The sequence below is a fragment of the Ranitomeya imitator genome, chromosome 3 (genome assembly GCF_032444005.1).
Source record: "Ranitomeya imitator isolate aRanImi1 chromosome 3, aRanImi1.pri, whole genome shotgun sequence".
In the NCBI taxonomy this organism is placed as follows: domain Eukaryota; kingdom Metazoa; phylum Chordata; class Amphibia; order Anura; family Dendrobatidae; genus Ranitomeya; species Ranitomeya imitator.
Window position 1 is genome coordinate 615,079,669 of NC_091284.1, and position 494,670 is coordinate 615,574,338.

Genomic DNA, 494,670 nt, shown 5'->3' on the forward strand with positions numbered 1-494,670 from the left:
AGCTCCAAACTGACAATGATAGCTGAGTGATGCACCCTTCTGCTGCTGCTCCCAAGTATTCTGTTTTGGTCATTTAAAAAAAAAACAAAAAAACGCCATACGGTTCCAGAGTTATGAAGCTTTTTATTGAGTGCTACATATATAATAAGCTGTCCGCTTTTGACCTAGTGACAGGTCCTCTATAAATAGTTGTGTGGTCTAAAATTCCCTTCCATATGTGGTATTTGGGAAAATGGGGGTCTTGTGCTGGTAGACCTGGTGAGTCCATGTACTACATAAAACACCATCTGAATGTAAATGGCTGCACATACAACTCCATCTGCTCAATAGCATCTGTAGGTTAGGGAGGTGGCACATTAGGGGGTATAGTAGAAATGGATTTCATTCTCTAGCATGCAACACCTACATTATGGAAGCAATGGCAGTGTTTCTATACAGATTGACTGTGTTAATCAAATACTTATAGAAGTTAGGAAACCTGAAAACAAATGGACACTAGAGCTAACTAAACATAATATAAACTTTAATTGTAAATATTTAAAAAAAAACACAATAACATTTTTTGGTAATAGATGCAACAAAAAAAGTGATAGAGAACAACTTAGTACCGCATCAGAGAAACAGGAAACATGAATAGCCTAGAGAAATGGCAGCATACTCAAAATATCCTACAAGTAATCTCATCAATATAGCTTCATGAATTAGGCCATTTCGACTTCTTTTTGATAAAATCATTTGATTCTCTGTATAAGTCGTTTGTCATTACCCTGTGGCCTTTGTCAGTGCTATTCGTGTTTCCTGTTTCTCAGATGCTGTACTAGGTTGTTCTCTATCACTTTTTTTGTTGCATCTATTACCAAAATTTTTTATTGTATTTTTTTAAATATTTACAATTAAAGTTTATATTATGTTTAATTAGCCCTAGTGTCCATTTGTTTTCTGTATTGTACATGGCAAAGTGTGGATACTTGTTATGCCCCTTGTTTGGATTATAGAAGTTAGGGTATGTTTACATGGTCAGGAATCACACAAATCATATAAGAAAAAAAGCACCAATAAATACCAAATATAAAAGCAACAAAGTTTATTAAATATATTTAGAGTAAGAACACAAAATAAACAAAAAAGGGGAATATGACAGGGTGAGCCAGAAGCAGGTGGCACCAAACAGAGACAGGTTCCCTCAGGTATGTACATACACATGCACCGGGGACGGTGGCACCTCAGAGCTCCAGTGTTCACCTAGGTACGTACTTTCATTACTTGATCCTTTTGTGGGTCTCTTTTCGCTCTTGGTGTACAGGTGGTATACAGCCCCCCACACTCTCTTTGTGCATATATGTATCTCTGCACATTGTATCGGTTTATCTAGTCCTGAGCATAATCTACTGCATGTGTATGTACATACCTGAGGGAACCTGTCTCGGTTTGGTGCCACCTGCTTCTGGCTCACCCTGTCATATTCCTCTTTTTTGTTTATTTTGTGTTCTTACTCTAAATATATTTAATAAACTTTGTTGCTTTTATATTTGGTATTTATTGGTGCTTTTTTTCTTATATGATTTGTGTTATCAGTGGCACTTACCTCTATACCTTTGCACCATTCTTGACGTGGTAGTGGGTGCAGACCTTATCTTTTTTGCTCTATGGTCAGGAATCAGTAGCGCTTTAGACGCAGCACATGTCCGCTCCGTCCAAAGCGCTGTAGGCTTTTGAACACAGGCGATTCCGTATGTGTTAATTGAACTGTGCGGAATCACCACGCCCAATACATTGTACAGGAACATTTATCTTGCGGAGATTGAGTGTCTCCACAAGATAAATTGACATGCTGCGGTCTGGAAAGACGCGCTGCATGTGCGTCTCTGCAGGGAAGCTACGGGTGCAGATGCATGCATAGCAGACATGGGATTTCTTCAAATCCCATCCACTATGTTGTAACATCTGGCCACTGCCGATGTACGCAACGTCCAACCCGCAGCATTTACTGACCGTGGGAACATACCATAAAAAGCTGCTTGGCATTCACGTAGGATGTAGGCTGAATAATCATTGGCCATAACTGATGATTGTCAATTTCTCAATTTGTTTTTTTAAGATTATCATGGGTTCAAACCCAACTAGATTGATTCAAGATTTCCCCTTGGGACATTCTGGCTGCCCCTATAAACATAAAATTGCCACAATTTTCAAGATCTGATAGAAAAATATTATTTTGCACAAGACATCACTGGTTATCCAGAAATGAAATATGATAATCAGTACATCAGGTGGATTGGGCATTTTGCAGATTAGGGACTGAATAGTTTGCCAACTCCTGGTGACTAATACATTTTACTACCCATGATAACTCATTATCCTGAGGGTTTACTTTAGAGTATCCTATTGAAATGCTAAATCAGGCTTTTACTGTGAAGGCTAACTGTCCTGCAGTGTGTTTAGATAGGCCTGTTGAGGAACAAAGCTGTCCCAGACATGTCCTGCTGCTAATAAACACCATTCTTGTTTAGCCACTTTCCAAAAATGAGAGCACCTCAGGAACAGATTAGTGTTAAATCCTTCAGGTGATATGAGCTGGATTACAAGGTTGCCACATTGATTTTGTTTTCTTTTTTTGGACAGTTAACAAAAAAATTCTACACTGTCAATATTTTTTTACGGGCACATTGGAAAACCATGTCAAATTATTAAGTCTATAAGTGCTTCTCACAAAAGTACAATATCATCAAAAAGTTCAATTTAGTTCAGTTCTTCAATACAAAACGTGAAACTCATACATTATATTAGATAGAGTCATTACAAACAGAGTGATCTATTTCAAGTGTTTATTTCTGTTAATGTTGATGATTATGACTTACAGCCAATGAAAACCCAAAAGTCATTGTCTCAGTAAATTAGAATACTTTATAACACCAGCTTGAAAAATGATTTTAAAATCTGAAATGTTGGCCTACTGAAATGTATGTTCAGTAAATGCACTCAATACTTGGTCAGGGCTCCTTTTGCATCAATTTCTGAATCAATGCGGTATCGCATGGAGGCGATCAGCCTGTGGAATTGCTGAGGTGTTATGGAAGCCCAGGTTGCGTTGATAGCAGCCTTCAGCTCCTCTGCATTGTTGGGTCTGGTGTCTCATCTTCCTCTTGACAATACCTCAGGTTCTCTATGGGGTTAAGGTCAGGCGAGTTTGCTGACCAATCAAGCATAGTGATACTGTTGTTTTTAAAGCAGGTATTGGTACTGCCGTGTTTTATCAAGACCAAAGTCAGTGCAGCCTTCTACCAGGAAATTTTAGAGCACTTCATGCTTCCCTCTGCCAACAAGCTTTTTGGAGATGGAAATTTCATTCTCCAGCAGGACTTGTCACCTGTCCACACTGCCAAAAGTACCAATACCTGCTTTAAAAACAACAGTATCACTGTGCTTGATTGGTCAGCAAACTTGCCTGACCTTAACCCCATAGAGAATCTGAGGTATTGTCAAGAGGAACATGAGAGACACCAGACCCAACAATGCAGATGAGCTGAAGGCTGCTATCAAAGCAACCTGGGCTTCCATAACACCTCAGCAATGCCACAGGCTGATCGCCTCCATGCGATACCGCATTGATTCAGAAATTGATGCAAAAGTAGCACCGACCAAGTATTGAGTGCATTTACTGAACATACATTTCAGTAGGCCAACATTTCAGATTTTAAAATCATTTTTTCAAGCCGATGTTATAAAGTATTCTAATTTACTGAGACAATGACTTTTGGGTTTTCATTGGCTATAAGCCATAATCATCAACATTAACAGAAATAAACACTTGAAATAGATCACTCCGTTTGTAACGACTCTATATAATATATAAGCTTCACTTTTTTATATTTCAGAACTGAAATAAATTAACTTTTTGATGAAATTAGTGAGAAGCACCTGTAGCTATAGATCCTGATATGAAGACATCGGCTGCATTCACCGTGAACTGCAAAATAATGAGAATTACACTCATAATAATCATTATAAATTTGCTCAGCTTCACAAAATAATCATGGAAGCATCAATCATTTTTTTTACAGACAAAAGAGTGACTTATTTTTATAGACTGTGCAGGAGTGTCTGCATGTTTGGCAACCCTACTGGATTACCTTCCCCTTCCAATAATTAATCTTAGTTGCTCAAAATGATGTATTCTAGCACCATACCCATAAGTATATTTTATTAATAAATTGTTAATACATTTATAAGACCTGTGAAACACCATACTATTCTGGCAGGTTGAAAATCTGGAGGCAACTAGATCAGAGGAGACTGTAGGAGACCTGATAAGAGACATCTACAATCACTGGAGGCTATAACTCTGCCCGAGGCCCCATTTAGTCTGAATACATGCATACTGAAGTATGCACAGGTTTCGTTATGTTCAGTATGTAATGATTACAGATAAAGCTGTAGGAAAAAGGCTGCAAGCAGCAATATAAGCATGTTTATATAAATGCCCTCTAACAAGCAGTAAATTGAAGATAGGTTTCACGTGGGGCAAGTTTTTGTGCAATAAGTCACATCTAATGATTTTATGAATATATGATCCTGTCTTTCTTTAACTGGGGAAACATTGATTTGAATTGAAAAAGTGTAGTGTTTCATCCAGCAAAAAATATTTATAGGAATAGGTACAGTAAAGTCTAACAAGGAGACCACCATTTATCTAGAACTCATTTCTGACGTCAGTTACATCATAAAGACCACTCCTCATGAAGACCATTTTTCAATGCTACTTCAGGTGGTCATCTTAAAAAGGTTTAATTTAGGCCCACTGGCACTCCATTTGTTATATGCCAAGAAAAGTTATCAATGCACACCTCCATTGTATCCCCCTGCATGGGCACAACATGTGACAACTCAGGTCTAGTTAGCTCATGGAATGACTATGTTCAGGGTAAAATGATTGACACAGAAAGAAATCTCAATCCAACACAGTGAATTACAGTTTTATCTGGTCTTAACCAGATTTATCTCCTTGTTATACAGCAGAACAATTCACTTCCCAATACAAAACAGCTCGGACTTCTGACCAACTGAACATTACTCAGGTTTTCCTCACCTACAAGTCAAACAATGTCACACAAGGTGGTTCAGAGTAGCCTTGCAAGTCCACAAGACTTTCTTAGTTTATTGACCAATTCAACAATAGATGCAAAATCTTTATAGCCAAATAATGAGCACAGCTGCTTCATACTTTCTATCCTTAAAGGGTGTCCACATTTGCATTATTATTCACAAAGCATAGTACATTTTCTTTCTTGTATATTTGTGTCTTTTTTCATCTCCATTTGCAATTCTGTGATTCCACCTTCACATAACTGAATGGGCGGTTCTATTTTTTGCACTACTAAAACTACATTTCCTTGCAGCACACTACCTTCCCCCAGTGCTGCAGGCACCTCACTCTTCTGCGTGTATGTGACAAAACCCCATCTATATGAGTTGATGGTTCAGAGCTGTGCTGGAGGCAGGATGACTGATGAATGTGTAAGGCTGGTTTCACACTTGCATTTTAAAACGCAGTGTTTTAAACGCAAACGCATTTGGTGCAAAAACGCGTTTAAACGCAGCGTTTTTTGAGCGCATGTTTTTTTCGTTTAAACGCGTTTTGACGCGTTTAAACGCTTTTTTTTCCTGCGTTTGCGTTTTGGAAACGCATGATGAGAAGTGTGTGACAGCTGCCAATCATCAAAATCAACTAGAAAACCCACTATAAACATAAATACTTAGGGCTAGGATCCCTAGTAACCCTAGGGATCCTAACGCTAACCCAAACCCTAACCCTAACACAAACCCTAACCCTAGGGATCCTAACCCTAACACAAACCCTAACCCTAGAGATCCTAACCCTAACACAAACTCTAACCCTAACACAAACCCTAACCCTAGGGATCCTAACCCTAACACAAACCCTAACCCTAGGGATCCTAACCCTAACCCTAGAGATCCTAACCCTAACACAAACTCTAACCCTAACCCAAACTCTAAACCAAACTGTAAGACAAACTCTAACCCAAACTCTAACACAAACTCTAGCACAAACCCTAACACAAACCCTAACCCAAAATCTAACCCTAGGGATCCTAACCCTAGGGATCCTAACCCTAACACAAACCCTAACCCTAGGGATCCTAACCCTAGAGATCCTAACCCTAACACAAACTCTAACCCTAACCCTAACACAAACCCTAACCCTAAGGATCCTAACCCTAACACAAACCCTAACCCTAACCCTAACACAAACTCTAACCCTAACCCAAACTCTAACCCAAACTGTAAGACAAACTCTAACCCAAACTCTAACCCAAACTCTAGCACAAAACCTAACACAAACCCTAACCCTAACCCAAACTCTAACCCTAACCCTAGGGATCCTAACCCTAACACAAACCCTAACCCTAGGGATCCTAACACAAACCCTAACCCTAGGGATCCTAACCCTAACACAAACTCTAACCCTAACACAAACATAAACCCTAACCCTAGGGATCCTAACCCTAACACAAACCCTAACCCTAGAGATCCTAACCCTAACCCTAAAACACAAACTCTAACCCTAGGGATCCTAACCCTAACACAAACCCTAACCCTAGGGATCCTAACCCTAACACAAACTCTAACCCTAACACAAACCCTAACCCTAGGGATGCTAACCCTAATACAAACCCTAAACCTAACACAAACTCTAACCCTAACACAAACCCTAACCCTAGGGATCCTAACCCTAACACAAACCCTAACCCTAGGGATCCTAACCCTAACACAAACTCTAACCCTAACACAAACCCTAACGCTAGGGATCCTAACCCTAATACAAACCCTAACCCTAACACAAACTCTAACCCTAACCCTAAAACACAAACTCTAACCCTAGGGATCCTAACCCTAACACAAACCCTAACTCTAACCGTAACCCTAAGGGATCCTAACCCTAACCCTAAGGGTTAGGATCCCTAGGGTTAGGATCCCTAGGGTTAGGGCTACAGTTTGGGTTAGGGTTTGTGTTAGGGTTTGTGTTAGAGTTTGTGTTACAGTTTGTGTTTTAGGGTTAGGGTTTGTGTTAGGGTTAGGATCCCTAGGGTTAGGGTTTGTGTTAGGGTTAGGATCCCTAGGGTTAGAGTTTGTGTTACAGTTTGTGTTACAGTTTGTGTTTTAGGGTTAGGGTTTGTGTTAGGGTTAGGATTAGGATCCCTAGGGTTAGGGTTAGGGGTTGTGTAAGGGTTAGGATCCCTAGGGTTAGGGTTTGTGTTAGGGTTAGAATCCCTAGGGTTAGAGTTTGTGTTACAGTTAGTGTTGAGCGATACCTTCCGATATCGGAAAGTATCGGTATCGGATAGGATCGGCCGATATTCAAAAAATATCGGATATCGCCGATACCGATCCCCGATCCCAATGCAAGTCAATGGGACCAAAATATCGGAATTAAAATAAACCCTTTCTTGCCTTGTAGGTTCATTCTACATGAAGGAAAACAACTAAGAATAATGCCGGATGTATTTGGGGAGGTGGCGGAGACATTAAAGTCATAGAGGTTTATCCCAATCAAATAGAATAGCATGTTTTTTGTTTTTTTTTAAGACGTTCGGAGTGACAAAGATATTGACTATGTAAATTTTTTTTTTTATTTTGTCAGATATTGATGTTTCACTATTCCACGCCCTTCCCCTTCTTTTTTTTCTTTTTTCTTTTCCCACACTTTCATCTTCATCATCATCAGCATCTTTGACATCAACTTCTTCTTCACCTTATTCATCTTCTTCTTCATCCTTTACCTTTTTTTTTTTTTTTTTATTACATTCTTCATATTCATTTTATTCAACTATTATTATTCTTCCTATTCTACATATTCTTTTTATTCCACTGTTATTATTCTTCCTATTCTACTTCTTCATCATATTCTCATTTGTGACAGGCATTCCCGTAGTTGTTATCTATAAAAGTTGGAAGATTACACCTTCCGTTCTGCCAGTCAGAAAAGTTACATTTGTCCGCGTTCAGTTTGGCCTGCAGCATCAGGCTTTATCCAGGGGCACCACGAGGAGGAACGGACTCACCCCCATACACTGCTTAGTCTTCTTCTGCATATAATTTAGATAATATCTTTTGCTCTGATATTAAGTCTTATGCTTAATGTTCTTCTGCTCTTTGTTCTGCAGCCTCTTGTTCTTCTGCTTCTCGGTCTTCCATGTCGTCGTCTCCAGGGTCGTCGTCTCCAGTGTCGTCATCTCCGCCGTCGTCATCTCAGCCGTCGTCGTCTCCGCCGTCGTCGTCTCCGCCGTCGTCGTCGTCGTCATCGGGGTGGTCTTCCGGGCCGTCGTCGTCATCGGGGTGGTCTTCCGGGTCGTCGACTTTAGGGTCTTCAACTTGGAAATGTAGCAGAAGGTACAAGAAGGCTGAGAAAATGCCAAGAACCAGCTGATGGAACTGGAACTCGGATGGCTACCCGAAGGTTCAAGAGCCTATGGAACTACCGAGGACCAGCTGACGTTACTGGAACCCGGTTACTAAGCAGGAGGTACCCGTGCTAAAAAGCAATACCAAGGACCGCCTGACGTTGGCGGAACTCGGATACCCAGAAGGAGGCACCTAAGCCAAAGGCTCTGCCGGAACCAGCTGACGGTACTGGAACCAGGATGGGGAGCAGAAGGTACAAGAGCAAAAGACACTGCCGAGAACCAGCTGACGGTACTGGAACCCGGATGGGTAGCCGAAGGTCCAAGAGCCAATGGAACTACCGAGGACCAGCTGACGTTACTGGAACCCGGTTACTAAGCAGGAGGTACCCGTGCCCGAAAGCACTACCAAGGACCACCTGACGTTGGTGGAACTTGGATACCCAGAAGGAGGCACCTAAGCCAAAGGCTCTGCCCGGAACCAGCTGACGGTACTGGAACCAGGATGGGGAGCAGAAGGTACAAGAGCAAAAGACACTGCCGAGAACCAGCTGACGGTGCTGGAACCAGGTGGTGGACCTGAAGGTCCACAGGAGAGGAGAGAACAGCTAGGCCGCGAGGCAGCCGCAGTTACCGAACCCCAACAGTCTTACAGGGGGAGCTGGGCCTACTGGCACTACAGAACCAGCCTTGACTACCAGTTCACGCAGCCCACATAGGAAGCTCCTAAACTGGAGGCACCCTGGAGTTGGCTAACCCGACCGCACCACGACGGGGCAAGCATAGGCGTCTCAGTGAGCTTGACACAACCCGGAAACAGCTGACGGTGCTGAAACCAGGCTTGGCACGAGGGAGTACCTGTGTCAAGAACACTGCCGAGAACCAGCTGGCGGTGCTGGAACCCAGATGCGTTGCCCCAGTGTGCAAGAGCCAATGGCACGACCGAGGACCAGCTGGCGGTGATGGAACCCGGTTACTAAGCTGTAGGTGCCCGCGCTTAAAAGCACTACCAAGGACCGCCTGACGTTGGCGGAACTCGGATACCCAGGAGGAGGCACCTAAGCCAAAGGCTCGGCCCGGAACCAGCTGACGGTGCTGGAACCAGGTGGTGGACCCGAAGGCCCACAGGAGAGGAGAGAACAGCTAGGCCGCGAGGCAGCCGCAGTTACCGAACCCCAACAGTCTTACAGGGGGAGCTGGGCCTACTGGCACTACAGAACCAGCCTTGACTACCAGTTCACGCAGCCCACATAGGAAGCTCCTAAACTGGAGGCACCCTGGAGTTGGCTAACCCGACCGCACCACGACGGGGCAAGCATAGGCGTCTCAGTGAGCTTGACACAACCCGGAAACAGCTGACGGTGCTGAAACCAGGCTTGGCACGAGGGAGTACCTGTGTCAAGAACACTGCCGAGAACCAGCTGGCGGTGCTGGAACCCAGATGCGTTGACCCAGTGTGCAAGAGCCAATGGCACGACCGAGGACCAGCTGGCGGTGCTGGAACCCGGTTACTAAGCTGTAGGTGCCCGCGCTTAAAAGCACTACCAAGGACCGCCTGACGTTGGCGGAACTCGGATACCCAGGAGGAGGCACCTAAGCCAAAGGCTCGGCCTGGAACCAGCTGACCGTGCTGGAACCAGGTGGTGGACCCGAAGGCCCACAGGAGAGGAGAGAACAGCTAGGCCGCGAGGCAGCCGCAGTTACCGAACCCCAACAGTCCTACAGGGGGAGCTGGGCCTACTGGCACTACAGAACCAGCCTTGACTACCAGTTCACGCAGCCCACATAGGAAGCTCCTAAACTGGAGGCACCCTGGAGTTGGCTAACCCGACCGCACCACGACGGGGCAAGCATAGGCGTCTCAGCGAGCTTGACACAACCCGGAAACAGCTGACGGTGCTGAAACCAGGCTTGGCACGAGGGAGTACCTGTGTCAAGAACACTGCCGAGAACCAGCTGGCGGTGCTGGAACCCAGATGCGTTGCCCCAGTGTGCAAGAGCCAATGGCACGACCAAGGACCAGCTGGCGGTGCTGGAACCCGGTTACTAAGCTGTAGGTGCCCGCACTTAAAAGCACTACCAAGGACCGCCTGACGTTGGCGGAACTCGGATACCCAGGAGGAGGAACCTAAGCCAAAGGCTCGGCCCGGAACCAGCTGACGGTGCTGGAACCAGGTGGTGGACCCGAAGGCCCACAGGAGAGGAGAGAACAGCTAGGCCGCGAGGCAGCCGCAGTTACCGAACGCCAACAGTCCTACAGGGGGAGCTGGGCCTACTGGCACTACAGAACCAGCCTTGACTACCAATTCATGCAGCCCACATAGGAAGCTCCTAAACTGGAGGCACCCTGGAGTTGGCTAACCCGACCGCAACACGACGGGGCAAGCATAGGCGTCTCAGCGAGTTTGACACAACCCGGAAACAGCTGACGGTGCTGAAACCAGGTTTGGCACGAGGGAGTACCTGTGACAAAAACACTGCCGAGAACCAGCTGGCGGTGCTGGAACCCAGATGCGTTGCCCCAGTGTGCAAGAGCCAATGGCACGACCGAGGACCAGCTGACGGTGCTGGAACCCGGTTACTAAGCTGTAGGTGCCCGCGCTTAAAAGCACTACCAAGGACCGCCTGACGTTGGCGGAACTCGGATACCCAGGAGGAGGCACCTAAGCCAAAGGCTCGGCCCGGAACCAGCTGACGGTGCTGGAACCAGGTGGTGGACCCCAAGGGCCACAGGAGAGGAGAGAACAGCTAGGCCGCGAGGCAGCCGCAGTTACCGAACCCCAACAGTCCTACAGGGGGAGCTGGGCCTACTGGCACTACAGAACCAGCCTTGACTACCAGTTCACGCAGCCCACATAGGAAGCTCCTAAACTGGAGGCACCCTGGAGTTGGCTAACCCGACCGCACCACGACGGGGCAAGCATAGGCGTCTCAGTGAGCTTGACACAACCCGGAAACAGCTGACGGTGCTGAAACCAGGCTTGGCACGAGGGAGTACCTGTGTCAAGAACACTGCCGAGAACCAGCTGGCGGTGCTGGAACCCAGATGCGTTGCCCCAGTGTGCAAGAGCCAATGGCACGACCGAGGACCAGCTGACGGTGCTGGAACCCGGTTACTAAGCTGTAGGTGCCCGCGCTTAAAAGCACTACCAAGGACCGCCTGACGTTGGCGGAACTCGGATACCCAGGAGGAGGCACCTAAGCTAAAGGCTCGGCCCAGAACCAGCTGACGGTGCTGGAACCAGGTGGTGGACCCCAAGGCCCACAGGAGAGGAGAGAACAGCTAGGCCACGAGGCAGCCGCAGTTACCGAACCCCAACAGTCCTACAGGGGGAGCTGGGCCTACTGGCACTACAGAACCAGCCTTGACTACCAGTTCATGCAGCCCACATAGGAAGCTCCTAAACTGGAGGCACCCTGGAGTTGGCTAACCCGACCGCACCACGACGGGGCAAGCATAGGCGTCTCAGTGAGCTTGACACTACCCGGAAACAGATGACGGTGCTGGAACCAGGTTTGGCACGAGGGAGTACCAGTGACAAAAACACTGCCGAGAACCAGCTGGCGGTGCTGGAACCCAGATGCATTGCCTATTAAAGATTGTCTTCCTAGAGCCCCAACTAGCGGTGCTGGAGCAAAGGGTAAGCACGGGGAGCAGAGTGTAGGCCGAAGCCTGCACTGGAGGCAGCTTTGTGTCAGCGTTGCGTTTGCAGGACACTTTGCCGGCTACACAGTGTGGGAACAGCTGGCGTTGCTGAACCCCACTAACACAATGGCGGGTGTTTTTCTCTGTGCAGCTAGCACTTGCGGGCAAAAACTAGCGATGTTAGAGCCCGTGGTGAAGCAGGAGGAGGAGGAGAGGAGCAGAGTGTAGGCCGAAGCCTAGTTGAACCAATTTCAAAGGAAACCTTTAACCCCCCCTCAGGTGTTACAAAGTACAAGAGACACACCTTGTGCAGTATTAATGCTGCACAAGTGAAAGGTTGCTCTATTAATTTGTCTACTTGCACACGCTGAATGAAAGACGTACACAATTTAGCCCATTCTACATTCAAACTGTAGTGGATGCGTGACTTGGCTTTTTAAGGAGACGCAGCACAGGTGTCCCAAATAACGCCTTGGTGCTTGGCGCAGCTTCCTGAGCGTTGTTATTTGCTGTACAGGAGTCTGCACTCTTGTGTTATCCCTTGGCAATGCCCTGTTAGAGCTGCCCGTCTTATGACCTCATTTCATGTTGGCCGGTGCGGTTAACGATGGCCATAAATCCCAGACCCACAGTGCCTTTTCCTAAAGTCACACTGCGGTGCTGGGATTCGTGGCCTTGTGCAGTAAATATGTTCGCCACTCACACATGTCCTTACACCTGCTTCAGACTGGGCGGCCTCAGCTGATCCCTTATCGCATGCCGCGGCCATGAGGCCGCACAGTCAGAAGAAGGCGGAAGGAGGGGAGTGAAGACAGGGGAACATATGCACTGCTCGTGCCCATCAATCACACCCTCGCAGTCAAAATATATGAGACAACGAGGGGCGTTGTGTCGGGCAGGGCGGACGCACAGGCACAGCCAGCCAACCAATGATGTCAGAAGACGGGCAGCGCTAACAATGGGGGTGCTGCGTGTCATTAGAAAGGAAAGTCACACCTCAGGGACAGTGGAATGGTCTCTAATGAGACACATTTTGTACGTGTTGAGTTCCACGTGGGCAAGGAGAAAAAAGTTAGCCACCTTGTACAAATGCAGCAGTACTGCTGTACAAGGTGGCTGTTATACATAGAAACACCTGGGGGTGGGGGGCAGGCTCCCTTCAATTTCAGTTCATGTGCCTGCGTGGCGTTTGCAGGACACGTTGCCGGCTACACAGCAGGGGAACAGCTGGCGGTGCTGAACCCCACTAACACATTGGCTGGTGTTTTTCTCTGTGCAGCTAGCACTTCCGGGCAGAAACTGGAGGTGTTTGAGCCCAGGGTCAGCAGGAGGAGGAGAGGAGCAGAGTGTAGGCCGAAGCCTGCACTGGTGGCAGCTTTTGGTCAGTTGTGCCAGCGTGGCTTGTGCTGGACACGATGCCGACTACACAGCAGGGGAACAGCTGGCGGTGCTGAACCCCACTAACACATTGACTGGTGTTTTTCTCTGTGCAGCTAGCAGTTCCGGGCAAAAACTAGCGGTGTTTGAGCCCAGGGTCAGCAGGAGAGGAGCAGAGTGTAGGCCGAAGCCTAGTTGAACCAATTTCAAAGGTTACCTTTAACCCCCCCTCAGGTGTTGCAAGGTACAAGAGCCACACCTTGTGCAGCATTAATGCTGCACAAGTAAAAGGTTGCTCTATTTAATTTGCTCCTTGCACACGCTGAATAAAACACGTACACTATTTAGCCCACTATACTGTCAAACAGTAGTGGAGGCGTGACTTGTCTTTTTAAGGAGATGCAGCACAGGTGTCAAAATTTACACCTAGCTGCTGGGCGCAGATTCCTGAGCGTTGTTATTTGCTGTACAGGAGTCTGCGCTATTGTGATCCCTTGGTCATGCGCTGTGAGCGCTTCCTGTCTTCTGACCTCATTTCATGTCGGCCGTTGCGGTTAGCGATGGACATGAATCCCAGACCCACAGTGTGTTTTCAAAAAATCACACTGCGTGGCTGGGATTCGTGGCCTTGTGCAGTAAATATGTTTGACACTCACACATGTCCTTACACCAGCTTCAGACTGGGCGGCCTCATCTGATCCCTTATCGCCTGCCGCGGCCATGAGGACACCCAGTCTGAAGAAGGCGGAAGGAGATGAGTGAACGCAGGCAAACATATGCACTGCACATGCCCATCAATCACACCCTCGCTGTCCAAAAAAATAAGACACCGAGGGGCGTTGTTTCGAGCAGGGCAGCCGCACAGGCACAGCCAGCTAACCAATGATGTCAAAAGACGGGCAGCGCTAACAAGGGTGGTGCTGCGTATCATTAGAAAGGAAAGTCACACCTCAGGGACAGTGGAATGGTCTCAATGAGACACATTTTGTACGTGTTGAGTTCCACGTGGGCAAGGAGAAAAAGTCAGCCACCTTGTACAAATGCAGCAGTACTGCTGTACAAGGTGGCTGTTATACATAGAAACACCTGGGGGTGGGGGGCAGGCTCCCTTCAATTTCAGTTCATGTGCCTGCGTGGCGTTTGCAGGTCACGTTGCAAGCTACACAGCAGGGGAACAGCTGGCGTTGCTGAACCCCACTGACACATTGACTGGTGTTTTTCTCTGTGCAGCTCGCATGTCCGGGCAAAAACTGGCGGTGTTAGAGCCCAGGGTCAGCAGGAGGAGGAGAGGAGCAATGTGTAGGCCGAAGCCTGCACTGGTGGCAGCTTTTGGTCGGTTGTGCCAGCGTGGCTTGTGCTGGACACGATGCAAGCTACACAGCAGGGGAACAGCTGGCGTTGCTGAACCCCACTGACACATTGACTGGTGTTTTTCTCTGTGCAGCTCGCATGTCCGGGCAAAAACTGGCGGTGTTAGAGCCCAGGGTCAGCAGGAGGAGGAGAGGAGCAATGTGTAGGCCGAAGCCTGCACTGGTGGCAGCTTTTGGTCGGTTGTGCCAGCGTGGCTTGTGCTGGACACGATGCAAGCTACACAGCAGGGGAACAGCTGGCGTTGCTGAACCCCACTGACACATTGACTGGTGTTTTTCTCTGTGCAGATCGCATGTCCGGGCAAAAACTGGCGGTGTTAGAGCCCAGGGTCAGCAGGAGGAGGAGAGGAGCAGAGTGTAGGCCGAAGCCTAGCTGAACCAATTTCAAAGGTTACCTTTAACCCCCCCTCAGGTGTTGCAAGGTACAAGAGCCACACCTTGTGCAGCATTAATGCTGCACAAGTAAAAGGTTGCTCTATTTAGTTTGCTCCTTGCACACGCTGAATAAAACACGTACACTATTTAGCTATTATACTGTCAAACAGTTGTGGAGGCGTGACTTGTCTTTTTAAGGAGACGCAGCACAGGTGTCAAAATTTGCACCTAGGTACTGGGCGCAGATTCCTGAGCGTTGTTATTTGCTGTACAGGAGTCTGCGCTATTGTGATCCCTTGGCCATGCGCTGTGAGCGCTTCCTGTCTTCTGACCTCATTTCATGTCGGCTGTTGCGGTTAGCGATGGACATGAATCCCAGACCCACAGTGTGTTTTCAAAAAATCACACTGCGTGGCTGGGATTCATGGCCTTGTGCAGTAAATAGGTTTGCCGCTCACACATGTCCTTACACCTGCTTCAGACTGGGCGGCCTCAGCTGATCCCTTATCGCCTACCACGGCCAGGAGGCCGCACAGTCTGAAGAAGGCGGAAGGAGATGAGTTAAGACAGGCGAACATATGCACTGCTCGTGCCCATAAACCACACCCTCGCTGACAAAATAAATATGACAACGAGGGGCGTTGTTTCTAGCAGGGCGGATGCACAGGCGCAGCCAGCTAACCATGATGACAAAAGACGGGAAACGCTACCAAGGGGGGTGCTGCGTATCATTAGAAAGGAAAGTCACACCTCAGGGACAGTGGAATGGTCTCAATGAGACACATTTTGTACGTGTTGAGTTCCACGTGGGCAAGGAGAAAAAGTCAGCCACCTTGTACAAATGCAGCAGTACTGCTGTACTAGGTGGCTGTTATACATAGAAACACCTGGGGTGGTGGGGCCAGGTTCCCTTTAATTTCAGTTCATGTGCCTGCGTGGCGTTTGCAGGTCACGTTGCCGGCTACACAGCAGGGGAACAGCTGGCGTTGCTGAACCCCACTAACACATTGGCTGGTGTTTTTCTCTGTGCAGCTAGCACTTCCGGGCAAAAACTAGCGGTGTTTGAGCCCAGGGTCAGCAGGAGGAGGAGAGGAGCAGAGTGTAGGCCGAAGCCTGCACTGGTGGCAGCTTTTGTTCTGTTGTGCCAGCGTGGCTTGTGCTGGACACGTTGCCGACTACACAGCAGGGGAACAGCTGGCGGTGCTGAACCCCACTGACACATCACCTAGTGTTTTTCCTGTGTAGACAACACTTCCAGGTGGCAACTGACAGTGTTGAAACCCAGGGAATCAAAGAGGAGCAGAGTGTAGGCCGAAGCCTGCAGTGGAGCAAGTTGAAAGGGAACCTTTAACCCCCCCCCAGGCATTTGTTGCTGAAAGAGCCATCTTGTACAGCAGTAATACTGCACATGGAAAATGGTGGCTCCGAAAATTATGCTCCTTGCAAACGCTGAAGTACACACTCATATAATGTGTCCCCTCACACCGTCAAACCATCCCGGAAGTGGGACTTTCCTTTGTAATGTGACACAGCACAGCCGTCATTCCAACCCCCTTGGTGCCGGGCGCCACCTCCTCAACGTTGTTTGGTTCTGTCACGGAGCCCGCGCTGTAATGTTATCCCTTGGCCATGCACAGTTAGCGGTGCCCGTCTTCTGACATCATGTAGGTGTCAGGCTGGCAGTGCCTGTGCGTCCAAGCTGCCCGAGATCCAACCTTGCAGTGTCATCTAATGTAGTCCCACTGCGGGCCAGGGATCCATAGGCATGCGCAGTGCATATCATCGCCTCTCACTCACCTCCTTCATGCTTCTTCAGACTGTGCGGCGTCACGGCCGTGGCATGCTATTAGGGATCAGCTGACGCCGCCTAGTCTGAAGAAGCGTGAAGAAGGGGAGTGAGAGGCTAGTAGATGCACTGCGCATGGCCATGGATACCAGGCCCACTGTGGGATCACATTAGACGACACTGCGAGGTGTGATTTCGGGCAGCGTGGACGCACAGGCGCAGCCAGGACGACAACAAATGATGTCAGAGGACGGGCAGCGCAAACTGTGCATGGCCAAGGGATAACATAACAGCGCAGGGGCCATGACGGAATCAAACAACGCTAAGGAGGCAGCGCACGGTGCCAAGGGGGTAGCAATGACGGCTGTGCTGCGTCACATTACAAAGGAAAGTCCCACCTCCGGGACGGTTGGACGGTGTGAGGGGACACATTACATGAGTGTGTAGTTCAGCGTTTGCAAGGAGCATAATTTCAAGAGCGACCTTTCCCTTGTGCAGTATTAGTGCTGCACATGGTGGCTCTTTCAGTAACAAACGCCTAGGGGGGGGGAACAGGTCCCCTTACATTTTAGTTGTGCCAGCGTGGCGGTCGCATGACACGTTGCCGGATACACAGCTGGGGATCAGCTGACGTTACTGAACCCCAATAACAGAGGAGCGACTGTTGACTGTGCACACAGCACTTCCAGGCACCAACTGGCGGTGTTAGAGCCCAGGGACAGCAGGAGGAGCAGATTGGAGGTATTGCCACACACACAGCTGGGGATCAGCTGACGTTACTGAACCCCAATAACAGAGGAGCGACTGTTGACTGTGCACACAGCACTTCCAGGCACCAACTGGCGGTGTTAGAGCCCAGGGACAGCAGGAGGAGCAGATTGGAGGTATTGCCGCACACACAGCTGGGGATCAGCTGACGTTACTGAACCCCAATAACAGAGGAGCGACTGTTGACTGTGCACACAGCACTTCCAGGCACCAACTGGCGGTGTTAGAGCCCAGGGACAGCAGGAGGAGCAGATTGGAGGTATTGCCGCACACACAGCTGGGGATCAGCTGACGGTACTGAACCCCAATAACAGAGGAGCGACTGTTGACTGTGCACACAGCACTTCCAGGCACCAACTGGCGGTGTTAGAGCCCAGGGACAACAGGAGGAGCAGATTGGAGGTATTGCCGCACACACAGCTGGGGATCAGCTGACGTTACTGAACCCCAATAACAGAGGAGCGACTGTTGACTGTGCACACAGCACTTCCAGGCACCAACTGGCGGTGTTAGAGCCCAGGGACAGCAGGAGGAGCAGATTGGAGGTATTGCCGCACACACAGCTGGGGATCAGCTGACGTTACTGAACCCCAATAACAGAGGAGCGACTGTTGACTGTGCACACAGCACCTCCAGGCACCAACTGGCGGTGTTAGAGCCCAGGGACAGCAGGAGGAGCAGAGGAACAGAGTGTAGGCTGAAGCCTGATTGGAGCAAGTTGAAAGGGAACCTTTAACCCCCCCCCAAGACGTTTGTAGCTGAAAGAGCCATCTTGTGCAGCACTAACGATGCAAAAGGAAAAGGTGGTTCTTTTAATTATGCTCCTTGCAAACACCAAAGTAAACACTAAAAATGTGTCCCCTTATACCGTTAAACCGTCCCGGAGGTGCGAATTTCCTTCGTAATGGGACACAGCACAGCTGTCATTCCTATCCCCTTGGTGCCGTGCGCTGCCTTCTCAGCGTTGTTTTAAGCTGTCACGGAGCCTGCGCTGTTCTGTTAGCCCTTGGCCATGCCCAATTAGCGCTGCCTGTCTTCTGACATAATTTGGTGTCAGGCTGTCACTGCCTGTGCGTCCACGCTGCTCCAGATCCCACCTCGCAGTCTCGTCCAACGTAATCCCACTGCGGGCCTTGGAACCATGGACATGCACAGTGCATATCCTCGACTCTCACTCCCCTCCTTCCCTCTTCTTCAGACTGTGCGGTGTCACGGCCGTGGCATGCTATTAGGGATCAGCTGACGGCGCACAGTCTAAAGAAGGCGGAGGGAAATGAGCGAGAGCCCGAGGGGAAGATATGCACTGCGCATGCCCATGGATCCCAGGCCCGCAGTGTGACTCAATCAGAAGACACAGCGAGGCGGGATCTCCGGCAGCGCGGCCGCACAGGCGCAGCCAGCCTGACACCAAATTATGTCAGAAGACAGGCAGCGCAAATAGGGCATGCCCAAGGGATAACAGAACAGCGCAGGCTCCGTGACAGCTTAAAACAACGCTGAGGAGGCAGCGCATGGCACCAAGGGGGTAGGAATGACGGCTGTGCTGCGTCACATTGCGAAGGAAAGTCCCAGCTCCGGGACAGTATAACGGTATCAGTGAACACATTTTATAAGTGTGAAGTTCTGCGTGTGCAAGGAGCTAAAAAAAAGAGCTACCTTTTCCTTGTGCAGCATTACTGCTGCACAAGATGGCTCTTTCAGTAACAAACGATGGGGGGGGGGGACAGGTTCCCTTACATTTAGGTTGCTGTGCCAGCGTGGCGGTCGCAGGACACATTGCCGGCTACACAGCTGGGGATCAGCTGACGTTACTGAAACCCAATAACACTGGGTCGTATGTTTTTACTGTGCAGCCTGCACTTCTGAGCCGCAACTGGCGGTGTTGGAGCCCAGGAATAGCAGTTCAGGTGGTAGAAAGATGAATACAGCAGGAGACCTGGATGACACCCAATTACTTAATCAGGCAGAGGAGTGGCAAATTCCTGCGAGATCCAGGCCTGGTTCATTTTCAGGAAAGTAAGCCGGTCAACGTTATCGGAGGATAGTCGCATGCGACGGTCTGTTAGTACACCACCTGCGGCACTAAAGACACGTTCCGATAAGACACTAGCCGCAGGGCAAGCCAGCACCTCCAATGCATACTGGCTTAGCTCTGGCCATGTATCCAGCTTAGAGACCCAAAACTTGAACGGGGAAGAGCCGTCTGGGAGTACAGTAAGAGGGCAAGCCATGTAGTCTGTCACCATCTGACGGAACCGTTGCCTCCTGCTGACTGGAGCCGCCGGTGATGGTGTAGACATTTGGGGCGGGCACACAAAAGTGTGCCAGAGTTGTGCCATACTGGGCTTGCCTTGGGCAGAGGCACTGCTTCTGCTCCCTCTTTGGGCAGAGCCTCCCCCACTGCCTCGACGCACTGAGCTGCTTTGTAAAGCACTAGCAGCACTCCTCTCAGTTGGACAGGAGAAGATGATGGAATTCACCAGTGTGTCGTGGTACTCCCGCAATTTACGCTCCCGGGTCAACGCAGGGATGAGGTTTTGGACATTGTCCCGGTAGCGAGGATCGAGGAGGGTGAACACCCAATAATCAGGCATGTTGAGAATGTGGTCGATGCGGCGGTCGTTTCTCAGGCACTGCAGCATGAAATCCACCATGTGCTGCACAGTGCCAACTGGCCCAGAAACGCTGTCCCCTGCTTGAGACATGATCTCTGCCCGCTCATCATCACCCCACCCTCGCTGTACACACTGACCACTGGACAATTGTGTCGCTCCCTCCTCTGGACGGAGCTCTTCCTCCTCCATTGACTCCTCCTCATCCTCCTCACAAATTGGCCCCTGCGTACCCCTTTGTGAGGAACCACGTGGCGCTGACTCTCCAGAAGCTGATGGAAAAGGTGACTCCTCATCCTCCACCTCTTCCACAACATCATCCCTTAACCCTTGCAAAGTTTGCTGAAGCAGGCAGATAAGGGGGACAGTCATGCTGACTAGTGCATCATCTGCACTTGCCATCCGCGTGGAATAATCAAAAGGACGCAAAACCTGGCAGACGTCCTTCATAGTGGCCCACTCTGTGGTTGTGAAGTCTGATCGGTGCTGACTGCGACTTCTTTGCGCCTGATGCAGCTGGTACTCCATAACTGCTTGCTGCTGCTCACACAACCGCTCCAACATATGTAACGTGGAATTCCACCGGGTAGGTAGGTCACATATGATGCGGTGTTCCGGAAGGCGGAATCGGCGCTGCAGAGCAGCAATGCGGGATCTGGCCAAGCTGGAACGCCGCAAGTGAGCACACTCTAGGCGGACCTTGTGCAGCAGGGCATCAAGATCCGGATAGTCCCTCAGAAAACTCTGCACAACCAAATTGAGCACATGTGCCAGACATGGGATGTGAGTGAGGTTGCCAAGGGCCAAAGCTGCCACCAGATTTCGGCCATTGTCACACACTACCATGCCTGGCTGGAGATTCGCTGGCAGTAACCACACATCGCTCTCCTGCTTGATGGCATTCCAGAGCTCCTGCGCTGTGTGGCTTCGATGCCCCAATGAAACTAGTTTCAAGACGGCCTGCTGACGTTTGGCCACGGCTGTGCTCATGTCGGTCATAGGTAAACGTTCACGGGTCCATGTGGAGGTGGACTGTGACGGATCCTGCAGAGAGGAATCTGAGGAACTGGTGTAAGAGGAGGAGTCGATGCGTACAGACTGGATTCCTGCAATCCTTGGCGTGGGCAGGACACGTCCTGCGCCACTCGCACGATCTGTACCTGGCTCAACAACATTAACCCAATGGGCAGTGAGGGAAACATATCGCCCCTGTCCATGCTGACTGGTCCACGCATCGGTGGTGAGGTGGACCTTGCTACTGACGTCGTTCAGTAGCGCATGTTTTATGTTTGCCTCAACATGCCTGTGCAGGGCAGGGACAGCCTGCCTGCTGAAGTAAAAGCGGCTGGGCACCTTGTACTGTGGGACTGCCAATGCCATCAAGTCACGGAAGCTGTCAGTCTCCACCAGCCTGAACGAGAGCATTTCCAGGGACAACAGTTTGGCAATGCCTGCATTCAGAGCCTGTGCTCGGGGGTGGTTGGCCGAGAATGCCCGCCTTTTCTCCCATGCCTGTACTACCGATGGCTGTGGAGTAGACTGGGAGTGTGAGGATGACTGGGAAGGTGGTGCTGTGGGTGGAATTACACTAGGTCTCTGGACAACAGTGGAGGAAGAGGCAACACGAGATGAAGAGGTGGTAGCTGCCGCTGTTGGTTGGCCTACGTCTTCACTGTGTTTCTGTAACTCCACCGCGTGCCTGGTCCGCACATGTTTCCACATATTTGTGGTATTGAGGTTGCTGACATTTTTCCCTCTTTTTACTTTCTGATGACACAGCTTGCATTTGACAAAACAAATGTCATCTGCAACTGTGTCAAAAAAGGACCAGGCACTGCATGTCTTGGGAGCGCCCTTTTTGGCTTTGGAAAGAGACAGGCTCCTAACGGGTGCCAAAGTGGAGGCTACAGGCTCCGCAGTCTTCCCCCTCCCTCTCCCTCTTTGGCCCGTAAGGGGAAGCTCTTCCTCAGAGCTGCTCCCACCACCTTCCTGTTCCTCACGCCACGATGGGTCAAGGACCTCATCATCTCCACTACCCTCTGCCACCAACTGCTCCTCCTGGGTAGTCTCGGCAGCACAGTACGCATCAGAAAGCGGCACCTGAGTTTCATCATCAGATGCGTACTGCGCTGTGGTCACCGGAGGCACTGGCCCACCTGCCTCTTCAGAGTCAGAGAGAAAAAGCTGTTGGGCATCACTGCACACTGCCTCTTCTTCCATTTCTCCAATGCTGCTTGGCTGGCCCCCTGTTTCCAAGCCAAGAGATTCAGAGAACAGAAGTAGAGACGGCTCCTGTCCTGGGCTCTCTGACTGCCTGGCCAATTTGGCAGGTGGTGAAGAGACAGATGGCTGCTCTCCAGTGCTCTGTGCCTGAGAGGATGTGGCACTAACTGAAGTCGATGCCGAGGCGTTAGCTGCCATCCACCCGACAACGGCTTCAATTTGGTCTTCACGCAGCAGCGGTGCACGGCGCTCTCCGACAAAGCTGCGCATGAAGGACTGTTCCCTGCTGAAACTGAGTGACGACGAGTCACCGGCGCCCGCAGCAGGCACAGAATCACCACGTCCTCTCCCTGCTCCGCGCCCACGTGCCTTACTCCCTGCCCTCTTCATCTTGGTTGACAGATAAAGATAAGCAGAAAAGTACTAAGGCCTTAGCGTGCTTATTCCTGAAATGCTCCTCCTAACAGGTGTAAGAAACACTAATGTTGTAAAGTGTGGACTAAACTTTATTATTTTTCAAATGTGGCCTACACAAGTGTTAAGTTGTGTTTGGTGAACTTAACTTTTTTTTTGGTGCAGATCGGGCTACAGAGCTAGTTTAAATCACACGGAGACCGTGCAGACAGCCGTAAACGGCGCTGCAAGGCCAAAAAACCCTCCTCTAGGTTATCCTATGTAGTGTTTTTCCACTATTTAGCTGGAGACGGGTGGAAAAACACCAATAGGAATTTTTTTTTTTAAATTTTAAACAGGCTGCACTATTTGAAAAAAAGGAAATTGTTTTTCAAGGTATGAGGCAGTAACGCACCCTGAGCTGAATCCAACCGGCTATAGCTGCACACAGACTACAGGGCGAGCTGCGCTCACACAGAGACCGTGCAGACAGCCGTAAACGGCGCTGCAAGGCCAAAAAACCCTCCTCTAGGTTATCCTATGTAGTATTTTTCCACTATTTAGCTGGAGACGGGTGGAAAGACACTAATAGGAATTTTTTTTTTTTTAATTTTAAACAGGCTGCACTATTTGAAAAAAAGGAAATTGTTTTTCAAGGTATGAGGCAGTAACGCACCCTGAGCTGAATCCAACCGGCTATAGCTGCACACAGACTACAGGGCGAGCTGCGCTCACACAGAGACCGTGCAGACAGCCGTAAACGGCGCTGCAAGGCCCAATAAACCCCCTCTAGGTTATCCTATGTAGTGTTTTTCCACTATTTAGCTGGAGACGGGTGGAAAAACACTAATAGGGAATTTTTTTTTAAATTTTTAAACAGGCTGCACTATTTGAAAAAAAGGAAAATTTTTCTCAAGGTATGAGCCAGTAACGAAAGCTGAGCTGAATCCAACCGGCTATGGCTACACACAGACTACAGGGCGAGCTGGGCTCACACGGAGACCGTGCAGACAGCCGTAAACGGCGCTGCAAGGCCCAAAAACCCCCCTCTAGGTTATCCTATGTAGTGTTTTTCCACAATTTAGCTGGAGACGGGTGGAAAAACACTAATAGGGAATTTTTTTTAAAATTTTTAAACAGGCTGCACTATTTGAAAGAAAGGAAAATTTTTCTCAAGGTATGAGCCAGTAACGAACCCTGAGCTGAATCCAACCGGCTATGGCTGCACACAGACTACAGGGCGAGCTGGGCTCACACGGAGACCGTGCAGACAGCCGTAAACGGCGCTGCAAGGCCCAAAAACCCCCCTCTAGGTTATCCTATGTAGTGTTTTTCCACAATTTAGCTGGAGACGGGTGGAAAAACACTAATAGGAAATTTGAGAAAAAATGTGCAGCAGGCTGCACTATGAGCAAAAAAGGACAACTGTGTGAGGCAGTGTGAACCCCCCCTGAGCTGAATACAACCGGGTATATGGCTGCACACAGACTACAGAGTGAGCTGCACACACACACACAGAGACCTTGCAGAACGCTGTTAAAACAGCGCTGCAAGGCAAGAGCAAGGTGAACAGTGAAGAACACACAGCGTTTTGCTAAATTAGCCTTTGGAAAGGAAAATAAAGCAATTAGCTAGCTCAACTGGCCCTCAGTTAGAACACAGCGTCCTGTCCCTAACTGAAATCACAGCAGAGTGAGCGCAAAATGGCGGCAGCGTTTTTTATAGTGCAGAGTGACATCATTTCAGCAGCCAATCACAGCCTTGCCAGTACTTACATGCCCACCATGCTAAACAGGATGTGCCCACACTTCCAATCATTCCTCATTGGCTGCTGCGTGCAGTTTGAATTCTGGGAACTTCCGATTCCGGTATCCGATACGCGGGAAATATCGGAATTCGGTATCGGAATGCTCAACACTAGTTACAGTTTGTGTTTTAGGGTTAGGGTTTGTGTTAGGATTAGGATCCCTAGGGTTAGGGTTTGTGTAAGGGTTAGGATCCCTAGGGTTAGGGTTTGTGTTAGAGTTTGTGTTTTAGGGTTAGTGTTAGGATCCCTAGGGTTAGGGTTTGTGTTAGGGTTAGAATCCCTAGGGTTAGGGTTAGAGTTTGTGTTACAGTTTGTGTTAGAGTTTGTGTTACAGTTTGGGTTAGAGTTTGTGTTTTAGGGTTAGGGTTGGGGGATGGCTTATAAGTGTGTATTCTTGTGTTTTTCTATAAAAACGCATGCTATCGCATGTGCTTAAAAACGCATGCGTTTACATAGACATCAATGTTTTTTTTTACCGCGAAAAAACGCATGCGCTTTTTTCGCGGCAAAAAAAGCCGCTAAATGCTGCTAAAATTACTACATGTTGCATTTCTGCAACAAAACGCATGCAGTGAAAAAACGCATGCGTTGCAAAAACGCGTCAAAACGCATGCAAAAAAACGCATGCGTTTTTAATGTTAAGTTTACAGCAAAAACGCAAAAAAAAAACCACAAATGTGAAACAACCCTAATACAGCACCAGCTTCCAGCACAGCAATGCTGTGTTCAGCTCAGCTGTGTCTCCAGCACAGATATGTGGCACATCATCAAACTAATCGATGTTTAGAAAGCACTGTTTCTGTATACTGTATGGTTCTGTAAAAAAACTCTGCCAGACTGTTTTTATCTTCTATAACCAACAAAATAGCTGCATGTATGTTTTTATTGATCATCATTGATCTGTTAGCTGTTTTTCAGCAGAGATCAACAGTTCTACACTCTGGTCTGCTTCCAAAGTGGAGCTTGAAATAACCAGCATAAAGCTACTTTCACACATCAGGTTTTTGCCGTCAGGCAGGATCTGGCAAATTTGTTAAAAAAACGGATCCGTTGCAAATTGTGAAAAACTGATGCAACGGATCGTTTTTTGCTGGATCCGTTTTTTTTTGTAATGAAATTTTGCATGATTGTATGGAGAATGCATGGAAAACCGGATTCGGAGGCCGGATTCATCATTTCACATGTCAGTTTCATCCGTTTATCACTGGAACCGTCGCTTGGCGTTTTTTTTTCGATGGACAGAAAAAATGTTCCTATGAACGTTTTCTCTGGCCGCCGGAAAACTAATTTTAGACGGATCCGGCAAAAAACGGATGAAACATGTGGCCATCAGACGCAATCCGGCACTAATACCACTCTATGAGAAAAAAAAACGGATCCATTTTTTTCAAAACTCGCCGGATTGTGCCTGACAGTAGAAACCTGATGTGTGAAAGTAGCCTAACTGAGCTGTGTTTGACGTCTGCTGCAACCTGATCAATTAACCAAAACTGCAAATGCCAGTATGTTGATAATCCTCTGCCATATGCATCAACAGTGTGTCATTTGCATTTTCACCACAGATTTGTTGAATAACCACATTTTGCCAATGACTGGTGAAATCTAATTATAATTTTGGAACAATCCAAAGCTACAGATCTTATAGATTCAGTAACTTACATACAATGTAAACAACTAGGATTATATAAAGATGGGATTGAGCAATTTGCTTTGAGTGATGATTGTAAACTATTGTGCAAAGTTTTCTTTGCAGTTTTTTTTTAGATGGGACACAAATTCTAACATCGCTTTTTTTTTAAAATGAAATATTGTGGCAGAATTCATTGCTATAACGATTATTGGATTTGAAGGCAATCAGACAAGCGGATTCATGCTCGCCAAACCTCGGGTAACATGAATCAGAGTCTATCGCTGACATTCCAGGCATGTTATACAGTGGAAATCTGCGTTGTTTCAGAGAAACGCTGTCCGGGCGTCGTGTTGCTCAGGAGACTGGCCAAAGTGGCTGGTCCCTGGCAGCTTTTCCCCGCCTTGCTTCTGATGACTGACAGTTCTCTCCCTATGTGCGTGTATAGTAGGAGCCATATTACTCAAGTGGAATTTGGTGGAGACATCCTATGGGGAATGGCAACTTGAAGAGTCCAGCAATATGATAGAACCCTGGGTAATTTCACATGTTCAGTGGTTGGGAAGCTTTACTGTAGACAAAGAGCTAGAACACCTTTTTATAGCCAAATTCCTTCAAAATCAGATTCACACATGCAGTCTTTAAGCCAAACAAAGGCATAGTCATAAATGAGAGAAGACTTGTAAATCTTTCCTTTATACTTTTCCTTATACATAATATAAATACAGAACATTGTACTAATGTCTACAATCTGTCACTTAGGAATGGCATTGTTTCCTGGTTCATATAGTGAGATTGAGAAACTTGTCCAGATAATGTGATACTCTGCTTATTCACTATGTGATAAACTGCTCGCTCACAGGGAAGTCATGCTTGTATAGTATTATTTCCTTTTAGATATTACGTGCTAGACACAGTGTGTAGGAGAGCTTTACTATATAAGCGAACAATATTATTTCCTACCAAAAATGTAGATAATACAATTTCAAATCCAAACTCTACTCATTCCATCTTCTTAGAATAAAAACATGAATCTCAACACAATTTCCCCTGCAAATTTAGTACAATTCAGGTACCATGAAATGCCTAATATAAAAATAGCATTTGCAAGGGAAGATTTATGGTATTTCCTGAGAGTAGAAAAGTGCCTCAATCAGGATCCCACTAACGAATCACAGCCAAGAACCACAGTAGGGTTTACTTGGACATCTCGCAAAGCTTCATTTGATTGCACCACTTGCTGAGCAGTTCTCCGTTATCTAAAATGTCATAGCAACATTTCAATAAATTAATTATAATATAATTTAAACCCTTTAAGGACTGGACAATTTCCGTTCTTCATAAAAAAAGTGCTCTTTTTTAAAGCTATTTAATTTTTTATATTGACAACTTTTTTTTCATTTTTCAGTTGCCTTTTTTGCAGGACGAGTTAATTGTTGCCATTTTGGGCTACATATAAATGATTGATTTTCTTTTTTTATTTAATTTCATAATTAAAGGGACACTGTCACCTGAATTTGGAGGGAACAATCTTCAGCCAGGCATGTACTACGGAGGACAGAGAATGAACTTCAATCCAATATTGCAGCCAGCATGCAGCCAGCGGGTAAGGAAAGGGTGAATCAAAAACCCAAAAACCCCGCCTCCATGGCTGAAGATTGTTCCCTCCAAATTCAGGTGACAGTGTCCTTTTAAAATATTTTCATTTTATTAACCTTAATTGATCTTAATTTTACTTTTTGTGTCCCATCAGAAGACCTGAAGCTGTAATCATTAGACTGTTAGTATAATGATTTGCAATACTAAAGGTACCTTCACACATAACGATATTGTTAACGATATCGTTGCTTTTTGTGACGTAGCAACGATATCGTTAATAAAATCGTTATGTGTGACAGCGACCAACGATCAGGCCCCTGCTGGGAGATCGTTGGTCGCTGAATAAAGTCCAGAACTTTATTTCGTCGCTGGATCTCCCGTGGACATCGCTGGATAGGCGTGTGTGACACCGATCCAGCGATGTCTTCACTGGTAACCAGGGTAACCAGGCAGGACCGCGCTTAGTAACCCGATGTTTACCCTGGTTACCATCCTAAAAGTAAAAAAAACAAACAGTACATACTTACCTAACGCTGTCTGTCCTCCAGCGCTGTGCTCTGCACTCCTCCTGTACTGTCTGTGTGAGCGTCGGTCAGCCGGAAAGCAGAGCGGTGACGTCACCGCTCTGCTTTCCGGCCGCTGTGCTCACACAGACAGTACAGGAGGAGTGCAGAGCACAGCGCTGGAGGACAGACAGCGGTAGGTAAGTATGTACTGTTTTTTTTTTTACTTTTAGGATGGTAACCAGGGTAAACATCGGGTTACCAAGCGCGGCCCTGCGCTTAGTTACCCGATGTTTACCCTGGTTACCGGCATCGTTGGTCGCTGGAGAGCGGTCTGTGTGACAGCTCTCCAGCGACCAAACAGCGACGCTGCAGCGATCCGGATCGTTGTCGGTATCGCTGCAGCGTCGCTTAATGTGAAGGGGCCTTAAGCCTGAAGATGCGTAGTATTCCTCAGCAATATTGCCTCTCAGTGTATCACAGTCATGCAATCAATTAGGCCAGAGATGAGGCAACTAATTTTCCCAAGGGGCCACATAAGAGACCGTAACTGTTGTGGAGAGCCAAACCAATAGGCTGCAAATAATTCTGCCCAATATTAATATATTAATAATTATTTTAAATTACTTGTATTGTAATATTGCACAGAATTAAGTATGCTGACATCCCAGTATATACGAGACCCACAGAGCACCTCTATATGCGGTATGAGCCCACACACAGCCCCGATATACCAGAAGAGCCCACACTATATACAGTGTGAGAATTCATACAGCTCCTCTACTGTATATACACTATGAGCCCCCACATAGCTCCGCTATATACGGTATGAGTCGGCACATAGCCTTCTATATACATTATGAGCCCCCACATAGCCCTCTGTATAGTGTGAGCACTCATAGCCGCTCTATATACAATATGAGCCCCACATAACCCCTATATACATTATGAGCGGACACAGCCTCTCTATACACAGTATGAGCCCCCACATAGCCCCCTGTATACAGTGTGAACACACTCATAGGCGCTCTATATACAATATGAGCCCCACATAACCCCTATATACAGTATGAGCGGACACAGCCTCTCTATACACAGTATGAGCCCCCACATAGCCCCCTGTATACAGTGTGAGCACACTCATAGCCGCTCTATATACAATATGAGCCCCACATAACCCCTATATACAGTATGAGCAGACACAGCCTCTCTATACACAGTATGAGCCCCCATGTAGCCCCTATATACGAGTCCCCACATAGCACCCAATATACGGTAAATGCAATCATCCCATACCCATAAAACAAAGAAAAAAACAACACATACTAACCTCACTCCAAGTCCCCGCAGTGCTCTGCTCCTGTGCATTGAACCTCTTCAAAGCAGATGCAATGAAGTGGTGTCATTGCATCTGCTGTCTCAGTAGCATGCACTGCCTACTCCATCATTGTATTCACCACTATCTCCATCACAAGAATGCGGACAGCGGTGACAGCAGGTGGTGGTGGATGGGAGGAGGGCATGGTGCAGCCCGTGGGCCACTATTTCAGCCCATCGGCTGTCTCGGTTCCTTGGCTGGACTGGAACACCTAGCAAGCTCGCGGGCCGCAATTTGCCTAGGTCTGCATTAGGCTGAAGCTTACTTGTCTCAATCTTCTTAGATACCATAGTTGCTATTCACAACGGAACCTAAGGGGTGAAATATGCAGGATGACTCCAGCCACTGCAGTAGGATGTCTGCGGAATATTACTGATAGCACATGCAGATTTTGGCCCCTTTTTGGCTCCTAGTGCTTGTAACATCCACTTTACATCCTAGTGCAGTTAGAACATTGCATTTAGTATTTAATGGAACATCTTTTTGCAGAAAGGGGTAAAACCTCTACCTGCCATTATTGAAGAAACTTTCTCATCTATTCATAGTTTTCAATATAACTGGAGCTCAGGATTGGGGAAGGATTTGTGGCCATGCTCTCTTTATCTCACAGGGGATGGCCCACGGCTTCTGACACTGTATTCAATGAAATTCCAGAGTTTGATGAACATCTTTTTTTATTAATAAAGCCCAAGTGTGTCCTCAATATCTTGCGTTCATACATGTAGGTGTAATTGCATATTAAGCTCAAAATCCATTTCTGATATTTAAAATCACCTAGAGAAATGTTTGCTATCCATGATTTTTGGATGTGCTGATATTTTGGCCAGATTATTGACCCCGTTAGCTGGCGTCAACAATGTTTGGCATGTAGTGCTGATGCTTATACTTCACACCTTATAATACGTTTTTAGCTTTGCTAGAAGTGGATCAGGAGTAGTTTTAAGATCTATGAATATAAAAAAATAAAATAAAGTTTCACTGACTGTAAAAAGACTGTGAACCACAAAATATATTAGATTACAACTTATATTGTGATCATACTTTATTCAGACTCGATAATCTCATTTTCTGATGTTTCCTCTGAATGTTAACAGCAGATCTCAAAAAATCAAAAGCGCCCCCATCACCCTTGTGACCAACTTGCTGTTGGGAAACTACAATATGAGAACACGTATTCCAAGTCATAACCCTTTTAAGAAGACAGGTAACATGTACATACCTAGACATTAGTCCAACTGCCCCCCGGCAATAACTGCATTGGTTTTTTGGTTTCTCAGGTGTTGGCTTTCGCAATCACTCAGTCACATTTAGTATTCAGTTCATGGCTGATTTGGGCAAGCGTTAAATGAATTTTTAGGGTATGTTCATACATTGCATATTTGTAGTGGATTTACGTGTAAAAATATGCACAGAGACACAGAACCAAGGATTAAGAGGCGATGCAAGAACATACCATTATCAAAGGCAAAAGTTAACATACGTAGAAATTAGTGGCAGAAAAGCATGCGTGTTCATAGCAAGAATAGAAAATTTTCAAATATATGGAATTTATTAATTCACACCATTGCTGGCACCATTTTAATGCAAACTTCATAATTAATAGAAAATGTGGGCAGAAGTCTTAACCCAAGATGAAACTAGTGACTACTAATCTAAGATACTAATGAATGAGTTACTGATGAGTAATTTATCCAACGAAAATCTGTGTTGACAAGGTTCAACATATCACTAAGCCATGAACCATAACTTCTATTTACAATGCTGTTTTATCTAGTCAGATAACATGGCTGCTACCACGCAGAATTGCCAGATTTGAGTATTTTTAAATCCTAATGTGAGATTCCAGGATTATATTTTGGCAGTCACCATTCATAATTGTCTAATAATATCCCTGGTTCCCCAGCAAACTTTGTGAAATGTAGACAAAATGATCCTAAAAGCTACTAATGGATAGTCACAACATGATCTGCTGAGAACTTCACTTACATAACTCCACAAATGGAAGAGGAAAGGAAGTGAAGATTTATGAAGCCCTTCCTGTGGAACTTCCTCTTGCAGCCAACCACTTTTTACATAGGTTTGAGGAAACTAAGGAAACCACAGTTCTGACCTTAGTGCTCTATAATTTGGAAAAAAAAGACTGGCTAACGTAGATAAAATAAATACAATTCCATGATAAAATGAGACAATTGTAATTCACTACCACTGAAATGAGAATCCCAGTAACAATAGATCAGGTGTGGGGAAAAGTAGGTAAAAAACATGTTCTGCTTTAGGTCACTACTTTAATAAGTTTAAACTGAATATGGTCTGTCTTATAGGGAATGTACGATCAGAAAATGAGTTTTCTTATGTGGAACACACACACACCTACCGTGCAGTATTCTTGCTTCACAACGAACATAAAACGGCTGACATTCCCTGCTTTTTTTGAAGATCACTTTTAAGCTTTGCTGTGTAGACTGAGTCAGAGTGGGCACAGGGCTGGAAACTTTATGACATTTCTGCTGCACTGTGTAGGGCTAAACAAGGCAGGATAGCGGCACCAAACAAGTTTTCAACTATGCGGACCACAGAATTATGTGTATCCTGCGACTCCTTACCGATAAGTGTATTTGTTAATACTCATACCGATAAGCGTATTTGTATTCTGTCATTAAACTCTTGGCTTCTATTTAACATAAAAGAAATCTGGGAGCAGAAAAACTAAATGTACCTGCAGACATAGTGGCAATTTGCAAGTAAATTCCATTTTAAACATGTTTAACTGTCTAAATGGAAGAGAAGGGTGAAAATAAAATCAGATTCTCTCTGCAGCTGCTGACTTCCAGTTTTTGGGACAGTGCAGGGAACTATTAAGAGTCAACCATTACCTTACAGTGAGCGCAGAGGTGTCACCCTAACTGCATGATTTCTGACGCTTATTGCTCTGCAGAGCTAGATGTCAGTCAAGGAGGAGGGGGATGATTACAGCTCGCTTTGTACAGACAGTTACAGCCCACTGTTATGCTGCTCCAATAAAGGAAGCAGCTGCAGAGAGAATATAACTTTTTTCCCTGTAGCTGCTCTTCCAATTAGACAGCTGTATATGATTTACAATGTGCTTACCTGCAGATTACCACTATGTCTGCAGGTATGTACTGTCTTTTTTTGCAAACAGGTTCCTAATAAGAAAAGATGGTGGCTGAGCATTGAGATCCACATTATTCAGTCAGCAAAACTGGGAGTGTTCTCAAGAACTGCTGACGGATATCCTCACAATGCATCTCCTCATCCTTTTCAGATGAATACAGGGAGAGTAAACATACTCCATAACAACTGTCCTTTCCATCCACACAAATGCATTTCAAGACACTTGCCACAATAAGATAGGATTTATTACATTCATAGCAGCTTCAAATACGAAATAGTAAAAAAATAAGTATCACATGATTAAATAAAACAAAAATAAAAGTCTTCAGTGGATAGACTGGTCTTCCTCATCGTTTGTACCATTCTGGAGCTTCCTTCTTTGTCTGCAGTAATAAAAATACACGTGATTATTACGTGATATTATGCTATTTGGCATATCTACCACTAGGATACTGGTACCATAGCCTTCTTACATCTGCCATATGTGCACTTTTCTCCCTTGATGACACTGATAGTAAGAAACGTGTCAGAGGGCACACGGGAAGTGTAGGGAGGCACGTTGGGAACGTGTAGGGCATTTAGCACAAAGGGCCAGAAGTGGGCTGACCTTGTCAGGGCAGGAGCGTTGGGATGACCAGGGCCAGTACAGTGTTATTTGTGCCCAAAAGGGTATCTTCCAAGCCCCACTGAAAAGGATGGATAGGCCGATGCAAGATTGATGCTTGCACAAGGACCTCATCCCCTGGACATTAACAAATGGGTGAGATGGTTCTGTATTTTACTATTTCAGATGTGCAATCACTTGTGATGAGTTAATAGTATTGTTGCTCGGGGCTCCCCGAGCACACTTGGGTGATCTCCGAGTATTTGTTAGTGCTCGGAGATTTAGTTTTCGTCGCCTCAGCTGTATGATTTACGGCTGCTGTACAGTCTGAATACATGTGGGAATTCCCTAACAAACAGGCATTCCTCACATGTACTCAGCCTGTCTAGCAGCCGTAAATCATGCAGCTGCGTCGACAAAAACTAAATCTCCGAGCACTAACAAATACTCGGAGACCACCCGAGCGTTCTCAGGAAAACCTGAGCAACGAGTATACTCACTCATCACTAGTAATCACTGATAAGACTAATGAACATATGTATCTGACCACTGTTAGTATACCTTAACCAAACTTTTCAGTCTGACTTTAGTGATAGCAATCGTCATATTTCCACTGATCATCATGGAGTGGATATTGTTTTTTTCACCTGTTTAGCTACAGGTAATTTTATCAAATGTGTGGTTGTGTATCTTAATACTTTCTTTAATTAAAAGGTCTGTTTAAGAATTTACTCACAGCCTGCTTATATACATTATCGACAGTGAGTCAGTTAGGAGAATATTGGATTTCTTGGCTGACTTGTTTTGAAATCTCTAATAGCTTGTGTACTGTATATTGATAGACTTAAATATATAACTTGTCTGTATGTAAGATGACTACTAGAAACTTCAGACTATACTTTATCTCTATTAGGAGAACTAGTTTTTAGACCAGGATCTTTTGGAATGATAAACATTGGCATTGCCCAATATTAGGTGCAATGTGAGAACTGAAGATTCTCTAAACCAGTTTGAACAGTTTGGCTAAATGTTTCAGAGGTAAAGTGTCAGTTAGGTGCATAATAATGCTCTGCTCAAAACACACTGGATATTCTCTGTGAAGACCCAGCCAGGGAGTTTGTAAAAGAAATGGTACAATACAGAAACACTGCAGGCAAAACAGTGTTATATGTAGGCAGTGACTGACAGCCTCTCTCCTTGGGGTCTTTGACGCCCTACATCATGCCCTGTCCTAGGCATTACGCAGGAGATGCGCTTTGACTGCGGAGTTCCGAATAAAACTATTGATCAGAACATTGAAATTGAATCTGGCCAAACATCTGTGCGTGTTTAGTAAAGAAGCAAATCAATTAAACCTAGCTGACTGCATGGATGTACTGATATTAATTAACCTGTGCGTGCAATGTCTAATGTTATAGATGTGTACAGCTGAAAGATGATCAGTTGGATTTAGGTTAGGCTTGTCTGGGACGCTACACAACCTGCACTAATTTATTGACTTTGCACCATATAAACAGATTAATTTAATGCTTTGTGTCATTATCACTTGGTAAATCCATCCTTGCGTCACTCTGTCAATGTTATAAAGCACCATGGCCTCCCATATGATAATATACAACATATCTTCTTTTATTTTGCTGTTGACAGCCTTTAGAAATTGATGCTAGACTAAGGTGAGCAGGTATAGACTATCGCAGGGGGTACATCATCTATCGGCCCCTGACATGTTGAATATAAAAATATATACCAGTATATATGTGTTGTAAGTCAGTTTACACTTTCATTGGAACTTAAGCCTTTTAATTTTTTTAGTGATTCATGTTTCCAAAGGAACATGTCCAATGTCTCAGGTCAAATTCGGTAGTCCAGTGACTCGCCTGAACACCCCATAATTAGTTGGGTGATTACTATTAGCTTTAGGTCTCTTCATATTAAATAAAATGGTTTTACTTACTAAAATGTCAGGGACAGTGGAAATGAAACCTTCAAATAAAGTCATAAAATATTGCAGATAAACAAAGCATTCTCAATCTACAACTTTATGGCGGCTATAAACTGTCACATGCAACAAATGGCGGTTTACGATTAACTACAAGCGGCATTAAAGCAAATATGAAACACTTACAAACACGGTTGGTTGAGGTATAAATACGTTCACGTCCTGGCGAGATTGCAATGCAGCTTCTGATGACGCAGATTTCCCCTTAGTAATGTGCTTTTTTGCGTGGTCTTTAGATCGAGGTAAAACTTCCACTGGTTGCTTATTCCTAAGACCAAGTATGACTTGCTTCATTTCAGCCAACTCCTGCAAAGAAATCACAGAAAAAAAATAGTTTCGGAGACATGGTTTACTAAAGCATTATCTGGCCTAACAAGACTGCACAGTATGAGTTGGAAAGTTTCAACTTATATGGAAATAAAAGAGCAAAAGTCTCATCTAAAAAGGCAGGAGATGTGGCTTCTTATCAATTGGCAACTAAGAGGGTGCAGAGGTTTCTCCAATGGCAAAAAAAAAAAGATCTGAGAATAGTAATGTTTGCCCACCGTGCCTGATTGGCTGCTGCTCAGTGCCCCCTACCATGCTGCTGCTGAAATTCCCAATGTTCAGTTCAAGCTGCAGCTTGTCAATCAGGTGAGGCGGGTGTATACTTGTGAAAACTCTTCCCCAATCTTTCAAAAAGAAATCCATTCTTACCAGGATTTTGAAAGCACATACACCAGACTCATGTGGTGTAAGATCTATTTAATAATGCATGCATTCAAGCCCTTGCATTCATTTTAATATATTACATTACATTGCCTGAATGATGAAACATTGCTTTATAACTCTATTTAATTGTAACTGGATAATTATAATAAATAATTGATTTGATTTCTAGTAAACAGAAGCAAATAAGAGAAGTACAAGTAAATAAAAGTAAAAAAAATTGACTTACGGTAACTTGTTTTCACTAAACAGCCCCTTTATCACCTACTCACCGGATAGGTGATAACTCGATGATCAGTGGGTTGGAGGTCTGACCTCTCAAATCCACACCAATCAGCAGAATGGGGAACTTTTAAGGCCCCGTTACACATAGCGACACTTAAGCGATCCCGACAACGATACGACCTGTCAGGGATCGTTGCTGCGTCGCTATGTGGTCGCTGGTGAGATGTCAAACAGTGAGATCTCCCCAACGACGCAGCAGCGATGCGGCGACCTGTACAACGATGCTATTTCATGACGATTCAATGGGACGTCCTGTTAACGAGGTCGTTGGTAAGGTGTCAAACACAGCGATGTGTGCTACCCAGCGGGACCTCAACGATCAAAAAATGGTCCAGGCCATTCCGACACGACCAGCGATCTCACAGCAGGGGCCTGGTCGCTGCTACGTGTCACACATAGCGAGATCGTTACTGAGGTCGCTGTTGCGTCACAAAACTTGTGACTCAGCAGCGATCTCGCTAGCGATCTCGCTATGTGTGACGGGGGCTTTACCCCCATTAGAATGGAGCAGAAGTTAGATCGTGCAACCTGAGCTCAATTCATCAGGGGACACCCACTGATCAGCAGGTTATCACCTATTCCCTGGATTGGATGATTATTTGTTTTCACTGGACAACCCCTCTAAGTAAGGAAAGGTTCTGAATAAAAAGCCATCTATAATATATCCATCACATGTACACATGTCCATATTAGAAACCATGTTTTATTGCTCCAAAATAAGAAAAAATAGCAGCAATTTTTTTAAATAGTCTGTATTAAAAACCGTCCTATCAAGACCCAGCATTTATATTCTCTCTGGGACTGACTGATCATTCGCTAGAACGTATTATATTGACCCAGAATAATGAGCCTTTATTCAATAACCCAGGCCTTCTTCCAAACTGTAATCTAGGAAACATGGTTTAACCAGGTGGTGACTTTGGGATCTGAACTGCTTAAGCACCCCATGCACATTGGATTGAAGCGAACCTGTCATCAAGATTTAGCTCAATAAACTACAGACAGTGTCAGGTTGGCGCCATTATACTGATTAAAATGATACCTGGGGCGAAGAAATCTGTCTTGTGGTTCTTGTGTAATTGTTCAGTTAATGAGATGCTCGTGCTCCGAGGCGGCCTGTGGGCAGTTCTTTTCCGTGCTCTGGCCTCATCATCATTGTGGCTTAAATAACAGGTCATTGAACCTTCAGTGACCTGCCTCCTATTACTGAGCTTGTGCAGTTAATATCATGGTCTTTAAAAAATGTTTTTTTTTTATTTTAAACTCCAGCAAAACGGTGCCGGCACAGTAGCTTGCCGATAGATGCTACTGCACATGCACAGCCACTATTGTACTGTAACAAAATTTATTTTTTGCTCCAATAAAATATCGGTGGCGCATGTGCAGTAGCATCTATAGACAAGCAATGATCTCCATCTGCGCAAGCGCCAGATTGTGTCATTATATTATGATACAAAGGTTAGGACTGGGTATGCCAAACCGAGTTTCTGTGTACACACCGGGATGCTTTCCAGACTGGGCCCCTTTTCTTTCGTCGAGTCCTTCTTCTTTTGAGATAACAGCGTGTACACATAGCACCTTACCCACTCATACTTCCCTTTCCCCTTTTTTCTTCCATCCCTCTTTTGCTTTACTACTTTTTTACAATAACGACATCTCACTTTCTTCGCGTCATACAGTACAGACCAAAAGTTTGGACACACCTTCTCATTTAAAGATTTTTCTGTATTTTCATGACTATGAAAATTGTAAATTCACACTGAAGGCATCAAAGCTATGAATTAACACATGTGGAATTATATACTTAACAAAAAAATGTGAAACAACTGAAATTATGTCTTATATTCTAGGGTCTTTAAAGTAGCCACCTTTTGCTTTGCTGACTGCTTTGCACACTCTTGGCATTCTCTTGATGAGCTTCAAGAGGTAGTCACCAGAAATGGTCTTCCAACAATCTTGAAGGAGTTCCCAGAGATGCTTAGCACTTGTTGGCCCTTTTGCCTTCACTCGGCGGTCCAGCTCACCCCAAACCATCTCGATTGGGTTCAGGTCTGGTGACTGTGGAGGGCAGGTCATCTGGCATAGCACCCCATCACTCTCCTTCTTGGTCAAATAGCCCTTATACATACTGGAGGTGTCTTTGGAGTCATTGTACTGTTGAAAAATAAATGATGGTCCAACTAAACGCAAATCGGATGGAATAGCATGCCGCTGCGAGATGTTGTGGTAGCCATGCTGGTTCAGTATGCCTTCAATATTGAATAAATCCCCAACAGTGTCACCAGCAAAGCACCCCTACACCATCACACCTCCTCCTCACGGTGGGAACCAGGCATGTAGAGTGTTATGAACAGGTAATTCAGAACCACAATGGACCTTGAAGTTCAGAGCACACAAGGTGACCTGACATTTACCAAAAACATAGGACGAGCTCTGAGATGTGGAAACTCTGCTGACCGCAATCCCTAATCCTATCACACCACACTAGAGGTAGCCGTGGATTGCGCCTAACGCTCCCTATGCAACTCGGCACAGCCTGAGAAACTAACTAGCCCTGAAGATAGAAAAATAAGCCTACCTTGCCTCAGAGAAATTCCCCAAAGGAAAAGGCAGCCCCCCACATATAATGACTGTGAGTAAAGATGAAATACAAACACAGAGATGAAATAGATTTAGCAAAGTGAGGCCCGACTTACTGAATAGACCGAGGATAGGAAAGATAGCTTTGCGGTCAACACAAAACCCTACAAACAACCACGCAGAGGGGCAAAAAGACCCTCCGCACCGACTAACGGTACGGAGGTGCTCCCTCTTCGTCTCAGAGCTTCCAGCAAGCAAGCAATATAGCAAGCTGGACAGAAAATATAGCAAACAAAAATAACACAAGCAGAACTTAGCTTATGCAGGATAGACAGGCCACAGGAACGATCCAGGAGGAAGCAAGACCAATACTAGAACATTGACTGGAGGCCAGGATCAAAGCACCAGGTGGAGTTAAATAGAGCAGCACCTAACGACTTAACCTCATCACTTGAGGAAGGAAACTCAGAAGCCGCAGTACCACTCTCATCCACCAAAGGAAGCTTATAGACAGAACCAGCCGCAGTACCACTCACGACCACAGGAGGGAGCTTGGCCACAGAATTGACCCCCTGACGAAGGAATAATCCGAAACAAGCGTTGGGGTGCGTTACCACTGGATTCAGCCACCTAAGGTATTTACCGACATCAATATTAGAGTTGATCCCCCTTTGTTGTGCACTTTGTATGCACCTACTGCTTTTGATGCATTGAAGCACTTTTAGGAGCACACACGATCCCTCACACATAGCACCTTATTGTGGGATATTTGAGACATTCTCAGCTGGATAAAATTAACACCCAGCACTTATATAATTAAGTGATCCTCGCACGTGGGTGCACACTAGCATTTATTGGTATGCTTGCTATTTATTCATCTATGCACATAGCACTTTTCTGATGTATTAGGCTTTTTACTGATATGCATTTGTATAGCACTTAACACTTTTTTCTGTAATGAGTTAGCACTTTTGGAGCATATGTATTTTATATAATTAACTTTTTTGGCACATAGCACTCTGTAAGCTGGCCTCTTTTTGCCTATTTTCTGCTATTCAGATTTGTATATTTTTTCTTGTAAATACAATCTTTATAAAATCTTACACCTCATTGTGTGCAAAATTATGAAATAGCTATTGCACATGTTCTATCTTGATGGGGATCAACTGATGTAATAAAGGGTGTGCTGTAATGTCATTTTTTTTTAATATATATATATATATTTTATTTATAATTGTCTAGTGGTACGCATTAATTAGTTTTTATACTTATATAACATAAAAATTTTTTAACATTTTTTGTTGCCACTTTGATTGTGTAATAAAGGCAGATCTTTAAAATTTGAATTCTTGTATGGTGCTTATCCCTGGTGTGTCTGTGATCTGGGTTTTGGGATTGTTCACAGAATTCACAACAGTAGAGTCCATCCGTTCACCTTTTCTGCGTCACACAAAGACACGGTGGTTGGAACCAAAGATCTCAAATTTGGACTCATCAGAGTAAAGCACAGATTTCCACTGGTTTAATGCCCATTCCTTGTGTTCTTTAGCCCAAACAAGTCTCTTCTGCTTGTTGCCTGTCCTTAGCAGTGGTTTCCTAGCAGCTATTTTACCATTAAGGCCTGCTGCACAAAGTCTCCTCTTAACAGTTGTTGTAGAGATGTGTCTGCTGCTAGAACTCTGTGTGGCATTGACCCAGTCTCTAATCTGAGCTGCTGCTAACCTGCGATTTCTGAGGCTGGTGACTCGGATAAACTTATCCTCAGAAGCAGCGGTGACTCTTGGTCTTCCTTTCCTGCGGCGATCCTCATGTGAGCCAGTTTCTTTGTAGCGCTTGATGGTTTTTGCAACTGCACTTGGGGACACTTTCAAAGTTTTCCCAATTTTTCGGACTGACTGACCTTCATTTCTTAAAGTAACAATGGCCACTCGTTTTTCTTTACTTAGCTGCTTTTTTCCTGCCATAATACAAATTCTAACAGTCTATTCAGTAGGACTATCAGCTGTGTACCCACCAGACTTCTGCTCAACACAACTGATGGTCCCAACCCCATTTATAAGGCAAGAAATCCCACTTATTAAACCTGACAGGGAACACCTATGAAGTGAAAACCATTCCCGGTGACTACCTCTTGAAGCTCATCAAGAGAATGCCAAGAGTGTGCAAAGCAGTCATCAAAGCAAAAGGTGGCTACTTTGAAGAACCTAGAATATAAGACATATTTTCAGTTGCTTCACACTTTATTGTTAAATATATAATTCCACATGTGTTAATTCATAGTTTTGATGCCTTCCGTGTGAATTTACAATTTTCATAGTCATGAAAATACAGAAAAATCTTTAAATGAGAAGGTGTGTCCAAACTTTTGGTCTGTACTGTATGTTGCATTATAAGCTTAGAATGCACTTGATAAACAAAGAATATTCGCTGCAAAGATTATTTAATTGTGTAAATATCTGAACTATTAATTAAAGACCGTCCAATCCCCCTCACACAGGCCAAAAGACTCCCATTGTGCTCGGGGTTTGGACTTTACCACTTGCTATTGATTTTCCTGCACACACACAGAAAATACAATTACACCTGCAAGATTCTTAATGTAGCATGATTTTTTCTTTTCGTTGTTGTTGTACAACTTCAATAGAAACCAGTTTTAAGAAAAAAAAAACATTGTGTGTACACGCCACTTCTATGCAGACCTATATAATTCCATGGTGCAGACTACTTTTTCATTTCTTATATCAATAATATTTACAAAGACTCCCTTTTATTTAAGGAGTTTGGGAACAATAAAAAAACATGCATAGGTGTACTAACTTTACTGAACCACTTAAAGAACCTTTCTAAGGATATGTTCACGAGTTGCATTTTTGCTCCGGTTTTTTCAGCAGGCAAAACTTGCTTTCTTGTTCCTGTGGTGTCTGCACCAAGAAAGCAGCAAAACCTGATACCGGAATTTTTGCACTTATTACTTTCTATGGGTGAAAAAACTCTGACAAAAAACTGACAGAAGTGACATGCTGCTATTTTAAAAAACGCTCCAGTTTTCCAATTCAGCCAGGCAAAAAAACAATATGTGTGTATAAGATTTCTCTAAAATGCAGCTTTTAAATTGCATTAAAAAAACGCAACGTGTGAATGTAGCCTAAGACTTGTAAGCTGCAAGAGTAGTGGTGTAAGGCTTGCTCATCAGATACATTTATCCCCCCCATCCCGTATACACGTGCATGTTAGTAAGCACTAAAGCCTGCAGCGCTGGGGTCCTGGTTCAAATCCCAATAAGAACATCTACAAGGAGTTTCTATGTTCCCCGTGTTTGTGTGGGTTTCCTCCCACCCTCCAAAGACATACTGATAGGGGATTTAGTCTGTGATCCCCAATGGGGACAGTGATAATAATGTCTGTAAAACGCTGTGGAAACCTACACCTTCCACTATTTATGTCAAGCACCGTCTATGATGCAGTGCAAAATAGCTCGGGTATAAGCAAAAAAATAACTAAAAACAAATCACCAGTCCAAAACTGAGATTTTGTAAAAAGGCTTAAAGTGGTGCTATCAGATTAAAAAAATGGTCTGCTTGTTATCAAAAACAGCGCCACTCCTGCCCACAGGCTATGTCTGGTACTGCAGCTCAGTCCCATTTGAGTGAAACAGATGGTTTTTCTGATTTCATACAATCTCAAAAATGACATCTAAAGCCTTGTCGAGTCTGGGATCAGAATCAATAACACAATAATTTTTTGCAAGTTTTACTCATGTGCCCCAATCCTATTGATCACTTAAGCACACATCTGTTGTCCCCGAAGTGTTAACAAGATGGAGAGTGTGCGCCAAGGTATTTGCCATGAGCATGAGTGAGCCATGTGCAGCGGCATGTTAGAACATCTCAACTGCACAGCAGCTGTTTAAGAAGACGGCATAGCTGATGCCAACACGCTGCTCCGCGTCGTAAACTCTGCAGTCATGTTGCCAGGGGGATACATACACTGAATTGCTTGATGAAAATAGCTCAGACAACTATATTGGTCGCTACATGCTCCATCATTACAGATAAAATCAGGCTGTGTTTTGACATTAACAAGTGGTCTGTGTATTCATGTAAAAAGATCATAGGCAAGAAGAACCTCACCAATAATCAAAAGATTACTGTGAAATGCAGAACCCCTCATCTTAGAGGATTTGTTCTAGCACATACCGTAGGTAGGACGTCAGGAAATTGTGTTTTACTTAATTCACACGGACGCAATACAAGTCATTTCCATGTATCTTTCACATGAGCAACAATGGGTGAACTTCCTCACTTTAAATACAGGTTTCCCTGGAGGGATTCCACAGTGATGATGAGTTGACGTGAAGTGATGAGATGCCGACAATGACCTAAGTTTCTGTACATGGGAAACTATTTGCATTCGATTACACATGTGATGATTACACACAGCTCAACATGACACTATGGAATCAAAGCCGGTAAGCGCTGATCCTTCCGTTAGTGCAAATTAACTTTTATTTTTTATTTCATTCACACAGTTTTGTAAATGATTAAAAGTCCAAAAGCCTCAGGATCAGGCACCCACGTCATTTAGTGACAACCCCTCTGCTCAACCACCATGAAGGGTGAGCTGTCCAGTTTTTATCACGGCTTCTGCTGTCACAAATCTACTCTTGCCATGGTCAGGCACAGATTTGATTAATAGAGTTCTGAAGCTGCCAAGTGCCCGCACTGATGTGCTACCTGGAAGAATTGAACTTTATTCCTTCCGACAGCATTGGGCTTTCAGTCTTAGAGGTTCAGCTTCAGTCACTGCTCAGTACGTATTGAGTGGCGGCTGTAACCACACCCTGGCACTGACTGAAAGGCAGATCTACAGTGCATCAGTGCTGCGTAGGCTGTCAGTCAGTGTCAGGCGTGGTTACAGCCGCCGCTCTCTATGTACTGAGCAGTGACTGAAGCGGAGCCTCTATGACTGAAAGCCCAATGCGGTTGGAAGGAATAAAGTTCATTTCTTCCAAGTAGCTTGGCAGCTTCAGAACGCTATTAACCTGGAGATTAAACAATCAAATCTGTGCCTGACCATGGCAAGAGTAGATTTTAATTTCTGTCATAACGACAGCCAAAGATGCCCTTAAGAGGTGTGAGCTTCAGTAGTGCCAACAGAATAGAGTGAAAATGATAGACATGGGAAATTGTTAATAATTAGGAATGAGTGAACGTGCTCGGTGATACTCTGCTATCACTCGAATATCTGGGTGCTCGGCACTCTTCGAGCATTAGCTGATGCTCAAATTGAAGCTCAAATCCCTGCCCTGCATGTTTGGCGCCTGTTACACAGCCAATAAGCCTGCAGGGATTGCCTGCGAGCCACTTTAATGCCGCTACCATCTTGGTAGCGGCTTTACTGTGATTGGCTGGCCGTATGACATCATCAGGGGTTATGAATGGACAAGCGCTGCCAGGCTTGGCACACTGATGCCATTGCACAGCTCAGGGATAGAGCTTATTGGAGGGAGGCTGTATGTGCACAGTTGAACGGATCAGAGTCCTCTAGTGTTAATACTGGTGCTGATTCTGATCCACTATACTAACAGCCCTTGTAAGGGTTAAATCTGTGCTTTCCTGTTTGTATGATACATTCTGCACTTAGACTAGGGATGGACATTTGCAGGAGCAGGGAGAGTGGCAGAATACAGTCTCTAAGCAATTAGTCATCCATAGAGTATTACGTTCTTAGTGGGCGACAGAGATTTATGTGGTGATTTCCACATTTTATATAAAGTTACATCATATGAAGCAACAATGTATACATGACCTCCAATTTATACAATTCCTCCTCACAAAAGTTGTCACTTTTCAGAAAATTTAGCCCCACATACTCAAATTCTTCTAAAAAACAAACTGTACTTTACTCACCCTCCCTGGGTCTAGCACTGTGACACAGCACTGGACTCCCTGGGGATGAGTAAAAAGGGTTTGTTTTTTTAGAATAAACTAAACATATGGGGAAATCCTTTCTGAAAGAGGACAATGCCTTTAACTTGAATGCACAGTACAGACCAAAAGTTTGGACACCTTCTCAGTTAAAGATTTTTCTGTATTTTCATGACTATGAAAATTGTACATTCACACTGTAGGCATTAAAACTATGAATTAACACATGTGGAATTATATATATGTCGCCGCGTCCATGGGCAACAACACAGACTTATCCCAATTAATAGATAATCCGGAAAAAGCCCCAAATTTTGTAATGCTGTTCATAACAGCCCACAGAGATTCTTGCGCATCTTCCAAGAACAGTAACACGTCGTCTGCGTACAGGGTAATCTTTTCTTCATAGTTTCCGTATCTAACTCTCTTTATGTCCCTATCCCTCCGTATCGCCGCCACCAAGGGCTCAACAGCAATTGCAAACAAGAGAGGAGACACGGGGCACCCCTGCCGCGTTCTCCTATATAAAGGGAAATCCCCCGACAAGAGCCCATTTACCCGTATCCTTGCTCTTGGAGACGCATATAACAATTGCACCCAACTTATAAATATCTCACCAAAACCCATAGCCTTTATAACCGCCCACAAATACCGCCATTCTACAATAAAAAAGTGTGAAACTGAAATTATGTCTTATATTGTAGGTTCTACAAAGTAGCCACCTTTTGCTTTGATGACTGCTTTGCACACTCTTGGCATTCTCTTGATGAGCTTCAAGAGGTAGTCACCGGGAATGGTCTACCAACAATCTTGAAGGAGTTCCCAGAGATGCTTAGCACTTGTTGGCCCTTTTGCCTTCACTCTGCGGTCCAGTTCACCCTAAACCATCTCGATTGGGTTCAGGTCTGGTGACTGTGGAGGCCAGGTCATCTGGCGTAGCACCCCATCACTCTCCTTCTTGGTCAAATAGCCCTTACACAGCCTGGAGATGTGTTTGGGGTCATTGTCCTGTAGAAAAATAAATGATGGTCCAACTCAACGCAAACCTGATGGAATAGCATGCCACTGCAAGATGCTGTGGAAGCTATGCTGGTTCAGTATGCCTTCAATTTTGAGTAGTGGTTTCTTAGCAGCTATTTTACCATGAAGGCCTGCTGCACAAAGTCTCCTCTTAACAGTTGTTGTAGAGATGTGTCTGCTGCTAGAACTCTGTGTGGCATTGACCTGGTCTCTAATCTGAGCTGCTGTTAACCTGCGATTTCTGAGGCTGGTGACTCGGATAAACTTATCCTCAGAAGCAGAGGTGACTCTTAGTCTTCCTTTCTTGGGGCGGTCCTCATGTGAGCCAGGTTCTTTGATGGTTTTTGCCACTGCACTTGGGGACACTTTCAAAGTTTTCCCAATTTTTCAGACTGACTGACCTTCATTTCTTAAACTAATGATGGCTATTCGTTTTTCTTTACTTAGCTGCTTTTTCTTGCCATAATACAAATTCTAACAGTCTATTCAGTAGGACTATCAGCTGTGTATCCACCAGACTTCTGCACAACACAACTGATGGTCCCAACCCAATTTATAAGGCAAGAAATCCCACTTGACAGGGCACACGTGTGAAGTGAAAACCATTCCTGGTGACTACCTCTTGAAGCTCATCAAGAGAGTGTGCAAAGCAGCCATCAAAGCAAAAGGTGGCTACTTTGAGGAACCTAGAATATAAGACATAATTTCAGTTGTTTCACACTTTTTTGTTAAGTATATAATTCCACATGTGTTAATTCATAGTTTTGATGCCTTCAGCGTGAATGTACAATTTTCATAGTCATGAAAATACAGAAAAAAATCTTTAAATGAGAAGGTCTGTCCAAACTTTTGGTCTGTACTGTATCTAAGTAGAAAAAAAGGGGACTGGGTCCTACATACCAGTGAATGTGGGAGCTTCTGCAATCTATTATCACCTATCCTGTAGACAGGCAAGATAGCAAACAGCCATAATATTTATACAACCTGCCAAATATTGTGTAGGACCCCATTGCTGTCAAAACAGCTGTGATCCGTCAATACATGGACTAGATGGAAAGTGCATCAGCCAATCAGTGAGGCTCTGAGCGGAGCAATCTAGTGTAGACAGAATACCCATAACTCCCAACCATCCCGGATCTAGAAGGACAGTCTCGCTGTTGAGACTCTGTCCTGGCAGGGATCCTCCTTTTACCGCTTGGCCTCAGACCAAATGTACCGCTGCTTCTTTAAACTGCTAGCGTGATCGCTAGCTGTGTCGGATTGGAGCAGATATTGCTCCTTGCTCCGACACTGACTGGCAGAGGAGACACGGAGAGGCGTCTTTATCAGTGGCCTACCGAAGCTGCTGCCATGTGAGCAGTCAGTGGCGCGGCTGGATGACATCATTCAGCGCCTTGGGAGAGGAAGCTGCCAGCTGCTGCGTGGGAGCATGGTGCGAGGTGTGTGTGTGTGTAGGTGTGTCTGTAGGTGTGTGTGGTGATGGAAAAGGCAATGATGGGGATGTGAGGGCAATGATGGAGTTGTGGTCATTATGTGTGGCCTTTATACTGTACACAGCATCATGTGGGGCCATTATACTGTACGTAGCATCAAGTGCGGCCATTATACTCTACCGAGCATCATGTAGGGTCATTATACTGTACGCAGCATCATGTGGGGCCATTATACAGTATGCAGCATAATGTGGGGCCATTATACAGTACACAACATCATATGGGGCCATTATACTGTATGGAGCATGTGAGGCCATTATACAGTACGCAGAATCATGTGGGGCCATTATACTGTACACAGCATCATGTGGGGCCAATATACAGTATTTAGCACTGTGTGACCATTATACAGTATGGAGCACTGTGTGGCCATATTTTTTTGTTTATAATTATTGTTTATGAAACAGTGTGATCAGCAGTGCTAAATGGGTGTAGTTGGGGCGTGGATATGAGTGTGACTAGTTGTGAAATGGCTGTGGTCAGGGGCATGGTCTAAAATTTGTCGTGGCGTAATGCAACCTTTGTCCCTCTTTGCCTTCTTCAAAAATTGGGAGGTATGAGAATACCCACTCATCGGCTCTGAGTATTATGTCTGAATCGGAGCTCAGAGCTGCTGAGCTTACTGATTGGGTGCCATGCTCTCAAATTGACGTCAGCACAGTAGCCAAAGCCACATAGTAGGGGCGAGCAATGAAGACTGTACCGATGGACCCGGAGAATGTGAGTATAGGTGAATTGTGTATGTGAGGGATGAATTAAATTTGAAAGGGAACAATCCATTTAATTCATGTAAGTTATAAATTGGGTCACCAGAGATCAGACTGTTTTTTCCAATATAAGGACAGATGCCTAGCTACAAGTTCATGAGCAATTTTTGCAGTGTGGCACGGCATAATTTCCTGCTGAAAGAGGCCACAACAATTAGGAAACACAGCTGCCATGGAGGGGAGTACTTGGTCAGCAACTATGTTCAGGAAGGAGATACTTGTCAAAGTAACATTCATATGGATGCCAGGACCCAAAGTTTCCTAGCAGAACATTGCCCAGAGCTTCAAACTACCACCATGACCTCTCCTGGCACGAACCCGGCCACAGTTAAGAGACACACATGCACCAATGTCAAATAAAATGTGACTTGAAAAGACCAGATCACCTCTTTTCTTAGCTTCAATAATCGAGGTCTGATGCTAACATATCCATTGTTAGCACTTCTGCTGATAGCACTTCATGCAGCCGCACACTCTGGTCCCGAGTGCCGGGTATTGATGCGCGAGTTTTTCGCATTGAACTCGCAAGTGTGACCCCGGTCTAGTTACCATATTTTCTCCCATATCAAAGTTGCTAAGATTGCTTGCACATTTTTCTATTTCTAACACATCATTTTTCAGAATTGTCCACTTGCTGCCTAATTTATTCCTCCTCTTGACAAGTGTCATTGTCACAAGATAATCAACGTTCACTTGTCTATTTTAATGTTATGGCTGATCATATCATTTCAGTATAGCAAACGTTGTTGAATGTACATCTTTCAATGCAACGACTATGCGATATCTCAAAAAGTCCAGACGGACTGTAAAATTTGTGTTTAGTGCCAAAGGATTCTACACCCTTTCTTCACAGCCGACAGGATAGTTTCCCAGGTGACTGGAGTGATTCTGGTGGCCACAGATTCTAGATTCTTTTTCTCTACAGCTACTGGAAAACGAATTCCTCGGGAAACGACATCTGAACCAGGACACACAGGTGACTTCAGAAATGACTCAATTATTTCTTGGCACAAAACAACTGTGTTGGCCATCAGCACAGAGAATTTCTTGAGAAATTCTTTTTAAGTGTATTTGCTTTCTTTTTGCAAAAATACAGCACTTTAGGAAAGGATGTATGACTTTACTAACACGGATCTAGACAAATAGGAAAATGGCAGCAGCAAATGTGTGCAGAATGCTAGAGGTAAATATATGCGCCAAACAATACCATTTCCATTAAATGCACCACATACATTTCTCATTACATAAAGTGCATATTACACAATGAATGATAGTTATAGGAAAATTGAAATAAAAGTCCTAAAGGGAACCTGTCACCTGATTCATACTGCCCAAACGGCATAAGTCTGAGCCTGGCTGCATGGGAGAATGCAAGTACGGTATATTATTCCGAGATGCATCTGCCTCTAAAGATCCAGCACCGATGTATGAGATTGACAGGTCTCTCCCATAGCGAGGGAGCTGTCAATCACCTAGATCCTAGCTGGGTGAAGGCTCTGTTGTTTGGGCACAATCGGAACTGAAAAAGTCAAGGAAGCCTTGGAATGAAAGGCTTTAGGCCATACAATATAACCCAATTATATAAAGGGCAGGGACTCCGAATATCAAATATAGTCCCCCTGAGGAAGCCCACACAAAATGAGCGTTGGGGTGGTACACACGTGGGATTTGCACAGGGTGTAATGGTTACGGCACAGTCCTCTGGCCATATACTGTTCCTTTGAATTCTTGTACTACTCTTTACACTTAATGAGCATTGTTCATTTTTGTCCTTTTTTCTGCTGTGTTTATTGCCATGGGTTTATTCTTTGCTATGGACTTATATTAGGTTTATCTGTTGCTTTTGCTCCTCCATATATTATGCAATTTAACATGGTGTTCTTGCTTGAATCTTCACCTTTGATTCAGATTTTATTACTACTCAGCTTATTATTGATCCTTTTGCTATCCTAATAAGATGTGTCATTTTATATAGTTGGTGGATGATCGTGCTTTGGGCAGCATGAACCAAGTGACAGGTTCCCTCTAAGATAAGTTTCAGGCCCTGTTTACAGAAGCAATTTGGCTTCTGTTTTTAGAGAAGTTGTGATGGATGAAAATGGATCGGTTTTCTAACGGATCCCATTGAACTATAATGGGTTTATCAAGTTACCATGGAAACCCAGTGGAAAAGTAACTATACAAGTATGAACAACGGACTAATTTTTTGCTGTGAAATCTCACAATGATTATCGTTTTCTAATCTTGACACAATCACAATAGGTTAAAAAAAGCACATTTTAAACATCAGGCAAAGGTTCACAAGCTGAAAGACTACATTATTAGGCCGGAAAGAACAACTGTGAACAGTGGAGAACCATTTTCTAGCAAGTAGTCCCTTATCTTTACAATGTGTATGCACTGGACATGTTATCATATTCCCACAAAGCACAAATCCTATACTGCCATGAGCAATATAACATATACTTTAGACTTTTAAAAGTGCTTAGACATGTTAAACCCCAATGACAAATTTTAGCTTTATGATGTCAGTATACACCTGCGTGCCTGTCATTAAGAGCACAAGGTGCCCCTTACATTCATTGCTAATTAGATTTTTCCAAACTTGGATTGATCTTTCACTCTTGGGTTCAGGGGTAAAATCTGTCTTCAGTCCATACAGGCTCTCCCCATTACTGAGATGGGAGATGACAGTTGGTGCTCTTAAAATTCTATGGAGAAGTGAAGGGGTGGGCTGAGCAACTACAGGCGGACACAAACATTCTGCAGCAAGTTCTCCTGAATCCCCATAAAACTTTATGAGCATCTCCTATCTCAGTAATGGAAAAAACTCCATATTCACTTAAGACAAATTTTACCCGAAAATTGAGAATTTTGAAAATGAATGATCAGTTCAGGAGAAGAAGGAAGCAGATTACTCCAAGATAAGTTACCAAGTTTCCTATATTAAAGTGTACTGTTTACTGAAAGGAAAGAACAAAAATGGCTACATTGTAAGCAGCCGGTTACTCCCACCCTTAAAAACTTTATTAATATCGGCCTATAAGAGGTTTTCAAAAAACACTATTTCCTGCTGACTATCTAGCAATACCTCCCGTAATGGGGTTGTCCGGCCCCAGAAGAAAAGTCTGCAGTCACCCTATGTGAGCTCAAATAAGAAAAGGTGTAGATATCCATGTATGGTGTAAGTAAAAATAACTTTCATTAATATATAATAAAAATACAGAGACATACAACTAGCCAATATAGTGGCTCACAATTACGGTAAGTAAATCACAGTAACATGATAATAATAAATTGTGGAGCCAAGTACCACTACGCAGGAAGAAGGCTAATATGCTGAAACGTGCGTAGGGGTACCTGGCTCCAAAATACTCTATAGGTAAATCTATTGTACTTATATCTACTTGATATATCATATGAATTGTATGTACTATTGATCTATGAGAGTTCCTACAGGGACCATATACCGTTTTTGTGTTTTACTATTTTCCATGTTATTCATTGTTCCTGTTACTCTCAATGTACTTTCCAATGATTTAATCATGTTACTCTGATTTACTTAATCGTGAGCCACTATATTGGCTAGTTGTATTTCTTCATATTTTTATTACATATTAATAAAAGTTGTTTTTATTTACATCAAGTATACTCGTTACTCGAGATTTCTGAGCATGCTCGGGTGGTCTCCGAGTATTTTGGCGTGCTTGAAGATTTAGATTCTGTCTCCATAGCTGCATGATTTGCGGCTGCTAGACAGCCTGAATACATGTGAGGAATCCCTAACAAACAGGCAATCACTACATGTGTTCAGTTTGTCTAACAGCCGCAAATCATGCAGCTACTGAGACAGAAACTCATGTGGCCACATTTAGGAAATTAGTACAGTAGTGTTCACATGCTGACTCATTTCACTTCTATTGAGAAGCCGGGTGAGACTAGCCAGCACATGATCACATGGATACACTGGCCACTCACACAGGGAAATCATAACAGTGTGCACACCTCACACTGGCACGATTCTGGAATCTGCAGTCACATCTCTTCTCATGGACAACCTCTTTAATTTAACCATTTTTAGAGATTTAGTTGCCAGAAGGGCTCAATGCTCCAAATCCCTCTCTGTGTGCCAGAATGGAAGAGAAGCTTCCTCTCTGGTGGACTCAAGCTGTAGTGTATGGGTAGCCAGAAATAAGAATAGTAAGAAATATCTCTTTATTGCAGTAGCTTCCACTGCCAATAATCAGCTGTTTGCTGGATATGATGGGAGCTGCCGCATCTTCCATAACCCCCTTACACTCACATACACGGTACGGACAAATTTCATAGGAAGCCTCATAACATATCAGAATATTTTAGGATTTTTCGGAGATACATTAAAAAAGTAGCCATGAGTAGGGCTAGTAAAGCGAAAATGGGTAGGTTTTTGTGCCACTGTATGGACCGCCACCGGTTTTATATGTACCTAACAAAAAGTGAATTTTATTTTTACTTACTTGCTGCCTCGCTGGAATTCTTTTTCTCGTACATTAAAATCTTACGCCCTAATTCATCATTGTCGTTTCCCCATTTGTCTGGAGTAGTTTGCTCCTAATTAGTGACTATTATTTGTGCCTTATTCTCGACACGTTTTGCTTCACTTTTTAAGTTGTCTTCTTCAAGTCGCGGCCCTTTTTCATTTTTGCGTTTTCGTTTTTCGCTCCCCTCCTTCCCTGAGCCATAACTTTTTTATTTTTCCGTCAATATGGTCATGTGAGGGCTTATTTTTTGCGGGACAAGTTGTACTTTTGAAAGACACCATTGGTTTTACCATGTCTTTTACTAGAAAACGGGAAAAAAATTCCAAGTGCGGTGAAATTGCAAAAAAAGTGCAATCCCACACTTGTTTTTTGTTTGGCTTTTTTGCTAGGTTTACTAAATGCTAAAACTAATCTGCCATTATGATTATCTAGGTCATTACGGGTTCATAGACACCTAACATGACTAGGTTATTTTTTATCTAAGTGGTGAAAAAAAATTCCAAACTTTGCTAAAAAAAAAAAAAAGTGCCATTTTTCGATACCCGTAGCGTCTCCATTTTTCGTGATCTAGGGTCGGGTGAGGGCTTATTTTTTGCGTGCCGAGCTGATGTTTTTAATGATACCATTTTTGCGCAGATACGTTCTTTTGCTCGCCCGTTATTGCATTTTAATGCAATGTCGCGGCGACCAAAAAACGTAATTCTGGCATTTCGGATTTTTTTCTCGCTAGGCCGTTTAGCGATCAGGTTAATGCTTTTTTTTAATTGATAGATCGGGCGGTTCTGAACACGGCAATACCAAATACGTGTAGGTTTGGTTTTTTTTTTAATTGTTTTATTTAGGATGGGGCGAAAGGGTGGTGATTTAAACTTTTATATTTTTTATATTTTTTTCATATTTTTAAAAACATTTTTTTTTTACTTGTGCCATGCTTCAATAGCCTCCATGGGAGGCTAGAAGCTGGCATAGCCTGATCGGCTCTGCTACATAGCAGCGATCATCAGATCGCTGCTATGTAGCAGAAATGCAGGTGTGCTGTGAGCGCCGACCACAGGGGGGCGCTCACAGCAGACCTGCATCAGTAACCATAGAGGTCTCAAGGACCTCTATGGTTACCTTCCTGATGCATCGCCGACCCCTGATCATGTGACGGGGGTCGGCGATGACGTCATATCCGGCCGCCCGGCCGGATGCGGTAGTTAAATGCCGCTGTCTGTGTTTGACAGCGGCATTTAACAGGTTAATAGCGGCGGGTGAATAGCGATTTCACCCGCCGCTATTGCGCGCACATGTCAGCTGTACAAAACAGCTGACATGTCGCGACTTTGATGTGGGCTCACCGCCGGAGCCCACATCAAAGGGGGAGACACGATATGAGCAGTACATGTACTGCTCATGTCATGAAGGGGTTAAATCAGATTCATATAATGCAATTTTTACCAAATGTTGCATTTTTTTGGAGCATCCCACTTCAGTCTCTGGAGGTTCCTGGAGGATTTTTCAATGTGAACAATATTTTATACAATTTATCATATGTGGAGAAAAAGTGAAAATGTGGCACTCACCAAGTAGTGTTGCGATAAAAGTCCTTTATTTTCCCATATCACGGGGAGAGGACATTATAACAGGATGGCAGGTACAATTGAGGCTGCACAGTGATAGAGTAGGACGACGGCCGTTTCGCGCCGACTACTTGGTGAGTGCCACATTTTCACTTTTTCTCTGCATGTGATAAATACTTCATGACACATTTTTGTTGAGCACCACTCAAAAAGAGTGTGTACTACCACCAATTGGCAGCAAAATAGACGACTTATACAAGATATATAATTTCCCATATAAACCTGGTGCCGTTCTACTTTGTTTCTCTTTTAAAGCAATATTTTAGACAATGTGTGACTTTTTAAAGGTTTTGTGACTTTTGGTGCGTAAAAATTATGAAAAACTGTCAAAGAGACAAAAATAAAAACCATGGGGGCAATTCATCAAGAACGGCGATTCTCTCACCAGTCTTGATAAGAGGGCGTTTCTAGCAGATGCTCCTGATTCATTAAGAGGCCCACGTCTCTTCATGAATCAGGTTGTGCCGCTATTTGCACCTAACCATAAACCTTAATCTAGGCCATGTTGGAGTAAGATTTGTGGCATAGCAAACGCTGCTGCTAGTCATGAATTTGATGATTTGGGGTAACCATGCCCCAGTTGTACCCACTTTGTCGGAGCTGGGGGTGAGAATGGAGAGAAGACGTCAGAATTCTTGTTTTATTTTGGCTCAACCTGCCACTTTTCAAGGCTCTTTTTTTCAGGAATCAGTAAAAAAAAAGGTTTAACGAATTTTGAAGAAGTGCCGTAAAAAAAAATTCACAGAAAAGACATGACAAAAGATAAGACAAAAGATAAGTGACCTCAAGAGCTGATGTATTGGAGGTTTGCTAAGGAAAACGTTTACAGCCAATTTAATGAGTTCCTTTTGAACCTTCTGATGTTCTGTACGAAGTTTGAGCAGCAGAGTTCAGCCTTTAATAAGCTCACCAATAAAGCATTTACTACCATCTTTCCTACCCGCATGCGGCCTGTTTACTCACATTTCCTATGTAACTTGGACTTGGACCAGGAAGAGGCCGACTCAGACAACCATGCCATCTGCCATTACAAGATTACCTTGCTAAGTTTGTTAGTGTACTTAAAAAATTCTTTTATTCTGAAATAATAGCACGGAGGATTCCCAAAGCTTTGCTAATACATTATATCCTTATCAGTGTTTACATCAAGAAGCACTCCTGTGCAGAATGACTTCAGAGTTTACACAGCTGCAACTCTATAAAATGTCGTTTAACTCCCTGATACTCTGCCAGGCTGGCCTATATGACTTCATAGGGTGAGAGGCTTCCAATCTCCGACCACCTATTGAGGGCGACACTCCTCGCTGGTAATGGGAGCTGAAGCCCCAGCAGAGCACTTACATCCGCTAATCCAAACAATCCACTGAAAAGGGTTTCACAACTTTTTTTTATTTTTTTAAAGTGGCATAATCATTTTTTCTTTCCAATGTCGTATCTGTACTGAGCTCTCAGAAATAATATTCTTTGCTGTCATGAGACTAAATGCATTTAGATGTAGGTAAATACTTCAGCTGGAAACTCCTCTGCAAAACGTCCAATGATGATATCAATTCCTATAATTTTCACATGGCGCTAACATATTCCGCACCAATTTATGTTCTTCACATACACACCAACACATTGAAATTGTAACAGCAAGAAGCAAAAGTTGTGGAATTACGAAAATCACAGGTTGGATAGAAATTATGAAAAAATTATGAAAAAATGGAAACTAAATTTCCAAAACATTTTGACTTATTAAGTATGAGTGCCACCCACGCTCTTATATACACAAGCGCATTGGCATTTTATGCACAGCGGCACACAAATCATCAAGATCCACTCCTGGCAGATACCTTTGAAACTGTCTACCAATAATGTCAGCTCGATTAGAGACAAGTCTAGAGGCGATACATGCCATGGTAACACATTTGGGCCTCACAAGAGTAGTACAAGCAACATGCGGCCTGATTTGTTGTTGATAAACGATTCCTGGGACACTTTGGAGATATCGCTGTATCACTGGTTCTACAACCAAATCAATGTAACGCCGACCTGTTAGTGTACCTGGAATGAAGACTAGAGGGGTCCGTCCATACATTATGCCACCTTTGTGTCAAGTATATTTCATCTTTGTGAACTAACATGTAGGCTGATGTAATTAACTTGTCTTGGCCAACTATGAAAGCAACCAAGGGCTATCTTGACTCTGTTCTAGTCACATTCTTAATGCTCTAGACAAGTAACCTGTGTCAGTCAACGTGATAATAAGTACCGGTAAATGGAAACCTGACCATTAAAAGTCAATAAGACCCAAAAAATCCAATACAAAACAAATCCATTATGCACAAGTCTATTATGCAGGCTTCAGACTCGCTAACCACTATGACCAACCACAGTTGTGCGGCCTAGTCCGTTTGCAATTTTAGCTAATTCTGAGAATGAATCTGGCTACTGAAGTGTTCGACTGATAATTATCACCATTCAGAGGCTTCTGGCAGCAGAGGTATTTCCCAGAAAAAAACAAAAGATCTCTTTTCCCAGAAATCTGCCTTTAGGGGGAGAGACAAGAAATCAGCGGACTTTTCTCTACTTGTATGGCCAGCTTTAGCATCTGATTAATGGAAATGTAGATGTCTCCGTCGCATAACAGACAACATTAGTTTACAGCCCTGAGGCAGCTGGAGGGAAGAATTACTGCCGAGATAGCTCACAATGTGCCTTAGATATTTTCGTTTTTATCTCTTATCTTCCTCTGATTGCTGTCTATTAAACTTTATTTACTAGATCCAGGAAAGCCTCATATCTAAGGGGTAAATGTTCTTGTATTGACAATGTGGTCTACTGTATGGAGACGCTTTATGTGCAAAGCTCACTGAATCCTTCATATTAATACTATGAGGTGGGGGATGACTAACTAAACTGAACCTAAGAGCCAAAATTCTAGAGTACTTGCCATGTGTCACATTTTTTAAGATTTTAGACACTTTTTCCACCTAATAAGACACTTTTATAAAGTGTCTTGAAAAGAAGGTGTTGCCAAGAGTGGTTATAAAATACGGCAAATTTACTAAGGTTATGCTCCAGCTTTTTTGGGCTTAAAATGTGGTTTAAAGACCACAAATAGGTGGTGCGACCTTGGACTAGACAGTATGAATGAACTACCTCTTGCGGTAGAGAATGCCACAATCTGAGTGCTCTAACTGTAAAGCACACTTCCCTTCACATATAATGAATGTTCCCTGGTCCTCAGTAAGGAATAAATCATATGCAAGACCTTTGTATTGGCCACACATGTATTTACACATAGGCTACGTTCACATTAGCGTTGTGCGGTGCAGCGTCGGCGACGCAACGCACAACGCAAATGTGAACGCATGCACAACGCAGCATTTTGTGACGCATGCGTTCATTTTTTCATGGTTTTTGGCGCAGAAAAAACTGCATTATGCAGCGTCCTCTGCGCCCTGACAGTTGTGCCATAGGGACGCATGTGTCACAAAACGCAAGAGCAACGCATGTCCATGCGCCCCCCATGTTAAATATAGGGGCGCATGACGCATGCGTCGCCGCGGCTGCCCCCGACGCAACGCTAATGTGAACGTAGCCATATACGGTACATCAGATTGCGTCTGAGGTGTCTTTTTTTCTAAGCTAAACAATAAAGGTGAAGAAAGCTACATTTAACCCCATCCCCACTAGACTTTCTGTACATTGTCTATTGACAGAAAGCTGCTAATCACTGCTGGGGGCGTGGATAGTCTAGCAGGCACTGGAAACTTAGTGGGGCACTGATAATACCAAGCTGATAAAACACTCATTGTTATGAAACAACAGTACGCAGCCTAACAGGTGATACATTCTTGAAATCAGTGTCACAGGCTCTTCCTCATGCTGTTCTCAGATTACACAGCAAAAACCTGCTGTCAGGTTCCCTTTTAACAGTTTTTGTAAAGGCATACTATCCATCTAGTTTTATAAAATAAGAGAAACAAAAACTAATGTTTCCTATAACTGACTTTTTCTGGTTGGATAACATGGACAGCTGTCTTTTCACACAAATAATTTCCATTCCACTTTTAGCCCGTTGGCTGCATCATACACATTGCACCATTTTACCAAAGCCAAGTCTGTTCTGGACTCGCTTCCCCTGTGGCAGGGGCGATTTCCTTTTCCCCTACTCATACTGTCTGGACATAGAGCATTTTCCAGAATATTTCACACCACAATGTAATGTTATTCTATTCCTGCCTAAACACAATTAGCTAATGACCATCATTTCTTCCACCTTCCATTAGCTGCCATTATGGCATTTTCACTTTCACATTCTCCATGGCTCGTCTTTGCATACTAAAGATAACTGATTATTTTGCTCACTTTCTCCAAGTCCCTATGTGACCCCTTCCAGTGTACCCGTTGGCTATATTGTACAGACAGCCGTGCTTAATGAGTAATGATGTGCCGTCTAGCAAATCAAGTTGCAAAAGCGTTTTTTCGATTTGTTTTTTTCTAACACACCACTAATCATGGACTCGTATATGAAAGGCTTGGTACTTGTAACTAGATTTAAAATGATGCGATCTTGTATTAATTTATCAGCATATTTCTAATGATATCCAAAATAGTTTTTGTTTTCAGTTCTTGTATTCCCATCTCCGACATGTATGGTATATCCATAGGACATATCAATCTTATAGATGAGGGTCCTGCAGTGTGCTCGCCAATTTTTGGAATTACCATACAAATCAAGAGAGAGTTGTGTATGAGCAGCCACCTCTTCACTGACGGAGACTTGTGAGTGGCCGTTCCAGATACATCCCATGAATATATGATAGATAGTGTTGAGTAGTGTTGAGCGATACCTTCCGATATCAAGAAGTATCGGTATCGGATTGGATTGGCCAATATCCAAAAAATATCGGATATCGCCGATACCCGATACCAATGCAAGTCAATGGGACACAAATATCGGAATAAAAATAAGCCCTTTCTGTCCTTCTACATCCTGTTCCGGAGGGGGGAAGAGTGTGGGCGGTGTGTGGGCGGACACTGTGCCTGTCTGTGTGCGGGTGGGGTCTGTGCGGGCCTGCCGGGGATCTGTACGGGCATCTCGGGGGTCTGTGCGGCCTGCCGGGGCTCTGTGCGTGCCTGCCGGGGCTCTGTGCGTGCCTGCCGGGGATCTGTGCGGCCTGACGAGGATCTGTGCGGCCTGCCGGGGATCTGTGAGGGCTTGCCAGGGCTCTGTGCGGGCTTGCCGGGGCTCTGTGCGGTCTGCCGGGGCTCTGTGCATTCATCGTCCGATGGGACTACAAGTCCCATCGGACGATGCCTGCAACAGTGACAGTGATTGACACATTAGCCAATGATGGGACAGTAGTAGTCCCATCATCCGGCTAATGAGTTGAATGTAAAAACAAAAAAACAAACATACATACAACATACATACTACATACAGTGGGGCAAAAAAGTATTTAGCCAGTCAGCAATAGTGCAAGTTCCACACTTAAAAAGATGAGAGGCGTCTGTAATTTACATCATAGGTAGACCTCAACTATGGGAGACAAACTGAGAAAAAAAAATCCAGAAAATCACATTGTCTGTTTTTTTAACAATTTATTTGCATATTATGGTGGAAAAAAAGTATTTGGTCAGAAACAAACAATCAAGATTTCTGGCTCTCACAGACCTGTAACTTCTTCTTTAAGAGTCTCCTCTTTCCTCCACTCATTACCTGTAGTAATGGCACCTGTTTAAACTTGTTATCAGTATAAAAAGACACCTGTGCACACCCTCAAACAGTCTGACTCCAAACTCCACTATGGTGAAGACCAAAGAGCTGTCAAAGGACACCAGAAACAAAATTGTAGCCCTGCACCAGGCTGCGAAGACTGAATCTGCAATAGCCAACCAGCTTGGAGTGAAGAAATCAACAGTGGGAGCAATAATTAGAAAATGGAAGACATACAAGACCACTGATAATCTCCCTCGATCTGGGGCTCCACGCAAAATCCCACCCCGTGGGGTCAGAATGATCACAGGAACGGTGAGCAAAAATCCCAGAACCACGCGGGGGGACCTAGTGAATGAACTGCAGAGAGCTGGGACCAATGTAACAAGGCCTACCATAAGTAACACACTACGCCACCATGGACTCAGATCCTGCAGTGCCAGACGTGTACCACTGCTTAAGCCAGTACATGTCCGGGCCCGTCTGAAGTGTGCTAGAGAGCATTTGGATGATCCAGAGGAGTTTTGGGAGAATGTCCTATGGTCTGATGAAACCAAACTGGAACTGTTTGGTAGAAACACAACTTGTCGTGTTTGGAGGAAAAAGAATACTGAGTTGCATCCATCAAACACCATACCTACTGTAAAGCATGGTGGTGGAAACATCATGCTTTGGGGCTGTTTCTCTGCAAAGGGGCCAGGACGACTGATCCGGGTGCATGAAAGAATGAATGGGGCCATGTATCGTGAGATTTTGAGTGCAAACCTCCTTCCGTCAGCAAGGGCATTGAAGATGAAACGTGGCTGGGTCTTTCAACATGACAATGATCCAAAGCACACCGCCAGGGCAACGAAGGAGTGGCTTCGTAAGAAGCATTTCAAGGTCCTGGAGTGGCCTAGCCAGTCTCCAGATCTCAACCCTATAGAAAACCTTTGGAGGGAGTTGAAAGTCCGTGTTGCCAAGCGAAAAGCCAAAAACATCACTGCTCTAGAGGAGATCTGCATGGAGGAATGGGCCAACATACCAACAACAGTGTGTGGCAACCTTGTGAAGACTTACAGAAAACGATTGACCTCTGTCATTGCCAACAAAGGATATATTACAAAGTATTGAGATGAAATTTTGTTTCTGACCAAATACTTATTTTCCACCATAATATGCAAATAAATTGTTAAAAAAACAGACAATGTGATTTTCTGGATTTTTTTTTCTCAGTTTGTCTCCCATAGTTGAGGTCTACCTATGATGTAAATTACAGACGCCTCTCATCTTTTTAAGTGGTGGAACTTGCACTATTGCTGACTGACTAAATACTTTTTTGCCCCACTGTACATTACAATCATACATTACATACAATACATACATACAGGCATACAGTACATATAACATGAGTACATACTCACCATTACTTGTCATTTTGATCCCCGTAGTCAGTGTCACCTGTAAAAAATATTAAAATAACAAACAACCAATATTTTCCCACGCAGCAATTGCCATAAAGAGAGACTTTGTCCTAAGGTAACCTCTCAGTGATGCACTGCAGGAGCCATTGTCTCCTGTCAGTGTGTCACTGAAGGTCCTATAGAGCAGTGATATCACCCGATGTCACTGTTCTATAGGGGAGATCGTCGTGGGACACTCGTTATTAATTGGACTATGGTGGACAGGTAGTATACGGTTTATTATTTTACGTTTTTTGCAGGCGCTGAAGTATGGCAAGTATGGTTAAATGAAGAATATTAAAATACTTTTTTTCCGAATGTGTGCGTGTTTTATTAACCCTTTCTTACTATTGGATTAATAATGGATAGGCGTCTTATTGACGCCTCTCCGTTACTAACCCGGCTTAATGTCACCTTACAATAGCAAGGTGACATTAACCCCTTATTACCCCATATCCCAATGCTACACGGGAGTAGGAAGAGAGGGGCTAAGTGCCGGAATTGGCGCATCATATAGATGCGCCATTTCTGGGGTGGCTGCGGGCTGATATTCATAGCAGGCTACAAATATTGGCCCCCGACCGTCGGCTTTCCCCCTCTCGTGCAGAAAATTGCACAGGAGCGCATGCCGTTTTTTTCTTTTTTTAAATTCAACCCTCATTAAGGAATCTTTCACATTTGCGTCGGTACGGGTCCGTCGCTATGCGTCGGGCCGACTCACCGACGCACATTGTGAAATTTGGGCACGATGTGGGCAGCGGATGCAGTTTTTCAACGCATCCACTGCCCATTCTGAAGTCCGGGGAGGAGGGGGCGGAGTTTCGGCCAAGCATGTGCGGTACAAAATGGCGGATGCGACGGACAAAAAAGTTCACTTGAATGTTTTTTTTGTGCCGACGGTCCGCCAAAACACGACGGATCCGTTGCACGACGGACACGACGTGTGGCCATCCGTCGCTAATACAAGTCTATGGGTAAAAAACGCATCCTGCGAGCACATTTGCAGGATCCGTGTTTTTCCCAAAATGACGGATTGCTAAAAACGCAAGTGTGAAAGTAGCCTTAGAAACATCGGCCTTTCTATTATAGGATATATCTATCTATAGATATATTTATAGATAGATATATCTATAGATACATAGATGTATCTATCCATATATCTGGCTGCTTTAACACATCAGGGTTATGCCGTCAGGCACAATCCGACGAGTTTGGAAAAAAACGGATCCAGCGGAAAAAAACGGATCCTGCGTAAAAACCGGATCCAGTGGAAAAAAAAACAGATCCTGTGGAAAAAACCGGATCCGGCAGAAAAAACCGGATCTGGTGGAAAAAGCGGACCCAGCGGAAAAAAACAGATTTGTTTTTTTCAAAACTCGCCGGATTGTGCCTGACGGGCAAAAACCTGGTGTGAAAGCAGCCAGATATATGGATAGATACATCTATGTATCTATAGATATACAGTTAGGGCCAGAAATATTTGGACAGTGACACAATTTTCGCGAGTTGGGCTCTGCATGCCACCACATTGGATTTGAAATGAAACCTCTACAACAGAATTCAAGTGCAGATTGTAACGTTTAATTTGAAGGGTTGAACAAAAATATCTGATAGAAAATGTAGGAATTGTACACATTTCTTTACAAACACTCCACATTTTAGGAGGTCAAAAGTAATTGGACAAATAAACATAACCCAAACAAAATATTTTTATTTTCAATATTTTGTTGCAAATCCTTTGGAGGCAATCACTGCCTTAAGTCTGGAACCCATGGACATCACCAAACGCTGGGTTTCCTCCTTCTTAATGCTTTGCCAGGCCTTTACAGCCGCAGCCTTCAGGTCTTGCTTGTTTGTGGGTCTTTCCGTCTTAAGTCTGGATTTGAGCAAGTGAAATGCATGCTCAATTGGTTTAGATCTGGAGATTGACTTGGCCATTGCAGAATGTTCCACTTTTTGGCACTCATGAACTCCTGGGTAGCTTTGGCTGTGTGCTTGGGGTCATTGTCCATCTGTACTATGAAGCGCCGTCCAATCAACTTTGCAGCATTTGGCTGAATCTGGGCTGAAAGTATATCCCGGTACACTTCAGAATTCATCCGGCTACTCTTGTCTGCTCTTATGTCATCAATAAACACAAGTGACCCAGTGCCATTGAAAGCCATGCATGCCCATGCCATCACGTTGCCTCCACCATGTTTTACAGAGGATGTGGTGTGCCTTGGATCATGTGCCATTCCCTTTCTTCTCCAAACTTTTTTCTTCCCATCATTCTGGTACAGGTTGATCTTTGTCTCATCTGTCCATAGAATACTTTTCCAGAACTGAGCTGGCTTCTTGAGGTGTTTTTCTGCAAATTTAACTCTGGCCTGTCTATTTTTGGTATTGATGAATGGTTTGCATCTAGTTGTGAACCCTTTGTATTTACTGTCATGGAGTCTTCTCTTTACTGTTGACTTAGAGACAGATACACCTACTTCACTGAGAGTGTTCTGGACTTCAGTTGATGTTGTGAACGGGTTCTTCTTCACCAAATTAAGTATGCGGCGATCATCCACCACTGTTGTCATCCGTGGACGCCCAGGCCTTTTTGAGTTCCCAAGCTCACCAGTCAATTCCTTTTTTCTCAGAATGTACCCAACTGTTGATTTTGCTACTCCAAGCATGTCTGCTATCTCTCTGATGGATTTTTTCTTTTTTTTCAGCCTCAGGATGTTCTGCTTCACCTCAATTGAGAGTTCCTTTGACCGCATGTTGTCTGCTCACAGCAACAGCTTCCAAATGCAAAACCACACACCTAGAATCCACCCCTGACCTTTTAACTACTTCATTGATTACAGGTTAACGAGGGAGACGCCTTCAGAGTTAATTGCAGTCCTTAGAGTCCATTGTCCAATTACTTTTGGTCCCTTGAAAAAGAGGACGCTATGCATTACAGAGCTATGATTCCTAAACCCTTTCTCCGATTTGGATGTGGAAACTATCATATTGCAGCTGGGAGTGTGCACTTTCAGCCCATATTATATATATAATTGTATTTCTGAACATGTTTTTGTAAACAGCTAAAATAACAAAACTTGTGTCACTGTCCAAATATTTCTGGCCCTAACTGTATCTATCTATAAATATATCTATAGATAGAGAGATATATCCATAGATATATAATAGAAAGGCCGATGTTTCTAAGGCTACTTTCACACTTGCGTTTTTAGCAATCCGTCATTTAGGGGAAAAAAACGGATCCTGCAAATGTGTTCACAGGATGCCTTTTTTATCCATACTTGTATTAGCGACGGATGGCCACACGTCGCGTCCGTCGTGCAACGGATCCGTCGTGTTTTGGTGGGCCGTCGGCACGAAAAAACATTCAAGTGAACATTTTTTTGTCCGTCGCGTCCGTCATTTTCTACCGCGCATGCGTGGCCGAAACTCCGCCCCCTCCTTCCCGGACTTCAGAATGGGCAGTGGATGCGTTGAAAAACTGCATCCGCTGCCCTCGTCGTGCACAAATTTCACAACGTGCGTCAGTACGTCGGCCCGACGCATAGCGACGGACCCGTACTGATGCAAGTGTGAAAGAGGCCTTAATGAGCGTTGAATTAAAAAAAAAAAAGGAAAAAAACTGCGTATGCTACCGCGCAATTTTCTGCGCCAGAGGGGGAAAGCCGACGGCCAATATTTGTAGCCTGCTATGAATATCAGCCTGCAGCTGTCTGCGTAGCCTTTACTGGCTATTAAAATAGGGAGACCTCCCAAAAATGACGTGGGGTCCCCCTATATTTTATTGCCAGAAAGGTTGCGCAGACAGCTGCGGGCTGATATTCATAGCCTAGAGAGGGGCCATGGATATTGGCCTCCCGGCTACAAATACCAGTCCGCAGCCACCCCAGAAATGGCGCATCTGTAAGATGCGCCAATTCCAGCACTTAGCCCCTCTCTTCCCACTCCCGTGTAGCAGTGGGATATGGGGTAATAAGGGGTTAATGTCACCTTGCTACTGTAAGGTGACATTAAGCCGGGTTAATAACGGAGAGGCGTCAATAAGACGGCTATCCATTATTAATCCAATAGTAATAAAGGGTTAATAAAACACACACACGTTAGGAAAAAGGTATTTTAATATTCTTCATTTAACCATACTTACCATACTTCAGCGCCTGCAAAAAACGTAAATAATAAACCGTATACTACCTGTCTGCCGTAGTCCAATTAATAACGAGTGTCCCACGATGATCTCCCCTATAGAACAGTGACATCGGGTGATGTCACTGCTCTATAGGACCCTCATTGACACACTGACAGGAGACAATGGCTCCTGCAGTGCATCATTGAGAGGTTACCTTAGGACAAAGTCTCACTTTATGGCAATTGCTGCGTTGGAAAATTTCTCACACAGCAATGCCAAAAGTGAGACTAGGGACTATTTTTTTTAGAGCGGCGGAGGAATACAGTGCGGAAGGATACCTTCCTCCCGTCATTGTATTCCTGGAGCCCCTAGAGAGCGGTCGCATCAGCTGATGCTGCCGTTCTCCACGGGAGATTGCCGTGGGACACTCGTGGATTTCTGCGGACAGGGAGTATATTGGTTGTTTGTTATTTTAATATTTTTTACAGATGACACTGGCTTCGGGGAACAAAGTGACAAGTAATGGTGAGAATCTACTCTATGTTATATGTACAGTATGTCTGTATGTATGTATTGTATGTAATTTATGAATGTATTGTACAGTATGTAATGTATGAATGTATTGTATGTAATGTATGTATGTAGTATGTACGTAGTATGTATGTAGTATATATGTATGTATGTAGTATGCATGTAGTATGCATGTAGCATGCATGTAGTATGTATGTAGTATGTATGTAGTATGTATGTATGCATGTAGTATTTTTTTTTTACATTCAACACATTAGCCAGATGATGGGACTACTACTGTCCCATCATTGGCTAATGTGTCAATCACTGTCACTTTTGCAGGCATCGTCTGATGGGACTTGTAGTCTCATCGGACGATGCCTGCACAGAGCCCCGGCAGGCCGCACAGAGCCCCTGCAGGCCGCACAGAGCCCCAGCAGGCAATGCACAGAGCCCCGGTGGGCACGCACAGAGCCCCGGTGGGCACGCACAGAGCCCCCACGGTCACGCACAGACCCCGCCTGCACACACGCAGTTTCCGCCCACACTTCATTATAGTGCATCATTGCACTATGGAAAATTCCAATTCCGGTATCCGATATTGCAAAAATATTGGAACTCCGTATCGGAATTCCGATACAGCGAATATCGGCCGATACCCGATATTTGCAGATTCGGAATGCTCAACACTAATGATAGATAAATTAACCTATCACACATTTTTGACATAGACTATTGCCTGGGCCATCCTAAAGGGACAATTTCATTCTCAATTTACAGTAAAATAGTTGAATATCTACTGGTGCCTGGCAGCAGCCATTGTGGGCTAAGGAGAGAAGGAAAAAGTCTTCCCCACTAACATTGCAGTCAGCTTTCATGGTCACTTCTTCATGTCACATATCTCTAGTTCTAAAGAGAACCAGAAACATATGATCACAGGATAGCAGGAGGTCATCCTTTAGGTGTCAGCTATCTTGGGTGATTTCAGATTTTAGCCAGCCATAATACACATTAAATGGCTGCCGACTAAACAATATTTTGGCCGATCATTCGTCAGACAGCTATCTCGACCTGCTCTCCCAGACACACGGCTGCTCGTTCTGCTAGGCACTCTTGTGTTCTCTATGAGAAAGCCTCCCCAGATATGTCTGTAAGAGGCTTATCTCCGGGAGAAAAAAAGCGACTGGCATTAAGAAATCGGACATAAGTTTGGCATAACAGGGGTACTTAGAAATTATCTAACGGCCCTATATAAGAACCCACAAGCCAGAATACACACACCTGGTTATACGCTATACAAACTAAATTTCCTGCATCTGATAGACAAAATAATAAGAAAATTAGAAAAATGGAGAGAGCTCAGTTATCACCATTTGGGAGGGCACATTTATTAAAAATGATTACCTTCTCTCGTATTCTATAGTCCATACAAACAATACCTATACTACTGAAACATTTAGATGTACAGAGGCTGCAGTCAGCATTTACCGGTTTCTTGTGGCAAGGGAAAAGACCAAGAATTTCATACAAAAAAATGGCCTTGTCTAAAATAGAGGGGCAAATCTCATCTACTATATAATTGTCTAAGGGTCACTTCTGTCTTTCTTTCTGTCTGTCGCGGATATTCATTGGTCTTGGGCAGCCAGTGGGCGTAGACAAAAGAGCAGGGGAGGCCAGGAAGTATGCAGAGCGAGTCCCCGCCCACTCCGTACAGGCCCGGCCAGAAGCGCTGCAAAGGGGGCGGAGTCGCCATAAGGAGGGCGGAGCCGGCCGGGACCATGGGTGCTGTTGGGCCTACCGCGCACAAAAGTCAGGGACTAAATTAGCGGCTGCGGGTCGCGGCCAGCCAGTGAGCGGAGACAAAAGGGCAGGGGAGGCCAGGAAGTATGCAGAGCGAGACCTCGCCCACTCCGTACAGGCCCAGTCAGAAGCGCTGCAAAGAGGGCGGAGTCGCCATGAGGAAAGTGTAGCCGGCCGGGACCATGGGTGCTGTTGGGCCTACCGCGCCCAAAAGCCGGGGACTAAATTAGCGGCCGCGGTCAGTGATGACGGCTGCAGTCAGTGATGACAGCCGCGATAGCAGGAAACAGCGCAGCACATGTGGCGGTGACAGCTGCGGACGGAAGGGGAGTATATACTACGTGGCTGTGCAATATACTCCGTGGCCTGTGCTATATATTCCGTGGGCTGTGCAATATACTCTGTGGCCTGTGCTATATACTATGTGGCTGGGCAATATACTCCGCGGCCTGTGCTATATACTACGTGGGCTGTGCAATATACTACGTGGCTGTGCAATATACTACGTGGCTGTGCAATATATTACGTGGCTGTGCAATATACTACGTGGCTGTGCAATATACTATGTGGCTGTGTAATATACTACGTGGCTGTGCTATAGACTACGTGGTCATGCATATTCTAGAATACCCGATGCGTTAGAATTGGGCCACCATCTAGTTGCCTTATAATCTGGCTGTATTAACGAGACACATTAGAGACTGGATTCATGGAACAAGTTGTTTCTCAAACACTCTGTTGGAGAGGGAATTAGCGGCCCCAAATAACCTGCAGATGCTCTTACATTTCAGATTCGGGGAATTGCCATCTCATGTCAAACATAGTGTCATTCTTCCCATAGGCAAGAAATCGGGGATCTACTGAATATCAATGAGGGAAGGATACTTACTTGGCAAGAATTCTCAGAGAAGTATAACATGAGAGATCAGCAATATTGTAAATTCTATGTTGTCAATGCAATATTGTTACTATAGCTCAGTGGTAAAGGTTTTTGGGAGAGCGGAAAGGAAAGGGGATTTTGATTCCTTGATAGGATATGGCCTAGGAGTATAATGTTTATCCACATTGCACCAAAAAAAAAAATCGAACACAAACTCTTTCTTCGACGACTCCCGAGTTATTTATCCATTGGAATAAAACGCTGAGACTGAGACGAGGGGTAAAATTCTGGCAGGATGGGATAAAGTCATTGAAGCAATGATCAGCGAACAACTGAGAGAAATGCAGTATAAATTGATGCATAACGCTATACAGTGGGTACAGAAAGTATTCAGACCTCTTTAAATTTTTCAGTCTATTTCATTGCAGCCATTTGGTAAATTCAAAAAAGTTCATTTTTTTTCTCATTAATGTACACTCTGCACCCCATCTTGACTGAAAAAAAAACCGAAATGTAGAAATTTTGGCAAATTTATTAAAAAAGAAAAACTGAAATATCACATGGTCATAAGTCTTTCAGCCACTTTGCTCAGAATTGATTAGAAGCACCCTTTTGAGCTAGTAAAGCCATGAGTCTTCTTGGGAATGTGTTGTGAATTCTGTGGCAGAGCTCCCTCCTGTGGTCACAAGTGGTACTTCGGCTGATTCTCTCTGGGAGCTTCCGTTTGTGGAGGAAAGTGGTACTGCGGCTTCTGAGTTTCCTCCCTCAGGTGATCTGGTGAGGTCGTTAGGTGCTTCTCTACTTAACTCCACCTAATGCTTTGATCCATGCTTCCTGTCAATGTTCCAGTGTTGGACTTGTTTTTCCCTGGATCATTCCTGTGGCCTGCTGCTCTGCATAGCTAAGTTCTTCTTTGCTATTTGTTTGCTATTTTTTCTGTCCAGCTTGTCTAATTGTTTTGCTGGAAGCTCTGGGACGCGAAGGGTGTACCTCCGTGCCGTTAGTTCGGTACGGAGGGTCTTTTTGCCCCCTTTGCGTGGTTTTCTTTAGGGTTTTGTGTAGACCACAAAGTTATCTTTCCTATCCTCGCTCTGTTAAGAAAGTCGGGCCTCACTTTGCTGAATCTATTTCATCCCTACGTTTGTGTTTTCATCTTAACTCACAGTCATTATATGTGGGGGGCTGCCTTTTCCTTTGGGGTATTTCTCTGAGGCAAGGTAGGCTTATTTTCTATCTTCAGGCTAGTTAGTTTCTCAGGCTGTGCCTAATTGCATAGGCAGAGTTAGGCGCAATCCACGGCTGCCTCTAGTGTTGTTTGGAGAGGATTAGGGATTGCGGTCTGCAGAGTTCCCACGTCTCAGAGCTCGTTCTATTATTTTGGGTTATTGTCAGATCACTGTATGTGCTCTGACCGCTATGTCCATTGTGATACTGAATTGCCTATCACAACAGTACAGGAAGCCCAAAGTGCTAATGATTCTCAATAGAGGGAAAAAAGAAGTTCTGAGACCATTTTTTTTTCTTTGCACTGTGTTTTGCCTTTTTTTCCCCTAGACATTTGGGTGGTTCAGGACACAGGTGTAGCAATGGACATTAAAGGTCTGTCTTCATGTGTGGATCAGCTCACGGCAAGAGTTCAAAATATTCAAGATTTTGTGGTTCAGAATTCTTTGTTAGAACCGAGAATTCCTTTTCCAGATTTGTTTTTTGGAGATAGAACTAAATTTCTGAGTTTCAAAAATAATTGTAAACTATTTCTGGCTTTGAAACCTCGCTCCTCTGGTGACCCAGTTCAACAGGTTAGGATCGTCATTTCTTTTTTGCGTGGCGACCCTCAGGACTGGGCATTTTCTCTTGCGTCAGGAGATCCTGCATTAAGTAATATCGATGCGTTTTTCCTGGCGCTTGGATTGCTGTACGATGAGCCTAATTCAGTGGATCAGGCAGAAAAAAATTTGCTGGCTCTTGGTCAGGCTCAGGATGAGATAGAGGTATATTGTCAGAAATTTAGAAAGTGGTCCGTGCTCACTCAATGGAATGAATCTGCGCTGGCAGCTATATTCAGAAAGGGTCTCTCTGAAGCCCTTAAGGATGTCATGGTGGGATTTCCTATGCCTGCTGGTTTGAATGAGTCTATGTCTTTGGCCATTCAGATCGGTCGACGCTTGCGTGAGCGTAAATCTGTGCACCATTTGGCGGTATTACCTGAGATTAAGGAATTAAAACATAACCTTTATTAGGTACGAAGTAAAATACTCAAAAACAACAAATAATGTCACCCCAAAACAAACGAAAATATAATGGTATTAAATGATGTAACCTGTCAGGTAAGACATCACTTATGGGTGATACCAATATAGACTAATAGTGAGGACAGTCATAATAAATTGTAAAATATACTGCCCCACATTCTCAAGATACCTCTAGTGAATGACAAAAGCACGTAAATGCAAAAAATGTTCAGCCAGGTAACCTTGTGTGTATAGGTATTGGCAGGTATCAGAAAAATAAATGCGCGGGAGGGGGGTAAGACAAATACGGTAGAAATCATATACAGTACCAATATTTAAAACAGGAATGATCTCACCAATTGCCGTGACTCAGGTCAGTGTAGCCCATGGTTCGCTGAGAAGGAAAAATCCATGAAGCAGCGATGTAAGGAGACAATACCCTGTCGATCCCTAAGAGGGCTAACCAAAAGCCTATATCCCCAAACTCCCGCCCTTACAAGGGCAGTCCACAGCTACCCCTGAGCAAAAATCATGCCCTGCACTCTCCCTGTAAGAATGTCCCGACGCGTTTCTTCGCAGGCCGTATCATCAGGGGACTTGCCTGCCTGGGAGCTAAAGTGCACGAGTGCTATGATAGAGGACAAAGGAACCTGCCACCCTCCATGTTACTCTGAGTAACTCGTGCACTTTAGCTCCCAGGCAGGCAAGTCCCCTGATGATACGGCCTGCGAAGAAACGCGTCGGGACATTCTTACAGGGAGAGTGCAGGGCATGATTTTTGCTCAGGGGTAGCTGTGGACTGCCCTTGTAAGGGCGGGAGTTTGGGGATATAGGCTTTTGGTTAGCCCTCTTAGGGATCGACAGGGTATTGTCTCCTTACATCGCTGCTTCATGGATTTTTCCTTCTCAGCGAACCATGGGCTACACTGACCTGAGTCACGGCAATTGGTGAGATCATTCCTGTTTTAAATATTGGTACTGTATATGATTTCTACCGTATTTGTCTTACCCCCCTCCCGCGCATTTATTTTTCTGATACCTGCCAATACCTATACACACAAGGTTACCTGGCTGAACATTTTTTGCATTTACGTGCTTTTGTCATTCACTAGAGGTATCTTGAGAATGTGGGGCAGTATATTTTACAATTTATTATGACTGTCCTCACTATTAGTCTATATTGGTATCACCCATAAGTGATGTCTTACCTGACAGGTTACATCATTTAATACCATTATATTTTCGTTTGTTTTGGGGTGACATTATTTGTTGTTTTTGAGTATTTTACTTCGTACCTAATAAAGGTTATGTTTTAATTCCTACTATAGCTGTGTTCCTATTACATTGGTGGGATTCTGTCGGATTTTTCCAAATAGACTGATTTAGTTTTGCTTTTTTCACATTACCTGAGATTAAACCTGAGCCTATGCAGTGCGATAGGACTATGACCAGAGTTGAACGGCAAGAACACAGACGTCTGAATGGGCTGTGTTTCTACTGCGGTGATTCCACTCATGCTATCTCTGATTGTCCTAAGCGCACTAAGCGGTTCGCTAGGTCTGCCACCATTGGTACAGTACAGTCAAAATTTCTTCTATCCGTTACCTTGATCTGCTCTTTGTCATCGTATTCTGTCATGGCGTTTGTGGATTCAGGCGCTGCCCTGAATTTGATGGACTTGGAATATGCTAAGCGTTGTGGGTTTTTCTTGGAGCCCTTGCAGTGTCCTATTCCATTGAGAGGAATTGATGCTACGCCTTTGGCCAAGAATAAGCCTCAATACTGGACCCAGCGGACCATGTGCATGGCTCCTGCACATCAGGAGGTTATTCGCTTTCTGGTGTTGCATAATCTGCATGATGTGGTCGTGTTGGGGTTGCCATGGCTACAAGCCCATAATCCAGTATTGGATTGGAAATCCATGTCGGTGTCCAGCTGGGGTTGTCAGGGGGTACATGGTGATGTTCCATTTCTGTCAATTTCGTCATCCACCCCTTCTGAGGTTCCAGAGTTCTTGTCTGATTACCAGGATGTATTTGATGAGCCCAAGTCCGATGCCCTACCTCCGCACAGGGATTGTGATTGTGCTATCAATTTGATTCCTGGTAGTAAATTCCCAAAAGGTCAACTGTTTAATTTATCCGTGCCTGAGCACACCGCTATGCGCAGTTATGTGAAGGAATCCCTGGAGAAGGGGCATATTTGCCCGTCATTGTCGCCATTAGGAGCAGGGTTCTTTTTTGTAGCCAAGAAGGATGGTTCGCTGAGACCTTGTATAGATTACCGCCTTCTTAATAAGATCACTGTTAAATTTCAGTACCCCTTGCCATTGTTATCTGATTTGTTTGCTCGGATTAAGGGGGCTAGTTGGTTCACCAAGATAGATCTTCGTGGTGCGTATAATCTGGTGCGAATCAGGCAAGGCGATGAATGGAAAACTGCATTTAATACGACCGAGGGTCATTTTGAGTATCTGGTGATGCCATTTGGACTTGCCAATGCTCCATCAGTGTTTCAGTCCTTTATGCATGACATCTTCCGAGAGTACCTGGATAAATTCCTGATTGTGTACTTGGATGACATTTTGATCTTCTCGGATGATTGGGAGTCTCATGTGAAGCAGGTCAGAACGGTTTTTCAGGTCCTGCGTGCTAATTCTTTGTTTGTGAAGGGATCAAAGTGTCTCTTTGGTGTGCAGAAGGTTTCATTTTTGGGGTTCATCTTTTCCCCTTCTACTATCGAGATGGATCCGGTTAAGGTCCAAGCCATCTATGATTGGACTCAGCCGACATCTCTGAAAAGTCTGCAAAAGTTCCTGGGCTTTGCTAATTTTTATCGTCACTTCATCTGCAATTTTTCTAGTATTGCCAAACCATTGACCGATTTGACCAAGAAGGGTGCTGATTTGGTCAATTGGTCTTCTGCTGCTGTGGAAGCTTTTCAAGAGTTGAAGCGTCGTTTTTCTTCTGCCCCTGTGTTGTGTCAACCAGATGTTTCTCTTCCGTTCCAGGTCGAGGTTGATACTTCTGAGATTGGAGCAGGGGCTGTTTTGTCGCAGAGAGGTTCTGATTGCTCAGTGATGAAACCATGCACTTTTTTTTCCAGGAAGTTTTCGCCTGCTGAGCGAAATTATGATGTGGGCAACCGAGAGTTGCTGGCCATGAAGTGGGCATTCGAGGAGTGGCGTCATTGGCTTGAAGGAGCTAAGCATCGCGTGGTGGTATTGACTGATCATAAGAACTTGACTTATCTCGAGTCTGCTAAGCGTTTGAATCCTAGACAGGCTCGTTGGTCGCTGTTTTTTGCCCGTTTTGACTTTGTGATTTCGTACCTTCCGGGCTCTAAAAATGTGAAGGAGGATGCTCTGTCTAGGAGTTTTGTGCCCGACTCTCCGGGTTTATCTGAGCCGGCGGGTATCCCCAAGGAAGGAGTAATTGTGTCTGCCATCTCCCCTGATTTGCGGCGGGTGCTGCAAAAATTTCAGGCTAATAAACCTGATTGTTGTCCAGCGGAGAAACTGTTTGTCCCTGATAGGTGGACGAATAAAGTTATCTCTGAGGTTCATTGTTCGGTGTTGGCTGGTCATCCTGGAATCTTTGGTACCAGAGAGTTAGTGGCTAGATCCTTTTGGTGGCCATCTCTGTCGCGGGATGTGCGTGTTTTTGTGCAGTCCTGTGGGATTTGTGCTCGGGCTAAGCCCTGCTGTTCTCGTGCCAGTGGGTTGCTTTTGCCCTTGCCGATCCCGAAGAGGCCTTGGACACATATCTCTATGGATTTTATTTCAGATCTTCCCGTTTCTTAAAAGATTTCAGTCATTTGGGTGGTCTGTGATCACTTTTCTAAGATGGTCCATCTGGTACCCTTGTCTAAATTGCCTTCCTCCTCTGATTTGGTGCCATTGTTCTTCCAGCATGTGGTTCGTTTGCATGGCATTCCAGAGAATATCGTTTCTGACAGAGGTTCCCAGTTTGTTTCGAGGTTTTGGCGAGCCTTTTGTGGTAGGCTGGGCATTGACTTGTCTTTTTCCTCGGCTTTCCATCCTCAGACTAATGGCCAGACCGAACGAACCAATCAGACCTTGGAAACATATCTGAGATGCTTTGTTTCTGCTGATCAGGATGACTGGGTGTCCTTTTTGCCTTTGGCTGAGTTCGCCCTTAATAATCGGGCCAGCTCGGCTACCTTGGTTTCGCCATTTTTCTGCAATTCTGGGTTCCATCCTCGTTTCTCTTCAGGACAGGTTGAGTCTTCGGACTGTCCTGGTGTGGATACTGTGGTGGACAGGTTGCAGCAGATTTGGACTCATGTAGTGGACAATTTGACCTTGTCCCAGGAGAAGGCTCAACGTTTCGCTAATCGTAGACGCCGTGTGGGTCCCCGACTTCGTGTTGGGGATCTGGTTTGGTTATCTTCTCGTCATATTCCTATGAAGGTTTCCTCTCCTAAGTTTAAACCTCGTTTCATTGGTCCGTATAGGATTTCTGAGGTTCTTAATCCTGTGTCTTTTCGTCTGACCCTCCCAGATTCTTTTTCCATACATAACGTATTCCATAGGTCATTGTTGCGGAGATACGTGGCACCTATGGTTCCATCTGTTGACCCTCCTGCCCCGGTTTTGGTGGAGGGGGAATTGGAGTATATTGTGGAGAAGATTTTGGATTCTCGTGTTTCAAGACGGAAACTCCAGTATCTGGTTAAATGGAAGGGTTATGCTCAGGAAGATAATTCCTGGGTTTTTGCCTCTGATGTCCATGCTCCCGATCTTGTTCGTGCCTTTCATGTGGCTCATCCTGGTCGGCCTGGGGGCTCTGGTGAGGGTTCGGTGACCCCTCCTCAAGGGGGGGGTACTTTTGTGAATTCTGTGGCAGAGCTCCCTCCTGTGGTCACAAGTGGTACTTCGGCTGATTCTCTCTGGGAGCTTCCGTTTGTGGAGGAAAGTGGTACTGCGGCTTCTGAGTTTCCTCGCTCAGGTGATCTGGTGAGGTCGTTAGGTGCTTCTCTACTTAACTCCACCTAATGCTTTGATCCATGCTTCCTGTCAATGTTCCAGTGTTGGACTTGTTTTTCCCTGGATCATTCCTGTGGCCTGCTGCTCTGCATAGCTAAGTTCTTCTTTGCTATTTGTTTGCTATTTTTTCTGTCCAGTTTGTCTAATTGTTTTGCTGGAAGCTCTGGGACGCGAAGGGTGTACCTCCGTGCCGTTAGTTCGGTACGGAGGGTCTTTTTGCCCCCTTTGCGTGGTTTTCTTTAGGGTTTTGTGTAGACCGCAAAGTTATCTTTCCTATCCTCGCTCTGTTAAGAAAGTCTTGCCTCACTTTGCTGAATCTATTTCATCCCTACGTTTGTGTTTTCATCTTAACTCACAGTCATTATATGTGGGGGGCTGCCTTTTCCTTTGGGGTATTTCTCTGAGGTAAGGTAGGCTTATTTTCTATCTTCAGGCTAGTTAGTTTCTCAGGCTGTGCCGAGTTGCATAGGCAGAGTTAGGCGCAATCCACGGCTGCCTCTAGTGTTGTTTGGAGAGGATTAGGGATTGCGGTCTGCAGAGTTCCCACGTCTCAGAGCTCGTTCTATTATTTTGGGTTATTGTCAGATCACTGTATGTGCTCTGACCGCTATGTCCATTGTGATACTGAATTGCCTATCACAACAGGAATGATACAAGTTTTTCACACCTGGATTTGGGGATCCTCTGCCATTCTTCCTTGCAGATCCTCTCCAGTTCCATCAGGTCGGATGGTGAACGTTGGTGGACAGCCATTGTCAGGTCTCTTCAGAGATGCTCAATTGGGTTTAGGTCAGGGCTCTGGCTGGGCCAGTCAAGAATGGTCACAGAGTTGTTCTGAAGCCACTCTTTTGTTATTTTAGCTGTGTGCTTAGGGTCATTGTCTTCTTGGAAGGTGAACCTTCGACCAAGTCTGAGGTCCAGAGCACTCTGGAAGAGGTTTTCATCCAAGATATATCTCTTTACTTGGCCGTATTCCTTCAAAGGCAACCAGTCGTCCTGTCCCTGCAGCTGAAAAACACCCCCATAGCATGATGCTGCCACCACCATGTTTCACTGTTGGGATTGTATTGGGCAGGTAATGAGCAATGCCTTGTTTTCTCCACACATACCACTTAAAATTATCACAAAAAACATCTATGTTCATATCATCAGACCAGATAATCTTATTTCTCATAGTCTGGGAGTCCTTCATGTGTTTTTTAGAAACCTCTATGTGGGCTTTTATATGTCTTGCACTGAGGAGAGGCTTCCGTCGGGCCACTCTGCCATAAAGGCCCGACTGGTGGAGGGCTGCAGTGATAGTTGACTTTGTGGAACTTTCTCCCAACTACCTACTGCATCTCTGGAGCTCAGCCACGGTGATCTTGTTTACGTCTCACCAAAGCTCTTCTCCCACGATTGCTCAGTTTGGCTGGACGGCCAGGTCTAGGAAGACTTCTGATGGTCCCAAACTTCTTCCATTTAAAGATTATGGAGGCCATTGTGCTCTTAGGAACCTTGAGTACTGTAGAAATTCTGTTGTAACCTTGGCCAGATCTGTGCCTTGCCACAATTCTGTCTCTGAGCTCCTTGGCCAGTTCCTTTGACCTCATGATTCTCATTTGGTCTGACATGCACTGTGAGCTGTGAGGTCTTATATAGACAAGTGTGTGCCTTTCCAAATCAAGTCCTATCAGTTTAATTAAACACAGTTGGCCTCCAATGAAGAAGTAGAACCATCTCAAGGAGGATCACAAGGAAATGGACAGCATGTGACTTAAATATAAGTGTCTGAGCAAAGGGTCTGAATACTTATGACCATGTGATATTTCAGTTTTTCTTTAATAAATTTGCAAAAAATTCTACATTTCTGAGGTTTTTTTTAGTCGAGATGGGGTGCAGAGTGTACATTAATGGGATAAAATGAACTTTTTTGAATTTACCAAATCGCTGCAATGAAACAAAGAGTGAAAAATTTAAAGGGGTCTGAATACTTAACGTACCCACTGTATATGCCTTTAATTTCTCATACAAAGAAGCTCCAGCACACTATTTAAGGAAATGCCCTAAATGCAATTTACTTAAAGCAAATCTATTCCACGGTATTTGGGAATGTCCATTTATCCAAGTGGTTTGCGAAAAGTCTCTTTTATATATAGACAAAGTATGGAAAATAAAATCCCCAAATCCCCCCAGGCATGTCTATTCCATTACAATGAAACAGAACAGCGAGAAGGCAGTGACAGAATACTATCTATCCAGATAATACATGTAGCTCTATTGGTGGTCAAAAAATAATACTTAGAAACCGGCTGAAGAAAGAGACACCCCTTCTATCCGATTTAACCAGTACCTTAAAGACGTTATTAATGTATGATAAACTTGAGACAGAAAGACACAAAGAAAAGTCAACAAATAAATTCTTTAACAAATGGAGAACTTTCACTGGGTATAGCTATACACCGCTAGAAATGTCATCACACCTCATGGAATAACATGGAGGAAATCAAAGGTACAATTGGTATACTAAAAATATAATGGTCAGACACAAGCATATATTAACCCTTGCACAGACCCATGTGGGATATTTTGATTAAACATGCGTAAATATATAAAAAAAAAATTGCTGTTTCTTTTCCCTCACCTGCTATGGTTATAATGAGTTAAAGATTGGAAAATTTAATAGGTTAAACTTAATTGTTATGGCAAGAAAGAAAATGATGGGAGGTTTTTGACATTTATGTATAATGATGTGGATTGGTGTACTGGTTGCATTAGTGCATGTCTTGAAACACGTATGAACATAACTTGTTTGATTTGTCAAATTTGTCATCAAATAAAGATTGTTATATAAAAAAAAGGAATTTGAACATGCCCAAGCCACATGGCCCTTGATGAGGAGTTGTCGCGGCCCCCATACAAATTAGACTGTCAGAACACGTTGATATCGGCAGTGTCTGTCGACATTAGGCTAATGCCACAGTTGCTTCTCAAGGTGTACATACTACAGTGTCAGCTGTAGCAGAAGACGGCCACACATACGCACAGTACAATTTCTGACTCTTGCAGGACCTTACTTTTTGCCTCCTATCTGCACATTTTGTACTAAAGGTTCACATAACTATAATGTAAAGGTGATGAAAAGAATGAAGTAAAACAAAATAACAGCTCTAGGGCTGAAATCAATAAAATAAATGCCAAATATGTTCAGAGGATCTCATGTTCATAAAATATTTCCATTGGGCGGTGATCTGACAAGGTTTAGTAGCACTTGTTTACATGTAAAAGAAGAAAACGCTACCAATTCAAATACCCCAGTGATAACAGAAAGTCGACTTGTGACGCAGTAACTTCTTACATTTTCTAAGGGATCACCGCCAATAGCATTCTTGTTTCTTAAAATTAAAGGGACACACAATTTTGTTAAATCTTTGATGGGCCATTTCAGAAGGCAACTCCAGTCAAAATGCATAATCCAGGATTCCAATATCTTGTCCTAGTTTTACACTTGTTTTATAACTTTAGACTTGATATCTCATGTTCTTTAATGGGTGAAATTGCAAAGTGTAATGGTAAATAGATATGCAATTTACTTCCTATTATAAATCCTCATTAATGGAAAGATATTTAATACTATGTACTGCCCCCTGCTAGTTATCGTCACAGTTTATCAGTGGCGGGCAGTATTCCTAGGAAAGGTGGGCAACACTTACAATCACTTTGCTATGGAGCTGTAAGCGTTACTCTGAAGCTGGATGCTGCCACTGTGCTCTTAAAATGTGTTCATATATAAATGGTAGATCCACAACAGAAAACCTGAAAATGTAGGTACCAGGTACTTTAACTGTACGAGTTATGTTACACTTTTATGGTGAACCTGAGGGTAGATTTAAAGGGAACCTGTCACCCCCAAAATGGAAGTTGAGCTAAGCCCACCGCCATCAGGGGCTTATCTACAGCATTCTGTAATGCTGTAGATAAGCCCCCAATGTAACCTGAAAGATGAGAAAAAGAGATTAGTTTATACTCACCTGGGCGAGCGGTCCGATCCGATGGGCGTCGCAGTCCAGTCCGGGGTCTCCCATCTTCACACGATGACGTCCTCTTCTTGTCTTCACGCTGCGACTCCGGCACAGGTGTACTTTGTCTGCCCTGTTGAGGGCAGAGCAAAGTACTGCAGTGCGCAGGTGCCGGGAAAGGGGGTGACAGGTTCCCTATAAATGGCTTGTCCGGGCCTATTATATTGATGGACTATCCTTAGGATAGGTCATCAATATCTAATCTACCGGACACTCCTGCCGATCAGCTGTTCCCGATGCTGGTGGCGGCCGGATGTGCTGAGTTGCGGAGCTGCACAACACAGCTCCATCACTGGAATAGTGGCCGCAGCCAGGTACTGCACATTCGATCCCTATTCGAATCACCCGTGATGGAGCTATGCAGTTATGCAACTCAGCAGGCACTGGAAGGAGGTGACTGACAGATATGCCAGGTGTCGGATCAAATATTGATGACCAATCCTAAGGATAGGCCATTAATATAAAAGCCTCGAACAAACCCTTTACAGTATTTGTACTTCATTAACTCAAAATTTGTACCTAAAATTCATTTAAATCAACATACTGTATATCTAAAGTAGCATTTACCTAATTTATATCATGGAAACAACCTGATTTTTTCCCAAAATAATTGAGAGACTATTGAAAGTTCAATCATATTCCTAACATCATTAAATAGAATATTTATGTGGTATATGTAAAAGTTCGCTGTACTTTCAGAATATATCATCTCCATTGACAATGTGATAACCCACAAAGAACTGTATTTCAAAGTGAAATTGTCTTAACCCTGAGTAGCCACTCTAGTGTATGCACCATAGGTCCCCATATACCTCGCTGTCCACTGCCTGTTGTCAAATCCGTTCCTAGCAGTGAAGATACTGAGACTGAGCACAAAAAGTAGCGATGGATCTATGTCGTTTTGCCTTTGCAGAGAGGCACACTTTTGGTCCAGAGCAGGCAATACAGGATGGAAAGGGAGGTAAAGGAGGAGCCAGCTCCTATGGTGCTGACAGAATGCTGATGATAAAGAATCACTCACTCAAAACAAGTAAATGGCAAATTACAAAGCATGAGAATCTCCCTGGACATATTAGATTGGTATGTGGTATTAGACGCAGTCTTAGTGTACAAGGACATGTACATTTCATCGATGCATACAAAAGCAATGTAATTCTAGTAATAGTGAACCCCCCAATGTATTTTCTCCAATGAACATCAAACTTCTAATAAGGTTTACCATATAAACCTGAAAAATAGAAAAATACCAGTAACTAAATCTTGCAAAAGGGTTTACTATAGGCACCCTTTTACGTTAGGTACATGAAGTACCATCATTGTTCTTTAAAGGGGTCATTAATATATTGCGGTCTTACTGAACTACAGTGAACAGTAATATAGTCAGAATTATTTTTTACAAGTTCCAAAATCGTTTACTAATTTCACACTATAAAGCTTGAAGTGTAGAAGAACAGTGGATTTGGAGACTATTGTATTCATATTTTTAGGGCTGAAGAAACCTAAGCTCCATACTACACAAGAAGAACCTAAAATTCCAGACAGGTACAGCATGTTGTCAGATGTGTTTTATGACCGTATGTCCATAGCATGAAGCCCATGAGGTGACCTGTGCATCCACAGCCAGCTTCATCAGGGAAACAGGAACAAGAGGCAAAGGTGATATCTACTGCTACAATCACAGTTTTATCTGATCTCTATCTTCAGCATAATAAACAGTGATGGGAAGATTTAGTGGGAAGGGATGGGAAGGTAGTGGCATCAGTCACTACCGACATAGTGACGGATTGACGGATCCGTCACAATTGTTGAGAAAACGGTTCTAACGGATCCGTTTTTTTGACGGATCCGTTACTTGGGGGTTGTCTGGGAAAAGTATCTACTTTTTGGAGCATGCGCAATTGAAAAAACGGATTGGGGCGACGGATCCGCTGAAAAAACGGTTGCGGCGGATCCATCGCCCATAGGCGGCCATTCTATGGAATGGCGGACGCAACAGATCCGTCGCGATCCGCCATTTCGGCGTTGACAAAAAACGTTTCAATGTCCGTCTATTTTCAGAAAACGTCCGCCAAATCTCGACGGATCCGTCGCATGGCGGATGGAACGGACGACCATCCGCCACAATCCGTCGCTAATGCAAAAAAAAAAAAAATGGCGGATCCGCTATTTGAGGAAAATGGCGGTTTTTGACTGACGCCAAAAGACTGAAGAGTGAAAGAGGCCTTAGTTGTCATTTGAGAACATGTGAAATTCAGGCCAGCAAAATCTATTTTCAGTTACTACATGCATAAAAAGGCTACAACCCCGGCAGGTAATATATTGATAATATTAGTGTCTCTGGAAATCAAAGAGTTAAAAGCCGAATCAGATAAAAATGTCATGAGTAAGAAAGATCTTTTTTAAAGATGTTTTGTAAATATCAGCTATGGGATTGCACAAGCGATCTATAGCTAAAGTTGAGACTGTTACACAATGACTGTTGCTTGATGGAAGATTGTATTGTGCTTCATTTCCATCACATATGACCTCAATCAGAAGAACTCAACAGAGGTGTGAATGGGCAGCACAGGCAAAAATATATTACTGTAAAAAGCATAAAATATACCTCTTGATGATTGAGAAGTTGCTCCAAATCTGCCGCCATTTGGTTTTTGACACGAAGTAGAGAAGATTTTTCTCTATTTATCTTACTGAAAAACAGAAGAAACCATATAAGCATTGAATCACCGAAGCGTTGGACCATATAAGCGTTGGACCACAGAAGCGTTGGACCATAGAAAGGTTGGACCATATAAGCGTTGGACCATATAAGCGTTGGACCACAGAAGTGTTGGACCATACAAGCGTTGGACCATACAAGCGCTGGACCATACAAGCGCTGGACCATACAAGCGCTGGACCATAGAAGCGCTGGACCATAGAAGAGTTGGACCATAGAAGAGTTGGTCCATAGAAGAGTTGGACCATAGAAGAGTTGGTCCATAGAAGAGTTGGACCATAGAAGAGTTGGACCATAGAAGAGTTGGTCCATAGAAGAGTTGGACCATAGAAGAGTTGGACCATAGAAGAGTTGGCCATATATAAACGTTGGACCATAGAAGCGTTGGCCATAGAAGTGTTGGACCAGAGAAGCGTTGGACCATAGAAGTGTTTCAAGTCTTGTATTTTGAGGATTGCATTAATTTGCATCAATGCAACATAAATGATAGCTGGAAAGAATGCAAACATTTTATCACTTAGCTATGAAGGGTGGGTGATTTTTGATATTTCTAATCAATAAGAAATAAACTTATTAGTCAGTGATTGCTGAAATTCTGCTATGTTTTGACTTCATCATTTGTATTCTACTCACTGGTAAAATTAGATAATGACTGAAGGGTAAAGATTGAAGAGATAATACAAAAGAGAAAAATGAATGACACTCACAAAATGCGGTCAAACATTTGTCACTTTCTTGACCTATGAATTGTTGGTTAGTAGAAGTGTGAAAATGTTATTACTAATGCTTTGAAATTCAATGAAAAAGAAAGCGGTCACTAGGGAGCGCTGTGAGGGTCACAGTAAGGCTGTGTGCACATGATGCAGATTTGGTGCAGAATTTTCTGCATAAAATCTGCACTAAATCTGCATCTCCTGGCAGAATCCGCAGGTGCGTTTTTTATGCAGATTTTACCAATGGATTTCTATTATGGAGGGGTGCAGAAACGCTGCAGAACTGCACAAAAGAAGTGACATGCACTTCTTTGAAATCTGCAGCGTTTCTGCGCAGATTTTTCTGCACAGCTTTTTTTTTTTCACATTGATTTACATTGTACTGTAAATCACAGTGCAGTTCTGCAGCGTTTCTGCTGCAGAAAAATCTGCTGCAGTTCTGCACTAAATCTGCATCGTGTGCACATACCCTTAAAATTGAAAGCAAAAGGTCCACCGCAGCTCCAGCCGTTAACCTTCTGGGAGGATACAAAATGCAGTAAAGAATAGTAAAAACGGTCCTAGGAGCGCTGGAAATGAGACCAAAACAAGGATTTTAGTGTTGAACCACAACGCGTTTCAACGGTTAAACCGTCTTCATCAGGTGGAAGTTTATTAACCCCTTCAAGTCGCGGCCCTTTTTCGTTTTTGCGTTTTCATTTTTCACTTCCCTCCTTCCCAGAGCCATAACTTTTTTATTTTTCCGTCAATATGGTCATGTGAGGGCTTATTTTTTGCGGGACGAGTTGTACTTTTGAACGACATCATTGGTTTTACCATGTCTTTTACTGGAAAACGGGGAAAAAATTCCAAGTGCGGTGAAATTGCAAAAAAAGTGCAATCCCACACTTGTTTTTTGTTTGGCTTTTTTGCTAGGTTCATTAAATGGTAAAACTGACCTGCCATTGTGATTCTCTAGGTCATTACAAGTTCATAGACATGGAACATGTTTAGGTTATTTTTTATCCAAGTGGTGAAAAAAAATTCAAAACTTTGCTTAAAAAAAAAAAAAAAAAAAAAAGTGCCATTTTCCGATACCTGAAGCGTCTTCATTTTTCGTGATCTGGGGTCAGGTGAGGGCTTATTTTTTGCGTGCCGAGCTGACGTTTTTAATGATACCATTTCGGTGCAGATACGTTCTTTTGATCGCCCGTTATTGCATTTTAATGCAATGTCGCGGCGACCAAAAAAATGTAATTCTGGCGTTTCGGATTTTTTTCTCGCTACGCTGTTTAGCGATCAGGTTAATGCTTTTTTTTTTATTGATAGATCGGGCGATTCTGAACGCGGCGATACCAAATACGTGTAGTTTTTTTTTTTTTTTAATTGTTTTATTTAGGATGGGGCGAAAGGGGGGTGATTTAAACTTTCATATTTTTTTTATATTTTTTTCATATTTTTAAAAACATTTTTTTTTTTTACTTGTGCCATGCTTCAATAGCCTCCATAGGAGGCTAGCAGCTGGCATAGCCTGATCGCTGCTATGTAGCTGAAATGCAGGTGTGCTGTGAGCGCCGACCACGGGGGGCGCTCACAGCAGGCCGGCATCAGTAACCATAGAGGTCTCAAGGACCTCTATGGTTACCTTCCTGATGCATCGCCGACCCCCGATCATGTGACGGGGTCGGCGATGACATCATTTCCGGCCGCCCGGCCGCAAGCGCCGGTTAAATGCCGCTGTCTGCGTTTGACAGTGGCATTTAACAGGTTAATAGTGGCGGGTGAATAGCGATTTCACCTGCCGCTATTGCGCGCACATGTCAGCTGTGCAAAACAGCTGACATGTCGCGACTTTGATGTGGGCTCACCGCCGGAGCCCACATCAAAGGGGGAGACACGACATGCGCCGTACTAGTACGGGGCATGTCGTGAAGGGGTTAAAGGAGAGCAGGAAGGGGTATTTAAACAAATGGCAACCAATAAAATTCACAGTCAGCAGGTCACATGATAAGAACAAGTCACATGATAAAATAGTAAGGTCACATGGTAAAAACACAATGGGAACAAAACTATGTACGGTATATATAAAAAAAATTAAATAAAGCCCCTAGACCTGATTAAAATATAAAACATGGTAAAAAGCAGAAATAAGACAACATATAATAAAATGACACAATAAAAACGATTAAAAACAGAGAGATCACTCGTTAACCCTTTCAATAGTAAGATTTAACCCTTCAGGCGCCAGAGTCCCCAACTTAAAAATCCAGAAACTTTCCCTATTAATCAAGTTCCCATTCCGATCAGATACATTTTCTGGTATAAAATCTATAATCGTTAGTTTAAGAGATTCTACATTTTTTTGGTGCTGGGTTAAAAAAATGCTTTGAGGCTATGCAACATAAAACCATTCCTAATATTTTGGCGATGCTTGTTCAGTCTTGCGTGCATGGTCTGTATAGTCCGTCCAACATATTGGAGCCCACATCCGCATTCTATTAGATATACTACAAATGAGGATTGACAGTTAACATGGTAGTTGATTCTGTAATTAATATTAGTAGTATTGGATGTGAATTCTTTAACACCATTTTTGATGGAGTTACAACACAGACATTTTGCAGATCTGCAAGCAAAACAGCCGGGATTTTTTGTTAGCTGGGTTGCGGATGTGGCACTGGGGCTAATAATTGTATTGCTGGGTGCAACTTGGTTGCGGAGTGTGCGATTCCGCCTATAAATTATTCTGGGGGTGGGTAGGGATGTGACCTGAGAATATCGGGTCACCTTCCAATATGAACCAATATTTTTTCAAAAGTCTTTGGATAGTAGCATGAGATTGATTAAAAGTTGTAACCAGGCTCCACTTGGCAAATTCAGAGGTCACGGATTTAGCACCCCTACTAGTTTTACTTTTAGTTTTCTGTATACATTCATATTGGGACAATATTCCTGTTTTAGAAAGGGCGTCTTGAACCAGTTTTTTAGGGTAGCCTTTTTGTAAAAAACGTTGCTCTAAGACTTTGGCCTCTTCAAAAAAATCCTTGTCTCTTGTGCAATTTTTTCTTATGCGCCAATACTGCCCATACAGGATGTTACGAATCCATTTGGGAAGGTGTCCACTATTAAAATTCAAGTAACTATTCACATCCACCTTTTTAAAGTGTGTAGTGGTGGAGAAACAGCCCTCAGTGTCAACAAGTACCATTAGATCTAAAAATTGAATTGAGGAGCGTGAGAAATTAGCTGTGAACGTAAGACCCCAAGAATTAGAGTTGAGACTGTGAACAAATTCAAGGGCTTCCAATTCAGTGCCTGTCCAAATTAAAAAGAGATCGTCTATGAAGCGACGATAAAAAACAAGCTTACCAGCAGCCAGACGGGACTGCGCGATGAGGACAGACTCAAAAGCCCCCATAAACAGATTTGCGTAACTAGGGGAGAATCTCGTCCCCATCGCGCAGCCCTTTATCTAGCTCTTAGCCCTACCAGCCAGGAACAGATCTCTTAGCTCTATCACCCAGGGACAGTGCTTTTAGCCCTACTACCCAGGGACATCGCTCTTTGCCCTACTACCCAGAGACAGCGCTCTTAGCTTTACTACCCAGAGACAGCGTTCTTAGCCCTACTACCCAGGGACAGCGCCCTTAGCCCTAGTACCCAGGGACAGCGCTCTTAGCGTGCACAATGGGCGTGCGCTAGCGATGTGCCGTCATTTGAGTGACGGACCCGAGACGCTGGCTGCAGCGTTTCCGGGTCCATCACTGCTAGCGCAGATGGAGCTAGCAGACACTTGCGCTAGCAGCAGCCAGTTAGCGTATGTGCTGAACGGGCTGCTGCTAACGCAATGTGACCCTAGCCTTAGCCCTACTACCCAGAGACAGCACTCTTAACCCTACTACCCAGGGACAGCGTGTGCTTAGCCCTACTACCAAGGGACATCACTCTTATCCCTACTACCCATGGACCTCGCTCTTAGCCCTACTACCCAGAAACAGCGATCTTAACCTTCCTACCAGGGACAGCGCTCTACTACCCAGGGACAGCGCTCTCAACTCTACTACCCAGAGACAGCACTCTTAGCTCTACTACCCAGGGACAGCGCTCTTAACTCTACTACCCAGAGACAGCGCTCTTAGCTCTACTACCCAGGGACAGTGCTCTTAGCTCTACTACTCATGGAAAGCGATCTTAGCTCTACTACCCAGGGACAGCGCTCTTAGCTCTACTACCCAGGGACAGCGCTCTTAGCTCTACTACCCAGGGAAAGCGCTCTTAGCTCTACTTCCCAGGGACAGCGCTCTTAGCTCTACTACCCAGGGACAGCGCTCTTAACTCTACTACCCAGGGACAGCGCTCTTAGCTCTACTACCCAGGGACAGCGCTCTTAGCTCTACTACCCAGGGACAGCGCTCTTAGCTCTACTACCCAGGGACAGCGCTCTTAGCTCTACTACCCAGGGACAGCGCTCTTAGCTCTACTACCCAGGGACAGCGTGTGCTTAGCCCTACTACCAAGGGACAGCGCTCTTAGTCCTACTACACAGGGACAGAGCTCTTATCCCTACTACCCAGGGACATGACTTTTATCCCTACTACCCATGGACATCGTTCTTAGCCCTACTACCCAGAAACAGTGCTCTTTACCCTACTACCCTGGGACAGCGTGTGCTTACCCTACTACCCAGGGACATCACTCTTATCCCTACTACCCAGGGAAAGCGCTTTTAGCCCTACTACCCAGAGAAAGTGCTATTAACTCTACTACCCATGGACCTCGCTCTTAGCCCTACTACCCAGAGACAGCGTTCTTAACCGTACTACCCAGGGGCAGCGCTCTTAGCTCTACTACCCAGGGACAGCGCTCTTAGCTCTACTACCAAGAGACAGCTCTCTTAGCTCTACTACCCAGGGACAGCACTCTTAACCCAACTACCCAGGGACAGCACTCTTAGTCGTTCTACACAGGGACAGAGCTCTTATCCCTACTACCCATGGACATCGTTCTTAGCCCTACTACCCAGAAACAGCGCTCTTAACCCTACTACCCAGGGACAGCGTATGCTTAGCCCTACTACCCAGGGACAGCGCTCTTAGCTCTACTACCCAGGGACAGCGCTCTTAGCTCTACTACCCAGGGACAGTGCTCTTAGCTCTACTACCCATGGACCTCGCTCTTAGCCCTACTACCCAGACAGCGCTCTTAAACCTACTACCCAGGGACAGCGCTCTTAGCTCTACTACCCATGGACAGCGCTCTTAGCTCTACTACCCAGAGACAGCGCTCTTAGCTCTACTACCCAGGGACAGTGCTCTTAGCTCTACTACCCAGGGAAAGCGGTCTTAGCTCTACTACCCAGGGACAGCGCTCTTACCTCTACTACCCAGGGACAGCGCTCTTACCTCTACTACCCAGGGACAGCACTCTTAGCTCTACTACCCAGGGACAGTGCTCTTAGCTCTACTACCCAGGGACAGCGCTCTTAGCTCTACTACCCAGGGACAGCGCTCTTAGCTCTACTACCCAGGGACAGCGCTTTTAGACCTACTACCCAGAGTCAGTGCTCTTAACCCTACTACCCAGGGACCTCGCTCTTAGCCCTAATACCCAGAGACAGTGCTCTTAACCCTACTACCCAAGGACAGCACTCTTAGCTCTACTACCCAAGGACAGCGCTCTTAGCCCAACTACTCAGAGACAGCGCTCTTAACCCTACTACCCAGGGACAGCACTCTTAGGGTATGTGTCCACGTTCAGGATTGCATCAGGATTTGGTCAGGATTTTTCATCAGTATTTGGAAGCCAAAACCAGGAGTGGAACAATTAGAGGAAAAATATAATAGAAACACGTCACCACTTCTGTATTTATCACCCACTCCTGGTTTTGGCTTACAAATACTGATGAAAAATCCTGACCAAATCCTGATGCAATCCTGAACGTGGACACATACCCTTAGGGTACCGTCACACTATATGATTTACCTACGATCACGACCAGCGATACAACCTGGCCGTGATCGTAGGTAAGTCGTAGTGTGGTCGCTGGGGAGCTGTCACACAGACAGCTCTCCAGCGACCAACGATGCCGAGGTCCCCGGGTAACCAGGGTAAACATCGGGTTACTAAGCGCAGGGCCGCGCTTAGTAACCCGATGTTTACCCTGGTTACCAGCGTAAAAAAAACCAAACAGCACATACTTACATTCCGGTGTCTGTCCCTTGCCGTCTGCTTCCCGCACTCACTGACTGCCGGCCGTAAAGTGAAAGCACAGCACAGCGGTGACATCACCGCTGTGCTCTGCTTTCACTTTACGGCCGGCAGTCACTGAGTGCGGGAAGCAGACGGCAAGGGACCTGACGGACACCGGAATGTAAGTATGTACTGTTTGTTTTTTTTTTACATTTACGCTGGTAACCAGGGTAAACATCGGGTTGCTAAGCGCGGTCCTGCGCTTAGTAACCTGATGTTTACCCTGGTTACCAGCGAACGCATCGCTAGATCGGTGTCACGCACACCGATCTAGCGATGATAGCGGGAGATCCAGCGACGAAAGAAAGTTCCAAACGATCTGCTACGACGTACGATTCGCAGCAGGATCCCTGATCGCTGCTTCGTGTCAGACACAGCGATATCGTATGGATATCGCTGGAACGTCACGAATCGTACCGTCGTAGCGATCGAAATGGCACTGTGTGACGGTACCCTTAGTCCTACTACTCAGGGACAGCGCTTTTAGCCCTACTACACAGGGACAGCGCTTTTAGCCCTACTACCCAGGGACAGCGCTTTTAGCCCTACTACCCAGGGACAGCGCTTTTAGCCCTACTACCCAGGGACATCGCTCTTATCCCTACTACCCAGGGACAGTGCTCTTATCCCTACTACCCAGGGACAGTGCTCTAAGCCCTACTACTCAGGGATAGTGCTTTTAGAGCTGTAGGTGGTCCTACATAGTGAATGCAGCCAATAACTGAGACCAGCATCTCAGCTCATCTCAGGCAGTGAAGCTATTGGCTGCTGAGCTGTCAATGTGATATTAGCGCTACAGACAATCACATACAGCTTGAGCAGTGGCAGACACTAGGTGCTGGACCCGGGGAAGGTGAGCTAAGCAGAGATTGTTTTCCGAAACTGGAAACCCGCTATAAACCATATAGGGTTATAAATGAACTAGATGGTAGCCCGATTCTAACGCATCGGGTATTCTACAATATGTATGTAGTTTATTTATGAAGATTTTAGAAAAATTCATTGAATTCACAGGATGCGGCAAACCGCGACCAATTAGCGAAGCGTGCTTCAAATCCCGCGCCAATTCGCGGCCGGACTGCGCCTGTTGCTGATTGTTCGCGGCCGGCCACGTAGTATATAACAGCCAACATAGTAAATAGCACAGCCACGTAGTATATTGCACAGCCACGTAGTATATAGCACAGCCCATGGAGTATATAGCACAGACACAAAGTATATAACACAGCCCACGGAGTGTATAACAGCCCACATAGCATATAACACAGCCACGTATTTTATAACAGCCTACGTAGCATATATAACAGCTCACGTAGTATATAACAGCCCACACACGCAGTATATAACACAGCCCACGTAGTGTATAACACAGCCCACATAGTGTATAACACAGCCCACGTAGTGTATAACAGCCAACGTAGTGTATAACACAGCCCACGTAGTATATAGCACAGCCCACGTAGTATATAGCACAGCCCACGTAGTATATAGCACAGCCCACGTAGTATATAGCACAGCCCATGTAGTATATAGCACAGCCCACGTAGTATATAACAGCCCACGTAGTATATAACAGCCCATGTAGTGTATAACACAGCCACATAGTATATAGCACAGCCCACATAGTATGTTGCACAGCCCACGTAGTATATTGCACAGCCCACGTAGTATATTGCACAGCCCACGTAGTATATTGCACAGCCCACGTAGTATATTGCACAGCCCACGTAGTATATTGCACAGCCCACGTAGTATATTGCACAGCCCACGTAGTATATTGCACAGCCCACGTAGTATATTGCATAGCCCACAAAGTATATTGCACAGCCCACGTAGTATATTGCACAGCCCACGTAGTATATAGCAATGTGAGCATTATATCCCTGTTAAAAAAAAAAAGAATTAAAATAAAAATAGTGATATACTCACCTTCCGTCGGCCCCTCGGATCCAGAACAGGCCTTTCCCGCTCCTCGCGACACCCCGGTGACCGCTCCATGCATTGCGGTCTCGCGAGATGATGACGTAGATCATCTCCCGAAATCTCAATGCATGGAGCGGTCACCGGGGCGTCGCGAGGAGTGGGAAAGGCCTGTTCTCGATCTGAGGGGCCGACGGAGGGTGAGTATATAAGTATTTTTTTACTTTTTTAAAATTATTTTTAACATTAGATCTTTTTACTATTGATGCTGCATAGGCAGCATCAATAGTAAAAAGTTAGTCACACAGGGTTAATGGCAGCGTTAACGGAGTGCGTTACACCGTGGCCCGTTAACGCTGCCATTAACTCTGTGTGAGCCTGGCAGCCGCGACCGGTCAGCGACGCGGGATTTCCGGGACAGACAAACAGACGGAAGTGACCCTTAGACAATTATATAGTAGATGACAGAAGGTTATACTGATTTTTTCCCTCACAAAATTACGGTGTATTTCAGTCTGCTCAGCTACAATTGCTCTGTAACATTGCCTACTGATTAGACACCATGATCAACATGTCAGGTTTTCTAGAAAGCAGTAAGTGTAACACTGTAAAAAAAAAAAAAACATCTTACATAGTAACATAGTTAGTAAGGCCGAAAAAAGACATTTGTCCATCCAGTTCAGCCTATATTCCATCATAATAAATCCCCAGATCTACATCCTTCTACAGAACCTAATAATTGTATGATACAATATTGTTCTGCTCCAGGAAGACATCCAGGCCTCTCTTGAACCCCTCGACTGAGTTCGCCATCACCACCTCCTCAGGCAAGCAATTCCAGATTCTCACTGCCCTAACAGTAAAGAATCCTCTTCTATGTTGGTGGAAAAACCTTCTCTCCTCCAGACGCAAAGAATGCCCCCTTGTGCCCGTCACCTTCCTTGGTATAAACAGATCCTCAGCGAGATATTTGTATTGTCCCCTTATATACTTATACATGGTTATTAGATCGCCCCTCAGTCGTCTTTTTTCTAGACTAAATAATCCTAATTTCGCTAATCTATCTGGGTATTGTAGTTCTCCCATCCCCTTTATTAATTTTGTTGCCCTCCTTTGTACTCTCTCTAGTTCCATTATATCCTTCATGAGCACCGGTGCCCAAAACTGGACACAGTACTCCATGTGCGGTCTAACTAGGGATTTGTACAGAGGCAGTATAATGCTCTCATCATGTGTATCCAGACCTCTTTTAATGCACCCCATGATCCTGTTTGCCTTGGCAGCTGCTGCCTGGCACTGGCTGCTCCAGGTAAGTTTATCATTAACTAGGATCCCCAAGTCCTTCTCCCTGTCAGATTTACCCAGTGGTTTCCCATTCAGTGTGTAATGGTGATATTGATTCCTTCTTCCCATGTGTATAACCTTACATTTATCATTGTTAAACCTCATCTGCCACCTTTCAGCCCAAGTTTCCAACTTATCCAGATCCATCTGTAGCAGAATACTATCTTCTCTTGTATTAACTGCTTTACATAGTTTTGTATCATCTGCAAATATCGATATTTTACTGTGTAAACCTTCTACCAGATCATTAATGAATATGTTGAAGAGAACAGGTCCCAATACCGACCCCTGCGGTACCCCACTGGTCACAGCGACCCAGTTAGAGACTATACCATTTATAACCACCCTCTGCTTTCTATCACTAAGACAGTTACTAACCCATTTACACACATTTCCCCCCAGACCAAGCATTCTCATTTTGTGTACCAACCTCTTGTGCGGCACGGTATCAAACGCTTTGGAAAAATCGAGATATACCCCATCCAATGACTCACCGTGGTCCAGCCTATAGCTTACCTCTTCATAAAAACTGATTAGATTGGTTTGACAGGAGCGATTTCTCATAAACCCATGCTGATATGGAGTTAAACAGTTAGGCTATGTTCACACCTTGCGTCGGGTCCCTGCGGGTTCTCCCGCAGCGGATTTGATAAATCTGCAGGGCAAAACAACTGCGGTTCTCCCTGCAGATTTATCGCGGTTTGTTCCGCGTTTTCCGCTGCGGGTTTCCGCCTATACTATTGATGCTGCATATGCAGCAATATGCAGCATCAATAGTAATGTTAAAAATAATAAAAATTGGTTATACTCACCCTCTGATGTCCGGATCTCCTGGGCGCTGCACCCGGCGGTCCGGTTCCTAAGATGCTGTGGGAGAAGGACCCTTCGTGACGTCACGGTCATGTGACCGCGACGTCACCGCAGGTCCTGGTCGCACAGCAACTCTGACCGGACGGCCGCGTGCAGCGCCCAGGAGCTCCGGACATCAGAGGGTGAGTATAACCAGATTTTTTATTTTTTAATCCCAAATATGGTTCCCAGGGCCTGGAGGAGAGTCTCCTCTCCTCCACCCCGGGTACCACCCGCACATTATCTGCTTACTTCCCGCAACGTGGGCACAGCACCATGCGGGAAGTAAGCGGTTCAATGTATTCCTATGGGTGCAGAATCGCAGCGATTCTGCACAAAGAAGTGACATGCTGCGGGTTGTAAACCGCTGCGTTCCCGCGCGGTTTTTCCCGCAGCATGTGCACAGCGGTTTGCGGTTTCCATAGGGTTTACATGTTACTGTAAACGCTATGGAAACTGCTGCGGACCCGCAGCATCAAAATCGCGGCGGTTCCGCGGTAAAAACCGCTAAGTGTGAATATAGCCTTATTCTCATTGAGATAATCCAGAATAACATCCCTCAGAAACCCTTCAAATATTTTACCAACAATAGAGGTTAGACTTACTGGCCTATAATTTCCAGGTTCACTTTTAGAGCCCTTTTTGAATATTGGCACCACATTTGCTATGCGCCAGTCCTGCGGAACAGATCCTGTCGATATATATAAACATTTTTTATTCTGTAATGCTAAGTAGAGGTTTTTTCCACAAGGTGCTGACGTGTACTTTTACATGCACATGCCAAATAGAGATGAGTGACTCGTATAAAGAGAAAACGAACAGACGTTTTATGACTAAAAGTAGCAAACTCAAGTTTCTGTTTCTGGGAAAGACAATTTCCTACCTTGTCAGGTAAAAATAACAATGCTTGTTTGGCTGTCATGGCAACAGCTATTTGTTGTGCCATATATTTCCTCAGGTGCTGAGTTTTCTGACGTATCTCACATATGAAGACATGAAAAGTTAAAATCACAGAATAATCTGTAGAGAGAGCCATCTACGCAACACCTGAATTCCAGATCGGGAGGAACAATAAAAAGTGCAAACGTAAAGGGGAAAAAAAAGTGGTGACATATACGTGTAGTCTTTCTTTTACGTTTTTAGCAAATTTGTATTCCAAGAAAACAAGACATTGTGAGTCCAGTGCACAAATACAACCCCTGGCAAAAATTATGGAATCACCGGCCTTGGAGGATGTTCATTCAGTTTAGTTTTGTAGAAAAAAAGCAGATCACAGACATGGCACAAAACTAAAGTCATTTCAAATTGCAACTTTCTGGCTTTAAGAAACACTAAAAGAAATCAAGAACAAAAAATGTGGTAGTCAGTAATGGTTACTTTTTTTAACCCCTTTACCCCCAAGGGTGGTTTGCACGTTAATGACCAGGCCAATTTTTACAATTCTGACCACTGTCCCTTTATGAGGTTATAACTCCGAAACGCTTCAACGGATCCTGGTGATTCTGACATTGTTTTCTCGTGACATATTGTACTTCATGATAGTGGTAAAATTTCTTTGATAGTACCTGCGTTTATTTGTGAAAAAAACGGAAATTTGGCGAAAATTTTGAAAATTTCGCAATTTTCAAACTTTGAATTTTTATGCAATTAAATCACAGAGATATGTCACACAAAATACTTAATAAGTAACATTTCCCACATGTCTCCTTTACATCAGCATAATTTTGGAACCAATTTTTTTTTTTGTTAGGGAGTTATAAGGGTTAAAAGTTGACCAGCAATTTCTCATTTTTACAACACCATTTTTTTTTTAGGGACCACGTCTCATTTGAAGTCATTTTGAGGGGGTCTATATGATAGAAAATGCCCAAGTGTGACACCATTCTAAAAACTGCACCCCTCAAGGTGCTCAAAACCACATTCAAGAAGTTTATTAACCCTTCAGGTGTTTAATAGGAATTTTTGGAATGTTTAAATAAAAATGAACATTTAACTTTTTTACACAAAAAATTTACTTCAGCTCCAATTTGTTTTATTTTACCAAGGGTAACAGGAGAAATTGGACCCAAAAAGTTGTTGTCCAATTTGTCCTGAGTACGCTGATACCCCATATGTGGCAGTAAACCACTGTTTGGGCGCATGGGAGAGCTCGGAAGGGAAGGAGCGCTATTTGACTTTTCAATGCAAAATTGACAGGAATTGAGATGGGACGCCATGTTGCGTTTGGAGAGCCACTGATGTGCCTAAACATTGAAACCCCCCACAAGTGACACCATTTTGGAAAGTAGACCCCCTAAGGAACTTATCTGGATGTGTGGTGAGCACTTTGACCCACCAAGTGCTTCACAGAAGTTTATAATGCAGAACCGTAAAAATAAAAAATCATATTTTTTCACAAAAATTATATTTTTGCCCCCAATTTTTTATTTTTCCAAGGGTAAGAGAAGAAATTGGACCTCAAAAGTTGTTGTCCAATTTGTCCTGAGTACGCTGATACCCCATATGTGGCAGTAAACCACTGTTTGGGCGCATGGGAGAGCTCGGAAGGGAAGGAGCGCAGTTTGACTTTTCAATGCAAAATTGACAGAAATTGAGATGGGACGCCATGTTGCGTTTGGAGAGCCACTGATGTGCCTAAACATTGAAACCCCCACAAGTGACACCATTTTGGAAAGTAGACCCCCTAAGGAACTTATCTAGAGGTGTGGTGAGCACTTTGACCCACCAAGTGCTTCACAGAAGTTTATAATGCAGAACCGTAAAAATAAAAAATCATATTTTTTCACAAAAATTATATTTTTGCCCCCAATTTTTTATTTTTCCAAGGGTAAGAGAAGAAATTGGACCTCAAAAGTTGTTGTCCAATTTGTCCCGAGTACGCTAATACCCCATATGTGGCAGTAAACCACTGTTTGGGCGCATGGGAGAGCTCGGAAGGGAAGGAGCGCCGTTTGACTTTTCAATGCAAAATTGACAGGAATTGAGATGGGACGCCATGTTGCGTTTGGAGAGCCACTGATGTGCCTAAACATTGAAACCCCCCACAAGTGACACTATTTTGGAAAGTAGACCCCCTAAGGAACTTATCTGGATGTGTGGTGAGCACTTTGACCCACCAAGGGCTTCACAGAAGTTTATAATGCAGAGCCATAAAAATAAAACAAAATTTTTTTCCCACAAAAATTATTTTTTAGCCCCCAGTTTTGTATTTTCCCTAGGGTAACAGGAGAAATTGGACCCCAAAAGTTGTCCAATTTGTCCTGAGTACGCTGATACCCCATATGTGGGGGGGAACCACCGTTTGGGCGCATGGGAGGGTTCGGAAGGGAAGGAGCGCCATTTGGAATGCAGACTTAGATAGAATGGTCTGCAGGCGTCACATTGCGTTTGCAGAGCCCCTAATGTACCTAAACAGTAGAAACCCCCCACAAGTGACACCATTTTGGAAAGTAGACCCCCTAAGGAACTCATCTTGATGTGTTGTGAGAGCTTTGAACCCCCAAGTATTTCACTACAGTTTATAACGCAGAGCCATGCAAATAAAAAATATTTTTTTTTCCACAAAAATTATATTTTAGCCCCCAGTTTTGTATTTTTCCAAGGTTAGCAGGAGAAATTGGACCCTAAATGTTGTTGTCCAATTTGTCCTGAGTACGCTGATACCCGATATGTGGGAGGGAACCACCGTTTGGGCGCATGGGAGGGCTCGGAAGGGAAGGAGCATCATTTGGAATGCAGACTTAGATGGATTGGTCTGCAGGCGTCACATTGCGTTTGCAGAGCCCCTAATGTACCTAAACAGTAGAAACCCCCCACAAGTGACCCCATATTGGAAACTAGACCCCTCAATGAACTTATCTAGATGTGTTGTGAGAACTTTGAACCCCCAAGTGTTTCACTACAGTTTATAACGCAGAGCCGTGAAAATAAAAAATCTTTTTGTTTTCCCACAAAAATTATTTTTTAGCCCCCAGTTTTGTATTTTCCCAAGGGTAACAGGAGAAATTGGTCCACAAAAGTTGTTGTCCAATTTGTCCTGAGTACGCTGATACCCCATATGTTGGGGTAAACCCCTGTTTGGGCACACAGGAGAGCTCGGAAGGGAAGGAGCACTGTTTTACTTTTTCAACGCAGAATTGGCTGGAATTGAGATCGGACGCCATGTCGTGTTTGGAGAGCCCCTGATGTGCCGAAACAGTGGAAACCCCCCAATTATAACTGAAACCCTAATCTAAACACACCCCTAACCCTAATTCCAACGGTAACCCTAACCACACCTCTAACCCTGACACACCCCTAACCCTAATCCCAACCCTATTCCCAACTGTAAATGTAATCTAAACCCTAACCCTAACTTTAGCCCCAACCCTAACTGTAGCCCCAACCCTAACCCTAACCCTAGCCCTAACCCTAGCCCTAACCCTAGCCCTAACCCTAGCCCTAACCCTAGCCCTAACCCTAGCCCTAACCCTAGCCCTAGCCCTAGCCCTAACCCTAGCCCTAACCCTAGCCCTAACCCTAGCCCTAATGGGAAAATGGAAATAAATACATTTTTTTTTATTTTTCCCTAACTAAGGGGGTGATGAAGGGGGGTTTGATTTACTTTTATAGCGAGTTTTTTAGCGGATTTTTATGATTGGCAGCCGTCACACACTGAAAGACCCTTTTTATTGCAAAAAATATTTTTTGCAATACCACATTTTGAGAGCTATAATTTTTCCATATTTTGGTCCACAGAGTCATGTGAGGTCTTGTTTTTTGCGGGACGAGTTGACGTTTTTATTGAAAACATTTTTGGGCACGTGACATTTTTTGATCGCTTTTTATTCCGATTTTTGTGAGGAAGAATGACCAAAAGCCAGCTATTCATGAATTTCTATTGGGGGAGGCGTTTATACCGTTCCGCGTTTGGTAAAATTGATAAATCAGTTTTATTCTTCGGGTCAGTACGATTACAGCGATACCTCATTTATATCATTTTTTTATGGTTTGGTGCTTTTATACGATAAAAACTATTTTACAGAAAAAATAATTATTTTTGCATCGCTTTATTCTCAGGACTATAACTTTTTTATTTTTTTGCTGATGATGCTGTATGGCGGCTCTTTTTTTGCGGGACAATATGACGCTTTCAGCGGTACCATGGTTATTTATATCTGTCCTTTTGATCGCGTGTTATTCCACTTTTTGTTCGGCGGTATGATAATAAAGCGTTGTTTTTTGCCTCGTTTTTTTTTTTTTTTTCTTACGGTGTTTACTGAAGGGGTTAACTAGTGGGACAGTTTTATAGGTCGGGTCGTTACGGACGCGGCGATACTAAATATGTGTACTTTTATTGTTTTTTTTTTTTTTATTTAGATGGAGAAATGTATTTATGGGAATAATATATATATATTTTTTTTCATTATTTTGGAATATTTTTTTTTATTTTTTTTTACACATTTGGAAATTTTTTTTTTAACTTTTTTACTTTGTCCCAGGGGGGGACATCACAGATCAGTGATCTGACAGTTTGCACAGCACTCTGTCAGATCACTGATCTGACATGCAGCGCTGCAGCCTTCACAGTGCCTGCTCTAAGCAGGCTCTGTGAAGCCACCTCCCTCCCTGCAGGACCCGGATCCGCGGCCATCTTGGATCCAGGGCTCGAGCAGGGAGGGAGGTGAGGAGACCCTCGCAGCAACGCGATCACATCGCGTTGCTGCGGGGGGCTCAGGGAAGCCCGCAGGGAGCCCCCTCCCTGCACGGTGCTTCCCTGCACCGCCGGCACATCGCGATCATCTTTGATCGCGGTGTGCCAGGGGTTAATGTGCCGGGGGCGGTCCGTGACCGCTCCTGGCACATAGTGCCGGATGTCAGCTGCGATAAGCAGCTGACACCCGGCCGCGATCGGCCGCGCTCCCCCCGTGAGCGCGGCCGATCGGCTATGACGTACTATCCCGTCCAGGGTCAGATAAGCCCAGGGCACCTCGACGGGATAGTACGTCTAAGGTCACAGAGGGGTTAACCAAACATAGAGGAAAAATTATGAAATCACTCAATTCTGAGGAAAAAATTATGGAATCACCCTGTAAAACCACATTCAAGAAGTTTATTAACCCTTTACGTGCTTCACAGGAACTGAAACAATGTGGAAGGAAAAAAATGAACATTTAACTTTTTTTTGCAAACAGAACCATTTTTTTTTATTTTCACATGTGTAAAAACAGAAATGTAACCATAAATTTTGTTATGCAATTTCTCCTGAATATGCCAATACCCCATATGTGGGGGTAAACCACTTTTTGGGCGCACTGCAGAGCTTGGAAGTGAAGGAGCGCCGTTTTACTTTTTCAATGTAGAATTGGCTGGAATTGAGATTGGATGCCATGTCGCGTTTGGAGAGCCCCTGATGTACCTAAACAGTGGAAACCCCCCACAAGTGACCCCATTTTGTAAACTAGACCCCTTAAGGAACTTATCTAGATGTGTGGTGAGCACTTTAAACCCCCAAGTGCTTCACAGAAGTTTATAACGTAGAGTCGTGAAAATAAAAAAATCGCATTTGTTTACACAAAAATGATCTTTTCGCCCACAAATTCTTATTTTCACAAGGGTAACAGGAGAAATTAGACCACAAAAGTTGTGCAATTTCTCCTGAGTACGTCAATACCCCATATGTGGGGGTAAACCACTGTTTGGGCGCACCGCAGAACTTGGAAGAGAAGGAGTGCCATTTTACTTTTTCAATGTAGAATTGGCTGGAATTGAGATCGGACGCCATGTCGCGTTTGGAGAGCCCCTGGTGTGCCTAAACAGTAGAAACCCTCAACAAGTGACCCCATTTTGGAAACTAGACCCCCCATGGAACTTATCTAGATGTGTGGTGAGAACCTTGAATGCCCAAGTGCTTCACAGAAGTTTAGAATGCAGAGTCATGAAAATAAAAAATATTTTTTTTTTCCACAAAAAAGATTTTGTAGCCCTTTAGCCCTTAAGTTTTTATTTTCACAAGGGTAACAGGAGAAATTGGACCACTAAAGTTGTTGTCCAATTTATCCCGAGTACGCTGATGCCCCATATGTGGGTGTAAACCACTGTTTGGGCGCACGGCAGAGCTCAGAAGGGAGGGAGCACCATTTGACTTTTTGAGCGCAAAATTGGCTGTCGTGTTTGGAGACCCCCTGATGTACCTAAACAGTGGAAACCCCCCAATTCTAACTCCAACCCTAACCCCAACACACCCCTAACCCTAATCCCAATCCGATCCATAATCCTAATCACAACCCTAACGATAATCACAACCCTTACCCCAAAACAACCCTAATGTCAACCCTAACCATAACCCTAATCAAACCCCTAAATCCAACACACCCCTAATCCTAATCTCAACCCTAACCTCAAACCTAACCCTAATCCCAACCCTAACCTTAACCCTAATCCCAAACCTTTCCCTAATCCCAAGCGTAACCCTAATGCCAACCCTAATCCAAACCCTAACACTAATTCCAACTCTAACCCTAACTTTAGCCGCAACCCTAGCCCTAACTTTAGCTGCAACCCTAGCCCTAACTTTAGCCCCAACACTAGCCCTAACCCTAAATTTAGCCCCAACCCTAACCCTAACTTTAGCTCCAACCCTAACCTTAGCCCTAACTTTAGCCCCAACCCTAACCCTAGCCCTAAGGCTACTTTCACACTTGCATCGTTTGGCATCCGTCGCAATCCGTCGTTTTGGACAAAAAACGGATCCTGCAAATGTGCCCGTAGGATGCGTTTTTTGCCCATAGACTTGTATTGCCGACGGATCACGACGTGCACTGGATCAGTTGTGTTTTGGCGGACCGTCGGCACAAAAAATCGTTCAATGTAACGTTTTTTTGTACGTCGCGTCCGCCATTTCCGACCGCGCATGCGTGGCCGTAACTCTGCTCCCTCCTCCCCAGGACATAGATTGGGCAGCGGATGCGTTGAAAAACTGCATCCGCTGCCCACGTTGTGCACAATTTTCACAACGTGCGTCGGTATGTCGGGCCGACGCATTGCGACGGCCCCGTACCGACGCAAGTGTGAAAGAAGCCTAACCCTAAATTTAGCCCGAAACCTAACCCTATATTTAGCCCCAACCCTAAATCTAGCCCTAACCTTAACCCTAGCCCTAACACTAGCCCTAACCCTAGTTCCAACTGCTTTCTCCTGCCGGCTGGCAGATGGCGACAGATGGCGGGCGCACTGCGCATGCGCCCGCCATTTTGTTTCCCAAAGAAGACGCCGGCGGGCAGGAGAGGACGCAGAGGACCCAGGGACACCGGTAAGTATAATAGGGTCCCCGAATCCCCCTATTTCTGTGTCCTCTGATGTGCGATCACATCAGAGGACAAAGAATTACACACCACTTTTTTTTTTTGCGATCGTCGGTAAACAGTTAATTACCGGCGATCGCAAAACAGGGGTCGGTATAACCGACCCCGATCATGTTCTTTGGGGTCTCGGCTACCCCCGGCAGCCGAGACCCCAAAGATCCTGCCGGTGTCGGCCGGTGGGCGCACTGCGCCCGCCATTTTTTTGCCGGAAAAAGATGGCGGCGCCCATCGGGAGCCACGAGGAGCAGCGGGGGAGACAGCCGAGACCCCCGAATCATGTTTTCTGGGGTCTCGGCTACCCCCGGCAGCCGAGACCCAGGAGAAAATTGGACTCTGGGGGGCGCTATTTACTTTTTCCACAGCGCCGTTAATTAACGGTGCTGTGGTTTAAGTACCCTTAACTGCCGCCGTTAAAAGGCGTATCGGCGGTCGTTAAGGGGTTAAAGCACTATGTCTCCAAAACAGGAAATGAACAACAAAACAAATGAGGATCGAATGGGTGGAAACTGGAGTCAACGTCTGTGACCGAACTGTAAGAAACCGCCTAAAGGAAATGGGATTTACATACAGAAAAGCTAAGCGCAAGCCATCATGAACACCTAAACAGAAAAAGACAAGGTTACAATGGGCTAGGGAAAAGCAATCGTGGACTGTGGATGACTGGATGAAAGTCATATTCAGTGATGAATCGCGAATCTGCATTGGGCAAGGCTTTTTGGAAGTGCATTGAACAGCAAGGTGAATTGCTGCTGAGGGGAAGAAAAAAAAATCTCTTTAAATCTTCAGCTTAGCGAATGAGCTGAGTGTGACCTGAGAGTAAAGGTACCGTCACACTGGACGATATCGCTAGCGATCCGTGACGTTGCAGCATCCTGGCTAGCGATATCGTCCAGTGTGACAGGCAGCAGCGATCAGGCCCCTGCTGTGATGTCGCTGGTCGGGGAAGAAAGGCCAGAACTTTATTTCGTCAATGGCTCTCCCGCTGACATCGCTGAATCGGCGTGTGTGACGCCGATTCAGCGATGTCTTCGCTGGTAACCAGGATAAACATCGGGTTACTAAGCGCAGGGCCGCGCTTAGTAACCCGATGTTTACCCTGGTTACCATCGTTAAAGTAAAAAAACAACCACTACATACTTACCTACCGCTGTCTGTCCCCGGCGCTCTGCTTCTCTGCACTCCTCCTGCACTGGCTGTGAGCGCCGGGCAGCCGGAAAGCAGAGCGGTGACGTCACCGCTCTGCTTTCCGGCCGCTATGCTCACAGCCAGAGCAGAGAAGTAGAGCGCCGAGGACAGACAGCGGTAGCTAAGTATGTAGTGGTTGTTTTTTTACTTTAATGATGGTAACCAGGGTAAACATCGGGTTACTAAGCGCGGCCCTGCGCTTAGTAACCCGATGTTTACCCTGGTTACCGGCATCGTTGGTCGCTGGAGAGCTGTCTGTGTGACAGCTCTCCAGCGACCAAACAGCGACGCTGCAGCGATCCGGATCGTTGTCGGTATCGCTGCAGCGTCGCTTAGTGTGACGGTACCTTTAGTGTGAACGGCGGTAAGTGTGACTTGTGATTCAGTGAAGAGGTATTTGGAAAACCTTTAACAAATACCTGTGTGAATTGGTGTGAGTTAATGAATTGGGAATAGCTATATTCACAAGGGGTTAATTTAGGGTGGGGGCTCATAATTAAGGGTTTATAAGGGGCAGCTGGTTGGGGCTCAAGTTCTTTTTGGAAGTGCATTAAACAGCAAGGTGGATTGCTGCTGAGGGGAAGAAAAAAATTCTCTTTAAATCTTCAGCTTAGCGAGTGTGAACGAGCTGAGTGTGACCTGAGTGTAAGTGTGAACGGCGGTAAGTGTGACTTGTACTTCAGTGACTTTGGATTCAGGGAGTTTCCAAGGGAGGAATTACTGAATTGCTGTCTGTATTTTATTGATACTTTGCATTTATTTTTTATTTTAACTTTTCTGTCTGGTGCAAGCCCCATTAGGAAATGTGCTCCACTATTGTTAATGCCATCCAGTGCACATCTTGCCACATGTATGCAGTCCTTGATCAGCCGATCAAGGGTGCATACTGCTGTGCAAGATGTGAGCACGTTGTGCATTTGGAAGCCCAGATTCTGAATCTAAATGTGCAGCTAGCAACACTGAGATCCACTGACAACATGGAAAGGAGTCTTCTCCTCACTGAGCAGACGGTCAATGGGATAGATGAGGGGGGGGGGGATGGTAGGATGGAGCTGCAGGACAGTGGAGCAGCAAGCTGGGTGACAGTTAGGAGGCCTGGTAGAGGGAAGAGTGCCAGGGAGGCTAGTCCTCATCTGGCACACCCCGATAAGTTTACTAAGTTGGCAGCTGAGGGCGGTGCCAGTACAGGGGTAGCAATGCTGCAGCCAGGCATGTACTCTGAAAGCCGGAGGAGTGACTGCTCCAGTAAGGAGGGAAGTAGGAGAGCAGGGCAGGCCAGACTGGTGCTGGTAGTGGGGGACTCAATTATTAGGGGAACAGATAGAGCAATCTGTCAAAAAGACAGGGATCGTCGAACGGTGTGCTGCCTACCTGGCGCTCGAGTCCGACACATCGCTGATCGGGTGGACAGATTACTGGGAGGGGCTGGTGAGGACCCAGCGGTCATGGTGCACATTGGCACAAATGACAAAGTTAGAGGTAGGTGGAAGGTCCATAAAGATGATTTCAGGGAATTAGGCTGCAAGCTGAAAGCAAGGACCTCCAACGTGGTATTTTCCGAAATACTGCCTGTACCACTTGCCACGCCAGAGAGGCAACGGGAGATTAGGGAGGTTACTAAGTGGCTCAAGAATTGGTGTAGGAAGGAGGGGTTTGGGTTCCTGCAGAACTGGGCCGACTTCTCAGTTGGCTACAGGTTCTACGCTAGGGACGGGCTGCACCTCAACGGGGAAGGTGCAGCTGTGCTGGGGGAGAAAATGGCTAGAAGGTTGGAGGAGTGTTTAAACTAGGGAATGGGGGGAGGGTATTCATTTTATAGGAGAGGAAGGTAGTGCAGATAGAGACCTGGGCACAAATAAGGAAGTTGGGGGTGGCGGTGGCATGGGGGTGGGGTTAGAACAGTTAATAATTTAAGAAAGAATAGAGGTACAGAGAGATACAAAAAGTGCATGTATACTAATGCCAGAAGCCTCGCCAACAAAATGGACGAAATAGAATTAATGTTGTTAGAACATAATTATGACATGTTGGGGATATCTGAGACATGGCTGGATGAGAGCCATGACTGGGCTGTTAACTTGCAGGGCTATAGGTGAATCTAATGAAAATGTAGAGTCCCTGTGGGTGGCGATAAGGGGAGTGGGAAAACATAATAAATTATTGATAGGGATTAGTTATAAGTCTCCAAAAATAATGGAAGCAACGGAGAATATCCTCATAAAGCAAATAGATGAAGCTGTGACTCATGGAGAAGTCATTATTATGGGGGACTTCAACTACCCTGAAATAGATTGGGGAACAGAAACCTGCAGTTCCAGCAAAGGTAATCAGTTTTTGACAACTATGAGAGACAATTAACTTTCACAATTGGTTCAGGACCCAACAAGAAGTGGGGCACTGCTAGACCTAATATTAACCAACAGGCCAGTCCGCATATCAAATATAAGGGTTGGGGAATAGTAATCACAAAATAATAAGATTTCATGTATTCTTTAATAAGATGTGTAGTAGAGAAGTTACAAGGACACTAAACTTCAGGGGGGCACATTTCCAACGGATGAGAGATGATCTTAGTGCAATTAACTGGGACGATATTCTGAGACATAAAAATACACAAAGAAAATGGGAGACATTAGCATCCTGGATAGGACCTGTGCACAGTATATACCGTATGGGAATAAATATACTAGAAATAGGAGGAAACCAATATGGCTAAATAGAGCTGTAAGAGGCGCAATAAGTGACGAAAAGAAAGCATTTAGAGAATTAAAGCACGTAGGTAGTGATGAGGCATTAAATACAGAAAATTAAATAAATTCTGTTAAAAGAAAATCAAGGCAGCAAAAATTGAGACAGAGAGACTCATTGCCAGAGAGAGTAAAAATAATCCCAAAATATTCTTTAACTACGTAAATAGTAAGAAACTAAAAAATCATAGTGTTGGCCCCCTTAACCCCTTTCTGTTATTGGACGTACTATTCCGTCCATGTGGGGTGGGCCTAAATTCCCAAGGACGGAATAGTACGTCCAGGGCGATCGGCCACGCTCACGGGGGGAGCGCGGCCGATTGCAGCCGGGTGTCAGCTGACATCCGGCGCTATGTGCCAGGAGCGGTCACAGACCGCCCCCGTAACATTAACCCCCGGCACACCACGATCAAACATGATCGCGATGTGTCGGTGGTGCAGGGAAGCATCGCGCAGGGAGGGGTCTCACTGCGGGTTTCCCTGAGACCCCCGCAACAACGCGATGTGATCGCGCGTTGCTGCGAGGGTCTCTTACCTCCCTACCTGTAGCAGGTCCGGATCCAAGATGACCGCGGCATCCGGGTCCTGCAGGGAGGGAGGTGGCTTAAAAATTTCCACATGTGTAAAAAAAAATAAATAAATAAATTCATTCCTAAATAAAGAAAAAAATATATATTATTCCCATAAATACATTTCTTTATCTAAAAAAAAACAAACAATAGAAGTACACATATTTAGTATCGCCGCGTCCGTAATGACCTAACCTATAAAACTGTCCCACTAGTTAACCCCTTCAGTAAACACCGTAAGAAAAAAAAAAAAAAAACGAGGCAAAAAACAACGCTTTATTATCATACTGCCGAACAAAAAGTGGAATAACACGCGATCAAAAAGACAGATATAAATAACCATGGTACCGCTGAAAGCTTCATCTTGTCCCGCAAAAAACGAGCCACCATACAGCATCATCAGCAAAAAAATAAAAAAGTTTGTCCTCAGAATAAAGCGATGCAAAAATTATTATTTTTTCCATAAAATAGTTTTTATCGTATAAAAGCGCCAAAACATAAGAAAATGATATAAGTCTACGTTCACATTAGCGTCGCGTCGGCGACGCAGCGGCGACGCGCCCCTATGTTTAACATAGGGGACGCGTGCGTTTTTTTGCACGCGTTTTCCGACACGTGCGTCGTTTTAGACGCTAGCGTCGGACGCAAGAAAACGCTACAAGTTGCATTTTTCTTGCGTCCGATTTCGGCAAAAAACGACGCACGCGTCGCAAAACGCGCGCGTTTTTGCGCGCGTTTTTCCGTGCGTCGCCGCTGCGTCGCCGACGCAACAGCGACGCAACCCTAATGTGGACGTAGCCTAAATGAGGTATCGCTGTAATCGTACTGACCCGAAGAATAAACTGCTTTATCAATTTTACCAAACACGGAACGGTATAAACGCCTCCCCCAAAAGAAATTCATGAATAGCTGGTTTTTGGTCATTCTGCCTCACAAAAATCGGAATAAAAAGCGATGAAAAAATGTGACGCGCCCGAAAATGTTACCAATAAAAACGTCAACTCGTCCCAGAAAAAACAAGACGTCACATGACTCTGTGGACTCAAATATGGAAAAATTATAGCTCTCAAAATGTGGTAACGCAAAAAATATTTTTTGCAATAAAAAGCGTCTTTCAGTGTGTGACGGCTGCCAATCATAAAAATCCGCTAAAAAACCCGCTATAAAAGTAAATCAAACCCCCTTCATCACCCCCTTAGTTAGGGAAAAATTAAAAAATTTTAAAAATGTATTTATTTCCATTTTCCCATTAGGGTTAGGGCTAGGGCTAAGGCTACAGTTAGTGTTGGGGCTAAAGTTAGGGGTTAGGGTTTGGATTACATTTACGGTTGGGAATAGGGTTAGGGGTGTGTCTGGGTTAGAGGTGTGGTTAGGGTTACCGTTGGGATTAGGGTTAGGGGTGTGTTTGAATTAGGGTTTCAGTTATAATTGGAGGGTTTCCACTGTTTAGTCACATCAGGGGCTCTCCAAACGCGACATGGCATCCGATCTCAATTCCAGCCAATTCTGCGTTGAAAAAGTAAAACAGTGCTCCTTTCCTTCCGAGCTCTCCCTTGTGCCTAAACAGGAGTTTACCCCAACATATGGGGTATCAGCGTACTCAGGACAAATTGGACAACAACTTTTGGGGTCCAATTTCTCCTGTTACCCTTGGGAAAATACAAAACTGGGGGCTTAAAATATTTTTTGTGGGAAAAAAAAAAAGATTTTTTATTTTCACGGCTCTGCATTATAAACTGTAGTGAAACACTTGGGGGCTCAAAGTTCTCACAACACATCTAGATAAGTTCGTGGGGGGTCTAGTTTCCAATATGGGGTCACTTGTGGGGGGTTTCTACTGTTTAGGTACATTAGGGGCTCTGCAAACGCAATGTGACGCCTGCAGACCATTTCATCTAAGTCTGCATTCCAAATGGCGCTCCTTCCCTTCCGGGCCCTCCCATGCGCCCAAACGGTGGTGCCCCCCCCCCACATATGGGGTATCAGCGCACTCAGGACAAATTGGACAACAACTTTTGGGGTCCAATGTCTCCTGTTACCCTCGGGAAAATACAAAAGTGGGGGCTAAAAAATAATTTTGGGGGGAAATTTTTTTTTAAATTTTCACGGCTCTGCGTTATAAACGGTAGTGAAACACTTGGGGGCTCAAAGTTCTCACAACACATCTAGATAAGTTCCTTGGGGGGTCTAGTTTCCAATATGAGGTCATTTGTGGGGGGTTTCTACTGTTTAGGTACATTAGGGGCTCTGCCAATGCAATGTGACGCCTGCAGACCATTCCTTCTAAGTCTGCATTCCAAATGGCGCTCCTTCCCTTCCGAGCCCTCCCATGCGCCCAAACGGTGGTTCCCCCCCACATATGGGGCATCAGCGCACTCAGGACAAATTGGACAACTTTTGGGGCCCAATTTCTCCTGTTATCCTCAGAAAAATACAAAACTGGGGGCTAAAATATAATTTTTGTGGGAAAAAAGAGCAGGCACTTGGTAAGCCACCTCCCTCCCTGCAGGACCCGGATCCGCGGCCATCTTGGATCCGGGACTTGCTGCAGGGAGGAAGGTAGGAGACCCCCGCAGCAACACGATCACATCGCGTTGCTGCGGGGGTCTCAGGGAAGCCCGCAGGGAGCCCCCTCCATGCGCGATGCTTCCCTGTACCGCCGGCACATCGCGATCATGTTTGATCGCGGTGTGCCGGGGGTTAATGTGCCGGGGGCGGTCCGTGACGGCTCCTGGCACATAGTGCCGGATGTCAGCTGCGATAAGCAGCTGACACCTGGCTGCAATCGGCCGCGCTCCCCCCGTGAGCGCGGCCGATCGTCTATGACGTACTATTCCGTCCTTGGGAAGTAGGGCCCACCCCACATGGACGGAATAGTACGTCTAATGGCAGAAAGGGGTTAAAAACTCTATAATAACAGGGTCTGTACCAATGGACTGGCGTATAGCAAATGTGGTGCCATTGTTCAAAAAGGGGACAAAAACTGAACTTGGAAATTATAGGCCAGTAAGCTTAACCTCTACTGTGGGTAAAATCCTGGAGGGCATTCTAATGGATGCTATGCTGGAGTATCTGAAGAGGAATAACCTCATGACCCAATACCAACATGGGTTTACTAGGGACCGTTCCTGTCAGACAAATCTGATCAATTTCTATGAAGAGGTAAGTTCCGGACTGGACCAAGGAAACCCAGTGGATGTAGTGTATATGGACTTTTCAAAAGCTTTTTATATGGTGCCACACAAAAGGTTGATACATAAAATGAGAATAATGGGGATAGGGGAAAGTATGTGTAAGTGGGTTAAGACCTGGCACAGAGATAGGAAACAAAGGGTGGTTATTAATGGAGCACACTCAGACTGGGTCGCGGTTAGCAGTGGGGTAGCACAGGGGTCAGTATTGGGCCCTCTTCTTTTTAACATTTATTAATGATCTCGTAGGGGGCATACAGAGTGGAATTTCAATATTTGCAGATGACACTAAACTATGCAGGGTAATCAATACAGAGGAGGACAATTTTATATTACAGGATGACTTATGTAAACTAGAAGCTTGGGCTGACAAATGGCAAATGAGCTTTAATGGGGATACATGTAAGGTCATGCACTTGGGTAGAAGTAATAAGATGTATAACTATGTGCTTAATTCTAAAACTCTGGGCAAAACCGTCAATGAAAAAGACCTGGGTGTATGGGTGGATGACAAACTCATATTTAGTGGCCAGTGTCAGGCAGCTGCTACAAAGGCAAATAAAATAATGGGATGCATTAAAAGAGGCATAGATGCACATGAGGAGAACATAATTTTACCTCTATACAAGTCACTAGTTCGACCACACTTAGAATACTGTGCACAGTTCTGGTCTCCGGTGTATAAGAAAGACATAGCTGAACTGGAGCGGGTGCAGAGAAGAGCAACCAAGGTTATTAGAGGACTGGGGGGTCTGCAATACCAAGATAGGTTATTACACTTGGGGCTATTTAGTTTGGAAAAACAAAGACTAAGGGGTGATCATATTTTAATGTATAAATATATGAGGGGACAATACAAAGACCTTTCTGAAGATCTTTTTAACCCCTTAGCGACCGCTGATACGCCTTATAACGGCGGCCGCTAAGGGTACTTAAACCACAGCGCCGTTAATTAACGGCGCTGTGGAAAAAGTCCATAGCGCCCCCCAGAGGCCGATTTTCTCCGGGGTCTCGGCTGCCGAGGGTAGCCGAGACCCCAGAGAACATGATTCGGGGTTTTTTTAACCCACCCCGCATTTGCGATCGCCGGTAATTAACCGTTTACCGGCGATCGCAAAAAAAAAAAAAAAAAAACGCGATCTCTTTTTAATTTCTCTGTCCTCCGATGTGATCGCACATCGGAGGACAGAGAAAAGGGGTCCCAGGTGGCCCCCCAATACTCACCTAGCTCCCCCGATGCTCCTCGTGTCTCCCGGTGGGCGCCGCCATCTTCAAAATGGCGGGCGCATGCGCAGTACGCCCGCCGGCCGGCACCGGGAGAATCTTTGGGGTCTCGGCTGCCGGGGGTAGCCGAGACCCCAAAGAGCATGATCGGGGTCGGTATTACCGACCCCTGTTTTGCGATCGCCGGTAATTAACTGTTTACCGGCGACCGCAAAAAAAAAAAAGTAAAGTGTAATTCTCTGTCCTCTGATGTGATCGCACATCAGAGGACAGAGAAATAGGGGGATTCGGGGACCCTAGCATACTCACCTAGGTCCCTGGATCCTCTTGCTGCTCCTCCTGGCCGCCGGCAGAAGAACATGGCGGACGCATGCCCAGTGCGCCCGCCATCTGTCTCCATCTGCCGGCCGGCAGGAGAACAGCAGTTGGGGCTAAAATTAGGGTTAGGGGTAGGGTTAGGGGTAGGCTTAGGGCTAGGGGTAGGGTTAGGGCCAGCGTTAGGGCTAGGGTTGGGGCTAAATTTAGGGTTAGGGTTGGGGCTAAATTTAGGGTTAGGGTTGGGGCTAAATTTAGGGTTAGGCTTCTTTCACACTTACGTCGGTACGGGGCCGTCGCAATGCGTCGGCCCAACATACCGACGCACGTTGTGAAAATTGTGCACAACGTGGGCAGCAGCTGTAGTTTTTCAACGCATCCGCTGCCCAATCTATGTCCTGGGGAGGAGGGGGCGGAGTTACGGCCACGCATGCGCGGTCAGAAATGGCGGATGCGACGTATAAAAAAACGTTTCATTGAACGTTTTTTTGTGCCGACGCTCCACCAAAACACAACTGATCCAGTGCACGACGGACGCGACGTGTGGCCATCCGTCATGATCCGTCGGCAATACAAGTCTATGGGCAAAAAACGCATCCTGCGGGCACATTTGCAGGATCCGTTTCTTGTCCAAAACGACGGATTGCGACGGAATGCCAAACGACGCAAGTGTGAAAGTAGCCTTAGGGCTAGGGTTGGGGCTAAAGTTAGGGCTAGGGTTGGGGCTAAAGTTAGGGTTAGAGCTGGGATTAGGGTTAGGGTTTGGATTAGGGTTGGTATTAGGGTTAGGGTTGGCATTAGGGTTACGCTTGGGATTAGGGTTAGGTTTGGGATTAGGGTTAAGGTTAGGGTTGTGATTAGGGGTGTATTGGGATTAGGGTTAGGTTTGAGATTAGGATTAGGGGTGTGTTGGATTTAGGGGTTTGATTAGGGTTATGGTTAGGGTTGACATTAGGGTTGTTTTGGGGTAAGGGTTGTGATTATGGTTAGGGTTAGTGATTAGGATTATGGATCAGGTTGGGATTAGGGTTAGGGGTGTGTTGGGGTTAGGGTTGGAGCTAGAATTGGGGGGTTTCCACTGTTTAGGTACATCAGGGGGTCTCCAAACACGACAGCCAATTTTGCGCTCAAAAAGTCAAATGGTGCTCCCTCCCTTCTGAGCTCTGCCGTGCGCCCAAACAGTGGGTTACCCCCACATATGGCGCATCAGCGTACTCGGGATAAATTGGACAACAACTATTCCAGTCCAATTTCTCCTGTTACCCTTGTGAAAATAAAAACTTGGGGGCTACAATATCTTTTTTGTGGAAAAAAAAAATATTTTTTATTTTCACGACTCTGCATTCTAAACTTCTGTGAAGCACTTGGGCATTCAAAGTTCTCACCACACATCTAGATAAGTTCCTTGGGGGGTCTAGTTTCCAAAATGGGGTCACTTGTGGAGGGTTTCTACTGGTTAGGTACATCAGGGGCTCTGCAAACGCAACATAATACCCGCAGACCATTCTATCAAAGTCTGCATTCCAAAACGGCGCTCCTTCCTTCCGAGCTCTGCCGTGCGCCCAAACAGTGGTTTACCCCCACATATGGGGTACCAGCATACTCAGGACAAATTGGACAACAACTTTTGGGGTCCAATTTCTCTTGTTACCCTTGTGAAAATAAAAACTTGGGGGCTAAAAAATCTTTTTTGTGGAAAAAAAAAATATTTTTTATTTTCACGGCTCTGCATTATAAACTTCTGTGAAGCACTTGGGCATTCAAGGTTCTCACCACACATTTAGATAAGTTCCATGGAAGGGTCTAGTTTCCAAAATGGGGTCACTTGTGGGGGATTTCTACTGTTTAGGCACATCAGGGGCTCTCCAAACGCGACATGGCGTCCGATCTCAATTCCAGCCAATTCTACATTGAAAAAGTAAAACGGCACTCCTTCACTTCTAAGTTCTGCGGTGCGCCCAAACAGTGGTTTACCCCCACATATGGGGTATTGGCGTATTCAGGAGAAATTGCATAACAAAATTTATGGTTACATTTCTGTTTTTACACTTGTGAAAATAAAAAAAATGGTTCTGAATTAAGATGTTTGCAAAAAAAAGTTAAATGTTCATTTTTTCCTTCCACATTGTTTCAGTTCCTGTGAAGCACGTAAAGGGTTAATAAACTTCTTGAATGTGGTTTTGAGAACCTTGAGGGGTGTAGTTTTTAGAATGGTGTCACACTTCATTATTTTCTATCATATAGACCCCTCAAAATGACTTCAAATGTGATGTGGTCCCTAAAAAAAAATGGTGTTGTAAAAATGAGAAATTGCTGGTCAACTTTTAACCCTTATAACTCCCTAACAAAAAAAAATTTTGTTTCCAAAATTGTGCTGATGTAAAGTAGACATGTGGGAAATGTTATTTATTAACTATTTTTCGTGACATATCTATCTGATTTAAGGGCATAAAAATACAAATTTTGAAAATTGCAAAATTTTAAAAATTTTCGCCATATTTCCGTTTTTTTTCATACATAATCGCAAGTAATATCGAAGAAACGTTACCACTAACATGAAGTACAATATGTCACGAAAAAACAATCTCAGAATCAGCGGGATCCGTTGAAGCGTTCCAGAGTTATAACCTCATAAAGTGACAGTGGTCAGAATTGCAAAAATTGGCCTGGTCATTAAGTACCAAATTGGCTCTGTCACTAAGGGGTTAATCATAGACCTGAGACAGGGACAAGAGGGCATGCTTTAAGTTTGGAGGAAAAAAGGTTTAAGCATAATAACAGACATGAATTCTTTACTGTAAGAGCAGTGAGACTATGGAACTCTCTGCCGTATGATGTTGCAATGAGTGATTCATTACTTAAGTTTAAGAGTGGACTGGATGCCTTTCTTGAAAAGTATAATGTTACAGGGTATATATACTAGATTCCTTGTTAGGGCGTTGATCCAGGGAACTAGTCTGATTGCCGTATGCGGAGACGGGAAGGAATTTTTTTCCCCAATGTGGAGCTTACTCTTTGCCACGTGTTTTTTTTATGCCTTCCTCTGGATCAATATGTTAGGTGTCATGATTCCAATGGCAGGGAATCACAAAAGGACAAGCACCAACGAGCTCTAGGGTGATGGAACCTGAGCTGACCGCGACCCTAAACCTGAACACACAAATAACAATAGCCGGGGAACGTGCCTACGTTGATCCTAGACGTCTCGCACCAGCCGAAGATCTAACTTCCCCTATTAGAAGAAACACAGACCTCTCTTGCCTCCAGAGAAACACCCCACAGAAATAGCAGCCCCCCACATATAATGACGGTGAAATGAGAGGAAGGCACATACACAGTATGAAAACAGATTCAGCAAAATGAGGCCCGCTAAAACTAGATAGCAGAGGATACAAAAGTAAACTGCGCGGTCAGCAAAAAACCCTTCAAAAAACCATCCTGTAATTACTTGAACTCATGTTCCAACTCATGGAACATGAGGAGCAATTACAGCCCACTAGAGCAACCAGCAGCAAAGAAACAATTATATGCAAGCTGGACAAGACAAAAATAAAGCAAAACGTGGAACAAGAAAATAAAAAACTTAGCTTGTCCTGAAGATTACTGAAGCCAGAAGCTGAGGTAACAAAACACTCTGATAACCTTGATAGCCGGCGGGGAAATGACAAGAAAGCCCGGTTAAATAGGAAACTCCCAAATCCTAATAGAACAGGTGGACACCAGAGACAGCAGAACACAAATCACCCAGTACCATCAGTAACCACCAGAGGGAGCCCAAAAACAGAACTCACAACAGTATCCCCCCCTTGAGGAGGGGTCACCGAACCCTCACGAGAACCACCAGGGCGACCAGGATGAGCCCTATGAAAAGCGCGGACCAAATCATCAGCATGAACATCAGAGGCAACCACCCAAGAATTATCCTCCTGACCATAACCCTTCCACTTGACCAAATATTGGAGTTTCCATCTGGAAACACGAGAATCCAAGATCTTCTCCACAACATACTCCAATTCTCCCTCCACCAGCACCGGAGCAGGATGCTCAAGCGAAGGAACAACAGGTACCTCATACCTCCGCAACAACGACCGATGGAACACATTATGAATAGCAAACGATGCCGGGAGATCCAAACGAAACGACACAGGGTTAAGAATTTCCAAGATCCTATAAGGACCGATGAACCGAGGCTTGAACTTAGGAGAAGAGACCTTCATAGGAACAAAACGAGAAGACAACCACACCAAGTCCCCAACACGAAGTCGAGGACCCACGCGGCGACGGCGATTAGCAAACTGCTGAGCCTTCTCCTGGGACAACTTCAAATTGTCCACCACATGACTCCAAATCTGATGCAACCTATCCACCACCATGTCCACTCCAGGACAATCAGAAGGCTCCACCTGACCAGAGGAAAAACGAGGATGAAACCCCGAATTACAAAAGAAAGGAGAAACCAAGGTAGCAGAACTAGCCCGATTATTAAGGGCAAACTCGGCCAGCGGCAAAAAGGTAACCCAGTCATCCTGATCAGCAGAAACAAAACACCTCAAATAAGTTTCCAAGGTCTGATTAGTTCGCTCCGTCTGGCCATTCGTCTGAGGGTGGAATGCAGACGAAAAGGACAAATCAATGCCCATCTTAGCACAGAACGTCCGCCAAAATATATAGACACAAACTGGGATCCCCTGTCAGAAACGATGTTCTCCGGAATCCCATGCAAACGAACCACGTTCTGGAAAAACAGAGGGACCAACTCAGAGGAGGAAGGTAACTTAGGCAAGGGTACAAGATGAACCATTTTAGAAAAGCGGTCACACACAACCCAGATGACGGACATTTTTTGAGAGACAGGGAGATCCGAAATAAAGTCCATGGAAATGTGCGTCCAAGGCCTCTTCGGGATAGGCAAAGGTGACAACAATCCACTGGCTCGAGAACAGCAAGGCTTAGCCCGAGCACAAACCTCACAAGACTGCACAAAAGAACGCACATCCCTCGACAAGGAAGGCCACCAAAAAGACCTGGCCACCAAGTCTCTAGTACCAAATATTCCAGGATGACCTGCCAACGCAGAAGAATGGACCTCGGAGATGACTCTACTAGTCCAACTATCCGGAACAAACAGTCTCTCAGGCGGACAACGATCAGGTTTACCCGCCTGAAACTCCTGCAAAGCATGTCGCAAGTCTGGGAAGACGGCCGACAAAATCACCCCATCCCTAAGGATACCAGTGGGCTCAGAATTTCCAGGGGAGTCAGGCACAAAACTCCTAGAAAGAGCATCCGCCTTCACATTCTTTGAACCTGGCAGGTATGAAACCACAAAATTGAAACGAGAGAAAAACAGTGACCAACGAGCCTGTGTAGGATTCAGACGCCTGGCAGACTCAAGGTAAATCAGATTTTTGTGATCAGTCACGACCACCACACGATGTCTAGCACCCTCCAGCCAATGACGCCACTCCTCAAATGCCCACTTCATGGCCAAAAGTTCCCGATTACCCACATCATAATTCCGCTCAGCGGGCGAAAATTTTCTAGAAAAGAACGCACATGGCTTCATCACCGAGCAATCGGAGCTTCTCTGTGACAAAACCGCCCCCGCTCCAATCTCGGAAGCATCAACCTCAACTTGGAAAGGAAGCGAAACATCAGGCTGACGCAACACAGGAGCAGAAGAAAACCGGCGTTTAAGTTCCTGAAAGGCCTCCACAGCCGCAGGAGACCAATCAGCAACATCAGCACCCTTCTTAGTCAAATCCGTCAAAGGCTTAACAACACTAGAAAAATTAGTTATAAAACGACGATAGAAATTAGCAAAGCCCAAGAACTTCTGCAAACTCTTAAGAGATGCAGGCTGCGTCCAGTCACAAATAGCCCAAACCTTGACGGGATCCATCTCAATAGTAGAAGGGGAAAAAATATACCCCAAGAAAGAAATCTTCTGGACTCCAAAGAGACACTTTGAGCCCTTTACAAACAAGGAATTAGCCCGCAGGACCTGAAACACCTTCCTGACCTGCTGAACATGAGACTCCCAGTCATCAGAAAAAAACAAAATATCATCCAAATACACAATCATAAATTTATCCAGATATTCACGGAAAATATCGTGCATAAAGGACTGGAAGACAGAAGGAGCATTAGAAAGTCCGAAAGGCATTACCAAATACTCAAAATGGCCCTCAGGCGTATTAAATGCGGTTTTCCACTCATCACCTTGCTTTATTCAAATAAGATTATACGCACCCCGGAGATCAATCTTAGTGAACCATTTAGCCCCCTTAATGCGAGCAAACAAATCAGTCAACAAAGGCAAAGGATACTGATATTTTACGGTAATCTTATTCAAAAGACGGTAATCTATACAAGGCCTCAAGGACCCATCTTTCTTGGCCACGAAAAAAAAACCTGCTCCCAAAGGGGACGAAGATGGACGGATATGTCCCTTTTCCAAGGACTCCTTAACATAATCCCGCATAGCAGTATGCTCTGGCACTGACAGATTGAACAAACGACCTTTAGGAAATTTACTACCAGGAATTAAATCTATAGCACAATCGCAATCCCTGTGAGGGGGAAGCGAACTGAGCTTAGGCTCCTCAAAAACATCCCGATAATCCGACAAAAATACAGGAACCTCAGAAGGAGTAGATGAAGCGATAGAAATCGGAGGTGCATCATCATGAACCCCCTGACATCCCCAGCTTAACACAGACATTGTTTTCCAGTCAAGGACTGGATTATGAGTTTGTAACCATGGCAGACCAAGTACTAGAACATCATATAAATTATACAATACCAGGAAGCGAATCACCTCCTGATGAACGGGAGTCATACGCATGGTCACTTGTGTCCAGTACTGAGGTTTATTCATAGCTAAAGGTGTAGAGTCAATTCCCTTCAAAGGAATAGGGACTTCCAGAGGCTCAAGACTAAACCCACATCGCTTGGCAAATGACCAATCCATAAGACTCAGGGCAGCGCCTGAATCTACATAGGCATCGACGGAAATGGATGATAATGAGCAAATCAGAGTCACAGACAGAATGAACTTAGACTGTAACGTACTAATGGCAACAGACTTATCAACCTTTTTTGTGCGTTTAGAGCATGCTGATATAACATGAGCTCGCAAACGCCAGAAGCCTGACAAACAAGATGGAAGAACTAGAAGCAGAAATATCTACAGGTAACTTTGACATAGTGGGAATAACCGAGACATGGTTAGATGAAAGCTATGACTGGGCAGTTAACTTACAGGGTTACAGTCTGTTTAGAAAGGATCGTAAAAATCGGAGAGGAGGAGGGGTTTGTCTCTATGTAAAGTCTTGTCTAAAGTCCACTTTAAGGGAGGATATTAGCGAAGGGAATGAGGATGTCGAGTCCATATGGGTTGAAATTCATGGAGGGAAAAATGGTAACAAAATTCTCATTGGGGTCTGTTACAAACCCCCAAATATAACAGAAAGCATGGAAAGTCTACTTCTAAAGCAGATAGATGAAGCTGCAACCCATAATGAGGTCCTGGTTATGGGGGACTTTAACTACCCGGATATTAACTGGGAAACAGAAACCTGTGAAACCCATAAAGGCAACAGGTTTCTGCTAATAACCAAGAAAAATTATCTTTCACAATTGGTGCAGAATCCAACCAGAGGAGCAGCACTTTTAGACCTAATACTATCTAATAGACCTGACAGAATAACAAATCTGCAGGTGGTCGGGCATTTAGGAAATAGCGACCACAATATTGTGCAGTTTCACCTGTCTTTCACTAGGGGGACTTGTCAGGGAGTCACAAAAACATTGAACTTTAGGAAGGCAAAGTTTGAACAGCTTAGAGATGCCCTTAATCTGGTAGACTGGGACAATATCCTCAGAAATAAGAATACAGATAATAAATGGGAAATGTTTAAGAACATCCTAAATAGGCAGTGTAAGCGGTTTATACCTTGTGGGAATAAAAGGACTAGAAATAGGAAAAACCCAATGTGGCTAAACAAAGAAGTAAGACAGGCAATTAACAGTAAAAAGAAAGCATTTGCACTACTAAAGCAGGATGGCAGCATTGAAGCTCTAAAAAACTATAGGGAGAAAAATACTTTATCTAAAAAACTAATTAAAGCTGCCAAAAAGGAAACAGAGAAGCACATTGCTAAGGAGAGTAAAACTAATCCCAAACTGTTCTTCAACTATATCAATAGTAAAAGAATAAAAACTGAAAATGTAGGCCCCTTAAAAAATAGTGAGGAAAGAATGGTTGTAGATGACGAGGAAAAAGCTAACATATTAAACACCTTCTTCTCCACGGTATTCACGGTGGAAAATGAAATGCTAGGTGAAATCCCAAGAAACAATGAAAACCCTATATTAAGGGTCACCAATCTAACCCAAGAAGAGGTGCGAAACCGGCTAAATAAGATTAAAATAGATAAATCTCCGGGTCCGGATGGCATACACCCACGAGTACTAAGAGAACTAAGTAATGTAATAGATAAACCATTATTTCTTATTTTTAGTGACTCTATAGCGACAGGGTCTGTTCCGCAGGACTGGCGCATAGCAAATGTGGTGCCAATATTCAAAAAGGGCTCTAAAAGTGAACCTGGAAATTATAGGCCAGTAAGTCTAACCTCTATTGTTGGTAAAATATTTGAAGGGTTTCTGAGGGATGTTATTCTGGATTATCTCAATGAGAATAACTGTTTAACTCCATATCAGCATGGGTTTATGAGAAATCGCTCCTGTCAAACCAATCTAATCAGTTTTTATGAAGAGGTAAGCTATAGACTGGACCACGGTGAGTCATTGGACGTGGTATATCTCGATTTTTCCAAAGCGTTTGATACCGTGCCGCACAAGAGGTTGGTACACAAAATGAGAATGCTTGGTCTGGGGGAAAATGTGTGTAAATGGGTTAGTAACTGGCTTAGTGATAGAAAGCAGAGGGTGGTTATAAATGGTATAGTCTCTAACTGGGTCGCTGTGACCAGTGGGGTACCGCAGGGGTCAGTATTGGGACCTGTTCTCTTCAACATATTCATTAATGATCTGGTAGAAGGTTTACACAGTAAAATATCGATATTTGCAGATGATACAAAACTATGTAAAGCAGTTAATACAAGAGAAGATAGTATTCTGCTACAGATGGATCTGGATAAGTTGGAAACTTGGGCTGAAAGGTGGCAGATGAGGTTTAACAATGATAAATGTAAGGTTATACACATGGGAAGAGGGAATCAATATCACCATTACACACTGAACGGGAAACCACTGGGTAAATCTGACAGGGAGAAGGACTTGGGGATCCTAGTTAATGATAAACTTACCTGGAGCAGCCAGTGCCAGGCAGCAGCTGCCAAGGCAAACAGGATCATGGGGTGCATTAAAAGAGGTCTGGATACACATGATGAGAGCATTATACTGCCTCTGTACAAATCCCTAGTTAGACCGCACATGGAGTACTGTGTCCAGTTTTGGGCACCGGTGCTCAGGAAGGATATAATGGAACTAGAGAGAGTACAAAGGAGGGCAACAAAATTAATAAAGGGGATGGGAGAACTACAATACCCAGATAGATTAGCGAAATTAGGATTATTTAGTCTAGAAAAAAGACGACTGAGGGGCGATCTAATAACCATGTATAAGTATATAAGGGGACAATACAAATATCTCGCTGAGGATCTGTTTATACCAAGGAAGGTGACGGGCACAAGGGGGCATTCTTTGCGTCTGGAGGAGAGAAGGTTTTTCCACCAACATAGAAGAGGATTCTTTACTGTTAGGGCAGTGAGAATCTGGAATTGCTTGCCTGAGGAGGTGGTGATGGCGAACTCAGTCGAGGGGTTCAAGAGAGGCCTGGATGTCTTCCTGGAGCAGAACAATATTGTATCATACAATTATTAGGTTCTGTAGAAGGACGTAGATCTGGGTATTTATTATGATGGAATATAGGCTGAACTGGATGGACAAATGTCTTTTTTCGGCCTTACTAACTATGTTACTATGTTACTATGTTACTATGTAATCACCACAATAAAAGCACAACCCATTTTTCCGCCTATAGTTTTGCCGTTCACTTCTAGACAGAACTCTATCACATTGCATTGTCTCAAGTGCCTGTTCAGAAGACACTGCCAAATGGTGCACAGGTTTGCGCTCCTGTAAACGCCGATCAATCTGAATAGCCATAGTCATAGACTCATTCAGACCCGTAGGCGCAGGGAACCCCACCATAACATCTTTAATGGCCTCAGAAAGGCCATCTCTGAACTTTGCAGCCAGGGCGCACTCATTCCACTGAGTAAGCACTGACCATTTCCGAAATTTTTGACAATATATTTCTGCTTCATCTTGCCCCTGAGAGAGAGCTAATAAAGCTTTTTCAGCCTGAATCTCTTGGTTAGGTTCCTCATAGAGCAAACCCAATGCCAGAAAAAACGCATCCACATTAAGCAACGCAGGATCCCCTGGTGCCAATGCAAATGCCCAATTTTGAGGGTCACCCCGCAGGAAAGATATAATAATCTTAACCTGCTGAGCAGGGTCTCCAGAAGAGCGAGATTTCAAAGAAAGGAACAGCTTGCAATTGTTCCTAAAATTCAGAAAACTAGATCTATCTCCAGCAAAGAACTCTGGAATAGGAATTCTAGGTTCAGACATAGGAGCATGTACAACAAAATCTTGTATATTTTGAACCTTAGCAGCAAGATTATTCAAGCTGGAAGCTAAACTCTGGACGTCCATGATAAACAGCTACGGTCAGAGCCATTCAAGGATTAACCCCTTTACCCCCAAGGGTGGTTTGCACGTTAATGACCGGGCCAATTTTTACAATTCTGACCACTGTCCCTTTATGAGGTTATAACTCTGGAACGCTTCAATGGATCCTGGTGATTCTGACATTGTTTTCTCGTGACATATTGTACTTCATGACAATGGTAAAAATTATTTGATAGTACCTGCGTTTATTTGTGAAAAAAACGGAAATTTGGCGAAAATTATGAAAATTTCGCAATTTTCCAACTTTGAATTTTTATGCAATTAAATCACAGAGATATGTCACACAAAATACTTAATAAGTAACATTTCCCACATGTCTACTTTACATCAGCACAATTTTGGAACCAAAATTTTTTTTTGTTAGGGAGTTATAAGGGTTAAAAGTTGACCAGCAATTTCTCATTTCTACAACACCATTTTATTTTAGGGACCACATCTCATTTGAAGTCATTTTGAGGGGTCTATATGATAGAAAATACCCAAGTGTGACACCATTCTAAAAACTACACCCCTCAAGGTGCTCAAAACCATATTCAAGAAGTTTATTAACCCTTCTGGTGCTTCACAGGAATTTTTTGAATGTTTAAATAAAAATGAACATTTAACTTTTTTTCACAAAAAATGTAATTCAGCTCCAATTTGTTTTATTTTACCAAGGGTAACAGGAGAAAATGGACCCCAAACATTGTTGTACAATTTGTCCTGAGTATGCCAATACCCCACATGTGGGGGTAAACCACTGTTTGGGCGCATGGCAGAGCTCGGAAGCGAAGTAGTGCCATTTGACTTTTCAATGCAAAATTGACTGGAATTGAGATGGGACGCCATGTTTCGTTTGGAGAGCCCCTGATGTGGCTAAACATTGAAACCCCCCACAAGTGACACCATTTTGGAAAGTAGACCCCCTAAGGAACTTATCTAGAGGTGTGGTGAGCACTTTGACCCAACAAGTGCTTCACAGAAGTTTATAATGTAGAACCGTAAAAATAAAAAATCATATTTTTTCACAAAAATTATCTTTTCGCCCCCAATTTTTTATTTTCCCAAGGGTAAGAGAAGAAATTGGACCCCAAAAGTTGTTGTACAATTTGTCCTGAGTACGCTGATAGCCCATATGTGGGGGTAAACCACTGTTTGGGCGGATGGGAGAGCTCGGAAGGGAAGGAGCGCCGTTTGACTTTTCAATGCAAAATTGACAGGAATTGAGATGGGACGTCATGTTGCGTTTGAAGAGCCACTGATGTGCCTAAACATTGAAACCCCCCACAAGTGACACCATTTTGGAAAGTAGACCCCCTAAGGAACTTATCTAGAGGTGTGGTGAGCACTTTGACCCAACAAGTGCTTCACAGAAGTTTATAATGTAGAACCGTAAAAATAAAAAATCATATTTTTTCACAAAAATTATCTTTTTGCCCCCAATTTTTTATTTTCCCAAGGGTAAGAGAAGAAATTGGACCCCAAAAGTTGTTGTACAATTTGTCCTGAGTACGCGGATACCCCATATGTGGGGGTAAACCACTGTTTGGGTGGATGGGAGAGCTCGGAAGGGAAGGAGCGCCGTTTGACTTTTCAAAGCAAAATTGACAGGAATTGAGATGGGACGCCATGTTGCGTTTGAAGAGCCACTGATGTGCCTAAACATTGAAACCCCCCACAAATGACACCATTTTGGAAAGTAGACCCCCTAAGGAACTTATCTAGAGGTGTGGTGAGCACTTTGACCCACCAAGTGCTTCACAGAAGTTTATAATGCAGAGCCGTAAAAATAAAACAAAATTTTTTTCCCACAAAAATTATTTTTTTAGCCCCCAGTTTTGTATTTTCCTGAGGGTAACAGGAGAAATTGGACCCCAAAATTTGTTGCCCAATTTGTCCTGAGTGCGATGATACACCATATGTGGGGGGAACCACTGTTTGGGCACATGGGAGGGCTCAGAAGGGAAGGAGTGCCATTTGAATGCAGACTTAGATGGAATGGTCTGCAGGTGTCACATTGCGTTTGCAGAGCCCCTAATGTACCTAAACAGTAGAAACCCCCCACAAGTGACACCATTTTGGAAAGTAGACCCCCTTAGGAACTTATCTAGATGTGTGCTGAGCGCTTTGACCCACCAAGGGCTTCACAGAAGTTTATAATGGAGAGCCGTAAAAATAAAACAAAAATTTTTCCCCACAAAAATTATTTTTTAGCCCCCAGTTTTGTGTTTTTCCGAGGGTAAAAGGAGAAATTCGACCCCACAATTTGTTGTCCAATTTGTCCTGAGTGCGCTGATACCCCATATGTGGGGGGGAACCACTGTTTGGGCGCATGGGAGGGCTCGGAAGGGAAGGAGCTCCATTTGGAATGAGGACTTAGATGGAATGGTCTGCAGGTGTCACATTACATTTGCAGAGCCCCTAATGTACCTAAACAGTAGAAACCTCCCACAAGTGACACCATTTTGGAAACTAGACCCCCTAAGGAACTCATCTAGATGTGTTGTGATAGCTTTGAACCCCCAAGTGTTTCACTACAGTTTGTAACGCAGAGCCGTGAAAATTAAAAAAAAAAATCTTTCCCCCCAAAATTATTTTTTAGCCCCCAGTTTTGTATTTTCCCGAGGGTAAGAGGAGAAATTCGACCCCAAAAGTTGTTGTCCAATTCGTCCTGAGTACGCTGATACCCCGTATGTTGGGGGAAACCAACGTTTGAGCGCATGGCAGAGCTCGGAAGGGAAGGAGCGCCATTTGGAATGCAGACTTAGATGGAATGGTCTGCAGACGTCACATTGCGTTTGCAGAACCCCTAATGTACCTAAAAAGTAGAAACCCCCCACAAGTGACCCCATATTGGAAACTAGACCCCCCAGGGAACTAATCTAGATGTGTTGTGAGAACTTTGAACCCCCAAGTGTTTCACTACAGTTTATAACGCAGAGCCGTGAAAATAAAAAATCTTTTTTTTTCCCACAAAAAATATGTTTTAGCCCCGAGTTTTGTATTTTCCCAAGGGTAGCAGGAGAAATTGGACCCCAAAAGTTGTTGTCCTATTTGTCCTGAGTACGCTGATACCCCATATGTTGGGGTAAACCCCTGTTTGGGCACACGGGAGAGCTCGGAAGGGAAGAAGCATTGTTTTACTTTTTCAACGCAGAATTGGCTGGAATTGAGATCGGACGCCATGTCGCGTTTGGAGAGCCCCTGATGTGCCTAAACAGTGGAAACCCCCCAATTATAACTGAAACCCTAATCCAAACACATCCCTAACCCTAATCCCAACAGTAACCCTAACCACACCTCTAACCCTGACACACCCCTAACCCTAATCCCAACCCTATTCCCAACCGTAAATGTAATCTAAACCCTAACTGTAACTTTAGCCCCAACCCAAACTGTAGCCCTAGCCCGAACCCTAGCCCTAGCCCTAACCCTAGCCCTAACCCTAACCCTAGCCCTAACCCTAGCCCTAGCCCTAACCCTAACCCTAGCCCTAACCCTAGCCCTAACCCTAACCCTAGCCCTAACCCTAGCCCTAACCCTAGCCCTAACCCTAGCCCTAACCCTAGCCCTAACTCTAACCCTAGCCCTAATGGGAAAATGGAAATAAATACATTTTTTTAATTTTTCCCTAACTAAGGGGGTGATGAAGGGGGGTTTGATTTACTTTTATAGCGGGTTTTTTAGCGGATTTTTATGATTGGCAGCCGTCACACACTGAAAGACGCTTTTTATTGCAAAAAATATTTTTTGCGTTACCACATTTTGAGAGCTATAATTTTTCTATATTCTGGTCCACAGAGTCATGTGAGGTCTTGGTTTTTGCGGGACGAGTTGATGTTTTTATTGGTAACATTTTCGGGCACGTGACATTTTTTGATCGCTTTTTATTCCGATTTTTGTGAGGCAGAATGACCAAAAACCAGCTATTCATGAATTTCTTTTGGGGGAGGCGTTTATACCGTTCCGCGTTTGGTAAAATTGATGAAGCAGTTTTATTCTTCGGGTCAGTACGATTACAGCGACACCTCATTTATATCATTTTTTTATGTTTTGGCGCTTTTATACGATAAAAACTATTTTATAGAAAAAATAATTATTTTTGCATCGCTTTATTCTCAGGACTATAACTTTTTTATTTTTTTGCTGATGATGCTGTATGGCGGCTCGTATTTTGCGGGACAAGATGACGTTTTCAGCGGTACCATGGTTAGTTATATCTGTCTTTTTGATCGCGTGTTATTCCACTTTTTGTTCGGCGGTATGATTATCAAGCGTTGTTTTTTGCCTCGTTTTTTTTTTTTTTTTCTTACGGTGTTTACTGAAGGGGTTAACTAGTGGGCCAGTTTTATAGGTCGGGCCGTTACGGACGCGGCGATACTAAATATGTGTACTTTTATTGTTTTTTTTTTTTTATTTAGATAAAGAAATGTATTTATGGGAATAATATTTTTATTTTTTTTTTCATTATTTTGGAATATTTTTTTTTACACATTTGAAATTTTTTTTTTTTACTTTTTTTACTTTGTCCCAGGGGGGGACATCACAGATCAGTGATCTGACAGTTTGCACAGCACTCTGTCAGATCACTGATCTGATAGGAGTGCAGGCTGCTTCACAGTGCCTGCTCTGAGCAGGCTCTGTGAAGCCACCTCCCTCCCTGCAGGACCCGGATCCGCGGCCATCTTGGATCCGGGGCTGGAGGGAGCAGGGAGGGAGGTGAGACCCTCGCAGCAACGCGATCACATCGCGTTGCTGCGGGGGGCTCAGGGAAGCCCGCAGGGAGCCCCCTCCCTGCGCGGTGCTTCCCTGTACCGCTGGCACATCGCGATCATCTTTGATCGCGGTGTGCCGGGGGTTAATGTGCCGGGGGCGGTCCGTGACCGCTCCTGGCACATAGTGCCGGATGTCAGCTGCGATAAACAGCTGACACCCGGCCGCGATCGGCGGCGCTCCCCCCGTGAGCGCTGCCGATCGCATATGACGTACTATTGCGTCCTTGGGAAGTAAAGCCCACCCCACATGGACGCAATAGTACGTCTAATGGCAGAAAGGGGTTAAGAGGAGGAAAAAAAAAAAAAAAATCAGCCAGGCTGCAATTAGGGCTAGGCAGCAACCTCAGAGGAGAAAAAAAAAAAAAAACTTCCTCAGACTACTTTTCCTCCTACTTCAGCCCAAACATTTTTGGGCCGGCTATACTGTCATGATTCCAATGGCAGGGAATCACAAAAGGACAAGCACCAACGAGCTCTAGGGTGATGGAACCTGAGCTGACCGCGACCCTAAACCTGAACACACAAATAACAATAGCCGGGGAACGTGCCTAGGTTGATCCTAGACGTCTCGCACCAGCCGAAGATCTAACTTCCCCTATTAGAAGAAACACAGACCTCTCTTGCCTCCAGAGAAATACCCCACAGAAATAGCAGCCCCCCACATATAATGACGGTGAAATGAGAGGAAGGCACATACACAGTATGAAAACAGATTCAGCAAAATGAGGCCCGCTAAAACTAGATAGCAGAGGATACAAAAGTAAACTGCGCGGTCAGCAAAAAACCCTTCAAAAAACCATCCTGTAATTACTTGAACTCATGTTCCAACTCATGGAACATGAGGAGCAATTACAGCCCACTAGAGCAACCAGCAGCAAAGAAACAATTATATGCAAGCTGGACAAGACAAAAATAAAGCAAAACGTGGAACAAGAAAATAAAAAACTTAGCTTGTCCTGAAGATTACTGAAGCCAGAAGCTGAGGTAACAAAACACTCTGATAACCTTGATAGCCGGCGGGGAAATGACAAGAAAGCCCGGTTAAATAGGAAACTCCCAAATCCTAATAGAACAGGTGGACACCAGAGACAGCAGAACACAAATCACCCAGTACCATCAGTAACCACCAGAGGGAGCCCAAAAACAGAACTCACAACAGTTAGGGCATGTTAGGTTAGGCTATGGGTTGAAGTAGATGGACTTAAAGTCTTCCTTCAACCTTAATAACTATGTATCTTACTATGATGCTGGAACTTTTGTTTGGTGCCGTTCCAATGAAATTTATAAAGATGACTGCCTGAAGAGAACATGCAAATTTCCACAGTCATTGATGATATGGGGCTGTATGTCAGGTAAAGGTACTGGGGAGATGGCTGTCATTACATCTTCCACAAATGCACAAGTTTATGTTGATATTTTGGACAATTTTCTTATCCCATCATTTGAAAGGATGTTTGGGGATGATGAAATCATTTTTCAAGATGATAATGCATCCTGCCATAGAGCAAAATATTCCTTGAAAAAAGACACAATGTCAATGTCATGGCTTGCAAATAGTCCGGATCTCAATCCAATCGAAAATCTTTGGTGGAAGTTGAAGAAAATGGTCCATGACGAGGCTCCAACCTGCAAAGCTGATCTGGCAACAGCAATCAGGGAAAGTTGGAGCCAGATTGATGAAGAGTACTGTTTGACACTCATTAAGTCCATGCCTCAGAGACTGCAAGCTGTTATAAAAGCCAGAGGTGGTGCAACAAAATACTAGTAATTAGGGTTGAGCGACCTTGACTTTTTTAGGGTCGAGCCGGGTTTCGCGAAACCCGACTATCTCAAAAGTCGAGTCGAGTGAAATCGGCCGATTATGGCGAAAAGTCGAGGATCGACCGAAACACGAAACCCAATGCAAAGCCAATGGGATTTTTTTTTCTCTCTCTCTCTCTCTCTCTCTCCTCCGTCCGTCCCTGAACTGAAAAGCTGGTGTTACACAGTGCAAATCGCTACAGCGCACAAGCGACAACATGGCGATAGGTCTTAGGGGCGTGGACGCCTATGTCATCACTCTGCCCACGCCCCTTCATTGGCTGAAAAAAATGGCGCCAAGCGCGTCATACGAAACGCGACTTTGGCGCGAAAGTCGCGTACCGCATGGCCGACCCCACACAGGGATCGGGTCGGGTTTCATGAAACCCGACTTTGCCAAAAGTCGGCGACTTTTGAAAATGAACGATCCGTTTCGCTCAACCCTACTAGTAATGTGTTGGAGTGTTTTTGTGTTTGTTTTTCATGATTCCATAATTTTTTCCTCAGAATTGAGTGATTCCATAATTGGTTAAAAAAGTAACCATTACTGACTACCACATTTTTTTGTTCTAGATTTCTTTTAGTGTTTCTCAAAGCCATAAAGTTGCCATTTGAAATTACTTTAGTTTTGTGCCATATCTGTGATCTGCTTTTTTTCTACAAAATTAAACAACTGAATGAACATTCTCCAAGGCCGGTGATTCCATAATTTTTGCCAGGGGTTATATATAATTATGATGTGGCCTATACGGTAAACATCATTTATAGGGAATATGTCAGCAGGTTTTGCTATGTAATATGAGAGCATCAAGAAGTAGGGACAGAGATCCTGATTCCAGTCATATGTCACTTACTAGGCTGTTTCACTATTTTAATACAAATCAGTTGTATCGGGAGGTTATCAGTACAGGACTAGGTGTCTTGTGCCTCCTAGTTAACTGCTCTGTGTAGCCCCGCCTTATCACCTTTTTGTCAATGGACAGTGTACACAGAAAGCTGCCAATCAGAGATGTGGGTGGGGTTACACAGGCATCAGAATTACTAGAGCTCCAGCAGAGAAAATTGTGATTGTTTCAAAATGACAACATAAAGACCAGAAAGAAAAACATCGCTGGAATCAAGGTCTCTGAACCTACATAATGTTGGCCTGAGAAGTGATGGGAATGTGCTGTAAACATGCTGCTCTAGAATCCAATATGAAATAATGAGTATATGGAATGTACTACATAAGATTTAGAAATCTGTCCAGGAGAAGGAGGCACTTTGTTTTGTGTGTGCTCATGTGTTTTTTTCGCTTCTTTTGTTTTCCACTTTGTGTGTTTACTGTAACGATTCCAGATATTTTCGGTCAATTCACCAGTTAGGACTTTTTAAAAAGTCTCAAAATTTGGCACAACTCCACTCCGATTTCCCCTGGTATATTTTTGAACACCAATATATTTTTTAATCATTTTGCTAAACGTGTGACTTTTGGAGTCAAAAAGCACAAAAACAGTAAAAACCGAAAAAAAGGATTATTTCTGACATTGACAAACTCATTTATGACTTGCGACATTTTGAAGATTTTGGCGCCAAAAACGTCAGCTATTCCACAAGACAAAAAATAGAATTATTCTTACCGTTAATTCGGTTTCTGGGAACCTTCCACTACGGCATATGGAGGTTGTCTCTTTGCCCTAATGGGGAACAGGAAACAGAGAGGTTTAAAAGGACCTCCCACCTGCCAGTGACTTACACCTGAGACCATAGCACCGGTTTACCTTCTGAATCCCAGAACTAGTTCAGGAATATGTATCGGGTGGGAAATTAGTGCCGTCGTGGAAGGTTCCTAGAGACCGAATTAACGGTAAGAATAATTCTATTTTCTCTAGTCACCTTCCACGACGGCATATGGAGGAATACCAACTAATTTGGCACTAGGTAGGGACAACGGCCTGGAGAACTTTACGGCCGAAGACTAAGTCCTTATTGGACAATACATCTAATCTATAATGCTTAGAGAAGGTATGGAGTGAAGACCACGTTGCTGCCCTGCAGATCTGCTCAGGAGATGCACCTGCTCTTTCTGCCCAAGAAACTGACGTAGATCTTGTTGAATGGGCCTTGATCCCTACTGGAGGTATTTTGTTTTGAGTAAGGTAGGCTTCCGTTATGGCTTTTTTGATCCATGCAGCAATGGTACTTTTAGCTACTTTTTTCCCCTTATTTTGCCCTGAGAGATGGACAAAGAGGTTACGATCGATTCTGAGAGCACGGGTCTGATCTAAGTATTGCAGCAGAATACGTCGGACATCCAGAGTGTTGAATCTTCTTTCTTCCAAGTTTGCAGGTTTATGGCAAAAGGTCGGTAGAACAATCTCTTGGGAACGATGAAATTCAGAAACTACCTTCGGAAGAAAAGAAGGATCCAGACGAAGTACTATTGAATCATCTCTCACTAGAAGATATGGCTCTCTTATAGATAAGGCCTGCAGTTCACCCACTCTTCTAGCCGAAGTTATGGCTACTAAAAACACAGTTTTATAGGCAAGATTTTGAGGAGAGCAGGAGGACAAAGGTTCAAAAGGCGGGCCTGTAAGACCTTGGAGCACCACATTGAGATCCCATGGGGGAACTATGATCTGTTTTCTAGGATTCATCCTAGTTGCTGATGTTAAGAACCTTTTGATCCAGCGATTACCTGCTAGATCTTGATCAAAAAAAGAGCTAAGCGCAGAGACCTGGACTTTGAGAGTACTGGGTCTAAGACCCATCTCCAAGCTTTTTTGTAAAAAATCTATTATATTAGGTATATTTGGCTTGAGAGGGTCTGGAAGGTTAGGCAGACAAAATGACGAAAACTTTTTCCAGATTTTGTTGTAGATGGCGTTGTTTACTGGCTTTCTCGATTTTTGTAGAGTAGCTATGACAGGGTCCGATAACCCTTTTGCTTTCAAAACCTGGGCTTCAGTAACCACGCCGCTAAGTTCCATTTCTGAGGGTCTGCGTGGAGAATGGGACCGTGAGAGAGAAGATTGTCTTTTAGTGGTAACATTACCGGCCCATCCACTTGTACTTGGATGATCAAGTTGAACCAACTTCTTTTGGGCCAAAAAGGAGCTATCAGGATAGTCGGAGTCCCTTCTATCCGTATCTGCCGTAGAACCTTTGCAATAATTGGGATTGGTGGAAATGCGTAGGCTAGCTGGAAATGCCAATCTTGGACTAGGGCATCCACTCCTCTGGGATTGCCTCTTGGGTTCAAGAAAAAAAGGTTTCGACTTTTGCGTTCTGGTGAGAGGCAAAGAGGTCGACATCTGGAAGACCCCACTTTTGTACTAGCATATTGAACGTTTGAAGATCCATGCTCCATTCGCCAGGATGAATGTCCTGGCGACTCAGGTAATCTGCCTGAATATTTGCAGCCCCCTTTAGGTGAATGGCCGTCAGGGACAGTAAGTGTTTTTCGGCCCAATAAAAAATTCGAGCAGAGATCTTTTTCAAACTGAGGAATTTTGTACTGCCCTGATGCTTGATGTGAGCCACCGTGGTCATATTGTCTGAATAAATCTGGACATGTTGACCAGAAATCTGACAGCTTGCTGCTAACAGGGCCTCTTCCACAGCTTTGAGCTCTCTGAAATTTGACGATTTCTCGCTGATCGACTGGTTCCAAAGACCTTGGTAAGGAACATGGTTTATTATGGCTCCCCAGCCCCTCTTGCTGGCATCTGTCTTGATCGTGGTTAGTGGAAGCTGAATCCAGCTCACGCCCTTCAGGAGGTTTCTGGAATTCATCCACCATGTTAAGGATGCTTTCACTCGCCCGGGTGTGTGGATCCTTTTTGTTAGAGTGCCAGGTCAACCAACCCACTTGTCTAGAATGTGGGTTTGGAGAATTCTTGAGTGAGCTTTAGCCCAAGCCACCGATTGTATTCAGGCTGTCATGGAGCCTAAGAGAGACATTCCTTCTCAAATAGTAGGAAATCTCATCTCTTTGAATCTTCTGATTTTTGCTACTAATGGTAGCCTGTGACTGTCTGGGAGAAAGGACATCTGTCTTGCCGAGTCCAGAACCACACCCAAGAACTTCCTGGTTTTTGAGGGTTGAAGCTGATATTTCTTCATATTTGGAACCCAACCCAGAGACCTTTTGTGAATTCTGTGGTCAAGCTCCCTCTTGTGGTCATGAGTGGTACTTCGGCTGGTTCTGTCCATGAGCTTCCTCTGGTGGATGTGAGTGGGGCTGCGGCTTCTGAGTTTCCTTCCTCAGGTGACGAGGTTAAGTCGTTAGGTGCTGCTCTATTTAACTCCACCTAGTTCTTTGTTCCTAGCCTCCAGTCAATGTTCCAGTATTGGTCTTGCTCTATCCTGGATCGTTCTTGTGGCCTGTCTGCCCTGCATAAGCTAAGTTCTGCTTGTGTTACTTTTGTTTGCTATTTTTTCTGTCCAGCTTGCTATATTGGTTTGTCTTGCTTGCTGGAAGCTCTGGGACGCAGAGGGAGCACCTCCGTACCGTTAGTCGGTGCGGAGGGTCTTTTTGCGCCCTCTGTGTGGTTGTTTGTAGGTTTTTGTGCTGACCGCAAAGCTATCTTTCCTATCCTCGGTCTATTCAGTAAGTCGGGCCTCACTTTGCTAAAATCTATTTAATCTCTGTGTTTGTATTTTCATCTTTACTCACAGTCATTATATGTGGGGGGCTGCCTTTTCCTTTGGGGAATTTCTCTGAGGCAGGGTAGGCTTATTTTTCTATCTTCAGGGCTAGCTAGTTTCTCAGGCTGTGCCCGAGGCGCCTAGGTCTGGTCAGGAGCGCTCCACGGCTACCTCTAGTGTGGTGTGATAGGATTAGGGATTGCGGTCAGCAGAGTTCCCACGTCTCAGAGCTCGTCCTATGTTATTAGTAACTATCAGGTCATTTTCAGTGCTCTTAACCACCAGGTCCATCGTGGTTCTAAATCACCAGTTCATAACAGAGACCTCAATATCTCCAAAGTGGTTGACACATGGGACATCAGGGTCATCTCGGTGGGAGCTACTATCAGGAGATCGTCCAGATAGGGCACTATACAGACACCTTGTTTCTGGATAAATGACACCGCCTCTGCCATGATTTTTGAGAACACCCTCGGTGCTGAGGAAATGCCGAAGGGAAGGACTCCAAACTGATAGTGCTCCACACGATGACTCCCCTGTATTGCATACCTGAGATATTTTCTGTGTCTCGGGTGGATAGGAATGTGAAAATATGCGTCCTTTAGGTCGATGGTTGCCATAAAGGAGTGATGTGCTATCAGAGGAATTGCAGATTTTACAGACTCCATCTTGAACTTGCGATATTTCACATGTTGATTTAGACCTTTTAGGTTTATAATAATACGTACATCCCCTGAGGGTTTGGGTACCAAAAACAGCCGGGAATAATGTACTTTTCCCTGTTCCGATTGTGGAACTGGGGAGATCACATTTGATTTCACAAGATCTCTGAGACCCAATGTCAACAAACTGTGATCTCTTGATGTCGGAAGGGTAGTAACTTTTAGACCCTGAGGGGGGGGAGAAGAAATAAACTCTATCAATAGGCCTTCCTTGATTACATTGAGGACCCAGTGGGAACTGGTGATATTTTCCCACTGACCCACATATTTTGAGAGTCTTCCCCCCACCGGGTTGGAGTCATTGCTTGTCCTGTTGGAACTGCTGCTGCTGCTGTGGGATAAAAATATTTTTCCCTCTACCCTTTGCGTAACTCCACCTGCCGGTTTTGCCTTTACCTCTCGCTTGAGAGGGCTGAGACTGTGGGGCACGAAAAAAACGTTTCCTAGGTTGTTTTTGCTCCGGGAGTGCCTTTTTCTTGTCGGTAGCCTTGTCAAGAATGTCATCTGAGGCCATGTTCACACATTCCTGATTTCCCTGCTGTTTTTTCTGCACTAAAAACTGCAGCTCTTGGCAGAAAACGCAGGTGCGTTTTTTGGTGCGTTTTTGGTGCGTTTTCTGATGCGGTTTTTAGTGCGTTTTTTTATGCAGTTTTCTCTGCAGAGTCTGTGTGTTTTCTAGGAAGTTTTTTTAGGGTTAAAATGGCTGAAAATACCCTAACCCTACCCCTAACCCTAGTTCTAACTGTAGTGGGGAAAAAAAATAAATAAATTCTTTATTTTATTATTGTTACCACCTATGGGGGTGATAAAGGGGGGGGGGGGTCATTTACTTTTTTTTTATTTTGATTACTGTGAGGTTATCACAGTGATCAAAATGTGCCTGGAACGAATCTGCCGGCCGGCAGATTCGGCGGGCGCACTGCGCATGCGCCAGCCATTTTGGAAGATGGCGGCGCCCAGGGAGAAGACGGACGGACGGACACCGGGAGGCCCGGTAAGTATAAGGGGGGGAGATGAGGGCACGGTGGGGGCGTCAGAGCACGGGGGGTGGCATCGGAGCATGGGGGGGTGGGATTGGGGCACGGGGGGACAGCCACACTCCACCCACGCACTTCCTGCTGCAGCGGTTCTGCACCACAAACCGCAGAAAACCCGCAGATATATTTTTCGTCTGCGGGTTTTACTGCGGGTTTGACCTCACAATGGAGGTCTATGGGTGCAGAACCGCTGCAGTTCCGCACAAAGAAGTGACATGGTCCTTCTTTTTTACCGCAGCTATTCAGCGCGGCTTTTTTAGTGAATTTCCGCATCATGTGCACAGCGGTTCCTGTTTTCCATAGGGTACATTGTACTGTACCCTGCATGGAAAACAGCTGCGGACCCGCAGCGGCAAAATCGCAGCGGTTCCGCAGTAAAAAACGCATTGTGTGAACATGGCCTAAGGCCGGACCGAACACATAATCTCCCTTAAAGGGTATGGCACACAACTTGGCTTTAGAGGTGATATCACCGCTCCATACTTTAAGCCAGAGGGCTCTTCTGGCAGAGTTGGAAAGCACCAGAGATCTGGCGGCCACTCTAACAGATTCTAGAGAAGCGTCAGCCAGAAACCCAGTAGCTTTATGCAGAATGGGGAGTGAGTCTAATATCTCGCCTCTTGAGGTACCTTGAGACTCTAATTTTTCTAGCCAGCAGGAGAGGGGCCTGGCAACACAAGTAGAAGCGACGTTAGCCTTAAGGACAGACGTAGAAGTTTCCCAAGATTTTTTTAGGAGACTTTCAATCTTCCTGTCCATAGGATCCTTTAATTGCGAAGAATCCTCAAAAGGGAGTGCTGTTCTTTTGGCGACTCTAGCCACCTGCACGTCAACCTTTGGAATGTCCAATTTGATAATTTCACCCTCTAGAGGATATCTATGCTTCATTTCTGAAGGGGTACTGAGGCGTTTCTCAGGCTGTTCCCATTCCTGATCAATCATACTAACAATGTTAACGTGCACTGGGAACCCCACTCTCTTCTCCGATCTGAGCCCACCAAACATCTGATCCTGTATGGACTGAGGTTCAGGTTCCTCTTCTAGGCCCATAGTATTACTGACAGCAGATACTAGATCCTCAATGTAATCTGAGGAAAAGAGGTATTTCCTGACCTCAGCTTTAGGCGATACTGGATCTTCCCAGCCCACAGATGAAGTATGAGAGAGGTCTGAATCAGAATCAGATTCAACGACCTGAATTTTTCTCTTTTTAGCTGGGGAATGTGGTGGCAGTGGCGGAGGTGGAGGAGTAAAAGCTGCTAATGAAGATTGCACCTCCTGTTCCGCGAGGGAGCGAATTTCATCCAACAGAGATGGTTGCTCGGCTTTTACAATCCTGTCAGTACATGGCTGGCAGAGCTTTTTATCCAAGTTAAGAGGGAATTTAGCAGAACAGACTGGGCACTACTTTTTATTAGCGGCTCTAGGGGCAGACTTTTCTCCCTGAAACAGAAAGGGAGAGAGGAGTAAGGACAACAAAACCCCCTAAGGTACTACCTCCCGGATCCTATCCCTGCAAACACTCACTGTAGCAGGCGTAGCGCTGGGCTCCGCAGACGCAGGGCACAAAGAACCATCCATAATGGGGAAATAGCCTTACCTCAGTGGTGGTTCAGCAGGGTTTAAGAACGCCGTCCGCACCTGCCTCCAGCAATCAAAAAGTTCCCCATCCCCCTCCAGGAGCCATGTGAGGGGATGCCATCAGCCCGACACGCAGGCCGGCGAACCCGGAAGTACCGGCTTCCAGATGATATGAAAAACCGGAAGTGATGCGCGCGCGACTGCTGACGTCACTTCCGGAACACCGAGCCGACCGAATGGAGGGGGAGAACGCTGGGAAGCTCATGGAGGAACCCGGCGAGGGATCCCAGGCCTGCTTTGCCCTCGTGGGGGCGCGGGAAGGCCGGGAGAGGGTCCTGAGGCACCTGCAAGCAGGACGACGGGAGCAGCAAAGGAGGAGGCGGAACGCGACCATCAGCTGCCCGGCTTAAACAGGCAAAGCCTGTACAAGGTACTGCAGTCGCCGGCCACTACAGCACATGGAGACCTCTCCCTGTCCCATGGGGAACAGCAAAGACACTGGCAGGTGGGAGGTCCTTTTAAACCTCTCTGTTTTTCCTGTTCCCCATTAGGGCAAAGAGACAACCTCCATATGCCGTCGTGGAAGGTGACTAGAGAAAAGGGACTTAAAAAAACCCTTACAAGTGATCAATCAAGACATTGACGAAAATACAGCAAATTGCACCAACTCCTACACATATGAATCTATATAGTCTCTGATTGTCCTAGATTGTGGTTACAAGCTCGTCTGTGAATGTTCTGCTTTTATGAAAAGCATTTGTGGAAGGTGTCGGCGAAGCAATTTCACCTCTGTAACGTCAGACCTGAAGGCAGTTATGCCATTACATGGGCTGTTAGCATATTCTCACTAAAATGGAAATAAGACAGAAACGTTCATGAAGTCTGACTAATATATGAACTTGGTCCCATTTCTCAGCTGGCTCAAGCTGCGCCTCTGTAATCCTAATAAGAAAGCTGCAATCTCACTTGGCCCAGACATAAGAAACACCCTGATGTAAAACAATCAACAAGCCCCAAGATTTCACACCATCACGGCCTGTTTGAATGATTTTTAAAGGGAGTTTGTCACAAGATTGCCATTTCTCCTCCAAGTGAATTACCCAATTTTGACCTTAATGACCGTGCTCCAATTTTCTGACATGTGTCACTTTCTGTAGTAATAACTATGGAATGACTCAACATATCCCAGTGATTGTGGTAGTGTTTTTCAGGAGATATTGTACTTTACTGGCTCTAATGCCGAGCTGGCTGTCAGTCAGTGCCCCTATGACTGAAAGCCTGAGGTTGCCGGGAAGAATAAAGTTCATTGCCTCCTGGTAGTCGGGCATCAGAACGCTATTAACCCCATATCTGCAGGTTACTAGCGTTTTCTCTTACTTGACAGGCTCCCATTAAGATATATATATAGATATATATATATATATATATATATATATATATACACAGTATATATATATATATATATATATATATATATTTTATAAAAAGGCAAAACCTATCTGAAATGTCACTTTTTTTAAAAATTAGCAATTTTCAAACATTGAATGCTTATTTCCTTAAATCAGATAAGAAACTGTTAGAAAATAATATTTCCTATATTTCTACTTTACATCAGCGTCATTTCCAAACATCCTCTTATTTAGTTAGCATTTTAGAAAGGTTACAATTAGACAATAATTTATTTCAAGGAAATTTACAATTCAGTTTTGGAGTAACACTGAGGGGCCTATAGCATTTGAGAAAAACAAAAAAAACAAAACAAACAAAAACACAAAATGAATTCCATTTTAAAAAGTAAACCCCTCAAATTATTTAAAGCTATTATCTGGAAATGTGTTAACCCTTTAGATTCTACACAAATTACTGTAAAATAGAATGAAAAATTACACTTTTTCCAGAGTATTTCGATTTTGGCACAAATATGTCATTTTCACAATGTGCAATTGGAGAAAATGGACCCCATCATTTGTTAAGCAATTTCTCTTACAATATGTTGTTGGACACTACTGTTTGGCCACATGGCAGGACTCACTTGGCTTGTGGAATATAGATTTTGGTGGAATAATGTCCGGGTTTCATTTACACAACCCATTAGGTACCAGAACAGCAAAATACTTTCCCATTCTAACAACTAGATCCCTCAATAAATCTATGGGTGCAGTGACTATTTTAGCACCACAAGTGTTTTCCAGAAAAGGTGTGCAATGGATGTTGCAGAGTGAAAATTGCATATATGTCCGCTTATTGTCAAAACACTTCAACCAGATTTTTGCTTCTGGAGACATGAGCGGACATTAATGCGGAAAACTCTGATTTTCCCATGGATAGACGATGGACCAGAGTGTGGGTTTGTTTTACCGTGGGATGATTTGACGCTTTTAACCCCTTCATGACCGGAGGTATTTTCGCTTTTTGTTTCCTTTCTCCCCAGAGCTATAACTTTTTAATTTTTCGGTCAATATGGTCATGTGAGGGCTTGTTTTTTGCGGGACAAGTTGTACTTTTGAATGATACCATTGGTTTTAACATATCGTGTACTGAAAACAAGAAAAAAAATTTAAAGTGCGGTGAAATTGCAAAAAAAGTGCAATCCCACAGTTGTTTTTGTTTGGCTTTTTTACTGGGTTCACTAAATGCTATTGTGATTCTCCAGGTCATTACGAGTTCATAGACACCTAACATGTCTAGGTTCTTTTTTATCCAAGTGGTGAAAAAAACTCCAAACTTTGTTAAAAAAAAACCCCAAAACATTGCGCCATTTTCCGATACCCGTAGCGTCTCTATTTTTCGTGATCTCATGTTCGGTGAGGGTTTATTTTTTGCGTGCCAAGCTGACGTTTTTAATTATACCATTTCAGTGCAGATACAATCTTTTAATCGCCCGTTATTGCATTTTAAAAAAGTAATTCTGGCATTTTTACTTTTTTTTCCTCACTATGCCGTTTAGCGATCAGGTTAATCCTTTTTTTTATTGATAGATCTTTTAAAAACTTTTTTTTTTTTTTTTTTTTTTTACTTTTGGCATGCTTCAATAGTCTCCATGGGAAACTAGCTGCCACAACCTGATCGGCTCTGCTACATACAGGCAATGATCAGATCGCCTGTATGTAGCTGAATTACTCACTCACTATAAGCGCCAACCACCAGGTGGCGCTCAAAGCAAGCCAGCAGTGACAACCATAGAGGTCTGTTGGAGACTTCGGATTGACATGCCAACCCACCGGTGACCCGCGATTACGTGACGGGGTCACCGATGGGTGTATTTCAGCACGATTGCTGTAAGTTTATCTTAAATGTTGCTGTCCGTGTTATACAGCGGCATTTAACGGGTTAATAGCTGCAGGTGGATCGCAATTCCAACAGCGGCTGCTCTGGGCACGTCAGCTGTTCAAAACAGCTGACATGTTCCGGGAAAGATGTGGGCTTACCGCCGGAGCCCACATCAAAGGGAGGGTGTCCGACATCGGCATATTATGATTGATGTCGGAAAGGGGTTAAATCCTGTTAAATCCAATGACGCTATTAGCCTGCAGTTTAGTAGCATATGGAGGTGCCCGGGCACAGTACTGAAACTGCTAGACCTGGGAGAAAATGTCATAGAGGCATGCCCGACACTGACTGGCAGCTCTTTCAGCAGTGCATCACAGCAGAGCCAGCTGCCAGTCAGTGCCAGGGCATGCATACCGCTGCTACTCTCGGGCTATGAGCAGTGACTGTTATTGCAGAAATCAGGAAGAGGTGTTTGTTTTTTCCAGAATAACTGATGAAAAGCATAAACACAAGTTTGTGGATTAGGCCTTATATCTGGCTAATAGGCTTCCGTTCATAGCATAGCCGGACAGCATATCTTGGCAACCCATCGGCAGTCCATTGTTATGCTACCTTCTCTGTATCTAACCACATATATGCTGCCTTATCGAGGGAATTAAATGAATGGGATAAGAGTCATCTCTAATCCTGTCACTAGAAAAAAAAACAAAAAAAAAAGGCTGTATAATACAGCTGGCACATACACGTGAACAGTACACTGCCTATTCTACCTACACTCAAAAGCTGGAGGATATTTTGATTTCTTAGTGAATAGGATTTAGAAAACTATGAGATTTTCAAAGATTTTTTTTTTAATTTCTTAAAAAGGGAGTGTGATTTTTTTTTAACTTGCCTGTATAAGGTTTTAGTAAGGCCTTATTCAGACATTCGTGTTTCACATACATGGTCTATCCGTGATAGAAAATATAGCCTTTATAGCCTATGGGGCTGTTCGCACGTCCATGTTGTGGATTATCTTTCCATGCAAAAAAACATGCAGACAAGTCAGTTGTATGGAGCTGTTAAAATCACAGCCAGCACAGGGATGGCTTCGCTGTACCCTCCATATGCGGTCCGTAATTTACAATGCAATGTATAGGAGAAATTCTGCACTTTATTCATATGTGAAAGTCACTGATGAAACATTGATGAATCAGATCCAAAACCTTAATGAGACCAGTACCATTTTTTTTGTGTATGTGAAAAATAACAGGAGTTTGAATGAGGACTTGAAGTGTCGAAAACTTCAGAGGACGCAGAAAGAACAGCAGTGAATGGTAACGGATTTGACAACATCTTATTTGCATGTATAATGTTAGACACATTAGGGAGACTTGTATCTATATGCATTGTAATGTACAAGAATAACTGTTTTATCTTTATGATTTTATGTCTGTATTCAATGCATAGAATAATTGACGAGTCATGACGCATTTCAAGTCCTTCCTGTATGTGTAGGCAATTAGTCAATGAAATATATTTTGTTGAATACATACATTTCACAATAGCAGAAACTGCCTTTTTGCTATTAAGTGTACTTGGGCATGATTCACTAAACAAGCAACCTGAAAGCTTTGGTAAAAGTCACGTGGATCAAGTACACGGTGTTAGGCTTCGTTCTTTTGTTGCCTAATGACACATCAGCATACACTATACTGGCTTATTGTGTCAAACATAGGAATGAACACATTTCAGGTGGGAAGTCGTAAAAAATGCTTAGAGGAACTGTACATTGTTAGTGAGTTTGTATACTTTTATAAGGTTGATAGGAATATGTACACATCTATAAGCAATATAATGCACCAGAGGCTCCTTTGATATACCATACATGGTACCCCTGATGCCATAAAGGGGCACATCTGAAATTGCCAAATGTGCGCATTCTGCTACATCATGCTCATTTCTGAAAGATTAGATATCTTTCTACTGGACACAGGGACTCTAGAACCCTTGTTCTCGGTACCAGTTTATTTGACAAAAGAGGGTAATCAGAGTGGATTCCCTTCTATAATACATAGTTACATAGTTATTAAGGTTGAAGGAAGACTTTAAGTCCATCTAGTTCAACCCATAGCCTAACCTAACATGCCCTAACATGTTGATCCAGAGGAAGGCAAAAAAAAAAAAAACATGTGGCAAAGAGTAAGCTCCACATTGGGGAAAAAAATTCCTTCCCGACTCCACATATGGAAATCAGACTAGTTCCCTGGATCAACGCCCTATCAAGGAATCTAGTATATATACCCTGTAACATTATACTTTTCCAGAAAGGCATCCAGTCCCCTCTTAAATTTAAGTAATGAATCACTCATTGCAACATCATACGGCAGAGAATTCCATAGTCTCACTGCTCTTACAGTAAAGAATCTGTGTCTGTTATTATGCTTAAACCATCATTCCTCCAGACGCAGAGGATGCCCCCTTGTCCCTGTCTCAGGTCTATGATTAAAAAGATCATCAGAAATATCTTTGTACTGTCCCCTCATATTTATACATTAACATAAGATCACCTCTTAGCCTTCGTTTTTTCCAAACTAAATAGCCCCAAATGTAATAACCTATCTTGGTATTGCAGACCCCCCAGTCCTCTAATAACCTTGGTCGCTCTTCTCTGCACCCACTCTAGTTCAGCTATGTCTTTCTTATACACCGGAGACCAGAACTGTGCACAGTATTCTAAGTGTGGTCGAACTAGTGACTTGTATAGAGGTAAAATTATGTTGTCCTCATGAGCATCTATGCCTCTTTTAATGCATCCCATTATTTTATTTGCCTTTGTAGCAGCTGCCTGACACTGGCCACTAAATGTGAGTATGTCATCCACCCATACACCCAGGTCTTTTTCATTGACTGTTTTGCCCAGGGTTTTAGAATTAAGCACATAATTATACATCGTATTACTTCTACCCAAGTGCATGACCTTACATTTATGCCCATTAAAGCTCATTTTCCATTAATCAGCCCAAGATTCTACTTTACATAAATCATCAAGTAATAGAAAATTGTCCTCCTCTGTATTGATTACCCTGCAGAGTTTAGTGTCATCTGCAAATATTGAAATTCCACTCTGTATGCCCCCTACAAGATCATTAATAAATATGGTAAAAAGAAGAGGGCCCAATACTGACCCCTGTGGTACCCCACTGCTAACCGTGACCCAGTCCGAGTGTGCTCCATTAACAACCACCATTTGTTTCCTATCCCTGAGCCAGCTCTTAACCCACTTACACATATTTTCCCCTATCCCCATTATTCTCATTTTATGTATCAACTTTTTGTGTGGCACCATATCAAAAGCTTTTTAAAAGTTCATATTCACTACGTCCACTGGGTTCCCTTCGTCCAGTCCGGAACTTACGTCTTCACAGAAATTGATCAGATTAGTCTGACAGGAACAGTCCCTGGTAAACCCATGTTGGTATTGGGTCATGAGGTTATTCCTCTTCACATACTCCAGCATAGCATCCCTTGAATGCCCTCCAGGATTTTACCTACAGTAGAGGTTAAGCTTACTGGCCTATAATTTCCGAGTTCAGTTTTTGTTCCCTTTTTGAATATTGGCACCACATTTGCTATACGCCAGTCCTGTGATTCAGACCCTGTTATTATGGAGTCTTTAAAGATTAAAAATAATGGTCTATCAATGACTGTACTTAATTCCTGCAGTTCTCGGGGTGTATCCCATCCGGGCCCGGAGATTTGTCAATTTTAGTGATTTTTAGACCCCGCCGTACTTCCTGCTGGGTTAAGCAGGTGACACTTAATGGGGAATTTTTGCTATCACTGATCATATTGTCTGCCATGGAATTTTCTTGTGTAAATACTGATGAAAAAAAGTCACTTAGCATATTGGCTTTTTCCTCATCCTCATCCACCATTTCACCCAGACTATTTTTAAGGGGGCTAACACTATCATTTTTTTGTTTCTTACTATTTATGTAGTTAAAGAATATTTTGGGATTATTTTTACTCTCTCTGGCAATGAGTCTCCCTGTCTCAATCTTAGCTGCCTTGATTTGCTTTTTACTGATTTTATTTAATGCCTCATCACTACCAACTTCCTTTAATTCTCTAAATGCTTTCTTTTTGTCACTTATTGCGCCCCTTACAGCTCTATTTAGCCATATTGGTTTCCTCCTATTTCTAGTATGTTTATTCCCATACGGTATATACTGTGCAGAGGTCCTATCCAGGATGCTAATAAACGTCTCCTATTTTCTATGTGTATTTTTATGTCTCAGGATATCATCCCAGTTAATTGCACTAAGATAATCTCTCATCCGTTGGAAATGTGCCCCCCTGAAGTTTAGTGTCCTTGTAACCCCTCTACTACACATCTTATTAAAGGATACATGAAAACTTATTATTTTGTGATCACTATTCCCCAAGTGACCCTCAACCTTTATATTTGATATGCGGTCTGGCCTGTTGGTTAATATTAGGTCTAGCAGTGCCCCCCTTCTTGTTGGGTCCTGAACCAATTGTGAAAGGTAATTGTCTCTCATAGTTGTCAAAAACCGATTACCTTTGCTGGAACTGCAGATTTCCGTTCCCTAATGTATTTCAGGGTAGTTGAAGTCCCCCATAATAATGACTTCTCCTTGAGTCGCAGCTTCATCTATTTGCTTTATGAGCATACTCTCCGTTGATTCCTTTATATTTGGAGACTTATAACTAACCCCTATCAGTAATTTATTATTTTTTCCCCCTCCCTTTATCTCCACCCACAGGGACTCTACATTTTCATTAGATTCACCTATATTATCACGCAGGATGGGTTTTAAGGATGATTTTACATATAGACACACACCTCCCCCTCGCTTAGGCTACTTTCACACTAGCGTCGGGCCGACGCATCCTGTGACAACGCAGCACAACGGGGGCAGCGGATGCATTATTACAGCACATCTCCTGCCCCATTGTGAGTTGCGGGGAGGAGGGGGCGGAGTTCTGGCCGCACATGCGAGGTCAGAAATGGCAGACACGACGCACAAAAAACATGTAACGTTTTTTTGTTCTGACGGTCCGCCACAACACGACGCAACCGTCGCACGACGGTAAAAACGCATCCTGCATCCAACTTTGCAGGATGCGTTTTTTCACCAAAACGACACATTGCGACGTGCGTCTTACGAGTGTGAAAGTAGCCTTATCTGTTCGGTCATTTCTGAACAGACTATAACCCTGCAAGTTAACAGCCCAGTCATGGCTCTCATCCAGCCACGTTTCAGATAACCCCACCATGTCATAATTATGCTCCAACACCATTAATTCTAATTCGTCCATTTTGTTGGCGAGGCTTCTGGCATTAGTATACATACATTTTATGCATCTTTCTGCACCTCTATTGTTTCTTAAATTATTAACTGTTCTAACCCCACCCCCCATGCCACCCCCACCTTCCTTATTTGTGCCCAGGTCTCAATCTGTACTATCTTCCCCTCCTATAAAATGAATACCCTCCCCCATTCCCTAGTTTAAACACTCCTCCAACCTTCTAGCCATTTTCTCCCCCAGCACAGCTGCACCTTCCCCATTGAGGTGCAGCACGTCCCTAGCATAGAACCTGTAGCCAACTGAGAAGTCGGCCCAGTTCTGCAGGAACCCAAACCCCTCCTTCCTACACCAATTCTTGAGCCACTTATTAACCTCCCTAATCTCCCGTTGCCTCTCTGGCGTGGCAAGTGGTACAGGCAGTATTTCGGAAAATACCACGTTGGAGGTCCTTGCTTTCAGCTTGCAGCCTAATTCCCTGAAATCATCTTTATGGACCTTCCACCTACCTCTAACTTTGTCATTTGTGCCAATGTGCACCACGACCGCTGGGTCCTCACCAGCCCCTCCCAGTAATCTGTCCACCCGATCAGCGATGTGTCGGACTCGAGCGGCATGTAGGCAGCACACCGTTCGACGATCCCTGTCTTTGTGACAGATTGCTCTATCTGTTCCCCTAATAATTGAGTCCCCCACTACCAGCACCTCTCTCGCCTGCCCTGCTCTCCTATTTCCCTCCTTACTAGAGCAGTCACTCCTCCGGCTTTCAGAGGACATGCCTTGATGCAGCTGTGCTACCAGTCTTTATGGCCCCAATTTATAAAAAATTTTTTGCCAGAATTCTGCCCTAAAGTGCTTTGAAAAGTTGCAAAATTTTGTCAGAACTCAGAGTTGCACACAAATGTTGCAACTTTTCACAATTTCACTGTAATGTTTCTCTTAGCTCTGCCAAAATGGGTGATGGGGAATGACGGGGACGCGGCAGGACTTGACACCATAGCTGGTTTATTCATGATAAGCTCTGGCATTTCTTACACCAGAGATCTTGCTCTAGTCTGGGAGCGATTCTGTAGTTTCTGACAACCATTTGTGGTAGGAAACTACAGTTTGAGCAAGCGGAAGGGCTGAGAAAGGAAGGAGCGTCGTTTGACTTGAGTAGAATTTTTGCTAAAATAGATGTAGACAGTTTTTGACATTAGGAGAGCCATTGTGATGGAAAAAAAGCAGAAACCTCCCTCTTTTGAGTTTATTTGGGAAGATACACCTCTCAAGGACCTTATCTAGGGGTACATAATGAACATGTTAAACCCAGGTGCAATTGAGAGAATTGTACAATATTGAACTGTGGAAATGAAAAGTGTAATTATTTCCACTAAGATGTTGTTTTAGCTTCAAGTTTTTAATTTTCTAAAAGGCTAATAAAAGAAAATGGACCATAGTTACTCTATTTCTCCCAAGTAAACCGATAGAAAAAAATGTGGATGGAAACTATTTTTCATTCACAGTTCAAAGTGCAGAAAGTAAGGAGTCCAATAATGGAGTGCAAGTTTTGCTGTAGTGGTTTATGGATGCCATATCACAGTAGCAAAGCCCCTGAGAACACAAGAATTCCCCATAAGTAACCATATTTTACAAACTACACCCTCCAATGAATGCAGCTAGGGGTGCAGTGAATATATTGACACCACAGGTGTTAACAGAATTTTATATCATTGGGCGGTGAAGAAAATAATAATTTGATTTTTACAACTAAATTGTTGTTTTAGCCAAAGGTTTTCCATTTTCAAAAAGGAAAGTAGCTAAAAAAAAGGTCCATTAATTTGTTACACAATTTCTCATGATCATGGCAATACCACTTTATTTCCATTAAAAGATGACGTACCTGAGAATGTACGGTACTTGTTTTTTTGTGGATTGAGTTGAAGCTTATATTGGTACCATTTTGAGGTACCTAACACTTTTTGGTACCATTTTGAGGTACCTAACACTGTGGATAACTTTTAAGGCTCAATTCAGGGCTTCAGGGCTCATAGAAGGCCACGTCAGAATAGTCTAATGCTTTGCTCTTATTATTGGATGTTTTTAACTATGTGCTTTGGGTCTTTATCCTGATGGAGGACCCATGACCTGCAACTCAGACCAAACTTTCAGACACTGGGCAGCATATTTTGATCCAGAATGTCTTGATAGACTTGAGATTTCCATTTGCCATACACACATTAAAGACAACCTATGCCACATGCAGTAAAGCAGACCCAAAACACAACTGACCCTCCAACATGTTTCACAGTAGGTACATTGTTCTTTTCTTTGCAAGCTTCATTTTTGCGTCTGAGCCCATAGAGCTGATGTGACTTGTCTAAAAGCTCCAGTTTTGTCTCATTGGTCCAAAGAGCATTCTCCCAGTAGCTTTGTGGCTTGTCAATATGAATTTTGGTAAAATCCAGACTCATTATATTTTATTTGCTTTCAACAATGGTTTCCTATTTGGTCTCCTTCAGGAAGTCCACTTTGACACAGACAGTGGTGCAATCTGACATGGATATACCTTCACCTTGAAGTTCACCTCTAATATTTTTGGAAGTTGCTCTAGGCTTTTTGGTTGCTATTTGTATCTACAATTTGTCATCAATTTTCCTCTTGTGACCACGACCAAGGAGGCTGGTTATAGTCCAATAAACCTTGAACTTCGGAATAATATCTGAAACTGCAGTAACAAGAACAATAAGCTGTTTGGAGGTGGGCTTACAGGCTGTACCTTTAATATGTTTGTCTATAATTTTCTTTCTAATCTCCTGAGAGAACTCTCACCTTATCTTTCTTTGAGCGTGGTACACACCATGATACCAGACACCACAGTGACTACTTTTCACCTTTTAAATCAGGGTGGAGAACCTCAGGCCTGCGTGCAGCTTACGTCCCTCAATGACCTTTTATCCGGCCCCAGGGCAGATTCCCGGGGACTGCAGCGCTTTGGCTGGCAGCTGTATTTTGATGGCTGCTTGCCCATTAATTCCTTCTTGCTCTGTGAACACGAGCACAAAGTGTTCACCACCGAACACTGAGGCATGTGCAATGAAAGATAGCCGGCTGACACCAGTGCCAGAACATACATTGTTGGTGGAGTTAGCGAGCAATTTGTACGGCCCCCAAAGGATGGCAAAAATATACAAATGACCCTAGTCAAAAAAAGATTCCGCACCCCTGCTTTAAATAGACAGACTGACTGATTACAAGTTTGTAGACACCCGTGATGCTAATGACATGACATACTATAACTTAGTTGAACATGTTCCTATTGTCAGTTTATTTTGGCAATTATTTTAAAATGTCCCAACTGTCAATATTTTCTAAAGGCACCGTGACTTTTGTCCAGGACATTTTCATTTTTTTCTGTTATTTCTGTTGAAGCACAATTCAAAAGCAATTCGTGGTGTTCATTAGTTGATATTCAGTAAATTAAGATTGAAAATTACTCAACAGTTTCAAGTTATTTCAGTGAACATTGTGGGTTTTTCTTACTTTAACAGACGTACAATTTTCTCCACGTTGTACATAGCTTTTTTATACCCTCAAATGTTTTCTTAATCATCATATTTTAAGAGCTATAATTTTTCTGCCGACAGTCACGTGAGGGCTTCTTTTTTACAAGATAAGATTTTTTTTTTCTATTAGTACCATTTTGGAGTATATAACATTTTTTATGGCTTTCTATATCTACTTTTGAAAGCAGAATGAACACAAAACAGCAATAGAGGATTTTTTTCCTACGCCATTCACCATGTGGTAAAATCTTTATTCTTTGGGTGAGAGCAATTACAGTGATAACACATTTATATATTTGTATATGTTTTGCTGCTTTAACACTATAAAAACAATTTTATAGAAAAAAAATGTTTTATCATAGCCAAATTCTGAGATACAGCTTTTTTCTGTTGATGAAGCTGAATTTGGGTTTACTTTTTTGCGAGACAAGATGACACGATTTGAAGAAATATGTTTTTTTTTTACATATGATTTTTTTTATCGCGCTTTATTCCACGTCTTATGCAGCGGTAGGATGAAAAAACAGTGTGATGGTTTTATAGATCAGCTTGTTTCGGAAGTGGCAATACGAAATATGTATGCTTTCTTTTATTTATTTTTGTGTTTACATAAATATTCGTATATATTGGCGTAATATTTTTTTTCATTCTTTGTGTTTTTTTTGTATAGTAGAACAATTTTTTTTTTCTTTAACTTTTTTTTGTACTTAGTCCGTCCCCTCTGATGGACTTGAACTTTTTTTTTTGTTTCACCATGGCAGAACGCCTGTTAAGTACTTCCATAAGCGGAGTCTAACAGGCTACTGTACCTGAAAGACCCGGAGATCATTAACTGACACTGTCTGTCATGACAAGCATCAGCTCACCACAAAAGCATCAAAGGGTTTCAGTGGAGTGAGAGGAGGACTCTCTCCTAGCTTAAAAAATGCAGTAATTAATATAAATCACAGCATTAGGCAAAATAGCCAGCTGAAAGTTGAAGATGAATGATCTGTAAAAGGCTTAAAGTTAAAGATGACACATCTTTGTACTTTAGGCAAAAATATATATAAAATTGTCATATTTTACATTTTAAAAAATACAAAAATGAAAATGGGCTTATGCAATAGTTTGGGCACCCTGCATGGTTGGTACCTAGTAGCACCCCCTTTTGAAAGTATCACTGCTTGTAAACACTTTTCATCCATTCTTCTTTGGAAAATTCTCTTAGTTCTGTGAGATTCTTGGATCGTCTTGCATGCACTGCTATTTTGAGGTCTAGCCACAGACTTTCAATGATGTTCAGATCAGGGGGCTGCGAGGGCCATTGCAAAATCCTCAGCTTGCATCTTTTGAGGTAGTCTATTGTGGACTTTGACATATGTTTAGGAGAGGCGAGCTTCTGTTCCCATTCGCTTTGGCATCCTATAGACATCTCGTGTCTCAGCCCCGGTGTGCTGCTGTGTATAAGGTGCATCACACTTACTTTAGGGCTGGAGGCCTCTTCTTCTTCTTCGGAGTCTAGGTATCCCTCTTCTGAAACCAAGGCAGCAAATAATCCAGGACACACGAGGTTCATAAAACAACCAAACATTTACTTGGTGTATAGCTGTATTTACTGGTAGATGTAGAGGATTTAACTTCTGCCCTGGTTCTCTGTATAATCTCACTGGCTTCTCTAGCCCTAGGGAGCATTCTCCACCACTAGCAGTATATTCGCATTGCAATACCTTCCGCCCCATGTAGCCTGAGTCCATCTTTCCCTGTGACTTCACAGGCTGAGTTCGCTCTATGCGTCCGACGTCCATCTTGAGGTTGCTCCAGGCCATAAGATGGAATCACACGGAAGGGTATTTTCGGCGATCCACAGCCCCAAGTAATAGGCTCATGCTGTCCCTATGCCAAAAGGAGAGTAATTCAGAGCAATGATTTATAAAACAAACTTTAATTGACATAAATACAAAAACATATATCAAAATATTACATTATCTAATGACTAGAGCACAGGATGAATGTCCCAGGAATGCTGGAAAAGCGCCCATCCCCCCACTCCCCCAGATGTAAATACCCTTGTAATGGTATGCATAAGAAAAAGCACCTACACTATCCAACCAAGGTCACCCCAAAGCAGTGGGATTCTATAGTAATGCCATTAAGTATGGTGGTGGAAAAAAGGTGCTAGCACTTACCACTACACAGAGGTAGGGGGGGGGGGGGGTGGCGGTCAGGCCACCTGAGGAAGTGGCACTGGTGGCCACGAAACGTGCGTTGGGGACCATCGCCCGACCGCCCCCCCCCCCTACCTCTGTGTAGTGGTAAGTGCTAGCACCTTTTTTCCACCACCATACTTAATGGCATTACTATAGAATCCCACTGCTTTGGGGTGACCTTGGTTGGATAGTGTAGGTGCTTTTTCTTATGCATACCATTACAAGGGTATTTACATCTGGGGGAGTGGGGGGATGGGCGCTTTTCCAGCATTCCTGGGACATTCATCCTGTCCTCTAGTCATTAGATAATGTAATATTTTGATATATGTTTTTGTATTTATGTCAATTAAAGTTTGTTTTATAAATCATTGCTCTGAATTGCTCTCCTTTTGGCATGGTTTGTTTTGAGCTGATTTGGTGAGGTCGGGGTCTTTTGGCATATTTACTGCCAGACCTCGTGCGCTCACAATATGTATCTGGGAGTTTTGTATTCATGCTGTCCCTAGCAGCCTACTACAACTTCACTCACTGCTGTCCACACACTGACTGTTCCCCTTCCCAATCTGGGCCAGCCATTACAGTTAACCCTGTCTCAGCTAACTGCAGCCCAAGTGGGTATCATCCTTTTATATTATACATGATCAAATGCATTTAACATTTGGAATGTCTGGAAACAATCCATCAACCCACACCACTGCTTCATTTGCATCAAAAATTTGTTGAAATTTCATTGAATCCATTCTTCCCTCTACCCGTGAAATGTTCCCCGTGCCATTGGCTGCAACAAAATCCCAAAGCATGATTGATCCACCCCCATGCTTAACGGTTGGCAAGATATTCATTTCCTGAAATTATGCGCCCTTTTTTCTCCACACATACTTTTGATCATTGTGCCCATAAAGTTCTATTTTAACCTCATTGGTCCACAGGACTTGTTTCGAAAATGCATCTGGCTTATCTAGATGTTCTTTTGCATACTTCTGAATTTTATGGTGAGGACGCAGGAGAAGTTTTCTTCTGATAACTCTTCCACGAAGGCCATATTTGTGCAGATGTCTCTGAAAAGTATAACAATGTACCACAACTACAGAATCTGCTAAATCTTTCTGGAGGTTTTTTTTCAGTCAAGCCGGGGTTCTGATATGCCTCTCTAGCAATCATACAAGTAGCTCTCACAGAAATTTTTCTTTGTCTTCCAGACCTTATTTTGACATCCACTGTTCCTGTTAAAGGGAATCTGTCACCACCTGGGACGTATATGACCTATTAAGATGGGTATACAGGTAATAGAAGTGTAAAGGCCCCTTCACATTAAGCGACGCTGCAGCGATACCGACAACGATCCGGATCGCTGCAGCGTCGCTGTTTGGTCGCTGGAGAGCTGTCACACAGACAGCTCTCCAGCGACCAACGATGCCGGTAACCAGGGTAAACATCGGGTAACTAAGCGCAGGGCCGCGCTTAGTAACCCGATGTTTACCCTGGATACCATGCTAAAAGTTAAAAAAAACAAACACTAGATACTTACCTACCGCTGTCTGTCCTCCAGCGCTGCGCTCTGCTTCTCTGCTCTCCTCCTGTACTGTCTGGGAGCCGGAAAGCAGAGCGGTGACGTCACCGCTCTGCTTTCCGGCTCACAGCCAGTACAGGAGGAGAGCAGAGCACAGCGCTGGAGGACAGACAGCGGTAGGTAAGTATGTAGTGTTTGTTTTTTTTAACTTTTAGCATGATATCCAGGGTAAACATCGGGTTACTAAGCGCGGCCCTGCGCTTAGTTACCCGATGTTTACCCTGGTTACCAGTGAAGACATCGCTGGATCGGTGTCACACACGCCGATCCAGCGATGTCTCCAGGGAGTCCAGCGACGAAATAAAGTTCTGGACTTTGTTCAGCGACCAACGATCTCCCAGCAGGGGCCTGATCGTTGGTCGCTGTCACACAGAACGATTTCATTAACGATATCGTTGCTACGTCACAAATAGCAACGATATCGTTAACAATATCGTTATGTGTGAAGGTACCTTTAGACTAGTCCTACCTGTATGCTTCATATTAACGGTCTTGTTTTTGAGAAATGTTATACTCTTGCCTCCTATCCTGATAATAATACAACCCATTCCCATGCATGTCAGTTCTGGCACTAGAATCCTGCTCCTGAGTCCTGTACTTCCTCCACAATCCATACCTTTTCATCCCCTCTATGGGCACTAAATTCAGGGATCTTCTGTGGAGGCGCCGGCGATTTCCATTCCAGTGACCTCCGGCATTGTGCAACGATAAGGTGCTCTCCCTGCACAGTCATCGCTATGTACGAAAGGTTCCTAGTAATGACTATGAAGGGAGAAAATGGGGAAAGCACCTTATCGTCGTGCTCGCCATAGGTCAGTGACTTGCCAGCACCTGCGTAGAATGCAGTGCCCATAGAAGGGAGGAGAAGATAAGTATTGTGAAGGGAGTGCAAGGCGCAGGATTCCAGCACCAGAACTAACGTGTATGGGAGGGGGTAGCATTATAATGAAGACAGGAGGCAGGGATTTCATCCAGGCGCCGCAAGCCCTGGAGCCTGGAAGAAATCATTAGCATGAGGAAAGAATATAACATTTCTCAACAAGACAGCTAATATGAGGCATACATGTAGGACGAGTTTAACATTTCTATTACCTGTATGCCCATATTAATAGGTCATATATGTCACAGGGGGGTGACAAATTCCCTTTAACTGCCATTTCCTAATTACATTTCAAATTGAGGAAAGGGCAACTTGAAAACACTTCTTATAGCCTTCTTCTGCTTTGTGGGCTTCTGCCATTTTGATATTGCTAGGCAGCTGCTTAGAAGAATCCATGGCTGCATTTTTTTGGCACAAGGTTAGGGGAGGCTGGGTTTTTATAGAGCTGGGAAATATGCATCATCTGGCCTCTTCTAACAATGTTAGTTTAGAACCCATAACCCTAACAGGCTAATTAAGGCATGAAACCTTGGCCAAAGTTATTCTGAGCACACAAATCTCCAAGGGTGCAAAAACTTTTGAATCAGCACATTTTATTTTTTGCAATTTTTAAAATGTAAAAGATGAAAATATATATTTTTTTGCTAAAATACAAAGGAAATGTGTCATCTTTAACTTTATGCCCTTTTGACATCATTTCATCTTCAAGTTGCTTAACTGTTCATAATATCAGTAATTTTGACCACGGGTGCCCAAAGTTTTACATGTCACTAAGTCAGTACCTATTAGGGATGCTCATTTGCTGAACAAGCAGTGTTAACTTATTTTGTAATAATGGAAGTTCCAAATTTAAGTTTTTTTAAATTACTTTTGTATGATAAATATTCTGAAAAAAAAAATTGTTTTTGTGTCGACATAATCTAACCTGAGAACCATAAATTAAATACTTTTCGGTCAACTGAACTACAGGATGACTTATTTTTACCAGGGTAAGCAGTAGTTTTTACGTGTTCTATACTGTACACATGATTTTTATATGATTGTACACATGCCCAGCTGTTTATTGCTTCAGCACTTTTTGCACAACTTCCTGTTCTCTAGCAAGGAATTTAATTGAAAAATTCACAACATGTGTTTGATACATGAATCACCCAATACATTTTGGGGTTCAATTAGAATTGGTGTTTAAACTGTCCTCCTTATCATGCTGTTCATATTTTGACATCATAAGACCAAGACAACACCTAAAAATTGGTAAACAGTACTTCGCCATTGCGAGGCTTCAAGCAGGATGTTCTCAGACGGAACTGGCCACTGAGTTTAGAGTGTCACAGGTTGCAACAGAGATACAGAGAGACTGGAAGAGTCACAAAAAAGTAGAGAAGTGGACGTCCTTTGGTTACATCAGTCACTGATGATGGCTTCTTGATGAACAATGTCCTTTGGAACCGGATGATGAATGCCACATAACTCCAGGCACGTTTAAGGGGGGTGACAGGCACCCAAGTGTCCCATCAGACCATTCGAAACAGTTTACATCAGCATGGTGTGCGTGCCAGACGACCTGCAAGGGTATCTGACCACACCACCAGGCACAATCGTTATCGTCTCCCATGGGCAAGGGAGCATCTACGCTGGATTAGGGATCAGTGGGCCTCATTGCTGTTCACTGATGAAAGTCGATTCATGCTCAGCAGAAATGATGGCTGCCAAGATGTTGTTGACGTCAAGGAGAGCGTTATGCGTCAGCCACTGTTGTCACCAGATGAGCCTTTGGTGGTGGTGTTACAGTGTGGGCAGATCTGTACGAACAACACAGGCCTAATTTCATCTTTATGGACGACATTGCTCCAGCTAGAGGTTGCATCATTCGGGAATAGCTGCGGGAGACTGGGGTACCTCAAATGGAATGGCCTACACATTCTCCAAACTTGAATTCCATAGAAAACCGGTGAGTTCAGCTGAGTCATCGTGTACATGATCTGAGTGCCGCTGTACAAGAAGAGTGGGATGCCTTGCCTCAGCAGACAATAACTCTACTTTTGAACAGCAGGATTCGTTTTTGTCAGCTGAAATTGATGCCCAAGTTATTGAGAAATTGACATTTATTGTTGGGGTATACGCACCACTGTTGTTGGCTTTTGTTTCAATAAATTTTTTGAGATGAGGACATCATTATTGAAAGCTTCTACTTAAATGCCCTACTCTCTTGACAATATATCACTGTAGTGTGAACGTTTTAGGTTTACCATAAATTTCACCCGAAAGCCAAAAATCACTAACTTTTTTTGTGTATGAGATGTAATTTTAAACACCTAAACGGAACCTGTCTGGCTGCCTTACTTGAGTGGCGACTAAAATAAAAGATAAATACATTTTCTCTTCATGCTGTGACTACAGTCAATCTCACTGTGAAGTAAAAGTTGACTTAATTGTATAAAAGAAAAAAAACAGACAAAAGAAGTCAAAAAGAATAAATGTAAAAGACTTGTGCATATATTTTGTCATTTGTCAACTTTTTTATTTTTTTTAACTGCTATAGACTTTAAAAATTGTGAATCAACTAAATCATGTCACCGACCCATTCTTCTGGAAGGTTCTGCTTGGAAACCATCACTATTGTATACATAGAATGCTAAAAAAAGAAGACTACAACGGCAACAATGCCACAAAAGATGACCAGAAGGGCGTTAGAATAGACAGTATTTTCCTTATTACATCCTTATTCAGATGTAGGTATGAACCTAAAAGACGCCATGTGAACATGCCCCAACGCCTCTCTGCAGGACCCCGGTGACTGGATGCGAGATACTACAGGGTGAATAGAACTTCTATTTCACCATGCTGCCATTGTTTGAATGCTATTTACCTGCTGACTATACCTATAATATCAGGCACAAGGAATTCCTGGCAGTGACAGGCTACATTTAAAAGCATTGTGTTTTTTACAATATTTACCAGTCTCACAAGGTAAACAACTTGAACATGAAATTCTTTAACAGTATAGATAATTACTGCACAATAAATGTAGTATTCTGCATTGTCCTGCACGTAATGCTATTTTGACAGGCAGCCTAATAGATTATGCCTGTAATCAATAAGGCTTTGATCTATTGGAGACCAGAGGCCACTGTTAGGCCTCAGGTTGTCATAGAAACTATATGGGCTTCCTATTGTGTTAATGATGAGCCGATGGAGTGACAGAGGGACCCCATCCACCTCTCTCAATCTTCATAAAATTGTGGTCACTATTCACCTTAGCAAAAAAGGGTTTAGCTTAGCAGCTGAAGAGCGCACGTTCACCACTGCCTGTGCTAGCGATGGAGAGTATTAGTAGGCAGAGGAGGCCCTGGGATCACATGTTCCTCAGGTGAAAATTCTCTGTCTGCATTTTCATAACAAAATGGAAAGAGGCAGAGTTTATTAGACTGTGGAAAGGCAGCGTTCTGATGGGATGTGGTTAATATAACATATTTAGTCTTAAGATGTGTAAGATCTCTAGATGCAAAAGGGTGTTATATTAAGGGTCAGAGGTTAGCACTGTTGCTTTGCAGGACTGGGGTCCAACGTCCAAGTCCCACCAAGGACAACATCTGACACCAGGAGTTTATATGTTCTCCCGGTCTTTGGGTGGATTCCCTCTGTATTCTCTGATTTCCCCCCACAGCCAAAGACATACTGATAAGAAATTTAGATTGTGAGCCCCCCATGGGGACAGTGATTACCATGTCTGTAAAGCACTGTTGACTTAATGGGGCTATATATGTGAGCAGAGGCAAACATATCATTAGCGCAACTTCACAGCCCCTTGATGTGGGCCCCAGAGGCCAGGGGTCCACATCAAGCTCCAAGGCAGGTGGAATTTTGCATTCTGATGAATTATTGGACTGCAAAGGGCCCATACACTGTTCCTGCACAGGGGCCTATTCCATCTGTGAGGGCCTGAATATGTGAGTAAAAGAATTATAATAACATTGTAATTATATCTATATCTTATGGAGAAGTTGAGGGACGAAAGGCCAATTTTGTTATTTTTACATATGGCAAGCCTTTGAAATAAAAAAAAAACATGAGAAAGGTCAAGAACATCTTTAGGTTGAGGAAAAAAAAATATTGGCTTGCTATTCTACCTGCCATAAAGTTGTTCATTTATGGGCTAACTAGCTTAATAAATCATTCCAAATTGCCCTAATAACAGCGAAAGGCAGTGAAAAAACTGTTACAAATAGGAGAGAACATACAGTTCACTAATTAGCCAGCAATCTGTTAGATCAATACATTATCAGTCCTGTGATCTTATTGTTGTGTCAATGCATTTCTTCCAAAGTATAGCCTGTGGGGACAATAATAGACAGACATGAAGTGATTGTCCCAGAGAATGAATGGTAGACTTTTGCAGCCATGCTGAGGAGATGCACGCGGTAGCTGGGACACAGAATAATAATAATAATAATAATCCAAATCTCATCCCACCCCATGACATATCAGTGTGCTAATTTCCAAATGTCTACTCAATAGCCTATCAGTTAGGACTCGTTCAGACAAGATTACTTTTGGTCCAAATGCTGTTTCCAAGTGCCAAACGGACTGCAAGTACGGTAAATCAGATAGTTCAGACGACATGCATGTAAAAAAACAAAGCCAAAAAACACAGCAAATAAAAATCACAACATGCACTAATCTGATCTGTTTTTGGATCACATTAGCCCAAATGCCTTGGCCGACATTCATAAGAGATTGTGATTCTTGCTATACATAGCAGGGCTGATGAGTTGGGCTGAAGTCCGGGTAGGTGTAGCACAGACAATCGGATGAGTGCAGATTCAAGTCTCCAAAGAGGACTAATGAAGCCAGCGAAAAAAAAAACAACAAACCCAGCAGAAAACTTCAAATCACTCCCTTTTGCCGAATTAAAAATAAAACAAACAAAAAAAAAACACATTGGCATCGATGCGTCAGATCTATTAAAAAATAAAATAAATTAATCAGATTGGTAAAAGGCGTAACCCCCCCCCCCCAAATTGCCAAGATTACGTTTATTTTTTGTTGCTGCAACACTGCAATAAAATGCAATAACTAGCGATCAAAACATCATATCTTCCTCAAAACGTTATTAATAAAATGGTCAGCTTGGGGCGCAAGAAATAAGCTACCATTCAGCTCTGGATTACGAAAAATGGAGATGCTACAGTTCCCGGAAAATAGCAACATGAGCTAATTCTATTTTTCCATCACTTAAATAAAAATAACCTATACACGTTTGGTATCTGCGTACTTGTACTGACCTGGGGAATCATATTACCAGGTCAGTTGCAGCATTTAGGGAACATGGTAAATAAAAAACGCAGAAAACAATATTGCATTTTTTTTTTTGCACTTTTTCTGCACTTGGAATTTTTTCCCCAATTTTCCTGCACGCTATATGGTAAAATCAATTATGTCATTCAAAAGTACAACTCGTCCATAAAAAGAAATCCCTTGGACCACTGAGCAACAGTCCCGTTCTTTTTTTCCTTGGCCCAGACATTTCTGGCGTTGTCTATTGGTCATGAGTGGCCTGACACAAGGAATGCGACACTTGTAGCCCATGTCCTGGATACATGTGTGTGTGGTGGCTCTTGAAGCAATAACTTCAGCAGCAGTCCACTCCTTGTGAATCTCCCCCCAATTTTTGAATGGTCTTTTCTTAGCAATCCTTTCAAGGCTGCACTTATCCCGGTTGCTTGTGCACCTTTTTCTACCACACTTTTTCCTTCCAGTCAACTTTCCATTAATATGCTTGGTTACAGCACTCTGTGAATAGCCAGCTTCTTTAGCAATGACCGTTTGTGGCTTACCCTTCTTGTGGAGTGTGTCAGTGACTGCCTTCTGGACATCTGTCAAGTTAGCAGTCTTCCCCATGATTGTGGAGCCTACTGAAACAGACTAAGGGACCTTTTTTAAAAGCTTAGGAAACCTTTGCAGGTGTTTTTTTGTTAATTATTCTAATTTACTGAGATAATGACTTTTGTTTTTTTATTGGCTGTAAGCCATAATCATGAAGATTAGCAGAAACAAACACTTGAAATAGTTCAGTGTTTGTAATAACTCTATATAATACATGAGTTTCACTTTTTGTATTGAAGAAATGAAATAAATTAACTTTTTGATGATATTCTAATTTAGTGAGAAGCACCTGTAGATACATGTAAGGTCATCCACTAAAGCTGAGGAAACAAAATGTACACTGTTTGAGAAGGGCACAGATGAACTAGAGAAAGTGCAGATATGAGCGACCGACAATATACAAACAATGGTTAAACGTTTTGGGTTTAGGGAAAATATAATACTTCAGGTTATGTGTGCTAGATTTTGGATGTTCATTGGATATTGATGCTTGGAGCTAGTCTAATTGCCATAAGTAGAGTAGAGAGACAAATTTTCCCCTAATGTGTAGTAATTAGCATCTGCTCCGTGGGGGGAAGGGATATTTGCCTTCCTCTGAAACACACATGTCAAACTCTGGGCCAAATCTGGCCCGCAGGGTTAGTATATTTGGCCTGTTGGCCTGCAAAGCCACATGGGGCCATTATTCTGTATGGAGGAGTACGTGGGGACATTACACTGTATAGAAGGCAATACATAGCCCATTATATGGAATAAAGCACTATGTGGGGCCATTATTCTGTATAGAGAAGTATGTGGGGTCATTACACAGTATAGAGCACTACGTGGGGCCATCATACTGTATGGAAGGCAATGCAGGGCTCATGAAACTGTATGGAGCACTATGTGGTGCCCATTATATTGTAATAGACTTTGTGGGGTCTATTATACTGTGTGGGAATTACAGTTGGGGAATCATACTGTGATGGGGTCACCATATTTTGCCAGGTGGGTTGGAGGGTGGTGTAAACTGGGGTCATCATTCTGTGCATGCGGAGGGTACTGTAGCGGTGTCTTACTATTTTGATGGGGCACTTTGGTTGCCATCATACTTTATTATCTTATTATCTGCAATTACTCAAGGTTTTTTACCCTTTACATAACATATATTATTCCAATATTAAATTCTAAGATCTCTTAATTATATTATTCCATTATATTATTCCAGTATGCCAAGATCTATTATTTAAAATATACTTTGTTCGTGGGAAATCCCCTTTAAGTTTGTTTCCATATGAAAAGTTCATCGTTATTCTTGATTATAAGGAAAAACTCCCTCAATTGTAGACATTTAAAAAAAAATATCAAGGTTGGCTGCGACTTTATCCAAGCATTTAATTTTGTCGCTCTGTGTATTTGAGTTTGACATCCCTGCTCTAGAACAAAAGGTTAGTTTACAGGTTGAACCCGATCATCTTCTTTCATCCTTAAAACTATGAACTCCAAATGCCACTACAAGTGTAAATAGCTATTGCAATTCTTAAAGGGAATTCTGAATGGGACAAGAAAACAAGTCAGGTGCAAAGGTTTTTATTAGACTAGAATGTGAAAATACAATATCCTAAAAGAAAAATAGAGCTCCCTTTGATAGTAAGTCGACCCAGTGAACATATAACAAAGCAAACATCCGCTAAAATTGTGTCAATGGTAGGACTAACGTATGTATTGGATTTCCCCACAGGATAACTGTATGTACACTCACACTACTCATTGTTAGATTAAAAACCCACAGAAAAAACAAAAGCTGGGGCTTACAATCGCAAGAAACGCTGTTTTCTCAAGATTTTCTATAGTTGTACCGTCATCTGTTATGCCTGCACTGTGTGCAAGCATTTTATCTTCACAACTGTACGTGTTAGGGAAGCATGCCATTTATATTGTTTCTTTATTGGAGCTATGATAACATGTCACTGTAATCCTTAGCATACTGACAAAAGTGCTCTATTGTGCCTCTCATACCTCCAGAAAAAAAAATCTGAATAAAAAAATATTTTGAAAGAAAATAGCACGTCCATCACAAGTTATCGGTAACCAGGCATACATACAGTAAATAAATCATGTCTGCACAGAGTGTCCCGCAAGGAAGGTGATAAATATTTTCTTTTCTTTTCACAGAGCAGATCCTGTGGAGAGATTGTCTACACTGCGATGAATAATCAATTTATCACACTGTACACAGGATTGTTACAGTAATGTATGGTAACATATTCCGCAGGATAAAACAGCAAGTCCAACTACAAATAAGCCTCCGAAGACTTGAAAGTGCAGTCGTGGGACAGTCAACTGCAAGTCTACTGCGAAAAAAATCTCATGGTGCATTTTGGCCACATTTTTTGGGCCATCATTTTGGCAAGATTGATTTTTGTGGCCAAGGATAAAAAATAAATGTAGGAAAATTGGTTTCAAATCAGTTAGAAATGTTATAAAGGTTGTCCGGTTAAAATCTTGTCTTGGTTTTTCATTCCATTTACTTCTTGTCCCCCCCCCCCTTCCAAAAAAAAATACTGCTTCACTGCTCTAGTGTCAGCTGACTGCTGCTGCATTTTGTTTGTGTTGGTATGAGTAGAGCAGTGATGTCACATCACAATCATGAGACTATAGTAGCCAATCATTGAGCTTGGTGGGAATGCCTATGCAGATGGCACCCACATTGCTGAGGCCAGTGATTGGCTGCAGCAGATTGTAGCTGTGGAAGAGCCGTTGCTGGAGTGGCAGTCGTAAGAACACCTGAATATTTTTTTTGTACAAGAAGCCAATAGAACTAAAGAAAAATTTAATTCAGACAACACCTTTTTTGCCATGTAAATCTAAATGTATTGGGGAGAAAAAGAAACATTATGTTGAGAGCAATCATCATCCATTGCATCACACACGGAGCATGTAAAAGTAGAGTACAATCACTCAAAAATGGTTTACCTGTAGTAAATCTTTGTTCACAATGGATTTTTTCTTGCTTTTTTTTATTATAAGAAAAGTCATTACTTTTAACAGAAAGGTTAGCATAGTCTGTGCTATCAGATAAAACAGTGCTCTCTTAACCCCACTGTAATTGAAATGTTTCCATCAGTATGAGTTCGGCTCCATCAGGTTCTATAGCTAAATTCTATACATAAAATGATAATATGTTAACGTTCCAGAGGTTTTTTTTTTTCCTGCTTACCTTTTTTTAATATAGTACAAATGTTTCATAATGCTGAACACTATAATATAAATGGGTCCCTAATGACTACCTACTGACCATTACTGATACAGATAAGATGCTATTCCTACGCTAATAAAAGTGATTGGTTCCGAAAAACGGTCTAACAAGTTCGATCTGTGCTATACATTAGATTGTACTGAATGGGATGCTAAAGGTACCTTCACACTAAACAACTTCACAACGATATCGCTAGCGATCCATGACGATGCAGCGTCCTGGATAGCGATATCGTTGTGTTTGACACGCAGCAGCGATCAGGCCCCTGCTGTGCCATCGTTGGTCGCTGCAGAAAGTCCAGAACTTTATTTCGTCGCTTTATTTCGTCCAGAACCTATCACAGTGATCAAATGTCTGGAACCAAAAGGAAAATTCCCTGCTGTTGTCAACTGCTGGCCAGCAGATCCCAGAGGGGCACTGCGCCCGTCATTTTTCTTCATAAACAGGAAGCGGAGGGCCGGTAGCCAAGACCCAGGAGATTTTCAGACTCTGGGGGGTGCTACAGGCTTATTCACGAACGCCGTTTTAATACGGCGATGAGGGAATAAGGCCCCTTAGCAACGGTCGTTAAGGGGTTAATTCTATCATTACACTGTATTTTGCTAAAATTGAAAGTTATCCTCTATATCTGTAGAATAAGGAATAACTGACTGATTGCTGGGAGAATGGGCTCTACAGAGCCAGGTCTGAAAAAAATCAAAGGTTGGCATATGCACCTGCATCCAAGTCTTTATTTAAAGGACTGACAAAATTAATGGAGTGAAGGTGCGCACCTTCAATCCATTCAGATGGGGCTCTGGAATGGACCCCCTACTGGAATCGCAACTCTTAAATGCCGCTGTCAGAAATTGGGCAGCAGATGCTGGCTTTATACCACAGCCAGCATCTGTACCCGACGTATGACATACATGAACCTCCCATCTGAGGAAGAGGTTTAGCACCAAAGCCACCATTATGAGGCTAATTCATGTGAGCACTGACACGATGGGAACAGGTGACTATCATTTCTAATTAATTAAAGGTGATTCTGATATGGACTTTTATTTCAAACTATATGAAAGATGCTATTAGCTGTGTCCTGGCATTACTTTTAACTTTGTAGCCTTTTGTTTTTAAATGTACATTTTTTGTTGTTGTTATTTTTGTGTCTTGTGCGCTTTTGGATCAAACATATGAGTTTATTTATCTTTATAGCAGCAATAGAAGAGAGGCGTTCCAGCTCCATAAAATGGGATACTTTATTAATTTGTAAAATCTTTGCAATTCAGTAAATCCTTGCGTACATGCGAATGCCCAAGTGTGGAGAAATATGCGACGCATTTCGATCGATGCCGATCTTAGTCAATGCATAGTTGAATGAGGGACACAATGCTTCTTTTCTAATGTTCCTGGACCAATCCTAGTAGCGGCTCAGGTCATCTGACAGGAGCCGCAGGTCCTGAACCAAAAATTCCTTCCTTAACATACAGTCATGGCCAAAAGTATTGACACCCCTGCAATTCTGTCAGATAATATTCATTTTCTTCCTGAAAATGACTGCAAACACAAATTATTTGGTATTATTATCTTCATTTAATTTGTCTTAAATGAAAAAACACAAAAGAGAATGAAGCAAAAAGCAAAACATTGATCATTTCACACAAAACTCCAAAAATGGGCAAGACAAAAGTATTGGCACCCTCTGCCTAATACTTGGTTGCATAACCTTTAGCCAAAATAACTGCGACCAACCACTTCCAGTAACCATCAATGAGTTTTTTACAATGCTCTGCTGGAATTTTAGACCATTCTTCTTTGGCAAACTGCTCCAGGTCCCTGATATTTGAAGGGTGCCTTCTCCAAACTGCCATTTTTAGATCTCTCCACAGGTGTTCTATGGGATTCAGGTCTGGACTCATTGCTGGCCACCTTAGAAGTCTCCAGTGCTTTCTCTCAAACCATTTTCTAGTGCTTTTTGAAGTGTGTTTTGGGTCATTGTCCTGCTGGAAGACCCATGACCTCTGAGGGAGACCCAGCTTTCTCACACTGGGCCCTACATTATGCTGCAAAATTTGTTGGTAGTCTTCAGACTTCATAATGCCATGCACACGGTCAAGCAGTCCAGTGCCAGAGGCAGCAAAGCAACCCCAAAACATCAGGGAACCTCCGCCATGTTTGACTGTAGGGACCGTGTTCTTTTCTTTGAATGCCTCTTTTTTTCTCCTGTAAACTCTATGTTGATGCCTTTGCCCAAAAAGCTCTACTTTTGTCTCATCTGACCAGAGAACATTCTTCCAAAACGTTTTAGGCTTTTTCAGGTACGTTTTGGCAAACTCCAGCCTGGCATTTTTATGTCTCGGGGTAAGAAGTGGGTTCTTCCTGGGTCTCTTACCATACAGTCCCTTTTCATTCAGACGCCAACGGATAGTACGGGTTGACACTTTGTACCCTCGGACTGCAGGGCAGCTTGAACTTGTTTGGATGTTAGTCGAGGTTCTTTATCCAACATCTGCACAATCTTGCCTTGAAATCTCTTGTCAATTTTTCTTTTCCGTCCACATCTAGGGAGGTTAGCCACAGTGCGATGGGCTTTAAACTTCTTGATGACACTGCGCACGGTAGACACAGGAACATTCAGGTCTTTGGAGATGGACTTGTAGCCTTGAGATTGCTCATGCTTCCTCACAATTTGGTTTCTCAAGTCCTCAGACAGTTCTTTGGTCTTCTTTCTTTTCTCCATGCTCAATGTGGTACACACAAGGACACAGGACAGAGTTTGAGTCAACTTTAATCCATGTTAACTGGCTGCAAGTGTGATTTAGTTATTGCCAACACCTGTTAGGTGCCACAGGTAAGTTACAGGTGCTGATAATTACACTATTTAGAGACGCATCACATGATTTTTCGAACAGTGCCAATACTTTTGTCCACCCCCTTTTTTATGTTTGGTGTGGAATTATATCCAATTTGGCTTTAGGACAATTCTTTTTGTGTTTTTTCATTTAAGATAAAATAAATGAAGATAATAATACCAAATAATTTGTATTTGCAATCATTTTCAGGAAGAAAATGAGTATTATCTGACAGAATTGCAGGGGTGTCAATACTTTTGGCCATGACTGTATACCACAGCATTACATATCGGTAAGTAAATATTAAAACAAATTGAATGACAATTAAAATACAAAAACACAGTGCAATTGATAGATATTTCAACAATAGTGATACATGATTTCATTTTTGCGGTTAAGACCAAACGGATATCTTGTTTGCAGGTTGTATATCCAAAAGGCTTCCCTAGTGAGAAGCCGTCTTTTGACATCCCCTCCCCGCTGAGACATTTTAATATGTTCGATGCCCTGAATCCTCATATTGGACATATTCCCTGCATGGTGTGTAACAAAATGTCTTGCAACTGCTGACATATAAAAAAAAAGATCATATAAGCAGACAAAACACGGAAGAGACGGAGTGGAAGAAAACATAAGAAATACGCCAAGAGTGTCCATCAGATACAAGGGGAAACAGAAAAAATAACAGAGTGCAATGTGATTAATCTATCTTCACAAGAGCTAACCAATGATCATTTGAATGTTTTATCTTTGGGACTAAATTTTGTTCGGGACACTGATTTTGATTTATTTATGACAATTATGGATGTGAACAAATTTGTTCGCAACCTAACTATAAAGAAGCATTTTGCAAAAAAGGAGGAAGATTTGGCTCAAGTGCATGATGATTATGGGGGAAATGAATACGAGAAATTAGACTTCAAGGAACAATTGGCGCTTTTGTGTTTACAAGATTTATCTACACAAGGTGCGGCAGGGGACATGCAGGATAATCAGTCGGTTTTGTTCAATACTAAGAATCCTTACTTCCACCCTATACAATCAAGGGTGGAGTGTATGGATAAATTCCAAGAGATGATAGAAAAAGATCTAAAATTGTTAAAAGATGGCAAAATTAACTCAAATTATAAAAAGAAATGTAATAATCTCTCATATAGACAAAGAAAAGCCCTCAGGGAATTGAAGGAAATTAAACAGGGATTTTTGTGTTACTCACCGTAAAATCCTTTTCTCCGAGTCGTTCATTGGGGGACACAGGACTGTGGGGTGTATGCTATTGCCGCCAGGAGGCTGACACTAAGTAGACAAAAAAAAAAGTTAGCTCCTCCTCCATAGTATACACCTTGCCACTGGCCCTGACAGCTCCAGTTTGGTGCACAAGCAGTAGGAGATAGAGAAAACAAAACAGCATTAGAGCAAAGACAACATGTCTAGAATAACACTACAGTCTGAACAACTCCGTAGAAAAATAACAAGAAGAAATAGGGAGGGCGCTGTGTCCCCCAATGAACGACTCGGAGAAAAGGATTTTACGGTGAGTAACACAAAAATCCCTGTTTCTCCATCGTCTCATTGGGGGACACAGGACTGTGGGATGTCCCAAAGCAGTCCCAGGGTGGGAAAAAAGACTTACTGGAACAAACTCTTAGGCACTTACCGCCAATAGGTGCGATACCGCAGCCTGAAGAATTTTTCTTCCCAAACTTGCATCAGCAGAGGCCTGAGTGTGGATATTATAATGCTTAGAGAAGGTGTGCAGGCTGGACCAAGTTGCCGCTTTGCAAACCTGTTCTGCTGAAGCTTGGTGCCGAAGTGCCCAGGAAGCCCCTACTGCTCGAGTAGAGTGTGCCCTGATCCCAGCCGGGATGGCTGCACCCTTGATGCGGTAGGCCTCCTGAATGGTGGCTCGTATCCATCTGGCTAAGGTCGACCTAGAGGCTGCGAATCCCTTCCTGTGACCCACAGGAAGAACGGACAGGACATCCGTCTGACGAAAAGAAGCGGTCCGAGAAACATATCTTCTCAGCGCTCTCACTAGGTCCAGAGTATGGAGAGCTTTTTCCACACGGTGTGAAGGAGCAGGACAAAAAGAAGGCAAGACTATGTCCTCATTGATGTGAAACGAGGAAACTACCTTTGGTAGAAAAGAGGGAATTGGTCTTAATACTACCTTATCTTGATGAAATTGCAGAAAAGGCGACTGGCAGGACAAGGTCGCCAATTTCGACACCCGCCTAATGGAGGTTATGGCTACCAAAAACAAAACCTTCCAAGAAAGATATGTTAAAGAAACTTCTTGGAGGGGCTCAAATGGGGCTTCCTGAAGAGCGCTCAAGACCAGAGTAAGGTCCCAAGCTTCTAGCGGGGCTCTGTAAGGGGGGACCATGTGAGAGACTCCCTGCAAAAAAGTCTTGACCTGTGAAATGGTAGCAATCCTGCGCTGGAAAAAAAACGATAAGGCTGATATTTGCCTCCTAAGGGTACTTGGAGCGAGGCCTGAGTCTAAACCAGCTTGGAGAAAGGCTAAAATATTAGGAACGGAGAACCGTAAAGGAGGAAGACTCTTCTTCCTGCACCACAAGAGAAAAACTTTCCAGGTGTGGTGGTAAATGCATGCAGAAACCGTCTTTCGAGCATTAATCATAGTAGAAGCTACCTTTTGAGAAAAACCGGCCTGGGTCAGAATCCAAGATTCACCAGCCAAGCCGTCAAACGCAGGGCCCCTAAGTTCTGGTGGAATATCGGCCCCTGCGACAGAAGATCTGGCCGCATTGGAAGCTGCCAAGGAACCCCGGCAATCAGCTGAACGAGGTCCGCATACCATGACCTCCGAGGCCAATCTGGGGCGACTAGAATTGCCGGAGCTCCCTCTATCTTGATCTTCCTGACTACCCTTGGGAGGAGCGCCAGAGGAGGAAACAGATATGGAAGACGAAACTGGTTCCAAGGAAGGACCAGTGCGTCTACGGCGAGAGCTCTTGGATCCCGATAACGAGCTACGAACCTGGGGACCTTGGCATTCCACCCGGATGCCATTAGATCCACGTCCGGGATACCCCAGCGTTGGCAAATCTGCCGAAAAACGTCGGGGTGAAGAGACCATTCCCCGGACGCAAGACCCTGACGGCTCAGAAAGTCCGCTGCCCAGTTCTCCTTGCCCGGGATGTAAACTGCCGAGATCACGGAGTGGTTGTTCTCGGCCCAGCGGAGGATTTGCCATTTTGCATGGCTGACCTGCTGCGGGTGCCCCCTTGATGATTTACGTAAGCCACAGCCGTGGCATTGTCCGATTGGATCCGGACCGGGTGACCCGCCAGAAGATAGTGAAAGTGCTGCAGAGCCAGCCAAATTGCCCTTATCTCCAACAGATTGATTGGAAGAGTTGACTCCCCTGGAGACCAAAAACCTTGTGCTGTGTGTTGGTGAAACACTGCTCCCCAACCGAGAAGACTGGCGTCTGTAGAGACTACCAGCCAATGGACTGGAGAAAAGGCTTTCCCCTGCCGCAGAGAGGAGCTCCTCATCCACCATATGAGAGATTGCCTGACCCGGGGAGACAGACGGCACCGGAGGTTGAGAGAAGCATGACTCCTGTTCCAGGCTGACAAAATTGCCTGCTGGAGAGGGCGAAGATGAAATTGGGCGAACGGTACTGCTTCCATGGCCGCCACCATTCTGCCCAAGACCCTCATGCAAAACCGGATTGAGTGAAAACTCGGCTGCTGCAGTATTTTCACTTCCTGCCGAAGGCAGAGTACCTTGTCCTGGGGTAGGAAAGTCAGACCCCGAGAAGTATCGAAGATCATTCCTAAAAAAGAAATCTTTCGAGATGGGACTAGAGATGACTTTTTTAGATTGGCCAGCCACCCTAGTCGGGACAGAGTGTCCAAAGTGATGCTGACGCTTTCTTTGCATGCTTGAAAAGTTGGCCCCTTGACCAAGAGATCGTCCAAGTATGGCAAAATGACTATGCCCCGGGAGTGCAGGATGGACACAACTGTTGACATCACCTTTGTGAACACCCTGGGAGCAGAGGCGAGACCGAAAGGTAATGCTGTGAATTGGAAGTGACGTTCGCCTATGGAAAACCGTAGAAACCTTTGATGCGGAAGAAATATGGGAACATGCAGATAGGCATCTTGGATATCTATGGAAGCTAGGAATTCTCCCTTTTCCATAGTCGCAATAACCGAGCGGAGCGACTCCATACGGAAGTGACGAGTGCTGACGAACTTGTTCAAACACTTTAGGTCCAGAATGGGTCTTACAGTCCTGTCTTTTTTGGGGACCGTAAACAGATTGGAATAGAATCCTTGAAACCTTTCTACCCCTGGAACGGGAACAATGACCCCGTTGGACTGAAGAGACTCGACTGCTTTGAATAAAGCCCTTAGACGGGATCTTGAACTGGGAAGACTGGACGGAAAAAAACCGGCTTGGAGGGAGAGAGAGAAAATCTATTTTGTACGCTGAAACCACCAGTTCTCTCACCCATCTGTCGGACACGACTGACAGCCAGGACTGATGGAACAGAAGTAGGCGACTGCCTACTCTGTTGAAGACGACATGAGGCTGCCTCCAGTCATTTAGCCGAAGACCGAGGATATCTAGATCCCCTAGATCTTGATGGTTGATATCGCATTCTTGCCAATGGATTGGCTCTATATGAGACCTGGTGCTCCCCGTCTTGGTTAGACCGACTTGGAGGACATGAGCTTGGTGCTGCAGACCACCGGGTGTTACGAAAGGATTTAAACCTTGCTTGAAATTGGCGACGAAAAGGTTGCTTAACCCTTTGTTGTGGAAGGAAATTACTCTTTCCCCCTGTGGTATCAGATATAAGTTGATCCAACTTTGCGCCAAATAATCGGCCACCTTGATAAGGAAGGGATGTAAGGGACTTTTTTGAAGTAGAGTCCGCCCGCCAATTTCTCAGCCATAGAGCCCTTCTGATAGCGATAGCATTTGCAGCTGCCAATGCTGAACAATTTGCCGCATCCAAAGATGCATTAATCAAATAATTCCCAGCCAAGGATATCTGATTAGACATCTCTATCACTTCTACAGGAAACTCCCTATCCTGAAGAGCCTTAGTGACGGACTCTGACCAAGCTATCATAGCTTTGGAAACCCATGTCGCCGCAAAAGACGGCGCGAGGGCTGACCCTGAAGCCTCAAACACCGACCGAGCTAGACTCTCTAAGAGCCGATCAGTTGGATCTTTAATAGCAGACCCATTAGGAAGAGACAGCAGTGTGTTAGAGGCCAAACGGGACACGGGAGGATCCACAGAAGGAGATTCTGCCCATTTTTTACAAATCTCGGGAACGAAAAGATACCTGGTACCCAGGGCCTTCTGGCCTAAGAAACGTTTATCCGGTCGCTCCATGTGAAGTTGAACTAGATCCTCAAACTCAGGATGAGAAGAAAACACCTTATGAGGTTGCTTGAATCTTTTAAAAGACACCTTATGACCTGAAGGTAAGGTGGCTTCATCCTCTACTCCCAAAGACTGGTTAACGGCCTCAATGAGACTGTCAACTGATTCCTGATAATCAGGAGCTTCTAAATCAAAAGACCCTTCAGAGTCAACGTCTGAACCATGTTCACTCACTCCCACAGGTGAGGGAGACCGAGAGACGGAATTCACAGATGCACCCGACGGACCGGGAGACGCTGTATGGGTACGCTTCCCCTGCGTCTGCCTAGAGGGAGTACGGCCCCTGCAGGCCGGAGGGTCCTGAGAATCGGAGAATCTTTCCGAAGCAGATGGATGAACGTCCCCGACAGGGGCTTGAAGGGACTCAACCGCCTTCGTTAGAGACGCCATAGATTGCGTTAAGGATACAACCCACTCAGGGGGAGATGCCGCAGTCTCAGATACAGGCATACCCGGCAGAATAGCAGGCGGGGTAGCAGGCGGGGGCTCCTAAACGCGTTCGGAATCACAAGCTTCACAGAAATGGCTAGTTTGCGCATGCGGAAAAGAAGCCCGGCAAGTAATGCATGAGGAGTTGCTGCTATGAAATGCCTTATGAGCTACTGTGTCTAGAACAAAAGACTGCTGTCAGGCTGAGGGAAGTAGCACTTACCCCAGTCCTGTGTCCCCGTCGGTTCTGAGCACCACACTAACCGAGCTCTGAGCAGAGAAAACCTCCCTTATGAAGATCATGAAAGGGGGAGGAGCCGCCATAAGGACTGTGCAAAAGGCCAAAGCAGGGGACTTGATTTTCCCCATACCTGCGCTCTCCTAGAAACGCTGGGAGCGCGAAACTGGAAGTACGCGCCGCCGAAGGGGACGGAACTTCCGCCCACAACCCTGCATGAAACTACAGCGACCATGATGCAGCGGGCCGCCGGAGGAAAGTTGCTAGGGGCGGAACTTCCGCCCATGATCCTGCAGGAAACTACAGCGACCATGATGCAGCGGGCCGCCGGAAGAAAGATGCTAGGGGCGGGACTTCCGCCCGTGCTTTAGCTATGGAGAGAAGACCTGGAACTGGCACTGCACTGAGTGCAGCATGGCGTTTTACCACCTGAGACCGAGCGATGAAGCAGGAGCCCCCCCCCGCAGCCTCTGACAACACACAAGGTTAGAAAAGAGGCATACACGTAAATCCCATATAAATATATATATATACATAGATACATATGGGAAAAGACGGTGCAGGCACCCTAACTCCTTCACCCTTCAGAAGGTGAGGAGAGGGACCGTCTGCCTCCTTTAAGCACCGTAGTCCAATGCATTGGTGATTGAAGTGGAGGCTGCACGGACAATGCATGAATGCCTGTACAACCTAGGGTTTCGTTACCTCAGGGTGGTCAGGTTTTAAGTCCGGCAATCCCACGTCGCGGGAAAGGATACATGGAGGCGACACTCACACGTGCTCGCCCGTTGTTGGTTTGGGGAGATCGGACCCCTTCAAAAAGGTCCGTCGCCCCTGTCTTATCCTCAAGGTAGAATGAATCTGGGAAAACCCAGAGATGTGCCTCCTACGGACACTAAGCATAAACTGGAGCTGTCAGGGCCAGTGGCAAGGTGTATACTATGGAGGAGGAGCTAACTTTTTTTTTTGTCTACTTAGTGTCAGCCTCCTGGCGACAATAGCATACACCCCACAGTCCTGTGTCCCCCAATGAGACGATGGAGAAAAACATTATCATTAAAAAAAGTGATAAGGGGGCATGATAGTAGTCATAGACATGAGGGATTATAGAGATAAAATGTTGGAATTATTATCGGATGATAAGACATATGGAAAATTAAGAGGAAACCCTACGAGAAAATATAATGAGGAAATTTTTATATTGTGAATGAGGGGTTAAGTCTCGGTGTTCTGAGTAAAAAGCAGGCTGATTACCTGTATGTCCCTTGTCCTAAATTGCCAATACTGTATGGACTGCCAAAGGTGCACAAAGGGGAGGGCCTGCCAGCTATGAGACCCATAGTGTCGGGAATTGGCTCAATGAATGAGCACTTGTGTGAGTGGGTGGATTCCATCTTACAGCCGCTTGTAGCCAAATTGCCGGGCTACATTAAAGACTCTAGGGAAGTGTTAAAAACTTTTTCGGACAAAATATGGCAAAGCAACTTCTCATGGCTGTGTTGCGATGCTATATCGCTATACACTTGTATACCACACACCCTAGCAATGGAAGCATTACAATACCATCTAGAAAATGATAATTCATGTACGCAGGATCTCATTAATTTTGTTCTACAGGTAACCTTTTTTCTTTTAAAGCACAATATCTTCTCTTTTGAAAGTGTGGTATACGAACAGAAAACGGGCGTTCCCATGGGGGCCAAATATTCCCCTTCGCTGGCCAATTTAACGATGGCATACTGGGAACGAAAATACATTTACTGTGTGAATAACCCCTATATGGAGGCAATTGTCTGGTATGGTAGATACATAGATGATACCCTAATCATTTGGGGGGGGCGATGTATCTGCCGTACCAGACTTTATCGAATATATTAATGCTAATGACTATGGAATTAAATTTACCCACAGATGGGATGTCAGTCAAGTATCATTTCTGGATTTAGATTTGGTAGGGGTAACCAATCAGGTTATTGCGAGTAAGACACACGTTAAACCCCTAAGTGGAAACACTATCTTGCACGCTAGAAGTAGCCACCCAGGACACACCATTAAATCTATCCCGGTGGGAGAATACACAAGGCTTAAAAGAAACTGCAGTGGGGAAATAAGTAGAGCTAGGGAATATCAGCAGTTAGGGACCAAACTAAAGAAAAGAGAGTATCCTAGCTGGACTTTGGAGAGAGCCCGTAAAATAGTAGAAGGTAAATCTAGAGATAGTCTTTTGAGCTCCGGTACAACAAATAGAGAGGATAAAGAAAAAAAGAAAAAGAAACCATATGTCTGTTTTCAGTACAGCACTCAATTTCGTGAAATTAAAAATATAATTCTTAAGAGGTTACCCATTTTGCAGGAGGATAATATTCTCCGAAATTTTGAAAGATGGATTAAACATAGTGGCAAGGAGAGCGCCAACGATTGGCAATGTATTGTCCCCTAGTGTGTCTGTTCCTCAGCCGAAAACAAGAACCTGGCTAGAATGTAAAGGTTTTTTCAAATGTGGCGTTAACGCATGCAGTACCTGTCGAAATGCCGTAACAAGAAACACTTTCCAAAATAGGGAGGGTTCCAAATCCTATTACATTAAGGATTTTATCAATTACCACACCAGTAATGTGGTATACAAAATTGATTGCATCTCTTGCAATGTCTCCTACATAGGTTGCACCACCAGAAAGTTAAAGGTGAGAATATCGGAGCATATAAGGGATGTGGGCAGCACTAATGCTGGGAATCGAAATATGTCAGCAGTTGCAAGACATTTTGTTACACACCATGCAGGGAATATGTCCAATATGAGGATTCAGGGCATCGAACAGGTTAAAATGTCTCAGCGGGGAGGGGATGTCAAAAGACGGCTTCTCACTAGGGAAGACTTTTGGATATACAACCTGCAAACAAGATATCCGTTTGGTCTTAACCGCAAAAATGAAATCATGTATCACTATTGTTGAAATATCTATCAATTGCACTGTGTTTTTGTATTTTAATTGTCATTCAATTTGTTTTAATATTTACTTACCGATATGTAATACTGTGGTATATGTTAAGGAAGGAATTTTTGGTTCAGGACCTGCGGCTCAGATCAGATGACCTGAGCCGCTACTAGGATTGGTCCAGGAACATTAGAAAAGAAGGGTTGTGTCCCTCATTCAACTATGCATTGACTAAGATCGGCATCGATCGAAACACGTCGCATATTTCTCCACACTTGGGGATTCGCATGTACGCAAGGATTTACTGAATTGCAAAGATTTTACAAATTAATAAAGTATCCCGTTTTATGGAGCTGGAACGCCTCTCTTCTATTGCTGCTATTACGACTCGTCCTGGTCTCTGACGAAGTTCCGAGCACCTGCGTCTGATCGGTGAGCTGGCTGCGGTCTCACAAACCGCATATTGTTTTATTCACTGCTTATTCTTTATCTTTATACCCAAGTAGTCTGGCTCTGATTCATCAAGGACGACTGGATGAGGAGGCGTGTTGGAGTCAGATGATCAAGTTCCATTAAAAGTGGCATACGCCATAGCACAAATCTTCAGGGACTGGAGTAAGATTTCCTGCATAACATACACCACAGCTCGTTATGAATTAGATGAGCACAACCCCGTCCAGTCCCACTTTCGGCCACTGTGATAACTGGGCAAAACTAGTGTGAAAATGCCAAACGGCGCAACATTTTTGTTCAAGTCCGAGTTGCACAGAAATTTTACCTATGAAGCACAGTTACAGGCTAAGCTCAACAGGAGAACCATAATTTAACTACATACTACAATACTGTGGTAATGAAGCATATAGTATAAGCTATCGAATGACTGAGGCTATAAGTCCCATAAGGGGACTAAAAAATATATAAAGAAAGTGAAAAGTATATATATAAAAAAAACAAATCACCCCACATTTCCCTCTGTTTAAAAAAAACAACAACAAAAAAATTGGTAATTTGGTATTATTGTGTCCCTAAAAATCCAATCAATATATAAAATAATTGAAACCATAGGCTAAAAGTAAAAAAAAAAAAACATCTGAATTGGTTTTATTTCCAGTAGCTCCACTCACATCTTTCCTTTCTTGAAAAAAGTACAATGAAAAGAAATGAAAACTTGGAATGTACCCCATAGTGGTATCAATAAAATTGTCATCTAAGTGGGCATAAAAACGCTCTCCTATAGATAGTATTATCGTTTTAACATTTTTTAAAAAGTTGAGTCTGAGAAAATAGTGCCTGAAAAATTATTTTCACTAACATAACTAAATCTGGACAAGTTTGATATCACTGTAATCAAACTGACCTGAAGAATCATGCTGCTAAGTTATTTTACTGCACAATGAACAGAGTAAAAACAGAACCCCAAAAACAATAGTAGAATTGTGTTTTTTTCCCGATTTCACTGCACTTGGAATCTTTTTCTAATTTTTCAGTAAATGATGTGGTAAAATTATTGGTGACATTCAAACCCACAAGACATCCCGCAAAAAGTAAGCTTGGAAAAAGAAAAATGTTCTGCCTCTTGGAAGAAGGGGAGAAAAAAGCGAAAGCTTAAAAAGGAAAAATTCTTGGGGCATTAAAGGGTTACAATTCAGTAGACAGGTCAACTATTTTGTTGAACATATTGGGACATGTAATTAAAACATCCTAATGATATACAGTTGTTACATATACACATATTTTTGAAATATTGTTGCATATTTATGATACTAAATGAGCCAACCCCCCCCCATCTTTCATGAATTGCACCATATTTATGATGTGTTTTAGATACTTTTTAAGACTTGTCCAACTAAGGAACGTGGCCTTGCTGAAAAGAAGCGTGGCTTAACACGTGACACAATGCACCAAAATTGTGGTGCACATTGCTGGCACAAAATAAACCAATTAATGGGTGCTAGCATAAAGCTTTAGTCACACTAAACGACTTACCAACGATCACGACCAGCGATACGACCTGGCCGTGATCGTTGGTAAGTCGTTGTGTGGTCGCTGGGGAGCTGTCACACAGACGGCTCTTTCCAGCGACCAATGATCAGGGGAACGACTTCGGCATCGTTGAAACTGTCTTCAACGATGCCGAAGTCCCTGGGTAACCAGGGTAAACATCGGGTTACTAAGTGCAGGGCCGCGCTTAGTAACCCGAAATTTACCCTGGTTACCATTGTAAAAGTAAAAAAAAAAAGCAGTTTTAATCCTGTGGACGCCGGGGGACGTGACAGACATCAGAATGTAAGTACTGTTTTTTTTTTAACTTTTACAATGGTAACCAGGGTAAATATCGGGTTACTAAACGCGGCCCTGCGCTTAGTAACCCGATATTTACCCTGGTTACAAGTGAACACATCGCTGGATCGGCCTGATCATTCCCCAACGACCAACGATCTCCCAGCAGGGGCCTGATCATTGGTCGCTGTCACACATAACGAGATCGTTGGCGGGATCGTTGCTACGTCACCAAAAGCGTGACGTTGCAACGATATCGTTAACGATATCGTTATGTGTGACTCCCCCTTAAGCCACGTTGAAAAGACGCATAATGTTACTGGAGTCCTTGACTGGCCTATCATTTCTTGGGCAGTGCTCTGAGGCCACATCACTAAGAAGATGTGATGAATTCATTAAGTGGCCTGCTCCTCCTAATGAATCTGGTATATGTTATTACTGTACTCTCATCATTAAGACTGGTGTACGGTATATCAATCGTCATGAATCGGGTCTAATATAAGTTTGTATTGTCTAAGAATTAACCAATTTTTATAAATCCGCCCCATTGTTTTCTTCTTTTTTTATATAATAAACATTCAACAATGCTGACAACAGTATGATAGAAACCTCCATCAGATTTATCTTCAACATCTAATGGTACAATAAATGGTAAATCTGCTTACCTGACATCTTTTTCAAGTGTTGAAATCTGGTCTTTGAGAGAGTCTATTTGGGTGTCTCTCTGACGCACAGATTCGATGAGATATTGGCGCGGTTGGTGAACTTGACTTAGGAGGGAGTTTGTTCTTTCCAACTACAAGATACGTAAATAAAGATGAAAATTGTCGTTATCCCGTTAATTCCTAATTCTCACGAGACTATACTCACTAAGTTAATGAGCTACATTGTGTCACTATTGATAACTACTATTAATACATTCATGCTATTAAAGGGGTTATCCAGACTTTGAAATGAGTGGCCCATTGTTAGACTAGGCCATCTATATTAAATCAGTGCTTCTCAGATGAAGTGACTGGGCTGCTGGGTAAGGCTACTTTCACACTTGCACCAATGCAATGCATCGGGCCGACGTACCGACGCACGTGGTGAAAGAAATGAACAACGGGGCAGCGGATGCAGTTTTTCAACGCATCCGCTGCCTCATTGTGATGTGCGGGGAGGAGGGGGCGGAGTTCCGGCCGCGCATGTGCGGTCGGAAATGGCGGACACGACGCACAAAAAAAGTTACATGTAACTTTTTTTGTGCCGACGGTCCGCCAAAACACGACGCATCCGTCGCACGACGGATGTGACGTGTGGCCATACGTCGCAATGCGTCGGCTAATGCAAGTCTATGGAGAAAAAAACACAACCTGCGGGCAAATTTGCAGGATGCGTTTTTTCTCCAAAACGACGCATTGCGACGTACGTCACACAACGCAAGTGTGAAAGTAGCCTAAGAATGCAATCTCTTCAATGCTTAGTGAAATGGTCATGTTTTGCCAGCTCACCGTTATCACCATGAACCCTCCCCTTCAACTTGAGCTTTTGGTTCCAGGAGTGGAATTTGGAATTTAAGTAACAAAGTCCAGCACTCCAATGCCAGACAATAAAAGCTAGCGCTTATTGCAGAAAAACATAAAACAGCAATCTTCGTCATTAAAATCCAACGCGTTTCCACCTGACTCTTCACTGCTTACTTTGGGCTTCATACTGATCCATAAGGACACATGAAAAACCAAGAGGCTGCAGGACTTTCCTGAGCACAGCATTCCCGTCAAGCAGCTGCTCAGTGGGGTGTTGAGAGTCGGAAATCCTAACAATATAGTGTTTAAAGACCTTGATAACCCCTTTAATGTTGAGTGAAAGATTCTGAAAAGTACAGTGGAAAATTACATGTGGAATATTGCAATCATGTGGTTGGAAAAATTACCCATTAAATAATTAATGACACATTTTAAGAGTAATATAGCACACTGTTACCAAGTCTGACAGACGTTTGAGGGTTTATAACTATTCCTTCCATGATTTTTCATGTTTCTCTTACATTCAGTTCAAGCCCAGGTCAAATGTATTTAACAGACCCTCTGAAAATATCCTGAAGAGGTCACCCAAATTAAATATTCAACATCACTCAAGTGCTTTTCTCCGTATGAAAAGGATCAACAGATACTAGAGGAGTTGATGATTGATTTACTTAAGATTTCTGAAAATAACTTTCTCTTGGAGCATAAACCAAAAAAGAAAACCTAAAATAAAAAATAATAATTATATATATATATATATATATATATATATATATATATATATATATATAAATGTGCAACACGTACTGAATGGGGACCAATTAACCAGTGATTACTCCCATCTTACGTGCCATGAACATGAAGTATGAGGAGACTTTTAGTTGCAGGTCACCGTTAACGAACAGCTATGCGGGTGATGTAGGCAGTTGTGATCAACCGCTTCTTTGGTAGTTAGTCTGGGAAGGGGGTTTACAAGTAAAATGATAGTCCTAGGGTTCAATGATGTTTCTTATCATGACTATTCAGCATATATAGTAATCCATACTAGACAGCAATGGACAAAACATTAACAGATCTTATCTTACATTTCACTGAAAGAAATAAGAAAAATAAGTTCAGATAAGTTTTGACAGTTGTGACTTAATTAAATGTTTCCAAGGTATTGTAACTTAAAAGAAAACAAATAGTAATGGGACAAAGGAGCTTGGAAACACTGACCATGCCAGTAGAACAAACATTGTGAATGTGTGTGCAGCATTCACTATTCATTGACACATTGTTATTTAAAGGTCTGAAATGTGCACATGCTGTTCCATGTATACATACACAAGCTAGGACATTCAACAATCAGTTAAAATTTGGGGGGGGGGGGGGGACCTGACAGGAAATGTTTAATTCCCTAAACACATAAGAATATACATTATACAGGACCAACTGGTATAGAACTCATTAGCCAACTCCTGCGCTGTAATTAAATAATTAAAAAAAAAACAAAAACGGCGTGGGTTTATTTTTGATAACCAGCCAGGCAAAGTTCACAACTGGGGGCTGCAACCCTCAGCTGTCAGCTTCAACAAGGTTGGTTATCACGAATAGAGGGGCCTCACACCGTATTTTTTATTTATTTAAAAAAATAATGTTAAAAAACGGTGTGGGGTCCCCCCCCCCCATTTTTGACAACCAGCCTTGCTAAAGCAGACAGCTAGGGGCTGGTATTCTCTGGTAAAGCCTCCCCAGCCTAAAAATAGCAGCCTGCAGCTGCCCAAAAAAGACACATCTATTAGATGCGCCAATTCTGGCGCTTTGCCTGGCTCTTCCCACTTGCCCTGTAGCGGTGGCAAGTGGGGTTCATATTTGTTGGGTTGATGTCACCTTTGTAGTGACCGGACGTAACCTCAATGACGTCACCCCCAGTCACTGAGTCTGCACTGGCAGCAGCTAATTCACCAGTGGTTCTCAGCCTGGACACATCTTGGTACAGTCCTGGTTGAAAACTGTTTTTCCCCCAGACTTGGATTACGGCGTGGGACAGAACGACAGATAGGTGAGGGATATTGTTGTTTTTTATTTTTGTTTTATTACAGGAGAACGAGGGCTTAGGTGGAATAGGTGTTTGGTGAGTATAACTGCGTTTGTCATTTTTAAATAAAAAAAGTTAAAGTGTGTTTTGTTTTATTTCTAATAAAAGACTTTATTCTGGCTGTATCTTTATTTACAATACAATTATAGGATTAGTAATGGATAGGTGTCTTAAAGACGCCTCTCCATTACTTAGCCGTGGGCTTGATGTCACCTGACAATACAACAGTTACATCAACCCCCAAAATATGAACCCCACTTGCCACCGCTACAGGGCAAATGGGAATTTAATAGATGTGCCTTTTCTGAGCAACTGCAGGCTGCTATTTTTAGGCTGGGGGAACCAATATCCATGGCCTCTTACCAGCCTGAGAATACCATCCCTCAGCTGTCTGCATTAGCAAGGTTGGTTGTCAAAAATGGGGGGGACCCCCACACCGTTTTTTAAAATTATTTATTTAAATAATTAAAAAATACGGCGTGGGGACCCCTCTATTTTTGATAACCAGCCTTGTTGAAGCTGACAGCTGAGGGTTGCAGCCCCCATCTGTGAGTTTTGCCTGGCTAGTTATAAAAACTACAAGGAAACCCACGGCAGTTTTTTTTTTGTTTATTTACAGTGCAGGAGCTGGCTTTGGAATACACCCATGAGCGGCTCCTGCTCTCACTGTTATTAGCGGCAGCAGATGTCGTATGATGGGAGCTGTAGTCCCTTCCACTGACACCAGTGACCGGAGGTAAACTTTATACCTCCGATCATAGCTGACCGCTCACGCCGTCTTTTGACAATGTGGGAACCACGGCTCTCTGACTGGTGGGAATGATTCACCACCGATCAGAAGTGGTGTTTGCCGCACTGTCAAGCACATGACAGCATGGCAAACACTGGAAGTTCAGACCCCTCATTCAAGAGAATGAGGTCTGGGCTCCGGTACTGTTCTGGTACCTGAACTTTTTGTAACTGTTCGGCCGAACCCACTGGACCCGAACATCCAAGTGTCCACCCATCTCTACTAATAAGGGTCTAGAATAAATACCAGGAATATGAAATTAGGGTGCAATTAGACAAGCCGACAATCGTTCTTATAACAATTTGTTCCTGATCATTGCCCCGTGTAAACATGTTGGTGATCAACCACTGAATGACTAAAAAGCTTGCTCATTGGGTAAATGGATCAATTAGGCCAGCCTAAAAATCATAGTTCATGCAGATAACGTCATGGAGTATAGGGACAGACAGTCACAGGTCTCTAACATCAACATACAGCCCAGCTACATCAACACACACAGTTTAGCTACATCAACACATACACTGTGCATAAACCACATTTTGACATTCCTACCAGGCATATGACTGATGACTTGACCTTAAAGGGCTTTCAGCTAGTCAGGATCTGCAGCATTTTTGATGCTTTAGTGATGCAGGTCCAGTAAGCTTCCTCTCCTGTACCGATCAGAGTCGAGCAAAAGAAGAAAACGGTCTTGCTGCATAGTATTCTCATTTATTTGGAAGGACACTGTCAGTATTATCCTCAATCATTGGCAGATGGCTCTGGACCATAAAAACACATTTATTTTAGCAAGATTTTTTTCTTGCTATAAAGCATAAAGCATCTAATAGTCCAAAATATGGTAGCTATATTCGGACTATAGGTAGCTCTTCAAAGGTTCCAATCCTGTTGACAGAGATTCAGCTGGTGTCGAGAGTTTTATAGACAATGCTCATTAGTAAAATATATACAAATGGGCACTGTGGACTACAAGAACTAAAGGTACCGTCACATTAAGCAACGCTGCAGCGATATAGACAACGATGCCGATTGCTGCACTGCAGCGTCGCTGTTTAGTCGTTGTGTGGTCGCTGGAGAGCTGTCACACAGACAGCTCTCCAGCGACCAACGATGCCGAAGTCCCCGGGTAACCAGGGTAAACATCGGGTTACTAAGCGCAGGGCCGCGCTTAGTAACCTGATGTTTACCCTGGTTACCATTGTAAATGTAAAAAAAAAAAAAACAATACATACTTACATTCCGGTGTCTGTCGCGTCCCCCGGCGTCAGCTTCCCTGCACTGTGTAAGCGCCGGCCGTAAAGCAGAGCGGTGACGTCACCGCTGTGCTCTGCTTTACGGCCGGCCGGCGCTGACACAGTGCAGGGAAGCTGACGCCGGGGGAAGCGACAGACACCGGAATGTAAGTATGTAGTGTTTTTTTTTTTTACATTTACAATGGTAACCAGGGTAAATATTGGGTTACTAAGCGCGGCCCTGCGCTTAGTAACCCGATGTTTACCCTGGTTACAAGTGAACACATCGCTGGATCGGCGTCACACACGCCGATTCAGCGATGTCAGCGGGTGATCCAGCGACGAAATAAAGTTCTGGCCTTCTAGCTCCGACCAACGATGTCATAGCAGGATCCTGATCGCTGCTGCGTGTTAAACACAACGATATCGCTATCCAGGATGCTGCAACGTCACGGATCGCTATCGTTATCGTTCTAAAGTCGCTCAGTGTGAAGGTACCTTAAGAGATGTGCAAGGCGCTTGGTTATTTTCTCACCACTCATATCGCCATTGGGCTCCTCTTCTTTGTTACTGGATAAAACGCCGGATAACAACGTATAATTATATGATGTACAATATTAGGTGGGGTAACATGCCATTATTTGTCATCACCCAAAATATGTTGATATGCAGTGGAACAATTTCTTATTTTAATACATAGACCTGCTTTTAACTTAATGGCAACAACACAAAAATCTTTCCAAAGAAATATGTGTGCAAGTTTTGTATCTGTGCCAATTATTCGTTAAATATGGTATGAAAACTGCAATACATAAGTCACAAATCATACATGACAACAGTAAGAGAGGCATGTCCACATTACATACTGCTCAATATATAACTGGTTAATCAGGAATGTCACATTGATGCCTAAAAACTAAATATGACTTGATTCCAGAGGGTAATTTTTCTTTTGATCTGAAATATATTTCCATTACAAACAACATACAGTGGAGAATTTCTGACAGGTAAATGTATGTCATCTTCAAAGCTGGGCATCCAGGTTAGGCAGACACTTAGTTTTACTTACTTCCATTGAAACTTTTGTAGTTTGCTCCTTCTGGTGCTCTAAATCTTTGATCAGTAAGGAATTTTGCCTCTCTAGCTGCAAAAGTCGTCTTGCTAGGTGAACACTTTAAAGACAAAAAAGAAAATAATTACAAGAACGCGTTATGTTTTCTGCGTATCAAAGTCGTAAGGATAAGCCATTAATGTTAAAAGGCTAGATAACCCTTTTAAATTCTGATCAGGTGCCCTCTATACTACGTTTTCCACATTTTTGTGTAGTGATCTTAAATGGCATCTTCTCCATTGAGTTAATTTCTTACAGAGGATCCTGAAGTCCCCATATACATTACAGTCCCCACCAATGTTGGCCAACCATGTGGTTCATATGTGGGCTCTCCTGATGATGCTGCTAGAACGTGATGTTGGGGCAGAGATGGATTTAGCATGTTAAATTACAAAGCCCCACTAGCGGCTTACTCCACTTTTTCTATTGAAACACATGCCCACTCAGCCAAGTGTGCTTGTGTAGAGTAGTTAAGACATATAGATGTGATCCAAACAAGCAGCTGATCGTCAACTATTTAAAGTTTTTGGGCACATGTAATTGTCATGTCTGGAAGCAGAATGAAAGTAACCCTATTTCACTTCCAACAGTAACAGAGTTTTGAAATCAACCATGCATAGTAATGATCTGTCATACAGAAACAAAATTCAGAATAAAATAGTAAATTATTTTCCAAGTTAATTTTACCTTTTATCCACACTAAGACTTCTACTGAAATCTACTGGACTAACCAGGGCTGTGGAGTCGGAGTCATGGAAATTGAGGAGTCAGAGGTTTGACTTACCGACTCCACAGCCCTGGGACTAACTTAACACTGGACATATCAAAGTGGTGTGGATTTTGCTCTGAATTTTACCCTTTGAAATGCAGCATTAAATTATATGGTCGGTCAATTTACATTTAGGACTTTCTACACTTCCTAACATTTAATCCATAATGCAGATTTATTTTATCCTGAAAATTCAGGCTGAAAACCTGCTGAATATACAACTCAAGTAAGCATACCCTAACAGGGTGAAAAACTGTGTACAAAATTGCTTGATTTTGCCTTGTGCTCTAATGTGGGTGAAAAAAGAGTGGTAGTACTAGAGAGAGATTCTATGTCTACCAACCAAGGGTTAATTTGTACATACATACAGAATGCCTTAAAAGGACCTAATACTAATAATCAGCCAGGGAGGGAGCATAAAGTGATACACTCGTGGATTTTTCAATAAAAAAAGTGTTGGCTGTACTCGAGAGCACAATTATTGACATCAGCTAGATATGTGGTTATGTAACGCAGGAGGGAAATCTTTACAAGCTCCCACTACAATAATAACAAAATAAGAATACATCACAGTAATTACACAATACGGAGAAATCACACAGTAATAATAACATGTGGCTTTAATGATTTTTATACTCTCCCCAAACTAAAGGATATTTATCAGACAAAATAAAGACAATTTTATTCAAAACCAACTTAATGAATGTTGTTCCTATGAACTTTATCGTGAAAAGTTAGTTACCAAGTTATTATTTTAGAAAACTGCACTGTACCAACTTCATCTAAATGCTTTGAACTGACAGAAAACCTCACTTTTTTATGTAAATAACTAGATGGTGGCCCGATTCTAACGCATCGGGTATTCTAGAATATGCATGTCCACATAGTAAATTGCCCAGCCACATAGTATATTGCCCAGCCACGTAGTATATTGCCCAGGCTCATAGTATATTGCCCAGTGACGTAGAATATTGCCGAGTGACGTAGTATACAGCACAGAGCCACGTAGTACATTGCACAGCGACGTAGTATACAGCACAGAGCCATGTAGTATATTGGCCAGTCACGTAGTATATTGCCCAGCTACGTAGTATATTGCCCAGCCACGTATGTCACAGGTTAAAAAATAAAAAATAAACATATACTCACCTTCCGAGGGCCCCTTGTAGTTCAGTCACATGACCGTGACGTCATGGCAGGTCCTTCTCGAGCAAGCGCGCAAGGCCTGTGATGACGTCGCGGTCACATGACCGTGACGTCATGGCAGGTCGTTCTCCCATACACGGCACCGGAACCTGCCGCTTGCATGGAGCGGTCACCGGAGCATCGCGAAAGGTGAGTATATAATGATTTTTTATTTTTTTTAAATTATTTTTAACATTAGATGTTTTTACTATTGATGCTGCATAGGCAGCATTAATAGCAAAAACTTGGTCACACAGGGTTAGTAGCGGCGGTAACGGAGTGAGTTATCCGCGGCATAAAGCGGTCCGTTACCGCTGGCATTAACCCTGTGTGAGCGGTGACTGCGGGGAGTATGGAGGGGGCGCCAGGCACTGACTGCAGGGGAGTAGGGAGGGACTAATCGGACTGTGGCCGTTGCTGATTGGTAGCGGCAGCCATGACAGGCAGCTGGCGAGACCAATCAGCGACTTGGATTCCATGACAGAGGCCGCGACCAATGAATATCCGTGACAGACAGAAGGACAGACAGACAGAAAGACCGAAGTGACCCTTAGACAATTATATAGTAGATTTTAAATATACTTTATAATATTCAACTTCTAAATCAGTTTTGATACAGAATCGGCCAAGGCCGTGATCTTGTCTACTTGTGTGTACGCTCAACTTAAACACTAACAAGAGGGACAATAACTGAAGCTTTACCATGCGATAACTAGAAGAATAGGCAGACAGCTTGATATATGTACTATGTATTCTGCTCTTTAGATGTAAATGACCAGGTGTCTAGGCTAACTGATAGGAAAAACTGGTTTTTAAAAGTCCATTTTTAGTAGCCTAAAGAGTCCAGAGCTGTAAATATCTAAAATACAAACACGTGAACAGGAAGACAGACATTGTAAGACACGTAATATTGAGCCTGCACATATTTGACAAGCTTTAACCCCTTAGTGACAGAGCCAATTTGGTACTTAATGACAGAGCCAATTTTTGCAATTCTGACCACTGTCACTTTATGAGGTTATAACTCTGGAACGCTTCAACGGATCCCGCTGATTCTGAGATTGTTTTTTCGTGACATATTGTACTTCATGTTAGTGGTAACATTTCTTCGATATTACTTGCGATTATTTATGAAAAAAACGGAAATATGGCGACAATTTTTAAAATTTAGCAATTTTCAAACTTTGCATTTTTATGCCCTTAAATCAGAGAGATGTGTCACAAAAAATAGTTAATAAATAACATTTCCCACATGTCTACTTTACATCAGCACAATTTTGGAAACAAATATTTTTTTTTGTTAGGGAGTTATAAGGGTTAAAAGTTGACCAGCAATTTCTCATTTTTACAACACCTTTTTTTTAGGGACCACATCACATTTGAAGTCATTTTGAGGGGTCTATATGATAGAAAATAACCAAGTGTGACACCATTCTAAATACTGCACCCCTCAAGGTTCTCAAAACCACATTCAAGAAGTTTATTAACCCTTTACGTGCTTCACAGGAACTGAAACAATGTGGAAGGAAAAAAATGAACATGTAACTTTTTTTTTCAAACATTTTAATTCAGAACCATTTTTTTTATTTTCACAAGTGTAAAAACAGAAATGTAACCATAAATTTTGTTATGCAATTTCTCCTGAATACGCCAATACCCCATATGTGGGGGTAAACCACTGTTTGGGCGCACCGCAGAACTTGGTAGTGAAGGAGCGCCGTTTGACTTTTTCAATGCAGAATTGGCTGGAATTGAGATCGGACGCCATGTCACGTTTAGAGAGCCCCTGATGTGCCTAAACAGTGGAAACCCCCCACAAGTGACACCATTTTGGAAACTAGACCCCTTAAGGAACTTATCTAGATGTGTGGTGAGCACTTTGAACCCCCAAGAGCTTCACAGAAGTTTATAACGTAGAGCCGTGAAAATAAAAAATAGCATTTGTTTACACAAAAATGATCTTTTCTTATTTTCACAAGGGTAACAGGAGAAATTAAGGTACCTTCACACTAAACGACGCTGCAGCGATCCAGACAACGATCCGGATCGCTGCAGCGTCGCTGTTTGGTCGCTGGAGAGCTGTCACACAGACAGCTCTCCAGCGACCAACGATGCCGGTAACCAGGGTAAACATCGGGTTACTAAGCGCAGGGCCGCGCTTAGTAACCCGATGTTTACCCTGGTTACCATCCTAAAAGTAAAAAAAACAAACGCGTCATACTTACCTTCCGCTGTCTGTCCCCGGCGCTCTGCTTCTCTGTACTGGCTGTGAGCACAGCGGCCGGAAAGCAGAGCGGTGACGTCACCGCTCTGCTTTCCGGCCGCTGTGCTCACAGTGAGTGCAGGAAAGCACAACGCCGGGGACAGACAGCGGAAGGTAAGTATGAAGCGTTTGTTTTTTTTAATTTTAGGATGGTAACCAGGGTAAACATCGGGTTACTAAGCGCGGCCCTGCGCTTATTAACCCGATGTTTACCCTGATTACCAGAGAAGACATCGCTGAATCTGTGTCACACACGCCGATTCAGTGATGTCAGCGGGAGAGCCAGCGACCAAATAAAGTTCTGGCCTTCTAGCCCCGACCAACGACATCACAGCAGGATTCTGATCGCTGCTGCGTGTCAAACTGAACAATATCACTAGCCAGGACGCTGCAACATCACGGATCGCTAGCGATATCGTTTAGTGTGAAGGTACCTTTAGACCACAAAAGTTCTTGTGAGATTTCTCCTGAATACGTTGATACCCCATATGTGGGGGTAAACCACTGTTTGGGCGTACCGCAGAGCTTGGAAGTGAAGGAGCGCCGTTTTACTTTTTCAATGTATAATTGGCAGAAATTGAGATTGGACGCCATGTCGCGTTTGGAGAGCCCCTGATGTGCCTAAACAGTGGGAACCCCCACAAGTGACACCATTTTGGAAACTAGACCCCTTAAGGAACTTATCTAGATGTGTGCTGAGCACTTTGAACCCCCATGTGCTTCACAGAAGTTTATAACGTTGAGCCGTGAAAATAAAAAATCGCATTTTTTCTACAAAAATGATCTTTTTGCCCCCAAATTTTAATTTTCACAAGGGTAACAGGAGAAATTAGACCACAAAAGTTGTAGTGCAATTTCTCCTGAGTACGTCGATACCCAATATGTGGGGGTAAACCACTGTTTGGGCGCACCGCAGAGCTTGGAAGAGAAGGAGTGCCGTTTTACTTTTTCAATGTAGAATTGTCTGGAATTGAGATTGGACGCCATGTCGCGTTTGGAGAGCCCCTGATGTGCCTAAACAGTGGAAACCCCCCACAAGTGACACCATTTTGGAAACTAGACCCCCCATGGAACTTATCTAGATGTGTGGTGAGAACTTTGAATGCCCAAGTGCTTCACAAAAGTTTAGAATGCAGAGTCGTGAAAATAAAAAAATATATTTTTTTCCACAAAAAAGATTTTGTAGCCCCCAAGTTTTTATTTTCACAAGGGTAACAGGAGAAATTGGACCCCAAAAGTTGTTGTCCAATTTATCCCGAGAATGCTGATGCCCCATATGTGGGGGTAAACCACTGTTTGGGCGCACGGCAGAGCTCGGAAGGGAAGGAGCGCCGTTTTGGAATGCAGACTTAGATAGAATGGTCTGTGGGCGTTATGTTGCGTTTGCAGAGCCCCTGATGTACCTAAACAGTAGTAACCCCCCACAAGTGACCCCATTTTGGAAACTAGACCCCCCAAGGAACTTATCTAGATGTGTGGTGAGAACTTTGAATGCCCAAGTGCTTCACAGAAGTTTAGAATGCAGAGTCGTGAAAATAAAAAAATATATTTTTTTCCACAAAAAAGATTTTGTAGCCCCCAAGTTTTTATTTTCACAAGGGTAACAGGAGAAATTGGACCCCAAAAGTTGTTGTCCAATTTATCTCGAGTACGCTGATGCCCCATATGTGGGGGTAACCCACTGTTTGGGCGCACGGCAGAGCTCAGAAGGGAGGGAGCACCATTTGACTTTTTGAGTGCAAAATTGGCTGTCGTGTTTGGAGACCCCCTGATGTAACTAAACAGTGGAAACCCCCTAATTCTAGCTCCAACCCTAACCCCAACACACCCCTAACTCTAATCCCAACCCAATCCATAATCCTAATCACTAACCCTAACGATAATCACAACCCTTACCCCAAAATAACCCTAATGTCAACCCTAACCATAACCCTAATCAAAACCCTAAATCCAACACAACCCTAATCCTAATCTCAACCCTAACCTCAAACCTAACCCTAACCCCAATACACCCCTAATCACAACCCTAACCTTAACCCTAATCCCAAACCTAACCCTAATCCCAAGAGTAACCCTAATGCCAACCCTAACCCTAATACCAACTCTAATCCAAACCCTAACCCTAATCCCAAATCTAACCCTAACTTTAGCCCCAACCCTAGCCCTAACTTTAGCCCCAACCCTAAAGCTACTTTCACACTTGCGTCGTTTGGCATCCGTCGCAATCCGTCGTTTTGGACAAAAAACGGATCCTCCAAATGTGCCCGCAGAATGCATTTTTTGCCCATAGACTTGTATTGCCGACGGATCGTGACGGATGGCCACACGTCGCGTCCGTCGTGCACTGGATCAGTTGTTTTGGCGGACCGTCGGCACAAAAAACGTTCAATATAACGTTTTTTTGTATGTCGCGTCCGCCATTTCTGACCGCACATGCGTGGCCGTAACTCCGCCCCCTCCTCCCCAGGACATAGATTGGGCAGCGGATGCGTTGAAAAACTACATCCGCTGCCCACGTTGTGCACAATTTTCACAACGTGCGTCGGTATGTCGGGCCGATGCATTGCGACGGCCCCGTACCGACGTAAGTGTGAAAGAACCCAAACCCTGAATTTAGCCCCAACCCTAACCCTAGCCCTAACCCTAGCCCCAACTGCTGTTCTCCTGCCGGCCGGCAGATGGAGACAGATGCGCCCGCCATTTTCTTTTGCCGGCGGCCAGGAGGAGCAGCAGGAGGACCCAGGGACAAAGGTGAGTATGGCAGGGTCCCGAATCCCCCTATTTCTCTGTCCTCTGATGTGTGATCACATCAGAGGACAGGGAATTACACTTTGACTTGTTTTTTTTTTTTGCGGTCGCCGGTAAACAGTTAATTACCGGCGATTGCAAAACAGGGGTCGGTAAAACCGACCCCGATCATGTTCTTTGGGGTCTCGGCAACCCCCGGCAGCCGAGACCCCAAAGATTCTCCCGGGGCCGGCTGGCGGGCGCACTGCGCCCGCCATTTTGAAGATGGCGGCGAACACCGGGAGCCACGAGGAGCACCGGGGGAGATAGGTGAGTATCGGGGGGCTATCTGGGACCCCCTTTCTCTGTCCTCTGATGTGCGATCACATCGGAGGACAGAGAAATTAAAAAGAGATCGCGGTTTTTTGTTTTTTTTGCGATCGCCGGTAAACGGTTAATTACCGGCGATCGCAAATGCGGGGTCGGTACAAAACCCCCCGAATCATGTTCTCTGGGGTCTCGGCTACCCCCGGCAGCCGAGACCCCGGAGAAAATCCAACTCTGGGGGGCGCTATTCACTTTTTCCACAGCGCCGTTAATTAACGGCGCTGTGGTTTAAGTACCCTTAGCGGCCGCCGTTAAAAGGCGTATCGGCGGTCGCTAAGGGGTTAAGGCAGAGAAACATATACCTGTATAACTCCCACTATGTGCTCCGGAGAAAATGTCATTAAAAAATAACCAGCACTTTTCAATGGGATCAAATACATTCTGCCACAGTCAGCACCTTCACCTGCAAGCCCTCGGTATGGTTATTATATTCAATACGACTTATCAAGTTCAGTAGAAGGGGTTCTCTGGAACATAAACATTGACGGTTTCTCAAGACCCTCAAACACAGACTAATGTTAGCCAAACCTGCCGATGGGTTTGGCTACCAATCTAATGTGTATGGGTGCACTGGCCAACTGATGGCTGGAGGAGATGTTGATCGGGTGTGTCCGCCCACCAATTTCAAACTGCTGATACTTGAAAAAGGGGCCCTTGAGCTCAGAAATGCGTTGTGTACTGATATTTTAATAAAGACATTTTTAATCACCTTGGGCCAGGTCTGTTTTGGAGTTTAGTTGGGAATTACCCAACAAACACTAGGATCCATCATTGTCACCACTTGGCTTGGTTCCTTGGCAAGTTCACTCATGGATGCAACACAGAGGCCACATCGTGTTTTAAATATCAGTGGAGTTGTGCTCACCTGGCACAACCTCTCAAAGTGAGCACGCCTAATTTATGGGGATCTCCTTTGTTATCAGTATTTATGCGCCATGTATGCGTGCTCCTTTATTTACCTATGTCTACTAATGTGTATCGGGGCTTTTAGTGTGCCCATATACTTTAGATTGCAGTCGGCTGACAGGTATCTCCCAATTCTGCCCCCATTAGTGAGTGTAGTAAGTTTATCTCAGACAAATAAGGCAGTGACAGGAGAAACAAACGAATTAAGGGTAGTAATTCAACACGACTACTCCTTCTCTCCAGAACATCTTATGTGGCTGCAACTTTTAATCACATTTTTATTGGTTTTATAATAAAAAGGTAATGGGAAAGTGATACAGAAAGGTAGGGAGTCATACAAAATGGGACATTATAATTATTACATTTACAACAATGGGAAATAATAAATACCCCAATATAATAATAAAGAGTAAAAATAAATGGATGGACTGATAGAGAGGGCAAGGGAAAGAGAGGATGGGGAATGAAAAATAAACTAGGGTATAAAACATACAGGTTCTAATAATAAATCCTTAGGAATTACTATAATATCTAAACAAAGATTTGGAGAAGTTTTAAACACAAATTAAGCCATAGGCTCAGAATTGTTTACTTGGTATTCTAAATGTTTTAGGATTGGCTTGGATATCAGAAGGTTATTTTTGAGTTCTTTCTTGTGCGGCTTCACTATTTCTAATATTAAATCACCTTAACTATTGAATTATTTTCTATTCACTGATTTCAATGGAATAATTAATTTAAGGACTGAATCTGGTATATCTGAAATGTTATCTACTCCTGAAATGTTCTTACATTTATTTTGTATAAGTTTCCAAGTTGTAATTGTTACATCTGCAGTGGGAGATAAGGGTCTATGGCGGTAACTTCCTTCTATGCCAGTGAATAGGACTGAGCGGCAGTCACCCAGCCATATTACTGGTGTAAGCAATACAAGGTGTACAGTGCTTCTGCATTGTGCTGATCACGGCCTGGACCCTCACTGACTAAATATTTATGGGCAAAGGACTGACCATGAATGGCACGTTCCTAGAACGCCCTTGTGTAGAATGAAAATCACCTATCCTGGCAATGTATTTGCCTTAATCAAGAACTATATTAAAAATCAACATCAGTAATCTTGCAATTATCACATTGGCCTCTTCAAATATTTTAGACTCTTAATTTCTGTCCTTTTAAGTATAGTTTACAGCAGTTTCCTGATCATTAGAGGCAGGATTATAATGAATGTTTTTGTGCTAATGGTAAAGGGAATCTGTCAGCAGGTTTTTGCTATATAACATGAGGACACTGAGGTAGGCACTGAGACACTAATTTCAGCAATGTGTCACCTATTAAGCTGTGTGCTTTTGCTTCAATACAAATAGTGCTTTATGAGCAGGAGATTATCATTGTTGGACTAGCTCTCCACATATGCCTCCTGGTCCAATCACAACCCCAGCACTGATGACAAGCTGTCAAAATACAATATACACAAAGCTGTTATCAGTGAGGTTGGAGGGGGTCAGCTTTCTGATCTACTGCAGAAAACTCTGATTGTACCCCGATTGCTGCACCCGGTAAACTAAGTGATACATGACATGGCTGGAATCAAGGATTCTCTCTCTACATTATGCTGCTCTCAGATGAGGTAGCAAAAACCAAGTGACCGATTCACTTTCATGCCCGGTGAGGCGTGGAACTAAGGCTAGTTTAACACTAGCGTTTTGCTGATGTGCGGAGGGCCGCGGACTTCCTCAGTGAAGCCCCGCCCTTGGTCGCACCTCCGCCTACTTCTGCATGCAGCATGCATGCGGCCTGCGTACCTATCTTTAACATTAGGTACGCAGGTCGTGCCGCTGTATGCGGATGCTTCCGCATGCGTCGTTTTGACGATGTGGCGACCAGCGTAGGACGCACGACCTGCGTACCTAATGTTAAAGAGAGGTACGCAGGCCGCATGCAGAAGTAGGCGGATAGCGGCGGAGGTGCGGCCGAGGGCGGGGCTTTACGAAGGAAGTCCGTAGCCCTCCGCAGATCAGCAAAACGCTAGTGTGAAACTAGCCTAAATCAGTAGAGTGTTGGTGACATTTATGCACCATCTGCCTTGGCACTAAGGCCTCTTTCACACTTCAGTCTTTCGGCGTCAGTCAAAAACCGCCATTTTCGTGAAATGGCGGATCCGCCATTTTTTTTTGGCGGATCCGCTATTTTCCCATTGACTTGCATTAGAGACGGATTGTGGCGGATGGCCGTCCGTTCCATCCGCCATGCGACGGATCCGTCGATATTTGGCGGACGTTGTCTAGACATTGACGGACTTTGTAACGTTTTTTGGCGCCGCCGAAAAGGCGGACCGCGGCGGATCCGTCGTGTCCGCCTTTTTTTAGAATGGGCGCCTATGGGCGACGGATCCGTCGCGATCCGCTTTTTGGCGGATCCGTCGCCTCAATCCGCTTTTTTTGATTGAGCATGCTCCAAAAAGTGGATACTTTGCCCAGACAACCCAAAAACTATATAAAGAGGACAGGTCATTCCCAAATGTACTAGCAAGACAGACCCTTCAATGCAAGAGAGACCCAGCCAGACCCTGCCAGCAAGACCTTGCCAGCCAGCCAGAGAGGCCCTGCCAGCTAGCCAGAGAGGCCCTGCCAGCCAGAGAGGCCCTGCCAGCCAGAGACACACTGCCAGACCCTGCAAGCAAGACCTTGCCAGCCAGGCCCTGCCAGCCAGCCAGAGAGGCCCTGCCAGCCAGCCAGAGAGGCCCTGCCAGCCAGCCAGAGAGGCCGTGCCAGCCAGACCCTGCCTGAGACAGCCATGTGAGTACTGACATCCAGCGTGCATGTGTGTGTGTGTGTGTGTGTGTGTGTGTGTGTGTGTGCGCATTTGTGTATGACGTACTGAGTACAGCAAGAGCTTTTAAAACCTGAATCCAACCTGAGGCCTGCCGTCGTCCTGCAACAGCCAGTGCCCTGCTACAGTCCAGATCCACCCCGAGGCCTGCCACTGTGAAGACATCAAGCTCCAGCCGGAGGACTGATGGCCGTGTGTGTGTGTATTTTTGTACTGCTGTGTGCTTTTGTATGTATGTGTTCATGTGCCTGCACCTTATTATGCCTTCGTCAATATTACGCCTGTTCATGTGTTATGCTTGCGTTATGACTCTGCTTGCAGGTATGTTTGTGTGCATCTTGTTGGTTGCATGTGCATTTGTCAATGCCATATTGGTTAATGTTGATTTTTGATGTATTTACTAAAGGTACCGTCACACGCTGCAGCGATACCGACAACGATCCGGATCGCTGCAGCGTCGCTGTTTGGTTGCTGGAGAGCTGTCACACAGACAGCTCTCCAGCGACCAACGATGCCGGTAACCAGAGTAAACATCGGGTTACTAACTGCAGAGCCGCGCTTAGTAACCCGATGTTTACCCTGGTTACCAGTGTAAAAGTAAAAAAAAAAAGGTAAATTCCGCTGTCTGTCCCCGTGCTGTGCTTCTCTGCATTGTGAGCGCCAGCCAGCCATAAAGCAGAGCACAGCGGTGACGTCACCACTCTGCTTTCTGGCCGCTGTGCTTACACAGGGCAGAGAAGCAGAGTGCCGAGGGACAGACAGAAGGTGGCTGTGTGTGCGTGCGTGCGTGTGCCTGCCTGCCCTGTTTATATGTTTTTCATACTATGCTGGTATTTTGAATAGCTGTGGTGTAAAATTTGTTTTGTGTGTGTGTATAAATGATGTGTGATGTGTTCTGCATCTTTGTTGTTTTCCATAATGTACTTGTATTTCAAATAAAGAGCAGTGTAGCTCCTACTGTACCCTAAAAAAAAGAAAATTTTAAAAAATATAGTAATAAAAATTTCACAAAACTGTCAGTAGTCTCATTTCAAGATAAATATAATATTGGGTAAACATGCAGTAAAGGTTATATATACAAATGTGTAATGCAAATCTTTGCTATAGAATATGTTATCTGGTTTTAGAAAATACAAACTGTAGGGTAATCATAATTAACAATTTTGGGGATTGGTATTTTAATTTCGAATGAGGAACATTTTTTATAAGGTTAAACTTTGTTTAGGTGGGTTTTACCAGCATGCGCATTGCGCATATCAAGTTCTAAGTAGTTTTGGTGTTGTTTTAAAGGGATTTTTTGGGGTTTTTTTTGTGGGGAAACAGGAGGTAGAGGGTTTGGCAGCTTGTGCATCAAGTTTGACGGTAGAATTTTTTTTTTCTTTTGTGGTGGGGGAAATCAAAAATAAGTTGGCACTGTAGGTACTGTAGTAGGTACTGACCCAAGACGTACACAAGCAGGCTCCCCATTTTTTTTTTAAAGTTGTAAGTGTAAAGTCCCTACAGCTGCATCTATCCTTTTGTATAGTAGCTTAGAACTCTCTTTATGCTTGCAGATTCTAGGGACCAAGAGGACCCAAGCAAGGGACCGACCGACCCAAGCTATACGCAAGCCCCAAGTTTTGGAAACAGATGTAAGTGTAAAGTCCTGAAAGCTGCATCTATCTATCTATCCTTTTGTATAGTAGCTTAGAACTCCCTTTATGCTTACAGATTCTAGGGACCAAGAGGACCCAAGCAAGGGACCGACCAACCCAAGATAGACGCAAGATCATAATGTCTTCTTCTGAGAGCCCCCCAGCACATCATCAGCAAACTGAGGTGTTAATTTTTTTTCTTCATAAATTTTTTATTTTGGTGCAACAATGGCAATTGTATTTTAAGCCTTTATGTGTTTATTATGTATTCACAGGAATATGAAGCAGAGGGGCTAACAGAAGGAGACGGACAGGGTGGAGAAATACAAGGAGCGGGAGCGCATAGTGTAAGTTTTGAACAGACCGATCCTCACATACAATGCACTACACCCAACACAAACATTCAGCACAGCACACAATACATATGCCTCGATCAAAGAACATTATTAATTTTATTTTTTTTTTTAAATTAGTCTTCACAATCCGGGGCTCGACGTAGAGTTCCTCAAAGCACCTCCCATAGTCGTCGGAATGATAATCGCGGCGGTCGCCGAAGAGTAAGTTCCTTTTTGGTTTGGTGTTTAGTAAAATGTAAAATTCATGTGTTGTAATCTTTCCCTTTTTATTCTTATCTTTTTGTTAGGCTTCACAGCGTGCTCCCGAACAAGATGATGAAGAGGAGGGCATCGATGTGAACACCCTCATCGAAGCAGTACAAAGTCGGGAGCCGCTGTGGAACATGTCGGACCGCCGCCATGCTGACCAGTTAATCACCCGACGGTTATGGGAGGAAGTGTGCAGTGCTGTTATGGATAACTGGGAGGAACTCGATGCTGGGGCCCAGGATCTAGCGCGTAAGTATTCACACTTCATAACCTTATGTTAGCATGATTTAATGTGGTGTATAGTAACCAATTTTTGCTTTCTCTTTCCAGGTAACAGGATTATCGTGCGGTGGCGGTCACTCAGGGATCGCTTCAAGAGGGAGTTTAATAAGGAGATGCAGGCCCCGAGTGGATCTAGAGGACGCAGGAGCAGATACAAACATGCCAGAGCCCTGTCGTTCCTCGGGTCGACGCTGCTGAGCAGAAGGTAAATATTCAACACCACATATTTTCAGTCAAACTGTAAAAATGTGTAACCTTCAATTTTTTTTGCAGCAAGGGCAATTGTAATATCCAGATACTAATTTTTTTTTTCTTCTTTAACAGCACTTTCTGCAGCACTCGGGAGCCTGCATCAGAGTTGCACCCCTCTGGAGCGATCCCTCAAGAGTCCGCCACCGGGGACCACGTCGACCCCTCTGTTTCTGCACCTTCCCTTTCGTTTGATCCCTCAGCCTCATCCACCAGCGCTGGAGCAGCAGGGCGGACTTCGTCACTTGAAGCTGCAGGTGATGAGTTAGAGTTCCCTTTACCCCACCCCTCTGCCACTGCCGCAACATCTAGACCAACTTTGTGGTCAGGACGGCAGCGCCAGAGAGGTCAGGAAAGGAGCTATGCGCCTGACTTTTTGCAGCTGAATGCATCCTTTCACAGTGCCATCAAGCTTTTGAGTGAGCAAACGTCTGCTGGGTACAATATGCTTAACAAAAGCATACTTGAACTCAGCAGTCGTCTTGATAGGATGCAATCAGATGCAAATCAGTCACCAAGGCACTGTTTTTTTCAGTCGGTCCTCAGGCACATGGAAAATCTAACTCCTGACCTGCAGATGCATGTGATGCAAGGCTGCCACACTGCTCTAGCGCAGGCGATGTCCCATGCCCCTCCACCTACCCTTCATGTGTCAACACCTTTCCCCTCTCAATCCACCGTCTATCCTCCCGTCCGTCCTCCTCCTGTCCGTCCTCCTCCCGTCCATTCTACTCCTTCGTCATTTGTTCCTTCCCCCCTTAGTCTTTCCCAGTTTTTACCGTCCCCCTTCCATTCTTCCCCTTTAACTTCTCCGTTCCCAATCCCACCAACACCTTCATACCTCCCACACACCACATCTGCACCTCAACTCTCTACACAACCTCATGTTTTCACCACCCATTCTACTTCTGTTCCTCCCCGTGATGTCCTGTCCCCCACTCTTGACGTGGTCCGCCCTGTCAGCCCCTCCGCTACTATCTCCACCCCAAACTATGAGAATCTGTAAATAAATAAACAGTTTTTTGGTTTAAAAACAATTTTATTGTCTTTCTCTTTTTTTTTGTAAAGTTTTTAAATCACCAAGGTTATGGCAATAGTAACAATAACAGTGTTTAAAGGGTACCGTTGCAAAACATACAATGCTGCATTAAAGTACAAAGATTTTGTAAGCAAACAAAAAATGGTATTTTTACAAGTGTAAAAAGAAAAAAATTTTTACACCATTTCATACTGCCAGTCAACTGATCCTGCAGGAGACATGAAGTAGTCTGCAAAACTGTCCCGCATTCTGGAGACTGCTACTGGACTGCGAAAAGTGGGGTTTTGGTAATCCCGTAAGGTGCTTTCAGAAACATTATCCTCCAGGGAAACTTGTTCTTTTGATAAAACAAAATTGTGCAGGACAACGCACGCTTTGACCACATCATCGACAGTTTCAGTCTGCAGTTTAATTGCAGTTAGCAGGACTCTCCATTTGGCAGTTAAGATGCCAAAAGCACATTCCACTACTCTTCGTGCTCTGGTTAAGCGGTAATTGTAAATTTTTTTCCTCTGGGTCAGTCCACTACTTCCAAAGGGTTTCAGCAAGTGTGGGGAAAGCTGGAAGGCATCATCTCCAACACAAACAAATGGTAATGGTGGACCAGTGGTTCCAGGGAGAGGTCTAGGGGGCGGAAAATCAAATGTCTCTCCATATAAACGGCGCCCCATTGGTGAATTTTTAAAGATTTGTGAATCATTTGCGCGTCCATACGCACCGATATCAACAGCGATGAACTTGCATTGTGCATCGGCTATGGCCATCAACACAATAGAGAAGTACTTCTTATAGTTATAAAACTGTGATCCAGAGCCTGAAGGTTTGACGATCCGTATGTGCTTTCCATCAACTGCTCCAACACAATTTGGAAACTGGCAAATTTGATGAAAAGTTTGGGCGATCTCCAGCCACCTCTCCTGTGATGGCTCTGGGATGTATTCCACTTGTAGGCACTCCCACAATGCCCGGCAGGTATCTCTGATGATCCCCGAGATGGTGGATATCCCAAGTCGATACTGAAAATGGAGGGATGAGAACGACTCTCCAGTTGCAAGGAATCTGTTAACAAAACGAAAAGACAATAATTAATAAAAAAAATTCAAAAAACAACATTACAGTTATAAGTCTGATGAATGAGAATCATTTAAAAAAAAAAAAATTACTTACCGAATAGTCACCATGAGACGCTCTGCTGGTGATATTGAGAATCGCATCTGGGTGTCTCGTCTACGTATACAGTCTTCCACATAGCCCAATAAAAACTCGAAATTTTCAGCTCTCATCCTCACATAATTGAAGAACTTTTGAGGGTTTTCCCTTAGTTCCATGTAAAGCGTGGAATAAACACCACGGGTCATACGTTGAGCTGTGATGGGATGGATCCACAGCCTTCTCTTCCGCCGCTGCCGTAGGATGCGCAGTCTTTGTTCCTCCCTCTCTCGAACGCTGACTGCCAACTGATTTGCCTCAAAAGTAAAATCCGCATAGATCTTTGCAATGTTCGCCAGGACTCCTTCCATTTCTGCCACTTTCTCTACAACCTTTCAAAGATGTGGTGTAAATACACGCTATATATAGTTTTGCAGTAGTATCCAGTAGCCAATCACATTGAAATCCTCCCCTTTTAAAAAACGGATCCGTCAAAAAACGGTTACAACGGATGTAAAAACGGTCGCAACGGTTCTAACGGATCCGTTTTTTAAACGGATCGGGGCAGCTGATCCGTCAAAAAAACGGATCCGTTAGAACCGTTTTTCCACCAAATTTGACGGATCCGTCAATCCGCCACGATGTCGGACCTAACTGACGCCACACAACTGAAGTGTGAAAGAACTCTAAGCGACTCCACTTTAACTTTACGTGGTCTGCTTTGTGGCTGAGTTCCTCTGCTTCCTAAATGCTTCCATTTCTCAATTATATAACTTCAAGTTGATTGTGTAATATGTAGGAGAAAAGACATTTCAAGAAGTAACTTAGTAGACTGGCATCATCCTACTGCAGTGCCATTATCTAACTCAGCGAGCTCTTCACAACGAGCGATTCTTTCCCAAATGTTAGTAGAGGCAGACGTCATGGCTAGGGGCTGGATTTTGTACGCCTGTGACAATCGGACTGAATCAAACCCTTAATTTAAGTATAAAGATGTGGGTCGCAATGCTTTCGTCTACATTGTGTATATCACAGAGAAATGTACCAACGCTGAACATTGCAAATCGTGATCCACAGAAGTGACCAAGTAGATGTATTCGTCAATGACAGGTATCACTTATAGCACTAAATGGTACGACCTGTACCCATCAGCTGTCCGTGTACGGACCAATGTGCACACACACGCACATGATTCAAAAATACGCTTTTCTGAACTTATTCTTAAGTTTAGTTCTCGGCGAGTCAGAAGCAAGGACTGAGCTGGCTGTTGTGAAGTCCAAGGTTTAATATGAAATCTCAATGAGGTGGATCTCTGTAGTAGAGAGATAACTAATTATATATTATTGTATTACATTTATACACATGCAATTAAGAGAAGGTTTCTGAAAACAGAAAATAGAATGCATTTTTATGTTATTTTGTGTAAAAAGCTTTGAATAGTCACAAAATGCTGGCGCAATGCGAGGCTGCAAAACAATTTTGCGACCATTGATGTTCTTGTGCCATTTTTGACCAGCTACGACAGAGTGGGTAAAGCTGGGGCAGGACGAAGCAGCAGGATAACCCCGCTAATCAAATTATGGCATTCCGTACACTAGAAGTATTACTCCAGTCCAGGATTTGTGGCAAGGCGCACATGGAGGTCGTCCTAACTAATTAAGCCAGGAGTGTAGGACTTCAGCACACCGCCTTATGAAGACTAGCCCTGCTCACCCTTCTCCTTTAACAGATGATAGTATGGAACAGGGATCACTTTATACACCTGTGTCAGAGGGGAGGTCTGAAACAAACATTGCTTTAATCCGAAATGTCTTTCTATGTCATGTAATAATCTAATCGCTTTTCGCTTTTCTAATATACTTTGATTAAAAGGTCCCCATTCTATTTTAGGAAGCCTTATCTGAGATAATTTGTGCCCAAGTGCATTCAGCATGGCAGAACTTTCCTCAAACATCAAAATATACCCTCACTGATAGCCGCCAAGACGTGTAAGTGCATGCATTCTTACACTTGATACTCATACTCGACACTTAAAAAAATCGGGACATTTTGAACATTTTTTATCCATTTTTTCATCATCTGCATACCAACAAAAATTCTAACCATCCTGCAAGTTCTATATTTCCACAACTTTTTTCTTTTGTTGTTGCAATTACAATGCTGAGGAGTATAAGTGTGTGTATATATATTATGCACACACACACACACACACACACACACACACATGTCCATTAATTGTGTATTATATAATAATAGTAAATCTTTGGATTTCTGTAAGAAAGTAGAGTGCAAAGCTCGCTGTGAGTCTCTATGTGACGACTTTCTTTTCAACTGACTACACAAAACCTTTGCAAAGCAAACACATTCACCACTATTATAAAGGTGTACAAAGCAAGCAAAGAAAAAAGGCTTAAATCTAAACCATTATGTCAAGAATTGAGAGTTAAGCACAATGTGTATCTTCACTTCATTTGCTTTGAAAAGCTTAATAATGAATGCTAATGACAGGAGGTGAAATGTCAGGACAAGAAATGTACAACCTGAAAATCTTGTTTTTTTCCTTTCAAGATGAGCCTTGAGTGAAATAAAAATATTATGCTGATACTTTTCAAGTTTCATCAAGTCTCTGTAATGTTCAAATTAAAGTGATTAAGTCCAACCTGTCCTCAACTTCCTATAAAGAAATGGAGAAAACACAGAAACCTACACCAGCAATGGAAACTTAAAAACTAAAACATGCAATAAAAAGAAAATGAAATAAACACAGTAAGTTCACCACTAAAGATGTCTTCAGAAAAACTGCTGAACAGAAACTAGAGCTTTCATTAAGTAAAGAACCACAATTTCTAAGCAAAATTAGTAAGATTACTGCCACCCTGAACCAAACTTTTGCAATCATGTCACCTTTACAAATACAAAAACATCCCAACATCTCTTAAAAAAAACAAACAAACCTCACTTAGTCTAGAAAGTAATTTTAGATGGTGTCTGTCACATGGGTTAAACTAACAACAAGACCAAGTAGAAGACTTGTTGAAATCTAACTTTGTGGTCTCACATAGACTTGGCATTGGAGAGTAAAAAAAAAAAATCCTTGATTGCCTTTACAAATGGGCTAGGAAGTGACCCAGGGTGGTCCAAAGCCGGTCAAGTGCTCCAATTCTCCATAAACTCTGCCCAATTCCTCAGTCTTGGCTTTGATTGATGGCTCCAGTGTTTAAATGCTACTGTGGCCACAAATATATACTTGTTTAGTGGCCACTTATCAACTAACTTCCTTAACTAGTTACTGTTTATGGAGTGGATAGGTAAAAGAACACTTGGTAAAGACTTGTTTCAAGGTCCATTTAGATGGGCCCATTTGGCTCAGTTAATAAGCCACCTTTAAAGTGAGTTTTTCAGCACAGAATGACTGTTCAAACCAAGTACAGGCACTTGGTGTGATCAAACATTTCAAGTTCACCTTCCCACCTACTTGTTTACTACCTATTTCTGTCTCTATAACGCCAGAGCTGTCAATCAAAAAAGAGGTAGGGTGGTGATAGGAGGAAAACAACTAGGTGGGAAGGTGCACAACTGTTTGGCGACACCAAGGGAGCTCCGAGCACGTGTACTTCTGAACAGTTATTCAGTGCTAACAGCCTCCCTTCAACTATACACAAGGCTTTGCAGTGCTCGTGTACTAGTCCATTCACACATGCTGACAAATCTGTATAAGTAGGAACAATTATTAATATGATCGTTCATTCCCATATAGCATCAGTTGTCAGCTTCACACTACCGGTTTACATGGGATGATGTGCCAACGACATGATTTCTTTGCTAGCAAAAATAATCTTATCATAGGATCAAGCACTTGGTTGTTACTCAGCTGACCTGTAACATGTTTATATGGGGCAATAATGGGGAATGAGCATTTAATTTATATTAGGTCTAATAAGGGTTAACATTTGTCCTTGTGGAGAGTGACATAGCGGGTCTGGCTTGTCAAGGTAAGGAGGCTTATTCACTGCGTAATGCTCCTCTGGGAAATTTAATATGCAAATTGCATCTTGAGAGAAAAAGAGGGCTTGAACTCTAAAACGCCACCTGTTGGAAGCAGCGAACCTACAAGTCACCATTGACCCTTGAAATGTGACTTAGGACAAATGCCAAATCAGAATCTCAATTTGCAAACACAGTGTTTCGGGGTTTGGCCCCTCGTCAGTGCTGAGTATAAGAACTACTTTGGCTAGGTGAGAGGCTCTAGGCCTCAGTCCAGTCACCTAGCCAAATCAGTTTTATACTTCCAAGGGGAAATAATCCGAAACACCATGTCTGCAAATTGAGATTCTGATTTGGCTTTTCTCCTGTCACATTTCAAGGCTCGTTAAAAGGTCAATAGTGACTTGTAGGATTGCTGCTTCCAACAGGTGGCGCTATAGAGTTCAAGTCCTTTGCAATTTATATTAAAAATGTCATGCTAATTCTCTAGCTTGCTTTATTTCTGTATCATCCCACCGATCCATGCCAAGCAATACTCCCTGATTTAGGAAGGGCACCTATCGTTCTTGAAGGGATTGTCCACACTGGATGTATATTGTATATTGTATAATGTATATTGTGTGATGGATACCTGTATAATGTATATTGTGTGATGGATACCTGTGTAATGTATATTGTGTGATTGATACCTGTGTAATGTATATTGTGTGATGGATTACATTATACATTATACAGGTATCCATAACACAATATACATTATACAGGTATGCATCACACAATATACATTACACAGGTATCAATCACACAATATACACTATACAGGTATGCATCACACAATATACATTACACAGGTATCCATCACACAATATACATTACACAGGTATCCATCACACAATATACATTATACAGGTATCCATCACACAATATACATTATACAGGTATCCATCACACAATATACATTATACAGGTATCCATCACACAATATACATTATACAGGTATCCATCACACAATATACAGTTAGGGCCAGAAATATTTGGACAGTGACACAATTTTCGCGAGTTGGACTCTGCATGCCACCACATTGGATTTGAAATGAAACCTCTACAACAGAATTCAAGTGCAGATTGTAACGTTTAATTTGAAGGGTTGAACAAAAATATCTGATAGAAAATGTAGGAATTGTACACATTTCTTTACAAACACTCCACATTTTAGGAGGTCAAAAGTAATTGGACAAATAAACATAACCCAAACAAAATATTTTTATTTTCAATATTTTGTTGCAAATCCTTTGGAGGCAATCACTGCCTTAAGTCTGGAACCCATGGACATCACCAAACGCTGGGTTTCCTCCTTCTTAATGCTTTGCCAGGTCTTTACAGCCGCAGCCTTCAGGTCTTGCTTGTTTGTGGGTCTTTCCGTCTTAAGTCTGGATTTGAGCAAGTGAAATGCATGCTCAATTGGGTTTAGATCTGGAGATTGACTTGGCCATTGCAGAATGTTCCACTTTTTGGCACTCATGAACTCCTGGGTAGCTTTGGCTGTATGCTTGGGGTCATTGTCCATCTGTACTATGAAGCGCCGTCCAATCAACTTTGCAGCATTTGGCTGAATCTGGGCTGAAAGTATATCCCGGTACACTTCAGAATTCATCCGGCTACTCTTGTCTGTTCTTATGTCATCAATAAACACAAGTGACCCAGTGCCATTGAAAGCCATGCATGCCCATGCCATCACGTTGCCTCCACCATGTTTTACAGAGGATGTGGTGTGCCTTGGATCATGTGCCGTTCCCTTTCTTCTCCAAACTTTTTTCTTCCCATCATTCTGGTACAGGTTGATCTTTGTCTCATCTGTCCATAGAATACTTTTCCAGAACTGAGCTGGCTTCTTGAGGTGTTTTTCTGCAAATTTAACTCTGGCCTGTCTATTTTTGGTATTGATGAATGGTTTGCATCTAGATGTGAACCCTTTGTATTTACTGTCATGGAGTCTTCTCTTTACTGTTGACTTAGAGACAGATACACCTACTTCACTGAGAGTGTTCTGGACTTCAGTTGATGTTGTGAACGGGTTCTTCTTCACCAAATTAAGTATGCGGCGATCATCCACCACTGTTGTCATCCGTGGACGCCCAGGCCTTTTTGAGTTCCCAAGCTCACCAGTCAATTCCTTTTTTCTCAGAATGTACCCAACTGTTGATTTTGCTACTCCAAGCATGTCTGCTATCTCTCTGATGGATTTTTTCTTTTTTTTCAGCCTCAGGATGTTCTGCTTCACCTCAATTGAGAGTTCCTTTGACCGCATGTTGTCTGCTCACAGCAACAGCTTCCAAATGCAAAACCACACACCTGGAATCCACCCCTGACCTTTTAACTACTTCATTGATTACAGGTTAACGAGGGAGACGCCTTCAGAGTTAATTGCAGCCCTTAGAGTCCATTGTCCAATTACTTTTGGTCCCTTGAAAATGAGGACGCTATGCATTACAGAGCTATGATTCCTAAACCCTTTCTCCGATTTGGATGTGGAAACTATCATATTGCAGCTGGGAGTGTGTACTTTCAGCCCATATTATATATATAATTGTATTTCTGAACATGTTTTTGTAAACAGCTAAAATAACAAAACTTGTGTCACTGTCCAAATATTTCTGGCCCTAACTGTACATTACACAGGTATCCATCAAACAATATGCATTACCCAGGTATCAATTTGTATCAACAAGCTTTCTGATAGGCTACCTTCACTTAAAAGGGTTATCCACTACTAGGACAACCCCATCTTGATCAAAATGTTTGGCCCCCATAATATAATAAAGCTTATACTTACGTCCCCTGCTGGCATCATTCCTACGGTGTCGGTACTCCTGGGACTCCCGTGCGGTTACACGTGACGCCGGCGCCCAATAAGCACTGGCGTTCCTGTCCCCGCCTTCGGACAAATCAAACATGAAGAGGAAGTCCGGCCTGCAGCTGATCTCGGATCTTCTCTTCACGCTCAGTTTGACAGGAGGTGGGGACAGTGACGCTGGCGCAGATTGGGTGCCGGCGCCACGTGTCACAAAAACAGCACGGGAGCCCTAGGACAGCGAGTGGCGACATGGCACTAGAACAGTAGATGAGTATAAGCGGTATTGCGCCAAGCGAGAGGTATGACAAGAAGTTGTCTCAGCAGTGGGCAACTTCTTTAAAAATCACAGAGGGATTTGTCTCCTGCATAATATGCCAGGACGCCCACACAGAATTCCAATTTATGAACAATTTGCACTTTTGTGTTAGTGTACAGAGGCTATAAGAACAATTTGTATGCAGGATATTGTGTATTCTTGGTGATGGCTACGGATGGAGACAAATGCCCTTTTTTCACGTCACACTGTGGTTTAATAAATATGACTTCTGCAGATGTCTGACAGAATCCTGTGGCTTAGTATTCTACAAGGTTGTGCTTCCTGGGCATAAACCAACACATTGCCAGATGCTGACTCATGGCACCAGCACCAGCCAAAGGTTTTCCTGCAGCAACAAGACAGGACACAAAGGAAACCATGTTTTATATAGCTGATAAAGTACTAAAAGGGACATGCTAAGGTAGATGTAAATAGACAAAAATAAACTGAGAACATCATAAGGGGAGTGCTGGAGAAGCACAGGGTAATCGGTATATACACTATAACGGCAAGATAGGCATGGAAACACAGTGCCTTGCGAAAGTATTCGGCCCCCTGGAACTTTTCAACCTTTTCCCACATATCATGCTTCAAACATAAAGATACCAAATGTAAATTTTTGGTGAAGAATCAACAACAAGTGGAACACGATTGTGAAGTTGAACGAAATTTATTGGTTATTTTAATTTTTTTTTTTGAAATTCCAAAACTGAAAAGGGGGGCGGGGGGGGGGGTTTGGCATGCAATATTATTCGGCCCCTTTACTTTCAGTGTAGCAAACTCACTCCAGAAGTTCATTGTGGATCTCTGAATGATCCAATGTTGTCCTAAATGCCTAATAATAATAATAATCTTTATTTATATAACGCCAACATATTCCGCAGCGCTTTACAGTTTAACAGCATCAAACACAACAGACATAAGTAACAACGTTAACAATACAATAATTAAAGCGAAATAAAACGACCCTGCTCATGAGAGCTTACAATCTACAATCAGGTATGGGAGATACAAAGCACAGGTGTGTATTTACAATGATGCATTTACAATGATGGTCCAGCCATCTTCAGGGAGTGGGGATAGGTGGAGATAGTGAATGGGCTACACACACACAAACATAAAATGAGTTTGATTAGTGACTGTGGTAGGCCGCTCTGAACAAATCTGTTTTGAGCGAGCGCCTAAAACTATGCAAATTGTGGATGGTCCTAATATCTTGGGTTAGAGCATTCCAGAGGATTGGCGCAGCACGGGAGAAGTCTTGGAGTCGGGAGTGGGAGGTACGGATTAGCGCAGAGGTTAGTCGCAAGTCATTTGTAGAGCGCAGCGGTCGGTTAGGCCGAAATGAGCGAGGAGATGTATGGGGGTGCCACACTGTAAAGAGCTTTGTGGGTGAGAAGAAGTACTTTGAATTGTATCCTGTAATGAATGGGCAGCCAGTGTAATGACTGGCGAAGAGCGGACGTGTCCGAGTAACAATTAGCCAGATGGATAATGATAAATATAATCCACCTGTGTGTAATCAAGTCTCCGTATAAATGCACCTGCTCTGTGATAGTCTCAGGGTTCTGTTTGAAGCACAGAAAGCATCATGAAGAACAAGGAACACAACAGGCAGGTCCGTGATACTGTTGTGGAGAAGTTTAAAGCCGGATTTGGATACAAAATGATTTCCAAAACTTTAAACATCCCAAAGAGCACTGTGCAAGCGATCATATTACATAGTAACATAGTTAGTAAGGCCGAAAAAAGACATTTGTCCATCCAGTTCAGCCTATATTCCATCATAATAAATCCCCAGATCTACGTCCTTCTACAGAACCTAATAATTGTATGATACAATATTGTTCTGCTCCAGGAAGACATCCAGGCCTCTCTTGAACCCCTCGACTGAGTTCGCCATCACCACCTCCTCAGGCAAGCAATTCCAGATTCTCACTGCCCTAACAGTAAAGAATCCTCTTCTATGTTGGTGGAAAAACCTTCTCTCCTCCAGACGCAAAGAATGCCCCCTTGTGCCCGTCACCTTCCTTGGTATAAACAGATCCTCAGCGAGATATTTGTATTGTCCCCTTATATACTTATACATGGTTATTAGATCGCCCCTCAGTCGTCTTTTTTCTAGACTAAATAATCCTAATTTCGCTAATCTATCTGGGTATTGTAGTTCTCCCATCCCCTTTAATAATTTTGTTGCCCTCCTTTGTACTCTCTCTTGTTCCATTATATCCTTCCTGAGCACCAGTGCCCAAAACTGGACACAGTACTCCATGTGCGGTCTAACTAGGGATTTGTACAGAGGCAGTATAATGCTCTCATCATGTGTATCCAGACCTCTCTTAATGCACCCCATGATCCTGTTTGCCTTGGCAGCTGCTGCCTGGCACTGGCTGCTCCAGGTAAGTTTATCATTAACTAGGATCCCAAAGTCCTTCTCCCTGTCAGATTTACCCAGTGGTTTCCCGTTCAGTGTGTAATGGTGATATTGATTCCTTCTTCCCATGTGTATAACCTTACATTTATCATTGTTAAACCTCATCTGCCACCTTTCAGCCCAAGTTCCCAACTTATCCAGATCCATCTGTAGCAGAATACTATCTTCTCTTGTATTAACTGCTTTACAGTTTTGTATCATCTGCAAATATCGATATTTTACTGTGTAAACCTTCTACCAGATCATTAATGAATATGTTGAAGAGAACAGGTCCCAATACCGACCCCTGCGGTACTCCACTGGTCACAGCGACCCAGTTAGAGACTATACCATATTGAAATGGAGGGAGTATCATACCACTGCAAATCTACCAAGACCGGGCTGTCCTTCTAAACTTACATCTCAAACAAGGAGAAGACTGATCAGACATGCAGCCAAGACGCCCATGATCACTGTGGATGAACTGCAGAGATCTACAGCTGAGGTGGGACAGTCTGCCCATAGGACAACAATCAGTCGTGCACAAATCTGGCCTTTATGGAAGAGTGGCAAGAAGAAAGCCATTTCTCAAAGGTATCCATAAAAAGTGTCATTTAAAGTTTGCAACAAGCCACCTGGGAGACACACCAAACATGTGGAAGAAGGTGCTCTGGTCAGATGAATCCAAAATCGAACTTTTTGGCAACAATGCCAAACGATATGTTTGGCGTAAAGGCAATACAGCTCATTACCCTAAACACACCATCCCCCCTGTCAAACATGGTGGTGGCAGCATCATGGTTTGGGCCTGCTTTTCCTCAGCAGGGATAGGGAAGATGGTTAAAATTGATGGGAAGATGGATGGAGCCAAATACAGGACCATTCTTGAATAAAACCTTGGAGTCTGCAAAAGATCTGAGACTGGGATGGAGATTTGACTTCCAAAAGACAATAATCCCAAACATAGCAAAATCTACAATGGAATGGTTCACAAATAAACGTATCCAAGTGTTAGAATGGCCAAGTCAAAGTCCAAACCTCAATCCAATCGAGAATCTGTGGAAAGAGCTGAAAACTGCTGTTCACAAAGATCTCCATCAAACCTCACTGAGCTCGAGCTGTTTGACAAGGAAGAATGGGCAAGAATTTCAGTCTCTCGATGTACAAAACCGATAGAAACATATCCCAAGCGACTTGCAGCTGTAATCGCAGCAAAAGGTGGCACAACAAAGTATTAGGTTAAAGGGGCCGAATAATATTGCACGCCCACTTTTCTTTTTTTGAATTTCCACAAAAATTTAAAATAACTAGTGATGAGCAAATATACTCGTTACTCGAGATTTCTCGAGCACGCTCAGGGGTCCTCCGAGTATTTTTTAGTGCTCATAGATTTAGTTTTTCTTGCCGCAGCTGAATGATTTATTTCTGTTAGCCAGCATAAGTACATGGGGGACTCCGTAGCAACCAGGCAACCGCCACATGTACTTATGCAGGCTAACAGATATAAATCATTCAGCTGCGGCAAGAAAAACGAAATCTTCGAGCACTAAAAAATACACGGAGGACCCCCGAGCATGCACGGGAAATCTCGATTAACGAGTATATTCACTCATCACTAAAAATAACCAATACATACATTTCGATCAACTTCACAATTGTGTTCCACTTTTTGTTGATTCTTCACCAAAAATATGGTATCTTTATGTTGGACGCATGATATGTGGGAAAAATTCCAGGGAGCCAAATACTTTCGCAAGGCACTGTATATATACTGTATGATCTGTAGCAAAGGCCAAGTATCTTCAAAATGGACAACCTTCAACAGTAGACATATATAGCATGTAAATCAGGAATTCTTAGTCCTTATGTGAGACTATTATGAACACCCTTTATCGCATATAAAATATTTTGGAGCAATGCTTATCCAACAGCACATACCAAAATGTAATCACCCTACAGAGACACACTTAAACGGGGGAAGGCCAAATCACATGCACCACTACTATCAGCAAGTTAAAAGTAGTCCATAATTTATAATCAAAGGGCATGACGAAATAGTGCTACTGAGAACATATAACTTCATTGGATGGGCTTTTGCAATTGGGGCATGTTAAGATTGCAGTTGTTTGGTCTAGGTTGGTCTTCCCACTTATATCCCCTACATTTAAACGTATAATGCGCCTCTCACTCCAGTGACTAATTTGCAACATACACCTGTACTTTGAGGAGGCCATGGAGGACAGAGAGTGTGTGCTCTACAAGAAATGCTACCTGGCACCATTTTTTTTAACAATTTCTAAATCAGCTGAGCACAAAGGTGGGGATTGACAAATGGAGAAGATGAGAGGTCACCAGACCAAACAGGTTTTGTAAAAACAAGAAAGCCAGTATGGCTGCAACAAAGCAAACAAGTGACAAAAGTTCTGAGGCTCAGATTGACAAGCCCATTAGCAGCATTAAGGCTGAAAAGTGTCTACACAATAAGAATAGAGGTTCACTGGGAAACTCGGATACAAATGTTTTTTTATTTTTTATGTATTTAGTCTGATCAGTAAGAGATGAAGAATTTCAATCAATCAATCAATCAATCAATCATTAAAGGGAACCAGTCATGTAAAAAAACACTTTTAACCTGCAGGTATTTGGTTAGTCTGCAGGGCAATAGCGTTCTGCAGCTGCCTTGTCCCCAAACTTAGAGCCCACTGCTGGGAGGAAATTAAATTTATTGGGCTTTCAGCAGGGGTGTAACTACAACAGGTGCAAGGGTTGCAATTGCACCTGAGCCCTGGAGCCTAGGGGGGCCCTAAAAGTCCCTTTGGCCTTTAGAAAAAGACTACTGCGAATAAAGATTTAAAATATTTGGGGGCCCCGTTGGTGCTTTCGCATCGGGGCCCATGCGTTTCAAGTTACATCACTGGCTTTCAGTCCTAGGATGGTGGCTGGCATGGCTTCAGTCTTCGCTCAGAACATAGTGAGCGGCGGCTGTAACCACAACCTGAAACAGCAAACTCTAATGCCAAGCAGGCTGTCAGTCAGCACTATGCAATGAGCGGTGACTGAAGCTGCGCTAGCCACACACCCCTATGACTGAAAGCCCGAGGCTGCCAGGAGGAATTCAGTTTGTTTCCTCCCAGCAGCGAGGCTCTCAATGCAGGTGCCAGACAGCTTCAGAAAGCTATTAACCTTAAGATTAACCCCATATCTGGAGGTTAATAGCATTTTTTCATGACTGGTTCCCATTAATGATTCATTTATTGAAATTCTTCATCTCTTACTGATCAGACCAATTGACAGCTTTCTCCTGTTACAAAGTATAGAAAATAAGCTTGTAATCAGTGGCAGGAATCGCCTGAAGATCATGAAAAGTTGTGTGACAGCAGTAGACATGTGCTGCTTGTCAAAAATAATGATTTTATGAAAACTATTGCAAGACTAAGCTGATTCAGCCCCAGCGAGTGCTAACTTACAAGTACAGAAGGAGAACGGACCTTGCCTGTGATGGCCTGAAATCTAGGGTCTCTTAGGGTCTCTCCCTAAGGTGGCTAGCATATATGTATCGCTTGCTCACCGAGCCCCACTCCATACAGCCAACCAATTCCAGCCCTGTGCTGATGAGGGCCTAAAGCCCGAAACACGTGTCCACAGGTAGGAATTGGTTGGCTGTGTAAATTGAGAAACTAATCCGCAGCACTGCACACTTGGCGGTTCCAAGCGCTGTGGATTAGACTGGGGTGGAAAGAGATGATTTGCATAGCTCCGCCTACTGCAAAGGATTCTGGGTAAACCTGCTATTCTTTGTATTATGCTGCTTGCAAGTACTTTCCGTTTCAGGAAAGCATCCACTAGGCCTGAAATCTACAAATTAATGTACAAAACCGCTCCACATACGGTCCTGTAGATGGGTACTGTACACTGTAGAGGCTGGTGTTCAGGATACTTTAGAAGATTTAGATGGTGGTCGAGAGACTGAAGTGCTGGGGTAGCAAGTTCCAGAGTATAGGTGATACATGGGAAAAAAACATGGAACTGGTGTGAAAAAAGCAGAGAAAAAAGATATTGTGAGGCTCAGAAAATACGTGTGGGGAAATATCGGGAGATTACGTCAGAAATGTATGGACGGGATAGGATATGGGCAGCCTTTGCATGTCGTTAATATTTTAATCTGAATTCAATGAGCAATTAGCAGCTAGATCGAGAAATTTGGGTTTTGCTAAACACAACTGAGTTCAATTGTCATTTCATTCAAAATTTGGGGACAAATGTCCTAAATAGGGTGATCAGAAACATGAGTACAATGCCAACTCGTAACATCCACAAAGAAAACTCCATGTTGTATGCTCAATATATATGTCCCTCTAAAAAAAAGTCATTCGTCATGTTGTCATAATGATATGTCAGGCATGCAAAGCCATATTTTAGAATGTGGTAATAGACTACAAGTAATGAAGAAACGTCTCATTGTACTGGATGACAGGCTTCAAAAACAGTCCTTAAATTACAGTAAAAAAGTGTAAAATCAACACTTATCGGTACATAATGAAGGAATTCATCTCGTTTTACAGCTTTCTGTGGAGGTATTGCCCATTGCAAATGAACAGACAAAAAATGTCTGGAACCTTCTCAAGATCACAAGAGTTCAGACTGATGCCCCAAAGCTTCAGTCACATGCAAGAGAGGTGTAATAAATCTGTCTCGTATATTAGGTCTTGTAGATAAACAGACAATAATTAATATGACAAACAAGACAGAAAACAGCAATCCTACTGTTCCGACAAGAAATAAATAACAAAGAGCAAGAATTGAAGAATACAAACATTACAAAAATAAGTTTTATACTGGTAAAAATACATTTTTAAGCCTTTTACTGTCGTTGATCTTTCTTGCGTAGGTTTACTTTTTATTAGCATGTTCAGTATGGACTAGCAGCTCATACTTACATTATATATAGTGCTCGTAAAATATCAAAGACACCTTGTCTGATCTGTGCAGACAAATCTTTGGTTACAACAAACACATCTTTTTCTCTTTTTAGATGCCTAGAAAATTGCAGAATACACAACATTTCTCTTAAATTCTTTTTCTTTTACCTTTGCTTCAGCCTACGCTTAGCTGTAGTAGGGACATTGGCTCCATATCCATATGAGAATAAAACTCTTTCAGCTTCAGCTTCATCTTCCACTGTAACAGAGAGGAAAAATAATCAATTTCCAAATATTCACAAAAATAAGCCATGTACAAGTTGCATAAAATATTACAAATCAGTTTTATTCAATTGTGCTATCTGCAAGGGTATAGTTCACTTGCAGAAAGGTCACTACATAGATGAGATACCTAAATGAAAATTTCTATTATCACAGTGACTTGCCAAAGTATTCACCTCCTTGGCTTTTTGACATATTTTGTTACATTTTAACCTGTGCTTAAATGTTTGTAATCCGATCTGTGCGTGATGCATCAGCACTAACTAGTCTAAGGCTAGTTTCACACTAGCGTTTTGAGGAGCTGCGGACTTCCTCTGTGAAGCCCCGCCCTCGCCCGCTGGCTCCGACTACTTCTGAATGCGGCCGCCATGCGGCCTGCGTACCCATCTTTAACATTAGGTACGCAGGTCGTGCCGCTGTATGCGGATGCTTCCACATGCGTCGTTTTGACGATGCGGAGAAAAAAAATTGCTACAAGCTGCATCCTACGCTGGTCGCCGCATCGTCAAAACGACACATGCGGAAGCATCCGCATACAGCGGCACGACCTGCATACCTAATGTTAAAGATAGGTACGCAGGCCGCATGCAGAAGTAGGTGGAGCTAACGGCGGAGGTGCGGCCGAGGGCAGGGCTTCACGGAGGAAGTCCGCAGCCGTCCGCAGCTCCTCAAAACGCTAATGTGAAACCGGCCTAAGCTGGTGAAGTGAGGTGAGAAAAATATAGGCATAAATTAAATTTATAGGATCAAATAACAAAAAATTTGCATGTGCATATGTAATCAGCCCTTATGCTATAAATCCCCTAAAAATCTCTGGTGACAGCAATTATTTTCATAAGTCACATGCTTAGTGAAAGGAAGCCACACCATTAGGAAAGAGGCACCACTAACCAAACAAATCCGCGAAAACCAAGGAGAGCTCCAAACAAGTCAAGGACAAAGTTGTTGAGAAGTACAAGTCAGGGTTGGGTTATAAAAAAAATATCCTAATCTAGCATTATGCCTTGGAGCACCATCAAATGGAAAGAACATGGTACCACAACAAAGCTGCCAATAGAGGGCTGCCCACCAAAACTCTCAGCCCTTGCAAGGAGGGCATTAATCAGAAAGGCAGCACAGAGACCAAAGGTAACCCTGAAGGAGCTGCAGAGTTCCCAAGCAAAGACTGGAGTATCTGTTCACAGCCCACAATAAGCCATACACCCCACAGAGGTGGCCTTTATGGAAGAGTGGCCAGAAAAAAGCCTTCAATTACACAGAAAAATGGTAAGACTCATTATGAGTTTGCCAAAAGACACGTCGGAGACTGTAAGGAGCACTATCTGTGGTTATTATACTGTATGGAGCTTTATATGGGGGCAATATACTGTATAGAGCACTATAAGTGGCCATCATACTGTATAGAGCAGTATGTGGTGTCAATGTACTGTATGGAAGACAATGCAGGGCCCTGTTATACTGTATGGAGGACTATGTGGGGCCCATTTTACTGTACGGAGCTCTTTTTGTAGCCATTATACTGTATGGAGGGCTGTTTGGGGATTACAGTTATAGAATCATACTGTTATGAGGTCACCATTCTTTGTCAGAAAGATTGACGGAGAAGGCTACAGTAGGGTCATCATATTATGGGTGTGGGGGGGTACTGTGGAGGAATTCACTGTGGGGACATCTTACCATGTTTGGAACGCAATTTTGTTTTCAACATACTTTATTATTTGTATTATTCAAGTTTTTATCCTTTGCTATTACTTATTTAAATTAGGCCATTGAGCCTTATGTTTTTACTGCTCTTACACAACATATATTATTCCAATATTTTATTCTAAGATCTATTAATTAAATGTACTTTGTTAGTGGTACAACCCTTTTAAGTTTGTTTCCATATGAAAAAGTTAATTGTTAGATTTGACGATAAAGAAAAACTTCCTCAATTGTAGACTTTAAAAAAAAAAAAAAATATCAAGATTGGCCGGCGACGTTGTCCAAGCTTTTAATTTTAGCCCTCTGTATATTCTAGTATGACATCCCTGTGCTAAAGCAACACTCAAGTGTTTGAAGGGGAAACGTGGAAATGTTTTGGAGCAGCTTAGTCAAAACCCACACCTTAATCCAACTTTGAATCAGTGGTCAGACTTGAAGATTGCTGATAACCAGAGGAAACCATCTAACTTGAAGGAGCTGGAGCAGGTTTGCCTTGAGGAATTGGCAAATATCCCAGTGGCAAGTTCATAGAGACTTCCACAAAACGACTTGCGGCTATAATTGCCACAAAAGGAGGGTCAACACAATAATGTCTTGGGGGGGGGAATTGTTGTGCACACTGAAGTCTTCAGTTATTATGTCCTATTTTGTTGTTTGCTTCACAATAAAAATAAAAGTTCACGGTTGTAGGCATGTTCTTTACGTGAACTGATGTAAACCCTCAAAAAATCAAGTGAACTTTCAGTTTGTGAAAACACAAAAAATGCTGCCAATTGAGCTGAATACCTTCCCAAGCTACTGTATATTCATGCAGATGTCTACTTATATATATAGCCTGGTTTATTAACAATTTTTCCAACTCCAACCTGCCCCTAAGTCATTGGAAATCAGTGGCTTTATAAAACAGAAAGAAATACATGCACATCATTTTATTTAATCCCATTATGATGGGCTATTTTATGTTTTTTTGTTTCTTTTTTTTGCACTGGTAAGCGGGGGAAAAATCTAAGTGCGTTGAAACCACAAAATAATGAATTCCAAGATTGTTCTTTGGATTTTTTAGTTACCATGTTCACTATATAGTAAAACTAACTGGGCAGTTTGATTCATAAGGTCAGTACGATTACGCAGATACCAAGCATGTATATTTTTTTTTTTATTTAACTGGTGAAAAGAAATTTGTAAAATTAAAAATTATTTTAATATTTTCTGAGAGGTCTAATGTTTTCAATTTTCAGGATACGGGGCTGTGTGAGGGCTCAATTTTGTGAGTGGAGTGGAAGTTTTTACTGGTATCACTTTGGGATAGATACAGTGTTTTGATTGCCTCTTATTGCATTTTATAGAAAAGTTGTGGTGGCCAAAAATAGAAGGCATTAGTCCTACCGGTAATTGGGTGTCCAGGAGTTCATCATGACGGCACCATCAGACGGTAGTCCTTCATATCTTTGATAGGGACTGGAACACACAAGAGGTTAAAAAAGACCCCTCTCTGTACCAACCGTGATTTTCCAAGTACCACATCAGGATGGATGCAACTATATTTTATTGAGATTAATTCTATATATATTACCTTCACATAGCGGACAGTGTTGTGAATTCTGTGGCAGAGCTCCCTCCTGTGGTCACAAGTGGTACTTCGGCTGGTTCTCTCTGTGAGCTTCCGTTGGTGGAGGAAAGTGGTACTGCGGCTTCTGAGTTTCCTTCCTCAGGTGATGTGGTGAAGTCGTTAGGTGCTGCTCTATTTAACTCCACCTAGTGCTTTGATCCTGGCCTCCAGTCAATGTTCTAGTATTGGACCTGTTTCCTCCTGGATCGTTCCTGTGGCCTGCTGCTCTGCATAGCTAAGTTCCTCTTTGCTATTTGTTTGCTGTTTTTTTCTGTCCAGCTTGTCAATTTGTTTTTTTCTGCTTGCTGGAAGCTCTGGGACGCAGAGGGTGTACCTCCGAGCCGTTAGTTCGGTACGGAGGGTCTTTTTGCCCCCTTTGCGTGGTTTTTGTAGGGTTTTGTGTTGACCGCAAAGTTACCTTTCCTATCCTCGCTCTGTTCAGAAAGTTGGGCCTCACTTTGCTAAATCTATTTCATCTCTACGTTTGTCTTTTCATCTTAACTCACAGTCATTATATGTGGGGGCTGCCTTTTCCTTTGGGGTATTTCTCTGAGGCAAGGTAGGCTTATTTTCTATCTTCAGGCTAGCTAGTTTCTCAGGCCGTGCCGAGTTGCATAGTGAGCGTTAGGCGCAATCCACGGCTGCCTTTAGTGTGGTTGGAGAGGATTAGGGATTGCGGTCAACAGAGTTCCCACGTCTCAGAGCTCGTTCTTGTTTTTTGGGTTATTGCCAGGTCACTGTATGTGCGCTGACCTCTATGTCCATTGTAGTACTGAATTACCTCTCATAACAGGACAGGAAATTTAAGGGAGGGAATGTGATGGGTGCTGTCATGATGGACTCCTGGAAACCGAATTACTGGTAGGACTAATTCCTTCTCTCCAGGACGTCCCTCCAGAACATCAGGAAAATATAATACATTCAGGGCGGGACTACTGCTTGGAGGACTTTCCTAACAAAGGCCGTCTTTTCGCCTTACAAATCGTCCAGCTTATAATAATGACTGCAAAAGGTGTTCTGACTTGTCCACGTTGCTGCTGTGCAGGTTTGGTCCACATAGTCCCCAGCTTATTCTGCTCATAGATTGTAGATATTGCCCTAGCTTGAATACGCTGTGGTGTTCTCCGGAGGTGCTCTTCATTCTGCAGAATAAGTCAGACTGATTAAGGACTTAATTCATCTTGCTAAGGTCGCTTTTGACGTTTTTTTCCCATTATTCTTCCCTGCGAACTGAACAAACAGATTTGAATCTATCCACCAACTCTTTGTGGCCTCTAGGTATTGAAGGACTGTTCTTCTGACATCTAGAGAATGGAATGTGAGTTCCCTAATATCTTTATGGTTTTGGCAAAAGGAAGTCAAGACGATTTCTTGGCTCATATGGAATGCCATTACTACTTTAGGTAATAAGGTCAGATCTAACTTTAATATAATGCAGTCCTCTAGGCTCCATAGATATAGATCTTTGATGGAGAAGGCATGTTATGTCCCCTACTCGTCTTGCAGTAGTTATGGCAACCAAAAAGGTTGTTTTTAAGGAGAGAGAGGAGTCTTCTAGAGGCTCATATGGTCTACATAGGCCGTTCAACACTAAATTCAGGTTTCATGGAGGGAAGTCCTTAATTGTGGGTCTAAACTTACCTTTGGCCTTGATCAATTTCTCAATCCAGGGTTGGCTTGCAAACGAATAATCCAAAAATGCACTTAGAGCTGAATTTGTACCTTCAACATGCTTGGTCTTAGACCTTTAGCAAACCCCGATTAGAGAATCTAGTATCTTTGATATATTAGATCTTGAGATATTTTGTGAGCACAATTTCTTCCAAGCCATTGTGTATATCGTTGACGTTACTAGCTTCCTACTTCCCTGTATAGTGCATATGACAGAATCTGAAAGTCTTCTGGATCTCAAGATCTGCCTTTCAGGATCCAGGAAGATAAATGCAGGAACTTCACATTGGGATGAAACATTGGCTCTTGGAAAAGAATATAATGCCTTATCGGAAGAAATATGGGGTCCCCTAGAGCCATCTTTGTAACAGGGGAAACCAGCTTCTCTTAGGCCAAAATGGTATTGTCACAATTACCTTAGCCTGATGCTCCTGGATTTTCCTCAGTACAGCAGCAATTAGCCGAAAGGGTGGAAAGGCATATGTCAAGTTCCATGTTCCTTATTTGGGACAAGGCTTCTATTCCTGTCGGGTTGTCCCTTTGATTTAGGGAAAACATTTTTTTAGCTTTTTTTTTTCCCCTTGTGGCAAACAGGTCTAGTTGAGGAATACCCTAGTGATAGATTAAGAGATGGAATTCCTCCTAGTGTAGATCACATTCTGAAAGTCAACAACCAGATTCTGAGATCTCTTTAGGTGCATTGCTGGCACTGAAAGGGCTGTTTTTTTTAGCCCAACAGGAATTTTTGGTGGCCAAAGCCTGAAGATCGTGATGTTCTGGACCACCTTGATGTCGGAGGAAGGCTACTGTGGTGACACTATCCAATAGAATTCTGCTGTGTTGATTTTCAAATTTAACTGGCATCTCTTCCACATCTCCCAGACCACTTGGAGCTTTCTGAGAATTGACGATGGATGTGAGATGGCCAGGTGCCCTGTAGGTACTGACCTTGGACATGGGCCCCCTATCCGCTGTTGCTTACATATGTGGTGATGGCTACAAATGGGGATAGACTCCACATACTCCCTTTCTGAAGGTTGCTCATAGAGGTCCACCAAATCAATTACTTTTTGTTGTCATGGACAATCTTGTTTTCTTGTCCAATCCATCCTCTCAACTGTTCCAGGATGCTAGGATCTGCTGTTGTAACTGCCTTCAGTGAAATTGGCTCCACCGTACGCATGGTATAGAGGCTGCCATCAATCCTAGGATCTTTATACTTTCCCTGTTAGATACTCGAGTTCTCTTTTTGAGGGCGAGAACTCTGACTTTGAGTTTGTTTGGCTTCCTTTCTGGTAGGAAGGATTTCTGTTGTTACAAATCAAAGAGGACTCAACAAAAATCTTTTGTTTCCGTGGGACAAGAAATGATTTTTTTCTGTTTATGACCCATTCTAGGTGCTTCATTCAGGACTAAGATGGTTGATGCTCTGCTATTAGGAGAAAATCGTTCAGGTACTGAACAACGATTATCCCTTCTTCCTTCATAATTTCTGCTAGTAGTTTGGTGAAAATGCATGGGGCTGAGGAAAGACCAAACGGGAAGACAACGGAATTGGCAATGCTGAATTGCTTCCCTTTCTTTTACAGCGAATCTCAGATATCTTTAACTGCGAGGATGAATTGGCACATGGTAATAGGCTTCTTTGATATCTAGCATAGACATTACCATATCTTTCCTGATTAGAGGAATCGATGATCTTTTTGATTCCATTAGATTGTGAGTGCCATTGCAGAAAAGCAAAAATAATGAATGTAAAGCGCTGCGGAATATGATTGCGCTATATAAGCAATGCCTAATAAATAATAATAATAAATTCCATTTTTTATTTTTTGGATACATCTCATTTGTTTAGGGATTTTAGATTTATAATAGTGAGAAAGTCGCACCTGGACTTCTTTATTGAGAATAGATTCGAGTAGTATCTGAGGAACCATTCTGCTCCCGGTATTAGTATTACTACTCCTGAAGCCACCAACTTTTTTATATCTCTTAGTAACATAGTTTTAAAGGTTGAAGGAAGACTTTAAGGCCATGTTCACACAGTGCGTTTTTTACTGCGGAACCGCAGCGGTTTTGCCGCTGCGGTTCCGCAGCTGTTTTCCATGCAGGGTACATAACAATGTAACCCTATGGAAAACAGTCACTGCTGTGCACATGATCCGGAATTTCGTTTAAAAAGCCGCGCAGAATAGCTGCGGCAAAAAAGAAGGAGCATGTCACTTCTTTTTCCTGAACCGCAGCGGTTCTGCACCCATAGACCTCCATTGTGAGGTCAAAACCGCAGTAAAACCCGCAGATCAAAAATATATCTGCGGGTTTTACTGCGATTTGATGTGCAGAACCGCTGCAGCAGGAAGTGCGGGGAAGCGGGCGGAAGTGCGTGGGCGGAGTGTGGCTGCCCCCCCGTGCTCCGATCCCGCCCCCGTGCTCCGATGCCCCCACCCAGTGCTCCGATGCCCCTCCCCCAGTGCTCCGATGCCCCCCCCCCGTGCCCTAATCTCCCCCCCTTATACTTACCCGGCGTCCCGGTGTCCGTCCGGCCGTCTTCTCCCTGGGCGCCGCCATCTTGCAAAATGCCGGGCGCATGCGCAGTGCGCCCGCCGAATCTGCCGGCTGGCAGATTCGCTCCAAAGTGCATTTTGATCACTGAGATATAACCTATCTCAGTGATCAAAATAAAAAAATAGTAAATGACACCCCCCCACTTTGTCACCCCCATTGGTAGGGACAATAAAAAAATTAAGAATTTTTTTTTTTTTTTCACTAAGGTTAGAATAGGGGTAGGGGTAGGGTTAGGGTTAGGGTTAGGGTTAGAAAACTGCATTAAAAAAAAGGATCAAAAAACGCATCAAAAAACGCATCAAAAAAGGACAAAAAAGGACCAAAAAAAGGACCTGCGTTTTCTGCCAAGAGCTGCAGTTTTTTAAAAAAACAGTCCTGAAAAAAAAAGGATGGAAATCCTGAACGTGTGAACATACCCCAAGTCTGTCTAGTCCAACCCATATCTTAACCTAACATGCCCTAACATGTTGATCCAGAGGAAGGCGAAAAAACCCCATGTGGCAAACAGTAGCTCCACAATGGGAAAAAAAATTAATTCCTGACTCCACATACGGCAATCAGACTAGTTCCCTGGATCAACGCCCTATCAAGGAATCTAGTGCAAATAACCTGTAACATTATACTTTTCAAGAAAGGCATCCAGTTCCCTCTTAAATTTAAGCAATGAATCACTCATTACAACATCATACCATAGTCTCACTGCTCTTACAGTAAAGAATCCGCGTCTGTTATTATGCTTAAACCTTCTTTCCTCCAGATGTAGAGGATGCCCCCTTGTCCCTGACTCAGGTCTATGATTAAAAAGATCATCAGAAAGGTCTTTGTACTGTCCCCTCATATATTTATACATTAACATAAGATCACCCCTTAGCCTTCATTTTTCCAAACTAAATAGCCCCAAGTGTAATAACCTATCTTGGTATTGCAGACCCCCCAGTCCTCTAATAACCTTGGTCGCTCTTCTCTGCACCCGCTCTAGTTCAGCTATGTCTTTCTTATACACCGGAGACCAGAACTGTGCACAGTATTCTAAGTGTGGTCGAACTAGTGACTTGTATAGAGGTAAAATAATGTTCTCCTCATGTGCATCTATGCCTCTTTTAATGCATTCCATTATTTTATTTGCCTTTGTAGCAGCTGCCAGACACTGGCCACTAAATGTCAGTTTGTCATCCACCCATACTCCCAGGTCTTTTTCATTGAGGGTTTTGCCCAGAGTTTTAGAATTAAGCACATAGTTATACATTGTATTTCTGCTACCCAAGTGAGTGACCTTACATTTAACCCTATTAATGCTCATTTGCCATTTAGCAGCCCAAGCTTCAAGTTTACATAAATCATCCTGTAATATAAAATTGTCCTCCTCTGATTTGATTACACTGCAGAGTTAAGTGTCATCTGCAAAAATTGAAATTCTACTCTGTATGCCCCCTACAAGGTCATTAACCCCTTTACCCCCAAGGGTGGTTTGCACGTTAATGACTGGGCCAATTTTTACATTTCTGTCCCTTTATGAGGTTTTAACTCTGGAACGCTTCAACAGATCCCGGTGATTCTGACAATGTTTTCTCGTGACATATTGTACTTCATGATAGTGGTAAAAATTCTTTGATATTACCTGCGTTTATTTGTGAAAAAAACGGAAATTTGGCGAAAATTTTGCAATTTTCCAAATTTGAATTTTTATGCCCTTAAATCACAGAGATAGGTCACACAAAATACTTAATAAGTAACATTTCCCACATGTCTACTTTACATCAGCAAAATTTTGGAACCAAATTTCTTTTTGTTAGGGAGTTATAAGGGTTAAAAGTTGACCAGCAATTTATCATTTTTACAACACCATTTTTTTTTAAGGGACCACATCACATTTAAAGTCATTTTGAGGGGTCTATATGATAGAAAATAACCAAGTGTGACACCATTCTAAAAACTGCACCCCTCAAGGTGCTCAAAACCACATTCAAGAAGTTTATTAACTCTTCAGCTGTTTCACAGGAATTTTTGGAATGTTTAAATAAAAATGAACATTTAACTTTTTTTTCACAAAAGATTTACTTCAGCTCAAATTTGTTTTATTTTACCAACGGTAACAGGAGAAATTGGACCCCAAAGTTCTTGTATAATTTGTCCTGAGTACGCCAATACCCCATATGTGGGGGTAAACCACTATTTGGGCGCATGGCAGAGCTCGGAAGGGAAGGAGTGCCGTTTGACTTTTTCAATGCAAAATTGACTGGAATTGAGATGGGACGCCATGTTGCGTTTGGAGAGCCACTGATGTGCCTAAACATTGAAACCCCCCACAAGTGACACCATTTTGGAAACTAGACCCCCTAAGGAACTTATCTAGATGTGTGGTGAGCACTTTGACCCACCAAGTGCTTCACAGAAGTTTATAATGCAGAGCCGTAAAAATAAAAAAATCATATTTTTTCACAAAAATGATCTTTTCGCCCCCAATTTTTTATTTTCCCAAGGGTAAGAGAAGAAATTGGACCCCAAAAGTTTTTGTACAATTTGTCCTGAGTACGCTGATACCCCATATGTGGGGGTAAACCACTGTTTGGGCTCGGAAGGGAAGGAGCACCGTTTGACTTTTCAATGCAAAATTGACTGGAATTGAGATGGGACACCATGTTGCGTTTGGAGAGCCCCTGATGTGCCTAAACAGTGGAAATCCCCAATTATAACTGAAACCTTAACCCAAACACACCCCTAACCCTAATCCCAACCACAACCCTAACCCCAAACCACACCCCTAACACTAATCCCAACCCTAACCATACCCCAACCCTAATCCTAACCATAACCCTAACCACACCTTTAACCTTGACACACTCCTAACTCTAATCCCAACCGTAAATGCAATCCAAACCCTAACCCTAGCCCCAACCCTAGCCCTAACCCTAATGGGAAAATGGAAATAAATACATTTTTTACATATTTTAATTTTTCCTTAACTAAGGGGGTGATGAAGGGGGGTTTGATTTACTATTTATAGCGGGTTTTCGATCATATTTTTAGGATTGGCAGCCATCACACATTGGGGCGGGGGCATCATGTTATAGTGTAAGATCGCTGATCCGACACTTTGCAGAGCACTGTGTCAGATCAGAGATCTGACGTGCACTGCAGAGAGGCTTCCCGGAGCCTGCTCTGAGCAGGCGCTGGTAAGCCGCCTCCCTGCAGGATCCGGATGCAGCCCTGCGGCCATTTTGGATCCGGGGCCTGCAGGAAGGAGATGCTCGGTACAACGCGAGCACATCACGTTGTACCAAGGGTCTCAGGGATGCCCGCAGGGAGCCCCCTCCCTGCGCGATGCTTCCCTATGCCTCCGGAACACTGTGATCATGTTTGATCGCAGTGTTTTGGGAGTTAATGTGCCAGGAGCGGTCCGTGACCGCTCCTGGCACATACTGCCGGATGTCAGCTGCGATAGTCAGCTGACACCCGGCCGCACTCTCTCCAAGAGCGTGGCCGATCGCTATGACGTACTATCCCGTCGGTGGGCATACGGGCCCACCCCACCTCGACGGGATAGTGCGTCACATGTCAGAAAGGGGTTAATAAATATGTTAAAAAGAAGCAGGCCTAATAGTGACCCCTGTGGTACCTCATTGTTAACTGTGATCCAGTCCGAGTGTGCTCCATAACCACCTTTTGTTTCCTATCCCTGAGCCAGCTCTTAACCCACTTACACATATTTCCCCTATCCCCATTATTCTCATTTTATGCATCAACCCTCTGTGTGGCACAGTATCAAAAGCTTTTGAAAAGTCCATATACACTACGTCCACTGGGTTCCCTTGGTCCAGTCCGGAACTAACCTCTCCATAGAAGCTGATCGGATTAGTCTGACATGAACAGTCCCTAGTAAACCCGTGCTGATACTGGGTCATGAGATTATTCCTCTTCAGATACTCCAGTATAGCATCCCTTAGAATACCCTCCAGGATTTTACCCACAGTAGAGGTTAAGCTTACTGGCCTATAATTACCGAGTTCAGTTTTTGTCCCTTTTTTGAATATTGGCACCACATTTGCTATACGCCAGTCCTGTGGTACAGACCCTGTTATTATGGAGTCTTTAAAGATTAAAAATAATGGTCTATCAATGACTGTACTTAATTCCTGCAGTACTCGGGGGTGGATCCCATCGGGGCCAGGAGATTTGTCAATTTTAGTGATTTTTAGACGCCGCCGTACTTCCTGCTGGATTAAGCAGGTGACAGTTGTTACAGAACCCCCAGCACCAAGAATATGTTATGCAGTATATGTATGTATAATATAGTTTCCATGTGAAATGCATCAGTCCACAGGCTGTGCCCCTGGACAAGATATTCTCTTTCTGACCTCCCCCACCTTTGTAATTCCCACAGTAAATACCAGCAGGCTCCGGCCCCCTGCGACTATTGTAATGTATGTCTGGCCTGCTGTTTTCCTATTGGCCGGCCCTGTGTATTTGGGTTATATATTCTGTTTGCTGTGAATAAAGTGGGTTCTTTAGACTGGAAATACGTGTAGAAGCAGTCAGCTTTTATATGCTCTCATGTAATCAAGAAATTCTAGCCAGCGTCCTTCATTCAGAATCTGCAAAAGCAGAGTGGACCTCCTGAAACACGGGGGGAGGGGGGGTGCTGAACGAGGTACTACAGCCCAGTAGACCCCGTTACAACATTTAATGGGGAATTTTTGTTATCACTGATCTTACTGTCTGTCACGGGATTTTCTTGTGTAAATACTGTTGAAATAGGAATTTTTGTGTACTCACCGTAAAATCCTTTTCTCCGAGCCATTCATTGGGGGACACAGACCGTGGGTGTATGCTGCTGCCAATAGGAGGCTGACACTAAGTGATACAAAAAAAGTTAGCTCCTCCCCTGCAGTATAAACCCTCCTGCTGGCTCTCAGCTAACCAGTTCGGTGCAAAAGCAGTAGGAGATCAATAACAATATATGAGCGTATAGCATGTCATATTATATATGAGAGTATAGCATGCCAGATTATAAAAAACAATCATAAGCTAATAACAGGGTGGGAGCTGTGTCCCCCAATGAATGGCTCGGAGAAAAGGATTTTACGGTGAGTACACAAAAATCCCTATTTCTCCTTCGCCTCATTGGGGGACACAGACCGTGGGACGTCCCAAAGCAGTCCCTGGGTGGGGACAACAACAAATCAGGCCCTGTGTAACCGCTACTTACAAGTGCGCCACCGCGGCCTCCAGAGTCCGCCTGCCCAGACTCACATCTGTGGAAGTGTGGGAATTATAGTGCTTCAAGAATGCATGCGGACTGGACGAATCCACAAGCTTGCAGGCGTGCCTTGCTGACGCCTGGTGCCTAGAACCCTTGATAGACAGGGAGATAGGCTGACATCTAGCACGGAAGGACTCCTGGATGGTGAAAAGAATTCACCATGTTATCATGGTCGATGAAACGGCTAAACCCTTCCTGAAAATGTCAGGAAGCCTTCCTCTACCGTCAGGAAGCCCAAATAAAACGTCCAACCTTCAGAAGGACGCCGTCCTCAAGACGTACCTACTCAGAGCACTCACTTCGTCCAGAATATGGGGGATCTTATTCATTTTGTGGACTGGAGCCAAAACAGATGAGGGAAGAACTATGCCCTCATAACAGTGGTAATACAGTACCACCTTGGTAACAAGGGATGGAGATGGCCTGAGGACAACCTTGCCTCGAAGGAAATAAGGGAAAAAAGTCTGAAAGAGCAGAGAAGCTAGCTCCGAAGACTCGTCAGAGTGAGAATATCGCAGAGGAGAACGGGACGACTTTCCCTGATAGTAAAGTCTGCCCGGATGAAAAAGGAGCCTACTGTAAGGCTCCTAGGAATAATAAGGTCCCAATGATCTAACGGTATGCGATAGGGAAGAACTACATGTGAAAACTCCCTGTGAGAAAGTCCCTACTTGCATTTGTGCTGCGATAAGGCGAGAAGATACTAGCTCCGCAAACAAAAAAAAACAAAAACAAAAAAAACGGACGTGGTCAGTGCGGATCTTTGAGGATCACTGGGGCCCCTTTCTGCTTCTGAAAGGCTTTCGGAAGCAGTGGAAGGGGAGTTATGGAAACTGGTACCACGGCAGAACCAGAGCATGGAGAGCGATGGCTCTTGGATCTCAAGGCCGAACCACGAACTCGAGTACATTGGCCTTCAGTCTGGATGTCATCCCACCAACAACTGGAGAGCTCCAGTAAGGACAGATCTGATGGAAGACTTCGGGGTGAAGTTCCCACTGACTTGAGGCGGAACCCTGACGGCTGAATTTGTTTGCTGTTCAGAGTTCTACTTCTGGGATATATACTGCCGAGATCACCGAATAATAGACTTCGGCCCATCAGAGAAAGTGAGGTACCTCGGTCATGGCGCCTGACCGTGGGTACCTGCTAGATGACTGACGTAAGGCACCGCCGTGGCATTAACCAATTGAATTCGGATAGGGAGACCCGCCAGAAGGCAGTGGACCTGCTTTAAGACTACTGTTCGGATCTCCAGAACAATGATGGGGAGAAGAAGACTGGCATTGGAAGTTACTAATAACCATTGAGCCGGGAGAAAGGCCCTGGATGAAGAAGGAGCTCAGAGACAATTGTCTGAAAGTCTGCTTGACTTGCTGAAAAACGAGCGGAGCGAAGGAAACCGCTTCCATTGTCGTCACCATTTTTGCTCAGAACTCTCTTAGCAAATCGAATGAAATGAGGGGGTGAGTATCAAGTCCTCAGAACTCTCCTTGCGCGAGCTCCCTGTTGAAGGGCCATGACCTTGTCTCGAGGAAGAATTACCATCCTTCTAGAAGTGTGCAGGATCATCCTCAAAAAGGATATCTGCTGGGCTGGAAATGAGGAGAACTTGTCTAAGTGTAGCTGCCAGCCCAAGAGAGAAGGTATCGCAAGAGATATAGACGACTCAGCGTAGTCCTGGAAGGGTGGCTAGACAGACCAAACAGGGCAGGACGAGCACGCCTCTAGAGTGCAAGAGAAACATGACATCCGCCATGACCCGAGCCAACTCTCGGTGCGGAAGCAAGGCCGAAGGACAAGGTTGTGACTTGAAAATGCTGTTGACGAATGGAAAGGCTAAGGAATTTTTGCAGAGGGCAAGCAACCCGAATGTCGATGGATGCCGGAAACTGCACCTTTTTCTGTTGAAGTAATGGCTGAGCGGAGGGACTCCATCCAAAGAAGGAGGACCATGTCAAAGGTTGTTAGAAGTTTGAGGTCCAGGGTCAATCTTACTTTTCGTTCCCCTGTTTGGAACCAAGATCCCTTAGATCTAGACTGTGCTGGACAATCCTTATACAATCCTTTGTCAGTCTCCCGCTCAAAAGATTTGATTGGCCAGTTGTTGCTGGTGTGAATCAAGGTAGTTAAGGTCTCCAGCCAGGAGACCATTGCTCTAGCAATCCATGCGGCCGCTAGGGAGGATAGAGCGCTGGACCCGAAGCCGCAAGACGGAACGAACCAGATTTGCTATCTGACAGTCCGTGGTATTTTTAATTGATGACTCATCAGGTAGGGATACTGGTAGGTATACCACAGGAGATTCTACCCGGTTAAACTGCCCCATGGCAGAATGTGCGGCTGCATCCAGCAGGTCATAGTCTCTTGCCATCTCCTCTTTTCACGGTGCAGAGATAAAAATTAGGAACCCTCGATCCATCAACCTCTTAACAGGGAAGTGGAGAGGAATTGTCCGCCCTCTTGCATCATCCACTAAATAGTGGTGATGCAGAGGGGGGAGCTCGTACGCCAAAAAGGGTGCCTCTATATGTCCACAGAGTTCAGGTCTCCAGGTGGACAGGACAGGTAGTCTGGCGTTAGGCCTGGATGCAGAAGAGGAAACATGGAGACGACACTCCGTGTGCTCGTCTGTTGATGGTGTGGGGAGATCGGTGCCCTTTAAAGGACCCGTCGCCCTTAAAAAACAGGCCAGGCATGGCATCCCACGTAAAGGCTTCTGTCCAGTGAATCGCTTATCCGAATTGAATGGCAAATGCTCTCGAGGGAGTTTAGTCTCTGAAGCTCTGGCAAGCTCAGGCAATATCCAATCCATATTCAGAGCCTTGTTGTCATCAAATCATTGGTGAGGGAGCAGGAAACGAAAAACTTCCGTTTTCTAGATGCCTGTATGTTTCTAGACGCCTGCACGTTTCTAGAATACTTGCGGCCCTTGCTAGCCGATGGCTCCCATGTAGGATAGGGACCATGTATATTGGTCATGCGAGCACTCCAAACACAGAGGGTACACAGAGGGATTCAATCTCTTGGTCCGAGAACCATGGATTGGTCAGTGAAGAAGTCCACTGAGGGGAACTAGAGGATAAAGCTGGGGTCGGCGGCGGAGGGCTCCTCGGACTGATCAAGCGCCTTTAAGACCAGGGAATACTGGTCATGCACCTTTAAGACCACGAAATACTGGTCATACGCCTTTAAGACCAGGGAATACTGGTCATGCGCCTTTAAGACCAGGAAATACTGGTCATGCACCTTTAAGACCAGGGAATACTGGTCATGCGCCTTTAAGAACAGAGAATACTGGTCATGCACCTTTAAGACCACGAAATACTGGTCATACGCCTTTAAGACCAGGGAATACTGGTCATGAACCTTTAAGACCACGAAATACTGGTCATACGCCTTTAAGACCAGGGAATACTGGTCATGCGCCTTTAAGACCAGGAAATACTGGTCATGCACCTTTAAGACCAGGGAATACTGGTCATGCGCCTTTAAGAACAGAGAATACTGGTCATGCACCTTTAAGAGCAGGGAATAATGGTCATGCACCTTTAAGAGCAGGGAATACTGGTCATGCACCTTTAAGTCCAGGGAATACTGGTCATGCACCTTTAAGACCAGAGAATACTGGTCATGCACCTTTAAGACCAGAGAATACTGGTCATGCACCTTTAAGACCAGAGAATACTGGTCATGCACCTTTAAGACCAGAGAATACTGGTCATGCACCTTTAAGACCAGAGAATACTGGTCATGCACCTTTAAGACCAGAGAATACTGGACATGCACCTTTAAGACCAGAGAATACTGGACATGCACCTTTAAGACCAGAGAATACTGGTCATGCACCTTTAAGACCAGAGAATACTGGACATGCACCTTTAAGACCAGAGAATACTGGACATGCACCTTTAAGACCAGAGAATACTGGTCATGCACCTTTAAGACCAGAGAATACTGGTCATGCACCTTTAAGACCAGAGAATACTGGACATGCACCTTTAAGACCAGAGAATACTGGTCATGCGCCTTTAAGACCAGAGAATACTGGTCATGCACCTTTAAGACCAGAGAATACTGGTCATGCGCCTTTAAGACCAGAGAATACTGGTCATGCACCTTTAAGACAAGAGAATACTGGTCATGCACCTTTAAGACCAGAGAATACTGGTCATGCGCCTTTAAGACCAGAGAATACTGGTCATGCGCCTTTAAGACCAGAGAATACTGGTCATGCACCTTTAAGACCAGAGAATACTGGTCATGCACCTTTAAGACCAGAGAATACTGGACATGCACCTTTAAGACCAGAGAATACTGGTCATGCGCCTTTAAGACCAGAGAATACTGGTCATGCACCTTTAAGACCAGAGAATACTGGTCATGCACCTTTAAGACCAGAGAATACTGGTCATGCGCCTTTAAGACCAGAGAATACTGGTCATGGCTTTTAAGACCAGGAAATACTGGTCATGCACCTTTAAGACCAGAGAATACTGGTCATGCGCCTTTAAGACCAGAGAATACTGGTCATGTGCCTTTAAGACAAGAGAATACTGGTCATGCACCTTTAAGACAAGAGAATACTGGTCATGCACCTTTAAGACCAGAGAATACTGGTCATGCACCTTTAAGACCAGAGAATACTGGTCATGCACCTTTAAGACCAGAGAATACTGGTCATGGCTTTTAAGACCAGGAAATACTGGTCATGTGCCTTTAAGACAAGAGAATACTGGTCATGCACCTTTAAGACAAGAGAATACTGGTCATGCACCTTTAAGACCAGAGAATACTGGTCATGCACCTTTAAGACCAGAGAATACTGGTCATGCACCTTTAAGACCAGAGAATACTGGTCATGGCTTTTAAGACCAGGAAATACTGGTCATGTGCCTTTAAGACCAGGTACTTCCTTACCCGGGTACTGATGTAGAGTCGATGTGCCCCTTTAATGCAAAAATACTGTCACCCCAGTGTGAGCTGGCCGGGTGGACCAAGATGGCCACCGGGAGCTGCAGAGTTGATAAAATCTCGCAGAGAGCGAGAAGCGCCAATTTGGGGGGCGGAGCCACAGACACGATGTTGAATAGGCCTAAGCCGGGGCCTAAATTTCTGTAGCCGGCGGAAGTCACCAGTGGGTCGTTCCAGGCAAGACTTCCAGGATGCGGCCTACAAATCGTCCGAAGCCGGGGGCTAAATTTTTGCAGCCATCCAGAGCGTTACCTCAGAGAGGTGGGCCACAGGGAAGTGGCTGAGGCTGCCTGTCAGCATGTGAATATCCCACTGAAGATGGATCCACTCACCATTGATGCGCGTCCCGGCATGGAGCCGCCGCGGATGTGGGTTTCAGCGCTGTTCTGTGCAGCGTGGACGGTGCAGGGATAAACCTCAATCCATCATCCGTTTGTTAGGGAGGTGGAGAGGAACCGTCCGCCTCCTTGTGCCATCCGCTTTCACAGTGGTGGGACAGTGGGGGCTGCTCGGACGCCATAGAGAGGGGCCTCTGTACAGCCACGGAGTTCAGTCCGGGTGGACAGGGCCAGTTGTCCGGCATTAGGCCTGGCTCCAGGAGAGGATACATGGAGGCGACACTCCATGTGGTCACCTGCTGCTGGTGTGGGGAGATCGGGACCATGAAAGGAACCGTCACCCCTGAAGTGAGCTCAGGCATGGCTTCCCACGTCGCAGGAGAGGGTACGGGGAGGTATACTCGCCGTGCTCGCCTGTTGATGATTCGGGGGAGATCGGAACCTTGAAAGGAACCGTCGCCCTCTTCACTCCGTTAATTAAAAAATAAAAATTTACAGATAAGTAAAATAAAAACGTTGGGGTCTGAAACAGACCCATGTGCCTCCTACAGACACTAAGCAAGAATTGGTTAGCTGAGAGCCAGCAGGAGGGTATATACTGCAGGGGAGGAGCTGAGAGCCAGCAGGTGGGTGTATACTGCAGGGGAGGAGCCGAGAGCCAGCAGGAGGATGTATACTGCAGGGGAGGAGCTGAGAGCCAGCAGGAGGGTATATACTGCAGGGGAGGAGCTGAGAGCCAGCAGGAGGGTATATACTGCAGGGGAGGAGCCGAGAGCCAGCAGGAGGGTGTATACTGCAGGGGAGGAGCTGAGAGCCAGCAGGGGGGTGTATACTGCAGGGGAGGAGCTGAGAGCCAGCAGGAGGGTGTATACTGCAGGGGAGGAGCTGAGAGCCAGCAGGAGGGTGTATACTGCAGGAGAGGAGCCGAGAGCCAGCAGGAGGGTGTATACTGCAGGAGAGGAGCCGAGAGCCAGCAGGAGGGTGTATACTGCAGGAGAGGAGCCGAGAGCCAGCAGGAGGGTGTATACTGCAGGGGAGGAGCTGAGAGCCAGCAGGTGGGTGTATACTGCAGGGGAGGAGCTGAGAGCCAGCAGGAGGGTGTATACTGCAGAGGAGGAGCTGAGAGCCAGCAGGAGGGTGTATACTGCAGGGGAGGAGCCGAGAGCCAGCAGGAGGGTGTATACTGCAGGGGAGGAGCCGAGAGCCAGCAGGAGGGTGTATACTGCAGGGGAGGAGCCGAGAGCCAGCAGGAGGGTGTATACTGCAGGGGAGGAGCCGAGAGCCAGCAGGAGGGCGTATACTGCAGTGAGGGAGCTGAGAGCCAGCAGGAGGGTGTATACTGCAGGGGAGGAGCTGAGAGCCAGCAGGAGGGTGTATACTGCAGGGGAGGAGCCGAGAGCCAGCAGGAGGGTGTATACTGCAGGGGAGGAGCTGAGAGCCAGCAGGAGGGTGTATACTGCAGGGGAGGAGCTGAGAGCCAGCAGGAGAGTGTATACTGCAGGGGAGGAGCTGAGAGCCAGCAGGAGGGTGTATACTGCAGGAGAGGAGCCGAGAGCCAGCAGGAGGGTGTATACTGCAGGAGAGGAGCCGAGAGCCAGCAGGAGGGTGTATACTGCAGGGGAGGAGCTGAGAGCCAGCAGGTGGGTGTATACTGCAGGGGAGGAGCTGAGAGCCAGCAGGAGGGTGTATACTGCAGGGGAGGAGCCGAGAGCCAGCAGGAGGGTGTATACTGCAGGGGAGGAGCTGAGAGCCAGCAGGAGGGTGTATACTGCAGGGGAGGAGCCGAGAGCCAGCAGGAGGGTGTATACTGCAGGGGAGGAGCCGAGAGCCAGCAGGAGGGTGTATACTGCAGGGGAGGAGCTGAGAGCCAGCAGGAGGGTGTATACTGCAGGGGAGGAGCTGAGAGCCAGCAGGAGAGTGTATACTGCAGGGGAGGAGCTGAGAGCCAGCAGGAGGGTGTATACTGCAGGAGAGGAGCCGAGAGCCAGCAGGAGGGTGTATACTGCAGGAGAGGAGCCGAGAGCCAGCAGGAGGGTGTATACTGCAGGGGAGGAGCTGAGAGCCAGCAGGTGGGTGTATACTGCAGGGGAGGAGCTGAGAGCCAGCAGGAGGGTGTATACTGCAGAGGAGGAGCTGAGAGCCAGCAGGAGGGTGTATACTGCAGGAGAGGAGCTAACTTTTTTTGTATCACTTAGTGTCAGCCTCCTATTGGCAGCAGCATACACCCACGGTCTGTGTCCCCCAATGAGGCGAAGGAGAAAAAAAGTCATTTAGCATATTGGCTTCTTCCTCATCCACCATTTCACCCAGACTATTTTTAAGGGGGCCAACACTATCATTTTTTAGTTTCTTACTATTTATGTAGTTAACCCCTTCATGACCCAGCTTATTTTGACCTTAAAGACCTTGCCGTTTTTTGCAATTCTGACCAGTGTCCCTTTATGAGGTAATAACTCAGGAACGCTTCAATGGATCCTAGCGGTTCTGAGACTGTTTTTTCGTGACATATTGGGCTTCATGTTAGTGGTAAATTTAGGTCAATAAATTCTGTGTTTATTTGTGATAAAAACGGAAATTTGGCGAAAATTTTGAAAATTTCGCAATTTTCACATTTTGAATTTTTATTCTGTTAAACCAGAGAGTTATGTGACACAAAATAGTTAATAAATAACATTTCCCACATGTCTACTTTACATCAGCACAATTTTGAAAACAAAATTTTTTTTTGCTAGGAAGTTATAAGGGTTAAAATTTGACCAGCGATTTCTCATTTTTACAACGAAATTTACAAAACCATTTTTTTTAGGGACCACCTCACATTTGAAGTCAGTTTGAGGGGTCTATATGGCTGAAAATACCCAAAAGTGACACCATTCTAAAAACTGCACCCCTCAAGGTGCACAAAACCACATTCAAGAAGTTTATTAACCCTTCAGGTGCTTCACAGCAGCAGAAGCAAAATGGAAGGAAAAAATGAACATTTAACTTTTTAGTCACAAAAATGATTTTTCAGCAACAATTTTTTTATTTTCCCAATGGTAAAAGGAGAAACTGAACCACGAAAGTTGTTGTCCAATTTGTCCTGAGTACGCTGATACCTCATATGTGGGGGTAAACCACTGTTTGGGCGCACGGCAGGGCTTGGAAGGGAAGGAGCGCCATTTGACTTTTTGAATGAAAAATTGGCTGCACTCTTTAGCGGACACCATGTCACGTTTGGAGAGCCCCCGTGTGCCTAAAAATTGGAGCTCCCCCACAAGTGACCCCATTTTGGAAACTAGACGCCCCAAGGAACTTATCTACATGCACAGTGAGCCCTTTAAACCCCCAGGTGCTTCACAAATTGATCCGTAAAAATGAAAAAGTACTTTTTTTTCACAAAAAAATTCTTTTACCCTCAATTTTTTCATTTTCACATGGACAACAGGATAAAATGGATCCTAAAATTTGTTGGGCAATTTCTCCTGAGTACATTGATACCTCACATGTGGAGGTAAACCACTGTTTGGGCACATGGTAAGGCTCGGAAGGGAAGGAGCGCCATTTGACTTTTTGAATGAAAAATTATCTCCATCGTTAGCGGACACCATGTCGCATTTGGAGAGACCCTGTGTGCCTAAACATTGGAGCTCCCCCACAAGTGACCCCATTTTGGAAACTGGACCCCCCAAGGAACTTATCTAGATGCCTAGTGAGCACTTTAAACCCTCAGGTGCTTCACAAATTGATCCGTAAAAATGAAAAAGTACTTTTTTTTCACAAAAAATTTATTTTCGCCTCAATTTTTTCATTTTCACATGGGCAACAGGATAAAATGGATCCTAAAATTTGTTGATCAATTTCTCCCGAGTACGCTGATACCTCATATGTGGGGGTAAACCACTCTTTGGGCACACGGCAGGGCTCGGAAGGGAAGGCGCGCCTTTTGACTTTTTGAATGGAAAATTAGCTCCAATTGTTAGCGGACACCATGTCGCGTTTGGAGAGCCCCTGTGTGCCTATGCATTGGAGCTCCCCCACAAGTGACCCCATTTTGGAAACTAGACCCCCCAAGGAACTTATCTAGATGCATACTGAGCACTTTAAACCCCCAGGTGCTTCACAGAAGTTTATAATGCAGAGCCATGAAAATAAAAAAATTTTCTTTTCTCAAAAATGATTTTTTAGCCTGGAATTTCCTATTTTGCCAATGGTAATAGGAGAAATTGGACCACAAATGTTGTTGTCCAGTTTGTCCTGAGTACGCAGATACCCCATATGTGGGGGTAAACCACTGTTTGGGCGCACGGCAGGGCTCAGAAGGGAAGGCACGCCATTTGGCTTTTTAAATGGAAAATTAGCTCCAATCATTAGCGGACACCATGTCGCGTTTGGAGAGCCCCTGTGTGCCTAAACATTGGAGATCCCCCACAAATGACCCCATTTTGGAAACTAGACCCCCAAAGGAACTAATCTAGATGTGTGGTGAGCACTTTGAACCCTCAAGTGCTTCACAGAAGTTTATAACGCAGAGCCATGAAAATTTAAAAAAAATGATTTTTTAGCCCGCTATTTTTTATTTTCCTAAGGGTAACAGGAGAAATTTGACCCCAAAAGTTGTTGTCCAGTTTCTCCTGAGTACGCGGATACCCCATATGTGGGGGTAATCCACTGTTTAGGCACATGCTGGGGCTCGGAAGTGAAGTAGTGACGTTTTGAAATGCAGACTTTGATGGAATGCTCTGCGGGCGTCACGTTGCGTTTGCAGAGCCCCTGATGTGGCTAAACAGTAGAAACCCCCCACAAGTGACCCCATTTTGGAAACTAGACCCCGAAAGGAACTTATCTAGATGTGAGGTGAGCACTTTGAACCCCCAAGTGCTTCACAGAAGTTCATAACACAGAGCAGTGAAAATAATAAATACGTTTTCTTTCCTCAAAAATAATTATTTAGCCCAGAATTTTTTATTTTCCCAAGGGTTACAGGAGAAATTGGACCACAAAAGTTGTTGTCCAGTTTGTCCTGAGTACGCTGATACCCCATGTGTGGGGGTAAACCACTGTTTGGGCACACGTCGGGGCTCCGAAGGGAAGTAGTGACTTTTGAAATGCAGACTTTGATGGGATGGTCTGCGGGCGTCACGTTGCGTTTGCAGAGCCCCTAGTGTGCCTAAACAGTAGAAACCCCCCACAAATGACCCCATTTTGGAAACTAGACCCCCAAAGGAACTTATCTAGATATGTGGTGAGCACTTTCAACCCCCAAGTGCTTTACAGAAGTTTATAACACAGAGCCGTGAAAATAATAAATACGTTTTCTTTCCTCAAAAATAATTTTTTAGCCCAGAATTTTTTATTTTCCCAAGGGTTACAGGAGAAATTGGACCCTAATAATTGTTGTGCAGTTTGTCCTGAGTATTCTGGTACCCCATATGTGGGGGTAAACCACTGTTTGGGCGCACGTCGGGGCTCGGAAATGAGGGAGCACCATTTGACTTTATGAATACAAGATTGGCTGGAATCAATGGTGGCGCCATGTTGCGTTTGGAGACCCCTGATGTGCCTAAACAGTGGAAACCCCCTCAATTCTAACTCCAACACTAACCCCAACCCACCCCTAACCCTAATCCCAACTGTAGCCATAACACTAATCACAACCCTAACCACAACCCTAATTCCAACCCTAACCCTAAGGCTATGTGCCCACGTTGCGGATTCGTGTGAGATTTTTCAGCATCATTTTTGAAAAATCCGCGGGTAAAGGGCACTGCGTTTTACCTGCGGATTTACCATGGATTTCCAGTGTTTTTTGTGCGGATTTCACCTGTGGATTCCTATTGAGGAACAGGTGTAAAACGCTGCGGAATCCGCACAAAGAATTGACATGCTGCGGAAAATACAACGCAGCATTTCCGCGTGGTATTTTCCGCACCATGGGCACAGCGGATTTGGTTTTCCATATGTTTACATGGAACTGCAAACCTGATGGAACACTGCTGCGAATCCGCAGCGGCCAATCCGCTGCAGATCCGCAGCAAAATCCGCACCGTGTGCCTAATTCTAAAGGTATGTGCACACGCTGCGGAAAACGCTGCGGATCCGCAGCAGTTTCCCATGAGTTTACAGTTCAATGTAAACCTATGGGAAACAAAAATCGCTGTACACATGCTGCGGAAAAACTGCACGGAAACGCAGCGGTTTACATTCCACAGCATGTCACTTCTTTCTGCGGATTCCGCAGCGGTTTTACAACTGCTCCAATAGAAAATCGCAGTTGTAAAACCGCAGTGAAATGCGCAGAAAAACCGCGGTAAATCCGCGATAAATCCACAGCGGTTTAGCACTGCGGATTTATCAAATCCGCAGCGAAAAAATCCGCAGAGGAACAGAATACGTGTGCACATACCGAAACCCTAACCCTAACCCTAGCCCTACCCCTACCCCTAACCCTATTCTAACCTTAGTGTAAAAAAAAAAAAAAAATTCTTTATTTTTTTATTGTCCCTACCTATGGGGGTGACAAAGGGGGGGGGTCATTTACTATTTTCTTTTATTTTGATCACTGAGATATAACCTATCTCAGTGATCAAAAATCACTTTGGAACGAATCTGCCGGCCGGCAGCTTCGGCGGGCGCACTGCACATGCGCCCGCCATTTTGGAAGATGGCGGCGCCCAGGAAAGAAGACGGACGGATCCCGGGAGGTAAGTATAAGGGGGGGGGGGGGGGGATCAGGGCACGGGGGGAGCGTCGGAGCACGGGGGGGGGGGGGGGGGGTACATCGGAGCATGGGGGGGTGGATTGGAGCACGGGGTGGGGGATCGCTGTGCAGGGGGGTGGATCGGAGCACGGGGGGAATCGGAGCACGGGGGGGATCGCTGTGCGGGGGGGTGATCGGAGTGCGGGGGGGTTTGATTGGAGCACGGGGGGTGTGATTGGAGCACGGGGGGAGCGGACAGGAGGACGGGGGAGCGGAGCACAGGACGGAGGGGAGCGGACCACAGATCGGGGGGCGGGGGGGGGGGGGCACATCAGTGTTTCCAGCCATGGCCGATGATATTGCAGCATCGGCCATGGCTGGATTGTAATATTTCACCAGTTTTTTAGGTGAAATATTACAAATCGCTCTGATTGGCAGTTTCACTTTCAACAGCCAATCAGAGCGATCGTAGCCACGGGGGGGTGAAGCCACCCCCCCTGGGCTAAACTACCACTCCCCCTGTCCCTGCAGGCCGGGTGAAATTGGAGTTAACCCTTTCACCCGGCCTGCAGGGACGCGATCTTTCTGTGACACAGCATATGCGTCACAGGTCGGATTGGCACCAACTTTCATGACGCATACGCTGTGTCACAGGTCGGGAAGGGGTTAAAGAATATTTTTGGACTATTTTTACTCTCCCTGGCAATGAGTCTCTCTGTCTCAATCTTTGCTGCCTTGATTTGCTTTTTACAGAATGTATTTAATTTTCTGTATTTATTTAATGCCTCATCACTACCTACTTCCTTTAATTCTCTAAATGCTTTCTTTTTGTCACTTATTGCACCCCTTACAGCTCTATTCAGCCATATCGGTTTCCTCCTATTTCTAGTATGTTTATTCTCATACGGTATATACTGTGAACAGGTCCTATCCAGGATGTTAATAAACGTCTCCCATTTTCTTTCCGTACTTTTATGTCACAGGATATTGTCCCAGTTAATTGCACTAAGATCATCTCTCATCCGTTGGAAATTTGCCTTCCTGAAGTTTAGTGTCCTTGTAACCCCTCTACTACAGATCTTATTAAAGGATACATGAAAATGTATTATTTTGTGATCACTATTACCCAAGTGACCCCCAACACTTACATATGATATGCGGTCTAGACTATTGGTTAATATTAGGTCTAGCAGTGCCCCCCTTCTTGTTGGGTCCTGAACCAGTTGTGAAAGGTAGTTGACTCTCATAGTTGTTAAAAACAGGGGTGTCAAACTGCATTCCTCGAGGGCTGCAAACAGGTCATGTTTTCAGGATTTCCTTGTACTGCACAGGTGATAATTTAATCACCTACACAAATAATGAGTTGGTGATTAAATTATCACCTGTGCAGTACAAGGAAATCCGGAAAACATGACCTGTTTGCAGCCCTCGAGGAATGCAGTTTGACACCCCTGGTTAAAAACCAATTACCGTACCTTTGCTGGAACTGCAGATTTCCGTTCCCCAATCTATGGGTAGTTGAAGTCCCCATAATAATGACTTCTCCTTGAGTCGCAGCTTCATCTATTTGCTTTATGAGGATATTCTCTGTTGCTTCCATTATTTTTGGAGACTTATAACAAACCCCTAACAGTAATTTATTATTTTCCCCCTCCCCTTATCTCCACCAACTGGGACTCTACATTTTCATTAGACTCACATATCACGAAGGATGGGTTTAAAGATGATTTTACATATAAACACCCCCCCCCCCCCCCTCACTTATTTGTACGGTCATTTCTGTACAGACTATAGCCCTGTAAGGTAACAGCCCAGTCATGGCTCTCATCCAGCCACGTCTCAGATATCCCCATCATGTCATAATTATGTTCCATCAAAATTAATTCGAATTCCTCCATTTTGTTGGTGAGGCTCCTGGCATTAGTATACATACACTTTATTTATCTCTCTGTACCTCTATTCTTTCTTAAATTTTTAACTGTTCTAATCCCACCCCTCATACCACCACCAATTTCTTTATTTGTGCCCAGGTCACTATCTACACTATCTTCCCCTCCCTCCTATAAAATGAATACCCTCCCCCTCCATCCCTAGTTAATCACTCCTCCAACCTTCTAGCCATTTTCTCCCCAGCACAGCTGCACCCTTCCCGTTGAGGTTCAGCCCGTCCATAGCGTAGAACCTGTAGCGAACTGAGACGTAGGCCCAGTTCTCCAGCAGCCTTCTATAGACTTGCAGGGACTGGGAAGTTGTGAGATGGAATATTGATATTGTCTGAAGTATCCATGGATGCTGGGATACTTCCGTCCAGGCCTTCTGAAAGTATTGGAATCAGCCCCCCCACTTTCTTGGCGTCATTGTCTTCCTGTGTTAGTTGTCGGATTGAGAAAGGTTAATTCCTTCCCCTGTCTAACTCGGAGTAGCTCCATCAACCTGCTTTCTTTTTACCTCTATAATCCAGTTTCTGATGGGATCAGGACCTCTGAAAGGACGATATCCTTTTTGTTTTCTTCTCTAAAAATCCCTTTTTCTTGTCTGAGGTTCTCTCTAGTGTGTCCAATACTGGGCAAAATACTCGGGAGATCGGAAAAGGCAATGGAACACAGCTTGTTTTTTTGAGTGGCTATCCCCTGACTATGTCTTAAGCCATATAGCCCGTCTTACAGTATTAGAGAGCACCACATTCCTTGCTGCAAATCGTATTGATTCCGTCGAGGCATCGGCCATAAACCCTGTTGCCATTTTGACCAAGGGAAGGGATTCCAGCATCTCATCCCTGGATGTCTTCTTTCTAAGCTCATCTACCCACAGGTTCATGCTTCTTGGTACAGAAGTAGCAACTATATTAGCTTTGATAATTGCTGATGAATAGTGATGAGAGGTTGTGCTCTGATAAGGTGTTATCCGAGCACACTCGTGTGCTAATAGAGTATCTTTGGCGTGCTCGAATACTATGTTTGGGTCACCGTGGCTGCATGTCTCACGGATGTTCGACAACCGCAACACATGCAGGGATTGCCTGTTTGGTAGGCAATCCCAGCATGTGTTTCGGCTGTTGAAGAGCCGCGAGGCATGCAGCCATAGCGACTCAAACCTAGTATTCGAGCACGCCAAAGATACTCTATTAGCACACGAGTGTGCTCGGATAACACCGTATGCGAGCATGTTCGCTCATCACTACTGACAAAGTCTTCCAAGTTCTCTTGAGTAGCCTATCTGCCTATTTTTCCATAGGATCCCTCAAACATGATGAATCCTTGAAAGGAATAGATGTCTTTTTGGCTATTCTGGCTATGGGGATGCCGATCTTAGGGACTTCTTCCCATAATTTAATCTCTGGAAAATTAGATCTGAAACTACTTGGTATAATTAGTCTCTTTTCAAAGTACTCCTATTCCTCTAGGATCATAGCCTTTATGTGTTTATTGACAGGGAATGTGCTATTCTTTCGGGACCTTAACCCCCAAACATTTCATCCTGTATTGAGGGGGATTGGTGGGTCTCCTCAACTTTCATCGTATTCCTCACTGCTTGCCGGAGCGTATCAGTATCTTCCCAAAAGAAAAGGTATTTCTTTTTCGCCTCTGGTAAGGTTGGGGCTAACCCTTCACTTTCCTCCTGTTCAGGGTCAGTATAACTTAATAATTCGTCCTCCAATAAACTCGACTCCATATCCCATCACATCATTTTTGGCGGAGATGAATACTGGAAGGACTCAGGAGGAACTAGTTCCATTACAGAATTTTGCATCTCTTCTCTGATCATGGCCCTCATATCGGTCATGAAGAAGGAATGTTCTTACTTTACCACCTTAGCAAAACACTCTGAATATAATTGTTTCCCATATGTGTCAGGACGTTTCCTTTTGCATATAGCATATTTTTTGTTTTCATGTTGCGTGTGGCTCAACTGACAAGTAACTTAAGTCACAAGCGCTCCTCCTATGCGTCTGTCAGTGAAAGGGACAGGAAAAACACTTGTGGGTGGCAGAGGGAGGGGTCTTTTAACCTCTTGTCTTTTCCTGTCCCTATCAAGGATATGAAGGACTACTTCATATCCTTGAAGTACTATGGACTATGGTGCTGTCAGGAGGGACGTTCTCGAAAACAGTGATTCTGGCATTTCTTTTTCTTTCTTATTGCACCGTTTAACGAACAGATTAATTTTATATTTTGATAGATTGGACTTTTATGAACGCAGAGACACCAAATAAGTGTATTTTTATTTAATCGTTTTATTTTTAATGGGGCAAAAGGGCAGTGATTTGGACTTTTATTTTTGTTTCATATTATAATTTTTTTTCTTTTTACTGCATTTGTTAGTCCCCTTCAGAGACTTGAAGCTGTGATCACCTGATTGCTTGTACTATACATAACGGGGCATCAGTATTCTGTCATTTTCACTACATAAAAGGTACAGTTCACCGATTTAATTTATGAAGCTAATTTTTTTTTTGTGACAGCCTTCAATGATATTTACAAATAAAAAGACAGAAGTGTTCCCATATCCCTATTGTGTGTGTGTGTATATATATTGTAGCGTGGCTAAAGGGTATCTAATCGATGGGAGATATGTGTCTTATAGATGGCTTGCTGCTGTGATGTAACCATAGCTACCTATATGTGTTTCAGGACCTGTGGTGATGTCACAACCACATGTCTGGTCATGTGATGGGTTCTGGGTGTGGTTAGACATATAATAGAAAGCCTAATGCTTAACACAAGTAGATATGTGTGGAGGTGAAACCCTCCTGAGTGTGTTACGGCTTCAGGACTGAGCCGGATGAACCGGACACTTGTTTTTCTTTGCCTGAACCAAAGGCTATTTGCTTTCTGTTGTTTTGCCATATGGTTTATGGAGCAATAAACCCAGTGAACTTTAAAGGAACCTGCCTCCTGAGTGTCAGCCGTCGCAGCTGAGAACCAGAACCAGAACCAGCAGCAGATGCAACAGAACCAGCAGGAGCAACGGCAGCAGATGCAGCTTCTGGCAACTGCCATCCAGGGCAAGACGAGCGCCCCAACCCCAGGTCTGGCTGATGACACCCACGTTCGGAAGACGGTAAGACGCGCGTTGCAAAAAATGACTCCCGGGGATGATGTTGAGGCCTTCCTGACGGTGTTTGAGAGGGTCGCTGAGCGGGAAAAACTTCCGCCAGAGCAGTGGGCAGAGGTACTGGCGCCATACCTGACGGGAGAACCCCAGAAGGCATACTATGATTTGACCTTGCAGGATTCCAAAGAGTATCACAAATTGAAAGCCGAGATTCTCGCACGTTTGGGGGTGACACTGACTGTCAGGGCACAGCGAGTTCACTGCTGGGCCTATCACCGGGAGAAACCACCTCGTTCCCAAATGTTTGATCTGTTGCACCTGGTCCAGAAATGGCTGCAGCCAGAGTCATCTACACCTGCACAGATGGTAGAACGGGTGATGATGGATCGGTTTGTCCATTCCCTCCCAAGGCCTATACAGTCTTGGGTTGCCCAGGGTGATCCCCAGAATGCCGACGAGCTGATCGGACTGGTTGAGAGATACCAAGGGTTGGAAGGCTCCTTCGGGAGGCAGCCCATGCCGTACTGGGGGTCCCAGAAGGGAGCCGAGTCCCAAAAAGGGGTGGTGCGTCCAAGGTTACAAAGGGCGGGGGAGGTGGTGCCCAAGGTCCCTACGGGTGATATTATTTGTTGGAGGTGCCACGGGCCAGGACATATAGCTGCCCGTTGTTCCCAGACCACTGAGCAGATGGACTGCAGCATGGGACGCCGTTGTTCATACTATGCGTATCCAGCCTGCAGTGTGAACTCTCCGCCCAACGAGGGACCTCAAGCGTGTCCCGTAAAGGTGAACGGTCGAGCAGTAACGGCATTGTTAGACTCGGGGAGCCTAGTGACCCTGGTGAGGGCCACTTTTCCTCTCCACCTGCTCCCGGGAAAGAAGGTCGGAGTGCGGTGCATACATGGTGATGCAAAGGACTACCCTGTGGCCAGTGTGAACATTGAAACGACATGTGGCACGGAGTCCCACATAGTCGGCGTCGTTCAGGACTTGTTGCACCCTATAATTATTGGCCGGGATTTCTGTTTGTTTTGGGATTTGTGGGGGAAAGGTTCTGAGCTCCCTAGCAAGAGTAGGGAACCAATGAACCCTGGAAGGGTGTCGCCACACCCAGAGGCAGACAGATTTCCTTTTTGTGTTCTGGTTGGGGATGAGGAGGAAGTGTCCCCTGCATCTGAAATTCTGAAGTTAGAGGTATCCGGTGAAAATTTTGGGACTGCCCAACATAGGGACCCCACTCTGAGGGAAGCCTTTAATAACGTCACAGTTATTGACGGGGTGGTACAGGAGCCGGGGGCAGACACAAGATTTCCCCATTTTCTAATGAGCAGGGAGTTGTTGTACTGGGTCACGAAAATAAGGGAGGAGTTGGTAGAGCAGTTGGTAGTGCCGGGTCCATATAGACGGAAGGTGTTGGACATGGCCCATTCACACATCTTGGGTGGACACCTAGGGGTGGAAAAAACGCAGGAACGGGTTGTGCAGAGGTTCTATTGGCCTGGGTGTCACCGGGAAATAGTGAACTATTGCAGGTCCTGCCCTACATGTCAGCTAACTGCTCCCACTCCTCATTTCCGGAACCCCCTTGTGTCACTGCCCATTATTGAGGTGCCATTCGAGAGAATTGCCATGGACTTGGTCGGTCCCTTAGTTAAATCAGCCCGGGGCCATCAGTATATATTAGTCATCCTGGACTATGCCACACGCTATCCTGAGGCAATTCCCTTGAGAAATTCTTCTTCAAAGAGTATAGCTCGCGAGTTGGTCCATGTCTTTTCCCGGACAGGTCTGCCGAAGGAGATTCTGACTGACCAGGGGACACCTTTCATGAGCAAGGTGATGAGGGAACTATGCAAAGCCCTGAAAATCTCCCAGTTGAGGACCTCGGTGTACCATCCCCAGTCAGATGGCCTTGTTGAGAGATTTAACAAGACACTGAAGAGCATGCTGAGAAAAGCTATAGAGAAAGACGGTAGAGACTGGGATTGTCTCTTACCCTATTTGATGTTTTCCATTCGTGAAGTTCCACAGGCCTCCACAGGTTTCTCACCGTTTGAGCTTCTGTATGGCCGACATCCACGAGGACTCCTGGATATAGCCAAGGAAACCTGGGAAGCCGAAGTCACGCCCCACAGAAGCGTCATTTAGCATGTGGCCCTGATGCAGCAGAGGATTGCAAAGGTGATGCCTATCGTGAAAGAACACCTTCTCCAAGCACAAGAAGCTCAGGCCAGGGTCTACAACCGGTCTGCAAGAGTGAGGCAATTCAATCCGGGAGACCGAGTTCTTGTGTTAGTTCCGACAGTGGAAAGCAAGTTCTTGGCCAAATGGCAAGGGCCATATGAGGTTGTCGAGAAACTTGGTGAAGTAAACTATAAAATTCACCAACCAGGAAGACGGAAACCATTCCAAGTATACCATGTCAACCTCATCAAGCCCTGGCAAGATAGAGAGCCGACAGTAACTCCATCGTTGTTAAGCAACCCAGAAGATGAGGTTGGAGCGGTTACTATAGCGGAGACGCTATCGGAGTCCCAGAAACAGCAATGCCGGGAGTTACTCCAGAAAAACAGGGACCTGTTTTCCGAGTTGCCTGGGTACACGAAGGTCATAGAGCATGAGGTCCTGACAGAGCCCCATGTGCGCGTGAACGTGAAGCCCTATAGAATTCCTGAGGCCCGTCGAGAAATAGTCTCCAAGGAAGTGGAGCGTATGTTGAAGCTTGGAGTCATTGAGGAATCCAAGAGCGGTTGGTCGAGCCCAATTGTCCTGGTCCCAAAACCTGATGGGGAGTGGAGATTTTGCAACGACTATAGGAAGTTGAATGAGGTCTCCAAGTTCGACGCATATCCCATGCCCCGCGTTGATGAGCTCATCGAAAGGCTTGGGTCCGCCAGGTACATAACCACCTTGGATTTGACGAAGGGGTATTGGCAGATCCCCATGGCACAGGAAGCCAAGGAGAAGACGGCGTTTTCTACACCAGATGGATGCTTCCAGTAAGTCCGGATGCCATTTGGCCTACAGGGAGCTCCGGCCACCTTCAAAAGGGCTATGGATAGAGTCCTTGCACCCCACAAGGCATACGCTGCTGCGTACCTAGATGATATCGTCATCTTTAGCCCGGACTGGGAGAGTCATCTGGAGAAAGTCCAAGCGGTGTTTGATGCTATAAGAGAGGCCGGATTTACAATAAACCCGAAGAAGTGTGCATTGGGTAAAGAAGAAGCTAAGTACCTTGGATACATAGTGGGTCATGGAGAAATAAAACCCCAAATCAGTAAAGTGGAGGCAATTCAAACATGGCCAAAACCAGTTTCCAAGAAGCAAGTTAAAGCCTTCCTGGGAATCGTGGGATATTACAGGAGGTTCATCCCAAACTTCGCCACAATGGCGGCGCCTCTGACTGACCTGCTAAAAGGGACAAAATCAGTAATGGTTAAGTGGTCCGAAGAAACAGATTCAGCCTTCCAAGAAATGAAAGAGGCTTTATGTAAGCAACCCGTTCTGATGGCCCCAAACTTCAAGAAAGAGTTTATTCTTCAGACAGATGCCTCAGATGTTGGGGTGGGAGCAGTCCTTTCCCAAGAACTACATGGGGAGGAGCATCCTGTTCTCTATCTGAGTAGGAAGCTGTCCTCGTCTGAAAAGAACTACTCAGTCGTTGAAAAGGAGTGCTTGGCCATAAAATGGGCAGTCGACACATTACGGTACTATTTGCTGGGACGTAAATTTAGACTGATATCCGACCATGCCCCACTTAGGTGGATGAGGGAAACGAAGGGTAGAAATGCTAGGGTCACCCGTTGGTTCTTAGCCCTGCAGGACTTCTGTTTCCATGTGGAACATAGGGCCGGAAAGCTGCACGGTAATGCTGATGCCCTGTCAAGAATCCCTTGTCTAGTGGGGGAAAGTGCCAAGCCCCACGGCTTTAGGCAGAGGGGGGAGGTATGTAGCGTGGCTAAAGGGTATCTAATCGATGGGAGATATGTGTCTTATAGATGGCTTGCTGCTGTGATGTAACCATAGCTACCTATATGTGTTTCAGGACCTGTGGTGATGTCACAACCACATGTCTGGTCATGTGATGGGTTCTGGATGTGGTTAGACATATAAAAGAAAGCCTAATGCTTATCACAAGTAGATATGTGTGGAGGTGAAACCCTCCTGAGTGTGTTACGGCTTCAGGACTGAGCCGGATGAACCGGACACTTGTTTTTCTTTGCCTGAACCAAAGGCTATTTGCTTTCTGTTGTTTTGCCATATGGTTTATGGAGCAATAAACCCGGTGAACTTTAAAGGAACCTGCCTCCTGAGTGTCAGCCGTCGCAGCTGAGTGAGTGGAACCCCTACAATATATATATATATATATATATATATATATATATATATATATATATGTATGTATATATATATATATATATATATATATATATATAAATGCATGTGTGAATGAAAAAAATAAAATATAAAAAACTTGCTTTGTGCAGACTGAATTATGACATCATCCAATTCCTTTTCCAACTTTTCATATGTCTCCAGTCTTGCCCGCTGTTCAGAGTTCTGAGTTTGTACCTCTGTAACTCGCTTTTCTGTGGATGACTGCAGAGCGTAAAATTCCTTTATTAAAACCTGGGAGAGAGCAATGCAGAATTTTAACAAACAAATTTCATATTAAGAACAAAATCATAAGGTAAAACGGGCGAAGTGGAGGGGACTGGAGAAAGATTTCTGGTGTTGGGACACTAAAGTGCACGCCACTCGTCAGATGCTCAATATTCAAGAAGAGGCGTTTGGCTCCACCACGCAAAAAAGGAAGAAAATCACTGGTCTTTATGAATCGGGGCCTTAGACTACAATTATAGCAAAGAAATGGATACAGCTTTTATCCTGATCCAATACCTAAACAAAAGAAGCATCTACAGCGATCTAGAGCCAGAAGAGGAAGGCCGGCGTCAGCACCCGGCCAAGTGCCGGGGCCCTGAGCAGGCAGGGGGCCCACACACCATCGGGGACACTGGCGCGCTATAGTGCCGGCCCCTGCGAGTGGACCCCCCCGCCTGCTCCGGGCCCCGGCACTTGCGATACTCACCTCTCCTGGTTCCAGCGCTGCAGCGTCTTCCATCCTCTGACTGTGACGTTCAGGTCAGAGGGCGCGATGACGTCACTAGTGCGTGGCCTCTGCATGAGCAGTCGCACCACAGAGCGCAGGAAGACGCCGACGGTGAGGAATCCAGAGCAGAGCAGCGTCAAGCAACGAGAGGTATTTCATTTTTTTTTTAAATATTTGGAGCAATATCTGGGGACCATCAGAAGGGGCCCATATATGGAGCATTATATGGGGCTAATTCTATATGGAGTATCTTATGGGGCCAATAATATAGGGAGCATGTTATGAAGCCAATTCTATAGGGAGCATTATATGGGGCCAATTTATTATGGATCAGTATATGGGGCCAATTACATATGGAGCAGTATATGGGGCCAATAATATATGAAGCATCTTATGGGACTAATTATATATGGAGCATTTTATATGGCCAATTATATATGGATCATTATATGGGGCCCATTATACATGGAGCATCTTATGGGGCCAATTATTTTTGGAGCATTATATAGGATCCATTCTGTATGGAGCATCATATGGAGCCCATTCTGTATGGAGCAATATATGGGACTCAGTATACTGTATGGGGCCGAACATATACTGTATGGAGCATTATGAGACCCATTATATATGGAGCAAAAGATGGGTCCATCATATACTGTATGGAGAATTATATGTGGCTCACTATACTGTATGGAGCATTATATGGGGTCAATTCCGTATGGAGCAATATATGCAGCTCATTCTGTATGGAGAACTCTGTGGTGCCCATTATACTGTATGGAGCATTATATGAGGCTCATTATTCTGTATGGAGCATAATAATGGGCTCATTATTCTGTATAGAGGACTATGTGGTGCCAATTATACTGTATGGAGCACTCTGTGGTGCTCATTATACTGTATGGAGCATTATATGGTGCTCATTATTCTGTTTGGAGCAATATATGGGGCTCATTTTTCTGTATAGAGGACTATACTGTCCGGTTTCTGAGCTAATGTAGAATGCACAATAGATATCACTCATGTAATGTAAGAAGAAGGTGAAATCCTCGGCATTGTACTATACCTATATTTCTCTGCCGTATCCGTGCATTATGAATTGTGATATGTGTTAAAGGGGCCCACCAGGACTCTTTTGCCCAGGGCCCATGAAAACCTGGAGCCGGCCCTGCAGAAGAGCATTAGAAAAGTGCCTGTGCTCTGACAACTTATGTTTCCAGGCAATCAATATCACATATATTAAAAGTCCAGCAATCCAAAATTTGGTCTGTCTAGAAAATCTTTGGCTTTATTCAAAACAGCTTAAAAAGATTAGAAAGAAACTATCTATGACTGGCTATGTCTCCCTTATTAGATATATTTTATTTTAGTATTTCATGCTATTTTTTACATGATAATAAATTAGGAGAAAGATCTCAATTTTGACCATTTCAGACTGTATTTTAAATGAACAGTTAACAATTTTTGTGTTTCAAACTAGGTTATTGTCAAGATTTGTTTTATTTCCATGATCTATTTGTAATAAGCAATGAAACATGCAGCTAAGAATTAGCTTTACAGAACTCAGTTTTATCACTTATTTCTTTCTGTGGAACTGTAGAATAAAAAGTATATTACTAGAGATAAGTAGCATACAAAATAATGAATATTCTTTTGAAAGGTACATGTAAAGTTTGATGGAAATTACATGGTTAAACTACATGTCTTAACATACGCTGACATGCTTGGAACATTTGCAGAGGATTTTTGTGGCCTGTCAGCAGAATTGCCAAGAAATAAAATTAAGCAATAAATGCTCCAAATCAAGAAAGACAAGGCTCAAAGAGGTGAAGCAAGGACAGAATTCAGAGATGACAAAGCACAGAGGTGCGCTGGATGTCTCAGGTATAAGAACATAAAGTCTTATCCTCTTGTGAAAATGATAGAGAGGAGAACATGGAAAGTATGTAACAAGATTTACAGATAAATATTCTACATTACACTGTCCATACCTCTAGCTTTTTCTGATACTTCTCACACTCTTGTTGGCACTTCTGCAGGTTGTCCGTGGTCTCCTCCAACACCATGTGGGCACGTTCTGCCTCAAAAGATTTCATTTTCGCTTGATGGAGAAGCTCAGACATTCTGCCCTCTGTACCCAGCTGCAGCTGTCTATACCTACAAATGATGGGGCACAAGGATTGTCATTTTCAAAAATTTGCCCAATCATCACCTATCCAATTGGTTAGAACATTGTTCTAATGCTCCCCACTGTGGCTGGCTGCATATTACATGACTGTCACAATGAGGAATCGAATTGGACCATCAACTAATTTATGTTTACATAATACTATCATTTTAACCCCTTTATCCCAATGCCGGTTTTCACCTTCCTAACCAGGCTATTTTTTTCAATTCTGACCTGACTTTATGAGGTAATAACTCTGGAACGCTGCAACGAATCTTACTGATTCTGAGACTGTTTTTTTGTGACTTATTGTACTTCATGATAGTGGTAAAAGCTCAATATGACTTGATTATATTTGTGAAAAAATCTGAAATTTGGCAAAAATGTTGAACATTTTTAAATTTTCAAAATTTGTATGCCCTTAAGTCAAAGAGGTATGTCACACAAAATAGTTAATAAATAACATTTCCCACATGTCTACTTTACATCACCACAACAGTTTTTTTTTTGTTAGGAATTTATAAGTGTTAAAAGTTGACCAGTGATTTCTCATTTTTTCCAACAAAATTTACAAAACCATTTATTTTAGGAAACACCTTACATTTAAAGTGATTTTGAGGGGCCAATATGACAAGTGACACCATTCTAAAAACTGCACCCCTCAAGGTGCTCAAAACCACATTTAAGGCATTTATTAACCCTTTTAAACACAAAATTGTCTGGAATTGAGAGCGGACGCAATGTCGCATTTGGAGAGTCATTGATGTGCCTAAACACTGAAAATACCCCAACAAGTAACCCTATTTTGGAAACTAGACCCCTCAAGGAACATATCTAGATGTGTGGTGAGCATCTCTACCCCCACGTGTTTCATAGAAGTTTATAACGTAGAGCTGTGAAAATAAAAAACAATTTTTTTTCAAACAAAACGTTCTTTTATCTCCATTTTTTATTTTCAGAAGGGTAACAGGAGAAAATGGATTGTTGGTTTGTTGTGCAATTTCTCCTGAGTACACCATGCCCCATATGTGGGGGTAAATACTGTTTGGGCACACTGTAGGTCTCGGAAGGAAGTCTGCTAGCATCATGTCACGTTTGGAGAGCCCATGATATGCCTAAACAGTGGAAACCCCGCACATGTGACTATTTTGAAAATAGACAACCCCCCAGGGAATTTATCTAGATGTATGTTGAGCACTCAACCTCCAGGTGCTTAACAAAAATGTATAACGTTGAGCCGTGAAAATAAAAATAAAAAAAAAATGATTTTTTTTCCAGACAAATGTGTTTTAGCCCCAATATTTTTTTCACAAGTGTAACAGGAAAAAACAAACCCCAAAATGCATTTTGCAATTTTTTTCTGAGTATGCTGATACCCCATATATGGGGGGGGAAACTATCGTTTGGGTGCATGGCAGGTCTCAGAAGGAAAGGTGTGACAGTTTGGAGTGCAGACTTTGATGGAAGGCGTTTGGAGAGACCTGATGTCCCTAAAGAGTGGAAATCCCTCACAATTGACCCAATTTTGGAAACTACACCCCTCAAGGAATTTATCCAGAGGCATAGTTACAGTAATGATAATGATGCTTTTGGCTTTACTGATGTATAAATGGATGTGTGGTACTCTTTGAAGCAACCCTTAATGCAAAGGTCAGGTTTCTCAGGGCAGGATTCACAATGGTAAATTGTGTTTTTTCGAATTCTCGTTTTGGAGCATACTCTGCACCTTTTTTGTGTTGTTCCCTTCATCGCTGTTTGGGGAACCTCTGCTGGACGATGTTGAACTGGGATGATACGTGCACTATCAGTTTCAGAAGTAAGGGGCCCCTCAACTTTCTAAGTGCCAAACATTAGGGCCTTGATGACTACCTCCTAAAACTGAAGGAAGGTCCAAATATTGTCTACAGATCGAATCAGAACAAAAGCATTGTACAGTGACATCTGCACAATGTGGACGGCCAATTTTTGCCACAAGTTAGCTTTTTACAGGGCACTATATGGTTTGAGGACCTGATCTGAGAGATCTACATCCCCCATGTACCTATAACGCAACATACAATGTGGCTTTGCGACTTGTGTTGTGGTACCTTGGACAGTGACAAGGGAGCTGATGTCACGGTGTATGCTGGTCAAGAATAGGACATCCCTCCTGTCCTTACACTTGACCACCAGCATGTTGTCGCTGCATTGGGCTCTGCCCTTTCACAGTTAGGGAGGCCTTTCTGATTTTTTCACCATTAAATCCCAACTATACTTGCTGGAATGCAGCTACAAACTTGCAAAGACTCTCTACTGGATCCCAAATTACCTCGACCATCATCTGTCATTGGCTCCATACACATTAGATTGTTGGCTGCACCTATTGATATTGGCAGGTTTGGCTAAATGTAGTTTAATGGTATGGGAACCTTAAGATGCCTTGGCCAACCACTGCACATACAGTTCTCAACATTGCCAATTTCTTTGTGTCGTGCTTATTGAAAGGAGATTCAAAACCACGTCTAGAAACTTCATTCTTCTTTGAAATCTTTGCACGGGAGAGACCTTGCTGATGCAGTATAACCATCTTTTACCTTGTTGCTGAGCTTAAAATTTCCAGTGAATTTTAACTGTCTTCTACAGCCTCGCCTTTGCGGTTCCAAATGTTTTTTTTTTATTCCCCCTCCACAGCTTTTTTTTTTTTTTTTAAATCTCAGTTAGTGACTGTGTGACTGTCAACCTACATATGAAAATGATGAGCATTATCATCTGTTTGATTTAATTGGTTATTCATACAATGGACTATAATCCTACAAAAACTCTGACTTTGTGAAAGTGTACATAGAAGAACTGGTGCAGTTTTGAAGGCAAAGTGTGGTCACACCAAACACTCATTTGATTTAGATTTCTCTTTTAGCATTCACCTTGTATTTTGAAAACTGATGTACATAAGCTAAAACTTTTATTTTTGAAAGTATTTGGACACTACTACACATCTATATATAATCACACATCTATATATAATCACACATCTATATATATATATATATATATATATATATATATATATATATATATATATATATATATATATATATATATATATATATATATATATACACACACACACACACACTTCAACATTGAAAATGCAAAACCAAGAATAAGACGTTGTGGAATTAAGTAAATCACAGGATTAAAAGACATGTTGATTATATGCAAATGACAAAAAAATGGAAATAAAATTCTATATGGCATTGCCCATGTGGTCTCCAGAACAATCTATGGCTATCCTTGTGTTTAAGATAATAGTCGGACTTTTTGATAAGGAGGATAGACCTCCATTACAGCCATTGGTCTCTTATTTGGAGACAGCATAGGCAACATGATAAAGAGGCCTTTATGAGGGAACTGTTATGCTTGCTAATGACAGGTGTTATGAAGGCAATCCAGAAACACAGTGTGCTTAGCGATCAGAGCGCACACTGTGATCTGACAAATACCCAAAAATACAAGAACGAGCTCTGAGACGTGGAAACTCTGTAGACTGCACACCTGATCCTATCCTAAACACAACTAAAAGCGGCTGTGGATTGCGCCTAACAACTACCTAGGCAACTCGGCACAGCCTAAGAAACTAGCTAGCCTGAAGATAGAAAAATAGGCCTGACTTGCCCCAGAGAAATTCCCCAAAGGAAAAGGCAGCCCCCCACATATAATGACTGTGAGTAAGATGAAAAGACAAAACGTAGGGATGAAATAGATTCAGCAAAGTGGGGCCCGATATTCTAGGACAGAGCGAGGACAGTAAAGCGAACTTTGCAGTCTACAAAAAACCCTAAAGCAAAACCACGCAAAGGGGGCAAAAAAAACCCACCGTGCCGAACTAACGGCACGGCGGTACACCCTTTGCGTCTCAGAGCTTCCAGCAAAAACAAAAGACAAGCTGGACAGAAAAAAAGCAACAAAAAAGCAAAAAGCACTTAGCTATACAGAGCAGCAGGTCACAGGAACAATCAGGAGAAGCTCAGATCCAACACTGAAACATTGACAAGGAGCAAGGATAGCAGCATCAGGCGGAGTTAAGTAATGAAGCAGTTAACGAGCTCACCAGAACACTTGAGGGAGGAAGCTCAGAAGCTGCAGTACCACTTGTGACCACAGGAGTGAATTCAGCCACAGAATTCACAACAGTACCCCCCCCCTGAGGAGGGGTCACCGAACCCTCACCAGAGCCCCCAGGCCGACCAGGATGAGCCGCATGAAAGGCACGAACAAGATCGGAAGCATGAACATCAGAGGCAAAAACCCAGGAATTATCTTCCTGAGCATAACCCTTCCACTTAACCAGATACTGGAGTTTCCGTCTAGAAACACGAGAATCCAAAATCTTCTCCACAATATACTCCAATTCCCCCTCCACCAAAACCGGGGCAGGAGGCTCAACAGATGGAACCATAGGTGCCACGTATCTCCGCAACAACGACCTATGGAATACATTATGTATGGAAAAGGAGTCTGGGAGGGTCAAACGTAAAGACACAGGATTGAGAACCTCAGAAATCCTATACGGACCAATAAAACGAGGTTTAAATTTAGGAGAGGAAACCTTCATAGGAATATGACGAGAAGGCAACCAAACCAGATCCCCAACACGAAGTCGGGGACCCACACGGCGTCTGCGATTAGCGAAAAGTTGAGCTTTCTCCTGGGACCAGATCAAATTGTCCACTACCTGAGTCCAGATCTGCTGCAACCTATCCACCACAGAATCCACACCAGGACAGTCCGAAGACTCAACCTGTCCTGAAGAGAAACGAGGATGGAACCCAGAATTGCAAAAAAAATGGAGAAACCAAGGTAGCCGAGCTGGCCCGATTATTAAGGGTGAACTCAGCCAACGGCAAAAAGGACACCCAATCATCCTGGTCTGCAGAAACAAAACATCTCAGATATGTTTCCAAGGTCTGATTGGTTCGTTCGGTCTGGCCATTAGTCTGAGGATGGAAAGCCGAGGAAAAGGATAGGTCAATGCCCATCCTACCACAAAAGGCTCGCCAGAACCTTGAAACAAACTGGGAACCTCTGTCAGAAACAATATTCTCAGGAATGCCATGCAACCGAACCACATGCTGAAAGAACAAAGGTACCAAATCAGAGGAGGAAGGCAATTTAGCCAAGGGCACCAGATGGACCATTTTAGAAAAGCGATGACAGACCACCCAAATGACTGACATCTTTTGAGAAACGGGAAGGTCAGAAATGAAATCCATCGAAATATGTGTCCAAGGCCTCTTTGGGACCGGCAAGGGCAAAAGCAACCCACTGGCACGAGAACAGCAGGGCTTAGCCCTAGCACAAATCCCACAGGACTGCACAAAAGTACGTACATCCCGTGACAGAGATGGCCACCAGAAGGATCTAGCCACTAACTCTCTGGTACCAAAGATTCCAGGATGACCAGCCAACACCGAACAATGAAGTTCAGAGATAAGTTTATTAGTCCACCTATCAGGGACGAACAGTTTCTCTGCTGGACAACGATCAGGTTTATTCGCCTGAAATTTTTGCAGCACCCGCCGCAAATCAGGGGAGATGGCAGACACAATGACTCCTTCCTTGAGGATACCCGCTGGCTCAGATAAACCCGGAGAGTCGGGCACAAAACTCCTAGACAGAGCATCCGCCTTCACATTTTTAGAGCCCGGAAGGTACGAAATCACAAAGTCGAAGCGGGCAAAAAATAACGACCAACGGGCCTGTCTAGGATTCAAGCGCTTGGCAGACTCGAGATAAGTCAAGTTCTTATGATCAGTCAATACCACCACGCGATGCTTAGCTCCTTCAAGCCAATGACGCCACTCCTCGAATGCCCACTTCATGGCCAGCAACTCTCGATTGCCCACATCATAATTACGCTCAGCGGGCGAAAACTTCCTGGAAAAGAAAGCACATGGTTTCATCACTGAGCAATCAGAACCTCTCTGTGACAAAACCGCCCCTGCTCCAATCTCAGAAGCATCAACCTCGACCTGGAACGGAAGAGAAACATCTGGCTGACACAACACAGGGGCAGAACAAAAACGACGCTTCAACTCCTGAAAAGCTTCCACAGCAGCAGAAGACCAATTAACCAAATCAGCACCCTTCTTGGTCAAATCGGTCAATGGTTTGGCAATGCTAGAAAAATTACAGATGAAGCGACGATAAAAATTAGCAAAGCCCAGGAACTTTTGCAGACTTTTCAGAGATGTCGGCTGAATCCAATCCTGGATGGCTTGGACCTTAACTGGATCCATCTCGATAGTAGAAGGGGTAAAGATGAACCCCAAAAATGAAACTTTCTGCACACCGAAGAGACACTTTGATCCCTTCACAAACAAAGAGTTAGCACGCAGGACCTGAAAAACCATTCTGACCTGCTTCACATGAGACTCCCAATCATCTGAGAAGATCAAAATGTCATCCAAGTAAACAATCAGGAATTTATCCAGATACTCACGGAAGATGTCATGCATAAAAGACTGAAACACAGATGGAGCATTGGCAAGTCCGAACGGCATCACTAGATACTCAAAATGACCCTCGGGCGTATTGAATGCAGTTTTCCATTCATCTCCTTGCCTGATTCTCACCAGATTATACGCACCACGAAGATCTATCTTAGTGAACCAACTAGCCCCCTTAATCCGAGCAAACAAGTCAGATAACAATGGCAAGGGATACTGAAATTTAACAGTGATCTTATTAAGAAGGCGGTAATCAATACACGGTCTCAGCGAACCATCCTTCTTGGCTACAAAGAAGAACCCTGCTCCCAGTGGTGATGACGATGGGCGAATATGTCCCTTCTCCAGGGATTCCTTCACATAACTGCGCATAGCGGCGTGTTCGGGCACGGATAAATTAAATAATCGACCTTTAGGGAATTTACTACCAGGAATCAAATTGATAGCACAATCACAATCCCTATGCGGAGGTAGAGCATCGGACTTGGGCTCTTCAAATACATCCTGATAATCAGACAAGAACTCTGGGACCTCAGAAGGGGTGGATGACGAAATCGACAAAAATGGAACATCACCATGTACCCCCTGACAACCCCAGCTGGATACCGACATGGAATTCCAATCCAATACTGGATTATGGGTTTGTAGCCATGGCAACCCCAACACGACCACATCATGCAGATTATGCAACACCAGAAAGCGAATAACTTCCTGATGTGCAGGAGCCATGCACATGGTCAGCTGGGCCCAGTATTGAGGTTTATTCTTGGCCAAAGCTGTAGCATCAATTCCTCTCAATGGAATAGGACACCGCAAAGGCTCCAAGAAAAACCCACAACGTTTAGCATAATCCAAATCCATCAGATTCAGGGCGGCGCCCGAATCCACAAACGCCATGACAGAAAACGACGACAAAGAGCATATCAAGGTAATGGACAGAAGGAATTTGGACTGTACAGTACCAATGACGGCAGACCTAGCGGACCGCTTAGTGCGCTTAGGACAATCAGAAATAGCATGAGTGGAATCACCACAGTAGAAATACAGACCATTCAGACGTCTGTATTCCTGCCGTTCAACTCTAGTCATAGTCCTATCGCACTGCATAGGCTCAGGTTTAACCTCAGGCAGTACCGCCAAATGGTGCACAGATTTACGCTCGCGCAAGCGTCGACCGATCTGAATGGCCAAAGACAAAGACTCATTCAAACCAGCAGGCATAGGAAATCCCACCATGACATCCTTAAGAGCCTCAGAGAGACCCTTTCTGAACAAAGCTGCCAGCGCAGATTCATTCCACTGAGTGAGTACTGACCATTTCCTAAATTTCTGACAATATACTTCTATATCATCCTGACCCTGGCACAAAGCCAGCAAATTTTTCTCAGCCTGATCCACTGAATTAGGCTCATCGTACAGCAATCCGAGCGCCAGGAAAAACGCATCGACACTACTCAATGCAGGGTCTCCTGGCGCAAGAGAAAATGCCCAGTCTTGAGGGTCGCCGCGCAAAAAAGAAATAATAATCAAAACCTGTTGAATAGGATTACCAGAAGAATGAGGTTTCAAGGCCAGAAATAGCTTACAATTATTTTTGAAACTTAGAAACTTAGTTCTATCTCCAAAAAACAAATCAGGAATAGGAATTCTTGGTTCTAACATAGATTTCTGATCAATAGTATCTTGAATTTTTTGTACATTTATAACGAGATTATCCATTGAAGAGCACAGACCCTGAATATCCATGTCCACACCTGTGTCCAGAATCACCCAAATGTCTAGGGGGAAAAAAAAAATGATGTCAGAACTTTTTCTTTCCCTCTATTGAGAATCATTAGTTTGGCTCCTTGTACTGTTATGTTTGCTAATGACAGGTGTTATGAAGGCAATCCAGAAACACAGTGTGCTTAGCGATCAGAGCGCACACAGTGATCTGACAAATACCCAAAAATACAAGAACGAGCTCTGAGACGTGGAAACTCTGTAGACTGCACACCTGATCCTATCCTAAACACAACTAAAAGCGGCTGTGGATTGCGCCTAACAACTACCTAGGCAACTCGGCACAGCCTAAGAAACTAGCTAGCCTGAAGATAGAAAAATAGGCCTGACTTGCCCCAGAGAAATTCCCCAAAGGAAAAGGCAGCCCCCCACATATAATGACTGTGAGTAAGATGAAAAGACAAAACGTAGGGATGAAATAGATTCAGCAAAGTGGGGCCCGATATTCTAGGACAGAGCGAGGACAGTAAAGCGAACTTTGCAGTCTACAAAAAACCCTAAAGCAAAACCACGCAAAGGGGGCAAAAAAAACCCACCGTGCCGGACTAACGGCACGGCGGTACACCCTTTGCGTCTCAGAGCTTCCAGCAAAAACAAAAGACAAGCTGGACAGAAAAAAAGCAACAAAAAAGCAAAAAGCACTTAGCTATACAGAGCAGCAGGTTACAGGAACAATCAGGAGAAGCTCAGATCCAACACTGAAACATTGACAAGGAGCAAGGATAGCAGCATCAGGCGGAGTCAAGTAATGAAGCAGTTAACGAGCTCACCAGAACACCTGAGGGAGGAAGCTCAGAAGCTGCAGTACCACTTGTGACCACAGGAGTGAATTCAGCCACAGAATTCACAACAGGGAACATTGCACTAGTGCTATTCCTTGGATTTTGTGGGGTGGCGTAATGTACGGTTGGCGGACCTGTCTAGTCTTCATTCCAGGTATACTAACAGCTCAGCATTACATTGATTTGGTGGTAGAACCAGTGGTGTGGCCATTTCTCCAAATTGTCCCAAGAGCTGATTTTTCAACACGAGAATGCCAGGCTGCACACGTTGCTCTTCTATTATATAAATGTCTAAGGGTCACTTCCGTCTTTCTGTCTGTCTTTCTGTCTGTCACGGATATTCATTGGTCGCGGCCTCTGTCTGTCATGGAAATCCAAGTCGCTGATTGGTCATGGCAAAATGCCCATGACCAATCAGCGATGGGCATAGTCTGGCAGCGAAATGGCCGCTGCTTTACTGCCCTGCAGTCAGCGCTGAGCGCTCACACAGGGTTAATGCCAGTGTTAACGGACTGCAGTGTAATGCACTCCGTTAACGCAGCTATTAACCCTGTGTGACCAACTTTTTACTATTGATGCTGTATATGCAGCATCAATAGTAAAAAGATCTAATGGTACAAATAATAATAATAAAAAAAGGTTATTCTCACCTTCCGACGTCGCGCGCTGTCCTCGGCAGTGCAAGCGGCAGGTTCCGCTGCCAAGGATGCTATGCGAGGACCTGCCATGATGTCATGGTCATGTGACCGCGACGTCATCACAGGCCCTGTGCTCATACCAACCCTGGGACCGGAAGCTGCCGCGTGCACTGCACACATGCGCCAGGACTTCAAAGGGCCTTCGGAAGGTGAGTATATGTATATTTTTTATTAGAAGTCTTTTTTAACCACGCATATAGTGCCAACATTGCTATATACTACGTGGGCTGTGTTACATACTGCGTGGGCTCTGTTATATACTACATCTCTGTGCTATATACTATGTAGCTGGGCAATATAAAACGTGACTGTGCAATATACAACGTGACTGTCCAATATACTATGTGGCTATGCAATATACTACGTGCCCTGTGTTATATACTACGTAGCTGTGCGATATACTATGTGGCTGTGTCGGTTCTGTTATATACTATGTCGACTGTGCAATATACTACGTGGCTCTGTTATATACTACGTGGCTGTGCAATATACTACGTGCCTCTACAATATACTACGTGGCTCTGCTATATACTACGTCACTGACCAATATACTAAATAGCTGTGCATTACACTACGTAGCTGTGCAATACACTACGTGACTGTGTTATATACTAGGTGGCTGTGCAATATACTACGTGCCTGTGCACTATACTACGTGACTCTACAAAATACTACGTGGCTATGTTATATACTACGTGGCTCTGCTATATACTACGTGGCAGACCAATATACTACATACCTGTGCAATACACTACATGGCTATGTTATATACTACGTGGCTGTGTTATATACTACGTAGCTCTGCTATATACTACGTACGCTGTGTTACATACTACGTAGCTATGTTATATACTACATCGGTTGTGTTATATACTACGTCAATGTGCAATATAGTACGTAGCCTGTGCTATATACTACCTACATATTCTAGAATACCCGATACGTTAGAATCGGGCCACCATCTAGTACTAAAGGGAACCTGTCACCCCGTTTTTTCAATACGAGCTAAAAATAGCATTAAATAGGGCCTGAGCTGTGTGAATTACAATAGTGTCTTTATTGTCCCCTGATTCACCACCTTTGCTGCCAAAATACCTTAGTAAAGTCGCCGTTTTCACCTGTCAATCATGCTGGTCCGGTCAAATGGGCGTTGTGCAATCACCGTTTCTCCCCCCCGCTCCTCGGCGTGTCTGACGTAACGCGTTCTGTGAATAGCACAGACCGCGCTCTTTTTTTGCAGTTGCGCAGTGCATTCCGCTCTTGCGCATACGCAGTATGTATTGCCCAACAGTGGGCAAAGCATACAATACATCATTGCGCATGCGCCAGTTTTTTTTACTGTAACCTCTGTGCCCCGGAAGTCACGGTATGCAAATTTGCATATCCAGATTTCCGGGGCACACAGGTTACAGTGAAGAGCCGTGCATGCGCAATGATGTGCTGTATGCTATGCCCACAGTTGGTCAAAGCATAATGCGCAGGTACGAGAGCGGAATGCACTGCGCAGGTGCGAAACACTATGCCAACGTCGGGAAGAAATTTCTTAGGGACAAGCAAGAGGTGGGGGAGAAACAGCGATTTCACAACGTCCATTTGACCGGACCAGCGTGATTGACAGGCGAAAACGGCGACTTTACTAAGGTATTTTGGCAGCAAAGGTGGGGAATCAGGGGACAATAAAAACACTATTGTAAAGCACAGCTCAGGCCCTATTTAACGCTATTTTTAGCTCATATTGAAAAAACGGGGTGACACGTTCCCTTTAATATAAGCAGCCTGCAAAGCCCAAATGTGGTTCAAGCACATCACACGCTGACAGCTCCTCAACATGCACAGGATTTATTTTATTCAGTGGAGTTGGATTTTTTTTTCTTCTGCTGTTTCATTATGTCCTGGTTTAGCCACCCCTATATGATCCAGATACTTGAAAGATTTATTGCGGTGAGCTGTTTTTTTCTTTTGTTTTTATCTCATCTAGTTATAGCCTGCAGTGCTAGGATTTAACCCAGTCTTACCTGACTATGCTACAATATACAGTGCGGAAAATAAATATTTGATACACTACCGATTTTGCAAGTTTTCACACCTACAAAGAACTGTGAGAGACGGAATTTAAAAATAAAAACCAGAAAATCACATTGTATGATTTTTACATAATTTAATTACTTTTTTGCATGAAATAAGTATTTGATTACCTACCAACCAGAAAGTATTCTGGCTCTCACAGACCTATTAGTTTTTCTTTAGAAGCCCTTCTACTCTGCAGTCATTACCTGTAATAATTGCACCTATTTTAACTTGTTACCTGTATAAAAGACACCTGGCCACACACTCAATCAATCACACTCCAACCTCTCCACCAAATAGATGTCTAAGGACAAAAGGGACAAAATTGTAGACCAGCACAAGGTTGGGATGAGCTACAGGACAATAGGCAAGCAGCTTGGTGAGAAGGCAATAACTATTAGCACAATTATTAGAAAATGGAAGAAACACAAAATGAGTGTCAATTTTGCTCGGTCTCGAGCTCCATGCAAGATCTCGCCTCGTGGGGTAAGGATGATTCTGACACCTGGTCAATGACCTGAAGAGAGCTGGGACCAGAGTCTAAAACATTACAGTTAGTAACACAATACGCCGTCGTGGATAAAAATTCTGCAGTGCACGCAAGGTCCACCTGCTAATGCCAGCACATGCCCAAGCCCATTTGAAGTTTGCCAATTACTATCTGGAAGAGGAAGAGGGGGCATGGGAGGTCATGTGGCCAGATGACACCAAAATAGAACTTTCTGGTATCAACTCCACTCGCCGTGTTTGGAGGAAGAAGGATGAGTACAACCCCAAGAACCCCATGCCAACAGTGAGACATGGTGGGGGAAACATCACACTTTTAGGGTGCTTTTCTGCAAAGGGTACAAGATGACATCACAGTATTGAAGGGAGGATGGATGAGGTTATGTATTGTGAGATTTTGGCCAACAACCTCCTTCCATCAGTGAGAGCATTGAAGATGGGTCGTGGCTGTGTCTTCCAGAATGACAATGACCCAAAACAGACAAACAAGGCAACTAATAAGTGGCTCAGTAAGAAGCATTCCCAGGTCCTGAAGTGGCTTAGCCTGTCTCCAGACCTGAACCCAATAGAAAATCTTTGGAGGGAGTTGCAACTCAATGTTGCCCTGTGACAGCCCTGAACCTGAAAAATCTGGAGAAGATCTGTATGGAGCAGCGGGGCAAAATCCCTGCAGCAGTGTGTGCAAACTTGGTCAATAACTACTAGAAATGTCTGACCTTTGTAATTGCAAACAAATGTTTCTGTGCCAAATATTGAGCTCTGTTTTTCTATTGCATGAAATACTTATTTCATGCAATAAAATGCAAATTAATTAAGTAAAAATCAAACTTTGATTTTCTGGATTTTTTTTTAAGATTCTGTCTATCACAGTTGAAGCGCACCTACTATGAAAATTACAGACCTCTCCATTGTTTGTAGGCAGGAAACTTGCAAAATCGTCAGTGTATCAAATGTTTACCCACTGTATACACATGCAGTATAGCTTTAACAAAACCACATAATAATCGGTCAAATATATAACCCTAAATGCAATGTGCACTGAGAAAAAAGGCATATGCATACCTAATACTGATTTATTGCAAAATCACACCAAACACAACACTAGTTTTGGAAAAAACAGTTTCACATCTGTTGCACAACTTTTGTTTTTATTCCACAATTTTGCAATTTCCAATTTTGACAACTGATAAAAGTAACTCTTTAGACATATGTCCTGTTCATTGTAGATGATAAAGCAATGGGTATTTCAAATGAAAATCAATACTTGCCCTTATGAGATTATAACCTGGTAGCATCTCAAGGCAAAATAGATATTTCTCATTTTTGTGTTTGTTTCCTTGTACAAAGGGTCCTGTTGTGTATTCCCCCATTTGATATCACAGGTGTCAGCTATGATGAAATCCCTGATGGAGGTATATAAAAGGTACAGGTATCCAGTGATGGTTACACCTATTTAGATGACGAGGCCAAAAAGGTAATCAATTATCAGGAAAGCAAATAGTATGACATTCAAAGCCATAAAGTAGATCATTAGAAATACATAGTACAAAGACCTTTCTAAGGCTACGTTCACATTTGCGTTGTGCGCCGCTGCGTCGGCGACGCAACGCACATCGCAAATAAAAACGCACCAAAACGCACGCAAAAACGCTGCGTTTTGCGACGCATGCGTCCTTTTTTGCTGAAATTTGGACGCAAAAAAAATGCAATTTGTTGCGGTTTCTGCGCCCAACGCTTGCGGCAAAAAAAACACATGCGTCGCACAACGCAGCACAACGCATGTCCATGCGTCCCCCATGTTAAATATAGGGGCGCATGACGCATACGTCGCCGCAGCATTTCCCGACGCTGCGTCGGGAAACGCTAATGTGAACGTTACCTAATGATGTTTTTACTCTTAGGCTAGGTTCACACTTGAGTTGTGCAGTCCGTTCAACACATCCGTTAAACGGACTGCACTAATGCAAGTGCCGACTTTGGCACTGCGCTAGCATAGATGGAGCATCTGCTAGCTCCATCTGTGCTAGCAGTGCGCTAGCAGTGCCGGACCCAGAAACGCTGCAGCCTGCGTCTCGGGTCCGTCACTCAATGACGGAACATCGCTAGCGCACGCCCATAGTGGGCGTGCGCCAGCGATGTGTCCGCCATTGAAAGTAATGGTGGCGTTAACAGACTGCGCTACACCACGTTATGCCGCGGTGTAACGTAGTCCATTAAACGGGTCACACTAGCGCAGTGTGAACCCAGCCTTAGACCTAAGATGGGAACAAGGGGGCATCTTCTACGTCTGGAGGAAAGGTTTAAAGGGAACCTGTCCCCCCAAAATCGAAGGTGAGCTAAGCCCACCCGATGTATCCTAAATGATGAGAAAAAGAGGTTAGATTATACTCACCCAGGAGCGGTCCCGGTACGATGGGCGTCGCGGTCTGGGACCTCCCATCTTCTTACGATGACGCCCTCTTCTTGTCTTCACGTTGCGGCTCCGGCGTACTTTGTCTGCCCTGTTGAGGGCAGAGTAAAGTACTGCGGTGCCGGGAATAGTCAGAAGGACCTGGTGCCTGTGCACTGCAGTACTTTGCTCAGCCCTCAACAGGGCAAAGTACGCTTGCGCCGGAGCTGCAGCGTGAAGACAAGAAGAGAACGTCATCTGATGAAGATAGGAGGCGCCGGACGGGACCGAGACACCCATTGGACCGGACCGCCCCGGGTGAGTATAATATAACCTCTTTTTCTCATCTTTTAGGATACATCGGGGGCTTATCTACAGAATTCCAGAATGCTGGAGATAGGCCCCTGATGCTGGTGCCCTTTAATCATAATCACAGACACGGATTCTTTACTGTAAGAGCAGTGAGACTATGGAACTCTCTGCTGTATGATGTTGTAATGAGTGATTCATTACTAAAATTTTAGAAGGGACAGGATGCCTTTCTTGAAAAGTCTAATGTTACAAGTTATATGTACAAGATTCCTTGATAGGGCGTTGATCCAGAGAACCAGTCTGATTTCCGTATGTGGAGTCGGGAAGGATTTTTATCCCAATGTGGAGCTTAGTATTTGCCACATGGGTTTTTTTTGTCTTCCTCTGGATCAACATGTTAGGCTATGGGTTGAACTAGATGGACTTAAAGTCTTCCTTCAACCTTAAATACTATGTTACCTTGCTGCATGTTTGAAGGGGCTGTCCACTACAACTTATTAAAGCTCACATGGGGGTCACTGGGGTGGTAAAAAGCAAATGACACAACTGCCGAACTGGCACTAATCCTCCGTACTGTGTCCCCCTTTCCTGGTTTCCTCTTCCTGTGGGGTTTGGAAGGTGAACACTGCAGCCAGTCAGCTGCAGGAATCCTGTTTTGTTGGAGTCAGAAGTGTTTTTACCAGCTTGGAAGATAAGCGAACACTGCAGTCAGTCAATAGCTGCAGTGGTCACTTTATTAGCATTTACACCCGTCTCTACCAAAACACACACACTCACAGCTATAAGAGGAAGATGGGAGATCGGCAAAGGAGACACAGAACAGAATAGTGGACAACCCAGTTTTTTTTTTTTTTTTTTAAACAGGCCTTTCATTGAGCATTTTTTACTTGGATCCTGAATAGATCCACATGACGGGAACCAACATGCACTTCATTAGTGGTTATGAGTGTAGATCAGGATTAGAGATTGGCAATAATATGTAAAGGTTGGAGAGTAGGGACAGGTTTAGAATGATGAATTCTACATAGATATATGTTCACATTAGAGGGAAACTGTCAGCAGGATTGTGCACCGTCGCCTACAGACAGTGTCAGGTCGGCAATTAAAATTATACTTTGGTTGATGAAATCCGTCTTGTGGTTGTTTAATATTTAATTTCAGTTAATGAGATTCTCGTGCTCCAGGGCTGCCTGTGGGGGGGTCTTCATGTGGTGCTCTGCTTACATATTCATCTGTGTGGCTTCTGACAGGTCACTGATCCATCAGTGACCCGCCCCTTAATTTACATACTGCATAGAATATTGTTTAGAGAAAAAATATAATCACAGCACCTGCGCTGTAGCATGATAGGTGGATAATATGCCTGTTTTCCTTTTTTAGATATATAGTTTTGTTTGGTGGCAGCTGGCGGCTGCGAAGTAGCATCTATTGCGTTCTGAACTTGCTCTAAAATGATTGAAATGTAGATCGACTAAAAGCTTTAGCGACAAACTTATCATATTTATGTTAATACTTCTACATTTATATTTGCATGGTGTGTGTTTTTCTGTGACTATCCATATTAAAATAAATACTGCAGTTTTCACATTGGTTGTTCAAGCATACGCAAGAGGTTAACTTTCCTCCACTCATTTGTGTGTAGTCTGGGCCAGGGTCAGCAGAGGAGGTCACCATGACAGCTCTACTGTAATAGTAGAGGCCCAGACAAGGCAGGGTAGACATAATACATACAGGTAAGGATCGGCATGCGTATTCCCGGTCTTTGGGAAATGAGACTAGTCCATCACTTAATAATAATCTTTATTTTTATATAGCGCTAACATATTCCGCAGCGCTTTACAGTTTGCACACATTAACAACGCTGTCCCCAATGGGGCTCACAATCTAAATTCCCTATCAGTATGTCTTGGGAATGTGGGAGGAAACCAGAGAACCAGGAGAAAACCCACGCAAACACGGAGAGAACATACAAACTCCTTGCAGATGTTGTCCTTGGTGGGGTTTGAATCCAGGACTCCAGCGCTGCAATGCTAACCACTGAGCCACCGTGCTGCACTTTCTAGACTATCAGTCTACAAAACATATTCTAAAGGACATTACCAAGTTATGTACCTAAAAGTGACATCCAGACAGAAAAAAAGCATTTTAATGGGTATGAAAATATATAAAGTTACTAACATACTTTCCGTATCACATCAGGCCCAATGTGCCAATTTAACCACCCACATCCGGTTCTACTGCACTTCTTAAGGTACCGTCACACTAGACGATATCGCTAGCGATCCGTGACGTTGCAGCGTCCTCGCTAGCGATATCGTCCAGTGTGACAGGCAGCAGCGATCAGGCCCCTGCTGTGCTGTCGCTGGTCGGGGAAAGTCCAGAACTTTGTTTCGTCGCTGGACTCCCCGTAGACATCGCTGAATCTGCGTGTGTGACACCGATTCAGCGATGTCTTCGCTGGTAACCAGGGTAAACATCGGGTAACTAAGCGCAGGGCCGCGCTTAGTAACCCGATTTTTACCCTGGTTACCATTGTTAAAGTAAAAAAAACAAACGCTACATACTTACCTTCCGCTGTCTGTCCCCGGCGCTCTGCTTCTCTGGTCTGGCTGTGAGCACAGCGGCCGGAAAGCAGAGCGGTGACGTCACCGCTCTGCTTTCCGGCTGCCCGGCGCTCACAGCCAGACCAGAGAAGCAGAGCGCCGAGGACAGACAGCGGTAGGTAAGTATGTAGCGTTTTTTTTTTTTTACTTTAACGATGGTAACCAGGGTAAACATCGGGTTACTAAGCGCGGCCCTGCGCTTAGTAACCCGATGTTTACCCTGGTTACCGGGGACCTCGGGATCGTTGGTCGCTGGAGAGCTGTCTGTGTGACAGCTCTCCAGCGATCAAACAGCGACGCTGCAGCGATCCGGATCGTTGTCGGTATCGCTGCAGCGTCGCTTAGTGTGACGGTACCTTTAGTCTGTCCACAAAAAGGCTACCCCACCTCCTCGCATCAACACACGACCAATAACGTGCTTAAAAGGGGGCTGACTTTCAGGCTCAATGTAATAACTAAACCAGCCCCCTCTTTTTTGTCCTTTCACCAACTGTGTCAAACAGCCAGCCCTTCAGGCACATTACTAGCCACATTTTTTGCATCAATACCAATCACAGGGCGAAATGAACCCAAAAGTGCACAGAGTCTGGCTGTGAAATTGGGACATTGAGGTCGATATCATATTAACAGAAAATTAGTAAATTCTAGAAATTAGAATTTCAACAATTTTTTTTCTGGCTTGAGAAGTCTCTCAAATCCGGGAGTCTAAACTAAAATGAAATCCATGGAACATTCTTCTTATTGAATTCCTATTTATAGAACTATCAGTACTTAGTGTAATGGCTTCGAAGAGATGACAAGTCTGGAAAGATTAATAAATAATCAGATTTATATCATTACACAAGCTATAAAAAAGTCAGAAAAATGAATAGATTGGTGCGAAAATAATCAACAGAGTAGAAATTGTCAAGGGAACCAGTAATGAATATGAACTCCATGACCTGTTCATGTCTGTACATAAGTATTGCTTCACACGTTATTCATGATAAACCCCTTTAGGTATAATATGAAAAATGTACATGTGCTTTACTCACACACATACCTCTGGTGAGATAACTTTGGAATATTTTATCTAAAGGACACATGGCCATGTTGGTCTTTTCAGATCCAATTTATTGAAGATTACTATGAGACCTGCATGTGAATCATCTGAATCTTGGCAGTAACTCAATAAGGTGTATTAATAAAAAATCAACAGATTTTTTTTTAAAGTGTTTGTGAACTTTAACAGAAAAGCTGACAAGTATGGATCCGAAGCAAAAATTCAGTAAAGAAATGTCCTTTTTCAGGCTAAAGTTAAAGGTTCAGTCTGTAGCCTTAAAAGATAGCCAGCCAACAAAAATTGTAGCGCAAGGACCAGAAAACTGAGAACATTCCTATTCTGACTGGCGATCCAAAAAATTTAGAAGGAAGAAATATCAGTAATCATCTCTAAGTGAACTGACTGGCAATTTCACACGCATTGCTATGGACAATAGTAATTAAAAGAGGTGTGTTAAGATAAAAGTTCTTCAAACCCACACATATTGGCAGATCATCTATTGATTATGGGGGTCTCTTGACTCTCTTTGGCGTACACAATCACCCAAACCTTTCCCTCTTTTGGCAAATGAGCCGCCAGCAGTGATTTAATCTGTACTCCTCATAGAGAAAACATGGGATTCACAGGAAAGCTCGGCTGTACGGAGCGTTCCAATGCGTGTGGACGTTGGGAGCGTGCTGCCGGCCAAATCATTGCTCAGCTGACAGTTATCTAAGGCTAGGTTCACATTGCGTTAGTGCAATCCGTTTAGCGGATATGCTAACGGATTGCGCTAACGCAATGTCCAAAAAGGGATTGCGCTTGGCAATCCCGCTAGCGCAGATGCCCGATCTGCGCTAGCGAAAAACGGACCCTGAACGCTGCAAGCAGCGTTCGAGGTCCGTCCGAAATTAACGGCACATCGCTGACGCATGCCAAAAATGGCATACGTTAGCGATGCGTTAGCACATTGCAGTCAATGGGTGCACTAACGGATCCGTTACACAGCGTTAATTGCGCCAATTTCGCCATGTAACGGATTCCGTTAGAGGACACCCACTAATGCAATGTGAACCTAGCCTAATACATATGGCCCACTTAAAGTGCACCATACACATTAGATGAAAATCGACTGAACCCTCTTATTTCTTACAAAGCGACCAACGATCTCATGTGTATAGGGGCTTTTAGTTATGAGAAACTTCACCAGTAAACTAAAAATAAAAGGACAGAGCAAAAAACAAACAGATGCAAACAAGACCAAGCAAGAAAACCAACTTCATTCCACAACACCACTGACATTCATATTTTAGAGCTTGGCATTCATGTAATGTTCTCAGACACATGAACATATTGATCTATAAAATGATGCAATAATATAAATTATGAGTCAGCCCAACCAAAGAAATACAATACCTCACACGCATTCATGTAGAACTGGAACATATTTCAGAAATGACAAAGACTATTCTGGTTCAATGAAACCAATAAGGACATCTCACAGTTTCACTAGCTGATATGACAACTTGCTAGAACTTTCTTTTACTTTACGTTGTTTTATGTTTCATTGCACATGGACTATTAAATAGTATGCATGCATGATCTGATATATCAATAGCTATAAACATTTTTTTTTAATACATAAGTATAGCCAGTGTTTCATAAGGTAATTTTTGGACAAATGCTGAAGTCTGTGTTCACACACCAGTCTTGTTAATGGTTTTTTTAAAATAAATAATTAAAAAAATATATCTGTTCATGTATTTCGTCGGCGTAGGTTGGAGTCCATCACGCATCACAGCAGGTGAATGTGACCTAAGCCGACAAAACATGTACAGGTATCCTTGAAAAAGGCGTAATGCATGAACCGTAAGATGTTATACCTGCCATTCCCATGTGTCGGTTGTCAGTAAAACTTAAGTTTGAATCTACCTTATAAAAAGCTGCATTATCTTCAGTGCCGAAAAGTACGAAAATTCTAACTCTCTGGAATACATCCAATATCATTAAGAATAATTTAGCATTTTTTAAATTGATTAAAATAAACTAGCACTTATATTTTTGAAAGAATTTGAAAAATGAGTTTAGAAACATACACTGATACACACGTGCCTGCACTAATTTGAGTAAAACTGAAGATTTTGTAATAAAGTTTGCATTTAACCTTACTTTAATGTTATGTGTCAAAAAATGTTCTATGAAACTCAGTCTTCTTAAAATTTTGAAAATTGCTTGAGTTCAGAGATATGTTTAATTAAAATCTTACTTTTCAAAGGGGGTGTACTCATTTATGCTTAGTTCTGTAATCAGGAATACAATTATTGGAAATCTCAAATAGCCATATTTTATTCCCAACAGAACGTGCAATGCATATCAGAAGTTTAAAGTTAGATATTTTTTTCAAATGAAATGGAAAAATTACTATTTTAGAAGGTTGGAAAAGTGATCCTAATAGAAAAACATCTGGATGGAAAATTTTGATATAAGTCACATTACATGGTCAGATTTTCATCAATCTGTGCCTAAAAAGTGAGGAACAATTTAAAAAAAATGATCTTCAATGTAAAATTACAAAACCTTTGTATATTATTATTATTATTATTATACATTTTTATAGCGCCATTTATTCCATGGCGCTTTACATGTGAATACGGGGCAAATATAGACAAATACATTAAACATGAGCAGATAACAAGGCACACGAGTACATAAGGAGGGAGGACCCTGCCCGCGAGGGCTCACAGTCTGCAGGGGGTGGGTGAGGATACACTAGGAGAGGGAAGAGCTGGCTGTGCGGCTGTTCAGTAGGTTGAGGATCACTGCAGGCTGTAGGCTTGTCGGAAGAGATGAGTCTTCAGGTTCTTTTTGAAGGTTTCTATGGTAGGCGCAAGTCTGATGTGTTGGGGTAGAGAGTTCCAGAGTATGGGGGAAGCACGGGAGAAGTCTTGGATGCGGTTATGGGAAGAAGAGATGAGAGGGGAGTAGAGAAGGAGGTCTTGGGAGGACCGGAGGTCGCGTGTAGGTAGGTACCGGGAGACCATGTCACAGATGTATGGAGGAGACAGGTTGTGGATGGCTTTGTATGTCAGTGTGAGGGTTTTGAACTGGAGTCTCTGGGCGATAGGAAGCCAGTGAAGGGCTTGACACAGGGGAGAGGCTGGGGAATAGCGGGGGGACAGGTGGATTAGTCGGGCAGCAGAGTGTAGGATGGATTGGAGTGGTGCCAGAGTGCTAGAGGGGAGTCCAGAGAGTAGGAGGTTGCAGTAGTCGAGGCGGGAGATGATAAGGGCATGCACTAGCGTTTTTGCAGTGTTGCGGTCAAGGAAAGCACGGATCCGGGAAATATTTTTGAGTTTGAGACGACAGGAGGAGGCAAGGGCTTGGATATGTGGCTTGAAAGAGAGGGCAGAGTCGAGGATCACCCCGAGGCACCGGGCGTGTGGGACTGGGGATAGTGAGCAGCCATTGACATTGATGGATAGGTCTGGTGGAGGGGTAGAGTGAGATGGGGGAAAGATGATGAATTCTGTTTTGTCCATGTTCAGTTGTAGAAAGCGAGCAGAAAAGAAGGCTGAAATGGCAGACAGACAGTGCGGGATTTTGGTAAGCAAGGAGGAGAGGTCAGGTCCGGAGAGGTAGATCTGCGTGTCGTCAGCGTAGAGATGGTACTGCATACCGTGGGATTCTATGAGCTGTCCCAGGCCGAAAGTGTAGATGGAGAAGAGTAGGGGTCCTAGAACAGAGCCTTGAGGAACACCGACTGACAAGGGGTGAAGTGAGGAGGTGGTGTGGGGGAGGGAGACACTGAATGTTCGGTCTGTCAGATATGACGAGATCCAGGAAAGGGCCAAGTCTGTGATGCCAAGGGATGAGAGGATTTGTAGCAAAAGGGAGTGGTCTACAGTGTCAAAGGCAGAAGACAAGTCCAGGAGAAGGAGGACAGAGTAGTGTCGCTTGCTCCTGGCAGTTAGTAGGTCATTGGTGACTTTAGTTAGGGCAGTTTCAGTTGAGTGATGGGAACGGAAGCCTGATTGTAACCGATCAAAGAGGGAGCAGGAGGAGAAGTGGGAGGACAGTTCAAGATGGACGTGTTGCTCCAGCAATTTGGAGGCATAAGGGAGAAGAGATATCGGGCGATAGCTAGACACAGAGGATGGGTCGAGGGAGGGCTTTTTGAGGATGGGTGTGATCTTGGCATGCTTGAAGGATGAGGGAAAGACACCTGTTGTGAGTGAGAGGTTGAAGAGGTGCGTTAGGGTTGGGATGAAGACCGTGGAAAGGTTAGGGATGAGGTGGGATGGGAGCGGGTCAAGCGTGCAGGTGGTGAGGTGTGATCTTGACAGGAGGGTGGAGAGCTGATCTTCTGTCATGGTGGAGAAGCTGGTTTTGGAGGAGCAGGGTTGAGCAGCTAAGAGGGGCAGTGGGCGCTGTGGGCCAAAGCTTTCTCTGATCGTATCGATCTTCTGTTTAAAGAAAGAGGCGAAGTCATCAGCAGAAATGAGGGGGGAAGGAGGTATATTCCTCCATTTACAAAAAATAATATCAGATATGAACAGATTCAGAATAGTGATGAGCGAATATACTCGTTAATCGAGATTTCTCGAGCACGCTCGGGTGTCCTCCAAGTATTTTTTAGTGCTCAGACATTTAGTTTTTCTTGCTGTAGCTGAATGATTTACATCTGTTAGCCAGCATAAGTACATGTGGGGATTCCGTAGCAACCAGGCAACCCCCACATGTACTTATGCTGGCTAACAGATGTAAATCATTCAGCTGCGGCAAGAAAAACTAAATCTCCGAGAACTAAAAAATACTCGGGGGACCCCCGAGCATGCACGAGAAATCTCGAGTAACGAGTATATTCGCTCATCACTAATTCAGAAATTCTTTAGAAATCCTTGTGGACAAGGGACAATATTGGATGATCATGATCAATGGACCCTTAGGTGACACAGCATTAAAAAAACAGGCATGATTTGGTCCTGAAAATCACTGCATGGGCTCAGGAATACCTCCAGAAATCATTGTCCGTGAACAGTGCAATCCACAAATGTAAGAAAAAACCCTATCATGCAAAGAAGAAAACCTATATCAACACAATACAGAAATGCCGCTGTCTTGTCTGGATCAAAAATAATTTAAAATGGACTAAGGCAGAATGGAAAACTGTTGTGTGCACAGAGGAATCAAAGTTTGAAATCCTTCATGGAAACCACATACGTTGTGTACTATGGACTCCAGAGAAGAGGGACCATCCAGCTTGTTATCAGTGCACAGTTCAAAAGCCTGCATCGCTGATGGTATGGGGTTGCATTAGTGGCTTACACAATGTAAAAGGCAATGCTGAGCATTATACAGAGGTTTTATAAGAATTCATGGTCCCATCTAGACAAGGTCTATTTTAAGGAAGGCCATGCATATTAACCACTTCACGACATTAACCCCTTAAGGACCAAGCAACTTTATAGGTTAATAACAAGGCCTTAATTTTGAAATCTGACCACTGCCACTTTATGTGGTTATAACTCTGGAGCGCTTTAACGGATCCCGCTGATTCTCAGATTGTTTTTCGTCATATATTGCACTTTATAATAGTAGCAAAATTTCTTCAAAATTTCTTGTGTTTATTTGTGGAAAAAAAATTGTAAATTTTAAAACTTTTAATTTTTATGCCCCTAAATCAGAGCGTTATGTCACACAAAACAGTTAATAAATAACATTTCCCACATGTCTACTTTATATTAGCACAATTCTTGAAACATATTTTTTTTTGTTACGAAATTATAAGGATTAAAATTTGACCAGCGATTTCTCATTTATTCCAACAAAATCATTTTTTTTTTTAAGGGACCACCTCACATTTGAAGTGACTTTGCCTGGAAAGTGAAAACAGGCTTGGCGGGTGAAGGGGTAAGGCTGCTTTCACACATCAGATTTTTGCCGTCAGGTTCAACCTGGCGAATTTTGAAAAAATGGATCCAGCGAATTATGCCGCTGGATCCTTTTTTTTTTTTTCCCATAGACTTGTATTAGGGACGGTTGCCACACGTTTCATCCGTCGTTCGCCAGAATGAAAATTGTTGATCCGGCGGCGGGAAAAATGTACAAAGTTACGTTTTTTGTCTGCGGCAAAAAAACGGACAGCGCCACATCCGACAGCATTTGCTTCAATGGAATCTTATGGCGCCAGATCTGTCAAATGACGGATCCAGCTACGGATTCCGTTTTTTTAAACTGAGCATGCTCCAATTTTTTTGGGATCCCATCAGCTGGACTAGCTAGTCGGATCCGTTGAAAAAGCGAATCCGTTGCATCCGTTTTTCACAATTTGCGACGGATCCGTTTTTTCAACTTTCGACGGATTGTGCCTGACGGCAAAAAAATGATGTGTGAAAGCAGCCTTAAAGCAAGACAATGCTAATCCACATACTGCATCCATCACAACAGAATGGTTTCACAGAAGAATAATTTGGGTGATGAACTGGATGAGTGTGTTATGAAATGAAAAATTCCGCAAAAAAGACACAGGGCTGAAAACTATTTGGAATCCTACACCAGACAAGAAAGGGACAACATTCCTCTTACAAAACTCCATTAATTTGTCTTCTCACTTCCCAGACGTTTACACTGTTGGGATGCTACACAATGGCAGACATGGCCCTGTCCCAACTATTTTGAAATGTGTTGATGCCATCAATTTCTAAAGGCGTTATTTTTTTTAATTTTTTTAGTGAAATGGAAAATTGTCTAACTTTTACCTTCTGATGAACGTTCTATGTTCTGTTGTGAAATTTACAAATCATTGTATTCTTGTTTTCTTTCCATTTTACACATTGCCCAAACTTTTTTCAAATTGGTGTTCTAGTGTGGAGACCAGACTGAACCAAAGGATCCATTTTGTCTCCCAGATGAAATCTGCTTCTGCACAGCAAACTTGACATTTCCTTTTATAGAAGTAATCACGCGCGCATTTCTCCTTGATATTGTAGCCTTTCACCCACATACCAGATATTGTAACTTTTCACTAGTATAGATTTGCTTTGTAAGTGATTATGAAATATGAGCGCTTGTGCGCATGTCTGTAAATGCCTAACTTCTTACTATATAAAGAAGGGGCAGCGCCCAGTGAGGCAGGCGTGCTCCGGGGCTACCCCTGTTTATGAATACACAACCTTTGTGCTGCGTGTCATTTACTTGGATTCCTCAATCCAGGAAGCCAGGGACGGAAGAGGACTCAACATTTCTTGGCGCCCGAAACAGGGACCCGAGGCGAGAGTGTCTACTCGAGATTCACCTACGGATACGGACAACGGAGATCTGGGATAATGGACGGCAAATGAATTGAAAAACCTGGCCAGGTAAGAGACATTATTAGTTCTCTTTTATCTGCCCTGTATTATCCGAAAGATCTCTACGAGCCGTGTCACGCTGGGTTAGTCTAGTAGTGAGTAGATACCTATAACACTCGGGTTACCATATTGTATAGATTTATGAGTCCTGTCCCTGGCAGTGTGTGAACAAGTGTGAAGGTTGTGGCATGTTATGAAAGAAGGATAAAAGTACGTAGAACAATAAGCCGAAATTGTTAGGACAAGTCTTATTAGTGAAGTCAGCCTAACTGGGTCATGTGGTTGCGTCCTTTCGGGGAGACCTCCGCCCATGCTTGACTCTCTTTGAGAAACTTGTTCCTTCATTTTTGGATAAGAGTTTGATAGAATGAGCCCAGGACACGAGTCCATGAGCCTGGGACAAGTATGATAACAGAGACGGAGAGTTTGGTGATCTGTTTGGTGTTGCTGATCCTGTTTGCGTGCATTGTAGGAATCAAGTTTATTCTGCACATTAGAAAGAACGGAGCAAATCAGCCCTTCAATGTCTTAGCTCCCTAGGAGAGAAGGCAACGAGACATCACTCCAGAGAGGTGATTGTCCAAACGTCACCTAGGGTAGATACAGCTATTATTGAAAAGAAAAATGGGAAATAAACAGACAAAATCCGTCTTAGGACAAGTAGAAGCAAAAGATATCATACAGGAAAGATGTGGAAAGACAGTCAGAAGGCAGATCAGAAGGGTAAAGAGAAAAATTGGGAATTTCAGAAGCACTTATGTTTAGCACTGAATGGGAAAGACTGAGTAAAGAACGAGGTGGAATTATCAAAGACAATGGGTGGGAAGAAATCATACACTGTATGATAAAGGTCTCAAAAACAGCTAAAGAGGAGAATTGGAAGTATGATCCAGACACTTCCAAATGGAGTATGGGTACGGGAAAATGTTGTGCCACGACTCATTCAGTTCCTCCTCCTTACCTAGATCCGAATGTTCAACCATTTGTACCTTCTGAAGGAGGACAAACCAAACCAAATTTATATCCTGGGTTAAATGGGGTGGAAGGATGGGTGTGCAAAAATTGTGGCCAGCAGAATCCAGACTGGAGAACTGAATGTTCTGCCTGTGGGGCCCCCAGAGGTCATCAATTGTTAGCTCCTGTTAGGATAGTACCGAAACCCTTCAGAGAAACTGGTGTAGATGGAGCAATGGCAACTAGATATCACCAAACCCGACAATACTTCCCTTGGTCCCCCGCTGAAGGAATGTCTCTTCTACATAATGCACCAGATCCTACCCAGTACCCAGTTAGATTCGCACAGTATATACAGCAAATTATGCAGACTCATGCAGGAGTCTGGGCAGATGGAGAGGAATTATGTAGAATGAAAATGACTCCTGGTCTCTTCCAGGAACTGCTAACACATCTACAGGGACACAGGCCACAGGTGGGACAGGAGCTACAAGAGGGACAAGCGGGACAAGGTGCCTTACAAACGATAGAATCAGGAACACAATTTGTAGACCATTTAATAGTTTTCATGAGGCAGAAACAGAGGCAGAGAGGAACAACGGGAGTGGTGGCTCAGAGACCTGGACAATCGGTAGATGAATATTATCTAGGGGTAGAGAATAATTTTAGAGATGAAGGAATAGATCTAACCGCTCCAGGAATGATGAGGTTAATTACAAAAACCTTTATAGATGGATTGTCTCCAAAAGTAAAGGAAAAACTTAAGGCTGCAACTCCTGATTGGAGAACCTTGGAAGACCCACACTTGGCCAGGCAAAAAGCCGTAGGGATAGAGTTGGATTTAAGAGAAAATCATAAGCCTGTCAGAATAGCGCAAGCAAACACAACAGGTGGAAGGGCAAGACATAATTTTCCCTGTCATTACTGCAAGAAACCAGGACATTTCCAGAGACAATGTAGAAAGAAGCAGGCAGACATAAAATCAGGAAAATTTGTACCAAAGAATAAGCCCTCAGACATCCAACAGACATCCATAGTGGATGGTCCCATACCAGATTCAGATTGACTCAATGTGTTACAAACTTCCCTACCAGCTAGAAGACCTATAATACAGGTGAATGTAGGGGGGAGAGAGATTCCATTCTTGATAGATACAGGTGCAACTTCCTCAATTTTGAATCAAGATTTTCTTCCAAACCCGGAAGATATTTCACAACAAACAACTTTTGCTGAGGGTTATGATGGGGTAATTCGAACACTACCATATACTGTGCCCCTAGAGGTCTCATTAGGACCTAAATGTTTTGCATCCAGATTTTTGTATGCCAGAGGTGCCCCAACATGTTTGTTGGGAACTGATGTCTTGAAGAAATTAGAAGCTAACATCAATTTTAGGGAAGATGGCACAGTCATGCTGACTATCCCTGATGATGCAGAAACATTAGAACAATATGTCAGAATTCAGGCTTTTGAGGATTATACTGAAGAAAAAGAGTACACCACAGATCTAGACCTCTCAACGGTCCCAGAAACACTGTGGGCACAGGGTGACACTGATGTGGGATTATTGCATATCTCTCCTGTAAAACTATCTGTGCAACCAGGAACTGTTCTCCCACAGCTCAGACAATACCCTGTGAGTGCCCAGCAGGAACTAGCGATTACAAAACAGATAGAGGGATATAGAGAGAAAGGGGTTTTGGTAGAGATACAATCACCTGCTAACACTCCTCTGTATCCAGTCAAGAAGAGAACTCTTGATAAAGGTTCTATGCCCAAATATCGTATGGTACATGATCTAAGAGAAATAAACAAAGTTCTAGATCCAATCACCCCAGTTGTACCCAATCCTCATACGTTACTATCACAGATACCAGCCAGTTCTCAAGTGTTTACTGTAATAGATCTTTCAAATGCATTTTTCTCGGTTCCTTTACACCAAGACAGTTGGCATTTGTTTGCATTTACATTTAAGGGCAAACAGTTGGCGTGGACACGCCTTCCACAGGGAATGATACACTCCCCTACTCTTTATTCAAATGCCCTACAAACAGTCCTTCAGAGGTTTGAACCCGAACCACAGGTAGTAATTTTGCAGTATGTGGATGACCTACTACTTTGCTGCCCAGATCTAGAAACTGCAGAAAGGTCCACTGTGAGTTTACTATGTTTCCTAGAAAAAGAAGGGTGTAAAGTGAATAGACAAAAGCTACAAGTTTGTCAGACCAAAGTGGTCTTTCTAGGTCATTGCATTTCTCAAGGTAAAAAGCATCTTACACCTCAAAGAACTGAAGCAATAAGACAGATGAATGAGCCTAGAAATCATAAACAGCTACGAGCATTTTTAGGAATAGTGTCTCATTGTAGACAATGGATTATACATGCCAGTCAACTAATGCAACCACTGTATGACTGTGTAAAAAGTGAACCTTATTTGTTGACAAAAGAAGGTCAGATTTCGTTCCAACAATTAAAAGATGCCCTTGTTTCAGCTCCAGCGTTAGGGCTACCAGACTACACCAAACCATTTCAGCTTATGGCTGCAGAAGTTGATTCCCATGCTACAGGAGTTCTTACCCAGAAGCATGCAGGGAAACAAAGACCAATTGCATATCTTTCAGCAAGGTTAGATCCCGTAGCTAGAGCAGCGCCAACCTGTGTACGTGTAGTTGTTGCTGTCTCACTATTGTTGGACAAAGCATCAGAAATTGTCCTAGAGCATCCACTCACAGTTCAAACTACACATGATGTTTATGGGATATTAAACCAGGTCCAACCAAAACACATTTCCATGGCCAGACATTTGCGGCTGCAGTGTTCTTTGCTGCTCCCCTCTACTATCACATTTGCAAGGCTTCAGACTCTCAATTTAGCTACACTGCTACCTCTCGAGTCTAAAGGGGGGAATAAGGACACTGATCCACACGCAATTTTTTTCCCTACAGATACACATGATTGTACAGAGCTCATTTTACAAGAAACGGTAGGCTTACCCAATGTATCCGAAACACCACTTCAAAATCCAGATTTAGAGCTGTTTATAGATGGTAGTAGGTTTGCAGATGACACAGGTAACTTCCATACAGGGTATGCAGTTGTGTCAGAATCTGAAACTCTCAAAGCAGAACCGCTTCCACCGAAACAATCTGCACAAGAAGCAGAACTAACAGCATTGATTGAAGCTCTAAAAATAGCTGAGAATCAGACAGCTAATATATACAATGATTCTAGGTATGCACATGGTATTATGTTTGATTTTGGAGTAATCTGGAGAGCTAGAGGTTACATGACAGCGTCAGGACAACCTGTAAAACATGCTTCTCTGATCAAACAGATCTTAGAGGCTGCACAAGAAACAAAAGAAGTAGCAGTAATCAAGGTACCTGCACATGTGAGACTCGACACTAGGGAATCTAGGGGAAATGATAGGGCTGATAAAGCAGCCAAAGCAGCAGCAGTCAAACCCTTACAACAGGTCCATACTGTAAACCTCACAGAAAATACTGAAGATAGACTGAGGCAAGCACAGGAAGATGCAGGAGAAGAGGAGAGGGACAGGTGGAAAAAGGAAGGGGCAGAAGAACAAGAGGGAATTTGGAAGAAAAATGGACTAATATGTCTACCTAGAGCCTGGTACCCGATAGTAGTTGGTGGATTACATCACCCTACGCATGTGTCTGCAAATGCAATGACACTACTGGCAAAGCAAGTCTGGTTGGCTCCAGGTTTTGGCAACTACGCAAGAGACTATTGTGCTGCATGCGCTATATGCCTGACACATAATCCCGGACAGACAGCAAAGACCCCTATGAAGCACCACGTCCGACCTCTCTACCCGTTTCAACGGTTGCAGATAGACTTTATCCAGCTGCCAAAGAGTAATGGGTATGAGTATGTGTTGGTGTGTGTGGACATGTTCTCGGGGTGGCCAGAGGCCTATCCAGTTCGGAAGGCTTCAGCTAAAAACACTGCTGTAAAGCTAGTTACCGAACTGGTGCCCCGTTATGGTCTCCCTGAAGTGATCGAGTCAGATAGGGGTACTCATTTCACTGGAGAAATATTTCAAAATGTACTAAAAATGTTGGGTGTTGAAAGTCAGTTACACACTCCGTATCATCCTCAAAGTTCTGGTAAGGTAGAACGCATGAATGGAACTTTAAAATTAAAAATACAGAAAGCCATGGCTGAAACAGGAAAGCCTTGGACAGAATGCCTTCCACTGGCCCTTTACTCAATACGCAATACCCCAAGGGGTAAGACTAAACTGTCTCCATATGAAATTTTGTTTGGCAGGACTGCCAATTTAGGATGTTATTTTCCACAGCAACTTGTGTTAAATATTGAATCACTGACTTCCTATGTGCAAAATCTTCAGAAACAATTAACTAAGGTGCATGCACAAGTTTTTGCTTCCCTTCCAGATCCTGACAACACTGAAGGAAGTCACAAGTTGGAACCAGGTGATCAAGTCTATATAAAAAGACACACCAGAAAGGCTCTTGAACCAAGATTTGACGGACCCTTCCAAGTCCTGTTGACAACACCTACATCAGTCAAGCTTGAAGGAAAGGCATCATGGATACATGCAAGCCATTGCAAAAAAGCAGTATAAAACTCATGATATTGATGTTAATAATGTTAACCACAACGAAGGCATGGGAAAGACTAAATTCTTTAGCCCCTTTGAACAATAGATTCGTACAACATCATAGAAAATTAGTGCACGACTTGTTAAACAATACACAAACCCTGACTGATTGTTGGATCTGTACCCATTCGCCGGTATCAGCCACAAGTATACCTTTTCTAGCAGTTCCCGTATCAGCAGAAGAAATATTCGCTTGGCCTAATTGTTCAGACAACCTGGCCAACAACCAAACTGGTAATACTAGGCTATGGAATACTACAATCGCTATACCAATTGTGGGATGGGTAGAATTTCCTTGGTGGCAAGGTAATCTCTCAGGGAGTAGTACACATCTACAATATTTGGCCTATAAGGGTGGAGCCTGGGTCCCTAGGAATAAGACTGGATTAACTAATTTAGGACAGGTCCCCACAGAAAATTTACAGCTCAGTTTCAGTACAACCGCCCCTCCCTCTGATGCTTTCAAACCTGTAGTATTGGAAAGATACATACATAATAGAAAATGGGAACATTCTGAGTTGTTCCCCCAAGGTGATGATAACAGTTGTACAAGTAAGCCGGGGAACCTGGTTTGTAATGAATCTGATGAGTATGTCAACGGAATGCATGTATGTGGTAATCCCGCAGCCGGGTACTGTAGCCCCTTGGGACAAAAACCCTCTTGGTGTATGCTTCAAAATGTATCTAGTTTTGTGGATTTGGCTCACAGATTGGTATTGCAGCACTCAGCTCTATGGGATCTGCCTGAAGGTACATTTTGGATATGCGGAGAAGGAGCATATAAATGGCTTCCCGTAGGTATAAAGGGTACTTGTACATTAGGACGCCTAACCCCAGCTACTTTCATAATTTCAAATAAACAAGTGAATATGCAAGCCGTACCCAAGCACACACTATATAAAAGAGCTGCAGATAACTCACCACGTCCCTCGGGGAGGCCACATATAGTACAAATGGGAATTCCCAACAAAATTGCTAGTACCATTTTTATTTATCCTATGTTAACACAAATGTGGGATAAATTAGTTAGAGCCACGGATTATCTAGATGATCAGATCTGGGATATATTGGATATACTAAACACTAGTGTAGCTGTACAGAATCAGCTTATAATAGTCGTCAACCAACATACCCTGGTATTGGATTACCTAACTGCCTCACAAGGGGGTATGTGTCAAATCATCGGACCCACCTGCTGTCATTATATAGACCCGAATAGTACTATGAGTATGACATTCAAATTAAAGGACGTACAACGACTCAGAGATCAGTATGACAAAGACAATGACCAGAATAAGGATAGCTGGTGGTCAGATACCTTTTCTTTTCTTAACCCAGCCAACTGGTTCAGAGGGATCGGTGGGTGGGTTGCCGGGATTATGCAGAGCCTAATACATATAGTTATGATTATTGTAATCATATATGTGTTATTCAAGATTGTACTCAAGGGTATCTCAGTATGCACAAATAAATTTTGTGTAAGAGTATAAAGTTTATTATTGCCGTACTAATTTTCTTTTATATTTTAGTATACTGCCGCATAAAGAAGAAAATGCACAAGCTTCATGCAAAAATTTATGACAAATTATAAAAGAATATGTCAAAGGGGGGAATTGTGGAGACCAGACTGAACCAAAGGATCCATTTGGTCTCCCAGATGAAATCTGCTTCTGCACAGCAAACTTGACATTTCCTTTTATAGAAGTAATCACGCGCGCATTTCTCCTTGATATTGTAGCCTTTCACCCACATACCAGATATTGTAACTTTTCACTAGTATAGATTTGCTTTGTAAGTGATTATGAAATATGAGCGCTTGTGCGCATGTCTGTAAATGCCTAACTTCTTACTATATAAAGAAGGGGCAGCGCCCAGTGAGGCAGGCGTGCTCCGGGGCTACCCCTGTTTATGAACACACAACCTTTGTGCTGCGTGTCATTTACTTGGATTCCTCAATCCAGGAAGCCAGGGACGGAAGAGGACTCAACATCTAGGTACAAATCAGAATAAATCCTGCAGAATCGGCAAGTGTCATATAGAATTGATATCTACATGTGCGGTGAATTGCGCAGTGGCAGAGCGGAGTCTGTAGGTTATTCATTTCCAGTGCCGGATTACCTCCTTCGCTATTACGGGTGATCTAGCTTCTCTCACACTGACACACAAGTCACTTAGTTGACAGATGAATAGCTTCTTTACTTTTGTGAAACTCCAGGATATTCTTGCTAAGTGGAACTTCTTTAATTAGCACAGGCAAAATTTAATTTAGCACATTTTTGCAACATGATAACATTCTTTCCTGTATTTCTATTGATACTACATACCAGCCCGATATATCTAATACACTTGTAACGCAAACATGGGAATAATTTGTCATGTGTTACATATTCTATATATAAATGTGGAATTTCAAGCCTTTTGCTGCTTAGAGCTTGTTCCTACCGTCCCTTCCGTGAACCATCCTTATTTTCTGCACGGCTATCACTTACAAGATGCGTGGGCTGAGGAATTGTAACCACCACAGTGCGATACATGCAACAATGTCAAAAGGTACCAAGCCAGAGCTCGTTTAGAAGCAGTTATATGTATTATTTGAGAAAGCAGCACTGCTATTAGGATGTCTTTACCATATGTAAAAGGCAGTCAGCAGTCTGTTGTACCGTCCTGATGAAACTGCTGGCTGAGGGACTGCATGGACTTCCCGATTTCAGCTGTAATATAGCATCTGTCGTTCTTGGCTTAGTGCAGCACACTCGAATGAATGCGAGCAATCTTCCTCTGCTTGGCAGAAATACGCTGGGCATGTTCAACAACTGTAGTAGGGATCTACAGACATCTAAAACATGTCTTAGTATGACAGAGGGCATCCTTTTCATAGCATGATCAAATACGGCAAATGAATGAAATAACAGACATTACTCCCAGTCATCAGGAAAACGCAACAGAATAAAACTTTTACAATAGATTACTGTCATTATGTATTACTGTCATTATGTATAAGCCAAACTATGGAAGTAGAACCGCACTGGTCTATATCTCAAACAAGATAAGGCTAGGTAAGCAGTATAAAAATATTGCAAACGCAGCAATAGAAAAAAAAAAAAAAAAAAGATGATGCAATAACAACAGTTGTCAAAAATTAGGTGTAAAAACGCTGGAAAAATATAATTAAAAAAATGAGATGAAAAGAATAAAATAAAAAAGTGTGACATTACAAACCCAAATAAAATAAAAACAACAACAAATAATTAGAATAAAAAAAAATGCAAGCTTTAGTTATTAGTGATGAGCGAAGATGTTATCCGAGTATCTTGGGGCGTGCTCAGATAATATATTTGAGTCCCCGCGGCTGCATGTTTTGCAACGGTAGATATCCACAACACATGCAGCCACGGCGACTCAAACATATTCAAGTACGCCAAAAATACTCTATAAGGCTACTTTCACACTGGCGTTTTTTGCCAGACGTCGCAATGCGTCGTTTATGGCAAAAAACCCATCCTGCAAAGTTGTTTGCAGGATGCGTTTCTGCACCATAGATTATCATTAGCGACGCATTGCGACGCTTTGCCACACGTCGCAACCGTCGTGCGACGGTTGCGCCGTGTTGTGGCGGACCGCCGGGAGCAAAAAACGTTACATGTAACGTTTTTGCTCCTGACGGACCGCTTTTTCCGACCGCGCATGCGCGGCCGGAACTCCACCCCCACCTCCCTGCACCTTACAATGGGGCAGCGGATGCGCCGGAGAAATGCATCCGCTGCACCCGTTGTGCAGTGCGTCAAACGCTAGCGTCGGAATCTCTGCCTGATGCATTGTGACGGGGAGATTCTGACGCTAGTGTGAAAGTAGCCTTAGCACATGAGCGTGCTCGGATAACACCTTATCCAAGCACCATGGCTCATCACTACTTACTATATATTAGTGTTAAGTTATGTTTCCACTGGCCGGATTCCTTCAGTATTTGCTGCGGATTGGACGCTGCGTACAGCCGCAGCGTCCAATCCACAGCGTCCATATGTTACAGCATAGCGGAGGAGATTTCATGAAATCCCATCTCCACTATGCGTGCAGGGCCGGATCCGGCGGCCCTGTGTAACCGTATATGCGGCGCATCTTTCCAGAGATCACCATATCTATTTATTTTGTGGGGACGCTCAGTGTCCGCAAGATAAATAACCCAGTCTATGAATATGATGCAGTGATTCCGGATGTGTTCAATGAACACATCCGAAATTATCGCGCGTACAACAGGGGGCAGCGCATTGGGCAGAATGGGGTATCCGCTGCGTCCAAACTGCAGGGATTCCTGACGATGGAAACATAGCCTTACTATTTTATGGTACCTTAGACACTGAATATTGCTTTGGATAAACCATTCTTTGGGTAATAAGGCAACCAGGTGACTGGATACATTTCTGGAAAAGTATAATGTTACAGGGTATATACACTAGATTCCTTGATAGGGCGTTGATCCAGGGAACTAGTCTGATTGCCGCATATGGAGTCGGGAAGGAATTTTTTTCCCCAAAGTGGAGCTTACTATTTGCCACATGGGTTTTTTTTTGCCTTCCTCTGGATCAACATGTTAGGGCATGTTAGGTTAGGCTATGGGTTGAACTAGATGGACTTATAGTCTTCCTTCAACCTTAACTACCGGTATGTAACTATGTAACCAATAATTTAATTTATTATAGGAAATCCCAGTGTCAAAATGCCCCGTGACTTGTTATCAGCACCAGATAAAACGGCTATTTAATGTTTATTTTGTAAGTTATGTTATTAGGATACCAAGCTTTAATATGTAGCCATAGCTTCACATAAAATTTGTAGTTGGGAATATCAGATTTTATGTGAATGTAAACACATTTGGCAAATATTCACATGTCCAGGTAGCCAATTCCATTTTTAGATACGTTTTGGGATGGCAAAAAATGTAAATAAAATGATGCAGTACAGAATCTATTCATTTGAATGGGGACAGAAATGTCCAAAAAGTCTTCCACTAGACTGCAACCTAGCCACTAGCTGATATTTGCTGGATCAATTAACATAGTTTGCGGAACTCTTCTCTCCAATCAGACAAAGGAAAAAAAGAAACGGATGGCAACTAGATCTGTTATTTTTTAACATGGATCTATGAGACATGGATCAGAATGGATGGTCACCTTTTAACACTAGAGATGTTCAGAGACCCTTGTAGTAAAAACGTATGTTTCAAACGGAACGAAACTGAAATCAAAGTGTGTATCCGTATTTGCTCCGGTTGTAACAGATCCAGCTTTTCTTAAAGAGGGATAGGACATCAATCCCTGATTGTGGGGGTGCAACACCCGCCATCTCTGAGGATCAGCTGTTACCAACGCTGGCTGGAAGTTCATGGATGCAGCTGGAGCACAGCAGCTCCGTCACTTACCGTATATAGCGGCTAACTCTGGGTACTGCAAGTCCACTCCTTATCCAAATGAATAGGGTGAGGATCTGAAGTGCCTGGCCACAGCCACTATATAGTATTGATAGAGCTGAGGTAAACCAGCAGCATCCGAGAACACCTGACAGATGAAGGTGCCGTTTGTAGCATCCCGCCAATCAAATATTGATGGCCTATACTCAAGATAGGCCATCAATAAAATCCTCTTTAATACTTGATCCATTACAAATGGATGACAACTAGACATGCTAAGGTAGCCTCAGATGGTCTTTTCTTTCCACAATGTCATTCACACATATACAGTAAAACCAAGTGACTTCCTCACACGTTTATGGCATAAATGATCTAACGCATCTACTCAGATAAATCACATGCTCATACAATGTCTCATGTCAGCTGAGATATTTTGAAACCGCGCTATCTTGTATGTCATCAGGATGGCTATGATGACCACAAAGCCACACGGCAAATGTTGAAATCTCTGCAGGTTATACACTGTACAAGTTGTATGAATAATATAAAAAAGAAAATAAAAACAAAAACACCCAAAGAAGCCGCATGAAAAGATTAAGGTTATGTAACTCCATATTAGAACATGAAGATTGCAATCAGTTGTATTGTTGAAAGCTGAACTCCTCCGGCAGAATGGCTTTTCCGTAATCTAATACTTTACAACATGGCATCGTGCATTTCTAACTTCTTTACCCCAGATGTCAATGACTCCCAATTTCAGTGATAACTCCGGTTGTACAAAGTATAATCACATCATCAGTAGTACTTAGTACAGCACAGACGACTACGTACAAGACGAGAACGAGCAACAAAATGGGATTCTGCCAAGCAAAGGGCAGATGTGTCAAGTTGGTAAACTAAAGGAAACGTTGCAAAAAAAAAAAAAGCAGCTCCTAACAGACTGAAGCAAGTGTGAACAAGTGCCAGCTGCTATGACTGCAAAATAACCAAAGAATACAGCAGTTCACTTTATACCAAGATATATGCAAGCATTAAATATGTGAATTACGGTATTTAAAAATGGCATTAATGCAAACTAAACTAAGCTTATAAAATGGAGGTAGAGCACAAATTGGCCAATTCATGTATGCCCACCAGCCATGACAAGGCGACCTTTCTTTGATGGGATCCTAAAATTCTTTTTTATCAAACATACTTCTCTTGGGTCAAAAGCCTACAAATCTATAAGGCAGATAGGAAGTAGCATTAATTGGAAAAAGCCTTAGACTAAAGGGAGTAGTGTTCCAAATATGGAGGCAGTCACCACCTCCAAACTTATAAAGTCATAAAGGTTTGTGAAGACACAACCAGAAAGAATTAACCTTGTCTAATAATCGTGCTAGTATGTTGACTTAACCCCGTCCCGACATGACCAACTTCTATTTTAGCTTGTTCCTTCCCTTCTTCCAAAAGGCATAACTCTTGAATGACACTATTTATTTTACCACACATTGTACTGGAAAATGGGAAAAATAATTCCCAAGGCCGGTTTCACACGTCAGTGCCTCCGGTACGTGTAGTGACAGTTTTCTCATGTACCGGAGACACTGACACACTGTTGATCCATTCAAATGAATGGGTCTATGCAGATGTCAGCGGGTTTTCATGGTCCGTGTGTCCGTGGGCAAAACACGCTGCATGTCTGTTTTTGTGCAGCTGCACGGATCACACGGACCCATACAAGTCAATGGGTCCGTGTAAACACGTAACGCGCGGATATCGTCTGTGCGCTTTTTTTTAAGTCATAGGGTTAAAATTGAAACAAATTGTTTCAATACATGGAGACGGACACACGGATAGCGCACAGACAGCACTCGGACAGCAGACGGATGCCACATGGATATGACAAATGGACACACAGACACATATCTCCGGTACTGGAAATATCAGGAAGCGTGAAACCGGCCTAATATGTTGAGAGTGTGAAAGAAAAACCAAAAACCTGCAATTCTGACATTGTTTTTTTGTGAATTATTTTTATGGCCTTCATTTAGTGGTAAAAATTACAATTATTAAAAGTACAATTACAGCAATATCAAATTTGTCCTGTTTTTATTTTAGTTGTGTTGGTAAACAAAAAAAGTTTTTGATTTTGTCACTATTTTCCAAGACCTATAGTGTTTTCATTTTTCTGTGGATGGAGCTGTGTGACGTCTTGTTTTCTGTGGGGGGAGACGACATTTTTATTGATACCATTCTGGAATAGATGTGACATTTTGATGGCTTCCTGCATCTTTTTTGCAGAGTTGTGACAAAAAAAAAACAAAACAGCAATTTTAGCACTTTGAATTTTTCCCATTACAGAGTTTTCTGATCGGGTTAATTAATTTAATATTTTGATAGTTCAGACTTTTATGCACACGGTTATATTATATGTATATTTTTTATATCTTTATTTTTAATGTGGGAAAAGAGGGGGTGGGTCAAATTTTCATAAGTTTTTACATAAAAAAAATAAAACTTTTTTATTTCACTTTTTAGTGTATTTGTCAGTCTGCTTGAAGGGGGCTTGAACCTGCGATCATCTGATTGCTCTTACTATTCACAGTAATATTTCAGTATTGCTGTACATAATAAAAATCATGGTCTTCTTTAACCCCTTAATGACCGCCAATACGTCTTTTAACTGACCTGAGATATAAGAGAATAGCCTCCCCATACAGATGACAATCCAGCATCTGTTGGTTGTACATTATAGCTGACAACTTGCTGTATCAGCCACGATCAGTATTTGCACCTTCTAAATCTGTTTAACCCCTTAGATGCTGCTGTCAATTGTGACTACATCATTATAAATGGTTAACAGAGTGTGGGGGCTTCTTCTTTATCCCAATTGGTGCCCTCAGATCATGATTTTGTTGTCCTGATGTTTGCGATGGCAGTTCATGACCAAATAGCGGCCTTAGAGTCTGACAGCTGTAGTAATCTGTTTAGAAGTTAGCAACATTTAGGTGGTAAAAATACACATTTTCATTTCTGTCATGCCACTTTGCATTAATTCCTGTAAAGCACCTGAAGGGTTAATAAACTACCTGACAGCAGTTTTCAATATGTTTAGGGGTGCTGTTTTTAAAATGGTATCACGTTTGGGGGTTTCCCGATATATGGGACCCCTAAAGTCACTTCAAACATGGATAAGTCCCTAAAAAAATAAATGTGCTAAATTTCTTTGAAAAAATGAAAAATTGCTGCTACATTTTGAAACCTCCTAAAATGCTAACAAAATAAAATAACATTTTATAATTGATGCTGATGTAAAGCAGACATGTGGGAAATGTTATTTATTAATGGTTTGCTGTTGTATGACTATCTGGATTAAAGGGATAATCATTCAAATTTAGAAAATTGCTAATTTTTTAACATTTTTCTCAAATTTTTTATATTTTTTATAACACAAAAAATGTTGAACTAAATTTACCATTATCATAAAGTATAATGTGTCACGAAAAAACAATCTCAAAATCACTGGGATTTGTTGAAGCGTTGCAGAGTTATTACCACATAAAGTGACACTGGTCAGATTTAAAAAATTTGGCTCGGTCACTAAGGGGTTAAAGCCCATCCACAGGCTGGATTTCAGCAGAGCTTTGTAATGATAGGTATGTGGGTCTTCATCCCATAGTTATAGCAATCCATGAGTGACTTGTAATCACGACACAGGGCATATCCCACGGGTGCATAGAATGACATGCCCCATGCTGTTAATGCGGCAGTCAGAGAATGACAGAAGCATTTAACACGTTAACACTCACAGCTGTCAGAGGCAGATCCTGACTGTGATACCAGCCAGATAAAGGGTGGGCTCAGCCTATGGGCCTGATTCATACACCCGCTCCCAACTTGCACCATACATGATATACGGCAGATGTGGGGAAGTGGTAAAAATGTATTTAATTACTAAAATAGAGCCCTTTTAATAACGAACACTAAAAGACGCATATAAGGCAAAATTGCACTTATTCACAGATTGTTCCCATCTGGGACTTTCATGGCAAATCAATAAGAGTTGCCATGAAAGTCCAATAAAAGCAAGTCCAGTCTAGCTCAAAAAGGAGGTACTCAATTGGTAAAATTTGGAGAACTTATAGAAGTGAATGGAGACATGCATGTCCACCATTTCTGGCAGTCCGCAGGTGTCAGAAAAGGTCAAAGAGCACCGGCGCATGCGCACTGCACTATGCTCCTCTGCCCTGAACAGAGAAGTACGCCTGCGCAAGAGTATGATGCCGAGCAGACTGTGTGGATGACACAGGGACGTCACCCACACGAAGCAAGAAGGAGGACGGCGATCAACCCACACAAGCGGCTCAGGTAGTGCAGCTCATCCAGGATGGCACATCAATGCGACCTGTGGCAAGAAGGTTTGCTGCGTCTGTCAGTGTAGTGTCGAGAGGCTGGAGGAGACAGGCCAGTACACCAGGAGGGGGCCGTAGGAGGGCAACAACCCAGCAGCAGGAGCGCTACCTCAGCCTTTGTGCAAGGAGGAACAGGAGGAGCACTGCCAGAGCCCTGAAAAATGACCTCCAGCAGGCCACAAATGTGCATGTGTCTGCACAAACGGTTATAAAAAACTCCATGAGGATGGTCTGAGTGCTCGACGTCCACAGATGGGGGTTGTGCTCACAGCCCAACACTTTGCAGGACGCTTGGTATTTGCCACAGAACACCAGGATTAAGGAGCACTGCCAGAGTCCTGCAAAATGACCTCCAGCAGGCCACAAATGTGCATGAGTAGTGAGTGTGACCTCCACGTGCCTGTATGACCTCCCTACAACGCCTGGGCATGCTCCTGATGAGGCGGCGGATGGTCTCCTGAGGGATCTCCTCCCAGACCTGGACTAAAGCATCTGCCAACTCCTGGACAGTCTGTGGTGCAACATGACAGTGGTGGATGGTGCGAGACATGATGTACCAGATATGTTCAATCGGATTCAGGTCTGGGGAATGGGCGGGCCAGTCCACAGCTTCAATGCCTTCGTCTTGCAGGAACTGCTGACATACTCCTGCCACATGAGGACTGGCATTGTCCTGCAGTAGGAGGAATCCATGGCCAACCGCACCAGCATATGGTCTCACAAGGGGTCTGAGGATCTCATCTCGGTACCTAATGGCAGTCAGGCTACCTTTGGCGAGCACATGGAGGGCTGTGCGGCCCTCCAAAGAAATGCCACCCCATACCATTACTGACCCACTGCCAAATCGGTCATGCTGAAGGATGTTGCAGGCAGCAGATCGCTCTCCACGGTGTCTCCAGGCTCTGTCACATGTGCTCAGTGTGTACCTGCTTTCATCTGTGAAGATCACAGAGCACCAGTGGCGAATTTGCCATTCCTGGTGTTCTGTGGCACATGCCAAGCATCCTGTACGGTGTTGGGCTGTGAGCACAACCCCCATCTGTGGACATCGGGCACTCAGACCATCCTCATGGAGTCGGTTTCTAACCGTTTGTGCAGACACATGCACATTTGTGGCCTGCTGGAGGTCATTTTGCAGGGCTCTGGCAGTGCTCCTCCTGTTCCTCTTTGCACAAAGGCTGAGGTAGTGGTCCTGCTGCTGGGTCGGTGCCCTTCTACGGCCCCCTCCATGTTTCCTGGTGTACTGGTCTGTCTTCTGGTAGCACCTCCAGCCTCTGGATACTACGCTGACAGACACAGCAAACCTGGACAGTTGGATTTCACAGAAGTTTGAATTACTTGGAGTTATATTCTGTTGTTTAAGTGTTCCCTTTATGTATACACATACATATATTTAGCAGATATATTTTCTTTCTCTGAAACCAATTGAGAGTTTCCTTGGCTGTGTTTGGGATCATTGTATTGCTGAAATATCTAATCTTGTTTCATCTTCATCATCCTGTTAGATGGCAGCAGATTTTTATCAATAATATCTTTGTACATTAATCCATTCATCTTTCCTTCAATCACTTTAAATTTGCAAGTGTCGTATGCTGAAAAACAGCCCCAGAACATGATGTTCCCATCTCCAAATCCCACTGTAGGCATGGTGATTTTGGCGTGCCTTTTGGCTTCCAAACATGATGTGTATTATGGCATCCAAAGAGTTTAGTTTTGGTCTCATCTGACCAGACTATATTTTCCCAATATTTCGCAGACTTGTCTAAATGTTGGTGAAGAAACTTTAAACAATCTTGAACATACTTTTAGTTTAGCAATGAAGTCTTCTGTGTGAGCGTGCAAACTGGCCATGAAGCTTCAATGCAATACTTACAATTTTCTTTGAAACAATATTACCTGCTGATTCTATGTTTCTCTATAACTCTCCACAGGTGGTCCTTGGCTCTTGGACAGCTCTTCTGATAATTATTGTCGAGAAGCACCTAGTCGTGGCAGCTTTATGGTGAATAGATGTTCTTTGCACTTCCAGATTATAGCCCCAAGAGTGTTCACTGGAATCTTAAATAGTTTAGAAATTCTTCTGTAACCAATGCTATCAGTATGTTTTACAACAATAAGACAGAGAAGGTCTTGAGAAAGCTCACGGGTTTTACCGATCATGAGATATTTGGTGTGGCATCTAGGTAATGAGACACCTTTTTATAGGCCATCAGGTGAACCATCTGATTTTATTTTTGATGATGGTGCTATGACTTTATTCATGCGTTCAATCCTTTTTATCTGTGTAATTTCTCGTTATTACATATAACTCAATTTATGAAACATCTCTGGTTTGATTTCTTTGCCAGTGTGAACTGGATGTGATGTTACCGACATCTGGTGAGAATTTCGTGTCAATAGCATGTTTAGAAATATATTTACTTAGAAAATTGGTGAATTGTTCTATACCGATTTCACCCACTATATGTAAGTATGTATGTACAGTATATATACAGAGTGGGCCATGTATATGGATACACTTGGGTGGGCCAAGTGTATGGATACACCTAAATAAAATGGGAATAATATGGGAGGGTGAAAACTTTTCAAGATGGGTGGTGACCATGGCGGCAATTTTGTAGTTGGCCATTTGGGATCTAACATTATAAATGGCCCACCCTATACACACACACACACATACATATATACAGGGTGGGCCATGTATATGGCTTCAAATTAGTGTTTACAAGTGCAATAAAAGAACACTGTGCATGTTCAGCCACCGTGATTAACATCAGTAGTCCGTAACCAAGACAACGTTAAGAAGAGAAAGGTGTACTATCTTAGGAACAGTTAAAAATTGCAATATTCAGTAGATTCCAACAGTGCTTGTTTTAACATGCACTATCCAACAAAATCCATCTATGATCGGAGTAACCCTTTACTATATCAGTGTGCACCCCGTGGAACACACCTGATGAACTTGTCCTGTTTATGTATTTCTGTCTAATTAAGAATTAATTACAAAAAGCCATTTCAATGAAAGCAAAAGAAAAGTGCATCTCTAAAAGTAAAACACAGTAACAAAATTATTTTTTTTTTTAGTTGCAAGGAAAGATAATTACCTCACTTGTCTGAGTCGGACTAAATTATGCTTATAACAAAATCACAAGAGTGCCATCATTATCCAGTTAGTAGTTTGCGGTTTTACTGTTTACCAGCAAATACAATTACATTAATGAAATATCCTCAGAAAATCTTCAAGAGGCACTTTTTACATGTGTAACTTTCATTTAACATTTCTGATGAAAACATGAAAGTTATTTAAAGCAAAAATATTTCAGGACCTTGCACTCGCTCAACTACGACATTTACAATAAATCTAACCTCATATAACAAGTACGGTATATAAGGCTGGTTTCACATTTGCGTTTTTTGCCGCTGCGTTTTAACGCAAAAAAAATTCCTATATTTAACATTAAAAACGCATGAGTTTTTTTTGTATGCGTTTTGCCACTGTGCGCTGTGGGGATTCAATGGTTTCTGAGTTTGGACCGGAGAGTATGTATGCATTATACAAACCCCCGGACCCAGCCCGTCCAGTGGGCGAGGCCTCAATCCATACATTTGTATGGAGCGAGGTTGCACCTCGACTAGCGACAAGGCTGCCCAGTGGGTGTAGCCAACTAAAGAGCGTGGTCTCGCTCCATACAAGTGTATGGAGTGAGGCCACCCCCCTGGATGGGCTCTGGCCGAGAGTTTGTATAACGCATATAAGTGTATGGAATGAGGCTGCACCCACTGGAGGGCTCTGGTTGGAAATATGTATAACACATACATACCTTACAGTCTCAGCTCAGAAACTCGCGATTTCCCGTAGCGCACTGGGGGATTCATAAGTCTGCAGCCCTACAAAGTGACTGCAGACTTATTGATTTGGACCAGATAACCACTTTAAGTCTCTTCTTAGCCTGCTTTTGGCAAGCTAAACATTGTCAGATCCTTTAACCGCTCCTCGTAGGACTTAGATTGCAGTCTGCTCACCATCCTGGTCACTCTTCTCTGAACTTGCTTTAGTTTTTTTTTATGTCATTTTTAAAATGATATTTATTATAATTAATTCACATGATTTACACTCTATGCTTCTCTTAAGGCTACTTTCACACTGGCGTTTTTTTTAATACGTCACAATGCGTCGTTTAGGGGGAAAAACGCATCCTGCAAAGTTGTTTGCAGGATGCGTTTTTGCCCCATAGAGTTACATCACCGACGCATTGCGACGTATTGACACACCTCGCAACCGTCTTGCGATGTTTGCGCCGTGTTGTGGCGGACCGCCGGGAGCAAAAAAACGTTAAATGTAACGTTTTTTGCAGCCGACGGACCGCTTTTTCCGACCGCGCATGCGGGGCCGGAACTCCGCTCCCACCTCCCCGCACCTTACAATGGGGCAGCGGATGCGCCGGAGAAATGCATCCGCTGCACCTGTTGTGCGGCACAACAAATGCTAGCGTCGGAATCTCGGCCCGACGCAATGCGACGGGCCAAATCCGACGCTAGTGTGAAAGTAGCCTTATACATACTAGAACGGTGTTTGCTTATTCTTCTGCTGCATCATGCTGCTGCATGACTCATGTGCAGCTTGTGATCTATTAGCATACCCAAGTATTTTCAAATGTGCTATATCTTAGTTCTATTCCGCCCACGTAATTTTCGTTTTTCTTGCCCAGATGTAGAATGTTTCATTTATCCCGGTTTAATACCATTCTATTAGTTTCTACCCATTGTTCAAGTTTATCTAGATCCTTCTGAATCCTTTCTCTGTCTTCTCTAGTGTTAGCTATTAGTGATGAGCGAGTATACTCGTTGCTTGGGTTTTCCAGAGCACGCTCGGGTGATCTCCGAGTATTTGTAAGTGCTCGGAGATTTAGTTTTCGCTGCCTCAGCTGAATGATTTAAGGCTGTTAGACAGCTTGAATACATGAGGGGATTACCTAGCAACCAGGCAACTCCCACATGTACTCAGGTTGGCTAGCAGCTGTAAATCATGCAGCTGCGTCAGCAAAAAATAAATCTCCGAGCAGTTACAAATACTCGGAGACCCCCCCGAGCGTGCTCGGGAAAACCCGAGCCACGAGTACACTCGCTCATCACTACTAGCTATCCCTCCTAGATTTGCATTGTCTGCAAATTTGATTATTCATGAGAGTGGAAAGGATTTTTGATAAGAGGTGTTTTTACAAGCACTCTGCAATTTTACCAATTTAATACAATGATAAAATCAATTTAAAATCTGTGTACCTGGTATATTTCTAGTCACATTTACCCAATACGAAATACAAGGTTATCTAATGGAAGGACTAAAGGAATGGCTATAGAGTAGCAGGGTCATAGGCTGGAAGGTGTATAGCAGTAATAAGATGGAGAAGCCAAAATATTAAAGGGAATCAGTCAGCTGGATTTTCCGATTTAATCTGACAGATGCATAATATAGGGCACGAGACCCTGATTCCAAAGATGCGTCAATTATTAGGCTGTGTGTTGTATTTTCAATACAAACCGTGTTTTATCAGCTGCAAGACTAGAGCTCACGTGACCAGCAGTCAGGCTAATCTGTGTAGCAGCTTGCTGACAATGCACAATGTACACAAGAAGCTGTCAGTCATTGGTCTGAGTGGGATTATACACAGAGCAGAAGACTTGGCTCTGTTACATCTACATCATACAAAACAGTTATGTGCTTGGATTATGTAGCAAAAAACTGCTGACGGATTCCCTTTATAAGGCCTCTACAATCCCAATGGTCACTAAAACATGAATCTATAGTACTCTTCCAACCAAAGAGGGCTTGAGAGAAGCCCTGGTGGCCGGAGTGTCACTGATATGTTATTTATTGCATATATAATTAAGTATAACAGCATACCTAATTTCTCAGCAACACTAGAATATAAAGGGATGAGTGTACCACAGGGAACAATCCTGGCAGAATTAGAGGATGTATGTCAATTAAGATTTAAGATGCTTAAGACCCCCCCCCCCCTTCAAATGCAGAAGGCCACTCTTTTGGGCATTGCAGGGAGAAGTAGTCACCCGAGGTGAATCCCGCCACTTGGTAGCTACACCTCTGGGCAGACATTCCCTGAACCCATGGCAAGCCTTTGCATTCTGTTCAATAGAAGTGTCTCTGAGTAAAAGTTCTTGCATTTCTTCTATTTTTTTCAGTTTGTCAATGCTAATTGCGTTTAGTTTATTTTTTCCTCTGCCCTTTCAAATGAAGGTTTAACATATAAGGAGGGATTATGCAAGCAGCGAGGGGGTGTAATATTTTTATCATGAATAAAATAGAGGCTCCTACATTACTTATGAAGTGGACTCAAAGGTCTGAACGCTTGGGATCCACTTCAGATCTTCAATGTCATACAGTAAAAACAGAAAAGTTTCAAAATTGAAAAAGCTATGGAATGCCGTCCATCCAGACGAAGGTAAAAAAAACCCTGTGGCAAAGCCCGTTTCATTAGTCTCATATACAGGCATGACATTTGCAATGCTATCATGTCTATATTCCAGGAATTTGTCACATTTAGCACTAAATACTCCTGATGGCCAAGCTGTGCTGACAGTCCGGGGTAAGGTGTAAGAAATTACGGTACACCATTTAAGGTGAATTTGTCTCCATCCATGGTCAGTCCTTGGTGTACTCAGTGCACACAACATCCCATTGGCATTCTCAGTGTTTTGAACGCTTAGTAAGGCTCACTATCATGTGGCATTTCAATCTAGTTTGCAAGCGAAGAAATGTTGCACTAAGAAATGAGTGCCCTGAAGCTAAAGCCCCCCATACATATTAGACTGATGTTGGCCACACCGACAGATATCGACAGGTTCAGATAACACTCTAATATGTACAGGAGCACGGCCAACTGATTGTCGGAGGAAATATCAATCGGTCATGTCCAATTTCAGACTGCGGATTATGTTGTTCTCCTGGAGCTAAGTTGTCAGTAGAGAAGTCAGTTGGCGGCTTTGTTGTAGACAACACAGGAGCACTGGGCTGAAGAAAAGCTACTATGTATGGTCGAATGGTTGTCGGTTGAACGATCGATCGCAGCATTGTTTAGGTGATAGAAATTTAATGTGTATGGGGACGAATGACAAACAACTATCAGGAAAGACCAAATCAAATCCCTAAGATCTGGAGCATTGTTCTCTCAAGGCCTCCACATACATTAGAGCAGGGGTCCCCAACCTGTAGCTCGGGAGCCACATGTGGCTGGCGGTCCCATGAATTGTGGCTCGCGGCTGTCTGTCAGCTTGGTGCATTAGCTCCAGTTGTAGCAAACAGTTATGAAGAGCACATCTAAAAATGGGGAATTTTGTGAGTAGCCCTGCACAGAAGAGTAGATCTGGATGCACATATACTGGTCTTGGGGGTTTTGAGATGATTTAAGTATGTTACGCTGGGGACAAGATAACACCACCTGTCAGAAGAGGTGTTTGAAGCTGGATGTGACAGTGTCTTGGGAGTGCTTTGTAGGAGAAAACTGAATGGGGGGTATTGTATGAACCCATGGATCTTTGTATACTGCTTTGGGGTGATTGATTTTTGTGGAAAAGTTTTGGTTACCATTATTGTGAGGGGGCGGGAGCTAAATGTGGCTCGCGACCCTCTCTCAAGTCTGGATGTGGCTCGCGACTCTCTCTCAGAGCTGAATGTGGCTCTCAAGGTCAGAAACGTTGGGGACCTCTGCATTAGGCTAATGTTGTCTGAACTTGCCTATGTTGACATATTTGGACGACACTATAATGTGTATTCGGTGCCACCAGACTTGGCCTGGGAAGATGTTGATCGTGCATGTCCAATTTTGGACATCTAATATGTGTGAATAGCTCTGCTGTCCCAACAAATCTAATGGCTAAAATAAATGCCCTCTATATGGGAAGACAATCAGCTGAATAAGGATATGAACAGGTGCTTATTCACAATTATTGGCCTGAGCACATATGGCAGGCATATTTTGAAGAATGGGCAAATGTGACAGTGTAAAAAATAATCACATGTCCCCTTGTAACCAGGGAATGTGCCGTCAACCATATACAAACTGCAAGGGCATCGAACAATCATACTAAGAATGGTTCATCCTCATGCAGTTTGCATCGGCCAAGGTTAAAGGAAAGTAAAAATAGTTCCAATTGACTTGTAATATTGGCACTCAATTGCAATAGGATGTGTTTACTACCATGAAGTTTAGTATTTAAGCTCTTCAAGACGCAGCCCTTTTTCGTTTTTGCGTTTTCGTTTTTTACTCCCCTCCTTCCCATAGCCATATCTTTTTTATTATTCCGTCAATAAGGCCATGTGAGGGCTTATTTTTTGCGGGACGAGTTGTACTTTTGAACGACACCATTGGTTTTGCCATGTCTTGTACTAGAAAACATGAAAAAAATTCCAAGTGTGGTGAAATTGCAAAAAAAGTGCAATCCCACACTTGTTTTTTGTTTGGCTTTTTTGCTAGGTTCAGTAAATGCTAAAACTGACCTGCCATTGTGATTCTCCAGGTCATTACGGGTTCATAGACACCAAACATGTCTAGGTTATTTTTTATCTAAGTGGTGAAAAAAAATTTCTAAACTTTGCTAAAAAAAAAAAATTGCGCCATTTTCCGATACCCGTAGCGATTCCATTTTTCGTGATCTCGGGTCGGGTTAGGGCTTATTTTTCGCGTGCTGAGCTGACGTTTTTAATTAAACCACTTTGTGCAGATACGTTCTTTTGATCGCCCGTTATTGCATTTTAATGCAATGTCGCGGTGACCCAAAAAACTAATTCTGGCGTTTTGAATTTTTTTCTCGCTACGCCGTTTAGCGATCAGGTTAATTCTTTTTTTTAATTAATAGATCAGATGATTCTGAACTCGGCGATACCAAATATGTGTATGCTTGATTTTTTTTATTGTTTTATTTTGAATGGGGCGAAAAGGGGGCGATTTAAACTTTTATATTTTTTTCATATTTTTTAAAAAAAAATTTTTTACTTTTGCCATGCTTCAATAGCCTCCATGGGAGGCTAGAAGCTGGCATAGTCTGATCGGCTCTGCTACATAGCAGCGATCATCAGATCGCTCTTATGTAGCTGAATTGCAGGCTTGCTGTGAGCGCTGACCGCAGAGTGGCGCTCACAGCAAGCCGGCATCAACAACCATAGAGGTCTCAAAGAGACCTCAGGTTGTCATGTCGACGCATCGCTGATCCCTGACCATGTGACGAGGGTCGGCGATGAGCGCATTTCTGGCCCGATGGCCGGAAGTGGTAGTTAAATGCCGCTGTCTGCATTTGACACCGGCATTTAGTTAATAGCAGCAGGTGGATCTCGATTCCACCTGTCGCTATTGTGCGCACATGTAAGCTGTACAAAACAGCTGACATGTCGCGACTTTGATGTGGGCTCAGCGCCGGAGCCCACATCAAAGGGGGAGAGACAACATGTGCAGTACTAGTACGGCGCATGTCGTGAAGGGGTTAAAGCTGATAGAAGAGCTCATAAAAAGGTATCATCATACAGGGAATCTGTCAGTAGGACCAAACGTAATAAGACATTGATATGGGCATAAAGGTCATAGGAAGCTGAATAAAATGATATCTCGATATCGGAGATCCAATATCTTATTCCACAGAAATCCATGGTTTTCTTAAGCAAAGGAGCTGTTAAGATCTCTGGGTGGGACATAGATCTCCCTGAGAATCTGCCTCCAGAGCTTATTTTGAATGAAAGAGGGCATTACCAGTGTGAGACATGTAGCTCAGGAAAGCAGACTGTTAATCATTACATGTCTCACATTGGTAGCGCCCCCATTCATTTATAATAAGCTCTAGATCTAGCTCAAATTCTCAGGCAGATCTATGTCCCATACATAGATACTAACAGCTCATTTACTTATTAATAGAAATGTGTATGGTAATTCTCTCTCTGGAACAAGACATTAGATTGTAGATATCAAGGCACCAGTTTATTCAGCTTCCTATACCTTAAGGCCCCGTCACACTTAGCGACGCTAAAGCGATCCCGACAACGATACGACCTGTCAGGGATCGTTGCTGCGTCGCTATGTGGTCGCTGGTGAGATGTCAAACTGTGAGATCTCCCCAACGACGCAGCAGCGATGCGGCGACCTGTACAACGATGTCACATGGCAGCTATTTCATGACGATTAACAGACCTCAATGAGGGACGTCCTGTCATGAGGTCGTTGGTAAGGTGTCAAACACAGCGATGTGTGCTACCCAGCGGGACCTCAACGATCAAAAAAAGGTCCAGGCCATTCCGACACGACCAGCGATCTCACAGCAGGGGCCTGGTCGCTGCTACGTGTCACACATAGCGAGATCGCTACTGAGGTCGCTGTTCCATCACAAAACTTGTGACTCAGCAGCGATCTCGCTATGTGTGACAGGGGCTTTACATGCCAATAAAGACCGCTAAGAAGGTTTGATCCTACTGACAGACTCCCTTTAATGGTACCTTCACACATAACGATTTCGTTAATGATATCGTTGCTTTTTGTGACATAGCAACGATATCGTTAATGAAATCGTTATGCGTGACAGCGACCAACGATCAGGCCCCTGCTGGGAGATCGTTGGTCGCTGGGAATGATCAGGACCTTTTTTTTGGTCGCTGATCACCCCGCTGTCATCGCTGGATTGGCGTGTGTGACGCCGATCCAGCGATGTGTTCACTGGTAACCAGGGTAAATATCGGGTTACTAAGCGCAGAGCCACGCTTAGTAACCCGATGTTTACCCTGGTTACCATTGTAAAAGTTAAAAAAACAAACAGTACATACTCACATTCCGGTGTCTGTCACGTCCCCCGGCGTCAGCTTCCCGCACTGACTGTGTCAGCGCCGGCCGGCCGTAAAGCAGAGCACAGCGTCGTCACCGCTGTGCTCTGCTTTACGGCCGGCCGGCGCTGACACAGTGCAGGGAAGCTGACGCCGGGGGACGTGACAGACAACGGAATGTAAGTATGTACTGTTTTTTTTTTTTAACTTTTACAATGGTAACCAGGGTAAACATCGGGTTACTAAGCGCAGCCCTGCGCTTAGTAACCAGATGTTTACCCTGGTAACCCGGGGACTTCGCCATCGTTGGTCGCTGGAGAGCTGTCTGTGTGACAGCTCTCAGCGACCACACAACGACCTAAACAGCGACGCTGCAGCGATCGGCATCGTTGTCTAGATCACTGCAGCGTCGCTAAATGTGATGGTACCTTAACTAAAGGGTAACAAATTAGTAAGAGGATTGTAAGTTAAATCAGATTACCGTAGATAAAAGAGAAATGAAAGAACAACCTATTTAGAAGTGAGAACTTATCTTTCTACAAAAGTCACTGTGCCAAAGAATACAAAACAAATACCCAAAAAGAAGTATCCACACGGTTGCATGAGGTTCGACTGTTCCCTAATAACGCACTCTAATGCATGTTTCACATAGCCTTCTACACTCCGCAGAGAGTGACGGGGGATCTATGGAGCCTCATTACGTAACAAGGTCTGTATACTATCCATTTGGGTTTAACTATATCACTTTTTTCTCTTTTTCTTATAGGAACTTTCATATGAAGTTATTTACTGGGCTTGTGCATTATAATTATTCAATCGCTATTCATTATTTTGCATACATACAGCCAAATTGTTTTGACCTTTTTAATATGTCGATCAATATAGCTAATAATCACCCAGGTGGGCACAATACAGTATTACGGTATATAAAACAGTGTACATCTTTATTGCCTACTTCACTGACTTTTTCTATTGATCAACAGCCAACAAGCGTCCCTGTTAGCTTAGTGTATTATTATATAGGATTACGAACTTGGCTTCGTCTGTTCCCCCCAATACTCCCTGTTTTAATCTGCCTGGAGTGTTTTAAATTTTAACATTTTAGCCTTTTTATTCAAATGATTAATTTGGTTATTTAAATACATGATTGCCTTGTTGGATAATAATAATAATAATAATCTTTATTTTTACAGCGCCAACATATTCCGCAGCGCTTTACAGTTTAACAGTTTCAAACACAACAGTCATAAGTAACAAAGTTAACAATACAATAAGTAAAGCAAAATAAGACGACCCTGCTCGTGAGAGCTTACAATCTACAATGAGGTGGGGGAAATACAAAGCACAGGTGTGTATTTACAATGATGTATTTATAATGGTGGTCCAGCCATCTTCAGGGGGTGGGGGATAGATGGAGATAGTGAATGGGCTACACACACACACAAACATAAAATGACTGATTAGTGAACGTGATAGGCCGCTCTGAACAAATATGTTTTGAGCGAGCGCCTAAAACTATGCAAATTGTGGATGGTCCTAATATCTTGGGGTAGAGCATTCCAGAGGATTGGTGCAGCACGGGAGAAGTCTTGCAGTCGGGAGTGGGATGTACGGATTAGTGCAGAGGTTAGTCGAAAGTCATTTGCAGAGCGCAGCGGTCGGCTAGGCCGATAGACAGAAATGAGGAAGATGTAAGGGGGTGCCGCACTGTGGAGAGCTTTGTGGGTGAGAACAAGTACTTTGAATTGTATCCTGTAATGAACGGGCAGCCAGTGTAATGACTGGCGAAGAGCGGATGCATCTGAGTAATGACTAGCCAGATGGACGACCGTGGCTGCTGCATTAAGGATTGACTGGAGAGGGGAAAGTCAAGTAAGGGGGCGGCCAATTAGTAGAGCATTACAGTAGTCCAGGCGGGAGTGGATCAGGGCAACAATGAGGGTTTTTGTTGTTTCCATGGTGAGAAAAGGGCAGATTCTAGAGATGTTCTTTAGGTGTAAGCGGCACGAGTGGGCAAGAGATTGTATATGGGAGGTGAAGGAGAGATCGGAGTCAAACATAACACCCAGACAGCGCGCCTGCTGCCAGGATGTTATTATGTTGCCACCCACGGAGAGGGAAATGTTAGATTAAGAAGGTTAGTAGATGGCGGGATCAGAAGAAGTTCAGTTTTGGAGAGGTTGAGTTTCAGATAGAGCGCAGACATGATGTTGGAGACTGCAGACAGTCAGTGGTGTTCTGTAGTACAGCAGGGGTAAGGTCAGGGGAGGATGTGTATAGTTGTGTGTCATCGGCATAAAGATGGTACTGAAAGCCGAATCTGCTGATGGTCTGTCCAATTGGGGCCGTGTAGAGAGAGAAGAGAAGGGGGCCAAGGACTGAGCCCTGAGGTACCCCGACAGTGAGAGGAAGAGGAGATGAAGTGGAGCCAGAGAACAGAACACTGAAGGAGCGGTCAGAAAGATAGGAGGAGAACCAGGAGAGAGCAGTGTCCTTAATGCCTAGTGACTGGAGCCTAGAGAGTAGGAGAGAGTAGTCAACAGTGTCGAAAGCTGCAGAAAGGTCGAGAAGAATGAGCAGAGAGTGGTCACAGTTACGTTTTGCTGTTAGAAGGTCATTGGTCACTTTGATGAGTGCAGTTTCTGTCGAATGTAGGGGGCGCAAACCGGACTATGAAGGGTCTAGGAGGGAGTGAGTGGAGAGGTAACGGGTAAGGTGGGAGTATATCAGGCGCTCCAAGAGTTTAGAGATGAAGGGGAGATTGGAGACTGGTCTGTAGTTGTTTGTGCAGGATGGGTCGAGGGTGGGTTTCTTTAGTAATGGAGTAATGATAGAGATTTTGAAGGAGGAGGGGAAAATGCCAGAGGAGAGGGAGAGATTAAAGATTGTAGTTAGGTGAGTTGTGACGACTGGGGAGACAGATACCTCTTTTTAAGTACCGTATATACTCGAGTATAAGCCGAGATTTTCAGCCCATTTTCTTGGGCTGAAAGTCCCCCTCTCGGCTTATACTCGAGTCATACCCGGGGGTCAGCACGGGAGGGGGAGCGGGGGGATGTGCAATTATACTTACCTGCTCCCGGCGTGGTCCCTGGACGTCCCTGCTTCTTCCAGCGCTGCAGCTTTTTCCTGCACTGAGCGGTCACATGGCACCGCTCATTACAGAAATGAATATGCGGCTCCACCTCCCATAGAGGTGGAGCCGCATATTCATTACTGTATATGAGCGGTAACGCTGCCCGCTCAATACAGGAAGAAGATGCAGCGCTGGGGAATAAGCAAGGATGCAGCGCCAGGACCAGGTAAGTATACGGGGACGGGGAGCGCTGTGCTGCGCGATAGTCACCTGCTCCTCGGTCCGGGTGTCGCTCGGTCTTCAGCAGTGACGCTCAGGTTAGAGGGCACGATGACGTAGTCAGTGCGTGCCCTCTGCTGAACGTCAGTGCCAAAGATGGAGCCGCACGAGGAGCAAGTAAAAGTGCCGGGGTCCTGAGCGATGAAGAGGTGAGTATGTGATTTATTTTTTTTTATGGAAGCAAAAGCAAATGGGGCAAGTGACTGTGCGGAGCATCTTATGGGGCCATACTTGTGCAGCACTATATGGGGCAAGTGGCTGTGCGGAGCATCTGTATGGGGCCATAACGCTTGTGCAGCACTATATGGGGCAAGTGGCTGTACGGAGCACTATAATGGGGCCAAAACACTTGTGCAGCACTATATGGGGCAAGTGGCTGTGCGGAGCATCTGTATGGGGCCATAACACTTGTGCAGCACTATATGGGGCAAATGGCTGTGCGGAGCATCTGTATGGGGCCATAACACTTGTGCAGCACTACATGGGGCAAGTGGCTGTGCGGAGCATCTGTATGGGGCCATAACACTTGTGCAGCACTATATGGGGCAAGTGGCTGTGCGGAGCATCTGTATGGGGCCATAACACTTGTGCAGCACTATATGGGGCAAGTGGCTGTGCGGAGCATCTGTATGGGGCCATAACACTTGTGCAGCATAATATGGGGCAAGTGGCTGTGCGGAGCATCTGTATGGGGCCATAACACTTGTGCAGCACTATAAGGGGCAAGTGGCTGTGCAGAGCATCTGTATGGGGCCATAACACTTGTGCAGCACTATATGGGGCAAATGGCTGTGCGGAGCATCTGTATGGGGCCATAACACTTGTGCAGCACTATATGGGGCAAGTGACTGTACGGAGCATCTTATGGGGCCATAACGCTTGTGCAGCACTATATAGGGCAAATATCTCTATGGAGCATCTTATGAGGCCCTTATTACCCTTTATGCAGCATTATATGGGGCATATTTTAATATGGAGCATCTAATGGGGCCCATTAAACTTTATGGAGCATTATATGGGGCTCCTGATTCAATATGGATATTCAAAAACACCTAACCTACTGATGTCTCACTTAATTTTACTTTTATTGGTATCTAAATTCCCTACCAGAAAGTGTTTGTATGTTCTCTCCATGTATCCTTCCACAGTATAAAACTCCATGAAGATTTGTCTTTGGTCAGATTTGATCCCAGAGCTGTAAAGGAACTGTGCGTACCGCTAAACCATCGTGCTACCGTCATAAAGCCAAGTAGACACTGCACTTAGCCTACAGAATACACCAGAACTTTTCCTGGCTTCTACTATTACATTTCCATAGGACTAGGAAACCAAAGTGTGTTCTTTAGGCCTGTCTGGCAGGTATGTGTCTGCATGCCATTTTACTGTATAGGAAAGTTCAGAAGACTGCACTTTTCTATACAGAGAAGCATCACACATAATATATACCTGGAGGTTTTTTGTTTTTTTTTGCCCAATAGCAGTGTATGGGAAAATGGATGGACAATAAGGCCTTCATCCAGACTGTGCCAACTCTACAGCTGTATACCCTTGACAGTAGTGACAAGTCCAGCGTATATCTAACCTAAGGGCCACCATATGTATTAGACTAGCATCACCAGAGCCAGTCAAAATTGTGTATTGGCCTCCTGTCAGATGATGAGTGAAGGATCCAGTCAGATTTCCACAACTGATCATTTTGTTCTCTGCTATCAGTGGAGTCTGACAGCAGCTTCTACACAGAGAAAACAGGAGGCCTTGGCAAGCCAAGCTTTCCTGTGCATGGAGATATTAGGAGACAAAGCTAGTCAGCCGACAACTACAGAACGTTTATTGAGGTCTTAAAGAGGTTGTCCACTACTTTTACATTGGTGGGGACGAGACATCAGGCACTCTGGCCCATAAGCTTTTCTTGGTGCTGACAGAAAGAAGTGCTTAGTTATGGAGCTGCTCAGTCTATGGATAGTAGATGTGCAGTACCTGGCTGCAGCCACTATTAATAGATGGAGCAGCTCCCTAACTGAACATTTCCAGCCGCCGGCACCAAGAGCAGCTGATGTCACACCCCGCTCCAATCAGACATCCTAAGGATAGGTCATCAATCTAAAAGTAGTGGACAACCTCTTTAAAGGTGATCAGCATCTACAATGTGGCACATTCCAAAGTTACAGTGGAGCTTTCGCATCACTTACTGTTCTAGTATCTGGTCATATTTAGCCAGGGCTTCTCTCTCGGCGGTGACTGCTCGTTCTTTCTCAGAAACAGCGTTGTCCTTTGCTTCCCTTAAATTCCTAAAATGAAGCAAAAAAAACAAAGTAACTATAAAATAATTAAGCATTTATTAGCCTGCTTAATTACATAGTCTGAGGAGATGATTATTATTTATACAGACAAACAGTAAGCTGTAGACATTTCGTTCTCTGCTAGCCATGGCCGACTACTCTCAGTACAATATACAGGCTTTCAAAAGAACACCCATCACCTACATACATGCCAGTCGGTGTAGTGACCGGAGCTCCGGTCATTAGCAGAACAGATATACATTCACTGGTAAACACTGTCTGCAGATCCTAATGATTGGGGTACTGTATAAGTAAGTGGAGCTCAGACTGTTACCGACTAACAACTGTCAGGTACTCAGCATTCACTGCAATACTTGCATGCACTATTTAGCAGAATGTGGTAGAATTGGGTGAGTAACCTCTGCCAGACACCTCTTGGGGAGCTAAAATCCAACTGGACCATTCTTGTGTCTCCCTACTGCTGCCATTGGGGGAGAGCCCCATGCATAATAGATGGAGGGCCGGTCCGACTGATATACATCCAGGGAGTATGGCCAGCTAGTTATTAAGCATTCCAGGTATTTCTCCCAGTGTACGACCACATGTTACTTCATTGAAATGATCAGGACTAGCAACGCAAAATCAGCGGAGGAATGGGAGAAATCTGCAGTGAAAATCTGAGACATGTTTGTTTTTCTGTGCGGAAAATTAGAGCTACGTGTGAATAGCCTTTTATAAACTGTATCCATGTGTATTGTACAGCAATTTGCTGTAGATTAAAAGTGCAGAATTCAGACTGCCAATCCGCCACGTCTAAACATACCCTCGTAGCCTGTGGTGTCCAAGATGTATCCCTGGAGATGTTGTCCCTCTCTCTTCGTCTACATTAATAATTAAGCTTGAAAGCAGATAGAAACTGAAGAGTTTCTATCTCATGCTTATTATGAGATTATTAACTTGATAGACTGTTACCTGTGAATAGACGGAATTATCTAAAGCCTGTAATTAAGAGCAGTCGTCTACTTCCTCGACATGTTGTGGGCTGCTCAGTCCTGTACTGCCTATTGTCAAGTGCGGCTCATTGTTAATTCTATTAAATGTTGGTTGCGCTGATGTAATACCAGATTCGACACATTCTTAAAAAGACACTGCAAATGTCAAAACTTCTCCCAACAAGTCAAAGTGATGAGCTCAATGGGACGCACCCAGAATAATAATAATAATAATAATCTTTATTTTTATATAGCGCTAACATATTCCGCAGCGCTTTACAGTTTTTGCACACATTATCATCACTGTCCCCGATAGGGCTCACAATCTAGAATCCCTATCAGTATGTCTTTTGAATGTGGGAGGAAACCGGAGTGCCCGGAGGAAACCCACGCAAACACGGAGAGAACATACAAACTCTTTGCAGATGTTGTCCTGGGTGGGATTAGAACCCAGGACCCCAGCGCTGCAAGGCTGCTGTGCTAACCACTGCGCCACCGTGCTGCCCAATGGCTTCACAACCAGCTAAATGGTGGCGAGAAGCAGCGATTTCACGAGTTTCTTCTGCAACGGGATTTTATGTAAAGACGTGAAGGGCATCTCTAAAACTTACATAAAACAATGATGTAACAACAGAAAAGACAAGATACAAACACGAAAAGTGCTTAGCAAGATGCTAAATACAGCAACAAGCAAGGAGAAACACAGGGATATAGCAGGGATATCAAACGTAAATACACAGAAGGACAACATTAAAGATTCAGACAAAGTCAAGGGCAAACCTTGATATTTATAAAAAAAGGTCTACAATTGAGGATGTGTTTATCATTCCTTACAGGAGATTGCCTGGCATATCATAAGCCCATAATGAGCCCATCCTGTTATGGCTGTACATAGGTAGTGGTGGACAATCTCTTTATAAGTGTGCACATTAGAGGTTCATTTACACAATGTGGAGACATTGGGGGGTTTTCAATGTTCACTCAAATTTGCTGCAAGAATATCATATGAATGCTCCACGCGAATAAATGGCAAGAAAAGCTGTACAAATACCTATAGCAAAACAAGAGAAAAACATATAGGGTAGTAATAGTCTTAGGCTATGTTCACGCATTAAAAGCTGCTTTTTACAGTACCAGTGAAAGCTATGAGAGAACAGAAATCTCATGCACACGCTTGTTTTTTTTTCCTAACTGAATTGGAAAACTGCTTCTTTTTGAAAACTGCCGCAGGTGACTTTCCAAGTTTTTCACCCATAGAAAGTAATGAATAAGAGCAAAAACGCAGAAAAAAAAAACATCGTCGTTAGTTTTTGCAGTGTTTTTAGTGAAATATATCAGGTACAGCAGGAAAGGAAACCCATTTATTTTTGTGATTTTCCCATGTTTAAACCAAAATGTCTTGGTCTTCTCACATAAGTATGACAATTAGGATTAGCAGTGTAATTAAATTAGTGATATGTGTTAAAGTAAATAAATCCTGACCAACTGAATTCCAGACCAATGGGTGAAAGGATTCAATGCCAGACCAATGTGTGAAAGTAATGGCCAACCAATGTGTGAAAGTACACAATATCTGACCAATGTGTAAAAGTACGCAATGCCTGTCCAACTGCATGGCCTGACTATTGTGTCAAAGTAAACAATGCCCAGCCAATGTCTTAAGGTACCTTCACACTGATCAACTTCCCAACGATCACGACCAGCGATACGACCTGGCCGTGATCGTTGGAAAGTCGTTGTGTGGTCACTGGGGAGCTGTCACACAGACAGCTCTCCAGCGACCAACGATGCAGAAGTCCCCGGGTAACCAGGGTAAACATCGGGTTACTAAGCTCTGCTTTACGGCCGGCTCTCCCAGTCAGTGCGGGAAGCTGACGGCGGGGGACGTGACAGACACCGGAATGTGAGTATGTACTGGTTTTTTTTTTTTACTTTTACAATGGTAACCAGGGTAAATATCGGGTTGCTAAGCGCAGCCCTGAGCTTAGTAACCCGATGTTTACCCTGGTTACCAGTGAACACATCGCTGGATCGGCGTCACACACGCCGATCCCGCGATGACAGCGGGTGATCAGCGACCAAAAAAAAAAGGTCCTGATCATTCCCCAACGACCTCCCAGCAGGGGCCTGATCGTTGGTCGCTGTCACACATAATGATTTCGTTAACGATATTGTTGCAACGTCACAAAAAGCAACAATATCGTTAAAGAAATCGTTATGTTTGACGGTATCTTTAGGTAAGCTATGCCTGACTAATTCAACTTCCCCTGCTGTTTTTAAATTTTTGCAATTGTGTCTTTTCTCATGAACTAATATGAAGTTTTTGTTCAGAATAGTCACTATTATTTTCAGGTATAAAAATATTTTTCCACCAAATAATTTTTTTGTTTTTCAAAAAACGTTTTATGGCTTCACATATGTCTTGCATTGGTGGCCTAACACCTTGCGTTGTTCATGATTATATGGTGAAAGCAAATCTCAAGTTTGGGATACTTAAAATCGCAATAAAAAAGCCAGCAAAACCTGATTTTTGTTTTCTGCAGCTTTTTCTGTTTTACTGCCAAGAGTTCATGGGTTGGCTGCAGAAAAAAAGCATCAAAAAAGCAATGTGTGAACATAGTTTGCCATTAAAGCATAAGTCTATCAATAGGTTTTTACTATCATCCAAGAACCTCATAATGTAAGGGCAGAAATCCTAGGAATGTGTGACCTATTAGGCTGTGTGCTGCAGTTTCAACATAATCAGTGCTTTATCATCAGAAGATTATCACTACAGGACTACATGTCAAGTGGCAGTTTTTCCACACGGAACCTTTATTGAGTTGTACATATTGTATATAATTTTGTTCATTATTATATTTTTGTACATATTGTTTATTTATACGTCTTTTTTCGTCTTTCAGCACTACTCTGTGATCAAGGCCACTGTGTGGCCGAAACGTTAGAAGTTGAACTGTTGCCTTGTTACGTCCTTGAACTTTCGTTTTGCACTATTGAATAAAAAATCTTCACTTCAGCAAAAATTGACTTATTCTGACGTGTGCAGTGATTCATTCTTCTTCAAGTATTGGGGGTCATCTGACTCCGTTCACTTGCACCGTCCACACCCCAGCTATAGTCGAGTGCTAGCTCTTTGTTTATTCTACTAAAGTGGCAGGCAGTCAGGCTTATTTATCTGTGTAACCCAGGACCCACCACTGATTGGCAGTTTCCTGACAATTCAGTGTACACAGAAAGCCGTCAGTCAGGGGTGTGCGTGGGCTTATGCAGCGTCCCAGGGTCCTGGTCGTTGCAGTAATGTCATTCTTCCACCAGGGGGAGTGATGTTACGTCTGAAGGCAATAAAGGAGATCACTTTACCAGGTATCACAAACCACACGACACACTTCACACTCCAGTCTGCCAGGGGGAGCTATGCTCCTATCTATTAGGGCTCTCCTCACAATCAGGTAAAACTGGTGGGCTGGACAGGAAGTGAGACAGAATCGAGCTGGGTTTCACCCAGGCAGCACCAGTCTGGTGGATGCTGGCTGGGCTACACTCAGTAAGCTGCTATCTGAGCTCCACTCAGGTAGTTGGTCCCTGACAGGGGTGGGATCCTGTTGGAGGCCTGGACGGAAGGACACGGAGCTGCACCTGCTTACCAATGCGGCAGCATCCAAAGAAAGAGACATTGAAGGGAATTGCGTTGCTGAGAGTGAGAAAAGAAATCATAGCAAAAGGAGAGGAAAACAAAATGAGTTCTGCCCTGTAAAAGGCTGCCTCCTTTCTGAGGCGCAGAAGTCGGTAGCCAGAACACCGAGGGAGTCATCGTCTCCAAGCCTGGCTCCAGAGACCGGCAGGACAGCTAGTTCCATATTAGTTGCCTGACCTTATACCCAGGAGGCACGGTGGCAACTGTGGGGGCCGGGGCGTGATAGTGTCCCTGTAAAAAGCCTCAGGCCATCAGTCATACGGGTTTGTCCTATCCTATCCATCCGGGGGACAGAGAGAGAAAGACATAACATCCAGAACGGTTCTGAGGACCTTACTGAGACGCACAGCAGGGAGGTACTACAACACTCAGGCACTAGAGGAAGGCTACTGATTTTCACCTGGATAAGGGGACTCTGGATTTGCCTTCAGACCGGTCGGACTCTGCCTCCCCTGTGATCTGGTGCTCTGGACTGTGGATGCTGAAGCCTTCAGTAAAAAGGGAAAGAGACTGCAACCTTGAGTCCTCGTTCTTTACTGCGCCTCACACCATCCAACATCTACACACTGGGAAGCCCTGGGGACATACTTCACCTGTGGGAAGGTATACCACCTAGCTGCCATCACATCACCCCAGCGGACCTCTAAGCAGCGTCGGTCATCCTGACCGAATACCACAGGTGGCGTCACGAACATTACCCCTTTAAAGACCTATCCCCCATTTTTCCAACGGACGCCCCTAGGGCCACGGACAGGGTCAGCCACCGTGACATCCCCCTTGAGACCCGAAGGGCCCGGCTCCGAGTACCCCCACTGCCCTAACGGGGGCGCTCCACTTACACACAGCTCAGAAGTTTTTGCTCTGCTACATCTACATCAGGATTATATCAAAGCTACACCAAGCAGCCCAGTAAGTGACACTTTGCTGGAATCAGGGTCTGCATTATGTTGATATAAGATACCATAGCAAAAGCCTGCTGACAGGCTCCCTTTAATAGGTTTTTAATTAAAATTGTAATGCAAACCATTACCTGTTTTCCCGCTCATACATTTCTTTTGATGCTCCACGAAGTTGTTCAATTTCTTGATTCGTCTTCAATCTAATTTGTTCCAATTCATTTCGCAGTTTGTTTTCATATTCGGTTTTATAATGGTCTCTGCAATGAAAGGTATATACACGAGTGATAATGAAAAATACAGTGCATACTGATTCACACACGGTTCTCATTTTGGATTTGCAGGGGCCCCTTTGGGAAATGCGTGGTTGCTTCCGCCACTTGGATGCCCTGACTGCCACTACACCTATAGTCACCGACAGACTTGAATTTAGTAACTAGTACCGTATTTTGCTGCATATAACATGACTTTTTAACCCCTGAAAATCATCTCAAAAGTTGGGGGTCGTCTTATACGCCGGGTACGGCGTGTGCAGGGAGCGGTCCTGGATGGTTCCCAGGGTCTGGAAGAGAGGAGACTCTCCTTCAGGCCCTGGGATCCATATTCATGTAAAAAAAAAAAAAAAAGAATAAAAATAAAAAATATGAATATACTTACCCTCCGACAGCCCCCGGCTCTCAGCGGTGCTAGCGGCGGCCTCCGTTCCCAAGGATGCATTGCGCGAAGGACGGAAATGACATCCCGGTCGCGTGACCGACGTCATCTCTGGCCCTTCGCGCAATGCATCCTTGGGAACGGAGGTCGCCGCTCGCACCGCTGAGAGCCGGGGGCCGTCGGACGGTAAGTATACCCATATTTTTTATTTTTATTCTTTTTTTTACATGAATATGGATCCCAGGGCCTGAAGGAGAGTCTCCTCTCCTCCAGACCCTGGGAACCATTTGGACCACACACACCATATAAGACGACACCCGGCGTATAAGATGACCCCCGTCTTATACGGCGAGTATATCCCAAACTCCATATTTTATATGGAAAAGTTGGGGGTCCTCTTATACGCCCAGTCGTCTTATACACCAGAAAATACGGTACTTTAAAGCGTTTCTATATGACCCATACTTGCATTTATCTAACAGAAGAAATTAAGAAAATTACATAGCATTAACCCCTCTGTGACCTTAGACGTACTATCCCGTCGAGGTGCCCTGGGCTTATCTGACCCTGGACGGGATAGTACGTCATAGCCGATCGGCCGCGCTCACGGGGGGAGCGCGGCCGATCGCAGCTGACATCCGGCACTATGTGCCAGGAGCGGTCACGGACCGTCCCCGGCACATTAACCCCTGGCACACCGCGATCAAAGATGATCGCGATGTGCCGGCGGTGCAGGGAAGCACCGCGCAGGGAGGGGGCTCCGTGCGGGCTTCCCTGAGACCCCCGGAGCAACGCGATGCGATCGCGTTGCTGCGAGGGTCTCACCTCCCTCCCTGCTCCCTCCAGCCCCGGATCCAAGATGGCCGCGGATCCGGGTCCTGCAGGGAGGGAGGTGGCTTCACAGAGCCTGCTCAGAGCAGGCACTGTGAAGCCTGCAGCGCTGCTAGTAAGATCAGTGATCTGACAGAGTGCTGTGCAAACTGTCAGATCACTGATCTGTGATGTCCCCCCCTGGGACAAAGTAAAAAAGTAAAAAAAAATTTTTCCAAATGTGTAAAAAAAAAAAAAAAAAAATATTCCAAAATAATGAAAAAAAAAAAAAAAATATTATTCCCATAAATACATTTCTTCATCTAAATAAAAAAAAAACCAATAAAAGTACACATATTTAGTATCGCCGCGTCCGTAACGACCCGACCTATAAAACTGTCCCACTAGTTAACCCCTTCAGTAAACACCGTAAGAAAAAAAAAAAAAAAACGAGGCAAAAAACAACGCTTTATTATCATACCGCCGAACAAAAAGTGGAATAACACGCGATCAAAAGGACATATATAAATAACCATGGTACCGCTGAAAGCGTCATATTGTCCCGCAAAAAAAGAGCCGCCATACAGCATCATCAGCAAAAAAATAAAAAAGTTATAGTCCTGAGAATAAAGCGATGCAAAAATAATTATTTTTTCTGTAAAATAGTTTTTATCGTATAAAAGCGCCAAACCATAAAAAAATGATATAAATGAGGTATCGCTGTAATCGTACTGACCCGAAGAATAAAACTGATTTATCAATTTTACCAAACGCGGAACGGTATAAACGCCTCCCCCAATAGAAATTCATGAATAGCTGGCTTTTGGTCATTCTTCCTCACAAAAATCGGAATAAAAAGCGATCAAAAAATGTCACATGCCCAAAAATGTTTTCAATAAAAACGTCAACTCGTCCCGCAAAAAACAAGACCTCACATGACTCTGTGGACCAAAATATGGAAAAATTATAGCTCTCAAAATGTGGTATTGCAAAAAATATTTTTTGCAATAAAAAGGGTCTTTCAGTGTGTGACGGCTGCCAATCATAAAAATCCGCTAAAAAACCCGCTATAAAAGTAAATCAAACCCCCCTTCATCACCCCCTTAGTTAGGGAAAAATAAAAAAAAATGTATTTATTTCCATTTTCCCATTAGGGCTAGGGTTAGGGCTAGGGTTAGGGCTAGGGCTAGGTTTAGGGCTAGGGTTAGGGCTAGGGTTAGGGCTAGGGTTAGGGCTAGGGTTAGGGTTAGGGCTAGGTTTAGGGCTAGGGTTAGGGCTAGGGTTAGGGCTAGGGTTAGGGCTAGGGTTAGGGCTAGGGTTAGGGCTAGGGTTAGGGCTAGGGTTAGGGCTAGGGTTAGGGTTAGGGCTAGGGTTAGGGCTAGGGTTAGGGTTAGGGTTGGGGCTACAGTTAGGGTTGGGGCTAAAGTTAGGGTTAGGGTTTAGATTACATTTACAGTTGGGAATAGGGTTGGGATTAGGGTTAGGGGTGTGTCAGGGTTAGAGGTGTGGTTAGGGTTACCGTTGGAATTAGGGTTAGGGGTGTGTTTAGATTAGGGTTTCAGTTATAATTGGGGGGTTTCCACTGTTTCGGCACATCAGGGGCTCTCCAAACACGACATGGCGTCCGATCTCAATTCCAGCCAATTCTGCGTTGAAAAAGTAAAACAGTGCTCCTTCCCTTCCGAGCTCTCCTGTGTGCCCAAACAGGGGTTTACCCCAACATATGGGGTATCAGCGTACTCAGGACAAATTGGACAACAACTTTTGTGGACCAATTTCTCCTGTTACCCTTGGGAAAATACAAAACTGGGGGCTAAAAAATAATTTTTGTGGGAAAACAAAAAGATTTTTTATTTTCACGGCTCTGCGTTATAAACTGTAGTGAAACACTTGGGGGTTCAAAGTTCTCACAACACATCTAGATAAGTTCATTGAGGGGTCTAGTTTCCAATATGGGGTCACTTGTGGGGGGTTTCTACTGTTTAGGTACATTAGGGGCTCTGCAAACGCAATGTGACGCCTGCAGACCAATCCATCTAAGTCTGCATTCCAAATGATGCTCCTTCCCTTCCGAGCCCTCCCATGCGCCCAAACGGTGGTTCCCCCCCACATATCGGGTATCAGCGTACTCAGGACAAATTGGACAACAACTTTTGGGGTCCAATTTCTCCTGTTACCCTAGGGAAAATACAAAACTGGGGGCTAAAAAATAATTTTTGTGGGAAAAAAATTTTGTTTTATTTTTATGGCTCTGCATTATAAACTTCTGTGAAGCACTTGGTGGGTCAAAGTGCTCACCACACCTCTAGATAAGTTCCTTGTGGGGGGTTTCAATGTTTAGGCACATCAGTGGCTCTCCAAACGCAACATGGCGTCCCATCTCAATTCCTGTCAATTTTGCATTGAAAAGTCAAATAGCGCTCCTTCCCTTCCGAGCTCTCCCATGCGCCCAAACAGTGGTTTACTGCCACATATGGGGTATCAGCGTACTCAGGACAAATTGGACAACAACTTTTTGGGTCCAATTTCTCCTGTTACCCTTGGTAAAATAAAACAAATTGGAGCTGAAGTAAATTTTTTGTGTAAAAAAGTTAAATGTTCATTTTTATTTAAACATTCCAAAAATTCCTATTAAACACCTGAAGGGTTAATAAACTTCTTGAATGTGGTTTTGAGCACCTTGAGGGGTGCAGTTTTTAGAATGGTGTCACACTTGGGCATTTTCTATCATATAGACCCCTCAAAATGACTTCAAATGAGACGTGGTCCCTAAAAAAAAATGGTGTTGTAAAAATGAGAAATTGCTGGTCAACTTTTAGGCTATATTCACACTTAGCGGTTTTTACCGCGGAACCGCCGCGATTTTGATGCTGCGGGTCCGCAGCAGTTTCCATAGCGTTTACAGTAACATGTAAACCCTATGGAAACCGCAAACCGCTGTGCACATGCTGCGGGAAAAACCGCGCGGGAACGCAGCGGTTTACAACCCGCAGCATGTCACTTCTTTGTGCAGAATCGCTGCGATTCTGCACCCATAGGAATACATTGAACCGCTTACTTCCCGCATGGGGCTGTGCCCACGTTGCGGGAAGTAAGCGGATAATGTGCGGGTGGTACCCGGGGTGGAAGAGAGGAGACTCTCCTCCAGGCCCTGGGAACCATATTTGGGGTTAAAAAATAAAAAATCTGGTTATACTCACCCTCTGATGTCCGGAGCTCCTGGGCGCTGCACGCGGCTGTCCGGTCAGAGTTGCTGTGCGACCAGGACCTGCGGTGACGTCGCGGTCACATGACCGTGACGTCACGAAGGGTCCTTCTCCCACAGCATCTTAGGAACCGGACCGCCGGGTGCAGCGCCCAGGAGATCCGGACATCAGAGGGTGAGTATAACCAATTTTTATTATTTTTAACATTACTATTGATGCTGCATATTGCTGCATATGCAGCATCAATAGTATAGGCGGAAACCCGCAGCGGAAAACGCGGAACAAACCGCGATAAATCTGCAGGGAGAACCGCAGTTGTTTTGCCCTGCAGATTTATCAAATCCGCTGCGGGAGAACCCGCAGGGACCCGACGCAAGGTGTGAACATAGCCTTAACCCTTATAACTCCCTAACAACAAAAAAAATTGGTTCCAAAATTATGCTGATGTAAAGGAGACATGTGGGAAATGTTACTTATTAAGTATTTTGTGTGACATATCTCTGTGATTTAATTGCATAAAAATTCAAAGTTTGAAAATTGCGAAATTTTCAAAATTTTCGCCAAATTTCCGTTTTTTTTCACAAATAAACGCAGGTACTATCAAAGAAATTTTACCACTATCATGAAGTACAATATGTCACGAGAAAACAATGTCAGAATCACCAGGATCCGTTGAAGCGTTTCGGAGTTATAACCTCATAAAGGGACAGTGGTCAGAATTGTAAAAATTGGCCTGGTCATTGACGTGCAAACCACCCTTGGGGGTAAAGGGGTTAAATATGGAAGTAAGAACAACTTTTATGCTTGTTAAAAAATTAATTGGAAGCGAAAAAGAACAAAAGGCGGTAGCTGAAAATGACAAAGTACTCACCTGGAAACAACATATTTTTCATACATCTCCTCTCTTGCTTTTTTGGCATCTTCAAGCTGGCTCTGAAGCCTCTCCATGCGGTCCTCTTCATGGCTGCAGCGAATATTCAGTTCCATGTTCTGTCGGTTTAGAAACTCTTTATCTTTTTGGAGCAGGGATACAGACTGTCGTAATGTGCTGACCTGTACAGTGGACAGAAATGCATTTACCTACAGGAAAATAAGCTGAATTTCGGTTTTTAACCAAATACTAAAAAGGTTAGCTTATTGATAAGTGACAAATCACATATAAAATGCCTGGAGACAAAGTTTCCTCAATAACTGTTCATGTGAACGGACAAGTGTGCATGGGAAACAAGCGACAAGCATGGTGGAGAAGCCTCTGGGTGGCTGTTGGCTGAAAGCTTATTGGGAGTTGCTCATTTCCCATATATATGAATACCGGGCTCAGCCGAATGTAACCATGTCCATCATCGGGAAGAGGTGAATTAACAACTGTGACAGCATATCTCCCAAGAGACAGGGCATTCTCACATGGTCAAGCCTTCTTACCCTTTAACATCTGCACATCCCATGTTAGTCAATCATTGGGTTCAACTAACAATCATCTAATGGATATGGTCACCAATAGACATCAGATATGTCTTTTCTGTGGGGTTTTTAGCTCGATCTACTAATGTCTGCATTTTGCATAAACCAGCTAATAGACATTAAACGCTAAAATGTCCCTTTAATTTAGCTCTGCCTATTTCAAAAGTTTGCAGGGAATGCACGTCAAGAGTTAGAAGAGCTACAGCCAGTAATGAAGTAAGGTTTGCAAGGGAGACAAAAAGCAATAAAAAAGGATTTTGGAGATATGTCAAAAGTAAAAGAAAAGTCAAAGATGCTATAGGATTCTAACAGGATGAAAAGTGGTCAAAAATGATGTTGAGAATGTCAAACTTTTAAATTCTTGTTTTGCATCTGTGGAAATTGCCAGACCATTAGCCAAAATCTTTGAAAAATCCTGGAGAACAGGAGAAGTCCCAGAAGATTGGAGAAGAGAAAATGTCCCAATCTTAAAAAAAGGAAAAAAGATGGAGCCAGGAAATTACAGACCAGTGAGCCTTACTTCAATACCAGGAAAGATCTTTGAACAAATTGATAATCAGCATGTATGTAAATACTTGAATAAGAATACAGTAATTAACCCGAGACAGCAAGGGGTTATAGCAAACAAGTCATGCCAAGCTAATCTAATTTCCTTCTATGATGGAATTACTGACTGAGTGGAACAGGGAAATGCAGTAGACATAGTATATCTCGACTTCAGCAAAGCAATTGATAAAGTATCTCATACTATCCTTATTGAAAATATTACCAAATGTGAGATTGACAAGGTTACGGTTAGGTGGATTCATAACTGGCTCAGTGATGATTGTACTCAAAGAGTGGTAATAAATGGTTGCATGTCCTATTGGAAAAAAAGTTTTTCAAGTGGGGTACCACAAGGCTCTGTCCGCACCCCAGTGTTGTTCTGCATTTTTATAAATGATCTAGATAAGAGAACTGAAGGTAAATTACCGTAATCAAATTTGCAGACGATGCAAAGCCAGGAGGGATAGCTAACACTGGATAAGCTTGGACAATGGGCAGTGACTAATAGAATGGTATTTAAAAGGGAGAAATGCAAAATTCTACATCTGGGGAAGAAAAAAACTAAAATTACATCTATAGAATGGGAAGAATAGAACTAAGCAACAGCACAATACTTGGGTATACTAATAGATCATAGACTCAACAGTGTTATGCAGCACCAAAAAAGGCAAACACAGTTCTAGGATGTGTTAAGAGAAGCATAGAGTCTATATCACGTGAAGTAATTATCCCCATCTACTCCTCCTGTGTCAGGCTCATCTGGAATACTGTGCCCAGTTCTGGGCACCACATTCTAAAAAAGACATTGAGAAACTGGAGCAAGTTCAGAGAAGAGCTACAAGGATGGCAAGCAGACTGCAAAGTATGTCCTACAAGGAACGGTTAAAGGATCTGGAAATGTATAACTTGCAAAAAAGAAGACTGGGAGGAGACTTAATAGCTGTCTACAAATATCTGAAGGGATGTCACAGTGCAGAGAGATCATCATTATTCTCATTTGCACTGGAAACACGAAAAGCAATGGTATGAAACTGAAAGGGAGAAGATACAGATTAGATATTAGAAAAAAAAACTTTTTTACAGTGAGGGTGATCAATGAGTAGAACAGGCTGCCATGAGAGGTGGCGAGTTCTCCTTCAATGGAAGTCTTCAAAGAGAGGATGGACAGACATCTGTCTGAGATGGTTTAGTGATTCCTGCACAAAACGCACTGGAGGAACCCTCAATGGGACTTGCTATTTTAGGTAAGAATATCTCTCTATGGAAAGAAGCTGATAAAGCCAGCATAAATGTTAGATATGAAGTACCAGCATAAATGGAAGCAGGTGGAACAGTACCGCAATATTAATATTGAATAAAAGGTCGGACCAATGGCCAAATTCTTAAGAGAACAACTATTGTTAACAAGATACAGGCATCCACATGGCACCAAAAAGCCTGAATGATGGTATCAATAAAGGCATATAAGAGAGGCAGATGGTAAAAAACTAGTTTTATCTACTATATAATTGACTAAGGGTCACTTCCGTCTGTCTGTCCTTCTGTCTGTCACAGTTATTCATTCGCTGATTGGTCTCGCCAGCTGCCTGTCATGGCTGCCGCGATCAATCAGCGACGGGCACAGTCCGGAAGAAAATGGCCGCTCCTTAATCCCCGCAGTCAGTGCCTGTCGCCCGCATACTCCCCTCCGGTCACTGCTAACACAGGGCTAATGCCGGTGGCAACGGACCGCGTTATACCGCGGGTAACGCACTCCGTTACCGCCGCTATTAACCCTGTGTGTACCCAACTTTTTACTATTGATGCTGCCTATGCGGCATCAATAGTAAAAAATGTAATGTTAAAAATAATAATAAAAAAAAAAAACCTGCTATACTCACCCTCAGTAATCACTCGCACCGGCCGCCATCTTCCGTTGCAGGTTCCGGTGGCAAAGATGGTATGGGAGAAGGACCTGCCATGATGTCATGGTCATGTGACCGCGACGTCATCACAGGCCCTGCGCTCATACCAACCCTGGGACCGGAAGCTGCCGTGGACTACAAGGGGCCCCCGGAAAGGTGAGTATATGTTTATTTTTTAACCTGTGACAAACCTGGCTGGGCAATATACTACGTAGCTGGGCAATATACTACGTGACTGGCCAATATACTACGTGGCTCTGTGCTGTATACTACGTCACTGGGCAATATACTACGTAACTGGGCAATATATTACATAACTGGCCAATATACTATGTGGCTCTGTGCTGTATACTACGTCGCCGTGCAATATACTACGTGGCTCTGTGCTGTATACGTCACTGGGCAATATACTACGTCACTGGGCAATATACTACGTCACTGGGCAATATACTACGTGGCTGAGCAATATACTACGTCACTAGGCAATATACTACGTGGTTGGGCAATATACTATGTTGCTGGGCAATATACTACGTGGTTGGGCAATATACTACGTGACTGTGCAATATACTACGTGGCTGCGCAATATACTACGTCACTAGGCAATATACTACGTGGCTGGGCAATATACTACGTGGCTGGGCAATATACTACGTGGCTGGGCAATATACTACGTGGCTGGGCAATATACTACGTGGACATGCATATTCTAGAATACCCGATGCGTTAGAATCGGGCCACCATCTAGTAATATATAAAGTGCAAAAAGGACAAATATAAAAACATTAAAAAAGAGGGGGAAGGTAGAAGAGTCTGAGGGAAACAACGACTCAACTACCTATACAAAGTCCATATAATAATAATAATAATAATAATAATAATAAATGGACATAAGAATCTCCCAAAAAAGATTCAACAATATCGAAAATGTATATAGCAACATACAATAGATATATATAAATGCACTGTGCAGCATGTACATGTATTACTCTACCCATAATTACGACACATCACTCAGGAACAGTCTAGTGCCCGATGACAAACATGTCCAACAAAAGTAAAAAGTACTTAGCAAAGATGAAATATGTGTGAGCTATCCCACGTTGTAGACTTGTGATTAAAGTCAGATCAAGGAACTGATAACCTGAGGAAAAAAACGCTCGGCAGTGCCATAAATGGGGATAAGGGGGAGAGTACCAAGCCCCACATGTTAAACCACAACTGGTGGGTTCATAAGGGGACTCAGTTGTTTGAAGTATTAGGGTATGTTCACACATTCCGCTTTTGCAGGGTTTTTGTTGCACCAAAGAAAAAAACATGAGAGTGAATAATAGAATCTTAGAGTTGGAAGAGACCTCCAGGGTCATCGTGCCCAACCCTCTGTTCAATGCTGGATTCACTAAACCATCTCAGACAGATGTCTGTCCAGCCTCTGCTTGAAGACTTCCATTGAAGGAGAACTCATCACCTCTCCTGGCAGCTGTTCCACTCATTGATCACCCTATCTGTCAAAAAGTTTTTCCTAATATCTAATCTGCATCTTCTCCCTTTCAGCTTCATTCCATTGCTTCTCATGTTTCCATGTGCAAATGAGAATAAGGATGATCCCTCTTATACTGTGACATCACTTCAGATATTTGTAGACAGCTATTAAGTTTCCTTAAAGCCTTCTTTTTTGCAAGCTACACATTGCCAGATCCTTTAGCTGTTCCTCATTTTTTTTACATATTTTTTTAAAATGTGATGCCCAGAACTGGACACATTATTCCAGATGAGGCCTGAACAAGTAGAAGTAAAGGGGGGTAACTACTTCACGTGATCTAGACCCTATGCTTCTCTTAATATATCCTAGAAGTGTGTTTGCCTTTTTTGCTGCATCATACTTACTCATGTGCAGTCTGTGATCTATTAGTATACACAAGTCTTTTTCACACGTGCTGTTGCTTAGTTCAATTCTTCGCATTCTGTAGAGTGGTGGCAGGAAACATGCCGCATACTATATGCGTGTTTTTGTCATGTTTTTGCAGCACTTTCACCCAATCGTTTTAATGGATGAGAAGTGGTGCAAAAATGCAGAAAAAATTGACATGCTGCAGTGTGATTCCTATAAGTGTGTCCTAGAAGTGTGAAGATTATGTAGAATTAAAACCATATAGATGTATACAGACTGTGCCCTGCTACCTGCCACCATCGCACTCTAACAATCATCTCTATTCTTCCGTCAGGTATGTTCATCCACCCAGCTCTCCTGCTGTCTGTCTATGAAGTGCACATAGTACATCACCCAGCTTTGCACATAGACTTGCCTCTGCACCTAGCATTCACATGGTGTGTTCATAGACAGACAGCAGGAGAGCTGGGTGGATGAAGTGCACATAGTACATCACCCAGCTTACCCAGTGCTATTTATGACCTTGTTTACTCAATGCTTGATTGTATGCATCTGGTCCACCCTTAGTTCTCTGACCAAGATGAACAGAGACCACTCCTCTCTGCTTCACACCTGAATGCACTTAGTTGTACATATATTGCATAGTACAAGTCTACATAGACTTTAGTCTGCTTTGTGATTCCTCTAAGTGTGTCTTAGAAGTGTGAAGATTATGTAGAATTAAAACAAGAATGGAACTGAAGGTAACTGGCCAGTCACTGTAAACGATGTTTCTGTTTGTTTTCACTTTCACCCCTATAATCCTTCACTTTCTGCTAACTCCCCTGATCCCTACACCAAGTAAGGAACTGTTCATCTCTTCTTCAATCCTCCCCATCCATCTCACCTCCTCCTCAAAACTGTTCCTTAACATACAATCCTCTATCTCCAAACACAGACAGCCCCCTCATGCCCTTTCCTGCTCCCACCTGCAAACACTTTCTCTGCTCCTTCTCACTGCTGGTGATATCTCTCCAAATCCTGGTCCTCCTCACCACATCCCCACAGTCAGTTCTACCTCCCATCCACGCTCTATCACAACCTTCCGTAACCTCTCTAACCTTATACCCATTCGCCCAGCCCCCGCTTCCCCAGTCCCACTAACAGGAGCTCTGTGGAACGCTCGCTCTGTCTGCAACAAGCTTTCCTCCATCCATGATCTTTTTGTTACTACTAAACTTTCCTTCCTCGCCATCACCGAAACCTGGCTCACCCCTTCTGACACAGCCTCTCCTGCTTCACTTTCGTATGGCGGCTTCCACCTTTCTCACACCCCTCGCCCCAGCAGCAAACATGGCGGAGGAGTTGGTTTTCTCCTATCAGATACCTGCTCCTTCTCCCCAATCCCACTGCCACCCTCTGTTACCCTCCCTTCCTTTGAGGTGCACTCTGTGCGCATCTACTCCCCCTCCAATCTCCAACCGGCTGTCATCTACCGCCACCCAGGGCCAGCCACCACCTTCTTTGACCACTTCACCACCTGGCTACTTCATTTCCTTTCCGCGGACATCACTACTATCATCATGGGCGACTTCAACATCCCCATTGACACTTTCCTCTCAGCTGCCACTAAACGTCTATCTCTCACTTTCTCCTTCGGCCTCACTCAATGGTCTTCTACAGCCACCCACAAAGATGGCCACACACTGGACCTCATCTTCAACGGCCTCTGCTCCCTATCTAACCTCTCTAACTCACCTCTTCCTCTCTCTGACCACAACCTTCTCACATTCTCTTCCCTCTCCACTCCATGTCAACAATCCCCCCCACAAACTTTCACACCCTTTTACCTGTTGTATTACCCTCTGAATCCCTCCTCCCTCTCACAGATATAAGTTCCTTACACAATGCGGATGACGCTGCTGCTCTATGTAACACCACAATAGCTGTAGCTTTGGAATCTGTTGCCCCACTTACACATACCAAAGCTCGCAAAATCAACAGACAACCCTGGAACACCAGCCTGACCAAAAAACTGAGGTGAGCTTCCAGGGCTGCTGAGCGCAGATGGAAAAGATCCCACTCCAACGAGCACTTCATCACATTCAAACAGTCCCTCACTACTTTCAAGACCACACTCGCCACAGCTAAACAAACATACTTGTCATTTCTCATATCCTCCCTGTCTCACAACCCTGAACAGTTATTCAACACCTTCAATTCTCTCCTTCGTCCCCCAGCACCTCCTCCTTCCCCACTCATCTCAGCTGAAGACTGCCTCATTTTTCAAGCAGTAGATTGAGAACATCAGAGATAGTTTTGGTTAACAACCCCCAGAGCCCTTCCTCCCGACTTCCCAGCCCTCCACCTCCAAAACCAACTTCACCATTACAGAAGATCGACTCTCCACTCTACTTTCAAGATCACATCTCACCACCTGTGCACTTGACCCGATCCCATCCCACTTCATCCCAAACCTCACCACAGTCTTCATCCCAACCCTAACCCATCTCTTCAACCTATCACTAACAACTGGTGTTTTCCCCTCAAGCTTTAAACATGCCTCAATCACACCTATCCTCAAAAAGCCCTCTCTTGACCCATCCTCTGTATCTAGCTATCGCCCTATATCACTTCTCCCCTATGCCTCCAAGCTACTCGAACAACACGTCTACCTTGAACTGTCCTCCCATTTCTCTTCTTGCTCCCTCTTCGACCGCTTACAATCTGGCTTCCGGTCACACCACTCCACTGAAACTGTCCTAACTAAGGTCACCAATGACCTCTTAACCGCCAAGAGAAAGCGACACTACTCTGTCCTCCTCCTCCTCCTCCTGGATCTGTCGGCTGCCTTTGACACAGTGGACCATTCCCTATTATTACAGACCCTCTCATCCCTTGGCATCACAGAATTCGCCCTATCCTGGATCTCATCATACCTAACAGACCGGACATTCAGCGTCTCCCACTCACACACCACCTCCTCACCTCACCCCCTATCTGTTGGAGTCCCACAAGGTTCAGTCCTAGGGCCCCTGCTCTTCTCCATTTACACCTTTGGCCTGGGACAGCTCATAGAATCTCATGGCTTTCAGTATCATCTCTATGCTGATGACACATAGATCTACATCTCTGGAACAGATATCATCTCCCTACTAACCAGAATCCCTCAATGTCTGTCCACTATTTCATCCTTCTCCGCTAGATTTCTGAAAATTAACATGGACAAAACAGAATTCATCATCTTTCCCCCATCTCACGTGACCCCCCCCAACGAACCTAACCATTACAGTAAATGGCTGCTCACTCTCCCCAGTCGCACAAGCTCACTGCCTCGGGGTAATCCTTGATGCTGATCTCTCCTTCAAACCACATATTCCAGCCCTTTCCACTTCCTGCCGACTATAACTCAAAAATATTTCACGAATCCGTTCATTCCTCAACCAAGAATCTGCAAAAACCCTAGTCCATGCCCTCACCATCTCTCGCCTTGACTACTGCAACCTCCTGCTCTGTGGTCTCCCCTCTAACACTCTCACACCCCTCCAATCTATTCTAAACTCTGCTGCCCGACTAATCCACCTGTCCCCCCGCTATTCCCCAGCTTCTCCCCTCTGTCAATCCCTTCACTGGCTTCTCATTGCCCAGAGACTCCAGTACAAAACCCTAACCATGACGTACAAAGCCATCCACAACTTGTCTCCTCCATACATCTGTGACCTCGTCTCCCGGTACTTACCTACACGCAACCTCCGATCCTCACAAGATCTCCTTCTCTACTCCCCTCTTATCTCCTCTTCCCACAATCGTATACAAGATTTCTCTCGCGTATCACCCCTACTCTGGAACCCTCTACCACAACACATCAGACTCTCGCCTACCATCGAAACCTTCAAAAAGAGCCTGAAGACCCACTTCTTCCGACAAGTCTACAACCTGCAGTAACCACCGATCAACCAAACTGCTGCATGACCAGCTCTACCCTCGCCTACTGTATTCTCACCCATCCCTTGTAGATTGTGAGCCCTCGCGGGCAGGGTCCTCTTTCCTCCTGTACCAGTTTGACTTGTATTGTTTAAGATTATTGTACTTGTTTTTATTATGTATACCCCTCCTCACATGGAAAGCGCCATGGAATAAATGGCGCTATAACAATAAATAATAATAAGAGCTCAAAATACAAGTGGAAAAAAAACAGGGTGCGCAACAGGACTTCAGAAATCTCATTAATTATGCTAGTACTGTAAAACGCAGCAGATTTTATGCTCCAAATATGCTGTGTAAAATATGCAGCAAAAACCCCATATGTGAACATATCCTTAAAGCTGTGCCGGATTTGCAAGCAGTGATGATGATAACAGATTACATTGGGAAGTTGCATTACAACGATACTTTTGTGGCCATCTTCCTCCCCAGCTCTGGCTGTGTATAGGACTTAAGGCAATAACTTTCAGATTAGCCATAAAGTCTTTTCTGCTGATGGCAAAGATGCCAGGTTTTCTGCATTTATTTCCATTGCATCTTGGTGTGAAATCCCATGGACAGATGTTACTTATGCATGTATGGGTTTTCACTCACAGCAAACAGAGATGGTGATGAAGAATTGAAATGGAAAGTTAGAACTTTGCAGAACTTTTCAGTACGTCGTGATTCACTATTGACATAAGACTAACACGCCTTTAATGCTAACTCTCCAGGATTTGTGCGCTAAGAATAGCTAACCTTTATATAAAATACAATACTAATGGAACACCAATAGAAGCGTCAGAGTAAGAGAAATGACAGAATCAATGGCCGGGAACCCAGACTTTTAGGGCACTGATTCGGGTGATATTTAGGACTTAATACTTTATACATACATTGCTATTAGTCACGCCACAGTCAGTTATCTGGGAGGGTGGCCTGCCTGTAAAGCAGCACCAACCACACAAGGAAGTATTTATTTCTTATTGTTGGCATCTCATTTACTTCCCAAATATTTTCTCAACCGAGGCATTCCCAGTGGTAAGACAACCAAGGTGTCCCAGAATCATGCATTATGCCATTCAAATAAAGGGAGAAGCAGACGGACTAGACTACGCTGCTGTATTTCCATAGCATACAAGTATCCCTTATTCCGCATAATGCAGTCCGTTTGGGAGAAATGCCCACTATCCTGCGGTACAGATTGTGGCAGCAAACAATTGGTTTGTTTCTACTGACTACATAATCAAATATTAAACAGTAGTAATGGCAGACGCGGTGCTGAATAAGGTGCGCGTCTCTGACTGGGGAGCACACAGATAGAGAAGCACGAAAAGGATATCTGTGCCAGTTCCCCCCTAGCATCACTCCCCCTTTAGTGATGCACTAATTAGAAGACCCCCAGCCGGCCAGTGGGCACTAGAGGGGAGGGGTCCTACGGCCACTCCTACCGGGGTTAAATCCAGGTGTTCGGCCGGGAACTTTCTCTTTTCCTCTCGGCGGACACCTGGAAGCTTTTGTCCCACCCACCCTCCCTTTTAAAGGCTAATGATGAAACTAACCCGCAGGATAATGTAAATGTGTGAATTATGTTGTAATATTTATAAAAAAAAAAAAATTGTATATACGTATGCGATATAACTAACCCTGGTAACCTTTATTAAGTCACAGCGGAAGAAGCGGAGGAGGGCAAAGGTCGTAACCGCTCGTTGGGCCAATTCCCCTGTCGATCACGGACAGGAGCTCGGCGCGAGCCGCTCGTTACGATATGTAATTGCCTTTCTCTGCTTATTTAATTAATAAGCTGTGACCGACCTGTTCAACCCACCTAGGACTGCGTGTGTTTCATTACGGGATTGATGGGAGGGGGGAAGGCACTGGTCACGACACCCAGGTCTCCACAGTCAGCCCCCATACGCAGACTAATATCGGCCAAACCCGCTGATACCAACAGAATCAGCCGACATTGTCAGGGACCAAGGTCAACTGATTACCAGGAGACATGAGTGCTCGGTCTGTGCATGGCAGAGCCGTCCGAGATGACTGTTGGCCGAACGATCGGATGAAGCTTCTTTCAGCTGACAGCCATCTAATCTGTATGGCCAACTTAACAGAGTCCTAACCTTTTACCTGTTATATTACAATTTTACAGCGCACCGGATTCTATTGGGGTTTCTACCTAAGAGGCCACAGTTGGAAGAACGCACGTCATTCTCACAAAACACATCCTACAGTTTAGCCCGATCAGTGGCTGCAAGAGCGGCCCACAAAGTAAGGGCATCCTATAGGTGGCTACTGCTTTCCTGACAGCCATAGACAGATGACATCTTTATTTTCCCAATAAAAACTGAAAATGGAAATAGGAAAAGTCAGCTCACCAAAATGCCTTGCACCTTGTTCATGAAAATCATCTGTGCTGAGCAGTCCCAGTCTCAGTCGATGAAAGAAAAAAAATGAAGTTCTTCAGCGATGAAGACACCATGATTAATGCTTATCGCTGAAACGCATAGGTTTTTTTTTTATATGTGCATCATCTGTACAGTTACCCACACTGGTTAGTTACAATTTTAAATGGTTTAACCCCTTTCTGCCAGCTGACAGAATAGTATGTCAGCTGGCAGTATGCCCCGCTTTGAGGTGGGCTCCGGCGGTGAGACCACCTCAAAGCTGTGACATGTCAGCTGTTTTCAACAGCTGACATGTGCACGTAATGCGCGATACGCCAGCGCCCATTAACTAGTTAAGTGCCGCTGTCAAACTTTGACAGCGGCATTTAACAAGCGCTCCCAGCCGCGTGGCCGGAATTGCTCGCACCTGGTGGTCAGCGCTCATAGCAAGCCTGCAATTCTGCTGCATAGAGGTGATCTGTGCATCACCTCTATGTAGCAGAGGCGATCGAGTAATGCATGCTTCTAGCCTCCCATGGCTATTGAAGCGTGCCAAAAAAAAAAGGGTTTAAAAAAATAAATAAATAAAAGTTCAAATCACTCCCCTTTCGCCCCAATCAAAATAAAATAAAAAAAAAAAACCTACACATAGTTGGTATTGCCGCGTTCAGAATCGCCTGATCTATCAATAAAAAAAAAGGATTAACCTGATTGCTAAACGGCGTAGTGAGAAAAAAAATAAAACCGCCAAAATAGAAATTTGTGTGTGTACTCACCGTAAAATCCTTTTCTCCGAGCCACTCATTGGGGGACACAGGGCCATGGGTGTTATGCTGCTGTCACTAGGAGGCTGACACTAAGCTGAGACAAAAAAAACGTTAGCTCCTCGCCTGCAGTATACACCCTCATGCTGGCTTCCAGAGACCCAGTTCAGTGCAAAAGCAGTAGGAGAATAATAACAAAAATAGCAAGTAACATTAGAGTATAACATGTCCAAAAAACAGTCAAAAACTGAAAAAGGTAACAAGCCAAACAGGCTAGCAGGGTGGGTGCTGTGTCCCCCAATGAGTGGCTCGGAGAAAAGGATTTTACGGTGAGTACACACAAAAATCCCTATTTCTCCTTCGCCACATTAGGGGACACAGGACCATGGGACGTCCCAAAGCAGTCCCTGGCAGGGAAACAATACAACCAAATAACTGACTACAAATGCGCAATGGCCGCTTGCAGAATACGTCTGTCAAGGGCCGCGTCCGCAAAGGAGTGAATGTGGACATTGTAGTGCTTTGTGAAAGTTTGCAGGCTGGACCACGTTGCGGCCTTGCAAACCTGCTCCGCTGTTGCCTGGTGCCGGATGGCCCAGAAGGCACCCATCGACCGAGTGGAGTGTGCTCTAATCCCCGCCGGGATAGGTCTGCCCCTGACCCGATAGGATTCCTGGATAGCAGATCGAATCCATCTGGCTATCGTGGCTTTAGACGCAGCCAAACCCTTTCTGTGACCCTCCGGGAGAACAAAGAGGGAATCCGATTTCCTGAAAGGGGCCGTTCTGGAAATGTACCTCCTAAGGGCCCGAACCACGTCCAGGGTGTGAAGAGCTCTTTCGACCCTGTGTTTAGGCTGCGGGCAAAAAGAAGGGAGAATGATGTCCTCATTAAGGTGAAAAGTTGAGACCACCTTAGGAAGAAAGGCCGGAGATGGGCGAAGGACCACCTTGTCCTGGTGGAAGGCAAGAAAAGGAACCCGGCAGGATAAAGCGACCAATTCTGATACCCGTCTGATAGACGTCACAGCTACAAGGAAGGCAACCTTCCAAGAGAGGACAGAAAGCGGAACGTCCTAAAGAGGCTCAAACGGGGGTTCCTGAAGAACCCTCAGGACCAAGTTGAGATCCCAGGTCTCCACCGGCATTCTGTAGGGGGGTACCACATGGGAGACCCTCTGAATGAAAGTCTTGACTTGAAGGTTGGCAGCGATCCTACGTTGGAATAACACAGATAACGCTGAGATCTGACCTTTGAGGGAACTCGGCGCCAAGCCGGAATCCAAACCGGACTGAAGGAAATCCAAAATGCAAGGGATAGAGAAAACGAGCGGTGGGCGACCTCGGAGTCTGCACCACGAGAAGAAGGTTTTCCAGGTGCGGTGGTAGATGGAAGCGGAAGACGCCTTGCGAGCGCTTATCATGGTGGGAATGACCTGCTGAGAGAAACCAGCTCGAGTTAGAATCCAGGTTTCAACAGCCACGCCATTAAACGTAGGGCCCCTGAGCTCTGGTGGCAGATCGGCCCTTGGCGAAGCAGATCTGGGCGGTCTGGTAACCGCCAGGGGACGTCGGCTACGAGATGAACGAGCTCCGCGTACCAAGCGCAACGAGGCCAATCCGGAGCGACCAGAACCCCCTCCGTCTTGATTTTCTGGATCACCTTCCGCAGTAAGGGAAGCGGAGGAAACACGTATGGGAGTTGGAACTGATGCCACGGGGATATCAGCGCATCCACTCCGATAGCCTGGGGATCCCGAGAACGTGCAATGAAATTGTGAACCTTGGCGTTCAATCTGGACACCATCAGATCCACGTCCGGGGTCCCCCAGCGAAGGCAGATCTGCCAAAAAACCTCTGGATGGAGTTCCCACTCCCCCGAGGCAAGGCCCTGATGGCTCAGAAAGTCCGCCGCCCAGTTTTCGACGCCCGGAATGTGCACCGCGGAAATGGTGGAATGGCTGGCTTCGGCCCAGCGAAGAATGTGGGAGACTTCCTGCATCGCCGGCCTGCTGCGGGTACCCCCTTGGTGGTTTATGTATGCCACCGCTGTGACATTGTCCGATTGGACTCGGATTGGGTGACCCGCGAGCAGGGAGTGAAAGAGTCTCAGGGCGAGTCTGATCGCACGAATCTCCAGGATGTTTATAGGGAGCCTCGACTCCCACACTGTCCAACGACCCTGGGCAGAGTGGTGAAGAAACACCGCACCCCAGCCGAGGAGACTGGCGTCGGTAGTTACCACTAACCAGCGGATCGGGAGAAAAGACTTCCCCTGGAGGAGAGATGGACCCAGGGTCCACCATACAAGGGATGGTCCCAGTTGTCCAGCAGAGCCTGTTGTAGGGGGCGGAGATGGGGTTGAGCGAAGGGGACGGCTTCTATTGCGGCTACCATTTTGCCCAGGATCTTCATGGCGAACCGAATGGGTCGCGAGCGAGGATGGCAGAGCATCCGGGCTCCTTGCTGAAGCTCTTGGGCCTTGGACCGAGGAAGCAAGACCAGTCCCCTTGAGGTTTCCAGGATCATTCCCAGAAAGGAGATCTGTCGGGCAGGAACGGGGAAGGATTTGTACAAGTTGATCAACCAGCCCAGGCGTGAAAGAGAATTCAAGGTAATGCGGACGCTTGCCTCGCAGGCCTGAAAAGACGGAACCTTTATGAGGAGGTCGTCTAAGTAAGGTAACACGACCACTCCTCGAGAATGAAGAATGGCCATGACTTTCGTGAATACCCTGGGCGCCGTGGCAAGACCGAAGGGTAAGGCCGTGAATTGGAAATGGTCCTCTTGGATGGCAAAGCGGAGGAACCTTAGATGTGGCGGGAATATTGGAATGTGAAGATAGGAATCCTTGATGTCTATCGATGCCAGGTATTCCCCTCTCTCCATCGAGGAGATGACCGACCGGAGCGATTCCATGCTGAAGTGCCGAACTTTTACGCACTTGTTCAGGAGCTTCAGGTCCAAAATGGGGCGCACTTTCCCGTCCGTTTTTGGCATGACGAAGAGGTTTGAGTAAAATCCTCTGAACTTCTCGTGTTCCGGGACCGTAACAATGACCCCGCTCTGGCGGAGGGAACGAATGGCGCAAAGAAGGGCGCGAGACTGAGCCCCCGAACTGGGGAGACGAGAGGGAAAAAAACCGAGCTGGAGGGGAGGCAGAGAACTCTATTTTGTAGCCAGACGACACCAGATCCCTGACCCATTCGTCGTGGATGACAGAGAGCTAGACTTGCTGAAAAAGAAGTAGACGTCCGCCTACTTTGGTGGTATCGACTGGAACAGTTCCCGAGTCATTGCAAAGGGAATCTGGCAGGCCTGGACCCTCTGGTTCTGGGTTGCCTAGGCTTTCTTCACCAGGACTGATTCGGCCTGAAAGAGGGACGAACGTCTCTGTCTGAGCGAGCGGATCGGTCCGATCTGGAAGAGGCGGCAGGATTGGACCAGGCTGGACTGCTACGAAATGGCCGAAAGAGAAAGTATGGTTGGCGCTGAAAGGCAGCCTTGGGCCTCTGTTGGGGAAGGAACTTGCTCTTTCCCCCTGTGGCGTCAGCAATAAGCTGGTCTAGCTTTTCTCCAAATAGACGCCCGCTCTGAAAAGGAAGGAAAATCAGAGACTTTTTAGAGGAGGAATCTGCGCGCCACTCTCTGAGCCAAATGGCTCTTCTGATGGTGATGGCGTTTGAAGCCGCCGTTGCTGCACAGTTCGCTGCATCGAGGGATGCGTACATCACGTAATCACCAGCCATGGCAATCTGTTTGGCAAGGTCCGCCACCTCAGACGGGAGATCCTGCTCCTGAACCGATTTTGCTAGGGCATCTGCCCAGGAAACCATCGCCTTGGCCACCCAAGCCGCGGCGAAGGAGGGAAATAGGGAAGAACCTGAGACTTCGTACACTGAGCGAGCTAGGGAATCTAGCTGGCGTTCTGTGGGGTTCTTAATTGAAGCACCATCTGGAACGGTTAAGAGAGTTTTGGAAGCAAGGCGCGAAACCGGAGGATCTACCAAAGGGGACTCCGTCCAGTCTTTAACGAGATTTGCGGAAAAAGGATACTTCGATTCCAGGGCCTTTTTGCTCGTGAAAGGCTTATCCGGACGCTCCGTGTCGCCTGACTATATCCAAGAAATCTGGGTGAGAGGCGAACGTCTTATGAGAACGCTTGGCTCTAGTAAAGGAGACTGAGGTCCGGAGCCGAATTAGGGTCATCGTCCACCTTGAGGGCGTGATTGACTGCCTCAATGAGGGAGTCCACTGTAGATCTAAACTCCGGAGCATCCGGGTCTAAGGATACATCAGACTCATATTCAGAGTCGTGAACACTACGAGCCCCTAAAGAGGGTGAGCGAGAGGTGGAGCTGCCAGAAGCTGACTGGCGAGGGGAGAGCTCAGGAGAGGTAGTGCGGATCCGTTTTCTGGATGACCGTGCCTCTTTCCGGAGAGAGTTGCCCCTGCTGACCGACGATTCCCCTGTTACGGAGGGATCTCTTAACCCAAGAAAAGGATTGCCCCGCTCCCCATGGGGGTTCTGAATGGTTATGATGGCATTGGCTAAAAAATCCACGGACTGAGACAGAGAAGCGACCCACGCAGGGCGACTAGCTACCCCGGGGTCGGTGGCGGTGGAGGGCTCCTGGGCACTGGGGGCAAGCTGAGCAGAGGGGGGAACTCTGAGGCCGAGGAAGTGGAGCCTGGCAGGTGGTACACACAGAAAAAAAAGGTAGTATGCACCTTAGAGGACTTTTTAGACTTTGACTGGGACATGGTGCACCCTAATGTAAGATAGACCAGGGTTTGTATCTAAGGAAGCGAGGGCGGCGCTGCAGGGGAGAACCTGACGTGGTCTCCTTACCTGTGGTCCTGTGTCCCGCAGAGAGAGAGAGGTGAGGCGGCGGTGGTGCTGGCGACAGTCGGCGATCAAAACGCTGCACGAGAGGGAAGCTGCGGCTGGAGCGCTGGAGCTGCGGCGTGCAGAGGAAAAATCCAAGATGGCCGCCGAAATTGGAGAGAGATCTCGCAGAGAGCGAGAAGCGCCAGGACCAGGGGGCGCGCTGTAGGATGATGTGAAATGGGGGGCGGAGCCTATTGGGATGTGGCCTGTGCTAGGCCGAAGCCGGGGACTAAATTTGCAGCTTCGGCCCGGCGCGCAGCCGCTGAGCACCGGAGGCTAAGGGGCCCAGAAAAAAACGTGCCACTGGTAAAAAGGGAGCCCTCCGGATCGCAGAGCAGCCGACCCCCCCCCCCCCCTCCCTGAGGCACTTACCCCAAAAAGAGGGGGAACGCCGATTCCTGCTCCACATAGGTGAGCTGTGCCCGGGGATCTGTAGAAAAGGACGGTGCAGGGATTGGGCAGCCTCTATCCACCATCCCCTGAGAAGGGGGGTGGAGAGGAACCGTCCGCCTCCTTCCATCAACCGCAGAATCAGTGGTGATGCAGTGGGTCGTTCACAGAGAGGAAAAAATATATCTATGGGGACCTATATCCTTAAAAAATTCACAGAAAAAAATCCCCAGTGTAGACTAGACTAGTTGAAATGTCAAAACCGATACATGGCACAGCATCCCAGGGCAAATCCCCTCTTGATATGGTGCCTCGAGGAGGCAGAGTAAATAGTATTATAGACTCCCCCGCCCCCCCCCCCCTTCTTTCAATCATACAGACGATTGTGGTTTTGTATGACTGTTTATGTGTTCCCATCCCATCCTATTAGGGCCCAATAGGGGTAGGAGGGATAGTCGACGGTGAGCGGGGGCGCCAATTGCGCAGGATTATAGGGTGCCAACCTCCGCTGGTAGGCAGGGTGCAGGTAGTGCAATGCAGGGCTAGGCACCACCCTGGTCTTTTCTATGATATGTTGTATGTTGTTGTCATGGTGATGGTTTACGTTAAGTGCACCACCCTGGTCTTTTCTATGATATGTTGTATGTTGTTGTCATGGTGATGGTTTACGTTAAGTGCACTTATTTTTGTTAGGTTTTAATATAAAAACAATAAAGGTAATTTTTATCTAGTCTACACTGGGGATTTTTTTCTGTGAATTTTTTGATGCAGTGGGGGCTGCACGAACGCCACGAAGTAAGGTGCCTCTGAGCAGCCGAGGGTAAACCTAGTGGGCAGGGCAGATGTCCGGCAAAAAAGACCTGGCTGCAGAGGAGGATACGTGGAGGACACTCCATGTGCTCGTCTGTAAGGGGGGTGGGGGAGATCGGTCCCTAGAAAAGGCCCGTCGCCCCCAAAAATCAGCTCAGGCAGTGGCATCCCACGTCGCAGGAGAGGATACGGAGAGGTGAACTCCCGTGCTCGCCTGTTGGTGGTTCGGGAAGATCGGAGCCCTGAAAGGATCCGTCGCCCCTTCGTCTAGTAAAAAAGAGAGAGTTAAATCCAGTGTGCCTCCTACGGACACTAAGCTTGAACTGGGTCTCTGGAAGCCAGCATGAGGGTGTATACTGCAGGGGAGGAGCTAACCTTTTTTTGTCTCAGCTTATTGTCAGCCTCCTAGTGACAGCAGCATAGCACCCATGGTCCTGTGTCCCCCGATATGGCGAAGGAGAAATTAAATTTTTTTGGCCGCACTGACAATGCATTAAAATGCAATAACGGGCGATCAAAAGAACGTATCTGTACAAAAATGGTATCATTAAAAACGTCAGCATGGCACGCAAAAAATAAGCCCTCACCCGAGCCCAGATCACGAAAAATGAAGACGTAACCGTTTTTTTTTTTTTTTTTTAGCAAACTTTTTACCACTTACATAAAACAGAACCTAGGCATGTTTGGTGTCTATGAACTTGTAATGAACTGGAGAATGGCAGGTCAGTTTTAGCATTTAGTGAACCGAGCAAAAAAAGCCAAACAAAAAAGAAGTGTGGGATTGCACTTTTTTTGCAACTTCATCGCACTTGGAATTTTTTTCCTGTTTTCTGCTACACGACATGGTAAAACCAATGGTATCTTTCAAAAGTACAACTCGTCCCGCAAAAAATAAGCCCTCACGTGGCCATATTGATGGAAAAATAAAAAAAGTTATGGCTCTGGAAAGAAGGGGAGCGAAAAATGAAAAAAGTTCCGGGGGTGAAGGGGTTAAATGAAAAGCTGTTTTTATCCTTTTATTGGGATTATATTTTTTTCCTTCATCGCTGGAGAACTTTCCTTAGTTTTTTTCCAACATTTTTATTTTGGTTCCCCCATGAATTCAGAAATGAGTCTGTAAGGTCAGGCTTCTTGTGTCAATTTCCATAATTTTCATTTTGGTTACAGATTGCCTCCCTTTAGAGCATTATGAGCTTGGCCCAACCCAAATCATCACTATGCTGTACTTAGTAGTCCAAAGAAGAGGAGAAGCACACCACTGTTTGTGAATAAGCAAACCTTTTTCGCTATATTGAACCGAAACGTCGCCGCCGCCATGGGCTAAATAAATCAGCTCCTTATTCACAAACAGTGGTGTGCTGCTCCCGTTCTTTGGAATACTATATACAAGGTTTGGTATATGCCTGTGGGAGATTGTTTTCTGCACCCGGACTCTCTATGTGCTGAACGTGCTGCTCTGTTTTCCTATTTTTTATGCTGTGCTTATACATTTTGTACCATGGTGAAGAGGTAGTCATCGTGCAGAGCTTACAGTCTTCTGAGAGTATAATAGTACAGTTTGCTTAAAGTTCTGTAAGATGAGTTTGTTTGGTTTTTCCATTGAAGAAAACAAAAAAAAAACCTCAACGGACATTGGAAAGTGAAGTGACCAGCTCTCTGACCCGGTGATGTCAGCACTTTCCGAGACATCATTTCTACAGTAGTGGGTGTGAAGCATCCAGTATACAGCAGTGATGAGGATGTAGCAGAACATAGTGCATGGGATGGTTTACTGACTGGCTGAAAGGTCCTCCTGGTGTTTTGGTCTATACTTTTAGTTATGCATTTTTATTGTTACTTACCTCCTGAGCCAAATCAATTCTTTCCTTCGATTGTGTTTTGTGTGCAGCATCCAGTATTTCAAAATGTCTCCTCAGTTCCAATAAGTCCCGTTCAAGTGTATCTCGCTCACTATTGCAAGATATAAAAAAATGCATTAAAAAATCAAAGCTTTATCTAATGCAATTTTAATTAAAGAAATCATACCTACATAGTAGAGATAAGCAGACCAATATGTGCTCCCCTGGTCCGGCATCAACTCCAGTCCCCTGGTCTTCGTTTCCCCCTCTGTCAAACTCAACAAGGCATCTCTGGCACCTCAGGCGCTAACTAGACCCCAAAACATCAGGGGGCATAGTGATTATCAAAGGTGCCCAAGATGTGTAAAACTTAAGACCAACTAGAATGGAGGAGCAGACAGGATGACAGACCAGGGCAGCACACATCTAACTGGTCATCAGTAATAGATATCCCAGATCACACTCAGGTATAGTATGTACCTGGCCTGGATTATAGACACAGCGATATGGTAGGGACCCCAACCCAACAGACCACTTCTGATTACTATATTGTGGGGGACATGGAGGTAACTGGATGAATAATTAAAAGTTGGGGCCAGAAACCAACATTGACAGATATATGAATAATATTTGATACAGACAAATGAATCTATTTTTATTCACTTCCCACTTAAAAGTGATTTTTAACTGTACATGACTACTTTTGTCGGCATTTGTCGGTCTAAAAACTATAACTGTGAAAGCTTATACACTGAAGACCCCATACACATTAGACTGTCATCTCAATCCGCCAACACCGACGGCTTCAGCCGATGATCTAATGTGAATGAGTGCTGCACGCAGGAGAGATGGTGATCGCGCATGTCCGATTTCGTGAGTACGATGGCATTGTTCACGCAGAAATAAGCCACCGGCTGAAGTGTCAGTTGGAGGATTTCTTAGAGAACACAGGAGTGCTTGGCCCAATAAGCGTTCCCTTGTATGGGAAAGTTGGATGAGATGGCTGTCAGCCACCAGCCATCCACTATGTATGGCTAATATGAATCAGTGGTTAGCACTGTTACCGTGCAGCACTGGTGTCCTGGGGTCCAATCCCACATCGATCACATCTGCAAGGAGTTTGTATGTTCTCCCTGTGTTTGTGTGGGTTTCCTCCGGTTTTCTCCCAAACTGAAAAGACTTACTGATAGGGAATCTAGATTGTGGGGACAGTGACGAAGATGACTGTAAAGCGCTACAGAATATGATGGCACTATATACACTACAGATCAAAAGTTTAGGGTCACTCAGACAATTTGGGGTTTTCCAAGAAAACTCATACTTTTAATAATCAAATGAGTTGCCAAATGAATTTAAAATCTAGTCCAGACATTGACAAGGTTTGAAAAAAAGATTTTAATTTGAAATAATAATTTTCTCCTTCAAACTTTGCTTTCGTCAAGGAATGCTCCCTTTGCAGCAATTACAGCTGAGGTAATCTGGACAAATTTCACCCCATGTTTCCAGAGCACCTCCCACAAGTTGGTTTGGCTTGATGGGCAGTTTTTATCATACGGTTAAGCTGCTCCCACATCAGCTCAACAATTACAGATAGAATACCAGCTGCCTGCTTCTTCCCTAAATAGTTCTTGCATAATTCGGAGGTGTGCCTTGGGTCATTGTCCTGTTGTAGGATGAAATTGGCTTCAATCAAGCGCTGTCCACAGGGTATGGCATGACTTTGCAAAATGGAGTGATAGCCTTCCTTATTCAAAATCCCTTTTGCCTTGTACACTGCTCAAAAAAATAAAGGAAACACTAAAATCCCACATCCTAGATATCACTGAATGAAATATTCTAGTTACAAATCTTTATTCATTACATAGTGGAATGTGTTGAGAATAAAACCTAAAAATTATCAATGTATATCACAACTAATATCCCACGGAGGTCTGGAGTTGAAATAATGCTCAAAATCAAAGTGGAAAATGAAGTTACAGGCTGATCCAACTTCAGCGGAAATGCCTCAAGACAAGGAAATTATGCTCAGCAGTGTGTGTGGCCTCCACGTGCCTGTATGTCCTCCCTACAACGCCTGGGCATGCTCTTGATGAGGCGGCGGATGGTCTCCTGAGGGATCTCCTCCCAGACCTGGACTAAAGCATCCGCCAACTCCCGGACAGTCTGTGATGCAACGTGACGTTGGTGGATGGTGCAAGACATGATGTCCCAGATGTGTTCAATCGGATTCAAGTCTGGGGAACAGGCCGGCCAGTCCATAGCTTCAATGCCTTCATCTTGCAGGAACTGCTGACACACTCCAGCCACATGAGGTCTGGCACTGTCCTGCATTAGGAGGAACCCAGGGCCAACTGCACCAGTATACGGTATCACAAGGGGTCTGAGGATCTCATCTCGGTACCCAATGGCAGTCAGGCTACCTCTGGCGAGCACATGGAGGGCTGTGCGGCCCTCCAAAGAAATGCCACCCCACACCACTACTGACTCACTGTCAAACCGGTCATGCTGAAGGATGTTGCAGGCAGCAGATCGCTCTCCACGGCATGTCCAGACTCAGTCACATGTGCTCAGTGTGAACCTGCTTTAATCTGTGAAGAGCACAGGACGCCAGTGGCGAATTTGCCAATCCTGGTGTTCCGTGGCAAATGCCAAGAGTCCTAAACGGTGTTGGACTGTGAACACAACCCCCATCTGTGGACGACGGGCACTCGGACCATCCAGATTGGAGTCGGTTTCTAAACTTTTGTGCAGACACATGCACATTTGTGGCCTACTGGAGGTCATTTTGCAGGTCTCTGGGAGTGCTCCTCCTGTTCCTCCTTGCACAAAGGCTGAGGCAGCGGTCCTGCTGCTGGGTTGTTGCCGTCCTACGGCCCCCACCATGTCTCCTGGTGTACTGGCCTGTCTCCTGTAGCGCCTCCAGCCTCTGGACACTACGCTGACAGACAGCAAACCTTCTTGTCACAGCTCGCATTGATGTACTAGCCTGGATGAGCTGCAGTACCTGAGCCACTTGTGTGGGTTGTAGAGTCCGTCTCATGCTACCACGAGTGTGAAAGCACAACCAACATTCTAAAGTGACCAAAACATCAGCCAGAAACCATTGGTACTGAGATGTGGTCTGTGGTCCCCACCTGCAGAGCCACTCCTTTATTGAGTGTGTCTTGATAATTGCCAATAATTTCCTTCTGTTGTCTATTCCATTTGCACAACAGCATGTGAAATTGATTGTGAAACAGTGATGCTTCCTAAGTGGACAGTTTGATTTCACAGAAGTTTGATTTACTTGGAGTTATATTCTGTTGTTTATGTGTTCCCTTTATTTTTTTGAGCAGTGTACAAATCTCCCACTTTACCAGCACCAAAGCATCCCCAGACCATCACATTACCTCCACCATGCTTGACAGATGGCGTCAGACACTCTTCCAGCATCTGTTCAGTTGCTCTTTATCTCACAAAGGTTCTTCTGTGTGATCCAATCACCTCAAACTTGGATTCGTCTGTCCATAACACTTTTTTCCAATCTTCCTCTGTCCAATGTTTGTGTTCTTTTGCCCATATTATTATTTTCCTTTTATTAGCCAGTCTCAAATATGGCTTTTCCTTTGACACTCTGCCCTGAAGGCCAGCATCCCGGAGTCGCCTCTTCACAGTAGACGTTGACACTGATGTTTTGCGTGTACTATTTAATGAAGCTGCCGGTTGAGGACCTGTGAGGCATCGATTTCTCAAACAAGAGACTCTAATGTACTTGTCTTGTTGCTCAATTGTGCAGCAGGGCCTCCCACTTCTCTTTCTACTCTGGTTAGAGCCTGTTTGTGCGCTCCTCTGAAGGGAGTAGTACACACAGTTGTAGGAAATGTTGAGTTTCTTGCCAATTTCTAGCATGGAATAGCCTTCATTTCTAAGAACAAGAATAGACTGTCGAGTTTCACATGAAATTTTTTTTTTCTGGCCATTTTGAGAGTTTAATAGAACCAACAAATGTAATGCTCCAGATTCTCAACTAGCTCAAAGGAAGGTCAGGTTTATAGGTTCTCTAATCAGCCAAACTGTTTTCAGCTGTGCTAACATACTTGCACAAGGGTTTTCAAGGGTATTCTAACCATCCATTAGCCTTCTTACACAGTTAGCAAACACAAAGTACCATAAGAACACTGGAGTGATGGTTGTTGGAAATGGGCCTCTATACACCTATGAAGATATTGCATTACAAACCAGACATTTGCAGCTAGAATAGCCATTTACCACATTAACAATGTATAGAGTGTATTTATGAATCATTTAATGTTAGCTTCAATAGAAAAAACTGTGCTTTTCTTTCAAAAGTAAGGATGTTTCTAAGTGACCCTAAACTTTTGAACAGTAGTCTGAGTAAAATAAATAAAATAACTCAATGCCAGCTTCTACCACTGCGAGCTGATTAGTATGCTTCTATTCAGATGTACAGACCTGGACAGATCATGCTGACAATATTACTGTCTGTGCAATGAAAGGGTAAGTACAAAAGCAGCAAATCTGTGATGAAATCACAGCAAAATCTTACTGTGATAGATGTGGATTTTGCTATGAATTTTCCATAGATTTTTTTTTACCCTAATACATTAAACGCTTTCTTTTCCACACAGTAATTCACTATACGAGCATGGTGCATTCCATATGTATTATACTGTGACCTGCACTGCCAGCCTGTCACTTCTCTATGGCACAGTTCACATGCTGCTATATGAATGCTAATAATGTGCGTAGGAACAGCTCACGGCCCCACTGCCCGGTCAGAGTACTACGTGACCACATGCCCAACTCTTTACAGTATACTAAAGAGCAGCAGGTTGAGCGTTCCTGTATACCGAGCTGCCCCCAAACATGCCCATCACACAGCGTACATTTTAATGTTCACCTCATCATGTTTGATACCTTTTTACTTTGTCATAATTCTCGATCTTAAAGTCTCCTTGGTGAATGAGCTGTTTAGTGTCGGCCAGCTGCAGTGTTAACCTCTGACATCTCGTATCCAACTCCGAGCGGCGTCTCCTCTCCTCTTCATAACTCTGCCAGGAAACAGACTGATGAGACGTTCCATATAGGAATAAAGGGTGCCAGCATTATTAGGTTGCTAACAGCCCAATAGCATCAGCGCCTTGGGACCTATGCCTTTCTAGCGGTGGTCGAAGTGCGGGACAGTAGGGGAGTATAGTCTAAAGTCACCAAACATCTTAGATAGCTGTGGGCCGAGCTATTCCTCCTGACCGTCAATACCTCCCGAGGGGAGCAAGGAACAGGGTACTCTCAGCTCCCCCCAATATTTATGTGATGTTTGAGGCCACCTTCTGCATATATATTATATATCCCATAGTTTGTAAGCTTGCGAGCAGGGCCCTCACTCCTCCTGGTATCTGTTTTGAACTGTATTTCTGTTATGCTGTAATGTCTATTGTCTGTACAAGTCCCCTCTATAATTTGTAAAGCGCTGCGGAATATGTTGGCGCTATATAAATAAAATTATTATTATTATTATATATCTATCTATATAATTATCTAAGGGGCACTTCCGTCTGTCTGTCGCGGATATTGATTGGTCGCGGCCAGCTAGTGGGCGTACACAAAAGTGCAGGGGAGGCCATGAAGTATGCAGAGTGAGTCCCCGCCCACTTCGTACAGGCCCGGCTAGAAGCGCTGCAAAGGGGGCGGAGTCGCTGTGAGGAGGGCGGAGGCGGCCGGGACCATGGCAGCTGTTGGGCCTACCGCGTCAAAAAGCCGGGGACTAAATTACCGGCCGCGGGTTGCAGCCAGCCAGTACAGGCCCAGCCAGAAGCGCTGCAAAGGGTGCGAAGTCACCGTGAGGAAGGCGGAGCCGGCCGGGAACATGTGCACTGTTGTGTCTACCGCTGCCAAAAGCCGGGGACTAAATTTGCGGCCGCGGTCAGTGATGACGGCCGCGGTTATTGATGACAGCTGCGCCAGCAGGAAACAGCGCAGCACATGCGGTGGTGACAGCTGCGGATGGAGGGTGAGTATATACTACGTGGGCTGTGCTATATACTCTGTGGCTGTGCTATATACTACGTCACTGTGCAATATACTACGTGGCTGTTCAATATACTACGTGGCAACTACGTGGGCTCAGCAATATACTACGTGGCTGGGCAATATACTACGTGGCTGGGCAATATACTACGTGGCTGGGTAATATACTACGTGGCTGGGCAATATACTAAGTGGCTGGGCAATATACTACGTGACTGGACAATATACTACGTGACTGGACAATATACTACGTGACTGGACAATATACTACGTGACTGGGCAATATACTACGTGACTGGGCAATATACTATGTGGGCTGTGCAATATACTACGTGGACATGCATCTTCTAGAATAGCCGATGCGTTAGAATCGGGCCGCCATCTATTATATATATATATATATATATATATATATATATATATATATATATATATAACACACACATTGATTCACGCAGGTTGATGGCTGTACAATAGTGGTGTCGAAAATGACACCTCACATACCTGCAACATGTGACCTTTAAAATGAAAGGAGAGCTAAATATACCAACCACACGCACGGTGCAAAACATCTGGAAGAAGTTGAAAAACATGCTTAGCTAGATTTATCTTCTGCTGTTTCCATGTTCATAAGGCAAATATTGACCAAGCCATAGGTCGGCATTACCCACCAAGAGAAATAAACCAGAGGATGTACTAAAACAGAAGCGGCCTGACAACATCTACTTTGCATTGCTAAAATCCTGCAATGCAGGAGAAAATACAGAATCAAACAGGGGGGCTGCATAATGCAAGAAGCATGTGTGAGATGTGGACGGCCACCATGGGAGCGGCGCAATGCCAATGTACAAATCTCAGTGCCTTAAAGAGACACTAATATTCCACCTCGCCTGAAATGGTCGGTGAAGCTGGGCAGAAGCTGTGACGCCCGATAACGCACCTCTAGCAGACGCTTCAGCTGCTGCTTGCCTCCATCCATCTCTTCACACTGCTTCTCGTTCTTCATTTGGAGGTCGCTCATTTTAGTTTTCAGCGGATGCAGGGCTTCATAGAAACGGACCTGAAGTAATGACAATTACATTCCTTTACCAATTGCAGCAATAAAGCTGTGAGTGTGAAACAAGTTATTACGTGTACATGTCCAGTGGAGAAGCAGCAATATATGCAGGGGCATCCGATGTTAGATGGCTGTCATTACCTCAGGTTACCAGGACCCTAGCTGGCCTTACACTATGCCTTCAGGTGCCCATGCCATCTCATTCTGGAGGGACCTGCAGGCAGTCTCCGGTCAATGCTGCCAGGCTGATGGCCCTCTGACATCCACATTCAGGGTATGTGCACACGATGTCTATAACAGGCGGATTCTGCTCCGAAAAGCCGCACAGAAAACCCTCAAATAATGAACAAGTCAAAACGACCTGCTGTTCATATGTTCAGTCTTTTGAGCGTATTTTAACTGCTTCAGGTTTCCAAAGATATCATGTTATTAAAAGAAGTGAGAAAACCCTTTCTACAAGTGGCTTCTGAGCTTAAAGGGTTTTTTTTTCTTTTTCGAACAAAGTACATTTTATCTACAGATTTTGGAATAATAATAATTTCCACAATTGGATGTGTTTAAATAAAATGTTTCTGTGCCGAGATAATCTTATAAATGTGCCCCTGCTGTGTACTGTGTAATGGCTGTGTCTGACCGTGCAGGAACATGGTCTGATCATACCATAGCTCCTCCAGGGGAGGAGAGTATACAGACATTACAGGGGATCACGGCTGATTCTTTCTGTGAGGTAAAACATTTCCCTGCCTGATTATATAAAATATTTTACATCAAATAAAGCATCAGCTGTGACCTCCCGTTTTCCTATCTGTATACACTTTTGCTTCGTCCCCTGGAGGAGCTGTGGTATGATCAGACCATGTCCCTGAGCAGTCAGACACAGCCATTACACAGTACACAGCAGTGGCACATTTTTTTAAACACATTGAATGGTGGAAATGATCCCTATAAGATCAGTCTGAGACCTGATGATGTAGGTGAATGGAGCGGTGATGTACGGGAATAAATCCTCCCACATCTATGCTAAGGAAATTGCTCAGGAAATAAATGTTTAAAAAGGGTTTTCTGTTTTGTTTGTAAATAAATCTTAATCGCTGTATAATTAATGGTAGGAAACCTTTCCAAGATCTTGTCAGACGCTCCCAGGAGCGTTCATGGAAAGATCCATTGTTTACATTTAGAAGCGGAGAACCTGATCACCTCCAGCAGACAGGTCACACCTTCTCACGCTTTCTAACCCTTTATCATCAGATTATTTGAATCATGTTTTCACTGTCAATCTGCTGCAATCTGTCTTCCTAAAAAGAGGGAGTCCATTCCCAAATTATCAGACAGGTGTCAAACAAGGAGTGTAGGAAGTTCTTATATTCAGCGCGCGTGAGTTGAGCGTCAGTGTGGGAATTCATGACCCCTGTGTCACATGACCTCTGTTTAAAGGTGGCCCATTAAAGGGGTTTTCTAGATTTCACATACCTAGGAGTTATCCTCAGGATATGTCATCATCATCATCAGATTGGTGGGATTACAATATGACCACTCCGTCTGTTGTGTAGTGGTCGTTCCTGAGGGCTGCTGCTCAATTACTACTAAAATGAGTAAGGGATGGATGGCAGTCCCGGGGACAGTCACATGAAGAATGGGCTGTGCTGTTTGGCTCTCTGCACTGTTTAAAACTGGCAAAGCTGAAAACAGCTGATCGGTGTATTATAGTGTATGCTATAATACAAGTACCTATATTCTATAGTGTACACTATAATACAAGTATAGTGAACAAGTCTGTAGAAACCTGTTCACACCAAAGAACTTGAAGACACAAAAATGCACAGAGAGGTCAAAAATACTCTGTTGTAAAAAAAAGTCACAGTAAATAAGCAAGTGCTAGTCAAAAAATGAAAGAAATACAGGGTATTTAGTTAATACTTTTTTTTTGCAAAAAAATGTATGTTAAGCTGCTCCGCCAATCGCCAAGGTATACCAATAATAGAGCAGTCCCATCTAATGTATATAATCCCTATCTGATGTATTTAAAAACCTGATCATCTGTATAATACCTGCTTATACAGACCCCCACAGGTACTATACAGATGATCAGATTTTTAAATACATCAGATAGGGATTATATACATTAGATAGGACTGCTCTATTATGGGTATACCTTGGCGGTTGGTGGAGCAGCTTAACATACATTTTTTTTGCAAAAAAAAAATTTATTAACTAAATACCCTGTATTTTTTTCATTTTTTGACTAGCACTTGCTTATTTACTGTGACTTTTTTTTTTTACAACAGAGTATTTTTGACCTCTCTGTGCGTTTTTGTGTTTTCACTATAATACAAGTACCTATATTCTATAGTGTACGCTATAATACAAGTACCTATATTCTATAGTGTACGCTATAATACAAGTACCTATATTCTATAGTGTATCCTATAATACAAGTACCTATATTCTATAGTGTACGCTATAATACAAGTACCTATATTCTATAGTGTACGCTATAATACAAGTACCTATATTCTATAGTGTACGCTATAATACAAGTAGCTATATTCTATAGTGTATCCTATAATACAAGTACCTATATTCTATAGTGTACGCTATAATACAAGTACCTATATTCTATAGTGTACGCTATAATACAAGTACCTATATTCTATAGTGTACGCTATAATACAAGTACCTATATTCTATAGTGTATCCTATAATACAAGTACCTATATTCTATAGTGTACGCTATAATACAAGTACCTATATTCTATAGTGTATCCTATAATACAAGTACCTATATTCTATAGTGTACGCTATAATACAAGTACCTATATTCTATAGTGTACGCTATAATACACGCAACTCTTTGAAGATGTTGTCCTGGGTGGGATTAGAACCAAGGACCCCAGCGCTGCAAGGCTGCTGTGCTAACCACTGCGCCACCGTGCTACCCCATAAATGTACTATATAATTACATTTATTTTAGAGCATATACTATAAGTACATGTATTTTATAGGATATCAAAGTGCTAAATGAGCATACATTACACAGAATATCTTAGATGGTAGTTGCAAGCCAACAAATTGGCATTACATATTTCTAATATCAGGGAGCATTGTCTGTTTTAAACACAACCCGGCAGAAAACTTTGGCTTCATACCTCTCAGGGAACAACTACATGTCACATATCTAGTTATAGTCATGGAATCACAGATTAAGCACTGTGGCAGGAGCTCCCCCAAGTGGCCACAATACAAATGACAACAGTTGGTACATTCTATAGAAGCAGATCCATGTTATAAAAGTGAATGGAATTCACTGCCACCACCATGTTTCAATGTATGCACTATGCATTTTTTTGTATTCCTCACCTTGTGACATCATACAATTTTGAAGCCATCAGTTTAAAAAAAAAAACTTTGTTTTTAGTCTAATCACCCCAGACTATAGAGTCCCAGTAGTCATCATATTTTTCAGCATGGGCCCTGGCATACTGTCTGCGGGATTTTTGTGTGCATGCATTTTAAGAGAGGCTTTCTTATGGATGACACCCATTGATGCCATTTCACTGAAATGTACACCGCATTGTGTCATGGGAAACACTCAGCCTGGGTTTGGCTTTCGACTTTATTTAACTGCAATGAACTTGCATGTCGATTTTCTTCAATCCTTCTCATCAAATTTGGCATCACTTTTGCTACAGTATCCTGACTAATAAGTAAAGCTTCGCTGAACTTCTTGTAGCCTTCACGTTTCTTGTATAATTAAATTATTTTCTTTCTCAGGTCTCGTGACATTTCTCTTCCATGTGGTGCCATTAGAGACAACATGAAATAGGAAAGGATTTTCTTTGCTAAATAATAATGCTGTTATATCGTCAACTGCCTAATGGAAACCTGTGTAATGAATAATTCGATTTTCCTGTCGTTGTATTCTTGCCAATTACAGTTTTGTAATCTAATCTTTAGCTTTGCTCCTAAGACTTTCATTGGGGTGTACTCGTAACTTTTGCAACATGGTCTTGAACGGATTTGTTTGGAAAAGTACTTTTCTAGGGGTGTGCAAAACAACAAGTCTTGTATTTTGTAGTATGGTATAGAAAAGGTTGATTCTTAAAGAAAACTAAAGGCTTGCTGACAAATCTGTTAAGGGTGTCCTCATTTATGGTGAGAACTATATGTGGGTCATGTTAATAAGTCATAACACAAATACCTTTAGAATTTGAACTAATGTTAGGACATAGAAACACTGACAAAAATATCACCGACTATTATCTAGCAATCCTTAAATATTCATGGCACGCTAGAAATCTTCACAAAAATACAGTGTTACATATTATACCATTAGACCCTTTAAAGACAAACCATCCCCTTTTAGAAACTCCTCGTCAGACAAACCACAGAAAAAGGCTAGAAAACATTCAGAACATCACAACACTCTGTGAGAAAATGCCAGCTTTTATGTTGCAGATAATTTATGGGAGGTGGACTATTGTTGAAATCAAGTTTTTATGTTAAATGTATCTTTTAATTATTTTTTTTTTTTCACAATTTTTAGTAAAAATAAATGCAGTTTGTACACTGGCCATTGGGAATTTTTTTTATTTGTGTACCATAGCATCTAAAGAACATGTGGAAAGGTCACTGGGAAGGGAGGGAAAGCATGGCCAGCTATAACATTGCCTTTTGTGATTGGTGGATTCTGTGTCCTACCTGTCATTGCCTCATTATAAGGAGTCTGCTGAAAACTCTTCCTAAAAAGATCCGGGGCAAACAAACAAAGAAAAACAACGATAAACTGGTCAAAGAATAGTGGGAAAAAAAACTACATACCAAACACATATACGTCGGCTGTGAACACAGAGCACACACATCATGGATATGGCTTCACGTGGCAATAAATAGTGTATAGTGCTGTTAGTGTTCATTCATTAATATCACTGACCATTAAGTCACAGCAATCATTCAGCAAAAAGTCATCACCGCATAGGAGAAAATATGTATATATATATATATATATATATATATATATATATATATATATATATATATATATATATATATATATATATATATATATATATATATATATATATATATATATATATACTATATAATTGTCTAAGGGTCACTTCCGTCTTCCTGTCTGTCACGGATATTCATTGGTCGCGGCCTCAGTCTGTCATGGAATCCAAGTCGCTGATTGGTCGTGGCAAAATGCCCACGACCATTGCCACGACCAATCAGCGACGGCCACAGTCCGGCGGCAATATGGCCGCTCTTTCCTCCCCGCAGTCAGTGCCCGCTCCATACTCCCCCTCCAGTCATCCAGTCAGCCCTCACACAGGGTTAATGCCAGCGTTACCGGAGCGCGATGTAAAGCACTCCGGTTACGCAGCTATTAACCCTGTGTGACCAACTTTTTACTATTGATGCTGCGTATGGGCAATATACTACATGACTGGGCAATATATTACGTGGCTGGGCAATATACTACGTGGCTCTGTGCTGTATACTACGTGGCTGGGCAATATACTACGTGGCTGGGCAATATACTACATCACTGGGAAATATACTACGTGGCTGGGCAATATTTTACGTGGCTCTGTGCTGTATACTACGTCACTGGGCAATATACTACGTGGCTGTGCAATATACTACGTGGCTGGGCAATATACTACGTGGCTGGGCAATATACCACATCACTGGGCAACATACTACGTGGCTGTGCAATATATTACGTGGCTGGGCAATATACTACGTGGCTGGGCAATATACTACGTGGCTCTGTGCTGTATACTATGTGGCTGGGCAATCTACTACGTGGCTGGGCAATATACGTTGCTGGACAATATACTACGTCACTGGGCAATATACTACGTCACTGGGCAATATACTACGTGGCTGGGCAATATACTACGTGGCTGGGCAATATACTACGTAGCTGGGCAATATACTACGTGACAGGGCAATATACTACATCGCTGGGCAATATGCGTTGCTGGACAATATACTACGTCACTGGGCAATATACTACGTGGCTGGGCAATATACTACGTGGCTGGGCAATATACTACGTGGCTGGGCAATATACTACGTGGCTGGGCAATATACTACATCGCTGGGCAATATACGTTGCTGGACAATATACTACGTCACTGGGCAATATACTACGTGGCTGGGCAATATACTACGTGGCTGGGCAATATTCTACGTGGCTCTGTGCTGTATACTACGTCACTGGGCAATATACTACGTGGCTGTGCAATATACTACGTGGCTGTGCAATATACTACGTCACTGGGCAATATACTACGTGGCTGGGCAATATACTACGTGGCTCTGTGCTGTATACTACGTCACTGGGCAATATACTACGTGGCTGTGCAATATACTACGTAGCTGTGCAATATACTTCGTGACTGGGCAATATACTACGTCGCTGTGCAATATACTACGTGACTGGGCAATATACTACGTGGCTCTGTGCTGTATACTACGTCACTGGGCAATATACTACGTGGCTGTGCAATATACTACGTGGCTGTGCAATATACTACGTGGCTGGGCAATATTTTACGTGGCTCTGTGCTGTATACTACGTCACTGGGCAATATACTACGTAACTGGGCAATATACTACGTGGCTGTGCAATATACTATGTGGCTGGGCAATATACTATGTGGCTCTGTGCTGTATACTACGTCATTGGGCAATATACTACGTAACTGGGCAATATACTACGTGGCTGTGCAATATACTATGTGGCTGGGCAATATACTATGTGGCTCTGTGCTGTATACTACGTCACTGGGCAATATACTACATGGCTGGGCAATATACTACGTGGCTGGGCAATATACTACGTGGCTCTGTGCTGTATACTACGTCACTGGGCAATATACTACGTGGCTGTGCAATATACTACGTGGCTGTGCAATATACTACGTCACTGGGCAATATACTACGTGGCTGGGCAATATACTACGTGGCTCTGTGCTGTATACTACGTCACTGGGCAATATACTACGTGGCTGTGCAATATACTACGTAGCTGTGCAATATACTTCGTGACTGGGCAATATACTACGTCGCTGTGCAATATACTACGTGACTGGGCAATATACTACGTGGCTCTGTGATGTATACTACGTCACTGGGCAATATACTACGTGGCTGTGCAATATACTACGCAGCTGTGCAATATACTTCGTGACTGGGCAATATACGTCGCTGGGCAATATACTACGTGGCTGGGCAATATACTACGTGGCTGGGCAATATACTACGTGGCTGTGCAATATACTACGTCACTGGGCAATATACTACGTGGCTGGGCAATATTTTACGTGGCTCTGTGCTGTATACTACGTCACTGGGCAATATACTACGTGACTGGGCAATATACTACATGGCTGGGCAATATACTACGTGGCTGTGCAATATACTACGTCACTGGGCAATATACTACGTGGCTGGGCAATATACTATGTGGCTCTGTGCTGTATACTACATCACTGGGCAATATACTACGTGACTGGGCAATATACTACGTGGCTGGGCAATATACTACGTGGCTGGGCAATATACTACGTGGCTGGGCAATATACTACGTGGCTGGGCAATATACGTGGCTGGGCAATATACTACGTGGCTGGGCAATATACTATGTGGCTCTGTGCTGTATACTACGTGGCTGGGCAATATACTACGTGGCTGGGCAATATACTACGTGGCTGGGCAATATTCTACGTGGCTCTGTGCTGTATACTACGTGGATGGGCAATCTACTACGTGGCTGGGTAATATACTACGTTGCTGGACAATATACTACGTCACTGGGCAATATACTACGTGGCTGTGCAATATACTACGTGGCTGGGCAATATACTACATGGCTGGGCAATATACTACATCACTGGGCAATATACTACGTGGCTGGGCAATATTCTACGTGGCTCTGTGCTGTATACTACGTGGCTGGGCAATCTACTACGTGGCTAGGCAATATACTACGTTGCTGGACAATATACTACGTCACTGGGCAACATACTACGTGGCTGTGCAATATACTACGTGGCTGGGCAATATACTACGTGGCTGGGCAATATACTACGTGGCTCTGTGCTGTATACTATGTGGCTGGGCAATCTACTACGTGGCTGGGCAATATACGTTGCTGGACAATATACTACGTCACTGGGCAATATACTACGTGGCTGGGCAATATACTACGTGGCTGGGCAATATACTACGTAGCTGGGCAATATACTACGTGACAGGGCAATATACTACATCGCTGGGCAATATGCGTTGCTGGACAATATACTACGTCACTGGGCAATATACTACGTGGCTGGGCAATATACTACGTGGCTGGGCAATATACTACGTGGCTGGGCAATATACTACGTGGCTGGGCAATATACTACGTGGCTGGGCAATATACTACGTGGCTGGGCAATATACTACATCGCTGGGCAATATACGTTGCTGGACAATATACTACGTCACTGGGCAATATACTACGTGGCTGGGCAATATTCTACGTGGCTCTGTGCTGTATACTACGTCACTGGGCAATATACTACGTGGCTATGCAATATACTACGTGGCTGTGCAATATACTACGTCACTGGGCAATATACTACGTGGCTGGGCAATATACTACGTGGCTCTGTGCTGTATACTACGTCACTGGGCAATATACTACGTGGCTGTGCAATATACTACGTAGCTGTGCAATATACTTCGTGACTGGGCAATATACTACGTCGCTGTGCAATATACTACGTGACTGGGCGATATACTACGTGGCTCTGTGCTGTATACTACGTCACTGGGCAATATACTACGTGGCTGTGCAATATACTACGTGGCTGTGCAATATACTACGTGGCTGGGCAATATTTTACGTGGCTCTGTGCTGTATACTACGTCACTGGGCAATATACTACGTAACTGGGCAATATACTACGTGGCTGTGCAATATACTATGTGGCTGGGCAATATACTATGTGGCTCTGTGCTGTATACTACGTCACTGGGCAATATACTACGTAACTGGGCAATATACTACGTGGCTGTGCAATATACTATGTGGCTGGGCAATATACTATGTGGCTCTGTGCTGTATACTACGTCACTGGGCAATATACTACATGGCTGGGCAATATACTACGTGGCTGGGCAATATACTACGTGGCTGGGCAATATACTACGTGGCTGGGCAATATACTACGTGGCTCTGTGCTGTATACTACGTCACTGGGCAATATACTACGTGGCTGTGCAATATACTACGTGGCTGTGCAATATACTACGTCACTGGGCAATATACTACGTGGCTGGGCAATATACTACGTGGCTCTGTGCTGTATACTACGTCACTGGGCAATATACTACGTGGCTGTGCAATATACTACGTAGCTGTGCAATATACTTCGTGACTGGGCAATATACTACGTCGCTGTGCAATATACTACGTGACTGGGCAATATACTATGTGGCTCTGCGATGTATACTACGTCACTGGGCAATATACTACGTGGCTGTGCAATATACTACGCAGCTGTGCAATATACTTCGTGACTGGGCAATATACTACGTCGCTGGGCAATATACTACGTGGCTGGGCAATATACTACGTGGCTGGGCAATATACTACGTCACTGGGCAATATACTACGTGGCTGTGCAATATACTACGTCACTGGGCAATATACTACGTGGCTGGGCAATATTTTACGTGGCTCTGTGCTGTATACTACGTCACTGGGCAATATACTACGTGACTGGGCAATATACTACATGGCTGGGCAATATACTACGTGGCTGTGCAATATACTACGTCACTGGGCAATATACTACGTGGCTGGGCAATATACTATGTGGCTCTGTGCTGTATACTACATCACTGGGCAATATACTACGTGACTGGGCAATATACTACATGGCTGGGCAATATACTACGTGGCTGGGCAATATACTACGTGGCTGGGCAATATACTACGTGGCTGGGCAATATACTACGTGGCTGGGCAATATACTACGTGGCTGGGCAATATACTACGTGGCTGGGCAATATACTACGTGGCTGGGCAATATACTATGTGGCTCTGTGCTGTATACTACGTGGCTGGGCAATATACTACGTGGCTGGGCAATATACTACGTGGCTGGGCAATATACTACGTGGCTGGGCAATATACTACGTGGCTGGGCAATATACTACGTGGCTGGGCAATATACTACGTGACCTGGGCAATATACTACGTGAACTGGGCAATATACTACGTGGACATGCATATTCTAGAATAACCGATGCGTTAGAATCGGGCCACCATCTAGTATATATATATATTTTTTTTTTTTCGGATTTTTTTTAATGTAAAAATGACTAAAGCAACAAAAACACATGACAGCAATCGCCATATGAGTAGAACATGTCTAAGAAAATATATTTCTCACGTGTATTAGTAATATACTATACCAGACCCATCGTCGCAAAGCAGAGACAAACAAACAGGGAAAAACAACCATATTGCCATAATGGTTAGGTGTGTATATCGTCGCAAAGCAGAGACAAACAAACAGGGAAAAACAACCATATTGCCATAATGGTTAGGTGTGTATATATATATATATATATATATATATATATACACACCTAACCATTATGGCAATATGGTTGTTTTTCCCTGTTTGTTTGTCTCTGCTTTGCGACGATATACACACCTAACCATTATGGCAATATGGTTGTTTTTCCCTGTTTGTTTGTCTCTGCTTTGCGACGATATACACACCTAACCATTATGGCAATATGGTTGTTTTTCCCTGTTTGTTTGTCTCTGCTTTGCGACGATGGGTCTGGTATAGTATATTACTAATACACGTGAGAAATATATTTTCTTAGACATGTTCTACTCATATGGCGATTGCTGTCATGTGTTTTTGTTGCTTTAGTCATTTTTACATTAAAAAAAATCCGAAAAAAATCCAGGTATGGTTAAAAAAACAACACAAAAAGACATTTGTGCTAACTCACATCTTCTGGTCATGTGTCATGTCCTGGAATTATGGGGTTCTGGCTCTTCGTTAAATCCCTGATCCACAAGATACTGTACTCTGAGGTTTCTCTGGATAGTTTGATCTATAATCTCAACGTTCCTCCCAGGAAATCGGTAGAGAGTCCTCTAAACTTCTCCTTCATAAGTCAGCACCTCATGCCTGATTGCTCTCCATTGGAAGAAGAACACCCGCTCTTTTCAGGACTTGCTCCGCAGAATTTCTGATATTAGGAGGATGGAATATATGATGGCTTTTGAATGCAGGGATTGAATTATTTGAGTCACTTTGGGCGCCCTGGGATTATTTTGGGGCTCAACACAATGGATCTTTCATGCTCTCTGTGTTTCTGTCTTTTGTCAGTCCTTGGTTATGTTATAGATTTAACATGGCAGGGTAATAGAATCTAGTATTACGTTGATTGCTTATGTTATGGGTTTGCTGTAATGTTGCCGGTAGTTGTCTGTGCGATCTCGCTTGTTTATTCGCGCCCATGGATACAAGTATCATTGCGTTTCACTCTGCCATACAAACGTCATGTGAATGCGGTTTCTTCAATCACTGAGCACAGCCATGTCAACAAAGACCAGGGGCAGCAGTGGAGAGGATTTTCTGGAGTAGCAGGGGATAAGTAAAGGTACCTTCACACTGAACAACATTACAACGATAACGATAGCGATCCGTGATGTTGCAGCGTCCTGGATAGCAATATCGTTGTGTTTGACACGCAGCAGCGAGCTGGATCCCGCTGTGACATCGCTGGTCGGAGCTGAAAGTCTGGAACTTTATTTCGTCGCTGGATCACCCGCTGACATCGCTGAATCGGCGTGTGTGATGCCGATCCAGCAATGTGTTCACTGGTAACCAGGGTAAATATCGGGTTACTAAGCGCAGGGCCGCACTTAGTAACCCGATGTTTATCCTGGTTACCATTGTAAATGTAAAAAAAAAAAAAAAACACATACTCACATTCCAGTGCCTGTCACGTCCCCGGCGTCCGCTTCCCTGCACTCCTCCTGCATCCTGTGTCAGCGCCGGCCGGCCGTAAAGCAGAGCACAGCGGTGACGTCACCGCTCTGCTTTACAGCCGGCGCTTACACAGGATGCAGGAGGAGTGCAGGGAAGCGGACGCCGGGGACGTGACAGGCACCGGAATGTGAGTATGTGTTTTTTTTTTTTTTTTTACATTTACAATGGTAACCAGGGTAAACATCGGGTTATTAAGTGCGGCCCTGTGCTTAGTAACCCGATGCTTACCCTGGTTACCCGGGGACTTCGGCATCGTTGGTCGCTGGAGAGCTGTCTGTGTGACAGCTCCCCAGCGACCACACAACGACTTTCCAACGATCACGGCCAGGTCGTATCGCTGGTCGTGATCGTTGGAAAGTTGCTGAGTGTGACGCTACCCTAAAACTCAAGTTCTGATTTTTAGTGACAGCAAACTGGTGGAATAAAAAGAAATAAACCTGGAAAACCCCTTACAGATGGTAAAATAAGTGGTGTGTAATAAACTCTCATTCCATCCACTCCAGACTTACCGCTACATATTCAGGAATAGAGAGCTGGTCCTCGGGAAGGCCGCTCAGATTATCATAGGCTTCCTTGGTCAGCTCCAGGTCACGTAAGCCGCGGCGTATACTCCCCGCCCGCTCTCTCAGATGCTGATTGGTTTCTTCCGACTGTTTCAGCCTTGACAGTATTGTTTCCATTTCCTTTTTCATTTGTTCTTGATGTTTTCTAAACACAATGGAAATGTTACATTAGCTTGACCCATGTGTGAACCAGCACTTAGAGGCTTGGCAAAAAAACACTTAGGCATAGGTTTATTAATTCCACCTTACACCTGGCACATCATCGGCTTGGTCTTGTTTATCAAGCAGTGTGGCAGATTGGAGCCTCTTCTAGACAGAAGACTTCCTCCCGCCACCTCTTTGTTGGGTTACTTCAGGACATGGTTTGCCACAATTTGGGGCATTCGTAAATATACAGCTATTAGAACTGCCACCAAAGTGACATGTACAACCAGGTTCAGAATTCTTGGTTGCTGTTACAAGTGCTTCTCACTAAATTAATGCAAAAGGAGCCCTGACCAAGTATTGAGTGCATTTACTGAACATACATCTCAGTAAGCCAACATTTCAGATTTTAAAATCATTATTTCAAGCTGGTGTTATAAAGTATTGTAATTTACTGAGATAATGACTTTTTGGTTTTCATTGGCTGTAAGCCATAATCATCAACATTAACAGAAATAAACACTTGAAATAGATCACTCTGCTTGTAATGACTATATAATATAGGAATTTCACTTTTTGTATTGAAGAACTGAAATAAATGAACTTTTTGATGATATTCTAATTTTGTGAGAAACACTTGTAATTTTTTTCTAAATATTAAAGCCACCTTCAACAAAGTGGGGGTACATAAATATAATGGTTCAAACAGGTACACAGGTTTTCTAATGGATATAATCTGCATTTTTGCCTTAAAATGTTTGCCAAACATGACATAATTGCTATAGAAACCCATTGTTCTAGTGTTTGAGCAGTGTTTCCATTAGCCCCTAAATTACAGTAACATGCTCGTATACTTGGGAATGATGTCATTAAGAGTATGACCCCGAGCATCTCTTACATGATACATCCAGAATTCATGTATATATTAGAATTGTTTGTTTTAACAACCCAAATATTAAAATCAAAAGAATAGTCGGCTTCACTGAACCAAAAAAAAAAAAAAAAAATAGATGTGCTGTGTAGCAAAAAATAGTATTTCTATCCCTTCCAAATTATGCTTGGAAGCACCATCTGAAATAATAAATCCTGAGCAGCTATTCAACAAGGGAATTTTCTAATCTGAAAATTAATAACTATGAACCGAAACAAAGATATAACGTTACAGGATAAATCAAGTGCGGTCAATTATCCCAAATCAAAAAGCAATACACAATCATAAGAGGAAATAAAAGAGAACATGCGGGGGATACAAAGATAATCCTGGCTACAAACCACCCAAAGATGTTTAGACCGAAGACTAATATGCTGACCGCATGGGACTGTCAGACCCCATGAAATATTGTATGGGCCGCACAGGCCGGGCTCTCCACAGTCAACATCCACTACTGGAATGATCATTGTAAAGCACACACACAAGGATTGGATTGCATTACCTCTTCTACGGAGTGATGGGAAAGAATCATAGAATGTTAGAGTTGGAAGGAACTCAAGGGTCAGAATGTACAGAGAAAAAAACGGAAGCATATTTTCGAAACCCTGTGGCAGTATACACATTGATTTGTGCTGATATTCTATATTTAGCTGATGATTATAAACGGAATCTGTCAGCAGATGTTTTGAGAGCAGCATAATGTAGGGGCAGAGACTCCGATTCCAGCGATTTGTCACTTACTGGGTTGCTTGTTGCAATTTTAAAGGGAATCTGTCAGCAGATTTTGCCGCTATAAGATGCGGCCACCGTCTTTCAGGGCTTATATTCAGCATTCTATAATGCTGTATATAAGCCCCTGGTCTGACCTGCAAGAGAAGAAAAATATGTTATATTATACTGACCCGGGGGGCGGTCCTGTGCGGTCCAGTCCGATAGGTGTCGCAGGTCCGGGTCCAACACCTCTCATCTTCAGACGCCGCTCTCCTGCTTCTTCCACGCTCCCCGGCATCAAGGCTCTTGCGCAGGTGTACTTCTCTGTCCTGTTGAGGGCACAGTAAAGTACTATAGTGTGCAGGCGCCGGGCCTCTCTGACCTTTACCGGCGCCTGCGCACTGCAGTACTCTACGGTGCCCTCAACAGGACAGAGAAGTACACTTACGCAAGAGTGCCGCACCTGCGACACCCATCGGACCGAACAGCCCTCCTGGGTGAGTATAATAAAAACTTATTTTTCTTCACTTGCAGGTTGGACCGGAGGCTTATATACAGCATTATAGAATGTATATAAGCCCTGGCCACACCTTATAGCGGCAAAATCTGCTGACAGGTTCCCTTTAATCAAACACTGTTTTATGTTGTTCAAGGTCTACCAGTTCTCTGAATGCTGAGCTCTATATAATCCCATCCCCACCACTGATTGGCTGCTTTTTGCGTATACTGTGCAGAGGCATAAGGCTTCTAATCAGTGGTGGGTGCGTGTTTGGACTACCTCGTGGCAGGTTTACTAGTCCTCTAGTAATAATCTCCTGCTGATCAACACTAAATTACTTACTGGTAATTTACCTTTCCAGAACCCATGATAGCACCACCTGAGAGGGGATCTGCCTTTGAGAGTATGTGCACAGGTTGCAGATTTGGGTGCAGAATTCTCTGCACAAAATCTGCATCTCCTGGCAGAAAATGCAGCTGCGTTTTTTATGTGTTTTTTAATGCATTTTTTAATGCTTTTTCAATGCGTTTTTGAAAGCTAAATAAAGATGTATTACTGAACAAAAAAAAAAAGATTTGCGATATCATTAATTGTCCAACCTTCTCTTTTACATTTGTCCAACCCACACTCCATTCACACAGATAGGCAGATAGATAGACAGATAGATATATATAAATATAGACAGATAGATATAAATATAGATATACGGATGGATAGATAGATCTAGAGATATATACATAGATCGATAGATATTATCTATCTATAGATCTATCATCTATCTATCTATCTCATTCTATCTATATCTATCTATCTATCTCATTCTATCTATCTATAGATAGATAGATATGGGGTAGATAGAAGGAATGAGATAGATATCTACACTGTGTGCAGAATTATTAGGCAAGTTGTATTTTGATCACATGATACTTTTTATACATGTTGTTCTACTCCAAGCTGTTCAGGCTTGAGAGCCAACTACCAATTAAGTAAATCAGGTGATGTGCATCTCTGTAATGAGGAGGGGTGTTGTCTAATGACATCAACACCCTATATACGTTGTGCTTAATTTTTAGGCAACTTCCTTTTTCCTTTGGCAAAATGGGTCAGAAGAGAGATTTGACGGGCTCTGAAAAGTCCAAAATTGTGAGATGTCTTGCAGAGGGATGCAGGAGTCTTGAAATTGCAGTAACAAAAAGCACAAGGTGTGCGATACTCAGGGACATGGCCAAGGTAAGGAAGGCTGGAAAACGACCACCTTCGAACAAGAAACATAAGATGAAACGTCAAGACTGGGCCAAGAAATATCTTAAGACTGACTTTCCAAAGGTTTTATGGACTGATGAAATGAGAGTGACTCTTGATGGGCCAGATGGATGGGCCAGAGGTTGGATCAATAAAGGGTAACGAGCTCCACTCCGACTCAGAGGCCAGCAAGGTGGAGGTGGGGTACTGGCATGGGCTGGTATCATCAAAGATGAACTTGTGGGACCTTTTCGGGTTGAGGATGGAGTGAAGCTCAACTCCCAGACCTACTGCCAGTTTCTGGAAGACAACTTCTTCAAGCAGTGGTACAGGAAGAAGTCGGTATCGTTCAAGAAAAACATGATTTTCATGCAGGACAATGCTCCATCACATGCCTCCAACTACTCCACAGCGTGGCTGGCCAGTAAAGGTCTCAAAGAAGAAAAAATAATGACATGGCCCCCTTGTTCACCTGATCTGAACCCCATAGATAACCTGTGGTCCCTCATAAAATGTGAGATCTACAGGGAGGGAAAACAGTCCACTTCTAGGAACAGTGTCTGGGAGGCTGTGGTGGCTGCTGCACGCAATGTTGATCGTAAACAGATCAAGCAACTGGGAGAATCTATAGAAGGAAGGCTGTTGAGTGTCATCATAAAGAAAGGTGGCTATATTGGTCACTAATTTTTTTTGTTTTGTTTTTGCATGTCAGAAATGTTTATTTCTAAATTTTGTGCAGTTATATTGGTTTCCCTGGTGAAAATAAACAAGTGAGTTTGGAATATATTTGGTTTTTATTAAGTTGCCTAATAATTCTGCACAGTAATAGTTGCCTGCACAAACAGATATCCTCCTAAGATAGCCAAATCTAAAAAAAAAACACCCCAACTTCCAAAAATATTAAGCTTTGATATTTATGAGTCTTTTGGGTTGATTGAGAACATAGTTGTTGATTAATAATAAAAATAAACCTCTAAAATACAACTTGCCTAATAATTCTGCACACAGTATCTATAGATAGATGTAGTAGAAAACGGATAGATGTAGATAGATATATGGATAGCTATATCTATAAATAAATAATCTTTATTTTTATATAGCGCTAACATATTCCGCAGCGCTTTACAGTTTTGCACACATTATCATCACTGTCCCCGATGGGGCTCACAATCTAAATTCCCTATCAGTAGGTCTTTGGAATATGGGAGGAAACCGGAGTGCCCGGAGGAAACCCAAGTAAACACGGGGAGAACCCAGGACTCCAGCGCTGCAAAGCTGCAGTGCTATCCACTGCACCACCGTGCTGCGTATGGGAAAGAGAATTAGAGCAGCACAAAGAAAGAGTCCAGGTGCAGAGCCCCCCAGGCAAATACCAAACCTCAATTATAAAAATCCAGAAAAATTGGAGGCAGCACACCATTTGTAGTGAAAAGGAGCTATTTAATCAGCCCAAAAAGCGACGTTTCGGTCCCAACAGGAACTTTTCTGAAGCCTTTCTATATCTATGTATGTATATATCTATCTAACATTTATCCATATATCTTTCTACATCTATCCATAGATATATATATCTATAGATCTATGAATAGATATATCTATCTATCCCATTCCTTCTATTATTATTATTAATTAGATGGATAGATAGATCTACATATAGATAGATCGATAGATATATCTATCTATAGATATACCGTATGTATGGATAGATATAGCTATGGATAGATATACCTATGGATAGATGTAGATAGATATATGGATAGTTAGATAGAAGTATGGATAGATATATCTTTATCTATCTATAAATATATCTATAGATAGATTATCCATAGATATATAATAGCAAGGCCAATGTTTATTAATGAACGTTTCATTAAAAAAAAAAAAAAAAAACGGGAAAAAAATGGCGTGGGCTCCCGGTCAATTTTCTGCGCCAGAGGGGGAAAGCCGACGGCCGGGGGCCAATATTTGTAGCCTGGGAAGGGGGTAATACCCAAGGATCTTCCCAGGCTATGAATATCAGCCCGCAGCTGTCTGTGTTGCCTTTACTGGCTATTAAAATAGGGGGACCCCCTCCCCCCAAAAAAAAATGACGTGGGGTCCCCATATATTTTATAGCCAGAAAGGCTATGCAGACACCTGTGGGCTGATATTCATAGCCTAGAGAGGGGCCATGGATATTTGCCCCCACCCCCCTACAAATACCCGCCCCCAGCCTCCCCAGAAATGGCGCATCTGTAAGATGTGCAAATTCCGGCACTTAGCCCCTCTATTCCCACTCCTCTGTAGCGGTGGGATATGGGGTAATAAGGGATTAATGTCATCCTTGTAAGGTGACATTAAGCCCGGTTAATAATGGAGAGGAGTCAATAAGACGCCTATCCATTCTTAATCCTATAGCAGTGAAAGAGTTAAAAAAATAAAGACACAGCCAGAAAAAAGTATTTTAATATTCTTAATTTCACCATACTTACCATACTCGATCGCCTGCAAAAAATTAAAAATAATAAACATACCGTATACTCCCTTTCCGCTGTTGTCCAATTAGTATCGAGCGTCCCACGACGATCTCCCCTATAGAACAGTGACATCGGGTGATGTCACTGCTCTATAGGGCCTCCAGTGACCCAATGACAGGGGACAATGGCCCCTGCAGTGCATCACTGAAGAGGTTACCTGAGTTCAGGGTCTCACTTTATGTCAAAGTTGCGTGGGAATTTTCCCACACAGCAGTGCCACAAGTAAGAGTAGGAACTATTTCTCACAGCGGCGGAGGGATACAGTGTGGAAGGATACCTTGTCATTGTATTCCCGAAGCCCCAGGAGAGCGGTCACATCAGCTGATGTGGCAGCTCTCCATGGGAGATCGTCGTGGGACACTCGTTTTAATTGGATATCTGTGGATCAGGGAGTATATTGTTTGTATATTATTTTACTATTTTTTTTTTTACAGGTGAGCAATGGCTTCGGGGATCAAGGTGATGGTGAGTGTGTACTCTATGCTGTATGTACTGTATGTGTTGTGTATATGTACTGTATGTCCATATGTATGTATTGTATGTTGTATGTACTGTATGTTGCATGTTGTACGTTGCATGTACTGTATGTTGCATGTACTGTATGTTGCATGTACTGTATGTTGCAAGTTGCATGTACTGCAAGTTGCATGTACTGTGTGTTGCATGGTGTATGTTGCATGTTGTATGCACTGTATGTTGCATGTTGTATGTACTGTATGTTGCATGTTGTATGTTGCATGTACTGTATGTTGCATGTTGTATGTACTGTATGTTGCATGTTGTATGTACTGTATGTTATATGTTCTATATGTCTATATGCATGTACTGTATATGTGTTGTTTTTTTTTTACATTCAACACCTTAGCCTGATGATGGAACTACTACTGTCCCGTCATTGGCTAATGTGTCAATCACTGTCACTGTGGCAGGCATAGCCCGATGGGACTACAAATCGATGCCTGCACACACACACACAACCCTTCGCACACACCCGGACAGCCCCACACAGCACCGCACACCAACACACAGCCCGCAGACCCCCCGGACAGCCCCGGCAGATCCTCGGACAGCCCACATACCCTGCCCACACACACATACACAGTCACCACCCACACATCTTCCCTCCTCCCGAACTGCAGCGTTTCTCGCACCCACATCTGCAGCAAAACTGCAGATCTTTTTTACATCTGCGGTTTTGCTGCAGATGTCCCCGACTTAATCCAAGTCTATGGGTGCAGAAACGCTGCAGCTCCGCACAAAAGAAGTGACATGCTGAGGAAAAAAAAAAGCTGCGTTTCGGTGCAGAGTTTTCCACAGCATGTGCACATCAAGTCTGCGGTTCCCATAGACTTACATTGGCTGTGCACTACACTGCAGATTTGATGCAATTCCGCATGGCAAAAGACGCTGTGGATCTGCAATCAAATTCCCCAACGTGTGCACACAGCCTGAAAAAGAGGAACCTACAGAATAAAAGGGCGACGTCTCTTCACTGGATCAGTTGTTCACAGAGCATGAGAAAACACCACGTAATAGTTATATACACCATCAAAGAACAACTCGATTTTTTTCTTCTAAACACTGCTTTAATTCAACACTATGAATGAAACAAAATTACCACCAATCCAGTGATGGGGAAAAATATAAGGGTGCTGTCATAGGTTCTGGAAAATCCTATTAGTGCTAAGTAATGTAGTCTTTTCCTATCACCCATGACAGCACCACCTGAGAGATATACAGAGAAACTTAAACTTAGGGCAGGACCAAGCCTGTAGAACCCCTCTAAAGGAGAGATCAACAGAAGATCCCAAACTAAGCCTATAAGGTCTATAGAGGGTACAAGGTGAAGACTGTGTCGCAGTCCTACATTGTTAGATGGAGACAGCTGCTTTCTCTGCCCAGGAGGTTGAAATGGCCCTAGTACAAAGAGTTTTCAGGTCTCCTGGAACTGCCTTATTACTTGCAGAATAGTCTAACCTTATAGCCACTTTAATCTAGATAATCCATCTAGCTAGTGTGCTTTTAGAGGCTTTAAGACCTTTTTATTTTTAAGGTCTTTGAAAGGAACTAATAGCAACTGACGTCTTTACCATGCTGTTGTGGCCGAGATAAACTCTCAGACTTCTAACATCTAAAGTGGTAATGCTCTTCTTTTGGAGTCCCAGGATTAGCACAGAAAGAAGGGGGCACAATCTCCTGACTTCTATGGAACTTGGAAGCTGCTTTGGGAAGATAGGCCGGTATTAGAATGACCCTACGTACTAGGCTCTGTGCAAAGGAATAGCAGACAAAGCTTAAATGTCACTAACCCTCCATTCTGAAGCCAGGGCCATCTGGAGAATAGTCTTTAGTGTAAGGACGTTGAATCCATGCGTTTAAACAAAGACTTTGTTATAGCTGCCAGATTCAGATCTCAGGGTGCCCACTTTGGATTGGAAATAGGCTTAAATCCAAATCTCGCCTTAATGAGAAATTCAACGGTTATCGGCCAGATCATACTTCTATAAAAGCACCCAGGGCCAATACCTGGACCTTAAGAGTACTAATGGATAGTCCTTATTTTAGCCCCTTCTGGAGCAATTTGACTCTATCTTCTACACCTGCCCCTGACCTGGTCAGAGATTCCTTCCATGTCCTGCCATATATTTTTGTCATTACTGCAGTGTGATTAAATTTGGCAAAGAACTATCTTTTAGAAGCTTATTTTCAGGGTGGATTTGATTTAAATCTAACTGATTTAAATCATGATTTAAATCACGATTTAAATCACTAGTCAGTAAGGCTTGATTTAAATCAGTGATTAAATCAAAGTTTCTACCTAAACTAGTTCTTGCTACTTTAACATGCAAGTAGATGAAGATTTTTAGAATCACTTTTTATATTACTTTTTTCTCCCCAGTTTAATGGGTTAATCATTCATATTTGGACACCACTGTTCTGTTGAACTTAGGAAGGAGAAAAATAATCCTGACCTTAATAACAATTTAAATAGATTTATTCAACTGAAACAATAACAACATTACAGCATAAGTTATTTGCTTAAACAAACATCCATGTTTGTTAACTAATTTGGCTAAGCAAAATATATATATATTATAAGAAACTTAGACTGTCAGCCCAGCCGACACATGAAAAACTTAAATACTACTGTCCCTGCTGTCCTCTGTAGCTCACTTGTCGTCATCTTCATCATCATCATCTTCTTCTTTGTTCCTATTCATAATCTGGAAAAGAAAAACAAGCTTTCCTGCTTTATTGGGTCCCAACCGATTTCTCAATTTAGAATGAATGAGTCCAAAGGAAGAGAATATTCTTTCAACGCCTGCAGAAGAAGCTACTGCTGTTAAAAGTGAAATCATTACTTGAACAGTCTCTAAATCCAAGCGCTTAAGTGACTTCCACCAGTTTACTGGTGTGACCTTCCTTAAAATATCTTCAGCAAACATATATTTCTTGAATGGTTCCCCCTTAGCTCTGAAGTTTATTATAGTTGGCATTAAAGATGGATGATTGCTGGATACCCATGTCATAGCTAACTCCTCTTCCTCAGCACTTAGGTTTTGACCCTGATATTGGATATTGACAATATTTGCCAAAAATGAGCTGGAGTCAGTGCTTGTCCCATTCGTTTGTTTACTGCTTGTAATTTAATTCTGTACATGTGTAGTTCTGTTTTTAAGTGTTCACTCAGTTCCTTCCAAATTTCAACAGCATCCGCAATAAAACAGCTATTTTTCTGTATTTTGTTTAAAGCTTGAGAGATGGGTTTCAGGAAGCTCAGCATATGTTCAACATTTCTCTTAAGCCCAATGTTGAGGATTTTGGCCGTGACAGTGCCATCTATTTTATCTCGATTTTCTTCACAAAGTGTCATCAGAATAGGCCAGTTTTTGATATACTGCTCAAAACAGTCCACCACAGAGTTCCATCTAACATCTTGTGGGAGCGTTAGCTTGGTTCCACCCATCCTTTTCAGAGCTGCTGCAGCAAAATGATTATTAAGGAAGTATTTAGCAATTTCAACAACATTAGCCTTTATTTCTGGAACACTTAAGTCTTTGGCTAAGAGGTGCAGCAAATGAGCACTGCAACCATATGTTATTAGCAGCTTTGTATTCCCTCCCTGCTCTTCTAAATCTCTTCTCATCTTGGATACGTTTGCAGCATTGTCAGTGACCAAACTGCGTACTAGACATTTGAATTTTTGTTCACATGTTGTTATAGCTTTTACTGCCACTTCTTGTAAGTATTCTGCTGTGTGTGCATTTCCTGACGTATCAGTTGTTTGTGCAAGGAAGACTTTACCTTCTTCTGTTGTTATACAAGCACATACAATAGGATCATTGTGGACATTACTCCACCCATCAATACTTAGGTTAACAATTTTACCCTCCAGAGCTGTTGCACATTGCTCCATTTCTCTGTCATACACTTGATCCAGCAGTTTCCCTGCAACATCAGCTCTGCTGGGTGGACTGTATCCTGGTCTCAGTGACTGAACCATATTAATGAAATGTGGGTTCTCAGTCAGACAGAAAGAAGAGTTTGTTGCACAAATAAACTGGGCAATTTTTTCATCAATCAACTCTTTTTCTAATCTGCTAGTTCTTATCACAAACCTATCTATGGTGGTTCCAGGAGGTAAAGGTTTTTTCTTCCTTTTGGGTGATGGTGATATGTGGCTGTGGGTGTCTGATGATGATGCTGCTGCTAATGAAGCACTATCCTGGATGGATAACTCTGAAACTGTAGAACAGGATGATGGTGATCTTGGAGGTGGATAGTTTCCAGAATCCATGAATTCCCCTAAACAAAAAAAGTCAATGCTGTTATTTTATTGTTTATACAATTTCTGCTTATTGTACACAACACATCACTGCCTCTGCCCCAAAAGGAATATTTGTTTTTCTTCATAACTGTACCAAATGACAGTAACATGCAGTAATAATAAGAAATATAATTTTTCTCACACATGACAGTTCAGTCTTTAGAAATAGGATTCAATAAAAATGTTCACCAACCTGAAGATCCTGCCTGTTCAGAAGTGTTTCTTTGGTCATCTTCATCACCGCACTTCTCATGATGTTGCCTCATTCGCGCCACCAGGCCTTGCATCTCTTTGTTGCATCGTTTGCATTTTGCACGCATGCCTGCCTTACCGATAGGCGAAGGAGCTTCATTAAAATATTCCCAAACTGGGTCTCTTTTACGGCCTGCTGCCATTATAAGGAAAGAATGTAATAAACCTCAGATAGTACACACAAACAGATCCAGACTTGTCTGTCTGTGGCTATGCTGCAGTATTGTGCTCAAAGTTTCACTTTCATTTTCTTGTCTGCTTGCCCTTCCTCCTCCTCACACTTAGATTCACATTCTTCTTGTGCTGTGCAGATCTATTCCACTCCAAACAATCAGAAACATATTGTCTAACTTCTTGGACTTGGCACTGAAGGGGTTGATTCTGTATTCATAGGTTTGTAGAACAATAGGATTAAGGTCTTTTTCTCAACTCTGTTCATGTTGTAACATTTTTGCCGTGAAGAAGAGGCTGGGACCTCTGCGGAGTCAAATTCAGTTTTGAGAACTGCGTAAGTAAAGCGAGCATCTGTGATAATATAGGAGAGAAACTGCCCACTAATCCTACAGAAACCTCTGGAAGAGCATGGCATTGTGAATGTTACACATATACAGCCTTTATTCTACTGAGCTAAACAACTCAGCTTTATCTCATGATGGAAGAACCTTTGGATGGTAAAATATTTTCCTCAAAAAGCAGTTTATTGAAAAAAATCCGATTTAAATAAAAAAAAAATCCGATTTAAATAAAAAAAATCCGATTTTTTTTGATTTTTTTTTAAAAAAACATTGATTTTTATCCACCCTGCTTATTTTCAAATTCCATGCCGTTAAATACATAGTAACATAGTAACATAGTTAGTAAGGCCGAAAAAAGACATTTGTCCATCCAGTTCAGCCTATATTCCATCATAATAAATCCCCAGATCTACGTCCTTCTACAGAACCTAATTGTATGATACAATATTGTTCTGCTCCAGGAAGACATCCAGGCCTCTCTTGAACCCCTCGACTGAGTTCGCCATCACCACCTCCTCAGGCAAGCAATTCCAGATTCTCACTGCCCTAACAGTAAAGAATCCTCTTCTATGTTGGTGGAAAAACCTTCTCTCCTCCAGACGCAAAGAATGCCCCCTTGTGCCCGTCACCTTCCTTGGTATAAACAGATTCTCAGCGAGATATTTGTATTGTCCCCTTATATAGTTATACATGGTTATTAGAACGCCCCTCAGTCGTCTTTTTTCTAGACTAAATAATCCTAATTTCGCTAATCTATATGGGTATTGTAGTTCTCCCATCCCCTTTATTAATTTTGTTGCCCTCCTTTGTACTCTCTCTAGTTCCATTATATCCTTCCTGAGCACCGGTGCCCAAAACTGGACACAGTACTCCATGTGCGGTCTAACTAGGGATTTGTACAGAGGCAGTATAATGCTCTCATCATGTGTATCCAGACCTCTTTTAATGCACCCCATGATCCTGTTTGCCTTGGCAGCTGCTGCCTGGCACTGGCTGCTCCAGGTAAGTTTATCATTAACTAGGATCCCCAAGTCCTTCTCCCTGTCAGATTTACCCAGTGGTTTCCCATTCAGTGTGTAATGGTGATATTGATTCCTTCTTCCCATGTGTATAACCTTACATTTATCATTGTTAAACCTCATCTGCCACCTTTCAGCCCAAGTTTCCAACTTATCCAGATCCATCTGTAGCAGAATACTATCTTCTCTTGTATTAACTGCTTTACATAGTTTTGTATCATCTGCAAATATCGATATTTTACTGTGTAAACCTTCTACCAGATCATTAATGAATATGTTGAAGAGAACAGGTCCCAATACCGACCCCTGCGGTACCCCACTGGTCACAGCGACCCAGTTAGAGACTATACCATTTATAACCACCCTCTGCTTTCTATCACTAAGCCAGTTACTAACCCATTTACACACATTTTCCCCCAGACCAAGCATTCTCATTTTGTGTACCAACCTCTTGTGCGGCACGGTATCAAACGCTTTGGAAAAATCGAGATATACCACGTCCAATGACTCACCGTGGTCCAGCCTATAGCTTACCTCTTCATAAAAACTGATTAGATTGGTTTGACAGGAGCGATTTCTCATAAACCCATGCTGATATGGAGTTAAACAGTTATTCTCATTGAGATAATCCAGAATAACATCCCTCAAAAACCCTTCAAATATTTTACCAACAATAGAGGTTAGACTTACTGGCCTATAATTTCCAGGTTCACTTTTAGAGCCCTTTTTGAATATTGGCACCACATTTGCTATGCGCCAATCCTGCGGAACAGACCCTGTCGCTATAGAGTCCCTAAAAATAAGAAATAATGGTTTATCTATTACATTACTTAGTTCTCTTAGTACTCGTGGGTGTATGCCATCTGGACCCGGAGATTTATCTATTTTAATCTTATTTAGCCGGTTTCGCACCTCTTCTTGGGTTAGATTGGTGACCCTTAATATAGGGTTTTCATTGTTTCTTGGGATTTCACCTAGCATTTCATTTTCCACCGTGAATACCGTGGAGAAGAAGGTGTTTAATATGTTAGCTTTTTCCTCGTCATCTACAACCATTCTTTCCTCACTATTTTTTAAGGGGCCTACATTTTCAGTTTTTATTCTTTTACTATTGATATAGTTGAAGAACAGTTTGGGATTAGTTTTACTCTCCTTAGCAATGTGCTTCTCTGTTTCCTTTTTGGCAGCTTTAATTAGTTTTTTAGATAAAGTATTTTTCTCCCTATAGTTTTTTAGAGCTTCAATGGTGCCATCCTGCTTTAGTAGTGCAAATGCTTTCTTTTTACTGTTAATTGCCTGTCTTACTTCTTTGTTTAGCCACATTGGGTTTTTCCTATTTCTAGTCCTTTTATTCCCACAAGGTATAAACCGCTTACACTGCCTATTTAGGATGTTCTTAAACATTTCCCATTTATTATCTGTATTCTTATTTCTGAGGATATTGTCCCAGTCTACCAGATTAAGGGCATCTCTAAGCTGGTCAAACTTTGCCTTCCTAAAGTTCAGTGTTTTTGTGACTCCCTGACAAGTCCCCCTAGTGAAAGACAGGTGAAACTGTACAATATTGTGGTCGCTATTTCCTAGATGCCCAACCACCTGCAGATTTGTTATTCTGTCAGGTCTATTAGATAGTATTAGGTCTAAAAATGCTGCTCCTCTGGTTGGATTCTGCACCAATTGTGAAAGATAATTTTTCTTGGTTATTAGCAGAAACCTATTGCCTTTATGGGTTTCACAGGTTTCTGTTTCCCAGTTAATATCCGGGTAGTTAAAGTCCCCCATAACCAGGACCTCATTATGGGTTGCAGCTTCATCTATCTGCTTTAGAAGTAGACTTTCCATGGTTTCTGTTATATTTGGGGGTTTGTAACAGACCCCAATGAGAATTTTGTTACCATTTTTCCCTCCATGAATTTCGACCCATATGGACTCGACATCCTCATTTCCTTCGCTAATATCCTCCCTTAAAGTGGCCTTTAGACAAGACTTTACATAGAGACAAACCCCTCCTCCTCTCCGATTTTTACGATCCTTTCTAAACAGACTGTAACCCTGTAAGTTAACTGCCCAGTCATAGCTTTCATCTAACCATGTCTCGGTTATTCCCACTATGTCAAAGTTACCTGTAGATATTTCTGCTTCTAGTTCTTCCATCTTGTTTGTCAGGCTTCTGGCGTTTGCGATCATGCAGTTTAGAGGATTTTGTTTTGTTCCAATCTCCTCGCTGTGGATTGTTTTAGAAATGTTCTTACCTCCCTTCTGAGTATGTTTTCCTGGGTCGTCTTTGTTCAAGTCTAATGTTTTTCTTCTACTGTTCCAAAGTTTCTTTGAGGATGGAAACTTTGGAACAGTAGATCTGGAATCTCTGGCAAGACCCAAGGCTCGGTGACTGATATTATTCTCCTCCAGTAAAACAGAGGTCACTTGGGAAAAGAATTGGGCTATCAGGATTACCCTTGCGCAATCTTCCCTAATCCTTTTTAGAACTGCTAGGAAGAGCATCACAGGAAAAAGGCATATGACAGGCCGAAATCCCAGTTGAGCAGGAAGGCATCCACTGATTGATGCTCGGCCCTGGGATCCAATGAACAGAATTTTCTCACCTTCCTGTTCTGTCTGTAATAAGATCTACAGTATGGCTGGAAGCCCCACTGTTTCAGTTGGATGTGGCTCAAAAAGTCTGCTTGCAATTCTCTTTCCTCTTCATGTGAGGCGCTGTAACGAAAGAGGTGAGACTGCCATCTGAAATATCTGATCAGACATGTCATTAGTGATCTGGGTCTAGTTCCCCCTGATTGTTTATGTAAGCTACGTTTTGATTTTGACTAGATGAAGGGAGCTTTCTTAGAGACTACCTTACTGCTAACAGATTTTTTAGGTTGGAGGATCCGGATCTTTCTTCCATCGTCGATCAGGCTTAGCAGAGGACGTCTCCCAGAAGTACCCCGTATCCCTGAGGGCTTGTATCTGCAGCAATGACCCACGATATCTGATTCATCCAAGGTACTCCTCTGCATAGACTTTTTGTGTCCAACCAGCAGCGGAAAGTGAGTCACTGTTGAAGAAAGAGTACGTTTTCCAACCAACTTCAAAGCATATTTGTTTGCCAGAATCTCCCATTGCAACACTCGGGAGTGTATCTGTTACCATGCTACTGCTGGAATGCAGGAGGTTAGAGTTCCTAACAGCGATATTACCTTCCATAGAATTGTGGGCAGATTGATTATTAATTTTGATACTTAGCAAGTAACCTTCTCCTTTGATATATAACAACTCTGCTTCACTGAATCTAGAACACCAGGTAAGACTTGCACTCTTTTAGGTTCTAATCTTTTTTTTTTTTTTAAATTGAGTAGCCAACTTAACCATGTCAAGGTTGGACTTAATTGTGCCACCTGAGCTCTGCACCATTCAACGGATATGCCCACAATCAGGATATTGCCGAGGTAAGGTATCATCAATGTTTCTTTCTTTCATAGGAGAATTGTAATTTCTGCTCTAATCTCCATTAAGACTCAAGGGCTCATTCACAACTAAAGGGAAGAAATCGAATCTCAAAGCCTGATTTCTCCTTTTCTGCCGAGAGCCACTCTCAGGAATTCTTTGGCCTTCCATGTGAATTAAAACTTGATTTTCTAGGTTTTAACCCCTTCATGACCCTGGGTATTTTTGTTTTTTCGCTCCCCTCCACCTTCCCAGAGCCATAACTTTTTTATTTTTCCATCAATATGGCCATGTGAGAGCTTATTTTTTGTGGGACGAGTTGTACTTTTGAAAGACACCATTGGTTTTACCATGTCATATACTAGAAAACGGGAAAAAAAATAATTCCAAGTGCGGTAAAACTGCAAAAAAAGTGCAATCCCACAGTTGTTTTTTGTTTGGCTTTTTTGCTAGGTTGACTAAATGCTAAAACTGACCTGCCATTATGATTCTCCAGGTCATTACGAGTTCATAGACACCAATAATGTCTAGGTTATTTTTTATTTAAGTGGTGAAAAAAATTCCAAACTTTGCTATAAAAAAAAAAAAAAAAAAAAAAAAAATTGTGCCATTTTCCGATACCCGTAGCGTCTCCATTTTTCGTGATCTGGGTTTTTTTGAGGGTTTATTTTTTGCATGCTGAGCTGACCTATTTAATGATACCATTTTGGTGCAGATACATTCTTTTGATCGCCTGTTATACAATTTTAATGCAATGTCGCGGCGACCAAAAAAAATATAATTCTGACGTTTCAAATTCTTTTCTCGCTACGCTGTTTAGCGATCAGGTTAATCTATTTTTTAAATCATAGATCGGGTGATTCTGAACGCGGTGATTCCAAATATGTGTATATTTGATTTTTTTTTATTGCTTTATTTTGAATGGGGCTAAAGGGCGGTGATTTAAACTTTTATATTTTTTTATTTCATATTTTTTTAAACATTTGTTTTATTTTTTTTTTTTACTTTTGCCATGCTTCAATAGCTTCAATTGGAGGCTGGAAGCTGGCACAACTCGATCACCTCTGCTACATAGAGGTGATGCACTGCTGATGCATTGCTGTGGTCAGCGCTCATAGAAATCCAGCATCAACAACCATAGAGGTCTCAAGGAGACCTCTGGTTGTTATGCCGACACATCGCTGACCCCCGATCATGTGACGGGGGTCAGCGATGAGCGCATTTCCGGCCGGATGCGGTAGTAAAATGCTGCTGTCAGCATTTGACAACGTCATGTAACTAGTTAATAGCTGCGTGTGAATAGCGATTCCACCCGCCGCTATTGTGGGCACATGTCAGCTGTTCAAAACCGCTGACATGTCCGGCTTTGATGCAGGCTCACCGCCGGAGCCCGCATCAAAGCGGAGGATCTGACCTCGGACGTACTATCCCATCCGAGGTCAGAAAGGGGTTAAAGGACGTGTACTATCACATAGCAATCTGAAACCGGAAGTTCTATAGCCGATCTTATTGTTTCCATTTTCAATTATCTAGCTCTCAGAAATCTTTTCAGGTTGCAGTAAAGCCAAGAAGTTCTGGGTTAAATCCTAGCTGTGCAGGTTTTGATTAGGCGCATCTGGGGAGCTCTACACATGATCAGGCTAGGTGTTCACCTTAGTCAGACTGCTGGAAAGCAGAGCAGATTGGATGTGTCTTGAGGCTGAACAGAGAGCCAGGCCAGAGATGCCCTCTGAGCCGAGTCTGCACAGGGCCGTGTGCAAAGAACCATAAGTATCAATGGTGACCAAACCTGCATTAGCTGGGTGAACGCTACCCACTATATGCCTACCTTTGAGAGTGAATCCCTACAAGATTTATTATTGACCACAAGTTGCATCCGGTAACAAAAAGGGGAGAGTACAACCCTTCTCTTTCTGGTCCTAAACCTCTATGAGGACTAATTCCTCTTACATGATGGAAATGCTAAATTAGGGAAGCCCTTTTTATTGTCACTTCCTTATCCCAAGATGTCATCCAATATTGTTTCAGGTATTGTCCATAACAGGGAATGGAACAAAGTTCAGACTCTGCCTGAAAGCCCCCAGGCCAGTCGTAGAACCATAGAGCTCGACAAGCCGCATTAGGTAGAGCTACTGACTTAGCTGCTAACTGCAGTCAGCTGAGCATCAGCCAAGAATGCTGCCACCATCTGCACCATGGTAGTAGCGGCTGAGATATATTCCCTTGCTGTTGTAATATATTTTGTTGGCCTTTTAACCCCTTCATGACCCAGCCTATATTGACCTTAATGACCTGGTCGTTTTTTGCAATTCTGACCAGTGTCCCTTTATGAGGTAATAACTCAGGAACGCTTCAACGGATCCTAGCGGTTCTGAGATTGTTTTTTCGTGACATATTGGGTTTCATGTTAGTGGTAAATTTAGGTCAATAAACTGTGCGATTATTTGTGATAAAAACGGAAATTTGGCGAAAATTTTGAAAATTTCGCAATTTTCCAATTTGAATTTTTATTCTGTTAAACCAGAGAGTTATGTGACACAAAATAGTTAATAAATAACATTTCCCACATGTATACTTTACATCAGCACAATTTTGGAAACAAAATTTTTTTTTGCTAGGAAGTTATAAGGGTTAAAATTTGACCAGTGATTTCTCATTTTTACAACGATATTTACAAAACCATTTTTTTAGGGACCACCTCACATTTGAAGTCAGTTTACGGGGTCTATATGGCTGAATATACCCAAAAGTGACACCATTCTAAAAACTGCACCCCTCAAGGTGCACAAAACCACATTCAAGAAGTTTATTAACCCTTCAGGTGCTTCACAGCAGCAGAAGCAACATGGAAGGAAAAAATGAACATTTAACTTTTTAGTCACAAAAATTATCTTTTAGCAACAATTTTTTTGATTTCACAATGGTAAAAGGAGAAACTGAACCACGAAAGTTGTTGTCCAATTTGTCCTGAGTACGCTGATACCTCATATGTAGGGGTAAACCACTGTTTGGGCGCACTGCAGGGCTTGGAAGGGAAGGAGCGCCATTTGACTTTTTGAATGAAAAATTGGCTACACTCTTTAGCGGACACCATGTCACGTTTGGAGAGCCCCCGTGTGCCTAAAAATTGGAACTCCCCCACAAGTGACCGCATTTTGGAAACTAGACACCCCAAGGAACTTATCTAGATGCATAGTGAGCACTTTGAACCCCCAGGTGCTTCACAAATTGATCCGTAAAAATGAAAAAGTACTTTTTTTTTCACAAAAAAATTCTTTTAGCCTCATTTTTTTCATTTTCACATGGGCAACAGGATAAAATGGATCCTAAAATTTGTTGGGCAATTTCTCCTGAGTACACCGATACCTCACATGTGTGGGTAAACCACTGTTTGGGCACATGGTAAGGATCGGAAGGGAAGGCGCGCCATTTGACTTTTTGAATGAAAAATTATCTCCATCGTTAGCGGACACCATGTCGCGTTTGGAGAGCCCCTGTGTGCCTAAACATTGGAGCTCCCCCACAAGTGACCCCATTTTGGAAACTAGACCCCCCAAGGAACTTATCTAGGTGCATATTGAGCACTTTAAACCCCCAGGTGCTTCACAGAAGTTTATAACGCAGAGCCATGAAAATATAAAAAATAATTTTTCTTTCCTCAAAAATGATTTTTTAGCCTGGAATTTCCTATTTTGCCAAGGGTATTAGGAGAAATTGGACCCCAAATGTTGTTGTCCAGTTTGTCCTGAGTACACAGATACCCCATATGTGGGGGTAAACCACTGTTTGGGCGCACGGCAGGGCTCGGAAGGGAAGGCACGCCATTTGGCTTTTTAAATGGAAAATTAGCTCCAATCATTAGCGGACACCATGTCACGTTTGGAGAGCCCTTGTGTGCCTAAACATTGGAGATCCCCCACAAATGACGCCATTTTGGAAACTAGACCCCCAAAGGAACTAATCTAGATATGTGGTGAGGACTTTGAACCCCCAAGTGCTTCACACAAGTTTATAACGCAGAGCCATGAAAATAAAAAAAAAAATTATTTTCTCAAAAATGATCTTTTAGCCTGCAATTTTTTATTTTCCCAAGGGTAACAGGAGAAATTTTACCCCAAAAGTTGTCCAGTTTCTCCTGAGTACGGTGATACCCCATATGTGGGGGTAAACTACTATTTGGGCACATGCCGGGGCTCGGAAGTGAAGTAGTGACATTTTGAAATGCAGACTTTGATGGAATGCTCTGCGGGCGTCACGTTGCGTTTGCAGAGCCCTTGATGTGGCTAAACAGTAGAAACCCCCCACAAGTGACCCCATTTTGGAAACTAGACCCCGAAAGGAACTTATCTAGATGTGTGGTGAGCACTTTGAACCCCCAAGTGCTTCACAGAAGTTTATAACGCAGAGCCGTGAAAATAATAAATACGTTTTCTTTCCTCAAAAATAATTATTTAGCCCAGAATTTTTTAATTTTCCCAAGGGTAACAGGAGAAATTTGACCCCAATATTTGTTGTCCAGTTTCTCCTGAGTACGCGGATACCCCATGTGTGGGAGTAAACCACTTTTTGGGCACACGTCGGGGCTCAGAAGGGAAGTAGTGACTTTTGAAATGCAGACTTTGATGGAATGGTCTGCGGGTGTCACGTTGCGTTTGCAGAGCCCCTGGTGTGCCTAAACAGTAGAAATCCCCCACAAGTGACCCCATTTTGGAAACTAGACCCCGAAAGGAACTTATCTAGATATGTGGTGAGCACTTTGCACCCCCAAGTGCTTCACAGACGTTTAGAACACAGAGCCGTGAAAATAAAAAATCATTTTTCTTTCCTCAAAAATGATGTTTTAGCAAGCATTTTTTTATTTTCACAAGGGTAACAGGAGAAATTGGACCCCAGTAATTGTTGCGCAGTTTGTCCTGAGTATGCTGGTACCCCATATGTGGGGGTAAACCACTGTTTGGGCACACGTCGGGGCTCGGAAGTGAGGGAGCACCATTTGACTTTTTGAATACAAGATTGGCTGGAATCAATGGTGGCGCCATGTTGCGTTTGGAGACCCCTGATGTGCCTAAACAGTGGAAACCCCTCAATTCTAACTCCAACACTAACCCCAACACACCCCTAACCCTAATCCCAACTGTAGCCATAACCCTAATCACAACCCTAACCCCAACACACCCCTAACCACAACCCTAGTTCTTACCCCAACCTTAGTGGAAGAAAAAAAAAAATCTTTATTTTATTATTGTCCCTACCTATGGGGGTGACAAAGGGGGGGGTCATTCAGTATTTTTTTTATTTTGATCACTGCGATAGGTTTTATCGCAGTGATCAAAATGCACTTGAAACGAATCTGCCGGCCGGCAGATTCGGCGGGCGCACTGCGCATGCGCCCGCCGGCGGCGCCCAGGAAAGAAGACGGACGGACCACGGGAGGCTCGGTAAGTATGATGGGGTGGGGGGGGGAGCACAAGGGGGGGGATCGGAGCATGGGGGGGTAAATCGGAGCACGGGGGGGTGGATCGGAGCACGGGGGATGCATTGGAGCATCGGGGGGGTGGATCGGACTGCAGGGGGGGTGGATCAGACTGCAGGGGGGGTGGTTGGAGCACGGGGGTGGGATTGGAGCACAGGGGTGAGCGGACAAGAGCACGGGGGGGAGCGGACAGGAGGACGGAGGGGAGCGGAGCAGTGTAAAGGACAGATCGGTGGCTTGGGGGGGCGATCGGTGGGGTGGGGGCACATCAGTGTTTCCAGCCATGGCCGATGATATTGCAGCATCGGCCATGGCTGGATTGTAATATTTCACCAGTTATAATAGGTGAAATATTACAAATCGCTCTGATTGGCTGTTGAAAGTGAAACTGCCAATCAGAGCGATCGTAGCCACGGGGGGGTGAAGCCACCCCCCCTGGGCTAAACTACCACTCCCCCTGTCCCTGCAGATCGGGTGAAATGGGAGTTAACCCTTTCACCGGATCTGCAGGGACGCGATCATTCTGTGACACAGCATATGCGTCACAGGTCGGATTGGCACCGACTTTCATGACGCATACGCTGTGTCACAGGTCGGGAAGGGGTTAAATCAGTCCAGCCACACAATCAGGAAGCTGACTGTACAGGTTTCTGAAATGGCTAGTTTATAGGGAACCTGTCAGCAGGACTGGAAAAAAAAAACCTTGCTGCAGCATGATCACATCTATAATGTGTATATAATTATTTTGTTTCATTTTACCCTGATATTCCTAAAAAAAAAAAAAAAAGTTTGAAATTGGCACCAGCTGTGCCTGTGCAGTAGCAGAAATCGATGATCCGATAGCTGCTATTGCGCAGGCGGCGCCATCTTGCTTGAGAAAAAAAAATGTGCTCCTCCAAGATGGCACCGAAAGTGCCTGTACCATTTTCAAATGGGTTTCTTTTTTCAGGAATATCAGGATAACATGAAACAAATTAGTTATATACTCATTACATATGTGATCATGCTGCAGCGCAGGCACCACTGCCGGAGCTTTCCTCCAGAAGGGTTTTCCCATCCCCCAAGATAAATATATAAATACTAGATGGTGGCCTGATTCGAACGCATCGCGTATTCTAGAATATGCATGTCCATGTAGTACATTGCACAGCCCACATAGTATATTGCCCAGCCACGTAGTATATTGCCCAACCACGTAGTATATTGCCCAGCCACGTACTATATTGCCCAGCCACGTAGTATATTGCCCAGCCACGTACTATATTGCCCAGCCACGTAGTATATTGCCCAGCGACGTAGTATATTGCCCAGCCACGTAGTATATTGCCCAGCCACGTAGTATATAGCACAGAGCCACGTAGTATACAGCACAGACACGTAGTATACTGCCCAGTCACGTATGTAACAGGTTAAAAAATAAAAAAGAAACATATACTTACCTTCCGAAGACCCCTTGCAGTCCTGTCGCCTGTGTGCGGAGCACGTGGAAGCTTCCGGTCCCAGGGTTGGTATAAGCGCAGGACCTGTGACGTCATGGCAGGTCCTTCTCGCATAGCATCCTTAGCACCGGAACCTGCCGCTTGCACTGCCGAGGACAGGGCGCCATGTCGGAGGGTGAGAATAACGTGTTTTTTTTTTTTTATTATTTATTATTATTATTATTTGTAACATTAGATCTTTTCACTATTGATGCTGCATACGCAGCATCAATAGTAAAAAGTTGGTCACACAGGGTTAATAGCTGCGTAACCAGAGTGTGTTACACTGCGCTCCGGTAACGCTGGCATTAACTCTGTGTGAGGGCTGACTGGATGACTGGAGGGGAGTATGGAGCGGGCACTGACTGCGGGGAGGAAAGAGCGGCCATATTGCCGCCGGACTGTGGCGGTCGCTGATTGGTCGTGGCAATGGTCGTGGGCGTTTTGCTACGACCAATCAGCGACTTGGATTCCATGACAGACAGAGGCCGCAACCAATGAATGTCCGTGAGACAGACAGACAGAAAGACAGACAGACGGAAGTGACCCTTATACAATTATATAGTAGATATATATATTATTCATTATGTAAACTAGTGGGCAGGTCAGTGAGGGATCAGTGACCTGTCAGACGTCTACATTATGAATACCTAATCAGGGCACCACATAAAGCCCCCCCACAGGCCGCCCCACAGCATTAGCATAACTAAAAACTGAAATTAAAGATTAAACAACCACAAGACGGATTTCATCAACCAAGGTATCATTGTAATCAGTATAACAGCGCCGACCTGACACTGTCTGTAGGTTACTGTGCACAATCCTGCTCATTCAAACTCAGCATGGAAAATGTTTTTTTTTTGCTCCCCTTCTTCCCACGGCCATAACTTTTCTATTTTTCTGTCAATATGGCCATGTGAATGCTTGTTTTCTGCGGGATGAGTTGTGCTTTCGAACGACACCATTGGATTTAACATGTCGTGTGCTGGAAAACAGGAAAAAAAATTGCAAGTGCGGTGAAATGGCAAAAAAATGCTTTTCCACAGTTGTTTTTTTTACCACGTTCACTAAATGCTAAAACTGACCAGTCATTCTGATTCTCCAGGTCATTATAAGTTTACAGACACCAAACATGTCTAGGCTCTTTTTTATTTAAGTGGTGAAAAAAAAAATCCAAACTTTAGAAAAAAAAAAAGAAAGAAAAAAAAGGCTCCATTTCCTGATACCTGTAGCGTCTCCATTTTTTTTGATCTGGGGCCGGGTGAGCGTTTATTTTTTGCACGCCAATCTGACGTTTTTATTGATACCATTTTGGTGCAGATACCAAATTTATTGCAATGTAACTGCGACCCAAAAAAATAATTCTGGTGTTTTGAATTTTTCTCTCGTTACACTGTTTAACGATTGGGTTAAACTCCCTCGCTGGCGCTGCTTCCTGTCCTGGCCGCACCTTCTACTGTATGAGCGGTCACGTGGGGTCGCCGATTACAGTCATGAATATGTGGCTCCACCTCCCATAGGGGTGGAGCACATATTCATTACTGTAAATGAGCGGCCCCACGTGACCGCTCATACAGTAGAAGGTGCGGCCAGGACAGGAAGCAGCGCCAGCCAGCGAGGAAGCCGGGTGAGTATTTTCAGAACAGCGGGCGGGCGCACAGGGGGTGGGAGGGGGGTGGGTAAATGGATTTATTATTGGGTACATGGATCTTTATTTTAAACACAATTATTCATATCTTCTCTAGAGCAAACGCTGCTGCAAAGAAGATATGAATGGCAGCTTCAGCACCAGATGCAGGGGACAGCGCTAAACTTTAGCGCTGTCTCCTGCACGGTGCGTGTGGTACCCAGTGGGCACACGGGCGGCACACGTGTGCCACACTGATGTGCCACAGAAACGCACGGACACACGGATAATTCCGATACCGATTTTTCCGGTACCGGAATTATCTGGACGTGTGAGACTGGCCTTAAGAAGTTTATTAACCCTTTAGGTGCTTCACAGAAACTGAAGCAATGTGGAAGGAAAAAAATGAAAGTTTTACTTTTTCCCACAAAAATGTTACTTTAGCTCCAATTCTTTTATTTTTACAAGGGTAATAGGAGAAAACGCACCATAAAATTTGTTGTGCAATTTCTCCTGAGTACACCAATACCCCATATGTGGTGGAAAACTATTTGGGCCACTGCAGTGCTCAGAAGTGAAGGAGCGCCATTTGACTTTTAAATGAAAACTTGGCTGGAATAACGGACACCATGCCGCCGTTTGGAGAGCCCCAGATGTGCTTAAACAGTGGAAACCTCCCACAGGTGACCCCCATTTTGGAAACTAAACCCCTCAAGGAATTTATTTAGATTTCTTGTGAGCACGTTGAAATCCAAGGTGCGTCACATAATTTTATAATGTTGAGCCGTGAAAATAAACATTTAAAAAAACAACAACACATTTTTCCCACAAAGAAGTTGATTTAGCCTCAAATGTTCCCTAGGGTATCAGGAGAAAATGGCCCATACAGCTTGTTGTGCAATTTCTTCTGCGTATGCAGATACCCAATATGTGGTGGAAAACTACTGTCGAAAGGGAAAGAGCGCTATTTTGACTGGAAAAGGTTGCAGACACAATATCCAATTTGGAGAGCCCCTGACATGCCAAAATAACAAAAACCACAAGTGACCCCATTTTGGAAAACTACATCGCTCAAACACATCAGACTATATGACGGAAGCAAACAGACAACTTATGGACACACGCTAATACAAAAAATTGAAGTTGGATCCTACACAGGATTATTACAAGGAACTAAACAAGTTGGTATCTTGTCTGCCCGACGAATCCATAAGAGCCAATGACCTGATACCGGAAAGTCCAAGAACAGGGACATTCTACATGCTTCCCAAAATCCACAATACTGGAAACCCAGGAAGACCACTTATCTCATGTGTGGGCACCCTTACTTAGCAGATATCTGGATAGGTAGAGGGTATTCTTAAACCCCTGGTAAAGGAGACACCCAGCTTCATTCAGGACACAACTGACCTATTGAATAAACTATCAGCAATAGGTCCTCTACCAGAAGTAACCATCCTGGCCACCATGGATGTGGAATCTTTGTACTCCAATATCCCACACCAGGATGGATTAAATGCTTGCAAATTCTTCCTGGAAAACACAGGGACTGATGCATATTCTGTGGTGAAAATTATAAAATTCATCCTCACCCACAATTACTTTGAATTTGACAAGAAGATCTATCTACAGGAGACTGGCAGAGCAATAAGAAGTAAAATGGCCCCACAGTGTGGCCAAGCTTGAAAGCGACTTTTTGTCCTCATGTCCCATCAGGTCTCTGGCGTACTACCGCTACATTGATGATATCTTAATCATCTGGAAGAAGTCTGAGCCACAGCTAAAGACGTTCCATGAACAGTTTAATCAATTTCATCCTACTATCAACTTGACACTCAACTACTCCAGCACTGAAATTATCTTTTTGGACACCATCATTAAGCTGCAGAACAATAAAATAGAGACATCCCTGTATCATAAGCCAATCGACCGTCCAACATACCTTAAATGGGACAGTTTCCATCCAAAACACATAAAAAACTCTATTGTCTACAGCCAAGCCATCAGATACAATCGTATATGTTCCAACCCCATGGATAGGGATGAACACCTTGGTCACCTCAGAAAGACCTTTTTGAATCAGGGCTACCATCCAACAACAATTGAAAACCAGATTACAAGGGCCACCAGAATATCAAGGAATCACCTGCTACATTACAAAGCTAAAGAAGAAAATAACCGGGTACCTCTAGTAGTCACCTACAATCCAAATCTGGAGGTGCTAAGGGGAGATGTACGGAAATTACAACCTTTACTACATAAAGATGCCCACTTACAATTCATTTTTCCAGACCCCCACTACTGTGTTTTAGGCAGCCCCCAAATCTAAGAAGAATCATTGTCAAGAGCTCCCTGTCCTCTCCAACAGCTGCAGGTACCTTTCCTTGCAACCAGAAAAAATGTAAAACCTGTCCATTTATAATGACCACGGACAAGATAAAGATCCCCAATTCACATCAGGACTACAAGATCCCAGGTACTTTCAGCTGCGTTACTTCTAATATGGTGTACCTAATTATTTGTACTAAATGTCCAACTGGGGGTCTGTATGTAGGGGAGACAGGGCAGAAACTGAGAACAAGGATGAACTCTCATCGCCATACAATAAGAGAAAAAAGAATGGATCTACCTGTGGCAATACATTTTTGTCTCTCAAATCATAACATTATGGACATGAAATTACTTGTGTTAAAAGGTAGCTTCAAATCTCAGAGAGACAGGAGAGTCTGGGAATATAAACTGATGACGACCTTTGACACTCTCACTGCAGGAATGAATGTGTCGCACGGATTTATGTCTTTTTACATCAACTAAGGAACTTGCCCCTCAGACTATGAGTGGTCATCACAACAGATACCCTAATCAGAGTACAATAAAACAATCCTTATCTAAGAACTGGCCCAATATTTATGGACATAACTGTTTATCACTCATGGTAATCCTGCTTCATGTCACCTGTCTTATCCATGGTTTTGTCCTTTTTTTTTTCTATGCTATGATGTGCATAAATATGTGATTCTTCAGAATTTGTTTTAGTGTTTGCCTGACCTGTGTAGTCTCGAAAGCTTGCAATTTGTTATCATCTTTTCAGTTAGCCATTAAAAGGTATCAACCACTGAGGACTTTCAATTCTAAATATTTTTCTATCTACTGGCTAACACGGTACCAAGATATATATCTTTCCTGTACATCGCTCAAGGAATTCATCTAGGGAAGTAATGAGTATTTCTAACCCACAGGGGATTTACAGCGATTTGGGAGCGCAGAATTCACGGAATTTCTTTTGGGGGTGTTTTTTTGCCATTTTAGTTTTCCAGAGCCTTTGTGCTACCAGTAATGTGGAAGCCCCCTATAATTCCATTAACAGATAACAGATCTGAGTGGGAACTTGCTTTTTTGTGCATAGAGTTGAAGTTTTTATTGGGAACATTTTACATAACACTTTGGATCACAGTTATCCAGCGCACTACTCTGACCACTTACATTGGGTTTCCATCTAAATCTCCCAAGTGACGTGATTCAGACAAAACCCCCGAGAAATCCTTTCACTATAGTGAGGCAGTAGAGTTACTCTGAACTTAATCTTGCCTCTGTTCAGCAGATTCTTTCTTTTCAGAAGTGCACAAAACTGTAGACCTACGGCACTTTTATGCAATCCTAAAAAGACAGGACTCCGTCAGATCATGGAAGGCCAAACGGCGTCCACAGTGCCTCATTATACGGAATCTTCCGCCGGGGCTCTGCTTGAATCATGTATTTCAGAGATTTACACAGAAAACCCATGGTGTAAGCACTCAGCGCAGAGTGCAAGATTATTGTGTGCCGAGCCTTACTGTGATCTTTGGGAGGCAGAATGAACAAAGCAGCATGTGAAGAAGTGGTTTTGATTTATTTTTACACCATTTCTACGGTATAAATAATTACATGACTTTATTCTTCAGGTCAGTGAGATTACAGCGATACCAGATTTATATGGGGGTTTTATATTTGGCTGCTGTGACACACTGTTTTTAGACAAAAGCTATAATTTTCCCATATTTCTGCCAACAGAGTCATGTGATGGCTTGTTTTTTGCAGGACGAGTTGTGGTTTTAAATTGCTACCATTTTCTTTCAGGCACAAGATATTTTTTGATCGCTTTCTATTTTGAATTTTTGGAGGCAGAATTAACAAAAAACAGCAATTCATGTTTGTTTTTTTATGCCGTTCTGCGTGTGTTAAAATTCATAAGCCAACTTTTTTCTTTGGGTCAGTACGATTACAGCTATACCACATTTACATAATTTTTTACGTCTTAGCACTTTTACCCAAAAAATATTTTGTAGAAAAAAAAGAACTGTTTTTTCACTGCTTTATTCTGAGAGCTCTAACGTCTTATCTTTCTGCTGATGGAGCTGTATTGCAGCAAGTTTTTTACAGGACAACACGATGTTTTCAGCGGTACAATTTTTATTTCCATTTGACTTATTGATTGCGTTTTATTCCACTTTTTGTTCGGAAGTATGATGAAAAAGCAGTTTTTAGCCTTTGTTTTTTTATTTATTTTTATACTGAGGGGGTTAACTAGTGTGACAGTTTAATACAGTGGGTCGTTTCAGAAGCAGAGATAACAAATATGTGTACTTTTTTCCATAAATATACGTAATTATTGGTTTAATGTTTTTCATTTTTTTCTTATTCACTTTAATAGTTTTTTTTTTTAAATGTAACTTTTTTTTTTTTAAACAAAGATCCTGTATAGGAATTCAACTTTTACATGTCTGATTACTGGCCTCATGCATTGCAACACATGAGAACGGTTAGTTTTACTGGCAGATCGCCTGTTAGGGTACCGTCTCACAGTGGCACTTTGGTCGCTACGACGGCACGATCCGTGACGCTCCAGCATCGCACCATTATCGCTCCAGCGTCGTAGACTGCTGTCACACTTCGCAATGCACGACGCTGGAGCGATAATTTCATGACGTGTTTGCGATGTAGAAGCTGTTGGTTACTATGCGCACATCGTATACAATATCGTGCACACCTTTGTTGCACGATGCGATCATGCCGCCACAGCGGGACACTTGACGACGAAAGAAAGTTTCAAACGATCTGCTACGACGTACGATTCTCAGCGGGGTCCCTGATCGCAGTAGCGTGTCAGACACAGCGAGATCGTAAGTATATCGCTGGAACGTCACGAATCGTGCCGTCGTAGCGATCAAAATGCCACTGTGTGACGGTACCCTTAGACTCAGTTGCTAGCTGAGTCTAACAGGCCACGGTACATGGCAGACTAGCAGGCCCAAAAATAGGGCTTGTTAAAATGGGACATGTCCCCCTGCTTACACAAACAACCTGCCAACGGCAGGTCTCCCGGGGCTCGTACGATGCCTTTATGTCATGTGAGCCCTTCAGCTAATTAGCGGCTGCTAAAGGGCCGCTTCCATCTCACATCTTTAGGACATAAGGGCATCTGGAGCAATTCAGAGAGCAGCAGCTCTCACTTCTTCCGGGTGTCAGTTTTATCCAAAGGAAGTGAAAGTGAAGTGATCCCTTAGTAGCCGCTGATCAGCTGCAGGGCTCACATGACATAACAATGACCCGCAAGCCCTGGGAGACCTGGCCCTGACACTAGCGGAGAGTATAATATGTTTTTATTGTACATGGGGAAATATTGTTATCGAGAAGCAGTTGTACGAGTGGTGGACAACTCCTTTAAATGCGACATTACCTGGAATCTTCCTGCTGAATTTTCGTTTGCGTTTCAAGTCTTAATGCCAGTAATTGTTTCTGATGAATGGTGTCATTCAATTTCTCTTCTAGCTCCTCAATCTAGGATACAAAAAAGGAAGAAAACAATGTATATTGACGTTGATGATACAGGCTTCATAAACAAATGCAGTAGTCTGCAGTACTATAAGACACTAAAAACACAATACAGTCTGCCATCATTCTGCCTCAGAACTGGAGGAAAGGAATATAGCAAATTAATAATATGCTTGACTTACAGTGCAAATATAAGCAATTAAGACCAAGGTTATAATAAATCCAAATCCCTTGTCTGTATGATCACAAGAGACCCAGACATTGAAAAACCTACGTCTGACCTGCTCAACCAATAGCCAATATTAGCTTCTGTCGGACCGTGGCTGTAGTAGGTACTGTACTTAAAGGGAACCTGTCACCCCGAAAATCGCGGGTGAGGTAAGCCCACCGGAATCAGGGGCTTATCTACAGCATTCTGTAATGCTGTAGATAAGCCCCCGATGTTACCTGAAAAAGGAGAAAAAGACGTTAGATTATACTCACCCAGCCGCTGGTCCGGTCGGATGGGTGTCTCTGGTCCGCTGCGGCGCCTCCCATCTTCATTCCAAGACGTCCTCTTCTGATCTTCAGCCACGGCTCCAGCGCAGGCGTACTTTGTCTGCCCTGTTGAGGGCAGAGGATAGTACTGCAGTGCGCAGGCGCCTGGGCTCTCTGACCTTTCCGGCGCCTGTGCAATGCAGTACTTTGTTCTGCCCTCAATAGGGCAGACAAAGTACGCCTGCGCCGGAGCAGTGGCTGAAGATCAGAAGAGGACGTCGTGGCATGAAGATGGGAGGCGCCGCAGCGGACCAGAGACACCCATCTGACCGGACCAGCGGCGGGACCGCCCCTGGGTGAGTATAATCTAACGTCTTTTTCTCATTTTTCAGGTAACATCGGGGGCTTATCTACAGCATTCCAGAATGCTGTAGATAAGCCCCTGATTCCGGTGGGCTTACCTCACCCGCGATTTTCGTGGTGACAGGTTCCCTTTAAAGACGTTGTTCAAGAAGAGCATCAATCATATCCTTTACAAAAAACAAACTACTCCTAGTCACCGCTAAGGCTATGTGCCCACGTATTCTTGACTACTGCGGATTTTTCCTGCGTTTTTGCTGCAGATTTATCGCGTTTTTTCTGCGGATTTCACTGCGGTTTTACAACTGCAGTTTTCTATAGGAGCAGCTGTAAAACCGCTGTGGAATCAGCAGAAAGAAGTGACATGCTGCGGAATGTAAACCCCTGCGTTTCCGCGTGGTTTTTTCCACAGCATGTGCACAGCGTTTTTTTGTTTCCCATAGGTTTACATTGTAATGTACACTCATGGGAAACTGCTGCGGACCTGCAGCGTTTTCCGCATCGTGTGCACATACCCTTAAACCCCCAATGATCCAACACCAATACTCAGGGGACGGACCGCCAGCTTTTGTCTCCGGCTATCAGCAATAACATGCACAACCAGCACCTGACTGCTGCCACCGATCACTGGCATTGGCAGCCTTGTACCATGCTTCCTGGCTAGAGCTCCTCTCATTCTTGATCTGGTGCGTATTAAGCTAGATTCTCACTTACTCAGTGCTCTGCATTATGTCGGCATTTCTGTTGGGATCCCATAAAACTGTATTCTGATGGGAAACCCGACAGAACCAATCACTGGAAGGAAGCCGAAGGAGTCGCTGTCACTGTCTGGCCTCCATCCTGGAAATATTCGTCTTTTTCAGACATGCACAAGCATGGATGACCACGAATACTGCCAAGATAGAGGCCATACAGTGTCCACAGTGACCCCATCGGCGTTATTAAAGGGAATGACATATGCGGGGTTCCCATCGGAATACAGTTTTTAGGGGGGATTCCAACATAAATCCACATGTAGCGCTCAGCATAGGGCACAGTATAAGGGTGGACCTAGCCTTTCAATGTGTCCGATGTAATCTGCACCTATTTCTTGAGAGTGAAGAGAAGGTACCCACTTATACAGCCAACTTTTGGCAGAGCACTGAAACCCCCTTAAATGCTAATTTATGTTTCTATGACACTGAAAACACCGAATATGTTGGTATTCTTCTGGTGGTGTAGGGGGATTGTTTACAACTATCATTTTTGCAGATAATCATTATTAAATCTGATTTCCACGTGAATAATCAGTGATATCTAGAAATTCCTGAACAGAATCCCCATCTTTGGCAGAAGGCAGGTCACATTAACCCTTACGTTCCTCAGACTTAGTCCCTCAGGTTTGGGCATGGAGAAATGGCACCAATGTTGGCTGCTCCACACAACACTATTTATGACATTCACAGAACACAGGTCGGGATCTCATAGAGCACATACCTTGGTCAGGTATTCTCCCTTCAGGTTGTCAATCATCAGGTTCTTCTGGGAAAGTTCTATCTTCTGCAGCTGAAGATTGTGGAGAAGCTCCTTCCTTTCAATCAGCTGACGAGTGATTTTCGGGGAACCCGTGCGCTCCTCGGATGAGGAAATGTCATCTGTGGGAACTGTTGTTTCCAGACTGATGTCCTCAGACTCTAGTGAGCTGGAGATATTTGCTTTTCTGCTCATTTTTCGAGACATATTTAGTATCTGCATAAGACCAATAAAAAAGTGAATGGAGAAATCTGCTGCAATACCAGTGAATGGCCACTACTCAGTATCTGGAGCTGTGGGTCTATACACTGTTTACACCAGCCTGCCACAAGACCTAACAGCTGATTGGTCCAGGAGGCGGAAGTCTGATCCCTACCGTTCTGATTTTGATGTATGAGATAGGCCATTAATATCAAAGTCCTGACAAGCACTTTAATTTTGCATTTAGGAAGCAATTATGAACAATTTAAAAAAATAACGCAAACTGTCCTGCCTTTAACCCCTTCATGACCTAGCCTATTTTGAACTTAAAGACCTTGCCATTTTTTGCAATTCTGACCAGTGTCCCTTTATGAGGTAATAACTCGGGAACGCTTCAACGGATTCTAGCGATTCTGAGATTGTTTTCTCGTGACATATTGGGCTTCATGTTAGTGGTAAATTTAGGTCAATAAATTCTGTGTTTATTTGTGATAAAAACGGAAATTTGGCGAAAATTTTGAAAATTTTGCAATTTTCACATTTTGAATTTTTATTCTGTTAAACCAGAGAGCTATGTGACACAAAATAGTTAATAAATAACATTTCCCACACGTCTACTTTACATCAGCACAATTTTGGAAACAAAATTTTTTTTTGCTAGGAAGTTATGAGGGTTAAAATTTGACCAGTGATTTCTCATTTTTACAACGAAATTTACAAAACCATTTTTTTTAGGGACCGCCTCACATTTGAAGTCAGTTTGAGGGGTCTATATGGCTGAAAATACCCAAAAGTGACACCATTCTAAAAACTGCACCCCTCAAGGTGCACAAAACCACATTCCAGAAGTTTATTAACCCTTCAGGTGCTTCACAGCAGTAGAAGCAACATGGAAGGAAAAAATGAACATTTAACTTTTTAGTCACAAAAATGAACTTTCAGCAACAATTTTTTATTTTCCCAATGGTAAAAGGAGAAACTGAACCACGAAAGTTGTTGTCCAATTTGTCCTGAGTACGCTGATACCTCATATGTGGGGGTAAACCACTGTTTGGGCGCACGGCAGGGCTTGGAAGGGAAGGAGCGCCATTTGACTTTTTGAATGAAAAATTGGCTGCACTCTTTAGCGGACACCATGTCACATTTGGAGAGCCCCCGTGTGCCTAAAAATTGGAGCTCCCCCACAAGTGACCCCATTTTGGAAACTAGACGCCCCAAGGAACTTATCTAGATGTATAGTGAGCCCTTTAAACCCCCAGGTGCTTCACAAATTGATCCGTAAAAATGAAAAAGTACTTTTTTTTCACAAAAAAATTATTTTCGCCTCAATTTTTTCATTTTCACATGGGCAATAGGATTAAATAGATCCTAAAATTTGTTGGGCAATTTCTCCTGAGTACACCGATACCTCACATGTGGGGGTAAACCACTGTTTGGGCACATGGTAAGGCTCGGGAGGGAAGGAGCGCCATTTGACTTTTTGAATGAAAAATTATCTCCATCGTTAGCGGACACCATGTCGCGTTTGGAGAGACCCTGTGTGCCTAAACATTGGAGCTCCCCCACAAGTGACCCCATTTTGGAAACTGGACCCCCAAGGAACTTATCTAGATGCCTAGTGAGCACTTTAAACCCTCAGGTGCTTCACAAATTGATCCGTAAAAATGAAAAAGTATTACTAAAAATTTCTTTTCGCCTCAATTTTTTCATTTTCACATGGGCAATAGGATTAAATAGATCCTAAAATTTGTTGGGCAATTTCTCCCGAGTACGCCGATACCTCATATGTGGGGGTAAACCACTGTTTGGGCACACGGCAGGGCTCGGAAGGGAAGGCGCGCCTTTTGACTTTTTGAATGGAAAATTAGCTCCAATTGTTAGCGGACACCATGTCGCGTTTGGAGAGCCCCTGTGTGCCTATGCATTGGAGCTCCCCCACAAGTGACCCCATTTTGGAAACTAGACCCCCCAAGGAACTTATCTAGATGCATACTGAGCACTTTAAACCCCCAGGTGCTTCACAGAAGTTTATAACGCAGAGCCATGAAAATAAAAAATAATTTTTCTTTCCTCAAAAATGATTTTTTAGCCTGGAATTTCCTATTTTGCCAACGGTAATAGGAGAAACTGGACCACAAATTCTGTTGTCCAGTTTGTCCTGAGTACGCAGATACCCCATATGTGGGGGTAAACCACTGTTTGGGCGCACGGCAGGGCTCAGAAGGGAAGGCACGCCATTTGGCTTTTTAAATGGAAAATTAGTTCCAATCATTAGCGGACACCATGCGCGTTTGGAGAGCCCCTGTGTGCCTAAACATTGGAGATCCCCCACAAATGACCCCATTTTGGAAACTAGACCCCCAAAGGAACTAATATAGATGTGTGGTGAGCACTTTGAACCCTCAGGCGCTTCACAGAAGTTTATAACGCAGAGCCATGAAAATATAAAAAAAAATTTCTTTTCTCAAAAATGATTTTTTAGCCCGCAATTTTTTATTTTCCCAAGGGTAACAGGAGAAATTTGACCCCAATATTTGTTGTTCAGTTTCTCCCGAGTACGGTGATACCCCATATGTGGGGGTAAACTACTGTTTGGGCACATGCCGGGGCTCGGAAGTGAAGTAGTGATGTTTTGAAATGCAGACTTTGATGGAATGCTCTACGGGCGTCACGTTGCGTTTGCAGAGCCCCTGATGTGGCTAAACAGTAGAAACCCCTCACAAGTGACCCCATTTTGGAAACTAGACCCCGAAAGGAACTTATCTAGATATGTGGTGAGCACTTTCAACCCCCAAGTGCTTCACAGAAGTTTATAACGCAGAGCCGTGAAAATAATAAATACATTTTCTTTCCTCAAAAATAATTTTTTAGCCCAGAATTTTTTATTTTCCCAAGAGTTACAGGAGAAATTGAACAGCAAAAGTTGTTGTCCAGTTTCTCCTGAGTACGCTGATACCCCATGTGTGGGGGTAAACCACTGTTTGGGCACACGTCGGGGCTCAGAAGGGAAGTAGTGACTTTTGAAATGCAGACCTTGATGGAATGGTCTGCGGGCGTCACGTTGCGTTTGCAGAGCCCCTGGTGTGCCTAAACAGTAGAAACCCCCCACAAGAGACCCCATTTTGTAAACTAGACCCCCCAATGAACTTATCTAGATATGTGGTGAGCACTTTGAACCCCCAAGTGCTTCACAGACGTTTACAACGCAGAGCTGTGAAAATAAAAAATCATTTTTCTTTCCTCAAAAATGATGTTTTAGCAAGCATTTTTTATTTTCTCAAGGGTAACAGGAGAAATTGGACCCCAGTAATTGTTGCGCAGTTTGTCCTGAGTATGCTGGTACCCTATATGTGGGGGTATACCACTGTTTGGGCACACGTCAGGGCTCGGAAGTGAGGGAGCACCATTTGACTTTTTGAATACAAGATTGGCTGGAATCAATGGTGGCGCCATGTTGCGTTTGGAGAGCCCCTGATGTGCCTAAACAGTGGAAACCCCTCAATTCTAACTCCAACACTAACACCAACACACCCCTAACCCTAATCCCAACTGTAGCCGTAACCCTAATCACAACCCTAACCCCAACACACCCCTAACCACAACCCTAACCCCAACACACCCCTAACCCTAACCACAACCCTAATTCCAACCGTAACACTAAGGCTATGTGCCCACGTTGCGGATTCCTGTGAGATTTTTCAGCACCATTTTTGAAAAATCCGCGGGTAAAAGGCACTGCATTTTACCTGCGGATTTACCGCGGATTGCCAGTGTTTTTTGTGCGGATTTCACCTGCGGATTCCTATTGAGGAACAGGTGTAAAACGCTGCGGAATTCGCACAAAGAATTGACATGCTGCGGAAAATACAACGCAGCGTTTCCACGCGGTATTTTCCGCACCATGGGCACAGCGGATTTGGTTTTCCATATGATTATATGGTACCGTAAACCTGATGGAACTCTGCTGCGAATCCGCAGCCAAGTCCGCACCGTGTGCACATAGCCTAAATCTAAAGGTATGTGCACACGCTGCGGAAAACGCTGTGGATCCGCAGCAGTTTCCCATGAGTTTACAGTTCAATGTAAACCTATGGGAAACAAAAATCGCTGTACACATGCTGCAGAAAAACTGCACGGAAACGCAGGGGTTTACATTCCGCAGCATGTCACTTCTTTCTGCGGATTCCGCAGCGGTTTTACAACTGCTCCAATAGAAAATCGCAGTTGTAAAACCGCAGTGAAATGCGCAGAAAAACCGCGGTAAATCCGCGATAAATCCACAGCGGTTTAGCACTGCGGATTTATGAAATCCGCTGCGGAAAAATCCGCAGAAGACCAGAATACGTGTGCACATTCCTACCCCTACCCCTAACCCTACCCCTAGTTCTAACTCCAACCTTAGTGGGGGGGGGGGGGGAATTCTTTATTTTATTATTGTCCCTACCTATGGGGGTGACAAAGGGGGGGGGGGTCATTTACTGCAGATTCATTACGGCAGATTCGGCGGGCGCACTGCGCATGCGCCCGCCATTTTGGAAGATGGCGGCGCCCAGGAAAGAAGACGGACGGACCCCGGGAGGCTCGGTAAGTATAAGGGGGGGGAGAGATCAGGGCACGGGGGGGCGTCGGAGCACGGGAGGGGTGGATCGGAGCATGGGGGGGGATCGTAACACGGGGGGGTGGATCAGAGAACAGGGGGGTGGATCGGAGTGCGGGGGGGTGGATCGCAGTGCGGGGGGTGGATCAGAGTGCAGGGGGGTGGGATTGGAGCACGGGGGGTGGGATTGGAGCACGGGGGGAGCGGACAGGAGGACGGGGGAGCGGAGCACAGGACGGAGGGGAGCGGACCACAGATCGGAGGGCTGGGGGGGCGATCGGTGGGGTGGGGTGGGGGCACATTAGTGTTTCCAGCCATGGCCGATGATATTGCAGCATCAGCCATGGCTGGATTGTAATATTTCACCAGTTTTTTAGGTGAAATATTACAAATCGCTCTGATTGGCTGTTGAAAGTGAAACTGCCAATCAGAGCGATCGTAGCCGCGGGGGGGTGAAGCCACCCCCCCCCCCCGGGCTAAAGTACAACTCCTCCTGTCCCTGCAGGCCGGGTGAAATTACAGTTAACCCTTTCACCCGGCCTGCAGTAACGCGATTCCGCCATGACGCATATGCTGCGTCATGGGTCGGAATGGCACCGACTTTCATGACGCAGCGTATGCATCAAAGGTCGGGAAGGGGTTAAAATGTAAAAGGAAACGGTCACCAGGTTTTCCCAATGTAAACTACAGCCAACACCTTTAAGGCCTCTTTTACAGCAGTCTAGAAAGTTCTATATAAGACTGCATAGACCAAAAATTACCGTTTATTATCCCGCCATACAGTGCAGTCCGATCTGATTGGGTGTCGATGGTCTTGATCTGTCGCCTGCTCTCCCATCGCAGTCGCAACCCTCCTGCTTGCTTCATGTGGATGACACATCCTACATCATCCACACAGTGTCCCCAATTGCTCTCCTGCACAGGCGCCCTTCACTCTGTGTGTAGGACGTAGGATGCGTCATCCACATGAACAAGCAGGAGGACGGCGACAGATGGCACTGAAGACGAGGATGCCCATCAGAATGGACCGCGCCATGTGGGAGGGTAAGGAAAGGTATTTCTAGGCTATGCAGAAGGTGTGTGGGACTTACAGATGCAAAAGAGGCATTAAAGCCGTTAGCTGTAGTTCATATTTGGAAAACCTGGTGACAGTTTCCCTTTAAGAAAATCTCAATAAGCCAAAACACTAAGGCTATGTGCACACGTTGCGGATTAGCCTTAGGAATTTCTGGTGCGGATTCTGCCTCTCCTGGCAGAAAACGCACCTGCGGACTTGTCACGGTTTTTGTGTGGTTCCGTAGCATCTTTTGTGTGTTTTTGCTGCGGTTTTCTTGCGGATTTGCTGCGTTTTTAACCCCTGCGGTTTTCTATAATGGAATGCGTACAAAAACACTGCAGATTCACAAAAAAGAAGTGACATGCTACTTCTTTTAAACCACAGCGGATTTTCTGCACCATTAACACAGCATTTTTTTTTCTCATTGATTTACATTGTACTGTAAATCACTTGCGGATCTGCAGCGTTTCTGCACTGAAAAAAACGCTGCGGATCCGCAGAGAATGCGCAACGTGTGTACAAAGCCTTAGGCTGGGGCTGCAAGACTACTTTGACCGCGACATTAGTCACAAGACAAAAGATGTCTGTCTGTATGCCGCTGCCACAAAGAGCACGTGAGGGGGGCTGCATTGCATCCATTATTTGAGGGTCACAATGCGACCCCCATTCACATGCACTATAATGCAATATAGCAGAGGCACGAAGCGATCTTTGGCCGTGCAATCCATAGTAGTGCTGACACAGCCTTATTGCACGGTCTCCTTTAGATACTGTTTTTGCTGCATTTTTAACCAAAAAAACACCATTTTCATTTTAAAAGCTGTTTCTCGTTTTAATATAAAAGGGTTTTTTTTTCAACCATTTTCAAGTTCAATAAAGAAGTCAATGGGAAACATCCCCAAAATAGAAGGCCATACGTAGTGCATGCAGCACTCTAAAGGCACTACAGACCACAAAATCTGATATATGTACATTTTCCCAGAATTTTCCATTTACTGTGCACCCACAATGGTATAGAAATAATAGGTGGCAATGCAGTTACCGTACTTCACACTGTACAGGTTTCTATGGCAGGAAATACCTGATGTTCTCACCTCTATGATACTGATGAATGAGGATATAGGAAACCTGGGGACAGTGTGTGAAAAATGTGTCCAGTACAGTGGGGATCATGGTACATACAGCACTAGGCCAAGGGTCTGGGCAAGTGAAAAAGTGCTGCAGGCAGAATGATTGACAGATAGCAGCAGGGCTGTGGAGACGGAGTCGGAGCCCATTTTGGTGGAGTTGCAGTAGGTATAAAATGGACCAACTGCGACTCCTAAAACATATAAGGCCATGTTCACACCATCCTATTTTTCATGCGGAATCGCCGCGATTTTCCCGCTGCGGGTCCGCAGCTGTTTTCCATGCAGGGTACATTACAATGTACCCTATGGAAAACAGGAACTGCTGTGCCCACATTGCGGAAAATCGCGAAAAAAGCCGCGCTGAATAGCCGCGGTAAAAAAGAAGTACCATGTCACTTCTTTTTGCGGAACTGCAGCGGTTCTGCACCCATAGACCTCCATTGTGAGGTCAAACCCGCAGTAAAACCCGCAGATGAAAAAAATATCTGCGGGTTTTCTGCGGTTTGTGGTGCAGAACCACTGCAGTGTGGCTGCCCCCCCCGTGCCCCAATCCCACCCCCCCATGCTCCGATGCCACCCCCCGTGCTCCGACGCCCCCCCCGTGCCCTCATCTCCCCCCTTATACTTACCCGGCCTCCCGGTGTCCGTCCGGCCGTCTTCTCCCTGGGCGCCGCCATCTTGCAAAATGGCGGGCGCATACGCAGTGCGCCCGCCGAATCTGCCGGCCGGCAGATTCGTTCCAAAGTGCATTTTGATCACTGAGATATAACCTATCTCAGTGATCAAAATAAAAAAAATAGTAAATGACCCCCCCCCCCCCTTTGTCACCCCCATAGGTAGGGACAATAAAAAAAATTAAGAATTTTTTTTTTCCACTAAGGTTAGAATAGGGTTAGGGTTAGGGGTAGGGTTAGGGGTAGGGTATTTTCAGCCATTTTAACCCTAAAAAACTTCCTAGAAAACACACAGACTCTGCATAGAAAACTGCATAAAAAAACGCATAAAAAAACGCATCAAAAAACGCACCAAAAAAGCACCAAAAAAAGGACCTGCGTTTTCTGCCAAGAGCTGCGGTTTTTAGTCCTAAAAAAAAGGAGGGAAATCAGGAACGTGTGAACATAGCCTAATACATTTGGTACAGTAGTTCAATGCAGTTTGTGGGGAATATTTTTTCATAAGAATTTGGGAAAGTCATGAAATGTCCTATAAATGTCTAACTGATCTAAGGTCTAGGCTTTTAGCTGAGATGAATCTGTGCTGCAGTTTATGTTAATGATAAGTAGTGAAGTTTCTTCTCTACAGATAAGGGGAAAAATAAACACAGAGAAGGAATGCCTACATTCATCTCAGAACTTCTGGAGTGAACAGGAAAGCAAGAGTAAGGTACCATATATACTCGAGTATAAGCCGACCCGAGTATAAGCCGACCCCCCTAATTTTGCCACAAAAAACTGGGAAAACTTATTGACTCGAGTATAAGCCTAGGGTAGGAAATGCAGCAGCTACTGGTAAATTTCAAAAATAAAAATAGATGCTCCATACCGTTCATTATTGCCCCATAGATGCTCCATATACAGCTGTGCTATATAGAATGCTCTGCACCGTTCATTATGACCCCATAGATGCTCCATATAAAGCTGTGCCCCATATATCTATTGCTCTGCACCGTTGATTATGGCCCCATAGATGCTCCTTATAAAGCTGTGCCATATAGAATGCTCTGCAGTGTTCATTATGGCCCAATAGATGCTCCTTATAAAGCTGTGCCCCATATCTATTGCTCTGCACCGTTGATTATGGCCCCATAGATGCTCCTTATAAAGCTGTGTCCCATATATTTATTGCTCTGCACCGCTGATTATGGCCCAATAGATGCTCCTTATAAAGCTGTGCCCCATATATTTATTGCTCTGCAGCGTTGATTATGGCCCCATAGATGCTCCTTATAAAGCTGTGCCCCATATCTATTGCTCTGCACCGTTGATTATGGCCCCATAGATGCTCCTTATAAAGCTGTGCCCCATATATTTATTGCTCTGCACCGTTGATTATGGCCCCATAGATGCTCCTTATAAAGCTGTGCCCCATATCTATTGCTCTGCACCGTTGATTATGGCCCCATAGATGCTCCTTATAAAGCTGTGCCCCATATATTTATTGCTGTGCACCGTTGATTATGGCCCCATAGATGCTCCTTATAATGCTGTGCCCCATATATTTATTGCTCTGCACCGTTGATTATGGCCCCATAGATGCTCCTTATAAAGCTGTGCCCCATATCTATTGCTCTGCACCGTTGATTATGGCCCCATAGATGCTCCTTATAAAGCTGTGCCCCATATATTTATTGCTCTGCACCGTTGATTATGGCCCCATAGATGCTCCTTATAAAGCTGTGCCCCATATCTATTGCTCTGCACCGTTGATTATGGCCCCATAGATGCTCCTTATAAAGCTGTGCCCCATATATTTATTGCTGTGCACCGTTGATTATGGCCCCATAGATGCTCCTTATAAAGCTGTGCCCCATATCTATTGCTCTGCACCGTTGATTATGGCCCCATAGATGCTCCTTATAAAGCTGTGCCCCATATATTTATTGCTCTGCACCGTTCTTATGGCCCCATAGATGCTCCTTATAAAGCTGTGCCATATGGAATGCTGCTGGTGCTGCAATAAAAAAAAAAAAAATCACATACTCACCTCTCTTGCTCAGGATGCCAGCGCATTCAATATTTACCTGCTCCTCCTGCGGCTCCGTCTTCAGCACTGACGCTCAGCAGAGGGCGAGCACTGACTACGTCACCGCGCCCTCCGACCTGAGCGTCACTGCTAGAGGACGCTGAAGACGGAGCCGCACCGGAGCGAGGAGCAGGTAAATATAGCGCAGCGCTGCGCTCCCCGTATACTTACCTGCTCCCAGCGCGGTCCCTGCAGTCCCTGGCTTCCCCGGCGCTGCAGCTTCTTCCTGTAATTGAGCGGTCACAGTTACAGATCATTTACAGCAATGAATATGCGGCTCCACCCCTATGGGAGGTAGAGCCGCCTATTGATTTCTGTAATGAGCGGTGCCATGTGACCACTCAGGACAGGAAGAATCTGCAGTGCCGGGGAAGCCAGGGACTGCAGGGACCGCGCTGGGAGCAGGTAAGTATAATTACACAGCCCCCGCTCCCCCTCCCCTGCCGACCCCCGGGTATATGACTCGAGTATAAGCCGAGAGGGGGACTTTCCGCCCAAAAAAATGGGCTGAAAATCTTGGCTTATACTCGAGTATATACGGTAAGTACTTCTTAAAGCATATCTAAACTTTCAATAACCTGTGCATAAATCAATAGTCCATTATATGTTGTCTGTGTATGATTGATGTTTTAGTTTGTTTTTTCCTCTTAGCTCATGTTTGGAGAAATTAGCTGCTCTGATGAATTTCTGGTGTGTGTTCAGGAATATGATTCAGCACAAACATGTTCTCTCCCTCCTCCCCTCTTCATGGACTGTAAAGAAATATGATGTGAAGCATTTAGTGAGCTGTACCCTGAGACAAGCCTGACATTGAAAGCTCAGAATAAAGCTGAACTGATCTGAAGCAGATCTAACAACATATTTTACAAACTTTATACATATCTGTCCTATTGATTTATGCTATTCTTATTCTAAGTGCAAATTTACATTATTACAAAATGTGTAAGAAGCATCTCATGATGTCAGCTGTATTTGAGCATTTCACAGTAACTCAAGATAAAAAAAAATGTTGTGTATCAGTGTATAAGTGAACCAGACGAAAACAAATGCTGTGATGCCAAAATCAGTGCATACTCAGGTAGTGATAAAAATGCTCCTTCAAGAGCTTCCAATCTAACAAGACATTTACAACGCCGCCACCCAGAAGTTTACAAAGCTGTGATCGAAAAAGATCACAGCAGCACCAAGAAACCAGCACTTCCCCCCAGGCAAAGGAGGAGAAAAGGGCATCTCAAACATCAGTTACAAGATATTTTGTAAGTGACAAAGTTACTGTAAGGGTACCGTCACACACTGCCATTTCGATCGCTACGACGGTACGATTCGTGACGTTCCAGCGATATCGTTACGATCCTGCTGAGAATCGTACGTCGTAGCAGATCGTTTGGAACTTTGTTTCATCGCTGGATCTCCCGCTGTCATCGCTAGATCGGTGTGTGTGACACCGATCTAGCGATGCGATCAAGCGATGCGTTCGCTTGTAACCAGGGTAAACATCGGGTTACTAAGCGCAGGGCCGCGCTTAGTAACCCGATGTTTACCCTGGTTACAAGCGTAAAACGAAAAAAAAAAAAAAACAGCACATACTTACATTCTGGTGTCCGTCAGGTCCCTTGCCGTCTGCTTCCCGCACTGTGACTGCCGGCCGTAAAGTGAAAGCAGAGCACAGCGGCTGTGCTTTCACTTTCACTTTACGGCCGGCAGTCAGTGAGTGCGGGAAGTAGACGCCAAGGGACCTGAGGGACACCAGAATGTAAGTATGTGCTGTTTGTTTTTTTTTAGTTTTACGCTTGTAACCAGGGTAAACATCGGGTTACTAAGCGCGGTCCTGCGCTTAGTAACCCGATGTTTACCCTGGTTACCCGGGGACCTCGGCATCGTTGGTCGCTGGAGAGCTGTCTGTGTGACAGCTCCCCAGCGACCACACTACGATTTACCTACGATCACGGCCAGGTCGTATCGCTGGTCATGATCGTAGGTAAATCGTATAGTGTGACGGTACCCTTACAATGATAGCAGATGTGTTTAAGAGACAGCTCATCAAGCTTGTTGTGAAGGACAGTGTACCATTATCATTACAGCTCTTAATGGAGCAATGGCCTGCAAACTTGGTGTTTCTCTAAAAAGAGAAAGTATTAGAAAATTAGTGATTGAAGAAGCCCTTAACCAAAAGAAAGATCTTAAAAAGACTCTCAAGAGATGCCTTGTATTTCTTAAAATGAATGCCTGCACAGGTCACAGAGTGAACTATTTTGCTATCAACGTTCAATATGCTTGTGACAACAAGAAAAAGATACTAAAGCTCATCACAGAAGCCAGTTTCTCCAGACCTTAATAGAAAAAGTTCTGCAAGATTATGAACTCAAAATAGAACAGGTTCTTGCTATGATAACAGATAATGCTTCAAACATGATAAGTACAATTAAACTGATGAATGAGAATAACGAAGGTGAACAGCAGCTAGAAGAACATTTCACATTCAGTATGTTGGAGATGGAAGGTCACAGTCCTGTCCCCATAAGAAACAAACAGATATTACTACAGAAGAACAGCAAAATGATTCTTTACAGTTAGATTATCTTGTTGAAGCTGCTTCACACCTCTTTCCTATTCATCACATGCGCTGTGTTGTGCCCACGCTGCAGCTGGCAATAAGAGTCTGCAAGAGAGACTATATGTCTATATGTAAAATCATCCTTAAAACCCATCCTACGTGATAATATAGGTGAATTTAATGAAAATGTAGAATCCCTGTGGGTGGAGATAAGGGGAGGGGGAAAAAATAATAAATTGCTGATAGGGGTTTGTTATAAATCTCCAAAAATAATGGAAGCAATGGAGAATATCCTCGTAAAGCAAATAGATGAAGCTGCGACTCAAGGAGAAGTCATTATTATGGGGGACTTCAACTACCCTGAAATAAATTGGGGAACAGAACCCTGCAGTTCCAGCAAAGGTAATCGGTTTTTGACAACTATGAGAGACAATTACCTTTCACAACTGGTTCAGGACCCAACAAGAAGGGGGGCACTGCTAGACCTAATATTAACCAACAGGCCAGACCGCATATCAAATATAAGGGTTGGGGGTCACTTGGGTAATAGCGATCACAAAATAATAAGTTTTCATGTATCCTTTAAAAAGATGTGTAATAGAGGGGTTACAAGGACACTAAACTTCAGGAGGGCAAATTTCCAACGGATGAGAGAGGATCTTGGTGCAATTATCTGGGACGATATCCTGAGACACAAAAATACACAAAGAAAATGGGAGACATTTATTAGCATCCTGGATAGGACCTGTGCACAGTATATACCGTATGGGAATAAACATACTAGAAATAGGAGGAAACCAATATGGCTAAATAGAGCTGTAAGGGGCGCAATAAGTGACAAAAAGAAAGCATTTAGAGAATTAAAGGAAGTAGGTAGTGATGAGGCATTAAATAAACACAGAAAATTAAATAAATTCTGTAAAAAGCAAATCAAGGCAGCAAAGATTGAGACAGAGAGACTCATTGCCAGAGAGTAAAAATAATCCTAAAATATTCTTTAACTACATAAATAGTAATAAACTAAAAAATGATAGTGTTGGCCCCCTTAAAAATAGTCTGGGTGAAATGGTGGATGAGGATGAGGAAAAAGCCAATATGCTAAATGACTTTTTTTCATCAGTATTTACACAAGAAAATCCCATGGCAGACAAAATGACTAGTGATAAAAATTCCCCATTAAATGTCATCTGCTTAACCCAGCAGGAAGTGCGGCGGCGTCTAAAAATCACTAAAATTGACAAATCTCCGAGCCCGAATGGGATACACCCTCGAGTACTGCAGGAATTAAGTACAGTCATTGATAGACCATTATTTTTAATCTTTAAAGACTCCATAATAACAGGGTCTGTACCACAGGACTGGCGTATAGCAAATGTGGTGCCAATATTCAAAAAGGGGACAAAAACTGAACTCGGAAATTATAGGCCAGTAAGCTTAACCTCTACTGTGGGTAAAATCCTGGAGGGCATTCTAAGGGATGCTACACTGGAGTATCTGAAGAGGAATAACCTCATGACCCAGTATCAGCACGGGTTTACTAGCGACCGTTCATGTCAGACTAATTTGATCAGTTTCTATGAAGAGGTAAGTTCCGGATTGGACCAAGGGAACCCAGTGGATGTAGTGTATATGGACTTTTCAAAAGCTTTTGATATGGTGCCACACAAAAGGTTGATACATAAAATGAGAATAATGGGGATAGGGGAAAATATGTGTAAGTGGGTTGAGAGCTGGCTCAGGGATAGGAAACAAAGGGTGGTTATTAATGGAGCACACTCGGACTGGGTAGCGGTTAGCAGTGGGGTACCACAGGGGTCAGTATTGGGCCCTCTTCTTTTTAACATATTTATTAATGACCTTGTAGGGGGCATTCAGAGTAGAATTTCAATATTTGCAGATGACACTAAACTCTGCAGGGTAATCAATACAGAGGAGGACAATTTTATATTACAGGATGATTTATGTAAACTAGAAGCTTGGGCTGATAAATGGCAAATGAGCTTTAATGGGGATAAATGTAAGGTCATGCACTTGGGTAGAAGTAATAAGATGTATAATTATGTGCTTAATTCTAAAACTCTGGGCAAAACCGTCAATGAAAAAGACCTGGGTGTATGGGTGGATAACAAACTCATATTCAGTGGCCAGTGTCAGGCAGCTGCTACAAAGGCAAATAAAATAATGGGATGCATTAAAAGAGGCATAGATGCTCATGAGGAGAACATAATTTTACCTCTATACAAGTCACTAGTTCGACCACACTTAGAATACTGTGCACAGTTCTGGTCTCCGGTGTATAAGAAAGACATAGCTGAACTAGAGCGGGTGCAGAGAAGAGCGACCAAGGTTATTAGAGGACTGGGGGGTCTGCAATACCAAGATAGGTTATTACACTTGTGGCTATTTAGTTTGGAAAAACGAAGACTAAGGGGTGATCTTATGTTAATGTATAAATATATGAGGGGACAGTACAAAGACCTTTCGGATGATCTTTTTAATCATAGACCTGAAACCGGGACAAGGGGGCATCCTCAGCGTTTGGAGGAAAAAAGGTTTAAGCATAATAACAGACGCGGATTCTTTACTGTAAGAGCAGTGAGACTATGGAACTCTCTGCCGTATGATGTTGTAATGAGTGATTCATTGCTTAAATTTAAGAGGGGTCTGGATACCTTTCTGGAAAAGTATAATGTTACAGGGTATATACACTAGATTCCTTGATAGGGCGTTGATCCAGGGAACTAGTCTGATTGCCGTATGTGGAGTCGGGAAGGAATTTTTTTCGCCAATGTGGAGCTTACTCTTGCCACATGGGTTTTTTTTTGCCTTCCTCTGGATCAACATGTTAGGGCATGTTAGGTTAAGCTATGGGTTGAACTAGATGGACTTATAAAACTAGAGGTACAGTAATGTATACACTAGCGGCGCTTGTGAGATGGATAGAGGTAGCTGCAGGTACTGCTCCTCACCACACCGAGGAGAAGGGGGAAAAAATTTACGAGACACAAAACTGTATATAACAGTATATGTACCTGCGCTTGACCTTATAGAGAAACTATAGTACATAAACACGATAGGTAGTTACCTTCAAGGTGGGAAGACAGTAATGGATCCGTTTAGGGTGCATAAAGTAAGACTGGAGTAGCTGGTATGCAGGGACTGACTGAAATAATCGGTGTGCCGGGACTAGAATGGGGAAAAACAATGGCAATGTTGCAATAAATATGTAAATAAAATCATACGAGTAATAACTAAAAACCCCGAGCAGTAAACAGCCTCATATAAATAGTGCGTATATATATATGTGGTCTTACAGGCGGTACCTCCAATATAGTAGAGATCAAGTACCTGTCTTATGGTAAGCCCCGGGGAGGAAGTTTAGAAAAAATAACACTAAAAGAAATCCGCAACTTGTAGGTAATAGTCGCACTGTAGAAACGTTGCACTTAGCTCAATTGAGCGTAACAGTGTAGAAGTTAGGAGCGTTGTACTTAGCTCAATGAAGCGATGTGGTTGAAGTGTCCTCAGGCGGCTAATGCAGGCGCCGTCCCGGCCGGTGACGGGCGCTCGCGCGGCCTGTGTTAAGTCCTGTACGATGCTGTGCAGGACCTGCGGTGGCGTTCGGGTCACGTGCTAAGGAGTCACGTGGTGCCCTGGATGATGCTACGGAGCGCTGTGGGAGCCAAACCCGGCGGTGGCGTTCGGGTCACGTGCTAAGGAGTCACGTGGTGCCCTGGATGATGCTACGGAGCGCTGTGGGAGCCAAACCCTGCGGTGGCGTTCGGGTCACGTGCTAAGGAGTCACGTGGTGCCCTGGATGATGCTACGGAGCGCTGTGGGAGCCAAACCCTGCGGTGGCGTTCGGGTCACGTGCTAAGGAGTCATGGTTTGGCTCCCACAGCGCTCCGTAGCATCACGTGACTCCTTAGCACGTGACCCGAACGCCACCGCAGGTCCTGCACAGCATCGTACAGGACTTAACACAGGCCGCGCGAGCGCCCGTCACCGGCCGGGACGGCGCCTGCATTAGCCGCCTGAGGACACTTCAACCACATCGCTTCATTGAGCTAAGTACAACGCTCCTAACTTCTACACTGTTACGCTCAATTGAGCTAAGTGCAACGTTTCTACAGTGCGACTATTACCTACAAGTTGCGGATTTCTTTTAGTGTTATTTTTTCTAAACTTCCTCCCCGGGGCTTACCATAAGACAGGTACTTGATCTCTACTATATTGGAGGTACCGCCTGTAAGACCACATATATATACGCACTATTTATATGAGGCTGTTTACTGCTCGGGGTTTTTAGTTATTACTCGTATGATTTTATTTACATATTTATTGCAACATTGCCATTGTTTTTCCCCATTCTAGTCCCGGCACACCGATTATTTCAGTCAGTCCCTGCATACCAGCTACTCCAGTCTTACTTTATGCACCCTAAACGGATCCATTACTGTCTTCCCACCTTGAAGGTAACTACCTATCGTGTTTATGTACTATAGTTTCTCTATAAGGTCAAGCGCAGGTACATATACTGTTATATACAGTTTTGTGTCTCGTAGATGGACTTATAGTCTTCCTTCAACCTTAATAACTATGTAACTATGTAACATGCTGGAACTCTGATTAGCAAAGTGAGGAAACTGACTATTGCTGCCAGAACCCGTAAAATTGATTCCATCTTGAAGAGATGTGCTGGAAAAGGGGCAATTGTGGATCACTTGCTGGGGCAGCACTTATTTAATGATTGAGCGATTGCTTGAGCTAAAACCCTTCCTTGTAGATATGGCAAACCCTCGGGTAACACTACATGAAGGTCAATGGACACAGGTTGCTGAACTGAAGGAATTGCTTCATCACCCATTTACAGTGATAAAAAGTTACAGGCTGAGGATGGAACTCCAGGCATTTTTATGAAGCAGTGGAAGAACTTGCTGTGGCAGTCCCAAAGAGGAGGTTTAATCACGGATGGCGTTGCTGCTTCAATGAAACGGAGAGAGACACTTTTGAAATCATAATGACAACCCAAAACATCCAAATGACCGTGATCAAAAGTTTACATACCCTGGTGATTTTGGCCTTATATGATGCACAGAAGTTGACACAAATGGGTTTGAATGGCTACTAAAGGTAACATCCTCACCTGTGACCTGTTTGCTTGTAATCAGTGTGTGTGCATAAAAGCTGAGTGAGTTTCTGTGATCCAGACAGACTCTGGCATCTTTCATCCAGCCACTGACATTTCTGGACTGTGAGTCATGGGGAAAGCAAAAGAATTTTCATCGGATCTAGGGGAAAAGGTAGTTAAACTGTATAAAACAGGAAAGGGACACGAAAAAATATCCAAGGAATTGATAATGCCAGTCAGCAGCATTTAAACTGTGATTAACAAATGGAAAATCAGGGGCTCTGTAAAAACAAAACTATGGTCAGGTAGACCAACAAAAATATCGTTCACAACTGGCAGGAAAATTGTTTGGGATGTAAAGAAAAACCCATAAATAGCATCAGCTGAAATACAGGACTCTCTGAAAACTAGCGGTCCGGCTGTTTAAAGATGCACAATAAGGAGGCACTTGAAGAAAAATGGGCTGCATGGTCGAGTCACCAGAAGAAAGCCATTACTGCGCAAATGCCACAAATTGTCTCTCCTACAATACGCAAAACAGAATAGAGACAAGCCTCAAAACTTCTTGAACAAGGTAATTTGGAGTGATGAGACCAAAATTGAACTTCTTGGCCACAATCATAAACATTACGTTTGGAGAGAGGTCAACAAGGCCTATGATGAAAGGAACACCATTCCTACTGTAAAGCATGGAGGTGGATCGCTGATGTTTTGAGGATGTGTGAACTATAAAGGCACAGGAAACTTGGTCAAAGTTGAAGGAAACATGAATGCAGCAAGTTATCAGCAAAAACTGGAGGCAGATTTGCACTCATCAGCCTGGAAGCTGCGCATGGGACGTACTTGGACGTTCCAACATGACAACGATCCAAAACACAAGGCCCAGTAGACCTGTTATTGGATACAGCAGAACAAAGTGAAGGTTCTGGAATGGCCACCTCAGTCTCCTGACCTCAATATCATTGAGCCACTCAGGGGAGATCTCAAGCGCACAGTTCATTCTAGACAGCCCAGGAATTTACAGGAACTGGAGGTTTTTTGCCAAGAAGAGTGGGCAGCTTTACCACTGAGAAAATAAAGAACCTCATCCACAACTACCACAAATGAGTTCAAGCTCTCATTGATGTTAACGGGGGCAATACACAGTATTAAGAAATGGGATATGTGAACTTCTGATCAGGGTCATTTGGATGTTTTGGGTTGTCATTAGGATTTAAAAAGAGAACAGTAGTTCAACAACAAATGGCTTCACCCAACCACTAAGCATTTAGTTTTGGTGTTATCATTCATAGTCTCTGAAAAAGGCCAAGAAACAAAAATTCTGCCGGGGGATGTAAACTTTTGAGCACGACTGTAGACAGTGTCAGCTCTCAGTGCCATGGGCTGTGCACTGCTGCAGACATTACTTCACACTAGGTTTCCTACAACATAAGGAATATAAAGTACCAGTCTCAATGATGCACTTTTCCTGCTGAGGCACTATAAGGTCCAGCATGGCCTGCCAGTCATGCTAGGACTTGTAGTTCCACAGGTGTGTACACAGCAGGAGACAGAATACGCCGATATCTGTGTACTTACTATCACCGCACTACACACCGGCTCTGGCGCCTCTACAACCGCCGCACTGAGCACAACACAACCGTACCGGCCTGCAGTGCGCCTGCGTGCCCTAACCCCGCCCATCTCCCAGCCTCCGACATTACTTTCCCTTCATCACCGCACGTTACATAATACTATAATATAAGGAATGCGCAGGACGTATCTATGTTTTATCGTGTGTACGAGTCTCTAATATATCTGCTAACGCTCCAAATAATCTCATCTGTAACTGGACTTTTTAGTCACATGATCCTAACTCCACACCAGTTTCTTCCGGGTTTGCGGGTCACGTCTCGTTCTCAGCAGCGTTGGCTTGGTGTTTGTGTGACTACTTCCTGTTTCTGCACGTGGGTATTGAGCATGCGCAGTGCTGGACCAAAGGGGAAACGTGCTGTGACCAGATGTGGAGCCTGGACTATTGTACAGTACAGGTACAGTACTTGTGGGTGGGTATGAGCGCCTGGTACATGATTCCAGGCTGTGGTACTGCCAGCAGGCGGGGATGAGTGCCAGGTACAAGATGCCAGGCTGTGGTACTGCCAGCAGGCGGGTATGAGCGCCTGGTACATGATGCCAGGCTGTGGTACTGCCAGCAGGCAGGTATGAGCGCCTGGTACATGATGCCAGGCTGTGGTACTGCCAGCAGGCGGGTATGAGCGCCTGGTACATGATGCCAGGCTGTGGTACTGCCAGCAGGCAGGTATGAGCGCCTGGTACATGATGCCAGGCTGTGATACTGCCAGCAGGCGGGTATGAGCGCCTGGTACATGATGCCAGGCTGTGATACTGCCAGCAGGCGGGTATGAGCGCCTGGTACATGATGCCAGGCTGTGGTACTGCCAGCAGGCGGGTATGAGTGCCTGGTACATGATGCCAGGCTGTGGTACTGCCAGCAGGCGGGTATGAGCGCCTGGTACATGATGCCAGGCTGTGATACTGCCAGCAGGCGGGTATGAGCGCCTGGTACATGATGCCACGGTGTCGTATTGCCAGCAGGCGGGTATGAGTGCCTGGGATATGATGCTAGGCAGTGATACTGCCAGCAGGTGGGTATGAGCGCCTTATAGATGATGCCAGGGCGTGATACTGCCAGTAGGCGGTTATGAGCGCCTGTTACAAGATGCCAGGCTGTGATACTGCCAGCAGGTGGGTATGAGCTCCTGGTACATGACAGGCTGTGGTACTGCCAGCAGGCGGGTATGAGCGCCTGTTACAAGATGCCAGGCTGTGATACTGTCAGCAGGCCTGTTGCCTGATGGTTGACTAGTACTGTGTGGTGGGCGGCTGGTGCCGTGTGGTGCGGCGCTGGTCTGCTGTTTCCTAGGACCTGTCAGGAATTACAGAGCTCAGATTCTCACTTTGGTAAAGGTGACTGACATGGGTTGTCCACAGGGTATGTGATCATTTATTGATCGGCTGAAGTCTGCCTGCTCAGACCTGCTAGGATCAGACAGCAGCACCTGTACGCCCCGTAGTGCCCTGTTCTGACAGTGCTTCATTATACAATTCCCTACCATTCTCCTTACCTTGCTATTCCCTGTATTTGTTTTTTTTCCTTTACCTCCTGTGACATTTCATTTGAGGGGAGTCATAAATGGGGTGTCACAGCAGGATGCCCCCCCCAGTCACTTCTCTGCAGCTTTTGTCACCCTTTCTGTAATATGATGTAATCTGGGGGCGGCGCTGCGGATTCTTACCACAGTTTCTGTTCCCGCGTCCTCTAACAGAGTCCTGTGTCAGTATCGGTGATCGCTGCCTTGTTCATTAATATGAGATGTCACCAGGGGGCGGTGATAGAAGCAGGGTGAGTGACGTCAGCATCGCCCCACATATATACCGATTGATTTTCGTTACTGTAATCCCACCTTTATCATTTGCATTCCTTTTTTTTCTTTTTGTTTCTCTTTTTTCCACATTTTGATTTGTAGGATCAACTAAGAAAATGTTAAAGTCCAAGACCTTTGTGAAAAAGACTCGTTCTGGCGGCATCTTAAAAGTTGTCAGAGAGCATTACCTGAGGGATGACATCACCTGCGGGTGCCATGGATGTGATGAGTGCCAGCAGGAGAGCCCTGTCTTGCAGATGGAGCCCGTCCTGCAGAGCGCTCTCTGTGAATCCCCCCATTACATATTACCGGACACTAATGTGTTACTTCACCAGGTAATGCAAAGATTTTAGTATATCGGACAATGTTTTTTTTTAACACACACACACACACACACACACACACACACACACACACACACACACACACACACACACACACACACACACACACACACACACACACACACACGTTTATTAATATTTAAAAAATCTAAATATTTTGACATATGGAAGTATTGGTATGCACACTCCTTTAGCAAATGTATATTTACTACATTTTCTGTAGAACTTCATGAGAAATGCTAATCTCATACATCTGATCATGTGACAGGCCCACGAATTCCGCGATTGTGACAGTGCGCATTGTACACTCACGATTCGGCAGTCTGCATTATCTTAAGACAACCCCTTTAAAATAAGAAGAGCGCCTTCATTCTCGGCATTACTAGTCACAGGAGCATTAGAGGATTTAATATTGGATGAGGAAAAATCTGAAGGAAGACCTATTATTAGTTTATTTTCTGATTTTCCTTCTTACCTAAACAAGACCTGCGACATTTGATATCTGCTCCGATCCGACCCCCACTTGTCCTGCAGGAGAAAGATTTATAGTGCCGTATTCTAAAATGTGAAGTCTTGTTTTGGGTCTGAATGCGCCAAGCACAAGGTTTGCTGATATTCCGGAGCGTACCGTTTCCTGTCTCCCACCTTCCTGCTGGCCGGGGGGGGCGTGACACTGAATGATTGACAGCTCGGACCAGCAGCATTGTCGCACACTACACTGAGAGAAGCACGGTGGCACTGGTGCTCATCGGATCTCTGCTAGAGGTGGTTTATAACCCAGGCAATGATCATTTAACTGTAACATTAGAAATCCCTTAGTTCTTGTGATGAATTTTAAGAAGTAAATTTCTTTGTTGCATGATAATGAGAAGCCCCTTTACTATCTATAAATTAAAGGGGTCGTCCTACCATGAAAAAATATATATTTTAGGTAAGGATTGATTAAAAATAATGCTTTACTCACTTTCATGTACGTGGTGGATCTGAAAGCGATGTCTCTCCTGTTCAGAAACTACAGCACCACTGCAGCCTGTAATTGTCTGCAGCGTTGCCGTGACTTCCGACTGGAGCCCTGCAGACCTCTGGAGTGGACTGGTCTCGAAGCTATGCCTCCATTCATTATTTCTAATCAGTACACGCCTAAAATATATTTTTTACTCCCCGACATCACCTTTTACCATGAGCGTTTTAGGCTAAGATCTGTATAATTTGAATTCCTCACTCTTTTATTTGCACAAACGTTTAGAAAAATCCATTTATTTTCCTTTTTGTGTTTAGGTTGACATCCTTGAAGACCCGGTCATCCAGAATGTGATCTTATTGCAGACCGTTCTCCAGGAAGTGAGGAGTCGGAGCGCACCAGTATACAAGCGAATCCGAGATATGACTAATAACCCTGAGAAGTATTTCTACACTTTCACTAATGAGCACCATCGGTAAGTCCACGTAACCATGGCTGTTCTAATGTACAGGCTCTAGATACCATGTATAACAGTTCCCCTAAATGAAAGTGCTAGAATAACGTCAGAAGCTCAAAAGAAATGTTGATGGAAAATAGTTACCGTATGTCTCTTGAAACTCATGGAGATGCAAAAAAGAAAAGTGTCCAGGTCCTTAATTGGTTAACACAAGTGCACTCCTTGGCTATTTGGAGAAAATGTCTAAATCTCAAACAACCACTTTAAATAGTATTTACATTTTTCTTTCTTATTTGACTAAGATGTCTTTCCCATAAATTATAAACATAAGGATGAATGACCTCGGTGAGATCAAAACATCTAACACCGCGGAGACACCATCACGTGTTTCTCAACGCAGTGATCCAGAACACTGCCCCCATCCCTTATGGGAAATATGCAAATGCATGTAGAAAAGCCGCCATACCTATGCCAAAACATGGTATCCATCCACAGACAGCGTATTTGCCCCTCATCAGTGTGGAGTAGGAAACTGGCTATTAGGAGCAGTGCTATGTTTTGGCATAGGTGGTTTTCCTTTTGGATGCTGCCCTTCCCGTGGTTGTTCCTTCCCGGTGAAAGACCTGGCTGTTTATTGCTTGCGTTGAGAAACACGTGATGGTGTCTCCGCGGCTTTTCTACATGCATTTGCATATTTCCCATAAGGGATGGGAGCAGTGTTCTGGATCACTGCGTTGAGAAACACGTGATGGTGTCTCCGCGGTGTTGGATGTTTTGATCTCCCCGAGGTCATTCATCCTTATGTTTATAGTCCTTTTACTAGGCACTGCTCTTAATAGCCAGTTTCCTACTCCACACTGATGAGGGGCAAATACCCCGAAACAGCTGTCTGTGGATGGATACCATGTTTTGGCATAGGTGGTTTTCCTTTTTGGATGCTGCCCTTCCCGTGGTTGTTCCTTCCCGGTGAAAGACTTGGCTATTTATTGCTTGCATTGAGAAACACGTGATGGTGTCTCCGCGGCTTTTCTACATGCATTTCCCATAAATTAGTCACCTCTTGTCTTCAACACTGGCCATTCACTCAAAAACTGCTCAAATCTGTCTACAAATCTGTCTGCAGTGAGGGATCAAATCGCTTCTTCAGACCATCTGTGAACTCAGATATTTGGTGTCCGGTACTGGACTAATGATATAGAGCGATGAGTAATATGTTGCATTTTCTGCCATCACAGGGAAACTTACATAGAACAAGAACAGGGGGAAAATGCTAATGACCGAAACGACAGAGCGATTCGGACTGCAACACAGTGGTATGGTAAACATCTGAAGAAATCTGCCAATCTCAAGAACCTGCAAGTGCTGCTAATAACCAACGACCGCGGTAACAAGGAGAAGGCCGTGCAGGAAGGCATTGTGGCATTTACATGTAAGTTGCTACTTTTCGGTTTACTTTCCCAATGCTGTATGTCATTGAGCACTCCTGTCCTTGAAGGGAGCTGTATAAACTTGATACTTGCTTTCCTGAAAATTTAGTTTTTTCTAGATCTATCTTTATATTTTAGGTGAAGAATACATTAAAAGTCTGATTGCCAATCCTGAACTTGTGGATCGCCTTGCTTGTGTGTCCGATGAGAAGGTAAAATATCAATGTGTTACGGTCTCGGGTTTCTTTCCAGTTTTATTCACCTTTGTCCTTTTGTGTGGGAACATGATGCTCCTCTCATGCATGCTATGGGAGCCAGCCATAAGTAGGCCATTTCTGGTTCACTAATGGGCGTCTTTTGGTTGCCTGGTTCGCTTTGTGACATATAACCGATTTCCATTGACGTGGTTATTTTCTTTTCACAGAATGATATAGAGAGTGGAAGAATTATTTTCTCTGAGCATCTTCCTTTATCAAAGTTACAACAAGGTATAAAATCTGGAATTTATGTGCAAGGGACTTTCAGGGCAAGCAGAGATAACTTTCTGGAGGCCACAGTGTGGGTCCATGGAGATTCTGCAGAGAACAAAGAGGTGAGAATTAATGCCCATTTCACTACAGAGATACATATTACTTGTCTTAAAGGGATTGTTCGGTCTCAGAAGAAAAGTCTGCGGTAACTCTGTGACTGCAGACTGATGTGAAAGTATACAATACACATACGATTTGTATGTCCAGGCGTGTGGACATCTGCATACTTATGGTCACTTGCCGACTAGTCTGTCCCGGCCTCTCAATAAAACAGGATTAATAGATATATATCTATATAAATAAAAATTATTATTATTATTATTAATAGATGTGCAAGAGTCTAGTCGGCATATGGTCATGTGACTACCCATCCACCTGTCAATAAAGGGAAATTGTGATGGTGTGCACATTATACACTGTCAGGATTCTGCAGTCACATAGAGCAACCACAGACTTGTTTTCCTTTGAGACCAGACAACCCCTTTAAAGTGACGCTGATCTGAGACGGTGCTTTAATTATAGGCAGATTTATATAATTATGAAGGGTGAAAATTGTTGACTCCTAAGTGTCATACAGTTGTATTGAAAAAGGTTTTGTATCTGGAGACAAGCCTGGTCAGTCAGGAAGTCACTTCTAACACTTCTGATTTGCTCTCGCTCATCTCTTCCAGCACTAAGAATGTCGTCTATATGGGATTGAGTGTCCTCTGCTTTCCAGGGTCACTGCCACTAAGACAGTTTAGGTGGGGAAAAGGCAAGGACTGGTCATGGTGAAAAGGCAAGGACTGGTCACCGGGAATCGCCCTGAAACACCCGTAAGGGTGACAGGGGATAAAGTCCTGCCTACGGGGTCCATGAGTGGGCGACGCCACACTGCTCTCTCGGTCACATCCGTGTGGGATAGCATGGTGAGACATGACACCCTGTTACCCTAGAACGATGAGCCTGAATGACAAAGGGAAAAGATTAATACACACAAAGCAGGGAACTTGCAAAGGAAAAAACTGTGGATGTGGGATCAGATCCAGGTCCGCCTCCTACAGGCACAAAGCTAAAACTGAGGTGCTTTGTGCCTGTCGGTGGGTGTATACCGCTGAGGAGGAGCTATTTTCCTTTTTTTGTATAATGTCAGCCTCCTAGCGACAGCAGCATACACCCATGGTTACCTGTGTCCCCCAATGAAGAGATAAAGAAAACCGTTTCATCAGTTCTGTTCTTCAGGACTGTTGTCCAGCATTGTGGCCATGCAGTAGGTGGGGGGAGGGGAGCAGTCTGGCAGTCACTGCTGTTTCTGGCATAGGTAGCTGTTAGTGATATGTCCCATTACACAGACCAACCGGTACCTTCCCGTCTTCTGCTATCCACTTATCTAGCAGCGTACATAGGCCGATGGCGGAAAATCTGAAGCGTTGTGCAAATAACTATGAATTGCGTTCAAACGTTTGGATTTGTTTCCCCCAAAGTTGTATCTTCAGTGTTGGTTGTCCTATACAGTTTACAGGGAAGACTTTCATCAGTAGTGTTTTTCTCAGACTTCACAATGACATTAAACAAATGCCCTGATTGTACTTTATTGTTGGGTTTGATGCACAATTCATGTTTCTAAACGTTCTCAGATTCTCCTGCAAGGATTGCGGCACATTAACCGAGCCATGCATGAGGATGTTGTCGCTGTGGAGCTGTTGCAGAAAGATAATTGGGTGGCTCCATCATCGGTGGTCTTACAGGATGAAGGGGAAAGCGATGATATTGACTCCGTCGAGGAAAAGGAGAAGATGGTATACATTCACTATTAGCCCAGTCTAGAATGGTAATTATTGGGTATTTGGAAAGCGTTCAGTGTCCTGACTCCAGGGTTTTGTTCCAGCTGCAAGCTTCTGCAAATAAATCTGTAAAACCTTCAGGAAGAGTTGTGGGGATCATAAAGAGAAACTGGAGGCCGTACTGCGGCATGCTGGCCAAGTCTCATATTAAGCAGGTAGGTGCCTGACGACCGTGTGATTCTTCTCATTTTCCGCTTTCTCTATTTTATGATTTGTACTGTTAACTCTTTCAGTCTACACGGCATTTGTTCACACCAGCTGACCGGCGGATTCCACGCATACGTATAGAGACCAGACAATCCTCCACTTTGGAAGGGCAGAGAATCATAGTTGCAATTGACGGATGGCCCAAAAATTCCAGATATCCTAATGTAAGTGGTGCCATACATAGTATCCTAGAATAATTGGACAGCTGCGTATGTAAGTGATCGATATGTGATATATGTATATAATAGATCTCTTAATAGATCTCAAGAAACTGATTCTTTATAGATAGCACTAGAAGCTGAGCTGTTTTCAAAATTGACGAAAATTTAACAAAATCCAAGTCTTGTATTTTTTTCACTATATTATGTGAAATACCCAAAGGGTTTTTTCTGATAATTAAAAGAAAAAAACCAAAACCTTACCTGTTTAATCCTTCACAGCACCATCATCGATGCTTCAGGTGGTCCCACGAGTATGTGTTCACTTCTGCAGCAATGATGTCCCATTAATCCATAGGACCACTGCAGCCAATCAGTAACTTGTCGATCACATGCTAGCATTTTAGCTGCGGTATTTTATGGTATATCGCAGCACATCATTTCTGAAAGAAGCATTGAAAGACCGATGGCTGTGGGGAATTAAATAGCTAATTTCTCTATCGCCTTTCATTGGGGGACACAGGAACCATGGGTGTATGCTGCTGCCACTAGGAGGCTGACACTATGCAAATAAAAAAGTTAGCTCCTCCTCTGCAGTGTACACCCTACCGACAGGAAGTAGGATATTCAGTTTAGCTTAGTGTCAGTAGGAGGTGGACACGGGTCTTTCATTAGACCCTTATCTACCTCAATGTGCGTCGTTTCTTTTCAGGTTTTTCCGGAGGGATACAGGGTGAACAGTCACACCTGTAGTCCCACAGTGCGGACTATGAGTACGGCGTGTACTGCCACCCTGTATCCTCGTAGATCCCTCACCAGGACCAAGATCCTAGCACACAAGCGTGCTCAGAAGTCCGGTCCTGGCTCCGTCCCCCACCCACTCGCCCACCAGAGCCTGTCGGTTGCGGAGACGAGGACGTCCATCAGCTCCCTGGACGTCTCATTCCTCTTCAGGTTAGTAACGACGTGGGATATTTAAGGTGAGTATTTTCCCCATTCCCATCCCACCCCATACAGATCTTCTAAGGGGGGATCCCACTGGTCGTCGCCCGTTTGCACGGGCAGCGGCACGCAGTTGCAGGGGCCGTTTTATCCGCGCGCACGGGCCGAGATCCCTTTACCGCACGGCGGCCGTGTTTTTCTGTCTGCCGCGCCGCTTCCATAGCTGCGGCCGTTCTGCCTCCTGTTCTGGCCCCTGCGACCGTACGATTCCGGCCGCCCTTAGCGCCATCTGTGCCAGCGCGGCGGCTCCCCTGCCATCTGTGCCAGCGCGGCGGCGTTTGCAGGCCGCCGCGCCGCTTCTGGCCCCCTGCGACCGTACGATTCCGGCCGCCCTTAGCGCCATCTGTGCCAGCGTGGCGGCTCCCCTGCCATCTTTGCCAGCGCGGCGGCATTTGCAGGCCGCCTCGCCGCTTCGGGCCCCTGCAGCCACGCTTCTCCGGCCGCTCTCTGCGGCCGCGATGCCTTTGTCCCAGGCTGCCCCGCCGCTTCATACCCGCGGCGCCGCGGTCTTGCACAGGTGGACGCCGGCCTCTAATTTAGGCCCCGGCTTCCCCCGGGGCCTACTTCCGGCCGCGACTCCGCCACTTCCTCCTTACATCAGGCGGGCTTTTCTCCCGCCCGACTGGTTCAAGTCGGTGAGCTCCGCCCACCAGGCGGTTAGCCCCGCCCACTTTCTCCTGCGCCCCTGAAGTGGTTTTTCGGCACCAGGACCGCTTTGCGCTGGCTCCTCAAAGCGCATAGCCTGGCGTCCTCATCCCTTGCGGCTCAGCATTGCAGCCGGTCCTGGACAGAAGCGGGTCCCAGAAGTCTGCTCTGTCTGCCTGCACCCCTGCGTTAAGGACCATCCACATCATGAGGTGCAGCTTTCCATCCATCACCTGTCGTGAGTACTAACCTTCTGGCTTCTTCATCGCCATGTCTAATCTTAAGGGAAATCGCTTTTGTTCTCCCTCTTCTGCCTTAGTCTAACACTTTGCGTGTTCGCCTTATGCCCACCGCAGCGTCTGCCGTGAGTAGCTCTGCACCGCAGACTGATACTCTTCCCTTCTGAATTTTTCCATCCACATTATGCTCACCGCCCAGGACCCCCCTCCCCCCCCGCCACTCTATCAGTAGCGGATCTCACACGGGTGTCCCAGACCCTTGTGTCCGTGCTAGATCGGTTGCCCCTGCAGACTTCCGTAGTAGCCAGCGGGTCGCAAGAAGCTCCGTCCGAGACTTCTAATACAGGCCGCGAAAGATCCAGACAGGAACGCTGGTCTGAGTTCTCTTCTCGGTCCACTTCGCCCCACGGTCCTTCTCTGTGGTCGACTTCCCCCTGGCCTTTCCCCCCGGAGTCAGGCGAGGTTTTCTCTGATGCGCCTTCGGAGGATAATTTGGGGCCGGGTTCGAACCAAATCGCTAACATGAGGGATATGGTTCAAAGCCTCATTGGAGCGACCAATCAGACCTGTGGCATCAAAGATTCCTCTACGAAACCCGCAGATCAGGCGGTTTCGTTTAGACGGTCTAAACTACCTCCCAAGGTATTGGCTCCTCATCCTGAATTCGAGGAGCTTCTGGCCAGAGAAAGAGCGAATTCGACCAGACGTTCTCAATGAGACAAGCGTCTTGGAGTCTCATAATCTCTTTCCTCCGGATCTCATTGCCAACCGGATTGAGAGGCGTTAGAGAACGACCTCTCCCCCTGTGGATCCGTCGGCTGCTAGACTTGCCACCAACACAGTCCTTATGCTGTCCGGTGGGGCGGCTCTGAAAGATTCCATCGATTGGATCATGGAATCCTTCGTGAAGTCGGCTTTCGAAACTTGCCGCATCATCCCAATGCCCGACTTTGGCTTCCACTTGGGTTTCAAAGTCTGTATCTGAGGGGCTAAACAACTCCGTTGGGGCATTCAAGCTGGAGCTCCATCAGGCCGGCTGGCGGAACTTGCCACCCAGATTACTCACGCAGGGGAATAATTGGTTCCCTGGACGTCGCGTCTTCTGCCGCACAGGCGCCCAGTGAGGTTGTTGCCAGCCGTCGCACTGTTTGGCTCAAGAGTCATCAAAGAAGTCCCTTACGAGCCTGTCTTTTCAGGGTTCACGTCCTTTCGGTTCCAAACTGGACCAAATTATTAAGGACGCCACTGGCGGCACCAGTCCCCTTCTCCAGACCTCGCCCACTTTCCCTTAGGCGGCTACTTCGGTCTTTTCGACCTTTTTCGTAGTTTCGCGGCATCAGATTCCTCTTCGCAACAGCAGAGGCCACAGGCACGTTAAGAGAAGAAGGTATTCTTCGTCTCACTCTTTCCTGGCGTGCCCGCTACTCCTAAGGCGGATTATCCAGGTCCAGGACTGGAAGTTCCACCTAGGCATGACCCACGACTAGACCCCAGCCCGTTTCTCAGGCTGGGCAACCATCTCCTGTTCCTCAGGGACGTCTGGGTCTCCTCAGTAGAGGACGCATGGGCCAGGGCACTTGTTCCCTCTAGAGACAAAATCTTCATTTCACGGTCCTGGGATCGTTTTCTTCAAATCCCAACCTCCAGGAGACCCCGCTCTAGTCCCGGGTTTCTTTACTGCCATTGTTTCCCTCCTTAAATCCGGGGTAATCGTTCCCGTCCCAGAACTGGAACGGTTCAACGGTTCACAGGCTTCTCTTCGAATCCTTTTGTACTGACAGAGGACGACAAGGTTCGTCCCAGTCCGGATCTCAATCTGCTGAACAGGAAGTTTCGTCGGAGACACTTAAGGATGATATTCCCTCGTTCAGTAATCGCTTCCATGGAGGCTCAGGAATTTCGGTTTCAGGCTCCCGAAAGTCTATCCATCTTTCCCAACATTCTAGCCGTTGCGGGTGGCTCGTCAACAGGAAGAAGTTCCATCTTGTTCAGCACCTCGTACGTATCTCCGGGCATGTTCTCCGATACTTGTCGGACCAGAGTCTTCCTTCCCGAAGACAGGATATCCCTCCTTTGTCAGGAAGTTCGCTTGCTCCAGGGTTTTCGGCTCCCCTCCTTTCCGACGGGCCTTGAAGGCCCTAAGGAGGTTGGTTGCAACATCGGAAGCAATTTTCCCTTCGCCCGTTTCATTCAAGACTTCTTCGGCAGGCTATTCTATCACAGGGGACAGGTCTGTCTTTTCTCTGCATCGTCCGATCCGGCTTTCTCCCGGGTCAAACTGTTCCTCGACTGGTGGCCGAGGTCACTTCTCTTATCCCAGAGTAGATCCTTCACAGCCTTCCTTCCAGTTCCCTGGCAGGTGGTGACGACGGACGCCAGGCCGCTCGGCGGAGGCGCGGGGCTTTGTTTCCTGTTCTTTCAGGGTTGTTGGTCGGCGCAGGAGTCCTCTTGGCCGATCAATATCCTCGAGTTCCGGATCATCTTTCTGTCTTTCCTTCACTGGGTAAGGATTCTCAGCAGCCTGCCAATTCGAATCCAGACAGACAATGACACAGCAATGGCATATGTCTACCACCAGGGGTGGACTCGGCGTTCCCTGGCCTCGGCCGAGATTCCAGGATCCTCCTTTGGACAGAGGCAACGGTCCTGGTGAGCTCCGCAGTGCATGTCCCCGGCATGGACTTTTAGGCCGCCGACTTCCTCGGCCGCGAGGGCCTCGCGGCGGGGGAAGGGTTCTTCAGGAGGTTTCCTATCGGATTGCCCTTCAATGGGGGACTCCAGAGGTGGACCTCATGGCGTCCTGATTGAACAGGAAGGCCCCTCGGGTCGGCCCAGGGTCCCGTGATCCTCTCACAGTGGTGTTGTCACTCTGGCCATTCCTTGGTCGCAGTTCGTGCTCCCCTATCGGTTCCCACGCCTTCCCTTGCTTTTCCAAGCTGTCGAAAAAGATCAAGGCGGGATGGGTGCCGGTCATTCTGATCGTTCTGGATTGGCACAGGAGGTCTTGGTCTGCAGACATCGTCAATCTTCTCGCGGACACCCCTGGTGCCTTCCAAACGGACCCGATATGCTGTCTCAGGGTCCGATCTGCCACCCGAATTATCGGTCGCTCAGTTTAACGGTGTGGCTGTGGACTCCACAGCTCTAAGAGCGTCCGGCCTTTCGGCCCAGATGAGCCACTCTATAATTCAGGCTGGGAAGCCTTCGTCTTCTTGCAGGATTTACTATCCTACCTGGAGGGCATACTTTCGTTGATGCGAGTCCAACCGCTTTTCTCCTATGTCCTTTTTCCCTGCCTTCCATTTGGTTTTCCCTCAGGCAGGACTGGATTCGGGCTTCGCTCTCAGTTCCCTAAAGGGCCAGGTTTCTGCGCTCTTCTTCCCTTTTAAGAAGGCGTTATCTTCTCAGCCACAGGTTACGACCTTCCTTCAAGGAGTAGCCCACACTGTCCCTCCGTACAGGGCCTCTGTGGATTCATGGGATTTAAAGGTTGTGTTGGTTGTTCTTAGGGGTTCCCCCTTTGAGCCTCTCAGGGAGTTTTCCCTGTCAGTTCTATCTCGGAAGGTGGCCTTTCTCAGGTGCATCTCTTCGATCCGCCGTGTTTTCGAGGTGGCGGCCATTTCTTGCCGACCTCCTTTCTTGATTCTCCACCAGGACAGGGTGGTAACAGGCCTCCGCCTTCTTTCCTTCCTTCCTTCTTTTCTTGGGGTGGTTTTCATCTTTCCACCTCAACGAGGACATCGTTCTACCTTTCCTTTGTCCAGCTCCGACTCATCCTCTGGAGTGATCGTTGAACAGGCTGGGCCTCGTCAGGGCAGTGAGGATCTCCCTGGCTAGCACAGCCGCTTTCCGAAAGATGGATTCTCTTTTCGCCATCCCTGATGGCGTGCGTAGAGGCCTGCCGGTTTCCAAGGCGACTATTGCTCACTCTATCAGAACGGCAACTTTCGAAGCTTACCGGGTCAAGAACAAGAGTGCCTCCTCCTGAGATAAAGCTCACTCTACCCGGGCAGTCGGCGCTTCCAGTGCGGTACGTCACGGGGCTTTTGCCGACGGCTTTGCAAAGCGGCAACCTGGTCTTCCATCCACACGTTTCGCCGAACTACGGCGGACTCCAGCCTGGGCAGAGGATCCTGCAGGCAGCAGTGGTGAGTCCTCGGACCTGATGGAAGTCTGTTTTTCCCACCCCAGGGACTGCTTTGGGACGTCCCATGGTTCCTGTGTCCCCCAATGAAAGGCGATAGAGAAAACAGGATTTTTGGTTGCTTACCGTAAAATCTGTTTCTCGGAGCCTTCATTAGGGGACACAGCACCCTCCCAAGTTAACAGCTCTGTTTACTGTATACGTTTGAGTTCTTTGAACACTCTGAGTGTTTGAAACTGTTAATCTATGGAGCGCCGTGGAATTTGTTGGCGCTATATAAAGTTTATTATTATTATATTATTCTTTCTCTTTTACATGTTGCTTCTCCTACTGCTTTCTCACTAACTGAATATCCTACTTCCTGTCGGTAGGGTGTACACTGCAGAGGAGGAGCTAACTTTTTTATTTGCATAGTGTCAGCCTCCTAGTGGCAGCAGCATACACCCATGGTTCCTGTGTCCCCCAATGAAGGCTCCGAGAAACAGATTTTACGGTAAGCAACCAAAAATCCTGTTTTTTGTTTTATTTGAAATCCCGGGAAACTCTTACATTCAGTTTTCGTTACATTAGGGTCACTTTGTGAAGAACTTGGGCGCAGCTGGTGATAAGGAGACTGAAACGGAAGTCTTGCTTCTAGAACATGATGTTCCTCATCAGCCGTTCTCCCAGGCTGTTCTAAGCTTTCTTCCTAAAATGCCATGGGCCATAACTCCCGAGGTGAGAAATGCTCCATCGTTCCTCTCTAAACCTATACTTCTATGATATTCTTTCATTTCCTGTATTCCTTATCACTGTTTATCAGACTTTTCAGAGATTGATCAGAGTTCTTTATTTCCACCTTCAGGACATGAGGAACAGAATAGACCTGAGGTATCTCTATGTGTGCAGTGTGGATCCTCCTGGTTGTACTGACATTGACGATGCGTTGCATTGTCGAGAACTTGAAAATGGCAACCTTGAGGTGGGTGACTTTTTATTGTGAAATTAGTGGCTTCTGTCCTGTCTGATATGGTAGCCCTAACATTATCTGCCGATTGAAGATGGAAGACCTAACTAATGTACAACCCGCCTCACCTGAAGGTCCTTAGATGATCCTTCCAGGCTAAACTGAATCAGCCCATAATACTTATTGTGAAGGGTCTGGCTTTTAACATGGTTTCCTACCCACAGCAGATTTGTCTTAATTTCCCTTTTTAAGCAGCAGAAACAATGTTACTACAAGTGTAAGCCAAACCTAGGAATATCCAGTGTAAGGTGGAAACCATGATGGGGACACAGCCCTGAAGCAATGCTGCGACCCATTATTCTTAGGATTGGTGAAAGTTTGTGGGGCTGAAATCTGTCAAGTGATGGCATGTCCTAGTAATGTAACGACTTATGATGAGATTTTCATAGCTCTTCAAATCTGTAACTGTCATAGTATTTCTTATTTTGGCTTGAAGACTTAAAGGGACTCTGTCACCTGAATTTGGAGGGAACAATCTTCAGCCATGGAGGCGGGGTTTTCGGGTGTTTGATCCACCCTTTCCTTACCCGCTGGCTGCAATATTGGATTGAAGTTCATTCTCTGTCCTCCATAGTACACGCCTGCGCAAGGTAAGATTGCCTTGTGCAGGCATGTACTACGGAGGACAGAGAATGAACTTCAATCCAATATTGCAGCCAGCATGCAGCCAGCGGATAAGGAAAGGGTGACTCAAAAACACAAAAACCCCGCCTCCATGGCTGAAGATTGTTCCCTCCAAATTCAGGTGACAGTGTCCCTTTAATAAAGAATTTTTCCACTTTCAGCAAACTGGGCCCCAAACGCTTGTAAGTGTGTAAAATAAGACATCCGGATGGAACTTTTACTGTTGCTGCTTTAGTCTCTGTGTTTGGCTGCAGTGCTGACGTCGCATTGACGGCACACATCACCACTGCAGCCAATCGCTGAGCTCAGCAGCTCTAACAGTACAGGCATTTGGGATCAACTGGGCTGAAAGTGGAAAAACCCTTTACGTTTAAGATTAAAACTGAAACTTTCTGAAATTTGAAAGAACAGGTTTTAGTTATTTTTTTGTCAGTTTCTATGCTGCACACACATTTATTTGGCTGAATACCATGATTTCTATATTGTCATTGTATACAGGTTGGAGTCCATATTGCAGATGTAAGCCATTTTATAAGACCTGGAAATGCCCTGGACCAGGAAGCCGCAAATAGAGGAACCACTGTGTACCTTTGTGAAAAGGTAACTTAGATTCACTGACGCTTGATTACAGTGATCACATAGCAAAATGTCACTTAGTTCAAGTTGAAAATCAGAGACTGTGTTATGGAAGTATTTTTGACGGCAATGTAAATTACTACAAAACAAGTGATCGTAAGTGTGATAATATAATGCACTGGGATAAGTGTACTCGATGATGAAATCTGATTCTGGCAAACATTAAAAAGTATCCGTCGCTTTAATTTTTATTTCATCAATAATACACATGAAAATGAGACTCTTTGTAATAGATATCATCAATCTGCTTCTTTCTCCTCTTGGATTGGTTTTCCACTCTAAAATCACAGGTAAAATCTGTATGCAGTGAAGGCAGATTTTCCCTTTCTGAGGATGACAGCTGGTGCTTTTATAATTCTATGGTGAGAAGGAAGGAGGAGACGGCGGCAGACACAGATATTCTGCTGAAAGAACAGGGTCAGTTCTCCATAGACCTGTGAATTGAGAATAAAATATCAGTTCAGGAGGAAAAACAAGCAGATGGATCTTATAAGGCTACGTTCACATTAGCGTTGCGCGCCGGTGCGTCGGCGACGCAACGCACGACGCACAAAAAACGCGCGCAAAAACGCTGCGTTTTGCGACGCGTGCGTCGTTTTTTGACGAAAATCGGACGCACGAAAAATGCAACTTGTTGCATTTTCTTGCGTCCGACGCTAGCGTCGGAAACGACGCACGTGTCGAAAAACGCCACCCAAAAAACGCACGCGTCCCCTATGTTAAACATAGGGGCGCGTCGCCGACGCAACAGCGACGCACATTAGCGGAACGCTAATGTGAACGTAGCCTAAGATTATTACATTGTGTCTTACTTTCATGTGTACTATTGATGTATGAGAGCAATATGAAAACAATGTTTACTCTTTACATGTTATTGTGAACCTGTCATGTAGTCTACACTTCACAAACTGAATAAATGGCCATTTAAGCCCCGTTATTCCATACCTTGGTGGCCCCGAAGTGTTTCTCCAGCACTGAGAAATCCCTTTCTGCGTGTGTATGCTAATGAGGCTATATCATTGTATGGTTCATTAGTAAGACATGGCGATAGCGGTTTTCTAGGTCTAATGTTATAGAGGAACTGCTGGAGAAGTCTGAGTCTGGAGGACAGACCCTCAGTGTTGTGCGCCAAGCACAAGATCTTCTACTCCCTTGTAATTGCCAGCATCGATAGTGGCTGATACAGCATGATGTCATCGATAATGGACGGCAGCCGCATTTTCATCCATCGGGGGATTCTAGTATCCTGTAACTCGGGTCAATAAGAACACTTACCGCTGGTCACTGAGGGGTTAAGGGAATTTCAGATTTTTAACTGTTTAATGGGCTTGCTTTGCGCTATTAGTAGCCCATGTATCCAGTTCACTTTTAACAAATCAAATTATTATTTAATTGTATGTCATAAGAAATTATACTAATCGGTCTAATTGTTGTTGATGATTTTATTACATTAATTGTTACTGATCAGATGTGCAAGTGCCAATATCTCGTGTTCTCTTCCAGAGGATTGACATGGTGCCAGAACTTCTCAGCTCCAACCTCTGTTCTCTAAGATCAGATGTGGACAGGTATGTGTGGAAGTTCCCCTAAACCGGATTTATGTAACATCTGCTTTTATTATTATTATGGAAATATATAAGCAGAATTTTCTTTGCTGTCTTTTTTTCCTAGGTTGGCATTTTCCTGCATTTGGGAGCTAAACCGTAATGCTGAAATCATAAACACAAAATTTACCAAAAGTGTTATCAATTCAAAGGTGAGTTTTGTGTCTCACTTTTCTTTATCCTGTTGAAATTAATAGTTTTGAAGGCATTTTGGATGATGTATATCAACCATAAAAACGGCTTCCACTTGTCTGAGAAGGATGTCTTCAAGAATTTGGAGTATGTCTGTGGGAAGTTTAGCTCCATTATCGGAGGAGCATTGATGAGGGCCTGACTGGCCGTCTCCATTCTAGCTCATCCCATAGGTGTTAGATAGGACTGAGTTCAGGTCTCTTTGTGGGCCAGTCACGTTCTTCCAAAGCAAATTTGCTCAACCATGTCTTCATGTACCTCGCCTTGTGGCTCGAAGCTCAGTCATTCTAGAACAGAAGAGGGCCTCTCCAAACGGTGCCCACAAAGCTGGAAGCATACGATTGGCCAAAATGTCTTTCTGTGCCAAAGCATTAAGTTTCACCGGACCTGAGGGGTTTAGGCCAACTCCTAACAAAGCAGCCTCGTAGCATTATGCCCCATACATCTAACTTTACAGGTCGCACCAAGCAGTCAGATAGGTAATGTTTAATGATGAGCGAACGTGCTCAGAAAAGGCATTATCTGAGCATGCCCGTGTGCTGACCGACTGTCTACGGCGTGCTCGAATTATATGTTCGAGTCCCAGCGGCTGTCTGTGGATGGATACCATGCTTGGCATAGGTGGCTTTCCTTCATAGGATGCTGCCCTTCCCGTGGTTGTTCCTTCCCGGGGAAAGGCCTGGCTATTCACTGCTTGCGTCGAGAAACACGTGATGGTGTCTCCGCAGCTTCTTTACATGTTAGACAGCAGCAACACGTTCAGGGATTGCCTGACGTGCAATCTCTGCATGCATTACAGCTCTCTAATAGCGAGACATGCAACTGCTGGGACTTCAACATATTTTCCGAGCATGCCGTAGACACTCGGTCAGCACACGGGCATGCTCAGATAATGCCTTATCCAAGCAGATTCGCTCATCATTAGTAATGTTCTGAAATTCACCAAACCCAGACTTGTCTATTAGACTGCCAATAGTGAAGTGTGATTCGTCATTACTACATTTCCTCCGCTCTAGATTCCAGTGTTGGGATGTTTTACACCACTCCATCCACTGCTAGGCATTGTGCTTGGTGATGTAAAGTTTGCATCCTGCTTCTCAGCCATGGAAATCCATGGTATGAAGCTGATGTTACAGTGGACCTAAGACTTGCTATACATATGTACATTTTACTGGTATAACTGCTGCTGGTCTCCTGAATCTTAAGAGGTTTTTCTCCAGTTCCTGCACCTCTCCATTCCTGGGATATGGTCAGCTCTTCCTTTTATGGAAATCTAGTCTCTTTAGCCAAGTGGGCAGGATCCTCAACTCTTCTATGAATCTTCTTGAGGATTATGTCCATTTGCCTAAAAAGACTAGACTTGCATATAAAAAATGGAAAGGCACAAGCACAAAAAAAAAACGCCAGATTCAGAAGAGCAGCGACAATTACACCAGGTAACAATATTCCATATACCGTATATACTCGAGTACAAGCCGAGACCTCTAATTTTGGCACAAAAATACTGGGAAAACTTAATGACTCGAGTATAAGCCTAGGGTGGAAAACTCAGCAGCTACCGGTAAATGTCAAAAATAAAAATAGATACCAATAAAAGTAAAATTTAATTGAGACATCAGTAGGTTAAGTGTTTTTGAATATCAATATTGAATCAGGAACCCCATATAATGCTCCATACAGTTCATGATGGGCTCCATAAGATGCTCCATATTAAAATATGCCCCATATAATGCTGCACAAATGCTGAGTATGGCCCCATAAGATGCTCCATACAGATATTTGCCCCATGTAACGCTGCACAAATGTTGATTATGGCCCCATAAGATGCTCCATACTGACATTTGACCCATATGCTGTTGCTGCGATTAACAAAAAAAAAAATGACATACTCACCTGTCAGGCCCCCAGCACTTTCTATATTCACCTGCTCCGCGTTCGACCGATGGGCGCCGTTGTGTGTTCCCCCGTCCTCTGCACTGACTGTTCAGGCAGAGGGCGGCGCGCACACTAATCGCGTCATCGCGCCCTCTGACCTGAGCGTCACTGCAAAGGACGGGGAAGACACAGTAGTGGCTGGAGGTGGAACGGGGAGCAGGTGAATATCGCACACTGCGTTATACTCACCTGCTCCTGGTGCGGTGTCCCTGGTTCTCCGGCGCCGGCAGCTTCTTCCTGTAGTGAGCGGTCACATGGTACAGCTCATTACAGTAATGAATATGCAGCTCCACCCCTATGGGAGTGGGGTCCATATTCATTACTGTAGTGAGTGGTACCATGTGACCACTCACTACAGGAAGAAGCTGCCAGCGCCCGGAGAACCAGGGACACCGCACCAGGAGCAGGTGAGTATTATTAGACAGCTGCCGCTCCCCCTCCCCTGCCGACCCCGGGAATGACTCGAGTATAAGCCGAGAGGGGGCAATTTCAGCCTAAAAAAATTGGGCTGAAATTCTCGGCTTATACTCGAGTATATACGGTATATGGCAAGCGATGGTTCCTGTTTAATTCCAGAGGAGGTTAGGAGCTCTGCAAACATTGAGTAAATAAAGCGTCGGTGCATAAATGTCACCATGTGGCACGATTCAGAGACCCCTCTCTGTAACTTTATGTGGTCTCCATGTCTTTGCTGAGTTGTTCTGGTTTTTAAAGGGAATCTGTCACCAGGTTTTTTTGCATCTAATATGAGAGCACCATGATATAGAGACAAGAGACCTTGATTCCAGTAATATATAAACCTATAAGAGAACGCCAGGTAGTGGTTTGGGGTACGAAGTAAAAGGATATACCAAGTCCGACAAGGATTATAAATATAACCCAAAATCCACAACCAAGCAATAAGAGGTGTCAACAACAATTTATTAAAGCATAAAATACACACATAATATGCAAAAAATTTACATGGACAACAGATGCTTGGGAAGAACAGAACAAACTACATCAGCATAATAGATGTTAACTGCTGATAAAAGAACACAAAAAATCCAGGCATCCTAGCTATACCACCACACCGGAATATGCTCATGAATAGAATGAGCATCCAAAACGGATCATACGTAGATCGCTCCGCATAAGGGCATAACAGTAGCGAATAATAAGTAACAGGCCCAGAGCGATAACCCAAAGAGGTGATGATAAGTCTCCGAAGAAATATATTTATCTGTGAGGCTCAATACATATACAGAGCATAAGGATGTACTAAACACCAGCAAGCCCAAGTCCTAGGAAAGATGTACGCATGCTACCAAGAATGTAAAGATGTTACCTTGAGACATGCTGGTGTCCGAGCGCCGGTGTGGTGGAAGCAGGAGGGAGCCTCGACGCGCGTTTCGCCGTCGCGGGCTTCGTCAGGAGGCCAGTAATGTATCATTTATTGGGCTCCTTGCTGTAGTTTTGATTAAAATCATGGTTTTATCTGCAAGAGATTATTATTTGAGGACTGGCAAACTTGCTGCCATGTAGTCCTCCATATTCATGAGCTCTGTATAACCCCGCCCCCCACAGTGTACACAGAAAGCAGCCAATCAGTGGTGTGGGTGAGGTTATATTTTAAATGGCGTCAATAAGGAATGAATCTAATGCAGTTTTGTCTCTTATTGCTCCGCAATGATTGTGTCTTACTAAAGCAAACTCCTACAATTCTTCTCTCTTGCAGGCTTCCCTCACCTATGCTGAAGCACAGATGAGAATTGATTCTCCCAACATGAATGATGAGATTACCAAAAGTCTCCGTCAGCTGAATAAATTAGCAAAGATATTGAAGAAGCGGAGAATAGATAATGGGTAAATTATTGAATATGTTTTCGTTTCTGACCTTTTACTATAATCCTCTGTAATCTATCAGTGACACTGAAATGATTTGTTTGTTAAAGGGACATAATAGCAGAAGATAAATTATTCTAAAACAATGTTTCCCTCTGCAGAACAACCCTTCTATGTCTGAGAGATGCCTGGTTGAACAGATAACAGGATTTTTGGTTGCTTACCGTAAAATCTGTTTCTTGAAGCCTCCATTGGGGGACACAGGAACCATGGGTGTATGCTGCTGCCACTAGGAGGCTGACACTATGCAAATAAAAAAGTTAGCTCCTCCTCTGCAGTGTACACCCCACCGACTGGCATTATACTCTTCAGTTAGTGAGAAAGCAGTAGGAGATAATGAAACAAGGTTGAAAAACCATAACCACAAACTTGAGAACTGTAACGTGAGAACAGTCATAGAACAGATAACAACAGAAAACATTGGGAGGGAGCTGTGTCCCCCAATGGAGGCTTCAAGAAACAGATTTTACGGTAAGCAACCAAAAATCCTGTTTTCTTTATCGCCTCTCATTGGGGGACACAGGAACCATGGGACGTCCCAAAGCAGTCCCAAGGGCGGGAAAACAGACTTCCATCAGGTCAGAGGACTCACCACTGCCGCCTGCAGGATCCTTCTGCCTAGGCTGGCGTCCGCCGATGCGTAGGTATGGACCTTGTAAAATTTGGCGAACGTGTGGATGGAAGACCAAGTTGCCGCTTTGCAAAGCTGTAGGGCGGAAGCCCTGTGGTGCACCGCCCAGGAGGCGCCGCATGCAAAGTACGTGACTAAGGTAGTAGATGAAGAAGAAGTAGGGGGGCGAGAGCGGCCCCCTTTAGAGGAAGACATTTTGAGGGACCCTGAAGATGCCAGTTGGTTAGGGGACAGTGGGCAGAGGGGGGTGTCAGACTGCAGTGCAGCTACTCACGGACCCGGTCCTGGAAGATGTCCCACTTGTCCTTGGTGGAGAAATCCCCTGGTGCTGAGCTCACAGAAGATGCGGGCGAAGGAGCGTGGCGCGCTGCGTGAGGCACTGCAAGGGCTGTTGCTGTGGTGTGAAGCGATGCTCACACCAGACGAGTGTCCCACGAGGAAGGGGGCGGAGCTAGACGCAGAGGCGCCGGTGGGCAGGTCATAGTATGTCGGGCGGGAAAAAAGCCCGCCCGCAGAAGCGGAAGAGACAGATCCGAAGACCGGAAGTAGGCCCCGGCCGAAGCCGGGGCTTAAATTAGGAACCGGCGGCCGGGAAACGAGCCGCAGCGCCGGAGCTATGCGCTGCGACGGGAGGCTGACGGCACAGGCGCCGCAGCCTGGTAGGCTGCGCCGCTGAAGGGTGCCGCAGATCCACCTCCTGCGGCGCCGGAGCAATGCGCTGCAGCGATAAGCAGCGCGATAGACTGCAGGGCTGCTGCGCTGAGGACTGTGCCCAGTGAAAAACCGCAGCGCTGATAGTGCGCCACGGAAAGGAGCGAACAGCAGCCAAGAGCTGTCAAGAAAGAAATCACGGGTGAGAGCGCTGCGGCCAGAAAACAGGCGCCGCAGCCTGCTCAGAATGGGGAAAATGCTGGAGCTCCAGGATCACCGATAAAATATCGACCGCGCCGCAAGGTTACAGGCGATGACCGGGTAAGAGAGGGTCACCGTCTGGGAGCCCTTAACAAGAATCCCCCCCCTAACAAGGATCTGGGATGGGATAGGGGAAATACTCACCTAAAAAACATCCCACACCGTACTAACCTTAAAAGGGGGTGAGACATCCAGGGCTGATGGACGTCCTCGTCTCCTCCAACCGACAGGCTCTGGTGGGCGAGTGGGTGGGGGACGGAGCCAGGACCGGACTTCTGAGCACGCTGGTGTGCCAGGATCTTGGTCCTGGTGAGGGATCTGTGAGGATACGGGGTGGCAGTACACACCGTACTCATAGTCCGCTTGTGGGAATACAGGTGTGACTGCTCACCCTGTATCCCTCCGAGGAAAACTGAAAGAAAACGACGCACATTGAGGTAGATAAGGGTCTAATGAAAGACCCGTGTCCACCTCCTACTGACACTAAGCTAAACTGAAGAGTATAATGCCAGTCGGTGGGGTGTACACTGCAGAGGAGGAGCTAACTTTTTTATTTGCATAGTGTCAGCCTCCTAGTGGCAGCAGCATACACCCATGGTTCCTGTGTCCCCCAATGAGAGGCGATAAAGAAAGTGTATGTGCTTAAAGGGAACCTGTCAGCAGGATTGTGCTCAGTAACCTACAGACACTGTCAGGTCGGCGCCGTTATACTGATTACAATGATACCTGGGTGATGAAATCCGGCTTGTGGTTGTTGCTTAATCTTTATTTTCAGTTACTGATATTCTCATGCTCTGGGACGGCCTGTGGGGGGTCTTACATATTCATCTATATGGCTTATGCCCTGTCACTGATCCCTCACTGACCAGCCCCCTATTTTACATACTGAATATAATATGGTTTGAAAAAAGAAAAAAAAAGACGCATGATACACAGGTATCATTGTAATCAGTATAACTTCACCCACCTTACACTGTAGGTTACTGTGCACAATCCTGCTGACAGGTTCCCTTTAACCCCTTAGCGACCGCCGATACGCCTTTTAACGGCGGCCGCTAAGGGTACTTAAACCACAGCGCCGTTAATTAACGGCGCTGTGGAAAAAGTCCATAACGCCCCCCAGAGGCCGATTTTCTCCGGGGTCTCGGCTGCCGAGGGTAGCCGAGACCCCAGAGAACATGATTCGGGGGGTTTTTAACCCACCCCGCATTTGCGATCGCCGGTAATTAACCATTTACCGGCGATCGCAAAAAAAAAAAAAGCGATCTCTTTTTAATTTCTCTGTCCTCCGATGTGATCGCACATCGGAGGACAGAGAAAAGGGGTCCCAGGTGGCCCCCCAATACTCACCTAGCTCCCCCGATGCTCCTCGTGTCTCCCGGTGGGCGCCGCCATCTTCAAAATGGCGGGCGCATGCGCAGTGCGCCCGCCGGCCGGCACCGGGAGAATCTTTGGGGTCTCGGCTGCCGGGGGTAGCCGAGACCCCAAAGAGCACGATCGGGGTCGGTATTACCGACCCCTGTTTTGCGATCGCCGGTAATTAACTGTTTACCGGCGACCGCAAAAAAAAAAAAAAAGTAAAGTGTAATTCTCTGTCCTCTGATGTGATCGCACATCAGAGGACAGAGAAATAGGGGGATTCGGGGACCCTAGCATACTCACCTAGGTCCCTGGATCCTCTTGCTGCTCCTCCTGGCCGCCGGCAGCAGAACATGGCGGACGCATGCCCAGTGCGCCCGCCATCTGTCTCCATCTGCCGGCCGGCAGGAGAACAGCAGTTGGGGTTAGGGTTAGGGTTAGGGGTAGGGTTAGGGGTAGGGTTAGGGGTAGGGTTAGGGGTAGGGTTAGGAGTAGGGTTAGGGGTAGGGTTAGGGCTAGGGTTGGGGCTAAATTTAGGGTTAGGGTTGGGGCTAAATTTAGGGTTAGGGTTGGGGCTAAACTTAGGGTTAGGCTTCTTTCACACTTACGTCGGTACGGGGCCGTCGCAATGCGTCGGCCCGACATACCGACGCACGTTGTGAAAATTGTGCACAACGTGGGCAGCAGCTGTAGTTTTTCAACACATCCGCTGCCCAATCTATGTCCTGGGGAGGAGGGGGCGGAGTTACGGCCACGCATGCGCGGTCAGAAATGGCGGATGCGACGTACAAAAAAACGTTTCATTGAACGTTTTTTTGTGCCGACGCTCCGCCAAAACACAACTGATCCAGTGCACGACGGACGCGACGTGTGGCCATCCGTCACGATCCGTCGGCAATACAAGTCTATGGGCAAAAAACGCATCCTGCGGGCACATTTGCAGGATCCGTTTCTTGTCCAAAACGACGGATTGCGACGGAATGCCAAACGACGCAAGTGTGAAAGTAGCCTTAGGGCTAGGGTTGGGGCTAAAGTTAGGGCTAGGGTTGGGGCTAAAGTTAGGGTTAGAGCTGGGATTAGGGTTAGGGTTTGGATTAGGGTTGGTATTAGGGTTAGGGTTGGCATTAGGGTTACGCTTGGGATTAGGGTTAGGTTTGGGATTAGGGTTAAGGTTAGGGTTGTGATTAGGGGTGTATTGGGATTAGGGTTAGGTTTGAGGTTAGGGTTGAGATTAGTATTAGGGGTGTGTTGGATTTAGGGTTTTGATTAGGGTTATGGTTAGGGTTGACATTAGGGTTGTTTGGGGGTAAGGGTTGTGATTATGGTTAGGGTTAGTGATTAGGATTATGGATCAGGTTGGGATTAGGGTTAGGGGTGTGTTGGGGTTAGGGTTGGAGCTAGAATTGGGGGGTTTCCACTGTTTAGGTACATCAGGGGGTCTCCAAACACGACAGCCAATTTTGCGCTCAAAAAGTCAAATGGTGCTCCCTCCCTTCTGAGCTCTGCCGTGCGCCCAAACAGTGGGTTACCCCCACATATGGGGCATCAGCGTACTCGGGATAAATTGGACAACAACTTCTGGGGTCCAATTTCTCTTGTTACCCTTGTGAAAATAAAAACTTGGGGGCTACAAAATCTTTTTTGTGAAAAAAAAAATATTTTTTATTTTCACGACTCTGCATTCTAAACTTCTGTGAAGCACTTGGGCATTCAAAGTTCTCACCACACATCTAGATAAGTTCCTTGGGGGGTCTAGTTTCCAAAATGGGGTCACTTGTGGGGGGTTACTACAGTTTAGGTACATCAGGGACTCTGCAATCGCAACATAATGCCCACAGACCATTCTATCAAAGTCTGCATTCCAAAAAGGCGCTCCTTCCCTTCCGAGCTCTGCCGTGCGCCCAAACAGTGGTTTACCCCCACATATGGCGCATCAGCGTACTCGGGATAAATTGGACAACAACTATTGCAGTCCAATTTCTCCTGTTACCCTTGTGAAAATAAAAACTTGGGGGCTACAAAATCTTTTTTGTGGAAAAAAAAATATTTTTTATTTTCACGACTCTGCATTCTAAACGTCTGTGAAGCACTTGGGCATTCAAAGTTCTCACCACACATCTAGATAAGTTCCTTGGGGGGTCTAGTTTCCAAAATGGGGTCACTTGTGGAGGGTTTCTACTGGTTAGGTACATCAGGGGCTCTGCAAACGCAACATAATACCCGCAGACCATTCTATCAAAGTCTGCATTCCAAAACGGCGCTCCTTCCTTCCGAGCTCTGCCGTGCGCCCAAACAGTGGTTTACCCCCACATATGGGGTACCAGCATACTCAGGACAAATTGGACAACAACTTTTGGGGTCCAATTTCTCTTGTTACCCTTGTGAAAATAAAAATTTGGTGGCTAAAAAATCTTTTTTGTGGAAAAAAAAAATATTTATTTTCACGGCTCTGCATTATAAACTTCTGTGAAGCACTTGGGCATTCAAGGTTCTCACCACACATCTAGATAAGTTCCATGGGGGGTCTAGTTTCCAAAATGGGGTCACTTGTGGGGGATTTCTACTGTTTAGGTACATCAGGGGCTCTCCAAACGCGACATGGCGTCCGATCTCAATTCCAGCCAATTCTACATTGAAAAAGTAAAACGGCGCTCTTTCTCTTCCAAGCTCTGCGGTGCGCCCAAACAGTGGTTTACCCCCACATATTGGGTATCGACGTACTCAGGAGAAACTGCACAACAACTTTAGTGGTCTAATTTCTCCTGTTACCCTTGTGAAAATAAAAATTTGTGGGCAAAAAGATCATTTTTGTAGAAAAAAATGCAATTTTTTTTTTTCACGGCTCTACGTTATAAACTTCTGTGAAGCACATGGGAGTTCAAAGTGCTCGCCACACATCTAGATAAGTTCCTTAAGGGGTCTAGTTTCCAAAATGGTGTCACTTGTGGGGGGTTTCCACTGTTTAGGCACATCAGGGGCTCTCCAAACGCGACATGGCGTCCAATCTCAATTCCAGCCAATTCTACATTGAAAAAGTAAAACGGCACTCCTTCTCTTCCAAGCTCTGCGGTGCGCCCTAACAGTTGTTTACCCCCACATATTGGGTATCAGCGTACTCAGGAGAAATTGCACAACAACTTTTGTGGTCTAATTTCTCCTGTTACCCTTGTGAAAATAAGAATTTGTGGGCGAAAAGATCATTTTTGTGTAAACAAAAGCGATTTTTAATTTTCACGGCTCTACGTTATAAACTTCTGTGAAGCACTTGGGGGTTCAAAGTGCTCACCACACATCTAGATAAGTTCCTTAAGGGGTCTAGTTTCCAAAATGGTGTCACTTGTGGGGAGTTTCCACTGTTTAGGTACATCAGGGGCTCTCTAAATGTGACATGGTGTCCGATCTCAATTCCAGCCAATTCTGCATTGAAAAAGTCAAACGGCGCTCCTTCACTTCTAAGTTCTGCGGTGCGCCCTAACAGTGGTTTACCCCCACATATGGGGTATTGGCGTATTCAGGAGAAATTGCATAACAAAATTTATGGTTACATTTCTGTTTTTACACTTGTGAAAATAAAAAAAATGGTTCTGAATTAAGATGTTTGCAAAAAAAAGTTAAATGTTCATTTTTTCCTTCCACATTGTTTCAGTTCCTGTGAAGCACGTAAAGGGTTAATAAACTTCTTGAATGTGGTTTTGAGAACCTTGAGGGGTGTAGTTTTTAGAATGGTGTCACACTTCATTATTTTCTATCATATAGACCCCTCAAAATGACTTCAAATGTGATGTGGTCCCTAAAAAAAAAATGGTGTTGTAAAAATGAGAAATTGCTGGTCAACTTTTAACCCTTATAACTCCCTAACAAAAAAAAATTTTGTTTCCAAAATTGTGCTGATGTAAAGTAGACATGTGGGAAATGTTATTTATTAACTATTTTTCATGACATATCTCTCTGATTTAAGGGCATAAAAATACAAAGTTTGAAAATTGCAAAATTTTAAAAATTTTCGCCATATTTCCGTTTTTTTCATAAATAATCGCAAGTAATATCGAAGAAATGTTACCACTAACATGAAGTACAATATGTCACGAAAAAACAATCTCAGAATCAGCGGGATCCGTTGAAGCGTTCCAGAGTTATAACCTCATAAAGTGACAGTGGTCAGAATTGCAAAAATTGGCCTGGTCATTAAGTACCAAATTGACTCTGTCACTAAGGGGTTAAAGGGCTATTCTTTATGACGTATTTGACAGTACTGGCACTATCGGGCTCTGGGCCTGTGCAAGGGATAAAGTTCAGTCTTCCATGCAGACATCAACATCAAAACATACCACGTAAAAAACATACCACAAGCTCGAATAGGCCATTACATGGGTCAGTACTTGGGGAGCCATGTTGGTTATGTGCAAGGAGTTTTGCACTTGCCATCATTAACAGAAAACTGCTTTAATCTGCAGCTGGGGTACTGGAAATGGAGCTACATCCGATCCCAGCAATTTAAGACCTCAGATGCTTCTGTCAATAGTGACATACCAGCAACATCTCAGATAATGAGGGAGACTACGGTCGTTCCCTGAGAATTGAATAGGTACATTAAGGCAGACTTCCGCTAATTAACATATAAGCCCGACATACCTGAAAATGTTCACAGATAATGAGGTTATCTGCATAAAGTCCAGATCAGCTCCCGTATAGAAGAGGTACTAGGGCAGGCGATGGTGGGCCTTCCTGTCAGGTCCCCCTATGTAATGTGAAAGGGGCAGACGGACCACCATTAACACAAACATTAGCAGATGGGGCAGAGTAAATCATTAGTACCCAGTTAGGAAATTTAGGGATAAAACCAAAATATTTTAAACAGGCTTAGGCTGCCGTCACACTAGCAGTATTTGGTCAGTATTTTACCTCAGTATTTGTAGCCAAAACCAGGAGTGGAACAATTAGAGGAAAAGTATAATAGAAACATATGCACCACTTCTGCATTTATCACCCACTCCTGGTTTTGGCTTACAAATACTGATGTAAAATACTGACCAAATACTGCTAGTGTGATGGCAGCCTAATAAGAAAGGTTATTCCAGTGAATCGAAGGTCTTTATTGTATCTGGTGAGGTTCAGCCTTATCTGTGGCCTCCAGCTCTGCCATTTAGCACAGCCTAACCAAGGTGGGGTCTAATGGCGTACCAGTCGGGTTAACACTGACAGTTTGGTTGATGCGCAGTGCTACACAAGTAGTGTATTGTACTTATTCGATCAAAGGATTGTTTGTTCAAGTTCCCTTTGTAAGACTAATTGTTTAAAAAACAAATATCCCCTGCAAAAATGCCATTTATTTGGTTTCGATGCATTCGTAACACTTCCAATACCACTATAATATTTATCCTGCATGGTGAATGCTCTTAAAAAATGTTTTTATTAATGTCATCTCAGGAATGATTATTGAAAAAAAAAAAGTGACCGAAAAGTAGCATATACCACAAAATGGTACAAATAACAACTACGGCTCTTCAGAGGGATTGTCCTGCCTTAGGCTACATGTCTGCAGTCACTGTGTGTGACTGCAGACTTGTGAATCCTCCTATCACACTCATTGTGCACTGTGAGGATTCTCCAGCCCGGGAGCGAGCGATCATCTGACTGCAAGGATTCGGTTTGTATACTGATGGCCACTTTCCGACTAGACTGTATCTGGCCTTGCTAAATACGCTTGCATTGAGCGAGGCTGCTCCTATCTAGTCAGCACGTGACCTCATGTATGCAGTCACGACGTGAGGACTCACAAGTCTGCAGCCATGCCGATAGACTGCAGACTTGTAGCAAAAGGCCTGAGAAACCCATTAAGCAAAAAGGCAAGCCTACATAGAGCTCTGTAAATAGAAAAATGTAGCTGTCAGAACATGATAAACATTTTTTGTGCAAAAATAATAGAGCAAAAAAATGATGTAACCTTGTAATGTAATGACCTTCAAAATAAAGTACAATAAATAAATTATACTGCACTATGAACTCCAGAAAAAATACAATTAAAGGGAACCTGTCACCCCGAAAATCGCGGGTGAGGTAAGCCCACCGGCATCAGGGGCTTATCTGCAGCATTCTGTAATGCTGTAGATGAGCCCCCGATGTTACCTGAAAAAGGAGAAAAAGACGTTCGATTATACTCACCCAGGGGCGGTCCCGCTGCTGGTCAGGTCGGATGGGTGTCTCTGGTCCACTGCGGCGCCTCCCATCTTCATTACAAGACGTCCTCTTCTGATCTTCAGCCACGGCTCCGGCGCAGGCGTACTTTGTCTGCCTTGTTGAGGGCAGAGGATAGTACTGCAGTGCGCAGGCGCCGGAAAGGATAGAGGCCCGGTGCCTGCGCACTGCAGTACTTTGTCTGCCCTCAACAGGGCAGAGCAAAGTACGCCTGCACCGGAGCCGTGGCTGAAGATCAGAAGAGGACGTCTTGTAATGAAGATGGGAGGCGCCGGAGCGGACCAGAGACACCCATCCGACCTGACCAGCAGCGGGACCGCCCCTGGGTGAGTATAATATAACGTCTTTTTCTCCTTTTTCAGGTAACATTGGGGGCTTATCATGTCATTGGGTGACAGGTTCCCTTTAAGAAACAATTCCAGAGTAATTTATTTATTTTGTTCATGCCTTGGCTAAAAAATGAAATGTGAAGTAATAAAAAAAAAATCATATGTACCACAAGACGGTACTAAAGAAAACTTTTTTTTTTCCACAAAAAAGCCGTCGAAACTGAGTATAATAGTCAGTGTGTGCCACAAAACAGGACCAATAAAAACTAGTTTGTCATGGAAAAAGCCTTCATAAAGACTCATGTGTTTGAAAATTGTAAAAGGTATGGTTCTCAGAATATGGCCACACAGAAGCAAACGATTATTGTTTTTGTATTTATTGTACAAAAATAATAGAACTGTGTTAATTTTGCCAATATCATTCTGACCCACGGAATAAAGTTAACACTTATTGTGCAGCACGGCAAATGGCATATAATGTAAAGCATGTGTGAGAATGGTTGTTTGGTTGGTTTATGTTCCTCCCCATGAAAAAGTTTAATGAGCTATATGTATCCCCAAAAAATGACAGATACAACTCTTCCTAGAAAAAAAAAAGAACAACCCCAGATACAACTATGGAATGACTTCCCCACCTGTAAGAGCTTTTAATACTGTCGGAAGTCTCTTCTACACGGCGTGCTGCAATGCAATGGGCCAAACGTATTTGGTGCCTTTTTATAAGAAAACATTTTATAAGGAAAATATTCTGTAGAGACCAACTACTAAAATTATATAATAAATTGGGTTCAGTAGTTCAGTGCAGGATGTGCTGTAAATGTTTTCATAAGAATTTAGGAAGTTTATGAAATGTTCTATTCCTGATCTAAGGATTTCTGCTTTTATAGATGAATCTGTGCTGCACTTTATGTAGATGCTTAGCAGTGTTGTGGAGTCAGTCAGTGGTATGGCTTACCAACTACACAACCTTGCTTCTGAGTCATTCAGGGTTCAGTGTGCCTGGAGACAAGAGCTCCAGAGCTTTGTTATGCTGAACTCTGTTGTTGCTCTTGAGCGGGTAGAAACCCGCAACCACATGGACTGTGCTATACCTTATCTCCGTTTCCCATTATGCCAGAAAGTCCTTGTTTATTTTGATGAACTTTGCATTGGTTTATGCCGTACTTAAATAAACCAACAGAAGATTCAGATGAGAAACGTTCCTGTGTCTACCTCTGTGAGTGAGTCTAGCTCAATTGTGGACATAAAATACAGTAATTATTATGTGGGTTTTTTAATATAAAAAGTTTCATTTTTGCAAAATTCTTGGGCTTCTTGTGTTAAGTATGTAAATAGGTTTGAAACATAGTACTTGAATTTGTACTTTTGTGTTACAGAGCGTTAACACTTTCTTCTCCGGAGGTCCGATTTCATCTGGATAGTGAAACTCATGACCCTATAGATCTTCAGACCAAGGAACTGAAGTACGTTGAGAGATGCTTATGCTTACTATATTGTGTGTCTGAGTATATTGGTTCAGTTTTACTGATTCATTTTTTCTTTTTATGGACAAGACAACTACCATAAATTTTCATTGTGTCCGTCATTCTGCGTTTTGAAATTGAGGCAAATCTGTAGTAATTTTTGTTCATTTTTATAACTTTATCTCCTGCAATGTATCTTAGGGAAACCAATTCAATGGTTGAGGAGTTCATGTTGCTGGCTAATATTTCGGTGGCACAGAAGATTTATGATGAGTTTTCAGAATATGCGTTACTCCGTAAGCATCCAGCTCCACCTCCTGGAAACTATGACATTCTGATAAAAGCTGCACGCTCCAAGGTGATGTTGCATGCTGCTGATTTATCCTTTTAATCTAAAACTATGAAGTATGTGGTTTTCTTTAGCATCTGTTCACACTAGGTGAAATAAAATTCACACGTATGTCTCAGCAATAAGGGGAATCTGTTACCAATTTTTTGCTACTCCATCTGAGAGTAGCTTGATGTAGGGACGAATATACTGTTTCTAGTTCTCTGAATGCTTGGCCCTGTATAACCCCGCCCACAGAACGGATTGGCTGCTTTCTGTGTACACTGCATAGGCAGAAAGCTTTCAAATAGTTGTGGTGGGATTTTACAGAGCTGATGAATATAGAGGACTACTTGGCAGTAGGTTTAATTTTCCTCTAGTTATAATCTCCTGTGACTTTATCAAAACTACAGCAAGCAGCCCTGTAAATGACAGTGCCTGAATCGGGGGTCTCCCAGATTAGGTGGCAAAAACCTAAAATCCCTAAATGGCGCAGCAAATAAGACACGGTCAGTCTTCTAAATTAATCGTGGTAACAAAAAATAATTGCTCAAGCTTAGGGAATTGGTACTAAAAGTCCCAGACTTGCTCAGTCACAGGGGATTCCATGTTGTACTGTCTTGTACATGGCTCAAGTATTTGTAATTATAAACATTTTTTAATAGTTCCAGTTCTTCATAGCTGTGTTTTTTTTCTTTTGTTTTTTTCTCTCCATGTTTTGTTTTCAACATTTAATGTTGCTTGCTTTGTAGATCATTTCCTATAACACTTCCCTGTGTTCTTTTTTTTTTTTTTTCCTCCCCAGAATTTGGATGTTAAGACGGATTCTGCCAAGGCTCTGGCTGACTCTTTAGACCAAGCGGAGTGTGCAGAATTTTCCTATCTGAACACGTTGCTGAGAATCCTGGCCACGCGCTGCATGATGCAGGCTGTGTACTTCTGCTCAGGGCTGGATAGTGACTTCCATCACTATGGTCTCGCCTCTCCCATTTACACACATTTCACTTCCCCTATTAGAAGGTTTGTAATTATGGCAACGAATGAATGCGGACAAGGTACAAACTGACATCTTGAATGTAACGTGGTTTGTTTGCCTTAATACATGAAGATTTGTTTAGTTTCTCATCTTACTGGAGCAGCAGCTACAGGAAGAATATGAAGTTATATCCTCCCTGCAGCCGCTTGTTTCCAGTCATTAGAGTTGTTAGTCACCTCTCACTATAATATGAGCATGCTGTAACTTCTCCTTGGCACATTGATTGCAGTGAAGAATTGACAGCCGGCAGAGCAGACTGCCAATGTGTCAGGAAGGGATTACATCATGCTACAGTATAGTGAGAGGTGATTGTATCTGCATTCACTCCCTGCACTTCCCCGATTGGAAGCAGGCGGCTACAGGGAGGATATAACTTCATTTTCTCCCTATAGCCGTGGTTCCAGTACAGCAGGCATGACTTAAACACTATTTACCTGCAGAGTAACCCATTGCTTGTGAACATGACATGTTCCCTTTTAAAGGGGTAGGGCAGCTTGTATAGTAATGTATGCTCAGGTTTGAAATTGAGCATTCACTGAAACCTCTGGATTTGAAATGGACAGTATTGAATGGTAACTGTTTGATGACATTGGATAATATGCCCCCTTGACCAATCTGTCACTTTTTACATATTTGTGAAATCAGCAGTGTAAGCTTTTTTTTCTATTCCTTCTAGATATGCGGATGTCATAGTTCACCGGCTCCTCGCTGTAGCAGTGGGTGCGGACGCCACTTATCCAGATCTTACAGATAAACATAAACAAGCGGAAATCTGCAAAAATATCAACTTCAGGCATAAAATGGCGCAGTACTCACAAAGGGCGTCTGTTGCCTTTCACACACAGGTATGCGTTTACTTGTACCTTCCAGCTGACAGCCATCGAACGTCTGTGGCCATTTGTACTGACGTCCACCTGACAGCTATTACTCCTGAATATCACTAAGCCCCCCACGCACGTCATTGATCACAACACCTCATATTGTTGAGGCTGGCCCCAGTCTAATGTGTATGGGGGCCCTGGACAGATGACTTTCTGGGGAGTTCAGGAACTAGCGTGTCAGATTTCAGACTGTCGATCCTTTCTTTCTCATGGGTGTAAGCCACCTTGTGGGGGAGAACACAGGAGCGCTCCTGTGTATGTGGGAGCAAAGCAAGATGGCTGCCATCCGAACTATCCAAAGCAGAGGTGGGCAATTAATTTTCATAAGGGCCCACATGAGACGGTTTTGGAAGGTTGAACCAAGAGACTGAACTTAATTCTGCTCATTATTTTTATATTCATTTTTATCACTTAATATTGAGCATAATTAAAGGGGTATTCTGATCTCCAAGATCCTATCCCAATATGTAGTAGGTGTAATAATAATAGTAGCAAATGCCTCCAATTAGAAATGTAGCATAGTTCTTCTGATTTGCTGTGTTTATTACCCCATGTACTGGTCATGGCAGTAGCTTAGGTATCCATGGTCATAACCATGTGGTTCATCATCTACTGCAATGCCCTGCACATGGGGTAAGAAACACAGCAAATCAGAAGAACTATGCTACATTTCTAATTGGAGGCATTTGCTAATATTATTATTACACCTACTACATATTGAGATAGGATCTTAGAGATGGAAATACTGCTTTTCATTCTGTGGACCAGCTGCTGTGAATACATTTTATAGGGCTCATTTTAATGTGTTTTCTCATCTGTATCAGCTAATCAGACATTTACTTTTTTTTCAATCATATGCTCCCATTAGTCAACGTTGAAGAGTGTCGTTATCATATTTTTTTGTAAAGCAAGTGTACATGTGAAAATTGGAAACTTTGTGAGATACCATTTTAGATAAACCTGCTTCTTTCTCTGTCTGCTCTGATCACTCATTCTAAAAAATTTCTGAATTCACTGGTTTAAAGGAATCTGTCACCAAGTGTTTGTTACGCCATCTGAGAGCAGCATAATATAGGGGTCGAGACCTGGATTCCCGCGATGTCACTTACTCAACTGCTGTTCTGTCATTTTGATAAAATCATAGTTTAGTCTGCTGCAGATCTAGCTGTACTCTGTATAAGCCCTCGTCTCCCCTTTATTCAATGGTATCTGCTACTGAAGACACAGATGCAGGAGAAATTGAGATGTCGGGTAGACTAGAGGGTGGCCCTTTGGCTTTCCTGGTCCACACAGGAGATGCTAAAGGTTCGCATGTGGCCCACTTTGCCTAGGCCTGACCTAAAGTGTGTGAGGGGCTTTACTAATTCACTCTTATGTAGGCTGTGCAGTCATTCATGTTTTCCCAATTGGGGAAGGGGTATCACCCCTGGCTGTGCGCAGATATTGGGCCAGTAGGACGGCTGGAGAGATATTTTATTGTGTGTTCCTTCTTCACCCTCCATATCTGCTGTTGGGAAAGTTTGGCTCCTCAGCTGAAATCCTCAGGTTTTGCTGAGGAACATCTCCAGTATCAGCACCTAGGTCCATGCTTGATCAATGTTCATGCTCTTATATTTCTATAACACATGCATTATGTCTTTTTACAGCTCTTCTTTAAAACAAAAGGAATCGTGAATGAAGAAGGATACATCTTGTTTGTTAGGAAAAATGCAATTGTAGTTCTGATCCCCAAGTTTGGTTTAGAAGGCACAGTGTTTTTTGAGGGGAAAAACAGAGTAAAATGTCAGCTAACGTACAATGATGAGGTGAGTCAGGGAAGGGGAATATATATGAAATGACTTTGTATTTGTTTAGAATATTCTCACTGTATTTTGTCTTCATTTTCAGATTCCTTCATTAACTGTGCAAAATACAACATTCTACATGTTTGACAAAGTAAAGGTTAAGATTACGCTAGATGCATCCAACATCCAGCACCAAAAAATCTGCATGGACCTCGTAGAGCCTGAGGTTAGTACTTTTACCAGTTTTCCATAAGGTTTTTTTTAATCCTGACTGAACTTGAGAAGAGCAGCGTTTTGTAAATTTGCAGCATCTCAATTCTTAGTGTTTTTGCAGCGTTTTTTCACCCATATAAAGCAATGAGAAAGTGGGAAAAGGCAGTAACCCTAGCACCCATACTGTGCTTATATGCTGTATCGCATACTTAAACCTCACAAAAAAATTTATTAAAGAGGCAAATATAGTTATCTTGTTTACTTTAATAGAAATATTTGCTCATTTCTTGATAGATTCCAGGCCTAACCTCAACTGAGAACGATCAGATGCAAAGAAATGGGGAACCGATATCCAAGAAGAGCAAGCTGGGGAAATAGGATGACTTCAGAAAAAGCACAATATTTTACACATGGACGTTTTAAAGGAGTAATCCAGCTCTGCTCACTTCCGGGTCGGGAGGGTGGCGGGTCGGTGGTGTCACATCTACAGATTCCTGTTGGGTCGCACGCCGCATGCATGAGCGTGGGGTATCGTGCACCTGTGCTATTTCAATGACTAATGCGGGTGGATGATGCCTGGCTGCTCACTGGGCCTCTCACCTCCTCGATCCAGATTACCCATTTAAGCCATTTTATTCTTATTTTTAGCATTATGAGCAGGCCTTTGTTATAAGAGTATTTTTATTTGTGAACTGTGTATTTCTAGACCATGTTAAAGGAAATAAGGTTTTGTCGGTTGCTGCTCACTTCGGCATCAGGAGTAGTGCTGATGGGGACGTATCTGCACATACCTGCCAGTAAGCATTCATATCGGCTGGTATCGTGCACCACTCCTATTCATTATAATAGAACACGTGCACAATAAAGTGCTGCGATAAATGTTGTTGCTATGTAAATATTATTCTAATACCTGCAGATAAAAATTCTCAACGGATGTGGTTATTGGCGCTGTTTACCTCCTGAGCAGCGCCAGAATATTTAATTTTATAAATGTAGTTTCAACTGCAAGTCTACCTTTTTGTATCCCAATACATAACCTTTATTGTTAAGACAAATTTACATCTTTTCTGTCCATGTTGGTGTTCTGTGCACCTCTATGGAAGCAAGATTACAGGTCTGTACCAAATATTGTCGTAATATGACCATCAGTGTCACGAATCCACACCGCTGCCACCAATTTGTCACGATTCACACCATGACCGTCACCCCTACGTCACGGATCGGGGTGACTTTAGGCCAACAGACGGTTATCACATGTGCAGGGGGGCTAATCTTAGTTATCCCTCCACTGCTACAATGTGATGAAAAAACACACATAAGGCTATTGACCTCTTAGTTTACAGCAGGGGCTTTTTTTAGGTATCCCACTGCTCTTCAATATACCACGAACTGCAGGGATTTATGTATATTCCACTTACAGTTCCACTTGAAACTTGCAGCTCTCTGGCACCCCCCTTACTCTCAGGTCAGATTAGGTACTGCACCTAGGGTAATTAGTCGCCAGAAAGGCTGCCTGCTATGTACTGGCTATTGGGCACGCTGCAACGAGGCGATATAACTACTCCCGCTGAGGCAGGAACAATAATTATCAACGCCGCAGTCGCTACAACGAATCCCAAAGGCACAGAACAAAGGTATGCTTCCACCGGCTTCGATTAAACGGGTCCGAAGCTAACCCAAAACAGTAGCATAATTCCCTTCAAAAGACTTGGGGTACGTTTTAGAGCAGGAAGAACGAAAACTAGTAATTTATATATTTTACTCCATTAAAATTAGGCAGTGTTTATGAAAAGGTATAAAAGATGTTACAATATGAGACAATTGAAAATATGTACAAAGGTAATTATAAAAAACAGGGATTACATGAAAAATCAACACTTTCATGTGTTCAGAGCATTGCAGGCAACCAGGCTAGTTCCCATATGTCCTAATGCATCAGGACTGGCAGTCAGGCTCCTCAGGTCAAAACTAAGTGCTGGGGCCTGGCAGAAACTTATAAACCGCAGCCCGTGACATCACCAACAGGGCTGGTTTACCCAGACCCTCCTCTCTTCCGCCTTGGTAAATTTCACACAAGTTTGTCTAATGCCTGTATCTCCGCTCCAGAACATGTCAGAATCATAACACACCCAGCATTCATCTTGTATTAAGATTTGCTCTCTATACATACTAAATTCCGGCTAGTAGGGACACTCAGTTCCAGAGAAATCCATACTCTGTCCTTGTTGGACTTGGAGGCTCCTGCTTACAGTCGTGGACAGATCCGCCGATGGACGTTAGCAATATGTATTTATTATTCTCCTAGCCCAAGTCGGTGGCCCAGAATCTTATCATATTAGAACAAAGACCCTCATGGATTTTGGAGAACTTCTATACCAGTCCTAGCTAGTACAGATGGGAGGGGGGCGAGTAAGTTGCTCCTAGCCTGGAATTTATGGCCAGAGCAATAAAACCTTTTCTACACACACATCTCAGAAACACAGAGGGAAGGGGGAGGGTTTTTAAGCCCGCAGCATGGGTCTGACAGGCAAACTCCAAAATCATTATATTTCATACAATCTCGTGACACCTCCCCCTTTTGGTCTGCGCTACGGAGGCAGGACCGCTCGGTGCTCCTCCATGCGCACCTCAGCAGGTTCACCCCGGCGGGACAGTCCATCTGCATTTCCATGCTCCCCGCCCATTTTGTGTTCAATCGTGTAGTCAAACTGCTGAGGGGCAAGGCTCCAGCGTAGCAACCTGCCGTTGGTTCCACACATGTCGTTTAGCCAGAGCTGTCATGATTCCAATGGCAGGGAATCACAAAAGGACAAGCACCAACGAGCTCTAGGGTGATGGAACCTGAGCTGACCGCGACCCTAAACCTGAACCCACAAATAACAATAGCCGGGGAACGTGCCTACGTTGATCCTAGACGTCTCGCACCAGCCGAAGATCTAACTTCCCCTATTAGAAGAAACACAGACCTCTCTTGCCTCCAGAGAAATACCCCACAGAAATAGCAGCCCCCCACATATAATGACGGTGAAATGAGAGGAAGGCACATACACAGTATGAAAACAGATTCAGCAAAATGAGGCCCGCTAAAACTAGATAGCAAAGGATACAAAAGTAAACTGCGCGGTCAGCAAAAAACCCTTCAAAAAACCATCCTGTAATTACTTGAACTCATGTTCCAACTCATGGAACATGAGGAGCAATTACAGCCCACTAAAGCAACCAGCAGCAAAGAGACAATTATATGCAAGCTGGACAAGACAAAAATAAAGCAAAACGTGGAACAAGAAAATCAAAACTTAGCTTGTCCTGAAGATTACTGAAGCCAGAAGCTGAGGTAACAAAACACTCTGATAACCTTGATAGCCGGCGGGGAAATGACAAGAAAGCCCGGTAAAATAGGAAACTCCCAAATCCTAATAGAACAGGTAGACACCAGAGACAGCAGAACACAAATCACCCAGTACCATCAGTAACCACCAGAGGGAGCCCAAAAACAGAACTCACAACAGTACCCCCCCCCTTGAGGAGGGGTCACCGAACCCTCACGAGAACCACCAGGGCGACCCGAATGAGCCCCTATGAAAAGCGCGGACCAAATCATCAGCATGAACATCAGAGGCAACCACCCAAGAATTATCCTCCTGACCATAACCCTTCCACTTGACCAAATATTGGAGTTTCCGTCTGGAAACACGAGAATCCAAGATCTTCTCCACAACATACTCCAATTCTCCCTCCTCCACCAGCACCGGAGCAGGAGGCTCAAGCGAAGGAACAACAGGTACCTCATACCTCCGCAACAACGACCGATGGAACACATTATGAATAGCAAACGATGCCGGGAGATCCAAACGAAACGACACAGGGTTAAGAATTTCCAAGATCCTATATGGACCGATGAACCGAGGCTTGAACTTAGGAGAAGAGACCTTCATAGGAACAAAACGAGAAGACAACCACACCAAGTCCCCAACACGAAGTCGAGGACCCACGCGGCGACGGCGATTAGCAAACTGCTGAGCCTTCTCCTGGGACAACTTCAAATTGTCCACCACATGACTCCAAATCCGATGCAACCCATCCACCACCATGTCCACTCCAGGATAATCAGAAGGCTCCACCTGACCAGAGGAAAAACGAGGATGAAACCCCGAATTACAAAAGAAAGGAGAAACCAAGGTAGCAGAACTAGCCCGATTATTAAGGGCAAACTCGGCCAGCGGCAAAAAGGTAACCCAGTCATCCTGATCAGCAGAAACAAAACACCTCAAATAAGTTTCCAAGGTCTGATTAGTTCGCTCCGTCTGGCCATTCGTCTGAGGATGGAATGCAGACGAAAAGGACAAATCAATGCCCATCTTAGCACAGAACATCCGCCAAAATCTAGACACAAACTGGGATCCCCTGTCAGAAACGATGTTCTCCGGAATCCCATGCAAACGAACCACGTTCTGGAAAAACAGAGGGACCAACTCAGAGGAGGAAGGCAACTTAGGCAAGGGTACAAGCTGAACCATTTTAGAAAAGCGGTCACACACAACCCAGATGACAGACATTTTTTGAGAGACAGGGAGATCCGAAATAAAGTCCATGGAAATGTGCGTCCAAGGCCTCTTCGGGATAGGCAAAGGTGACAACAATCCACTGGCTCGAGAACAGCAAGGCTTAGCCCGAGCACAAACCTCACAAGACTGCACAAAAGAACGCACATCCCTCGACAAGGAAGGCCACCAAAAAGACCTGGCCACCAAGTCTCTAGTACCAAATATTCCAGGATGACCTGCCAACGCAGAAGAATGGACCTCGGAGATGACTCTACTAGTCCAACTATCCGGAACAAACAGTCTCTCAGGCGGACAACGATCAGGTTTACCCGCCTGAAACTCCTGCAAAGCACGTCGCAAGTCTGGGAAGACGGCCGACAAAATCACCCCATCCCTAAGGATACCAGTGGGCTCAGAATTTCCAGGGGAGTCAGGCACAAAACTCCTAGAAAGAGCATCCGCCTTCACATTCTTTGAACCTAGCAGGTATGAAACCACAAAATTGAAACGAGAGAAAAACAGTGACCAACGAGCCTGTCTAGGATTCAGACGCCTGGCAGACTCAAGGTAAATCAGATTTTTGTGATCAGTCAAGACCACCACACGATGTCTAGCACCCTCCAGCCAATGACGCCACTCCTCAAATGCCCACTTCATGGCCAAAAGTTCCCGATTACCCACATCATAATTCCGCTCAGCGGGCGAAAATTTTCTAGAAAAGAACGCACATGGCTTCATCACCGAGCAATCGGAGCTTCTCTGTGACAAAACCGCCCCCGCTCCAATCTCGGAAGCATCAACTTCAACTTGGAAAGGAAGCGAAACATCAGGCTGACGCAACACAGGAGCAGAAGAAAACCGGCGTTTAAGTTCCTGAAAGGCCTCCACAGCCGCAGGAGACCAATCAGCAACATCAGCACCCTTCTTAGTCAAATCCGTCAAAGGCTTAACAACACTAGAAAAATTAGTTATAAAACGACGATAGAAATTAGCAAAGCCTAAGAACTTCTGCAGACTCTTAAGAGATGCAGGCTGCGTCCAGTCACAAATAGCCCTAACCTTGACGGGATCCATCTCAATAGTAGAAGGGGAAAAAATATACCCCAAGAAAGAAATCTTCTGGACTCCAAAGAGACACTTTGAGCCCTTTACAAACAAGGAATTAGCCCGCAGGACCTGAAACACCTTCCTGACCTGCTGAACATGAGACTCCCAGTCATCAGAAAAAAACAAAATATCATCCAAATACACAATCATAAATTTATCCAGATATTCACGGAAAATATCGTGCATAAAGGACTGGAAGACTGAAGGAGCATTAGAAAGTCCGAAAGGCATTACCAAATACTCAAAATGGCCCTCAGGCGTATTAAATGCGGTTTTCCACTCATCACCTTGCTTTATTCGTATAAGATTATACGCACCCCGAAGATCAATCTTAGTGAACCATTTAGCCCCCTTAATGTGAGCAAACAAATCAGTCAACCAAGGCAAAGGATACTGATATTTTACGGTAATCTTATTCAAAAGACGATAATCTATACAAGGCCTCAAGGACCCATCTTTTTTGGCCACGAAAAAAAAACCTGCTCCCAAAGGGGACGAAGATGGACGGATATGTCCCTTTTCCAAGGACTCCTTAACATAATCCCTCATAGCAGTATGCTTTGGCACTGACAGATTGAACAAACGACCTTTAGGAAATTTACTACCAGGAATTAAATCTATAGCACAATCGCAATCCCTGTGAGGAGGAAGCGAACTGAGCTTAGGCTCCTCAAAAACATCCCGATAATCAGACAAAAATACAGGAACCTCAGAAGGAGTAGATGAAGCGATAGAAATCGGAGGTGCATCATCATGAACCCCCTGACATCCCCAGCTTAACACAGACATTGTTTTCCAGTCAAGGACTGGATTATGAGTTTGTAACCATGGCAGACCAAGTACTAGAACATCATGTAAATTATACAATACCAGGAAGCGAATCACCTCCTGATGAACGGGAGTCATACGCATGGTCACTTGTGTCCAGTACTGAGGTTTATTCATAGCTAAAGGTGTAGAGTCAATTCCCTTCAAAGGAATAGGGACTTCCAGAGGCTCAAGACTAAACCCACATCGCTTGGCAAATGACCAATCCATAAGACTCAGGGCAGCGCCTGAATCTACATAGGCATCGACGGAAATGGATGATAATGAGCAAATCAGAGTCACAGACAGAATGAACTTAGACTGTACTAATGGCAACAGACTTATCAACCTTTTTTGTGCGTTTAGAGCATGCTGATATAACATGAGCTGAATCACCACAATAAAAGCACAACCCATTTTTCCGCCTATAGTTTTGCCGTTCACTTCTAGACTGAACTCTATCACATTGCATTGTCTCAAGTGCCTGTTCAGAAGACACCGCCAAATGGTGCACAGGTTTGCGCTCCCGTAAACGCCGATCAATCTGAATAGCCATAGTCATAGACTCATTCAGACCCGTAGGCGCAGGGAACCCCACCATAACATCTTTAATGGCCTCAGAAAGGCCATCTCTGAACTTTGCAGCCAGGGCGCACTCATTCCACTGAGTAAGCACTGACCATTTCTGAAATTTTTGACAATATATTTCTGCTTCATCTTGCCCCTGAGAGAGAGCTAATAAAGCTTTTTCAGCCTGAATCTCCTGGTTAGGTTCCTCATAGAGCAAACCCAATGCCAGAAAAAACGCATCCACATTAAGCAACGCAGGATCCCCTGGTGCCAATGCAAATGCCCAATTTTGAGGGTCACCCCGCAGGAAAGATATAATAATCTTAACCTGCTGAGCAGGGTCTCCAGAAGAGCGAGATTTCAAAGAAAGGAACAGCTTGCAATTGTTCCTAAAATTCAGAAAACTAGATCTATCTCCAGCAAAGAACTCTGGAATAGGAATTCTAGGTTCAGACATAGGAGCATGTACAACAAAATCTTGTATATTTTGAACCTTAGCAGCAAGATTATTCAAGCTGGAAGCTAAACTCTGGACGTCCATGATAAACAGCTAAGGTCAGAGCCATTCAAGGATTAAGAGGAGGAAAAAAAAAAAATCAGCCTGGCTGCAATTAAGGCTAGGCAGCAACCTCAGAGGAGAGAAGAAAAAAAAAAAAAACTTCCTCAGACTACTTTTCCTCCTACTTCAGCCCAAACATTTTGGCCGGCTATACTGTCATGATTCCAATGGCAGGGAATCACAAAAGGACAAGCACCAACGAGCTCTAGGGTGATGGAACCTGAGCTGACCGCGACCCTAAACCTGAACCCACAAATAACAATAGCCGGGGAACGTGCCTACGTTGATCCTAGACGTCTCGCACCAGCCGAAGATCTAACTTCCCCTATTAGAAGAAACACAGACCTCTCTTGCCTCCAGAGAAATACCCCACAGAAATAGCAGCCCCCCACATATAATGACGGTGAAATGAGAGGAAGGCACATACACAGTATGAAAACAGATTCAGCAAAATGAGGCCCGCTAAAACTAGATAGCAGAGGATACAAAAGTAAACTGCGCGGTCAGCAAAAAACCCTTCAAAAAACCATCCTGTAATTACTTGAACTCATGTTCCAACTCATGGAACATGAGGAGCAATTACAGCCCACTAAAGCAACCAGCAGCAAAGAGACAATTATATGCAAGCTGGACAAGACAAAAATAAAGCAAAACGTGGAACAAGAAAATCAAAACTTAGCTTGTCCTGAAGATTACTGAAGCCAGAAGCTGAAGTAACAAAACACTCTGATAACCTTGATAGCCGGCGGGGAAATGACAAGAAAGCCCGGTAAAATAGGAAACTCCCAAATCCTAATAGAACAGGTGGACACCAGAGACAGCAGAACACAAATCACCCAGTACCATCAGTAACCACCAGAGGGAGCCCAAAAACAGAACTCACAACACAGAGCAGAGGGTTGTGGTCGGTCACCACAGTGAAGGTGTGACCGTACAAGTAGGGTTGCAAGCGCTGCAGGGCCCAGACTATGGCCAGGCACTCCTTCTCGATGGTGGAGTAGGCCGCTTCCCTCGGCAAAAGTTTCCGGCTCAGGTACAACATGGGGTACTCTTGGTCCTCCGAGTCAACCTGGCTGAGTACAGCACCAAGGCCAAACTCGCTGGCGTCAGTCTACCAAGAACGGTCGACTGCTTTCAACACACGGGCATTGCACAGTGCTGTTTTCAACGCCTGGAAGGCCCCCTCACAGCCATCTGTCCAGTTGACGATGCGGGGTAGCTTCTTCCTGGTGAGGTCCCGTCAAAGGTTTTGCCAGGCTACTATAGTGCTGTACGAAGCGCCTATACTACCCTGCAGTGCCCAGGAAGGACATCACCTGTTTCTTGGTCCTGGGGGTGGGCCAGTGCACGATTTCTCCCACTTTCTCAGGCTCTGGCTTTAGGGTGCCTCCGCCTACCCGGTGCCCCAGGTAGTCGACCTCCCTCATGCCCATCTGGCACTTTCCCGGCTTGATAGTCAGTCCTGCTCGGTGAATTCGCCTGAGCACCTCCTCGAGATGCTGCAGGTGCTCCTTCCAGGAAGAACTGAAGATGGCAATGTCATTGAAGTACGCCACTGCGTGCTTCTCCAGTCTCTAAAGTAGGAGGTTGACCATCCGCTGGAAAGTGGCAGGGGCATTCTTCATGCCGAAGGTCATGACCGTGTACTCATACAGTCCAAAGGGTGTGATAAAGGCGGACTTCTCCTGTGCCTCGGGGCTCAGGGGAATCTGCCAGTATCCTCGACTCAGATCCATTATTGTCAGGTATTTTGCGCCAGCTAACCTCTCAAGCAGCTCTTCGATGCGCAGCATTGGGTGCGCGTCAGAGGCTGTGATGGCATTGAGCCCCCTGTAGTCCACGCAGAACCGGGTGGTCCTGTCTTTCTTTGGCACGAGAACTACAGGTGAGGCCCACGCACTCTTTGACCGTCGAATCACCCCCAGCTGTAACATCTCATCGATCTCCTGGCGCATAACCTGCTGCACATGGTCGGAGATTCGATAGGGTGTTCGCCATAGTGGGGCATGATTCCCGGTGTCCACCTCGTGGACTGCTAACTCAGTCCTTCCAGGTTGGTTGGAGAAAGCGGCCCGGAAGGGTTCCAGCTTGGTCCGCAACTGCGACCGCTGGGGATCGGTTAGTGAGGCGCTTACCTCCACCTTCTCAATGGACCCACCGGCCTTTGCTTGGGCCCCCCGTCTTCGGGCAAGCTGCAGACCGGTAGGACGAAAGGTTCACATTCGTGATGAGCCTTCATCATGTTGACGTGAAAGGCCTTTCGCCTACTCCGAGCGTGGTCAAGCGTGACCACGTAGGTGACCGGGTTGAGCTGTTGATGGACGACGTACGGGCCCTCCCAGGCTGCCTGAAGCTTATCCATTGGTACGGGGACCAACACCCACACCTTATGAGCCATGTGGTAGGTCCGCTCCCAGGCATTCTGGTCGTACCAGTGCTTCTTGTCAGCCTGAGCCTGCGTCATGTTGTCATGCACCAACTGCGTCAAAGTCTGCATCTTGTCACGGAAGCGCATGACATACTCCACTATGGACACTTCAGAAGGGTTCGGCTCCTCTTCCCAGGATTCCCTTACCAACCCAAGGGGTCCCCGGACTCGCCTGCTGTACAGGAGCTCGAAGGGGGGAGAACCCCATCGAGGCCTGCGGAACCTCTCGGTAAGCGAATAGCAAGTGTGGGAGGTACCGCTCCCAGTCGCGCCCTTGGGTCTCAACCAGCATGCATAGCATCTGTTTGAGGGTACCATTGAAACGTTCACACAAGCCATTGGTCTGTGGGTGATACGCACTCGATACCAGGTGCTTCACCTGCATTCTCTTACAGAGAGCCTCCATTAGGTGAGACATGAATTGGGTCCCTTGATCAGTAAGCATCTCCCTGGGAAATCCTATACGTGAAAAGATAGCCAACAGGGCATCCGCCACCTTATCTGCCCTAGTTGACGACAGAGCTACAGCCTCTGGGTACCGGGTAGCGTAGTCTACCAAAGTAAGGATGTAATGCTTTCCAGAGCTGCTGGGGATGGCCAGCGGGCCCACAATGTCCACCGCGATCCTCTGGAAAGGCTCCTGTATCACTGGCAAAGGGATCAGGGGAGCCTTAAGAGCAGGCCCCGCCTTCCCCACTCTTTGACAGGTGATACAGGAGTGGCAGTTGTTTGACACATCTGTCCCCATCTTAGGCCAATAGAAGTGTTGGGACAGCTGGGCCTTAGTTTTGCTGATCCCCAAGTGTCCAGCTAGCGGGATCTCATGGGCAATCCGTAACAACTCACCCCGGACGACCAGCTGTCTTTCCCTCAACCACTCCTTTTGTGATGCTCCGGGTACTGTCTCCCAGTACAACCTTCCTCGTTCCCAGAACACCCTCTCTTTCTCAGTCACGGAGGTGGGCGTCTCGTCTCGGCGAGTTGTCTCAAACTCTCTAGGATCACATCTGTGCGCAGAGCGGCCTGAAACTCCTGGCTAGGGGAAGCCAGAAGCGATGTCAGGGTCCCTTCCCCACAGGAACCCTCTTGGACCTGCTCTGGGTCCACCTCTGGTTCAGTCACAATGATGACTGAGGAGGGTCCGGATGGCAGACGGTTATCTGCGTTCCGGGCACTCTGACTGCGGGTGACAGCAGCTACGTAGGCTGTCTCCCTGGGGATTTCTACAGACCCAGCAGCTGGCGCTGCTATGGGCTCTACCTCCCCATCCACCCCCAACACTCCAGGGGCAGTGCTACTTATGGGCCAGTTACCTTCCTCTGTGGCACTGGTCAATTTCATGGCATCACCTTTCTCACCGCTCCCATGCTTCTCCCCATTTCCTTTAGCACCGACACTTGCCCCTGCTAGGGGTTCCTCAGCCGTCTCACTCCGCAGAGCGACGTGGCTAAGCACGCCTGTACCTATGGACACATTAACCTTTGTAGAAAAATGGTTATCAGGTTCAGTTGGCACAGGTACAACATTTTCACCATCAATCCTAGGGAAAAAATGGTTATCAGATGCATCATTACAAGATAAAGCATGGTCAGGTAACACATGCAATTTCCCATCATCATCAGGGTTAACGTTACCCTCATTAGTAGATTGGGGAGGGGTGTCAGGAACGTAGTATGCCACCATCCTTCCCAAATCAGTCCCAACAAAACATCAGTGGGCAAATTATCAGACAGCCCCACTTCCTTCACCCCGCTCCCGGCACCCCAATCAATATCAACCCGGGCCATTGGTAAGGGACAGCTGATGCCCCCAATCCCAGTGACAGTTGATTTCTTCAGGGGCCGCCAGTTCGGATCAGATGAGGGTTCGTTCAGCCCCATGTCCTTGAGGCCAGTAGCGACATGGCCGCCCACAGTGACGTGCTGTACGTTGTCACACACCCTCCCAACAACACCACCCAGCAAAAGAACTGCTGCATTAGGCCCTGTTGCCTTGGCTGGGGGGGTTCTTCGGCTTGTCTGGACAGTGGGGACTGATATGACCAGTCCGCTTGCAGAAGAAACACTCGCGAGGTTCGGTGTTAGGTCTGGTGCTGTTGGCCACGGGGACAGGACCTCTGGTGTGTTGGCTGGCAGGGTTACTGGCGTTGGTTGCAGGCTTACCCCCTCTCCAGCTGGTGGTGACTGGCTTCCGCACTTCCGATCTACGGTTGGCCTCATAGGCATTGGCAATCTGCGCTGCTTTCGTCACGTCTTTGGGTTCTCTGTCCATCACGAACTGTCGCACCTCAGCTGGGCAAAGATGAAAGAACTGGTCTTTGATCATCAGGTCTCCCAGCTGCTCAAAGGTGGTCACTGACAGTCCTTGGATCCACTGGTTAAAGTGGGTCCTGAGTCCATGCACCACATCGCCGTAGCTGTCGTGTGGGCCACGTTGGAGGTTCCGGAACTTTCTATGGTAAACCTCAGGTGTAAGCTGGTACTTGGCTATGAGGGCCTGTTTGATTGCCTCATAGTCACCATCTTGTTCTTGAGGCAGGGCAGCAAACGCCTCCAGAGCTTTGCCTCAGCCCTGGTGTCAGGTATCATGCCCATTCGTTTGTAGGTAGCTGGTACTGCCTGCAGGCTTTCTCAAAGGCCCGCAGAAAAGTGTCCAAGTCCCCATCCTTTTCCATAACAGGAAAGTGATCGGGCCGGGGCTTTGGTATCTGAGCGCTGCTGGGCTCACGGCTCTGGGCGGTGGAGGGCATCATTCCCTGCCGGAGCATCTCCAGTTCATGTTCTCGCTGGGCTTGGCGCTCGGCTCGCTGGGCCTGGGCCTCTCGCTCGGCTCTCTCAGCATCCTGCTTGGTTCTCTCAGCCTCTTCAAATTGCAGGACCAGCTGCAGACGTCTCTCTAGGTCATCTGCGGAGCATTGTTGCAGAGCCAGCTGCAGGCGGAGGTCTGCGCTCCCCTGGTTGCAAATAGGGCCGGCATTCAGTGGTTGAACCTCTGCTGCAGCACCACCTCTGCTCGTGCTGGCTTCTGCGGCCTCTGGGCTCTGTGGCCTGGCTTTGTCTGCTTCAAATTGCACCAGGTCAGCGACCATTTGAGCCTTGGACTTGCCATGGGAGTTCAGGCCATGGTACGTGCATATCCCAGCAAGAGTGTCCTCCTTCTGCTGGGCGTACCAGGCTTCTCCTTTCGCAGCCATGGTTGCCAAATAAGGAAGGATAGAAAAACGAAGAGAAAAGGAAGGGATAATTACCAGTACACACAATTGTCTCAGGACTAATAAACACTGAGTTCGTTCTCCAAACTTATTTGCGCTGAGTCCTCACAAGAACTTTGCAAGTTTTTAGTGAGAGGAATGATCACTCAAACCAAATCACTAAATGCTCTAAAATATCCCACCGCCTTGCCACCAATTTGTCACGAATCCACACCGCTACCACAAATTCGTCACGATTCACACCGTGACCGTCACCCCTACGTCACAGATCGGGGTGACTTTAGGCCAACAGATGGCTATCACATGTGCAGGGGGGCTTATCTTAGTTATCCCTCCACTTCTATAGTGTGATGAAAAAACACACAAGGCTATTGACCTCTTAGTTTACAGCAGGGGCTTATTTTAGGTATCCCACTGCTCTTCAATATACCACAAACTGCAGGGATTTATATATATTCCACTTATAGTTACACTTGAAATTTGCAGCTTTCTGGCGCCCTCCCCCTTACTCTCAGGTCAGATTAGGTACTGCACCTAGGGTAATTAGTCGCCAGAAAGGCTGCCTGCTATGTACTGGCTATTGGGCACGCTGCAACGAGGCGATATAACTACTTCCGCTGAGGCAGGAACAATAATTATTAACGCCACAGTCGCTACAACGAATCCCAAAGGCACAGAACAAAGGTATGCTGCCACCAGCTTCGATTAAACGGGTCCTAAGCTAACCCAAAACAGTAGCGTAATTCCCTTCAGAAGACTTGGGGTACGTTTTAGAGCAGGAAGAACGAAAACTAGTAATTTATATATTTTACTCCATTAAAATTAGGCAGTGTTTATGAAAAGGTATAAAAGATGTTACAATATGAGACAATTGAAAATATGTACAAAGGTAATTATAAAAAACAGGGATTACATGAAAAATCAACACTTTCATGTGTTCAGAGCATTGCAGGCAACCAGGCTAGTTCCCATATGTCCCAATGCATCAGGATTGGCAGTCAGGCTCCTCAGGTCAAAACTAACTGCTGGGGCCTGGCATAAACCTTTAAATGCAGCCCGTGACATCACCAACAGGGCTGGTTTACCCAGACCCTCCTGTTATGGTCTGGTGATTAAGGAGCGACATGTGACTAGCTCTGAGCAGGTGGGAACTATACTGACCGCAGTCCCTAAGCTCAACACAACACTAGAAATAGCCGTGGGATGCTCCTAACACTCCCTAGGCATCTCGTCACAGCCTAAGAGCTAACTACCCCTAAAGATAGAAGCAGGAAAACTATCTTGCCTCAGAGAAAATCCCCAAAGGATAGATAGCCCCCCACATGTAATGACTGTGAGAGGAGAAGGAAATGACATACGTAGTATGAAACAAGATTTAGCACAGGAGGCCACTTCTAGCTAGATAGGAATAGTACAGGAAAGAGCACTGTGCGGTCAGTAATAAAACCTAGAAAAAGTCCACCGCAGAGAAATGCAAAAAACTCCACACCTAACTAAAGGTGTGAAGGGTAAACTCTGCTGCCCAAAGCTTCCACCTTAGCTGAATAGATCCATACTGATAAGCTGGACAAATGAGCAAAAACAAAGATAGTACTGAACAACAAAGTCCACAATAAGTGAACTGCAAAGGACAAGAAAGGACTTAGCTTTGCAGAACTGGTCAGAGTGTCAGGAAAATCCAAAGAGCAATGACTCCAGGTTGGAACAATAGACAACTGGCATTGAATGAGGGCTAAGGCCAGACTAATATAGCCGAGCCCGAAAGACGATCAGTGAAAACAGCTCAGAAGCTAAATCCAAGAAGCAGCCATACCACTCAAAACCACAGGAGGGAGCCCAAGAGCAGAACTCACAAAAATACTACTTACAACCACCGGAGGGAGCCCAAGAGCGGAATTCACAACAGTACCCCCCCCTTGAGGAGGGGTCACCGAACCCTCACCAGAGCCCCCAGGCCGATCAGGACGAGCCAAATGAAAAGCACGAGCCAAATTGGCGGCATGAACATCGGAGGCAACAACCCAAGAATTATCCTCCTGGCCATAACCCTTCCCACTTGACAAGATACTGAAGCTTCCGCCTTGAAAAACGAGAATCCAAAATTTTCTCAACCACATATTCCAACTCCCCCTCAACCAACACCGGGGCAGGAGGATCAACAGATGGAACAACGGGCACCACATATCTCCGCAACAAAGATCTATGGAAAACATTGTGGATGGCAAAAGAAGCTGGAAGGGCCAAACGAAAAGACACAGGATTGATAATCTCAGAAATCTTATAAGGACCAATAAACCGAGGCTTGAACTTAGGGGAAGAAACCTTCATAGGGACATGACGAGAGGACAACCAGACCAAATCCCCCACAAGAAGCCGAGGACCAACACACTGACGGCGGTTAGCAAAACGCTGAGCCCTTTCCTGGGACAACGTCAAATTGTCCACCACATGAGCCCAAATCCGCTGCAACCTGTCCACCACAGAATCCACACCAGGACAATCAAGGCTCAACCTGCCCTGAAGAAAAAGGATTGAAACCAAAATTACAAAAGAAAGGCGAAACCAAAGTAGCCGAACTGGCCCGATTATTAAGGGCAAACTCGGCCAACGGCAAAAAAGTCACTCAATCATCCTGATCAGCAGACACAAAGCATCTCAAATAGGTTTCCAAGGTTTGATTAGTTCGCTCAGTTTGGCCATTTGTCTGAGGATGGAACGCCGAAGAAAAAGACAAATCAATACCCATCCTAGCACAAAAGGCCCGCCAAAACCTGGAAACAAACTGGGAACCTCTATCAGACACAATATTCTCCGGAATGCCATGCAAACGAACCACATGTTGAAAAAACAATGGAACCAAATCAGAGGAGGAAGGCAATTTAGGCAAAGGTACCAAATGGACCATTTTAGAGAACCGGTCACAAACCACCCAGATAACAGACATCCTCTGGGACACAGGAAGATCCGAAATAAAATCCATGGAAATATGCGTCCAAGGCCTCTCCGGAATGGGCAAAGGCAAAAGCAACCCACTAGCACGGGAACAGCAAGGCATAGCCCGGGCACAGGTCCCACAGGACTGCACAAAAGAACGCACATCCCGCGACAAGGAAGGCCACCAAAAGGACCTAGCAACCAAATCTCTGGTAACAAAAATCCCAGGATGACCGGCCAACACAGAACAATGGACCTCAGAAATTACCTTACTTGTCCATCTATCAGGAACAAACAGCTTCCCTACAGGACAGCGGTCAGGCTTATCAGCCTGAAATTCCTGAAGCGCCTGCCGCAAATCAGGGGAGATGGCAGATAGAATCACCCCTTCCCTAAGAATGCCAACCGGCTCAAGGACTCCAGGGGAATCAGGCAAAAAACTCCTAGAGAGGGCATCCGCCTTAACATTCTTAGATCCCGGAAGATATGAGACCACAAAATCAAAACGGGAGAAAAACAGGGACCACCGAGCCTGTTTAGGGTTCAGCCGCTTGGCCGACTCAAGGTAAATCAGATTCTTATGATCGGTCAAGACCACAATGCGGTGCTTGGCTCCCTCAAGCCAATGTCGCCACTCCTCAAATGCCCACTTCATAGCCAACAACTCCCGATTGCCGACATCATAATTGCGTTCCGCAGGCGAAAACTTTCGGGAAAAGAAGGCACATGGCTTCATCAAGGAACCATCAGAATTTCTCTGTGACAAAACGGCCCCTGCCCCAATCTCAGAAGCGTCAACCTCAACCTGAAAAGGAAGAGATTAATCCGGCTGACGCAAGACAGGGGCAGAAGTAAATAGGCGTTTAAGTTCCCAAAAGGCCTCAACAGCCTCAGAGGACCAATTTGTCACATCAGCGCCTTTCTTCGTCAAATCGGTCAGGGGTTTAACCACACTAGAGAAGTTGGCAATGAAACGGCGATAAAAATTAGCAAAGCCCAAAAATTTCTGAAGGCTCTTCACAGATGTGGGTTGAATCCAGTCATGAATGGCTTGGACCTTAACAGGATCCATTTCTATAGACGAAGGAGAAAAAATAAACCCCAAAAAAGAGACCTTCTGAACTCCAAATAGCCACTTAGACCCTTTCACAAATAGAGCATTATCACGAAGGATCTGGAATACCATCCTGATTTGCTTCACATGAGACTCCCAATCATTGGAAAAAATCAAAATATCATCCAAATACACAATCAATAATTTGTCAAGATAATTGCGGAAAATATCATGCATAAAGGACTGAAATACAGAAGGAGCATTAGAAAGCCCGAAAGGCATCACCAGTTATTCAAAATGGCCTTCGGGCGTATTAAATGCAGTTTTCCATTCGTCACCCTGTTTAATACGAACAAGATTATATGCCCCTCGAAGGTCAATCTTGGTAAACCAACTAGCCCCCTTAATCCTAGCAAACAAATCAGAGAGCAAAGGTAAAGGGTATTGGAATTTGACCGTGATCTTATTAAGAAGGTGATAATCAATACAGGGTCTTAAGGAGCCATCCTTCTTGGCAACAAAAAAAATCCTGCTCCCAATGGTGACGAAGACGGCCGAATATGCCCCTTCTCTAAAGACTCCTTAACATAGCTCCGCATGGCGGCATGCTCTGGCACAGACAGATTGAAAAGTCGGCCCTTAGGGAGCTTACAGCCAGGAATCAAGTCAATAGCACAATCACAGTCCCTATGTGGAGGAAGGGAACTGGACTTGGGCTCATCGAATACATCCTGGAAATCTGACAAAAATTCAGGAACATCAGAAGAGGGGGAAGAGGAAATTGACATTAAAGGAACGTCACTATGTACCCCTTGACACCCCCAACTAGTCACAGACATAGATTTCCAATCCAGCACTGGATTGTGTACTTGTAACCATGGAAAACCCAGTACAACAACATCATGTAAATTATACAACACCAGAAAACGGCAATCTTCCTGATGTGCAGGAGCCATGCACATAGTCAGCTGAGTCCAATACTGAGGTTTATTCTTGGCCAATGGTGTAGCATCAATACCCCTCAAGGGTATGGGACTCTGCAAAGGCTGCAAAGAAAAACCACAGCGCCTAGCGAATTCTAAGTCCATTAAGTTCAGAGCAGCGCCTGAATCCACAAATGCCATGACAGAAAAAGATGACAATGAGCAAATCAGGGTCACAGACAGGAGAAACTTAGGCTGCACAGTACTAATGGTAACAGATCTAGCGAACCTCTTAATACGCTTAGGGCAATCAGAAATAGCATGAGCAGAATCACCACAGTAAAACACAGCCCATTCTGACGTCTGTATCCCCTCTGTTCCGCTCTAGTCAAAATCCTATCACATTGCATGGACTCAGGACTCTGCTCAGAGGACACTGCCATATAGTGCACCACTTTGCGTTCGCGCAGGCGCCGATCAATCTGAATGGCCAGAGACATAGATTCGCTCAAACCAACAGGCGTGGGAAACCCCACCATAACATCTTTAAGGGCTTCAGAAAGACCCTTTCTGAAAATGGCTGCCAGAGCGTCCTCATTCCATCTAGTGAACACAGACCATTTTCTAAATTTCTGGCAGTATAATTCTGCCACTTCCTGACCCTGACACAGGGCCAACAGTGTTTTCTCAGCATGCTCTACAGAGTTAGGTTCGTTATACAATAATCCGAGCGATTGAAAAAATACATCTACATTAAGCAATGCCGGATTCCCTGACTCAAGAGAGAATGCCCAGTCCTGAGGATCGCCACGCAGCAGAGAAATAACTATCTTTACTTGCCGAATGGGATCACCAGAGGAACGGGGTTTCAGAGCAAAAAACAATTTGCAGTTATTTTTAAAGTTCAAAAACTTAGATCTATCCCCGTAAAACAAATCCGGAGTAGGAATTCTAGGCTCTAAGGCTGGAGTCTGAACAACATAATCTTGAATACTCTGTACTCTTGCAGCAAGCTGATCCACACGAGAAAATAACCCCTGAACATCCATGCCTGCATCCAAATCCAGAATCACCCAGAGATTAAGAGGAAGAAAAAAAGACAAAACAAACCAAAGAAAAAAAAATGGCTCAGAACTCCTTTTCTTTTCCTTCTTTTGAGTGATTAAGGAGCGACATGAGCTCTGAGCAGGTGGGAACTATACTGACCGCAGTCCCTAAGCTCAACACAACACTAGAAATAGCCACGGGATACTCCTAACACTCCCTAGGCATCTCGTCACAGCTTAAGAGCTAACTACCCCTAAAGATAGAAGCAGGAAAACTATCTTGCCTCAGAGAAAATCCCCAAAGAATAGATAGCCCCCCACATGTAATGACTGTGAGAGGAGAAGGAAATGACATACGTAGTATGAAACAAGATTTAGCACAGGAGGCCACTTCTAGCTAGATAGGAATAGTACAGGAAAGAGCACTGTGCGGTCAGTAATAAAACCTAGAAAAAGTCCACCGCAGAGAAATGCAAAAAACTCCACACCTAACTAAAAGTGTGGAGGGTAAACTCTGCTGCCCAGAGCTTCCAGCTTAGCTGAATAGATCCATACTGATAAGCTGGACAAATGAGCAAAAACAAAGACAGTACTGAACAACAAAGTCCACAATAAGTGAACTGCAAAGAACAAGAAAGGACTTAGCTTTGCAGAACTGGTCAGAGTGTCAGGAAAATCCAAAGAGCAATGACTCCAGGCTGGAACAATAGACAACTGGCATTGAATGAGGGCTAAGGCCAGACTAATATAGCCGAGCCCGAAAGACGATCAGTGAAAACAGCTGAGAAGCTAAATCCAAGAAGCAGCCATACCACTCAAAACCACAGGAGGGAGCCCAAGAGCAGAACTCACAAAAATACTACTTACAACCACCGGAGGGAGCCCAAGAGCGGAATTCACAACACCCTCCTCTCTCTTCCGTCTTGGTAAATTTCACACAAGTTTGTCTAATGCCTGTATCTCCGCTCCAGAACATGTCAGAATCATAACACACCCAGCATTCATCTTGTATTAAGATTTGCTCTCTATACATACTAAATTCCGGCTAGTAGGGACACTCAGTTCCAGAGAAATCCGTACTCTGTCCTTGTTGGACTTGGAGGCTCCTGCTTACAGTGGCGGACAGATCCGCCAATGGACGTTAGCAATATGTATTTATTATTCTCCTAGCCCAAGTCGGTGGCCCAGAATCTTATCATATTAGAACAAAGACCCTCATGGATTTTGGAGAACTTCTATACCAGTCCTAGCTAGTACAGATGGGAGGGGGGTGAGTAAGTTGCTCTTAGCCTGGAATTTATGGCCAGAGCAATAAAACCTTTTCTACACACATCTCAGAAACACAGAGAAAAGGAGGGTTTTCTTAGCCCGCAGCATGGGTCTGATAGGCAAACTCTAAATTCATATTATATTTCATACAATCTCGTGACAATCAGCATGAGGCCTTAGGCTGTAATTGCACAATACTGTACGTGCAGTTTCCATAGTTTTTACTTCTAGACTTTTATAAACTTTAAAAAGTGTATCTAGTGGAAACTGATTTACTGATACTTTTATTTCCTGGAGTCTGTAGACAGCTCACCATCTGGTTATCGCATTAGTGACAGAGCCAATTTACAGCTTAATGACCGGGTCAATTTTCACAATTCTGACCACTTTTACTTTGAGGTTATGGAACTCTGGAACGCTTCAACGGATCGAGCCGATTGTGAGATTGTTTTTTCGTGACATATTGTAATTCATGTTAGTGGTAAAATTTCTTCGATATTACTTGCGTTTATGAAAAAAGCGGAAATGTGGCAAAAATTTAGCAATTTTCAAATTTTAATTTTTATGCCCTTAAATCAGTGAGATATGTCACACAAAATACTTAATAAATAACATTTCCCACGTGTCTACTTTACATCAGCACAATTTTGAAAACAATTTTCTTTTTGGCTAGGAAGTTAAGGGTTAAAAGTTAAACAGCGATTTCTCGTTTTTACAACAAAATGTACAATTTTTTTTTTTTTTTTAGGGACCATCTCACATTTAACGTCAATTTGAGGGGTCTACATGACAGAAAATACCCAAAAGTGACACCATTATAAAAACTGAACCCCCAAGGAGCTCAAAACCACATTCAAGAAGTTTATTAAAACTTTACGTGCTTCATAGGAACTGAAGCAATGTGGAAGGAAAAAATTAAACCACAAAATTTGTTGTGCAATTTTTCCAGAATACGCAGATACCCCATATGTGAGTGTAAACCACTGGGCGTACAGCAGAGTTTGGAAGGGAAGGAGCGCTGTTAGACTTTTTCAATGCAGAATTGGCTGGACGCCATGTCCCGTTTGGAGAGCCCCTGATGTGCCTAAACAGTGGAAACCCCCCACAAGTGACACCAGTTTGGGAACTAGACCCCTTAAGGAACTTATCTAGATGTGTGGTGAGCACTTTGAACCCCCAAGTGCTTCATAGAAGTTTATAATATAACACAGAGCAGTAAAAATAAAAAAATATTTTTTTTTTATCAAAAATGATTTTTTAGCCCAGTTATTTATTTTCACAAGGGTAACAGGAGAAATTGGACCCCAAAAGTTGTTGTCCAGTGTACGCTGGTATCCCATACTGGGGCGAAAACCACAGTTTGGGCATACTGTTGTGAATTCTGCTCTTGGGTTCCCTCCAGTGGTTGTAGGTGGGAATGCAGTTGTCTCTGAGTCACAGACCTGGCCAGGTGTATCGGATGATTACAATTCTGACTGGGATATTTAAGTGGGCAGGATCCTTTAGCCCTTGCCAGTAGTCAATGTTCCTTGTGAAGTGTTGGATCACTTTCTGGCTTCTCCTGCTCGCTACCAATTTCAGCAAAGATAAGTGTTTGGTTTTTGTTTCTGTGGCACACTGGCAGTGTGCTTGTTTCAGTTTTATTCCTGCTCTGATTGTAGGATTCACTGGAGTTGCAGATTTACGCTCCTACATTTTTAGTAAGATGTAGGAAGTTTTTGTATATTCTGCTGTGGATGTTTTGAAGGGTTTTTATAATGACCGCACAGAACTCCGTCCTATCCTGTCCTATCTAGCTAGAGTGGCCTCCTGTGCTAATCCTGTTTTTCTGCCTGTGTATGTTTTTTCCTCTCCGACTCACCGCCAATATTTGTGGGGGGCTGTCTATCCTTTGGGGATTTTCTCTGAGGCAAGATAGTATTCCTATTTCCATCTTTAGGGGTATTTAGTCCTCCGGCTGTGACGAGGTGTCTAGGTGTGTTAGGTACACTCCACGGCTACTTCTAGTTGCGATGTTAAGTTCAGGATTGCGTTCAGTACAGTGGCCACTTTCTCCAGTGAAAGTTCTCATGTAGCTCCTAGGTCACCGGATCATAACAGTACTACTAGCCAACAATGAGTTAAATGCATCTCAGAAGAAGGGAAGGAAGCTCTTGAGCCATTTTTTTTTCTCCAGTCTGTTTTGTCTTCTCCTCCCTCTTTATCTCTGGGTAGCTGAGGAGCCTGGTGCAAGCATGAATGTTCAGAAATTAGCTTCTCGTGTAGACCAGCTTGCTGCTAGGGTGCAAGGTATTTCTGATTATATTGTCCAAACTCCTGCTTTAGAACCGAAGATTCCTACTCCTGATTTGTTTTCTGGTGACAGGTCTAAATTTTTGAGTTTTAAAAACAACTGTAAACTGTTTTTTGACCTGAGACCTCGATCCTCTGGTGATTCCATTCAGCAGGTAAAAATCGTAATCTCCCTGCTGCGTGGTGACCCGCAGGATTGGGCGTTTTCCCTGGAATCTGGGAATCCGGCTCTGCTTAATATTGACTCCTTTTTTCAGGCTTTAGGACTATTATATGATGAACCTAATTCTGTGGATCAAGCTGAGAAAACCTTGCTGGCCCTGTCTCAGGGTCAAGAGACGGCAGAATTGTATTGTCAGAAATTCAGAAAATGGTCTGTGTTGACTAAATGGAATAATGATGCTTTGGCGGCAATTTTCAGAAGGGGGCTTTCTGAATCCGTTAAAGATGTTATGGTGGGGTTTCCCGCGCCTTCCGGTCTGAGTGATTCTATGTCTCTGGCCATTCAGATTGACCGACGCCTGCGGGAGTGCAGAACTGTGCGCACTGTGGCGTTATCCTCAGAGCAAATTTCTGAGCCTATGCAATGTGATAGAATTCTGTCTAGAACGGAACGACAAGGTTTCAGACGTCAAAATAGGTTGTGTTATTATTGTGGCGACGCTTCTCATGTCATTTCTGTCTGCCCTAAGCGGACAAAGAGGATCGCCAGTTCAATTACCATCAGTACTGTACAACCTAAATATCTGTTATCTGTGTCCTTGATCTGCTGATTGTCATCATTTTCTGTCATGGCGTTTATGGATTCAGGCGCCGCCTTGAATTTAATGGATTTTGAGTTTGCCAAGCGTTGTGGTTTTCCCTTGCAGCCTTTGCAGAACCCTATTCCTTTAAGGGGCATTGATGCTACACCCTTGGCTAAAAATAAGCCCCAGTTTTGGACACAGGTGACCATGCACATGGCGCCAGCTCATCAGGAAGATTGTCGATTTCTGGTGTTGTATAACTTGCATGATGTTATCGTGCTGGGTTTTCCATGGTTGCAGGTACATAATCCTGTGTTGGACTGGAAGTCCATGTTTGTGACTAGTTGGGGTTGTCAGGGGGTTCATAATGATGTTCCTTTGATGTCAATCTCCTCTTCTTCACCTTCTGAAATTCCAGAGTTTTTGTCTGATTTTCAGGATGTATTCGATGAGCCCAAGTCCAGTTTCCTTCCACCGCACAGGGACTGCGATTGTGCTATTGACTTGATTCCAGGCTGTAAGTTTCCTAAGGGTCGACTTTTTAATCTATCTGTGCCTGAACATACCGCCATGCAGAGCTATATTAAGGAGTCTTTGGAGAAAGGGCATATTCGGCCATCTTCTTCACCGTTGGGAGCGGGGTTCTTTTTTGTTGCTAAAAAAGATGGTTCCTTGAGACCCTGTATAGATTATCGCCTCTTGAATAAAATAACGGTCAAGTTTCAATACCCTTTACCTTTGCTTTCCGATTTGTTTGCTAGGATTAAGGGAGCTAGTTGGTTTACGAAGATTGACCTTCAGGTGGCATATAATCTTGTTCGTATTAAGCAGGGTGATGAATGGAAAACTGCGTTTAATACGCCCGAGGGCCATTTTGAATACCTTGTGATGCCATTCAGACTCTCTAATGCTCCATCTGTTTTTCAGTCCTTCATGCATGATATCTTCCGGTCTTATCTTGATAAATTCTTGATTATATATTTGGACGATATTTTGATTTTTTCCGATGATTGGGAGTCTCATGTGCAACAGGTCAGGATGGTATTTCAGATCCTTTGTGACAATGCCCTGTTTGTGAAAGGGTCTAAGTGTCTCTTTGGGGTGCAGAAAGTCTCTTTTTTGGGCTTCATTTTTTCTCCTTCGTCTATAGAGATGGATCCGGTTAAGGTTCAGGCCATTCATGATTGGATTCAGCCCACATCCGTGAAGAACCTTCAGAAATTTTTGGGTTTTGCAAATTTTTATCGCCGTTTCATTGCTAATTTTTCCAGCGTGGTTAAACCCTTGACCGATTTGACGAAGAAAGGCGCTGATGTGGCGAATTGGTCCTCTGCGGCTGTCTCTGCCTTTCAGGAGCTTAATCGTCGATTTACTTCTGCTCCAGTGTTGCGCCAACCGGATATTTCTCTTCCGTCTCAGGTTGAGGTTGACACTTCTGAGATTGGGGCAGGGGCCGTTTTGTCTCAGAGGGATCCTGTTGGTTCCTTAATGAAACCGTGTGCCTTCTTTTCCCGTAAGTTTTCGCCTGCTGAACGCAATTATGATTTTGGCAATCGGGAGTTGTTGGCTATGAAGTGGGCGTTTGAGGAGTCGCGACATTGGCTTGAGGGAGCTAAGCACCGTATTGTGGTCTTGAACGATCATAAGAATTTGATTTACCTCGAGTCTGCTAAACGGCTGAATCCTAGACAGGCTCGATGGTCCTTGTTTTTTTCCCGTTTTGATTTCGTGGTCTTGTACATTCCGGGTTCTAAGAATATTAAGGCTGATGCCCTCTCTAGGAGTTTTTTGCCTGATTCTCCTGAGGTCTTAGAGCCGGTCGGTATTTTGAAAAAGGGGGTGGTCCTTTCTGCCATTTCCCCTGATTTACGACGGGTTCTTCAGGAATTTCAGGCTGACAAACCTGACCGCTGTCCTGTGGGGAAATTGTTTGTTCCTGACAGATGGACTAGTAGAGTGATTTCTGAGGTTCACTGTTCCGTGTTGGCCGGTCATCCTGACATTTTTGGTACCAGAGATTTGGTTGGTAGGTCCTTTTGGTGGCCTTCATTGTCACGTGATGTGCGTTCTTTTGTGCAGTCCTGTGGGACTTGTGCGCGGGCCAAGCCTTGTTGTTCCCGTGCTAGTGGGTTGCTTTTGCCATTGCCAGTCCCTGAGAGGCCCTGGACGCATATTTCGATGGATTTTATTTCCGATCTTCCGGTCTCCCAGAAGATGTCTGTTATCTGGGTTGTTTGTGACTGGTTCTCTAAGATGGTTCATTTGGTGCCCTTACCTAAATTGCCTTCCTCTTCAGATTTGGTTCCGTTTTTCTTTCAGCATGTGGTTCGTTTGCATGGTATTCCGGAGAATATTGTGTCCGACAGAGGTTCCCAGTTTGTTTCTAGGTTTTGGTGGGCCTTTTGTGCTAGGCTGGGCATTGATTTGTCTTTTTCTTCTGCGTTTCATGCTCAGACAAATGGCCAGACCGAGCGAACTAATCAGACCTTGGAGACTTATTTGAGATGCTTTGTGTCTGCTGATCAGGATGATTGGGTGGCCATCTTGCCATTGGCCGAGTTTGCCCTTAATAATCGGGCTAGTTCTGCTACCTTAGTTTCGCCTCTCTTTTGTAATTTTGGTTTTCATCCTCGTTTTTCTTCTGGGCAGGTTGAGCATTCTGACTGTCCTGGTGTGGATTCTGTGGTGGACAGGTTGCAGCAGATTTGGGCTCATGTGGTGGACAAGTTGGTGTTGTCTCAAGAGGGGTTCAACGTTTTGCTAATCGTCGTCGGTGTGTTGGTTCCCGGCTTCGGGTTGGGGATCTGGTCTGGTTGTCTTCCCGACATGTTCCTATGAAGGTTTCTTCTCCTAAGTTTAAGCCTCGGTTTATTGGTCCTTATAGGATTTCTGAGATTATTAGTCCGGTGTCTTTTCGACTGGCGCTTCCGGCCTCTTTTGCTATCCATAATGTCTTCCATAGATCTTTGTTGTGGAAATATGTGGAGCCCGTTGTTCCCTCTGTTGATCCTCCGGCCCCTGTGTTGGTTGATGGGGAGTTGGAATATGTTGTTGAGAAGATTTTGGATTCCCGTTTTTCGAGGCGGAAGCTCCAGTGCCTGGTCAAATGGAAGGGTTATGGCCAGGAGGATAATTCTTGGGTTTTTGCCTCTGATGTCCATGCTGCTGATTTGGTCCATGCCTTTCATCTGGCTCGTCCTGATCATCCTGGGGGCCCTGGTGAGGGTTTGGTAACCCCTCCTCAAGGGGGGGGTACTGTTGTGAATTCTGCTCTTGGGTTCCCTCCAGTGGTTGTAGGTGGGAATGCAGTTGTCTCTGAGTCACAGACCTGGCCAGGTGTATCGGATGATTACAATTCTGACTGGGATATTTAAGTGGGCAGGATCCTTTAGCCCTTGCCAGTAGTCAATGTTCCTTGTGAAGTGTTGGATCACTTTCTGACTTCTCCTGCTCGCTACCAATTTCAGCAAAGATAAGTGTTTGGTTTTTGTTTCTGTGGCACACTGCCAGTGTGCTTGTTTCAGTTTTATTCCTGCTCTGATTGTAGGATTCACTGGAGTTGCAGATTTACGCTCCTACATCTTTTAGTAAGATGTAGGAAGTTTTTGTATATTCTGCTGTGGATGTTTTGAAGGGTTTTTATAATAACCGCACAGAACTCCGTCCTATCCTGTCCTATCTAGCTAGAGTGGCCTCCTGTGCTAATCTTGTTTTTCTGCCTGTGTATGTTTTTTTCCTCTCCGACTCACCACCAATATTTGTGGGGGGCTGTCTATCCTTTGGGGATTTTCTCTGAGGCAAGATAGTATTCCTATTTCCATCTTTAGGGGTATTTAGTCCTCCGGCTGTGACGAGGTGTCTAGGTGTGCTAGGTACACTCCACGGCTACTTCTAGTTGCGGTGTTAAGTTCAGGATTGCGGTCAGTACAGTGGCCACTTTCTCCAGTGAAAGTTCTCATGCAGCTCCTAGGTCACCGGATCATAACAGCACACGTCTGGGCTCGGAAGGGAAATAGTGACGTTTTAAAATGCAGACTTTGTTGGAATGGTCTGAGGGCATCATGTTGCATTTGCAGAGCCCCTGATGTTCATAAACCCCTACAAGTGTCCCCATTTGGGAAACTAGACCCTCCATGGAGCTTATCTAGATGTGTTGTGAGAACTTTGAACCCCCAAGTCCTTCACAGAAGTTTAGAATGCAGAGCCGTGAAAACAAAATATTTTTTTTTCCACAAAAATGATTTTCTAGCCCCCAGTTTTTTATTTTCCCAAGGGTAACAGGAGAAATTGGACACCAAAAGTTGTTGTCTAATTTGTCCTGAATTTTGCTGATGCCCCATATGTGGGGGTAAATCACTGTTTGGGCGCACGGCAGAGCTAAGAAGGGAGAGAGCACCGTTTGACTTTTTGAATATTAAATTGGCTGGAATCTGATGGCGCCATGTCACATTTGTTGACCCCCTGATGTACCTAAACAGTGGAATCCCCCCAATTCTAACTCCAACCCTAACCCTAATTCCTACCCTAGTCACAACCCTAACCCCAAAACACCCCTAATCCCAACCCTAACCCGAACACACCCATAACCGTAACCACAAACCTAACTTTAACCCTAACTTTAGCCAAACTCTAACCCTAATGGGAAAGTGGAAATAAATACATTTTCTTTATTTTATTATTTTTCCCTAATTAAGGGAGTGATAAATGGGGTTTTTTTTTACAATTTTTTTTATTTTGATCACTGTCATAGGGTCTATCACAGTGAGCAAAATGAACCAATTTGAAAAATCCAGAAACTAGTGCGGCCGCAGGGGAAAGCGGCGCGGCTGCCTGCGAGGCAGCCACACCATAGAAAGGAATTGTGCGGTCGCAAGAGGAAAGCGGCGTGGCTACCTGTGAGGCCGCCGCGCCGGGACAGAAAACAGAGCGGCCGCAGGGGGAAGCGGCGTGGTGGCCTGCACGGCCGCCACACCGGGTCAGAACACAGTGCGGCCGGGGGAAAAAGGTAGCGCGGACATCTGTAAGGCCGAGGAAGTAGCGCAGCTGCCATGCGAACGGAGCGACGACCCCCGCCCCATGTGTCTCCTGCGGCTAATATGTCGACCAGGCCAAGGCAGCCCAACCCTAACCCTAGCCGTAAGGCTACTTTCACACTTGCGTCGTTTGGCATCCGTCGCAATCCGTCGTTTTGGACAAAAAACGGATCCTCCAAATGTGCCCGCAGGATGCGTTTTTTTGCCCATAGACTTGTATTGCCGACGGATCGTGACGGATGGCCACACGTCGCGTCCGTTGTGCACTGGATCAGTTTTGTTTTGGCGGACCGTCGGCACAAAAAAGTTCAATGTAACATTTTTTTGTACGTCGCGTCCGCCATTTCTGACCGCGCATGTGTGGCCGTAACTCCGCCCCCTCCTCCCCAGGACATAGATTGGGGAGCGGATGCGTTGAAAAACTACATCCGCTGCCCACGTTGTGCACAATTTTCACAACGTGCGTCGGTATGTCGGGCCGACGCATTGCGACGGCCCCGTACCGACGTAAGTGTGATAGAACCCTAACCCTGAATTTAGCTCCAACCCTAACTTTAGCCCCAACCCTAACCCTAGCCCTGACCCTAGCTCTAACCCTTGCCTTAACCCTAGCCCTAAGCCTAGCCCTAACCCTAATTTTAGCCCCAACTGCTCTTCTCCTGTCGGCCGGCAGATGGCGATAGATGGCGGGCGCACTGCGCATGCGCCCGCCATTTTCTTTTGCCCAGAAGATGCCGGCGGCCAGGAGGAGCAGCAGGAGGACCCAGGGACACCGGTAAGTATAATAGGGTCCCCGAATCCCCCTATTTCTCTGTCCTCTGATGTGCGATCACATCAGAGGACAGAGAATTACACTTTGATTTTTTTTTTTTTTTTTGCGGTCACCGGTAAACAGTTAATTACCGGCGATCGCAAAACAGGGGTCGGTAAAACCGACCCCGATCATGTTCTTTGGGGTCTCGGCTACCCCCGGCAGGCGAAACCCCAAAGATTCTCCCGGTGCCGGCCGGCGGGCGCACTGCGCATGCGCCCGCCATTTTGAAGATGGCGGCGCCCACCGGGAGCCACGAGGAGCACCGGGGGAGATAGGTGAGTATCGGGGGGCTACCTGGGACCCCTTTTCTCTGTCCTCTGATGTGCGATCACATCGGAGGACAGAGAAATTAAAGAGATCGCGTTTTTTTTTGCGATTGCCGGTAAACGGTTAATTACCGGCGATCGCAAATGCGGGTTCGGTTAAAAACCCCCCGAATCATGTTCTCTGGGGTCTCGGCTACCCCCGGCAGCCGAGACCCTGGAGAAAATCCGACTCTGGGGGGCGCTATTCACTTTTTCCACAGCGCCGTTAATTAACGGTGCTGTGCTTTAAGTACCCTTAGCGGCCGCCGTTAAAAGGCGTATCGGCGGTCGCTAAGGGTTTAAAGTAGAGTATAAAAAGAGTATATATATGTAGGAGGGTTGAACAAAGTAAACATGGCCTTTCTGGCCTAATGGCAAAACAAAAGAAAGTCTAATAGAGTCTTTTTTCCTGCAAGATTCACCCGCAGGGAACACTTCAAAGTCCTCAGCTCCTCCTGGAGCCATCGCTGGAGACTTTCCTTTGCGAACACTTACCGTATATACTCGATGTATAAGCCGACCCCCCTAATTTTGCCACAAAAAACTGGGAAAACTTAATGACTCAAGTATAAGCCTAGGGTGGGAAATGCAGCAGCTACCGGTAAATGTCAAAAGTAAAAATAATTGAGACATCAGTAGGTTAAGTGTTTTTGAATATCCATATTGAATCAGGAGCCCCATATAATGCTCCATAAAGTTTATGATGGCCCCATAAGATATTCCATATTAAAATATGCCCCATATAATCCTGCATAAAGGTTAATAATGGCCCCATAAGATGCTCCATAGACACATTTGCCCAATATAATGCTGTACAAATGCAGATTATGGCCCCATAAGATGCTGCATAAAGATATTTGCCCCATATAATGCTGCACAAACCTTGATTATGGCCCCATAAGATGCTTCATACAGACACTTGCCCCATATACCGTAATGCTCCACAAACGTTAATTATGGCCCCATACAGACACTTGCCCTATATAGTGCTGCACAAACGTTATGGCCTCATAGATGCTCCATACAAACACTTGCCCCATTTGTTGTTGCTGTGATAATAAAAAAAAAACACATTCTCACCTCTCCGTCGCACAGGCCCCCGACACTTTCAATATTCACCTGCTCCTCGTTCCGGTGCCGCTCCATATTCAGCGTCTTCTGCACTGACGTTCAGGCAGAGGGCGCGCACTAACCACATCACCGCGCCCTCTGACCTGAGCGTCACTGCAGAAGACGCTGAAGACGGAGCGGCGCCGGAATGAGAAGCTGGTGAATATCGCGCAGCGCAGTGCTCCCCCTCCCCGTTATACTCACCTGCTCCTGGCGCGGTGCAGTCCCTGCTTCCCCGATGCCGCAGCTTAATCCTGTACTGAGCGGTCACCGTTACCGCTCATTACAGTAATAAATATGCGTCTCCACCTCCCATAGAGGTGGAGCCGCATATTCGTTACTGTAATGAGCGGTACCATGTGACTGCTCAGTACAGGAAGAAGATGGGGCGCCGGTGACCTGCAGGGACCACGCCAGGAGTAGATGAGTATAATTAGACAGCCCCCGCTCCCCCTTCCCTGCCGACCCCTGGGTATGACTCAAGTATAAGCCGAGAGGGGGACTTTCAGCCCCTCAAAAATGGGCTGAAAATCTCGGCTTATACTCGAGTATATACGGTAATACAGAGAAAAAACCACTGCCTCGACATTTAATTCCCCAGCCACACCCGTGAGGTAGAGATATAGTGTGTATAACCTTTCGGTCCATGGGATTTTAAAGCAGAGTAGACTTTTCTGAGGGAAATGCTACCTTTCTGTACAATCTGGTCACAGTTAAGGCAACTTAAGAACAGAATGCCATTCTTGAACTTCTTTAGGATCAATTTGTACACAGATTTAAACCTGACCTCTGTATCAACATTTTGTATCTGGTTTCCCCTAATCATTAGGGAGCCAATCACTAAGAAAAGGATGAAGAGAAACTATGCATTTAAAAAGGGAAAATTAAAAAAAAAAAAAAAAAAAAAAAAGGATCTTGCTTCTTAGATTTAATAGCCAAGGATTTGTCAGACTCCACATCATATATTTAAAAAAAAGAGCAGGCAGCACTCTCCTTTGGAAAGATGTAAAGTCCAGAAGACCAAGGCACTTATTTGGAAACCATGCAGGTACAAAAACAGCAGACAGTGTGCAAAAACACGGGTGATAACTCATCAAGGCGTATTATATTTTGCCATGTACAAAAGACAATGTTTTGAGCCATGTTAGGTCTTTAAAGGGAACCTGTCACCCCCCCAGGCGTTTGTAACTAAAAGAGCCACCTTGTGCTGCACTAATGCTGCATTCTGACAAGGTGGCTCTTTTAGTTCGGGTCCCTGGCACTGCTGCAATAATCGGTTTTGAAGTTTGTCCCTCGTACCTGTGAAATCGCCAGGGAGGCAGATCTTTCCCCCTAATCCAGCCGTCCATCATGGACTCTGCGCATCGGGCGCTGCCTCCTCTTCCTTCATTAGCGTCCCCGGTGCCTGCGCTGTTTTTTTTTTGGGGGGGGGGGCATGCGCAGTTGTGCTGCCCTTCGAACTTACAGCACAGGCGCCGGGGACGCTACGGAAGGAAGAGGAGGTGGCACCCGGCGCGCAGAGGCCATGATGGACGGCTGGTCATTTGGCCAACATCGCAATGCGTCGTTTTGGAGAAAAAACGCATCCTACAAAGTTGCCCGCAGGATGCGTTTTTCCTCCATAGACTTGCATTTGCGACGCATTGCGACGTATGGCCACACGTCGCATCCGTCGTGCAACGGATGTGTCGTGATTTTGCGGCCCGTCGTGTCGAAAAAACGTTCAATGTAACGTTTTTTTCGTCCATTGGAACCGCCATTTCCGACCGCGCATGCGCGGCCGGAACTCTGCCCCCTCCTCCCCGGAACTCATAATGGGCAGCGGATGCGTCTGAAAACTGCATCCGCTGCCTACGTTGTGCACTATTTGCAGAACGTACGTCGGGCCGAAGGTTTGTGATGGCCCCGTACCAACGGAAATGTGAAAGAGGCCTAAACACATTTCAGTTTTTAAATGAATCTTTATTATTAAAGGGACCCTCCCCCCCAGGCATTTGTAACTAAAAGAGCCACCTTGTGCAGCAGTAATGCTGCATTCTTTCAAGGTGGCTCTTTTAGTTTGGGTCCCTAGTACTGCTGCAATAATCGCTTTTGAAATTTGTTCCTCATACCGTGAGATCGCCAGGGAGGCAGGTCTTTCCCCCCCAAATCCAGACGCCTCACAGCCGTCAATCATGGCCTCTGCGCGCCGGGCGCTGCCTCCTCTTCCTTCGTTAGCGTCTCAGGCATCTGCGCTGTAAGTTTGAAGGGCAGCGCAACTGTGCATGCCCGGAAAAAAAATGACAGCGCAGGCGCCGGGAACTCTAATGAAGGAAAAGGAGGCGGTGGCTCCCGGAGGCCATTATTGACAGTTGTGAGGCGTCTAGATTCGGGGGTAAAGACCTGCCTCCGGGACATTTTCACGGTATGAGGAACAAATACTCAAAAGCGATTATTGCAGCAGATCAAGGGACCCAAACTAAGAGTCACCTTGTCAGAATGCAGCATTACTGCTGCACAAGGTGGCTCTTTTAGTTACAAACGCCTCAGGCAGTGACAGGTTCCCTTTAAGGGAAAAAAATACAAACCTACAGGACTTTGTGTGAAAAAGTGGTTACCCCCCATTGAAAACATAGACCACAATTAATTTATCACAGAAGATCTTTGAGTTAAAATTCCCTAGCCACACCCAGGTCTGAATACTGCCACATCTGTTCTCAAAAAATCACTTAACCCTTTAGTGACAGAGCCAATTTGGTACTTAATGACCGAGCCAATTTTTACAATTCTGACCGCTGTCACTTTATGAGGTTATAACTCTGGAACGCTTTAACGGATCCCGCTGATTCTGAGATTGTTTTTTCGTGACATATTGTACTTCATGTTAGTGGTAACATTTCTTCGGTATAACTTGCAATTATTTATGTAAAAAAAGGAAATATTGCAAAAATTTTAAAATTTTGCAATTTTCAAACTTTGTATTTTTATGCCCTTAAATCAGAGAGATATGTCACGAAAAATAGTTAATAAATAACATTTCCCACATGTCTACTTTTACATCAGCACAATTTTGGAACCCAAATTTTTTTCTGTTAGGGAGTTATAAGGATTAAAAGTTGACCAGCAATTTCTCATTTTTACAACACCATTTTTTTTTTAGGGACCACATCACATTTGAAGTAATTTTGAGGGGTCTATATGATAGAAAATAACCAAGTGTGACACCATTCTAAAAACTGCACCCCTCAAGGTGCTCAAAACCACATTCAAGAAGTTTATTAACCCTTTACGTGCTTCACAGGAACTGAAGCAATGTGGAAGGAAAAAATGAACATTTAACTTTTTTTTGCAAACATTTTACTGCAGAACCATTTTTTTTTTATTTTCACAAGTGTAAAAACAGAAATTTAACCATAAATTTTGTTGTGCAATTTCTCCTGAATACGCCGATACCCCATATGTGGGGGTAAAGCACTGTTCGGGCGCACCGCAGAGCTTGGAAGAAAAGGAGCGCCGTTTGACTTTTTCAATGCAGAATTGGCTGGAATTGAGATCGGACGCCATGTCCCGTTTGGAGAGCCCCTGATGTGCCTAAACAGTGGAAACCCCCCATAAGTTACACCATTTTGGAAACTAGACACCTTAAGGAACTTATCTAGATGTGTAGTGAGCACTTTGAACCCCCAAGTGTTTCACAGAAGTTTATAACGTAGAGCCGTGAAAATAAAAAAAAACAAATTTTTTCTACAAAAATGATCTTTTTGCCCCAAAATTTTTATTTTCACAAGGGTAACAGGAGAAATTAGACCACAAAAGTTGTTGTGCAATTTCTCCTGAGTATGTCGATACCCAATATGTGGGGGTAAACCACTGTTTGGGTGCACCGCAGAGCTTGGAAGAGAAGGAGTGCCGTTTGACTTTTTCAATGTAGAATTGGCTGGAATTGAGATTGGATGCCATGTCGCGTTTGGAGAGCCCCTGATGTGGCTAAACAGTGGAAACCCCCCATAAGTGACACCATTTTGGAAACTAGACACCTTAAGGAACTTATCTAGATGTGTAGTGAGCACTTTGAACCCCCTAGTGTTTCACAGAAGTTTATAATGCAGAGTCGTGCATTGGCTGTAACTCTGCCCCCTCCTCCCCAGGACATAGACTGGGCAGCGGATGCATTGAAAAACTGCATCTGCTGCCCACGTTGTGCACAATTTTCACAACGTGCGTCGGTACGTTGGGCTGACGCATTGTGACATGCGCACATCGCGAGCGAGATAGTCACAGGGAAAATGGAGATGGAACCCAGATCAAGGGAATTCAAGATCTGTGAATATATATCATGTAATGTTACACATGTGATCTACTATACAACATGTCCCTGCTCCCTTATATATATGGGAGGAACGTGCACCAAAATATGGACTAAAAATTCGTAATAAAAGTGATGATGGCAGGGAATAATATTTAAAAAATGATTTTTATTATTATATATAGTAACAGCATAAAAATAAAAAGATAAAACAACTGTGTATATGTATGTTTTTTACATTCATATGTATATGCACATATCACACACTATATAAATGCAATATACAATTAGCACATGGCAGGTCAAAAAATTTATATACTCTGGATACCCCAGTGGACTGAATAAAGGGATATATATATAAGTATCAGTACCAAAAAAGAGAGACCATATGTACAAAAAAAGAATACCAGAAACCAATTTTTGTGAAACAAAAAATAAAAATATATAAAAATTATTATATATATATATATATATATATATGTGCGTATAAGAATAAGTCATATATAATATATATAAGTGATGTGTGTCACAAAAGAATAGAGGACTTGTGTAAAAGTACCAGCAATAGGTGCTAAAGAAAAAATCCTTGTGCTATAACTGAATGCAGGGCAGCTTGTCATGCATGCCCAGCTGCACCCACACCGAAAAAAAGTGCTATTTGAACATATGATCCAGTCTGATCTGATGTCACTTACTTATTAGGCTGGGGAAAATGCTTCCAGGACCGCCAATGTGTGATGATATGTACCCCGACGCGCGTTTCGGACCCAAGAAAAGTTCCTTCCTGACGAAGGAGGTCGAGGGTTGCAGGAGCTCCAATGGTGTTGAGGTGGCCGTGTGGTCTTTACAGGCTGTAAGCTTGAAGAGGTGGGTTTTCAGGTTTCTTTTGAAGGATCCAAAAGTAGTGGATAACCGGATGTGTTGGGGCACTAAATTCCAGAGGATGGGTGATATTTGGGAGAAGTCTTGGAGGCGATTGAGTGAGGAGCGAATAAGCGTGGAGGAAAGGAGGAGGTCTTGGGAGGACCGGAGATTACGTGAGGGAAGATATTGAGAGATTAGTGTGGAAATATACGGAGGAGAAAGGTTATGGATGGCTTTGTAGGTCAGTGTTAGTAGTTTAAACTGGATACGCTGGGAAATTGGGAGCCAGTGAAGGGATTTGCAAAGAGGTGAAGCAGGAGTGTAGCGAGGAGTTGGGCAGCAGAGTTAAGGTTGGACTGGAGGGGTGCAAGAGTGTTAGAAGGTAGGCCACAGAGGAGTATGTTGCAGTAGTCGAGGCGGGAGATGATTAGGGCATGCACAAGCATTTTGGTAGAATGTGGGTTGAGGAAAGGATGGATTCTGGAAATATTTTTGAGCTGGAGGCAACAGGAGGTGGCGAGAGCTTGGATGTGTGGTTTGAAGGACAGGGCAGAGTCAAGGGTTACTCCGAGGCAGCGGATTTTGGGGACAGGGGAAAGTGCGATATCATTTATTTTGAGATAGATCAGGTAGGGAAGATATGCGTGATGGAGGAAAGATAATGAGATCAGATTTGTCCACATTGAGCTTGAGGAAGCGAGAGGAGAAGATGGAGGATATGGCCGATAGACACTCTGGGATTCTGGAGAGCAGAGACGTGACATCTGGGCCCGAGAGGTAGATCTGAGTGTCATCAGCATATAGATGGTACTGGAAGCCATAGGACCTTGAGTTGTCCCAGGCCGAGTGTATAGATTGAGAAGAGTAAGGGTCCTAGGACAGAGCCTTGGGGGTTCGCATTAATTGCCATAATGATGCTATATGACCAGATGTTACATGAAGTCACTTTTTATCTTTCACTTAGTACTTTATACATAACATTGTTGTTTTATAATATTATTGTCATGGTGTTTCTTATATTTATGACTTATTTATTACTAATAATGCATTTAATGTGGCACCTCATGTAGACACTTGTACGGTCCTTGTCTTTATACCCGCCCATATGTTCTTCTTAAAGATGACCGCTGTGATGCGCACGCACGCCTTGATCTGGGTTCCGTCTCCATTTTCCCTGTGACTATCTCACTTGCGATGTGCTCATATCCGATGACGTCATTTGGTGAACTTTCACCGACATGCGCACACTTTTCTGACGGTCGTGGGGGAAGAAGGTATTTCCGGTCCAGCAGATCCGGGACGCGTGCACCGCATTAACCAGCAAGTAGGTGGTTTTGTTTCCCCTATATATATTGGTGCAGATGTGACACATGACACTCCCCTTTTGAGAAAGCATCTACGCGAAATGCTCGCCAGGGGGCCAGCAAGGAGACGCAGGGACTGTGCCAGTGATTATGGGTGAGCAAGACTTACTTCATCTAATTACATGTTGTTGGTGTGGGTGATCCACCCATTGATTTCGCCGTTTATATGGATTTATTATGAGTTTTTGTCTTGCTACCCTCTTGGTTATTATGAGTCTTTGCTTATCTCCTTTGCTGTACCAGTGTGTCTCTACACGTATTTTCCTCCTTTCTGCCAATATGTATGGCTTTTATTGATTGTATTGACTCAATAAAAATTCTTATATTTTAGTCATTTTGTGGTGGTCCATGTACTCCAATCCTTCTGGTGTTTCCAATTCTATGGGAGTATTCCATCTATCTACATATATAGTGCATTAATGCATTTATTACGGGAGCGAGAGCGTGGTATGTTGGTTGTGACTCTGCAATTATGTATGTAGTCAGTAGTAGAGTTGGCCATCGCTTCGCAAGACCCCGGATTAATAAACCTGCTCATATGTAGTCTTCAGTATTCATGAGCTCCCTGTAACCCCATCTGTGTAAACTGTGCATAGGCAGAAAGCTGACAATCAGTATTGGAGACAGGGTTATACAGAGCTCAACATTCAGACAATTGGTAGATCTGCAGCAGATATTTTTTTTTATCGAAATTGCAGCTAGTAGCCCAGTAAGTGATATTGCTGGAATCAGGGTCTCAGTCCCACCATCATGCAACTCTCAGATGGAATAACAAAAACCTGATTCCCTTTATAGTACAATGAACATTTTCTTAGCAGTGCTTAAAAACCAAAATATTACAACTTACTCATTACCAAACTCTGCTGATGTCCCACTAGTAGCACCAATTCTCTCTCTAGTTAAAAGGGGTATTCACATCTCCAAGATCTTATCCCCAATTTGTAGTAGGTGCAATAATATTAGCAAATGTCTCCAGTTAGAAATTCTGATAAGCTATGCTGCTTACCCCATGTGCGGGCATTGTACCAGCTTAAAGGGAAGGTGCCACCAGTTTTCTCGTATTTTGTTTTTTTGTGAAATTAAGCTTAAAATAGTAATTAAAATGTATTAATGCAATGTTTGCACTGTTTGCAAACATGTCTATATGAAAAATATTATATATTTTTCTACAAATATACATATTTACCACTAGGGGGAGCATTTTCCGTTTTAGACCTCAAGCAGCTATAGTAAGATTTAGCAGCTCTGCCCCAGGGATATTAGACCACCCAAAAGGGGAGGGAAATGGTGATGTCAGCAGTTACTGCTCCAACAGTAAGAATGAAGAGCAGCATCACAGGGCAGCACCATTTTGTGTGTGACTGCCCTGTGACCTGCTATCACCAGCAGTTACTGCATCAGAGGAGCAGAACACAGTGGGCTCAGCAGCATCTGGACCCAAGAAGAGTGAAGACATGTGGTGTGCATGGAGCAGCATTGGGAGCTGTCTGGGAGCTCCAGCTCTGCAGTGAATAGCCAGGCATTATGGAGGGAGGGGAGAGATGCATTGTATGGATAAGGCCGGGGTCACACTAGACCGCAATACGGACGAGTGCAATGCGATAAAAAAAAATCGCATAGCACTCGTCCCAATGTTAATCTATGGGGCAGCTCCCATCATCCGATATTCTCTCGGCCGTATTCAGGATCCGAGTGAAATCGCAGCATGCTGCGATTGTCAGCGTATCTCGGCCAATGAAAGTCTATGGGGGTGAGAAAAAAATCACACAGCACACGGACCATCAGTGTGACGTGCGAGAAATTCTCAGGCATTGAGCAGGTGACAGGAAAGGCTCAGCCATTATTTGCTCATTTTGCAAGTGTGTGAGAAAATCTCACCATACGGACGACATACGGATGTCACACGGATCATTGGATGCAAGAAAATCGCATCCTCGCACTGCACACGGATCACTGTTTTGGTAACATTTGTGCGATTCTCGTCCATCAAAAACGGACCGTTTTTTTATACGTTGTGTGTGTCCCCGGCCTAAGAGTGACTGATGGGAGAGAAAGAGATGTGAAGTATGATGAGTGAGACACATATGGAGTGTGATGGGGAGATACACATTGAGGCTGTGTGCACACGTTCAGGATTTTTCGCATTTTTTTGCGTTTGTTCGCTATAAAAATGTGATAAAAACAATTTAAAAATGCATACATATGCATCCCATCATTTATAATGCATTCTGCAATTTTTGTGCATATGTTGCGTTTTTTCTGGGGGGAAACGCATCGCAGTAAAAAACGCAACATGTTCTGCGCATGTCGTGTCTCCTCCTTTGATGTGGGCTCCGGCGCTGAGCCCACATCAAAGTCACGACATGTCGGCTGTTTTGTACAGCTGACATGTGCGGCAATAGCGGCAGGTGAAATCGCAATTCACCCGCCGCTATTAACCTGTTAAATGCCGCTGTCAAATGCTGACAGCGGCATTTAACTACCGCTTCCAGCCGCGCGGCCAGAAATGGGCGTATCGTCCACCCCCGTCACATGATCAGGGGTTGGCGATGCGTCAGGATGGTCACCATAGAGGTCCTTGAGACCTCTATAGTTACTGATGCCGGCCTGCTGTGAGCGCCTCCCTGTGGTCGGCGCTCATAGTAAGCCTGTAATTCAGCTACGGAGCAGCAGTCTGATGATCACTGCTATGTAGCTGAGCCGATCGAGTTGTGCCAGCTTCTAGTTTCCCATGGAGGCTATTGATGCATGGCAAATGTAAAAAAAAAATGTTTTTAAAAATATGAAAAAAAAAAATAAAAATTAAAGTTTAAATCACCCCTCTTTTGCCCCATCAAAAATAAAACAATAAAAAAATCAAACCTACACATATTTAGTATCGCCGCGTTCAGAATCGCCCAATCTGTCAATAGAAAAAAACATGACTGACATGTGCCCGCAATAGCAGCAGGTGAGATCGCGATTCAACCGTTCCTCTGTATGTGTTTTCCGTCCGGCGGAAACAGCTGTTTTGACGGATCCTGCAAAAAGCGGATGAAACGTGTGGCCATCCGGCGCTAATACAACTCAATGAGAAAATAACGGATCCGGCGAAAAAAAACTTATCTGGCAGAAAAAAAAGTAAATTGTGGAAAAAAACAGATCTGGCGTGAAAAAACGGATCTGGCGGAAAAAACTGATCTGGCAGAAAAAAAAGGAACTTGTGGGAAAAAAACAGATCCGGCGGAAAAAAACGGATCCGATGGAAAAAAACCTGATCTGGCAGAAAAAAAAGGAAATTGTGGAAAAAAACGGATCCGGCGGGATTTAATGGATCCAGCAGGAAAAAACGGATCCGGCGGGAAAAAACGGATCTGGCGGGAAAAAACGGATCCGGTGGAAAAAACGGATCTGGTGGAAAAAAACGGATTTTCCCATAAACTTGTATTAGCGACAGATCGTGACGGATGGCCACACATCGCGTGGTCGCGTCCGTCGTGCAACGGATCCGTCGTGTTTTGGCGGACCGTCGGCACGAAAAAACGTTCAAGTGAACTTTTTTTGTCCAGCGCGTCTGCCATTTTCTACCGCGCATGCGCTGCCAAAACTCCGCCCCCTCCTTCTAGACTTCAGAATGGGCAGTGGATGTGTTGAAAAACTGCATCCGCTGCCCACGTCGGGCACAAATTTCACAACGTGCGTCGGTACGTCGGCCCGACGCATAGCGACGGACTCGTACCGACGCAAGTGTGAAGGAGGCCTTTGTGAGGGTTGAATTAAAAAAAAACAAAAAAAAAAAACGCGTGGGCGCCCGTGAAATTTTCTGCGCCAGAGGGGGAAAGCCGATGGCCGGGGGCCAATATCTGTAGCCTGCTATGAATATCAGCCCGCAGCTGTCTGTATAGCCTTTACTGGCTATTAAAATAAGGGGACCCCAAAAAAAAAAATTGCGTGGGGTCCCCCTATATTTTATAGCCAGAAAGGCTATGCAGACAGCTGCAGGCTGATATTCATAGCCTAGAGAGGGGCCATGGATATTGCCCCCCCCCCCAGGCTACAAATACCAGTCCGCAGCCGCCCCAGAAATGGCGCATCTGTAAGATGCGCCAATTCCGGCACTTAGCCCCTCTCTTCCCACTCCCGTGTAGCGGTGGGATATGGGGTAATGAAGGGTTAATGTCACCTTGCTATTGTAAGGTGACATTAAGCCGGGTTAATAATGGAGAGGCGTCAATTATGACACCTATCCATTATTAATCCAATACTAAGAAAGGGTTAAAAAAAAACACGCACACATTAGGAAAAAAGTATTTTAATATTCTTCATTTCACCATACTTCAGCGCCTGCAAAAAACGTAAAATAAACCGTATACTACCTGTCCGCCGTAGTCCAATTAATATCGAGTGTCCCACGACGATCTCCCCTATAGAACAGTGACATCGGGTGATGTCACTGCTCTATAGGACCCTCAGTGACACACTGACAGGAGACAATGGCTCCTACAGTGCATCACTGAGAGGTTACCTTAGGATAAGGTCTCACTTTATGGCAATTGCTGCCTGGGAAAATTTGTCATACACCAATGGCATAAAGTGAGACTAGGGACTTTTTTTTTTTTTACAGCGGCAGAGGAATACAGTGGTGGAAGGATACCTTCCTGCTGTCATTGTGTTGTGTTCCTGGAGCCCCTAGAGAGCAGTCGCATTATCTGATGCTGCTGCTCTCCACGGGAGATCATCGTGGGACACTCGTGGATTTCTGCGGACAGGGAGTATATTGGTTGTTTGTTTTTTTAATATTTTTATTACAGATGACACTGGCTTCGGGGAACAAAGTAATGGTGAGTATGAAATCTATGTTTAATGTACTGTATGTCTATATGTATGTAATGTATGAATGTATTGTATGTGGCATGTATGTGGCATGTATGTATGGAGTATTTTTTTTTTTCATTCAACACATTAGCCGGATGATGGGACTATTACTGTCCCATAATTGGCTAATGTGTCAATCACTGTCATTGTAGCAGGCATCGTCCGATGGGACTTGTAGTCCCATCGGACGATGCTTGCATACACGCATAGAGACCCCCCCACGCTGCACAGAGACCCCCCCCACGCCGCACAGAGGCCCCCCACGCCGCACAGAGAGGGAGAGCGACACAGGGGGAGAGTGCAGTTTACCGGAGATCACTGGGACTCTGTGCAAGTGGGGAGGCAGAGACAGAGCAGAGGGAAGCACACGGCAGAGTGTGAGAGCAGAGGATGTCTGCCCAGGACGTGCAGTGCCTGGAGTACAGAGGAGCAGTGAGGGCTTCTTCTCTCCTGTGATAGAGAGTAAGTGGAGCTCGGCAGATAGCACAGGGCTATAATAAAATGGCAGCTAGTCACACCTACAGCAGTGAGTTGTGCAGCCCACAGAGGCGTGCCCAGCTCACTGCTAATGCTGCTGCAATGTTACAGATAGGAGAGAATAGACCGGCTCGGACCCTATGTCCATGGGGTGCCGTAATCTGACACTGATAGTGACGTACTACTGCTGCAAAACCAAGATGTCAGCCCCCAGTGCATTCTTTCTACTCATATCACACGAAATCTGTTTTACATGCATTCAAATCTGGGTTATAACAGCATGTTATGCTACATTACATTGATTAATTAATGATCTACAAACGCGGTACCTTCCCTTTAAGTATCCATGGTTACAACCATTCATCTACTGACAGTTGTTAGTGGTCGTAACCATGGATACCTAAGCTACTGCAATGCCCTGCATATGGGATAAGCAACATAGCTTATCAGAAGAACTATACTACATTTCTAATTGGCATTTGCTATTATTACATCTACTCCATATTGGGATAGGATTTTGTAGATGGAAATCCCTCTTTAATGTCAGACACTAAAAGCCGTCTGCTGAACGATCATTAGCATAAATAAGAAGAAAAAGTGTGGCACTCACCCAATTTTTTCAGCTAAATGTGTGTCCCGTCTTTCACTCCCCGCTCCCCCATTCACATCTGCCTATGCCGAAAAATGTCTGTAACCAACTAAGTGTGAAATAAAGGACACGAATTTAGCTGAAAAAAAACTGGGCGAGTGCCACTTTTTCTTCTTATTTATGCTATATGGATTGTGGACTTCACATGTTGAGCACCACTCACTTCAGCAGCGAGCCCAGGATTGTCCTATCAACATAGGATCACAGTTTCTCATATACAGGTCCTTCTCAAAAAATTAGCATATAGTGTTAAATTTCATTATTTACCATAATGTAATGATTACAATTAAACTTTCATATATTATAGATTCATTATCCACCAACTGAAATTTGTCAGGTCTTTTATTGTTTTAATACTGATGATTTTGGCATACAACTCCTGATAACCCAAAAAACCTGTCTCAATAAATTAGCATATTTCACCCATCCAATCAAATAAAAGTGTTTTTTTAATAACAAACAAAAAAACCATCAAATAATAATGTTCAGTTATGCACTCAATACTTGGTCGGGAATCCTTTGGCAGAAATGACTGCTTCAATGCGGCGTGGCATGGAGGCAATCAGCCTGTGACACTGCTGAGATGTTATGGAGGCCCAGGATGCTTCAATAGCGGCCTTAAGCTCATCCAGAGTGTTGGGTCTTGCGTCTCTCAACTTTCTCTTCACAATATCCCACAGATTCTCTATGGGGTTCAGGTCAGGAGAGTTGGCAGGCCAATTGAGCACAGTAATACCATGGTCAGTAAACCATTTACCAGTGGTTTTGGCACTGTGAGCAGGTGCCAGGTCGTGCTGAAAAATGAAATCTTCATCTCCATAAAGCATTTCAGCCGATGGAAGCATGAAGTGCTCCAAAATCTCCTGATAGCTAGCTGCATTGACCCTGCCCTTGATGAAACACAGTGGACCAACACCAGCAGCTGACATGGCACCCCACACCATCACTGACTGTGGGTACTTGACACTGGACTTCAGGCATTTTGGCATTTCCTTCTCCCCAGTCTTCCTCCAGACTCTGGCACCTTGATTTCCGAATGACCTGCAAAATTTGCTTTCATCAGAAAAAAGTACTTGGGACCACTTAGCAACACTCCAGTGCTGCTTCTCTGTAGCCCAGGTCAGGCGCCTCTGCCGCTGTTTATGGTTCAAAAGTGGCTTTACCTGGGGAATGCGGCACCTGTAGCCCATTTCCTGCACACGCCTGTGCACGGTGGCTCTGGATGTTTCCACACCAGACTCAGTCCACTGCTTCCTCAGGTTCCCCAAGGTCTGGAATCGGTCCTTCTCCACAATCTTCCTCAGGGTCCGGTCTCCTCTTCTCGTTGTACAGCGTTTTCTGCCACATTGTTTCCTTCCAACAGACTTACCATTGAGGTGCCTTGATACAGCACTCTGGGAACAGCCTATTTGTTGAGAAATTTCTTTCTGGGTCTTACCCTCTTGCTTGAGGGTGTCAATGATGGCCTTCTTGACATCTGTCAGGTCGCTAGTCTTACCCATGATGGGGGTTTTGAGTAATGAACCAGGCAGGGAGTTTATAAAAGCCTCAGGTATCTTTTGCATGTGTTTAGAGTTAATTAGTTGATTCAGAAGATTAGGGTAATAGGTCGTTTAGAGAACCTTTTCTTGATATGCTAATTTATTGAGACAGGTTTTTTGGGTTATCAGGAGTTGTATGCCAAAATCATCAGTATTAAAACAATAAAAGACCTGACAAATTTCAGTTGGTGGATAATGAATCTATAATATATGAAAGTTTAATTGTAATTATTACATTATGGTAAATAATGAAATTTAACACTATATGCTAATTTTTTGAGAAGGACCTGTACATGTGAATTGTACAGCTCTCAGTGCCGGTCAAACCCGCTGTCTTCTTGGTGAACGATCATTAGGCCCAACGCTCAAAATACATAAAAAGACTAGGCTGAGTGCTCTTTGGATCTCAGAGCGCTGCTGCCATCTCCTATGGCAGTGTTTTATTGCTGTGCCACACAAAACGATCACGGGCAATTTGTTGGAGGAGAGCCAGGAGGTCCCTGTAAACATGGTCTACTGGTTGACACTGCTGATTTTAGTCCAATTTATGTGGGGTCCTTTAGACACAGGAAACTGCTCCCTGTGTTAGGGGGACTGGTTGGCATTCTTCACTAGCAACAGTCAGTTTACATGGAGCGACCAGCAGCAGATACGACCACAATCATTTAAATACCATAGACTGCCATTATTATCAGCAGTGCGAATTTTGTTTGCCCAGGGTGATGCATCACTGAGAATGTTTTTTTTTTTTTTTGTTCTGCACCAATGATCATTTCACCTGAGGAACGAGCATTTTGCTGGTTTACTGTGCAGGCAGCAGTCCGTTTACATGGCAAGATAATTGTGAGTGGAGCATTTTTAACCATGCTTGATCTTGCAGTGTAGTTTGTTTCGAACACTGACAATTCCAAAACTCATGGGGCTGGGTCAGTTTGTGAAACAAGTCACTATCC

The 494,670-nt window shown here is 44.2% G+C and overlaps 3 protein-coding genes and 1 long non-coding RNA gene across 8 annotated transcripts; 2 read left to right on the top strand and 2 right to left on the bottom strand.

Moving 5' to 3' along the window:
- Positions 1 to 33,243: 33,243 nt before the first annotated feature.
- On the bottom strand, positions 33,244 to 412,222 carry PIBF1 (progesterone immunomodulatory binding factor 1). 2 transcript variants are annotated; one of them, XM_069758136.1, is made up of 18 exons: positions 412,136 to 412,216; positions 393,110 to 393,361; positions 390,702 to 390,802; positions 360,253 to 360,451; positions 347,547 to 347,666; positions 345,497 to 345,630; positions 340,583 to 340,691; positions 320,628 to 320,809; positions 315,221 to 315,346; positions 309,415 to 309,513; positions 251,481 to 251,646; positions 248,858 to 249,008; positions 214,408 to 214,498; positions 183,688 to 183,790; positions 177,674 to 177,804; positions 82,909 to 82,993; positions 35,746 to 35,925; positions 33,244 to 33,399 (listed from the first exon to the last, which is right to left on the bottom strand). In XM_069758136.1, exons 2-18 carry the CDS (start codon positions 393,350 to 393,352, stop codon positions 33,364 to 33,366), a joined length of 2,256 nt encoding a protein of 751 aa, XP_069614237.1. In that variant the 5' UTR covers positions 393,353 to 393,361; positions 412,136 to 412,216; the 3' UTR covers positions 33,244 to 33,363. The 2 variants fall into 2 exon arrangements, 1 of the variants encoding a protein (XP_069614237.1); XR_011319363.1 differs by lacking the exon at positions 82,909 to 82,993 and having other exon boundaries at positions 412,136 to 412,222.
- On the top strand, positions 196,133 to 197,185 carry LOC138670627 (uncharacterized). Its single transcript, XR_011319362.1, has 3 exons — positions 196,133 to 196,613; positions 196,705 to 196,776; positions 196,903 to 197,185. It is a non-coding gene; the product is annotated as an uncharacterized lncRNA (long non-coding RNA).
- LOC138670628 (uncharacterized) lies at positions 198,575 to 200,374 on the bottom strand. Its single transcript, XM_069758135.1, has 2 exons — positions 199,772 to 200,374; positions 198,575 to 199,663 (listed from the first exon to the last, which is right to left on the bottom strand). The coding sequence occupies exons 1-2, from the start codon at positions 200,122 to 200,124 to the stop codon at positions 198,781 to 198,783; spliced, it is 1,236 nt and encodes a 411-aa protein (XP_069614236.1). The 5' UTR covers positions 200,125 to 200,374; the 3' UTR covers positions 198,575 to 198,780.
- A 271-nt stretch (positions 412,223 to 412,493) lies between the features above and the next one.
- Positions 412,494 to 449,939, top strand: DIS3 (DIS3 homolog, exosome endoribonuclease and 3'-5' exoribonuclease). Of its 4 annotated transcripts, none has more exons than XM_069758138.1 (23): positions 412,512 to 412,587; positions 413,884 to 413,960; positions 414,085 to 414,317; positions 415,605 to 415,762; positions 416,980 to 417,173; positions 417,310 to 417,383; positions 417,596 to 417,763; positions 419,318 to 419,479; positions 419,569 to 419,679; positions 419,758 to 419,895; positions 426,490 to 426,636; positions 426,764 to 426,880; positions 428,048 to 428,149; positions 429,689 to 429,753; positions 429,857 to 429,941; positions 433,634 to 433,761; positions 444,603 to 444,689; positions 444,891 to 445,047; positions 445,823 to 446,037; positions 446,730 to 446,898; positions 448,581 to 448,739; positions 448,822 to 448,944; positions 449,226 to 449,939. In XM_069758138.1, exons 3-23 carry the CDS (start codon positions 414,099 to 414,101, stop codon positions 449,307 to 449,309), a joined length of 2,862 nt encoding a protein of 953 aa, XP_069614239.1. In that variant the 5' UTR covers positions 412,512 to 412,587; positions 413,884 to 413,960; positions 414,085 to 414,098; the 3' UTR covers positions 449,310 to 449,939. The 4 variants fall into 4 exon arrangements, with proteins under 4 accessions (XP_069614238.1, XP_069614240.1, XP_069614239.1 ...); XM_069758140.1 differs by having other exon boundaries at positions 412,517 to 412,602; XM_069758137.1 differs by lacking the exon at positions 413,884 to 413,960 and having other exon boundaries at positions 412,494 to 412,587.
- Positions 449,940 to 494,670: the final 44,731 nt, after the last annotated feature.

Bases quoted from the DNA above. Each gene is read 5' to 3' on its own strand.
- LOC138670628 (XM_069758135.1), bottom strand. From the start codon at position 200,124: ATGGAAGGAGTCCTGGCGAACATTGCAAAGATCTATGCGGATTTTACT. The intron at 199,664-199,771 runs GTAAGTAATTTT...TTTTGTTAACAG, and splicing joins CGTCTCATGGTGACTATTCG to ATTCCTTGCAACTGGAGAGT.
- PIBF1 (XM_069758136.1), bottom strand. From the start codon at position 393,352: ATGTCTCGAAAAATGAGCAGAAAAGCAAATATCTCCAGCTCACTAGAG. The intron at 320,810-340,582 runs GTAAGTAACAAT...TCCACTGTACAG, and splicing joins GAATTGATTTGGCTCAGGAG to GTCAGCACATTACGACAGTC. The intron at 33,400-35,745 runs GTAAGTGTTTCA...TTATTACTGCAG, and splicing joins TACCTCAACCAACCGTGTTT to ACAAAGAAGGAAGCTCCAGA.
- DIS3 (XM_069758137.1), top strand. From the start codon at position 414,099: ATGTTAAAGTCCAAGACCTTTGTGAAAAAGACTCGTTCTGGCGGCATC. The intron at 419,480-419,568 runs GTATACATTCAC...GTTTTGTTCCAG, and splicing joins TCGAGGAAAAGGAGAAGATG to CTGCAAGCTTCTGCAAATAA. The intron at 429,942-433,633 runs GTGAGTTTTGTG...TCTCTCTTGCAG, and splicing joins AAAGTGTTATCAATTCAAAG to GCTTCCCTCACCTATGCTGA.